Genomic DNA, 556,774 nt, shown 5'->3' on the forward strand with positions numbered 1-556,774 from the left:
ACCAAGTGGACTTTGATGAAGCAAAAATAAATTACCTTCCTAACTTAGTGTGCTTGTACTTGGCGGTGTACAGTTGTGGAGCCAAAATGTTTTCATTGGGATAATAGTAATAATAATAATAATACATTTTATTTGTATAGCGCTTTTCAAAATACTCAAAGAGGCTTTACAGAAAAAAATGGAGTTGAATAAAAGCAAGTAAACGGAGTAAAAGATACATTAAAATACAACATTCATTTGTTTATACACAGCTAAAACATGGGTAAAAGCGGGGCACAGCAGTCAGGTATAAAAAATTAGACATTAAAAACAGATGAGGTGGGTTTTTAGTTGTTTTTGGAAACTGGGAAGGTCAGAGCGAATGGGGCAATGTACGGCAAAATTATAGTTCTAAAAATCTACTGATGTATAATATTTTTAAAAAAAAGTATACTATTGTGCACATTTTTTTTGGCCGTTGTATTATGTTGTGGACTCCTATACAGCAGCTACACATGATTAACCAACAGAAAGCGTTCTAGTTCTTCCAGAATCTGCACCTATTCAGCTGTAGTTCTTTGGATTTTGTGGTTCTCACGACAACAGTCTGTTTTAATGTATTCCAACCTTGGCGGAGGGCAGAGAGTTTATATATAAGGAAGTCCGCCCCTCTGTGAGTTTTACCACGCCTTTTGAAACCAAGCATTTGAAGCCATCCCACTTCTTCTTTCAGGGCTCACTTCCAAATGCTCAAACCTCATTATCTGAAACTTTGGCATCATTTAACACGAGAAGACCTGGGTTCAATTATTCACTTGGGCATCTCTGTGTGGAGTTTGCATGCTCCTTCTGTGTGTGCAGGTTTTCTCCGGGTACTCCGGTTTCTTCCCACATTCCAAAAACATGTTAGGTTAACTGGCAACTCTAAATTGTCCATAGGTATGAATGTGAGTGTGAATGGTTGTTTGTCTATATGTGCCCTGTTGGCGACCAGTTCAGGGTGTATCCCGCCCTGGGATAGGCTCCAGCATACCCCTGCAACCCTTTTTAAAAGATTCTTTCAGCATTTGTGCATATACGTACCTCCACAAAAATGATCAGAGCACTAATAATAATGACAGGTTTGGAACAGGTTCTGCAAAATATCAAGGACTGATCTAAAAAATGTAAGGTCATTATTTTGGTGTGAATCCCTGTCTGGTGTGATCTTGGAGTCACCGTGACGTCACACTTGTGCAGTAGTTTTCCTACCGCATGTCTGTTCTGACTTCTCTGTACGACACAGATTAGATTCCTTTGGTTGTTCTCTCCGGGTAGTGTGAGAATTCCTACCTATTGTATACTACTTGATTTGGGTGTGTCATTTTTAGGCGTGTCCACTTTCCTATTTTTGCATGGTGTGTTCTTCACCACACCAGGAAGGTGATAAGGAAAGATGATAAGGAAAAATGATATGGAAACTTTGTGGTGGAACGAATAGGTCCAAGAATGTATTGCTTTAGTGATGTGGTTGGCTGGTGCTTGATGAAATGAATGGCAGGCTCTCAACTGGGCCCCCTACAGGTTGAGACCATTGATCTTCTCTGCCAGTGGAGTAGCTACAGGCCCTCCCTGGACGCCCCCTACGGCTGCAGGACAATTTTTTGACATGGTGCGGAACACTACTTCAGGCTAGTTGCCGTTTCAGCTTGGACGCATTTCACTGCAGCACACAATTTTAAGTGGGGAAGCAATAGAGCTGCCTATTTTGTGTTGCGCTGTGAGGTAAGGTAAGTTAAGTCAAGTCATTGTGGTAATTTTTTCCACAATTACTTTGGTCGGTTCCTGTCAAGTTGTCTCACTATGTTGACTTTGACTTAAATTCTCAAGCGTGAGTCAGCACACAAACTTGTTAATATTAGAAACTCAGTCTCCTGCAGCATGAGTTGGCATATAAACCAAGTAGTCTGGACTTAAAATGCGAGTGCTGATCAGCGTATACTTTCATATTATGCCCTATGTGGTTTTGGCCGTCATGATCGTGAGCAGAATCCAGAGACTATGCAATGAACATGTCCTCGGCATACAGCTCAGCTATGAATTGCTTCAGACGGTCCAAAAGACCCAGGTTCTGTCTGAGTTATTCAGGGGCTTGGGGCGGCAGGTTTGCAGACCCTTATCTTTCTGCATGCAGATGCCCTGTGATGAGGATACACTGGGTTGGGGTGGGTCGCCACGGGTCTGTTGTGTTTTCAGGGTTTTTCGGATGCCCTTATGACCTGAGTTGGGATCTCCTGGGGGGCTGTAATTTTGTATGCACACCATTGATATATACTACCACATCCATTAGAAATGTTGTATATCTTCTGTATACACATACATATACACAAGAAATGAGTTGCAGGCTTATCTTTGTTATAATCACCTATCTCATAGCTCTTGCTGCCATTAACTCATTGCTGCTATAATAAGTAATATATATACGTATGTCTTCTATTGTGCTCCCTTATCTTACCACATATTCTCTGGTAGCATTCCCAATTGTAGCATACATTTCAATGCAGACAGCAATAGAAGGGGTAAAAGAAAAAAATCTACCCTGGCCTACAAAGCCTCCAGGCATAGCTAAGCTGCTAAAACAAGACAAGTTAAAAAAAAAAGTAGTCAATGCACATCATATCTTTCTTCTGGCTCTCAACGAAGGCGGTCGCATCTTTCCCCTCTCGTCTCCCTTATCTTCCCTGCTTTGCTTCTATGTCTTGTTTTAGTCCTGTGTCATGCTTTTAGGAACCTCTCTCTGCAATGCTCTTGAAATCTAAATCATGAAATTGATTGAATGGTCTTTCTACAATTGACAAGATCTTCTCAACAAAAAGCCCGGATTTGGGGGAAGCTGTCTGCGCAGACGGAACGGTCACTGATGGGTACATGATGGACAGTTGGCGGAAGTGGAAGGTCATGTGTCTGGCGATTCACATTTCCGTGGAGGACATGAAAGACGTATACCTATTTGGAACCATGACAACAGGTATGGTGCTGTTTATATTATGCACTGTCTTGGTGCATCGCAGAATTCGTAACACAGAAGCAGCGGTTCTACACGCCCCAACAGCTGCCCGTCATGATTGATATTGTGGGTAAAGCCGTCAGCCGTTGGATAGATTGAGAGACCAAAATGGGCAAACAGAGTGGCCTGGCTATTGGAATGTGACAACTTGCACGAACCTAAACAATATACTTTATCTGGATTTTGGCTTACGCCCCCCACGGCAAACCAAGGTCGGGTTGTGACAACAACTTCTCCCAAGAGACTGCTACAGCAGGACGCTCCGACCCTCAATTATTTCTTCACGGACACCTGTTGTTTGTTTCTTCTGTCTGGGTTCACCCTCTGACATCTCTACGGCAACTACTGTTTTATTGAAATTACATCCTGCAAACTGAGCTCCAAGATTGTGCACCTGACGGGGGAACATCCGCGGTCCATGTACCCACGCATCCAAAGATGCACTCACACCTCTTATCCCCCCAATGGGGGCATGTTGGGGACCACAGCTGGCGCCATAATTGGCTGCAGGTAGGTGTGGCTGGCTGGGGGCCGCGCTGGGAACCTTTCCCCTTCATGGCGGTAGTCTTGTGTTCATGTTGTGTAAAAAATGTGTGCAAATGTAAGTTTTTTAACAGTCCCACACTATGCTCCTTCATTGGGAGTTCAGTTTGGAATTTTATTTTTTTCCCTTCACTCTCTTGTCGTTCCCCTTTGTCACCCTCCTTCACTGCCCAGTCATCCAGTCCTGTCCACCCCTTGTCTCACTGTATAGTATGTTGTATATGTGTGGACGGATGATGTCATAATTTTGCTTCTGTATAAGTGACAAGATTAATAAAGGGCCATCTTATTCATTCATTCATACTACATGTGCTGTATTTCCTCCATAAAATATAACTCACTGTATTTCAAGTTCACAAGTTCAATTCATAAACGGCTTCAGTGCATCCTGTGTGGGTGAAACATGTGATCTATTTTTATAAGTTTATAAGAATTGATTGGCTTTCCTGACCAAGGTGATATATTGTAAGTAAACTCTATGTAATGGATATATGATAATGTAGGTGTATACTATCTAATGGTAATTATGGGTGACTACTACAACAAAGCACTTTTAGTCGTAATAGTGAGGGGTTAGGATTTTCTGTCGTAAAGAAATAAAATATATTTATTTGATACTTTTGTTTGTACTGTTATTAATAGAAAACATGATCTGTCTAGCTCGAGTGCTAGAAAAAGTGCTTTGTCTACCAAATGTCCACTATTTGCTGTATGTTTGACATGGATGGAGACAGCAGAACCGTGGAAACATAAAAAGAGCACTAAAAGGAACACATTTTTCATTGTTGGTCGCCTAAACCTAATTAAAAAAAATCCTGGCTAAAAAGAGGTAAAAACCTATAATGTTAAGTTAGGTGATGATTTGTGCCTGGAGTTGGCAAGGTCCTTGTTCGATTGCCAGTGTGTGAGTGCCTGTGAGGTGAAGCCAGGGGATGTCAGGGATGTAGTGTGCGGGACCAATGTCAATTTGACTTTGCTCCAATACACAGTGTTCGGTAGCAGTGTTACTAATTTAACTACATTTCTCGGGTGAGTGATCGTAAGGTCACTGTTTACCCAAGTCAAATATCTTGTAATTAGTGAAGGTATTTTACTGATTAAATAATGTGATATATTTGAGAAATACCGGAATGTATTTCCTTAAATTCTGTTTTGACATCACAATCAAGAACATGATTACCAAACAGGTGACCAAAGAGAAGAAAATGACCAAGAAGACACAGGTCATGAGAGAGCAATTGAAGAAGGATTCATCTAAACGTCTCAAAAACATTTTTCATAGATACAGTAGTTGACACAAACACAAAATCAATTGAGTGGAAGCTTCCACAGTCTTGCTGGCTACTGCTTAAACACAATAGGAATTAAATCCTGTGTCATTGTGCCATAAATAGTTAAGTACAACAACAAGTAACTACAACAATGCCAAGTAAAAAAGTATCACAGTGTATTTCTATTAGAGGCAAGCCAATTTACACCCTCCCACTCCCTCCCACTGCACACTGCATTGAGTGCATTTGAGGACGTATAGCTGTACCTCTCACTAGATGGCAACATTGTCTCACTAAACACAAACTCTTCAGTCAAGAGCCTTCACTGCTGCATTCCATAGACGGCTATTATTTCTAGAAAAAAGCAGTTCACAACTTTTTTTCTGTGATTGTTTTTTTCCCAAGTACTCCCTAACCAGAGGAAATCATTTTTCCTTGAGAAAAAAAGATGTAAAACACAGCTCTGTAGCATCACCTTATTTATTACTGTCCAAAACAATGCTCATCTGAAACCCATTTATTCATTTTCTATACCGCTTATTCTCACTAGGGTCACAGGTATGCTGGAGCCTATCCCAGCTGACTTCAGACGAGAGGTGGGGTACACCCTGGACTGGTCCCCAGCCAATCACAGGGCACAAATGGACAAACATCCATTCACACTCATATTCATACCTATGGACAATTTGGAGTCATCAATTAAGCTGGCATGTTTTTGTAATGTGGGAGGAAACCAGAGTACCTGCAGAAAATCCACACTTGCACGAGGAGAACACGCAAACTCCACACAGGGATGCCAGGTCTTTCCGATCTCCTGACTGTGTGGCCAACATGCTAACCATTCGGCAACATGCGGCCTGGATAGAAGTCGTTACTGGAATTACAACAGACAAGCAGTGTGGATTATGTAGACGTGATAGCGAGGTGGGACAACCCAGATGCCTGCAGAGGCACATACTGTATGTATCACTGTTAGCCACATTAGGGAGATGGAGGAGGAGCTACAGCCCATGGAAGGTGATTGTAGTGCTGGTCTCAAGGCTAGACCATGACTGTGATTCCATCTGTTCTATCGATCATCTTTCATTATCATTCATTAGTGGTAACAGGGGCACTGCCAATAATGTGAAAAAAAAACATAAAATCACATTGGGCCCCCGCTGGGTAGCTGTTACCACCATGTCTCTTTCTTTCAGTGTACTTATCATTCAGGGGCCCTTGAGTGGTGAGTACCTACTATATATATTTTTCATTCAAAATATGTTTAATAAGTGTTTGAGGGATCAGTGTTTAGGGTTGAAACATAGATTGTTGGCTTCCAACAATCTTGTTGTGAGTGAACAATGGCAATTAAAAAGAGACATGAAGGGTTCTGGAATGGAATCAAATCTAAGAATTAATAAGTCACTTTTTGAAATCAGAGGAAAATGTCAATATCAAGCTGGTCAGAGGGCGAGAGAATGAGCCGAGTAGTTTTTCTCTTTAGTTTTTATTTTGTTTATTTAAAAGCCTTGTCACTTCCCAATAAAGTTTATTTAAGTTTATTCATCTAGGTGGTTCTAGTTATATATGACTTATATACTTATGAGTAATTTATCTGAGTAATCTCACATTCAAAAGCAACAGGAAGTATGTGTAGCCTTAGAGGAGTATGCCAGTAGAGGGCACACAAGTACTATAAATATAAGTTCTCATCACACGCACCACATTATCCTTGTGAGGTAATTTTCTATGCTGATCACTTCCCCCTTTTGTGTGTAAATTCGACTTCAAATTGTTATTGTTATTAATTTGTATTCTGTTGTCTAGACAGCTTAATTGCATCTGAAAATGTGACCTGAATCAGAATAGGTGATTATTGTCCAATAAACAAAATTATTATCATTTTGTTTATAGTTGAACTTCAGCACATCCAGTTCATTGTTTTTTTTCCAAGGTGCATTGAGATGTGAATTATTCAGTTACAATTAGAGTGATGTCACCACTGACTGCCTCCAGTGTAGTGATCCCCTGACATTGAGGAGACGGGTGGTGATGACACCCAGCTCATGTTTAAATGGCCTCTTCTCAGCAACACAAACATTGTTTTAGATTTTTTTTTTGCTGTGGTTTCATTTAAAAAGTGAACAATCTCACATTCTGGAAGGCATCATAGTGGATGGACTTGGCAAACATGCATCAATACACAATTTAATTCTAACAACATCTCACCTACAATTACAAGATGTTTCAGTAGGAAATCTTGGGTTGGGTTGTTTTTTTTTCCTAATTTTGTCATATTTTGCAGTAAAAATAAACTAACAGTCATAATAACCTCAGTACTGATGATTTTTCCTCCTATTAATACTATTTCTAATTGTATAGAACATCTTAATTGATCAAGCTTGACAGGCATTTCATGAGCCTGATTGATCTAATATCAAGATGTTACGATTGTTATTATGAAATTCTTTACATATTGTGCACAATTTTCCCCAATGGAAAATATTCTATAGTTAGAGCGAGTACTTTAAAAAGGTCAGCAAAGTAAAGCTGGCAGTGTTATGTCATGTTGTGTGCTACAGAGGCGTGGATGTCTTGATATTACACTCAGCTATATTGATAGATAAAAATCACAGTCACAAAGCTGGACACTTGCTTGAACTGTGTATCCAGTCGTCGGTCAGCTGTCTGACAAATGACAACGCTTATGGGGGTGGACAGAAAATGGGAATAAAAACAGGCAGAGAGCACCAGTAAAGGAAGAGGGCAGGGGCATTAGAGGTGACCTGCCCCCTTAGGAGAGGGCCAGCCTGTCGCATTTTCTGATTGCAACCAATAAGTCTCAATTTCACATGACAACACCAGCTACTCATTTAGAGCAGTGTGTGTATTATAGAGCTTGCAGGAGAGATTGCGTCGGTGGCCTTTTAGTGTCCCATTGGGTTTGGAAGACCTCCTAAAAGAAGGAGGCAAAGCATATTTCTCCACCTCCTGACAACACCCTTCTTTTACTAGCACTGCAACCATACTGTAAGTATGATGCCTAAATCAAGATACTGCCACTTGACACACTGGTTTTACTAACTTTGTGGCCTCTGTAAACCTATATGGGGTTATGCAATTCAGAATGTATTTTTATTTCAAATCCACCCTATTGCAAAGTACCTCACTATACCTCAATTCAGTGAGCATCAAATGATTGACTCTGCACTTTCACTCAACAAGGTGACCCTAAGAAACAGCATAATATCATTGTCATTGTCATTCGGATTAAAAGTACAGGTTTTTTTTAATGATTAAGAAATCTGAACACATAGTACATCTCAAGTAGCATTTTCTCTTAATCCATCCATCCATTTTCTATACCCCTTATCCTTACTAGGGTCACAGACATGCTGGAACCTATCCCAACTGTCTTCGGGCGAGAGGCGGGGTACACCCTGGACTGGTCGCCAATTACCCCACCATGTTTTTGGAATGTGGGAGGAAACCAGAGTCCCCAGAGAAAACCCACACAAGCATAGGGGGAACATGCAAACTCCACACAGAGATACCTGAGCGGGGAAATTGAACCCGGGTCTTTGAGCTGTGTGGCCTCGCGGTCAACCACTGTGCAGCCTTTTAATCAAAATTTAAAAAATATTTAAAATCCCTTTTTATGTATGACTCCTCTTGACATTGTCCATGTTATATATAATATTATGCTTTATTTATTTATTGTTGCTTGATATTAATACTATACTGTATTATCCACTCTTCTATATAAAATGTTTTTCTCACTCATGATGAGGCCTTTGTTTATACTTACCATTCTTTTGAAATGTACCTCATTTGAAGTCATCTTCAAAGGATATACAGTATAACTGCTCCCTCCACAACCTTCCGACTTATGCAGATCAGAGTGAAACGCTTCTCAGTCCCACAGTTGGCACGTGCCCAGTATGCAGGAGTTTATCTGGCACACTTGTCCCTCCTCCATATTTCACTTGCGGTTGGGCTCTCTCTTACTGATAGCTTTATCACTGCGGAGGGGTCAGATGCTGACACCAGCATAAGGGCCGCTTAAATCGCTCTAAACAACATTTATCATGGACACTATAAAATAAACTTCACAGCATGCACAATGGTGCAGCATCATGCAAGGAGATGCTCATTTATCATGTGGCTGCTTGACTTCATTTTTTGATGATATGTACAATACTGAGGAGGGGGAGTTTGAGATTTTTTTTAAAGTAGTCTTTATGAGTTTTTTTTTTTTTTTTTAATCCCGGAGCGCTTGGGACGTTTATCACTCAAAAGAAAATGTATTTCCCATTTATTGATCAGAAGACCTAATAAATTGCATTTCTCATTCTAAAAATATACCAAAAAAAAGCCGTTGACAATGATAGACCTCCACCAAAGGCTGATTAACAACAAATCATACACCTTCAAAGATACCAACCTCTTGCATATGACTAGATGTATAATCAAGATTAATGTACAGTATTACTTACTGAGAACTTTTTGGAGCCACACCAAAATGTAATGGTTCTCCCTTGGCCCATGCCCCACCCCTCTATAAAAGTTTTGTGGAAATCAATTAAGTAGTTTTTGCGTAATGCTGCCAGCAAACAAACTTACTTGCAGATACCGCAGACAAAATTTAAAGCAGCAAGATCCACAAACAATGACCAAGCGAATGAAGCTCACAGGGCAACTGTATACAGTAAATGTCATGTACAGTAGGACCCCAATTTTTTCTTATGACTGTCCATGCATCCATTTTTATGCCGCTTATCCTCACTCGGGTCGCGGCGCCTATCCCAGCTGGTGGGGTACACTCTGGACTGGCCGCCAGCCAATCACAGGGCACATATAGACAAACAACCATTCACACTCTTGGAGTCCCCAATTAACGGAACGTGGGAGGAAACCGACGTGCCCCACGCACACAAGGGGAGAACACGCAAAGTCCACACAGAATCAAACCCAGGTTTTCCCAATCTCCTGACCCGATCTCCTGAATGTGCTAACTACTCGTCCACTGTGTGACCCTCTCATGACTGCATGTGCTGTAATTACCGCTACTATTTTTTCAGGCTTTGAACAGTGCGGTTTATACAGTGATGCGGCTAATTTATGGCCAAAAGAACTACAGCTCACATGCAGCTTCAGGAAGTAGTGAACTGGATAAGTGGACCTAATTTCACGTTTTGAAGTCTTACGCCGCTATTGTGAGTATGTTTGATCAGGTGTAGAATTACTGCAGCTTCTAACTGCTTGGTATTGGACTTGATGTTGAACTCCAATGAATCGGATCAAGTGCTGTTTGTAAAGAAGCATCTATTTAATCAAACATTTAAAATAATCTTTATGCGTAACGTCTTTCTGTGTAGAAAATATCCCTTGTATGGCGCGGACACCTGCAAGTTACAGACTGGTGCAGCCTATAAATTTTGAAATTTAAATGAAAGTTATTAAGTGAATACTTCAGAAACAATGTAGGATTGAAGTGATCCAAAGTGATTCAAGTGGCTCTGAAGAGACAAAAGAATAAGAGTGGTGCTGCTGGTGGTGGTGTTGGATGGAATAAATGATCCGGAAAAGAGTAATTATTGTCCAAAATCCATCCCTTAATTTCTTTAAAAGGCAATTGAGAAGTCAGAGCAGCTCAATGCGCATCCACTAAAGTTAACACTCTGCTATGCCATACAATTTAATTATTAGGACATGATTCATTCACTGAGTGGTCATCCATTCGATGGGACCATTTATTGGCCGGACGTATTCTCTGCAGCTCAAGAAGCCTTGTCTTGGTCAGTAATCACTGGACTGTACAAATGTAATTTAGATACTTGATTGAGGAAGAGAGCTTGTTAATTAAGAAGTTTTTTTGTAGTGTGCATGACCACTTTGCCGGGCCATTCATAAGTAACCATGTAATGATTAACCCTTGTATGGAGAAAAATGGAAGAGCGGCTTCTTCATTGGAAAAACCATTGTTTCATCTTAAATTATTATTTTAAAAATTACATTGTATATATGTAGTCACTGTTAGGACCGAAAGCATTGTCGAAATGTTGACTTCGAGTGCATTTCTGTCAAGGTTACATTTTCAAGGTCCTTTTTAAATTAACGCGGCCCCTTAAAATGACACAAAATTGTCTAATAAGGTCAAGGATATGAATCATTTTCTGAGTGTAAAAAAACATTCATCACTTTCTTCCAGTCAGAAGATAACAATTAAACAAATAAAAAATAACTTAAACACTTCAACAGTAAATTCTGTTTATCGCGTTTAATTGTTTCCTGATGAGTGAATTTCCACAAAGTAGGATTCCTTATTTATATATGGAATATTTTCATAATTATAGCAACTTAAATAGAGATTTCTAGACATGAAATAACACCCCTATTACCTATTACACTGGTATTACCCGATATAGTGGAAATAGTAAATAAGCAATTTAAGACATATATAAGATTTGCATGTGTGTGTGTTGTAATAAATATAGCCCATGTTATTATTAACATGATTAATATGAGGATTATTATGTTATTATTACTGTACCTGTTGTGACAAACCTGCAATAAATGTATGTTGTTCCGTCGACACCTAGTGACCAGTGTGAAATACTACATAGCATATCTTTGAATACATCTTCTGAATGTTTTATGTTTGTATTTTAGTACAAAATAGTGCCGTATTTTAGTACGGCAAACGTTTGTAAAATTTGCTTAAATATGTATTTCCTGACTAATAATAGGATGTATTGAACAAACAAGAGTATGATTTATTGATTAATATATTTTTGAAAAATCATCATAGAGTAAAGACACAAAATTAGAACCGCTATGTGGCCAGCGAATACAGGAAGTGAAAAAATGTATTGCAATTGATGTGAAACGAATGGCGGCCCCAAATCACAAGTTCCATTGTACACAATAAGCAACAGTTCAGAAAAATTCCACTGTAAATTCCACTGTAGACACAATAAGCCCAATCACAATTACAAAAGGAAATAGAATGTCGACTTTGCAAGGGAGAATGTGTCTTGCCACCGCTGCAGGTCTGATTCTATTTACGGCTTTTAACAGAAATCTGATTAACGGAGGCATTTTAAGCAGAGTGACCTGCAGGATAAAGAGTGAGGAATGGTGGAGAGGAAGGGCCGCTTTCATTAAATCACCAATCGATGCCAGCACTCCTCGCAGAGCGGCACGGACGAATAAAGGAATAAAACTAAATGAAATAAAGGAGCCATTTCATGTTTATCTACACTGCTGGAGGGTTAAGTGCACTGTCGAAGGAACATCACTTTACACAGTTGCGCCCCCCCCACAGCCCCCGATGGTATCCGCCTCAGTAGTTTTGTAATGTAGTAGTGATAAGATTATATGAATTACAAGATAACTGTCTGTTTTATCCATTATAAGCAGAGGCTGATTTTAAGGATCGCAACACACATGATGATCTGGTTTGTCAAATCAGCAGCTCATCTCAAAAAAGACATTATCCTACAGCTCAGCGATGCAAAACAAGTGGAAATTATAACACGTGAGAGTTTTCTCAGAATTGAACCTGAGGCGATGGCCTGAGGGGCCGCGGAGGGGATCGTCTTTACCACCAGCAGACAGAGCCAATCAAGCCTGCATTACAGCCCCATTAGATAGGGCTATTGCACTGAATGATTCGCCAACCACTGACATCATGCCCATGCAAAAGCAATAAACATAATTAATTCCAGAATTAGGGCTCAATATATGATGCATCAAAAATAAATACCGATGGTAGAGCTGCGTTTGCAAGGTACATGTATTTTTAGGGGCAATATTGCAGCTGAGACGGTCATAAAAGGTTACTCAGGGGTTAGTGTTGTGGATTCAGCAGAGCAGCACAATGGTTAGATGCACTTGAGGACTGTGAAGTTGTGCCTAGTAATTCACCTGCTTCAGCACTTTTGGTGTAGAGGAGAGGAGGCGGAGGACTAGTGGTGATCATCAGGCTGCTGATTAAACAATACTCATGTGGATACAAAATTACCAAGCCTCTGAAGAGTCTGTACTGGATGTCGTAATGTGACCATTTTGTCTTTTGGTTAAAATGTCCCAATACGCCACCTTAAAATACGTCCCCTGTATTCTCTTTTAAAGTGCCATAACAGTAAGGAACAACTTTTTTTTGCTGTGGACATCATGTCCAAATTTTATTCAAAGCCACTGTGTTGAATGCAGTATGACAGCACAGTGGAAACTCATATTTTAATGTAGTTTAAATTATATCATGCAAGACCTTACAATATGGCTAAGTCTTAATCTCAATGAGCATCTTTTTTTCCACATATTAGGGTTAGCCTGTCCAGGCTGGTAGAGTATAAGTGTTTAGCCTGCACTACCAATATGGTACTTTGACATCTTCATCTCAATGGTATTTATTGTAAGTTTTTTCTAGCAAAATCCCTTCGTGCAACAAAGGTATTTGTAACGGTAATGCAAAGTGCATTGTAAGTCCGGACCTCATGTTAAGAGTGTCTATATTAATTTGTTGGCCAGCTGGGGTGGCAACTGTTGCTTCATCTCCGCCATTCTTCAGTGCCTGATTGATGCATCCGATCTCTTTGTGTGGACTGGCAGCGTGTTGAAGATTGAATGGTGTAATGAAGAGGCTTCAGGACAAGACTGATATGTTGAGTGGCTGCTACACTAATACAAAAAACATTTAGCTTCATCTGCATAGAGAAGGCTTAGTGCCATCTTAATTATATTCACTCACATTCTGATGGAATGTGCGCTTCTTCAGGCAGGGTTGGTTCTAGGGACAATTTTTCCAATAAATATACAGTTATTCCTCGGCACATTGCAGTGCAACTGTCACAGTTTCACTCTTTTTTGTGAACTTGAATGTGAAATATCCGCCAAACTGTTGCTGGTGCCAGGAGCAGCAGGAAGGTGCATTCATATCAGACACTCTGTGCGTCCGTGCACTGTCCTGACATCCGGCTTCGAAGCTCGACTACACCAACGGCACCTCTGACAAAGTGTGTCCCACAAGGAGCGCTCTTCCTTGGGCAGGCGAGGTTGCCACACGTTCAGCTTCTCTTGAGGTCCACTGCACCAGCGGTGATACATTACCACTCCAAGTTCATACACGATAAGTCAGGGTCTTAAGCCAGTAGATCATGAGCTGCCAGTAGCTCCTAAACACTTTGGGTGTGTGACCAATCACAGCGTAGTGGGCATGCCTGGAGGTGGGCCATGGGTGGAATAAATTAAAACAGACCGTTTTGGCAGGAAGCACATATCCAAAGATATACAACTGGAATAGGTGCAGATTCTGGAAGATTATGAAAGTTTTCTGTGCGGGTTATTGTGTGTAGCTGCTCTATAGGAGTCCACAACTCAGTACAAAGGGTAAAAAAATTAGCATAATAGGTCCCCTTTAAAGCCAATGTCATGGAATTCAATAAAATAGATGATACCAATCGTGCAAGTAAGGCTAATAGAATAGAATACTTGCAATGATATAGTTGAATTTAAAGTATAGCAAAATGCATGTCATTCATGTTTGGCTGCTGAAGACAAGCAGACATAGTGAAGTGATAGCACAGCTGCTGCACATGAACATGAAGTGATTGCTCCAGCTGTGCACTAGATAGTCCTGTAATTAGTACTGTGTAAATGTTTTGACATCTTAAACAATGTGACTGCTTCCAATGTTATTTACCCTTCACTTTAGCAATCGAATAATAATGAATCTCAAATTTCTGTATTATGTTGATATCAATAGTGAAAATACATATACTTATATTTACTTGTTTATCTTTCGTGCTTATTCATAAAAATTTAACAACTGATTGATCATGCATTCTTTAAGACTCAATCCGCAGATTCAATATAGTTGATTTTAGATTTTAGAGTCTTGATTGAGCAGAAAATTGTTCAGAAAATCTTCTCGTAATGGGGAGCCATCTATCCATCCATTTTATATGAGGCTTGTCCAGGGGTATGCTGGAGTCTATCCCAGCTGACTTTGGGACTGGTCACCAGCCAATTGCAAAAGGAATTGGGGAGCCTCCAACAGTATTGAATTCTCTAAGGGCTAAAAGAATGCCACTGTTTGGAAAAATATGATATTCAAACAGAATTGTGTAGCACACAAATATTCATATTTTGTATGATTATTACTATATTCTGTCTACATACTGTACTTACAGAATGACATGACCATAACGTGTTAAATACAGTCATCTTTTTTGACTAATAATACAGCATAGTCAACAACGAAACAGTGATAATTTATTATTTAATTATGACTTCATTCTGCTAAAAATAGAACATCAATATTGTCTTGGCGAAAACCTACAACAGTAACATCTGCCAAGTCCAGACGACCCTTCATAAATGTCTTTTCAAGTTTATGTTCTCATTTATGACCATAATTCCCCCAACACTGTCCAATTTCCCCTGCATCTCCCCTTGTTGAATATTCTTAAAGAATGCAAATTAACCACTTAGTAACCACATCAATTCCTCACCCGACCTCTTATCAAGCCCTTTATTTTGTTTGCAAAACACTCGTTAAAGAGTGGTGTAAAAAAATAAATTAAGGTGGGCAGTCTTTGGCGGTGTGTGTGTGTGTGTCTGTGCGTGTGTGTGTTATGGTTCGCTGTGGAACCAATTAGTACTCAATGCCCAGCCTCCTATGGGAGCAGTAAATAGAGCAGGAGGCCGTGGCTTAATACAATAACCAGACCCCATTTACATGCCTATGTTAGGATAATATTAGTTAGGGATCATGGTCAGCCCTGCTCGACTTCATCATAAAAGCAACACATAATGTCGATACTGTAGGTCTGCATGCCAAATCGGTCAAATGGTGAAAGAGGTTTAGGATGTAATACCTGAGATTCCATTGTACAAGATTGTATAAGTCTTAATGTTTATTGCTATAATAAGAAGTGACGGAAATGCTATGCAGGAGGAAGTGGACCAACAAAAGGAGGTGAGAACGATCTGTGTCTTTTTATGCCTTTGTCAGATAACTCAGGGTGTGTTTTAGAAACTAGATTTAGATCCACTAGCCTTGTTCTGTGAAACAAAAGAATGATGGCATTGGTATTGGGAGACACAACAGGAACTTGTGTGTGAAATAATCGTGCTACATGATATGCTGCTGATGGTTTTGGTTACTATTATTTCTTCTACTATATTGGTTAATATATTAGTAATAAAGGTACGACCAGGGTTCGAATCTTTGCTTGGGCTTGATGTAAATTTGAATATAATGTAAAACAGTACTTTTCCTTGGAAAAAAATTTGAAAAAGTGAGATAAAATCTATAACCAATTAGCTGTACAGTAATAAACAACTGCAAAATTACAGTATATATGTTTCAATTTGCTACAGACTTAGCAACTTGGAATTTAGAGAGAACGTGCTGCTCTGTGTGGTGAATATTTTCTCCTCTTGGCTTGTTAAAAATGTAAAAAACTAATGATGACCTACTACTGTACATTTCCTTTTCCACAACTTCGTTAGCCACACCTGTATATTGGAAGTCGCTCCAGTCACTCTTCCTTTTTTCTTCAGCACTCGTGCTTCAAATGCACTGCTGTTTCAAAGACCATGCCATATGTGTATTTCCCGCACTATGGAATATATGTCATATATTTATTTCAATAGTAATCACTCACATACACTGCGGAGGCAAAGCACTGACTGAGAGAACACAGCGAGGAGATGTTTTAAAACATGTATGGATGATTAATTACCCACAGCTACTGGAAGAAAATAACGAACACAACCAAAACGAGTGTTTCCTTCACACTGTTGGAATAATTGAAATTTGATTAAAGGGGAAACCAGACCCATTTTTTGCTTTGTCAGCAGTTATATCTCAGAGTGAAATGCAAAATATCCTTGAATATTGTAAAGTGTCCATCAGAACTTGTAAGGGTGGTGGTGGTGGATGGTGGGGGGTGTTTGCCAGGGTCATTTGCCAAAGGACACAGAGGAAAGTCATTACTGGCATTCCCGCTTTACCTGTAACCTCCAATAAATGCATATTACAGCGAGCGAAGGCCAGTCAATCAATTGCCGCCATACAATTACAATCTATCAACATGGCTGTCAGCTTGAGCAGATCCCCAGGCTGGAGTTGGTAATGATGAGTTCAAACACCTGAAACTGGTCTTTCAAGTTCCCTTTTACTTTGTCTGTGTGTGGAAGAGTGCAATAAAGGAGGAGGGGGGAAGACGACTCAAGTCAGTGGGAAACACTAGAATGGGGGTGAGTACAAAAGGGAAAGACAGTGAGGTCAGCTCTTTTCCTCACCTTGCTTTTCATGGAAGCACATTATTAATTAAAATAACATGCTAGTATTAAAATTACACATGAGAAAAAAACAGTAAATAAAGCGAAATAATTTAGTGTACTAAATTAATTGTGTGAAACCTTTATACCACTATTATACTCTATTTGGCTCATTTGCATTTTCTACTACTGTATCTTTTACCAATATATTTGACTCATATACAGTATACTGTATGTATTGTTATAGCTGTGCACAATATTATTCATAATCTGGACAAATTACATGTTAATTTGATCAATATGTGTATTTTCTCTGGAAAGGACACACTTAAAGGGTAAAAAAGCTGTTGTGTTAGCAATATTGAGTGAATGAGTAATGAATGCCTTTATATTCCATCCAATAAATATGGCATACATGTTTTTAAATATTTACTTTCTGCATTTTTTTTTTTTACATTTTGAAATAAATTATAAATACTCTCCAAATTGAGGGACTTTAGTAACTTGTGTTATCATCTAAAACAGTTCTTATGAAAGTGCTGGCGCCAGAAGACTCTAGGGGAGATTATGTCAAATGCAATTTAAATTTTTAGACAGAAACCTCCATGCAAAAAATATATATTTTTCAGGCAATGTGCCACACTTTGATAACCCCTGCTCTAGAACATTTTTATCAGCTATACATTTAGAACATTGAATATGCCTGCATTCAGAATTATTTCAAACCAAAAGACATCCATTTATTGAATGAACATTCACTTGAACTCAATTGTTATTCCATAAATTCATCATAAAGGTGTGCTACCTAGAAAATAAGAATGTTGTTAATTTTCAGCTAATGACAATGAAGCCCATTCAAATGGCAACTCAGCTATTATTATTAACCAATATATTTAAATTTAATCTGTAATTCATCTGTAATTGCACTGATATGAAGCTGAAGATCCTAAAAGCACCTTTTTGTGCAGATGCCTTTCGCTCTGCATACGGCTGTACAGGATATGCGTCTGTAGGGCGGAGAAGGAATTTTTCTTCCTTTGGAATAACAGCAGCCCACCTAACATTGGCAGGTCTTCAAGAAAACTCTACTCCATTTGAAAATCTTTACTTCCTGTCCCAAAGCCACAAGAACATATCAGACGCCCCACTGTGGGCCCCACTTTGAAACCCAGCCCTGTAAATTCCCTAGTTAGTTTTTGCAATGACCAAAACTACGCAGGATAGCGATGCTAAATAAATAAATGTCTGACTCAGACGATGGGTGGAGGTATAAGGCTTCAGGAAATGGTTTGCTTGAGGGTCTGAGTGCTTCCAGGTTGTCTTTGCCTGTGATGGATTGGTGTGTGTTGGAATGTGCAAATGGTCATGTGAAGTGTGGCTCTGATTTTTGATGGATTAATCGGCTGGAGTGGGCCTGACCACCATGTCCACATGGCTTTCATCACTGCAGCACTGCACAATCTACAGTATATCAGTTCGCTGGACCACACCCAGGGTTTAAAGGGTGGAGGTAAGCCGCTTTTTACAAATGTAAAAACATGTAGTCACTGAAAAAAATAATATCTATGACCTCCGGAAATTGTCCTTTTCAAGACCTAAAATACAGTACGTTACATATATTGTGAGGCTTCATTATTAGTGAGGCTTCATTATTTCATTACATGAAATGAAACAAAACAAAACACCTATATCGAATGTTTTACTTTTTATTTGCCTTTTTGTGTTTTAACAAAAGACGAATGTACACTTCAAAATGAGCTGTGTTTAGTCTTTAAAGGAACATCTATTATACAGTAGATTATTTGTTACATGCAAGCCTGTTCAGGCTGCAGTACAATACAGCTAAGGCAACAATATTTAAAAAAAAGTAACAGGATGTGCACAGCAAAGTGAACCATACAGTCATCTTTATGTAAAATGATTTTCATACATAATAATAAAGGTCTGTACTGTCTGTACTTTGACTGTTGACTGACAGCACAACCTTGGAACAAATAAGTTCATTTTTGATTATGTCCTACAGCACATGTGTCAAACTCAAGGCCCAAGGGCCAAATTTGGCTCGACACATCACAAAAGCCTGTTAGTAATATGTGTCAATAATGCACTTTTTCTTTTGAAATGTATTTGTTCTTTCATTTTGATAGAAGAAGTATACTGAATGCAGCTCATATAAAATTCAATATAATCAATATAAGCATTTTTGTTATAAAAATGCTGACATTATCATTCCACTTGTCATTATCTGTCAATTTGTTAGTAAAAATATAATAATCAAATGCGTGTACAATTGTATAATAATATAATAAGTTTATAAAATGTTTTCGAGGCAGATTATTGTGTGTCGCTGCTCTATAGAAGACCACATCTCAATACAAAAGGTCGAAAAATGAGCACAATAGGTCCCCTGTACATAATGCAACAAGAGTGGTGGAACGTGGTCATGCAATTTGTACAGTATCCTACAATATTTCATGATACATAACCTTAACATATTTAAAGATATACCATAAATACAATCATGAAGGGAATCTTAATTCAATGTTGATTAAAGATATGCTGAAACTGACTAAAACGTTCATATAAATGTAAGAATAGACAATACTTTTAATTCTTAATATCAGTTTGTAAACAGCCCAAGCCCTGGTTAGTATGATGGCATGCAAGTGTGTCTAGATGCATTTATGAGTTTGTCAGCTATTCTGCATGTTTAATATCATGGGTGTTTTAAAAAAAAATACTTTATGAGAATGTGAATTAGCATACATATTTTCTGTTGTAGACAGTGGCAGGGGAGGTGGGACATGATTTGAATTAAGATTCCAGAAAAAAAATCATCTAGTTTACAAGTTAATCCACATTTTATTACGGCTGTTCGGCCGGTGAGGGGTAGATTAAAAACAACATATTTTGAGCAGGTACATGAATCAATTATATTAAAGGAGAGATTAGTTTGCCTCAGAGATTAATTGTAACCTATCTTCTGCTGATTCAAACACGTGTAGGATGGGGGGGGGGGGGGACATGGCGCTCCTGCTCGCTTGGATTGCGTGTATGATCTTGATGAAAACAATAATATCATGCACGTAGACAGCAGGTAATCTGTTCCATACCTTTTTGCTGTCTGTTTATGTCGTTGTGTGCATAAAGGCAATAAGTCATATATTAACAAATCTTTTAATTTACTACAATCATTAATGCGCAAATGCTTGTTTTTTTCACACTTGACAGTTTCTGCTCAGTTAAAATTACCATTTGTTTGATCATGTCAGTTTGCAATATCCACTTCCTTCCTTCCTTCTTCCATCTGCAATATCCACTATCCACTTCCTTTTTACTGAGCAAACAGTACAGACATCCGTTGCCACTTTGCTGTTCGATTTCACAGCTGCATTCGATCATGTTTTTTTATACATCAATATATTATATTAATATATTAATTATTAAAGCATGCGGTTTCGTGGTTATCATTAGTCAAAAAAGCAATTTGCAATTGAAGCAATTTTCACATATTTTAGCCTAAATTAAGAATTTGCAAGTATAAAAATAGGTAAATGAACTAAAATACAAATATATCCATTGGATTCAACATTAATAAACAGAATCCTTTCATATTTAGAGCTTATAAAACATGTTTATGATGTTCTAAATAGGAGTTTTACCACTCCTAGACATCAAATAACACCCCTATAGTCACATTTACACTCCTATTATTCTTTCTTCACACCACATTGTTCAACACCAATGCAAAGGCTATGGGATCACTGTGGGCACATAAGAGACAACCGCCAAGCTAACCAGTTGGCCTACAGGGACAAAATATGAAGCCAAAAATATACCACTTCCACACGGAATGGGAGGAAAACTTTTTTTTCACATATGGGCCATGCCATGGCTGACTCTAAGCACTGTAGTCCAAGTACTGAGTGTACTTTTACAAACAAACTGGGACCTTCTCAGACGGTAGGTATGGCTTGCCATGAAGCCATGCTCACCTTGGCCCCATCTTAGATTTCTGCTCAAGATTTTTAGTATTTCAAAATATTTTAAGTATTTTATCACCAGCCTCACATATTCAATGGTGGAAGTTGCAGCAATATCCCACCTTAACTTGGTTAAGTGTAAAAAGAAAAGGTGGATTAACGTTGGACCAATACTGTTACCATTCTGGTTCTTGAACCAGGTCCTTTTAGATGAGCTACCATGTTTTTTCTCATTAATCCATTCTTAGGAACTGACACAGACAATACTGAGTCATGCTATAATTGTAATGACAGCGTCGAGGTAATCAAAAGCATCCTGAAGTATTGGACCTATCTATTGAAATTTTATAATTTTTTGCAGAACATTTTTTCAAAGAAACACAATAAAATACAAATCAGAACAACAATGATGAAGAAACTAAAATTCAACTTCAAACCGGCGCAGACCTAAACCACACACATTGAAGCATGCACATGTCGACCCCACTCTCTTCCAAACCCACCCTAAACAAACCTGCTCTCACACCTTTCAGGGGGACCTGCCGCTTGGCAGCTTATGGACCACACACACACACACACACACACACACACACTTCCAAGCTCCACATGCACTCTAATTTAATATCTATAACAACATAACCTTGAAGGATAAAATGCAGGACTCATTTAAATGCTAATTTGTTTGTTAACATAACATCAAGATTCCATGCGGGACAGGTTACGGAACCAGGCTGTCACTTGATATGTATATTTTATTCTGCTTGGTTATTTTTATTGGGACTTTGATTATGATAATACAAAACACTAAATAAAACATTCATATAAACAGGAAGGACTTGAGCAACATCTTTTATGCATTCAGGTGCTTATTACCAAGCAGGAAATAAGGATGACAAGAGAGACGCTTCTGGGATATGACAATACTGAGACTGATGGGCCAAATCACAATTATTTGTTTTGGGACCTAAGACACTTTAACCTCAAAGTCAACAAACTAACTCGCTGTTTTATCAACCTCACAGCATACATGAGAATAAATTAGTATTTGTTTAGGACAGATCTTCCAAATAGGTTACGTCTTTGATTGTTTTCAATGATAATTATTCTCATCCAGATACCCACTATTCATGGGTGGTAATTGAGTAATTGAGACGCCTTTTAAAAAAGTGAATTTTGGACATTGCTGCTGCATCTAATAGCCACTGAATGTGGCTGATCATTTGTAATAAAAAATGACTAAAGTAATTATTAATTTATATTAAAGAAGTTTTCCCTCCCTTTGACATATGCTTAAGTTCAACCTTCTCCTTCAGCCTCAATAGCTTTATTGGCAGTTAGGTTTTTGCAAAAATATTGAGAAGATGCAGGGCATTTGGGTGGCATTGTAGGGCATAATTACAACCTTGGGATGACATACTCAACAAAAACAAGCACTTTGAAGGCTTGCCAGTGAAAGATGTGCAGCTCGTGCCTCTGTTGCTGCTTTCTTGTAGACGTGCCGCCATCAGCAGAAAGAGAATATGAGACAGAGGGCTCTAATTTTGTAAACTAGGTGGAGACGCCTGCTCTGTGCCAGCACACATTGCAATTTTTGTGAGAAGCGCAGTCAGGCGCAGTGCAGCGCACCCACGCCCCCGTCCCTCCCACTGGCGCAAGTGTCAAAGAGGGAGGAGAGAAGGTATGAGAGGGTTTAACACAGCTGAGTGTAATCAAATGAAAGCCTCTCATTGCCTTTAAATGTGCAGGACTGGACTGAAATCTGCCCGACAAACCTGCCTGTGAGGTTTTGTTGACTTGTGTACACTGTGCAGGGTGCGCTTAGCTTGCACCAAGAATAGACCAGGCCAGAGCTGGGGAGCTTTCAGCGCACCTTTGCTGCGCTGGTTTGTCACAAAATTGTCACTGCGCCAATCTGAAAATGCGGACACCTCCCTGGTCTACCAAATTGCCACTGCATGGGATCGGCACCTTGCGCTGTGCCACAAAATTTGAGCCCAAAATAAGAGCCCAAAATGAGATGGGTTTTCTGAAAAAAAAAAATACAATTTTTTGAGAAAATGTTGGAGAAAAAAAACAATTTTCAACCAAAATTGGTTTTCTCCACCAATAAAAATATTTTCATACAAAAAAATGCTGAATGACAAAATTACATTATTACAGTACTGTACTGTGCTTCTGACAGAATACGTCTTATCCACCCTGCATTGCTGAAAGTGATCTCTGGGTTTTGTGGACGATAATGGTGTATATTATCCACAGCAGGTATGGGTGTTGTCAGTTGGGACAAAAGTGTCTATAAAATGGCCTGTAAAAAAAAACCTGTAATGAAAAATCCCAGGTCATAGTTTTTTTTCCTGCTCCAAATTGACCATTTACTTTATTGTCTTAAAATGAAAGCCGTGTATCACGATTGTAGTCACATAGTGAGTTATGAGGCTTTTTCATCTCTTGTGGCACAAATGATCAATCCGAGTGTTGTCAGTGTGTTTGGTACTCTTAGTTATACGTTGATCAATGTGTTCTCATGCTTTGCCATAGCCAGCAGTGTGATCCCTCTTGATCAGGGTTCTCAAACTGTATCCTGTGTTTTACATTAGTGTTATATATTATATTCAGTGGTGGTCTTGAATCCCAAAAACAATTGTCCGAAGCACTTCAGCTTGCACGTGACCCTAGGGGGCATAAGTGGCATAGAAAATGGAAGGATGGAAGACTTGCTGTGATAAATGGAACCATGAATTCTGCTCTGTCCGGACATCTGTTTGGGACAGCAAGCTGAAACCAACTTGGGTTCTGCGGTAGGACAACAAACCAAAACAGACCAGCAAGTCCACATCTCAAAAGCTGAAGAAAAATAAAATGCAAGACTTTGAAGTGGCCTAGTCACAGTCCTGAACTGAATCCTATTGAGATGCTGTGGCATGACCTGAAAAAGGCAGTTTATGCTCGAAAACCCTCCAATGAATTACAACAATTCTTCAAAGATGAGTGGGCCAAAATTCCTCCACAGTGATGTAAGAGACTCATTGCGACGCTTGACTGCAGTTGCTGCTGCTAAGGGTGGTCCAAGGGTGGTTATTAGGTTTAGGGGAGCAATCACTTCGTTAAGCATTACAAGTTTTATTTAAAAAAAACATTCAGTGGTGTTGTAACTGACTAATATTTATTTTTATTTATTTATGATGATCTGAAACATGGCCGCATGGTGGATGAGTGATTAGCATGTTGACCAGGAGATCAGGAAGATCTGGGTTAGAATATCTATATTTATTGCAAAATCTCTATTGTGATATTATTGTTATATATCATGAATATGGCTACTGGTATTGACGTGGAGATGGTTAATCCGAGCAGGACATTACTCCTTATTAAGATTCCCTGCCTTCAGAACAGACCACTGTTTATTTGGCTGAGGCTCCCTGCCCCAACAGGCATTGAGCCTGCAGGACAATATGGGCAAGTGTTCTGGCAAACATGAGGCAGTATGATTATTATATCACTTACCGCAGCTCATCAGAGACATAAATTCTGCGTGCGAGTCCACCCCGCTATGGAAATACTGAGGCCTGTTTGGAACTGAAAAGAACGACTAGGCAACAGACTTTGTCTGTGTTTCTTGGCCTGATGTAGTGATTTTGTGTTATTTGGATGTTTTATCCGAGTAAGTGTGAGTGTTTATGTATGTGTGAATGTTAGCATAGATTAAGATCCATATGCATTAATGTTATTTTTATGTGCATGTGTGTGGTCCAGCTTGTGTTTGCCCACCCTCAGGCTCCAGTGTTTGTATGACTTTCAGCAACACACACTATAAAGCTCTTGTACCCAAAAACATGTTGTACGCTTTTTTCCTTTCCGAATGAATGGGCTCTCTTCAGTGGATGTGGACCGCCAAAGCAAGCGGCATGGACGAGCCTCCTTTTAAGGTAAGCCATGCGTCAATGTCGCCTGCGATATACTCAACCATATGTTGGCTTTGCCTCGTCACAGTGGCAGAACATTTTCATCATTGCACATTAGGAGGATTCCTGTGCGTCATACCACACAATGGGAGTAAGGGAAGGAGGGGGCATTTTTACACAATTGCCATTTATCACAGCAGTGTTAAGTTGGGTGGTAGGAAGGGTCTTGAATGAGAGAACAGTGATGTATTGAAGTCATTTTCTGTCCTCTGGATCTAGGTGAATTCATTAGTGTAGTCTAGTGTGTTGGAGAAGCCATGGCCACACTATCAGTGGTATTTAAAAATATATATATATATTCTTCTATAAAATGTATTTTGGAGTCAGGTCAATTTTACTACAAAGTGTGATGATAACATTAGAACAGGAAATGGACCTTAGTGTAATGTAGGAACAGGTCTTGCTGGTCAGTACAATGACCAATATGTAGTTTCCTTGAAGTGCAATAACTGTGTAGCCACAAACTGGAGAAAATATTGAGCAGAAACGGAGAAAGAAAAGAGTATTATCATCAAATCGCTGTAAGATGGCTCTTGCAGCAAGACCCAAGTTATTTGTATCTACTGAGTTATCCTGAATTATCACCTGCCAGAAACTGGAGCTGTGCAGGTATTGTTGTCATATTGTCATATACAGTGGTACCTTTGCATGAGAGTGGCCCAATTAACAAGTGTTTTCTAGATGCGAGTCGTCATACGTTGATTATTGCATTGAACTGCAAGCTAAAATTCGTCACTGTGATGACTGTGGCTAAAGTCAAGTGCTGGGCAAGTCAAGGGGAGTCAAGGGGACAGTCACCCACCAGGTCCGGCAGATGGAGCTGTGATGAATAAAGTTTTATTTATTTGTAATGCACCTTACAACCACCTAAGGTGCCTCAGTAAAACTGTATCGTGCCATTCCAATTGATTTTGTACTTTTTTTTCCTTCAAATTTGACACTAGGCTAAACTATATCGTGAGTCAGCTGGAGCACCACCTGTTGCTTTGACATGTGCTTGACATCCCACAAATTGAGGTTTCACGTGGACAGATATTTTAGTAAACCACCACTGGTGTGAATGTAGATGTTTTTTGTTGTTTTGTTTTGTCTTTACCTCAATATATTTTTCCCAGCATAGAATTGCAATGTAATCTAATATCTGAGTGGTTGGCAAAGATCAGGGAATGGTATGCTGACGGGAATGGGGGAACGAATTTATAGTGGCAACATTGTTGACTTTGTGTGCATAGTGACACCCTGGAGGTACAGTGAGAATGCCTCGGCAAGTCCACATGTTCATGCATGAATACATTGAACATGTGAGCACACACATATGTTTCCAATGGAGCAGACAGCCAGGACTATAATGGTAAGTGGCAGGAAGGGGGTTAGGTTCCCCAAAGATCATGCTGCGCCGTGGTGGGTGATGGGTTTAGAAGTAAGTCCCAGAGAGTGTATGGGACTATTTACACATGGGTAAGCCAGAGAGAGAGTGTTTGAGATTGGCTTGTTTTCACAGGGATGCGGATGGAAGGAACAGGACCCACCCGAAGCTGCAAAACAGAAGGCTGATTGTGTAGTGCACACAGTGGACTGGACGGCCTGGAGTCTGCTCCACTGAGTATTTCCCTTTTAGGCCGCAATGTGACAGGTGGCAGAGAGTCTGCAGTCATGTGGGATCCTTTTGTACCTCTTCAATATAAAACATTTACAAACAAGCGTACTCGGTAGGCGGCAGACCTCCTCCAAGGATTACCTTGGAACACCTGTAGTTGGCGGTAAAGGCGTAGGATTTCACAAGGACCAATTATCAAAATATACAAGGTGACCTTAAAGTCTCGACACAGGCAATATGATTTCCAGCATTTATGATGCAAATTGCATTTGGCAAGATTCATGTGAATATTGCAATAACTCCACATTTCTGTTGTGTCCAGATTTTCCGGAAACACTCAGACTGTGAACGATGACATCGCTACTGTCAATGGTAATGCACGGAATATGGAAGTAGCAGTGTGCGAGGCCGAATTTGAACTGCACGTGAAGTCTTTTTATGCACACTATAACCCTTGAAATCCAACCCAGCTTTGTCTTCCCTGTGTCACTCAATAATTTTTTCAATAGTTTTTTCAAACTGTGTTAATGTCCCAGCAGAAGCTATAGTAATTCTACAATTGATCTGAGTTATTTGATAGTAGTTAATTAATAATAATAGTCATAAGTCATTACTTTTAATCATAAAGCGAATCTACTGTAATCAACTTAGTTCAATCAAATTAGTTGTAGCAACATTATTTTAACTGAAAAAGATTTTATTTTTTCAATTTGTGGAGAGTAGTTCAAGGGTCGGTTGAAGTTAAAAGCATCATGCTTCGGTCAAAACATTTTAAAATGTACTTGTTTTGCGACACAGTTGAATAAAAACGTTTTCCCAGTCGTATATTTAGTCATTGAATTCTTGTCTTCTTGTCCCAGTATTGTATATTGTTGCGACTTGTGAGCTTAACCTATCATGACAACCCTATTGATAGCTGGTAGCACATGCAAAATAGACATTTAAATAGAGCAAACTGCAACACTTTTGCATTTGTTAAAAATTAGCAGTACTCACAGTAAATCACCCATTACATGCAATTTTTAGTTTGCTCACTGGAATCTTAGTCAATCCGTCCCTGTAAGTAATAACTGAATGGAAGCATACAGTATTTTTCTCTTTAAAGGTATTGCAGACTATAACTGATAACTGGATGGAACCATATAATATTTTGAAACTGAAGCAATCACATCTGTCCCTGCTCACTTCTCAGACCCAAAGTGCAATTTCCCAGCTCTAAATCTGGAAGTGCTACCATGAGACACGTTGGCTAAGATGATGAGGTTAAAGCTTCATTGTGTCCTTGAACCAGGCCAGAGAGAGAAAAGCAACAACCTGTGACCTGTGCTAGCAGGAATACGGATCCAGGGATGCCCCCACATCCCCTGAGTGCCAGAACCACCTCTACTCAATTCTGTCAAAGCCTCAAAGTGTTATTGAGCTGGTGGTCCAGCCAGGCCCAGCTGGATATATTGTTGTATGTTAAATGGAAGACACAGTCCAGCTGCACGGGGCCAAAAACCACAAGCCTGACTGTATGAGGTCAAAGATGCAAGTGACGCTGTATATGCATGTGGTGAAAGAATAATAATTTCTGTAGGTTTGAGACCTCAGGTTTGGTTCATGTTGTAGTTTGACCTCTGACAGTTTGGAGTCAGACAAAAATGATCATATTACAAGAGAGGATCTGCAACTACATAATGGGAGAAATTGTGTTTTAAGTTGTCATTTCTGGTGCAGTTTTGCTTAAAAAAACATATTATAATTGACTGACTTTGCAGGGATGTGTTAAAAATAGCAATGGTGGATGATCACAATGAGTACTTGTTATCACTCTTAAGTTACGGTGTTTGTCAAATAAAATGTGAGCTGTCTTTGCTTCATTTCCCAAACTTGATCAACAATTAGCTGCAGCATTGAACCTGTCGCATTAGACAAATGAAGCAAACCATTTAGGAGGCTGTAGTGTTCGTTACAGAGTTAAAGAGAAAGTGTTACTGACAGCAGGACATTACACACCAATTCCCCTGGTCTTCCCCCCCACCCCCCCTGCATCCATAAATATCCCCCTGCCTGCTTCCCCTAATTACCTAGCATGAGCATGCCTCTTTCCACTTCCCTCTCACACATAATAGAAACTGCTTTTTAATATCCAGGCATCATAAAATGTCATGCTGACTTAACAGACACGAGGAGCAGAAGGAGCAATAACAGAATGGGAGGCGGAGCCGGTGGAAGGTGGGTGTTGCAAATAAGGGAGGATGTGCTGGGGATGCTTTTGTCAGTCCTTCTGTTTTCTTAGATAGTTGGCCGTTTCTTTCAAGTTACCTTCAGTTTAGAGACACAAGCCAACAGATGGAATGGGCAGGTTCCAGTAACAGTGGCATAATGGTTAACTCGTTCTTGTCAGAGCACACACTGCTGATTGCAGAAACTGTACATAGCGGAGTCCCTTTATGTGGAAAAACTACAATGAACTAGTTGTGTTTGCTTATACCTGTGTATATACTCTAAGCAGTCCTGATCCTTGTGCGTGTGTACAAGATCTCAGGGTGTCTGGTATGATTTTTCCGAGTTGAATTTGACATGCATTCCTTGTAGAAATAATACTCCCTCCCTCCAGGCCCATCCCTCTCTTGTAGCAAACAGCTCTCTACCTCCAACTGGCTTCAGTGTGAGCCAAGGTCCCGAGTAATAACTCCCCTTAATCACATGCCATTTGTTAGTTTGTGGCCTGGACCAGCTTCCAGGTGCATGACCCGATTTTCCTGCTGGGTAGGTGGTCCAGGGAAGGTATGGGACCATTTATCACAGCACAGAAGTCCATTAGAGGGAAAGGCTTCTCAGGTAATACGTGTGTATATGTGCTCTTTTAGGAGGACTTTTATTTCTAATGCAAAGTGACAAAATTACATTTTTTTTTATCTCTTTTGTTGACTCAACCGTCAGAAGGGGTCTTCCACTGCGTGTGCTAGCTAGTACAAATATGACAGCCACCACATAATTTGTGGGTGTGCTTATATCGAGACCCCTCTGCTGAGCCTTAGAACCTTTCAAGGATAATCTTGTTTCAAGTCAAAGTAAACATGGTTAAAAGTAGTGTGACACCAATTTGGTAGAGAGGAAGATGCATGAATTGGAAGAGAAAAAAACACTCAAAGATGACACAAATGTTTATTTTTGTCTATTTTTTGACACAAAAAACAGACATTTGGATGAGCTATAAAATAAAAACTCAACAATTATAGTTTACACTCAACAATTATATACACTCAACCAAATTACGAAATTGGCTGCGCACAGCGGTGTGCTGGACAAAATTACCACTGCATGGGGTGCGCCACGGTCCGCCACCCTGCGCCACGAAATTCTTTACTCTTCTTAGCTCTTACTTTGAAATTGTGGGGTGAATTTCTGACATTAACCAGGGTGGATGCTAACCGAGGTTGCACGCTATCAATTCTGTTTCAATATTAAATTATTCATAACATAATGTATACAAAGAATTGCATCTTATCTCAACTTTTAAATTAACAATAAGGACAGAATACATAACTAAAACACTGTAGGGATTTGAGCCATGATGGAGTGTGTCGCTGCTGGTATTAGTGCCAGTGACACTCATGTTGCTTGAAAATAATTAGCCCCACTTCACTCTTTGCATTCATGATGGTTTTTCAAGAAAATAGATTGGGAAACCCTGAAAATACAGCATAGACTAGCATAGTCTATGCATAGTTTTAAGCATACGTTGTGTTTTCATGCTGGTATGCTGGTCTGTAGACCAGCTGCCAGCATGACCAGCATACCAGCACGAAAACACAATGTACCTATGCTGGTGTATGCTGGTCATGCTGGTCTATGCTGTTTTTTTCAGCAGGGATGCTTTTTGACATGATGTGACGTTACTATGTTGTTGTTTGTAAACAGAAAGTTTAACGAGTGATGCAAATGTCATGCAAAAGTAGCTCATTCATTCATTCATTCATTTTTACTACTTATCCTTACAAGGGTCTCGGGCGTGCTGGAGCCTATCCCAGCTGTCTTCGGGCGAGAGGTGGGGTACACCCTGGACTGGTCGCCAGCCAATCACAAGGCACATATAGACAAACAACCAGTCACACTCACATTCATACACAGAGTACACAGAGAAAATCCACGCATGCGCAGGAAGAACATACAAACTGCACGCAGAGATGCCCGAGGGTTGAATCAAACTTGGGTGGCCTGCGCGCTAACCACTGCCAATGTTGCTCATATTTGTTACAATTTAAAATAGCATAATTTGCTCATCACATATATTGTTTGTCTTACCCCAAAACCTGGAATTTTCCACCTTCCAAGTGCATATATAAACTCTTTGATGTTGGATTCCACTGCCCCACACTCCAACCTGAGCCGGGAGGGATTACACTTGATCCATGGTCGAGGAAACATCACAGACGTTCACTTTTTTTTTAATGCTTTCTCATGAGAGGGTCATTCCAACTATATCTCTCCTACTCTCATGTCTCCTCATAACATTTTGACTAGCATTAATGCTATTAGAGGAATTTGTGTTGTTTAGTGTGTGACAGGATTAAATAAGGGCAGGTATAAAGAGGTAAGTTTGAGAAAGTGAATAGAGACTCTGTGTCTCTGTTCGCTTTAAAAGACTTGTTTTTGTATTATGTTGTACAATCATTATGTTGCTGTACATTTTGTACACTTGTTTTGTTTGAGCTGCTAGCAAAACATTGATTTGACAGTAGATCATTTCTTGGTGCAGGTGGTGCTTGTTTGATGTGGACTTAGTGACCGTTTGTTTTGAGGATTTGGACAAAGGTTACACCATGTGGGACTCCAAGTGAGGTAACGTGTTGAAATGGGGTGTGTGCCCAAATTCTGCCGCAAATTCTGTCTTACTAAACTTTCACATGGTGGACCGGAAGAGTGTATGGAGAGTCAGTGAAGTATCCTGATGTCATTGAGCATTTATTTAGGTCAATTTTAAAGAAGAAACTCTTTAAATGAGGCATTTTAAAGCATCCTGCTCTCTTTTAAATGCAAAACAGCTTGTTATTTCTGGGGAATGTTTAAGTTCACTGTATCTGACAAATGCAAAAATCCTGGCAGTGCATTTTAAGGTACATGTTTAAAGATTTATTTTTTTAGCCTGTATGGTGTGTCAGATACATCTCTGGAAATGATCCAATCTGCTGAGACAGAGGGCAGGATTTTCATTCAATTCCAACATTTTTCCCCTCAAAAGTCAGCCTCAAATCTGAACGTGAAAGCCAGATGCTGCTGGTTTGACTTAGACGCAAATACAGGTCGACTCCGGTCCAACAAGCTTGCTTATTTTTCAAGTCAAACACAATCAAAGTGACTTTAAAGTCAAATGCTGTTGGACTGTAATGAAGTGCTGAGTTGGGTATAGAAGGTGTGATAATGAGCTACACTTATGTGCTTCACTGGCATGTTTGAGGCGGTCAGGCACTGTCAAGTGGGCTTTTTTTCACTCTCGGAACAACTTTTTTTTTTAGTCGGAAGAGTAAGACCTCTGATACGTAACACATATTCAGCAAATAAACTAAAAAAATAATAAATTATATGCTAATGAGACATGTCAGTGTAGACATTTTGCTTCCTATTTGGCTTTTTACAACACTATTCAGATTATTACACTTGCATGACAGTTGATATTAAAATGTTTCTTCTAGCGTTGGCTGTTGAGTTAAAATGTTTTATGGTGGCGGCAATTTTCAACTGGCGCAGATACTCAAATCTATTTACATGATTTCTTAATATTCTTAATAAACTTAAGGTGTCTAGAAGAATACTGAAATATTGTCTTTCACTAGTCGTTATCTTTTGCTGTGTAACTTCCAATTCTCAAGTCATTGCGGAAACAAACATTTTGCCCATTAACGGAACCTCAAAGAGGGCAGAGATGATACTCATCACCTCATGTCTCCAAGTCTCTTCACCTTGAGGGCCCAGTGATCACTGATTAGCAGCCATGGATCCCACCTGCAGAACTAATTGATTGTTTTTTGCATGAGAAAGTGGCTTTTGCCTTCTCACATAGGTCAGTCAATCAATCAATCAATCAGGTTTACAGGTATGCTCTACCTTCATAACAATTCATGATTGTTATCTTGCATAAATGCTGCATTGTGTTGAGTTGCTCATATTTGTTGATTTACATGCTTCTAAATTTCCTGGGTATTGTGATGTTCTAACCAGTAACAGTGAGGAGTTTCGGTCGTGTTTATTGCAAGATACTGCATTATTACATGTTATCGTAATGGTCTTCATCGGAACATCCCTAATTGTCATAGAATTTCCCACTACAGCTGGAGTTTACCATTCACTGATATCATATGATTCGCCATCTCACACCACATTTCCCTACAAATCACTGATGGTATTTAAAAGTTTAATCATTAATCATCAGTGTGTTCTGACTGGACAGGGCAGTTGGTGGTAGCGTTTATAAGTTGTGTTTCTCTGAGGCCGGAGCACAGCACGTTCTGACCCGATGAGGCTGATTAATTGGGCCCACTTACAAAGAATCAGCAAGTCCGGTGCTCTTCACATGCTGCTTATCCATATGGAAGTTCACTATGATTAATAGTTCAAGTAAAATGGATCAGATAAGACGAACATGTCTTAAAAAAACGCTTCACTGGATGCAAACTTTTTGAAGGCAAATGCAAATCCAAATGCTTTAAAGACCATAAAGGTAATTTTAGTGGTTAAGCAAATATGCTAAACATTCACTTACAAGTAGAACATTACAGCTACTTTGCAAAATAATCAAGGCCAACTCCATCAAAGTTGCTTTAAGAAATAAAGACGGCCTTGGCACACTGCTAACACCTTACACATGACTATCTTGCCTTCTGAAAATTAAATCCAGCCTCATTAGCTTTGGTGTTTATCATACTTTTATTTTACATGACTTGGTCCAAAAGTGTGTTTCCCTGCAAAAAGGTGCAGCAAATTGCCCCAGGTCTTATTTGCCTCAGTGGGCAAATGTGTTAGTGTTGTGGTCAGCACTCCTCAGGCTCTTTGAATTGCAAATCCCCTCAGTAACTCAAAAGTAATGCAGCCGGGAACAACGCCTCCTGTCATTTTTCTACATTTAAGCGCATGGGGCACTATTGTGGAGGAAGTGCCGTTATTGTTTCTGTCTCTGGTGTAACTCTTCCTTATTGTGGGAATGACTGGGGCCTGCACTCTCAACCTCCACATCTCTAATGTTCCAGAAGGCTCCCTCAGCTGTAATATTGCCCTTCTGCACGCATTAAGGAGTTGTGCCGCAAAAAAAAAAAAAAAACAGCTCCCTGATTAAAGCCAGCGGAACACTGCAACCGATGCACACGGCAGCCATAGAAACTTGCTGCAATAGAACAAACTTTTCAAGACAGACAGAGCATTTCTTGGTGTGTTTGTGGTAAGTTTGTGCAAAACCTTCTGCGACATCTGTTCCGAGGACCATGTGGGTCGGGAGTGGAAAGACATTGATGTGAGCCTCTTCACAGACACTTTTTTGACATATTTTTCAAATGACAAGAATTTGCCTACATTGGTGAGTATGTTTATTCACGTCAAAGCAAAACACATCTTTCGATGACGTATATGTTGAATATATGCGACCTCACTGTTGGACTAGAGACTGGTTTGTTTGGAGTTGGCGATACATATAAAGTGTTGGAATTGCACTGCTTTTAATGTGTGCAGGTCAGAATAAAGTTATAAAAGAGAGTCGGACTCTGTGGGGAGCGACACTGTGCCGCTGTCATGATGCATATGCATTAATTATGCTAAGATATATACTGCTTGTCCTCACTAGGGTCACAGGTATATATCGGTAATATACTTTCCTGTGACTTCTGTTTTTGAAATACAGTGGTGGAAATTAGTATTTTCAGACATATGTGCAAAGGGGTGATTAATCACGATTAATTAATTTGAAAACGATTAATCAGTAGATCAATTTTGATCATTTTATCAAGAGTGGAGCCAATTCTATTTTTATGGTACCGTAAAATTGAGTTATAAGGGACGGAGGGATTAAGGGACAATTTTCGGGGTAATAAGGGACAATTTTCGGGAAAATGTTTTAAATGTAATTCTGCTTTTTCATGTTAAACAGGAAGCTGCTTTGTGTTGTTTTTTTCCAAAGAAGCATATATTCTTGAACAAATCATTCAAAAAACATTTTCCTGAAAATTGTCCCTTATTACCCCGCCGTCGCATATAACTCCGTTATACGGTAGTTCAGTTAAACATAATAAAATGTATTGTATTGGTAAAATAGTGTAAATATTGGATTTTTTTCACAAAGTTGTACACTTTAAGAGCAAACCTCCAGTGGATTTGTAAAACAATTTTCCAAATCCAAGCCTCGAAGTATTCATCACACAAGAACACATCTTATGTTAAGAAGAAAATATCTTTATACTATGTATTCTATCAAACGAGCTTATTGTGCCACCTGAAAAGTATATATGGATGCGTAAGCAGCAAATGGATTAGCTTCTTTTTATTATCACCCCATGCTTTCCTGGGGATGTGAATATGGAAGTATACGCTTGTATGGATCAAAATAATAACGTGTGCATTATATGACTCTGTTTCAGAGATAGTTAACCAAACTCATGTTAAGATTTTTTTTCTCCCCGTTTTTCTGATGCAACATACGTACAAAAGGACAAAATGTGAACTGGTATATCTCAATTACTGATGCTGCTGATTACATGCTTGGCAGACTAGCTGAGGGAGAAACCCACTGAAGGGCCAATCCAAGGCCCCTCTTTCTCTCTCTTTGCCAAGCTAATTAATTCACCGTGTCTTCCTTCTCATTGCCTGCAGCCCATTATGACTTTAACACTGTGGAGCTTCATGAATTTGTAATAGATATTGTTTTTTTTTTCCTCTTTCAAAAGTCCTCAGAACCTGTTTTTTTTCTGTCTTTCTAATAAAATACCATGCGATAAGACAAGGGTGTGTATTCATATATTATTTGGAACAGGATATGATTCCAAAGAAGGGGCGTCTTTGCATTTTGAACACAGCCTAATCCGTTTATAATTACACAGCAAGGAAGTGAATTGCAGTTGGACTGTTTGAACGTGTAATCCCCCTTCATGTGCATAAACATGCGCACATTTTCATCAACGGGCGGTACTAAGGCGTCTGGATAATTACCTGGGGCAAGGAGTGTTCTGACAGACCTCCACCCTGGCCAACCACACGCACACATGCACACGCCGTCGTTTCTGTGTAAATAATGCATACCAAGTTGAAATCAGAGAGGACGCAGGCGATGTAAAATTGCCTTCAAAAGTTGGCGTAAAATTAGGCCGCTCAGCCATGTAGACAGGAAATGAAACAATGTCTCCATTGTGGAAAAAAAAATAACCCAACACTGATTCTGTATCTGTCAATGACACCCTCACTGAAAGCTATGAGCTATTACTTTTTCTTTCTATGACCATTTAAGTTGTATTGAATGTAAAGAAGACTCTCTTTCTCTGGTGCACACGCCTTGTTTAAACATAGTCCTCAGATATGAGTAATTTCCCATGAAACATGTTTATTATAACTACGACATTATTAGACAGGCCACAGTGAAGGCACTGACAGGTGTAATGCAAAAAAAACCCCAAAAAACTAAAAATTATTACATAGTTTTTACCTTGTTAAGATTATACCCTACATCCTATGGCCACAGAAGCAAAACTATTTTTGTCATTTATTTTTTTTATTGGTGAACAATTGGAAGGGAAATAGTTATTAGCTTCATTAAGACTAATGGGCTGCAAGTTATTTTAGATTGATGGCAGCCTTGATGAGGTTTGATGTCACTGGGGATATTTGCGACACGTCCAATTCTTCTTCATGTAATCAACACGCAAATGACCTACCGTAACTGAGCAGAAAAGTCCCAGTCTTAAGACATGTGTAATAAGCTCCATAAAGTCTCCCATAAATCACTCTAATTGAAAGTATTCCTCCCTGGCCACTTCTTACCGACACCTCACAGCCGCGGACGGATTGAACAATCCCTGATGCTACATTTGAACTCCACGTGAACTGCAGATCAAACCATCAGCGGCGGGATGGAACAAAAATGACACAAAAAAGAACTATGGCTTTTAAGCACATGCAGCAAAATTCAAATTTGTTCGTCGTCGATCTCAGGGACAAGTAAAGGGATGTAGGAACCCAATAAACTTGGGATGAGCTGGGTACTCGTTTATGCGCATATCTGCCGGAAACAAGTATGAAACTAGTACATTGGTGTTTAAAGAAGATGCTCATTATGTATTCACGTATTTCACGTTCTGTGATTGGCCAGTCACACACAGAGACCACCTCTCCCGAGATGGACCCCGCAAGCGGCGGTCGTTTTTTTCAGAAATTAATTAACGAATAAATGATTTCTGTATTGTGGTAGACTGTAGTCTATTATTAGTGAAAACATATTGTCGTATTCTGGTCACTACACGGCAGTGAAAAAAGTTCTCCTCCCAACCTGTGTGGAAGTGGTAAGTGTTTTTTGCTTCTTAAAGGGATAGTTCAGATTTTTTGACATGAAGTTGTATGACACCCCCATAAGCAGTGAAATCTGTCAACAGTGACTCAGTCTCCACTTTGTGTCCTGAGCCGATTTCTGGTCAGATATTCGTGCTGAGGAAAGTAATTCCAGCTACTAGTTGCTGGGGACCATTAAGTAAAGTGTTTGGCTTCTCAAAACAATATGTGTTCAAAAACATAATACATTTGCATCACAAAAATGCCTACTCTAAAAAATCTGACTTCACAAATCGCTATGCGTTATTATACGTACTTTCTAGTACACTAAACACATGGTCTGTAGTACACTTTTATACTTATACTGGAGTATACTTAATACAATGAACTGAATTTTTGCTAAGGGAAGCACACACCGAGAGACACAAAAGTGCAATAAGAGAGGCTTGAAACAACTAATCGATGTAGCATGTTGTACATGACTATTGTGTGCAGTATAAAGGCTTTAATAAGGAGAGGCCAGGGGTCTGTTCTGACTATTATCAGGTAGGGATGAGGGGTCAGAGTGCAGAGCAGAGCTGCAGCTGCAAAATGAGCGCATCAAACTGGTGTCGAGAGGGTAATTGACTCTTCCATAAACCCGCACTTATGCCAATTAAAACACAACCTTGATTAAGATTTGTTGTCTCTCTTTTAATGGTACAGACATTTTTTTCCTCTTCTCCTTAACTTTATGCTCCTTCATTAACATCCATACAGGGAAGAGTACATAAATCACAAGTAGTAATTTAACGCCTTTGTTAATTATGTCTCATTAAGTACCTAATATGCTCTTTTCTGCTCTAATTTTGTTGTTTTTGTGTCTTTAAGCCACATTACACTCCTCTATAGAGGCCCTATAGCATCAAAAGTGCTGCTATTACTGTATGTGTGTTGATGCTCTATACTGTTTGACCAGAAACTCGACCAGTCTATCGTACATTGCTTGTTCTGTCTGAGCATGTTTGCTCAGCTGGAAGTGATGTTTGCCCGCCGAAGTGTGCTTCTCATCTGCATATATCTTTGACAGCCACTTTGAAGAGGCTGTTTTGACAGACATGTGAGGGACATTTTAATGAAGAATGAAGGAGCAATTTCTGTCATAACACCAGACTCCAAAAAAACAGTCTTAACTTGACACCTCCTTTCCTATGGACCAAAGGAATATGCCATGTCCCTTTACAGGAGTTTAAGCACCTGACAAATAGATGAATTCATTAGGAAAAATGAAAGGGGCACAGTGTTCTTTGCAATGGAGTATTTGGGGCATATTGAAAAGAAAGAAAAATAAGTGGAAAAACTGTGAGTAGCACTGACCAGCCCCTCTAACCAGGCAACTTGCATGAAAGTCAGGGCTGCAGGGATGCAGGAATCAATATGAGTATCCGTTGGTACTCAACCATCAGCTTGGCACCACTGCTGAAATCACAAATGCGCAAACGCTGACTTGTCATGGTCCACACAAGCCGAACTGGAAAAGTGCCCAGACTGACGTGCATCCACCAAGTGTGTGCTCATGAGTCAGAAGTGGTTGCAGTCGGCGCGCACGTCACACATCATCTGTAGCCCGACTCAGAGCTACACAGTGTCTGCATGCTCCCAAATCCACACTTTTTGAAATTATTCAATATGTCTTTGTCTAAAACATACTGTCATGTCATGTAAATGAAATTTAATTCAGGTAAATTGAAATGACCATTACACATAGTCTGATTTTGTAAGAACTATAGGAAGCTATAGGAGCTATAGGAGCTATAGGAGCTATAGGAGCTATAGGAAGCAGAAAATTAAATGTATCTTCCCAGTATTTTCTGCAATCAATTCAAAGGAGTCGTTGCTGTGAACTTCCACCAATAAATCTCAGAGATTAGTTTTCCAGTGAGTTGAGACAGTGCTACCCTGGTAGTCTGTAGATGAGGAAACTTCTAATGAACTTCCCTAGACGATCTGGTTATTGTCACATTCCCTTCGCCAATTCTGTTAAATGGACAGAAGAACATGTGGCCAAAGCCTGCGGTCGTGCAATTGATACATGCTGGTTTCTCTGACGTCACATGGTCACACGTCTGGAATTCCATCTGGTTCAGCTCTTGCCACCACTTCCTGGTGGTTTTTGGATGGGAGTGTCAACACTGAGGAGATCCAGAGGCTGCTCGCCACAGTCTACACCTGCCTCTGTTTGGACCTTGACTGAACCTACAGGAGTACCTCAACTGTTTTGACTCAAGGTGGTCCAAAGGATGGATTTTACCGCATTGGTTTTAATTTAATACCCCCAATTCTGCACTCTGCAAGGATCTCTTACACCGTTTGACAACATCATCTCAAATCTATTCTCAGTATGTTTGTGGTACCTTTGTTTTTACACCTTCATACACAGTAGGGTGGTGAAATAGTTGAACTAGTTGCAGTATAAGAGGTATGTTCAACCTGCACGCAAAGGAAAGCATTGTCGTTTGTTGAATGATAGATCAGTTGGGAGCCAAATGGATTTTGCATAATGACTTGAATGAAACCAGGTCTTTGTAAATGTGACCTCTCTCAGGACACACATGATCCAAATGGGTTGGTCCTCTAACCTTGCAGACCTTTAACACCCTTCTCTCATGTTTTTTTTCTCTCTCAGGTCACTAAATGTAACCTGCATGCAATTTGGTGAATTCTCAAGAGTTCTGTGTAAAATGATGGATTATTTGTATTTATTGAGTGGATTACCATTTCTGCATGTTTAATGAACATAGGTGGAAGGTTCATCAATAATGAAAGTGACCAAATTCCTCCCAAGACTATTCTATTCTTACGCCTATGTATTATTGCTTCAAGCCTCCTGTGCCAGTGGATGCCCTCTCTCTAGATACCCTCTCCTGGGTCCAGAGGGAGTCCTGTTGTATGCCCCCTTCTCTCTTGGCAAGGTTGTATTTCTTCATTAGGCCCTCTGGAGACTGCCAGCATCCCGCAGGACGTCAGAGTACATTAATTCTCATCAGGACATGGCTCCTCTCAGGTGTGAATGGCAGCCAGCAGCTGGCATCGAGGTTCTCGCGATCCTACCCTAAACTCATACATCACTAAGTACATAAGCACATCTAATGCAAACACGTCTGTATGCACACACAACTCCCAAATCTGCTAAATCAAATACCAGACGTGAATTTAGGACGGTATATTTTAAAGTCTTTAGGTGGACTGGATGCTGGCTTCATTTTCCAGGTGAGTAAATCTGCCGGATATTTTTGTGAGTGCCTGAAAAGTTCTCCACAAAGTACCTGAACCATCAGCTCTTCCCTCTCTTTCATAAGACATACCCTCACGTGTTTTACCAGGATATTTGCTCACAGTAATTACATAAAGTAATTTCTCCCATTGTGGTTGTTATGGCTCCCAGCAGACATGTATACAAATTACTCATATTTGCTCTGTGGTCAAAGGCGTGAGGCGTCCCACTAGATATTTGGTTAACAAAGGTTTGCCTATTAAAACCATTTGTTAAGGTCTTCACTCCCGGGATGGAGAAAACCTTCAACCTTCAAAGTTGTTAATTACTTGACTTGGTTGTAGTAGACTGCATTGGATTCGGACACAAAGCTTTCAAAACACAGACTGCAATGGAAACTGTCTGTTTCATATGGCAGGCTGCACATGTTAAAAGACACCATGGACTAAATCCAAGCAACTCTGTGGTCGGCCCACAATGATTATGCCTTCATAATATTATTTGTCAACTAGTAATTATTTTGTCATCACAAGGTCACATTTTCCAAAGACTGCAGTGGTTATCATTGCTCTTCATCGCTGAACTCAGTATCACTGGATGTTTTCTGCCATTCTCTCACATCCAAACCATTTCCTCTGGTCTTTTAGCACCGTATTGCCTCAGTAAGTGTGTCTAATTGGCTAATGGATGGCTAAGAACTGGCTCGCAAGGATTTATCCCCTTACAGCCATAGTAAGAGAAACCTTTTAGGATCCAATAGTCAAAATGAATTGTAATTTACAAACTGATTTGTAGAACGAGAGAAAACATTCACATCACTTTATCCTAACCTCCAATGGCCTTACATTCATCTTTTATAACTTTGAAATCAACAGTGGTTTAAAATGGTGTCCCCCCCCCCCCCCCTTATTTTTGTGCAAGTTTGTCACACCTTACCATATTTTCCACACCATAAGGTGCACCAAATTATAAGGTGGAGTCTCGATTGTACACATGAGGTTCCCTCTCATCATTGTTGGAGTCAGTCTAAATTTCAGATGCCTGTTGCCAAAGCTTGGACAACAGTTAAAGCAGATACCTTAGCCCAAGCATTCACAATCCATTCACATATGGTGGTGCAACTCTCCCAGCACTGCCTCTGTGTTTGCCATCTTTCATCTATCTAGTGCGGAAAATACGGTAAATGTTTGAGATCATCAAACAAATAAAATATTTGTCAATGACAATGCAACTGAACACAAAATTCATAAAAAAAAACAAAACTTTATTTTCATTCATTCATTCATTTTCTACCGCTTATCCGCACAAGGGTCGCGGGGGTGCTTGAGCCTATCCCAGCTGTCTTTGGGTGGGAGGCGGGGTACACCCTGGACTGGTCGCCAGCCAATCACAGGGCACATTATTTTACTTTTATTTATTTAACTTTATTATTAGGGAGAATTTTTTGTGATAACTTGCAATGAGTCTCTTACAGTGCTGTGGAGGAATTTTGGCACACTCATCATTGTTGTAATTCAACCACATTGGAGTTCTTCATCAGGATTGGTTGGTAGACAGCAGAATTCATGCTTCCATTTATCAGCAATTTTTTGTGTCCTGAAGCAGCAAAACAGCCTCAGACCATCATACTACCACCACCATATTTTACTGTGGGTATGATGTTCTTTTTTTTCTGAAATGTGGCATTACTTTTAAACAAATGTAATGGGGACACACCTTCCAAAATGTTCAACTTTTCGCTCATCATCAAGATCATCAAAATGTCACCTGGCAAAATTGTAGGGGTACAAAAGGAAATACATCGACTGAACTGAACAGTGACAGGAGAAACAGATATCTAATCAATTTTCGTTGTCATAAAAAGACCTACTGACCTAGTTTCTTGAACATGATTTTATATTTTTCCCCATTTCAGTATGCTCCTAATAATCACTTCACTAAACATCCACAAATATATACAAGTACAAATATATACAACTCTTTTTTTACTAGGGAATCCCATACAGTCCCCTGGCTGACTTTGTCCCAGCCCACATTTTAACCAGGCATCTTGGGCAGAGTGCAATTGATTTTGGCAAGGGATGGAATAAAGATTAATTGAATCAGAATGGAGAGGACCTCGCTGAGAGATCGACCATGCAGTAACCCTTGAGCTGTAGGCGCCTTTGCTAGGAAAAGTACTTACTCTTTCTCTAACGTATGGGACAATGCAATTGAAGATGGGGATGGAGAATGTGTGCTGTACACAAGTGACCACAAAACAGGGATTTTACCTTTAATGTGGGGATAGATAGTCTGGCCTGACCTTATTAGCCGTAACACAGATAATGTTTATTTCACAAAATGAGTTTGGAAGTAATATACCTCGGAGCACAAAATAACCAATTATTCTCTATTGTTACCTTATCATAATATGCTCACCGTATACATAAGCAGTTAAATGGATAACAGCATAAACATCATATAGTTTACCTTCATAAACTTTATGTTGAATATCATCAGGGAGCTCCCTATCATCTCTGTTTGCCAAGTGCACGATGAGTGTGTATTTTCAGCTTCCTCGCACTCCTACCAAGGGATATGGTCAAATACTTGTCAGGAGACAGCGGTGGACGTGCAGCGTGTTTGATGTGAACACAAACATAATATGCTATGACAACATCCCCCTGCACTGCTAATGCTCTCATTCAGTCTTTTCTTGTACGTGACTGATCTGTATTCCTTCATGCTCACACATAGAAGAAACAACAGTGCAAATTAAGTAGATAAACAATGCAAAGGCCACTCAACACATGCATCTGTTTATTTCAAGACTGTGACTTAGAGGAGGAATATCTATCCATTTGTTGTGGTCATTTCCTTTCAGCAACAATGCTAAAAGCTGGAGAATAGTAATAGAAAGTACCCCACCAGTCCTGTAGATGGTGGTAACGCATATTGAAAATTTTAAATTACTGCGGCAAATAGAAATGTTTCACCGCAGCTACGTATAATGGATCTGGCGGGTCACTTCTTCGGACTACAGATGTTTGGTATGTTTGGATACCAATGCCAATCACATACATCCAACGTAAATGTTTAAAGGGGACTTATTGTGCTTTTTTCCCACTTTTCTGACCTATAAATGTAGCTAGAATGTTGTATTCTCGTGTTAAATGATGCCAACGTTTCAGCTAATGAGGTTTGCGCATTTGGAAATGAGGCCTGAAAAACGTTTGGGATGACTCAAAACGCTGAGTTTCAAAAGGCGTGGTAGAACTGCCTCTTTGTAATGTCACAGAGGAGCAGACTTCCTTATCGGGATGTGGTATGACCAATCACATCGGAATGGGCGTGCGTAAAGGCGTAGGTGGAATTAATTAAAATAAACCGTTTTGGAGGGAACAACAACATGGAGATTAATTGACATAGAAAATAATTGTTTGTTGCTTATAATAATAATAATTGTTCCCTAATTAATTTTCAACCCATTTCTAATTTTGTGGCCACTTTCTTCATTTCTTGTGAATGCAACAGAGGTTGAAACCGAGGACTATATATCTGTAAAAACGTGTGAACCACTATTCTAATATTGTTCTTTAGTCTAATTTTCTCTTAAAAAAAACCCAAAATAACAAAAAAACTATGGCTTCCTTTGGACTTAAGTTGACCTCCTCTCCCACTTCACCATAAAGTTACATAATACAGTATGTCCTTCATTCTCAACACCTCTCTCTCACACCCCGCTCTCCCTTACCGAAATTTGCTCTACAGTTGCTACATATTCTATCCTGACCATGGTGCTGGGTCGGGGTTATGTTTGTCCAGCTGCATGTCTGATTTAATGAGGAAACAGGGGATATTTATTTTTAAATAAAACTAAAATAAAATGAGAATTGAGTGCAGTGCCAAAACAAAATGAAATGGTGTACGGCTGTCCTTCTAAATGTCTCCATTGCGTTCTTCTTATTTTTAGGATTAACAAAATGTACTGACTCATGGAAAGGACTTGTGGTGCACATTAGCAGAATGGAGTTCTCAAATTCTGGCTTAAATGGCACCTGTGGCTGTCTGGGATCCACTTCTTGGAGATTACACTGGAGATTCCCTTTGCCTACACTGAAAAGATCCTTTGTGGTTATGTTCCAAGGCCTTGTGGTGCCAAAATGATGCACTTAAGTGTTTCGCATGGAGATGAGCATTTACGCCTCTCACAAGCACCAGCTTACTTGCTTTGTGTACTCACAGAATATTTCACTTATTTCTAAATATGCATGGCTAATTAAGCAATAGGCATCACTACATTTAAGATTCCTTAAAAATTCTGCCCCATGACACTGTGGTTATAGATAAATAATACTGTCTACTTTTACACCCCAACTTCAGCATGCAGTCTTGGTTATGTATTTGATATTATTTCCTCAGAGTCTCTTTAATAAAGTGCATGCATTTCTTTAAACCTTCTTTATGGCGGGGTATTAAAAGCACAGAGCTGTGTTCTAATCCAGCTGGGGTATTGCCCCAGACGCTCAGTGTCTTTATAGAGCGGTGACATTAGCTTGTTTATTGGTTGCAGGGGCGTAAAGATGCTATTGTTTTAATTGCTTGTACATGCTCTTGGGATCCATGGAGATTGCAGAGACTGCAGATGCCAGCATATTGGAAATGGGATAACAAAATGAAACTTAAGACAAAGCCAAAATATACATTGGCTGTATTTGGTGTTTCACTCACACTTACTGTACGGTTTATAATACAGACTAAGTGCAAACGGTTGTAGAAGACCACAATGTGTGTATCCCACTGTACTTATACCAATGGTGTGCAGTTAGCGCCAGCAAGGCCTTCTCTGCTCTGCTTCACTATCAGAAGCACAGACCTACATTTACAACTTAGACTGTAGTATTTGTGGCCCAAGGCCTTCAGAATAAGTCATGTTGGCCCGTGTCACTAAACACTGTAACCAATGGGGCTGTTTCTTTAGTTAGTCAGATTTCAGATTCTCTTCACAATTATTTTCTTAGCTACAATCAAGCGTTTGTGATAACCTGGAATGAGTCTTTTAAGGCCCGGTTGAGTAATTTTGGCACACACATTATCGCAGAATTGTTGTAAAGGGTTTTCAAGCATGACGTGCCTTTTTAAGGTCATGCCACAGCATCTCAAAATGATTCAGATCAGGACTTTTACTCGGTCGCTCAAACATTGTCATTTTGTTGACTTCAGCCATTCAGAGACGGACTTGCAGGCCGGGCCTTCCTCTCACATCATTTTTGGGTAGAGAACAGAATTTCTGATTTCTTTTATCATAGCAAGTCTTCCAGGTCCTTAAGCAGCGAAACAGCCTCAGATCATCACACTACCACCACCATATTTTACTCTTGGTGTGATGTGTGATGTACTGAAAAGCGGCGTTACTTTTATGGCAGATGTAATGAGACATACATCTTTTCCCAGAGGCCTTAGGGATCATCAGTTTTGATTATTCCAGATAAACTCCACTCAGTTTTAAACATTTCACTGTAGACACGGACCTTTTCACATACATATGCACCTGCTTTTACAACTTTTAAGCATGGTCCTCTGGTGTAACATTAGCCAAAAATGGGGCAGAGGGAGCTGTTGGCTTTAACAAGTACCTCAGAGCTTTCCGTGTTGACTTGGATGCCGATGGAGTCATTTCATGATGTTTCTGAGGGACTGTTTGGTGCTGGGCATGCGACTCAGCCTGGGCTTCATCCATCATCATTCTCCTTCCTCAGCGCTCCACAGTGCTGCCCTGCACTTGCCCCTTTTCAGCAATGTAGAGACAAGTTGGGCTCCATCAGCTCAGCTAACAAGGCTCCCAAATCATCTCCTCACCAAGGGGGTGTATATTTAATGAAGTGGCTTGACAGAACTGTGTCTTACAATAGAACCCCCCCCACTCGATTATTCTTTTGGGTCTCCTGGTTCCTGCTGGACAGCCGCTTGACGTTGCAAAAAAATGCCCATTTGGAGGAATAGGAATTTGTTGGGTTGTGGTACCAAACAGTGAGTAAGCTCCTCCCTCTCAGCCGCCGCCAGAGCAAATGAGCTGCCAGGCCAAACTAATGGAGTCCTAATTGGTGATTATGAGAGAGGGAAATGTAAGGGAGTATCCGCTGGATGACTGCTGTTAGCAGGACAGAGCAGCAACTGGAAATACACTTCTGCCAAGACCAGTGCTCTACCCAATTAATACAACCACATGCTGTATGTTGTCATATTTGACAGACAATAACTATGACAGGTATTGTGTAATGTTTGTCTTTATTTACCTCTAAAATGGTCACTTGGAGAGAAGTACATACTTTTTTGTTTTTGTTCCGTGTCTATAAATAAATACAGTTCACACATGATTCTGTTGTTCTTTGTCTTTTGACTTTATTTTTGCCAGTGCCTTACAGCAATTTTGGGTTTATGATGTATCTTTAACAAGCTTGGATTGGCTTCTTTATTTTATCCATCCATCATTTTGTATTCCGCTTATCCTCACTCGGGTCACGGGTACGCTGGAGCTTATCCCAGCTGACTTCGGCCGAGGGGCGGGATACAACCTGCCCAGCCAATGGCACAAACAAACTCACATCTATGAATGAGATAAGATTTTTTTTTTTACCATCATATTTCTGTATGCTAACTGTTGTATCACACAGAGACAGGACGATTCTAAGCTGAAAGTGAGCAGAGATCTTTGGAAGGAAAGATGAAGTTGTGACGTCTCCCTTTTTGGATGGCCGCTTGAAATGGCATGTTTTTGCTTCAATTGATACACTGTCAAATAAATCTAAGACGGTGAATCTGAAAATGGCAAATGCTTGGTGAGTTTTGTTTTGGTAAATGCTGCGCTAATACCTTTTATATCCTTCCCTTCTTCCTCTTCTGGAGTTCACTTCACGGTTGAGAACAGTCTAAGGTCAGTTCTCTTATGCAGCTTTTTATTTTTATTGATGTTCATGTTTATCTATCCATGTATTACAAAGCCATTGTTGATGTCTCATTTATATGACTTTTTACTTTATGCACCTCTTTTGTCGACACAGCAACCCTGTTTTATACCTCTTGCTGGAAACAACCCTTTTTCATGCATCTGTGGCAGATTAATCAAAAACTTTGGAGGAACTTCAGGAGGGGCTTAAATGGTCTAATAGAGGAGGTGTGGGAAACAGTTATGGGTCCCCACCCAGAGCCTTGAGGTGTAGCCAGAACACTTAAAGCCTGGGTGGAGACACAAATGGACACACAGGTATGAGAGCATGCAGACAGCATGCGTGTGTGTGCGCACAAAAGCCAGCAATCCCATTTGCTAATATTGACATGGGTGTCCCCGTTCAATCTTGTTACAAGGATTATTGTCTATTGAGATCCCATTTCATTAGGCTAAAACACACACCTCAGGGTGCACACCGGGGCTCCATCGGGGGGCCCCCCCAGCCTTTTAGCCTCTTTGCCAGGCTGATGGGGGAGTCCTGTAAGTGGTTTTACGGAGGATCACTCCAATGTAGTGTCTGTTGCAGGGAATACATGCTATAGACCTCATGTGTGGATATAGCTCAAGATGTGTAAGGAGACACTATGTGCTTAATGGGCAGAAAAAAAACATTTAGAAACCCTTAGAAATCTTGTTTTTACTATTTTCCCCTCATGACCTCACTCTAGATGATATATTGATTCCTGATATGAAAAGCTCATTACATAAACACAAACTCCAACACAAAGAAAAGGCCAGTGAACCTTTGCATAAATCCTTTAATTGAATTTCCAGTGCCAGTGGTTGGAGCTTTCTCTTTTTAATTGAATCCACTGATGTTTTTGTGTGTGTGTGCGTGTGTGTGTGTGCATAGGCCTGGGTCCTGTCCCAGATAAAGTGCCATTGATCCTTATTAAAGCTCACCTCTGGCCGTACTGTGGACTAACAGGGAGAATTAAATGTCTTCATGGTGAATATATTTACTGACTACCAGGCAAGACTGTGAGAACCAACCAAGAGGTGAAATGGCGTAAAAGGAAATACAAATGAAATATCCAAATTGTGCATTTGTCTTTATCAAGCATTCAGCAATGCTATTTGCCAAAGATAAATAGTTCCGCACAAAAAACAAAATTAGGAAGAATTACATTGAGGTTAAGGCTCTATTACATTTATTGAAGAAGAAACACTTGTTGGCTCTCAGGCATTCTAAAGCTGTGTTTATACTTAAACACATTATGCCTACACAATGTCCCACAATACGCCATGGCTATGCATGTCATTTATAGATGGTACACCTGACACACTGTTTGGACACTGTTTACTTACTTGGCATGCAATTTGTGACTGAATGCCACCTTCCTGCACAATTTATTTACACATAAGTTAAATGCTGTTAGTGTATCTTGCATCCCATGTGCAATTATGCATTTTTGCACACCAAAATGGCGCCAATTAACCTAGCATGTTTTTGGGAGGAAACTGGAGTACCCAAAGAAAACCTATGAATGCATGGGGAGAACATGCAAACTCCACACAGAGATGGCAGAGGGTTTAATTGAACTGCTTTTGTGGTTGGTTCCACTGTTTTTGTTCATGTAGTTTTACAGAAACTTTAACTTGTATTCATCTTCATTCATCAACAATGTATTTCTGGGTAATAATTAGCATGCTTTTAGGAAAAAAATAAGTCATATCTGGAACTCAGCGTTCATGAGTGATTTAAGTAGGGAATGGATTGCATTTTTATCGTACTCCATTTATCACTGTGTGTCTAAAGAGCTTTACAATATTGCTGATGATTCAGTGGCTCCCGCTGGTGTTAATACACTGATGGCAGCTCTCGTGAAAGGTGCCAAGCAGCTCATCAGGAGCAATTAGGGATTTGGTGCCTTGCTTAGCAATTAATCAAATATGAAAATAATTCTGGCACTGTGGCCTCTTGAGACAAATCACCACTGTACATGCATTACATGTTTTGAGTTTGGAGGGGGCGATACAAGCGGTAAACTTTCAGATGTCAGGTATATTATTTTCCGATAACTAATTAAATTTTTTACTATTTCGATAGCTTTTAATACAAAATTTGACAAAATTTTATGTACTCACCCTGACTACTGCAGCATTCTCATCTGTTTCAATACTAATCTGAAAATCTCTCTGATTATTCGGCAGAAGTGTAAAAACATAATTCTAAAAACGTTTTTGTAATCACTCAAATCCCCTTCAATGACACGTTCATCATTCTACGAGCTCCACCTGGCACAGCAGCAGCAGCAGCAATTGACAGAGAACCGAGAAAGAAGGCATCCTTAATGGAGGCAAATAGTGGAAACATGTTCCATCAGAAGTGATTACTGGCAATTAAGCTGTTTTCACAGCTGGCTGCCTTGCTATAATATGCATGCTCACATATAAAGCGCTGGCACAAACAATGAGACAAAAGAGCCACAGAACACTGGTTATATTGACGAATATTACTTATAGACAACACAATTATTTGAAGAATTTGCACTAATGCCACTGAGCATCCCATTGTGCATCCAATCTACAGTACATATACTGTTTATACAATGTACAGTGGTATGAAAAACTTTGGGCACCCCTGATCATTTTCAAGATTTTCCTTTTAAAATAGTCACTAGTTGTTGGGATCAGCCATTTTAGTTAAATATATCATACATCAATTATCGGATTTACAGAAAGTGTGCAATAATTAGTAGGGTGATGCCTAAATTTGGGCACCCCAACAAAAAAAATCAATCAATATTTAGTAGAGCCTCCTTTTCCAGATATGAACGCTTCCTATAGCTTTCCAATGACGGTCTGGATTCTGGTTGCAGGTCTTTTTGACCATTCCTCATTCCAAAACATCTCCAGTTGAGTTAGGTTTGATGGTTTCCAGGCATGGACAGGCCCCATTAAATCACACCACAGATTTTCCATAAAATTCAGGTCTGGGAACTGAGATGAGAATTCCATAACATTGTACTTGTTCCTCTGCATGATGCCTTAGTAGAATTAGAGCACTGTTTAGGGTCATTGTCTTGTTGGAAGTGTCCATCCCCGGCGCAACTTCAACTTTGTTCGATGGGGAGCAAGTGTTTGTCTTGGAATGCTGTGTTCTTCATCCGCCCTGTATACCGCCTCTTGTTAAGTCCAAATAATTTGCGGTAAGCACGAAATACAGCTGGAATAGGTGCAGATTCTTGAAGATCAAGAAAGCTCTCTGAGCTGGTTATCATGTGTAGCTGCTCTATAGGAGTCCACAACTCCATTCAAAGGGCCAAAAAATAAGCATAATAAGTCCCCTTTAAATAGATAAACAACCTGGCCATAATTCCAACATTTACTGTTTTTGTATTATATCTCTTGATTGCCATGATATGCTATGATGTATAAATGTCTGTTTTTCCAACACACCAGTGATTCTCTCTCTCTCCGGTATGGCCTCGAGCCGCTTCGGCAGCATCAAAGTGCACGCAGGCATCCGGGAAGCCACTGTTGTTCACACAGTGATGTTTTTCTTTCATACAAAAGCACTAAGTAGCCCCTAATCCTTACTCCGAGAGGAAGAAAATACCCACAATCCCTCACACTGACACTGTTGTGTGGATTTGTTCCTGTGGCCGACAGAGAGAATCAAGGGGGTGTCTTGTGGCAGGTCATATAATAAGCAGAGACATATCACCATCAGTTGTGGAACCTCTGAGGTCAATCTGTTCTAGAATGTGAGCCAACTTCTGATTTATTCAGCTGTAGGAACAATTGTTCTTAGAAGAAATAGTGGAAAAAGAAATAATATATTCCAGGGTCAAACTGCCTCCGTCATGAAACATTTACAGTAACTGTGCAGGTGGTATTTTAGCAAGCCACACAGCTAGGGGTTCGATTACCCACTCGGACATCTCCATGTGGAGTTTGCATGTTCTCCCCATTTCTCCGGGTACTCCGGTTTCCTCCCACATTCCAATGTTGCATGTTAGGTTAATTGGTGACTCCAAATTGTCCATAGGTACGAATGTGAGTGTTTGTCTATATGTACCCTGCGATTGGCTGGCGACCAGTCCAGGGTGTACCTCGCCTCTCACCCGAAGACAGCTGGGATAGGCTCCAGCATGCTCGCGACCCTCGTGAGGATAAGCGGTATAGAAAATGGATGGATGGATCTAAACATGGAACCTACCAAAGGGAAGATTAAACCCTTGTCTGTTTCTACCTTTAATAATCAGAACACCTGTAAGTTTCAGGAAAATATCCATTCCCAACTAAAAAAGGGACACAAAACATATTTTTGTGAAAAGATAAATTTCAAGTATAACTTTTTCTGCTTTTGTGGCAGCCAGCGTGGCACAATAGACAATTACACGACAACATAAACATTCCCAAAAATGTTTGTTTTTACATCAAAATAACAATTTATGTACAAATACAACACCATGAACTATTACCAGTTTTCACATTTGGAACTGAACTGTGTGTGTGCATGTGTGAATGCGTTAAAATTTCCCTACAATGTGTAACCTTCTGCACGCTACACTCCTCCACATTCTTCCACTTCCAGCGGAAATTGTGTGCAGATTTTGTAAACAGCACATGAATAATGACTTCCACTTGAAATCATTTTACAGGATGCAATTACACTCAAGACACTCAATAAAAGCATCATATTACTGTCAGGTTTTTATGTCCCTTTTTCCAATATTACAATATCAACAGTCATAAATCAACAAAAGACCAAATATTATGCAAGATAATTTTTTCTCATCACTATATTTCAATAATGTACCGGAATGTCATCCATGGAAGATCCTTGTAAAGGTAGCCACAAATTCGGAGAACGTGCCATATATGTACAAGGAAGAACCCTAGGATGTCTGCACAAGGGTGGTCATGGTAGCTGATGTCAGGGGTCAAATGAGTACATGACCCCCCTACAAGTGAGGATTTAGTTAGAAAATGTAGTTTTTAGTAGTGTATGTGCCAGTGACGTGACCACATATCACCATCTGTCCTGCCAGGCTGTGTGTATGCACATTCACATGCTTGATTAATAGCTTTTGGCGGGTAGATATTCAGAATGACAGAAAGCCTGTCATCTCCTCACAGGCTGTGTGATTTTTTTTCTTTTCATTGTGGATGGTTTTATTCACAAATGACCAAGCAGGCATGGATTCCTCTAAGTACTTAAACACAGCAGGGGAAGAAGCTGTTCCTCCCTGTACGGCATTTCCCTCCACTTAAAAAAAGAGCCTTATTTTCCTCTTCCAGATCAAACACACTTTAGGTATAGATGTGTTTTAATCAAAGAGAGAGCTCTGATTGAAATCCAGAATGGGGGTGGGCTGCTGTTATTGCCCGGTGCAGGTGTGCTGTATGTCATAAAGGCTGCATTACACAGCTTCCTTCTTAAGGCTTTAAAGTGCTAATGAAAGATACCTACAATTTTTCTCATGGTATTTGAAAATGAAGTGTAACTAAATTATTCATGAATGTGAAAAAAGAAGACTTCTCATTTATTGTGAAATTATTCTCAAAGGCATTTAAGATAGTGGCGACTGTTTTGTCATGAGCTGTCTTGTGCCTACCTTGTTTGTTTGACCATAGTAGGAAAAAGTCAGGGTTTCAAAACTGCTAAAATAGTCCGTCATACAATACTACAGTATGAGAGAAAGTGGAGGTCCAGAGCGGCCATATGGGAATCATTCCTAGTATCTGAGTGCTGAAACCAAGGGACATGGGCTGTGTTCCCGAAAGTGGGCAACATCACAGTCGAGACAATGCCAGTGCCGCGCTGGCTGATATCAAGCAGTGCTGGTGTGGAAAGACCTTAATTGGAGAGTTTTGCATCCTATAGAGTGTGGATTTAATGTGTATTTCACATTTGTGGGCATCAAACTAATGGAAAGCATTATTTGTGTGTAATGTATAAACACTATCTAAGTGCAATTTTGACATGTAAATGTGAACATGAGTCCTTCATTCATTCATTCATTTTCTACCACTTTTCCTCACGAGGGGTGCTGGAGCCTATCCCAGCCGGGCGAGAGGCGGGGTACACCCTGGACTAGTCACCAGCCAATCACAGGGCACATATACGTAGACAAACAACCATTCACACTCACATTCATACCTATGGACAATTTGGAGTCGCCAATTAACCTAGCATGTTTTTGGAATGTGGGAGGAAACCGGCGTACCCGGAGAAAACCCAAGGGGAGAACATGCAAACTCCACACAGAGATGACCGAGGGTGGCTTCCTAGCTGTGAGGTCTGCGCGCTAACCACTCGACGGCCGTGCAGCCCAACATGAGTCCTAATCAGTCAAAAATGTCATTACAGTGTAAACATGTATTGACACTAAACCCTGCCGCTTAAAGTGTGTAATAAATGACAAAATACACTAATATAACATTAAGTGAAAATAATTATCATTAATTCATAATTGTAAAATTTAGTTTTTCACAACTAGCTGCAGCTTGCAAAAGAAAAATGCCTGATTCTATTGCGTAGACCTCCCATAACGACAGCGACCTGCACTCATACACGATACCGTTCATATGTATTTGATATATGACCTCACCCTTCACAGACGCAATTTAAATCACCTTCACATGTCTTGTTATCCATCCATTCCCTCTCCCAGTGACATGTGCATGATTTAGCATCATAGAATGTACATTGAGGGCTACCTTTCTCCTGGCCCTAAAACAGCAGCGGAGGGGTGTAAGCTGTCATATTAAACGTCTGTGCTCACTCACTTAGCTCGCCACTCTAACCGGGGCGTCCCTGTTCGTCTACACCACTGTTCTGGTTCAGTAGAGAGAGCAACAGGGAGACGAGAGCCTTCCTGTCAAGAACTCTTCCTTCACCAGGGCCTGTAAACACACTTACACACACATATACATGTCTTAACTCAGACTGAGTGTGCAGACAGAGTGTGCTGGAGGCATGCTGGCTCCACTTGCACTCACCTACTGTGGTTTCATTCATTATTGTTCTAATTAAAACCTTTAAAGCCTAATAAGGCCCCCCTGATTATGGCGGAAACCACTGTTATAGTTGAATAACATTTGTAAATTAATACTACACCGGTCTGTGGTAGTTAGCGGGTTAATAAGGTTAGTCTTTGAGGTTCGAGTTGATTGCACTTCAATGTGATATTTCTGCTGAGTGTGCTGGAAGGAAGGAAGCGTCGGTGTGCTTGCAGCGCTGAGGCCTTTTGTTGGAGGGACAGGTGCAGTGTGCTACCAATAGAGGGCATTGTTGTGTAACTGCAGGTATTAGGGCTTCTTTGTTTGTGCAGGTAGTCATGGTTGCTGTGATTTCCCCCCCCCCCTTGAGCTCCACTCCGGCTGATGCTTTTGCAATATGGTCAAATTTGTGCATCAATCCATTATCCAAAAGTAAAAAGGAAACCTTATTTTTTAGTCACGTATGCCCATTTAGATATAGACATTTTAAGCAAATAAACACTGTATTTACATAAATGTAAAAGATCCAACCCATCCAATCCAACCCAACTAATGCTTGTTAATGAATGTATAAATTGGCTATAACTGACTTCATGTTTCCAACACACTCCCATTAATTATGAATACTAAAAAAAAAAAAATAACGATTTAATAAGTCGTTTCACGTCACTACATTAAGACAGGATAAAGTCACTTGTTTTTGTCTCTGTAACTCTTACTTTAACCTCCATTGTGTCTTACTTGGTAACCATACTTGGTATAAGCCAGGGGATGCCAAACGTTTTCCACCATATTTGGAAAATTTAAAGGATGCTGGGTCCATTTTGATACTTTTTATTTTGTAAAAAGGCTTTCCAAAAGCTTTTGTATGTGAAGCCAAAACTTCATTTTAGCTTTGTGCTATAGGTGGGTATATGTCCTCTCATTTTTGTTAATGGTTCCAGATTGGTTCCGCTGTCATTGAAGGCATCATTAATATATGGGATATTTTCATAGTTAGAGCATCGAAAACCTGTTTATGATTTTCTAAATATGATTTGACCATTATTAGAACATTGTAGACATGAAATAGCCTATTAAAATCCTATTATTCCATCTCTACCAGATCGCTGCAGGGACACCAAGATGTCCACAGCTGCGTAGCATGCTAACAAGTTGGCCTTAAATTTATTTATTTTAAACAAAAAAAGGGTTTCAAATGGACTGGGGAAGAAAGACAAAATAAGAAGCTGCAAACCTACCACTTTCACACGGAATAGGAGGACTTCTTTTCACTCTATCATGTCGGGCATGTTATTGGCTGTGTGATGGTAATGTGATGTAATGATGTAATGGAAACCTTTTATTATGAACAATTTCTTAATCTCATCTGCCTATGTCACAGCCAACATGCAGTGAAGTGTGATGATGTAACAAGAATCAGGTGGCGTCCCATTTCTTAGTGGCACCTTCTCCTTGGCCCTTGGTTCTAAGGGTCACTGGAAGAGCTAAGACAAGGCGTGAAAGGAAATGGAAGGGCTAGAATTGGTATTCAGTCAAAAACTCCTCTCACAACCGAGGACCTCCTGTACTCAAATCAGTTATTATTGTTATATGAAAATGTAATAAAAAAGTTCACCCTGGAACACATTATCCATGTGTCCATATTTCTAACAGGGATGTTAATTCAAAATGTGGGAACGAACTGATTGAGTTCACTATAAATATATATTTATATATCTATAAACTATATATTTTCTTTACAGATTGATTAGTTACCCCCCCACTAATGTCTTTGGTCAAAAGGACAAAACTCATCCACCCTCATTTGAACACAATGGATGAACATTCAATCAAACGGCTGCCAATGTATTGATTTAGGAGAATGCACAAAAGAAAGGATTTAAATCTCGGCCGACGGCCACTAACAGTGGATCTGAAGATAGACAGGCAATTAGTCGTAGATCACAAATGGCAGGAAATCCATCTCTCTTTGCTCATTTCTCCTTTTCATTTTAGCTGGTGTGAGCATACAGTCTTACCAGATATTGTATGAGGGAATAACTCAACTTCCCTCTTTTTGATATATTTCGGCAATAGAGACAAATAACTTGTTTTGGACCATTTGACCTTTTTCAGTGGCTGGCCAGAGCTTTCAATAAAGTTTATTGTTCAAGCCTAAGTGGCAATATTTATAGATTTGCTGTCTTTCAGCGGGAGAGATGTTGGGCTACTGAAGTGGAGTTATATGTTACCTTCATGACAAACATGAATATTTGAGTGTAAATTGATTTTCAATTCATCATGAAATCTCTTAACAATCTGCCCAAAATTGCAGAAAATGTAGACGATAGTGTCAATGATAGCACAGTGGATATGCATCGACGCTCCCCTTAGTCTATCATATATTAAAATATGAATTTAAACAGGCTGATACAACAACTTGGAGGGCATGCTGACATACGTATAATATATGGCAGCAGCAGCGGGGAGTCATTCATTCATTGGCTGCACACTTTTTATCCTGGCCCTGGAGTTCAGCATGCAATTGATATGCGATCTGGAGAAAGGACCGTTTATTGATTACTGTGGGGACTTAAGCTGTATTACGGCAGTGTGCAAACAGATTGTTCCAGGGTCCTGCACACTTAAGCCTTCATTTTACTCATACTGGCCGTCATACAGTATTCACTTTTTGACATGTTGATAGTGGGTGGAAAAGTGTAGACAGGTAGCACACACAAAGGTAACCATAAATAGACGACTGGGTTACAACACAAACAATTAGCCTTAACTGTGTTGGACATAATAATTAGTATGTGATGTCGGTGAAACCTTGAAAGCAGGAGTTAACATCCACTGGGAGGCTCTCTAAGAGTTCAGGGGAGGTGAAGCAGCTTGAAGAAAAATAAAGAAAAACATCTTTTTCAAACCTGTTAAGTTAGCTCAAGTTATGTCAAAGACAAAATTACCTGATTTTAAATTTTAGATATGAAAGAGTAAACGAGTCTGGGGTGATCAGAAAACTATAAAATAGAATCCAGAAAGGCAGGGGGTTATCATGTTATCCAAAGGCTGGCCCACTGTGACACACGTTGAACAAACCCAAAATCTGTTCCAAAACATGTATCGGTATTCACATTTGGACATTTTTTCTCCATTTGGAGGCAACCCCCCCCCCCTGTAAATCATGGAATCTAGGTGCACAGGTGGGTTGCCCAGTAACCGAAGGGTTGGCAGTTGTAATCCTGCTTCCTCCATCCCATTCTGGCCTTTGAGGAAGATACTTCACCCACTTTTCCACTGGGATAGCCCACACATGAATGCCTTAGGCATATAACGTTCATAAAGACACATAAAGTTCAGTAAATTAGTTAATACTTCTTCTGGAGCTTCTGGTGTGTTATTTATTTAGTGTGTTGTGAATTAGTCATAGTTATCATTTGCAAATACATTATACGGGTCAGTGTAAAAAGGACAGTCCTTCCAAACTGCGATGGGCAAGAATGTCCAGTGGGGCCGCAATGTGAGCTTGGCTGTGGTCTGTGTTCTCAGGTGATGGATAGGCTCAGGGAGTAGGTGCTGGTGTGGGCAAGCTTTGACCTTGGCCGTGGAACAGTAAGCAGCTAGCTCAGATATCTCACATGATACCCGTACATAGCAGCTCATTACGGAAGAACCCCTCTTATGCAAAGTGCCGAGCTCAACACCGGCGAGCTGGCCCGGGTCTGGCTGAGCTCTGCTGACCTAACAATAAGACAACTCCACTCCCCCTTTTTTGAAAACTTGTCAGGGTTACTTCAGCTGCACAGGTCAGCAGAAGCTTGCCTTGTTCAGTGCATTCCCAAACCTAAGAAGGACATGGCTTCTCACTACTCCATGCTTTGATGATACATGTCTAAATCTTTCCGCAAGACTATAAAAATTGAATGGTGTAGCTTCATGTGTAAATGGTAATAGTAAGTCATGGATACTGTGTTATTGATAGTTTTGATTGACTGGCGGTAAATTTTTATCTTTATGCCACTCTACAACCACCCCCAAGGCCTGATAACACATCTTTTGTTCTGAAAGAAAATACAGAAAAGCAATCCCACGTTTACCGCGGTTAATGGGTTTCAGACCTGAACAAACTGAATTTTTTTTAGAAGCAAGATGCTTGTATATGAATTGAATATTTTAAGTTTGGAAAACCTTTACTACCTTCTAAATATGAATTTTAAACATTGTTAGAGCTTTCTAGACATGGTCTTATACTCTTTTAAATTACTTTAGTTATGGCATTCATAAGACCTACACATGACGACCATGTGACCACATCAATGTATCGACACTAGTCAACCACTGTGATAAAAATTCTAAATCTTGACATATTGAGTAGGTTGGTTTTGGTTAAAAATGTATATTCTACATTTTCATTCAGTAGAATAGGAGCAGCAATATGATGCATGACTTTGTGTACGAACATGCTGCTGTAAGTGATATAAATGCCATCATTCATTGAGCTCTGACACAAAAATTGGTCACATTCTTGCTTTTTTTCCCACTCAGGCTCGTCATTTTCATCACTGAAGCTCTTTAGCTCAATAGTTTTACCCCCAACATATTGACATCCAATAGACGTTCTGTTCTCATGAATGTACGTATGTATTGTACTTGTATCATACTACAAAAGGTAAACTAGTGCAATACAGTATTGTACTCCACAGTCTCAACTTTGCTGCAAATCTGACAATGGCCAGCCTACAGGAACATCAGAGAGGAGAGGAGTACAGTCCTCTATTTGTGTCTTTTCGATGAACACACCAGAGTGTAGGTGACGTGTGTACACGTGTGACTTGTGAGGAAGAGGAGCTATATTGGGGATGTCAAACGGTGGACAGACCTATCTGCTCCAGGGTAACCTCATATCAGAGCCATCGGCATATCTGCAGCAGGATAACATAATCAATAATCAGAACTGTTAATCAATGGTATTCTAAATAAGCATTGATTGGGCCCACAAGGTTAGCCAGCTTTATCGGTTTGCATTAAACATAGCAACACAATGGACAAAGGCCTGCGACTGGTACATATTGTTTTAACCCCTAAGCGTCAGCCTTCATAACACACAAATATGGACCAAATATCTACTTTACCATCCTTTGTCTTTGTTATTATAATTGTATTGCTGTAAAGGAAAGTTTGTCTTTATTTGCATCTCTTCAACATGACTGTCACGCATAAGAGCTCATTTGAATACAATGAAGCTCAACTTGTATCTCATTATCGACATGGTCAGGTAGACAGAGGTCACTGATGTGTGTCACCTTTCACAAAATGACCATCACTCTCTAGGGGGTGGGGGCCTGTTGGATTGCGAAGGAGTGTGGCAGCACGTTGGGAGCATATAATCCACTGGGAGGGGGCCACTGGGGGGGGGGGGGGACGCTACATCTCACTAATTACCAGGCAGTGGAACACTGTCACAGCTGTCTGCAGGTTGGCTTTAGATGACCCTTGAGAATATACACTTTTGCATCCCCCATAAAATCAGTGTGTTCTTTAAGACTAAGTATTCTTAACAGGTGCCATTCCCCTTGCTTCATACAGCATCTGTACACCTTGATTTCACAGTTTTCGCCACAATACAATGCCTGGTTCATTGTCCTCACAGCAAAAAGAACAGTGTGTGGAAAATGAGCAGAAATAAGCCTTTTAGTCTCTCCTCGCCGCAGGAAAGCGCTGCTGTATGATTACTGTGTGACAACATCGATGTTGCAATCATTTTCCCCCACTGGCAGTGGCTCACAGGCATGCTTTGATTCGGTCCATCACTGCATATGCAGACCACCTGGCATGGCATATTCTGTCTTTAGATTGTCTTTTTCCTGTGTTTCCATACCTCAGTTTAATACAGATTCATCCATCCATTTTCTATCACTTATCCTGTTCCGGGTAACACATAATTTTACAGTGGCACCTCTGTTTTTGTCATGAATTCGTTCCAAAATGTCAGACAAAAACTGCAGCAAATTTTCCCATAGGGAACAATGTAAATCCAATTAATCTGCTCGAGACACTCCCGCCCGCCCACCAAAATTTGAATAATTATAGTTTCACATGCAGAAAACAATGTAAAATAAGTAAAGATTGTTAATGAGGAGTTCCTGCACACCCTAGGGAGATCAAATTCAGTAGTGTTTTTCACCGCATTTATCAAACTGCTGGTATTCACAATTTTTCGTTGCCCCATGGCGGGTTATTTAGCACGTCACTTTCAATAAAAAAAATGCCCACACAGTGAGTCAGCAACGCCTAGGGTGATTTGTTGAGGGCAAACTACAGGGCAAACGGTCTACTTTGTGAAGTGTAAAATCAAAAGAAAAACATTTTGATGAAAACTGGGGTGTATGAAAACCGAGGTTTGACTTTATAAATAAACCCAAAATACTCCATGTTGCTGCTTTAAAGTAGAAGACATCCAACATGTCGCTCACTGAAATATTTGAACCAACTGATAAGCAAAGAAAGAAATGTTTGTTTAAATTGCCGATTGCTATGGTTTGTTATATATTATTCATGCTGAATTGTTTCACTGTGTTGTGGAGCTTGCTAAGTGTTCTAAATGGTTGCTGAGCATCAGTGATACTTGTCTGATCTCCAAAGAGCTCTGTATCAGCGCGGCATCTTTGTCGATTTTTTTTTTTTCCGCTCTCTTCATGTCTTTGCCTCTTGCCTGTCGAGCGCTGGCTCCCGCTGTCTTTTGTCCCTGGTGAAAGCCCCTGTCACCTCTAGGCCTCCTCCTCTCCTCCTCCTCTATGAGGCTATTACAAGCAGCGCTCCTCCCACCCTGCCTTTGCTCGTGTATTGCCATTAGAAGACATGCATCCTGGGAGCTGCTGCTCACTCCTCTGTGTTTTGATTAATATTTTAGCAGCCTCGGGGAGGAAATGGGTCTTCCTCCGAGCTAATCCGTTATGCGGTGGATGCTCGGACCAGAGGAAAGGAAAGATGATAGAAGGGGAAGGTCGAACGCTGCTGTTTTTATTTTCCATGTCAGAAAGTTGTTGTTGAAAACTGATACAAAGCAAGCGGCTGCAGCTTGAATAATGCACCACAATTAAATGGATAAAGGATTGACCTGTTCATTCCAGCACCTACAATAAAAATGTTTCTATATTATTGCGTGCTTTGCGTATTCATTATCTTGATAGTTCTATGCAAGTGATTGTGTATCCCTGCTTGTTTTTTTTCTGCCTCCTCTTTCATTGATTCCCACTCTCTTTTATTAATGTTTGTTTACTGAGCAGTTTGACTCAAGAGCTGCCATTATGCTTTTATTGTCCAGAGCAATGAAGGGTGCTTTTATCACCATTTGCCTGCAGGTCAAAGGTCATAATAGAGACAAATGAATGTACTGTACAACAATGACCATGGTGTTCCAAAGCTGGAGACACGGATCCCGAAGTCCACGGTCCGCTGCTGTAGGAGACAAGCCCAAGTTATTTTAAGAAATACAAGAATTAGAATTTTAAGGTCACATGTGAATTTCAAAACAAATGTTTTGATGGGCAACAATGTACATTTGTACAAAGGCTCATCTGCCATCATAAACTCTTCATTAATTATGTTTTTTTAATAACATCTTGCCCAAAGACAGCTGGGATAGGCTCCAGCATACCTAGTGAGGATAAGCAGTATAGAGAATGAATTGATGGACGTTTTAATGACATTTGTCACTGTCACACTAGCATAACAAATGTGGAACTGTTTTGTTTGACTTTTGAGACATATTTTCCATAGAATAGTGGTTGAACACCCAAATTGTTGGCTTTTTGACTTCTTTTTAGACATCTTCATCAACGGTCTCCTCCCTTCCCTTACTTCAGGTACTCTAGAGCTGTTCTTTATTCCCCATGAATTCAATTCCATGAATTATTCCAACCGCATTGTTTGGGAATGTATCCCTGCGGTGTTCTTGTGTTGATGAAGTGTATGGAGGTCAAGTGTTAACAATTACTCACCATGTGTCTGGAGCAGCAGGCCATGTTCGGTGAGTGAGCCTGGCACATTAAGAACATACAAATGAAGGCCTGTCTTTGTGGTGTGAGGGCCTATTTTCAACTGAGCTCGCTCATTTGCCGCTGTGTCCTTGGGGCTGGCGGTATTCTCTATCATAGGGCTTGACTTGCTAATGATGGTAGCATTTAATTTGGTTAAAGGCAGTTGCAGAGATGGCATGTTTGATGTGTGTATGGATGGGAACAGCTCGCTTAAAAGCATGCCAGTAAAAAGTGTTCTGATATCTTATTTTTTGCATGTTTGTCACACTGATGCAGATCTTCATTTATTCATTCATTTTCTACCGCTTATCCTCAAGAGGGTTGCAGGGGTGCTTGAGCCTATCCCAGCTGTCTTTGGGCAAGAGGCGGGGTACATATATACAAACAATCACAGGGCACATATAGACAAACAACCATTCACACTCACATTCATACCTATGGACAATTCATTGTGGAAAACCCTCCAATGTGGCTGAATTACAACAATTCTGCAAAGATGGGCAGGCGAAAATCCTCCATGGCAATTTCAGACTTAGAATAATGCACCCACACATTTCCCGTTAAACCATGTCCACTTCCAGTTTATACCCCGCCCACTCCGAGTACAGACACGGCTGTAGATGATTTAGATGTGTGAACAGATACAGCAACAGTTAGTGTGTACTTGCTCATAGTGCTCTATCTAGTGCTCTCAAGGGCTCATCCAATCACCAGTCAGAAATGCATTCACAGTCTCACAGAAAGTCAGATTTTTTAAAACTCATTACAAATATGTGCATTTTCCACATTCGCATGCAGCTTTTCAGCCCTGATGACTGTCCTAGACCATGTTATACAAATACGTATTGGAATCACACCAAAAAGACAAAAAAAATTTGACCCAGATCCCCATATCTATTTCTATGTTGTTGAATTGTTGAACCCCCCAAAATATACATAAATCTTTCTCCTAAGATTCGAACTAGTAGTCTAATTATTTTCTTTTCAGCGTGGCACTATTACTCTTTGACAGTCATTGCAACAAATGTGTGAATTATCGAGCCTTGTGTCTGTGTGGCTCTTGCAATGTTTCTTCATTAAAACTGACAGTGAAGCCAGCGGCAGGGGAAGTGCTGGAGCTCTGCAGACCTGTCACCACCTTCTCCACAAACCATAATTTAATGCCTGTACAATAATTGAAATAATTCTCTCACTTACTGACAAGGCTGCCAAATGGCAAACCAGAAAAGTGCAGACAGTAGAAATAATGTCATCCCTCATGGCACTTCCTGCTAAAATTCTTCTCATATTTTAATGTATTAAATACGTAAATTCTCCACCTAATGGTTTGAGAAGCAGACCATTGAGTACTGCAGTCTAAGGGAGGGTTACGCTTAAAATAAGATCATAATAAATGACACTAAATCTATAGACCTGTCCATATTTTCATAGTCCAAAATGTATGCATAGTAATTCATTCCTTTTCACTGACCATTTACTGACAGGTAATACATCTTTTTGCAAGCCACTTTGCTGTCAAACAAATATTAAAATAGACAGATACAAAAGTATTCTAATTTGCTCAAGAACGTAACATGAACTTAATTAACATTAACAATAACAGACTAACTTGGCTTTAAATCATTGAAATGTCACTGAGTCAGCACCAAATTAACACCGCAGTCATTAGACAGACTTCATGATTTCCACTCTAGGAAGGCATTTTGGATGGTATGCTGTTCAATTAATCAAAACATGTGGAAGGAGACAAATTGAAAGTCATACTGCATTTGTTAAAAATGTGTTCATTTATTTTCAGCATACTGCAGTCACCAAAACTAACCTTTACAAGTCACCAATGTTGTATATGATGTGCTGAAATAACCAATTTAAGCAAAAACTGTACATTTACCTGACACATACAGTAAACATGCTGCATGATGTTGTTTCCCATGTGTCAAATTTACTTGAAGGGACAGCATCAGCACTATGCTTCTCACTCTCGTCTCTTCGTCACTCTCAGTCGGTTAAAATAAATGACTGTGGACTCACAAGCCCTTTGCTGATACTCAGCGGTTTATTATGGCCTTCACAAATGTAAAAAAAAAAAGTTATTTTCCACATTTAATTAAGATCAGTAGTGATGGGAATTACAACTCTTTGAAGGGGCTGAATATTATGGCTCGATTCTTTGATCATTATCATTTGTTTTTGGCTGGCCAAAGAGACGTTGGCAATACTCGTGGCCTGGTCATTGGAGTGTCGGACGTCTGTCCTGTCATTGTCTTTATTAATTCATTATTAATTTTTATTTCATCCAGAGTCTTGCAAAATATTTTTTTTGTGATACGGTTGTAAATAAAGTCAGTAGATTTACCATCTTGACCACTGTGATTCATTTCATGTTTGTAAATGTCATAAGGAACAGCTGTCAAACTGTATTTAAGCTTTAAAATCAATAAAGACACAATAGACCCTTCAGTTGCATTCCTTTCTTCTCCTTATCCACCGTTATCATTGCTAATGTAAGATTACAAATGAAAGGATTCTATTTGTGGCAAATGTCCAAGGTGAATCTCAATGCCTCCTTGTAACCCTGTTTTCCACTATGTATTGCAGTTTGGCTCACATATGGGGCCACCCCTCCCAACACGCAGAACTATGTGTATGGCCCAATGATCCATCCCATTTTGCACAAGGGGGTGCATTGCTGCCATGAGGCTTAGAGCACCAAGTCAGGCCAAGGCACTTGTATTGACAGCGGAAAATTGCATAATTCACCTGCTCCTGCTGGTGTAATGGTACAGCTGCTGCTTTCCCAGCCTGATTTTTTAATGTTGTTCTGTTAATTAGTTTTTTTTCCCACTAAAATCACTTATTCATTCATTTTCTACCGCTTATCCTCATGAGGGTCGCGGGCATGCTGGAGCCTATCCCGGGCTGTCTTCGGGCAGGAGGTGATGTACACCCTGGACTGGTGTGAACTGCCAGCCAACGACAGGGCACATATAGACAAACAACCATTCACACTCACATTCATACCTATGGACAATTTGGAGTCACCAATTAACCTAGCATGTTTTTGGAATGTGGGAGGAAACCGGAGTACCCGGAAAAATCATAACGCGACCTGAAATGATCAAATGTGGACATAAATTCCGCTATGCTCATTTTTATATTACATGTTCTTGCTCAGAAAAAATGCCACCCCTCCAAATGTAGTTTTTGTGTAACCCAGCTACCTAACTTATAAATGAACAAAACAACTAAAAACCAGCTGTTTTCTTCCTCTCGGAAGAGAAAATGAACTAAACTAATTAAGCATTAGTTTAATGTTATCCTGAAATGGGCAACAACTGCACATGCACACAAAAAATAGCTGCACTTCATCATTCCCATCAATGAAAAGAGATGTATGATTGATTAATAAAGCTTTTGTCAATACAAGGATATGAAAACACCCCCCCCCCCCCCACACACACACACCACCAAATCCACTTTTAGATCAGCCAGACGCTTGTATCCATCCTTCCATGAGCGTGATTTATATAGGCAGTCAATGAAAAACACTGGCCTGCACATGACTACATAATGAAATAGTGAGCTAAGTTGGAGAGCATGAGGGCCCCCTTACTCAAGCAGCATTTACTTACAGTAAGTATACAGATTAGCATAAGAAAAGCAGTCCCATAACACAACAGCGCACCTCCCTAATTGAGCTATTGTTCATGTAAGTGGTGTGATTTTCTTGCTCAAATGGATGTGTGTGTGAGTGCATGCGGAAGGGAACTTATTTCTTCAAATTGATCCCTGGTAGTCAACGGGAAAGGACACAGGGGGCGTTGGCAAACAGACGCTAACTCAGGCCAATAATGAACAGGGTGTTATAATGTGAAATCCATGGCATCTCAATTGGGGCCATTGATCAAATGTGCCTCTTGTCTGTTTGATTCCCTGCCCGTCTCGTATAGTTGTTGCTGGTGAATCAAGGCTTCTCGAAGGGAAGTCGCAAGTGTGCCGGAAACAACTGTACAGGCTAGGATGAGTTTTAGTCACCTTGGTACAAGCTCCCGCTGCCCCTTGACTTTGACTGGACGCCTCCCTCAAAGCTTTTAACAGGCAGATGTAATAGCTCTGTGGTTTTCAAGCATCAAGCCAGCGTCTCCCGTGGCTTCAGATGTGGTCTAAGTTGTACTTAATGCACCGACATGGTAATCCATCTGAAGCTGTGACGCTTTATGCTGATTTAGACAGGAAATCAGAAACCTGGTGAGGAATTAACCCAAATGTCTCCTCCTGTTATCCCCAACCCATTATGTAGAGGTGATCTTATATTGGTTCCCTTTTGGAGGATACAGATTTTGTTGTCATTAGTGCAATTACAGCTTGCCTCAGCTGGCCAAAGAACAACAGTGTTAATATTGTAAGGACACTGTGGACTGTAGATATAGCTTAAGAGCTTCCCAGGATAATAAATTGAACTATTTTGCTTACGCCAGATAAATAATTATATGTACCACACGGTTGCAAAAGAAATAGGGTTATTAAACTGAACTTTTTGAAGATAATAACTGAAGAAAAAGTGAGGCTACAAATGTGTACCATTGTCTGAGGGGACCTTCTCTGTGCCACGCATGCTGTCAAATCCCATCTTATTCTCACAAGAGTTTAGAATGATTCCATACATAAAAGTAATGTAATCAAATTCACAAAAATCAGTGCTGTTTGTTTGTTTTGTTTCTTTCTTTTGTCTTTTTCCTGACTACGGAGCCCTTCCTGACGAATACCGATGATGCTTACTTGTGGAGATTCGAACCTGAGTCGTGTTCTCCAAAGCACAGAACACTAACCACTACACCAAGCTAACAAAAATCAGTACAAAAATGAAAAAAAAAATACATAAAATTGAGATATAAATATTAATGATGGTTACAATAAATAGCAGGACTTTTTCCAAAACAGATGTTCTAGGATCTTGGACAAGAGCAGTTAGGAAGCAAGTCGAATATTGTTTGCCTTTTTTTTTCAATAATGCTATTTTTTTATGTATCATAATTCTTAATTTTTGTAAAATTTTCTTCAAAATCTTATGACAATGTTGAATGTATATGAAATATATGAAAACTTTTCCTTTAAATTCAAAATTTCAAAATTCAAAAAATTCAATGGAAACATGAAACAAAATTTGTTCCTGCTTTTGTTTGTTTTTACTGTCTCTTATTGAAATACGATGAACCAAATGTGTATTGTATTTTTTCCTTAATGTTTTTAATGTCAAATGCAATGTGAGGGCAATGTGGTTAGATTGGAGCTGCATGTCCCGAAAATATTTCTGCATGGATTGACCGACTATCACCTGGTAGAGCATGTTTGAAATCGTGATGACATCCAGTGGCCGTTATACATTTCACACAATTTATACACAATTCTGTGGATTTTAGATAACCATATGCATCTTTTTGGTGAACCAAACTTTCAAGCATTACAGCTTGAGCATTTTGTTCAGATGTTACCAATGTTTAAGCGTAAAAACAGTTGACTGTAACTACACCTCATTTCAGTACCACAGATGCGAAATGAGGCACAATAAGGTACTGATACTCTGTACCAATCTGTAGTCTTTGTCAGTAAATGTACTCAAACAATACTTTGAATAGGATTAACAGTTAACAGTTTGATTCCTGTTCGGAAAGGATGTCTGCTGCTTAAAGCCATAAAAATACTTTTTTATTTAAACTACGGACTTGACATTGGCTCATCTTTGAAGCAGTGGTGGAGCCACTGCTCTGTAATTTCTCTGATTTCATTGGTTTGTGTTCAATGATACGCTTCCAACACACACACAAAAGGGAAATTCATTAATGTGCCGTATCTAATATACACAGATTACAGAAACACACAGGCCCACTCTGTCCTCTGCGGTGATATTTTAAAGCCATCATTCTCACCACAGACGTGTTCTCCTGAGGCCACCGGGAAAGGCAGCGGCTTCCGGAAGCTTCTCCCTCTCGTCTGAAACACAAGATGCCCATTACATCTTTTCATTTTTCAACCCCCTCTTCTCTTCCTCCCTCCATGTTTTTCTTCTTTTCTGACGCTTTATCCATTTCATGTTTGGCAAAACTCCCCAGGCGAACCAACACGAGGAAACAAGATGCCGCAAATCTTTGATATCTTAAACAGAGGGTGTAGTGCCAGCGCTCTGACCAGATAGGAAAACAGTTATCCAAGGGAGGAACATCATCCTGAATCAAACAAAATGAATAAATAATCGGGGCTGCAGACACACTTTCATACTTGTGGTGCATGTCCGCCGAGGATTGGTTTACCAGCCCATGTGATTAGTCTTTTGGCAGAACTGTTTGGTTTCAATCATTCACACTTTGATACAGCGGCACGTCCCCCCCCCCTCCGCTTTGTGGGCTTAAACAAGAGAGAAGGGGGGGAAAAGTGGCCTCTGTTCACTTTTAGCACAACTGTCACTTCAAATTTATGGCAAAATGCATACTCATGATCCATGTTATTGGTGCCCTCTGCTCAATTATGTTTCCATTTTGTCAAAAACCACAAGGGACACATACTTTTTCTTTCATCAGGTTAAGAAATAATGCTCTTTAATACACATTTGCTTCTCTAATTTCGAACTGGCAGATTCTAATTTCCAATACTTGACTGTTTCCTCAATGACTCACAGCTGCATCCCTGAATCACAAAAACACCCAGTGGGAGATAATATTTTAAATGCCAAATCGATTTTCATAAGGTTACATTCCTAATGTTTATATGTCAGCGACCTCTCTCCTGTTTATACAATAGCGAGTATTAAACAGGAGATTAAATTTTAGCCGCCTGAATATAATACAAACACAAAATTATGCCTCTATTTTCAGGGCAAGCTGTGGATTGTCATTTATTTATGAGGTTTTCTTTGCCCTTCCCTCCCATTCCTTTGCAAAACCAACAGTGAATATGGAAATAGTGTTTGCCAGTTTGCACACAGACACATGCATGAATGCGTGCATATCTACGGTATACTGTATGTGGGTCTTTGTGTGGACATCTTTTAATGTGTCTTTTTAGTACATTCAATGCAAACTTGGGGAACTCCAGCATGGATGCAATAGGTTGAGTAGTCATGATGGGGGTGGTGCTTTCGGAAACTCACATCCATATTCCTGGAGCAGTATAGACAGTGAAACATCCATTCACACGCTTTCTCTCTCAGCTACTCTCATCCTGAGAGACATTCATTGCCACTATTACAGTTAGCCGATATTGTGCTTTTAAACCAGAGGATCCGTCGCTCAGGTTGTTCCCGCAGAAGCACTTTAAAGGTTTTTCAAAGTGTGGCACAGTAAGATTTCCTTCAGAGAGCATCGTAATGATTGGGGGTCTCCTTAACTATAAATTGAAAAGTGTTACTTAAGCTTCTGTGCTTGAGACGTCTGCCTCATACTTTTAAAACTACTGCTTTAAATAAAAAAACCCCAGAAAAATACAGCTAAAAGCATGTCTGAAGCAGTGGATGAACTGGGGTCAAAGAAACACTAAAATACAGGAAAACTTGGAAAATGTGATCCAAGTGTAGACTTCAGCTTTAATTTGAAATGTTTCAAAGCATTAATGTAAGTTACCAACCATTGTCTCAAATACAATAAGATGACTTTACTGAAATGAACTTGCTGCCTCACTAATTCATGTTAACTTAGATGAATGACATAGAATGTGCTTAATTATTTTGATTATTAAATTGTTTATTTTGAGTATGGAGTACTCATCCATCTATCCATCCATTTTCTATCCTCACAAGGGTCGCGGGGGTGCTGGAGCTTATCCCAGCTGTCTTCGGGTGAGAGGCGGGGTACACCCTGGACTGGTTGCCACCCAATCACAGGGCACATATAGACAAACAACCATTCACAATTCATAATTACATTACTGTAAATTATTTATTGTGAGCTTCCAGTAATCAAGTGATACCTCAGTTCGCTTTGGTGTTGCTCATTCATATTCTGGTCAACTTGATGTAATCTATTACATGATTTACAATGAAGACCCTTAAAACAGATTGTATTGTTATTTTCAAGAGTGGTTGCCTGTAACCAAGTGTAACTTTCAAAACAAAACGTTGAAAGTAACAATAAGTAAAGAACTGATCTGACTGATCTGGCTATACCGTAAAAATAACAGTGAATGAGTATATCAGTATTATAGTATAGCAGAAATATCAGATCAGTTTGTATGTAACACCAGCAACAAAATCATTTAAAAGTACTCGGTTTGGACCTGACATATATGAATATGAAAAAATATACACAGTTAGCCTGAGTCATTTAAAGCCTGATTAGCCTTGTCATACATTGTGTCCATGTGGAAGAGTTTTGCTCAACGTCATCATTTCCAAATATTCCATAGCTTAACTCAGATGGCCAACCTTGCATAGTTTGTGTCATGATATGGTTGGTAAGTGTAATTTTGATTTTGAATTTTGACTATTGAATCACTACCAACACAGTCTCACAACACCCAATACAGTAATTGTTTTATGAAGTGGAAGATTATCAGGGGATGCTGGACGTTTACCACTAACAACAAAATCATCCAAATGTGATGATATCGACCATGCTTTGTGCGTTGAAAACAAAAAAGAGCCTTCCACAAACTTTCAGATTGGAAGAATGGACTTCTAGGTAAAATGAAACAAATAATCATCAAGAGGAAGTGGGTGGTCGCGTCCAACTCCTAATTGATTAATGAATTGGAACAGAGTCATGTCCGAACTTATAGAGTTACTTATGCTATAGTGCATACCTACAGCACAGTAAAGCTTTCACTTTTTCCGTCTCAGGCCAATACACCCACTTATGTTGTGTCCAGATAACATGGGTCAGTGATGGAGAATCCATCCAGCATCCTTTGCAGGATATGAAAATAAAATTCTTGTCCGGTCAGTTGCTGTGCTCGCTTCCTATAGATGCCCGAGCATGAATAAAGCATAAGGGCTGCAATCCACCTGACACCGAGACTAAATCAAGCCCTTGAAGGCTTTAGTTGGCACACAGAGACAGAAATATCTCATTTAGAAGCTTTTAGATCTTCTACGGAATTGCTGCCTTATTGGAAAAGATGCTTTCACTGTACGTCGACTGAAGCTTTCAGAGTGTTCAGGAAGTTATTCCAAAAACTTTACTGTTGGAGTGTGAGCTGCCTGATTTTCATTTTATTTTTATCCATGCACAGAATATTATCACCCTTTGCTAGCTATTGAAAGCATCACAATCCTATTATTAGTCTATATACTCTATACTGCATATAAATCTGCAGCAAGAAAAAATTAGCTCAGACATATACTTTTGTCTTAATTGACACTCTTGATCCGGTAATGTATACCATATACCATACTGGATCAATTATTTTCATAAGCATCCTCTGTAACGCTGACAAACTTTAAAATGTTTTCCATCTTCCATTGTACACACTTTACTCTCTCTCCTGATGTAGCTGTAAACGTGGACATTTCCGCAGGGCCAGATCACTTTAAACCACATATCAGTCTTCAGTAACTTTAGAGCCCCAACAGGCCGCCTTCAATAGACCCTCGATCCCCCGGTTTGAACCTTCTTTATCATGAATGTACCAGTAATGCTGCTGATATATTAGGGACATTATGCATTATTTCTAGTAGACTGTACCTACGGTATTTAAAGCCCAATATCGACGTCCATCCTGCCAACTGAAGGAATTGACATCACAGATAAAGGGATGTGTGAGCACTATTGATGTGTGATACCATTGATTTCACGATAGACACTGGGTAAAAAATTAGGATGGCATCGGTATGCATAAGCAATCATAGCTAACGTATCAAAAGTATCACTATTTTGATATCAGAGTCGACTTTAGAGCATGAAGGAGCTGGTATCAAAGTATCCATATTTCAGAATCAATCGACTCATTGCTCTTCTTGACATGTTTGTGGCAATTTCAAGGATTTTGTGCTACCGGAGCCAATATTATCTCAACCAAATTATTTTGTGTAGGAGATTAAGAAGAAAGAGGGTAAAAGTCCAGGGTGTACCCCGACTCTTGCCCGAAGACAGCTGGGATAGGCTCCAGCACCCCCACGACCCTTGTGAGGATAAGAGGTAGAAAGTGATTGAATGAATGAATGTCTTAGTTTCTCTTATAATGCTGTATCTACTATTTTGGGTCTTATTTCATGTCTAGAGGGCTCTAATAATATTTAAATATTTAAAGTATTTAAAAACCTGTAAACAAGTTTTCTACGCTATATTCATGAATCAATTTACTTTATCTCAACTGTATCCCACTATCCCACTGTATACCACTGATGATATGCGAAACAATTCATGCTATATATATATATATATATATAAATATATATATATTATGAAGCTACTCCCAATGTGATACAATATGATTCACGCCACTTACGATGTGATATCATACGATTCGCTCAATTAAGATGCAGTACAAAATGATTTACTCCATTAAGCTGTGATACAATCCGATACAGTATGATTCACTGCCATCCTGCGATGCATTTGATATCATTTCATGAATTTAAACGGAACGGGCAGCATGGATAATAGGGATGTATCTCAGTGTGCCGCCAATGAAGTGATGCAATATAGTTAATTCGATTATGATACAATTAAATACAAATCATTCAATTTGGATATGATACAATATGAGATTCACTCAGTTATGATACAGTATGACTTGCTCAATTGATGTTCGATGATTCCTCCCCCAAGTTGTGATATGCAGTATGATTCACCAATTGCAATGCAATACATTTGCTATAATTTCATGTAGCAGTACAGCATCAAACTGTAGGCTGTGCCATTTACAGTTTGCATCATTCTGTCCATGCACATTCTAGGACTTTTACAGGAGTGGAAATGCTCAGAGGAGGGGTGATTTAGCCAGCCTGTTGAAACTATGATATCTTTTTAACTCATGACAACTTCCACAACAATGACAACTCCTTTTTTTATCACACACATTCTCCTTCCTTATATTCCTATGTCTGCTCATAACTCATAGCAAATACATGACAGTTCCAATTGACTTTTACAATAACTACAATCCATTCTCACTCCCATACAAGTGTTGGGGTGATTTTGAAATGACCTTTATTTGCTAGGTAATTTGTACAAACTCCTGATTGTGATCTCTCCCTCAGCAGATTGCTGCTTCAGCAAGGTTCCCTCCTGCTCCTCAGCATGGTCCTCTCTTCCCTCCCAAGGTGTCCTCTGGCTGCGCGGGGCCTCTTTGAAGGCTCCCCCTCCCGCGCGCCTCCCTTATAATGGAATCACTCCGCACACTTTCTGGTTGCAATACGAAGAAGCGCTCTTTCCTCTCCGATAAAGATCCCTTTTCCTCTCATTTCATGCGTCTCCCACTAGATACAAAGCTGTGCAAGATTAGATGTGTCACTCTTCCCTCCATTCCACGTTACACAAAAAGTTCTCATAAGCTTTTACTAGAAAAGAAATAGATAATTAATTTAATTGCAACTTATGTGCTCGTGAACAAGATTGTCTTTTCTTGTTTTTCTCTGGGAATACAAAAGAAAATGTAGTTTTATAAAATCAAACTGAAGTCAACTGGATAGAGGTCATCTGGAACATCAGTTAAATTCAGAGTGCAGCTGACATACGTGTCAGAGATTCTCCCCTTCCTGTCTAAACCAACACAGGAGGAGGTTAGTTATGATAATGAACCCCCTGTGAGTCTATGCCAATGTTCACACTGGTGAGAGTACACTTCCCTGTGCTTCCAGTTTAATGAAGAGGTCATAAAAGACACAGGCGGCGTGAGTGTGCACGCTCCACCTTGACACGTCTGCTAACTGCACAAATGTCACAGTTAAGAAAACCTTTTCATTGTTTTAGCTTAGTGAAATTAATGATCCTTCCTGCTACACTATCTGCAATTGAAGGTCATGATACAAACTAATATTTAAGGTTTGTTTTATTTGGTGAACTCAATAGCAAGTGGCAGACTTTCAGTCTGTGATGGATGCACTGATGGATAGATAAATGGTCAGTGACAAAAGTCGAGATGTTACAAAATGTTCTTTCTCTCTGGGCTTTTCCCTTCAGGGGTCGCCACAGCAAATCAATCTCCTCCATCCAACACTGTCTTCTGCATCTGTCTTTCTCACACAAACTACCCTCATGTCCTCCTTCAATACGCCCATAAACCTCCTCTTTGGTCTTCCTCTACGCCTCCTACCTGGCAGCTCCAAGGTCTCTAACATGTAATGTCCCTCTGATGTACTCGTTCCTGATCCTATCTATCCTGGTCACTCCCAATGTGAACCTCAGCATCCGTCTTTTTCTCAGTGGCACTGTTTCTAGACCAAACTTCATCGCTGATCTCACCACAGTTTTGTAAACCTTTCCTTTAGTTGAGATGTTACAAAATGAAGTCTTAAATACAAAATGAAGTCTTAGTCTTAAACATTATGAGACCCAAGTCTTTACATTATATGACAAAATATGGACTGTTACCAAAGTAAATCTGAACTAAAATAGGAGAGGACAGAGCATGCCCGCGATTTTTGTGAAGAAAAAGCGGCATAGAAAATGGATGGATGGATGTTATAAAGTCATCATCATAACAACAAAAAGTCAAGCAAAATTACAGTAACAGGAAAATAAACCTTGTCGTATGACATTGTCTTTTCTTCTCCTTTTAATTTTCGTTTGTCTTTGACCAATATAAAAATATAAAAGTATAAAAAATATGAAATAAAATATAAAAAAAAATAAATATAAAAGTATAAAAAATCAGTAAAGGATGTTTAAAAATGTATAGTTTCAAAGAAAGTAAGATGTGAATCAACTTTTTTTCTCAAAGCGCTTCTGCAGCCTGTCACGTTCCACCTTCAACATAAGTCTCTGACCCCGTCACCCTTTTATTTGACACCACTGTCCTAATATGGCTCCGACAAAAGAAGAACGATGTTCTATTTGTGTCCAACTGTTCTGTTTGTTCGGAAATGTCAGATTTGTGTCAATCTGATTGACATGTTGTGTCATTTATGTTTTGAGTACTCCTCTGTTGTTCCTGCCCTCCTTCCTGTGTTTGAATGCAGCGTAAAAGGGGGACTTCCCTCCAAATGTGGGTGACTGCTTTTCAGAACCTTTTCATGTGTCTCACAGCGACATGATCAAAGATGACAATTGAGGACAATGATGTGGCCGTGTCAAGTCAGTGGTAAATACTATACCATAATAGCACACAATGTGACCCCTTATGTTACACTGAGAGTGTCAGACAGTGCCTTACCTTGAACTACCTCACAGACCGCAGACCGATCTATAGCGTCTGCAAGGTGTAGGATTGCTTGTGTTGATAGGAGAGATTTTCTTTTAATTATTTATTTGTCTTTTTGCTTTGTCACCAATAATTGTGAATCCTCAGCTAGTTTTTCCTGTCTGGACCCAAGGGTCAGGCGTCATGTTTCCCTGTGGTTTAAATGTGCTGTATGAGAGGTTTGTATAGTGAGGCCTTGAAATTAACCGTATTTCAGTGTTTCAAATCAAAGCACTCTGGTCTTAAATAATAGGAATTATTCAGAGTTAATCTCTTAAGGGCCAATGACCAGCACAAAGTTTTAAATGTTTGATCAGTTGTTGGGCATGAGCAGTATTTGACCTCAAATCTGAGATAACCCCCACCAAAAAAAAAAAAAAAATCTTATTTTTCATCATGTAGCCTAGTTCTACTAAAGCATTATTTTATAAAATGTAACCCAGATAATTAAGCCAGCGATATCTTCTGTAGTCCGGATAAGGAAGGCAAAACCAGGACATTGTGATATAAAGAGCACAAAAGAGTCCACGACAAAATGATGCACCAAACAAACAAACACAACAACAGACAAATGTTAGTCTGCCTTTTGTTTGTTTGTTGTATTTTCAGTTTGCGTGCAGATTAAACATTGTAAATGAATGTGGTAATTAACACCGTGGGCGTAGGAGTCTGTGTAGGTGCTGGTTCATCTGCTTGTTTTCCTCAGATGAAAGGAGCGTCATTTTTTATAAAACAAAAAGTGGGATTGGAGTCAGTGCATCATACCCACTTGTTTACAATAGTCTCCCTAGGGGTCTCCCTTCCTCTTTTGCTGGTTAGAGTAGACTTAAAATAGCCCACCAGCTCAGGCAGTACACCATCTATAGGCATAAAGATTCGTATAAAGATCTTGCCGTTAACTTTTGCACATCATCTCTGCCTGCTATGTTTGATCTTGGGTTTCATTAAGAAAAAGGAAAACAATATAATACTCACTATATATAGTCCTGTGCATTCTCTGTGTATATGGCTAGTGTAATGACTCTTTGACTCCACTATTGTGACTCTGTTAAAATGATCAATAGAAATGAATAAAAGCATAACCCTGCTCAATATAAATTGTATTGTTTTGTCGGTGCATGAATTGCCACAGCAGAGTTCTTCTGCTGTTCCCACATTCACTAAGCTATGAGAGATGATCAATTTCAAACTCATCAGCTCCAGAGAACAGATTAAGTCTTTCTAAACTCCATAAAAACTTGCTTGTCCATCTTCCCCCATAGTACTTGCATGCAAGTTTGTTTGAAACATTGTAATAGTTAAACCGGCGGTGTCAAAATGGGGTTAACAAATCCCACATTGGATACAAATTGGTATACGGCAGACCACGTTTGTGCATGTTTCAGCTACAGACATGAGAGCTGTCAGATTTATCATTTTTGTTTTTTTAGTTAAGGTAACCTTGCATGATATTGTTAAAATGTGACTGCAATGTTAATGTTACCTTGTTATTTACTGTATCTATGGTTATACACACAGTGGACAGTCCAGTGGAACCTCAGTTACCTTCATTAATTTGTTCCAGAAGGTCTGACTCAAACCAAAAAACATACTCTAATCCACGGTGCCAAAAGTCAAAGCCTAATTTGGGTTGTGGGCCGAACTGGACATTGCCCCCCACCCACATGAACATTTTTTTATATCGGAGTGGGAGAAATGTGCATTTTTGTGTCCTTTCATGAAATTTCTACTTTCCGTTCGTCTTTGGATATATGATTTTGGCCAAGTTGTTTGTTTCAGTAAAGAAATTATGTAAATCCACTTCATTCATTCTAGACACCCAAAGATGGGAACACAAAATACAGTTTTAGAGTTTTACAATTATAGTTTTACATGCAATTCAACAATTAGAATGGTCAGGCGGCATATATCTGGCCTACTTGTCGTTGAAAGATGTGGTTTGCAGTGTGAGACTAAGATAAAGGTACTGACCCAAGCAAAAGTAAAAAGTAAAATTCTTCTTGTCACCACTGCTACCACTCACAAGAAATTCATAAACATTCGACTGATGTCTGTAATGTCCCTTTACTTTTTGGAGTATGATTCTTAAGACAGTCCTACGTGTTTTTTCCATTAAATGGTATTTAGTTTGCAACAAAATACACACTACAATATTGGATTTGTGTTTTAGTGTAATGTTCACTTACATTATGAGCAACAGAGAAGCACAACTGTGTCAAGAATCTGAACATTAATTCACTCATTTTCTTATCTTGTTCAGCATCACGGGTGAGCTGCAGGCTAGGAATCTGAACAAGCGGCCATGAAAATATCAAGGAATTTCTTCATAGGAAACAATCTAAGCTGCATTTTTTTGACAACTTAAAAAGAAAGAAAGCAGCATTCTGACATTCCATCTAATCTTTTAGTATTTATGGAGTGTGACACGTGGTTAAATAAATGGCCCGTGGAAAGGCACCGGTGTGCGATATTGTTTGCACATTGTAACTATAATGAGTGTAAAAGAGGCACTAAACGCTGCTCACGTAGATAAAAAAGCATGCCGGCTGTGTACAGACGCATAACAAAAGGTCAGCTGCAAATGCCGCAACACAAATCCACTCACTTGTGTGTGTTTACAAGGTGAACATTTTCTCACATACACCTCTTGTCATGTCGTAAATGGTGGAAAGTATCTTGTACAGCCTCTCCCCTGAGTTTACAATGCATCCATTGACTTAAAGAACGTTGAGGTTATTGACCTTAGTAGTCACAGCAGTTGCTAATTATGCCTGTGTGTCATTTACACACCACAAGCAAGAAGGTGAGCATTTCCTCATACACAGGCTGTGGAGTCAACTATTTACTCAACTGCAGGAGAGCATCAAACATTTATTTGTTATTATGGCTGTCCCACTGGATTTGGTGGCACTTAGCCCCAATGCAATAAATCTATAACGGTAAAAACTGAAATTAATCAATCTGCAACACAGTTTAATGAACAATGTGCCATTCCTCAACAAATGTTTGTGTAAACTGACCTAACAACAAACAATTACCTGTTTTTGCCCCTCTTTTCTAACCCATATCAACAGCACACACTACACCACACACACATGCCTCCATCTAAATTGAACACAGCAGCATGAAGCAGGCCAATTACATCACTGCCCCAATTAAAATAAAACAACGGGACCCTCTCAATCTGTCCTGCAGGGGAAAGAAAATGAGAGGGGGAGAGCAAAAAGAAATAGCAATAACAAAATCCCAATCTGGTCTGATTGTCAAACTGTTACTTTTAATTAAAAAAATGGTATTCACTGCAATTAACTCCAAACTAGTCCCCTGTGGCTCAATGGATATGGAAATGTTTCCTCAACATCCTGTGATAATACGCTATGAAAGAGGAGCTTCTTAATGAAATTTGGAAGTTTGTCAGAAAGGAAATAACTCTCAATTCCGTTCCCATTGATTCGTGCCCACCTGTTAAATAGCGTTTTGGAAACTGACACTCAAAAGATAACAAGTGAAAACAGATAAGGTTGTCTTCAGTCTGACATGGAAACTCACTGGGATTGATGTCTTCACTGACCAATATTCACTTACTACTACTGCTACTACTGACGTGCATACTACTGCATAATATGTCGCAATCTGACACTGATCTGTGGGCATATACATACTGTATATAAAAATATTGTCTGACATTTTTGGTAGTAGGTTTTATGCATTATATTTAGCTGTTTGAAAATTTACTATATCGGTGATTTTTAATATATACGTATCTGTAGGTTCTCCATATGTGACATTATAGATTATCCTCACTGATCTTTTTTGCGGATAGGCTCCTGCATGCCTGCAGGTGTTATAGAAAATGAAAGATTGCCTTTTGTAGATATTACTCCATATCTCCACACAATAGGTTAGACATGGTAAAACCAGAGCGCAATAAAGAGCGTGGAGTAATTTTTGATTGTGAATAAATTTAGCTTTGTTCAATATTAAAATATTTCTTGCCACCTGTTATTATTTTTTTAAATATGAGATTTACAGCAATTTTTTTAATCTATTAAGAGCCCCAGAAATTATTTTCATTCACCCTTTAAATGTCTACACCGTATTTGCATTTGCTTGTACGTATATTTTGTACTATTACCAAACAGCATTATTTTTGTTTTATTTAGGTTCAAGGCTATCTATTATTATCCAACCATCTTTTGTTAATATGACCATTTCATTTGTGCCCTTTTTGATGATCTCTTCTGTGCTTCCACAAAAAAGGCATTAGTATCATCCGCAAATATTACCAACTTTAGGACTTTACAGATGTCATTGGTGTAAAAGTTGAACAGTTTTGGACCCAGGATTGACCCCTGGGGTACTCCACATGTAATATTTCAACTTGTTAAACTATTCTTCAGGAACATCGTACAGTCATCTTGCAAACAAAGCTTTTGCCGAGACGTATAATTTGTCAAGCCTAACCTTGTCAGTGGGCTGTCGGAACAGCAAGCGATTAAATTATATTTTAACATTTTTAACTGTCACAGAAGTGTATAAAGAAGTTAACCTCTGAAAAAAATAACTACTGCGTGTGCCTGTGTTGGTGAGTCTCTTTGTAGTAATGCAAAACATATTTTACTAATTTAATGTTTCCTCTTTAATATTGAGGTTGCCTTATTGTTATTTTATCTATTTGTACCACTCCCAAGTTTTCATTGGAATTTTGAGTCACATTATTAGTACCCACATTATTTGACCTTCAGTTCATTGAAGTAGTTTCCACTGTATGTCTGTCCTGCTTTACTTGCCAGTTTACATTTTAAAAGCCTGCTAAGATAAATATCCACTTATTAAACCGTAACAGAGAGTGACTGTGTCATGCATCAGGCTAATAGCTGAAAGCTGTGGTTCAATAAGGCAGGGTTGGGTACAGGCTTAGTTAATGGAAGTAGCTACGTTGTTGCACCCCGAATGCCATTTATCAGACTGCATGTTGTTCGTTAGGGACTACAAAGCCCTGCCATCTCGCACAGGACAACTCATTCATTCACCCCCGGCTATGGCACTGGTTGGGTTATGGAAATAACAGATTTGGGACTATAGGATACCGATAGGTCATCCATGTAGAAAACATTGGTGTCAGGAGAGCTTTGTAAGTGTTTAATAGCAAAAACTGGCTGCTTTATCGTCTAAAAATATCTGTCTGTGCCTGATGAGGTTGCATAGGGGAGAACCTGTGCCAGACATTATGGCCCCACTTAGAACATTCCTGCCCACCACTAATAGGCCAAGCTGCCTGTGGTCTCCATGTTCTGCATCACTGCATGGACCGTATTCACAAAGATATTCCAAGATGAGGTTTAATGTCTCCTTGTTGGCCAAGTAGAATGTGGTATTTGTTAAATCAGAATGAAAGTAATACGACAGGGCAAGGATTGCCAGGGTGGAGGGTGATGGCAAGTATGAGCCTCTGGCCAATAATATGGTCTTCTAAGATTAGCACACATTATACTCTTTAAATCCACTGTGAAGCTCTGGACTTACCACAGAATCAGACGATATGGCCTTAGCCCCCTCTGGGTTTAGTGTGATTGAGCACAAGAAGCATGGAGCGATGGGACTGTCTATCATTTACAATCTTGAGTGTTTGCTGAAGGCGTTTGTGTGTCACTGCATTGGAAAGTGCATCCTCAAGGAATCTGATATGCCAAGCTAACGCTTGGTCGAGTGTTAGAGGTTGTATCTTTTGTCGGTGACCCCCATAGGAAAGCAAGTAGTGGGGTCGTAGGTGTGGTAGATGTGGTGGGGATTTTTTTGCATGCAAATATCGTACCTGACTCATAGAATGACTGTTATATAGCATGTGACAACCGCCATCTATTATAAAATAAATGACACTGAGGGTAAATTGTAAACACGAGACAATTCTTGCAAAAAAAAACCAAAACTCATCCCATAAGAAGTGAACTATTATCCCATTCTTAGTTGTGTACATTCTACTATAATGCTGCATTTTTTCAACATAGTTTCCACTTCATTCATCAGAAGTAGGGAATGTTTCTCCCACACTACCTCACAGTAAAAGAATGTCATGGTGATGTGTCCACTGTTCAGACCTCTGGACAATAGGTGATAACGTGGCAGGATGATCCAGGACGCGTGTGCACGGTGCAGTGGCTGTGTGCACAAAAAGCAACTCAGCCTCCCTTAGATCCAGCTCCGCCCCAGGGGATGATTTGATGTCACATGCACACACTCTGTAACAAAGATTGTGCTTTGTCGGCAGTTTGTGTTGTGTCCAGATCTGATCCTGGACAAGAAAGCCCATAGTAGACATCGAGAACTCTTAGTGGACAACAGGTGGCCTTGCAACAAGTACTTTTTTATTGTTTTAATCCAACAATGACTCAGCTTGCCTTGAGTCACCACTAGTAAAAAAAAAGAAAATAAAAACAAAGTTTAAAAGATAGGCGCATGAGCACCTCAAGTGCCCACAGTTTTTTAGGACCTTGTTATAGAACTGGAAAGATTTTCTCCCACAAAAAATGTAATTGCTCCAAGATGTTTGGATTGAAGACACAGGCGCCATTCAACACTTGTGTAAGACATTGTGACAGGAGCGCCCGTAACACCGGCAGCCCACCTGTGTACAAATGAGTGTGGTTTTGAAGAAGCCGGTGGTTAATGCTGGAGGTTCAGTATTGATTATAATAGGAATATAAACACCAGGGGACACTGTCTCACAAGCTGCTAGGGTCATCAGGAGAGCTATTATCATTATATAACATTAGATATTCAAGATTTCTCTAAAGAAAATATTGTCATGTAGCATTTAATATACATTGGCATTAAAAAGTGTGTGCATGTTTGTTTCAGATCATCAAACACATTTAAATGTTAGTTAATGACAACACAACTGAACCGAAAAATGCAGTTTTTAAATGAAAAGTGATTGCCTCCAGATGGTTTGACCCCCAACTGTAATTAGAACTTTTGCAATAACTTGCAATGAGTCTCTTAAAGCCGTGGAGGGATTTTGGCTCACTCATCTTTGCAGAACTGTTGTAATTCGGCCACATTAGAGTTTTTTTTTAAGATCATACCACAGCATCTCAATAGTCTTCATTTTGTTTTTCTTCAGCCATTCAGAGGTGGACTTGGATCATTGTCATGCTGCATGGTTCATGGTTCCATTTATGACAGCAGGTCTTCGAGGTCCTGAAGCAGTAAAACAGCCCCAGACCATCACACTACAACCACTGTATTTTACTGTTGGTATGATGATCTTTTTCTGAAATGTGCTGTTACTTTTATGTCCGATGTAATGGGACACACCTTCCAAAATGTTCAACTTTTGTCAAGTCAGACCACAGAGTATTTTCCCAAACATCAAGATGTTTTCTGGCAAAATTGAGAGGAGGCTTAAAGTTATTTTTGTTCAGCAGTGGTTTTTGTCTTGGAACTGGAACTCTTAGGTCCAGTGACTTTCCTATGACGGATTCATGAACACTGACATTAACTGAGGCCTGCAGTTCTTTTGATGTTGTTGTTGTTGGGTCTTTTGTGACTTCTTGGATGAGTCATTGCTTGGGGTAACTTTGGTGGCCCGGCCACTCCTGGGAAGGTTCATCACTGGTCCATGTTTTTGCCATTTGTGGATAATGGTTCTCACTGAGGTTTGCTGAAGCCCCAAAGCTTTAGAAATTTCTTGATAAACCTTTCCAGACTTATAAATCTCAATTAAGATTACGTTATGTTTCAGGGGGAAATCACTTTTTCAGACAGGGCCATGTGGGTTTTTATTTTTGTCTCCATTAATTATAAAATGTTTTATTTAAAAACTGTATTTTGTGTTTACTAAAGTTATGCCAGTTTTCACTTCCTTAATCCACATTGTTTCTACTGTAACTAAGCCATACAGTTTGTTAAAAAAGGTCTTCCTCACTGAGCATCAAACACAGCTCTCCATCCAGTTTGACTTAAACAGCTCAGCTTTTAAGCTAATCTGATTCTGGAAGAGATCCTAGAGATACTTTTAAACAGCATAAATTAATCGGATTTCACGACTTTGTACCATCTGTGTGCAGAACAGAGCAGAGCATTGCCTGTTAAACAACTCCAAAAATTTGTTTACACAATGGAATGTCTCCGGTTGCAAAAGACGCGCTCCCTCTTTTGGAAGTGGGGTGAAATGAACTGCTATCGGCATCACTCATCCAGTAACAGTGTGGAATTGTTTGGCAGAGCTAAGCTAAGGATTGTAAAAACCTGTATGACTCCCTCCCAGCCCATTGCTGTGGATGTGGATGTTGGCAAGATTGGTGCAGGGTTATTAGATAAGAAGACACACACTCTGGACCCTCTTAACATTGCTCTGAGCAGGAGAAAATGAAATTATTTTACTGCCTCGCCTACACTCATTAGTGGAAATAGAACAAGACAAAGGAAATGAGTACACAGAGAAGTTTATCAGCAGACCCCTGACCTCCGATTTGAGATTAAGCTTCAAAGAGGTTTCATTTTTAGGAATCTTTCGAGTGATTCACACTGTCACTTTATCATCTAAGTCTTTGTAGTCACTAAGTATCATCATCATATGTTCTGTGATCTTTTCCGTCATGAAATGTTGCTCTAAATTGAAGTGCATGTCATGTTTTCCACACGTCTAACAGAAAAACACAGATTATGAAAGTGTGTAACCTACTTACCGGTAACGGAAGCCAGTGTTGCTTGCACGCTTTGATCTCTTCCTTAATAGAAAACAACTTTTTATATTCTTCATTCTGTATACAAGCGCTGAAATGAAATTAAACCCGATTCGCAATCAGTATTTTCAGCTGTAATATTCCAGACCTCTTTTTTAATTAATTGGAACGGCAGCTGTAGGCCTCCTGCTAATACAAAGCCTGAACAAACAGGCTTCCTTCTGACCTAGCTAGCCCTGGGACTAATTATCATCTTATGGAAATGTGGCTATTTCTGCAACTTCCATATCCCTAATTATTTCTGTTATTCCAATATCAGGCTGGCTTTGATGTCCCAAATCCTGTATTTAAATAGTATAAGATTCCTATTCTTTGTGCCCTCTGAGGATTGTTCATGTAAAATACATGGACTAAGAGTTGGTATTACTACATCCTCCAGGGGCTGGACAGACCAGTTCCTCCTTGTGTTCCACTCATTTTTTACCCCCCCCTCCCTTTTTTGGCTGCATCTTCTGGGACAAATCAGCCAGAAGGTATGGGAACGTGGATGGGAAATATTCACCTGAACATTTTTATGAATTACTCTATTCTTAGAGTGACTGCTATTAAGCTTGACCGATTGTTTGAATTGTTAGGCCACATTCTATCAAAGGCATCCATTGTTGGTGCTTAAAGAGATCACTTTCATCAATCGGAAGGGTTACAGTCTGGAACCATCTTGGTTGCGAGGAAAATAATGTAGACCCGTCTTGAGAGAATATCATCTCCCTCGTACAAGCCACACGGTGATTTGATTCAGCTGCACTGCAGGTTAGACAGAGTCCTGGAAATGAACTACACATGTAGAATTATGACTGTGGCTGCTTCTCAGCATTTTCCCTGCACCAGCGCATGAACTTCATCCTAAAAGATGACTCTGTGTAAAACCATCATCATGTATTTTCATATAGATGAGCTATGGCTACTTGCGCTCCCAGCCATGCCTTTATTAATGGGGAGCTGTCAGGATGGGGGCTGCTCTGCATATTCGCATATTAAACAGGCATGAGGAGGGGGGGCGCCCGGTTTATTACCGTTTGATATAAATCAGCTTAAAGCATCTCTCCACCTCCTGCTCCACCTCCTTTTCTTCAGTGGACTGTCTCCTCCTCTGTCTTTCTCTTCATCATATTCTTGTTTTTGCCGTCTTCTATTGTTTTTATACAATAACTCTGTTTTCATAAGTAGTTCCTCTGTACCACTCTGACTATTGACCTCCCCCAACGAATTGTGTACCATTTTGGTGGCTGCTTCGTGTGTTGTTCTCATTTGCTACTTTTACCGTATTTCCAGTTGGTACACTGGTGTGCAGAAAGCAACTAATTCATTTAATCCAATGGAGCGATTAATGTCTATACAGTTTTAATTGAAGTCGACTTAATTACCCATATTGTGGCCATGCAAGCTTTCAAAATACCCATTCTTCAAAAACGTCCAACAACAGCGTCTCCAGCGCAACTGAAGTACACAGATCTTGCATGGCTGCTATGGTAAATGGAGCGTTGAGCTGGCACCTGTCCCTGGGCAGGGCCTGGGCCTCGGCGTGCTTGCTCAGGCATGGCTGTGACACTAAACACTTTATATCCTGGCACTCCTCCAGACGACTAAATTATAATCGCCACTTAAAAGACAGAGAAAACAAGAGGCGCAGTGCTGAATATCCCTCCTGAGAGAGGAGTGCAGGGCACGGCATGATGTGACTCTAATCATATCTTTAGCCTGATAATGATCCTGACATGTTTTGTTATGGCCTGCTATACTGATGCCTCGTCCTCCTTTTCACGTTTTGCTTTAGGCAATATTATTATACCATGTTAACATCATGGCAATTGTTTTGTTTCTATCTTGCACTTTTGGTTTGTGCTTTCTCCTGTCAAATTCTCTGTACGGACACAAATATATGGATTGTTGTATGTTTGTTATTCATGTAGGAACTCATTATTGTTGGGTAACCCCCCTTTATAACTGTGGGGATTTTTCTCCTTTCACTCAGAAGAACATTTTGCAGGGTAAAAGGTCACAAGACAATTTCTGTTCTCATTCATCATTCAAGATGTTAGAAGGCTATGTTACGATCTTTCACACAAGACCTGGGTCTATCAGAGTAAAAGTTAAAAGATTTAGTACTCAAAAGGTTAGGAATCACTGGTGAAGACCATACCTGCCGTGCTGGATAAGCACAAAAATGCTTACCAAACACTCTCCAAAAACACACAACAATAGTCTATAAATCATGACTGTGTCCTATCCACCCTCTTTTCCTTTTGCCCCTCCCTCTAGGGGATTTTCTTCTGGACTCCAGAAGCAAGTACAGCTCTCACTTTTTGGGAGAACTTCCCATAGGCATTATTAATTATCCAACTTCCTGTTGAGTCCAAAAGTCGTGCCTCTTCTGACCTTGTTTAGGTAGGCAGATAAGAAAGAGGAGCGCTGGTAAGACAACAATGCTTTTAACATCACCCTTTGTTGTGGTCATTCGCCATTATTTCTGCGTAGCAAGCTTTCATGTATACCTGTGCCATTGTGGACTTCAATTCCTGCTTGTCGTTATTGCCCCACAGGTTCACTCCTCATTGACAGAGAGCTTGGGCTTATGTGTTTGGCCACAACGTTTAGCTTATGCATGTTTAATGTTGTTGAACATGAACATACAGTCAGCCCATCATAAACATGGCAGCTGGGACACATAAAAGGTCATAAACTTGTCAGTGAAATTAGAGTGGCATGTACACCAGTGCCATACAACACCTGCTTGGAGACCAGGACAGGGTTGAATATTTTCCATGACTATCCCCTCCATCCTGCAGTGCCTTGCACATTAATAGATGACCAGCTGGAAGATGGACAGCATGGACGTTTCCAGCCGCTTACAACATATGATAACGATATTGTCTTATTGAGCATACAGTGGACTCTTGGTTTCCATCATTGAGCCGTTCTTGAAGGTCCGACTCAAACCGAAACGTGCTCTAACCAAATAATTTTCCCCCCATACAAAATAATGTAAATCTAAATAAGTAATTTTTAGCATAAATTTTTGACCAAAAAAAATCCTGACCAGGGTGTACAATAAACAAGGTTTCATTGAACATTTTGAAAATTGATGATCATATCTCTCAGACGCATGATATGAGTGAGTTCCAACATTTAGTATGTATGATTCGAATTCCTATTAGTTAAATCAGTAGCAAAGAAGATAAATTGTAAAAGGCAGGGTCTTTTTATCTTTCAACATGTGTGGGAGGACTTCAGAAAGTGCCCTCGAGTGTGATCTTCACTTTTTAGGTTAACTGCGTGTGCTACCAGCTGCCACAGGGTAAAAATAACACTCTTCTTCTGCACCATTATTCATTCAACTCCATTAATCATGACAGCATTATCTGGCATGTGAAAATTCACTTCGCTGATAAGGGATGCATGACCCCAATATGAGATTTCCGGCTATTGTGGAGCTAGACTAATTGATCGAGGTCCGTTTCTGAGACTTGCTGCGGGTGTCTCTCCCTTACTGACACTCTCACTGTCTTACATTCTGCTTCAAGTGTCTTTATTTTTCATTTAAAAAATTGTTGTGGATAGCTGAAGTTGCTATACCGCATGAGTTCCTATAACGATGATATTTTTAAACTCATCTTTATACTCGATTGCTTCAGTGAAGCAAAATAAGCTATTTATTTACAATGACCTGGACTGGCTTGTCTTAATTAGTCATGGTGGTTTATTCATCTTTATCAAGGAGTGTGTTCCATGACAGTAGCCACGTTTACAAGAGAAGTTTTTCCTCTTTCCGAATGACTTTTTCCGAAAACAATGGTATACATGGAAAGGAATATTCCAATCTCTTGTATACATGCCCGCTATAGTCAAACAGAATAGTCAATGGGGCATGCACAGTAAAGCATAACCACTTTCACTTGTTGGAATAACTCCATATTGCGAGTTTTTCGTCCGTCCAGTTTTGAAATAATTTTTGGATCAAAAAGCAGTCCGGTGTCGAATGCTCGCCTCCATCTTAAAAAATGAAGAATGTCTCGACCTGCGTGTTACGTCATATCTGAGCATGCGCTGGAAAAACGCACCCGGGATCAATTTAAACAGGAAAACATAAAATTCAATCTTGCTAATATTTTATAATTAAACTCGGGACATGTTTTATATAGATATATATTTTCTTTTTAAAGAAAACTGGACTTGTGAATGAAGTATAGAAGGGTTTAGATTCTGTTCCACAGGTGGTGGTAGTGCACACTGAAAGCTGCTTGCCAACCATCAATAAACAACAGAAGAAGAAAAACACAAAAAAACACGAAGAATGCACCCTGACAAATTTCCTCAATCGGATTGAGGAAAAGAATATTCCACCTCTGTGAATCTGATTATATGTTCATTCGGATTGGCACTTTTCTTTCAGATTGAGGTGCATACAAAGGTTCAATTCTTTCCGTTTGAGCAAATAAACCGAATGCAATTGGAATATTTGGGTCAATGTATACCTGGCTAGTGATGAATTTGTCAAACTGACAGGAAAATTGTGGGCTCTATTTGTCTTTCAACTAGCTTACATCTAAGGAAAATTGCTGTTCATCTCATAGTGCTTTTGTAATGTTACACCACCACCAAAGGCAGCTTTATTTTTTCCTTACATGACTTCACTCACAGGAAGCAACTGTTAAAGGGAAACTGCATTTATTTGTTCATTTTCATTCGGGCGAGAGGCGGGGTACACCCTGGACTGGTCGCCAGCCAATCACAAAGCACATATAGACAAACAACCATTCACACTCACATTCATACCTATGGACAATTTGGACTTTTTGGGAATTTTGCCCATCATTCACAATCATTATGTGAAACATGAACACATTTTCCCCCCTTTCTGTGCATTTAAAACCAGAAAACAAGTTAATATGAACTAGCTAACAATGCAGGTCATTAGGACACACCTATGTCGATTACCAAGCCGTCTAAAAAAACCCTCTAACAACATGTTATTGCTGTATATACATGCTGTGATCATGCAAGAACAAGTACATTGAGATAACGTGTTCATGTTTCACATAAGCATTGTGAATGATGGGCAAAATTCCCCAAAAAGTGCAGTTCCCCTTTAAGGTATAGTCATTCCTTTCATGTGTGTGAGTGTGTGCAACCTGATTATACAGACGATTTCTGCAGTGACCAGCTTGTGGTCTCTCCCCGGCCTTAGCTACAGAGCAGCCAATTTTATGTGGTTTGTGGTCAACAAACAGCCTTTGACCTCAGAGAATGGCTGGTGTATCCATTGTGTGAATTCTGGGGGCAAGGGTGGGAACGTCAGGCAACCAGCTCTGATTGAGTTACTTTAGGCCACAGCTATGTCACCTACTCTTTGCTTGTTTTGTTGAATTATTTAACAGGTGTTGAAGGAAAACAGATCACTAGACTGAATATTTCCAAAAAAAGATTAAGAGATTCGCCTGTCTGAGAGGAATTTGTCGTAATACAGACTTTCAAAACACTGCTCAGGCCTTTGGAAAGTACAGTAATCCCTTGTTTATCGCGGTTAATTGGTTCCAAACCTGACCAAGATAAATTAATTTCCACAAAGTATTTATACATTGATTATTGTCGTAGTTAGAGCATAGAAAACCTCTTTACGGCCTCCCAAATGTGTTTTTTAACATTATTAGAGTGCTGGATGCATGAACTAACACCCCTATAATCACTTTCACACTTGTATTACCCAATATAGCAGAGTAAATAAACCTCATCTTTGGAGGAATCTTCTGAATGTCTTGTATGTAATTTAATTAATTTAGCTTTTTTATGCTTTAAAATGCTTAATTTAGGCAAAAAAAATTCAATATGCACATTTTTGACTAATAATAGCCTGTATTCAACAAAACACACAATTATTATTAATTAATATGTTTTGATAAACGGTGATTGACTGAAGCAACAAAATTCAAACTACAATGTGGCGAGGGACGACTAGATATGAATGTATATAGAATATGAAAGCAAATGTGTGTTTTATTGATATATTGTCTTAGGCTTAACTAGTTTCCCCAAGAGAGCACATGCAACACATCAAACAATGATCATTATTCTCAATCTTCATTAGCCACTCTAAATCTTCTTTAGAAGCCGTACAGCATTCCCGGCACGCAATGAGTGATCTCTGACACCGAATTCTGTTGGCATAATCTGTGCATTAACAAAACTTTATAGAAGACATTTTCAGTAAGACACTGCTACTCCCATGTGGTGTTGAGTGACCTATGATGAGGGGCACTTTTCCAAGAAGGCCTCTGAGTACTCCAAGACGACTTTTCAACACATGTTCAATTTCTTGCAGCTTAAATGACAGTGGAATAGTCGGCTGTTACTTTCCTTAAAAGAGCCAGATGGTGAGAGTGTGACTGAAGACTCAAGTTTCACAGACGCTTATTGAGGGATTGCATGCAGAGCTGCACGAAGATGTGCGTGCATGTCTGCATTTACATTGGAATAAAAAAGTTTGGGCACACATGATAATCAAGATTTTCCTCTATAAATCACTGGTTGTTGGGCTCAGTCATTTCGGTTAAATAAATCATATAGCAGACAAAAACAGTGATAGATAAGTGAAGTGAAATTAAGTTTATAGGATTTACAGAAAGTGTGCAATAATTATTTAAACAAAAGTAGGCAGGTGCCTAAATTTGGGCACTGGTGATCTTGTTCAAGTTAAAGGTTGTATGGATTCCAGTCAGTGTCAGCAGATTCTTGCCAACAGTGCTCAAGAATCAGTGAAGTTGAAGTTGCGCCGAGGCTGGATACTTCCAACAAGACAATGACCGTAGACACTGCTCTAATTCTACTAAGGCATTCATGCAGAGGAACAAGTACAACGTTCCGGAATGGCCATCTCATTCCCCAGACCTAAATATTGTTGAAAACCTGTGGTGTGATTTAAAGCGGGCTGTCCATATTTGGAAAACATCAAACCTGACTGGAGATATTTTGGAAAGAGGAATGGTCAAAAATACCCTCAACCAGAATCTGGATCCTCATTGGAAGTTATATGAAGCGTTTATTTCTGCAAAGGGATGATATATTAAATATTAATGTCATTTTTCTGTTGGGGTGCCCAAATTTATGCACCTGCCTACTTTTGTTAAAATAATTATTGCACAGTTTCTGTAAATCCTATAAACCTGATTTCACTTCTCATCAATCACTGTGTTTGTCTGCTATGTGATATATTTAGAGGTCTTTGATTTCATGTTCATCATTTTCTTTGACTGATCCACATCTTTTGTCCCACAGACTGTTGACACATATGTCCATCCATTCATCTCCAGGCATTCATCCATGCCTCGCAAAGTGAAGTAATGCATGTCTCTATTCTATAAAGGCCTCCAATATGATGTCCATTTGCTTGTAATAGCCATAGATTACTTTATTGTATTTTGTTTATGATCTGCATTGATTGCTGTTCCTTTGGATGATGCACAGTGTAACATCTAATATACTGTCTCAGAATCAAACATCCATTTTCAGGAGCACAAAATGGATACATGGGTAGGATTCATGAAATCCTTTTTGGAGTGTCCAATTTGGACATCTGTATAGAAATGTGCAGACATGCATGAAATTACAACAACGCTTTGCTATAATCCTGAGCATGTCAATCCATCCATTTTCCATGCTGCTTATCCTCATTAGGGTTGTGGGGGTATGATGGAGCCTATCCCAGCTGACTTCAGGCGAGAGGCGGGGTACACACTGGACTGGTCACCAGCCAATCACAGGGCACATATAGACAAACAACCATTCACACTCACATTCATACCTATGGACAATTTGGAGTCGCCATGTAACCTTTGGAATTTGAGAGGAAACCCATGCACGGGAGAACATGCAAACGCCACACAGAGATGCCGAAGCGGAGATTCAAACCCAGGTCTTCCCAATCTCCAGTGTGTATGCTGTGTGTCTTGATTTATACAGTATGTGTCTATATGTTGGACCCTTAGCTCCCAATCATTATATTTTCATGAGGCATACAGTGTAAAGCGGACCATTCTTCCACAGGCTCCCAATTGCCCCTCCAGTCCAATTCACTTTCATGGTGGTGTGCTGCGGTGCTCCCTATAGGTTCTATATCAGTGGTTGCCAAACTTTTTACAGTCACGTACCCCTTCAGACATTTGACCTGAAGCCATGGACCCCCTACTCCTGCACACTTAAATGATTCACATGAATGCACCATTTTCAAGAAAGCTGGCGCAGCACTGACAGCATTTTGCTAGTTGAGCTTCTAACTGGAATCATACCATGTTGTCCCAACTCTAAAAGAACCACAACCCCCTTCTGTACAAAAATACATACAACCAACAATAAAGCCTAAGGTTTGGGATCTCCTTGCACTGTGAAGCATTCAGATGCACTCGTAATTTTGCGTGTTCAGCGTCAATTGTTTTTTTCATTTTTATTTTCGCACCGCCTATGGCAATTTATGTACCCTTGGGGGTATGCATACCCCATTTTGGGAACCACTGCTCTATATCATCCCAACTTTACTCTCGCTAGGTTTCCAGATTGTTTTTTTTTCCAGATGTGCTTGACTGTCTCTCCTGCTGAGATTACAAGAATAAGATTCTTCGAGAAGAGCAGCACTGGGTGTATGGCTCGGAAGCAGGGGGAAGTGGCCATGTTTCTCTTAATCAATACATGGGCTCTTCAGTATGCTGCAAAGTAGCTGAGTGGTCAAGAAATTGTTGCACTTATAGTTATGAAGTTAAGTGAATGCATGTGCAGTACATATTGACATAGCACATATTACTGCAACATTGTGTACCTCACCTCAACTGAACTCACGGTATTTGAAAGCTGATTGGACCAGCTACAGTCAAGGAGTCAGGGATTTAAAAACGTATTTCTATTTGCGATTAATTCTGAGTTAACTATGGACAAAAGGGGACTTGTGCACATATATATATATATATATATATATATATATATATATATATATATATATATATATATATATATATATATATATATATATATATATATATATATATATATATATATATATATATATTGGCCACACCACTTATATATATATATATACTGTAATCGGATTTGGCTACACCACTAATATATACATACATATATATCTATATATGTGTATATACAGTATATATATATATATATATATATATATATATATATATATATATATATATATATATGTGTGTGTGTGTGTGTGTGTGTGTGTATATATTAGTGGTGTAGCCAAATCCGAATACAGTATTTTGATTTGTATTTCACTATTTGTGTTTGAATACAAATACGGGCCCTAATATATATATTGTACACACACATATATATGTGCACACACACACACAAGTGCATATATATATATACACACACAAGTGCCCTTTTATGTCTCAGTAAGGATTGACAAAATGTGCTGTCTGCATGCAGCCATTTCCACCAGTGTGCTATCTAAAGGCCACTAATAAAGCGGAGTTTAAGAGGCTCTGAAGTATCCTGCTGTAATACCATTAATAATTATTGGCATTTAAGAGGAGGAGTTGGGCTGCTAAGTGTACACTGGGACATACTTTTTACTGTACTGTGCACTCACAGGTTTACAATGAGGGTCTCTCCAGCCCTGTCACTGTCTCACATTGACAGATTTAGATGAGTTAAACCGAAGGAATTAAATAACCTCAAGGGGTTCTTTTGTGACAGTCAATATGCGCTGGTTATGTTGAAGCGTCCGCTTTTAAAATTGTTATCCCCATTTCCACCGTCGAGGCATGACAACACTGGATGTTAATAAAATTTAAGTCATTAGGTTGGATTCAATTAAAAACAAGCAGAAAAGAGTACTCTTTGTTCATTTTCCCCTTTCACTGTTTCCCAAGAAATGATAAAGATTTAATCCAATTAGTCTGGCACTGTATCACCACAATGCTGAGGGAAATACACTCTAATTGTACGAGAGACAATTAGCTGAATTACTTCCGTGACAAGTCAGAGAATATTGTCAGATTTAAACAATATTCCCCTTTGCCAAACCCTTCAGATGTCTCCTCTTTAATTCAAATAGGATGGCACATTAGTCAGGAATCTTACAGTATTTCAATCATTCTGGAGTCAATACTTGAAATGGATTCATTCATATTTATAGTTATACGTTAGATTTGCTCTAAACTGTGGGCATCCTTTTTGTATTATAGCAAGTTGATTTTCATTTTAGCATCATATTCTTAATGATTAGGCTGAACAGCAGTTTTGTTATTTGAATTCACATACAGTGACATTTTAGGAATGAGACAGAATGACTCTCTTAGTGGAAACATTATTAGCCATTAGCTAAAACAACTTATATGTGACTGAAGTGCCCAATATTTATTGTTTCATTTGTCATGTTTGGTAGAACTTGTACGAGCACAGATTGATAATCTAGATTAGTGAATTTGGACAATGGTGGAGTGCGGAAGACTCAGGATTGGATTAAAGATCAATAGCGAAAGAATAAATGATGGGTTCCCCCAAGCAGTCAGGTTTACCCACCCATTCCCCCTGCTCCGTTTCTCTTCTAAACAAATGCATTTCGAACCAGCTCAGGGAGCACCCCTGCTAACAATGACAAACGACAGCACATGGAGTTTTCTCTCTCTATTAACATAAAGTAATATAAACCGAAGGACACTAGTGTATAGAGAGAGTTAGGGGCTAATGTTCCATATCAGATGTGGACAATGTCAGGACTGAATACAGATTAGGCTGTGTCCTTCTCTCCCGGGGGGAATTAAGGGGTTGACACCAGTCTAGCTGCCAAGTGTATTATTATAACATGCTGGTGCCAGGTCCGTCCTCCCTGGACTATTAACCCCACTGTCCCCAAAGCACCCCCCTACTAGCCCTCCAAACCATAACAACAGAGAGTCTTAAGCCAGCTTCACCTTATGGTACTCTACTCCCACCGTCCCCCTTAGCCTCTCTGTGGCCTACTGTAAAGTTATTGATAAGTCTCCTTAGGCCTCTGCCCAATCATTTTATTATAACGGTCCAAGGAACCTCATTTTATTTACTATCACTCTCACAAAGATGAAACACCGCAATGCCAACAGTGTGGGGCTGAGAACCTGAACATAACACGCCACAAAACTATTGGTAAGACTCATTGTACATGAGTTAACAAGTGGGCGCTCGATTATCAGAGGTTTGGGGGAGTTGCTTTACCAAATGATAACAGATTCAAATCATTACAAAATATTCAATTCAATTGAGGGCTGCACGGTGGTGGTGTGGTTTGCGCGCAGGCCTCACAGCTAGGAGACCCGAGTTCAATTCCACCCTCTGCCATCTCTGTGTGGAGTTTGCATGTTCTTCCCGTGCATGCGTGGGTTTTCTCCGGGGACTCCGGTTTTCCTCCCACATTCCAAAAACATGAGTGTGAATGGTTGTTTGTCTATATGTGCCCGGTGATTGGCTGGCAACCAGTCCAGGCTGTACCCCGCCTCTTGCCCGAAGACAGCTGGGATAGGCTCCAGCACCCTCGCGACCCTCGTGAGGATAAGCGGTAGAAAATGAATGAAAGAATGTTTCAATTGATATTGCAGTAGTAAGTTTTGATGAAAGTAGAGCTGGAGTAGAGAGACAACATTGTACCACATTGGATAGATAATAAATAATTGACTGTTCTAAACTGTAACTATTGGCATTCTGTTGGCTTTGGTTGTGTTGCTCTTCATATAAGAACCCTTGACTTAATTGAGACACGTGGTGGTCTCTTCACACAGGAGCTTGTAGGCTGTTACCACTTCGAGGTTTGGTGCCTTAATTGCCACCACAAATGGAAACATGCAGTATTATGTGAGGTGAGTTGCTGGTGCTGGAAAATTCCATGCAATAATGCCTGCGAGTGTCATGCCATGTGAGTGATAATGTGTGGGCAAAGGCTTATATTCTCTTTTATATGGTCATGCCCACACCGACACACACATGGAGCCCCCCGTTTGAGCTCTGTAATGAAAGGAACACTTCGTCATGAAGGCTGAGGTTTGAGGTGTTGTTAAAGTCTTTGAGGTTTTCTCCCCGTGGGCCTCTGTCTGCTGTCCTGAATAAGAGGGGCTTTGTTCGAGAGGCGACAGAGGCTTTGGTGAGCCGTGTTGGGCAGCTCTTTCTCTGCTGGATTCGAGAGAAATGTCAATCCAGCCTTTAACTTGCCCAGTTCACCTCCCGAAGTACACTGTCAGAAACAGTGTGGTTGCACACATACACACACACACACACACACAAAGACATGCAGTTCTCCTTTGAGATGTTATCTTGTTAACTTTGCTGTAATTAACAGCAGTGATGTCACAGGTCAAGTGGGGGGAATCCCACAAAACTAAAGTATGTTCTTTGTTTAATTCTTGTTAAATCGTTATCTGTGCAGTCTAAAGAATTGTATGTGTCGTGGAACACTGATCACAGAATCTACAATGATTCATCTTTTAATTTATATTTCTAAAAATGCAGTTGGCGACAAATGCTACTGAGGTTGTACAATATGAAATTCGACAATTTGCCCCTCACAAAATTGTCACCATACATGATGCCAGCGTACGCCATAAGAGATAAGGTCAGCCAACATGAACTCTGCATGTATAATTTCTATTTTTACAACATTTATTTCAAAAGAAGGACCAGCTTTGACAAGGAGAGAGAAATATACACCATAATGTAGATATGTAAGGGGACATTTAAAGCTTTATACTTGCTGTGAAAGATAAGGTACAGCATCCATCATCAGTCAAAATCTTTCACTTAAAGATTGTTGAGTGGTGGATCATGTTCCATCGTAAACGTTCCACTGTGGAAAGACAAAAAAAAAACCCCAAACCATTACAAACCATCCTTGAAACTTCTAACTGTAACCTGCAGGGTTTGCATTTCTACCATTCTTAGCTAGCTATAAACATGGGACTGCTTATTTCGACTTATTTCTCAGAAAATCCATCTGTATTCCCTTTCGACCAATCAAATGTGCCGGTGAGCAGCAAACAGGAAGACATCAGCATTCCTTTGCTCTCCTGGCAGGAAGTCTCTGTAACGGCCTGCTGGGAAATGTTTTCCTTCTTTCCATCTTTTTTTTTTTGCATGTCTTCACTCAGGCAAACTGCGATAATAAAATGTCATTAATACAGCTGCCGTTGTGCCAAACAAAACTGTCTTTGTCGAATGAGTCCCCTGTGGAAGAGAGCTCTTCCAGGACATGTCATTCTTCACGTCCCCCCACTCCCCCTCGTCTCAGGCCCCCTCCCCCCTGACCTTCTCAGTAGTGCTACCCTGCACATCAGGACACTTTCAGCCATATGTCTCATTCTTTATTTTCACTTGGCAGCCATCTGAGCTTTGGGATGATGGGGATTTACCTGGCTGGGTTGAGCACTCATGCTCCTAAAGAGACAATAAACAAGCCTGTTTCCATGAGTTAGTAGTTGGTGAAAGGCATTACATATAAACAATTATGAAGTTTATGCTGTAAAACAGTTATTAAAAATCTGCTTTGTGATGTGGCTTATTTTGTGAGTGGTTAAAGTCAATTGCGACGTTAAAATGACACTTACCTTAACCCGAAAGAGTAAAATTAAAGTGTTGCTCAGCATTTCTGAACATCGAATAATGCTGGCTGAAAGACAATGCTTTATGAGAAGCAGTGGGGATTGCGAAGCATTGAATTTGATGGTCAGCTATAAATGTTGATTGGGTGCCCGTGGAGGTGTTTAAGTCTATGTGCGTGTAAATGCTTAGTGGGCAATAGAGGGGCTTGGGGCAGTGCCATGCCCCCTGCAGTAGTTTATCTTAGGCTTGTACGTGCCCCCCAATGGCAGGGTCAATTCTCAGGGTGCCCTGCCCCAGCACAGCTCCATTAGTGGGTGTGCTAACCTTGCAACAATGCTGTGACACTCTCGTTTTTCATCTGGCCTTGCCTTCAGCCTTTTTACCCCACTCAGCCTAACCTCTAGGCCACCCAGGTGAGACAGAGGTGAGATGGACTTGCTGGTTGGACAATCCACTGCCATGCCAGTCAAAAGAGCATCATCAAAGGAAGCCAGGATTAGAGGTAAGTGAGTTTTTTCAAGAGGAACCATAAAAGTAATGTGTCCGCCCCATTTAGTGCATTTTCAGTTAAGATTGAAAGATTACGCTTCAAGCCCTGTAAATCAATATGGCGCGTGTCTTCTCATATTGTTAAATAGCGGTACAACAACAAGCACACTTCTGAGTGTGACCAACCACAGTGGGTGGAATAAATTAAAACAGACCATTTTCATGGAAAGCATGAAATCCAAAGAAATACAGCTGGAATTGGTGCAGCTTCCGGAAGATCTAGAAAGCTTTTTGTGCTGGTTATTGTGTGTCGCTGCTCTATAGGAGTCCACAACTTAATACAAAGGTCTGGAAAATGATTAGCCGGTGACCAGTCCATGGTGTACACTACATCTCACCCAAAGTCAGCTGGGATAAGCTGCAGCATACCCCCTGTGATCCTAAATAGCAGAAGCGGAATGAGTGAACAAAAAATGCAATCCACCTGTTCTGAGAAAAGCCGTGTATGATCGAAGAAAGAAAGGAAACCTAAAACTGAATCTTAATCCAATGTTCCTACAGGTTGAGATTGAGTCTTCCAGTGCTCTTTGAATCATTGAGTATGCCTTTAGTAGTGAGCGCAGTGACTCGCTCTGTAAATGAACCACAGATGACACGTCCTGCAAAATCGATTTAAGACAAGATCTCTAATCATCATCAATCACATCATCACAGCAGAGATGACTGTGGCAGCATTGCACAGCTCGTTTTTTTCCGTTCATGCAGATCACCCTTCATGAATACATTTATCCAGGATGACCTTAATGGCACGGTTTCATGTGGGTATAAAAAGCTGTGAGTATTTAAACTCTGAGGTTAAACAAGGCCCAAGGCATCAAGACAGAGACACAATTGAAGCAGATAATGAGATGTGAAATCCAGCGAGCACCTTATCAGTTTTCCGTGCTTTGGTATGCCTTCCTGAAGATCTGCTTCCTTTTACGGGATAGTAATCCAGCATCCTCTTACTCAGCTGTGAAAACTATGATATCCTGTGACACTGTGTACTTCAGTGGCTCTTTTAAAAATGATCATTTGTCAAGGCTGGACTAATTTGTATCAATCAACTCAACAAGCAGCAGGTCCAAAGATCGGACTTTGAGCGCTAGGTTTTTACGGCCACACATGGAAGTTGAGAGTTCCATCAGCATACTACTAGATATTTATCCAAGCAGCTATGCAGTCATCCAGTGTACATTTTCTCATTGTCTCCCTGCATGCTTTTTGTGTACCAGTGAAAAAGCTTCGGGTATTTTCTTCTTGTCAGGTGCTTTACAGCTATGCTCAGTGCTTCTTCGTACATAATCAATCTCTGCAAAGCTTTTGAAGGCAGCAAGAATATAGAAAAGCTTGGCCTGCCCGCCTCCCTAACACGTGTGGATGATTAAATGGGTGTAATGTATATTCCTGCCTGTTTTGGCGTCACTGTATTTTGTGTTGCATGTCTATTCATCCCCGACACCACTGTGATCCATCATATACACTGCTGATGGATATCCGTGCCCTTCCAAAGCTGCCCTGGACACATACTTATTGTATCCTTTTACTGAGGTGGAGCGATGAACTCAGGCGGCCCTGCGACAACAGAGGCTGATACTCAATAGCTGAATGAGCAAGGACATGGGTGAGTATAGGAATCCAAATTACACCGCACGATACCCACCACACTGTGAAGCTAACTTCCAGAAGACACAGGGATGAAAAGACATGAATAACATGACAAATCAAAGTGCTCTGAAATGGCACATTCCCAGAGGAATTACATGGTTGTTACTGTTCTTTACTTGAGCAGGAAAAATGAATTAGTTTCTTTTTTTTACACCACTCAGGATTGTCTGTGATAAAACATTCAATCAGAGGTAGCCCTGGGTGATACTATTTTAATGCTGGGTGCAGTGTCCTCCTACATTCTTCTTTCCAGGGAATTTAGTGTGATTTATGGTGAAGCCTGGGCAGCTGGATGAGGCTTTTCCTGCTGATATGATACATCCATGTATGGTTATAATGAAATTTTCTGGCGCACAATTCAAAAATTGTCATTGACATGATAAAGGAACTAATTAGAGTCAGACACATATGGAGTTTTGTGATTTGTAAGAATGCACCTCCATCCATTAGTCTCTATCATGTAGTAATATATTAAGCACTTTGCAGGGGAAATACAAAAATGTTTAGTAGCTCTGTGCTAAAGATAAATGAAAAACTTGAAATACGTTTGACCCATGCTGAGAGGAAGCATTTGCAGAAGAGGGATGAATCACGGCTAAGCCCCTTATCCGATGGACCTGCCACCCTCGCGCTGTCATCAATAAAATAATCTGATCGTGATGAAACACTCTGATCCCTGTACTGTTTTCACATGTAGACCATTTAAATTCTTTAGGAGCTGGATTAGGTATACACAGGCTCTATTATTCCCAACATGTAATTGAAAAGTAATGGCAAAATCTAATATTTGTATGCCATCTCCATCTGGTTTGCACTGTTTGAATATACTGTAAAAGAGGTTCTTCATCAGCTGTAAATCTAGATGTAAGCCCCACCCCCAATAAGGGGGCTTAGCAAGCAATGAAAGAGAGCCACACAATGAATTAGCTCCTGATTATATACTATCATGGTAGCCTAATCTTTTGTAAGCTGCCTTTTTGCTTCACCCGTTTAAGAAGCTTCTCTTTACTCGTACTGATGAGATGACCTGAGTTGCTGCTCTCCTGCCTCAGGGTGTCGGCTGAACTGATAAGGGCAATACAATGTAAAGAATGAGAGGGGAGTTCAAAGTAGAAAATCCTTCTTTCCCAGTGACTTTGTATTTTTTATCAGCTGCCCTTGACAGGCCAACCACTCACACTGGATATACTGGATAATGCTCCATCTGGGGCCTTTGCACAAGGACTCCAATGAGGGTGAGTGGGTAAGGAAAGACAGGTGTGCCTGGTGAGGTTCTCAGGTGACCTCGGCGTGCCCTGGAGAGTGTGAAGCCCATGTGGGCACAGGTGTGGTTGGCACCGAGCTGCTGTGTAACAGCGTGTCCCATGCAGTCTCACCAGCCGGTGTGCCCTGGCATGGAGCCGCGTCCTTCCCCTCTCCTGGCCACATAAAGTGTGATGACTTAATTCTTGCCGTCTGTGTGTAATTAAATATGATCTCATAATGTTATTGATCCGGGTGGGGGATAAAAATTACACTTCCACGGTCATGCAAAGTGTACCACATATTGATATGTGGTGTGTGTGAGTGTTGGAGTGAAAAGTGTGAAACCACAATTTATAGAAGCAGTTTAGTTTTAATTCAAAGTGGCTGCACACACGCGCTGTAGTGTGTGCACACCACCACTTTCCAGCACTTAGTTACATGGGTCATTGAATACTATTGAACAAGAACTTTAAATTGATCCTTTTTCTTTGCATGTCTAGCTACAGTTCAAGGTCACGAGCCCATCTTAATTAGGGTTAAGGTCAAAGGCAGGCTACATCCTGGACTGGTAGTCGGTCAGTCTTTGAACAATTGTTATGAGTGGGAACAGGCACTGAGTGGGAATTGATCCTTTACTTGCAGAATCACAGTCATTACAGTATAAGTGACAGTATAAGTGACCCTCCACGCCCCCCTCCCCCCAAGTGACAGTATCAAAGAGAAAATGAATTATAAGATGTGCAGGGATATGGAAAATATCTGGGGGGTTACAGCTGTTTGTTTTCAACTTCAAGGTTGCCTTTAAATTGAGATCTGATATAAATTGTTTATTCTATATCGATGGATACGATATTAACCACTACAGGTATCTGCCCATGTGTTCTTATTTTGGGAGTGTGTATTTTCCTTTTTGGGTTTTTGTCCATGCCTCATTTTGTGTGTGGGTGTGCTTTTTTGGCACCACGGGAATTGTCTTGGTCCGCTTGTATTTTGACATTTGATTTATGTTTGTGTGAAACCATTTTCATGCAAGTCATTATGCAATCTATAAAAGCAAGCATGTGGTTTTCAGTGAGCGTGGGGACCGGCTGCCGCATCGCTAGCATACCAAGTGGCCCGTCTTTGTAAATTTCATTACTCTATCGACACTGCTGCAGCTCTGACCACAAGCTAAAGGTGCCATTGGCTAATGAAGGAGGAGGCTGCGTCTAAGTGTAGATGGATGCTGGCATCACCGGTGCGCTGTGCTATAAATATGTGAGCATATTTCTCAAAGATATGAGAGGAGAATGACACTGTTGCTTTTTCTGGGGGAGGTGACTGCACTTTGCTGACTTGTAAATAAAACAGTTTCCATCTGAATAAATAAAATGGCTTAGGGAGAAAACCAATGAGAAAGAAAGGCTCCTTTATGGATTATGTGTAAAGTCTGACACAAGACGAAATCAAAGTATTTACTTTTTGTTTTTATTTGATGATGTAAAGTATACAGATCTCCTGCATTTCTGAAAATTGTGGCCCCCACTCTTTCTTGATGCCATGCCAAAATTGATCTGTGGGCACATCATCCACTAAAATAAATATATAAATGATGTACTTTAATTAGACTTAGTCATTACTGCACACCATCTGCAGAGCAGACCCGGCATATGTAAAGCTGAAGTTTAGCTTGCTGTATGAAGTGTGAAGCGAGTGTTGTTTTTTTTTCTTTTTCAATGTACTGCCTGGCAAAAAAATAAAGGTCACACGCACTAGTATTCCATTGGACTGCCTTTCACTTTGATTACGGCACACAGTCACTGTGGCATCATTTTCACAAGCTCCTGTAATGTCAAAACATTCACTTCTGTTCGGAATTCCATGGATTTTCTGTGAAGATTGGTGACAGGAGATTCCAACCACTGCCTGAGTTTTCTCCAACACATCCCAAAAGATTCTTAATGCGGTTCAGTTGTGGACTCTTTGATAGCCTTGTTTGTGTTTCCCCTCTTTAGCTAATGTTTAAATTACGCATACACTATGTTCATATTGAACCCTCCCTCCTTCTTTGTTCCCAGCTTTAATATTGATTACTTTTCTTTGGTTTTCACATTTTCAAAAAGGTTATACTTCTCAGCATATTCTTCACACCATATTAGTGTGATACCATTGTATTGGAATTAGATGATGCTGGACATTGATCACTCCAGTGCATCTTACCAACAGCGTTCTATTGTGAATTGTGAATAATGCCACTACTCCAAAGTGCATCTTAATATTATACAAGACTCCTTTAAATCAGTTTAGAGTTGCCTACACAAGCCTCAGACCTATTCATCTAGACTCCACTCCCGTCACAATACTGAAAAGAGATGCCTTTTACATTGGAAGGCAATACAATGACAATTAGATTACGCTGACTGCACTTTGGTCATCCATGCGACTCTTCTGACCCAAATGATTGGTTAAGATCTAGCAGCGTGGTTCAGCTGGGAGACAGAGGTGGTGCTCATGGCAGCCTCATTGTTCAGCGGAGAACTTGATGTGCAGCTGGTGTTGCCTCTGATGTGATTTGGCTTTTCTCCCATCCTCACTTTGGCTGATAAAAAGGTTTCCGTGCGGGGCTGCCTCCAGCAGCTCATAAGTTCGTTGAAAGATTTAGGGCAAAGATTGCGGTCGGAAGACTTTGTTGGTTGCTCAAGATGATTTTGTTTTGTGAAGTCTGATGCAACATTGTTATGAATGCAAAACTGTGGTCTCGATACCCAAATGGCCAAAATGTTGACACAACATGCGTTCTTGGCTTTTGATTCATGTCGCCACTGACTCAGTCCTAATCTATAGTTGTTCCTCTTACTGCACATACAGTAGCATACATGGTATCTGATGAAGAGACGCATTAAACCTTATATCTGGTGCTCTACATTCACATGCTGCTTCTTAGACAAATATGTACCTGCGCTCCTGTGAGACTAGAAGACGCTGTCGAAGATAAGAGACCTCTCTTTAAACCACCCAGTATGACCAGTTTGGTCAACATGAATTACCATACATTGTATCACTGATGATGGGAAGCCCAAAGAGCCCTGTAAACACTCCCGTATACACCACTTGTAATCAACTGTCCCTCTTCAGTTAGAGAATTTTGCCTCTTGCTCAACACACGAGGCTTTGGCTGACTATCTGCTGTGGTGCTGTTTTGTATCTGGCGCAGCCTGTTCTTCCTCTCCTGTCAAACATACAGCGGAACACATTGGCCTGCTGTCAGGCAGTATTTTCCCGCAGCCAAAAGGCTTTAGGAAGAAGAGACAGAAGCCTCCCAGCGTTCGCTCCACACCTCTCAGAGCTCTGCGGTTACGTGGGAGATGAGCTGTCTGACGAGACCACCTCTCCTGCCAGACTTGGAGTAGATGGTGGGAGAGGATGAAAGCATCAGTGAGCGAGAGCGAGGAGGGGGGAGTCAGACAGAAAGTGAAGGAGAGGAGCCTGGAGACTATTTCCCTAATCTTTATGTATTAACAAAAACAACATTTTCTCTCAAGCTTGCCAAAGCTTTCACAACCTAAAGGAGGAGGGTTTGGGACAGGATTTGTTTATCTATGCACTCGAGTGTGTGTGTCTGTGTGTAAGATACAGACAAGAAGGGAATGTACAACAGTCTTAAAGTCTATCTTGAGTTTATATCGATCTGAATTCATGTGTTCTGTCCACACAGTTGATCCAAACTTTGACTTTGACTTTAATTGGTTCGTGTTTTTGAACTTTGTGCTCTCTGAATGGTGTTTAGGTAAGGCTATATGAATATTTCATCGCTGGGAGCAGCCCTGGCTTCACTCTGAGCAGATCTGTGTTTGTCTGAACTTAACTTGGGATGACATGACATCTGCATCTGGAAGTCAACATGCGTGTGAATGTTTGGAGGTTCATTACCACCGATCTCTCATCCTGAGAGCTTCAATTTTGGATACTTGGTGCAGACCAAGCTTGTATAAACAGTCGCAAAGCCATTGTTATGTTACTCCAAATGAATAATCAAAATCTTTCACTCATGAAAACAATTTACGCTTCTTAAAATTCTTTGGAAACTACAAACTCAAATATTTCACAATTGAAACACATTTTGACAGGGGAAATAAACCTATAAAGTTGCATAAAATGTTTCTGGGAGAAAAAGAATGGCATGGACTCACACTCAGTGTTGATACCTGCTGTCAAAGATAAGGAACAGTAATTTATTGATTCATTTTTGGCATGTTCTCAGCATTGTTACTTTGGGTCTCCAAATGCACACACAGTAAGGACATATCACTCTAACTGTGCCTTTGCTATTTCTCTGGAGCTCTTCAAATGATCGAGGCAGTTGATAGTGTTTGCCTCCATGCATCACAACTGCAAAACTGTGATTCAAACATCCCAAAAGGAGGACACGGGCCCCAGGAGTGTCCTCTACCCGATACCAGCACTTAGTTTTATCATACATGGCAACTCGGTCCCTCAGGCATCAGGTATGCTCTGCAGCCTTGATGTGTACTAATCAATGACAATACGATTACCTCTTGAATGGTTACATATACTGTAGTATTTGAAGCAATGTCCCCTGGCTTTCTTTGTTTCAGCCTTTCATTTCAAATTCAGTCAGTAATTATTATTGGTATTATCTGAACACAACTTCTGAGGGCAGTGTTGAGGGCACAGGTTTGTGATACTGGGCAAGACAGTTGTGTGAGTGTAGTGGTGACTATGATCGGGCATTGTTTGAATTTGAACGATTCAGGGTCAGATTCAAAATCCTCGTTTCGATTCCAGTTCCTAATGATTCTCGATTTTGATGCTTTTATAACGAAGAGTCAGAAAAGTTTGCTTAGTTTAAATGAGGGTGTTTTTCCACTTTTATGACCTAAAATGTTGTTGAACAATTCCAAAGTTTCACATAATGAAGTTCGTGCATTTGGAAAGAAGTTTGGGATGGCTCGGAATGGTCGGTTGCAGAGAGTTTTTTTTCTAACGCTGGCTCCCTGTGACATCACAGTGAGCTGGTGTTCCTAATATCGGTGTGCACTGTAGGCCAGATACGCTCTAGGACTGCCCTCCCCTCAGGTCTGCTTATCTCTTTTACACTGAAATCTTTTTTTCAAGACAAGATCAGACAGAAGTGGTTGGAGTCCGTTACCACTCTCCGTTAACGGATCTCCGTTACCACTCTTTGAGTTCACCAAAAGTGTGCTTTTTGGGTTGACTGTCTTAACTGTTGCTAAACAAGACAAGCTGTTCACTTGAATAGACGTAAAACATTTCACTTTGGGACTTCCCTTTACATCATTGATGTTGAGGTAGTGAGGCTGCATGGTGGTCGAGTGGTTAGCATGATCTGGGTTTGAATCTCCGTTTGTATGTTCTCCCTGTGCGTGTGGGGGTTTTCTTCTTCTTTCCTCCCACATTCCAAAAACATGCTAGGTTAATTGGCGACTCCAATTATCCATAGTTATGAATGTGAGTGTGAATGGTTGTTTGTCTATATGTGCCCTGTGATTGGCTGGCGACCAGTCCAGGGTGTATACCGCCTCTTGCCCAAAGACAGCTGGGACAGAATCCAGCATACCATCCAATGGATGGATGGATGGATGTTGATGTAGTGCCTGTAATTCCATCTTGAAAAGCCAGTTTTAATTTGACAGACCACTTTGGACCTGTTATTGTTCGGACCAACATCCCTCTACTCACACACTTACTGGCTTACCATGAAATTGTATGCTACCTGTCATCATTACTTATATTTTTGTCACCACTAACCAAAGACAGCCATTAAAAATAAAACATATCTTGACAACGAATTTTAAGGCAGGAAATTAGGCTGCTAACTGAGAGTTTTGGCAAGCTGTTCTTTTTTTGAGCCATGTTGTTATAATGTGTGCTGACAGCACCATTTTGGTTTTGTTTGTCTTGCTTTCTGTGTCAGTCAATAAACTATCCTGGTTATTTGTTTATGTGTTTTATTCTTTTTCTTTAAGGTGGAAAAAGCCGCAAATGAGATCCGTTCATTTGTTGTGTTGTGCTCTTCAAATATTAGTCAACAATGAACAATCTTGAATCAGATTTGACAATGAAAATCTTTAGTCGAAGAAAGCCCTTCATCTTTATTTGCAGTTCCTGTCCTGTGCATGGATGATCCAAGTGCTGTAATATATCGATGCATCATAAGGAGACACATTTCACTATTGGTAATGGTAACAACATTTGAAATATAGTGTAACCTTGGATATTGGATTTGCATTGTTTCCTATGGGGTAAATAGCTTTGGTACAATTCTGTTTTTGATGGATCCAAAACTGACATAACACAGTTTTAATTAATTAAAACAGTAACTGCGTTGGTAACGCTGTTACTCCCAAGAGTGCTGTTGTCATTGAGGCAGTTGTGCAGGAATGACCATAATCTTGGCAAAGCATCCTGAGTAATCGTCTTCTCGCCACAAGCGCAAACTGTAAACTTCCCCACTTCGAGTACTTCGGTGTTTGTTGAGGTAATCTCCCCTCCCTTCCAGTGATACCAACATAAGCTGTGAAGTTTGTGAGGTTACAGCATATATGCTATATTTCTCACGGTGACACCGGCTGAAAAGGTATTTCCTTCTCTTACAGGCGAAGGGGTCATACTGTCTGAGCTGGGCTTTCTCACACGTGGTTGGATGCTGCATCATTCAAGGCCCCCTGAAATCTGTCTGGGTGATAAGCTTCCAGCGCAGATGGGAATAACAGCAGATAGGGCTTTAAAAGCAGTTCAGCTTGACTGGAGGGCTTCTGCCTGCCTGCCAACAGCCTGATTACTCAATCCAGTTTTTTCTGCTGCTTACAATCTGCCCTAACAGCTCCCAGGACCGGGCCTCATGACGACCTGTCAATACCTGATACTCCACAAAGACGGTCAATGGTGGGTTACTGGAAGCAAGAAAACGTTACAATGTCTGCTGTCCTCAATCAAACTACAATATTCAATACATGATATTCAGCATCCGCAGTCTTGTATTATACTACATAGGCATCCAAACATTCGAGAAGAAAAATTGGTTACCTTAGGAAGGATTCTGAGACAAGTTATTGAAGTTATCTATCTCTGAAATCATTTGTCTTACCTTCATGCTCATTTGCAAAAGCAGCTCAATACACAAAGCAGGATTACATGAAATTGATTGTCCGTCAACCTTGAAATGTGAGGTTTCACATATCAGAAGCTAAATGAAAATAGACTTAAAGGTAGAACCTATTTCACAGAAACTGCATTGTATGCCTTTTTTGTGTAACATTTGTACAGAATATGTAGAATATGTTGATATTGGGTTAACCGGTGTTATGGCGAAAACAATTTCATTAACTGCATAATTACAATGCTCATTTTGGTAATTTATTGACGTTGTTTTTTTATATATATACATTGCAAGTTGAATTTATTTTATTTATATTTTAGGGCTGTTAAAGCTCCAACGTTCTTGTTAACCACTTCAATAATTGATTTAGGCATGCTTGATGCCAACAACCATTGCTCCAACAACCTACACATGACTTATGACTTAACATGAAGACAAATAGACATTGAGACAAGAGGAGAATAGTTCTCTTGCCACAGCTTAGCATTGTACTCCTCTTCTCACAGTGCATTTTAACATTTGTCCACCTACTTGTATCAGTGTAAGTGTTATTCATGTATCACCATGTCCCACACACGACTGACTTCAAAGTCATCGTACATTCAAAGTAGGCTGCATAATGTCAGAACAAATATTTATCGTGTTTTTTGAAGGTGCATGCTATTTAAATTCCATGTATGCCAGCACGCTATTCATCAATTTCATAGGGTATGCTTGAGAGGTGTTTCTCATAAAATTATGATGATAACTTTTTTTAATTCAACTTCCTAATCAATTTATTTTTGCTGCAAAGGCAAAACACTATTTACTGTATTTTAATAGGTTAATTGCGGAGAAATACAAAAAAAGTGAAGCATAGAAATAGCATTTAAAAACTAGATTATTGCACCCAAGAGACCAGACCTCCCCCCTTGGTCAAACAAGTTTACACCCTCATTGATGCCATTATTTAGTGAAACATGATTAAAATATATATTTTTTTAAATGACAACAGGACAAACTAACAGTTTTTGTTTTACTTGCAGTTGACATTTTCTGATGGTTTTTCTTGACCATGATAGTAGATTAACGGACAAATATCTAGTTCTTACAAACTTCGCAGTGGTTATGAGGTCTAGCGGAAGTCCTCAGTGTTTCACATCAGTGTACAGAACCACTGTACACCATGTGCACATTCCAACGTTTGTCCTGTTAACCTATTTTGCAGATCACAAGTACACTTGTGGTTGCACAACAGGCAAACTGCACGTCCGCTTTTGACTAATATGACAACAGTCGTCCCATTTATTTGTGGTTGTGGAACATTTTTCAGCTGAGGTATTTGAATAATGTGTGTAGCAATGCTCTAATGATTCTTTGCCATCGTTACAGCAGCTAAACAGTATATTCACTAAACTGGAAGCAATACAATTAAGATGGCTTATTAAGATCAGAGGTCTTTATTAATCAAAATTTAAAACCCGCTGATTTAGTAATGGCTGTGCCATCATGGCAGCATTTTATTGCTGTGCATCAACATAGGGGCCAGGCTGCTCCCGGGGCACCGCAGACCCTTCCCTTGTAATTACGTTCCCCTCATATTGTTCTGAAGGAGTTGAGGTGAGCCTCTTCCTGCTCCTCCTGCACACTTTGGGGCATTATCATAAATACAGCACATTAACACTTGTTCCTGCCTTGTCAGGATATAAATTAAGTCTGCAGGTGTCCCGGCGAGGTTTACCCCTGTTGCTAATTAAAGCATGATAATTAGGTTTGTTAAATTCGGTCCTTTCAGCCCCGGTCCCCCCTTGGAATACAACAATCGCAGATTGCAGACAAGAGAGGGGCTTAGAGGATGCTTCTCTCGCGAACACATGAAGCGACCATCGGGTGCCTGATAAAGTCATTTGCCAGTACTGGAGGGAATATATGGGCTTGTAATTATGATTTTACGTGTGACAATTCTCATTCATCTGACTCGGGCTCGTTTTGTGAAGGGAAGAGACAACATTTTGATGAGCTTCTCGCTCTTCATCAGAGAGAGAACTATTAATTTACACCAGAGAAATACCTCCAACACCCCCCCCTTTCTTCTCCTCTCCCATGTCTCTATGACCTTGGCGTCTGGCAGGCCTTATCAAGCAAGAGACAAGAACAAAGAACTCAGAGAATAACAGAAGGTTATGGCAACTCTTTAAAGCATTTCAGAGGCTCAAGCATAAGTTCTGTCTTCTTATAAGAGTGAATACAAAGTCAGTGTATCCAGTGATGCTGAGCTCATTAGGTGATGCCAAGATATATGCTGAGGATTGTGCACCTTTGCAGAGAGGTCACTAAAGGACACAGATCTGAATATCATTAATCACTACCATGCTCCTTCAGAAGGTCTCCACGCTTTAATGTAGCTCTCCAGTTCAGTTGGGAGAGTGCACTCATTTTCATATGAGACAGAAATGCTTGCAGCGGATGAGACAAATAAAACCTCTTTCTCTGAGTGGCTGATGCTTTTATTATATACTATTGTGTTCAATAAATTAGGAAAATGGACTGAAGAAAGACGTTAATGAAAAGAAGAAGAAGAAAAAAAGATCTGTCCTTTTCGGTGGCCTTGCCAGTCTTGAATGAAGTGAAGAGTGGAAAAAAAAGCATATCATATAGAAAAGGATGGAAAGGAACAAGGGAACATTCCTGTTGTTAAAGAGGTAGCTGGCCTAATAGTCGAGCAGTTCATCATCTTCTCCCTTGCGACCTGTGGACCCTTCACTGGAGAGGAAAAGGAGGAAAAGGATGGGAACAAGTTGCAAACCCAGACAAAGATGGAGTAGAAAATTCAGAATGAGACTGATCCCTCCCTCCTGTGTAGTCCAGATGTCAGACTGCGTGCAGGCCTCCCAGTCCAGGCCTCAGGGACAGGCCCAGCCTGGTGAAGCCCACTGACAGCACAGGGAGAACAGCTGTGCACAGGTCCTCTGCTCTCCTGCTCACAGCTCGAATTGGGACAAACACATACTGCTCTTTGTTTACACATTGGCTTTGTGTATGTACTGCACTTGTTTACAAGCCTTTTGTTGTCAGTGCTATGTGTGCCATTGTTCTGCATAGTCATCAGCTTTTGAAGTTTTAGCCTGTAGCAGCTGATGGCTCTCCAGAGGTGTCACGGAAGCATGCCATAATGAGCATTTTTTTAAGCGAAAGTTCCATTGTAGTTCTGATACTTAGCAGGAGCACACCTGATGTCTGCCCTGAAAATTACATAGAACTACATATGACTTGATTCTGGTTCACTGCATTGGAGCTGCTTTGTCAGCAAGTTTTAGACAGTGAATACTGTTTTATGTGAAAACAAAAGTGCCTTAGAGGGATTTATTGTCAATTTTATCTTAGTCAAGATGGTAGACATTTGCACAACACTGTATCCATCCTACAAATCCTGGTTTGCCGCCTCTTAACTGGCAACAAACTTCAACTTATGAAAACTATGATGGAATATAGTGGAGCGTTTGAGGTCAGGGTTCATGGATTTATGACAATCTCACTGGAACTACAGTATATCAATCTAAATTATCTGATCTGTTGACTGTTTGGTGTCAAGAGCAGTGTCGGAAGCATAACTGAGATGGGATGGTGGCTCTGTGGAAGGGAATAATGCAAAGCTGAAACAGGGGTGGGCAGTTTGAGCACCCAAAGTTCAACATTTTTAAATTCAGAAAGTATATCAAATACAAAAAATGTGGATTTACTTACTGCCACCTTGACACGCTTTAACATGGTTTTTGCCTTGTTTGTGTATTTCCATAGGTGTCGGTTTTTGTGTTTTCACTTGTGTGTGGGTCAAGAAGTCCCAAACTTTCCTTTATCTGAGGCACATTATCAAAATAACTGTCCTACAAATATGCCATTTACATTATACCGAAGAATCTGACGCGGTGAATGGCATCTTTTAGAAATGTAAACAGGCTTATTCCATCTCCGTGAGTGTTTGAGTACAACGAGCAGGCATAATCTAAAAAATATATACCACCAACAGAAACTCAACAAAAACACTGTATCCATCCTACAAATCCTGGTTTGATTTTCAATGGCGAGAAATGTAAAAAAATATATATATATAAATAAATAATATAAATATCAACAAGCACACGTCTAACTGAGAAAATATATATTTCAATGTTATTTTGTGTGGCAAAAATTACATTTCATGAATTTTCGTGTCTTTTGATCTAATAGTGGAAAAAAGTTACGGGAAACTGACCCAAAGCAAAACTTTGTTTGTCACTTGTTAAGTTCCATTCTGACCCTGAAGAAACATCGCTGCAGAAACATGATGTCTTCCATGATGTAGTTCAGAGAATAATGATGTCATATGCTGTGTTGCTGCTCTGCTGCCACCTGTCTGCTGTCTTTTGCAGCACACTGCTGACCAAGCAGAGGCGGAGCCACAAGTACACACCTGCAATCTATTACTCACCTGCCTTCATAAGCTGGGCTGTTGGACGCCCTCATTGCCATATTGTTCCTTGTCTGAACTCAACGCTCCCCTACATTGTGTACCCCTCATTGGCTGTTTTTCCCTGCCTCTTACTGTGAGTACTATTCCCTGCTTGGCAGCTCTTGCTAATATACGTTTCTGCTTGGTTTTCAGTGTCGCTTTGTGTTCGATTTTTCCTGCTTGTTTTTCAGCGGTGCCCTCAGTTGCTTACTGTTTGTAGTATTTCCTGCTATTGCAGTGTTTTCCTTTTCGTTGCCTAGCCTGGTGTTTCTGTGCTTTTGGACTAACCATTTTTGGCTTGCTTTGTATGTCTTTAACTCCTATGGAGAATCTTTTTTTTTTTTTTTCGTTAACTTCTGTTTGGGTCCTCTCTCCATCTTGGGTTCCAAACCCCGACTTACCTCAATCCTTGACAAATGGCTGCCATGAATAGTGGAGTGGTTAGCTGTCCCTTTTAGACTTTTGAAGGTACTGCAACATCATGTCAACAACAACAACAACAAACGTCACCCATTAAATGCCTTAAATAAAAAGGCAAGTCAAAGACTCGATGAGATGATGACTAGGCTAAGGAAATCATTGGATGGATTTAACCATAGCACTTTGTGCTTTGTTGTGTCCATTCCGTCACTATCCAGAGAGGCGCCTGTTGTGTACTCTCCCGTTTATGGATCTCATTGCTCTTAACAACACACTTCAAAAATTAATCACCCCAGAGTCCCATAGAAGTCATGCATCTTCCCAACTGCTCTGGTCAGCCTTACTCACTGGAACGCAGATGAACAAACCAATGGCAATACGGCAACGCATTTTATCAGGTGATGTCTACTGTTACTTGTCACAATCTTGTTTGCTAATGTTTCACGTTGCTGCCAACATGTTACCTCCTGCAGGTTTCACTTTGAAATCTCTCGGGTGGGCCTTTTAAACAGTTGCTCACACGGCAGTGAAGGCCTCGCTCACATTTTTCCACCTCTCTCGCTCCTCCTGTCTACTGTCCTTTTCAGCGGCTGATTTATGGCCGGCGTAAGTGTGCAAGAGACATTGCGATTTCAGAGGAAGTCATAAATAGAACAAAACCGAGGAAGACAGGAGGGAAGAGGAAACAGACTGAAAAGGTGGTTAGGAAATGCAGAGTGAAAGCTTGAGCTCGAGAGAGAGAGAGAGAGATTTTCACTGATTATTTAAGAGTATTTTTTTTCTATAGAGGGAAGGCCTTCTGCTGCGCTGCTAGTGTACTTGCTTCTCCTTTGTCTTCTTTCCTGTCAGCTGACCTTTGAACCGCTGATAGTGGTTATACCTCCCAGTGGTTTGTTCTCCTAATTGGAGTTAGTGTGCAGATGCTCTTGCAGCTTGAGGGTCCACACATTGTACACACTTTGTTTCCAATGAAACCAGCAAAGTCAGTTGAAGGGAAAAGAAGAGAGTACATTTCTGACTATTAATATTTAATTCTAGCTGGTTAATTCTGCCATTTTGTACTGAGCAGCCAGTGTCTCTACTCAATTTAAAGCCAATGAAAAAGCAAAATCTGTGGACATTTGCAGTGAAGGCAGTTTGAGACTCTACGACTGGCATAGAACAGAATATAGACTTATGCCAAGGTCAAAGAATTTATAATTTTCGCAATCGTACATAATCACCTTACGGGGAAATTAAAAGCTTTACACCAATGTAACACAAAAATCTCATGGATTCCAGTTATGTTTAGTTGTCATCCCTCCTCCTGACAGTTCCCATTTTATTAGAACACAAGTTATATATTACTTTGTGTGTCAAGGGTTAGCCACAGACACATTTTCAATGTACTTTATTGTTTCAGCCTCTCATCTACACAGAAATGGCGTTTCTGTTTCTTTATTTTGTCATCTTATACTTGATAATAACTCAGATTCCACCACCCATACGTCTAGATAAGCTTTGGAAAGCTGACTACGTTGGACTTATGTTGGACTTTCTTCTTCTATGATTTGGTGTGTCAAGTGGATTCGTCTGTGTGTCTGTTCACAGTACCACACGTAGGTGTGTGTGTTTTTATTACATTGTTTCACTGTTTCCACACTAATCAGTGTGGATGCATTTATTTTCAACCCCTACCCCAAAAAATCTCAGGCACTTTCTGGTGTGGACAGGGCCTTTTGTGTTTTGTGTTTTTTTATCTTTTTATTTATTTTTTTTTAGTGCACAGACGGTCCATCCATCACGTCCTCTTTACAGTGTTTCCATGAGTCATTTGCATGTCATTACAGCTTTGTTTTATAAGTGAGTGGCTATTAAAGAAGCTGTTCCATAAAATGCTTGTTAAAATGGAGGAAGGCAGCAATACGGATCTTAAAAATCCAAGAGCACCTAGCGTGGTTGATGAAAAATATGTGTTCGTGTGTGTGTGTGAGCGAACCCAGATGTCTTTCCTTTGGGATTCACACATCTGTTGAGTTTTTAATAGCAGCAAAATTCATGCAGTCCCATCTCCCCTCCCACTTTCTCTGTGCTCCCTTTGCTGTTCCCAGCTTCACATCTGGACCTGACTGGGGCAACCCTGGTGTTGTCCCCATCTGGGCGGGGACACAACTGTTGGCACAATTCATTCTTGCAGGGTCTGGAATTTGGGCAGGGCATACTGGGAATCCACACATTCCCCGTGCCTCTCTTTTAACATGTGTATGTCAATACAGCATGTGACTGCATCACAGCAATGCACAAGAGCCCAATGACACCATATTTGCTTAGTTTTTATTCTGTGTGAAAGCTGATACCTCTTTGTTAACGAGGAACCACAGACTGGAGTGTGGGACTTGAATCCAACAGTTAAGAGTTAGGTGGTTTTAGGTGTATTATGTGAAAACCCCACATGAGCTTAGTAGCATGTAGTCCACATCTGGTTCTATTTACAATGTCAAGGAGGTTGCACCTAAATAAAACATTTACAGAGAAAATGTCTCTCTAATTCAATCGTGAAAGAAATGTTGGCTTGGAAAGCATTTTTGACAAGTACACTACAGCTTTGTATACCAACCAGGAATCTACACAGACATTTTGGATACCCATCATAACAATGTTCATGTAAATATGATATTCCAAATTTATTTTTGGGGAAATCCACACAATTTTTAGGTGGACTAGGGCTCATCTTCATTGGCTCTATTGTATATTATGAGAGGTCAAAGAGGTCGGGTCCATTTTTAAAAGTGATTATGTGCAAGCAACTGTGCAGTTTGTGCATCTAATATGAACCAGTTAAAATAATTCTTACAAATAGTTGTTTTTGTGCAAAATGGGCCAATGCACTCCTACTTTTCCCCCCTAATTCCCATCTTGTCAAACATTAAGTAGGCTCACTGTGGTCAGAAACAACTGGTTCTCATTTATCGCACAATGACGGCTCTGTTTGCTAGGGGTGTACTTTGTCAGATTACATTCCTTCCCATCTTCACACACAGTGAATTGAATTCAATTTTTGGGGGGGTTAATTTCACCTCACTTTTGCACTCATTTAATGAAATAAAGAGACAAACTATACACCTTGTGTTTTTAATATGTCACTTTGATAAAGGGTTGTATGTACGACATGCTATTCCTGTCTACTTTGGACTATATCCACTCACAACTGTTCTCAACAAGCACTTTCTCCTTCCCTTCTCACTAAGTCCTAAGTTGCCTTCTCTCAGGCTAGTCTCTCCAAACAGTTTCTCACAGCTATTTCTTTACCTCCCCCTCTGGCCCGCTCGCTCTCATGGACATGACAGTGTGGGGGGATAAGGGAAGAGTAATTATGGTTCAGTGAGGCTGCCAGGTGTGATAAATGACTAATAAGGGGAGCAGAGCCCTGGGTCCTCTAAGGAGGACTATTACAGTCTTATCAGCACAAGGCTGCAGCTCACAGCCTGGCCCGGGACAGAGGCCCTTGTTGCTGTGCTCGTTCCCTTCCTAAACCTTTCACCTCAGCCAGCATCGCGCCAGCCCACCCCAGAGACAAGCTCGAGCTTTTAAGATCTTAAAGGCTGGCTCTGAAAATACTTGTGAATTGCACGCTAATGTATTGGCAACAAGTATTTATGCCATATGCCAGGTTTTAAATTCATGACATTTAAAATAACCACCAGTATATTTGTTTCACTGTTGACCTTACATCGAATAACAATGCACTTCCTGACAATTGCACTTGATTATAAACACAGAACTTAATACAATCCATTCCAGGATGCCCCCAAAACATAATGTAAATTAATTATGTAACTGGTGCTCATACACAAAAAGCAGCCCCAAAGAAGCCACATTTTTTTGATGTTGTATTTGTCCTCTTCCTTAGATATGAAAAATACGAGAAGGATGTTCTGACATCTACACGTTCACAACACAAGCACTTACACAATGATCCTGCATGTGTCGGTTTTATGTGGGGCATAGTTTACGTGCTCTGAGCAGAAAGTGCTTGCAACATATTGAAGTTTGGAGGGTAGGCAGCTGTGTAACCGTTGCAAACAGACCCTTTTAATGGATGTTAAAACACAAACGTGACGAAGTGATGGATGTGCATGAAGTGGGAGGATGAAAATCCCATGCAAAATGTGTACCAAATGATAGACATTATCACTAATGAGGCCAAAAGCCTCCAAGTCCTAACTCTTGAAAGCTGAAGCAGAAGTTTTAAATATGCTCAAGTTTTACATGATAGAATAATTTATTGTTTTGATCCATATTTTCCTGCAAATTTTGTAAAGATTTTGCAAAGATTTCTCATAAATCACCTACTATTTATTTCCCCTTGCATTGCTCACATTTATATACATGCATGTTTGTTCTTACTGCATCTCTTGAAAGTGAATTCATGTGAATCTCACTTTGGATATCCTCCACACTCATCCATCCTTGTCAGTCAAATTTTAATGTCATTTCACGAAGCTGCACCATGACAAAAGTGTCTTATAAAGCTCTCGTGCAAAATGTTCATGAAGCAACTGCTGCTCAGGGAACACAATGCGCCCATTCTTAAGCTACTGAATGATATCACCTCTCGTCCAAATTGCCTCGTAGCTAGTTTTATCTGATGGTGGTATGGTTTCCTCCATGCATAGATGCAAAAATAGTGTGGAAACATGATAATCCATAACTACCAGTGATGCTGTCTGCACAGTTGCTTTGTCACTTCACTCCAGCTCTCATTTGGGTGTAATATGGACAGTTTTGCACAGAAACAGGAATTACTTTTTTTCAGAATATAAAGTCACAACACTTAACATTATTATTGAATCCACTGTAAATAGTCTAAGTAGTGTAGTTGCATCACCTAGTCAGCTCCCATTTTCCAACATCCAACTCTCTTTTCCAAACGATGACCAATAATCATTATAATTGTTCATAACATGGAATTCTTGTAGATCTTACCAATTAAGAAGTGTGCCACTTTCTACAGTGTTTGCACGTCTCTCATCCACAAGTTATAAAAGAAGCATTACAGAGTTCAAAGGGTAAAAGATGACGCGGAGAGAAGAAAAAGCTAAGAAAAACTAGTTTATATGCTCAGGTAGATTTTGGATGATCAAAGGAAGAAGATAGGCCATTGACTTTAACACCACACGTTATTATTAATTTAAATTTACCTTGGGAAACTAAAACATGGTCAGTTAGCTGTTATGGGCTTGGTTGGGTGCTTACTGTATATGAGCTTGTTCTTACCGTCTTATCTGGACTGATTGGACTGACTGAGGAAATGAACCACAAATGTGTTAAACGTGCATGCGGCCCTTTAAACTATCCCCCTCATCTAAAATTCCGGGCTAATTCATAGCCCCGTTGATTACCCAAGGGAATTCTTTTATCTCCCCCATTTCATTCCTGAAGCGCTCTGTGGACGTTTTAATGGCTGCACTTTCATCGTCTGTCAGATATTTAAATGGAGAAGTGCATGCGTGTGGTAAGGAGTGAGGCAGTGTAGGAGCCCTCTCAGATTCAGCATGTCAATCTTTAATGCCTAGAGATATGGATGGGCGCTGACCTCTCACTCTGTCATGCTGCCGCTCCCTCGCATAAATTGACCTCCTGATAATCATTTCCTGCTCCTATATGCTGTAACGAGTGATCCAGAGTACTTGGCAGTCACATGACCCAAAGAGAACCATTAGGGTTGAGAGATTGACCCTTTCGCAATGGCTAGGCAATAGAGCTTCTTTCTGACATATGGACTACAGTCGGACGGTCATGGCACGTGAATATTGCTCTGCATCTTATGACCATGTACATCACAAAATGGCATGTAATGGAAATGTGAGCCATTTGTATAATGGAGACACAAGAACAAGTCATTTGCTATTATTGCTATCTGTTACTAGTTAGCATCGGAGGAATGTCTGGCGAAATAAACTGTGAGGCAAAAATGGCGTTCTTGGTCAAATTTCATATTATTTGTATTACATTAAAAAGTCATCGTCAAATGTTAGATGCTATATCGGTGGTCCCTGGTGGGTGCAGTGTATTCAGCACTGCTGGAGCCTATCCCAGCTGTCTTCGGGCGAGAGGTACACCCTGGACTGGTCACAGAACCACTTCCATTAAAATGAGCTATAAATAATTGTATATGACAATCATGTGATAAGGATGGAACCGCAAGTATGACCTTCTGAATGTATTCAATTTGCCTTACGCTCACTTAGTCCTAGATGCAAATTCTTTTTAATTCATTTATAATAGCTGCTCACTGCTGGTCCTCCAATGAACATTTAATCCCTTTGGGGGCACCGCTAATCTTTTCATATTAAAAGCCAAACGGTCAAATGTGGATATTGATCTAATTACACATGGCTACTCTGGAGACCACTGAAATTACACGCGTTCTTCCTGTAGCACCCACCCTGATGATGTTGTCTTCATATGTGACCGTGAGAGTGCGGGCACATGAACGACAGGTGAACTTCAACTAGCAGCCCACGGGCCACATTCGGCCTGCCAGAATAAAATTACTAGAAAGTTAAAACTATACTATTGTAAAATTACGAATACTAAAATTGACAGAACAAAATCAATTGCAGGAAGGTCAAAATTAAAATCAGAAACACCGGATATTAGCGGAGATTGACTTTACTATGCAGTGAATAACGTAAGCCCAAATGATATTCACTGTGAGGCCACAGAGAATATTTAGTTTAAAATGGGGAGCAAAAAGTGGACATCTTTTTAGTTGCAGTGATAAACTGGCAAAGTAACCAATCAGGTTTGGCCCGAAACAGCATCATGGCGTGTGTGTTTTTTTGTTTTTTTTTAGCCTGTGAAACACTTTTTGTTGAGTAAGGAGACATGTTTTTTGCTTTTGGTAACAGAATGTGCACTGGGCTGAAAATGACGATATAGACTTATTTTGCGTACTGAAGTGGAGTTTTATGCTTATGCAAGGGAATCATGTCGTGACATCATGTTCCCCAACCTGCCTGGCCCCACATAAAAGCACAGCTGCTCTGCTGGATCAGCTGAGTCTGAATAATGCATCCAGACAATGTAAGCAAATTATAGTACAAATAATTATAGTTTGCTTATGTTGTCAGCCGTTATTAGGCGAAATAGACGATATCAGCTGATTTGAACTTGGAACCTTGGCTAACTTTCTGACAGCATTGACTAATGAATGGACAGTGCCTTACCTCCGGTGTCCTAATTTCTTCACATGAACGTAAATGGCATTTGTGGAACTGTCCCTTGGGATGTGACCAAAATGCTTTGTAAGACGTCACCAGGCAAATGGTCAATGACTAATGGTAGAACATTTGTTACTAAGTCCGGCCTGTTCCTCAGAAAAGAAGCTTTGCTTGATGACAACCAGGGTTTTCAACCAATCTGTACAACACAATGCAAAATGTGATGGTGATTCGGAAAAACATCATACAGTTACAGTGGGTATTTTGTACTTTCAATTCATTCTAAATATGGGGTTTATGGGAGTTTGGGGTTAGTTATAATATATATAAATATAATATTGGTCAGAAAAATAACCACACACAATTGGAGTGCGTTCACACTTTTGTGTGTAGTGACTGGTAATACTGCTCATCTTTGCAAGTCACTGGTGATCGAGTTGTATTCACTTGTATGCAGTGTGGGTCCAGTCCCCTCCCAGCCATGTGTGTGAATGTGAGTGCTGTATTGATGATTGTCTGTCTCTATATATGCCCTGTGGTTGACTTCTGCCCAGTCTAGGGTGTAGTCCGCCTTCTGCCCACAGTCATCCCGGGATAGACTCCAGCTACCTGCGATCCTGAACAAGATCAGTGGTAGAAAATGATGGATGTTGGATAAACACCATGCAGTTCTGTCGAAAGTAGTCCTATTGCATCAGAGTTGTAAGCCCAGTCATTTGTATTTCAAGTGTGATTACTGTAGACAGGCTAAATGGGAGGGTATATGACCATGAAGCTGTTTATGGCTTGCACATGAAAAATGTAATGGGTGGTTGAAAAAGAAACTGCCAAGAGCCACCGGCCACCTTTTCCATGTTTTACATGATTTGTGTTACACTTGACTGGTGTTTTAAGACAATTTTACTTTTAAAATGGCTGGCACAGTTAGTAAATGTTTCAAGATGATTTATTGTGCAGATTGGTAAAGGGGACCAATTATGCTCATTTTCGGCCCTTGACTCCTATATAGCAGTTACACACGATAACCCGCACAGAAAGCTTTCTTGATCTTCCAGATCTGCACTCCTTTTTCTGCATTATTTCCATGGACTTCCATCTTCTCACCAAACAGTCAGTTTAGTTTACTCTACCTCCGGCCCTCATCTAGGTACACCCACTCCACTGTGATTGTTCACACATCCAAGCACTCCCGAGGACCTCCAGATATGTAGATGTCAGTAGAACTTGGTATAGAGCCGTCCAAAACTTTTTTCAAGGCTCACTTCGTAATGTACAAACGTCTTTGTCTGATGCTTTGGCATCATTTAGCACAAAATACAACTTTCTAAATACATTTATATGTCACAAAAGTGGAAAAAGCATAATAGGTCCCTCAAATCTGACATCAACCAGCATCTTAGATAATATATATTTTTTGTATTGTTTATTTTTTTTTGACTTTTACATTTTCATATGTCCGGAAATGTGTGATACTTGGAGTTGCATTGCATTTCGTCATTTAAGGTCATTCCATGAAAGCTCGTTTGTAGAACTGTTTTCACCACACTAAGGAGGTGGGGTGAATAACAAAGGTTAGATAACCTCCACACGAGTAAACAAAAGAGAAGTATTATGGCTGATATGTTGACGATTTAAAGGATAACAATCGATGTTTGCATAATTGCAAGAAAAAGTGGGCATTCAAAAATCACTTGTATGGGAAGAAAGTAATATAATGTTGAAAACAAATGAGATGTAGTTGTTTCATGAGATGGACTTAGAGACAGGGAGGACTGGAGGGATACAGGCAGTGTTCTAATGACTTCACACCCCATTAGCCACTTAGTCTGATGCGTCACACCCCATTATGCTGCTAGAGCAGCAGTGCATGAATGCGTGAAACCCTGCGCTCAGCCAGACCTGTCCATCCGCTCCAAAGTCTCACTCACTTATGGCAATTAGTGTGTGTATGTTTGTCTTTCACTGTTGCTTGCTTGTTTGCATGCGTGTGTAGAGGTAAAATCTAGTCCAACTGCTTCTAAAAACGACAATCGCCACCATCAATCTTTTGAGAACGACTTTCTTCGTCCTGTAATTTCAGCACATGCTGGCCATGGCTACCTTGTAGCTCAAACTGCAAATGTTCGGTATTGGCCAGAGGACTTTCTTTGTCAGCCTACAGAAGAGAGGCGGACTGGCATACTACAGAGGACTCTCCTTAATCTCCCTCAAACATCCATGCACTCATGCAGACACACCACACACACAGTCACACACATTTAAGAAGATTGAAGAAACCCCCCACTCTCCTTAACGCCATTCCTTGCATGGGCAGCCCCAGTTGGCAGAGTGTGAAGTGTTCCTCTCCAGGACCAAAGCCCGCTAACTCAAATCCTTGGCCTTGAGCCACACTGCTCTCCATTACAAACACTAGGCCCATTTATTCCCGTGTCACCCCCCCACACCCCTCCTCTCCCGTCACAGTCACCCAAGGGGAGTACCACAAAATAGGTCTGTAACCACTGGAACGGACATCTCTGTTCCAATAAAGTTGATTTCTTTGCTCTAATTGGTTTGTTAATAATAAATATCACAGCCCAGCGCACAGGGAGAAACAAAAAAGTGATCTGTGCATCCTTGTGCCACATAATTATTTCAGAGCCTGTAGGCTGTACTTTATGTAATTTACCCCGATGGACACTTCTACAAATATTTTTTTTAGCTCTACTAACATTTGCGACTTTTATAATCGTACTACAGTGTATACAGTGGAACCTCTATGGTTGAACACAATCCATCCCAGTCCAATCTGTCCAAATTGTCCCATTAAAACTAGAAATAATGACTTCCTGGGTCAAATTGTTGCCATCAGGAAACCTCCCTTATACAGTTTTTTTTTCCAGTCATTCTTTACTTTCAAACAAGTGTAAAAATAACTGCAGAGATCACCGTCCACATTTTCTGGCTTCTGAGACTATTTTCTTGGCTTGAATTTGTGGAATTGAATACGGTTATGAAAGTAGCTCATCTAAGCATTAAAATAATGTGGTATTGCCCAAGTTCCTTTTTTATTACACAGGGTGACCACCAATATTGTTTAACTTTTGTAAGCTCTGTGAAACAAGGCCCTAATCCTATGAAATAGCCAATAAAGGTTAATCAATTAATATATATATATATATATATATATATATATATATATATATATTTTTTTTTTTTTTCTTTTTTTTTTTTCTTTTTTTTTTTTTTTTTTAATGAGCCTCCAAAATACAGTTAAGGAAGGATTTTTGTGGTGGGTTTTAGAATATTACTCTGATATTACTTATTTATTTATTTAGTTTTTTTTTTTAAAACAAACTCCCTTACGGCATATAAAATTGTCCCCCAAATTCCGTTTTCCTGTAATTTTTTTCAAATTCTTACAGCCTGAATCGTGCACACACATACACAGCTGCAGTGCTAAACTAAGCTAATCCCGGTAGCTTCTATTCATGGTCGGTACCATGAATGAAGCCAAAGCCAAATATCCAAAGTCCAACATTAAACTAACTTCACCAGGGTTCACCGTGTACATATCTGCCCTGCATTGTCTTCTTCTTGCAGGTGACCGGAGTGGAGTGGCAACCGGCTTTAGGCACATTACTGCACCTACCATGTTAGTGTGGTTCAGAGTTATGATTGTTATACGGCCAATGCATCAGCTTGATCTCATTGTGGAAGAGGATATTATTCGATCCTCAAAAATACAGCTGAGATTCTGAAGATTGGATCGAGACACCCCTATACTCACAAGTCTAAAAATAGTTCATCACTGTAATATGTAAAGCATTTCATGACAGACTGCTGTCTCTCATGGTATGGCATAGTTTGAAGAATTCGAAATATTTGGACCATTCCAATTTTGAGGTTCCACTGTACTTTATTTGTCCATTTTACATTCTGAATTCAAATGTATCCCAAACATGAAATCCCATCCCCACATTCATAAATGGATCCCATGTTGCAACAATCACCAAGGGAGACGTAGAGGGTTTGCACAGGAAGCGGTGCAAACAAGCTTGGATGGGCCACTGAGCAGATTTAGGGATTCATTGTCTTACTCAAGGGCACCTCTTTAATACTTCAAAAACAGCCACCCAGACTACCTGGTCTGACATACCACTTTTAAATCCTTGTACAGCTGTAAAATTGTTTAAAATATATGTTGTGCATGTGTGATTTTGCTCTCCCAAATATTTCGACAGTAGGGAGTGACCTTCAGAAGCATTGGGAGAGATAATGTAATCATGGTCAGGGAGTTGTTGCTGTCAAACAAGTCTCCTCCCAGTGATGAACACACGCTGTGTGAGCATGTCAAACATCACACACCTGAACACCTGTCTGGTTCTGTCTCCAACTCCTACCTCGCCCCCATCTTACAGGGCACCAAGGGGGAAGGACATAATTGAGGCACGGGTTATTGCATGGGGTTGAAAACAAATTTTCTTGCACCCCCAGAGCAAAAGGATACCACATTTGTATTTTACCACACCATAGATTATAACTCACAGTAATTATATGCTAATTTGGCAGAATGGGAGTTTAATTAAAACATTTTTATCAGTGAGGGGTGCACATGGGAGGGTACCTAAGTAACATTTTACAGTTCCAGTATTAATCAAACGTGACTGACTGGCAGCTGTGACAATGGGCACAGCTTGTAGTGCGTTGGATGTATGCAGTTGTGTGTGTGTGTCTTGCTGTGACACTGCTGCAGTGTCTCTGTAACCTCCTTTACTTCCCGTTCCTTGTCTTCAGGATCTGTTTTCTACTGGAGAGTTGACAGGATGCATCCTCTCATTGTTCAACATCATGGTTTAGGGGCAGGATACAAAAGCTAGCTCAGATTTCAGCTGTCAGGTTCCACTCTGAGGAACATAGTGAGGAAATGGAAAACCACAGGCACAGTCCCAGTTAAGGCCCGAAATCTCAGATAAGCAGAGACAAACGATGGTGAGAACAGTGAAACTCAACCCACAGACCACCTCCAAAGACCAACAACATGATCTTGGTGCAGATGGTGTCACTGTACTATATCGTTCAACTAATTAGCGCACTTTGCACATGTGCAATGTTCCGGAATGGACATCTCAGTCCCCAGACCTAAATATTATTGAAAATCTGTGATGTTTTTTAAAGTGGGCTGTCATGCTTGGAAACCATCAAACTTGACCTGGAGATGTTTTGGAAAGAAGAATGGTCAGAAATACCTTCAACCAGAATCGAGAACCTCATCATTTCTGCAAAAGGAGGATCTACTAAATATGTCATTTTTCTGTTGGGGTGCCCAAATTTAGGCACCTGCCTACTTTTGTTGAAATGATTATTGCACACTTTCTGTAAATCCTATAAACTTCATTTAATTTCTCATCTATCACTGTGTTTGTCTTCTATATGATATATTTACTGAAATGGCTGATCCCAACAACCTGTCAATTATGAAATTATAAAGGAAAATGTTAAATTATCAGGGGTGCTCAAACCTTTTCATACCACTGTACATCATACTTGGGCAGACATGATGGACATGTCTTGGAAATGTGCGCATACATACATCTGAATTCCTTAAGCCCTGTTTGCACTTGTATGTATGCATGTATGCAATTTTACATGCCATTGCCGTGTCAATGAGTAAACTGGTTGTGAGTGCCATAGCAGTGCGCAAACTGTGTAAACTAGTCTTCAAACTTTTTAGGCATGCCATCTAAATGACAATGCGGAGGCAAAATGTGCACATAAACACAGCTTAATTTTTGTTGAGAAGACTTGCGGGATGATCATGCACGACGGTCAAATATCCTCATTATCATCCCCCTTACTTATTTCTTTCAGTGGCTTTATTCCGACCCCAGTCCTGCACCCTCTCTATGTCTTGCTGTTACTTCCTCTTCTCTTTTTTGGACGGAGGAATGGTTGAGATCATAATTATGTTTTGACACATGGCGTTAGCCCCTAGAGCACACAGAGTTTAACTCAAAGTGGGAATTGTCAGAGCGGCAGCCCTTGCTGCTCTTAATTGGAGGGGTGGGCCAGGAGGCCCGCCCACTAACCAGTGGTGGCAGTTTTAATGAGGTTATGTTTGTGCAGGAAGTCAGAGATGTGACAGGAGGAAACAGTCATTGGCCTGTTAAAGTGAGCAGATGACATCTCAAAGCCTGCTGCGCTTGCCGTGGAGGGGGGAGACCTCGCTGCTCCTCTTTCTACAGGTGGGAGCAGGCAATTAGAACAGGAGTAAGTAAAAACACCCAGGGCAACCATGCCAACGAGAGTACATCACCAATAAACACCACATGTGCAAGGAAAAGCTGCTGATAGAATAATAATTGCTAGATGAAATGCATATTAACCCCCTTGGCATCACTTCAACGAGTCTCATTTGAAAAGGAGCAATAATTAGCTCTGACTAAATGGTAATTAACAGTAAGCGAGGTGCTCTATAACACTGTACGTCCATGTCTTCTGTATGTATGCGGTCCAATTGCTTTGCCTTTGAAATAGTCTCGAACGTGTGGCGAAAAGGTGTTGAAAGAAAAAGTGCAGCCCTCTTGAGTCAAGACACTGGCCCCAGTGTTGTCCAGGTGCACCATGTTGGAGAAAGGTGCTGGTGCCAAAGTTTTGCGGTTGTTGGTACTTTGCCTCAACAAGCAGGTAGTGCAAAAACTTTGATCTGCACCACCATCAAAGTGAGAATCCCTAGAGGTCTCCCCTTCACTGAAAAAATCATTTTGTAAATGTATCCCATTCCTTTCTCACATCAAACCAAAATCCTATTATTGGCACAGAGTTTCAATTCAAACAGGTGTGCATTTGGAAAGGTGGCTGAGTTTTTATTTTTCTAAGTTGTATTTGAAACGGTTTGAGTTTCATTGATGCTTTTAAGCACACAGGCATACAACTCAAATACTCACAGACATTTGACATCACCATCCTTCCTTCATGCAGTCCTTGGGATTTGATGCACATTTGCAGTTTTTTTTTTACAGTGTCAACTCGGTTAGCATCATTTTCCAGAAGGTCCGACTCATGCCAAAACATACTCAAACAAATACATTTTTTTCCAGAGAAAACAATGCAAATTCAATGACTCCGTTCTGGACACCCAAGAATGAGAATAGAAGCTACTATATTATAATTTTCCAATAATAGTTGTACTGCACATGCAGAGAATCATTCAAAATGCATATGCGTGAAAGGCATGAATTAATATTTAACATCACTTTTTCTTTGATTGAAGTTTTGATTGGCCGCAAGGTGGACAAGTGGTTAGTTAGTTAGTGGTTAGGCCACATAGTCAGGAGAATGGAAGACCTGGGTTTCATTCTCCACTTGGGCATCTCTGTGTGGACTTTGCATGTTCTCCCTGTGCATGCGTGGGTTTTCTCCGGTTCCTCCGGTTTCCTCCCATATTCCAAAAACATGTTAGGTTAATTGGAGACTCCAAATTGTCCATAGGTATGAATATGAGTGTGAATGGTTGTTTGTCTTTATGTACCCTGTAATTGGCTGGCCACCAGTCCAAGGTGTCCAGGCAAACACACAAACACAGCTGGTGTCAATAACAGATGCGTATTAATAACAGATGCATGCTACATTGTACACAATCTCGGAAATGTACGTTAACTGAGAAAACATTTTTGTGTACATTTTCTGAAGATAAAAACTGTTGTAAAACAAAAACGGTAAAGGTTGAGCCGCCCATATTCAGCTTGGTGTAGATGGGGGGGAATGTGAAGAATTTTTTTTGGCAAAAGTGTCCACACAGCGAGTGCCAGCTGCCACTTGGCTTATGTGTACCTCTCTCATATCATGAACTTAATAGACCCTCTTTGTCCTCCGTAACAATACGTGGCTTCACACAATTAGAGAGGACTCCTTCCTGCCATAGCACAGATAAGCATCTGCTGCTGGCTGTATAGATTGGAATGGGCCCTCCAAGGTTGTCTAGAGGTCTTTCTGTGTTTAGCGCTGCATTCAAACAAACACCGCATAGCTCGCTTCTGTGTTGAAAGCGACGTGCTAGGATGTGTTGTGACCTTGTGTGACATGGGGTCACGCGGACATGAGTAGTGGACAGAAAGAGACAAGGTCATGGTGGGTTTTAGATTAAAACAAGTAGGACGGGAGGTTATCTCCACCTAGTCATTCATTGGCTGCTACCTACCGGTAAGAATATTTTGGCTTTTGACCTTTGGTCTTCTTTAATGAACATTCATTCATTCATTCATTCATTTTCTATACCGGTTATCCTCACAAGGGTTGCAGGCATGTTGGAGTCTATCCCAGCTGTCTTCGGGCGAGAGGCGGGGTACACTCACATTCATACCTATATATGGACAATTTGGAGTCGCCAATTAACATGTTTTTGGAATGTGGGAGGAAACCGGAGTACCGGGAGAAAACCCACGCATGCACGGGGAGAACTTGCAAACTCCACACAGAGATGCCCGAGCAAGGAATCCAACCTGGGTCTCCTAGCTACACCCCAACCACTTGTCCATGGTGCAGCTCTTTAATGAACATGTGGTTACAAACAGCAAATGTCTCTTCTCTCTATATACACATTTCTCACATATTTTATATGATTACAGAACATTCAAAGAAACTATGCATTTAAAACAAATATTTAATTTCATTGAGTGCCTATTCCTAATTTTGTCCCCTCGATTGAGATAATCATCACTTCATGTTATCATGCATAAACAAATGTTACACAATTCAGGAGAGCTATAGGGGCATAACAGAATACATCACAGCAAAACATTGTATTGAATTAAATACTCAGGATCCGTCTGTAATTCAGTGTGTGACACTACTGTACAATTGTCTTGTATAACACAGACTCTGTGGCTCTACACTGATCACCTCTGGTTAAACCAAGAATCCTTAATGTGCCAGCGTCCCCTCAGTCTGGCTTCTCTAACATTAATAATGCAGAACATTTTCCTAATGAAGGAACATATTTTTTCTTTTCCATTTCTCTTTCAACATGTTGGATCACTGTGTTAATCAAGGCTTTACTTCCACATTCACCCCCACTTCTAATGGCATATGCGATGGAGAGAAAAGGTCACGGTGGTAATAGACTGATCTGTAGTCCTCAGGGAGATTCTCTTCTTCCCTTCCTTTCGACGCCCTCTCTCCTTCTGACACATGACAGTCAGACGGCCTTCATCCCAGACATCCTCATCTGCGTCCCGCTGTGCTCACCCCACTGTACAAGGATTTCAATCACTGGGCTAAATGAAATTATTAAGAGGTGTAAAACTTATTAATCATTAAATTAGCTAAATGATCCTCCAAGTGCTCACCCAGATGAATGACATGACATTCTCTAATACAATTTGTCTCTACAACAGGTGAAGGTCAAGAGGATGTTATAGCATGTACTGTATGTGACGGCTCCGTTTTCTTTTTTTGAACGTCTTAGTCATTTGAAGGGGGGATGTTTTGCATGACTTTAGCGTATAATGCCTGGAGGAGTTAGGAACCGCTGGTAACACAGCGTTTGTTTACTACCCGTTTAACCATAAAGTTTGAGAAATTACAAGCAGCGATATGTTATTACATTGCAACCATTGTTTTTTTTATTAATTTACATCATATTAATACGAATATGATTATATAATTAGTCTGTGATCAATACGGCATTGATCGCTATACAAACAAGGGATTAGAGCATTGTCTGCCCTCTGGACAGTTCAGCATTCATGATCTGGACATGTTCGACAAGCTGACCAGCTGACCTGTGCAACCTTGAACAAGTTTACATCGATATATGTTTGTCAAGAGCTAAAAGGCTGTGGGAAAATAAAGAGCTGGAGGTTACAGTGGGAAAATAGAATGGTAGTATTGCATTGCTTGGGATGAGTATTGTTTCCAATCAGATATCTGTGCCGGATCGGTACAGTTTACAGGTTTGTTGCTGGCCATAATTTTGGCATGCAAGTTGAACAGAATTGCAATTTAAACACTTCAACAATATAATTACATTGATACAACAAAATCTTGTAAAAATGACATAATGAAAGTAAGTGTAACTGCCTCCCTTATGACATTTGTATATATTTTTGTCTGATTACCAGGAATACATTACATTAAAGATATTACTCAGTATGTAGAAAGTCATAGTGTATGATAAATGTTTCTGCAACATCATATTGTTGTCAACATTTGACAAAAACATAAACTAGCGTAGACCCCATGAGCCAAATCAGTTAGCACTCAGGATAAGTGGGGCTTCCACATTAAGTCGGAATGCGACGATCATAGTGGCCTTCTCTGTATTTAATTAAGAGTATTGCATATTCAGCGAAAATGTTAAAAGCGATTGGAATCATACAGCAAATACATTTATAGTACAGTTCAATGGATTCAATGGTTAATATTCTTATGTATTCAAATTGATATGGAGTGGTCGATTGCTATATTTGCAATACAGTAAATTTGCTATGCAGCGAATATATTGATTATTCTGCTATATGTGTACTGTGTATGTGTGTAAGTGATCTGTAAAGCATAGCCATAGCCAGTGTTTGATGCAGCTACTGTGCAGGTGTACCTCATGTGATCGGTTGTTACAACTGTCTATGTACGGCCAACTGAAAATTAACAAAATTATTATATTGTAGGTAGCACGCCTGTTTTATGACGACTTCACGGAATAAGACAAACATGTATTTCAAGGAAAAAAGTGGTCATGCTACCCCTTACGTTACAAGACATGTAACTTTATATGCTAATTGACATAGAGGCGAGCTGAAGAAAACCTAATAATATGAAGGCACTGTGACCAACGCAACACAAGCTGTTTTTAACTTACAATTGCATCGTGTACGTGAATGAGGTACTGCTCAACTCTCTGTTGGCTGAGCTGTGCGTCTAGGGAGAGGCGGTCGCTGTGTCTGACTGGCCAATCTCCAAGCATGAAGAGTGAATACAGAATAAGCATTTTCTTTAAACACAAACACGAATAATAACAGAATGTACTTGTTTCATACTCGTTTCCAACAAAAATGCATTACCTGTAATGGATACTCGTTTTGTAATGCATTTATGGCTTATCCCTAGTCTTTACACACTTGTTTATTGTTAAGAGTGTGTATAGATGTGACTAAAGTTATGATTCGCCTCTCTCTTGTGTTGCTACAATGTGAACCAGAGCAGTACTCCTATCGCCTCTTATTTTCCCCAATGTTACTGAGTGTAGACCCCCAGAGAGTGATTGTTACATCCATGAGCAGTGACTCCTTCATGCTCCGCTGACTCTCGATTGCCAAGTAAAGAACTCTGGAGAGACATCAACGATCACAGTCGATGTTTGCCCAACAGTGACTAGGCGTTGCGTCTTGTGGAACCAAGCGGTATTAGCAGCAAACATTCTGAAAGACAAATAACATATTCAGTAACATTGAGAATCATTTCAATTGGTTCATTTCATTTGTCTGCTGAAAATGTTGATTAAATCCTCTTATTCCTCCTAGTGGCATTTATATTCATATTTTTTCAGGTGGCAACTTTTACACTGTAATTATAGTTTGAATCTGTTCACGCTAATTACAGTGGTGTATGCAATTATGTGATTTGTGACAATTAATCAGTGACGTGATGCAATTAACATTTATATTGAATCGTCTCATTCGTGTCGGGACATCAGTACTGGAATATTTTCTTTCGCTCACCGTTATGAATGAATATGTCAAAGACAGCCACAAACATGCAAGCTTATTGCCAGATTTAACACAAAAGGCGCACAAAAAAACCTTCGTCTGTTACAATTGCATATTTTTTTTCCCCGTTGTGCTTTTGTTTTGTGTAGGCTCATTTGTGATGGCATTCATCTCGGTAAAGGATGCAAATGCCTTGCTCTTTTGTGAAAGAAGAATACTTTACAATCATCTACATTAACAAAAAACAGTATTTTACCATTACAATAAGCGCAGACAATAGCATGTAGCCCCCTTGTTCATTTTTGTGTAGCAAATGAAAAGGATGCATACGCTTCCGATGTTCTAAGAAAAATGCACCACAGACACCGCAATCTCCCGCTCCACTTTATGTAGTAGATAATGAGAAGATGCTGATAAATTTCACAATAAAATATTCTCTTCATTGCTAATCCACATCTTTCAGCATTGTAACGATCACAATTGTGGGATATTATTCCTCATTCATAGCAGAACAATGAGAGAAACACCCTCAGATTACTTACCCCATTGAGGAGGATGAAGGTTTGTATGGTGGCAGCTGTTGGAGGGGCTGTGCTTGTGTGTTTGTGTACGAAAAAAGATATTTTGGGCTGATGGAAAATGTGTTATGAGACTAAGACTGGCTCATACAACTACAGATTTCATTTTTTCCAGGCATTGTGTGTGAAAACTGAGGGATGTTGTCACTGAGAAGAAGCGTCGGAGAAAGAAATGACAAACTAAACCTTGTCATTATATTAATAAATTATATTAATACATATTACCTACGTGGCACACAGGCTTACTCATCTGCCTGCAAAACCTCTTGGTAATTTGATGGGCACCTCCCTTGCAGATAAGGGAGGAACACTGCCATCCGGGAGAAACCAGTGCTCCTCCACATTGAGAGGAACCACATCAGGATGCCCTATCAGGATACCAAGGACACGTTGGCGAGACTATGTCTCTCAACTGGCCTGGGAAAGTCTTGGAATTTGCGGAGAGGACAAAATATTGGTATATGGCATTGAAAGCAGCATAATTCATACTTAAATGCAAAATGTAGCCCCCTCATATCGATGAACATACTCTGCAAACTCTTTCAAGAGTCAAATTGCATGTTGACGATACATTTGTACATGTTGACAGGTCTTCACCCTGAATGAGAGTCAAAATGGCACCTTAAAATTAAAGACTACCCCTTTTTAATTGTATGACTTGCTTTAATAAATTACTTCCCAGTGAGATCTGGACATTTATGGTCTTTTATAGGTGGAAAATAATTGTGTTCTTACATTCACTTCCCCATTCAGAACATGTGGAATGAAACTAGTGGAGCTTACAAAATGACGTAGTTTCACAGCGTCTGCACAAGTACTTCTCATTTGCCTTGTTAGATCTCTTCAGCCTCTTTCTTTCTCTGTTTCCTGATACACCTTCATAAGCACCATTCCCCTTTCACCACTCTCAGCTCCACTCGTGCCTTGAGAGGCTTGGACTTGCATGCCAAGAGGCACCCTTAAACCCACGGCACACCACCCCCACCATACACATACACACAGGTTTGTTTTGGCGTTCCCATTGAGCTATGACAGAAGCCACTTGACAGGTGACATGATGTTATCTGGTCGTGTTCAGAGATTTAGCCTTTAAAGTGATGAGAGACTGTCACTTGCATTATTTATCTATGCTACAGGATGAGACAGAGTGAGAAGAATAGTTCCCATTGTGGCTTTTTTCCCCTCATAGACAAGGAAAGTCTAAGGCAGAAGTGAACAATTAATTCTTCCAAAGAGCCACATGACAAATTTGGAGGACATTGTGTCGGTCAGGGCCAAAAGGCTGAACGAAATTATGCTCAATATCAGTTATATCTCTTTATAAAAGCGAAAAGTGATTGAGCAATGTAAAACAAGCTTATACATCATTTATTTACTTCCCCATTACTGCAACCTCACGTTCCAACCATCCCTCACTCCTCCACCTGGGGTAGAACCTCATTCACAACCCAGAGGGAGAAATCCACCCTTTTTTGACTGAGGACCAAGGCGTTGGATTTGGAGATGCAGAGTCTCATCCTAGAAGCTCCAGTAAACGGTGAAGGTCACACTCAAAGAGGCGATCAGGACCACATAGTCTGCAAATAGCACAGTTGAGATCCTAAGGTCCCCGAACTGGACTCCCTCCACGCCTTGGCTGGCCCTAAAAATTCTGTCCATGAAAATTATGAACAAAAAAGTGACAAAGGGCAGTTTTGGTGGAGGCCAACATTCACCGGAAACAGGACTTACTGCTGGAAATGCGAACACAGAGATCTCTTGGCTTACGCGGCCATATTCTGATTCCAACTGGTCTATAGTATTGAAGAACAGGGTGGGCAGAGGTCAAAGATCAAGCCTCTCATTTCCGCATTAGCAAAACCCAAAAGGATAGGGCAGAATAACACACATTATTGTTACAATAATTATTTATTAAAGTTAAAATATCTTTAGCACAGGTTAAAAATTAGACACTTCCGTCTACCATGAGCGCCTTGGGATTTAATGTTTTAACATGGTTGAAAATAAACACTCTTTGAAATCCAACATTTTCATCCAACATCCCTCATTTTGATCTTAATAAAATGTCACATCCAAGTGATCAGGGCAGAGGCAGATTTTGGTGTAGACACAATATTACAATTCAAATTGAAATCACAACATTTCTTATCATGTGGACACATTCTGTTGAAAATTGTGTTTACCTCCAGCTTTAATTTTTACAATATTGCATTTGTTTCAGAAATGTTGGCCTTTTTAACATAGCAGCACACTACAGCTGGTGAAGATTTATTTAGACAGAGAGAAAAAACAAGTGTCTGCCCACAGTTTGTAGCGTTGAAACAATATTCCTTGACTGTGTACTCACACGGAGGTGACTTTTTTTTCCTCCAACACCCAAAAGTTCAATAAATCACTCTACGGCCCTTCCTTGCATCAGTCCTATCCTATGAAACATACAAACATGGATGAATAATATAAGCAGAGGGCTGTAAATGTCAGACCGATGCATCAGTTGTCCGTAAGAAAACATTAACAATAATCATTTACAAACCATATGCATTTTAATTGTTCAGTTTTTTTTTGTATTTTTCCTTCCATGCTATATGAGAACTTGGGATTACAAAAGTACCTGAACAAATTGCTTTTATAATAGCATGCATAGGTGTTTGGTATTTACATCCTATTTACAGACGTTTACTTAGAAGAGAGGGAGCTACGGTTTGTTTTCACTTGTTTTTTGGGGGTGATGGTGAACAAACAACAGTCTCATACTGGCCTGTTGAGTACACAGTACATGCACATACAGTAAAATATAATGCTTGAATGACCAAGAAACCCCATTGATACAAAGGAACTGCTTAATTCTGTTACAAGCTATGTATTTGACCAGTGCCGCTACATTGCATAACACAGACCAGATTTTTTTCAATTTTATTATTTGTCTCTATTAGGCGCCAGTCTCTGTGCACAGAGTACTTGGAAAAGTTAATTTATGATGTTAACTGTGCCGTGAAGGGAAAAGCAAATAGGAAAACGCATGCACAGCACCAGCGAAGGACATTAAGCTGAGACCGTATCTTTCTCCCTCTGTCTGTCCAGTGAAAACAGTACAGCTTCATCATGTGTAAGAAGACACCGTTCATCATTGCAGACAAACTGAGAGCGTCTTTCAATGGCCACTAGCAGGTATACAACCTCTGGCACCGCTGTCGTATGTGTCTGTGGGGAATGCAAGTAAAAAAAGGCCGCCACTGGGAAAGTGTCTTTAAAAAATTAGTGAAACATAATGGTCATTTAAACAACAATAAAAGGAAAATATAAAACACTTTTGTTTATATGTACATTGGACGACTTAGCATATCTTAGTAAGAAAGGGAAGACATGATATTGTGAGTATTTATGATTCATGGCTAGGTAACCTCCTCACGGGGTATTGCAAAAATATATTGCTTGGTAAGTAAGAAAAACATCAGCGTCCTCCGCTCTGGCCGCAAGTACAGGTCCATTGTCCACCTCCAGCTCATTTACACTCAACCTCTAATATAGGCAATCAGCTGCTCTGTGTCCTCACTGGGGGTCCATAAACACTCGATTTCACATAACCGCCTTTGATAAAAGACGCTAGCGACTCCAGGAGCATGTTAATGTGCCTTCCCATGAAGCTTATCTCCGACTGGGGGTCACGGAGGCCAAGTGGCAAGGGGCTGATCGCCATTGCAATAAGACCCTAGAAGCTGTTAACGCAGCTTATGACCCTTCTGACGATAAACGCAGCCAGCCCAGGGCATACTTTTTTGAATAATCAAAGTCTTCATTCAGGCCCATGTGGGAAATAATATGCGCCTTTACAGCAGTACAATTGAAATGGGAGCCATGCTCAAATTAACCTCTGTTAACGGAGATTTGGGCTCTTTTGTTATCTGATATGAGGAGCCATAACTCTTTAATTGTCGATCAGCAGCAGTTTTTACAGTAAATCCAAACTACAGAGCTGACCCACGCCATTGCAATATGAGGCCAGTGTTAAAGAACAAAACAAACTACAGAAGTTGTGGATTTGCACCAAATGTGATATTAAGTTGTTTTTGCATAATTCCATTCACCTATAAACACTTGTGAAAATATCCTCCTTCGTTGCAGGAACAAAACAGAGTAAAATGTGTTCTTATTGCATGTACGTGGTAATGTATATTTCTTTATGAACTCCATAACACTTTTTTGTCATGTCCATTTGATGAAGTGGTAATTAAACGGACTGGAGTTGTTTGCTTTTGTGCGGAAGACTTTGATAGCATATGGTTATCCCCTGCTGGCTCACACTTTCTCCTCTATGGGAGAGGATGAAGGGGATATATGCATAACTCTCTGGATGCTCCAAACTTTTCACTCCTTTTAAACTGAAGGATTACGCCTTGTTCACAGCAGGGAGAATAGCAAGCATCCTAGCATATCCTCTTAAGCCACTTGAGTCTGCATTGTGAAGCCTGATGTCCAGCCAGCAGTTCGAACATTCTCCGCTTAAATAGGAACAAACAATCTTAGCAGGGTCTAAATAACACTGTCTCCTCTATCAGGAAGTCCATTTGATGGTTTTTTTTTAAATACAGAAAAGAGTCGTCAATTGTGCTTTAAAGGGGAAAAAATGCACTTTTTTTTTAAATTATGCCATCATCCAAAATCCTTATGTGAGACATGAACACACATCTTTCTCCTTCTCTGAAAAAGCTCCAACAAGGTTTTATGGTTTTATATACATGCTGTGAGCATGTAGTAACAGGTACATTCACGATAACATGTAATTAGGGATGAGCGAGTACACTACTATCTGTACCTGTTCACCCATCTAAATTATCTGTGTCTGTAATCGGAGTGGGCGAGGCATAAACCAGGTTGGTGGTTTAACCAGGAATGTGTATGGCTTAAACCTGTACATTATTTTAAGTCTGAAATTGACATGGATTGATCAGAAGTTGCTATATCTATTATTACCCCGCAATATGTATACTGTGTACATATGTGTGTACGTGATCTGTAAGATATATTATTTAATTATTTTTTTAATGATCTGTGTGAAGTTGTTGATTGTTGTTAAAATAAAATAAAACACAGCAGCACTATGTAGCATCACCTTATGGTAGTGGCCTGAGGTGTTGAAGCGCTGGAGGGGACTGTGTGGGGAAGATGGTTAATTGGTGTGGAAAGGTGTTAATACACCAGTTATGTAGTTTGATCAATGTGACAATGTTAATAACAATAATAACAATGTTGCTGTGAGTTGGTTAATATGTATATACGTCACACTATATGTAAATGAGGCATTATTGCCGCTTTTTTGAATTTTTTTAAAGGCTTTATAGGTGGAATAAGTGTTTCCCATGAAGTGTATTGTTACCTACGTCTTTTTTTAGCTGTTTTTATATCTTTACATCACACAGAAAAGAGAGACATATGTGTTAATGTCTTGCATAAAGATTGTGGATTGGCAAATTTCCAAAAAGTGCAGTTTTCCTTTAAAGCATGCAAATAGGACAGTAAATCAAGCTGTCGGAAAGCAGATTGTACGGCTAAATGTTGCAGGGTGATACGCCACCTGTCCACACCTGCTGGCCATTTTTTTTTCTCCTTTCATTTATTTCAACAGCAGGATCGTACATATTCAAACCCCTGCCTTTCTTGGTTTGAACAAAGTCAATATGTTTGGCCTTGACGCTACAAGACTCTTATAAAGGGATTGACAAATAGAAGTTTAAAGCATCTGTTTTTCCCTATTACCTAATCAGATGCTAAATATTTGTTTTACAGCATTGATCAATGGTATTACTCTCATGTCTGCCGAGAGCTTTTTGGTTAATCCGATTCTCTATATTCTTTCTTAAATCTTCTTGGGCGATCTCATCTCTCAGCAAGGGGCTTGATGCCTAACTGCTCACACAAAGCACAAGCTTATGTGCTGCCGGCCACAATAAGGAGGGAGGATGGGCTGTAAAGGCTTTATTCATCGCTGTCATTAGCTGTACGGCATAAGGAGGTCTGTTTCTTGGTGACGAGAATGAGCCTTTGCCACTGTCCCCATGTCCATTTTAATACCAAAACAAAGCGGCCACTTTAAGGAGTCGTACATTGACTTTGTGCATTTCAATGCCTGCATATGTGTAATCTGTGTGCAGGTGCCTGAGGCTAGGGATTAGAGCAGAGGAATTGCCATGGGGTTTCACACTGTAATCCTTTCACCTTTGACCCCACTCCCTCTACCCCAAACATGTCTGGCTTGAGGTCAGTAGTAAACGTAACACCCCACCAGACACTTTGTGCGACTGTGATGCCAAGCACATTTCAGATATGCCGCGTGGTCTAGCTGCATCACCAACCACAAAATAGGCTGAAATTCATAAAACATTTCTTTGCCCCCAACTTCAGTGGTCCCGGCAGCCTCTGATGACACTAATTGGGTGTTTAATCACATGGCCATGCACTTCTTAACTAGTTGAGATAATTGTCAAGATGGTAATGAAATAAAGGCCATAGAAGTTAATCAGTACTGTGGTCTACACTTGTGTGCTGCAAAACACATATGCAAGGAGAGGAAAGAGAGGTAAAGGTAGAATAAACGGTAACTCCCTACCCTGCATATCAATGCTACCCACCCAACCTCTCACTTATCCATTATGTTAATATATACCGACAACATGACCAATACATCTTTTGACCTGTGATTACGGTAACAGCATATTGTAGCACTAAACACTCCTATTATGTTGATGACCTGTTAACATACCATCTTGCTATTTAGATTACAGTGTTTATGTGTGTGTCTGACAGTGGAAAATGCTTTTTTTTTCAGTGGATAATCTTTATGCTGAGGATATTGATGATTGGGCAGGTCATTGCTAGAAAATATTGTGTATCCTGTCAGTCTATCCCAACAGTCGAAACAAAGCGACTAATTGCATTAATGGATTTTTTTTTGTGAAATGACTTTTCTTAAATTAAAGAAGTGCTAGAAGGGGGATCAGGTGTGTAACCTCAGGGTTGAGCATCTGGTTGAGCTGACGCCTGTGCTCATTAGCACATAGTAAACGTCTAGCAGGACATGAGGTCATGACAGCCTAACAGTTTGAGGTCAAGGTTTTTTTTTCCAACTTTCCAATGTGGTTTTCTATAAGACGTGTATACCTTGTAAGGAGTGACAGAGCATAGCTTTGACACACCCTTCACTTTTAGAACTCTTTCTTTCCTCAGCTTTGGTTTAGGACTTCTCTGGCAGCATGTCGACTCATTGAGATGTACAAATCCCTTTGACGTTGGATGAATGGACAGCTACTGGCAGGATGCCCTGTACCACTTTGTAAGCTGCCATTTAATTGGCGCGCCCCAGTTTCCCTCTCGTCTTCGTTTGCCTCCCACCCATGCTCACTGTGGCCAGGTTCTGTCCCACATCAAAAGTGAGGTTCCGTGCCCTCCAAAGAGTTTAAGACCTATTGGCACCGCACTGCTGCCTATTTGGCTGAAGAACCGCATCCACAATAGGAATGTGAGCCTACCCTTCTACAACTCAACATGCAGAGTACAGCAGCCCTAGCTATACATAGTTGACAGTACATTATATACAGTGGCATATGTGAGCGATGCTGTGTTTTGGCTATGAACCTATGAGATATTACTAGCTTATGTCACTGAGCGTTTACTGTAACAGAACAATTGTTTCGGTTCCCACAGCACGGCATTTGTCTGTTGCATCCAACATTGTGGCATGCAGTGGGGAAAGGTGGACTGACAGTCTTGGTTGTGGAGAAGTCGTCAAAAAGAGGTAGGGGATACACGGTGGAGTTGAGGTGTTCCAGTTCCCTGTTGACCACGTCAAGGTTGCCTGTTGTCCCAGTGGAGGTTGTCCGTTCACTGGTTTGGCATCTTATCGGTCTGTCCATTTGGTTTTAATAGTCCAGTGAAGACAGATTGAGGTGTCCTCATGTCTACATTGCAATTGGTGGAGGTCTTCTTGCTCCCAGTGTATTAGGTTGGGATCAAAGCACCTTATGCAACCATGCAAAGCAAAAGTTCCTTCTCCTGGGCTGGCAACACTGGCCACTATAGGAAATAACACATACAGTAGGCTAATAAATGGAAGAAACCTCTGACCGGTACCAATATAAAGATTTATATAACTTCTTTTCAAGGTAAATTAACCCCAGATTCACCTATGTTTCCTTTTCAGACACTTATTTTTCCACAGATAAAACTCATGTGTTGCCTTGTAGTAGCTTTAAGCTTGTTAACACATTTACCTCAAGCTAAGATCTCTATGCGGTATATAAAACACATTGTATGTTGCTATTAGAAAATAACTTATAGAAAGGATGTTTCAAATATCCACACAAGTTGAGATTTATGGTACTCTGGAGTTGCAATGATACACTAAGTGGTGTTTCATGCTGTTGTCTTCATCCATCTCTATTTACATGTTCTAAAGCAGATATTGGTGGTAGGAGACCAAGCCAGTGATAATTGCAAGCACTTTTGCTTTTTTTTTTTTTTTTTTTTACAGTCACAATGACGAGAAATGATATTGGAAATGATAATTACACGGTGTCTGGATAGTAGTGGCTTCATGTGGAAAATGGCGGCCATGAGGACTACCCACAGTCGTGAAGGTTTATGGGATGGTGAGAATGACTTGGTATGTGTCCCACTTTAGGAGTATGGGTTTTATTATGATTTATTTACAGAAGCATGCATCGGTGCAGTTCCTGCTGAAGAGCAAGTAGTCCTCCCGATTTCACTGTCTCTCATATTTAGTCTTTGTCCCCTATCCCCCATCCCCCCATTTTTTGTTTTGTAGAAAAAAGCTGGAGGTAAAATATCAGGAAAAGAGACAGAAGTGGCAATTTTGAGGGGTTCCAGTAGGTCCTGTCTTTTGTTCCCCAGTGAAGACATTTTTGAATGTTGTGCTTTGTAGGTGTCTTCGTGTGATTGGTCAGTCGCTCTGATGTCCTCACTGCTCAGTTGTGGAGTTGTCTGTGAAAAGAAAGAGGACAAGGGGAATGGACAGTGGGGGAAGAAAAAGTCTCATTATTCAAGCGTGACTCAGACAACCAGAGGCTCACGCATGCATGTAGCACTTCCACTGAACTAATGCACATAATGTAAAAGTGAAGACCACATTAGAAGCTGTATGGTACTTTTGTCTCAGCACGCAGGGTTTATAGTGACACACACTGAGTCATGGTCACATTATTTAAGGGGTGGGGAGGGCTTTGCCAGCGTCAAAACAAAGGCGCCGTGACCACCCTCTGAGTGTACATGGCAAGCCCACTTGGCAGAGATTCAGAGTGACAGTGGCGTCTGCATGGGGGGGCTGACTCTTCAATCAGATTCAATTAAGGCCAAAGGTACAGTGCACATTTAACAGTGGTGCTTCTTCTAGGTGTCTGGGAAATGTGTACTGTGTGTGTTTTTTTTTTAACTTGTTCAAATTACACATGTTTGTTAAAACTAAATACTTATTTAAGGTTTACATGGGTACACAAATTCTGTTCTTTGTGGGTGGGCCATTAGCAACACAGACTATAGTGGACTCTCCGCTGAATATCCAGTTGCATGACCCCAAAGATGCCCACCCTGCATGCATAATAAATCAGCATAAACAATGCATGTATTGAAACTGCATTGCATACAAATGAAGCATCATGCACCCGTGCTAAATTATTTTTGGTTGTGTGTTGGGGAGTTTTCTCCAGTTGCTGTTTTCTTTCAGCTTGGCCATAGCGAGTCAGTATAACATTATATTTTCCCAGTTTTTCTGTTTCTTCATAAAACTTTCATATAGAGAACAATTTGGGACTGTGTTATTCATTAGCCAAAATCTTCATTTTGACAATGACTTGTCTGTTTGTTTGTTCTTCTGATTGTAATACTAATTATCTGCAGATTGTGGTATGGCTGTATGAAAGCACACAGTCACAGCTTTAGAACGTATTTTCTGTAAAGTCATACTTTTTTCAGTGAGACTTACAGTGAGGAGCCACTTATGTATCACAATATATATAAAATTTAACATGTTCTTAAATGTTAATTAATACAGATTGTGTATGAGTGGACATTATTGTTGACAGCTGCAAGAGGGCGCGGTATGCCTCTGACACTTATGTACTATATATGCTGCTACTGTATTCAGTGAGATCGAGAGCTTGGTGAAATTGCTTACTGGTAACTTGCAGTCTATGTTCTATGCTATTGCACAGTTGAATAACTGGTATATGTTATATTAACATACCAGACATCTTTTTAGGATGTTTTTCTGTGTGCTCTTCTGCAGTTGAATAAATTGCCTTTCCAAATTAGATTTTTTGTGAAATCAATTTCTACATAAATGCACTTCTGGTACCTCTTTGCTGGCTTAAAAAAAGGCCCAGGCATCTAAATGCCATATTATATAAGTGTGAGATTTCAGAGTGAAAACGAAATTCAAGTCATATATTGTGTACCTTTTTATTTCTATTTTTCCTTTTTGTTGTGTTGTAGACACGGTCAGGTCCATTGCCCTCTCTCTGTGACCATACCACTTAAACCACCAATTGCTACAAGCTCTACATCACTGTATTGTCCACCTTTTGCACAGCAGTGAGCCATGTGAGCCAATAACCTCACCGCAGAGATCACAGCCATTGCCCCGGGGCACGCTACATCCACTCTCGGAGAAACATCAGCAGTCAGGACTCCACAGCCCTTCAAGACTCAATGTGGTCCCAGGGTGTGTGATAACAGAGTATGTGATGGGAATGCAGGGCCATTTGGACCTGCAAAGCCAGGTGTTAGCACTTCAGCTCACCGCCTCATCAATAATTGACAGAGGCAAACCAATCAGAACAATTTGCTCCCCACAGCGAAGTGCTAGAGCAGCCTAACACTGGTGAATCATTAATGAGGCAATTAGCTGAAATGGTTAGACAGTTCACCCTCGCTGGCAACGCTCTTGTGACGCTATTGCGACGGGTCTCCTTCTGCTGGAGCTGCAGATGATGGAGTGATGTCCAAGCCAACACAAGCTGAAGCAAATAGAGAGACACAGGTTCACTTGAAGACCGAATGAACCAAGTCTCCTTAAGACTGAAGCGTTACTCGTGTTGGCGGTGCCAGTTCTCCATCTGTTGACCACAGCTCAGCGCACCAATAATGGGAACAAACCCAATTGGCTATTACCATGGGAGATTGACCTTTATTGGCTGTTGTTTCCATTGCACAGACCAACAGATGCCATCTCCTGGGTGATTCAAGTGTGGGAGAGCCTTTATGGACATGGATAAAATCGACCTTGGTGACATCACTCAAACATGGGGTAGGGGGGTGGAACAACAAAAATAACAGCAAAGACGGTGCTCGCCTTTGAAGAGCAGAGACCCCGGATTGTTGTTTGAGAGGGAAATCAAAGCCCCAAGGGAGCTGCTCACAAAGCCTCATCGACCGGCCATATTGGAACCATTTTATAGTTTATCAATGCTCCTCTCCCTGCTTTCTCAGCCCTCGGTCTAGCACAGGCTCAATTAAACCAGCAACCTTGATCTCGGGGAAAAAAAACTGAATGCAAATGCTAAATGTTGCATACTGTTGATTAGTGGTTCCCAAACTTTTTACAGTCGCGTACCCCTTCAGACCTTTGACCTCAAGCCATGTATGCCCTACTCCTGCATACTTTGCAAAATAGTCATTAAAACATTATAACATATAGCCATGAAAATAACACGGTCTCCTATTATAAGCAAGTAAGACAAGTTTATTAACCCAAGTCTTAATACATTCACAATTAAAAATCAAATTAGATAATGCTGGCAATAATACAGTTTTGGAAAGCTGGACATTTACATGTGAAACAAGTAAAGTGCCAATTATGGAATTATAAACTGGTCTTATTTAACACATCACACATTAACGTAACATAGTATATTTATAATCAAACAAACTTGGAAATAATTTCAGACCAGATCATAACTTACTGATTTTTATGGCCATAATATCGATTGGCCGATATTATCAGACCACATGGGGGACAATCTTGTTTAGTTTAAGTTTGATTAGTTGGAAGGGTAGATTTTCAAAACAATGATTGTAATTCTTTAAATATGATGTTGTATAACTGTATTTACTGGTACTGCTTCTATTGTGTCTTTAAAGAAGTAAGGCAGGGCAGGGTGCGCTTGTTGACTGAAACCAGCAGAGGCGCTGTTCATTCTGTCTTTTGCTAGTTTGCCGTGTGAAGAAAAACATGAAAATATCGATTAACCTGCTGAATACAGAATATTCACAGAGCTCCTATTACATTCAATTCAAATTTGAGAGAATTAATTGATCGTTCAGTTTCACTAAAGTTGATCAAGGAAATGCCTGACTCTACTTTTATGTAAATGTTATAGCAAAAATATCTTCAATATTTTCTTGGCTGTTTTTTTAAGAATGGCTTTTGAAACCCTGGACTTTGTGCACATCATTGATTATAAAGCTAGGTCAGTCTGTATTGCTGATATTGACACTTGTGTGGACTTTTGCGGACAGCTCGTCTATTTAATGGTTGCTATCCACTTTTATTGCCCTCTCTGGATGTCGTTGGGGAAAACAGGAAATTTGCAGTGTTACTTGAGAGAGTCATAACTCCGGCACCTATGTGTTTTGAGATTAGCATGTAATTAAGATAGTAAATCAATATTTATTAAACAGTATTACAAAACAAATGAGAAGTGAAGTTGGTTGTAATGAGTTGGTGGAGCCACCCCTCCCCCCCCAAAAAATATGTCCATGATTAAGGCAAATTTGATTTGATTCAAATATCAGATATAGAAACGGTCCCATTTATTCATCAAAACTTGCTAAAAAAGAATAAAACTCCCTCAGCCTCGAACTCAACATTCACGTCCACATTTTCCAGCATTTACTGCAGAATAAAAAAAAGAGGGAATGCTAAAAGCTTAATGGCTTTCTCCTTTTTTTTATTGTTTAAATCTCGCTCAACAAATAAGTGGCTGAAGCAAACACTGGTAGACCTCAATTATGCAGTGAAAATAAAATAAAGTTCTGAGCTAGTGGCTTAATTACACTGGGGAACAATATTTTTTCAACTTTCTGTTGCATTGGATTTTTTAACTGATTCTGAATGATTTTTAGGTGCTGATTTCAAATCTGAAATTAGTTTTTCTCCATAAGCTCTAGTTTTCATGCAATTTGAGATAGATGAAATAGTCTAAATATATGAACTTATGTAACCCAAATCTATGCGTTTTGAGATTATATACATAGATTCCATTCCTGTTCCAGTTTTCAAAGGTTTGCCTTCATTAAACGATAAAGACATTGGACATGATACGAACGAGGAAGACAGTTGTGACAATGAATTGCCAGAAACTGAGTGGGAACAATCCGAGGAATGTTCTTCAGAGACTGAATCTCCCCCAGTCCCCAAGCCTCTTCACCAAACTGAACTGAATGACTTAGTTCGGGATTTAGGTCTTTCAAAGAAAGCAGCTGAGCTTTTGGCATCAAGATTACAAGGCAAAAATCTTGTTGATCACACTGTTAAAGTGTCATATTACAGAAAGCGCGACCAGCTTTTTGTGACCTTCTTTTCTGAAGACAGACAGTTTGTTTACTGCCATGATATCCCAGGTCTTCTCAAAGAACTGGGTGTTCCTCACTATGATCCAACTGAATGGCGGCTCTTTATAGACAGTTCTAAACGCAGTCTCAAGTGTGTTCTTTTGCATAATGGCAATGTTTACGGGGCAGTGCCTGTAGGTCATTCAGTTCATCTGCGGGAAGACTATGATGACATCAGAATGGTCATGGAATTCTTAAAATATCGTGAGCACAACTGGATCATTTGTGTAGACTTGAAAATGGTAAACTTCCTTCTTGGTCAACAGAAAGGTTTCACCAAGTTTCCATGTTTCCTCTGCATGTGGGACAGTCGAGCACGAGACAGACACTGGGTCCAGAAGGACTGGCCTGTTCGTGAAACCCTTGAAGCAGGCATGCCAAATATCACACATGACCCAATTGTTGACAGAGATAGGATCATCTTTCCTCCTCTGCACATCAAACTAGGTTTGATGAAACAATTTGTCAAGGCACTGGATACCGAAGGTGAATGTTGTCGTTCGAGAAGATCAAAGCAGGTGTGTTTGATGGCCCACAGATTCGAACCCTCATTCGTGATGATCAGTTTGTTGCCAAGATGACCGCCTTGGAGAGGGCAGCATGGTTATCCTTTGTGGCAGTCGCTTAGAACTTCCTTGGAAACAACAAGGCAGAGAACTACAATGAACTTGTGAACAGAATGCTCCTCGCTTTTCGTGCTCTCAGGTGCAACATGAGCATCAAGCTTCATTTCTTGAACAGCCACCTTGACCAGTTCCCTGAAAACCTGGGGGCTGTGAGTGACGGACAAGGAGAGCGGTTCCACCAAGACCTAAAGATCATGGAAAACGCTACCAAGGTCGCTGGGACAAAAGTATGATGGCCGACTACTGCTGGAGTATTAAACGAGATTGCCCAGATGAAGTGTACAAACGCAAAAGTTACAAACGCAAATTCCTGCCTGACTAAAATACTGTACTGACAGAAAGTGATAAGCGTTATTAGCTGTGATTGACTCTTATCTGAAGAACGTTGTAAATTATGCTTATCTCACGTTGCGATAAAGACTGTTTTCTGAGAAACGCTTCCAGAAAAACATATGGCACTTCTAACAATGGTGTACTTTAATCTAAAATCACATTTTAATGTTCTGTTTCTTTTGCCTTGTTAAATATACTGATTTGTGGCTGACATTGCAATATCATATAATAATGCTCGATTTTTTTCTATTTTTAATAAAAATTAAAGATTGCATAAAATCTGTAGCTTGCAGAAAAAAACTAACTTCAGATTTGAACTCAGCACACTTAAATTGACTAAAAACAAGTCTTACTTTAAATGCAACATTTTGAGTGTTCCCCAGTGTTATTGATGCTGGCTCGGAGTACACAAGGATGTTAGTGGCAATGTTTTTTTTTTTGCTGACGCTTTGTCTTGTATTGATAATTTTTCCTACAACGTCTTGATCTGTGGAATATGGAAAAACACATCACGAATATTCGAAATCTAATGCAATTTTAATTTTAAAGAGTTTAATTGATAAGCATAATAGGAACATGAAAACAATGGAAACAGGTTTGGTGAGGACTTGTATATTGCTTTGAATTAGAACAAAGTTGATACTTTTTACATACAATCCTATATTTCAACTCTCATAACAGTACTACTAATCATATTATTATTATTATCAATCATAATTTAACCTTATGTTAATGCAAATTACTGATATATTCAAACAATATTTGAAAGTGACTTCATTAAATGGAAGTAAAAAGTAATTTATCTTCCAACTTTGCTATCACATTTTGGGTATCATCATTCTATTAATTTATTGTCACGCATGTGAGCAACACAGCTTATGAATGAAATAATACAGGAAGTAACAGAGGAACAAATTCAAAGTGATAAAACTGAATGATTTCAAATTGAATGCAATGTAGATCTAATATAAATATTATACACACACACACATATATATATATATATATATATATATATATATATATATATATATATATATATATATATATATATATACTGTAACTCCACATTTGTATCACAGTTCCTGTTGTCACTTCTCAGTATAACGACCTGTATAATAAAGGACGTGAGTGCATAAATGTGGCTTTAAAAGCAATGCAGAAAAGCACACAGATTATTATTTTTTTCTAGTTTGTCTTTTTTGTAAGAAGTGTATCATTTGATTCTTGAAATACCTTAACATTATTGCATCAGTGTGCTTTTGCACTCCACTGGGTTAAGTGAAGTGTGACTCAGTTCAGTGGGAAATACTCATCATCATTTAACACCCGTCTTTTCATCTATGAGTAAAAAGCACTGTGGTGGAAACTCTAATCAGATACACTGCACACAACCTTATTTATCACCCATAGGTAACAATAAAAAGTCTTTATAATGATGGACTGCTGAGGAAATTCCCCATCAAGTTAAGGAGTTTTTACTAGATACTCTATCTGCTTAAAAGCGGAATGCACATGCACATTTATCCTGTGGAACTGCAATATCTCACAAAGTAGGTAACAGCTTGCTAATGTACAGAAACTGTAAGTTATATATTGTATACATGTATGTACATTTATCATGTTTATTTATTGTGGGCATGCTGGAGCCTATGCAAGCTGTCTTCGGGCGAGAGGCGGGGGTACACCCTGGACTGGTCGCTAGCCAATCACAGGGCACATATAGACAAACAACCATTCACACTTACATTCATACCTATGGACAATTTTGGAGCCACCAATTAACCTAGCATGTTTCTGGAATGTGGGAGGAAACCAGAATGAATAAATATCTATCCTTATTAATCATTATTTATAACAAAATAAATATCCCTATTCAGAACTCATTATGAGTAAAATAGAATATATATTTGATGATGTTATATTTTGAATAACTCCAAATCAATACATATACGTTTCTTCATTTACAGTGTCATAAGCCAATGCGTTCTGTCTTTGGAGCAAAGTGACTAACGTGACTGGAAGTGGAGAGATGACATTTTGAGCAGGCATTAAAAAAAGCTCAATGGATCATCTGTCAGCTTTAAACAAGAAAAGGTTGAGCGAGACAGACAGAGACGAGGTGTTCAAAGGAAAAATAGAGAGACAAAACCGAGGCTGAAAAGGGAATGCTTGTGATACATCCCATGAAGCATTGTGACTGATCTTGCCCCGCGGCAAGACACAATCAAATATTGAGAATATCTGTGTCTGTTGCGCTGAGAAGCGCACATGATTTTTATGCAGTCGAAAATCGGGCTTGAGTGGACTGGCCTAAAGCTAAAACAGGCTTTTTGAGGTTTGGAGTAAAAAGTGATTATTTATTCACTCTTTGGCACCTTCACCCTTCTGAGGTAGTGTCACTTTCCCCATCAAGGTAGCAATATGGTGGTCAGAGGCCATTGTTAACTATCCCACCCTTCCATAGCAAAGTGTTGGGTCATGTGTGAGATGTATGCTGGAGGAGAGAGCTGCCTGTCCTATCCTTTTCCAGGGTCCCATAATGTTCGCCTGTGGAGATCAATACCCATCAGCCCGGTAAAACAAATACATTTATCAAAGCCTGATAGGTGTGTGCTACACCTTGCCGCTACAAGCGTGTTACATCTGATTGCAGGCACAGATACCAAGGAGCATCCAGCACCTGGAGACGCTCCTGCCAGATTGCTGCAAGCGTTGCTGTTAAACTAACCCTGTAACACAGGCTGTCTTTTATTTTGTTTTGGAGCAAGGTGATGACAGGCATTATGGCTATGGCTTTTCTGCTCTGTGTTCTCCATCAAGCAAGCTCTTGTGGCATTTAAAATTTCATCAGAGGGAAATGTTCCTTATGTCGGCCCTCTGCTGCAGATAAAGAACAGGCGTTTGAGTAATTATGGTGCATTATCGCTAAGAAACATTTCATTGCCGCGTTTTAAACTGTGTAGTGAACGGTGACAAACGCACAGCCATTTTAATTCCTATCAGGAAGGAAAACACATTGCCGGAGCCAATGAAGGCAACTCTCGCAGTCTGCCGCTGACTGAGACCATCTGGACCGAATAAAGTTTTTCCCCCTTTGAATCAACAGCTGTTGGAAATTAGACAGCAACATTTCTAATCTATATCTACTATATCTGTCTTTATTCTTGCACTGTGAAATGAACTGAAAATTGTACACTTTTATTTCATGACAATCTTGATAACAATACCAATAACAAAAGTTACAATAACAAATATTTGTATTATTAACAAAAACACTGTAATAGACAATCTATACCAGGTTGAACTACAGCCACATCACACTACGGCAGTTCCTCTGGGCAAGACTGGCATTGAAAGAGGAGTTCACAACATTCAAATATTCGTTGATTAAAAATGTCTAACATATTATTAGAAAAATAATAATGACCATCCTTAATATACAGATAAAATTAGGTCAGGATCCAATTCTTGAAGATTAAGGTGTGTCCAACAAAACATAATGTTTGGCCTAGATACCACCCCCCTCCAAGTTTTATGCAAATCAATACTGTTTGCATAATCTTGCTAACAAACAGTGATGAAAACATAACATTCCAAACAAAGGTAGCAAGGCAACATGATTCCCTGCATCCTCCCTCCTCGTGCATGTCCTCACTCTCGCTTGTTCGCTCTCTCGCAGTGATCGAAGGCTTGACCGTGTCTGTCAATCTGTCAGTGGCTGACAGTTTTACAACATATGCACTATACTGATGGCTACCATCACTCAGTAACGATTGAGCTCTGCACTGAAATCTCAATACGAGAGAGAAGCAAAGAGATGTAAAGGGTCGCATAAACAGAAGGGAAAAAAAATGGTTTTACGGCACCAGAGAAAGACACACAGGCAAGAGATAAAAAGGTCAGGAAGTTTATTTTTTTTTTCGTGTGAATGAATCATTTAAGGTTTTTTTTACACTGTCAGAAGGTTTTGAGGTTTCCCCCTGCGGAGGTGGAATCATTGGCCATGTCTTTCCATCAACTAGCAAATAATTTGTTCCATTCCAGTGATGACATTTAACGTAATTCTGGAGTGAAATAATGGAGAAATATCAGACAAGATCCAACTAAATAGAGCAAAAAAGCTTGTCACAGCATTGTAATTTATACTGCTGTTTGCGGCAATTTTTCTGTCCTTTAATATACTTGACACGATGGAATATTTAATTTTTGCCCTGACACGCGTTAATGTTTTTTCCACCTGCAAGTTGGAACATCCACCAATGTTGCTGTCACATGTTTCAGATGAGCCTCTCTTTCATAGAACTGAGTGGCATATGTGACAAGTACCAAAGTTTGTACACACATTTGTGCACATTTGTGGTATTTTTATTTACTTTGAATGAAGGATTGCTAGATGGGAGTAAATAAAATATACGTGTTACATATCATAGTTTATGGTGTTGATTACTGCTTTGTTGATTACCATAATCTTAAAATTGGCATCATTGCCCCTTTTTGTTTTTCCTAAGAGTGGGTAGCCGTGTTAAGACTTTTACTCTTCATGTCACTGGTGTGTGTAAGCGACAGAGAGAAAAGCTCTGACTACCATAATCTTAAAATTGGCATCATTGCCCCTTTTCTGTTGTTTACTAAGAGTGGGTATCCATGTTATGACTCCTACTCTTCATGTCACTGGTGTGTGTGTGAGTGACAGGGAGAAAAGCTCTGACTTGCTTGGAAAAAGGTTATTTTGCACCATGCTGATGGTTTACATGTGTCAATCTCAAGACCCTGAATATGTGATATGTTTTTCAGACTTTTTCCAAGTGAAGTCCATCCATCCATTCATTTTCTATGCCGCGTACCCTCACCAAGTCGTGGGTATGTTGGAGCCTACCCCAGCTATCCCAGCAGGCAACAGGCAGGGTGTCTTATAATATATTCTGCTCAGCAAACAGTTTAAGATAAGAATAGGTTTAATGAAAAAAAAACTCCACCTAAATGAAAGTAAAGCACAAGCAAAAGTCTCCTTGAGGCTCTCCTTAAATCCAGGAGGCAAAAGCTGGCCCAAAGAGAGTGGAAAATGAGCCAACGTGCTGCTGTGTTTGCAGTGCACAGAAACAGAAGCATCCTGCCATCCTGTACTGTCATACGGGAGGCAGGCGCCCACAAACACATGCTTAATGACTCGATTTATTCACCCTGTCACCATCTCTTCATCTTTTTCTGCTTTTTTCTCCAACCGTCTAGCCCGGACGCAGTTACCAGTTCTTGTTTTCTCTTCTCATTGAAACACACCATTTCTGCAGAGTGATATTTGAAAATATTTGAACCTGACAATGTGGCCCTATACAGAGCAAAGCGAGGGTCAAAAGTAGTTCCCGATGGTGTGCCATTCAGGACGTCACTACAGGCGTTTTTCAAGCATCTATCATACAGTAGCTCAGGAAGGTCTCTCAGAAGCTATATTCTTAAATCTATACTGACAAGTGATGACATGATGGAGACGGGCCTGCACAATTGATTCTGTCTTCTCCTTTTTACTTCCCCTTCTCTTCTCTCTCGTCTCTTTGTCCAATCACTCTCTGCCTTATATGCTTTGCTCGCGCATCTTTCCCCCCTCTCTTTCTCCGCGTTGAGCACAAGATGTCAGATTATTTCCCAGCAGACACTGCGCAGTGTGACAGAGGACCCGAGCAGTATATCACTACATGACACTTCCTCTACCGCTAAACCCCCCACCCACCCGCCTCCTACCACCAACACAACTACCTCCCCATCGCACTGCAGACAACATCAAATATCGCCAGGCCTTTTTGATCACTTAAAAGGCTTGTATTATGAGACGAGAAGGTTCTTAAACAAAAGCAAACAAAGTGTTTCATCTGTCATGTTTGTCAGTGGACCATATGTGCAGCATAACAGCTTTTCTGTCACAAAGGCGCTAAATCACACATTATCATACACGAGGGGACTCAGAAGGTTCAAACACCCTAGATATCAGAAAAGGGAAAGTGGTATTTTTCAGCAGTCTTTTTCATTTGACTTTTATGCTCTCACCCTGCCATAACATCACATGCAACTAATCCAAAGATTTGTATATGGCCTCCCAATCCAAACCTTCTAGTAGGAAATTAATGCAGTTAGGTATTTTGATTGGGAAGAGTCAAGTCTGGTTTGAAGTTCAACCCCTCATCTTATTGTTTCTGTGGCCCACCTGCCCCTCAGACTAATAACTCCAAGGTCTGTGCTTGCAAAGCGTGTATGGATACCACAAATTACAATACTAATTCAGCACCAGGGATTTATGCAGTAGCCTCTCGCAGGATTTATGGCATATTAAGTAAGAAAGAAAGGCAGTGAGAAAGAGGACAAAGGACTGATAATGCTTACCAAAGTGATTAGCTCAATAAGATCAAATCATAAGAGAAGTCTGCCTGCGATTATTACTGTGTTTCTCATCACATAATTACTTGAAACAATGCAGTTAATGGTATTATTGGCTGCCCCTCAGAAAAGGGTGGGTATATGGGCTTGATAGTTATAGTCGTGTGATTTGATGGATTGCATATTGATTGTTATCACAAACATGTATGGTGGTGGGAGCTGTCCGTTTGTGAGAATGTGACTGTGGAATTTTAATAAATCTTTAAAGTTTAGCAGCACGCTGTATCAGTTCATATTTTGGAAAAAGGTTAATTATTAAAATCAGGCTGGCACTAAGTCAGTTCATAGGGACTCGGGCTTCAGAATCAGGTGGTTGAAAATAAAAGTCAATACAAATAAAGAATAATATCAAATATATCTATATTCAAGAACCGGTTTTAATTATTTAGAGTGGCAGGATGGATATGATTACAAGGAACAGTAGAATTTCAAATTCAGGATTTGATATATAAAGATATATAAAATTTAAAAAATATGTATATATAAATAGACATAAATAAATACCACAATCTCCAACAGGGCCCACTATATAGGCACACACGCTATTCTGTTTGTGAAGAAGTCCGGTAATAATCAGCTTGTTTACTCAAATGCTGAAACACACCATTAGTTATCATTGCTGGTGTATAGAGACGGTCTAGTGTGAAGACTCAACAATACAGCAGCCAATTTAGTTGCGCTTCTGAAACTACAAGTTAACTTTTTTTTTCTGCATCTACATCTACCACCCCCAATGCTCTCCCTCCTCCTCCAATGCTCTCATTCTCTCTCTCTCTCTCTGACGGCTCAATAACAGGTGCCATGCTAAGAGAGCTGTTACAGCTGTCCCTGAGTGGTTGTGTCAGCAGCAATGTTGGGCTTGAGCTTTCCAACCTGCTAACCATGCAGGAAAAAGGAGAGGAGGAAGGAGGAAAAAAAACAAAAAAACTCTCCTAGGTCCCCAAATGATGCCCGCTGGGAGCCATCGTGCGCTAAATTTCGCCGGGTGGTTCTCCGCTGTTTTCTGTCTTTTGGCTTCCGGACTCTGATTAACAGACAGAGCCATATTGGGCCTTTCTGCATGGCAGAGCCCTGGCAGCTGCGTTCAGCAGAAAAGAAATAGAAGCACATAATAAAGATACACAAACAACCCAACACAAAGCTTATAGACTTTTTCCGAGAAGCAAACAGTAAAAAATCAGGTCTTTCAACCGATTTATTCCAAATATTTTACTGAAAGATCTATCAAAGTGATTGATGGTATCAAAATAAACTTTGACTTGAAGAGGCAATCTAGCACGAGCCAATCGTCAATCTTAAGTGCAAAATAGGCGATCCATCGTTGTGATTGCTCGTCTTAACTCTCCTTCAAGCACACTCCTGGAGATTTGAGAGCTACGTGGCCAAATCTATGCAAATGAAGCCGCTTTGTGAAAAGACGCATCTGCTTGCATGAAACCAGAAGCGGGCAATAATCATGGAAGGATTGTGTGCAAACAAGAGATGCTAAGCACATCTTGAAGCGACAGAAAGCCACCGCAGCCGCATGAGGAGATAAGTCAGACAGGTGATTTTTAGTTTCTTTTCTGCTGATGAACCACTTAACATTTCACACCATCTCAACCTAAACAACGTATGATTATGGGCACTACTTAAACTCTAGTACTGCACAAAAGTATTTGTCTGCAGCCAGCTTTATTTTTTTTAATGACCTTTTGCAAAACTACCGTATGATGCACACTGGACTTGATGTCCAGTGTGGCTGGAACCCGTCAATTCGGGGTTTTTAGCTTGACGGCTAGTGCTCTCATATGTCATTCTGCAGACCGCGGTTTAAGCCCAGTGCAGAAAGTGTGAACCAGGCAGGTGAGACTAGGAAGTACATATTTTTCCTTTGTTATTGATACATTCTGCCAACAGACAACAACAGGCTCCCGTTTACAGGGAGCTGCAAATGGCTGTAGAAAAGGCACACCAACTTCCTGTTCCGTGTATATTGTCTGGGATTGAGAATATGTTGTACGGGAGTCTCTTCTGGCCACAGTAAAGGTATAATTTGCTTAAGAAGTGTTATCATGCACATGCAAAAATAAATATGCTCCTCCATTAACACAAAAAATTTATATTTGGCTCGTTAGATGAAACAAAATATAGTCTGTCATGCATTTATAGAATAACTAATAAAATAAATAATAATAAAAAAAAGATATATGGAGATGGCCTCTTGCGCTCAGCAAATAAGGATTATGTAGGAAGTTTTTGTTTTTGTAGCACGGAAGAAGGGTAAAGGATGTTGGCATATAGGTAATCTAAATTTAGAGGCCATACCATCAGGAAGGTGGCGTTTCATTTTACACGCACACAAAAAAATGATAAATTTCAAAGGTGACCTGATGGCTTCACTTACAGCTGATTGATCTGCCTATGTGAGTCAGGGTGGCACAAAGTGGACACAGAACACCTTTGGGATCCTTGGAAGGACGTATATACTGTAGGCTGCCTGACCACAGCACATATACAGTACACTACAGCTGGGATTGACAGTACCTTAGAGTCATTAAATATTGTACTTTGTGGAAGTAAATGGAAAACAATTCAGTATAAGAACTGATCTAAATTAATTCCACATTAATCTTTTGTTTTTGTGTTTACTTATTCTTTCCCTTTAATAGCTATAATTAGGTTGAAATATTTGTTTTATTGTTGAAAATCTCATTAAAATAGTAAATTAGTCATACATAAAGGCAATGTGTATAAATTGAATGTAAATATTATTTAGCTTTTTAAGAAAATCATAACAGACTTAATAAATTTGTTGTCAAGGACTAAAAAGTTCCAGTAGTTATTTTTAAGGCTGTCGTGTATTATATGTGAGTGTTTGGGAGCAATGCAGGCATATATGAATCTCTCATGAACACGTAAATAACGCATGTAATTCATCATAAGAACGCAAAGGAAATGTCAAGGGCATAGGAGTCCTTCTTTTCCCCCCATGTCGAGGTCACACAAAAAACATAAACGGCAACACACATGCACAAACATACACAACATTTGCATGCGGCATTGTTGGCTATGCGACACAACAACAGAGTTACGGCATTGACAAATCACTGAGACCTGGAAGTGGGGCCGAGGTGGGACTAATTGAAATGAACTTTAGAGAAGGATGGGAGGGGGTGGGGGGGGACACCTAATTAAACATGAACTTTCCATGCTGTGTTTGTGTTGACATCACACAGCCTAAATTTAAGCTCATCTTGTTTAGCCAAATCTGGCGATGTAGGCAAAATGCTACTTTACATAAACACAAAGAAGGAATAGGGTCATTGCTTCTCCTCAGTGGGAAATCATATTTTGCCACGTCCCAAATCACTTGCGATACTTTTTTGGAAGTGGAACATTTATTATATAGATGTTTTAGATGTTAGAGACTGCAGTGTATACGGTGAGTTTCGTTTTGTGTATTTACATCTATAAAGGATCTGTGTTTACTGGCATACAAACAGCCTCATGTACCTGCATTTAAGAATACATGGATGCATTTGTTTGCCTTTTATTGTCCATTCTAGCTTTGTTATTATTTTGTGGAGGAGATATGAAGTTTCACAGTAAGAGCCTTATTCCTCCGTGACTCTCTCTCTAGCGGTGCTAAGTGTTCTCCTCTCTGTGCCCGATCAGAAAACAAGACCACTTTAGTCGGTTTGTTTAAGGTCCCAAGAGAATGGACTCTTGCATCTCGCTTGCATGCCACTCGGCATTACAAATAAATTACAATTGATGTGCACATGATTCCACAAGTGTACTGTATATCATTGTTTTCTGTCAGACTGTACCTAACTAAATAATTCATGTTTCCTGTAAGTATGGTAGTTGTTTTTTTTTAACTAAATAAATATTGGCATGTAATGTGCAGTACATCATCAAACAGGAACTATTTGTCAAGCAAAAGAAGTTGATTGTCTATGGTGTTGCAAACAAACTCAGACTATATTTCAAACTGAGAGTAATTGTGTATTTGTTTACACTGTGTACTGAAGATATATTACCTCATAAAGCAGTACATTAATCAATCCTTTACCAGGTAAATTATGCTCGGCATACTGATGTTTCTTGGCTATGAATTGACTGAAGTTGGCACAGGCCCTGTGAGGGCCAGATGACTTCAGGGGCAGCACAGCAGCTTGAAAATAATAAAGAAAATCATTTTTCAAACCTGCATAAAGTATATCAAAATGAATGTATTTTTAATGTATTTAGCATTTTTTATATATGCTCCAGAAATCGTGTTTTTGGAGAGGGCAAAATAACCAGATTATATTCTCTGCTGACTCACTCTTCCAAACTTTGATCACCCCCAAGCTTATGAATGAAGTAGCTTGCTAAGCAGTAAAGTAATGCTTTGTAGTCTATAAACCAAAACAATATTACTGTTTTTCATGACAATTGACAGCAAAATATGATATTCATGTGGAAAAATATGTTGTTGATGTACTCGTGAGTACCGTTTTTGGCTACCTTACTTCTGCTCTGCAATGACTCATTCCATTCAACAATATGATAGCCATTCACCAAAGAAAAACTTCCTTTAAACTATATTGTAATGTTAGGCTTTAAAGCTGCTCTTCGTCATAAAGAGCGGCTGCCTAGAGGGCACTAACTTTCAAATATAATGCAAGCATTATGTTCAGCCCTCTTCCTGCTTTGAATAAGTAAATACGTGCACTAAATATAACTGTTGCCTTCTAATGATAGCAATTTGGCAAAGTTTAGATCCCAACGATAACCTACTGTATCATTGAATGTATATGTAATGTATATATGAATACTGTAAGTCATCACTAAACATGGTTAGTGACCAATCATCTTATCAGACAACAATTTATACTATTTTCTTGTGCAGTTTAACTCATAATTGTGAAAAATAGACACTTTTTTGTTTGCTCTGTTCTCTTAAACCACTATTGGCAACACAGCTGGTCGTGGTCTTCATATATTTATATCCGGCGTATTAGCTGCTATGTATTCTTATGCTTTGAACCATGCGGCTTGTACAGTGGGAGTACGGCTTCAGGAAGTAGTGATATGGATGGAAATGGAAGCTAATATCACGTTTTCCGATGCAGCGATTTCTGACACAGCTTCTGACACATACTACAGCTTCTGTTTGGACTACACGGACCGCCAACCGTCCATTATCACCAAACGGTTTCAAAAGGCTGGCCTGAATGAAGAGGATAACTCAAACTAAATGGCCAAACGGCAATATAAGAGAGAGACTGACAAAGTGTGTGACAAAGGAATTCTGAGGCTGTTGAATTGTGATGCTTGTCAAGATGACTTGAGGCTTTTTTTTAGGGTTTTACTTCCCAGAAGGAGGAGGAGGAAGACGATGACAATGAATGGCATTTCTGATATTTGAAAAAGCCATTTTACACTCACTGTTTGACACTGTTTGGCAAAAAAAACAAAAAACATTTATTTAAATCTTTCTTTGTAACATTTGTCTTTGAATTACATATCCCATGTTACAATGTGGACAACTGCGACTTTTAGACAGGTGTACAAATCTTTATTTGTCTTTAAATCCAGTAGGTGCCGCTTACATACTGGTGTACAAACGACAGTAACCTTGAGCTGGTGACATACATTCAACATGTGTAACATTTCAGACCTGATTCTTTTTTTTAAAAAAACTTTTTTCTCTCAGAGTCACAGTTCTCAAAGTCATCTTTTTGCCTTTGGTATTGTATTGAATAAAGCAACAAAGCTATTGGGGAGGATGATGGAAGCCAAGCTGGACCTTCATGGATTACAACTCATCTATACATCTATACCATTACTGTAAAGCCTGGGAATGAGATCCATATGACGTTCAAAGGATTGCTGGACCACAGACTGTACCAAACGATGGAGCAGAGAGGTCACAGGAATGGCATTGTTTCTTTCAAGAAGCTTTTCAGCGGAAAAGTCATTTAGGTGGTTTAAATACATGACATTAAATAGTCAGAATGATCTTCTGCACTTCTCAAAGGTTTTGTTAGCTGAAACGCCTCTTTGCATAGGTCTACTCAGGCTCCACTCATCCAAAGTGAAACTGACAGTAGCTTTATGCATTTATATCAACTTGTTTAAAGTGATAATAGCTTAAAAGTTAAACAGACCAGCTGGTGTGTGCACACCTATTATTTGCATCCCAGCCACATGTTTGTGAACATGGTGTTGTTTTTCACTCCCGGATTCATCAAAGCAACAAAACTTGTCAGTTTTTCTTTCTCCTCCCGGTATCTAGTTCATTGTGTGAAGGTTATCCAGCAGACTATGTGGCTAAAAGAACCGAGGAGATGTCGTGCAATCATAGTCTTTGTCTTTGAAGGCTGCATGCTGTGTCTGTATCGCTGTTGCAGCGTAATTGATACAGTCTCATGCTGTTGAGCTTAACAGAGGCTTGCTGTGGCCTTACGCTCAGATCTCACGCAGCTGTAGGCCTCAGAGCTCTCGTAAAATCGCACAAGCATGTGTAGACGAACACACACACACACACACACACATTCGCCCAGCCGGTTGGTGGTGAGATCACAGCCAAGGAGATTCAGAGTGGAGCTGGTTAGGCGGACGCTAATGGAGATGAGCTGCCTGGTTAGCTCAATGGAAAATTGAGCAGAGTTGATGCTCATTTCATCCCAGCAGCCGCCTGTTCCCCTGGGAATACAAGTGAGTTTAAAGCTCTCTAAAAGGAGGAAAGGGGAAAAAAATGCTGGAACACTACAGAGAGAGCTTTATCATGTGAGGCTTTCCATGAAGCTAGATGTGATAGATGATTGTCTCATAAGAAGCATGCTCAAAGCCTACATTTGTAAGGGCATGCTGTGCTCAATCAGTGCTCTGCAACTGACAGGGAGCTCTTATCGCTTGCCTCCTTAGTAGCAAGTGCATTAAATCATGTCACGGCTGTGGGCAAAATCTGTGCCACACCTGAGCACTTGTCCAGACCAGCATCAGTGTAGCATAGTAAAAACTACAGAGGATCGCTGGCTAGCAGGAGGTGGTCCTTTACTTTTATCCCCCCGCCTGACATTCTGTGACATTTAAGAAGTCGTTAAAGGTGTCAGCATTGGAAGGAGAGCTCCTCAGGCAGAGAAAGACCCTCAGTACTGTCACCAAATAAAAGCTTGTTGGGTGAACTGATTACGGTGTCGGGAAAAATCATGTTGTTACATTACACCCTTGTCACACTCTGTTTACCCTTTTTACAAATCATGTTTGCTGTTATGATAGTTAGATGCGCAGTAGGTGATTATAAATCACCCATGTGGCACATGAAAAATGAGGATACACTGCTATTAGTACATGACCATCTCTGGTCTGGACTGACGTAGTTGTGGTTCACAGTGGTCAGACTGGACAGCGACACAAACACACAGGATCCACAAAAGATAAGAGTCTCCACTTTTATGAGCTTCTTCCTCTTCACTGACAAACAGCTATTAAAGTGCCGCCACATCTGGCTCCTGCCGATGCTGCTGACGGCCAATGTCCTGCTATTTGTCCATCTCTGGCCTTCATCTCCATAAAGGGCCTTGCTGTAAAAAGCCCCGCTGACCTACATCGTTAGGGGCCGACCCTGTCTTTACTGCTGTAAATGTTTGTTTAGGGGCAGCCCCCACCCACCCCCCCTTTTGAAGTGGTGATTAGACTTTGGTGAAGAGAGGAGCCCTCAGGTTCAAAGCTCTTCCTTTGCAAAGCGGCTGTCTCCTCCAATGCCAACAGAAAACACAGATACTTTACACAAAGCTTTGCAAAGCTGCAGCTTGTTGTCCAGTACATCTAAACATACAGTAAGGGTCATCGTGGAATGAATAGTAAGACAAGAGTGGGTTCTTTCATGAACAAAAATATGGGACAGGAAATATAGGCCTGCTGGCTCACAATGCATGTTCGAGTTCATCCCACAAGTGTGGATGGTGTTGAGGTCAGGGTTCTGTGCAAGTGCTTCCACTCCAGAGTTGTCCATTAATGCCTTATGGTTTGCCTTCCCAAAACTGTCCCCCCAAATTTGGAAGCTTTGCATGGAATAAATAACATACATGGGACGCAGAGATGTCCCAATGAATTTGGGAATTGGTCATTTTACCCTTGCAGCTAACATGAAAAACTATATTTACCTGATGGACTAACACAACACGCCTTGCTAACCACTTGTCTCAGTGTCATTCACAGACGGAAGAGTGGGTACGTCGCTCTCAATTTCGATACAAAGACTCAACAAGATGCTTGTTTGCTGTCAGCATTTTTTACCTAAGGACTGGAGCACAAATATTGTGCTGGAAGACACAGCCATCCCAATAAGAGTGGACATCGTAGACGTTGTCGCTGTATCTATGCTATTGTTGCTGACGGAATATAGCATATGTATGTGTATCAATGCACTGAGGATAGTGTTTTGGATAGTGCTAGCTCATATTAACTTGTTTTCTCATGTTATAATGCACATAAAAGGAAAATGTTCATGTTTGACATAAGAATTGTGAATGCTGAATGAATTGTGAATCACAATGGTGTGAATTGAATTACTTAGCCTGTCTACTGTACTTGTTCTAAACTTGAGAAAGTGTTTCAAACAGCGTGGCGAGGGGCGATTGTAAATATGTCTGTGACAAGAGTGAAAGTCAACCAGGTCACACTGAGACCTTGGTCCATCAATATGACATTGACTGCCACATTCTTGGGGGAAGTCCTGACATTCTCACCAGGCACATTGAGGTAATGGAGTCTCATGTGTGCTTAAGGGCACAGAAGTGACAGTGAAAAGATATGCAGACTGAGTGCCAGTAGGGGAATACAGTCGGGTGACCCCTGCCCCAGGTACATGTGTCCAATCTTGTGTTATATCCAACTCAGGTCTGCCCTCAGTCACATCACATGGAGCGGACCAGGTGGCTTTTTGATGGATGCTGAAATGCTAATGGATTGTGGTTTGGGACCACATCTGGAGTGTCTTCTGTGGCACTCACAATATACTTAATATACACTCACATATACATACTTTATATATGCTTTATATCAATAGGATTTTCCATAACATCAGCAGCTAAGCATTTCTGTGTAATGTACACCCATTTAGAAACATTATTATAACAAACCAATACACCGGTGTATTTTTCAATAAACCCTGCATAGAGAATTAACAATTTTAAAAGGGAGATAGCCAGAGCTGACATGGCTTCATAGCCACTTACAGCCAGATCAATACTTCAATGAGCACTTTAGATTATTTATGTCAAGTCAAGTTTAAGTAGTTTGTATAGCATGGTCTTGAAGTTAGGAAGATTAACCCATGTTACATACCTTTGCCGTTTTATGTAATGCTGTTCATTTATGAACACTGTGAATCAGGTTCTTTGCAATATAAATGTACCGGAATTAAAAGATCAGTCTGACCCAAACCTGTCTGAGTTAAAGCCAAAACTAAACACTCAGACATCTGGTCGTTGTAATCCTCTTACAAACGCCCCCCTCCACACATACTGTAGCAGCTAATGGTAAATTGTTGGTGACTGTGACATTGTGCCATTGAAATTAACCTTAACTTATGTCCATTGACTGCCCAAAAGCAGCTTACACCAGCAAGGGTCAAGGAACAGACTTAAAGTTTAAGCATTGTGAAAACTGGGGAAGATAGGTCAAGGGTCAGTCGCATCCACATGACTATGAGTTTGTTGTTTTTGTCATTACAAATACAAGTAGTGGAATCCTTTGTTTGTACTATTCGGAATACTGAGAACTTTATGAATTAATGTCATCTAGAAATGGCATCAAGTTCATTGGCTTTAGTTTTGTATGGTACGGTATGGTTCATTTGATTCAGACATGCTTACAAAGTTCCACTAAGATTTGCACAATTTGACATGTGTAGGAAGAAGCAGAGTGTATTCAATATCCTAGTATGTTTACACATACAATATTTCACTTGATCACATTTTGTCATTTACATTTTGGTCATTTCCTACGTGGAAAAAATGAAAAAGCTGTGTTAAAAATATCAAGCAGGAAATAAAATGTCCTTCACCACGGTCAAGGGTTCCAAATTGTTGCAAAGTGGTTTTGATGAGGGACTTGTATTTGGCAAGAGCCATGTTTGCGGTGTTTGTTTTAGATTCTAGTCAGGGATTGTGTTACCTTGAACAACGGCGTGCACATATTGATGCCCATCATGAGCAATTAACGAGCAAACACACTGTTGAAAAAAGAGGGGGATACTTTTAAGGGCAACAGAAAAAGCTTGAGAGAAATTTTGAAGATAACAAAAAGGGAAGCCTTGGTGTTAAAAGTACCTGACCCTGCTGTCATCACTCACCGTGACGTCCTACATCACTCTTGCTTTCCTATGAATTTGTAATTTATTCCATATGCCAGTGTGCAAGTGTGCAAACCTCTTGGGTGCAATTGTTTTGTTTCTCTCGCAACCGAACGCTTAGGAGTTTCCATATATGGTTTATGAGAGAAACAGACTGGTGGCATATGTGTGCTTAATTACTTCCTGTTGCACTACAGCGGACTAAGTTTGTCACTAATTCACTAAACACGGTTCAAACGTGCTGAAAGTGAGAAGTTCAACACATGGGAACAAAATATATACAGTATACTTTATATGTACTACTTATATACTGTAGGTACCAACACTGACTAAATGAGAAATATATTCAAACTCTTCCATCTGTCATCCCAAAGGAAGATTGTCCTGGGGCAAGCGCTCAAAAGTTTTGAACCAGATTTTTTGACAGTGCCTCTCCAAGTTTAAATAAGTAGTGCTCCTCATTAGCGAAGTCCCAAAGTAATGAAGGCTGGATTGGCAAGAACCCCCTTAGGGGAAATGCAAGGACACTTGGCGTTGACTCAGACCTATTTGGACTTAGTAGCACTTTGTCATTGTCTAGACTCGTAGACATAAAAATCAAGTTAGCGCAAAGCCTATGAACCACACATCTGGTTGAGGGGTTTTAAGTATGCATACCCAGACACAAAATAAGACAGATGTTGAAAACTAAATCATATCCATGTATTAAAAAAAAAAAAAAAAAACAGAGCCGTATCAGAACCAATGTAGTCCCACCAGGAGACATTCCACTTGCTGTTTTTCATTAAAATGCTGGCCACATCTCCACATTACATCTCAGTGTGAACCTAAATAGTTAATGGGAAGGCCATCCACCCAGCTACTGTAGGCAGACTGAACTGCTTCAAAAAGTTACTCCCATAGATCAGAAAGTGTAACTTTATAGTTTTGCAATATTCATGGTGTGTTTAGGTACTCTATACCCTTCCCTGGCTTTGAAGTCTTCAAGCAAAACCAGATTTCTGTCAGAAATCAGTCATGAGTTGAAACTCTTGGAAACCGGGCAACATGTACCCCCGGATAAAGCATCCATCTAACCAAGCATCATGCATATCTAATTAGCTTGGGTTTAAAGACCATCAAAGACAAAGGAAATTAATTGATGATCTGTCCCTGTAAAATATGGTCTAAAAGTTGACAGTAGGCTATTGTCAAATTATGGCCCAGAGGCTTTTAGCAGCCCACAGCTTGTTGTTTTTTTTATTTTGTTTTGGCTCGCAGCACATTGTAGAAATAGAAGCAAAACAGGAATCTTCTGTGGAAATAATTTGGACATCCTTGAGTCAGAAAGTCAATAACAATAATCTATTTTATAACAATAATCTATTTCACATAAAGGGGAAAGCTTGTTCTAAGCAAACTGATACTCTGTTTACGAGGTTTGATACTCCTCATGTGTCCACGTTAACTGTGCACTTACTGTTTCGGGGAGATAAACTGTGTGAGGAAGTAGATCAGTGAAGTACTGAAAGATACCACCACACAGGTCCAGGATGCCAGTTCGGAAGTTGAAATCTTAAACCCACACTGAGACTTAAAGTGTGTGTAGCAGGACCTCTTTGAAGAAAACTATAAAATATTAAAGGGAAGTGGAAACTTCACCTGGCTGAATGTGGACACGAGTCGAGCCACACACAGAGCTTCTGAGATAAACCCTCTTTTTCTCTCGTTATCTCTCCCTGCCTCACTGTCCCTGTGGGTTTTTTCACTGATCTGAGGGTAAGAGAGGCATCATTCAGGTTTACGCCTCAAGAGTTTAACATTGATAGTGCCTCTTTAAGATGTATGTGCCTGTGATACCTTACAATCATATAATCTTTTATGTATGTTGTGTTCTTTCATTTTGAACAATTCTACACAAAAAAGCCATTGTTGGAACTGTGGGACTTTTTGATAGCAACAGAAAATTGATCAATGACGCCTTTTAACCCAATAGTTCCTGACCTATTGGCTTTGGTCCACTTCTTCTTGCAGGGCTGTTTAAAGTTGCCGTTGAGTCTGTATTCCAAATGTAATGTTTGAAGCATGTGCCACTTCAGTTACACACCAAATAAACCTTTATACTTTATACTAAAGGAACTACACTTTTTGGGGAATTTTGCCCATCATTCAAATCGTTATGTGAAACATGAACATAGATTTATTTCCATTTTCTGTGCATTCTCACATGGGAAAACATGTTAATATGAGCTATCTGACAATGGACATATTTTGGTGCTAAAGCCCTCACAAATACACCCTCAAAAACAACAAGTGTTCCATTTATTGGAGCACAAGTCTTCCAATGAGAGCGGACATTGTATGTGTTGTTGCTGTATCTGTGCTGCTGTTGTTGACTGAAGTAGTGTAAGCTCCTGGTGAGCCGTGACTTGTATATGAAATCAATACACCTAGGGAAGGCATTTCGGTAATCATCAAAGTATGGCAAGATACAGAAAGTATTATCTTATCATCGGTGTACTTGTTAATGCATGATCACAATATGTATATCAAACCATAAAATATTGTTGCATATTGTTATAGGTACGTCCTGATGATGTGCATAATTATCTAGCTCATTCTAACTTTTGTCTTGTTAAAATGTGCAGAAAAGCCAAAGAAACATGTATTCATGTTTCCCATAAGGATTGTAGATTATGGGAAAATTTCCCAAAAAAGTGCAGTTCACCTTTAAAATGTTTTAATGAACCATTTATATGCTTTCATCAGTCAAAGTTTTGTTATGACTATATACTTTGTTTTCAAGTCTCCAGCAGACAATCAAATCCAGACTATCGATTTTCATTTGAATGAATTTCAGTGATAGATGACCAACGAAAGTAACCATTTATTGACATATATTGTACATGACACATCGACTCATGATTCATTCATTTTCTACCGCTTAGGCAGGGTACACCCTGGACTAGTTGCCAGCCAATCACAGGGCACATATAGACAAAGAACCATTCACACTCACATTCATACCTATGGACAATTTGGAGTCACCAATTAACCTAGCATGTTTTTGGAATGTGGGCGGAAACCAGAGTACCCGGAGAAAACCCACGGGGAGAAAATGCAAACTCCACACAGAGATGGCCGAGGGTGCAATTGAACCCTGGTCTCCTAGCTGTGAGGTCTGAGCGCTAACCACTCGACCGCCATGCAGCCATCAACTCATGATGCCAATTCAAATTCAAAGCACTTCAGGTAGTTACTACTGCAAGGACACCACTTAAGTCAGGTCCGTCAAATCTCTGTCATGTCATGAGTCACTCCCTGGCTCCACCTGAGCACCGGTGTGTGGTTGGAATGATCGCTGTGTGTAAATGATCCACCCTGAATCGATCCAGACTGTCAGCATAGACCAGACATTCACCTCTGCCTGTTATCTGTAATGAAGCCTGCCTCGGTCACGGAGGCAACCGCAGCCTTCCCTAGTTCGTCAGCTCCAGTCACAACCTACTGTTGCAGAGATGAATCACCTATGACTCCCTGCAAGTTCTTGTCTAAAGTCAGGCGTAACTTTGTGGAAATTAAGAGCAGAGGGATGTCAGTTGGCTTATATTGCATTAATAGGTTAAATCTATGGTGACCTTATTTTTGGTGAAGCGGTGTGATAATTGGAAGTCCTGCACAGCATTGGGGATTACCGTGTTTATCCTCCTATAATCCCCATAAACATTAAGACACAGTGAGCTACATGCTGATTGGCTTCAGGCAAAAGCAGTCAATCAGAGAGTGATAAATAGCCTCCTGGCTTTCCATGCACATGAAAGAAGGCTACCTTCTGCCTTGGATTTTCCTTTAGCACCTTGTGAAATAAATGAAAATGTCATTACTGGATACTACGGAATATACAAGAAGGCCGAATTACATTTGTAGTATTAACACTAAAGCACTACCTTGAATCCGTTACACACTCATCGTATTTTGGATGAAGTTTATAACTTTAAATTAAAGTGGAATTTTTATGGAAGTCATTCAAATAAACATGCAGTTCTTTCCATAACTCCCAAGTCGACAATCACAAGTGTAAACATTTATCACATGCCTCAGGCCTGTGGTTAGGATGACTCCTTTGGCACACAGGAGGCCATTCTGCCATGTTGCATATTTGTCCATTCAGACAGGCGAATGGCCCAAATTCCTCAAGCAGAACACATTTAGGAAGGCGTGTTGTGAGGACTTCATGTTTGCAAATGACTTGCAACTACTCACATAAAACCTGCTACCTGCTCCTGATAAAGTTACTGGTTGAAACCCAGACAAGTGCTGCTGTTGGGCTCCTCCAACCAGAAGCGGGGTGGGGAGACAAGCTGTGCGGTGAAATGGGGGAGGGTAGCGAGGACTGCGTGCGTTTTCCACGTTTGGTGCGACGCCACGATAAGGAGACACTAGAGCTTGTTTACATGCAGCAATGGGAAAACAAATTGAAAATTCCTGCCAGGCCGCAGATGCATATCAAAGCAGGATTATTTTAGAAATAATCATCCATGCCACAAACTGTCACCCGCTAATCTCCACTTTGTTAGAATTCAAATTACTTTCCCATGTTTACATTGCCATTACTGCAAGGGCAGGGGCCAGACACTCTATTGGGGCCTTATTTGCACAAGAGTAGCAATAAAATACTGATAAAATAAGCCTGCCATAAATATTCCAGAACAGAACGAATGCCCAGGTTCTGTTAGCGCAATAGGAATATTGAATAGGAGAACCTTTTGGAATAATGGAGTCCAAAAGCACCTATCAAGGAGTAGCGACAAACGGCTTGCAGATTGAATTTGTGATGGCCTGACAGACAGCAAAAGCCAAAGCCAATCATAAATCCTACAAAAGCTATATTTCCATTAAGTTGTACAGGTCAGTTGGATACTGATTGACTGGCTGCCCAACGGATGGGTAAAATGGTTTAGGTCTGATATTTTGGGACCCTTCACAATGGAAACTAAATATAATGAATATAGACTTAATCAAACTGCACCGCTTTCTTTCAACAATGCCAAAACCGAATAGACTAGTCTCTGATTATCTTCCAGCTAGCCCTGAACATGTCAGACTAAACTGGACTTTACAAAGAAGAATTGAACCGCATCAAGTTTGAACCCTTGTCAGCGGCAGAGGCGTCGCTGGTCGCTGGATCAGGTTGCTGATGTCTACCACTTCTAGCTGCGCTTGCACTGAAGGCAGACACACTATCCCGTATCCACCACTGTCAGTCACAGAGTGGAGTTGTCTCCAACATAGGAGCATCAGCAAGCTTCAGTTCTGGAAAGAGCCGTGGAAAAACAGTATGACTGCAAATCTAACCAATCAATGGGGCTTCTCCTTAAGTGAGAACAGAAGTGCCCACCAACCACTTATCATGTATCAGAAACGCCACAAATTTACTATGTAAAATGCAATGCAATGTAAAAAAAAAAAAGTTGCACGTCAAAAATCAAACACAAAGGAATATGTGACATAATTCAGTTCACAGTTCCACATGTCCAAAAGGAGTAGGAAGAAGCCCATCTTATTCACATCTATTGCAGTACATCAATCTATTGCAGTAAACAGGAAACAAATAAAGTTTCCTGTTTTCCAGAGAAAACAAAGAAGTGATAAGATGTGTAACCATATGGTGATGTGATTAAGATTTTTGTTCACAACCATAATAAATAATGATCATATATTAAGTATTATAATATAATATTAAGTATTAACATAAGACAGAAGTTGAAGATTCTTCTTCCTTGTATTTTTCAAACATCAACTGCTTGTATTATTTTTCTTTTTGCAGTGCATTTAGTAAAGATTTCTTTTATAGTTTTTACCCCATATCTCCACTCACTAAGTTACAAATTGTGTTATCATTATGGTATTGAGAAAGTATTTATTTATCTGTACTGAACTCAAAACTTCAGCAACGCAAAATGCTACAAAATTGAGAGCAGTGAGGCATACAAGTGTATTCAAATGACATGCTGAGTACAACAAATTCAGACATGTTGGCAGGTCCGCACTAATATTGGCAGTTCTCCCTGCCCCACACTCCACTATTTGACAACCATTGGTTTTAGTGTGATGTGCAGAGTTTCATTACATGTGATATTCATACGAGTTAGTCTGTTTGACGCAATTTTAAGGCAAAATAAGGTCCGGACCTTACTCAATTTTAATTGCAGACCCCTGCCCTATAGTGACAGTTACAAGTGGCCCTCTGAGGGCAGCTATAACTGTAATGTGGCCCCTAAATGACATGAGTTTGACACCTGCTCTAGGGCCATCTTGCATATATTCACTTATATCAGATTTAAAGCAATTAGCTTCTTGTAAAGTAGTGCCCCCTTACGTTTCATTAGTGATGCCATCAGTGTGTAGGTTTTTCTCAAATTTGGTCCTAGTCAGAGTCTATTTGTCGTTTGGCCATGCTGTCTCAGAGGCTGCCCATATCGTTCCCTGAAGGATAGAGGATGTGCCTTGTGGTTGAAACCACACTGCACGACAGACATAGAGGAGACACAAAGGAAGCGACCCTGATCCATGGTTTATTCCAGCAATGCTCACCCCAAACACCATCTCACAATCTCCTCAAAACAGGAAATGTATTGTAAATGTAGCAGGAAAAAACACTTTTGGGGATGGATGTCCATAAGGCCTCCTATTAGACACATTTAACTAGGGATGCACTTTTTTTCCAAGCCAACACTGATATAACATCCTGCTTCTTAAGACCAATACCAATACAAATAACTTATTTATATATATTTTTTAGATTTAAATATAGATTTAACTTTTGTGCACACTTGAAGGTACAAACAACTTAAAGTTGGATTTGTACCTGTAGATCATTATGATATCACTACAGACAAAAGCTGTTATCTTCAACAATGGTAAAGGTTTGCGCAAAAGTGTGTCAGTGCCCTAACTGTGTTTTTTTGTGTGTGCAAGCAATCAGACAAATGGGCTGTCTGGAAGTCCTCGGGAGAGCTTGGGAGTATGACCAATCACATACCTGGAGGAGGGCCAGGGGTAGGGTAAATTAAACCGACCATTTGGGTGGGAAGCAGGAAATCCATTGAAACACTGCAGAAAGAGGTGCAGAATCTGGAAGATCTAAAAAGCTTTCTGTGTGGGTTATCGTGTGTAGGTGCTCTTCAGGAGTCCACAACTCAATACAAAGGGACAAAAATTTGAATAATAGGTCTCCTTTAATGTAATTAGTTAAGCATGTGCAAAAACAGGACCATGACTAACTGATGAAGTTATTTAGGTCACATTGTGGGACTGGATCTGTGATGTAAAATGTATCGTCTGAAACATAAGTGATATCTTCGGCTTTGCTGTGACTTTGCTCTTATGTTCCCCAGCCCTTGCCTGAGGCAGCAAACGGCTTTGCTCACTAGGGGAGGGAGGAGAGGGGTCCATGGTGGCTTGGGAGGCAGGGAGCAGACAGAGGTAGGTTAGATTAGCTTTGACAAGGTAAGGCTTTGAACAGGAGCCGGTTGGAGTATTTATTCTCAAACAGCTCACCTTAAACTGATGACAATGGTGTAATGCTCACCTTTTTAACCACATGCTTTGTCTCTCCTTCAAACTCATCATCTTTTTTTCCTAGAGCTATCTTTTTTTGTTACATTGAAACAAAAGAAAAACTAATAGCAGTACATGCATCACGTTTGTGGCTGACTTGACCTTGTAATGAAACCAAAAGGAGCTCACGCTAGTAAGCGCAACGTTCACACAAACATAACAGGAAACTACTTTTCACACATGTGAGACTGACAGATATATATAGTCTAGAGAACTACGAATAGGTTATGGTGAGATATCGCTGCCATGGCAGGAAGGAGTTGAAATAGATACCATCCCTTCCGCAATGCTGGGAAGGTGCAGCTCATATCTGACAATCACTTTAACTAGGAAAACAAATATGACTTTAAGACTCGACACAAGTAGAGGGCACACTGACTCACTCTAGAGCAAGTGTGGGCAAACTGTGGCCCGCAGGCCACATCATAGCCCGCCAAGTGTCTTAATCCGGCCCACCAGGCATATGCAAATTCCTCTTTTTTTAAAAACCTTTACGTATACTTGTACAAAGTAACCTACCTATTGCACCATGTGAGTATACAAACAAATATGTATGCCAAAAAATGTGTATATTTTCCTGCCACAAGGCATGCTGGATAGCTTGTGGTACTCTTTCTCCCAACATTTCGCCATAGTTCTCACATTTAACATACTCTTGAGATCCAGTTTTATTGTTCATAGTTCATATTTTTGTTGCAGCTAAGCTACACATCATGTCTTGCAGGCATTTGGAAATAACAGTTTTAAGCTATGCATTATGTTTAGTGCTAAGTGGTTGATTTATATGATGCGTTAACTTGCTTTGAATGTGTTGTGTTTTGGTTTCGTTGCACTGTGAGAAAGTCTGTCATTCCGTTTGATGCCACCTATATGTAGACATCCCTGCCGCCAAATGTTTAACCCAATAAGGCCCAAAAGAAAAAGTTTGCCCACCTCAGCTCTCAAGTCATCCACATGATGATTCATTCAATAATGTTGATACTTTCTTATCTCGTATTTTCTTTTCTTCTACAAACTGTGACAACTCTAGCCACAAACTGAGACTGCACACGTTCTTGACCATATTGTAATCTGAGAGACATTGAGGACCTAAAAGCACTCTGTGTACTTTTATTTTCATTTGAGTAGGGTGAGAGAAGTTGCTTCTTCTCTTTAGGTGCAGCGTGGCAGCGTTGGTGTGGCTGCTTCTCATCCATCAACATATCTTTATAGCTCTAAAAACAGCACATTCAGGGCAATTCAATACATGAGTCCCTCATTTTACTGCAGGATTTAGGCAAACAAAATAACTACGAATAAAACATCTTCTGACAACGCCCACAAATGCACACTGCTACACAGTTTTAGTGTATTGTAGTGCACTGTTACAACCCAGCTAATTAATCGTCTGGACAGTTTGCTGAGTCTTTCTTTTTTTGGCTTCAGTTATTTTCGAGTGAAGCTTAAGTTAGCGTGAAGTACTACAATGTCTGTGGTGATAGAAACTTTACAGGCAACCTCCCCTGTCCTCTGTCCTGCAGGTGTGGCCAATCACACACAAACCCACTCCCACATAACTGTGAACCTCAATGTGCCCACTTAACCACGAGTTTTCACTGGAACTCCTCTTGACTTTGTCAGTGTTTAAAGTAGAATGATAGAGTGACTGCATCGCCAGTCACTGCAAAACCAGTTTATATATATTATTATTTGGGCTATCAAATGAGAATCAGATTAATCACAGTTTTTACATTAGTCACCATTTGTAACTATGTTTTAAAGATGCCAATGTTTAATGTTTTTTTATTAACAGAAATATAAACACCATGGCATTTGTATGTTTTAGCAGTGCCAAATGAATTGAATTTTTAAATTGTGCTAAAAAGACACAACACATTCTGAAAGTCTTCTTATGTAACACGAATCTCTTTAATAGTTGCAGAACACTTGAATCACATACTAACCGTATCATTATGAGCAATGAGGGGTTGCATTCAAATACACCACGTAATTTAAATTCAAGTCATATGCTTTGAGTGTGTTTTCTATGATTTCTGAGCATACTTAAGTCCTGGTAAGAATACCCTCTTATAGTTTTTCTTTTGTCTTTCTGTTTATTTTGAGTTTGGAGTGTCCGTGAATACAACTTGCTTGAATGTGGTTAGAATGAGGAAGTGTTGTTCAAAGGACCATTGGTCTAAAGATGTACTTTCAAGTAAATAGTATACAGCATGGTGTTGGAATTGTACTGCTGTTGATGTGTTCCGGTTATAATTAATTTACAAAGAGCATCAGGCTCTGTGTTGGACTCTACACTGTGCCTCCTTCTGTGGCTTGCAAAACATAACTTAATGAAATAAATAATTTAGTTATGGCCATAAGTTTGGCATCCCTAATTATTATTTGACTTCAGCATTGTTGAGCAGAGAGGGTGGTGGTTTGAGATAACAAAGTCAAAGAACGAAATTGCTCACACCTTTCTAGAAAACAGGGCCGAAACGGTCACAGCCCCCGTGCTCTGTTCCTGGGGGAGGCAGAGTGTGATGATGATGAAACGCCAGATGATTCACATTTTACTGTCAGAGGTTGTAAAGAGAACACTTGCTCACACGCCTTGAAGAAAACAGTACGACTTCAATACTGCGGCCTCTGTTGACTCACATCTCCTCCTCTGTGTCACTTGGGCAGTTTAGTCATGACAGCAGGGAAACACAACATGTATTTTTATTTTTTTTATTCCTGTAGCCATGAGTTTCGGTAATTGACCTGTTGTTCCCTCAGTTATGTTCCGATGATTTGCTTTGGGGCTTTGCAAATGTGTCTCTGTTTCCACTAGCAAGTTGGGTGCAGTCAAAAGCAGGACATCAAAGTCTGCACCATTACACTTTTGGGTATATGGAGAGGGGAGGTAGGCACCCTGTCATTAAATAAATACAGTTAGGACACTGATAAATTGTGCAGCTCTGATTGCAGCTTGCACGTCTGACTCTTCAACATGACCAAGTAACGTTGGAAAGGCATCTGACTCCAGCAACAGTCTGCCCCATATTTTTCTCTTCACCAGGAAATTGAAATTCCAACTCTTTCTGCCTGATGCTAGCCTCTTTAATCTATTTCGCTGTCCCTCAAACATTTCCTGGAAGCCATTGCTCTTTGCTAACCCAGTGAACTCTTTAACAAAACTGTGACATGGCTTCCTTATATAGGATGTTAGAAAGAACTCTCTGAAACCGAGCCTTCAGAGCCATCCCAAACTTCTTTCAGGGCTCACTTCCAAAATGAAACGGGTACATTTCGTCATTATCCGTATCCATGTTTTAAAAAAAAAAAATGCTCATTATGTATTCACTCTTCACGCTCTGTGATTGGCCAGTCACACACAGCGACCGCTTCTCCCAAGACACGCTGCAGCCACAGAGAAGCTCGGGTGCTTCATAAGGTGCAATTGGGAAGTTTACTTGATGCCGCATCAAGCATTCTGCATTTATGGCTGGCATAAAATATTACTCCCCTCTCAATATGTTGCAGTATGTACCTTGCAATCTTAAACTTGTTTCATTAAATACACTGTGTTTTTAACAGGACAGCGGGCACGATTGTACATCAGTCACTGACAGTGTTTTGTGTTTTTTTTTTGTCTGCTTGTTTCGGGTCCCTGTTCTTCATCAGCGCCATCTCAATAGACTGTGTTCTCATTGTGTCGAAACCTGTTTGTGCTCCTCACCTTGTCTCCGACTACACCAGCTCTCATTAACTCCTATAGTGTGAGGAGGTGGCGATGGTGAAGTGTGGGGAAAAAAAGGAAAAGGTTATAGACGTACCATGTTCGTTCTGTATTGCTCAACAGGCGATGAAGGCGTCAAACAGAAATTGATGGATCGATTTGTTGATTAGAAAGTTCAGTGTTTGTTGCACAAATGTTTTTGACTATGTTAAGATTCTCTGCCTTTTTGTTGTCTTTGCTATATGTATGTTATGATCCATGTCCTTTTGGCTTTATAATAGCTTGTGTATCTTTTAGGCCAAGCACTATCTGTCCAAACATTGATACAGTGATTCCAGAGTTTCCTCTTGTCACCCAAAGACCTAGCTGCTAAAACAAACACTGACAAATCAATCTGAGAAATGCCGCAGGTATGTAAAATATAGGAAGTAATTCATTCCTCACGTGAGCTTCTACCTCCACCTATGTTTTTACATTCATATCTGCCACTTCATTGCTCTTTGCACATGAACTGTGTAGACCTTGCCCATCTCTTAAACATTACAGTGCTAATAACTAAACTTCATTTTGCCTGAGTAGGCTGGGTTACCCACTCTGTGAATGGGAAGACGCATCTGAGATAAGAATGAGGTTTAAGCAAGCAGGCATCCTGTCCCCTGTCCCCCATGCTTTTCTAACCCCGACTCTGGGAGCAGCTGAGGGTCTGGAGGCCTGTGTCTTAATGGTCCCCCAGGGCGCATAAAGCTGCCAGGCCCATGATGCAGTGCACGCTTACTCCACTGACCATGTCACCAGGCACTCTTCCCCCCCACCCCTCTTTGAGTGCTGCTCATGTCAAGTGAGGGTGCTCGCCGTTTGATGCATGTCTCATGCTGTAAAATTAAGATAACCAAAAAAAGGCGTAATTTTTCAACTCCTTCTGTCAACAGATTTACCATATGTCCTCTCTAGGAAGGGAATGAATAATGTGAAAGAATGTGAGTAAATAGGATAATAAAATGCTTTAATATTGGGCAGACAAAACAGATACAGTGCGGTGGTGTGCATACAGACTAAAATTTCATTTTAACATCTGGATGACGTAAAACTTTATTTATGGAAAAGCAAACCAGTACACAAGTTCAGGGCACTATTTTAGAAACTCACCTAAATTGTTTCTACACCTAGCAAGTCACTAAACACTATAGAGTCTGGAGGTTACATGAATCAAAACAAAGAACCAAACTCCAACATGAACATCGGTGTCTTATTAGTCAATGCAGATTGTTTTATTGTTTTATATTGATTGTAACAGTAGTGTGGTAGGGATTGAACTCAGCTGGATCAAGATACATTTTCAACCCAAAAATATTTCTCTCAGCTAGCATATACTACTAACAGTAGTTTAAAAGAACAGATTGTACAAAAAAAAGTTTAGATTAAACTGCCAAAAAAATGGTCATTAATTTTCATTCGTCCTAAACTAAATAACCCCAGGCTCACATCGAATCCATTACGGCTCCGTTGCGGCGGCTGGAAGCATTCCGTAAGATTGAAATCCCTGTTGTAGGCTCACACTAGCTCCGTGCATTGCAGCTCTGGCCATAGAGCATAACGGAAAGAATCTGTTTTGGTTCTTTTTTTTTGGATGCTGCAGACAGCAGAACACTCTCAAGCTAACAGGATATCAACATTGTACACTCCAAAAACAAATAAATAAGTAATTAGCAGTAAGTACATTTTCTGTACCGCTTATCCTCACAAGGGTCGCAGGCATGCTGGAGCCTATCCCAGCTGTCTTCAGGGTGAAGGCGAGGTACACCCTGGACTGGTTGCCAACCAATCAAAGAGTAAGTAAGTAAATAAATGCTATTTAATAATAATAGATATGGTTTTGTACTTGTATTGTTACTACATTGTATGAAGTCAAAAAGCACCAAAAAACAGAAGCAGATTTCTCAGCTGGAGCGGACACCCACTGTAGTACAAGCTGGACTGGACTGAGCCCAGTCGAACTACCATTCATGGAGTCAGTCACGGCTGTCTTGTATTCATCCAGATGTTGTAGAGCATACATACACACAAAAGCTGTCTCAGAGAGGAGTGCAACTATTTACATTCATGTTGTTGTGACGATAGGCTAGAAAAACAATGATAGCTGTAGGAAAAATGGTTTTGAAATGTTTTCAAATATACTAACATCCAGGATCAGCTTCCTGAAACAGATTACGTCCAACTTTTGTGGTCCAAGTCTTGGTAAAACTAGCAGGAAAATACCAAAGATTCCAGAGAGTACATTTATGGAAAAATCAATGTTGCAGCAGCTTGTGTGATCAATACAAACAAAGAAAATTGATCTAATGATCCTGCAACATAAATCTACAAAATATAGACCTCAAGTTTGTATGCAAAAGAACAGTAAAGCAAGTCTTCCCAGTCTCTTCCCACTATGGATGCTTCATACACATACAGGAATATTGTCATCGCATATATGTTACTTTTTACAGCCGGTCTCATACAATAAATAGCATTCCTTCAATAATGCAAGCTAAATATTTGTCCTATTGTGTTTTATGTGGTTGTTTTGAGGGTGGCATGATTTATGTTAAAAAAAAAAAAAAACGTGAACATCAGCAGTAGTTCAAATCACTGCTGCACGGTACCGTGAAGGAATTGAAAAAAAAAATGCCTTGCACACACTGCCCCCAGTGGTTAAAAAAACAGCACATTTAACCTGGCCAAATTTGATTGTCCAAGCCTATTCATTCACGCCGTGTGAATCAGAAGATGCTGTGATTTTAGGGACGTGTCATAGAACTCCAGCAAAGATTAAAAAAAGGGAAAAAAAGTAGAGATAGAAATGTGCTGTGCTTGTAGTTTATCAACACAAAGATCATCAAATGGGTGCACCTTGAGCGATTATTCCTAAATCCAGTGTCTTCCCAACTAACTTTTGAGTTTCAAAAGAAGAACGGTTTAAGTTTCAAAAGAAGAACGGTTTAAGAAGAGCACTGAATATGTATCCACAGCATGGCTACATGTACGTGGGATATCACACAGACTGGCTAATGAGCATTAACATTAGAGCTAAGAGATACACAGGTGAAAAGACAGAAGAAGGAACCTCCTGAGGATATTTTTCCCAAATGCTCCCTTTTTTCCTTCTCTCTTTTATTTCCTCCCCTTCAGACGATTAGCCAATAGATACCTCCCACCTATCCGCCCCACCTCTCCTCCTTTTCTCTCTTTTTCTGTCTGTGTGGTGCAATTAGCGCTCTCAATGAATATTGAAGGTATGGAGAAGAATGAGGCTTTTTAAGCTGTTTCTCTTCCGCTAAGACCACGCCGGCTCCACTGAGGGATGGCTGAGGGCTTCAACTAAATCAGGATGCAGTGCTACAGCAGCGGCACTTAGAGCCGAACAATCACTGATCATTTATTTAAACAGACTTATTTATTCATCGCCGTTTGCTGTTGCTTAGAGCTGTGATTATCTCACCGAGGATTATTCTCATGTGATTATGCTGTACCTTGAAGAAGAAAGCTGCTCTGAGCTCTTCAAGTGAATATGAATCCTTAAGCTTGCTTCACCAGGATAAATGATTATGTCAATCATACAACTACAGGTTGAAAGAATTTTGAGAAAATCATATCTGCCCCTGAAAAATAAAAGGTCATGCAGAAAAAGTGCTTCGGTCATGCATGATGTAACATGAGACCTCAGAATATCCCATGAATTTAAGTTTAGCACTATAAACGGTTACCTTGGCTTCTCTTTGTTTTTTTTTGTTTTGTTTTTTTTTGTTTTATTGCAATACCACTAAACCAAAGAGTACAAAGAAATGTGCAGCAGTGACCGTAGAATAAAAGTATTATTATCGCCACAAAAGTGCCAAAGTGATGTACATTTGTATAGTTCCATCTGTCATGCAAATTGGAGTAGTTTTATTTGATTAATTTCTGTATATTAGTTATATACACTATAGTATACAGCCGTTCACTCCTCTGTACATTTATATGATATGATATGATATGATATTATTAATATGATATTATTAATACATTTGTGTTAATACGTTTTACTTTTTTACACACACTCCTCACAAACTCAGAAATACAGTATTCAGCTTTCGGGTGAAAAATCCAAGATGAACCTGATGTTGACCTTTACAGGTGAACTTAATTTGACCTCTAAACTTTTGAATGCACATTTCAAGCTGTTCAATAATTTGGTTAGGTTTACACACCTTGCTGTTCTTGTAACAAGAGGCTGAACTCACAACCAGTATGTAATCCACCAATGTATGTGACAGTACATTGTCACAGAAAGGCATAAAGTATGTATTTTATATAGTATAGTATATCATTTTGTGTACCAAATACCCCTAACTTTTTGTGAGGTATTTAAACACACACAGTGTGGAAACATATACCTGTGCATGCATGTTGCTTTTAGGGTTGCACCGTATCTTTAATGTGCTCTATTTCTCAAAAACACACTCCAACTGCACACAAGCAAGTAAATACACAATCTATCTAACCAATAATCATACACAATGCAGGTGTTGGATACATGAAAATGACAAATGAAAAAAAAAACCTTGTTGCTGTGAAACATATCTGCTCTACCTTCCACTGTGACACACTGGTTTTGATGATTTAAGTTTATGAAGCAGCGCCCTGTATTTTGCTCATGCTCAAATACTGCAACATACACACAAACACAACACATACACACTGATCAAGGTAGGAAAGTATTGGTGTCTCCTACCACTTCCTTTCATATACCCGAGCCGTGTGGTAAGAGTCATAATGCAGTACATAAATGCACCTCACATCGACAGTGATGCAAATACAGGAATCGAACATGCAGAGAGCGGTTTCCAGGAAGCCACGTCTAACTGCTGTGAAACTGGCCACAGGCAGCAGCAGCAAACTCTTATCACCCATGTGTCTCAATGAACACAAAAGGAAACACATTCAGCTGCAGGCAGCCTCTGTACACCACATTTAAATAACAACCACAGCAGCAGGACAAGCCTCATGTATGGCACAAATCACATAAAGAGGGAATTAAAATCATGACAGAAAAAAAGAGCTAGCCTGCAACCAGAGAAGAGACGAGGCTACTGTGGGCCAAAGCCAGACCACAGTACGAGACAGGCTCCAGCTTTTGCTTTAAGGTCCATCAATGTTTAATGTGGTGGGGCAGTGAGGGGGCCAAGGCTGGGCTGTCATCCTCATAGAGGAGGTCAGCTGTGGAGTCAGTGAGTGCAGCTCTTGTTAAGGAGTTGACAGGAGACACACGAGGCATCCAGTGGAAACACATTAGAGGTCACAGTCTTTTGTCAAGCATTGACTCGGTAGCGCTGCTTTGCCTCTTTTAACAATGCTCATGCATCATGTATATCGTGAAACCTCCAAGATCAAAATCACCACTTCATTTCACCCTATGTCCATAGTTGTTTATCTATCACAGCAGTATGACAATTTTTTTTTTATTATTTATTATTTTTTTATTAGCACTTTAAAGATTTCAATGTAATTAAGAGTTTTGTTGGCATGCATTTTCTGAAAGAATGAAGTAAAATAAGCATTCGATATTTCCACTCAAAGTCACCTTAGATGTGATGTTGAAATATAAACACCACCATCCTGACCTTCATTCAAAAATTCTTAATATGCATGAGGCATGAGTAAGGACACTACAGTGATACTCGTGCACAATAAACTCAATAAACTGAATCAAATTATTACATCCTAAACTGTCAAAAAAATGCATCATGGCCATGTGTCTGCTGTCAAAAATGTTTATGGTTGAGCTCAAGGCTCATAAATTTAAGGCTGTTTGTGAAAGGACATCCTGCCATGATACACACACAACAGCAGCCTGCGGTCTGACAGACGCCTGCTCTGTGATCAGCGCAGGAAAAAGTCTGTTCTCCTCGGGTCCATTCTCGTGACAGTGGGATACACTCCGCAAAAGACATAAACCCACAGGGAACCTCCCATGTACAGTCACCTGCACACATATTACCCCCACAAGCTATGATTACCAGGACTCGAGTCTGCCTTCACTGTCATTGGGGCCATCAGGTGGTGTGTATTTTGGCGGGGAAGAACAATTTAAACACACTTACTTAGTGACCTTCATCTGGTACGTATCTGGTGTGGCTGCAGGGTTCAGTCGGTAGAAAGGATAGACGATTTGCGAGAGTGATAACAGAGATAGTAAATAGTAGAAACGGTGAGGCAGAAATATGAACAAAAACTTCCTGGAACCTATAAAGTTGATTGACTTGTACAATTCTGACTAAAATATCTGGAGAAAAATATCCTTGTAAAATCGACCTCATGGAAGATCGGAAGCCTTCAAAATATGAGCAAATCAGAGGTCCTGCAATTGATTGTCTTTGAGGTTTACATACTGTACATTGCAGTATTTAACATAATAACCTGGGTGGTATGTCATCAAGTGATGTCAAATATGCCACGTGTGTTTAGGAGTACAAGGTGGGAGACTGAGAGCGAAAAGGAAAGTGAGGGAAAGTGCTGACTCTGACACCAGCTTTGTGTTGCTAACACAAGAACCAATTAGCTGGAAGCCAGCTTCCGTTGCCTGTGCTGTTACAGGACCTCATCTGGGAGTCCCCAGGGCTGACTGCAACTTTGGGTCTTTGGTGCCCTACACTGTATTAGCAAAGACACAGACACTCTGCAGACATTCTGTAGACTTGGGATGGGTATGATAAATTTATTTTAAGATGTTATAGATATAATGTCGGTATCAATGGCGGTTATGTTGTGTCTTCAAACAAAGAAAGCATATAAAATATTTTGCAGCAACCAGCAGAGGGTGCAATTATTTCAAACAATTTATCATTTAAAACGTGTTAAACAAAGTTTGGCTGTTTGGCAACAAAAGTTGATGCTTTGGAGTATTGTGTATACAGCTATGAGTGGCACTGGGTAGAATGTCAATGAAGCTGGAAAAGTTAGTGAGATGATAGGTCTGCATGCATGCAACTCAAGTACCCACAGTGGGACAACAGCTTGCCTGACTGTCACTAGACTGCGTTCACACATCAAACTGCATTTCTCAACAAGAATCAGTTAGCTCTAGTTCCTCGGATTCTCAGGTTTTGCCTTTTCACTTTTTCATGTTTCGGGAATAGTAATAGGTAGAATAGATAATTGGTTGTTACGTTCACAAATCATTTTCTACTACAAATCCTATGGCACAACATGCAACTTTAACGATCAATGATCAAGGACAATTATTTGAATTACCATGATCATGGATGAACAGAGATGTGAACTGGTCTTCTCGACAAGTGGTGTGATGGTTCCCATTCCTTAATGACAAGCGGCAACCCAAATTGGGGAAATTCTTCAACTCCTTTTATTTCTAATGAAAAGACAATAAAGTGCAATTTGAAATTGACTTAGTCCAAAATAGCACTATGCCAGCATAAAACAAGTTTAATGATCATTCCAGGAACAATAAGGTTTTATCCACAAACTCCATCCATTTGTCCATTTTCTACTGCTTATAGGCCCAAACTTCCATCTCCCTGGCCACTTCGTCCAGTTCTCGAGGCGTTCCCAAGCCAGTTGGGAGTCTCCAATGTGTCCTCGGTCTTATCCGAGGCCTTGTATCAATCGGACATGCACTGAACACCTCACCAAGTAGGCCTCCGGGAGGCATCTTGACCAGTCACCACATCTGGCTCCCCTGGATGACAAAGCTTCTCACCTTATCTATGAGGGAGAGCCCATCCACCTACTTGTCAAACTCATTTTGTGTCCTTTTCAGTCACTCCCCAAAGCTGATGACCGTAGTTGAGGGTTGGAATGTAGATTGACCAGTAAATTGAGAGCATCATTGCAGATGCCGCACCAATTCACGAGTCGATCTCATGTTTCATCCTTCCCTTACTCATGAACAAGACCCCAAGGTATTTCAACTCATCCACTTGGGGCAGGAGGTCATTCCTGACCCGAAACTGACCCGGAACTCTACCCTTTTTTGGGTGAAACCGATGGACTTGGGCTTGATTCTGGTGTTGATTCTCATCCCTCTTCATACTCTGATGCTAACCAATCCAGTGAGAGTTCAAGGTCACATTTTCGATGAAGCCAGCAGGACCACATCATCAGATGTCCAATCCTGCAGCCACCAAACCGGAACCCCTAAACTCCCTGGCTTCTCCTAGATATTCTGTCCATAAAAATTAATGAACAGAATCAGTGACAAAGAGCAGCCTTGGCGGAGTCCAAACCTCAACGGGTCCAACATATTGCCGGCAATGTGAGCCAAACTTTGACACCATTCATACAGGGAATCAACAGCCTGAATTCGCTGGTCCCCACATAATTCCTCAAGGAACATGGTCGAATGCCTCACAAACTCAAAAATATTTTTTTTTGGAACTGGACTTGGACCTGGATGAGTGGTGAAACAACTTTAAGCAAATCAAGTCAGTCCAGTGGCCCTGATTCAACTCTTCAGAGAACAAGAAGTGCAATTCAAGCTATGTTTGTATATACTAATTGAACTTTTATTCTGATTAACTAAATTTTTTTGTCGGACATCTCCTTGTCTGAGACAATAGTTTGTACTGGGTATGAAACACCTCCAGTCAGCTTTCCCATCATACTTCAGAGTCTTCATTGTGAGAAAAATGCCCCCATGCAACACAACATGAGCTGCAGCGGTGAAATGCTGCCTCTCTCTTTATGGCGGGATTTTGGCACGCCCATGCCCCACTCCTGCTCACGGTACCCAGCCATTTATTGAAGCACACACCTTGTGGCAGTGTAGCAAATGAATAGCACAGACAAGAATGTAAAGTGAATTCACAGACATCGCAACCCACGACCCACTCGTTGATAATCACTGGTCTGGACAAACAGGCACACATCTGCATCTAAACTATATGGTTAACTTGTATACAATACTTTATAATACTACATATAATGGATTACTACATTTAATTAAGAGGAATTAAATGGAGAAATAAACGTAATATGCTTCTTCTCAGGTCACCAGTTGAGGTTTCATCAAATTAAACCATATGTATTTTGTGTAGTCCAACTGATGAATAAAACCTATCCAAGAGAATCGATAGAGCAGGTAGCTGTTGAGATCATTGACAGTAACTGACCAAGTAAAGCGACCCATCATATGTGTTTTAACTGTTAAATCACCTCAAGTATCACTATCACATTTCCTTCCAGGTAACACATGTGTTTCACATGTTCCACAGAATAAACCTCAAGCCAAGCCTATTTAAACTATAGAAACAAATGTTGCGCAATGTACTTGCGCAAGTGAGACCCCGCGACCCCACGCCTGTGTGCACTTATGTATGCATGCATGCATACACACGTACACCTTGCTGTCCTGCATAAAGAGGGCAGCGGGTGACGCAGACTTTTTATGACACTTATTGATCCTGTGGAGCGCCATAAAAACTATCCCCAGACAGACAACAGAAATAACTGTAACCATATAACAGCTTCCTGCCTGGGGAACAGATCCCACTGAGCAGCCACGTGACTCAACTATTTCTGGAGTGGTAGAACCAAAGCCGGTCCAATACAAGCATTAGGCACACACTCCTATATGGGACAAGACAAAAGAGTGGTATAGAGCCATTTAGGTTTGGGCTCAATTTCAGGAGAATGTATGCATCAAGCTGTGGAAACATCTCAGAATATTACAGAGCATAAAGGTTCACCATTGCCAATGTCCATATAGTTTCCGCTGTCCTTTTCAATGTTGAAAGCAGAGCATAAGGTACCATTACATTCTAATCAATCATGTCCGTGTGTTAGGACATTAAAATAATCAATGACGTTGGCAGCTTTTCGACTGAAGATGTTCAAAGCTGAAAGCATGGAAAGAGAACATCTATTGGGGTAGAAAACAGACATGATGTGTGGAATAGTAATCATTAACATCGGTTTCCCGTTACGGTGGAATCTCGAAAGTTTAATAAGCAATCATACAAAGATCATAGAGCTGAAGCCACCATTGTGCATGGCACCTTGTCAAAGTTTAGCTGGGGGAATAGTTAAAATTATGTGATTGTATTGAACTCCAATAAGGCAGTATAGAGAACCTCGGTTTTCGAACATCATAAATTTTGTATGATTCAGGTTTTACGGATACTGGTCATTTAGATGGGTGAACAGATACAGATACAAATACAGATACAGATAGTGGTGTACTCGCTCATCCCCTGTGAGTGCAACTGTGTTACGTAACAAAACTGTGTTTACAAAACGTGCTGGCGTGTTAGCCTGTTCTCAACTCCACCCGAAAGTCCTAGTCCCCCAGCTCCTTTGCCCCTTTATAGTGTCACAAGCAGTTGACTGTGTAGTTCTTTGCTGACTAACAAAGTTACACCACAAGTCTCTGCTTTTTTTATTGACCGTGACGCCAAAATGGCAAAATAACCCACAGTGGAGCCCAAGAATTTTGCCAGTGCCAGCACTTTGATAATGAAGATGAGAAACACTATTGAATTCAAAAACTAATTCATAGCAAGGTGCAGTCCGTGTGGCTCTCTCCTACGTTTCTCCATCTCCGGGCCTTGCCAACAAAAGCATTAAATCAAAATAAAAGTGATGTTAAATATTATTGCATCCTTTTCATCCATTTCATTGACATTATTGCATGTGGAAGTAGTACTTAAAATGTTTGTGTTAATATCCTTGGGTGTCTGGAATGAATTAATTGAATTTACATTATTTCCTATGGGAAGAAGTGTTTCTGTTTTAGGTGGACCATTTGGAATGAATTAATAACAACTCTATTTTACTAAATTTGGATTCCAAGATGGAACCAAATGTTAATTTTAATGTGATGCCACTACACTAGGGTCCCAGAGATGGGAGGATCCCAGTGAGGATCTTAGAACTGTCAATGGAACTCATTGCATTGTAAAGTGGTAAACTGGCTGACAATGTGATGTAGTTGACAATAATAAATACATAAAATAAAATAAAAAACAATTTTACACCAGAAAGTGGCTTTGCTGGTTCCATCGTTGTTAGAATATGTTGTATGTCTTGGACAAACAGTATATCCAGCGTGCAATTACAATGATTCTAAAGCCGTTGCTTTAATGTAGATGTTGCAAATAGCAGGTGTGCGCCTGTGGTCCATCAAGTGAGGATAGCAGCATCATTGCATCTCTTAAAAACATGCCCGCGGGTGTTGGTGCATTTGCTATCCAAACAAGGAACCATCTACCAGTGACACCTGTGCTGTGCTTTAGTTGAGGCGTTGCAATTGCACCCTCAGACTTGTCGTGGCCTGAAAAACGAGCGTTTCATGTACTTGTGTTCACTGAGAGGCTTTCAGTTTGATTGTTTATGAGCGCTTCCTCTCCCTCACCATATGGTGCTGTTCACTTTTAATTATGATAATATCAACGTCTTTGTCTTGTATAGTCCATTTATGTAATAACATTTTCTCAGTGCACCACTCAACCACAAACACTCCCTCAAGCAAACACACACACACACACACATAGTAGAAACATAACCCATCAAATTCCCTTAAATAGCTTTGCAGTGTTACACTGCAAAACATGTTGAATAAAAGCTTTTTTAAAGCTGTAAATGTGTGCTATTAGATTCATTGCTACGGCGAGGCAAGTCACTATTTCTCTGTGTGAACAATTGGGCTGCCAGGAGAAAGAAATTGCTGTGGTAAAGCTGACTGTCATTAATAGTAAGCTAAAACACCGTGAGTACCTGAGATGAATTAGAAAATGACAGAGAAAGACAAATGGACATAACTGGGCTATAGGCTGGATGGAAGGGAGCTGAAAAGAGAAAGATACAGGCGTGAAGGTGAACAAGCATGTGGGGTTTTATACTGAAGGCCAAAGTGCTCAGTGTAAGAACTTCCCATCTGTACAAATGCTGACACACCTTAGGAAATATGAACAATTTACAGCAAATTTTGCCCATCACTGAGAAACAGTGGGTTACTCAATCCAGATTTAATGTCAGTGAAACTGAGTGGAAATTAACTCATACATGTTTTTATCTCTTTGTAAGCACTGAGGTTCTGGACTATTGTTTACTGCTGCCGTTGTTTTTCCTGCACTGACTGCATGAACAGAAAAAGGAAGGCATCAACGTCTAGGCAACTTGGGAGACAGTAGTGGCTGGCTGACCAAATCACTCGTAAAGGTTTTAAAAATTGAAAAAAATTGTGAGCTTTCTAAGTAGGCTCAAACACAATTAGACAATGCAACGCTTGGTAAATGCAAAAGAGGGAGAGTGAAATCGAAAACACACTAGTTCCTTGCTCTATAGCCTATTTCTGTACGCCAAGCCTTGTGCATCTATATGTGAAATAGATTCCTTTGCCATTCACAGTCCTTCACGCTGTTAGGTAGCGGCGTCCCGAAATATAAGGAGGGTACATGGAAGAATGAATGCAGATTAGGTCGAGCGCATAGGAAACGCACCTCTGAAGGAGGAGGAGGAGGAGTTGTCTTACTGGAGGAAAGTATTTTAGTAGTCAAGTGAAGGCCTGCAGGGTACTGCTTTTCTGCAATATCTGCAAAAAAATTGTTAATTTCTGGAGGAGTTTCCCTTGCCTTTTTTTTCATTTTTGCTGCTTTGAAAGACTAGGAGGCAAAAGGAAGAGTTGAGTTTGGGGACGCCAGGGGCTTCTAGTAGATGGTTATCTGTTTAAATAAAGCCCTGCAAAGCTGTGTCATTGTGAAAGGAAAACACACATGTAAGGGAGATTTGAATTTAAAAAATAGTAATTGAAAGATACAAAAACAGAAAACTTTTTAAATTAAGTTAAGAAATGTTAAATTACAACAATTTGTTAAGTTTTAAGAAGTTGAGCGATAGCCTTACCGTACCGATTTCTCATCATTCATATAATAAAACAACATATTACAGAATGTAACTTTTCTTGCTTGATAAGAAGCATTTGGACCATGGGCTTTTTTACAAGATTACTTCTATTACATGATGGCACTTTTTGTGGACAATGGATGTGCCCATAATAGATCTAGTCATAATGCCCACTGCCCCAAAAACAAAAGGTGCTTTTCTGTTGGCTCATCAGAATGTGGGCTACAACCGGCATTTGCCATAGTGTGACACACTGTATGTCAATGGCTCTAAAACACCTTGAAACTTCACCATCCAAATAATAATATCACCTAGACTAACATTATATGAACAATGTTTTTTACTTCTGCTTTGGCAATTTAGATATTAGGATATTTACTAGGAATATATTAGGAATTCACAAAATTATTGAATTCATGACTTTAAAATGTTTAACTAACACATGTGCATCATGGCAAACCACGTCTCTCCACTATGATGGCAGTCTGATGCTGTTTTATAACTTTAGCCTGGCCTGCATACATCAACAGCAGTGCAATTCCAACACCATATACAGCATGTACCGTATTTTCCGCACTATAAGGTGCACTGTAGTCTACAAGTTGCACAAGTCACATTGTTAGCTGTTATTCAGAGTCTGGTCAGTGTGAAACCCTAAACCTGTATAACCACTCACTCATATCGAAGCAGCATTTTTTGTTGTGTGCGTGTGTGTGTTTTACAGGAACAAGCTGTCAGAATCATACAAGCTAGTTTTAACTCGTGATGCAGTTTATTAAATATTTCAACTGGAGCCAATTTCCCGTTAAGTGTCATTACAGTGTTTCTGCACACGCGTATGCCTGCAAAGTGTCACAATTAATTGGAGTTCATTTCCAGGAGATCATTTCCGACTGTTAGGCAGGCTGTAAAAGCACATCACCATGCACGTAATTACACAGGGAGGCACAAGCAGCCTGCAACATTTATCTTCCAGCCCAAATATGAGAGGCTGATGATGAGGTGTTTGTAGAGGCGTTTATGTCTTTATGCTTAAATGAGCCTGCCTTCTCACATGGCTTGAGCAGCTTTGCTTGATTTTTACCAAAAATAAATATTTAGCAGGCTAATAAATAACCAACTCACACGTTTTACCATAAAATACAGAACAGTCAAGAAACAACAAGTCAATTACATCCAAATTAACTGTCCATTCAGCACGAGGCCTCCAGCTGTCCTAAGCAGCTGAAAGCAGAAATTAGTGTTGTGAGTAATTGAGCTCTCTGCTCAAGTGAACCCTTGCTTACCTTTCGCTTACTGTGCAGATGCTTTAAACACAGCAAATAGCACAATTCTATCTTGCTGGCTATGTGGCAAAGCCCTGGCAGTGCAAGACTGTATGTATAAGACAGTAGGAGCATGTGTAGTGGACATTAAAAAGGGACTCGATATATGTGGAATACCGGAGCAGAACTCTGCAACTGCTGCAGACATGCACATTAATGATAAATCTGCGAGCTGGATGATGCACTTCAACTTTAAGAAATGATGCGCTCTCTGAAAAATATCATCCATTTGTGAGGCTGCACGTAGGTATGTGTGTGACAGAAGGTTCCGGGGCTGCTGTGTGCAGTACCGGTTGGCAGGGCGACTGTCAGGATGGCCCTGTTTCCTGTGTCAGCTCTAAAATAGGTCCAAACGCAGCAGAGATGCTCAGCACACTCTGGCTATTTACAGCAAGCACAGTGTGAGCGCAAGATGCTGCCAAGGTGTGTCGTCTCAGAGAAGCTTTGTGAATGCTGTGCGTGGAGTCAAAAAACATGGAGAAGCTGAATTTGACTGGGCAGACAGACTATATAGGATGTGGAAGACTTTTTTTTAGAAGATTTGAGAAGATTTTTTTTTATCCTAATTAAATGTGTACATACTGTATATGCTTGACCTTGAGTGCTCCATATGTGACAATATTGCATATACGTAGTAAAGGCACTGTGCCCTGCTTATGTCGTGACACATGCCTCCTGTTGACTGGCATGTTGCCCTCCCTAACCAGTAAACCCATGAAACCAGAATACCATATTTTCCGCACAATAAGGCACGCCGGATTTTAAGGCACTGTCTTTTTTTAGGGTCTATTTTTGTACTTAACACCTATATGAGGCGCAACATGATAAAACATGCAGCATCCAAAAAGTTTAGTTGAACTTTATTCTATTATTTAACAATACATACCATATTTTTTAACCGTATATTTACATATATGTATTTTTTTTTTACTGTACATACCGTATATTTATTTTCCCACAAATCCATCAAAGTCCTCATCTTCTGTATCTATCTATTTGCCGACCATGTTGCATGTTGATCATAAATTTTGCTAATTGTATTTTTCTCTCATCAGTGTTTGGTCCTAAAACAATAAAATAAATACTGCAAAAACTACTTTGACAAGCAGCTTTTTTCCATATAATGTAGCGTGACCATTTGTCTTTATGTATCTTTTGATTGACTGGCCACCAGTCCAGAGCTTCTCACCCAAAGTCAGCTGAGGTAAGCTCTTGGTCACATGTCACCTTGAACAAGATTAGATGAAACATTAATACCAATGTATTGCAACATGCCATGTGTAACTGGAGATAAACGGATACTATTTGCTGAGTCCGTGCTGCTGTTTGGAATAGGAACATAGTTTTGCATGTTCATTACATTGTTTATAAACTGGTGTCATTAGCATTACTACATTATGTAGAGGGAGACATTTGATTCAAGTAGACTATGCAGCCAGTGACTGTTTCTGCCACATTTGCAGAAATGTGTTAAGTAGTTGGACAGTGGAACCTTGGTCAGTGTACGCCTCAGTTAGCATGTTTCAATAATTAAAAGAATAATAAAGAATGTGAGAAACACTATTGAATTCAAAGACATTTAAAAAAAATTTAAGACAGCAAAAAACATCTTGTAAACATGAAAAAGGACACAGTGACACCATTTTAAATTAAAAATGATGTTTGTCTAACCAGTCTGTTATCTGTTATAACACTTTTGACCATAACGCAATAAATGGGTTATGCTTAGAATGGGTCAGTATGCGTTCTTCTTGTGTGTAATCTTCTTCCTTGGGTGAGTGTAGTGAGGAGAAAGGAGGAGGAGTAAAAAAAAAAAAAAAAAAAAAAATCCATAGTCTTTTCATCCTCCTGTGGCCACTGCGCCTGTGAGACAGCAGCTGTGGGAATGGAGAAGGATCCAAGCAGCCCTGCCTCTGACCTCCCTCTACTCCAACACAAGTGTGGAGATAAACAGGGCCACAAGCATCACTAACATCTTTCTCAGGAAGGCAAACACAGTCTCTCTCGCTCACACACACACACACACACACACACTGCACAGACATCTCATTAAATCCATTGTAGGTGAGTGTTTGCAACAGCAATGTGCCACTGGGAGAGAGGTCTATTAGGGCTACTATCAAGAGACGTGGAAGGGAAATGAGAGTTTGTATGCCACTACTCTGTGCATCACATTTCGGAATTGCATATACGCTTGATGTCTATCTCATGATCACCCGAGGGATCAAGTCTGTATGAGTACTTATTGGCTGACACATTATGATAGTGTAGGGACCAAGTCATTAATTCTCTGGTTACCTCTGCCACTGAGGTTATGTTTTCATGGGTAGTTTGCTTGTTTGTTGTCTTCACAGTTTGATATTTAAGATTGGTCAATATTTTTCCTCATTCAGATTCTTGGAAGTGAGTGTTAATATATGGTAAATCTCTTGTAGATTGTAATTCTGTGCTTTACGTATGTGGCAATATAATCATTTTACATTTTCACATCATGGATGAAACGTTTAGCTCCTTTTAGCTATTAAAAGCCTAGCCTGTACTTATTCACTCATTGATTTTAGTAATGACAAATTGTACATTCTTGGCTTATGTTTGCACTCTTTGATTGCTTTCCTGCTAACTTTCGCTAAAAAGGCTGAAATTAACTGGAACTGAATAATTGTCTATGATAAAAATCACAACTGCACTCGATCCAAAGTTTGACTACAACACCAGGTGGAGATGTGCCATTGCCAGATGCAATTTTAGTCTGTTTTCAATTACTGGGTCCATTTTTAAGTCAGACAAGGCCGAACTGGTGAGGGTTGATAAGGGGATTTGCACCATTAAGGATGTGGTTATTTTACATGATTTGTGTGAACACTTTGTGCGTTTAATACCCAGTAAACCTGTATAGATATCACGTCACACACCACAAACAGTTTGAATTAGTGTAAGTTCAAATTTATAAAAAAAAGTCATTTTCTTCCTGAAAATTGGTTTGAATTTCACATGATGTGACTTGCATTCAACTTTAGAGCTTCCATTTAATTAGTAGAAAGCATTTTACACTGTAATGTAGGAATACTTCAGAAACATGTTTTCAGGCACCATACCTCAAAAAAAAATAGCACCATACAAACAGCTAGTGGGAGTTGTTATGGTTTATCATGGGACATTAGCGAAACTCTGCTCTCTTTTGTTTCAGTTTGGAGTTACATACAGATAAATAAATAGATATTATCAGTTTATCAGTATTTCAAATGGGGGGAAGGAGAGGGCATGACAGAAAATGATTGAGAACCACTGGTGTAACCCAAGCTGATGGACATTTCTATTGAGAGAAGTACATATTCTCTTACTCTTTGTGTCTCTTTTTGTTTCCATATCAATAAGCAGCTACTTCCGATAATGTCATCCTACACTGCTGCCCGCTACTTGCAACCAGAGACCATCAGATGGGAACTCATTGCTCTCCCCACACTGCTATCATGACCTCATAGCATATGCATTGCCATGAGGAAATCAACTCTAAGACAGTTACAGAGCATTCCTCTGCCTGGTTAACCAGAGAGTATGAGACAAATATTTACTCCCTTGATTTCTCCTCCTCCAACGCACCCTGGTGTACGAGTTAACAATAAGAGCAAGTCGGGTTTGTAAATAAATACACTAGTTATGTCAACACTCACGGAGCCTTGGAGCAGACTTACAGGCTCCATTGCACTTCAGGCTCTGCTCTACACTCTTTTTTTAATTTCCTTTCTTTGCTCTCGTCCTCCATACATTTACACTGATGACCTCCACTCTCACCTCTTCTTTCCTCACCTCTGTTCTCCCGCCTTTTTCTCCCTTTCCACGCCTATTTCCCTCCCCTCTGACTTATTATTACGATAAACAACCACGGTTTTATCTTGCGTAAGGGATAATACACCATAATGATATGTATTACCATATGTTCAAGATATTCTACGGTATTTTAACTGGACACGAAACAGACTGTGTATGCTTTTTTTCCTTTTTTCGCTTGTGTATATAAACATATTTTTTTAATAATTTGATACATATGAAGTGAAACATTCTTTCCATTAGCAACAAGGATACATGGCTCTATGTCTCTGGGAGTTATGTGTTTTATACAGATGTGTGTATGTGTGAGTAATGCAATTACAGTGTGGATGACATACTCTAGTTAAATGTGCATTTCCATATCTTCATTTGGCTGCTGCCTCTATGTAACCCTGCCTCTCATCACATTTCCCCATTGTCACTGCATGTATACACTTCATACAATATTGTCCTCTCTTTTTCTTCTGTTATATATAATATATGCTCTGATGCTGATAAATAGGAACATGCACAAGCATCGTTGCTGGGGTTTGTGACACAAAATGTCGAAGCTTGTTGTGATTCCAGTGTGTATTTGAGCTTTCTAAATGCAGGTCTCGCATCTGCAGAGGGTGACTGACTACGGGAGCTACTGTATGGCAGGATGAAGTGTGTTCATTTCCTTATTTATCGACTCGCTTGCTTTTCTCTGAGTGTTTGAAATTAATAACAGCCAGCAGAAATCAGACAGAGGGATGAAAATCAGCACTTTCCCTGCAGTGAAGCCATTCATCAAGCTAACGAGGGAGAGAATGGGAGTGGAGAAGGTGTGTGTGTGTGTTCGTGTATGTGTGTGAGTGTGTGTGTGGTGTGATGTTGGGAGACGGGATATAGGGAAGCTGGTGCAATGTGAAGAAGAGAGGTAAATGTGATATTAGGGAAGGTGACGGAAGGATGTTTGTTTGTGGGGAGCAACACAAAGTGTGGAAGGAGGCGATCAGACAAAAACTTAAAGTAGTATAACTAACAGTTAGTTTTGGGTTTTCTTTTTTGTTTCCTGTTTGGTGTTCTTTTTTTGGTTTTCTGTTTTGGGATCATGTGCAGATTTGCTGGCAGAAGCACTTGCTGGTAATTGTTAATCAAGCTATGATTTAGTTTACCTGGGACTCTGCTGGTAGCCACATTATTGTTTGCTGTTGTGTGGGTTTGCTGCATTTTCCATGGACTTTTTCTACCAACTTGCTTATTGTGTTTTGCGTTTAGTTGGACTGGACTCTGTAGCCAGCCTTTGCATTCCTGCATTTGTATATTTTGTGACTCACACTTGTGGACTTGCAACATTCCCTTTCCATCCACCCGTTTTCTATGCCGCTTATCCTCATTAGGGTCATAGGGGATATGCTGGAGCCCATCTCAGCTGACTTTCGGCTGGTCGCCAGCCTATCACAGACTTTCCTCTTTTTCCCCAAATTGCATGTTCTCCATGTGCATGCGTGGGTTTTCTCCAGGTACTCCGGTTTCCTCCGACATTCCAAAATCATACATTTTCAATGATTGTTTGTCTCTCTGTGCCCTGCTATTGGTTGGTACCCCGCCTCACGCCAGCTGAGACAGCTGGGATAGGTATACCTGTGACACTAGTGAGAATAAGTGGCATAGAAATGAATGGATACAATTCAGCTAATGAAAAATTTGAGCAAAAACACAAGTGTTGCGTTTATATTTTTGTGTAGGTAACAATCAACTTAGTCCATTGCAGACAAAAATGTCCCCAACTGCTGCATTTTACCCCCCTCCCCTTCAATGATGGGTAATGATGCTTTCTCCCCAAAGTCCCCGGCTGCTCCGCCTCCCTGACAGTCCACTAGAGACCCAACAGTATCTCAAACCCAGAGTTGGGCTGACTAAGCACATACTGCCGAGCTTGCCTTCTCTGAGCGAAAGAGGTGCTTCTCACTGAGAACTCACGGAAATAATTAGTAAAGTGGAGTGCAGCCCAAGCACGCTACAAGTAGCACTTCACATACAAATGAAGCCATACGCCTTCCCCATATTTGCACATTCAAGCTTACACTGAAAAATGTGTGCTTGATGTATGGCAGTGACGCAAAACTGTTCCCATCTCACTGTACATGGTTGGCTTTATTTTTAACTTTCAACTGTCTTATGGTCATCACGACTAAAAATAGTGAAGTGTCCGGTTTCTCCCTCTCGCCTGAGAGGCAAGTGGAGAAGGCGGAAGGGTGGGATGGCACCCAGTCTTGGATTAATCATCCAGAAGGTTGTTTATGTATTTCTGCACACCCCCTTTCTGTCTCTCTAAGGCCTCTGCACCCTTGCCTGTCTCATTAATTTTCCCCTCCACACGAGAGGTCAATCTGGATCGATGTCACCTGCCCTCGATTGCAGAGCGCAACATCCTGGGACCCACAAATAGACCTCGCTGTGATAGAAGCCTTACTGTAAATACACGCTGTTCAGAGTATGTGTGACTGACATGAACAAACTGATATAGTGGTATTTTTGAACTGGGTAATTTTGACCAAAAGTGACAGCAAGGTGTTTTTTTGGTGAAACCTGGGTGAGCCCCTCATATTAGGCATAGGTCATCATTTAGTGGTCTGAATGGTGTGCTTTTCCAGCCGATTGAGCTTGTTCATTCTGCAGCAGAGGTCTAATTGGTTGGTCAGCTTAGGTAAATTGACCCATTATGGGAGAAAGCAAGCAGACGCGAAAAGGGAAGAAAAATTGTTTGTGAGGAGAGTTGGAGATAACTTAACCATTCAATGTAGTAGAAAGGCCTGGTTGCCTTCTCAGAGTTTTTAACAATTTCCTCAATTTCTACAGATGTTCAACCCACCAAAATGCTGCAAATAATTTGCCTATTCATTTGCACAAGGTTGAACATCAAAATGCATGACATTGCACACAATATAGTGTAAAAGATTTCAGCATGCGGAAGACTAATTAATGCATGTGTACCGCAAAACCAGCTGGATTTAGTGTTTCATGTGATGACACTCTCCTCCGAGACACATGCAATAGACCTTCACATCATCATCCTGTCATGTTAATCGTTACAACCCTCTATTGTAAATCACCATTTCATAATGAAGAAACTTTCAATAGTTGACCAATTAAAAAAAAAAAATAGTGACCTACTGCAAGTTTATAAACATTGCAAGTAGATTTCACAATGAAGGTCGAATATTCTTGAGTGTAACCGGTTAACTTTTTAATGTAAAAAATTTGACTCTTCTTTAGCCATCCTCCTCCTCCACTTTATTAGACGCTACACCTGTCAGACATCAGGAAAATTTTTACGATGCATCATTTAAAACCTATTTTTGTACTATTTTTGACCATCATGGATGGCCATTAATTGTTTGAATATTTGAACAAGACTGTCATCTGGTTTCTGTGGTGTGTTCAAGTGCAACACAGGTATGTGAGGCAATGTAGCAATCGGACTCCTGCGGCAATTTCTTTGACGTCAGTTCACTGTGTGTTTGCCCCTTACAGAATGCTTATGTGATCACACACACGCCGGCTGCAATCTATATTTGCACTCATATCCCACTCACATTTTTTCACACACTTATATATACTGTATAAGCGTACACACACCTGGTGGTTTATCTGTGTCAGCATATCTTGGGTTCCTTAGCTCTCATGGGAGCTCAAGCATTTTTTTTTTTTTGCATGGTGAACTCTTGAAGTGTCTGTACTTCCACCCACACTGTCCAGTCCCATAGGGAGGTTAACATGTCTTCGACTCCTCACCTATCAAATATCAGAGTGGCTTTAGGTAGAGTTACAATCATTTTGGTCGCGTCTGTGCATTCCTGGCCGGAATCAGGACACACTTTCCCCAGGCAAGGACACCAAGACCTGGCTCTCCATCTCCATCATTCAACTTGTCCCCCTGGAGCTACGTGGCTCGACTGCTCATTGGCACTCCCCTCTCCTCATATACTTTGCATAAAACAAAGACGTGCCTCTCGCATGGTTGAAACCTCTAAGAAAACGATGGAGCGGACCACACCGTATGCGGCCCCTCCGCGCTCCACTGCCAGGCTGTCAGAGCACCGCTTCGGTACCTTACAGCGACATGGCTAGGGCGTGGAGATTTACGAGGCCGTCTGAGATAGACATCCTCATGCTTTTCCACTTTAATTCGTTTAACATCCGTTGCCTTGGCATTGTTTATATTCCCCACCCCTCAGTTGGGAGCATAGGGCACCTAATTCACAGTGATGACGTGTGGAAGGAGGGGATCGCTGAAAACACTTCATCTATGCAAGATTTGTCCTTGTCTTTCTTGATGGCTTTTATGCTACCTCAACTCTTGAAGTGAAGTAAAGCTGGAGAACGGCCAGCTGCTGATCACACTTCACCTTGACTATTTGGTCACAATCAAATGTATAGTCGCACATGCAACATGCAACAAATCTACATGTGAAAGCATGGTATGCATAATGTTAATTGGTGAGGATAACGATTACATATCAGTACTTTTTAGTTTGTCCCAAGATTGAAATAAGATGGGAAATGGAAGTTAGACGGAAATCAAGTAGCACAGTACAGTAAAACAATTTCTGCAGAATGTCTGATTTGTTCATCATCGACATTCATTGTTGAAACGGTTTTTCCCATAGGAAGCAATGGGGATTGTTTGCTGTAAGTGGATCGACTTGCATGCATCGCGCTTTACTGTGTGTGCCTGGGAAGTTGTGTATGTGTAAATCTGTGTGCATATACAAAACAAAACACTACAAAAAATGGAGTCCTGCTACAGCATACCTCAGATACATAGTGGACTTGCTTGCTTGCTATCCCTTTAGACATGAAATAGCAATCCTAGTCACCTTTACAATCGTATTACCCAATAGAGTAGAAATAATAATAAGCCATGTAAGACATAAATAATAATAATAATAATATGCTGAGATGAGTAGTGGCTGGACACAAAGTGCTTTCTGGGGTTCAGAGTTGATTTTTACCTTACTGTGGGTTATGTCTCAAATTGTAGTCTGTGTTTTTATTATTAGGCATTATTGTGAGAAAATTCAAACCTGCAATAAAAGCTTGTTTTTCTGCCAATCACCAAACATTACAGCAGCATTACTGACATCTAGTGACCAAAGAAAAATACTACATATCACTCACAGTGTCTTCTGAATGCCTTATACTTGGATTTTAGTTTATTTTGAATTTTTTATGCTCAATGAGGTGAAAAAAATACACAAAAAGTGCTTCAATGTGAATATTTTTTCATCTACAAAAGGACACATTCAACCTTGGAACATCACGATTTATTTGTTAATATATTTTTGAAAAACCGTGATAGAGTGAGGCTGTGAAATTGTAACCGCAAAGTGGTGAGACAACTATACTTAGAATTTATGATTGAATCCGCCATGCAGGCACCTTTGCTATCACATCATTTCAGATTTGGAAAATACACTGTTGCCCTAGACGAGGTTAAAATAATCCTGTAACAATATATCACATTCAAGTTGAATATATCATTGAGCATATTAATTGTATTGAGACAGGATAAATCAAAGATATCTGCTATTGTCGCGACAGGACTCTCCACTCTACACACACAAAAAAGACTGAAAGACATGTGTTTTTACCTCAGGAAGCCAAGGGCACGGAGGAATGGGGTTTGAAATCACAGATGGAGGAATTTTCTGGATGACCTAGAGGAGCAGATAAGATTGGGGAGAAAAAAAACACAAGAGAGGATAAATGACGATCAAGGTAAATACACACTGTACCATTTGCTCTCATTCCTCTGTTTCTTCCAGCATGTGTCATTCTCTGCCACCCTGTCAAACACACACAATAAATGCACCAAACAATCACAAAGAAACAAATAGTTCCACTCCGAGAGAGAGATTCCCTCTCACCTTGTCTGTCTCGTGGAATACAGTACATGCATCACAGTAAGTGTGTGATGCAGAGGGAAATGTAAAAATTTGCATGCAAATAGACTTTACAGGCAGAGCCCCATGCATCAAAACACTCTAACCACCAGAGACAAAATATCTAACCACACTGTGTGTCTCTGCACACAGAAGACAAAATATATATATTTTTTTACCTGCTCAGCTTATTAAATTTCACAATTAATTCTTCTATAAGGGACTAAAATTTATCACACAGACAAATGAACTGTGACGCTTGGCATTTCTGGTCTTTGCTGCTGACACTTCATGAGAGACACTTTCATTTTCACCCCCCTCTAAAAGCACACCTCAAAGTAGGAGAGCAGGTGTGTTCAGAGTTCCTCTGACGCTCAATAAATGTTATGTGGAAATGTTCGCTTAGATCTCTGCTCCCTGTGCAGGGATGCCAAACGGGCCCAGAGAGGAAAATAGACTGCACTAAAGGAAAGTTTAAATCATTGCATTTTCAAATAAGTGCCACATAAATCTCTTTTACTGATTGTGTACAAACAGAGGCCTCTTAATTAGCTTCAAAATATTTCCCATTCAAATAATAAATAGCCTTTTTTTTGTGTACTCACAGTTTTTGGAACCCATTCACCGTTATGTGCATTTGCTGAGGGATGGTGTTGCATTTATTTAAGTCACCGGCTCTTGGTCTGGGTCCATTTACAGACATATAAAATTACCACAGCAGGTCCCGAGCACCTCATTACCAACATAACCTGCAGCCAGTCTTTCAAGGACAACTCTCTAATGACACCACACGTATCCGCTTAATGTCTATTTGAAGCACACTGTGACTTCCCTCTGTGGAGAGGAGAAAAAAAGAGGAAATTTATAGAAATAGCTAAAGCATTCTCAGATTGAATAAGCACCTTAATGGATCCCTGATGTCAGTTTAATTCTAAAGGAGTTTAGTTTTTCCGCACTCTATCTCGCTCATATAGAATGACAGGAGACAGGATTTTCATTATCTTCATCATCTGCTGGAAATGTGTAAAAACAATCCGCAGATGTGACTGCCATTCAAGACACTTCTTATCTAAACTCTGCATATTTAAGACACGTATCACGATATTTATGTGCCTCAAAGTTTGTGTGAAGCAAGTCATAAAGCACAATAATAAACCAAGGCAAAATAGAGTGTGCTACGTGACTTCAAACAGAAAAGGTGCTGGTGATTCAATCTCAACTAGTTTGCTCCATTCACTCTCAGGCATTCCTGATTTGGACAGCATTAGGCCCTGTCCACATGGGAAGGCTGCTGGGATGTTTTTTTTATTTTTTATTTATGTATTTTTTCCACGGGTTGAAATAGTCAGTGTCCACCCTGTGCCAGATTAGTAAATAGATGCATCCAGATGGGAACTGATCACTGGGTGACAAGAATGTAATATACAAGGCACACATTCATGCAGCGCTGTAAACAGACAGAACCATGGGCCACTGAAGAAGAAAGAACGCATGCGCATAAGTCCATCGTCTTTCCAGGGCTCATCTAGACTGACGAGAAGTAGAATTACGCCTGTGGGTCATTTTAGAGAATAAGACAGTATAATATTAGGAGAATGTGTCAGTGGAAATATTCAAATATTATGTTGGCTTTTTATCAAAGCTCACTTCTGGTCATGTGACAGAAACGAGGGGATGATGGGTCGGTGACATGGTTTTACATAAAAACGACAAGCCAATGCTGCAAGCCATTTTCCATTTCGGGTCATCCAGAACACAATGACCGTGTAGATGAGAGCCTGAGACAATAAAAAATATTTTGCTGTAAAACAGGAAAAAGGAGTTCAGAACTTTCAGAGATTCTCTCGTCTCTTTAACATTAATACTTAAAAAATAACAATTACTCTATTTATTGATTTAACCAATTTGTTGTCTGATTACAAATTGGCTATAAGATGGCATAAAATATTTCCCCAAGGATGTTTGGTGGGGTACATTGTGGTTATCTACAACCATGCGGAGACTCTGCTGAGTAATGCCCAAATAGTTTCCAACCCAACTGTGAGCTATTTGAATTAGTGGAATAAAAAAAAAAACAAATTTAGTTATAAGAGGAAAATTTTAAATTATCCTGAAAAATAAGGGAAAATGAGGGAAAGAAGGGACATTCCGGCAGAACCGGATAGGATTATTTTGTTTTCATGCAAGTTGAAAACTGTAGGGCACCAGTGAAAATGGGAGAGTTGACAGGTATGTACACCCCTCCTATCACAGGTCACATTCTTAATAAGTCGTCCAATATAAACCTGCTAACAAACTAGAGCTAACGATATTCTGTTGCTCAACCAAACATTGTGCTTGTGTTTTTACTTATGCGGTATGACGCATCAAAGTCCAATAAAAAGCATAGCTGTTTAAGACAGGAAATGGGTGGGAAACAAAATGTGAATAATCTAGAATTGACTGGTTTCTGTGGCATGTCGGATGTGCTTGTCCATCTCATTTGGTGGGTTCTGGGTAAAGGAAATGAGCATGGAATCCCCAGGGCAGGGATTACTCTAATGACTTTGAAAGCAACCCTTTGTACTGTCACTTTTGACCTCCACTCATCGTCCTCTCCAGAAGATGACAAGCGGATACGCATACATACATTAGTGGGCAAACATTCACGTGTCCACACGGACTGATTGTGTGGTAGTGCACCAAAAGAATGTAGGTGGATATTCATCCACCCATTATCTATGTCTATTTATATCCTCAATTGGGTTGCTGATGTTTAGATACAAATTATTGAAAATATAACTGAACCTTTATGTAAAAGAAAAAACTTCAAACTCGTACAGTGTATAAGTGTTAACTGTCACCCTACTTTTGGCGCAGCCTTTATGTGTGTATGTTACTACTATTACTACTACTACTACATCAAACGCAACAAAAGTGCAGAGGAGTGATTGTCCAGCCCAGGAACACAAAGTATTTAACAGAGGAGCCAACAATCAAAGATTGCCTATATATAAAAGCAGTATTGCATCTGCTTCTAACTGAAGGACTGCTGCATGAAAAAATCAAATAAAATTAGGATAAACAGATTAAACGTCTCTGATGACGTACGTTCTGCTTGCTGACTTGGGCTGATTTAGACCTTGGCCACATGTTGCATGATGTTGCGTATCAGTAAACAGTTTAACCTCTTAATTTGACAGAGGAGCACATCTTTCGAGGATTTTAACAATTCTGTAGAAAGGAGGATGTTGTGTAAACCAAATCTGTCTTGCAAATGTCATAATCACATAAGGAATACAATGCAGAGCAATGTACGTATGTTCACTTATTGTCTGTGAGAATTTTTTCTGTGTGGAGATACTTAAAAAAAAAAAAAACATGCGTGTGTTATTATTTTTGCTTGAACTGATGTTTGCCAAACAAGGAAACAATCAAAATGAGCATGCAAACGAGTTGAAAGAGGACATCTTAACCAGAAACCCAATTTTCATTTTTTACATACCACTGCAAACCTCCAACACATGGCTATAAAAGCTATTAAAAAGATTCTTTCTTTGAATTCACAAATATACCCTTTGAATGGGACTAAAGGACAACAATTATCCATCCTAAACTTCTTGAATACGTTACTCTTACATTGAAATGTGAAAGTAGCTGCACCGTGGCTCAGATCAAATAGATGCAATTAGATAAATTGAGGAAAAAGGAGGCTTGGCTGTGAATTGCGTAGCGTGTGCACGCATGCAAAGACGCGACAGTGGCACAGCTGCACAGAGCTGCGCTCTCGATTTATCATCCCTACATCGCAGGAGCTAGTGGGCCACACTACTATTAATCATCAGCAAAATCATTTAATTCAGCACAAGCCCAACTATTGTCTGTCTCTCCCCTCAGTCGGCTGTGCAAAACAGCGTGCACCTCTGAGGAAATCACTGCAATAAGAGCAGGCGTGGGTACCTAAAATGACCTAATGTGCAGCACATTTGTACTTGTTGGAGTCACAATGCATTTTTGTTGTAAAATTCAACTTAAAGCTACACAAAGGCGATGGACTCTAACATATGTAGCTTTGCTAGTTTTTATAAAAAAGTGTTTTGTTTTGTTTTTTGCTTTTTGGGGGGGCTTTTCACAAGCAAAGTGTCAAAGTTGTAGGGTTACATGAAAAGTCCAGTCTCAACCTGCCTTCGGAAGCCTTCAGTGTTTGCTGACACTGTTTCATCAATGTAATTGTACTGGAACCATTAGAAGGAAAAGCATACCCATGAGACTTTCTCTGTCCAAAAACTTGAACAGTATGTTTTAGAGTTTAAAAGTTCAGTGACTTTCTAAAGAAATAGTAATAGGAATCTAAAAGAAATGTCCCAAACCAAACAAATTACAGGATTGGGTTTCTTCTGCCCACTAGCATTGGCACCTTTTACAGCGCCCCCTCACATGCCTGACACGACTGTCCCCTCCCTGCCTGACACCCCCCCACACCCCTCCCGTATATCCCCCTCAACTCGGGCTCTGCTTTGAGCCAACATCCATGCAGGTCCTTTGCCAAACAGGATGAAGTAGGGTGGAATTGAAAGATCCACAAATAACAAAGTGTGAGCACACACTGTCCAAAACCTGACAACAGATCAAGCAACACGCAATGTGACATGCGGTGGGGGGGATAGGCAACATGCACCTATCACATCATGTAGAGAAATGCACTCATGTACACAAACATGAACATGAATTCATACTCTGATTAGAAGAAAAAAAAGAACACTCCATCGCTCGTAATGGGAAAAAAAAAGCATGGCTATAATATTGAAATGTATTATTATTTCACTGATTGCTATTTATTTTCATTTTTAGGCCAAAATAACATGGTTTAGTGTTTACTACTATCCATATCAAACCGTACACAATAAAAGCCACAGTGTGATTCCATCTAATTTATGTGTCATGTGGCTCTGTTGCATGTGTATTGAATATGTTTACATGCAGGACAGCTCTGCTTCTAATATTGTGTCTCAACTTAGCACACCATTTTTCTTTCATAATAATTTGGTGTAAATACCAGTTACTAAAACCATATTCCTGGGTGGTCTGGGGGAAAACAATGCATGCAATGCAAAAATAAATGGTGTACTGTTTTGTACAGCAGAACTCTTGATTGTTTTTTGTTGTTTGTTTGGGATCACAATCCTGAGAACAAATAAAAGAAAAGTGAGAAACTTATTGAAGGCAATTATACATTTATTGCATATCATTTAATTGTATGAAATGACAAAACGAGCACATATGAACATCACATATGGTTAGTGAGTGAAATCATTTTGCACAGCAAAATATATATATTTATATATTTAGATGTATGTATGAAGAAAGATTAATTCACATATTCTTAAGAAGCAAAAGGAGCTCCCTCTTTTTTTTCATTTGTACATGCAGGGTATCAATCCCTGACCTTCTAACAATGTCCAGACATTATCAATTATTAGAATTGTTATTGCTTAGCAAATTTTCTTTGAAGTCAACACAACCGTTTTTCCTGAAGTGATGATAAAAGTATTGCATGTTACAAAACACCTAACACGGGCCAAATAACTTGTGGAAAATACTTGTTCTTAACTCCCTGCCTTGTGATGACAGGCAAGAATGTTGAGTGCACTTCAGTCCAAATACTTCAAAAATTAAAAGCACAACAAGCGACCTTTGCTGAGCACATTCTCAGTTGTTAAAAAAAGATTGTGAAAATTTGTGTCGATTCTCACTGTGCAGTGAAGCTGCATGCTGCAAATGCAATGTACCATCCTGCTCACTGCATCCACTGGAGCCCAGCCAGTCGCTTCAAATCACGTCCAAATGCTTTTTGCTTGTGAACTGTATATTAGCAATCTTCACATGGTGGCACTTTTTTGTCTGTTTCTCAATTTACATTTATAAAACTTTGTACTTTATATTAGGCTTTCAAAATCAAATGCTGTCAAATGTACAGTGGGAATATATTTAAATAACAGTAAAAAAAAATCAAATGCTAATTTCCTTTTTTTCTTTTCCTTCCCCCGCCCCCCATCAACCAGGACCCCTGCTGATCAACTTCCATCATATTCACTGCAGCTTAAAGGCGGTGGATGATGGTGCACTTCAACACAGCTGAAACGCAGTCGCACTGTACAAAGGTGGGAAAGTCCTGTCACTTTTTTGTATAGCTGTCCCAAAAAAGTGAGGGGGGCAGGAATGAAGTATGAATGCCATGCTGGACTCATCCCACAAAATAATAAAAAATACATAGCAAAGTGAAATAAAACAATATAAAACATACATGTCCAGCATGCAGGATAGTTCAATACCTCTTTTGAGAAAAACAATGTATACATAAAGTCCTTTAACAAGCAAATGCATGAAATGGCTGGCAATCCTCTAAGTTTGGCAAACACAACAAAATGTCAAATGAATGCACTTGAACATGTATCTGCATACTGGTTTCAAACTTTAAAAAAAGATGGCAAAGGGCAAATTAAGTGCAGGCATGCACTTCTGCTTGGATCTTTAGACACAGCAAGTCTAAGAATTGTCACAAAAAGGTGGTTTATGATAGACAAAGTAGACTAAATGAGAGTTCTATCTGGGTAGAATTTGTCCCAGCAGAATGAAAAACAGCTCTCCACATCTAAATTGCAGTCACAGACTTGAGCAACCTGTTTGAAATGTGCAAAATGAAACAAAAAGTTGACAAATTAGTTCTTATTGGGCATTTGTGCCAAATGGAGAATGGAAAAAAGTTCAAATGGAAACTTTTAAAGCGGGGCTGAGAAACTCAACTCTTTCTTTTTCTCTTTTTTTTTTGCACGAATATGTGGAGACTCACATGAAAAACTCCGGGGATGAAGGGTTGTTGTCACTGCTCGAACCACTTTCTCTGAAGCCGTTGCCGATGAGCTTCTCATACTTTTCTTTGTACGCGTCCCTCTCCCGGACCAGCCTGGAGATCTCCTGCTTGAGGTGCTCCACTTGCTGCACCAGTTGCGTCTTCTCGCCCTCCAGGACGTGCCTCTGCTGGACCCGCTTGAAGCGGCACGACTGCGCGTAGCCTCGGTTCTTGAGGGTCCTCCTCTTCTGCTTGAGCCGGATCACTTCTTCCTTGCTGACCCCCCGCAGCTGCCGGTTGAGCTCCCGCACGGACATGGTCACCAGCTGCTCGTCTGAGAAGCGGTCATCCAGGCGCATGTGCGGGTGGTTTGTCCCGGAGGCGCCGTTGGACTGGACGCCGGGCGCCTGGTGGTGGTGGCCGCCTCCGCCGCCTCCTGGCCCGCTGTGGTTGTGGTGGTGATGGTGGTGGTGGTGGTGCGGAGCACCGTTCTGAGCGGCGGCAGCAGCGATGACCGCCGACACCACCGCCGCGGCTGAGCCCATCTCTTCCCCGGCCATGGCGCCTCCCGGGCCGGCTGCGCCTGCGAACTGCTGGCCTCTGGCGTAGCCATCGAACGACTGGAGCTGGTGGCTGCTGTTGATGAGCGCCTCGACCGCGTCCTCGGGGCTGAAGCCCAGCGCCTCTGGATTGAGTTGCTGTTGGTAACCGGACATCCAGTAGAAGTCCTCTATGTGTGTCTTCTGCTCGCTCCCCGAGCCCGGACTGGGTGCCGAGAAGCTCGGGGAGGGGGGCACCGAGCTGCAAGGCGTGCTCATCGGCGTGGAAGACAATGATCCCCCGGCGATGAGGCGGCTGCACTGGCTGATGTTGCGATCGGGCTCCACAGGCTCCTTTTTCACTTCAAACTTCATCAGATCGAAGTCATTAACATATTCCATGGCCAGGGGACTGGTGGGCAGGTCGGAGTTGCTCATTGCCAGCTCTGATGCCATCCTCTTGCTGCTGCTCACAGTCCTCCAAGCGGGCTGAAGAGCAGCTGTCACGCCGGGCTGGTTGGCGAGAACGTGAGCCAGTTTGACTTTTTGGGTAGTTTTGCTTTTTAAGGCGTCACAAAGAGTTTCTCTGCGTCCTGGACTACTTTGGCCTTGCTTGGCGGAGTCTGTCGCGCACACACGCCGGCCGGTGCCGCGCACACAAGGAGCGGAGTCCCTTCTCGGCGTGCGTGTTGTATTTCAAACATTTAACACAACTTTTCACGCGCCTTTTTCTCACGGAGACATCGCCACACAATGCAGCCCTGGAGCGAATGAGCGAGCAGGAGAGGGGTGGACGCTGGAGAGATTTTTGCCAAACAGGCATCACACAGCAGTTTAAGAGCTTTAGAGCGCACATGACGTCAGGCTGCAAGTGGGAAATTGTCTCGGATGAGGAACCAATGGGGTCGCACACTCCGTGAGCTAATTAGCATATTAGTCGACTACACACACACCAACCCCCCGCACCCCCCCTTCTCATGTCACCTGTCAAAGACCATCAGCTGACACTCAGCTGGGAAGTAACCTCTCTTTTGAGTTAGTTCGCAGAACAGTATAATACTATATTATACACATGGTTCATTATTTCAATGGAAAGAAAAAGCACGTGCTTTTTAATGCATTGCTGTTTGGAGCAATAATACTTTTTTAGGTTTCTTGAAATTAATGTCTTTTTCTTTGCTATATAGTGCTGTCCAAACCAATTGATAACATACATATGTATATTTAAAACATATATGACCGAGTTGCGTGATTGATTTCTGCATTTATTACAGTTTATATGTGAGAACGTGGCTGGAAAAGGAAGAAAAAAAGTTAATTTGAGAGGATGGGCCATGTGCTTGCGCACCATTATAAAACTCAACACTGCCACCTTTTGGACATGTCAGGTACTATTTTTTTAAATCAAATCACTTCTAACAAGCTTTCAATGAGGTTTAATGTATTTTTGAACTATTTAACATGATAATAAAATTAATTTGAGCATCTATCTATACCACCTGTCCTCACTTGGATCACAGGTGAGCTGGATCTCATTCCAGCTAATTTTAAGTGAGAGGCGGAGTACACCCTGGACTGGTCACAGGACAAATTATAAATAAGCAACCATTCACACTCACATTCACACATACGGACGACTTAGTCTCCAATTAGCCTAACGTGCATGTTTTGGGGCTGTGGGAGGAAGCTGAACTACTTGGGAAAAAACCAGGACAGTACAAGGAGAACATGCAAACTCCATACACTCTAGTAGTGATTTGAAACCTGATCTCTTACAGATGTGGTAACCAGTATTCCACTGTGCTAATATTTACAAATATACACATTATGTCATTAGCAACCCATCTAAGATGAAGTTATTGTGTGTGAACATGAACCATGTGTTCCATCCAAACTGATCCCACGGCCATAAAGTGACATTTTATCTAAGCACCAGTGTTGCAGGGCGGTCATATAATCAGCTGGTTTTCATTGCGCTTTATCTCAGTTCAGAGGTCTCCTACTTTTCACTCAACTTGTGTACAACACAGCCATAAGACTGCTGTACAATACTGCAAGTATGTGACCCCGCGCTGCTCCCTTTTCACCTTTATGTCCTATCTTGTTAAGTCATTTTTAGCCTTCACTGTCAGAAGATAGTGTCTTCTCCATAATGCTCATTCACTCGCAGTAACAAGACCAGGATGGCATTGCATTCATGTGGAATTTAGTATCGTTTGCATGAGTTCCCCATTGTGCGCTCCATAATGGCAAAAATGCAATAAACGGAGGGCACATGGCACATTCAGTAAAAATGCTGCAAGGGAGTGAAGCTGACTGACATGGTGCTTGTAAATAATTTCTCGACTATTTAGCCAGTTTCCCACTCTTAGGAAATGTTGTATTTTAGATTTGTTGTGTTTTTGCCTTTTGTCTGCCTAAAAGCTACTAAATGGCCACAAAATGAGGGCACTGGCCAAGGAAGTTTCAGTCTGAAACCAGCATGTTTCCCTTGTATCAATATTGAGACAGGCGAGTGGTTTTGTGAACATGTTCCTTATTTTATTAGTTAATAATGCATACATGTTAATGTCCACAAATCAGACAATGTGCAGGTAAAACATACCACTGAAGGTCTCCAGTTTAATGTTAATCCAGTTCTTTGTTGTGGTGTATTTTAGGCTAAATTAGCCAATTCCCTGCAAAAAAGACCCATTTTGTGACATAATCCTTATAAACTCTTGGCACTTGGCATTCTGTTCAACTCTTTTTCTGTTACACGTTGTGCCTCGGTTTATATTGTCTAGCTTCGATACAACAATGAAGTGAGTGCAGACATATCCTGTGTTTCCACATCAATACAGCACTCTGATTTTTGGATTAGACAAAATCTCAACTACAGGCCTATTGTTTCTATTTCCACGCTGTTGCCCTGTCATCTGTTTGGGCTTACCTGCACAGCAGTGGCCCGTTCCCCGGGGTACGTCCACAGCAGAGCGAGACTAATACACAAACGAAGGGAGAGCTCATTAGTCATGACAGAAGAAAGTGGCAGAGCTAAATTAGCTGCTTTTGTGCTGGCTGAAGTTATTGATGATGCCTAGCAAGCAGAGATGTGCACGGAGAGAAGAGAAGGAATCAAACCACCTAGTGCACTGGAGGATGTGGAAGAGCCCAAAAAAATAAGTTTGTAATATAATATGTCTGCGATGTCTCATTTATTTTGGCCATTTGTAATAGAATACATCTGAAACCATAGCAACCACTTTAAATAGGATAGGAACTACTGGCAAGTGTGGCAATTTTTTTTGCCACCAGTGGCCTCATTAATGCAGTCTGTCATTGTTTCCACAAGCATTTTACCATGCATGACACTAATGGGTATTTATCACGTACCTCTGGACAGAAACATGCTTAATATGAAAATGCCTGAGGAGTAAAACACATTGAAACAAAAAGGAGTAAAGTCTATTTCAAAAACACATGCACAGTTATTATAAAGTTTAAAGTAAAGTATTTCTCATGTAATGAGACATATGCTTCAGGACTATTGGTTTTCTATTGGAAATGGAAGTTTAAACTTGGTATGGGCATAATAATCACTGTGTGAAATTGAGTCTCGATAAATAGCATTTCCACACAAGTGAAGGTAGTTTGCTGTATAAAGAAGCAATAACCTGACTATGACAAGTTGTGCCTCCACAATTTGTAGTATTAACCTATGATGCGGGGCCCTGGCAGCAAGCGTGATCAATATACAGTTGTCGCTCACTACATCGCATTTCCAACATCACTACCTTACATCGCTGGTGGTCAGGTCTGGAACTAATTACACGGAATAAACAAGGGGAAACTGTACAGCAAGGAAAGCAACCCAAGTCACAAATAATACCAAGTATGAAGCTTGGAAGATTGACTTCCACAACGAGGAAACTCAAGAGATGAATGCGCGCAAAAAAGTGGTGTTTTTACAGGAAATGGAAATAGCTTTTAGGAATACAACAGGATGCATGAAAACACAGTCCAAAAAACAATGTAGTCCAACTTACAAGACAAAACGCAAGCAAAAGTCACTGGAAGAATGCAACATAGGCATAAATATATTAATAAAACATAATTCAGTAATCCACCCTCAGCCATCTCTGTGTGGAGTTTGCATGTTCTCCCCATGCATGCTAGGTTAATTGGCCACTCCAAATTGTCCATAGGTATGAATGTGAGTGTGAAGGGTTGTTCGTCTATATGTGCCCTGTGATTGGCTGGCGACCAGTCCAGGGTGTACCCCGCCTCTCGCCCAAAGACAGCTGGGATAGGCTCCAGCACCCCCGCCACCCTCGTGAGGAAAAAGCGGTAGAAAATAAATGAATGAATGAATGTTATCATACTCATGTTGTCATCTCAGAATAAAACATTAAAATCATCACACAGTAACTTAACACCCTAAAGGTAGATAGGAAATATACAAGTGTAGAGGTGCTGCAATGATTCATTGAACTGCGTCTGTCGACCAGAGGGAGCCTCCCTCTTCCAATGGGTTGACAAGCTTGTCATGAGTTCCCTTATAATTGGTGATTGGCTCCTGCCGAAGAAAGAACTGCCGTTTCCTCACTGACTCATGAGTGGCACAGTATTTAAATGATAAATAGTAGTTCTGCAGTAAAGGAAATGTCACGAGATTAGAACATGACCATAAGCTGCAGGGTTCAAAGTTTAAGAAAAGCATAGCTGCTTCTACATTGGAAATTACTGTATTTATTTTACTGTAGTATGTGCATAATTTCTGCAGAAAAAATAAAATCTAAAAAGAATGTGTGTTAGTGAATTGTGAGTTTCAGGCTTGAACTCCTCTCACACTGTTGAACGATAGAAGTGGCTGAGTGGAGAGAGCATAGGTCACTGAATTGTTTGCTAGATGTCTGTTTGTTAGTCTGTGCGTGTGTGTGTGTCCAGACAGCTATCTAATCAGCCTATACACTTGCATTCCATCACTTTTGCATTCTGCCGTTAACCTCAGCCCCTTTATGTATCACCACTGGTGATGACCTGAGAGTTCATAAAGCCTCTGCAGAGTCATACAACTTTTAAAATACAGTATATACTAACCTTTTTGAACGCTCTTTGCATTTCCCTCTGTTGAAAGTGTTGCCCTGCACCTCAACAATCAACAGTTGAGTGAGAACAACAAAGCTGGAATATTAATTTTCACCCTAGCAACAGAATGTGGGCACAGCCATGTCATAATGACCCTAATCCATTACTCAGGAGAAGGGTGAGGCTGAAGAGGGTGCAACACAGGACAGAGCAGACACAAGAAGGCCACAAGGAGAGCAGATTTGGACTCTTTAGGTGGATTTTGGATAGCATCTCTGACATTGGTGGCAAGTATTTGTCCCAGTTTGACAGGATGTCTTTGTCTTTCGTCTGGAGGTGTGAGCGCTTCATGAGGATGACATCAGTTTGGACATTTAATGCTGCGCATGTATCCCCCTGCGTCCTATACAACACGTGTCAAATTCCAAATGAATTCTGCAGACCACAAATCTAGACTGTCTGGTATGTAAAACAATCAAAGGCAGCCAGTCAATATTGCTAAACAAATTAGCTATAATTACAGTCACATAAAAACATAAAGCACTAATTTACCGTCATGTGTAAGGCTAATATGTATAGCACATTATTGATATATGAGCTTTCAAGGGTTAACATGCTTTCACACAACATGGACTTTGCAACTATGAGAGCATGTGGCCATGTTTACCTGTGTGTGTGTGTGTGTGTGTGTGTGTGTGTGTGTGTGTGTGTGTGTGTGCGCGCTAGTGTATGCATGTCACTGCCTATGTTGATATGCAGTGTTTGACTTTGATGATTTCATATTAAAGCGCATATTGTATACGGTACACAGAACTTGTCTTCTGTAAGTGATATAAAATTATATAGAATGATAAGTCATTTGTAAAAGGGGGAAGGGGAACATTTTGTGTTTGAATACAGCATATCAGTAAAAACAAGTATGCATGTATTGTATTTGCCTATTTTTTTGCCTAAATTAAGCATTTTCAAGTATACAAATGGCTTCATCAACTAAAATACAAACAACAAAACATTAGAATGATGCATTCAAATTATGAATGTAGTATTCTACATTGGCCACTAAGTGTCAGTAATTGTTCGGTGGGACAAGTACCCTTGAACGTTATCTCGAATAGAAAGACTTGATGAGGCGGACAAAAAATATGTTGCACGTCATCACTAAAGAGTTGTACTACAACACACTTCAACAGTGTGTAAATTTGTACATTTGAACAGGTTTCCACTTGTGTAGCGCTTTTTATCTTCCAAGGTACTCACGGCACTGTTTTATTCAGTTTTTATTTATGCATGTTATTATACACTTTTGTCCTGCACGTTTGACCTTTTAGCAGAAAATAAAAATTTTTGCCGCGTGTGTGTCATCTTTATTTGTAATGTTGGAAATGCCAATGCCAATCATGATATACTTGTAGATACAGTGTAATATAAATAGCCTGCGTTTGAAATTGAAATTATTATAACTGTAAAATATGCACATAAAACAGGTCCTCCCTACTTATTGACCATTAGCAATCAGACTAAAGTGGCCAAAACTACCAATCTGTAGTTTGGGTGTAACCAGTGTAAAAGTGTTGCCCAAAATGTGAATTGCTAATGCCCCCTTGGAAGGAACCAGCGGATTATTCACCGTGGCAACCTACCCCCATGAAGCCTAACTGCTCGCTTCAAAGATTGTATGTATACAGGCATTCTCGGGCTCCCGCATTATGGGAAATATATGCCTCAATACCCTTGCTTATGCCTGAAAATCTCAGAAGTACGTGGCTGCATGCAGGGACAGATAGTCACACTGTCGTTACAATAGCAATCATTGAATGTATATCCTAACGTTAAACTTTGGCAAATTGTTACCGACAGCTGACAGCTATCATGTTTGTGTCTGTTATGTGGGGCATAGAGTACATGGTTGAATAGTACTTGTAGAACCATCTGGGCAGCTGTAATAACTGTAATGTTACTCAAAACTTTGTCTATACAGTTAATAATAAAGGTTTTACGAGGAAAGATATACAAGAGCACAATGGTTACTGGTTACTAATTATTTTGAACTAAAACAAGGCTTGACTGGATGAGCAGTATTACATAAAAATGAAAATATGACAATGACAAAGAAACTTTACAGAAGGTTAACTGCATTGGGCTGTGGGCTAAAACAAAATTTAGGAGATTAAGATGTGTTTTTCAAGGTGTCTAATATCTAATCCATAATGAAACTCAGTGAAGGTTTGTACTCTTGTCCAGTGTCATGCTTTTGTTCACCAAAATGTGCTTCAAAGTAAAACATAGTTTCTACCAGTGAATAGTTGGACACCGAACACATCATGATCACACAGACGAAAACAAGAAGACCCAATGACGCAAATCTTTTCCCAAATGCATACCCGCTTGCACAAATGCAGAGATGCACATGCACATGCGCATGCCCATAGCCTAATGAGAGATTTTCTGACCTTTCTCTGCGTACCCCTGGAGAATATTGATGAATCCCCTTTTAAAAATAACTCTCGCCTTGTAGGGTCATTAAATGATTTACAGTTATTTCACAAACGCATAATTATTGCATTTATTATGCTTGGGACTGGAGAGGGTTATGATTGGACCTAGTAGTGCACACAAGCATGTATAAAAGTTGATTTTCTATTTAAAAATACTACATAGTATGTATCCCAAGAATATATTGGTCACAATAAACTTAAGCATATGTACTACAGTTAGGAACCCTTTCGAGAAGAGGTGTTAGATGCAGATCTAATCAACTTTTCTAATTACAGGATTTTTACTGACATTTGAGGCGTATATTGTTGTAAATTTGAAACTTATATGAGGTGAACCTTTGCCCTGCAGAAACGTGATTAGACACATTTTGTCCCCTCTCAGATCATCACTATTATCTTTGTCCAATAAGACTTGATCTAAAATGGTAATCTACATCATTACAACTAAATTCATTTTATGTCGGATGGCATTAAGACTAACGACCACGACGAAATAGCAGGGTTATGGAATTATCTTAATCAGAGACATCTGACCCGCAAATGTGCATCACCTCTGTCTTTGTGCTGCCTCTGAAATTGCCATTATTATTAAGGCCTTGGTCTGTTTCAATACTACATGGTGTATGTGTCCACGTTAATGATGTTCTCTCAATTGTTACACAGATAAGCTGGTTAAAATGTCATCTGACTGTGACTGAGCGTGGGTCCTCCACAACTCCCTGTGAGCAAAACTGAGCTCTGCATTCAGCTTTAACACCAAACTCAACATTCATTCATTCATTCATTTTCTACTGCTTTTCCTACCAAACTCAACAAATGTAGATAATTTTCATAAACTTGTTTGAAAAACATTTAATTACACTGTAAACTGAATTACATATCTGAAGTCATGAATGATTCTGAATGAAAAGTTTACCATTCATTCATTATTTTATTTTTTTCCCATTATGATAGGGTCAGGCTGCACGGCCGACAAGTGGTTAGCACGCAGGACTCACAGCTAGGAGACCCAAATTCAATTCCACTCTCGGCCATCTCTGTGTGGAGTCTGCATGTTCTCCCTGTGCATGCATGGGTTTCCTCCCACATTCCAAAAACATGCTAGGTTAATTGGCGACTCCAAATCGTCCATAGGTATGAATGTGAGTGTGAATGGTTGTTTGTCTATATGTGCCCTGTGATTGGCTGGCGACCAGTCCAGGGTGTACCCCGCCTCTTGCTGAAGACAGCTGGGATAGGTTCCAGCACCCCCATGACCCTTGTGAGGATAAGCAGTAGAAAATGAATGAATGAATGAATGATAGGGTCTGCCTGACATGCCTCCCTTGGCCATGTCATTGGTCCCCATAGCAAACAATCACTTAAGGATTCCTGGATGACCCAACACTATTATAGTCCACAAAGATAGGGTAAACCAATGTGACGGTGACAAAGATACATGTGTACCATATACATGACTGTGGAGCTATTTCAAGCTCAAAATACTACAAATTGTTGTTGCTGACTTATAGTGGACTAAATATTTTTACATTATTGCAATATGACGTATTCATTTCAAGTAGTTCAACCAATGAAGCATAAAGTGTCAGTGGCCAAACTGGTGGAATGAGACCGCAGTTACAGAGCAGATGTGCCACCAGGACTGTAAAAATCCCCCTTTTTTGGAATCTTGAAGTTAAAGGAACACTGAATTTTTATTTTTTATTTTGCCCATCTCCACAGTCCTTACATGAATCATGAGCACACGTATTTCCCTTTTCTGTCCGTCCGAGTAAGTCAGCATGATATTGATTGTGATACAAGGGGCACATAGCACATGACAATCCAACACAGTCCATCTAGCCGTGTATAAACAAAACATGGAATGTTGGCTAATACTTGTCTATTCATAGTTGTTCATATGGTAGTTCTTGTTTGTTAGTCGGTACAAATTGGTGTCCTATCGCATTGTTAGCTGCTACAAGAACAATGTCGCTGTAGCTTAGTTTGTATACAAGTACGTTTTGTAAATAGAATTGTTTTTTCAAGGCTTTATAGTTGGAATTGGTGTGTCTCGTTACGTGCATTGTTAGCTGCCACATGCTGGCTGTTTTTCTCTCTTTAGAATGCACAGTTTTTGGAAAGTCCCTCATCTATAATCCTCACACCTGCACCTCTCACAGTAATGGGAGTCTTCCTTTCGCTCTCTTTGCACCCCAGCTGTGCGTTGGAGAAAAAGTCAAACATTGGGTGCGTCCAAATTGTAGTCTAGTAAACTTACGTCATTCTATGAGTGGAAGCAGCAGCAACAGCTGCATCCCTTCGGCCATTTCACTTCCTGGTAGCCCAAAGGCCTCAAGGCAGAAGAGGGTAAATTTGCACATTCTAGTTGCCTATCAAAAACGTTTCTTTTTGGCGCTTCATGTGGATCTACCCTCCTAGAAGTACAGCCTGGACATGTGTGGGCAATGGCCTCAACGTAAAGTAAACGGAAGCTGTAGGGTTATATGCGGTGACACTATTATGTGGTTAAATCTAGAGTATACAAGCCTACAGTTTGTATAGTTAGATCCTTTCCTGCGGAACAATGAGTCTCCAAGCTTGTCTGACAGAGCCAGAGAGTGCATGCGTGTGTGTGTGTATTTTGCACGTCTGCATATGTGATAGAACGTGACAAATGACTCTACATCCTTACATTTGTAGACAAACTTTAAGCTTCTATTGTAGGCGCTGTTTGTGATTCTCGTGTGATAATTAGCATTGTGTTATAATAACCCCCCCAATGACGTTCTATGTTTTTATAGTCGTTAGTCAACAGGATTACCCCAAAACTACTAAATCCATTTTTGCTTGGGGTGGGCATCAAAACCAATTAGTTAATTTATTGATCTCTGAGAACTCTGCCGACTGCGTGGTATGGACTCCTGATGAATCACATCGTGAATAAACTACAATCCAGCAGAGGCACTGTTGATTCAGTTTCCACAAACCTGCTTGAAGCTTGTGTCCATGTTGGCATATTCATATTTCTCAAACATAGAACTACATGTACATGGTTTATTTTTGTATTGTGTGTGTCGAAAAACTACACAACCAGTGCCTGTCACCAGCTTACAAGCCTTGATTGTATCAACTGATGCACATTTATTTAAATGCAAAAAAACACATTATACTGCATATTTGAGAATCTTCTCTAGACATCACATGTTTTGCAAAGCATTTAGTCCAGTTAGTGACTGTTTATGCTTGGCCGGTATCAAATTGACTAATAAAAGCTCATCATCCAAATTGCTATCTGTGACTGCACAGCTTTGGGGTCAGAGTTCACATGCACAATGACAGTCAGTAAGTCGGAGCACATCTTTGGACCAGTTTGACATTCCAGCCTGCAATTACAGCAGCAGGCCCACCAATCCAGACCAAAACACCTCCTCACTAAGACAATAGGCACCACTGTTTGCATACAAGAGCAATTCTCTTCACTTTGCTTCTGCTCCAGTCTTGACACTAAACTTAACTACTTCATTATTCATGAGAAGAATTCTTCGTCCTTGCTTGCTCTCACGTTAATGTAAAAGCATTGGGAACAATCAGTTTGGTATTAGTTTTTACTGTGTCTTCACTATCTCAGCATTACTTCTTAAATGTAATGGTCATATCATATCTGCTGTCCATCTGTCGCCCATACCTGTCAAACCTCCCATTTCCACAGGAAACTTTCCCTTCCCCCTCCTGTTTAAGTAGCGTCTTGTAAATTTCCTGTATTTTAACTTTCATCATAAATAAAAAAATAAAAAATCCTCACCGATGCTGCAAGTGACGATGGTGACGGCATCCATGCCTGAGCCACAATCTGTGAGGATGTGGCACAGCATGTTGGCATTGGGCAGTCGGTCTATTATCAGCTATTATTCACACTGCATAATGATGTGTTAATGAGTCAAGACAGAATTTTGTGAGCGAAATGGGGTTTGTAATTCAGTACAGAATGAAATATTCAAGATGTAATGGAAATAGCAGCAATGCTTCTTAAGGTACTCTTGTAATTATACCTTCCCTGGGAAAACGCTCCATGTCATTGAGAACGGTTTCTCAGCCACTACAATAACAGGGAATATGTGGACAATGTAATATGTCTAACTGTAATATAACTAAAATAATGCTCAGTTTTATCATCAGAAGTTGTTGTCCTGCAATATGCTTATTATTGTGTTTGTAGTTTGCATTTATTTGCAACTACAAGACACTGTACAAAAAGGCTAATGCAGGAATTTCTCATTTATTGTTGTTAATTGGTTTCAAAAGCTGTTCACAAATGTCTAAATACAGTTTTTAAGTTTCTAGACATAAAATAACACCATATGGTCACCTTTTCTTCTCGAGGAGCTGAATGGTGGGAAGGCGGACAGGAAGTAACGTTTGTATTTCAAAGTACAGTTTCAGTTTTGCATGGGTTATGTCCAAAACTCTACTCCATGTTTTTATTTGGGATTCTTATCTGAGATTATTATGGCTGAAGTGATATCAGTCAAACCTGCAATAAAAGTCTGTTGTTCGGGCCGTCAAGTCTCACCAAAAATTACTGACACCTAGTATCCAGGATAGAATAATACATATCATCACAAAGTCTTTAAATGTGCCTTCCGAATGCCTTAGCGAGTGTTTACCTTAGTCATGTGTATATTAGAATAACTGTCCACTGTATTCTGTAACTGTATAACTGTATTCTGAGTGTGTCATATATTTAAAGATACATTAAAGATACAGTCCAGTAACTATGTATTAGTTAACTCTAGGTCCTACAGTGCAGACAAAAAAATCAGTTTAACATGATGATGTTGAAAGAGACTGAGTAGTTCACTCTTAATTAGGCCATGTTGTAGCAGTTCGGGTCAATATCAATCAATGTGTGAAATGCTTTGGTGAGTGCTTGACCAGAAACAACTTTAAAAATACAATAAAGCAAACTTGTCCCCCACAATTTGATGGAAGAAGTCTGTGTTTCTACTGTTTGAGATGTTTGCAGCCAAGCTAGAATATCACTGAGCTGTGCGGCACTGATGTCCTGTGTAATCTTCTCAAAAGAACATCCGCTCCTCGTCTGTGTCTTCTGCTCCCACTCCATGCCAAGTTGAAGCCAAGACACCTCACTTTTTTATATTGCAGAATAGGCTGCTGCAAAGTATTTTTAACCCCCTCCCTCTCACAAACCACCATATAAAGTAAAAACTATAAATCATAATATAATTACAGCATAGATTGAACTCTTTTATCATCACCAGGAACCCTGGCTGGTAGAGACTTTGGACGACAGCTATGTGTTTCCTGTTGCGCCCCATTCAGGCTGCAGTTTGCTGTTAGAGGCATTAGTCCAGAGTGAACATATTGCAAGACACAAACCTGCAGACAAATGGCAGCCGCACAAAGGCAGCAGGATGGATGCAATAAACATCAATGCATCTTATTTAATTGGCTTTTATGATTTAGGATGCTACATTACATCTGGCAGAAGGTGGAGTGCAGTGTCATTGCTCGTGTCTGTTGAACACAGTTTTCTTTGTACCAGGCTTGGGTATGTTTAACACCTAAAGTCCACTTTGACCAGTGAGCTTTGTTCCCAAGCGATATACATGTATGTTTTCCTAGGAGCATGGCAGAATAGAAATCAGGAGCACTGACCAACCTCAACATGATGATTCTTATCTATTTAATTCATAATAACCTCCACCTTGCATGAGAAACAACCAAAACAACTTGCAGTAACTACATGTCAAAACCTGCAATGCACTTGCTCAAGGAAAACCACATGCACGGGGTGCAACCTATAGACTTATAAGTCGTAGTATTACTTCCAGCATTTAATTATAATACCACGTTGCACAATTCCTGTACATAATTACAATAACTGAAAATATCCTGCAATGTTAGTGTTGTGTTATGAAGTGATGGCACACAAATGTGGAGGGACGTGTGTGTACAGGCCATTGGAGGGCAGGGGACCAGTGTGACTGTGCCTTTTGTCAGTTTGCAGTTTACTTTTATTTAATTAAAGATAATACTCAACCAATTGTGTATGCCATTGTCTTTACAATGCTTTAATTGTGTTGATTTAAATGTGATATTTTCTGAACAGATATAAGCAATAAACACAAAGAAAATAAGCTTTTACCTCCTTATACAAAGGATTATTCAGTATACATAAAACCTCATTAATACCTTGCTGCAAATATTAGCAATAAAAGTTAACGTGCACATGTTGTACAGTTGCAGTCAAAGTAACATATTACTAAAATAACATTATTTTATTTCACATATGTGAGTTGAGATGCAGGATTTAGGCCATCAATGAAGACAAAGAGCTAGCATGCTGCCTCCATGTCTTTCAGCAGATTCCCACTAGACCAGTGGACACTATGTCATTGTCCCTTGCTGTGGGAGCTGTCATTTGGCCTGTGGCTTCCCGCATTTGTTTGGTTAAGCATGGGGCCACAGTTTTAGCTTTGTCTATGTGGGTTGAGGGTTTTTTTTTCGTTTGTTTTTTTTAAATAATTCTGACCAATTTTACCTCGTAACTGTTTAAGATCCACCAATCGGAGTGCGGACAGCTATCAAGCCAGTTGTGATGTAGTACTGAATCAATAGTCTGACGAGAAAACAGAGAAAAATCCATTCGTCTGGATAGTATAATGATTGATTCTTTCATTTCAAAAGTCATATCAGTGTGGTATGCTGATATGTGAAATAACAGCAAACGAACAAAGGGCAGTCCAATGTATTGATTATTTGATTACGCTCTTGCATACGTTGTTTGTTTGCTTCTACACCGCTGCAAACTACAACCACAATAATATACATATTTTTCAATAAAGTGTCTCTTAAAGTCATAAATGTGAAAGACACATACGCAATAAACAATACTGTGTTTTAGCATTTTTGTTATGACATTTATAAGTGGAATGCCAGGTTATACCAAGGCTAACTGGAAACGTCACTAAAGCTGTGTTTTTTACTTCTTTAGGGTAACACAAATAGAGACAATATCATTATGATTTCAAGGGTAGACAGTTCCATTTATGCAGTGCATTTCAAATAGTGAGGTGCGCCTCCCTTTAGGGATACGGTGAACTGTTGGGGGAAGAGGGTGAGAGGCATAGAGTACTTTCAGTGTTAGTGCAGACCTGCCAACATGTGATCGTACCTAACATACAATTTGATTCTTGAATACGCTTGTGACTCAAAAGGCAAATATCTATTTCTGTAACTGCACTTTTAACTTCAATGGTCCATGCACCATCTCTTTACAAAATGTAATAGTAATTTGTTTGGTACTTTTTGGTGTAATTAGTGTATTACTATTATTTACCGGTTACTATGTAGGGAAGAAAGCATTTAAAACAACGTTCGTGGTGACTATTGGTCAGGGTTTACCAACCCAGCATAGGGACCTTCAGCTGGACATTGATACCACTCCAGAACCAGTTAGACTGGACCATGCAGTCTGCTCTCAGTCAAAGATAACAAACTACAATTTGGCAGAGGAACGTGGGCAGGAAAGGTACTGTAATCAGAGGTCAAAGGTCACATGGGGTCAAGTACCCACCTTCGAGACAATGTGTTAAAAACACTCCCAGTGGGCAAAAGGAGGACGTTGTGGTGTTTGACAAGATTAAAACCAACACGGGCCTGATTAAAAACAATGGTAGCCACAAAAACATTCATTCATTTTCTACCCCTTATCCTCACGATGGTCACAGGGGGTGCTGGAGCCTATCCCAGCGCTACAAAAACATGTCTCTGAAATTCTTCTTTAAACATCAACTCATTGTCAGGAATTATTCTTTTCTTTATCGTAGTGTGTGCAGTTGTCTTAACCACAACCAAGGATTTATCATCTGCAGTGTAATTTGGAGAAAACAGCCTCATCAGGGGGAAAGACAATTAGTCCTTCAGCAAACAGCACGGATCAGTTGCTTTAATTAAACACCCTCCCCGTTCATTGCCTCTCCCCATGTTGCTTGTTGCCCTCTCTTTTATCTAACTTCTTTTTTCTTCTCATTTCTTTATCGCGATCGAATGTGGATTGTATTCGGTGGCCAGATGACACCCTAATAATTTGTTGTGCAGCCTGGTGAGCCTCTAACCAGTGGATTAGATGGATATCAGTCAGTGGGATAGTTTGTGGAGTTAGCTCTAACAGGATTTACCATCTACAGAGTATATCAAAGACAGGAGTCCTGCGCTAAGCACTAAGCACTTAACCAAATTAAAAAGTGACCCACAGGTGGGCTCACTGCACTTTTTGTGCCGATGGGCCATGACGCTAATTGCTTTCTAACTCTGTTACCAGTGCCATCAAATTACACTTGTCAATTAGAGTGAAGAGGAGTGTATGGAGGACCTGAGAGCTTATCCCACTGTTGTGCATTTTACTTTGTCATTATTGCACACTGGGCACACTGAGTCACAGAACCACAAAATACAACTTCCACTAAGGTTCTCGTTCTTTTCAAATGTCTCATTTATTTCAGCAATATCGAATTTCCTATTTAAAATAAACCGGAAGTAGGTGCGGTTTAACCGGAAATGGGCTGGCTTAATTCTGTACATTATTTTAAGTCTGAAATTGACATGGATTGATCAGAAGTTGTTATATTTATTGTTTATTATTCAGTTATATGTGTACTGTGTATGTGTGTAAGTGATCCTTGAGACATGCAAATATGACAAACAAAGAAATAATCTGTCAGCCTTGTTGATTTGTATTTTTCTCAAAGTATTCAGTACTACAAGCAGTTTTCCAACTGAATTCATATCACCAGCAAGTAGACAAAAAAAAAAAAACACTGTCGGTGACCGATGCATGATTGTGCCTGCACCATGTAAATTATGAAACAAGTTTAGGATTGCAAGGTGAATACTGCAATGACTGAGAGTGGTGTAATATTTTACCATGCTTATGTCAGCCATACATGCAGATTTGTTACTTGTGGTACTGTGCAAGTGTACCTACCACTGTTTATGTAGTCTTGAAAATTAACAAAAATCTGATATTGTAGGTGTTTTTATAAACAAACAATTTTCATACAAAATCAGTCTCAGTTGTCTTGATAAAGAATTGAAAATTACCTATGCAGATTTGCGGTTTTGTAGTATTATTCTGCTAATATTGGGTCTGTCCGTACAGAGTAGCTTTGGCTTAACATCTTCTACCCAACAAAAGGATTTCAATAATTGGTTTATTTTTGTTTTTATCACTCCTCACTAATAGTGAACTCATCCCTGAGATCTCCAGAGTACCGGAGTCTACACACACCACCATGCTATTAAGCTCCAGCTAAAACCACACAGACTCTCCTTTCCAAGCATTTTCTTCTCTGATGTGCGTTCTTTGGTGAATAAAATGTACATGGGCGTACCTTTCCTGGTAGAGTCACCACATCATGCGGGAAGAGAAGAAACAATAAAACTGAGACAACACAGCTGGAGAAGAAGATGAGCGAGGCAAGTGGTAACAGTCAGGGTAGTAATTCCAATGCCTGTGGGTGCAGCTCAACAAACGGCGGGAAGAGGCGATCGGTAACAGACATTCATTATATCATAGGAAGAGGGCCAAATAACACTGGCAACATGCAAGGGTTAGAACATTTGTGTTGTTTTTGTTTAGGGTCAAAGAGCGGTGCCATGTCCTGCTTTACGTACAGAATTATACCTACATTTCCTGTGTGCTAGAGGTTTCATAGACTACTTCAGGGAACTAAACTTTTGCACATGCGGTGCACCACACAAGCATCAAGTTGACTTTATCAACAAAAGGTTCACATCTGTAATACTAAAATAAATAATTCTATGTCTAATATTATTATAGATGTTGGTATGCTGATATGATCTTGTGGTTGTACATTTTCCACTGGCCTTTGTAGTACATTTTTTACGTAATTTTGTTATACAGCAGAGCCATGGGTAGCATCCTCTACTCTGCCTTGGTTTGCGTACATTTTCCGGTTAATGTACAATATGTTCAATATGTCATGTTATTAATACACCGCACTAGTGCAACTGTCTTTTTAGGGCATTTTTATCACACAACGTATATATATTATTGTTTCCTATTCACTTGCTACTACATGGGGACATGAACTGTTGGTCAGCTGGTCGCCCGTCTATGACATCATGGCAGACTCTGTAGTTCTTTGCTAACTAATACAGTTAAGGCGCAAGTCTGTAAATACAAAACACATGTTTATAGTTTTCCAGTTATAGTTTTACTTGCATAAATCTTGAACGGATTAATTGGATTTACATTATTTACATTATTTCTTTTGGGAAAATTTAATTGGATTAGAGTACGTTTCATCAGGCCTTCTGGAACGGATAGATTTTTTCTAAAGTTCCAATTACACTAATCATTTTACATTGTAGAATAGTGCCAATTTGGCGGTGTGCTTACGACTCATACAAACAATGAGTTAGCTATGCAAGTAAGTTGAACTTAAACCAGATGCAGTTTCAAATAGGATTGATGGTGATGATTTTGCTTGTAGTCTGTGCCTTTGTATGTACAGTATATATTTCTGTTTGTACTGTATGTATGTGCTGCAAAGTATGTGTATACAGTACTGTATGCTGTCAACTTGCAGCCTCTCATGTTTCACTGTCTGCACCTTTACATGTTCAGGCATGTCCTATAGTCTGGGACAATTGCCAAGACAGGAAGACTGGCGTTTTAACCCTTTGTGTTGTGGAACGGAGAAGGGAGTGCAGTGAAAAAAATATTGAAGATAAAACATACAAACTAAATATAGTAAATGAAATAAATGGGTAAAGTCACTGGTGAGTGCTCTGCTGGTTTGCTGGGACTACAGTAGGTATATATAAAAAAAAAAAACCTTGTAACATTAGCCCTCATTAAATGTACAGCCCAAGGGCACATCTTTGGGTCTACCATGGGGGGGGTAAAGTCTTTCCCTGTTTATTTATTTATCAAATCATTTACATTTAAACCATTTATATTTGGGGTATTACATTGGCTAGATCTGATTCTTTAATTTACACGCAATTTACACGCTTGGTACAGCCCATTGTAAATTGTTTGTCACCGTTCTGGGACCAGTCCTGTGCAGATACACCCCATAGGCATGCACGTGTGTGAGATAGCCGAGTGGATCAGCCATGAATGCCAGTCATGGCCCGGATGACAATTTGTCATTTGCAACTGTGAATGGAAAAGATTTCCATTTCTGCCTGTTTTTCAAACCACAAATGGCAACGTTACTATATGTTTCGGTTTAAAAAAAAACATTTAAGTATCTATAAAAATACAAAACGGCAGTCTTGAGAGAGTCACACAGAGACCCTTTAAATGTCCAAACAGCCAAGCTTCATGTCTCATGACATGAACTCATTCATGTAACACCTACAACTCTCTAAAGCAGAAACAGGAAAACAATGTTAAATTCACAATTCATAGCCGTTACATCCAAAAGCTGAAAATTAAATCTACCACATTTTAACAATGACCTATCCAGGAGAAATACATTATCCAGAGATTAATAAACACCTTGGAACATCTTGCTCAGTCTAGCATCACCCACCCAGAGAGAGGTGTGTCTAATTGAAGAAGACACTGTGTTTGTCTTCACAATTTGGGCCTAAGCCAAATGCTTAGCATCAGGGGGCTGGGTCCCTCCAGGCCATGGAGGCTGTAAGATTACCTCCCTGTGCGCACTCACATCATCTTGCTTTGCAGCCCTCCCTCTCCCGACCTCCCCTCATTTCTCTGTCTCTGCATGAGGCCAATTTGTTGTGGCAAGCATGCTTCTCAAGGTCCAAGATCTTGTTACACAAATTTAGCTTTGCTTTAGGATTTTGAACACAGTCCAGAACTGATAGACAAAGCTTTTGGCGTCTCCAGGGAGTGCCAGACTGTGATGACATGATCTGGGCTGTTTTGTTTGATGAGAATTAATATGGTGCGGTGTAGAAACTGTCTAATCTGTGGCCTATAATGTAACAAATCACCCAGTAGGTATCATGGAAAGAACAAATAAACACCAGGCACATATACAATTCCACTTATCATACAGTCCAAATCACTGTGATCCAAGCTGTCATTACGTCTTCCATTAATATTAGCTAGCCCTTTTTATGAGTCTCATAGTGGTCTTAGCCACATAGTCAGGCTAATCCCAACCAATACCACAGAAGTAGGATTAGCTAAGAGAATACTCATCCTTTCCTGGATGAAATCTTGTTGCCATCTCTGAAACGGGAAGCGGTGGCCAATGTTTTTTTTTGTGCTTAAGAGGAAGAGGGGCTGCTGTGGTTTATGCAGTCCTGTTTTTATCTCCCCTTCTGTTGGTCTAGGGATTGGTTGGTTGATGAGGCTGAGCTCCAGAGTTGGAGTGATGAACACAGACGTCCAGCATTGATAACCATCTCAAGTTTGGGGGCCATTACACATTAGATAACATCATCATTCAGTAGGATACATATTGGTAACATTGCTTTGGTTTGATCTGATCTGATGTCTTGGTTGTACTACGTGAGACGGGTTGGGCCTTGTATAAGATGTGTGGCGTTCTAATATCTGAAATGAGTTTGCAAAACTGGTATATACACAATGATATATTTAATAGGAAGCAGTAGGATAGGCTCCAGCATGCCTGTGGTCCTAGTGAGGATAGGTGTTATAGAAAATGGATGGATGGATGGGATGGATGGGGAAGCAGTAGGAGTGCACAATAAATATAAGTAGTTCCAATAATGATCGGGCTGATATGAGGAATTATAAGAGCATACGAATAAATCCCATAACAAAAAAATTAAATAAAATAGCTCAGATAACCAATAATTACTATGCTAGTATGCTGTGAGAGGGTGACCAAATCAACCACTCCTTTTCTCCTACATGTGATGTGCTGTCAGCACATGGTGTAAACAAACATAGTGTTGATTATGTGGGACCATCCCACTGCCAGGTCAGGACAGGCTTCTTTATTAAGACCCATAGGTGGCTCAATGGCTGTAGAGGGGTCTGCATAATGCTAGAGCTCAGTCTCTGCAGCTGCTTGGCAGACACATCATGCACAAGTACCATCAAACGCTCCACAGAGCCTTTGAACTAAACTAAACTAAACCCCACTATCCACCCGAAAGTCCAGCATTGTCATGGAAGTGCCCCGGAAGCCCATGAAGACACCCAAAAGCCAGTTACAAAGAAAATGAATGGTTATTTGTCTATATGTGCCCTGAGATTGGCTGGCGACCAGTCCAGGGTGTACCCCGCCTCTCGCCCGAAGTCAGCTGTGAAGAGTCTCACCTCCCAAGCATAAGTAGCATCATCTCTCAACAAGACTGTTACCCTGTCATTTCAGTGAAGCACGAGTATGTCATTGCTAGTTTGTATGTTTTAATATTAACAGTGGTTAGCTTCTTTATACACTTGTATGGCAGTTTAAAATTTTTACATTTTACTTAAAATACTGTGTGTAAAATAAATAAATGTTTTATATTATATTTATTTACGTATTTAAAATGTGAAAAAGTAACTCCAGATTCCAACATTACCACCATGTGTGTTCTTTATTAAATCCATACTAGTGTATACGTATATCGGCCAATAAAACTATTCATGCTTTGATTTAAGCCAACTTTCATGGTAGACATTTTCACAATGTCATATAGCAGTCACTTCATGATGTCATGTGCCACCACTGTGGATATTCACATATTTCTGAGACTATTACAGTCTCAGTTCCTCTCCTACAGAGATGTGGGCAGCGAGGTTGAGAACAGAGGGCAGGGGAAAAAAATCGACTTAGAAAGTAAACAGTGACAGAATTGAAGAAACAAGGAAGAGGGAGGCATCTGAAACACGTGGGAATAATGTGGACGTCACATTGGATGGACAAAGAGCAAGTGTGATGCCTGCAAACTATGAAATGGTCCCTCCTTGTTTGGGATGGCTTATAAGATTGTGCCCTGAGTCATTTTCTCACAGTCTTTAGGTAAAGCATTGTGAGGCCATTTCCCTGACAGACCTTTCTGTGTTAGACACGTTGTGGGAAGATATGTTGGAAAAACTGGGTGTCTATTGTTATTATAATTGCTGTCTGAATAGTTACCAATTCTCCGTTATGAAATTAATTAGTCTTTTACTTGATGAGATTATTCTGTAAGTATCCAGGCCTAATTTATTGCATGACATCATGTATTGAAAGCAGTCTGGTGAAAATGTGACACTCTTCTGCGTACTCTTTCTGGTCTTAACTATTTTATCACTGTGGACTGTAATGCGATTAAAACAGTGGCTGACAAGCAGAGGATTAAAGAGAGCTGTATATATCTGCCAGATTCTTGTACATCTCGTTTTCCATTAACATTAGACCGAGAGCAGCATGCGTCACAGACGGACATAAATCTCTTGTTCGTCTTTCCCCAGGCCCCCACAGTAGCCTTCCCTGGAACAGAAGCCAACCTTTTACTTAACACTACACTGTATTGTATGAAGACTTCATCCACATGTAGTAAAATGTCAAGAAAATCTAATCAGATAATGTTACATTTAGTACAGACAATCATACATGGACAAATGTCTCTATGCCTCAAAAGTCCTCTTTCACCCCAAGGTTCCATCACTAGATAGAGCAAAGCAGTCATTAGCCTCTCATCCCTTTGCAGAAGGGCCTCCAAAAGTCAGTGATGGATGACTCTTCTTGTTCGTCTCCTGTGGCATACTGCCCTACCAAAAGATCCCGCCGCCCGTTGTATAATACACACCAGAGATGACATAGGACAGATACTATTTAAAGGGCTATCCTCTACTTTTAAACATGCAACTGAGACTGACATTCAGGACATTTTTAATGGGTGTCAAGTTTGATGCTTCCTTGGGGATGCAAAGATGTAGGAAAGGTTATTCCGCCAGGTCTACTGAACCTGATCAAACACTGAATTCCGTGTTTCCATTTTTAATCAGATGCTAAGAGATCCTACGAGGATGAGATGAAGATTGTAAGATGTTACCCACATCAAATAGTCATTTGGAAAGAAGGCTATACTGTACATATATCACTAGTATATACTGTAGTAAGATAAGGCATTAGATATCCCTGCCAGATTCCAACCTAACAGCATCTTTCAGTAGTCTAGAATTTCTGCCAAGAATTTGAACACATAAAGTGCATGGACACATGACAGCAGAAGGCCCGTGAATGTAAAATATAGCTATAACTCAGCTATAAAGTTTCCCTGCTGAAAATGGACATGGTCGAAGAATCCAGTATTGTAAGTGATAGGAATTTTTCAGTAGTATTATATGTCTTGTACGTAATACTGATGCACTGGCCTGCAAATCCAAACATACGCATATACATTACTTGGCCATTAAGTGTATTCTCATTAGTGGTAAATGCGTCTTGATTAGGGGCAAGTTCACACAATCCATCTGATGGTGATCTACAGGGACTGGAGTTGGACAGAAGCCTCGGAGCACCAGCCAGTCAATTAGAGTAGATAGCCTTTAGAGATGGTTCTGCTGAGGGGGTCACATTTGGACACTTCTGCCTCCCATTGCAGATTTGTTCCCTCCCACAGGCACACATCATTCACTCACTAGCACCTACACATCAACAGTAGTCTTTGCTGTGACGGAAAACACTGTGTGTACTGAGTGTACGTATGAGATCAGAGAAGTCAGGAGTCATTACCTGACTTTTCACCACATCGTAGACTTTTATTACCTTTTATTATCTATGGCATCTTCAAACTCTGTATAGTAGTTTGCAATTGTTCATTATCGGGAAATTTCACGTTTTTTGGTACAGTTACTGTTACATTGACTACTGAGTGCACTAAATTCCTTGCAGCATTGATTGACCAAGCATTGTCACATGATCATCTGCATCCAGTGATGGCCAAGTGGGCCGTGTTATCACGGATTGACACAATCATTCGGTTGTGTATTGACCTTTGCAGTAGAGACCGACTCACCTCACCGAACCTTTAGGGTTCATTCGAACCCAGGTTAAGAACCACTGAACTAGTGGGAATGAGATTTAGGGGTCTAATGTTAATGGAGGCAATTTTGTACTTGTGTTCTTTCTTTGTGTCATATGTTTGTTTTTTTATCACCTCAGACAATCAAGTAAATCATACTCAGTCACATTGATCCAGATCAGTTACCAAAAATGTGTAACGTTAACTTCCAGTCACTGTCCATATGTTTTAATTGGTAATTTATAATGGATACTTTAGATACTGTAGCTACAAAGAGTAGCTACTTTTTACTCTTTGCAACTTAAAGCTTGTCATTCTGCAGATGTCTTACTTGGCCTTAAGACTTACTTTGTGGTAAAAACGAGCACTGTTTAGGAAATAAGGACAGTCAATTCCACTGTGCATGGAAGCCAGGTCTCAGCTTATATGAGGTGTGAACGGAAACCTTGTAGTCAGCCTTGTAGTAATGCCCTTAAAAAATAAAAAGAAGTTTGGAAAATGTGCAGCTCACTCCAGCAGTGACACCAGACTTAAACAGCATTCTCTTATGTCTGGACTGTACATGAGGCTTGGGGCACTGCCAGTACCCATCACAGACACTGTTTCTTGGCTGAGCGTTAAAGGCTTGTTTGAACCTCGCAGATGTCAGTAACCAGACTAGTTTATGTTTCTGCTGACTGTCCTGTAAAAGGAGTGGCATGGCGTAGATGAGAAGGAGAGAAACGTGTGGACACAGGTGGGTAGCACTTGGGCTGTTGGTTGAATAGTATTCTAACCAAAATATAGAGAAAAAGGTTAGAAAATTCATGGGTTGCTAGAAGTGTCATGACAAGTATCAGGGCAATCTAGATGCAATGATGACAAATAGAGTGGTAACATATGCTGAATAATTGACACTGTGGAGAACAAGAGGCAGAGAACATCACTGCAAAGGGTAGGTCAAGAAACCCCCAAACCGCTACGTCTCTAGAGGAAAATGTTTTCACCATCCTCTAAGTGCCCATTAACAGTCTATTCGCATTTAACCCACGCACTGCGCCGTGCTCGGACAGTGCCGTAAGTGTGGCGTGGGCCAACCCCCACACACTCCTGGGATGATCAGTGAGAGCTAATAGAGGTAGGTCAGAGAACTCTGAGATTAAGCATTTCAATGGCTGTAATAAACAGCACACCTCTTATTGTTTGGTTTAAAATGCATCATTCAGCTGTCTTACTTTGGGTTTCCAAAAGGCAGTCATCCACAACAGTCTTTAGATTGTATTAGTAAATGTATTTTTCTACATTTTCCCCTTTAATATGTGTACATCAGAGTGAGCAAGATTGGGAAAAGACACCGAGAGGGGGGATAAATGACAAAATAAAAATTTGATTAAGTACAAAAAAACCCACTGACGTTCTTTTCATTTTATGTACCTCATATTGTATCATTGCATTTTTATAATGCCAAACTCCTATCACTTCTTTGTGATGAATACAACAGGGAAACCAAAGTGTTCCTAGAGTGGAGGACATGAGTAAGGCCTTGTCACTTTTCTAATGGCCAATGATCAGTACTGAACAACCAGCTGAGCCAAAAGCAAAACCATAATCGACAACACCGCAAGTGGAAACAGGAAGAGCCGCTGTAAGTCTTCCAATCCCTTGGATTTATTTATGTATATGCTGTGCCATCACGAAACCACAAATATGAAGGAAAAAATGCTAATGCCTGCATGGTTCTATTTGGAAGAGTGCTCATTCAACTACTGTGTCTATACTATATGTACTGTATATGATCTGCTGATTTACAATATTAAACTCTAATGTCGATAGTCTCTAATATAGTGCAGTATTAATTTTCAAACTGTTTGGCAAGTTGGCATCTTTTCAATGTTAAACTTGTAAAACCCTTTTAACATTAAAGTGTAGTACCTTAAAAACAACACACTGATACTGACAGTATCAGTCTGCAGGTTTCTGGCTTATGCTCCTTTACGAGTGCAACACATATCCGTGATATTTGTGTACATGCCGATTCCTGATCCTTGTGTGCCTCTTGGTGGGTTTGCATGAGGCCCATGATGGAGCCTACTGAAAAGGAGCATTGTGCAGAGGGAGTATGTATTCTCCTGGTGGGTAAAGCTTGTAAGTTGTTCTTCTCCACATGGGGAAAATGGTGGAGGCACAAAACTGTGGTCAGGCTGGTAGTAGGGGACTGCTGCCTGAAATAATGGTAATAGCCACGACAGAGGTGACTCATAAAATACTGACTAAAGTATATCAATATCAAATTACCAAAAATCTGTGTATTTGCCGAGAATACTCCAGTATACCGCAAATGTGAAGGGGATCCGCTGTATCTATGGATTTCTTTTTTTTTATTTATCACTGTATTAATGTTAACCATCATGTTAAATAGGTTTACTTACATAGGTTTACTCACTGTATACCCTTGTATCCCTCTTCTCATCACAGTTGTCATGCAGATGGTGTTTGGATGTCAGGATAGTCGTATGAAATATTGTCAGGACCTTTGTGGAGGTTATATACAGTATGCATAAATAGGAGTGCATTATTGTAAAAATTTATTTTACATTGTCACGCAGCTCGGGCTCGTACATTGTATGATGATAAACTCAGTGCAGGTGACTCGCCAGTTATGGTAGGTGAGGATTGATGGTCTGCAGAGACTGGCGATCCATCACCATCGTATCGGGATTTCACGAATCTGTTCCTGATCACAGCCCACAGCGGGGCCATGTGGTAAGGACCCCTCTCAGTGTGACACCACAGGAAATCGATAACATGCACTCAAGGTCAATGTACTGTTGGAAAACTACTTAAGGCCTGACGGATGGAAGGTCTGTCTGCAGAGGAGACAAGCCGCTGACATCTTCCCATGCAGAAGTACAACTCGTGCAAAATCCAATATGATCACAATGATTAGCTTTAATTTTGGGGCGACATATGCTACATACGGTATTATATCCCTCTTAAATATGCATAGCAGTAACAAGACTGCTGATTTCTGACCTGTCGTACTCGCAGAATATTTTGAAATTAAAATGTAATGTATGACTTTAGTGCCTTTTTAAAACTAATATTAATATAATCAGTAAAATGTGCCTTTATGTGTAGAAATATTTGTAGTACCTTTCATTGAGCAAGCACATTGTTCTACTGCTTTATATACAGTGACCTTATAGATGGTGTGGGATCCAGTTTTATTCAGGTCCAGTAAATGTCTACTTTTTCTGTATTGTTGTTATACATTGTACAATACAATGTTACATTATTTAGGATAATGTTCAGCAGGTCGTGCCGGGGCTTGAACTCAGGACCTTTGGAATGGGAGACGAGAGCCAAAAACCTGGGCTGTGGAGCACTCAGCCCAGCTCCTAAGAGTGAGGGAGTGAGGTTTTACCAACACACGGTTATGCAGCTGCACTGGCTATGTTAGCTCTATGTATACGTAGGTATTTGACTTTTAAATAAGCACAGTAACAGTACATTTTGAGGGTAATTAACCTTATATGCTTAACCTTTTATGAAATGTACATGAAATTAAATACTGCAAGTTTAGGCTTTGCAGTGTTTGTTTTTGTGTTGGATCTAAATGAAAGCAATTCCCTCCCAAATACACACTTGTAAAGATTTATTGCAAGTGTTCCTATTGAGGCTAGCAAGACCGTAAAACATATCATACAGACCGTTTGATGAATTAATGGCAAACTAATGTGTTCCTTGGTCCACCAGTCTGAACCCTCTTTTTTCCCCATCTTTTCAATTGCTTATAATAAATGCCTGTGTGAATTTCTTTCAGCCTGCTTATTTATGTGTGTCGCAAGGATCTGTTATAGATACCATGAATTAACAGACTAAAATGTGGGTGACTTACTGTGTTGGACTCAGCGTTGGCAGCTACCATAAAGCCACAAACCGAGAAGTTGAGTCGCTATCCTTTTCTTTTTCCAAACCCCTCTTTAAGTTGCCCTCTTTTGCGTCACATTTGCATTAGATTTCCAGCCACTGGCATGAACACAACTCTATTGCTGGGCCTCTATGTACAAGCATGGCCAACGAGAAACCTGTTCTTGCCATAGTACAGCCACATACTGTATATCCATCTGCACTTTCAACATTCAAAAATGCAGATATACACTCATTAACTTAAACCTGGTTTGTCCTGCTTTGCACTGCTTAGTGGAAACTGTAGTTAACACACAATTTGAGATGTCAGATGTTTTTTTAATGTATTGTGAGCGCCTGTTTAGGTCATGCACAGGGCAGACCATGATGGGAAACAGGCTGAGAGCCCAAAGCTTTTTACTGATTCAGTCATAAATAACTAATTAATCTTTGTATTTGTCTGTCAACTTAGGCGCCACATTTTCTTAGTCTTACATCTCCAGTTAGACATTTAGTTGGCACCTACTTGTAAATTACGCTTCGTCTGCTGACAACGGCATTCTTCCACTTTCATTCCAGTTGCATGATAGACATGTCATCAATGCACCCACTCAAAACTTTATCAAGTCCAACTCCCTTCATCTTTAACATGCATTCATTTGTTCTACTAAACAGTCAGTTGTTGTAGCAGTTTTTGCTACTTAAGGAAGCCATGTTCCAGCTTGTTTCGCAACTCAGTGCAACTGAAAGGTTGTTTTTCAGTGTGGAGATTAAAATCAGCGCACAGCACCTGTATATATGGTTCACATACACACTTGGGCAGACAGTTGTATTGCCTTCATCTGTATAATGGATTATGTGGGTCAGGAAATAGGTGGTCTATTTGTCTTACTCTTCCTCATTCGTGTGCCTTATTCTTTATATACCTGCAAATAATTACTGTATCTAGATAGCGGCAACACATTTGTGCTACCCGCTAACCTACTTTATCTCTGACGTCGCAAAGACTTCCTGGAGACAACTTTGCAGTAAAAAATTGGGATGAACTGCCATCCCAAACCCATTTTTCCTCTTTTTCTTTGATACCACCCAGCATTTAAACACATCCGATTTTATTCCATCTGCTGACTAAATTTGGGGGCGGTGTGACAACTCATCTCATGAAGTCAGGAAGGAGAGACAAAAAAAGGAGAGGCCTCAATGGATCTATAGGATGATTTGTGGCTTTGTTTGTGGGAGGCTCAAGTAAAAGGAAAATAGCCAGTGTTGACCAAAGGGGGGGGGGGGGGGGGGGGGGGGGGCACACTATTATTTTTCATTATTTCCATTTTAGCTGCCCAATGCCTCTTTGTTTTAGCAATCATGAAAGTGCTTGTGGAGTAAGTTATGACATCTGTCACTCACTGTCAGTGTTCTTGCTGTGTTAAGAGATCAGCTGCTCACTTTGCCATGTTTTATAAGCCCTTTAGGGCACTGACAAACCCCACATTAGCCTCTGTCTGGGCCAAGGACTCAGTCGCCTGTTTGAACATGAAAAATTAGCCAGGCCCTCAGACACCAGTCATTATGTGGTTGCCACTCGGCTTTTCCTCCATAGCAATAGCCAGATGGGAGCTGGTGACGGCCCAACGAGCTAACCTCGAAGACTGGCTATTCACGTAGAACCTCCCTCAGGAATGGTAACAGCACATTGGGAAGCATGCAATTAATGGAAGACTGAAGGAAGGGTGACGAAAGCAAGATGACCTAGAGGAGTGCAACAGTGAAAAATAGAAATGGATATAAATTCATTTAAGACAAAAACTTAAAAATCTTTCTTTTAATATCTTGTAACTTATTGTTTTTTCATTTATTCTCAGGTAATAAAGCAAAATGATACACCAACACATTTAGGTTTTATTCCCTGCAGTGGTGAGAAGCGCATTTGGAACATGGGAATCCAGTGGAGACTCGGAGACAAAAATGGAGTTGAATTTAAGTAATATGCTTTATTACTAAAGCAAGAAACCAGTTAACTCTTTTATGTTGGAATACATCGTCTCTAAACACACTAACACAAACTACACACTACAAACCTCTACTCTACTCTCATTCATAATTACTAGCCTGGAAGACTTCAAGTGGAAATGGCAAAAAAAAAAACTTCTCCAGGCTGACTTACAAACGTGTTTCTTCTTATGTGGAATACAGAACAATGAACAACTCCATGTGCTTTATGTCCTTTATTCACACCGGTACACATACACCCCTACACACACACACGCACACACAAAGTTAACTTTGAGTGGTTGGTTGATGAGAATGCTGACTGGCTTTGTGAGGTTAATCTTAAATGTGGTTAAAGAAACAGCCCCATTGCGAATAGTGTACAGGTGACAAGGGCTAGCACTACACATTCTGAAGGCCTTGCAACACCTTGCAAACTGAAATCTGACTGGACAGCATGCAACATACAAGCAGTGCAGCTAAGAGACAGTTAGGTGTTAACATTTTCGGCTTTCTGGAACAGATTCATTTGATTTAAATTATTTCTTATGGGAAAAAATGATTCCGTTAGCATCTGTTTCTGTTATAGTCAGACCTTCTGGAACAAATTAATGACGCTAACCAAGGTTCCACTCTACAGCTCTGTTTGTTGAATTCCAGTTCCAATTCCTGAAAATATATTTTTGAGGATTTGGTCCATAAATCGGTGGAAGAGAGTGAATTACTATGTGGATTCCCAGTTTCCTAATATTCCAACTTTAGTCTCAGTGCAATTCAGTATGATTTACTGCAGCCTCTCCTCCAGGCCAGTAGGCCACTGGTCAGCTGCGAAAGTGGTTTAAAATGTGGCTTGTGACTGTAGAAATTGTTTGTCTGTATTGTAGTGTTAAGATAAGATAGATATTAGAATTTATGGTTATTTCTAAAGCTGCAAAACTACTTTCAACCAAATTATAATCTCACTACTCCCAAAGCGAGGAGTGTCTCAACGTAAATGTGATGCAACATAAAGAAATGTAATGTAACCTTTTCGATTTTTTTTTTAAGTCTACATAATGCGTGGGTTTTCTCCGGGAAACTCCAGTTTCCTCCCGCATTCCAAAAACATGCTTGGTGAATTGGGGACTCCAAATTGTGCATTGGTATGAACGTGAGTGTGAACGTTTGTTTGTATGTGCCCTGTGATTGGCTGGTGACCAGTTCAGGGTTGTACCCCGCCTCTCGCCCAAAGTCATCTGGGATAGGCTCCAGCATGCCCCAAGTGAGGACAAGCGTCATAGAAAATGAATGGATGGGCAAATTCCTCTGCTATTCCTTTATGCTTACTTTTTTATTTCTTTTTGATTAGTTTTTATTTTAGTAAAATGTGTCTCACCTGAATGGTTTTGGGTTTAAATGGCTCTAACCTGGTTCTAAAATGAGAATTAAAGAAAGATATAGTTTGCTGTAGAGTCAATGTCGCCAAAAAGTATATGAGGCTTCCCCACACAAACCACAATAGCAACTTTTTAAATATGAAATGTCTTGTAATTGTGTCTCTTGACTATGAAGACTGTTGATAGGTGTTGAACCATAATGTTAGAACAGCTTTTCATAAGGCCATATGCCAAACTACGGTAGGCCCACACACTATGAACATCTAAACACAGAAGTGTTTGTGGTTTCTCCAGGCAATGACTGGAATTAATATCACAAGAGTGCATGATAACATAATAGAGACTACACAAGTGAACAATAATCTAGTAGTTTGTGTCTGTGTCATTTTACGGTAGTAGCACTGTAAAGAATTATGTGCTGTGTCTTTTTGAATATCTCCTCCATAGCTGCACACACACACACACACACACACGCATGTGACTCGAGGCAGTGAGGGCTACCAGAAGACCACAACACAGAAGCGACTACCTACCCCACAGCTTCACACACCGTGGCAAATTTTCTATCATTAAAAAAAGCCTTTTAAAGTACTCTTTTACAACACCATGTGACCCCACTGCATGAAGGCTCTCCTTTGTGTTTGCATGTAATCACAGCCTCTTAAAAGGCTTAATTGGAGACAGTTTAGTGTCCATAACTAATATCACCTGGAATCTGGCTCGACTTCTTGGCAGGTAGTCGGAGGCCTCCTTGTGGGTTGCATCCTCCCAGACTAGTGGAGCAGATGCTCCTACACTCTAAAAAATAATACAATGTCTCAATGAAAAATATGAATGTAAAGATTTGCATCAAAAAGTAATTACAAGCTGTCCTGTTTAAGCCCTGTTTGGTGTTGGCCACCATGTTGCAGCTCACTTTCAGGTTGTTGGCAAGGTTCTTATATAGCCTAGATCATCTTTACGTAGAGCAACTCTCCTATGTTTCACAACTTCAGAGAATTATTTGCCCATGATGAACTTTCTGTGACAAGCATGAAAAAGTGTGACACCTTAGACTTTCCAACACTAAACAACTAACATGACAACAGGAGAAAAAAGATGGCCAAATTGTGCAGTTCAACATGAGCATTTGCTGCCTGCCAGCAATGGATGTGTTTTGACACTGTTATACAAGCTGTACAATCACTACTATACATTGTATAAGTGTAATTTTGTCAGTGTTTTCCCATGAAGGATATAATCAGAAATTTGCTCTAGGGAGCACCCACCTTAATCACATACTGTATCCAATACAAGAGCAGCATGACTCTACTTGAACTGTAGAGCTAGTGTAGAAACAGTTACTCATTTCTTGTAGTTACAGTATTTACAATGAACTCCATAAAATGTTCTAAGATCTCACAAGGTAGACAACCAGGCAGCAGATAGGACTTCCATACTGTATTCTTCTGTTAAAGAAAAATAAAAATACTACTACTAATATTACTTAATACTTGATACTACAGCTGTCATTTTGGTAGTACAATGATCACTACAATCACTACACAATGAAAGCCCATTCTTATTTTGTAAAGATGTATTTAATGAAGCTATTGTAATAGATACACTTCCTTAGTTTTTATAGGATCCAAATGTTGTGCAGCAAAATGAAGATGGAAACAAATAAAATCAATACATATGAGATTGAGAAGACAGGGTGGAAAGAGAGTGAGAGAGTTGCACAAACATTTTTTCCTTAGCCATTGCAGGGTTGCACAGAAAGAACGCAACTTGGCAGAGCCTTCCCCCTTGGTCAGTAACAGGGTTAACAAGAGAGTTGTATTTTAAAGTGCCAAGACGTGAAGACAATCCTTACGGTACACTTTTGTAGCAAGTAGCTTTAGGTTTTATGTTGGTAGGCATCCATCACTTTGGTGCATTATCGCTCATTTGCAGTAGAGTCTTGGCTACAGTCACAGCCTCACTAGTGCCACACGGAAACATGTACATGTAGAATAAATATAACACCTTGATTGTCCACACCGGTACAGTACACCTTCCCTCATTTTTTATTAAACAACCCTGTGCTTCTTAAATAGTCAAACACCGTCCATCGATGTGCCCTTTTCCCCATGTTCAGTAGTCCATTTAGTGTTATTTCTTCCATTCCCACTCCCATCAGATCCCTCCTCATCCCCTCCCTTTGTGCATTATATGTCCTGCGTCTCAGAATCACAAGCTCAACTGACTCCTGTCACTCCTGTAACCATTTCTACTGTGCAGACCCCATTTTTTCCACCCAGTCCATATTTACCTGCACAAAATCATCATATTGTTGTCGTACCAAATAACTGAATACACTCATAAAGTCTACTGTTGTTCTTGTCCGTTTAATTTCTAGCAATGATAAATCAACTCTTGGGCTCTTTAGTCTCCCTGGGGCCTCTTCAGGGTAGACCACGAGTGGGCTTATTCATACTCTTCCTATTTCCAGCTCATTTGTTATTCCATTACCTATTTTGGCAAAATGCTCACTGGGGCTCTTCCTATTCTCCCAGATTTCCTGTAATACATCACTTATTGGGCGATTGCCTCTATTCCCCCTAAAATTCACCCAATAATATAAGCTATCAGTTGCTTTCTCTTTGTCCCCACTGGCATTTCCCCAGTCTCTACCTGGATGGCGAGGATTGGTGAGGACTTAAATGCTCCACAACAGACTCATAATGCTTGCACTTGTATGACACACAAAATGATACAACAACTAGCAAAGTTTAACATGAACAGGAATATTGATGGTGTATGATATATTGAGATATTTACAATTATACAAGTTTAGAGCAGAGTGCAATTTAAGGGTGCAATATGACCAGTCCAGTGATGATATGTGTCCTCCTCCTGAAGTTCACAAGGTGTATGAGCTCCAGGTTGCTCAACCAGCAACAAACACTAGACAGTCTGTTTCCCTTGAAGGCGGACTCATCTCCGTCAGTGACCAGCCCAATGAGGGTCGTGTCATTCCACAAAGAGTGGATATGCAGCTGTTTGTTGCACAGGGAGAAGAGGAGATGGGCGAGAACATAGTCTGGGATTCAGAAACATGTTTTTCCAGCTTCATACTGCTGCCTGTCTGACAGGATGTCTGTGATCAACCTGCAGGTGGAATCTGCTACATTCAGTTGGGAGAGTTTGTCCTGTCGGAAAGCCGAGATGATTGTGTTAAAAGCAGAGCTGAAATCCACAAACAGAATACTGGTGTAGGATCCTGGGCAGTCCAGGTGCTGAAAGATGAAGTGCAGTGCCACATTCTGCATCACCTACAGACCTGTTGGCTCTGTAGGTGAACTGCATGGGTCCATGTGTAGGTCAGTCATGTTTTTAATGTGTGACAGCATGTCTTCAGACAGACCTCAGAGGTTATGGCGACCGGTCTGTAGTTGTTAATCCTGTTGCCCTCAGCTTCTTGGGAACAGGGATGACGATGGAAGCCTTGAAGCAGACTGGAATGTGGCATGCCTCCAGCAAGGTGTTAAAAATGTCTGTGAACACCTGACAGCTGATCAGCACCATGATCCAGTGTTGATGGAAAGACAAGTCTGGCCCACCAGCCTTGTGGGGCTTCTGCATCTTGAACAGTATAAATGTATTTTGCCTTTCAGTTTGGGTGCTAATCAGGATAAAGATGTGGGTATGAGATTTATATTATTATGCTTATATTGTCACAAAATTCATTTGCTATAGGAAGGTTTTGATGAAGTGCTGTTGATCCTAATCCTAATGATTTTAAATCATGAAACACTCTATTGAATGCCAGAAGAGTTTTCTCCATTGGCAATTTTCTGGTTTTCAGGTGAGGTAAACAGTTTGTATTGGCACAGTTAGTCTTCCGTTCCATTCCTAGACTGTGATTGTGTTGAGGTTTATATCTAAATTAACTCACTCACACTGTACACTGTACACTGTACACAGAACACAGGATGCAGTTGATTTTTCCACTGAGTGTCTAATGATGTCTAATTTCACTTTTACGTCCTACCATCAGTCGAGTCTGCCTCACTGCACAAAGCAGTGGAGGTTAACTTAGAGTTAACTTAAAAGAAGAAAAGTGATGCTGATCTTTGAGTGCAGCAGCCCGACTACGCGTTACTCCGCCAGTCCGCCGTATTCATCCACCTACAGCATACCGTACAGTCCACCTCCTAGAGCCAACTATTGCTCTTTGTCTTGATATACAATATTGATCATTAATGGCAGTCCTAACCACGGAACTCGGAATGCCATACACATAGGACCACCTATACGCTACTTCTCTCGACACAAGGTCATTCACCTTGACTCAGAAAAGCTGATTGTTGCAGCCCTGCGGCTGTCTCCATCTCCATTTGTTGTTCTTCACTGGCATGACAAGCAAACACAGCACTTCACATTTGGCCAAAGGCACACAAACTCAGGTCACTTCTCATTTAGCAGTACCTTCATTAAAGGTCAAAACTGCAGGGAACTGCAAAATAAAGTCGTGATTGAATGAATTAAAACAATACTAGGGCAGTAAATACATAGAAACAGTTGAGTCAATATTTACGTTCAACTTTCAGAAGGCCGATGAAGTTAACAATGCCGACAACAACATGTTGGGATGGGAACGAGGTGTCTTGTTGAACTATTTGAAAATTAAAAGAGCATGTACGTGGAAAAGATAAAAAGACTATGTTTATGCTCTTTGTAGATTCCAGGGAGATCTCTCATTTATCTCTCTCCTTAAACACAGTGGTTCACCCTGCTGCTAAAAGCCAACCTCAGCAGTTTCTCTCCTCTCCTTAGCATTTAATATTGATGATTCTCACAGGATAAAATAAGTTAAGTGAAGATATGGTAATCCCCCCTCTGCTTGCTGAACTCATTTGTTTACTCTGGGGTGAGTCTGGTGATGTAGCTATGCCTTTCTCGTTGCATATAATTTTACGTTTAGCAAACGCTCCCCTCTTTAATGTGCCCACTATCAAGGTCATGAATAGCTACATTTTCTTACCTTCTAGAATTAATTATTCACAGATAAAAAGAAATGGGCTACCGCCATCACCCCCTCCCTTCTCTCTGCTACACTTTGTCCAAGATATATTTGACCACTTGCACATGCAAAACTAATGGAATTAATTCTTTTTAATTATTAATTTGATTGTTTATTGTGACAATTTTATTAGCCCTTTTCAAATCCAATGCTGGAGACATTTGATATTCTTCTTTAGTCTGCTATTTAAGGAAAAGTCTGAGTGAGGAACAAACTAATTCAACATTAAGTTAGAAACTGAGCATGAAATAAGTGTGGAGTAGATTTATGCCTCACTAATACGAGTGATTACTCTGCACAGAAGAACTGTGTTCCCATTCAAGGTTACAGCAGCAATATAGCAGGACACCCCTGTGGATCTTCTCTGACCAAACACTGGAAGTAGACTGGGACTTGTCATTGTGGAGTCTGTTTGATAAAAGATTACACTGACTCCGGACTGCGTGTGTTTGAGTTATTCATTGCATTTTATAGATGTTAATTTCCCCTATTTCACTTTTTCCATTGTTTTACAGTTTCTGGCAGCAGATAACTTTTTGCATTACATTATAAAACATAATTTTCAGATTATGGTCAAAATATTTTAAAAATTCTTTTTTTTTTAATCTGGCTAGCCTGAAATCACATGCTCAGACATACAAACAAGTATTAGCAAGCCCTCTACCCGGTGTCGTGTCAAAAAATCTTCACATACCATTGAAAAGTGTTGAGTCATTAGCTTTTAACAATGGTGTCTTCTTGCTACTAGGTCCAAGGCTGTGGTTCTCAGAAAACAAACAGGGCAGTCAAGAGATATTAAACTATCCAGGCTCAAGGTTCAATACCAGATTTCTCATGGTTAGGCCACGTTATTATGGCATTAAGCAAGGCATTCCTCCCTCACTATACTTGTTTCATTCCTAAAACAAAGTTTTAGTATATGGACGTTACTTTAGTTAATTAATTTACATGCATTTTACAATTGTTTTTAACAATAAATGTAATTACATATATATACACTATATACATATAAGTATGAAGGGCATCTCTGTTTCTAGTTATCTACTCCGGTTTCCTCCCACATTCCAAAAACATGCTAGGTTAATTGGCAACTCCAAATTGTCCGTAGGTATGAATGTGAGTGTGAATGGTTGTTTGTCTATATGTGCTCTGCGATTGGCTGGCGACCAGTCCAGGGTGTACCCCGCCTCTCACCCAAAGTCAGCTGGCATAGGCTCCAGCATACCCTCACAACCCAAGTCCAAATTTTTAATTGCACATGTGATCATTTGCCCATGCAAATGCACACACAGTTTAGGATCTCATATGTTAGCTTGTTTGCACAGCACTGACATCTTGGTTAGAATGATTCATTTCAAGAAACATTCTTAATTAAGTTTCAACTTCTCTTTGGTTAGTTTTTATGATAATGAATCACCTGCACACTTTAATAACCAGCATATACCATACGTTACCTTCATCCTGCCGACTTCATCATCAAACGACACAAGTGAATGTATACGATAGCTTGTGCTATGGTAGTTTTAAGCAAGACTGATAACAGCCAACGAAGGTGTTAGCATGAAACACTATAAATGATCAGAAATGAAAACAGCGGTGCAAGGCTGAAGGCTGTGACGGCTTGAAGTGATTGACTCATTTTTGGTTAATGTCTGGATGCTGAATCAGGCTAAACCTCAGGTTGGGTGTATGCTGTGTGATTTATCAAAATAAGACTTTAATCAGTTTGGTACAGTTTCTTCTATGCTTATTCTGAGGTCTCTGGTATGAGATACATTTTTTCACTCTGTTTATAATTTGTCTTTTTCATCAAACTTACCATATGTTAAACCTAAATCGTATAGTGCTTCCCAGGCAGTATGGGCAACATAAAACCTTCTTGGTTGCTCATTGGTATCGCATATCAGCAGCGCTAACTAATATATTAGTATGTGATTGTACATTCATTCATTTCTTACCACTTTTCCTCATGAGGTTCGCAGCAGTGCTGGAGCCAATCCCAGCTGTCTTTGGGTGAGAGGTGGGGTACACCCTGGACTGGTCGCCAGCCAATCACAGGGCACATATAGACAAACAACCATACACACTCACATATATACCTATGGATAATTTGGAGTCGCCAATTAACCTAGCATGTTTTTGAAATGTGGGAGGAAACCGCAGTACCCGGAGAAAACCCACACACGCACAGGGAGAACATGCAAAATATGGCTAAGGGTGGAATTGAACTCAGGTCTCCTAGCTGTGAGGCCTGCACGCTAACCACTCGGCGCCATGCAGCCCAGTACATGATTGTATCGTTATAAAATACTCTTAACAAGGGCACAAAGTTGAAATCCTTCTTATGGTTTTGGTGGAACTGTAGTGGAATGGGAACATTACATAACAATAACTGCACCTCAAATCCATTCTACTAGGGAGTGTCCCTTAGAGCTGTGGTCATGGACCAAAGAGGAACACCTCTGCCTTGTGCCTCTGTGTTGCCGCCAATGTGAATCCAGTCCACAAGAAAGAGCTGAACCGTGTTCAATCTGGATGATAAAGAAGCAAAGCCAACCACTCAAGTACATATGTCATATGTATGTTGTCTCACTGACTTTTTGTTGTGTTGGGGGGTTACATTGCTTGCTTTAAAGCTGTGCAGTGTAGGGCTTGGTCCCAGAGGCCAAATCTCGAGCGGGTTGCCATAAGTCACGTCTGGGTTTAGCACATTGCTGAGGCTGGCTGACAAACCACAGCCTAATTCAGCCGGCACAGTGAGGAGACGGTCCGTCTACAGCCCAGAGCCATGACCAAGAAGTGGCTTTACTGCGGGGTGAGATATCATCCCCCCCTTTTCCTCTCTTGTCTTATGTCTTTCTTTCATAAGTAGCTGTTCCACCCTTACAGTCCCTTACTTATGAACACACTTTCTGTATTATCAGATACTCTTTTCGTTCACACTGGCAATGCTTGAATAGCTAATCCTTGTTCATTCAGAGAGCTAGAGCAGCATTAGGTTTTAAATTTTAGGTTTTAAACAACACAATCATCATTTCACATCTTCTCCTCAACTTGGGTGCCCCATACTGTACTTGAGATATGTGGATAAAATAACAGCCAGTAAATTTACCCGGGCGGTGTGTTGGACACACACTTGCACATATACGGTACATACACACACTCCTTTCAAATCATTCCCTTGTGCCACCACAGCTACTTTACAAATAATAGCCCCCATGTGTGTTCCGGGCTCCAAGGCTGTGTGAGGCACGGCGACTGGGCACTGTGCCCAGTCTGAGACCCTGTCAGAATTACTATAAATTTCTCCCAGTTTTCAGCAGCTGTAATTTAACGGCCAGATGTGCGGGAGACTTCAGGACTTAGTCAGATAAACAGCTTACTATATTCTTTTTTTTTTTTTAAGTTGTTTTTAACGTAATAGCCATTCATGACACTTTGGTGTAAGCACATTATTTGTTGTAAAACTACAATATAGTGCAAGTACAGCATCTCTTAAAGACTACTTTAAAACTTAGTTTAATTGTTAACATTTGTATAGCTGAATACTATATTTATGTGCTGTTATTGACGTACATTGTATTTTGCTTGGAATGATACACATGCAGAACACTTTCAGAAATATATGTATACCTTAAAAACAGTAAATCTAATTTATTTTAGGGAAGAATTGAATGAAATTAATAGTGGAAAAATTAGTATAAACCAGCAGAAGGGCTGTTGACTGATGGCAGTTATGGAAAGTTGAGCTACATCCCAATGTCAAAAGTCATCCAGGCAGTATTTTTCATCTAGGCATAACAATGGCATGGAAACAGAAGTTCAGAACATTCCGAGAGTGAAACGGGGTTCCCTGTAATTATTATAAAAAATGTCAGGTATCTTGTAGTTGCTGTTCAACTTTTGTTACATTTTGACAGTGTAATGTTTTTGTGCAAAATACAGTAAGCATAATGACAGAATGTCCACCATTATTTTTGGGTATCTGTTGTTTATGTGTGTGTCTTCATGATTATGCAAAAAGTACTACACAAATTACAATGAAACTTTTCAAAGGCTCCGGGATTGTTTTCCTTAGGCTTCAGACAAACTTCATGTATCTTTTTCATTTGTTTTGCATCTGGAAACCAAATTACAATTTGCATTGCAGCATACTGTACATCAACTTCACACTATTCCGATTTTGACACTATAGACAACAAATGGCTATCATTGCAGCCTTTTACTTTAAATGTTTTGTTTTTATTTGCAGAAATCTCTCTCTTGGAAGTGCACAAAATGCATGCATGTAGAGAAATTTCATCAACTGTAGCAGAAATTGACTTTCACATCACAGTTCCTTGGAAACAAGGCAGATAATTATAAGCAGCTGCTGGCAAACCTCCTGAAGTCCTACTAAGCCATTGGTTGTATTATGTCACTGAAGATACACTTTTTGCATTCCTATTTAGATTTCTTTCCATTGAACTGTGGAGAAATAAGTGATGGGCACAGGAACCATTTCACCAGGATATTGCAGCTATGGAGAAAACATATCAGGGAAAGTGGAATCCATCTTTGCTTGCTCACTACTGTTGGAATGTGGATGATGCTGACAAGCCAAATGGGTCGTTCAGGTACTGAATAAAGGGAACTTAGTTGTTTTAAGTGATTTTTTTTCACAAGATGTTCAGGATTCAATTAAATTACCTGATGTATTGAGATGTTTCTTGTTTATTCCTTGACCGATAACTTCAGTATTTTCAATATATAAATATTATTTAGAATAAAAATGCCTAAATCTATTGTATAAACAAATACGATTTTGATGCAAAACAATATTATTAAATATATTGAATACATTAGCTAACCAGCACAGTTATTAATTGATTTTCAGTTCATCTGAAATTCTATTTAGAGTCCAAAAATGTGATCAATGTGATGCAGTATCCCTCTTTGGCTTCAAATTACACTTTTTTCATCCAGTTATGTCACCAGTGGTGCTTCCAGAGAACAGAATGTACAAAAAGATTGTAATTCCTCACAATTACAAGTTAAACTGAAAGTGTTTTATAGTTTGGTCCGAAAAGAGGGAGTGGGCGGGAGCAGGAAGAGGGCGGGATGTAGTATCTTGGGCTAGCGCCCACATTGCAGTCCTTAGCCATGAAAGACAGAACCATTAATCTATTCACAGTGATCGAGCAAACGGGGGGTCATACTAAAGAAAATGATGTTAAATTCTATGAGTACACACTAATTGGGAATATAATGGAGAGTGAAAGCACACTACTGGACTTACTGGGAGGCCTGATAAATGTGTGTGGACTGGATATGTGGTGTAGATGTTTCTCCGTTGTGTTTTGGCACAGACGGGCAGCGTGGCTCTCAGGTCTTGTGTGAAACGTCGTATCGCATCAGCCCTGTTTAAATCATCTGTGGCATGAAGTTTGCGAGCCATGGTGCGAGTGCATTTAGGACATGTCAAAATTGCATTCACCTCAATTTCCCTTGAAAAGCTACAATGCACAGCTATTAAAATGGTAGATTCAGCATTTTAGAAAGTCAAAAGGTTTTTTTTGTTATAGAAGCAGCACACAGTGACAGCTCAAACGTTGAACATAGGAACATTTTAACAGTTTTAAACATTTAAACAGGCTGCATGTGTATGAGTGGTTAACACGCAGGCCACACAGCTACTTATCTAACTAGTATTTTGGGGGAAAATGAACTAGAGTTGCAAGGAGTCAGGAATTTGAACCGCCGTTGTGCATGATGACCACAATTTTACAAGATTCGGTAAGCGTCAGAGGATTAACTCGGTGCACATGTTTTTCTTTTTCTTTGGCTTTCTGTGGCTTTTTGGCAACACTGATTCGAAAAGTTGTCCACATGACAGCCTCGTACACACAGCAGAGTGCCCTGATGCTTCTCAATTTAATGACCCAGTAAAAAAAAAACAAAAAAAAACAGGCTATCTTCATTACATGTCCTGGCAAAAAGGGACATTTGGTGAAGTTAAAGTAATGACATATACACTATAGCCACTTGCTAGTCAACATGCGGCTGACTCTAGCAACTAATGTTGCATCCTATGAAAAAGCTTGCTCTGTCATCCAGGGGCACACACAGTGGTTGGCCACACAGAGAGCAGCAGTAGGAGGCCGACACCCCTCTGCTTTACAGCCCTTTGAGGAAGTACAATAATCTTGGCCCCTTTGTTTTCCTGCTTAAAGAACAAGCACTAATATTAGATCAGCCTGGGCCACCGCTCGATAGAAAGCAGTTCATTCTCGATAGAATAATTGCTCTCGCTTTTCCAAGTCATAAAACAATCCTTGTAATTGGATGGGAATGTATCTTCTGAGACTCTGGGGCCAAAGTGACGACGGCAGTTTTAATTAGACCCATCGAACTTCCACAGAAGAGAATTCTGGCTCCTGCAAACAGCTGTAATTGCACCGGTGATGGTCTTATTATTAATTGTGCAACAGTTAAGGGAGAACACAGCAACACTCTTTAGGGCATTTTTGACTTTCCAGTTCAATGGAATTAATTCACTCAATATACTGTATGGATAATCATTTTTGTACGCTTGCAGGTGAGCCAATATGGAAACATACTATTGGATGCTCACCTGCTGCGTTGCTTACAAAGGCCATGGCTATATTAGACCTGTGTAGAATTCCTCATAGGATTCTGCTGTGCCATGGGGTTGCTACAGCTGTATGCTGGCTGCTAGCAAGGGCTTTCACAGGCAGGACCCTACTGATATAATCCCATAATCCTACTGCACAGGGGTCCCACAACTGGGGTGGAAAGTAGGTTGGGGTAGTGTGCTTTAATTAAGGTTTGAAAAGGGGCCAATAATGTTGGCGAATAGAAGAAGGAAGGAGACTGGTATAAAAAGTTAGGGGGTTTGTGGAGTACTAGGATGGATGCAAGAATGCTGTTTTTAATTACAGAAGCATGGCTCGTTGTGATATATTGCTAATAAATAATTGCATCAAGTAAAACATATTGCAAACATCTGTGCTTTCTCTTGTATGCAAATTATTTAGCCACACTTCTCCATGCACTGTCTGATTTAATTTCACCCTGTTATTGCCTCGTCTCTCACACTATTGATTTTGGTGGGTATGGTTATTACAACATAAAAACCTGTGAGTCTCTTTCCATTATAGTAAACAGACTTAAACAGAAAAACACACAAAGATGAACAATCTGAGCATTCACTTGGGGAAACATTTACTTTGTAGATCTGATCAATATCACTTAAAGAAAAGCTGGAATTATATTCATTGAGCCATATTCTTGTCCAGATTTGTAGTGCCTGCAAATGGACGTATCGTAGCTGTGTAGTTTTTGATTATGTACATTTGATTTGATTTGAACAAATCATAGTTTAATCAATGAGTGTGTATATGTGTGCGTGTGTATGCGTGTGTCAGAGAATGCAAGTAAGCAATGTCATGAAGCAACTCACAACTTTTTGGCATCTTTGGAGGGTTCCCTGTATTTGAGGACTTAAAAGTGAAAGCATGCACTGTTCTGCAGTTTGTGTTCTCACCAATTATTTTGCCGCAGCAGCGTAACAGCAAATCAGGAGGGGAGCTTAATATCAGCTGACTGACATTTATGATGTGGCTGACACCTGTGATCGACCCAAACCTTAATTGCCTACCAACCAGTAGCTTGCAATCGATGTAAAGGGCACCCCTGCAGTCTCACTGTTTGACGTACAAAGCCACTAACCCAGTGTCACTAGTTTTTACAAGCCGGAGGTGAGAACGGACTGAAGAGCACAGAAGGCCAAAGGCCGCATTTTCATTCATACTGAAATAAACTCCCTTATCAGACTTTAATGTTGTAATCACATGTCACATGACCCCGACACAAGGCCTTTTTTTACTGACTGATAAAATCTAATTACATTTCAAAGGTTCTTAAAACAGGACCAACAATGGAAAACACCCTGTCATAATAGTATAGCACGTGTTTTTGTCTTATTCGTTTGGATGTGCAAGGATATAGGCAAGCTCTCTGATGCAGTCATCTCTTGCATTTACTGCTTAAGTTAAGTCATCTACGGGTACTAATAAAGAAACCCCAACCGAATGGGTTATTTGCGATTCTTGAAGCAAACGTAATAAGTAAAATTGTGATTATTTTATACAAATCTAAAATAAAAGGTGAGTGGCAGAGGTACACCCTGGACCCTTGGAACAGGGTTGTCAAACTTAGGCCCTGTCCACACGGAAACGTTCCTGAGATTTTTATTTTTTTTTTTGGTGGGTTGAAAAAAAGCCCACACTGCACTGGATTAGTAATAGTTGCATCCAGCGTGGGCTAAAATGATGTAATACACAAGGCACACCTAAGTGTGGCGCTGTGACACACGTCGTACCATAGAAGAACACATAAGTCTGTCATCTTCCACTTTTCAGGGCTCTTTTAAAGTGGAATTACTTCTGCTAGTCACTGTGAAGTATAATACAAAAAATAGAGTGAATGTCAATTATTATTTTGAGTCATGTCCGTCAAAATAGTCAGATATTAAGTTGGCTCGTAGTCAAAGCTCACTTCTGTTCACATGACGGCGGCGAGGTCGTGACGTGACCCCGCCTTCTGGCTGGAGTGAAGCCATTCTTGAAACGGCCATGCATTAGTCGTCATATTGATTACTGTAATGACCTATATGTTGGTATCAACCAGTCTTGGTTGCCGTGCAACAACGAAATGCTGTTGCACGACTTTTGACCAACACTCGTAGACAGTCGCATCACTCCAGTTACATGCACACTGAACTGGCTTCCAATGCGTTTCAGAGTTGATTTTAAAATTTTAATGTTTGTTTTTAAGGCAATTCATGGTGCTGCACCGTCTTATTTATGTGAACTTTTAAACATTCATCGCCCAAGCAGAGCTCTGCGGTCTTCCAACCTGCAGCTGCTTGAGGTTCCTCAGTGAAAATATGAACAGTGGGATGAGCGGTCCTTTTCTGTCACTGGTCCCAGGCTTTGGAGCGTCTTATCTGTTGAATTGTGGACCATCACAGATGGTTAATAGATTTTATTTATTGTCTTATTATATTCGTCTTGTGTTATTTTGCTGTTGTTCTGGTGCTGTTGTCCAGCACTTTGGTTCAGGTGCAGCCGATGTAAGGAAACTGCAAAAATTACTTGAGTATGCAAATCACATGGACGTAACGTAACATCCATACATATCCACTGACGGTATGGCCACTAGGTCACCGTACAGCTCAACCAGTCAGCTTGTATTGTTTAAATACATTTCACTTTCAAACAATAGGGAGAGCCTTTGCCCACAAATCCCTAACCCACCTCTGCTTTAAATGATGCCATTTGCAGCTTTTAAAGTGCACACTAAAAAATTGAACCATGCATATTACACCAAGCATGAACACGTTTTGCGGATGGAAGGCCAAATGAAATAAAAACAGATGATGTGAACATAACCTCACGTTTAAAATGAAAATCTAATAGTTTGAACTGTGACTCTGTAAAGCTGCCTGTGGTTAAAAAAAAAAGAATGGAAAAGAAAAACCTTTTGACATTGCCAGGAACCCTTGTAATGAGGTGTACTGCAGCACAGACCTATTGTAATACAAAACTACGAGGCTACTTATACTAAAGTCTTTGCAAACCCACAGCTAAACGGATAATAGCTCGGGCCTTAGACTGAAACGTAGCTGAGCCACGGAATAAAAGATATTTAATGCGATTGCTCTGCAGAATGCAGAATCTAAATCGCATAGGTGTAAATTAAGAGACTGGTTAATTACACAAAGTGCGAGTGCGAACTTGTTAATAAGAGCAATTTAAAGAGTAGATGATTCTCCGATAAGCAGGCGGGATTACCTCTGTAAGCTCTTCTGTCACATACAGTGATGCCCCAAATCTCCCTTTGCTCTGAATGTTCAAGCCGTCAAATGAAATGAAAGAGACCTTAATGAACACTTCGCTCCCACTCATGGAGTCGCTGTTTAAGATGGGCCACGGCCCCTCGTGATGGGTGTAGGCTAAAGCTGGGAGATCAGAGCATGCTGGGGTTCAGGCTGGGCTTCATTCTCATATTCCTTTGGAGGAAGGGAACTTCTGCTCTTTTTGTTTCTTCCAACATCATCACATTCTGTGTGTAAACTGGTCATTATACAAATTTATTAGGTATAATACAATTAAATAGATAAATAGCACGTTTAGGTCAAGTTTACTAAGAGCTACAGAAATATAATAGTAGTGATATGTTAATATTCCAATTCCCAGTTGGAGTTTTGGGCCCTGTTCTCTGATGCATTATCATAAATCATAGCAGGCCTATTTAGTCATTCAATACCACACTGTCCCCCAGGACCATAATCTGTTTACAGGAACACTGCAGCTTTGCATAGTACTCTCAAATCCATACCAAATGCATTTTTAATTGGTAAATAAATGCAAAACGCATGCTAACAGGCAATCGCAGCAATGCTTCTGAATACTTAAATATGGTTCCGAGCATGATGTTGGCATTATGGATTTTGCATCACCGTGTGTTTCCAAGGTGATTTATAATCAGCCGAGCGTCCAGTCTGTGTTGTGGCATAATGGAAGGTCTTGAACTTAGCTCATCCTGAACTTAGCTATGACTTCATCACATTTCAACATGAATATTGAAGATCTCACAGAAAGACGGATAGCAAGTGGGCCTGGCTCGTTCCTCACGTCAGCAAATACCACACCACAGGTCAGTTAAGCTACAGTGCAAGTACTAATCAAACTGTTTTTAAACAGTGCTTAGCTTTATTTTATTTTAACATTGGTCCTGTATATTCATGAAATAATCTCATAGAGTTTATTGATTGCATTGTTTTTCAGAGTTATCATGTCTTATTTACGGTCATTCGTCAAGTCTTTTTTTCTTTCTCTACAAAGTGTGAGTTAATTATTTTTAACAAGCCCATGAGCATGCTGTGAAATGTGACTGCTGTTGGTGAGTCACTCAGCGATCAAAGGCCAACGCACAGCACCATGTGCAGAAACACATGATTCTGTCAGTTTAAGGTGTCAAGAACATCTCTGGTTGCACAACACTAATAGGTGGATGTGAGAAACAACACCTGTACAAATGTTAAAAGATATTTAAATAACATTACACATTAACAAAGGTGCATTTTCATTCCTTGTGTACTTTATTAGAAATAAAGCATTTGGAGCATTTGGCAAGCATGTTAGTTCAACTGGAAGCTGGTGTGATGATGGTGATGATTGGTGAGAAGGTAAGGCTGAATGTTTGTTGATATGAGCTCTGTGACTGACTGGTGACCAGTTCAGGGTTGTACCCTGCGTCGCTCTCACTGGGACAGGCTCCAGATTTCCAGAATTATTCTTCACACAATGTAGCCTTGCTCTCACATAGATCCTTGCATGCAAAGTGCACTTGTGAATTGTGAATGTTAAATGGGTCCAAAGTTGATGTATTTTCTTTTATCACTTTAATAGAGGGGAAAATGAAGATAACAGGATAACGTCTGTGTTGATTATCAGTCTTCCAGGTCATGGTAATCCCCAAAGGTTAATTCAAGGCGACTGGACTCTTCTTTTCTTGTCTTCTTGGAGACATTTCAACTTTAATCCAAAAGGCTTCTTTAGTTCTAAATGTTGCCTGAAGTATCTCTAGTTGTGTCCGGTGCGTCACTTGGGGTGGTCACAATAACGTTTTTGTTGTGGCTGTTTGTTGTTAGTGGCCTCTTATCCCGTCGAATTAGACAACCTTTGGGGGAGAGATGGTTAGGGCCGAGTGTAATTGCTGACTCCAAATTGTCCATAGGTATGAATGTGAACTTTGGGTGTGAATGGTTGTTTATCTATGTATATATGCCCTGACATTGGCTGGCAACCAGTCTAAGGTGTACCCCACCCGAAGCCAGCTGGGATAGGCTCCAGCATACCCCCACTGAAATGGATAGAAAATGGATTGACGGATGGATGGATGTTATAAGCAGACAGGTGGTAAATAGGATTGTGCAAACCTGCCCACATGTTATGTTTGGAGAAAATCACTTTCTTTGACAAACCAGCCACGTAATGGATAATTCTGCCTCCTGTAGGCTCGGTCCTTCTTCTCAAAGCAAATTTCACAGAGGCCCAGTTAAGATAACCCACAGTTCGACAGAGCCTTCCTGATGTGTGTCTGTTTCTTCTCTGTCAGTGGCAGAAGTTTCTTCTTCTTTGTCAGTGGCAGGGATCTTCCATGTTTTGTCCTTGAGTACTGACTGGTCTGTTTGGGTAGGCTTTCGGAACACCTCAATATTGAGGCTTCTTTCCATCCCTGCCCATAACTGAAGAAGCCTGTTGGTGTATGAAAGTATGAATAAATCCAAAATCTCCACGTGCATGTTGACAAGCATTGTTCAAGGAAGAAATGTGACTGTGGTCATGTTTCTGCTCATCCGTTTTCACGGCAGTAAATCAATGCATTCATAGATTTAAGATACTGTCCTTATCCTGTTTTATCACATCCTTATCAAAATCTGAGCTCCTACCCCCACCGTGTGTGAAGCCACATTCCCACTGCTACTGAAACAAACACAAGGGCATCCTCTGCTCTACCCATCTTTATCACACCAAATTATCACATGGCCATCACCTATTAGTTCATCTGTGACCACAATCACACAAAGTCGTCTTCCGATGTCTCCAGCATGAAGTCAAATAAAATGTCAATGACATTGCTCATAAGAACAATGTGTCACAAGTCTTTGTTTTTCATTGTTGTAAAATAACAGGGTTGCTTTTAGAGCGTGTAACATGACTGCACTTGATGACACTCTTATCTGTCATTCTTATCTCCAGCAGTGTAAAGCTTGTGTCAAACATCAGGTGCAGGTAAATGATCAATGTCGAGGATGTGATAGTACCATTATTCTTGTAAACACCCATACAAAAGAGTGTTTTTATCATATTCATTTTATTTTTACTAAGAGAAATATGCCTTGACTAAAGAGACACCAATATAAGCTATCTAGGGATAGGCTCGCCCTCATTTTTTAATTATCTGATTTGCCCAGTTTTATTCTTTACATTTATTAGGGGCCGAGCAATAAGACTCATCAGACGTGCAAGGACCCAATTGTTCTTTTTATTGTTTTCAGACCAATTTAAGTGTTCCTAGAACTCACTCATTCACAGGATTAACCATTTACACCAATTCATTGCTGCCTGTGTTAGATTTATGTCCTGAATCTGATATGCATTAATAGTTTTAGTGAGAAGAATTACTTCTACTATTTTTACAATTTTTGTTGCATATTTTCAATGTAAAGCACTTTTATTTGTATAAAAGGTGAATAAAGAAATACAAATAAAATTTGCTAATCTTTTGGGACAAAAGATGTTTGTATTAAATATTGTATTATATTTGTGGTATCTTGGAGTGTGGTTTGAATGTTGAGATCATTTTTAGTTATTACTACATACAAATATCCTGCACATAATTGTGTTATGTCATTTATCTTTTGTTATAATACAATAGAAATGGGTGTATTTCAGCCATAGTTGCAAATGGTGATCAATTAATGATTAATTAATGGTTCATTAATTTGAAAGTAATTGATTTGAAAGTTTAATTTAAAAAACATGCATGTGGGTGTGAACACATACATGCCGTATACATTATACCTGAAAATAGTATTTATGCTGGGGGTGTCACAAGACGAGATTTTAACATTACTTTTAAGAAAAGTACAATGAAAGAATATGACAGTATATTGCAATCTACTAATTATATTTCTACTTTATTATACTCTTCTGCACTGTGTGTGTGTGTGCTAACACCCATTGAGGCTGTATGACACAAGGACTCACTCCATTCATGCCATTGTTCTATGGAACAAACACGCCAAGGTGCTGAAGTCAGTGCTCAGAACTCTCTCGCTGCCTGTTTGGAGGCAAGAGACGAGGGAAACAGACATGCATGCCCATGCCAATATATGGAGACCGGAAAAATGTATTATTTTATTTTATTAATTATTTTAAGACAGCTTCTCTGAATGAGAACTCTACATTTTAATCTTGCGAGATCTTGTGACACTCGTAATGCAATGCACCTAATATGGTATATTATGAGTTAATGTGCAACAAAACTAACACCAACAATACTGTAGGCAATGTAGATTTTTTTTTAACCAAAACATATAATTAGACACAGTACCCAGAAAGTGTTCACAGTATTTGACACAATTGTGTGTGTGTGTGTGTGTGTGTGTAGGCCTTCCAGCATATCACCACATCTGTCAATCAAACAACAGGGGAGGTGAAGGGTAAGGATGAGACGGGCACGCTGGCTAATCATTTTGTAATCAGGTGTCAAAACAAAACAAAAAAATGTTTATCTGATCAGAGCTGGCGGCTGCCAGAGTTGACATGAATGTTATTTTCCTCCTGTGTCATCGTGTCAGGGCTAATGGACAGTGGTGAGAGGGGTGCTTAATTACTTTTGACCACACTCCCCCACTAATTTCCCATTTATATGGAGGCCTTTTCTTCTCTGCCATCAGCCAAGCAGACCTTACCCCACCATCTCTGTCTCTCAGCAGGCATTTTCCTATACTTTTCTTGCCAACCTTTATGCTCCCTCTGAATTTGCAGCCCACAATTTGACTCCTTAGTGCTGTCCAATACCAACTTATGTTTGAATGTCCTGCAGGCATCATTATCCATCAACCGCAAATATAAAGTTGAATTCCCCGCAAGTCGATTGTAACCATTGTTTGTCCTATCCCAAGGCAAGATATGGTGGGTGATATTTAACGGTGGTTTCAAATTGTAGTCTTCCTGTCATCACATGGAAGTGTTCTCCAGCAAGAAACGAGAATGATCACAATTAGTGTTAATCAAATTGTAATTGCTAATTGAAAATTTGGGGTTTAGACATTTATACATGCAACCCTAAAGGTGATGCTGAACAACCCTAAGTGAGTCAAGAGATTTTCTTCCTGTCACTCACACATGGGAAAACCATCTGGCTATGATGACAGTTTTCTTTATATTAATGTATTGTACATATTTTTGTCAAATTTAAGCATTTTCAAAAAAATAACTTACTAAATGAAGTAATTTGTCACTTCCTGTCCACCCGTCACTCAGCTCTCCGAAGGAATGCTTAATTACTGGAAATTCTCTTATCACAGGTCTGGAGCCATTTAAGTGTGATAAATGAGGGATTATTGTAGTACTTATCCTGTTCGGCTGGAAACTAACCCAGCTAACACTTCACTGTCCACTCTGATTGAATCCCTTAATATTTCATTCAACTAAACATATCACAGCAGTCCACAAGAAGCTCTCCAAAATACTTGTACATTTTATGTTATCCTTATGATAGCAGTAAGTACACCGAATGTCAATATCTGGCCTGTTAAACAATGGCTTTACTTGATGCTGTACATGAAAAGACCAAAAAATGGGACATTTTAATCTATGCCATCAATCTGTCTGAGACATGTAGACATGAGGGAGAAGGTGATAATTCATTTTTAACGGTACTCCTTAGTCTCAAAGGCGCCCTAAGGGGTGGTGATGGGTCTTCACCTATGATTGAGATCCTATATGTTAAGCTGTTTTATGGGCCTCTTAATTTAGAGAGGCAGACTCTGCCATAGAATGCATGTCAGAGGGTTGACCTCTAACAAGAGACATTAACTGACCACAGGTTGACTAGTTCGAGCCCTCTGGATGGACACGTTATTGTTAAAGGGGACTTTTGCTTTTTCCACTTTTCTGATCTATAAATGTAGTTAGAAGGTTGTATTTTCGTGTTAAACGATGCCAAAGTTTCAGATAATGAAGTTTGCACATTTGGAAGTGAGCCCTGAAAGAAGTTTGGGAGGACTCAAAATGCTCGGTTTCAAAAGGTGTGGTAAAACTGCCCCTTTGTGATGTCACAGAGGGACGGACTTCCTTATATATAAACTCCCTACCCTCCCCCAATCTCTGCTTCCCCTACACTCCCACAAGCGCTGCTTCATTGTTTACTTGCTAGCAATGCCTCGAAAGGGAAACTCCTAAACATGCCACCATCATGCACAAGTGGTTGGAGCTCCTGATTCCCTAAAAAAAACATGCATGTTTGGCTAATTGATCATATTTGAGTATGAATGGTTGTTTGTCTATATCTGCCCTGCGATTGGCTGACAACCAGTCCAGGGTGTACCCTACCTCTTGATAAGTCAGCTGGGATAGGCTCCAGTATCCCCCCTGCCACCCTAGTGAGGATAAGCGGTAGAAAATGTATGGATGAATAAGCATTTAAACATGAGGCCGTTCAATCACAAAGACAAATCCTCTGTGTCGCTCTGAGCTCATGTGCAAGACAGCCATTCTCTCCTCTCGCCAACATTGTTGCCCAATTTGTCAGGCACACAATAGCGTCCATGGCAGAACCCATTTGCATTACTGTGTGAACAACAAATGTGATTGATCTAATTATTGATTATTGTTTGTTGGAGGAAAAGCCTGTCTCCGGGGAGTAGTTGAGACAGTTGTACAATCAGATTGAACATTTATCTTCTCTGACCTTTTTGAATATATCCCAACAAAAAGACACTGCAGATAAATGCAGGAATTAATTCTAATATTGGCAGTAAAAATAAGTAAAATGATAATTTCCAGAAAAAAGTAAAATGTTGTAAGAATTAAGTTTTGTTATGTTTGAATTACGTTAAATTAAATTGTAATGCAAAAGAATAAAGTGAATGGCTTTCTGGAGATACAGTGGTATCTTGATTTGCTGTTTGTTTTGGTTAACATACAACATTTTTGGTAAGATTTGGTCTTGGATTGTGTTCGCCAGCTTGGTTAGCGAACAAACTTTTGTATCTGTTCTTGGTTTGTTTAGACAGTCCGCATTACATAGCAATGAAATGGCCAAACAGAGGACCCTCGCGTTGATGCCTTCTGTTGGAGCATTTGAGCGAGTGCAACAAACTCTCAGTAAGCCATTGAACTAAATGATCTCAGAGGTCACTAACACAAGTCTATTGTGGAACAGTTTGACTCAGGCAGTATATTAATGATGCAGTTCTTCTCCAGGAAAAACTGTTACTTTGTTGTATTGGGTACTCGAAATTGTCCTTTGGCGTCAATGTGAGTGTGAATAGTTGTTTGTCTATATGCGCCCTGTGATTGGCTGCCGACCAGTCCAGGTTCGAAGTCAGCCGGGATATGCCCCACCTCACCCATGACTCTAATGAGGACAAGCAGTATAGAAGGTGGGTGGACTAAAAAAACGAATGTTTTTTTTTTCGTTTCACTGGATGATGTAGTGGGGATGTAGGATTAAAAAACATAAAAGAAAAGCCTATTTTTCAAAACTACCAGATTCACTTCTATGACATTTAAAAGTATTACAAATAATTTTTAAATACAGTATATTTGGCTCACTGTGCCACACTTTGAAAAGCCCTGCCTTTTGGGGGTTACAGTAGTACTTCACCATGCCTAAAACTGACATGCATGTTATCCTTTCTACAGCTTTTTAAAAATGTTTTTATCTTATCATGCAGCCAGTATACCAGCAAAGAAATATTATATAATACAATCAAACACTGTAATGACAGGAAGCCGCAATGAAGAAGTGTTGAATGGAGGCTATCAAAAGTTAAAGTCGGTTCCAATTGCGATCAAATGCAGTTATGGAGTTGAAAATGTACAACCATTTGTATCTCTATGTTTGACTGAGGCTGCAGTAGAACTAACACTGTCATTGTAGGTTTACATCTCACTGCAAGAGTTGCAGGTTATTAAAACCAGGGCCAATTGATCATCAGTGCATCAATATGTAGTTTGCATAAAATTATTTCCTTTAAATGCTTTGCGTTTGAGGTGACACAGGGTGGGATCATCAATAATGTAAATGAGCCATTAAGGCCTTTAAGAGGCTGTCTGTGAGAATGACAGACCACCCAGTGTCACTGAGTTAATATCCAATATAGCCTTCGTGCCACCACACCCCAATTGCTGTTGCTAGAGTCATTGTACTCTAAAATTTTGATTGTTTTCCTTCACATTAGGAGTTTTTTTGTCACTTTGTTGTGTGTCCCAAGTAAAAGTGATTAGTGATGTTTTTAAATGCCACACACTCCTGAGGAGAATTCCCAACGATGCAATCGCAGCTCAACTCTGACGCTGCCCTTTACTTCAATCCATAAATGCTCCTGGCTAACACCTACAACCTTGACATCCCAGCCCAGTCTCACCCATGCTTTCCCTCCACTCTTGAAGTCGGATTAAGTGGCAGCAGGAGGAAATGTTCAACATGGTTGTCTCATCTTTAGTTTATGTAGCAGGCCAGTTTATCGTTTTTTCGATTGCTGCAGAAAAGGGATGCAAATTGACCAGCCGAAGGTTATTTTCACCCTAGAAGTCGGTCTCAGTGCAGTAAGTTGCTTTTGTATTATAGATGGCTTAAAACTCTCCATGCTTTTTGTTGTGAGAGTCGCTTTTAGAGCTTGTCTTTGGCAGTGTCCAAAAACACAACATGTTTGGAACCTTTCCATTATTTTCTATACAAGTAATGCTTATTAATATCACCGGCATTATCTTTCCTTGCCATGCTTCCCAGATCTCTGCTCTTCCATCTTCTGGGAATGCCAACACAAAAGAAAGATGGCAGCTCACCAGTGTAAAGGTGACAGGCACACGATAATAGCCCAATTATCCCAAAATGCCAAATTTTACTCCAAAGGAAAAGGAGCATGCAGTGATTAATGGTGAACACTTAAGGGGGAAGAGTTAGACAACGCTGTTGGAGAGGAGAAAATATGTATCAGGCTGCCGCTACTACAGATGCTTCCTCCCTCCTGACAAGTGCAATTCATTTGAGAAGCTATTAACATGCATAATTATGCTAATCAAGCAGTAATTAAGTGCCTATTCATTAGAGACCTTTTTTGTCTGTTAATTTCATCAAGCATCGCTGTTGGGGTTTGTTTCCCTGCATTTTTCCTCTATGCAATATTTCCCAGATAAGGAGCTCACGTATCACCAACAAGCTCCTTTGCTGCAGCTTTTTGAGGTTCTCTCACACACACACACACACACACACAGCTATGTTGCCAGTTGGCTTATCTAGTATATGTATCTCACTGTTCTACTGCAGTACTTTTGATAGCACAAAGAAAGAACTTGCTCATTGAGCGCTTTTTTGTTGTTAACATTGACCCCACACTACATTTTTCTTTTTCTTTGGCTTATTGTTTTTTTTTTTTAACATGCAGTGGTACCTCTGTACCGTTACTATCCAATTTTTTTGCTTGACAGATGAGAATATTTTTCGCTTGCCAACTCCAACCACTGGGAGTGGTCTTGGCAGTCATAGCTTACATAAACAGAGCGAAGCAGAGCTGTGGAGGATGGCAGTCCTAAGGCGTATCTGTCCTACAGTGCATGCCCATATAGGGATAGCCCCTGTGATCTCACAAACAGCCAAAGCTCTCCAAAGCCGAGTGTTCAGAGCCATCCTAAACTACTTTTAGGGCCCACTTCCAAATGCGCAAACCTCATTATATGAAACTTTGACATCTTGTAAATGAGAATACAACATTCTAAGAAAATGTATTGGTCAAATAAGTGGAAAAAGGAGAAGGGAACATCAAATATTTCATTGCCACTTGCTGAACATCAGAGGTCCACCTATAACTTCTTCATATGCCGAGATGTCCACAGTACTGTAGTCCACAATCAGCTATACAAACAGAAGCTGAATTGAAAACAAAACAAAGCAATACTGGCAACCATTCAAGTCCCTCTGGTTGTACTCCAAGTGTTGTCTTCAGTGTGATTTGTGAAGGTCCAACATGGGACTCAACTCATGCATGCTCATACCCTCCAGCAGAATGAGGCGGGGGGGGACATCATCATGGACCAAGTACTGTATGTGTTTACATACTGGGATCTTGGCCCAGCAAGATGGGATGATAACTCAAGTCTGAGTTGCTTGTGAATATTCTGACAAGATTGTGAGATTGATTGGTGGATTTTATTTAGAACAAATAAGATGAAATAATGTATGGTAATTCATTGAAGGTAATGGTGGCCTAGTGGTTAGCATGTTGGCCTCAACGTCAGGAGATTGAGGGCTTAAATCTCCTTTGGGGAATCTTGTGCGTGGGCTTCCTCCCACAACTCAGAAACATGCATGTTAGGTTAATTGGATACCCTATAGGTGAATGTGGCAACCAGTTCAGAGTTTACCTGAAGTCAAGACTGACCCCAGCTCACCTTTGACCCTAACGAGGACACGCGATATAGAAAATGGGTGGATGGATGAATTTATGAGACGTTAAATCAATCCACTGTGGTTCATACAGTATAATTCATCAGTGGGACTGATGATCATTCAGGGCATGAACACATGTATGCTTTTTCACTAGGTTGGCACTTTTTATCCGGCAACGTTTTACATTCATTGTGTGTACATCCTGTTCTCTTTAACCTCAAATGATTTCAAGCGTTCCATCTGTCCTGTTTTAATTAGCCTGAAAACTGCAACACATGACCTGCATTTTCACCGCGTTTCTTTCTAAACTGTTAACAATGAGTTTATTTCAGCATCACCCTGGTTATACCACCATATAGAGCACAAATTCCGCCATGTCTACTGAAGCTTTGTGGTGCCTGTATGAAATGTGATTTGCAATGGCATGCCTCTGTCCACTTGCAGAGAGTCAGACAGGTGCTCTCATTGGACATGAAGGCCTCTGGTGATGCATGTCAGTCTTGATCACCCGTGATGATGCCCCCAGGAAACCAAATAGCTTCCTTTCATTTGACATCCACTCTGTTTTGTGTTTCAGCACTTTTCTGATAGTTTTGGCAGCCCAGGAACATCCGCTTGGACGGTGGAGACGTCCACGGTGCATGCTTTATGTTCCCCAATGCTTCCAATTGCTACTTTTGCAACTTTACAAATGAATGTTCCGACAATATGAGGCGAAAAATCATTAAATAAAATACTTTCAGAATAGTCATAGAATTTTAACTTCAAAAAATATGTTTGCCCTTTTTATTAAACACATCACTTTTAGAGGTCGTTAATATATATTTAGCATAATTCTGTAACATAACAAGCATTTTGGCTCATCTTCTGAATCTATTAGCAAAAGTGAAGGCCTAATCCTCAATCTTTGCGTGGTTGTGAGGCTCCTCAAATGTGTGAATAACCCTCATCACTCAACACGACAGCTAGGGCACACCCTGCACTTCAGATCATTCATTTCAATTACATTTATAGTCCCTTAATTATTGATTATCTATGGCAAACCAACATGTAATCCACACACATCAAAACATTAAAAGTGGCCAGCCTGAGGTTCGATGGGGCAGAAAAAGGCCCATGCTGATGTCCGACTGCTCCTTTTGACGGCGTGTCAGGGTTGGCTCACACGCCGCTTGGCCTCGTCTGGCTGACGGACGTCATCATTGTGGCGGGCCTGTCAGAACAAACTGGTGTTCTGGGGGAGAGATCCAGCTTTAGTGTCTGGATGGGGAGTCTGCAACACATGCATTGCCCTTCCATGGAATATGTTCCTCAAAGTGGCAAGCTGGTGGCAAGTTAATGACAGGAACAAGCGATGACATCATAGAAAAACAAGATTACGCTCCACTTAAGACATCTGAGTGAGTCCATAGATCATGCACGTGGGGTGGGAACCGAAAGGTTCAACACATTCATAACTGATATGCCTTTTTACGCAAGCTTTGCTTCCTGCTTCACTTTAATTTAGCACAGAACTGATACATCACTTGGCTAGAGCATGACAAGGATTTTATTCGTGATTTATTCCCGTAGATTGACAGTCACAACGGAGGCTAATGTGTAATCATTAGCAAATGCTTTGAAAATATTTATGTATTGTTAACTGTCGTGATTTACTCCCTCCCTCACATTGCCATTAGCAAGTGCCTTAGAAAACAATAAATGCCACAATCGCTTTCACTTAATTAAGACAATAGATATCATACTGCAAGGTAAAATGTCACTCATAGCGCCGTCTCGTGCATGGGGCAATTTACTGCTAAGTGTTATGAGAGAGGCTGACACAAATAATAGCTGTTAAGCTGTCAGCTAGTGGGGGCTGAGTCACATTAGTGAAATTAGCCCAGATACACTATTATAAACAATGCCAGCATCTCTTAACACATACATAGTGTGGAAATAAACCCACAATGCAGCAATAACATGACGCATTAGGAGTGTATATTAAAAAGGTTGTAAAAGTACAGTTTGGACTACTTATAGCACCCGCTCAGGTTTGTAATCATATGTGAAAAAGCTCTTTTGAATATTCTAAAATGTTCTTTTTCTGTCCTGTTCTTAATATTGCACTAATTCAATGAAGTGGATTCAAATATAAGCATAAGCAATCCCACCCAGAGTGACACCATGTTTCAGCATCAGTGAAATCACCAGAAGTGACATTTGGTCAGCACTGTTAACTGCTTGGCTTCATGGCTGGAGGCTGAGTCACAGGCAGCACTGACATCTGCTGGTTGCAGAAGGATAATCTTACTTTTCAATGTACCATTTTGTTAACTAAAGTATTTTACAGTTAGGATTTCATACGAATAAGATATTGTTTGCTTACAAGCTCAAACAACTCACACCTTCAATCTAAAAAGAACATGACTACTAGAAAGTATATTATGTAAGCAGTAAATAATATTTGGGCCTCTTCATTCATCCATCTACTTTGCCGCTTGTCCTCATTAGGGTTGCGGTGTGCTGGAGCCTATCCCAGCTGACTTTGTGTGAGAGGCGGGGTTCACCCTGGACTGGTCTTTGGGCCTCTGGTTGCCAATTTTAATGCAATACGCCTGTTTATCCGGGCTTGGGTCTGGCACAGTAAGAAGTCCAATGGCAGGGTGTTGAGGCATTAGCATGGACCACTGCACTACTCAATTTTAAATTTAAAAACACAACAAAATAGGTCTGTCCTATTTTTTTCACCAAGAGTTTGTTCCATAGTCCAATTTGGCACTGCTCAGAACTTGATACCAGTCCACATTATTATGATTATCAAGCCCTGATATATATGTTTCTGTCTCAGGTGGTGTGATTCAGCAGGAAAGTTCTGAGGGTACCTGATCACTTTGACTTCTGAATGGACTGTATGGACAGAAATGCAGTAAATTACTTAAAGATATGTGTCACTTAGCCTGTACTGTATTCATTTCTATACTACCAAGACATTCCATTCAACTGCCTTGAACTTTATAGAACAGTTTGCATATCAGTGATGTCACATTTTCATTTACTGTGCATGCACTGTAATGCCGTACCTCTTCACTGTTTTTGCAGCTAAATTCATGAAAAAATATCATTGGTATCATTGGAATAATTTAACAATAATTTATTTACAACAGTAACTAGATGAAGGTACACAAGATAAACATAGTATCTGCATGATTGAGACAACTGGACTTTAGCAAGACTCGTGAAACTGTGAACCTGAAAAAAGAACAAGGAAGCATGATGACTGGACTTAGGAGAAGACGGCATCATTTGCATGTGCATGTGAATGAGAAGAAGTCAGTATGTAATAGTGTTGAGTAATAAAAGAGCACCATGTCATCTAAATATATACATACATTGATCTATATCTATATATCAGATACAAACCTACAAAGTGGCAAAGGGAAGCTTTGGAATAATAAAAGGAATGCAAAGAGCAGCTTTCACTTAACATTTCTCACATTCATCAAAAGTATGTGATTCATAAATACATTATTTGGATTTCATAGCATCCAGCAAAAAGCTCTTTTCAGGCACGTCTGTTGTCAAGTTGAACACTGTATTTCTTAGTAGTTGGGGGTCAGCCACATCTTCCCCTCCCCGGGCTCCTGCTTTTTGGGCTGTCTGTCCAAGTTGGGGCTGATGCTCTTGAGCGCTGCGGAGGGCAGGCGAGAAAACCCTTTGAAACTCAGAGCTCCTCCTTCTATTGGGCAGATGTAGTCTGCTGAGTCGTCAGGTTTCCTCTTCCTGAGGTGACTGAATTGGGTGAAGCCAAGTTTCTTGGGCTGGAACACACATAATTCAAACACATCATGATTGTTATTGTACTCCATTTATTTATTGATTCATTCATTTATATTTCATTTTGGATTATGGCTTACATAACAGTATTAGGGCCATGTTGAAAATGAATGAAAAACATTATCATATCAATATGTTTAATATATTTATATATTAATATATATTTAAATATATATATAAATATGACTCTACTGTCCTAATTTAACAGCATTATTTTGAAAATGTTTCAATTAAAATATTAATTATAAATCCATCCACTTTCTATGCCGCTTATTTTTGTTAGTGTCGCGGGGCATGCTGGAGCCTATCACAACTGACTTTGGGGGAGAGGCGGGGTACACCCTGGACCACATGTTTTTGGTATGTGAGAGAAAACCAAAGTACCTGGAGAAAAACCAACGCACACACGGACAACATGCAAACTCCACACAGAGATGCCCAAGCGGAGATTCAAACCCAGGCCTTCCCGATCTAACAACTCAGTCACCGTGCAGCCTAAAATCTTCATTAATAAATTAAAATATTTTTCTTTCGCTGCGTACCATTCATCTTGTACAGAATATTGGAAACATATTTTTCTATGGAATATACATATTTTACTTTTTTTCATTATATATATATATTTTTTGTTTGTTTTTTTATATGGCATTTTTACCTTCACTTTAGCTGTGGTAGTGAGTGGAACATGGCCTGTAGCATTGCCGTACTCTTTCTTCTCCTGTGTGGCCTGAGCTCCCACCAGGGTCGCGAATGCTGAGGCCAGGTGGCGTCGTAGTAATGTCTTCTGTGGAGGAATATTTAGCAGCAGGGCCAAAGTCTCCGGGCTGAAGCGAGGCTCCAGGATCTACACAGATGCACTTAGTGTTAAGCCTGTGTCATAGACACCAGTGATTGCGCTTGAAAATAGAAATGACTCACAATCAGCCCACCATGTACGCCACTGCCCCGAAGGTTAGGCGCATACTCTGCAAGATCAACAGCTCGAAGCCATTCCATGACACGATGATTTGACCACTGCACCACCTCTGAGGGAGAAGGCTGCTTCTTAAAAACAATAAAAAAAACTATAAATACATGACTTGGGGCTGCATGCCCAAGTTTCTACATTTGGAAATTTGTGTCTATTCATTTTGAACAGTGGTTCTCAGTCATTTTCCGTCATGCCCCCACTGCGGGACAAATGTTTTTGTGCCGCTCAATTTGAAATACTATTAAGAAAAAAATATCTATCTGTTTCCCTTTATTGTACAAACTGAACTGGAAACTGAAACCAGCAAATTGCAGCGACATGGAGAAGAGTGAAGCATACAGTGTGTTCAAGAGTCAAATTCTATGCTGAAAACGACAAATTCATACATGTCGGTATAGGTCTGCATGAATATTGACAGTCCTCCATGCCCTTACAGTACACCACACCCCCCAAGGGGAGTCCACCCCACTATTTGACAAGCCTTGATCATGCTTGAGGTATTTGAGGTATTATTAGACTATTATTATTGTTGTTATATTACAAATGTGCAGGGTTGGACAAAAGTGCAGATCAGAATATTTGAGTGTTATGGAAATGTACTTATAATAAGAGAAAATGTTGTAATTGTAAATATGTACTGTACCTTCTTTTGGCCCACCCAAAATCAAAACTAGGCAGCATAGAATAAGCCATATTTGTGTATTTGTCTCCATCTTCTGGCCGCATAGTGTAAATTCAGGTTGACTTGCAGTGTATTCTCTTTATGTTGTAGAAGTGTTACATATTTGGACAAATGTTAAATCACACATGGTGTGCTCATAAAAATATACATCTATGCATTTTCCTTACCTCTTCCCCAGGCCTGCGACGTAGGCAATGGGGGTTGAACTTGTTTGCATGGAGGACATGGATGGCACATTTAATGCTGAGATGATGAAGCTGACTCGTCACCTTCAGGCTCAAGAGGTCATTCTTAAAACAAAGGAAAAAGAAAAATGATCTTAACGTAAATAAGCGCATTCTCCTGTTTACATGTGCTTTACCCCCCCCAGGCGCCCTTTATCAGTTCTAAATCAAAACTACCGTGAAAGGCAGAAGCATGTACTATTACATTACCAGGGATGTCTACATTGGTGCCTAAGCAACTGGTCTATCTTACCACTGTGAGGTATTGTATCATGCGTCCGTCAACACGGGCTTCATGGAACTGGTCTTTATACTGAGGCAAGCCAATATCATCCAGCCATCCTGCAAAAAAAAGTTAACAATACGATATACAACAAGAGTTACAGATGTTCCTTGTTAGTGATAATGGGTGCCACTCTTGGGAGCGGTCTTATTTAAAAAAAGAATATATTAGTATACGTACGAGTGACCCAGATGTGGTCCAGGTCTGCTGACTTCTCTGTCACTTTAGTGGTAAACGCCCTCAATGCCAACTGCAGTTTTTTTCTGTGCAGAGGGTGCCTCATTCCCATCTCCTAAGGTCAAAGTTCACAATTACTCGGAAAAAAAGTGTCACACTGATTATTTACTCCGTATCATGTGTTAGTACTAAGGTTTTTGATGGTCCTACCTTCTCAAGATCCTGAGGTGTAGCAGCAATTAGTGTCTGGCCACTTTCAACCCACTGCCTAGTAAGGTTGACATACTGGCCCAGTCCGAAGTCCTCCAACCAGTTGCAGACCTGCTCTCTGCTCCACTGGCTGAACGGCAGATTCATGTCACTGACAGGAAAAGGAGCAAATAAATTAGTCTGGAATTCAGCCAGTTACAGTTTAAACTGTGATTGATGACTTTAGTCGTAGTCTGGTTGTGGACCCTTACCATGCAGACTCTTGAGACTCAGGGGTACGAGTCAGTCTGGCTCCTGCTGTGGCACGGAAACCTCCTCTTGTAAAAGGACCAGAATCTGGGTCCGCTGCCTGGACTCCTCCGGAATTAGTCCTTCGAAGTCTGCAAAGACAGTTCAATTATATGCCAAATACTTTTGTCACAGTAACTGCCAGAAAGTAAAAAGGTAGTACTGCATTCAAACTAAATGACCAGTAGGGGGCTACTCCATTGATAAAATCTCAATCATAGTATATGGAATGAATATGTTATCATGTTTCTACTTCTGGGTGAAATAGGTGATCAAGAGTTGCGTGTATTTCTATGCACCACCGTGCAGCCTAGTTCAGTAGTTATTGAAAAAAAAAATCACATTTTTGAGGGATTTAATGCCACATCTGTTGAAGATACAACAAATCCGTTGCCACACTACAGATTCCATTTTCTTCATTTGCTTCATTTGTTGTCTTCCTATGATGAAAATTCCAAAGCTCCCTAGTTTTTCACATTTTGGATCGTAGTATCCGGAATTATTCCATTATCTGGATCATTGGTTGATATTTTGCCGAACTGGTATTTTTATTTCCAAGTGCTCTGACCATTTTTTGTGGAGTTATATGCACAAATGCTGAAAATGGTGCTAGCTTGCAATTGTGAAGTATTTCAGACGGTCATCCCGGTTTCTTCCATATCCCATTTCTTAAAATTCCTGAAATTTTCATCCCAGTCCCCATTCAGCACTTTTCAAGTTATTTTGAATACAAACAGTTAATGCTGGCCAAAAAAAAAACAATCTCCTTGGCAGAGGTAACAAAGAATAGCAACACAGCCGATATCAAACATGATGTGCACTCATGCATTATTAAGCATTTCCCATTTGTCCACACTCACTTCCCCCACAGTCTCTTGAGGCTCCGGTTTGTCTTCATGTATTCTGGTGAGCCCACAGCTCTCTGAACTGGTGGTGAATTTGTCCCAGCGCAGTTGTTCAATTTCACTTTCTCCAACTTCACTGGAACATCACAAAACATTCTTGTAAGCACAAATATGATTATTATTGTTTTAATATAAACATGTGGATGCTCCTAATCTCCAGTATCTATCATCATGACATCAGCAGTATCTACTGTATGTGGAGGTCAGTTTGATGGTCATAATTATTGAGAGCTACAAGTAAAAGCGTGTTTTATTTCTGATGAGAGAAATCCCATTTAGGCGAGGTTATAATGCTCAGCGGTGGTTCTTTCCACTTGGATGTGGTCATCAGAGAAGGGGAACGGGTGTGTTTGGTTCGTCTAAAAAAAACACATCCATCCCATGAGCCTTCCTCGTCTGAAGTCCCTACAATTACTTATGATCAAAGGTACGTGGTCCCTCTGGTTAAAGGGGAGTGGCTCACTCCAAATATAAGTTCTGCCTGGTAATATAATATTGTTAATATCTGTATATTTACTTTGGCTGGAGTCTCCATCTTCACTGTCATCTGGAGATCGCTCGGTGCTGCTCTCGGTGGGAGACGAGCGGGGAGGCAGCATCTGACTCCTGCTGTCCCTCTAGTTGAAGACAACACAGAAGCAAACAATAGATATATTTGTATATCCAACATACACTGGCTTGCATAGTGAGGTCAGAAGTCACTGATGTTGGATCTGAAAAAGGACCTGCTTGGGTCACAGTCCCCAATTGGTTTCATTATCATTTTTAGTAGGCAAGCTGATGTTTGAGGGCTCTGCGTGTGCTTGACCAGTTATATTGGGGTCTACTAAATACACCACCTGTATACATTTGGAGAAACTGTTCCATTGAAGGCATAAATAAACCAATGATGGGACACAAAAGGGCCTTCCTCAATCTGTTCTCCAAAGTTGGAAGCAAATTAAGATTCAGAGAACCCTACGTGTTATTGGTATTATTAGTAGTTCACAAAGCTGCTTCTGTGTCGCTCTATTGCCATTGACGTCCTTGTTCCCAATATTTCTCCTTACAGTGTATGAAAAAAAATACATATTGTAAATACCTTTTGTTTCTGCCCATTTGTTAAATCATTCATGCTACTTGTTGATGTTTGTGTCTCCGGCCTGAGAAGACATAAGTAAAACCGTTAGGAAAATACGTAAATGTGCTGATGCGTCCAATGTCATGCGGGATGGAAATATACATGCAATACCTGCTGTCACTGTTCTTCTGAGACGCAAGAGATGTTTGATGAGAAGAAGCACTGGTTGTGGAAACCTGGATAGTGAGCAAAAATGTACCTTCAGAATTAATATAAAAATTCCCACATTAAATAGCAAAAAAGAAGAATTATTTTATATTTTTTAAACCAACCTGTGTTAGTTATATATACAGTATTAAAAAAACAACTTCCATCTGAAGCTTTGTGGCAAATACAAACTTTTTCTCCTTAGGTTGCTCTTTTTGTTCATTTTGATATTATTCTCATAAATTTTGTCATATCCTACTTTTGTCATACAATGACTTTATCTAAATATTTTGACTTTATTTTAGTAATATTATAAATAATTTCCCAACTTAATTGCAGTTATTCTTATGCCCTTTAATAAAATTAAGTCCTTTTTTCCTTTAATATTTCAACGCTTCTAAAATAATCTTCTCCTTCATATTATGACTTTCTTCTTGTACACTTGTTTCACTTTTATTCTTCACTTTTGTTATGACTTTGCTCTCCTAATATTTTGACATTATTATTGTAATATTATTGCTCTTTTCTTCCATTTTTGCTGTTGTTTTTTGTTTTTGTTTTCTTGCTGAATTGTATTTTTAGAAGGTCATTTAAAAAAAACACCAGTGGCCACAAATGGCCTCCAGGCTGCACTTTGGAAACCACTGCTTAGAGAAATCCAATATATTTATCAGGTAATACAAATTTAGTAAGTATTTGTTGAAAATACTACCAGTTGCTGTCCCAAAACTATTTCTCAACATCAGATATGCAGATATAGAATACATTCATTATCATATTATTACTATTTTATTTTATTTGTTGACTATTTTACAATATTTTGAAATTATAATATTTTATTATATATTTTCAATTATAAAAAAATGTCATATTTTACAAAAACAAAGTTAAAAAAGGCGAATAGAATTGTTTGTACGTACATCCGACTTTACATCTTCAGACTTTGCACTGACGGAGTCAGCATTCTTCCTCTGCCCCTGCTCCTCTTCCTCACTGCTACTGGAATTTCTTCTTCCGTTTGACAGCAAACGACCGACAGGTGGCGCTACAGTAACAAAAGGATCTGTGAAGTATTTTTGTGTTATAGGAAACAGAGGTGTGTTGGCTTTCACTTTGCCAGAATGATTGCCTTTGATTATGTCATCAGGAAAATGAAGGGGAGGATGCGGGAAAGAAAAGGCTGATTACCTTGCCTTGTGTTATGTGGCAGATCTCTGAACTGCCTGCACTGGTTTAACAGCAGAGTGAGCTCTTCAAGACGCCGGTCCTTCAGAAGTAAGAATTAGAGGGAGTTAAAGGTTAATAAAAACCATTAAGATGTTTATCTATGGTTAAGAAACGCACAGATGCTGCTTCCTGCTACCAATGTCCTCTCGCCATATGGCCTTTACATCAAAAGAGCAACTAACGATGAGATACACACCAGCCCAGCTGCAGGGAGGGTGTTTTTTTTTCCCATTTTTTTCAAGTGGCAGCCGAGCTTGGCTTCACCATGACTCCCATCCTGCAGCTCCAAAATTAGGCTTGGCAGATGGAGGCCTATTTAAGTGTGGCTTTGCCTGTGTTGGCTCGCCTTGGGGTGTGTACGTGCGTGTTCAGCAGCTCTGCCACATGTAGACCCACGCCTGCAAGATTCTACGTGAGAGTAGAATACAAAAGCAAGTCTGTACTATAATTGGACAGAGGGCGGTGCTTGTTAGCAATGACAGCATCTAGAAGTGATGATATCTGGTCCATATGCGGCCCAACTTCCCACATTATTTTTGATTTAATGGCACACAGATGTGTTGACTTACCTTTTCATCATTAGCTGCCTCCAAGGATTTAATGGCACTCTTAAGCCTTTGCAGCTCCTGATCTATAATGAGAAACACCATTTTCAATTATTAGTCCATATTCCATATCCTAGTATGGTGAATTCTGTCTGCTACATTTCGATCCATCCATTTCCTGTCCCACTTATCATGAGGGTCATGGGCATGCTGGAGCCTATCCCAGCTGTCTTTGGCGGTGAGAGGCGGGGTAGACCCTGGACAGGTCACCAGCCAATAACAGGGCACATATAGACAAACAACCATTCACACTCACATTCATATGTACCTATGGTCAATTTGGAGTCGCCAATTGATGAAAACCCACGCATGGGGAGAACATGCAAACTCCATACATAGATGCCCGAGCAGGGAATCAAACCAGAGTCTCCTAGCTGTGTGGCCTGCGTGTTAACCACTCCACAAATGTGCAGCCTGATAAATTTCCAAACTAAGCTATTTATTATTTTAGAATATTATTTTAGAACAATAAACTTTATTATTTGTCACAATATAACTGTTAAATAGCAGCACTCTGCAATTTAATTATGTCCAGACGTAGCTTAGGTTAGAGGTTCTGTGAATTGACGGGTTAAATATGACCACATTTCTTTCAAGGTCAGACAGAAAATTGTTTGTTAAAAATAAATAAAACCTGTTCCGGAGTCAAACTGGACCAATACAAATCACAATTTTTACGAGTGTAAATGTGACTATAGGGGTGTTATTTCATGTCTAGAGGGCATTAATATTGTATTAATAATATCACTTATCACGGTCAGGTCTGGAACCAATTAACCATGTGGCCATACAGTATCTCAACCCCAAATATTGGTAAAATTCCAAAATGGATGAGCTTTGTGATATTGAAAATTGAAGGTACACTGTAATGAATACATCATAAACTGGTGAATAAATGTGGTTGAAAGCTATCTTGGCCTCCTGGGATGCCAAAGCCCTGAAACTGGTTTGTTTAATCCTGACAAGTGGTTAGCATCTTCCTGAATAGATTTTCTTAGAAAGAAATTTGACATAATCCAAAACCAACCCCTCCCCCCAATGCTCTTTCAGTAAAATAATGAATGCAAATAGCTCTCTTGAAACTGAACAACCCACCGGTGATACCAGACTGAGGCTGGATGTGCTTACCTCTCTCAGAGCTCTCAGTGGAAAGTGGAGGTCTTGCCAGCAGCTGATTGTGCAGGCTCTCAATCTCAGCATCCTTACTGAGGAGGAGCTGCTGAAGGCTACTGATTTCCACCTGGGTGTACAACAGATAGAGTTGGAATTGTATGAGCCTACTTATGCACCTCGTCTTTCAGTGTTACAACAATAACATGCAAATGCAGAAGCATCAGAACAATGGCTCACTGGATGACAGTGTATGTATCCCATTGGGCGACAAGGGTGATACATTCTCACATAGACTTTTGTGCATGGTACACTGGTCACAGGTTTATTTTGGTCACGTTCAAATTGTATTTGAAAAAAGTGATATCACATTGTTTCATTCAAAAGACAATTGATGGGCTCAAGATTTTGGTCTTCTACTACCATGCATTCTAGTCCTAGCAGGTGAAGGACCTTCATAAAGTTGTCATTCTGATGCAATATCTCAATACATTAGTGTGAAATGATACATACTGTATCATGATATTTATATGTAATGCACACAAATTGCATGACATGAGGAAAGGTATTATGGAAAAGCATGCAAAAAGTGAAAGTAGAGAAAAGATGTCGCAATAAAGTATAATGTTGATGTAGCAGATTACTGAAAGCTATTATTAAATCTATTCCAACACTACATTTGAACTTTATGTGTGTGCACATAAAATGAGAGTGACTCACTTAACTGTCTGGCACATCTGATTGGTTGGATAGCGGTTAGGAAAGTTAAGTGGACAGTTAGCCAAGGAATTTGGACACTGATGCTGTCAAGTCAAAACTGTGTTGAAAAAAAAATGGTGTTACCTTGGTGGCTTTCAGTCTTTTCTCATATTCTAACTTCTCATCTTGCAAGCGTTCAACCTTGTCCTTGAGACTCTTGAGCTCCCTTAGCAAAGCCTGGAACACAAACATAATGTTGCCTGTAGTAATCCTTGTAGTAATGTGTGGATAAACAAAATAGTGCATTGTCATTACATATTATGCAGATGCAACACGAATGATCATGACCCAGTCACCGTTTCTTGACTCAAAACAGATAATATACAGTGAGCCCTGCTCCTGTGTCATTTGGTGTGAACTCGTGGTGACACACACAGACACACACACACACACCAAAGTGAGACAAAGCATGCCGTGCACAACGTCACAAGTCATGCATCAGGCTGAGCATACACTCTCATCTCCATCGAATCGCAGCTGCTCTGCATCTGTGCTACTCTCATCGGGCCCCTCTGCAGCCTCTTCCTCCTCCTCTTCTAGTTTGGTCTTCACCTCTGTAGCTGTGATACATGAGTGGTTGGCGTGAGAGTCCTCAGGGGATGCGGAGGGGGCGGGGCATGGCGCTGGTGAGTCGCTGTCAGCTGGATTCTCAGAGGCTTTTTTCTCCTGGATCTTGCTATTGATCTCCTTCTGAAACCTACACATCTGCTCCTGCAGCTCACTAATGAAATTGACAACGCTCTGCCGGATGCAGTGTGGGAGACAGAAAAATTGGGAGAACGTTTTAGACCAATTTTTATCTGTGTCGAAATGAAGAAAAGGTCAGAACTTAGTTCTGACGTAGTAGAAACAGACATCTGTTCTTGATTGCATTATTGTGTTTACATCTTGCTTCTTAGATCAGTCAATTAATTCCACACTGGAGCCTCAAAAGTCAGTTGTGGGTTTTCATGATGTCATCAAGGAAAATCCTCTTTTCTCATGGACACTATACCACTTCTGACCCTCTTCCAGCTAGATGAGCCACCCTGTGTATACAAAAACTTCATGTCAGGCAGCAGGCTTTGCTACACATCTGAAAATAAAGCCTGTTTCTGCCAACTATCAGTGAGTCAGCTGCAGATGTGAGAGCTGTATGTTTTATCATTTTGTTTCTGTTGACAAATATGCCAACCTAACATGATAGCCTGTTAAAATGTGCCTATGGTGTTAGCACTTTAGCTCACATAGCTATGCTAATGTGCTAATGTTTGTGTGTCCCTGTACCTCTCCTGTAAGTTAAGTTAGTACTGTAAGGTTAAACCAGTACTTCTCAAATAGTAGGGTATGCCCCCCTGACTTGAATTTGTATATATAATATAATATAATATAATATAATATAATATAATATAATATAATATAATATAATATAATATAATATAATATAATATAATATAATATAATATAATATAATATAATATAATATATGCTTGGATTCTCTCCGTTTTGTTTCATTTTCCTGGTTTCAGTTTCAAGTTCAGTCCGTACCGTGAATATAAATGAATAAATATCAGTTTCTAGTCCACAGAATGAGTGGAGAGCGCTACCCATCTAGCTACACATCTAGACTGTCTACTCAGTGTTCAACATATCTCTTAAGGTGTCAGGAATTGAGGTTTACCAGCATATATCTCCATAGGCATAAAGTGCACAATAGCACTTCTTGGAGCCTCACACTCGGTTTATACGTGTTTGAGAGGTGATGTGTGCCAATGTTCCGTTGTAAACAGCGACCAAGCTATGTTGGGACTGCGGGCCGAGGAAGTCTCGTATGGGGTCCAGAGGATATGACAGATGATATGAACGCCTACATGGCTAAATTTAACTCTTGAGCTTATTGCCTCTAAAGGGTGGGGGGTGGCTTCCACATGTCACGTGCGTGTTTGTGTAGTAAAACTCACAAGAGGCCTGTTAAGCGTTCAAAGACGATTTTTGCCTCTTCATGATTTCAAACAGATGCTGCAAGGGAAAGTGCAGAGGATGAATGTGCACTGAGAAAAAAAGACGCTGTCTGGTCTCATTATCAGCTGCGTAATTTCTCTTTGCTCCAATGTCAAACACACTTTTGTTCACATACATTTAGAAAGTAATTAGCTTATGTTGCCCCTATTTCCATCCAAAAGAGCTTCCTCTTTTCATAACAGCTTTGGGTATCTTTGCTAACCTACACATGTGCTGCACGCACCATCCATCATAGCAACCTTGAAATGCCTGAATTCCTTTCACCTGACAACACAATGGCTCTTTGACTGGCCATGTTTTGACAGTAACATTACAGCATTCTGTCTGGCTCTGATGAGAGTCCCTCTCAGTTTCATAGCGACCACTAAATGCCCAGAATGTCCACTAGTAAGCTGACACAAAGGTCCTAAGCAAATACAGAATTAGGTTTGAAATATGGACCAAAAATTAAACCTCTTGGCGACTACTAAGGAGCAACCCGTGCCAAAGTTTTTTGGGAATGTTCCTCTCCATCTGTCCAGAGAGTGCTTATGGACTTCCATAAAATCAGCAGCTGACTTCAAGGTCCACCATATAGGACAGGTTTCCATGTGTTGCTTTGTCATTCTTGGCAGACTCTAGCTAAAATTTCCAAAAGTTGTCCAAACACAAAAGTCTCAGGAGATTAAAAGTAAACGTCCTTGAAAATACTATTCAGTGAAAGGTATCAAGTTATATATCCTTTCAGTCATGCATAGAGCTCACTTCGTCAAAGAGGTCCCGACAACTCAATGACCTCTTAAAATAAAACTAAAGCCTAAATCCCACCTAAATGTGTATTTGACAATGTGTATTGTTTTGTTGAAAGGCCCTACCTCTGCTTTGTGCTGCCTCTCTGTCCCATGGCCTTGTTTCTCCTCCATGTCTGCGAGCTTCAGTTTCAGGTAGGACACCTCCCCCATGAGACTCAGCTTCTGCTTCTCCAGTGACGCCCTATGCACAAGTTCCTGCCATAGAGCAAACATGTAACGAGTCATAAGCAATACAAACACCGAATGCACACAACACAGGGCGATCCGACACTTACTTAACAAAGGCAACATTAGGTATGAGACACAGCAAACTACAAGGTCTGTAATAACAGCCTCGGACAAACCCACTGGTTTCAGTGGCTAAATATACACAACCCATGAATACTATTTATAATGCCTATTTCACAGCTCACTCCAAGTACACAGCAGAGAGCTGGAGGAGAGAAATAAGGGAGGGGGCGAAGAGACAAAGAAGAGGCAAAACAGACCGAGAAAGAATAGAAAAACATGTTTAATTAATGATGATGTAATGCTGCCGATCAAACTCCGTCTTGAGACCACACAGGCACGTGTGCTGGAAATGGAGCTCTTTTTAGACAGGTGCTAAATCACTCAAAGTGCACAAATGACCACAGACGTATGTAAAATCTTTGGAAAATTTTCTTTTCAAGGGCGCATGGAAAATATTAGAGCTTTGTCACCAGGAAGGGATTTACGGCTCAGGTCCAAAGCAGCATAATGTCCACGTCTTAAGCAATTCTGGCTCTTTGATACGCTGTACCCAGCAGTGAGACTCACCCCAGGCCACTTGTATTATTAGGTTGGCAGTAAAGTTGAAGAGAGGAGTATTCAAATAAGAAACAATTTATTCAGTATATTACCTGGTCATCATCCTACTTTAACGTTTGCTGCTGCAGAGCAAAGTGTTTCCCGCATGGTAGCAAATGGTTCCCAGTCTCATGTAGATTTAAATGTCACATATCCTTTTCCATTCCGTGTTTTATGGCATTGTAGAGTTCAAGTCAAGAGCAAATAAATGCAAGTGGGAGAATTTTTCTCTTTACGAAGCGCAACCTCTACCTTCCGTCCCGCCCATCTCTCCACCTTTTTCAGCTTTTTCCTCCCTTCTTAAGCTATTAGTCAGCATTTCCTTTCCTTTCATTCTCCCCCTTCTTTGTATGAGAGAGTTAGAGAGAGAGCATGCATAGACTGTGGTGGTTAAAGGTTACAAGGGTGTGGCTAACGCAGCTCTAATCACCTGTCCAGACAGACCAGTCGGGCACAGCAGAAACCAGGCAAAGACTCTGAGACACTATCCTGGAATGAGGCTGTATATCCTAAATATTTGGGTTGCCAAGGTGATCTGCAGCTCCATGGAGTGGAATTCAAACTAGGAATGTCTTTCCAGGGAGTAAAACTTATTAGCAAAGATTGAATCTGCAGGACGAGGTTATTTTGACAGACTGATGATTAGTGCAGAGCCCTCTTGCAGCTTACTCATTAGAAGAATGAAATTGATATGTTGAAGTTAAATGAAGATACGAGTGTAACGATTCCTCCACTAAATGTGCAGTGGTATGAAAAAGTTTGTGTACCCCTGATAATTTTCAAGATTTTTGACCATTCCTCTTTCCAAAACATCTTCAGTTGAGTCTGGTTTGATGGTTTCCAAGCATGGACATCCCACTTTAAATCACACAACAGATTTTCAATAAAATTCAGATCTAGGGAGTGAGATTGCAATTCCAGCACATTGTACTTGTTCCTCTGCATGATGACATAGTAGAATTTGAGCAGTCATTATGTCGGCGCAACTTCAACTTTGTCACTGATTCTTGAGCACTGTTGGCAAGAATCTGCTGATACTGACTGAAATCCATATGACTTTCAATTTGAACAATATTTCCAGGCCCTGCACTGGCCACACAGCCCCGCAGTATGATGTAACCACCACCAAATGTTACTGTGGGTAGCAAGTGTTTGTCTTGGAATGATGTGTTCTTCATCCACCATGCATACTGCCCCTTGTTATGCGCAAATAACTACATTTTCGTTTCCTTGCCAAAGGAGCTGACACCTCCTCTTCAAAAAGCATAAGTTTGTCCTGCAAAGAGTTTTTGTCCTGCAAAGAGTGACTCTAGACGCAGAGAAATACGAGGAGAAATATGATCTCAGGGAAAAACTAAACTTCAAACACTTGCGAGAACGTTAAATCCCACAGCATTTCAAATCAAATTATGGAACTCCTATTGAGTAAGGAACTTAATGTGAATTTAAGAAACAATGCAAGCAGTTGATGTTTGTAAAATACAAAGAACAGCTTTGAACAGCTCTGAAAAATCACCATTGCATCACTATATGGTCATTTTTTATGAAAAAGTTACTGAATCGATTTAAAGACACTGAATCACTTTTTTGCATTGTTCTAAATGAACCGACATTTTCCTTGCATTGTATCAGCAACCATGAATCGTTATATGTTGATGAGTTGAATAGTTATTAAAAGTTGAAGAGGATCTTCTTGGTTGTACCTGTTGTAGCATCTCCTCAGTGGCGTTGAGTTTAAGTCGATGTTCCACTACCGAACTCTGCAGGTCGGTGATTTTTACCTCTTGAGCCTCCACCTGGTCTGTCAGCACACCCACCTGAGGAAATAAATCTGATTTTGTGCATTGCAACAGTGTAACCACTAAAGTTGAATGCCCTTGAGGTCATATCATTCAGAATTAGAGAAAGAGTTTCAGGAAAGATGTGCCTCTAAACATCTCTGACTGAAGCCCCATTACTGACCAACTTAGTTCAGAGGGTATGATCATGATAAATTATATTTCCATGATAGGAAAAATAGTGTGAAAATCTAAGCACACCGGGTGTGCAGTGTTGCCGAAGAGATAGTGTAGCACCTTAAGAGGTTCCACTCTTATGAATAATTTTCACATTGCTGTGAGTCAACAATGTCTTTGTGTTACTGTTGAAATGTCAACCTCTTCATTATATGATATTTAATGACATGTTGTGCCTCAGTGCAAACAGTCCATGCATTGTTTATAGTTGAATGCAAAACAGCAAAATAAGCTATTAAGGGCACTTAAGAACAACATGCAAGCGACAGCGCAGGCTGTGCCAGTCAATTGGAGCAGATTTCCCAGAGGAATGTTTTATGCGAGGAGTAAATAAACAACTAGGGCAGTTGCTTTCACACAGTTCATTTTCTTGTGTTCTAGCCTTAACCTGTCTGAGGTATGCACTAATTCAGTACTTCCTGAAACTTCATCTTACACTCTTTGCACAAGCATGCTAGTGTTGTAACAGCAGTAAACCTTCAGTAGAACTTTATTACTACAGCTTGGCCCCTGCTGGATCAGACACACAATAGTTATGCAACATAATATATCATAATACTGCGGTCTACCTCTGCCCTTTAACCTGCTTTGTCTCAACTCTTGTTTACTGTTATTTAAATCTTACCAAAATATATGAGATTAGATGAAACAAAATATGTAATTAAAGTTGCCTTACCTGCAGAATGAGAGATTCTTTGTCTCCCTCCAGACGTGATAAACGCTCCTGGTAGGACTCACTGTTGTCTGATGACTGGTGGTTTACCTTGGAATATACAAGTTTACTGTTAAGTTTAGGAAGTGCACTGCTGACACAGAACAGTTCCCTAATAGGTCAAATCTGGTTTTCCTCAAACAAAGCTCCAGCAATTTGCAGTAAAAATGGACTTGGAGATTTTCTCAGTGCCTCCGCCTTTCAGAGGTTTACTAAAGCTGCCTTCAAATTATACACAACATTTTATTTCATCTTATTAGTGGAGTTGGATGAAGCCTCGGGGCTTCCTGTGTATTTAGGGATATTTTGGAGCGATCAGAGTGCAAGAGAAGTATGATCACGGCCCGATGAGCTGAATTTTTTCAGAAAGCTTCACAAAACCACACTTGTGGAAACATTATGTAGCTGAGCCTCCAGCCAGAGCCAAGAATCCCAAGTGGTTTGAAATCGTTTGATTAAAAAAAGGTCTCAAACTGATTATTTTCTGAGAGGCATTACAATAAAATGCATGTACTTTAACATTGTGCAGTAGGTACATATTTTCTGCAGAGGTTTTTGTCACCAAAGACAATTCCCACATGAACCATTCCAAGGTGCGTTGTTTGGTTTGGTATGTTGCTAGATTTGTCTAATTGTTATTGCCCCAAATTGTATAGGGAACTGTATAGGAAACATCCTTGTGTAGTTTTCAAGACGGCAGTAACTTATGATCCAATACGAATATTATAGCCTTGAACATTGGGCAATACTGAAATCAACCCGATGCCAGCAGTCACCATACATACCTTTATTACCACATTTATATCCACATCAAAGGGTGAGTAGTTATGCTTTATTTTAGTTTTATTATATAGCAGCTGATTTGGTGGATTGTACAGTATGTTTAACAAAGATTTCATAATCGTAGAATGGGTAGTTAGGTTTACATTATTTATATGAGAAGAATTGGTCCTAAATTCAAACAACTTCAGGGGGTTCTTTTCATTTATTCACTCTTATGTATTAGGTTTCAGTGTCGTATATCATGAGCAAACCTGCCGAAAGTCACATTTATATTTAGTATATTCTAGTGGAACAGTTGCCGTTTAAACTTCAAATGAAATGAAAGTATTTGCCCCCTCTTTGACTGACAGTTCTTTATTATTATAACCTAATGCATGCAGCCTGATGACTAATGACTGCCTCATGGTGTCATGTGTTGACTTCCCATGCATGTTTAGATTTTGAGCAGCAGGAAGTGGTTTAAGCCCACTTGCACATCCAGTTACCTAAAGTTCATAGTTTTATGATATGCATACATGCAAATATAACAACTGCTAAACAGCATGCTGACGTTTTCAGCTTCTGTTTTGCATCAGCTTCATTTGACTAAGTGCAATATGATGAGTTTTATCCTTGCAACAAGTAGTCTGTGACAAAAAAGGAGAAAATAAGTATGTTTGTATGTAAAAGTAACACAAGATCATGCATGTGGAGGTGGTCTTACCTTTCTAAGCCAAGCAAAATGTTTGTAGAAGTTAATTTCATTCTCCATCCTGTAGGCCCATTGTAGTAGCCCTACCTTTTAATGCTGGATTGAAGTGACATTTAATGCTGCATCGAGCCAGGAAGGATTACAGAGTCCCTGCGATAAATCCTAATACTTTTGGACTCCTCTTGCAGACCATCCGCACTGCAGTTGTTGACAGCACGAGAGGCCCTTCTGTGGTTTTTGAGTCCAGGCAGCTTTTTAGAGTTGAGCTGAATAACTCAAATGATGCCAATTGGCTTGACTCCCTTTTTCTTTTCCTACCTCTTTTCTCTTTCTCAAAAGCACTCTAACTGCCTCTTTATGCACAGAATGTCCAATTTTGCTGCACTCATCTTGTTTTGTTCTTCCTATGGTCCCTCCGTTGCTCTCTGTGCCTGCGGCTGAAGTACCTCCTGGTCTTAAAAACTAAAGGGGCTTGGGGGGAGCTCCCTGCAGCACATGCTCCTCAGATGTGGTGTGGAGCAAAGGGGATCGTAAAGGATGAGGGGGAGGAGAAAGCCGCTTGGGTGTAGAGTTCATAGCAATTCAAAGCAGAAGATATGGCCACATTCTAAGCAACCGGTGCAGGAAATGAAGGCAGGAAAAATGTAGGTATTAGGATGAGGAGAAGTCGGGCAGAGAGGCAGAGAAAGGGGGGAGTGTTACTACTTGTATTTAAACAGGAACTCTGGTTATTATTAGAGCCATCGCTCACCTAACTCCCCCAGGACATGCTGGTCCAGATGTAGACCATCAGAATCAAAGTATGAAACACAAAGACTCCAGTTGTAGTAGTCTGAGGTGGATGTTATTAAATCTTATTTTAGTATGTGTGAACACTCACCTCACTTCTCTGCAGCCCTGTCAGTATGGCCTGAGAATGTTTCTCATGTTCTTCATCACACCCCTTCACTTCTAGCAGTGCCCCCATGTTGTCAGTCAGCTCCAGAGCGGCTAAAGTGGACTTTACTTGTGGTTTAATGGTCACTTTTTTAGGCTGGGACTTGGCGGCTTGACTGTCTAACGGCATCAGAGCAGTAAAAAGTATTTCTCCTTTTTTACCTGAGGAAAGAAGTGGATAATAATTATATGTATAGTAATTATATCCCCTTTTAAAAAGATAATACCACACAGTCATAGAGGCATTCATTAAAAATGTGTACTATTGTGATAGTATTTTACAGTAGTGTAAAACTGCAGTGCATCTGTCTCTAAGAATTGGTAGTTACTGTATATGATGAAATGCTACATTGAACAAATATGAGGAGTGATTAACATCATACGTGTCTACAATGATGTCATATTGCTTAAAGCTGCTGTATGTCACAGGCTTCAGATGACATTGTTTTCAACCAAAAAAATATAACACTCTCATAGGTTACCAGTAGTGGTTTAAAAGAACAAAACATTCTTTCTTTTTCACAGTTAAGAAAATAGAAATTATCATAGAAATTAGCATATAATTGTTTTCGACCAAATAAGATGACTGGTCACACGCAGATGAATGGCATTTCACAAATATGCCGTAGCATGTCAGACAGTCTCAGAGAGATGGAGAGGTGATCAACAATTTGCAGTCATGTTGTTGTTTCAGTAGATATTCATGTGCTTTTGTGGACATGAACGTGAAATATCCGCCAAACTGTAGGTGAAGCCAGAAGCAGCTCTTTCACCGGGAAAGGTGCATTAATGTTTGACACGCTGTGTATCCACGGAGGTGGAGAGAAACCACAGTGCTCACTCTCTGGAACATGGTAGTCCTGCAAAAAATGTGTAATAACCACATTTGCACTACCGCTGTTGTGTCTGCAGTTAATAAACACGGCTCCCTCAAGTCCAGCTTCTGAGGTCCTCGGCACCAGTGGGTTCTTCTGACAAAGTGTCTGCGACAATGAGTGCTCCTCTTCAGGCAGGTTAGAGGAGCACCAGCGGGGCCTACTCATTGATACGCGGTAATTCATGAGTCTCCAGCCAGTAGCTCCTAAACATTTTTCAATTAGCTCTCCAAAGACATCCATTCATTATCAACTCCTATACCCACTAAGGTAGGAAGTGTTGTTCGCAGTAGTTAGGAAATAGTTTGTGAGTGTGACCAATCACAGTGGAGTGGACATGCCAAGAGGCGGGCCATGGATGAAATAAATTCTCGCCGTTTGGGTGGGAAGCACAAATCCAAGGAAATACAGCAGGAATAGGTGCAGATTCTGGAAGATCTAGAACGTTTTTTGTGCGGGTTAATGTGTTTAGCTGCTCTATAGGAGATATTAAAAATCATCTGCCACCAGAACAAAAACATTGACAAAAATTAATTTTTTCAAGTATTTTACTCCAATTTTCTTTTTTGTATTTGTATTTTTGACATAAATATAATATATATTATACATGAATTCCTCCTCTTGGGGATTAATAAAATATCTACTGTACTGCATTACAGTAATATTTTGGTTATCATGAGAGGGAGAGAATATTACAGCGCTCTCAGTATGATGTAGTGCAGTTATACACTACCCCAAGCTTGAACTACAACAATAACCATATTATTAAATTAATACCTCGAAAAACTTTTTTGTTTTGTATCTGTTCATTATTTTATTGTATTATATAATGAATCCTGGGTCCTATGAGTAGTTGTTCCTGGTATTGCCTTTTGGGGGCAATGTTGCACAACAGTGCAGTCTAACTGGATGTAAATAGCATCACATGGTTTGGAGTGTAGTCCACTTTCACCTCATGCACCCTCAAATTACAGGTTGAATATATGTGTTACTATAATAACAGTCTGGGGCAGAAAGTGCCGCCGCTGCTTGGATAATGAAATTATCACAGGACCAGACTTTTGCCATTGTAACTTAATGGCTTCAGTGATAAGCTGTTATCAGGCTTGTTAGGGCCTCAGCAGTGTGCAAATGGGTGGAGTGTAGCCTTTATTAATAGAAGTGTGTCTCCTGACCCTCTGTTACAACAGAGAAACCTCAAGTGGTTCAAACTAACAGCCTGCAATGGCGAAAATGTATCACCTCTTTGTCAAAGCAGGGGCAAGGGCTATGCACAAAATTAGGTACACTTGCACAGTCAAATAATAATAAGATGTGTGCCCAAAATCCTCCCTTTAGAGAGATAATAATTCTTACTTTCAAAGACACAGTAATAAGCATATTATTAGGTTGTGCAAGGTGTAATTATATAGTACATTATAACAGTATATGTTAGTATACCGTAGTCCAACTTAACAAAATGACCTAATGAGTATGACATGGTAATACAGTCTTACCTGCAATAATGTCATTCATTTGCTCCAAGGCAGCCTCCAACATATGACTGGCATTTGACGCCATGGCAACCAGTGGTATATGAAAGCAGCGCCGCTAGAGCCTCATTTAGTGGCCTGAAGTCGTCAGATCTTCTCTTCTCCTGAGACAACTTGACTTGGATCTCACTCTGAGCTCCAAAAGCTGTCCAGACATCTGACTAACCTCCCACTTGAAATAACACCCTGACTCTCACTTGGGGCTTTAAACACTCCTCTCATTTTGTGGCCAACATTTGAAACCATTGTTGGTGCTCTTATCCAAATATCATATTTAGAATGTATTTCCTTTCAGTTGGTGTTGATTTATACAGATGAGAGACCGCATTACATAAGCAGTGCACACTGCCATGACAAAAATACAGCAGTTGGTTCAGTAGTCACTCACATAACTTCTTATCGTCTTATAAATCTGCCTAAAACTATTCTCACTATTCTCTCATTTGTAATTTTATTACATAAATAAATGTTTATACAGTGCGATTCCATCAGACCTATGGACTAACCTTTTAACCTTTAGTCCACTTACAGTATATCAAGGACATGTGTGGTTCAGCCTATTTTTTTTAATTAATATTGTTTGTTTATGCCAATCAATTTTAAATGTAGCTTGTTAGAAATCTATCAACTAATGTGGTCAATAGCAATCCTGAGTCTCACTTTGCTCATACTCCACTGAAGATAAGCAATTTACCTGGAAAATTATTTCTTGAAAGTCACATAAAAGGTTGCATGTCTTGTGAGGATTCAGCATCACTAAGTGAACATTTCAAGGGCATGGCACATAATATGGAAGTGCTAAAGTGAGCATACATATGTGAAGGACAACATGATCATGTCTGCATAACTTGTGCTTATAGCTCCATACAGCATGGGCATGTCTAACTGAGAAAAGCAAAAAAAAAAAGAACTCCAAGATATTTTTTTCAGTATAAAACAATTTAAATAGAATTTCCAATCATTTTTGTTGGTTTGTTTGATTTTACAATATTTATTGTAGTTATAATATTTTATAATATATTTTAACTTCTTGAAGGCTTTAACAGACAATTAAACCCTTTGTTTTCTTTTCATAGAATGCAGATAAACTGCATTTAGTTACCATAGTAACAACAAATACTTTTTCATTGTTCCAAATTTAGCTAATAATTCTATGCCAACATTTTTTTTTACCTCCAAGGCATCAGGAGTTAAATCATAATAGATAATAGATGTATTATGATTATCCTCACAAGGGATGCGGACATGCTGGAGCCTATCCCAGCTGTCTTCGGGCAAGAGGCGGGCTACACCCTGGACTGGTCACCAGCCAATCCCAGGTCACATATAGACAAACAACCATTCACTCTCACATTCATACTTATGGACAATTTGGAGTTGCCAATGAAACTAACATGGAATGTGGGAGGAAACCGGAGTACCTGGGGAAAACTCATGCACGGGAAGAACATGCAAACTCCACAAAGATGCCTGAGGGAGGAATCGAACCAAGGTCTCCAAGCCTGCGTGCTAACCACCCGTCAGCCGCACAGCCCTATTACAATTATTATTATTATTAATAATTACTACTTAACAATATAATCAAATTCTTCAACTGGGCTATCATGAAATTCTTCAATCAATGACTGGGGAAATGACACTGACTTGTTGTTATTGCTAACAATGACCCCATTTTTACACATATCCAGCAAGTACATTGGGATGGAACAAATACAAGTATGACTGTTTGCAAGATGTGTCGTTCCAAAGTAAAATACTTGGGAAATGCTACCACTTAGGCATCTAATGCTAGCTGTAATACTTGGAAGAAAGGTGATTCTTGTCACTTGAATTATTTGGTGTTTTGGAGAAGCCATGATACTACTATGTTTATGTAACCAAAGGTTTGATGATGCCCGCTGATGTCGTTGGAAGTTCAGCGTGCCAGTTTGAATATTACATACACAGCACTGTTGTTTTGCTGACTTTGTTTGGTGTCTCTTATGTTTTCTCTCTGTATAAAACCGCATTAGCAATTAAATTTGTACTGAAGCATTTCAAATCAAATGAGGGCATTAGAAGAGAAGGATAACAGTGACATTGACGATGGAGGGAAAAAAAGAGGCCATCCTGGCTGAACCACAGTTGAGATGTTTGATGTATGTGTTCCATGAGGCGACGCCACTGAAGACGGCTAGTTTCCTACATATAACCACAAGTGCAATTAATTTAAACAGTGGCAATTTAATGAATGGAGTGAACATTATCTCCGTGAAATGAATCAACCAGTAGACCAGTGGGATTCTCATCAAATTCCTAATGGAGGAAGAATGGTATTTCCTTTAAAAGAGACAAGAGTTTGTCAAGAGTCATTCTCATCTCAGCAGTCCACAATAGCTTGGAAAAACCAAGATACCATCGTCAGATATTTTTTCAGTCTTGACATTTCATCTATGCCTTGTGAAGTGGTGTGACCTTTCAGAGTTCTCTACCTTTGAGCAGTGGACATCTTGTGCTGCTGTCCATATCAGGTATACTTCTGTAATGCAACAATACGGGAAGATAATGTCTTTCTGGTGACTTCACCTTTTACTTTTTTTTGGCAGTTCTTGTCTCTTTTTTTTTTTCCACACTTTTGTTGTGACCCTGTTGTTATTTGAAACAAATGTTTGATGGTTCTTTTATCACACCCCCAATATCTTCTATCTTTTTCTATCTAAGTATTGTCCAAACTTTTTCCACTGAGTGAGAAATGACTGTAAAGTGGGGAACCTTTTATTTTGGTAATACAATGACATCATTCCCCTAATATTTTTGTCTTTATTCCCGTAGTATTATTTATTTATTTTGTTTGGTTTGTTTCTTATAATATATAATTTTTATTTGTATTTCTTCTTTAATATTAAAATTTTTAAATACTTTATGCAACTATATTTCCCTTATTTTTTTCCTCAGCTAGCACAACTTTATGCTTTAAAAAATTAGACAGTTTATGTCATTAAAATATGACTTTCGTCAATATTTTGACTTTATTCTTATTTTTAAAAAAAAGTCTTGTTTTTTCCATTTCTTCTCAGCGTTCTTCTTGTAAATTCCCTTTTTGTAATCCTGGCATTATTCCTATAATATTTACACTTTATGTCATGACATTGTAATTTTTCCACAACCTAATTTTCCAAAGATTCTGTTTCTCATTCTTTAATATTTCAACTTTTCCTTGTATGATTATGATGTTATTGTCTGAAAACATATTCCTCTTATTCATCTTATTCAGGCTTTGCCACTCTGGAAGTTGTTAAAAAAATACTGTTTCAGGACACCAGTGGGGGAGCCTGACATTTTTCATTGGGGTGGCTAAGGTGAGACCGTTGCTCACATAGGGGTGGCAAGAAGTTAACATCATGTGTACATGGCCAGTGGGGTGCCTGGAGAGGGACGGGTGGTAGCCGTGGTCACTGAGAGGCTGAAACAATAAAATGCTCCTCTGAATTGCCATGAAAATGCATTTAGGCTGTTCATTAAGTGTGCAAAGCTGATATACTCACAGGCTGAAACTTATTAGCAAAATAGCACTTGCAATCTATTTAGCATGTTTGCCTTCATGAATATTCAGAATATATGGACAAAATAGTGTCAGGAGGAGATGCAAATGCATTCATTCTGCACCCGCAATGCGATTTATCAAAGCTGAAACCTGTTTGCGGCTGGTGTTTTTCCGTCTTTTTTTTTTTTTTTTTTGCACGTTTGGAAGGCAGGTGCAAACTGGCGTAGCGTTACGCACAAAAGGTCAAAGTCACGAGAAGTAGGCAGGCACAGTTACATACAAGGGATGCAAATAATCTCTTGTGCGCTGGTCATATTTGGACTGTGAGAAATAGCAAGCCATGGCATACCTCCATTGGAAAACCTCCATGTAACACAGCCTTTTCTTGCATCTGGATCATCTGGAGCTACACCTGCATCCAGTTCCTCATGAAAATGTCATCTTTCTACAAACTTGTGTGTGTATATCTGCACTGCCTGTTACTTTGTCATCCAAAATAGCGAAGTAAATATCACTGGGTTTGTTTCCTTCTCAGTTTTTACTGCTAAATTTATATCCATGATACTTGTTGTGGTTGGCATTAAAGGCCATATCTCCGCCACCTTTAACAACCTGAACTTGTTATATTAGAATCAGTGATTGTGTTTAATTAATGCACTAATTCATGCTGCGTCTCATGTTGTTAATTGGCCATGAAAACGATATGTGACCCTGAATGCAATCAGTTTAAGCATCCAAGCATACATACACTGTAGCTCTCATTCAAGTAAACTCGAACATGTTGCTCCGTGAAGAAAACTCATTTAGTTTTGAAGAAGCAACACCAAGACATATTGCGTTATTTGGAGCGAAGAGGTCATCCCCAATTCTCAGCCACTGTTTGGCTATATAGACTAAATGTCAGACAAGTAATTAGAACAGCAAGAAAGAAAGATCTTCTATGAGGACTCTATCTCACCTCTGTAGCCTTCATCCTGGCAGGCTAACTGTGGTTCAGCTGAGAAGTCGCATGTCATACGCAGCACCAACTAATGAGACATTAACAAGCAACCCACACACCTCTCATGGTTTCTTTGTGCTGTGTTTTGCATGTTATCCCCTCAAAGACAAATGAAAACCTAATCAGAAGAGCAATAAGTGAACAAGGTCATGGTTATTAAGAGCCCAGATGTCCTCACGTCAGCCGGAGACCCTCGACTTTCAAGAGGTGTGTGTATTATACATGTGGAACTCAAAGCAAACACTTGAAGAAGTCTTCATGGAGATGTGACTCTCATAATTAAAATGAGGAATTAAATATTGGACAAAAGCCCAATTGCCAAGATAATCAAGTTGGGATATCATAATAAAAGTTTCTATTTGTACAAAATATCAAGTCAAATTTTGATAGGGCAGAATGTCACAACGAAGACAATAAAACTGTAAAATATAAATATATATTTTTTTTTAAACAAGAATGTTTTGGTATTTTTATCACAAAAGAAATTGTTTTCCAGAAAGTGGGATTCGGCAAAGGTCCAGAAGTCTTCGGGAAGACTTGGGAGTGTGACCAATCACAGTGAAGTGGGTGTGCCTGGAGGCGGGCTGTGGGTGGAATAAATTAAAACAGATTGTTTTGGAAATCCAATAAATCCTAAAAATAATTCTGAACGATCTCTGAAGCTTTCTATGCGTGTTATCTTGTGTAGCTGTTTTATAGCCCATAGCTCTATCCAAAAATCTTTTTTTTTTTAAATTCTATTTCATTCATATTGTTTGTTATATTAAAACTAAGCTTTCAATCTCAACGGGGTTATCTGGTTAAATAAATGTTAAATACATATAAAAATGTTATTCATATTGCAGTGCATTTTTTTTAGAATGTTTGTTGTTCATAAAATATTATCGTAACTTTGTGTATTATTGACGTGCTTTGTAAACTTTTGTAAGGTTTTAGCTTGAGCGCTACCATACTACAACCGCGACAATGCTAACAATAGCGAGCTTGCTAGCGAGATTCATGATTAAAATGTATTAATTTAGTTAGGTCGTTAGTTAGTATATACTAGCGCTTTTAATAGTTACACAACCATTGTTGTAACAATCACCCCGTTAAAGAAGTTTGTTTATGAACCAAGAAAGCGAGCTTGATTGAGCTAATCGCCAACTGATGTATCAATATGGTAGGTACTCTATTTACTGGCTGTCTTATAACATAGTATATGTTAGTCCGCAAAATTTGCAAAGTTACCAGTTTCTCATTGGTTCAAATACTGAGTTTTTATTGATTCAGAGACGCTAATATGTCATTTGAGCATGGCCTTTGGGTCTGAAACGGGTTTTAATGTATCACTCCCATCTTATTTCTCATAACTTAGATTATATGTAAGAAATTAAAATGAACAGTAGACATTTGATTGCAGTTACAACACTTTATTGTAACCGCTCACTGTAAAACAGAACAGCACTAGCCTAAAAGTAACATCCACATAGGCACACTGGAGAGATGTTGCAATCTCAAAACATTTAAGTAAAGAAGAAGACATTTGATCATGACGCCACATGACTGCAAACTGGAAGAAAAAGACAATGTTTTCATGTCAAGTCATTACCAGTCACCCTTGAACTGAATACAATGGAAAAAATATATATTATTTTTGCTAATACTTTCCAGACACATCTCTCAAATGTTCAACCATTTCCTGTTTACATGCAAAGCAGATCCATAACACAAGTCCTTCAGAATCCCTGCAAGGTCATTTAAGAATTAACTTGCCAAATTGTGAGTACAAATTTGATTGCTTGCCAGTGCCAAAGGCTGAAATGCAACTGATGGCTCACTGCATGGGAAAACATTGTAGCAATGTTTCCAAGTTGTTTTAAAAATAGGTTTGAGTTATTAGCTGTGTCTTTTTGCAGTCTGCTTCCACAAGCAGTTATTGCCTGTCCTAAAAACCACTAGGGTGTCTGTCATTTTGCATACATTTATTTTAAACATTTTAATGCTGTAAATTGACTTTATTGTGATGGTTACTTTCTAAGCCTTCTGTAGAGGATAATGGGGTAATATCAGAGAGTGGGTATTAGAGCCACACTGAAACCCCCTCCCCCAAAACTACAATTACAAGAAACAATACCAGTAAATTTATAATATCACAATAAACATAAGACTTGTTTTTAAAGGAAAAATAATTATGCATATGAAATTCATCTTAATTTGAATAAATTCCCACACAAACCTTAACGCACCCTGAGAAAAGCAGTTCCATATATTATTCAGTTGATGTCATAATAAACAATTATTAAATTGTTCTAACACTTTCATTTTGACAACTGAAAATATATGGTTTCGCAGTGGGTTAAATAATCTCATGTAATGGTATTGATGTGACAAAACATTGACTATGCTGTTATTTTCTCAAAAGTATATCAACAACAATCATCGTATGCAAGTTTATGCTCATAATATTTAAAATAAATATTTTCCCCCAAGAATTTATTCTACTAAAAAGTTTTGACTTTTTACTGTTTTGTAATTTTATGTAGGTATTATCTTAAAATGTATTTATTTTCAAGGTGGCCCTAATACTCCTTCATATATACTGTATGAAGATAAAAGAAAAGTAGAAAAACAAGTAATTGGACTGATTAAAACAAAAGCAAATTTGATCTGCTGGATCAACAATGGCTAGTTTTGATTGAATCATAGGTATTGACAATATTTTTTTTTTCTTCACAGACAAACACGTCCAATCAACTTCCACTTCACATCAACAAACAGAACAACAGGGAAACAAACAAACAAACAACAGGGAGATATCTCAACAAGCAATGACCTCATGCACAAATTCTCTCTACCAAATAGAAAGGCAGTTTGACTGGTTGTAAACACACACTCACCTCAGTTAAAGACAAGTAACGAGACAATGTAATACAAAAAAAAAATGTGTAAACCAAGGAAGACAGACGTCCAATGTCTGCATATGATCATTTACCACTTTGTTTTTTTTTCTCATGGAACATTATAGAAAAGAAAACATCCATCAGAGTGGTCATTCAACATGCAACTGATCCAGTTGTGTCTTTCCATCCTCTAACACCATAGACGGCTGCACTTTTCACTGTGTGTGTGTGTGTGTGTGTGGAGGCATGTGCTTGTGTGTGTGTTGTGTGCAGTAATTAGCAGCACCAGTAGGCTGAGCCCAGGCCTTAGGCGAGATCTTTTTGTCAAATGTTGTTGTGGGCTATGGAGATGGTGGAGCTTTCAAAGAGTTACAGGATCCTCCCTGGCTACTGCCTGTGGTCCCCTGGTACTGTAAAGAAGCACAATATATGTAATAACATTTCAAAACAAGCATTAGTGAGCGTAAATATTAACTGTCAAAATGATAACTTCACTTTTGTAACAGTTGTTGCGACCTCAACACCGGCCAAAAATGATATTCATGATGTACGTATGTATGTATAATTTTTTTTCCATAAATATATATCCACAAAATATAATTCAAAAGCCAGTTAACCGTTTAATTTAACATGACTACAAGTATATTATGTGTAGTGATGGGCCATTTGCGAATGGACAGTTTATTCTTTGAAGTAAACAACGAGAAGTCAGTGAGCTGTCGTCCCCTGTTTTTTGTGGTCAACATATGTGTTACACACATAGGCAGTTTGGAAAGGTGAAAAAAATGCGCAGCAGGAAACAAAAACGTGTGTTCACTGTGTTTCTGAACGTCAATCTTCACGACAGATAAGCATGTTTTTTCCTCCAAAAACACCCCACCTCTTGCCCAAAGACAGCTGGGATAGGCTCCAGCATACCTGTGACCCTAGTGAGGATCACCAGCATGGAAAACGGATGGATGGAGATGGGTCTTTTTGATTTTATAATTGTTTTTCTGGTGCAATGTGTTCCATGATGAGCATATAAACGAAGCCATAAAAACACTAAGCATTTGATATAATTATATTTTGCAACCCCTTTTGGTTGGTTGCATACATGCCAAACATCCTGCCCTTTCTCACCAGAGAGCTTTAGTGATGGTGATGCCATCCTCAATTTCATCTGTACCACAATTTCACTCTTATTTACATGTGAACTGCTCATAGAAAGCTTTCCATCAGAAGGAGACTCATCTCTTGAAGCCTGAGGCCAAATCATGACAAGTTTTTGTCTTCCACTTTCTCTCTCATTAGTTTCCCACTGTGCTTTATCTAAAATGAGAAAACTGATAGCGATTTAAAAAAGTTCAAAAGCAAAGCAAGCAGGCAGGGAGTCCTTTGATAGGGCCTTGTCAGATTATACAAGAGAACCAATGTTTAGTGTTAGATTCTGGCTAGTTTGTATTCCCGTCCACATATTGCAGTGTTTCCTTGCTGTTGTTGCTTGTTGACAGTCATCTCTATTATTTCTTTTTTTTTTTTGAGTCAGTGCTTTACGACAAGCATTCAAGCTAATGTTGTTGTGTGTCACTCTCTTTCACAATGTGAAACGATGTGTCACATTAGTGGCCTTTTCCTTCCAAAGAGGATTCTGCTTAATAGCAGAGTCATCTCTTGAGGAGTAGCATAAAATATACAACTTCACACGAGTGAGTTATTACTTCTTCAGACTTCCTCATACTTTGTCTGTGAATGAATAATTTGTAATTCAACCAAAAATACAGAGGTCAAACTTCAGCAGGCATGATATCATCAATGATGACATCACAGGCAAAATACGTGGCAGGTGGGCCACGGTTAGACCTCGATGCCGTCCATTACAGACCTGGACCTATAGACAAATTATTAATATTTATTATAATTATAATAATATAATATTAATTATTATAAGTATTTTTTTGTTTTGACTCGGTGCTTCTGTTCTCATCGACGCTTTTTTGTAAGGGTTTATCAGCTCAGGAAATCCACTGACCAATTGCAAATAAAAAAAGCCATACAGGTAAAGAAGATAGAAACAATTGATATATATGGATAAAGAGGGGAGACAGCTGAGACAGAGAACACAAAAATACAACATAGCGCTCAAAGAACTGAAAAGTGGACAATTCTTTCAACTCAGAATGGACAGACCCATTAATATTCATTCTTCTCTCTTGAAGCACAAAAACAGGTATATGCTCAGAGGATATGGCGTTTATTAAAAAGTGGCGAAATGAGAGAAACGAGATTTACCAACACTCAGGTCAAACGATAAGCCTATGAACAATCCACACCAATCCTGCTCCTAATCCAGGTCAGTGGTTCCTAATCCTAACCTAACCTAAGTGGGCACCTATGCTTGAAGACATTTTATGTGAATACCCCTGTTCTGGGGAGTTGGATGTTCTCTTGTTAAGAAATAAAAGTACATTTGTTCATGGCTGTTCTTGACTTGGGACCACTTGCAACCATTCACACTGACAATAGGATCTGACCAGCAGTGTACCCTTCCTCATTAAGGGAGTTAATGAGGTGATGCATTCTTGTAATGCCCTCTTTTCCATCTGACAAAAGACTTCCTGCATTTTGCAGATAATTAATTCAAAGGCATGGGCTGTGGAATTAAAGCTAAGACACCAGCAGCATCTTTTTTTTCTCTCCACTTCAAGCTGTCTCCCTTGAGTCAAAACACTTTAACTCACTTCCTGTGAGGTTAGACTACAAAATGTGTCCACCCTGCACATCCTCAATATAGACTCCCTGGAGATGATAATACTCAATTTTGATTGACACTAGCAACTTTAACAGCAATGCTAAAAACAACAACAAATATTCCAATTGAGAATGTATGGGTCATCATGCATTGTTTAATCTATAGATTGTCCTAATCAAGGTCTGGGAGGAGATCCCCGTTTTCCCCAACATTTCTATTCCCCAACTATTCATAGTTACATAGTCACACAATAAAGTAATCACCTCAACAAGAGGGTGCCAGTGGGCCACAGGTTTTCGGGGATACGTGAGCATTTCACTCCAGTGGTCTCGACCCAAGTTGTCTGCGTCATTGCCAACCCGACACACACCGATAATCTCGTTATGGCCGACGCTGTGCGCATAGGAGAAGAAAGACAAGACATTTGGTTACAATCGATTCTGCAATGCAAAATGTTGCAAAAAAAGTTCAACAATGGGGTGTGTGGTGTGACAGAATTATTGCAGGGCATTCTAACCGGTCATAATCCATGACTGCAATCAGCAGGCTGATCTGCTCTATCGTCTCTGGCAGGACATCAAAAACAATGGCCTCGTTATAGACCGGATTCAAAGTGTTCCTTTTTGTGGAGGTCTTCCTCTTCTTCAGTCTGCGACCGTCACACATGAGAGAAACCTTTACATATGGATCTATAAGAATAGCAATGAAATATTATAAGAACAAATTCATTCACTCAAACTCAGTCAAAGCTGTGGATTTAGTAAAGAGAAGTGGGCATTTCCTTACCTGAGGCACCTGTGATATCCATGGCCTTTAGGTTGCGAGCCTTTATCATGGTGATGGTCAGCCTCCCCGCAGTCGGTAGGTAACACAGAGAAAACATCAGGTCGCCCAGGTCCACGTTATCCTAGAAGATAAAGAACTTTCATGTTAAATACAGGCACATTTACATGACTGTTTTTAGTGCTATTGTTATGGCATGTGCTGAGGGTGTAGGGCGATGTAAAGAAATGTGTTTGAATTAAAGCACACTCTGGTTTTTCCACAGTTGGAGACTTATGTTTGAGCGCAGAAAGGCAGAATCACACATTGCTCTTAAAATAACTCAAGTGGAGGGGTGAGAAGTAGCGCACACACACACGTCTGCTAAAGATCTCAGACACTAGAATCTATTTTTTCTATATGTGGTGTTCAATGAGTTTAATCAGGGTGGGACTTCAAAAAATGTTCAATGGTGGGATGATGTAAAAGAAATAGTCTATGTTGCATGCTGTGCAAGTGGGCGTTAAAAATGCTATATTGAGCAGCTCAGTCAAGCGTAACCAGGTGTGTGATTCTCAGCCGAAGCATAACTGTGCCTAATCACATGGCCACATACAGAAATCCTCTTTGATAAAATGTAAATAGATCTCCATTCTCCACAATCCTTTACAGGGCTCTACGTTAAAAACAAAAATGACTTGCCCATGGGGAATCCTTAAGGTGAGAACTACTTGCCCGAACTTGCCCCATGTAAAATAAAAAGACTGCCATAATGATATCATATATCAATATATGCTGATAATTCATCAGATAATAGTACTGATGCATTGTATTTGGAGGAATGTCTGAAAATTTGTGGAGATGTATGTTAACATGGCAAGCCATGCTACCTTACACATCGTAGTCGTAGTAAGCAGTGATATTTATAAGTTGTGCACCACAATGAAACATTTGACACATTTGTGTACTAGTAAAGTGTTTTTAATCCAGAAAAAAAAGCTCAATGGTCAAACAATAATTTGTGAAGCAAAGGTGAGAAAAATACACAGAGAAATGAAACCGCTAGGTTTTGTAGCTTGTGCAAAATCAGCACTTGGTATTGGATCTAATGGGTGGTGTTTCATTGTGACCACTTCAAATTGTCACAGCAACGTGATTCACTCACCTGTGCCATCATTTGATTTGCTGCCGCTAATAAAATACTTGTTTAGGAGGCACTGGTTCATCACTTTTTGGTGTTTTCCTTCAGAAGTTGTTGACGAATTAGACGATGTTGGCAGGGACGCCATGATAGATGTTTTCCTAGTAAAACGATCGCTGATTGGTTGATCGCGAACAAGAACGGGTGTGGGTAAAACGCGGATTGTGGATTACGGACCGCGGTCTAAATAAACGATTCTGATTGGTCCATTTCAAGATTTGCAAGGATTGGTTTGCAAATTACCACCGGAATTACGCAGTCCGTGTTTTACCAACACCCAACAAGAACCGCTTTAAAAAAACTCTTGGCAGTACGGCATGCTAAAGTGCGCTTGCCCGACGGGAATATTAATGATTGGATTTACTTGCCCGAATTTTGTTTTAACTTGCCCCGGGCCATCGGTACAACGTTATTGTCGAGCCCTGCTTTAGAACAGTAGTAATAGGACTAGTAAATGATGACCTTTTACTGCTTAATAGCTTGGCATTCACATTTTTGACCACAAAAATGTATTGCTGTACAATACAATATATGATGTTCTTTAGTGACCCAAATATAGGAGTATTTTCAGTGAAATCAAATTTCATGAATCATATTTCTTAGCTGCTCGACAGTTGTTACTTAATTGATTACTCTAATGTTAAAATTAGACATCTCAACTCTTCTGTTTGCTCACTTGAACAACCTTTTAGACATTTCCCCTGCGTTATGTCTGTCGTGGATGAATCTTTCCAGGTCACTGGTGTGAGTGAGTGACAGGAAGAACTAGTGAAAAACTATGACTTGGTGCCACCTGTTGGTTTGGATGTATAAATCTCTACCAGGGGTGTCAAAAACTAATGTACAGAGGGCCAAAACTCAAAATCGACTTTGACAACCCCCATTTTCAACACTTGTATATTTCTGTTCATTGGAATGATTAAAACACTCTTTAAAACCTTCTTGTCCTTTTAGCCAACATAATTGCTGAATGGAACACACTGATATGTATCATCAGTGCACACACACAGTGCACACATTTGATGTTGCAAACATGAGAAGGCATGCTCCAATACTCCAGGATGAAAAAAATAGTACTTCAATTCAAAATGTGGCCAAGTCAATCACAAACTGTGCAATTTCATAGTCTTTGCAGTGTATTGTATGTAAAATCTTTATTTATTTAATTTCCATATTATGATATGGTATTTTAAATCGTACTACTATCCCCATGTTAAATCTGGCAATGAAAATTACAATATGGACAGTCTCATTGGAAACCATGATGTAGTTATTATCTAATGATCTAATCCATTCAAATAAAGTAGGCACAATTGCCAATTGGCTGCAACATATTCTCCCACTGAGGCATACAGTATCGTATTTACACAGATAGCTGGCTTTTGCAACAAGGCAAACTGTGCACAGTCTGTGTCTTTGTGTGTTTGCGTTAGACGCTCAAGAATGCAAAGGAAAACAGATTGTGTGAATGGAGCATACCAGTGCTAGATGCACTGATTAACAATCAATATGTGGGTATAGAGGACATGGCCAGAAGTTTCTGCACTATACACCGAAAAACAATTATCAACTGGGAATTCACACACATTGCCAAAATCAATAAAACCTCAATTAGAGGTACTGACAAAACAACATCTCAATTGAATTTCATTTGTTTTCTCTGTCTGGTTGGGAGGAGCCTCAAACCAAACTGGAGTTATGGGGATCTCGTTGTGATATGGCACCATGCAGTACAATGACACAAGAAGACAAATGCTGCTGCCACAAAACATCCATCTGTGCTCACGTTTTAATGAACTCAACTGGCACATCCTTTTCTATATGTGCACACAGTGTAGGCTACTGGGTCTACAGTTTGCCAATGATAACAGTAATAAGCAGTGGCTCAGGAGATAGAACATGTCGTCCAGAAACCTGAAAGTTGGTTGTTTGATCCCCACTCCCACTACCCAATCACTGTTGTTGTGTCCCTAGTGTATCAATATGAATAGTGGTCGAAGAGGGGCAAATTGGCAGCCACGTTTCCGTCAGACTACCCCAGCTGTGACTACAGATGTAGATTACCACGACCAGTGTATGAGTGAGGAGTGAATGAACAATGGTGTGTTTAAAGAGAATAGACTGCTTACTTGCCACCATTCTACATAATGGTGGCAAGAATTTGAAAAACATGCATTTTGGGTTAACTGGCGACTCCAAATTGTCCATAGGTATGAATGTGAGTGTGAATGGTTGTTTGTCTATATGTGCCCTGTGATTGGCTGGCCACCAGTCCAGGGTGTACCCCGCCTGTTGCCCAAAGACAGCTGGGATAGGCTCCAATATAAATGAGACCCCAGTGAGGATAAGCGGCAGAGAAAATGGATGGATGCATGGATATTGACTTATGCATAAAACAGATGTATTGGCTGCATTTGAAATGTGTCTATGGGTTTGTAATATAACATCCCACAAAATTATGTACACTTAATGTACCCATGACAACATGACAATAACGACTCATTTTGACTGACAGTTTCAGAGATTGGCTTTCTTACCGATATCCAGTACTTAATTTTCATACCGATGTCAACCGATACTGATATAAACTGCAGCTCTTTCCTCAAATTATTGTCAGGACTAATGCAATCAGTGAAATTATACACCGGGCTCATTCAGCATGTCCACGCATTAACGTAGCATCAAGGAAACAGATTAAAGAAAGACCCTCTCCCCAATGACATAACCAGCGCTTTCATTGCAAATTGCATATATACAATCCAAAGGCAGAACTTGGAAATAATCGATCACCACGCACATACAGTACTAAGCTAACCAGCCTCTTGCTGTGTGGAGTACATATCATTATTGACAGAAAAACCAGTGCCAATATGTCTCATTCTTATATCACCAATTTGGGTGGGTGATACTGTTGGTCAGTCTTTGCTAGACATCCCTGGTCGTAGCCAACCCTAGTCACAGCTTCAATGTGGAAAAACATCTCACACATACTATAATAACAAACCATAACAGAGAAACTAACATTGTAACCTAAACTTTCAGCTGCAAATGTGTAAATATTGCCAGAATGATGCTACATGATATATATTTAGTCACTACCAAATTTCTGCTATTACAGCTGAGAGCTTCAGAAATGGATTTATGTTTAATTTGAACATCTGTGCCTCATTTATTTTGTATCACAGACTGATTTTCTGCAGTAACCAATGAGATGGATGCTAATTGTCATTACATTTCCCTACAGCATTTATCTTGCCAATTATTATACACTGTAAAAAAAAAAACTGTAGATTTTACGGTAAAAAAAACTGGCAGCTGGGTTGCCAGAAAGCCACTGTAAAAACTACTGACTTTTTTTACAGTGTAGGAAAATCTTCACAGTCCAAGTCTTTCTGACAAGATTTATGTCACAGGAGATTATTATGTGTATATTTATTATTCAGTCGCACAGATCACACTGTATTTATTTATTTACTTACCGTGGAGACATATTTGATTTCCCGGCAGAGCTTTGTCTCCCGTGGGAAATCTGCCAGATCCAAGAAGTTGTCCACGACTACTTGGCCAATAATGTCATGGCGTGAAAATCGGTCAAAGTCGTAGACGCTGAAGTGCAGCTTGCGTGTGGGAAGCTCTGAGTAGGCCACGGGAAACAGGAAGACCTCATCAAAGACAGGGTTTAATGTCTTACGGTGCACCTTAGTCTGATGCTTGGTCATCCTATCAGGCAGCAGGTAGATTTTAACATAAGGGTCAGAGGTTCCAGAGAAGTCCTTGGCTGGGAGGTCCTCCGCTCTGTGGATTTTAACAATCAGCTGCTCCAAGTCACAGTCAAACTTCAGGATGAAGTGGAGGCGCCCGCAGGCTCCGCCTCTGTGACTACCGTCATCCCCCTCCAGAGAACGCTGTTTGTAGAGCTCCGGTTTGAGGCGCCCAAGGCCCAGTCCCATTCCAGTGAGGGAGTCCTGTCTTTGGAACTGAGTCACGTTGAAGTCAGGGTTGGACAAGTTCATATGTCGGTGTATGGAGCCTTGTCTGTGGACAAAGGACATAGTTAGAGTTTACACACTCATTAGTAACAACTTTGTGTTGCTTCCTGTTGACTGGAAAGCTCTGCTTTTGAACTATTATGGCTACGGGTGTAAGAATTTCTTTTAACGATTCAATTAGATTCACAATTTGTGGTTACCGATACAATTCAAGGATGATATGGGTTAATTTAGAAAGATACAATCCAAAACGATTCAGTAAATTTAAATCAATTCATCAACTTATTATACAGTGTGACTTTGAAATAAATACCTGGATACTGGACGGTGCAGGTGAAGTTTCAGAAATTCCCATTACCATAAGCTAATCAGGTGTAAATGATGAATAATGATGAGAATAAATGAAAAAAAAATGTTCAAATCAGGTAAGAAGTTCGTATAGCTTGGCATGATGAATTATTGACTTTAAATAGCTGCTGCAGGTTTTCCTTTCACAGGGAAACTAAGGAATGATTTTTCTTGGCTCCTGCCAGACCAGTCCACAAACTTTTGGTCCGTCCTCCTGTCTAAATAACAAACAAGTTATTGGGCGAGCCATGACGCTGTGAGTGCAGCTGATTTTTTGATTGAAAACCTATATACACTCCATGAGGTGTCCTAATTTTTAGATAGATTTCATCAATGCTGTATCATTAACAGACAAATGCAAATACGTTTTGCTTGATGGAGGACATGTGTGTGTGGGTGTGTGACATGAGTGTTCTATTTTTTTCCACATGATTGTAAATCTGATGTAGTTAAAAAATAACTGACCCAGTTTCCGACATGGAGTGCCCGGAGGGTGAAGGTTCCGTTGTCTGTCTCTGAATCCGAGGGTTAGTGTGAACCCTATTTTCACGATTTTTCTCCTGCTGGGCATCAAGTGGAATGTCTGGAGACGTAAAACTGATCTTCATGGCTGCCTCCGGTGGAGCCAGGACTACAGGGGGTGGTGATACAGGTGTACCGGGAGCCTCCACAGAAACAACTGACGCCACAGGAGTGGGTTCCTTGGCGATAGAGCATTGTGAAGACTCACGGCGGTTGTGGACTGGGGGGTCCACGGCCGTGTAGACTGGCTGCCTGGGTACCGGCTGGGTGGGTAGGGGACTCATGGCCGGGTTGAGGTGCCCGCCATGGGGCTCCTTGGTTGTGGGGAATAGACCACGTTCCCTCCATGGTATCCAACAGAGTTTCCAGGAAACAAAGAGCGATACCCCAAATAGAGCCAAGCCACAGGCTGTCACAACCAGAGACAGAAGACTCACCGACACATCTGGAAAAGAAAATTAAGAAGAGTATAATTTCTGTTATTTATGCAACAACCATGACTCACAACTTGGGGGCAAAGGGTGAGCAAGAGACATTCATTCATTCATTCATTTTTTACCACTTATCCTCATGAGGTTCACGGGGGGTGCTGGAGAGAGACGGGGTTCACCCGGGAATGGTGGCGAGCCAATCATAGGGCACATATAGACAAACAACCATTCACACTCACATTCATACCTATGGACAATTTGGAGTCGCCAATTAACCTAGCATGTTTTTGGAATGTGGGAGGAAACCGGAGTACCTGGAGAAAACCCACGCATGCACGGGGAGAACATGCAAACTCCACACAGAGATCTCCAAGCTGTGAGGCCTGAGCGCTAACCGCTCGGCCGCTGTGCAACCCAGCATGAGACAAAACATTTTGATTTTGTATGGCACACAGAGTACTTATGAAATAAAAGTACAGTGGCAATAGGGGAAAGGCACAGCAGCATCCAATTAATTAAGAATAGAAAATAAAAAATTAATTAACAATAACATGAATGTTGCAATCACTGTATGTAAGCGCTACAAGATAAAAAAAAAAAAAGAAATGCCCCCCAAAAAAGCCAACTACGTACACAAACCCCAACAATTATTAAGAAATGCTGCAATTTCCCAGAACAGAACTTAGCACTTCCGAGGGCGTCAGACAGGTATATGCATCCTTAAAGAGATAAGTGGGATGACCACGACACCCATCTTCCAAAACCTCCACTGGCTTCCAATTAAATATAGCATACAGTTTAAAATGCTTCTATTGACTTTCAAAGCACTACACAATGTGGCTCCACACTACCTCATAGATCACCTTCACTCCCCAAATCGTCCCCTCTGCTCCACTGTCACCAACCTCCTGCCACCACTCTCAATGGGCAAACATCTGGACCTGGGGCGACACAGCCTTTTGCTTCGCTGCCCCCTCCCTTTGGAAGCCTCTCCTCCACCTGCCCATAACTGCACTGACCTGTCCACCTTCAGGAGTCATGCCAACACCCACCTCTTCAAACTGGCTTTTAATGTTTAATGCTTCTAAAAGTCACAACAACAACAAAGTAAAAAAACTGCATACAGTGCGTAGTTTATGTCAGAACTGACAACACATTATTTACAGGCTTTTGCTGGCCACAAAAATTAGGTAGCGGGTCAAATCTGGCCCCCGGGCCACCTAATTTTCTCCACTGCTCTTGGAAAGGCACGACTTTACAAATTTGTCATCACAGGCAACAATTTCAATAAGTGTGTTTATTCTAAAGCTATTGTTCTGTTTTCTAGATTAATAACAATTATCTAATGTCTGGTATCTTTTATGACAAATACACAGTCATAAACATATACTGTATGTGCATTTCAACAGCAGCTGCCTGGATAGCTCAAAATTGCTTTTTCATTGGTACTAAGGATGACCCTTAGCTGCCCTGCAATGTGGCGGGCGTGAAAAAAAAAAAAAAATATATATATATATATATACATGATGTTTGCCCTAAGCTGTGCTTGCACTAAATAGAAATTTGTAATTAGGGAATTTACACCAGCGATTGACCGGGCAAGTCCCAAAGATCGACTGGTCAATCACGATTGACACTGGCCTAGAGCCTCAAATCTCTGCAAGTGTACAGGTATGTACACATTCCCAAGCTTTTCTAAACAACAAAGGAGTCAATCTAAACAGCATGTTCAGATGACATAACAAGCAAATTGTCCCTATATAGTACACTTAACATCAACCTATGGTTATTTGCGGCTTAACCAGACACATTCTAGTTAAGGACTGACACCCCCACAGGGTGGTCCACCCCACTATTTGAGAAGCACTGCCATAAAAGGAGGTGAGGTGTGACCAAATAGTCATGTTCTTCAACTCTTATTTTTTCACAAGGTGAAATATTTTAGAAGGAAATAGATCAAAATAAACTGCTGAACGGCATAACGGTCCAGTCTTTTACAAGAAATTCTAATTAAGAGTTAAAAATGGATATCTCTCCTGCCTGCAGACATGAGTGGTGTGCAATTTCATGCACATCAAACCACGATGTGTGAATAGTTTAATGAACACATTAGCAGCTGTCAGAACTCGAGAATTATAAAGTTTGCAGGTGTGTACGAGTTACTGTGTCGTTGTACCTATTACATGCATCTACTGGAGGGCTCAGTGTAGTCAGGTGCCTTGAAATGAGCACATATTTATTATGTAGTAAAATAAATACAGCCAATACTTGATGCGTTTTGCTTTGGATGATGGGTTTTACTTCAAAGTCATTATAGTGATTTATGAATATAAAAAAACTACCATTGTCCAGATACCTCTGGATTAACTCTATAATATACTTTGCTTTTATGTGTGTGGTATTATTTTAGGTAGGAAGACAGACTCAAAGCTGCAAAGCCCTGTTAGGTAATGTTCATTATATTAAATACATAAGGCCCTTGATATTGTTGTATTACAATTTTAATCAGCATGTGCAAGACTCAACTGTTGCCCGGCAACAAGTGTTGGGAAGAAGCTGGGAAAGCAGCCTGTGTATCTGTGAAGGTGGCTCATACTTCTAATTAGCAGCAAATCAGGCCAGCAGTTACTGTGTATTGTGATGAATTGGTAATTGACCTAACCGTTTCTCTTGCAGTGGTGTTATATTGAAGATATGTAGTATATTCTACCATACACATATTGTTATTACATTCATACCTGCTTCTTTAATAATAGCTTGCAAACTCCATGTAAATGCAAGCTGATGCTCACACACATGCTCCAGAGCAGCATTTTAATAGCATCACTCTGCTGTATCATTCTGACAATGCCTATTATTGTCTCGTTTCGCCTCGTTCTGTGGGAGGCCAGTGAGGCATACTTGGACTCCGGTCATGTCTTGACTCTGCCGCATGGTACCGTTAATAAAGCCAGTAGATTTTATAGACTTTAGCTTTAATGCACATTTGTATGGATTATTCAACGTGGCAAGAAGCAGCTGAAAGGGAAATTAATCATAATGATTACAGTTCACGTAATCATTGTGAGCAACGAGGCAAACGCCAATTTCACTTGCAAGATAATGATGCAGTTAGTGCACAATTTCTTTACATGTCAAATAACAGCACTTTTTGACTAAACATTTTGCTATGGATAACCGTCAAAAAATGTGAAATATAAACATATTACTTTTAATGGTTACCTTCAAAGACATCTATCTATCACCCCTCACTGTATACTGTGCACTTACTGCACCGGTTCACTTATTCACAGCTGCACTCCATTCACAGCCTCTTTTGAATGCACAGATTCAGGTCAGTTTGATTTCGACAAATGTCTAACACATGAATCTACAATGGCACGAGACCACAGCCAAGCTATCTGGATTTGGCTGTATAGCAGATTGCAAACCTCTTGCATAGAGTCACTTTTTCAGCAGATTAATTCATTGACCTGTTTTCTACCTTTTATCCTGTCAGAGTCTGTTCAGAGAGTTAGGTGTGAGATGGGGTACACTGTGGACTGGTGACCAGCGAATCACAGGGCACATCTAAACAAACAACCATTCACACTTGCATTCACACTTACAGACAAAACCCTTGCAGGCAAAGGGCTGCGATTTGAACCCAGAACTTTCTTGTTGTAAGGCAGACATTCTCGGTTGCTAATTCGCAAAAAACATAAAAAAATGTAATTGATTTGATTGATCAATTGATTGACAATTGTTACCATCACCTTAATTGAAACCCATTTCAGCCCCTTTCAGCGGATCAATATAGTGTTAAAAACATAATGAAAAAAGGTTAGCTTTGTGCAACCATGTCTGCTGTTTGTTATCCTCACTGCCTTTATCCACAGTATTGTATGCAGCTCAGCAGTCCACTCTCTTTTTCCATGCTAAGACATCATTGCCTCGAGATTCTATATGTTTCATGGTGGTCAAATCCACGTACACATCACACTTAATGAGCCAAATGTAATTAATTATAAAAGAACAATCTACACATTAATTACTGATTTTACTTCTGGTGTCTGTGGCCTGTATAGGAAATGTAACACTTTACTACATTAAATGTATTATCAGCTGCATCTGCATTCCCTCAAATAGAATGGTGGCCTCCACACTAATATGTTATGTTTAATAAACGTCACAGCTACGTTCGCTCTGCAATGTTTGTAAAATAATTTCTATGTTTACCGATTGGTCATTGCAGGAGACCATTACTAAATATAACAGTCTGAATCAAGGTGTCATCTTACAAACAAACTATTCACACACCAACTAAACCATCAAAAGGCATATCTCAGAAATAAACCAATAATAGAGGTGTAAAATAAAGAAAATAATTATGGGAAATGTTTTCCCATAATTATCAGAGCAAAGCACTTCATTGGAGGACAAGCAACATAGACATTGCTGCATGGCGCTGCAACGCTGAGCCAGAGGACCCAGAGCCCAGAGGGAGGTTGACGTCATTGCAGCGCCTCAATGAATGTGATGCTCGGACGCAATTCATTAAGGGAAAAATTTAAGAGTTGGTTATATATGGCATCTATTACATTTGCAAGTGTATGTGTAGCTTACGGCCACACTCTATGTGCTAAGCTAAGCAGAGTCAGGCCTGGTTAGTACTTGGACAGGAGACCAAGTAAGCGACCGGTCCAAGGTGTACCCCGCCTCTCGTCTGAAGACAGCTGGGATAGGCTCCAGCACGGCCATGACCCTTGTGAGGATAAGCGGTAGAAAATGAATGAATGAAGTGTCTGGTAAAATTGGATGAAGTGCACAATCTCTCTTCTTGGAGCTTGGCGACTGGCCATCTATACCACCGGGGGGGCGTGCAGTGAAGGTGGTTGAGGACTATAGGTACTTGGGACACCATATTTGACAACCTCCCAAGTTTGTTCTTCAACATAGAGGGGATCCTCAAGAAGTGTGACCAGAGACAGTGTCTTCTGAGGAGGCTGAGTTCATTTGGAGTTGAAAAACTGCTGTTGACTATCTACCACTCCTTCACTGAGAGCATGTTAACATTTTCATTTAACCCGGGGTTTTACCCAGTTAATCTTTAGGACCAGACATACTTGTTCAGCATCAGCTCCAAAATCAGACAAACAGTGCCCTTTCTGTATATTGTGGCCAGCACATAACACACTGCTCACAGGATGCTTCCCATGCACTACACTCTGAGTGTCTCCCATCACGTCGTAGTTTAAACTGCTCACTCTGCAAAACACAGAGGAGGGCGACCTTTACCTCCACAGCAGTCCAGCATCTGAACTCTGACACCTCCCTGTCCAGATCTTGTCCAACCCCAATTTAATTTCCATTGTTTAATGGTATAGCTTCCTTTGTTTTATTGTCTGATGTTCCATTTGTTCTTGTCCTGCTCCTCGGTATGCTGCTCTTTTTGCCTTTCAAATTTCCCCTCCGGGATGAATGAAGTGTTTGAAATTGAAATTGAACACACGTCAGAGACAGGCATGGACAAACAAGCAGAGCTACCGACACAGAAAACAGCGTATTCATAGTAAGGCTTACAAACGAAATTTAAAACATTCTAAATTCCAGGATCAAAATAGATTTTGGGAAACACTTCAATACACTATTGTGGGACCTCTGAGACTATTTAAAATAGATGGAAATCGCACAAAATGGGACGTTCAACGTCTTATACTTGCTGTGCAGTTGACCAAATAAAGGCCACCAGTCATTATATGGGGAAATACAGATATTAGGCCATTAGCATGCATAGTAGATGAAAAATAATACACTATATGTTTGGACATACACAGATAACACTGGATAAGGTAATTTGAGCCTGCTAAGTCAGAGCAAGACTGAGTATTGTGTGGGCACTGTCAGAAGGCTTCACACAGTCGCTGACAAAGCGTCCTCTCTCTGCGCTTGGAGATCCTGTGAATACCAACCAGAGTATGTGTGATTTGAGGGAGGAATGTGGAGAAATGCAGGGACCTAAGATGTGAGGACACCATCATGTGGGCCGGTTGCCAGAGAAAGCGGAATGAGGGAAAAAAAATCTATCGACATCTGTAAAGATTCAGAGAGTGTATAACAACACAGTGAAGCAATTTTGTAGCATGGGGCCTTCAAAGATGCAGCAGTGTAGGAGGCAACCTAGTGCTGAAAAGGCAATCTATGAGAATGCCTCCCTCTTGAGATGTTTCGATTTGTCTGAAAATTGTCTCTGAGTGATATATGCTCATGATTCCAACCATACAGGGAAAACAACTAAACATGGGAGTGGTGGTAGGTTCGGTAGTTGGAGTTCTTCACATGCCCGAGGTGCAAGGTTCAATACTACGCCTGTGAATCAACCACAAACCACCAACCACCTTCTTGCTCATCTTTGAATCAAGGCTTTTCTTGGTGAGGGGCCAAAATGGCTGCCAGTCATCCCTCGCTACATCCTGGTTCGAACATTGTGCCCTCAGAAATTAATAAATTATTACTGTTGGTCTGTTACTGTTAATTAAATAATTAAATTAGTATTTTACTGCATCCATCAAACCCTGCCTCTCACCTGAAGTAAGCTGGGATAGGCTCCAGCATACCTGCGACCCTAGTGAGGGTAAGCGCCATAGAAAATGCATGGATGGATGGATGGATGCATTATCCGAGGGACGAGTTTAATCGTATAAATGTACTTTAATACGCTTCAACCTGAAATAGGCATGTACTGTATGACCAATTAGCATCCTCTTAAGGAGATAGAGGTGGCACCTACAGTACATGGATCTACATGGTTATAGCTCAGAAGTAAAAGCTGGATAAAAAAAAATGGAGGAGGTTGTGGAGCTTCTCCAGTACAAAAGTGCAAAAGTATCTGGCAACAAAAGGTACGCTGATCTATCCAAATTTTGAATTTGGCAAATTGGACTTTGGAATTTGGGACCCTGATTTTGGCATAATTTCCTATTTCCTGTTATGCACCGTATGCTGCAACTTCATTTGTGCTTGAGGGCGTTGAGTGTGCACTTTGTGCGTGATCAGCAATTAGCGTGCTTTTTTTATTTTGCCTGTGGCTTCTACTAGTTGGGTAATTGTCTTTGCTTTCATGGTTTGTTGTTTTAATGCATCCCCCCGGATTCCTGTTAGCTTTTTGTAGTTATTGTATTATTGTAATATTGTCCATTTTAGACATGTTCTTGTTCCACACCATCCATGAGAATTTCTCTTTGCCCTAGCCTTTCTTCCTAGTTGTTATTTGATTCTTTATATTCTTTTTGAGCCGTGCTTCGTCATGTGAGCCACTAGCCAGTCAATGCAGGTTGCATTGAGTTGTTGAGTGTCTTTAAACATGAGTACAGATAATGACAAAATTCATTCGTTTCATACTCGTATCTGAATGCATTATTTGTAACAGATTCTCATTTATAACGAGTATCCGGCTCATCCCTGCTAGCCACAACTGATTGTTATATTGTTTACAAACTCAGGTAATAAGTCCTTGGCCACAAGCAGGCTGTAGGGGCAAAATGCCAAAGCCACTAGCTCCTGGATGTTGCTTTAATGGCTTTCAGTCAGAGCAGTTCTTTTGAGATGGTGAAACAGTAAATAGTAGGAAAGCTATGCATCAGTGTCCACCTGTGAGACTCATATGGTACAGTCTGGTGGTACTCTTACACTATAGTTGCATTTGGTCATCATACGACCACATCAAATATGTGATCATGTGAAATTTTGCACAGTGCTGTATGAGAAGTAATTTGATCTAAACATGCAGAGCCCTGGGTGCTTTCCTTGGTGGAAATGATGTTTTAACAAACTTGTCTAGTGCCACAAGTTTACTCTGGCCTTATGGATATGAATATTCTAAACTGGCTGTCCTTTTCCCAAACACTTTGAAAGAAGCATTTGTGAATCAAACTCAGATTTGGCTACATTTCCTTTACAGACACGGTTATCTTTTAAATATAGTATGTATTAATGGCATGGGACAATGTTCTTGCAAAGGTTGTATTGAGCAAAATGAGGTTGCCTGGGACAGTTGTGCCATAGTGTGGATAGCTCAACTTTCCAGGTAATCAACAAGACTGCTGGTTGGAGCCAAGCAGCGCACTCCAATTTGCCTCAATTGCTTCAAGACACCAATAATCAACAATCAATTCCACACAATCAACCATTAGTTCATCAATGTGTCAATCCATATACAGTAATCCCTTGTTTAATCACAGTTATCTGGTTACAGACCAAGTAGGTTTCTTTTCTAATAAATTTAATATTTTAGTCGTATATTTCAGTAGTTGGAGCACTGAAAATGTGTTTCCGACCATATAACTACTGTTTTTATTTTTGAATTATGAGAGCCCTCTAAACATGAAATAACACTCGTATAACCACATTATATTATGGTATTACATAATTGAAAAGCCATTTAAGACATAAATAAAACTTGTGTGTGTTGCTATAAATATGTTCCCGAGGGGTGAAGGACAAGAATTAATGTCAGGATTGAGTGTTAGTTCGTGTTTTAATGGAATTTTTATTGGGGACCGGTTGTGAGATTCAAATTCAAAACTATTGGCATTCCAGTGATCAACTCTGGTTTGTATGTGTGTCAGTGTGGTATGCTACATATCATTCAAAGCATCTTCAATCCAGTTGAAAATTTGCTAGAATATGCATTTTGCACATTTGGACCTTAATGAGGTTTTAAGTACTGGTACAATGTGGAAAAAATCTATGGTGGAGTGAGACAAAAAATATTTGGAACTTGTCATTAAAAAAAAAAGATGATAATAAACTGAAATAGTTTTTTTCACCTGATTTAAACTTTAAAACCACAGGCTATAAAAGCCAAAATCTGCTCAAAAGTCTCATTTTCTGTCAGGCATTCACAGGGTCATGCCCTCCTGATGGTTAAATCTAAAAAGCTTTCCCTTCTTGAACATGGTCGGTTTGTCGAGCTGCATAAGCAAGGGCTCTCACAGCGTGCAATTGCTGCTGAGGTTGGACGATGTAAGATAGTCATTTGAAATTCTTTGAAAGATCCTGAGCATTATGGAACAAAAAAGTGAATTGCATCTTTATTGACAAACAATGGGCTATATTCAACCACAAACATTATGATTTATTAATTAAAATATTTTTGAAAAACCATAATAGAGTGAAGCAAGTGGTGAGTTCCAAAGCATTGTTTGTTTCTTTCAGCTTTTTCCTGATTATGAAGTCGCCACAGCAGATCTTTTTGATCCGTATACTTATTTTTGGCTAGAGCCCTATATATTCCGGATGTCCTTCCTGATGAATACCGATGATGCTGACTAGTGGAGATTCAAACCCAAGGCTCCAAAGACCAGAAGGGAAACCACTACACCACTACACAATAGTACTATTTACTGCCCCTGTCTAAAGCCAGGGCATCTCTGAAGAACGTATCTTCATATCTAACATATTTATAACATATCTTTGAACATATCTCCTCATCTTTGTAAGGCCAATGTGCCATAGTCACTATGTGAAAATAAATCCTGAACTCTGACTTATAATTGCTTCCTTAGTCATATTGATGTGTCATCACATAGCTGTCAGATGATTTGTATTTATCAAATTCCACCTCGTGGTTAGCAAACGCTGAGGAGGATGTGCAAGTGAGGGAATGCAAATAGTTACTAATGAGCTCATATAGGTTGAATGATGATGAACCAGTGTAATATTCAAACAAAAGATGAATGAGTAAAACGTCTCACTGCTGTCTGCCACACGCGCGCGCGCGCGCACACAGGCACACATACACATACAAGGGTGAAACGTGACATTTGTGACTGAATATGCAAGCCGGTGTTGAGATATACTGCTATCCCTGCAACACAATTTAGCAACTTCAGTAAGTCCACTGAAAAAAAAAAACATTGGAAAACACACACAAACATACACACATTTTAATACAATAATAAGTGCAAGAGTATGCAAATTCTTGTCTGTGCAAAGTCATGACTATATTGCAATAATGTAAAAAAAAAAACTACAGATAAACGATCTTATTGTATTTAACCTGCAAGAGAACAATGCACGAATATTTGATTGCAATGGAAATTCAATAGAATATTATACGATTATACCCAAACGTGGACAAATTATTGCAATGACAAACTCATGCAATAATTTGTCCACATTTGGAGTTGAAGGTGTATTTTTAGAAGTCACATGCCTTTACATCCATTCATTTGAAAGCCTTTCTCCTCACCTGAGTCCGAGTAGCGTGGTCTGGCCAAATCACGGAAATAGTAGATGAAATCCAAGCAGTTTTCGCTCTGCACTTCCCCCCTGGAACAAAGATCCGAGAGGAGTTCAAGTGCCTTTTGACAAATCTCGTCATCTCTGTCTCCAGGCATTTCCCACCAGCATCCTTAAATCATGGAGGTTCTCTTAGAGGCACCACCACAGCGGTCTGCTCGCCTCACACTCACGTCTTTACCACGCTGCCAGTCGAGCGCTCATCAGGCGGCACACCTACCCACGCGATGGAGGATCACACATAAAACCCCCACAAACGAAGGAACAAAAAAAAAAGTGAGACCAAAAGCGATGAGCGTGTCCCACGTGTGCCTTAAACGGTGATCTGTGTGACGTTTTTACTCATGTGTGGTCTTCAAAGTAGGTGTGCTGCGGCTGCACACTAAAAAGCCACCGGTTGAATCCACGCATTGACACTGCGGCGTGGAGTGCTTGTCCATGGTACTGGCACGTGCGCGCGCCTTCGCGATTTAGCGTGCACTACGCAACAGTGTGGTGCGAAAGTGTATGATTCCATAAGAGTCCATAAGAATCATATGTATATGCATACATACATATAGCTCAGTGGTTACTTCAATGTGCAATGTGCACCAATATAGCTGTGCTAAAATTGTCAGATTTCTTCAGTAAAACTACATGAAAATATTACAAATATATATATATTCTTACAAATGTGGTTGTAGTTTGTAGCATACTGACTGTAGAAATGTATTTTTTTTTCTGCCATGCTCTACTTCACAGTGTGTTGCTTTTCCTTATTTCCTGTTCCGTGCTCCTATTTTGTACATTGGTTTCCTGTATTGTGTTGTTCTGCTTTCGCTACAAACCTAATCGGAGGAGTCTGTCAGCGCAGCTGTTGCTCATCTACCGTTAGATGATGTCTGTCACCAAGGTTTTTCATTGCATTCCTCTACATCCCCTCTCGCTACATTCATGTCACTTTTTGTCCCCAAGGTGCATCTGTGCGTCCTTTTTTGTACCATAGTCTTTTCTTCTTTTGACCCCCCCTGCAGCTGTTATTGTTGGCTCATGCTCAGGGTTAAAGACTGTTTTATCTGTGCTTCACTGTTTTCTCTGCATCCTGGGGTCACAAAACACGCCTCGTGGTGACACTTGCCAATATGTTCATCAGCTTGCGTAACTAAACCAAAGTATTAGAAACATCTGACTGCGGCCGACTTTGCTAAACAGTAAAAACAACATGATTGGTGGGATTTACAAAATCACAAACCTCCTTCCGTATAGCTTAGCATATTCATGTGTTTTGGGGTTTTTTTTCACGCCCACACAGTTTAAAGGCAAGCCATTCCCATCCTTTTTCTATACCACTTGTTCTCACTATCCCAGCTGACTTTAGTAAGAGGTAGGGTGCAGCCTGGACTGGTCAACAGTCAATGACAGGGCACATAACCATTTGGACTCACATTCACACCCATGGACAATGTGGAGTGTCCAATTAGCTGAACATACCCTGGATGTTAGGATGCAAAATGCAGGGGACTACCAAGTGCCTTTTAAATCTCAAGTGAGAGAGATGGCCTCCTCCTGAACATTGGCAAAACCAAGGGGATGGTTACTGACTTTTGAAGGGGTAATCCTTCTGTACAGCTGGTCAATATAAATTGTGGCAACATACCTGATAGTAACCAAAAAATGGTCTGTAAACATGGATGTGCTCTAGAAGAAGGCTCAGAGATGTTTTAATGTTTTACCGCTCTGTGTTTGCCAGTGCATTGACTTTTGTAGCTACGTGCTGGGGTGGCAAGGGACAGCAAGGAACACCAGACAGCTGGACAGGCTGATCAAAAAAAGCCAGTTCAGTGGTGGGAAGAGGGTTGCGCAGACAAACAGATGAGACATGGGCCTTACAGGACAACACCAACCACCCCCTATACTCCACTTTGGCAGAGCAGAGCAGCAGCCAAAGTGTGAGGCTCTTTTCTGCGCTCTTAGACTGAGCGGTACTGTTTACCAACAGATTGCTTCACAGAACTCTGCATGGAAAAGGCTCCTGGTTGTAGAGACACTCGCTACCCTCTCAACATCTGGAACTCTAATCTGGAAATGTATCACATCTATCCTCTTAGATGCAATTTTGATCTAACCAGTGTGTTTTTTTTATTCGTATTCTTTTATTGAATACTATATAGCTGTCTGAGCAGGTCACCATACTGCCAAAGTCAAACTACCATCCACATTTACTCACATCTCACAAATCGAGTATACACACACATTCCACAATTATTTTTTACAGTATATCTTCTCAAGGGACTATATTGTAGAAATTAAAACTGTATATATTATTGAGTAGTCACTGTACTGTCATGATCCACAGGACAGGAAGGGTGACTTCCTGTCTTGTAGTGTGTAGCCGCTTCACCCGAGTGGAACTGTGTACAGTTGTTTGCAATCTCAATCAGTTGGTTTCAAATAAAAGCCCATTTTCATCACTTTGACGGGGTTGGCTCATTGTGGCAGATGTCATTCTTTTGCTCACCTAAATGTTTCATCTTACTTGCTGCTACGATTCACCTGTTTGTGTTTTAACAGAAGCCTTTTCCTCCATCGCTTTCTGTTGCCTGCTATCGGCACAGCTGTGAGTACCTGAACCTGCTTGTGTGTAATAAAAGGCTTTTATTTGCCCGCTGCCCCAGTCTCTAAATACTTGGGCTCTAGCATTCGACAGCTCATCACAGGAACGTAACATGTTCAGCTTTTATAGCAGTACAGGTTTACTATCCACAAAAAAATGACTCAACACATAGTCATTATATTGTCGGAATAGCAGGCAACGCATGTAAGTACCAAGATAATTGTGTCTTTCTGACAGTCGAGCATGATAGCAGTTGTGTCATGGTCTGGGGATGCTTGAGTGTTGCTGCCACTGGGGAGCTGCAGTTCTTAGAGGGAAACATGTCTTTTACCAGGATAACAAGGTGCTATATGAACATAGTCGGCAATATTTTTGTCATTTCAGAGGTACTGTACCACAGCAAAGTGCAGTCACAATAACAATATTCATTATTACATGAATACATTTCTGGCTGTGGCAATTAAAACTGTTATCTTTGTAAAGCGTCAACTTTTTAGAAAACACTTCCTCCATAGTTGGCAAATGGTTGTTTAATTTTAACATAATGAATAATCGGACCATTAAAACCAGTGCAATTAATCCAAGCCACATAATCAATATCGTCCAAGAATGAAAAGGACAGCTTGATTGAAACCTGAACACATTAGGATAGGTGAAGGGAGTTGTTTACATATAAATCTTCCCAGGTCCATTTTTGTCTTTGTTTTGTGGGCTTGCTACTAATCGTTGTCAATAATTCAGGTCAATAAAGTTCTTGAGGGACAATCAATGCTGATATTTCCAAGAACTCCATTGTTGTTACCGCTCACAAAGCTGAGAAGAATAAATCTTTCCAAAAAAGGTACTTTCAAATTTATTGAATTCATTTCACCGATTGTCAAGTAATTACGTATATGATGATCTCCATGTGGCCTCAGGGTGCATATAATCATCATTGCACTTCAGTGCATTGGGTAGAAAATAGAATAGCCTGGGAAGGGTGTTATAGTATAGAATTATGGTATACAATTTTGTAGAAATATTGATACACAGGGAATTTGATTTTGGTGGTGATGATGAATGTAATGAAAATTAGCAAATAAATTGTATATTGCATATTTAAGGTTACAAACACAACAGATTTCCACTTTTTTTTCTTCTATATTTATTTTATTATAATTTAAGCTTGTTTTCCTGATGTGTTTTGAATATGCTTCTATCTTTGAGTAGGAGTCTTTAACCAAGTGCTATATTAAAACATGTATTACTATTAGTAGTAGTTTTATTTTAGTGATATTATTTGTGGATTTAGAATTTTTTTTATTTGATGAATTTAGCCATGGTTTTTCATTCATCAATATATATATATTTATGAATACACATTATTGCTGTCCTACTATTTATTTTTTGTAGACGAGTGTCTCTAATGAATGGAATGTGAGCAAATAAAAAACACATCTAATCACTACAGAAAGTCCACTGAACAGATTTTTGTTACAAAGTAATACTGTACATGTAGCTTCAATGTATCATAAAACACTTTGAATAACTCAAAAGACCAAGCAGAGTGCTGCTAGAGAAAAAAGAGTGAAAAATGACTGAGAAGACGGGAAAATGAGGCAGCTGTGTTGCTGATTTCCAAGAACAAAAAAAAAACCCTATCAAAGATAAGTATGTTTAATGAGCTGTGCTCTGCCTGCTTTTTGTCTTGTTGCTCTGCTGTTGCACAAGTGCGCTGCCAAGCATTTCCACCCTGCAATCATGACAGCGCAGCAAGCATCATCACTCGAGAGATTAAATGTATCTCTGCAGAATGACACTTGATATATGTGAGGTTGCTGAGTGTGTCATATCTGTTATGATCACTATAAAGAGTTCCGGTCCCTAACCCATTGTCTTTGAGGTCAACTAATGCGGTGAGCTCCACACAGAGTACTTACTCAGTGATCAAAACGCCATTGTGAAACGACTGTGCAGGAGTTGTGCCTCTTATAATCATCTCTTTTCAAACTGGCTCTGACTGTTCTACACAGGATTAGAGTTTGATCCCAGTCTATTTTATGTCTAACCGGAAGGAAGTTTATCAATTAGCAGAGTAGTGCAGTGGTCCAGTGGTTATTGCTGTTGCCGTAAACCATTCATTCATTCATTTTCCACCGATGGAGCCTATCCCAGCTGTCTTCGGGCGAGAGGCGGGGTACTGGTAGCCAGCCAATCACAGGGCACATATAGACAAACAACCATTCCCACTTACATTCATACCTATGGACAATTTGGAGTGTGGGCTTGAGAGGCCCCTGTCAATCCTACAATTGACAGGGGATGAGTCTAAGGTGTACCCGCCTCTCACCCTGGGATTGGCACCGGTAATGGCAACATAGAAATGAATGGATAGATGGAATTAGTATAATCCATCAATCCACTTAAGAGAAAATCCATGGTAAGACGGAGAGAAAATAGTACTACTGTATAGCTAGTGGGCGTTACAACGTACCATTTAAAGGATTCCGTTCAAGAAAGATAGGGTCCTTACCATGGTACTTGTCAAGAGCTACTGACAAATTTGTTTGTTTTTTCGCCAACAGACATGAAAACCAGTGTTCAGCGTGTCAGAAGCAATCAGCTCAATCAGAATGAAGGAACAAGACCCAAACACTTCCACTATTTGTTGTTTCACAGAGGTGAGTGCACTCTCCTCATCCGCGGATATTTGGGAGTTGGGTTTCATACACACAGAAGATGGATGCATATTAAAACACGTAGCACAAACAGTGATGGAAGACAATATATTTTACGACCACATTGTCATTCAAGGGAATGACACATGTAAACAAGTTAGCTTTCCCTCACTTTCATTTTACTTTGTGTTTACTATTATTTACTTTTCTACTTTCCTGTGGTTACAGAAATCAAGTATATCATAGCCTGTATTTAATTGGATTATTGTGCTATAACAACTTTCCCATTCAAGAATGTTTAAAAGGAACAAAAAAATGCATTTCAACAAAATGCATACAACGATTACAAGAGAGATGTTGATGTGTTGCTTCAGCATAAGAATCTATTAGTTACTTTATACAAGCACACGCATGAAATCTGATGACTCTGGAAGAGATGCATTAGCACACATTTGGCATAAAATCTGTTGCCTCTTGAAAATCATGGCTTTTTTTTCACTATTCACCATTCTTTGAATCAAACAATGGCGTTTGAAGAAGAGCAGAGGAGGAGGGCGGGCGAGGATTGTTTTTTCTTATCTCCGTTCTTTTTTCTGTGTCGATTTTTTTCAAAAGCGTTAAGACAGGCTTTGTGAGTGCGTGATGGGTCTTTAAAAAATACAATATAAATGTGTGTGTGTTTGTAGGCGATACAGAGTGTGTGATAGAGAGCGAGAGACTGCAGCAATGATCACAGTGTACTGTACGTATGTATCAAGAACAGGATAAGACAGAGTATTGGTATGGGGGGAGGGGAGAAGAAGGAAAACTGTAATTCAGAGGGGAAAATACACTTGGACCAAATGGATGTTGAATAGCCATGTAATGTTTATCAGCCAAGCCAGTTGTTTTTGTGGCAGACATTTATCATCCATGGATAACTCCATTGTCATTCCTAAAATGGACAGTAAAGACATGATTACATTGAGGAGAGAAAGAATACCAGTATGCAGTATACGTCGCATGTCACAAGGTGTCAACACTATACTCTAAATGTGGTTATATGTTGAATAAGCCCATCGGTTTGACTATTGTTATCCAATTATACAGCCAGTGTGCAAATGCGCGAGAATGAGCATGTTAGCTACCTTCCATGAGTGGCTCCACCACCATCATTGTGAAATGCGGGTGTTAATGGCTGAATGTGGCCACTGTGTAAAAACGCTTTGAGTGCCTTAAAGGTAGAAAGGCACTTTGTAAGTGCTGCCCATTTACCATTTAGAAGCCCACAGGGGAGCATATACTCCTGCAAGGCACTGCACAGCCAGCTTGTGAAGAGTTCTTAAAGAAATGACATTGGCATTAATATACACTCTCTGGACATTTCATGAGAAACACCTGTACAAAGCTACTGAGGTCCAATACATTAATAAACATAAACCCCCCAAAAATATTTGCAAATATAATGGTCACTGCGTAATGTTGTATACATTTTCACCAGTGCATACAGCAAGCACAATAATAAAGGAATTGCAAAGTTACAGTGAATTTTCATGTATGACGACATAGAAAAACCAATAGGATAACCACGAATGATATCATGAATGATATCATGAGAACGGATCAGAAAGACATAACACAATCACAAGCCCCGGTGGAAAGATTTGCCTGCACTTGAGTGGAATGCAACACAATAAAGCAGTGAGCAACAATTGAGCGGGTTGATAGCAGGTCACTGGGGTATTCAGCTGGTGAGTGGAAACAGGTGTGTCAAAGTGGGCCCACTGGGCAGGTCAAGGAAAAAACACTTTTGGGAAATAATACATGACATAAACAACTGAGTGGCACCAATATTCTCGTTTGGTGTACAGTCATTTCTTTCCAGGAAGTAGGATTCAATGTTAATAAACACAATATTTTCATATTTTGAGTATAGTAAACATGTTTATGACTTTAAATATATATTTTAACATTATTAGAGCCATGTAGACATGAAATAACACCCCCTTAATCACCTGTACACTTCTATTATTCTTTGTGTACACCACATTTCTAATGCTCAGTTCATGTAAAATCACGCGTGAGTTACGGAGGAACATCCACAAGAATCATTGTAACACACCGCAGGGGCGAAGAACACAATGCACGTTTATATCCTGTTGCAAAAAATTAGCAAAATTGCACTTTAAAAAAATGCTAATCTGCGATAAGGGAATTGCAATATTGCAAGGAAACACTATATTCCCTTTTCCAGTTTGTGTGATTATAATTTGTTCCTAAAATGCTGATTTGTTATTTGTTTGAAGTTATGCTAATGTGTTTCATGAAAGGCTAATTTATTTTCTGTAATGTGAAAAATGTTTGCAGTTTTTTCGAATGTTTGGATAAGAACAGCGCAAATCTTGGTTAGTGTGCATACGTATTTGTGATCCTAACAGCACAGAGGTGTTTTGCTTTTATTAGTTCTCTATTGATTGAGCGATGAGTGATCCTACAAATGAGGCTTTTGGTCCAGCGTGCCTTTTGTTGTGTCCATGGTGTCTTGACAGAGCATCAGCTGGCTTGCTGCATATTAGAGAGAGAGAGAGAGAGAGAGACAGAGGGAGCTCAGTAAGTAGATTCTGGGCAACAACGGAGGGCAGGTTGGAGCTGCTCTGTATATATATTCATGTGAATGCAAGACTTCTGGTTTTAACGTATTTGCTTGCTGTATTATGCATGTTTTCTGGATTTGATATGAATGCACCGGGGGGACAGGAAGCAACAGCATTTCATGTATGAAACATCGCTGCCTTGTTAGCAATATTTCAAGAAATGGAATCTGTCCACATGTGTATATTGTATGTTTGTGTCCTTAGGGTTTGGAATGGTGAGCATTGTCGCATTCCCTGCAGACAGTACTGCAATATGGGGAAACGTGTCACTATATCCAAAACTAATAGAAGTATAAATATTTTAGTTGTGCATCATCATGTTTGAGTTACTGCAGACGTCCAGTTCTATCTGTGCTTGATTTGATATAAATGTTTCATGATAAACATCCCTAAGTGATATGTTTAAATGTGTGATATGTAATTGAATCATTCTATCAATGTTTCTTCTGTGTGATTACCTTCCCGCCTGCTATTTAGGTGTCTGGTCTTTCCCAGCACCATTGCAACAAACCACCAATCTTACTGTCGGAAACGACGCATGCACGCGCACACACACACACATGCACAGTGTGGTTGCCACGGTAACAATGCAGCAAGTACCTCTAGCTCTAGTTATGGTTGTCCACTTTCATTCTTAGAGGGAAGAATTGATCACTATCCCCTCACCAAATCTCTAATCTGGATTGGTGTCACTACAGAACAGCTGGAAATGGCCTGAACTTGTACACGGTAAATGCTGCACTTTACGTGCAAAAATGGGCTACTTGAGGAAGAACACCAATTTTTCTGTCACGTGTGTCAGTGCAAATGGTCAAATGATTGCAGTCTCAGTCTGAATGCAATAATGGCGTATTAAACCCTTAAGACAGGATGACTAGATTGATGGAACGGGAACTTTGCATTTGTGAGGTGGACTTCCTGGCAGCTTTATCTGCTTATTTGACTTCAAATGATGAGACGAGCTGATTATGAATTATGAAAGTGTGTGTTTTCACAGTTGTATGAGCATGATAATAATTGTCGCAGAGGGTGGAGCACATAACGCAACTGTGACAGAAAATGACCACTTTGTCATGATCATTCTTGCATGTGTTGTCTATACAGTTCAATAAAAATAATAACATGTCAAAATGCAGAGATATATATTGCTTGAGTGGCCATGCTTGCAGTGTTCAGAAAGCATAGTCCACGTCTGAATTATTCATTCTAAAGACTCAAAGAAAACATTTGTGCTCTTCATGATTCATCCACATAGAACACTTTCACAACACAAAAATCTAAAGTAATATTGATGACTACTATTAGGACTATAAATGACCATAAAGATATCAACTATATGCATTATTGATACATTCTGCTGGATTATTTGTGTGACCCACTGATTTTCATTGAAGTTATTGACACACGGGAGGCGGAGCATACTGTATGCGTACAATGAAGCTGAGCAGCTGCGATGTCTTAAATGCTGCTTATGCTGCATATGACGCGAACATATGTGCAAGCAGCCCACCTCGCAGGCTTAGCCAACAGTATCAGTTTATAATGGCTAAAAATGCTCTGAGCTCTACGCTTAAATGGAATACCCACTGAAGCCAATTGAGGAGAAATTAACAGGCTTTGAGGAAGCGGCAGTGATATTGCCTGAGATAAAGAATACTCCAAGGCTGGGTGGGGGTTGATAGTAAATAGAGATGAGCGAGTACCCTGCTATCTGTATCTGTTCACACATCTAAATTATCTTTATCCGTATCTGTACTCGGAGTGGGCGGGGTATAAACCAGAAGTGGGGTGGTTTAACCGGAAACTTAGAACTGGGCTTAGAACCGTTATTTTAATTCTGAAATTGATTAGGATTGATTATTGTTTATTATTCAGCTATATGTGTGTGTGTAGGTGAATTATTTCATATATATAGGCTGTGTAAATCACAGAGCCTGAAGAGTGAATACATTATGAGTATTTTCTTTAAACATGAATACGGATAATGACGAAATGTATTCATTTCATACTTGTATCAAGCAAAAATGCATTTTCTGTAAGGATACGCTAACCCTAACCCTAACAATCTTGCCTACTCATCCCGAGTAGTTAACGATGTGAGAGAACACAAGTGATGTCCTTCATATGGTCCGGTACTTCACACAGCTCAGGGAGCCATTAGCTTGTAGATACAAGTAATGCCTCCTCTGAGCTTCATATATTGATTTACCGATAATCTGTCTTCCATCATTGGGGGAGTGATACACTTTTAGTGGAACCAAGCTGACAAAATGTCTCTCAATCAAACACTTTAATTTTACATTTGAGGGAAACTGGACTTTTCTGGAATTGCGTCCATCCACAGTCCTTATGGGAGGCATGAAAAGACATTTTTTTAAAAACAATTAATGTGAAATATGAGTTAAAATGAGTTATTAAATACGTCACAAGACCTATTTTGCTCGTCCTTCTGTTTGGTGGCTTTTTTGCAACATGTATTCCAAGATAATAAAAATCAGTCTATTTATTTTGAATTATCAGCATAGTAGAATCAGGTCACATAACATAGCACATCAGACAATAAAATGTTATAGTCATCTATATATAGAATAGTGCCTACCTCAGTGTTGTCATGCCCTTAAAAAATCCCACTACAATTAAGTCTGTAAAACCAACAGAGAACCATAATCGCCTATTTTCATTCATGTTGGTGATAATCCATTGAACAAAATTGGTTTTCACAATAAGGCCTCTGGGTAATGTAGGGAAAACATTGCCTAATGCTGCAACCATGGCAACGTTACACTATGGGAATCCTGTCTAACAACACAGGTGTTGGATACCTTTGTGGGTACCAGCTTCATTAGCAGGCTAATCTGCCCGTAGCTCTGCTTTTATCCACCTATCGCTCACAAGTCTATAGAGAGTAAGAAGCGATGATGCAGGCATGTTGGTGTTATTAATATTGCTATGGAGCAGAAACTCAATTCTCCAACACCTTAATGCTACTAAAATATGGGATGAAAAATTAAGTGCACAAAATGTCGTACACATTTTGGACAGTGAACATACCATTTTGGCCCTCTGTGATGAGTTGTGGACTCCTATAGATCAGCTACATATGATAACCCGTACAGAAAGCTTTCTAGATCTTCCAGAATCTGCACCTATTCCAGCTGTATTTCCTTGGCTTTGATTGACTCCACCCACGGCCTGTCTCGGTGCACACCCACTCTGCTGTGATTGGTCAGATTCCACGCTAGCAGGGTGAGATCTTCACAGTGCAGTAGAGGAGGGGAGGACAGGTCTACAGCTCGTATTTGGAACAACTGTATAAGGAGGATGGCGTCACTGTGACATCACAGGGACCCAGTGTTGGAAAAAAAAAACCTCTCTTTAAGGCGACCTATAATACTTTTCCACTTTACTGTGTGACCGGAAGGCGGGCCGTGGGTGGAATAAATTAAACAGCACGTTTGGGTGGAAAGCAGGAAATCCATGGAAATGAGGTTCAGAATGTGGAAGATCTAGACTCATCTAGATCTGTGAGGGTTATCAGGTGTAGCCGCTCTATAGCAGTCCACAACTCAATAAAAAGGGTTGAAAATGAGCATAATAGGTCCCCTTTAATTCTTCATCTTGGTAACAGTTTTGAGAAGGTCCTGTACTCCTCCTGGTCCACATGCAGTCTTAACTGAAACACCTGCAGTACTAGAAATTGGCTCTTAAAATCATCAAACTGATTGGTCATGGTCAGACATAAAAGCAATGTGTATGGAACAGAAATTCCCATCTATGGCCTGAAAGCAGTGTTCAGTGAGGCGTCATATCACCATAGTGGTTATTAATTTCACAGGAAATATCACAGGATCCTTTGGTGCAGCCCCAACAGATGGACGTGTGATTTTCTGGTTTCTTCTGTATCCTCCTCTGATTCATTGAGGCCCAAACCAATCTGGACAGTGTGGAGGATTGGACAGACAGAGGCTACATCAGTTCCAAATGTTCTGCAAACCTCCCAAAAAAGCATGTCCATATATGGACATTAAATTGTTTTAAAGAAACATACTTGTGGTAATTACTTCCATTCCCTCAAGCTGGAGCTTGTTGGTGTCCTAATGTCTTCACCTTCGTATGTGTTTGGTTGTCTAATCTAACTCATCTACTCGTGAAGCACTGCACAAAAAAGAGTGAAAGCTTGGTGAAACATGCACCACTACCGTGCTGCTGTTATTTTTTTGTGCATATTCACTTGTCATGGTTGGGTGTGGAACCAGTTAACAAGGATTAAAAAGGGATTACTTTAAAAATGAAGTGGGTTTTTACTTATTTCTTCAGATTCGAGTCCAAACACATTCTGAACTCCAACCATCAGTCTATAAATTTGTGGAAAGAAGTCGGACACCCCATTGATTTTCCTTTTGAGGTTTATTAGTTTATGAAATCCAATATTTCCTCTAATGCTGGGGAACTACCCTCCAAGCTAAAAAAAACAACAACAATATGCTGTCATAGAATCTTGAAGCATTTCTTCTTTTTTGAGAAACTGACGAGCAGCTTTCTCACTTAAGGCGTGGAATTTGTCAATGGATTGATTGACCCTGCCTGTTCAAAATACCAGTTGTGCAGGGCTGCTTTGAAAGATTTAGTGTGTGTGATAACATATAAAAATAATGGGTGGGATGGAGGTAGGGGGATGTCATAAAACCAGTCAATAACTGATCAACACATCTCCATGATGGCATAGAATGAACAAACAGGCTGTTGATTGTGGCCTGTCGAATATTGATCCACCTCACCAACCTACCAGAACCTACCAAAAGAAAGATTAGATGCCCAAGTTTGTTGCTACCTTATTTTGTTCTTTACTAATCAGCAGTAGAGCATAGGCAAGTTTCAGGAAAATACCACTTCCTGTTTGGAAAAAGGGTTAAAATCAGTTTTCGGGCATTCGGGTTTCTAAAAACATATAACTATGTCTTTGGTATTGAGTTATTGGGAGACATTTCCGGTGAGTATGCTTGCCATGCAATTACTGGGATGCTTTCAGCTTCCAGGAATTGTGAACAGATCCTTGGGGGGCTTTGCATTATCATGCTGCAACATGAGGTGATGGTCACGGATGAATGGCACAACAATGGGCCTCAAGATATCTTCACCGTAGATATCTCTGTGCATTCAAAATGCTATCAATAAAATACACCTGTGTTTGTTGTCCATAACATATGCCTGACCATACCGTAACCCCACCGCCTCCATGCGCCTCTCCATTCAAAACGTTGACATAGGCAGATCACCTGCACAGCACCATACACGCTATCTGCAAAATGTTTTAACCCACTGTGGCTCCTGAGGCAAAAAGTTAGCACACTTTAGTCCTAGGCTTGCATCTGTTCACCTTCATATTGCTTTTTCTTTTAGCTTGGGTGTTTATTTTTGGTAACTAACAATATAGTTATTGAGCCGCTGTTTGAAAATGTCATATATGACATGCATTCCAAATTTGTTATTAGAAATTACTGTAAATAAGCACTTAATTTCTCCATTTTCACAATCTAAATGATAAATTGGTTTAAGTTATCCGGAATAGTGACATCCTGAAGCCATTTTGTTCTCTCATTTCTGGTTAAAGTACCGTATTTTATAGCGACTATAAGTCGCTCTGGAGTATAAGTCGCACAAGGCCAAAAATGCATAATTAGATAGAAAAAAAAACACTCACTGTGTGAGGACACATTTTCTGTTCACGTTGGTGTGGATGCTGACTGATATCACTGTTTCACCAATATCTAATATTACGCCCCTGTGATTTGTGACGTTAATGTGTAGGTCAATGTATTTGGCCATTTGGACTAATGCATTCCTGATGCAGGAATCAATGTTGTATCAATTTAGCTGTGATTTGTTTGTTTGAAATAATGTGAAGTAAATATATTTGTTCCAGAGTCAATCTGTCATTAAAACCTGTATTTACTGTATGGACAATGTTTTAAGTCACATTACAACATTTTCACATCATTATTAATAAGTTAATTGGTTCCAGTCTTGACCATGATAAGTGAATTTACGCAAAGTCAGAATCCATCTTTATAAAGACAATATTTCCGTAGTTAGAGCATAGAAAATCTGTTTGCAACCTTCTAAATACAGTTTTAACATTATTAGAGCCATCTACAAATGAAATAACACCCCTTAAGTCACCTTTAAACTCACATTACCCAACATAGTTGACATAATCCAAGAAAATAACATATTTAAGACATGAATAAGACTCATACTTGTGTGTGTTGCACTAAATGTGTTCCGGATGTGTGGAAGAAGCAAGTGACATTAGAGGCTCAAAATTAAGTTTTAGCTTGAAGTGGATTCTGCCACCACAGTAGTCCAGGTTTATTATTATATTCACTATGTTGTCATTATTGTGCCTGATTGTGATCATCCAAACCTGCAATAAAAGCATATTGTTCTGGGAAGCAAGTCTGATGCCTACCTCATCAAACATTATAAGAACATTTTATGCTTAAATGCTTAATGTAGGCAAATAATATGTGTAATTCGTTAAATATGCAGACATTTTGACCATTAATATGCTACATATTTTGGAAAAAAACCCATGATAGAGTGAAGTTGGACATTCATACAGTATGAAATGTAACAAGTGATGGCACGGATGGGGTTAGGGATTTGGGTAGAATAGTGGTTTGGGTTTTGGTCTGCACACACACATACAAGCGACCATTTATGGCAGGCTATTTGGTTTCTTGAATTAAAGAACACTGCATGGACCTGTGCTGTATGGAAGGTATTATTTAGTTAAATTAACTAAAACGTCTAGGTGGGGCGACAGTTCGCCCAAAAAGTGGCATTTCTATTACGATTTGCTTGGTTGTCCTTGGAGGAAGCTAATTATGTGTGTCCAGACCTTGTGCATCATTCCCATTGGAAGCCGCAGATACAATCGAGGAAAAATGACCTCATGATCTCAAGAGAGCTTTGCAGTCAGATGACTCCCAAAGATATTTGAGACATGTACGTATTTTTGAAGCACTTGCCATCTCTTGTCTGTAGATTTGTTTTTATGTCAGCGGAATGCGTTCAAGCAGCTCAATCACGGCAATGATTATTCCCCCCCTGCATGTTACCAAAGCCTTTGGCTTGTGTAGGCTTCCCGTGTGTGGTTGTGTTGGCATGGAAACAGGATTGACATCGTGATGTGTGGATCGAATTCTTCACCCCGAGTCCTCACTTCCACACTGAGGAATGCATGGCACTACACCCCTCCCCCCCCATCCCCTCCAGTACAAGGAACACAGGGAAAGGGGGAGCTTCAAGGTTTAATAAGAAACCTTGAAGCGGGAAAAAACACAGAACATCCATAGAGTTGACTTCTGAAGGGAAAGACACAAGAAAATACAGTTTAAATGATTTTCTATTCCAGTCTTTAGAATGCATTGTTTGAATGAGTATTTAATTAATCAGACTTGCTCCATTCACAATACACAGTTATGAATGGTCTTGTTTGTATGTATGAAAACCAGGAATAATTATGAAAATTATGCAGTGGCCTTCACAGTCACTACATAAGACAATTGAACAACTATAGGCTCCCTTGAGTGCAATCAAACATTGTGAAATAATAATACAAAGAAATTCAGGAAATATTAATTAAAAAGAGCAAAGAGCTCATGTTCATCCGAACCTAAAGTTTCATGGTGACATCTAGTGGTTAAAATCTGAACTACAGCGACATCTCCTTTCATAAAATGTGATATCCAATATCTAGTGCTTATTTGGTCTTTATAAGGTATGTCATGTTTAAACAGTAAGTATTGTATTATTATTTTTTATTATTGTTGTTGTAAATAAAATACAGTGGTGTGAAAAAGTGTTTGCCGCCTTCCTGAAATATTTTTTTCCCAATGTTTTAGATCATCAAACACATTTTAACACAAAATGTAGTTTTTAAATGAAAATTTCGATGATTGAGGGAGGAAAAAAATAGACAAACGTACATGGCCCTTTGTGAAAAAGTGATTTCACCTCAACCTTCGCAGTAACAACTGCAATCAAGCATTTGGAATGAGTCTCTTACAGCGCTGTGTCGGAATTTTGACCCAGTCATCTTTGCAGAATTGTTGACATTCAGCGCCACATTGGAGGATTGTCCAACATGAACTGCCTTTTTAAGATCATGCCACAGCATCTTGATAGGATTGAGTTCAGGACCTTGACGAGGCCACTCCAAAGTCTTCATTTTGTTTTTCTTCAGCCATTCAGAGGTGGACTTGCTAGTCTGTATTGCATCATTGTCCTGCTGCAGAACCCAAGTCGGTTTTAGAGGTCACATGTCTGCCGAGTGGAACTTACCTGCCATTATTGAGAGTAATATAAAGTTAAAAGCATGCCACACGCGGGATAGCACATTAAAAAGCCTTAATACGGCATTTGAAGAACAAAACACTTGACAGAATATGGTGACATTTCGAGGCTCACTGTGCAGCAACAGATGGGAGCCAACGTAGTCGTCGCTTACCCATATCAGCGTGACAGTCAGAAAGCTAAGCAAATGACCTGAAAAATAATTGAATTCATCACACGAGATGACCGGCCTTTCTCAGCAGTGGAAGACACCAGGTTCGATGTCTGCTATCTGATTTGGAGCCCCGCTGTATGCTTCTGGGAAATCCTTTGACATTGTACTCCCACATCCAAAGTCCTCTGTAAGCTTCACAGGTGATATATGCTGTCTTGAAAAAGTAAGTAGATTAAGTTTTTTTTTAATGGGTTACTTTTTTGATATCATATAGACAACAGCAGGAGTGTAGCCAGGATAATTAAGTGCCCCCCCCACCCCCCCGTTTAATTTTCTAATAATTACTGAATTCTTGGGCGCCATGGCAGTCAGGAGATGTTGGAATATACAGCACCCCTGGCCAATATCACTCATCATAAATACATTGAAAAATGTACAGTTAATATGTGTGATTGGTATCGGACAATATCACTCATGGATAATCGGTTTTATCAACCGCATAAAACATTGATCGGAGCACCCCTAGTAATAACTATGATTATTAACAACAGCAGCAAAAATAATGCTAATAATAATTACATTGCTGTGATTGGTTGGTACCCAGTCCAGGGTGTATCCCGCCTGTTGTCCTTAAACAGCCTGGTTAGGCCCCATCACCCGCAACACTAGTGAGGATAAAAAACTAGTGAGCACAGAAAATGGATGGATGGATAATGGCATTGTTACAATAAAGTTATGTATAGTACAATAGGAGTTTTTATACATTAATATTACACAGCCTAAATAAATACACACATTCCATTGACAAGTTGTCACGTTTACTTTTATTGTAAAGGTGACGTTATTCCAAAATATTATTACTGTATGTCAGAGCAAGAAAGACAAAAAAAGGAAAGTGGAACACAAGTGAAAAACATCAACACACGAGTTCCATAAGCATCTTAGGACACCTTCTCACCATAAAAAATTAAGATTAAAACTAAATGTATATTTTTTAGGAATGCTGCAAATGACCTCAATCCCAGATGTGGTGTATCTACTTACCAATATTTCTGTGTAAATTCAGCAATGTGTCACCCGGAGACAACAACTGAAGGTAGTACAAAACACTGAAATGGTTGGGCACCTGTGCTTGAAAATAACTACAGTGTCATACTAAAGATATCACAAGATAGAATAATGTAAGTCTTTATTTATGTAACCAATTCAGAATAATATTTCCAAGATATATGGCACCACAACACGTTTACAGTAACCCTGCCAAAGTGTATCAGAGCTAGAGTCAGCAGATCTTCATGTCCGTCTACTAACTTTAAAACAATCTTGAAAACACTTACTGGAATCCTCCAACAGGGGAATGGAATGAAACTGAATCAGATTCAGTTGTATTACATCACATGTAATGCCTCAAAAACATACCCAAAGAAGCCAGAGAGGAAGGAGAAGAGATTACTTGGACTTTAGTAACACCAATTCTCACCCACTCCTCTCGTGGGCTTCTCGTGAACTTCAATTTGTGATGTGAAGTCAAATGGAACATAATTTCATACTGAGCACTTGAATGCAAGATGTAAGTGTCGTCAGCACCCTAAACAGAGTCCACTGACCGCATACCATGCCTGGTCTTTTCTTTTCAGCCCCGCGCCCCCAACTGCCATCCCACACTCGCTTCCTAACAAGGGTGGACGTTACAAGCGCGGATCTCCTTCCTGTCTTTGCAGCTGGACAACTGTGCGGTCTTGAACCTTTGCTTGACCGTCATGAGCCGTTCTTGAATACCTCCTCCACACACCTTGGTACATTCCGTCCAACTTGACCACGGCCTCATTTTACATCCTAGAAGAGAGTAACGGGTAAAGAATGATAGCTTACTCGTCAAAATATCTCACACGGAAGGCCATACCATACATAGGTTAAACTCAGGACCCTACTGAGGATAAGCAGCATAGAAAATGGATAATAATAATAATCATCATCATCTTATCTCAAATCATAATACTGTATATTTATATAGATTTTTAATATAATCTTTAGTTTGAACAACCTTGTGAAAGTTTGTTGACAGATATTTGAAATCACAGGCGGTTCAATAGGAATGCATCACTCTAGAAAATACATAAGACATTCAAATGTAATAAAATTTATTCATTTATTTATTTGTTTGTAATTAAATGTTATGCTTATAATTTTCCTTGAATTATTTGTCTAATTTTATCGCTAAAGTGTTATACTATCGACACCCGACTTGCAAGTCATGTTGCCAGTTTGTATTTTAAAAGTTGAAATACTTAGAAAGCAACTGCCGGGCCGGATTCAAATGCTTGGTGGGCCTCATGTGGCCCCAGGGCCGTAGTTTGCTCACCCCTGTCCTAGACAATCGAGGTGTTGGCATTTCCATGATACCTGAAAGCAATCTTTAGTGTTTGCATCCTTTTCATACAACTTTTCTTAGCTTGTCCCTAATTAAAATGTGTTCAATTGAATATAAGAGAACCACCAACCTGGATGCTCAGCAGCGACATCAGTCCTGCTCTGTTTGCTCCTCCTCTTTTCCCGTTGCTCCTTGCGTCGTTTCTTCTCATCGCTGTTCCCTTGTCCTCCTCTGGTGCACTTCCTGACCTTACACTTCTTCCTCTGGATGCTTTCAGGACAGGGGTCTCCTCCGAACTGAGGCTCCAGCTTTACAGTGCGTGTTCGGATGGTGTGACCTTTCCCGCAGGACTTATTACACTCGGACCACTCGCTCCACTCTGACATGCCACAGTCTATTGCTAAGAATGCAACAAGACAAGATTTTAGCAGATAGATTTCTATGACACATCTCACCTTGAGAAGTTAATTTCATGTTCAAAACAGAAAAAGATACAGCTATTGAGAATGTGTCGACCTTGTAGTGCAACATCCTGACAAGAAACATGGCAATACTTCCTGGATTATGACTTTGGACTTATATTATAAATATCCAAAGTAAATATCTGTCATTATGATACAATTCACTACTGTAAACTAAACACAACAAAAAATATAAACTCAGCATTTTTGTTTCATTGGCTGAACATTTCAAGAGCTTATAACTTATATGTATAAAAATGTGTACTTACGGCATTCTGGCAGCATGCACTTCTCCACCTGGTCCAACTCTTCAGTGCAGTCGCCGAGCTCAACAGGCGACTTAAGCATACGCTGACGTGTTCGTAGTCCCTTTCCACAGGTGACACTACAGTCACTCCAGTCGGACCACATAGTCAGCATACAGGGGATTGTATCTAAGCATCAAAACACAAATTTGTGCAGATGTGAGCTGTTTTCATATGAAAAATGGCTTCTCGATGTCCTCTCACACATGGTTACGTATAGTACGGCATCTCACAGAAGTAGAAATAGAGTCCATCTCTGAAGGAATAATAAAACATATGATGCTGGATCTCATCATGGATAAGGTATAAAAAAATGGATGGATGGATGATCTCATCATCATGCGGACCAGTTTCCTAAAGGAGATCATGCTCTGCTTCACAATTTTGGAATTCATTCTTTTCCTCAATGAACCGCGGAAGCAACACATGTGCATCCCCAGACCATGATGTACGATCACCATACTGTTGGCAAGACACAATAACAATAAAAGTCGAATTTTTTGCAGCAGAGAAACCCTGTTTACATTTTCGAAACATTATTAGAGCCCTGTAGACATGCAATAACACCCCTATAATCACCTTTACACTCGTATTACCCAATACAGTAGACATAGTCAGAGTAAATATGCCACTTAAGACTGAACTGAGACTGTTCCGGTGCTAGAAAAGCTCCTGGCCAGGAAATGACATCAGGGTTTAGTAGTTGAGTTTCAGCTTGGCCTGGGTTGCAACAGTAGCCTGTGTTTTTGATTTTTGTGATGCATTATTGTGGCTGTTGTTAGATAATTCAAACCTGCCATAAAAGTCTGTTTTTCCCATGATCAAGTCTGGCGCGTGTATATTTCACCAAACATACAGTAACATTACCGACACCTAGTGACCAGTGTACAGTACTACATATCACAACATCTTTTAATGTGTCCTCTGAATGGCAAACATGCAAAAAAGGCTAAAAAATATGGATGGATGTATGGATGTATGGATAGAAAATCTATACTGCTATAAAGGCTGTACCTGACTACTCTAAAGTCCAAGTATTCTAAGTATCCAAGCTTTAGTATTGAAGATGCAATAAAAATGTGTAAGCGTGTACTTACTTTGAGAAATACTGCACTGAGATGTTGAGTATTTCTTTTTCATATTGACTTACGACATTCTGGCATCATGCACTTCTCCACTTCCAGCACCTCGGCTCCACAAATGGAACCGTCTGCAGGAGGCATCTTCACCATGCGCTCCCTTCTCTTCATGCCAAGACCGCAAGTGGCGCTGCAGGCATCCCATTCCCCCCATTCCGTTACCAGGCAGCTGCTGGGAACTGAGACCCAGAGGGGACATTAGTTAAAAAGCTCAGCTTTTTGGTGAAATGTTGCATTTCCCTCTTACAGCATTCCTCGTTGACCACACAGTCTTCTGTCTCTTCTGTGGGTAGAGTGCAGATTGAGCCGTCATCTGGAAACTGCTTAACGTAACGTTCTCGTGAACGTGTGCCCTGTCCGCAGGACACACTGCATGGAGACCATGTAATCCATTCTGACATCATACATGTGGATGCATCTAAAAAGTCAAGTAAATTATACCTTGAACAAAAGTATATTTAACTTGCCTCCCATAGAAACAACGTGTTGCTTGTAATTTATCTTTAACATTATCTATAGCCTTGCACTAATACAATTCAGTTATAAACCTTCACTTTGTAAACTGTCAAAGCAGTGACGCAAGTAATGATACAAAACTCTCAATAAAACTCAGAGAAGATGATTAAAATGGTTATAAAGCAGCGTAGACAGGCTCCATCCTTCAGCATTGAATTTCTGAAAATATGACTTCATCATCTGCATGTAAATATACATAAATCTCCTCTGTGAAATTGAGTTTTTATATACATACCCTCATCGCTGCATCCTGGCCCCATGCAAGGCTGGAAATCCTGTGTGTGAGGACACGGAACGCTAAGGTCCAACTGGGCCTTAAGCATCCTCTGCCTCATCCGCTTGCCCTTTTCACAAGTGGCTGAGCTGCAGGCCGACCATGGAGACCAATTGGAGTAGATACACGTCTCGGGGGTGTCATCTGCAGGGCGGAGAGAAATAATAAATTCTCTGTGCTTTTAATCTCGTGTAAATGAAATGTGGTTTGTATCCAGACCTTCCTCTTTCTCCTCCTGGGCAATGTCTGCCACAATGTCATCCACGTTGTCTGGCACAATGTTGCATTGCTCCCCCTGTGGAAATAAACACAACACTCATTCTTTTCAACTTTTTCTATGACCTTGGACAATAATGAGTGCAGGTGCATTGAATATGGAAGCATGTAGTGGTAACATAATGTATTAACCAACCTGGGGCAAAAGGATAGGGCAGAAAATGATCAAAAATTCCCCACACCGCCTGTAGATGACACTAAAGGACTTCTGTCTACTTGCTGTGCGTGTGAAAGGGTTTCACCTCCAGAAAAGTAAAAAGGTTGCAGTGGAATTAATTACCTTTTTTTCCTTGTAATTGTGTTCAGTTAAATTAAAAAAAAAACACCAGACACACAACAAAGCATGTTTCTGGTATTATCATGCTTTGTTCATTTTTAATGAGCTCAAATTGGGGTATTAGTCAAGGTGGAGGGGCTTGCAGTTAAGCCGGAATATATTTAGGCCCCACTCAATGGTTGTTGATTAATGCGTATCTTTGTTGAATGTATCTTCCGGTTGGAAATTGCACATGTAAGTGTCAAACCACTCTATACATGCTAGATATATTAATGACAAATATTCACCTTTTTATTCTTTTTTGTTTTGTTTTGTTTTACAAGTCTTTTCCAAAGGACCCTGGTAACTTTTAGAGTTACTAGTGAGTGCAAGAGTGATTAGTGTAAACATTAACTGCTTGTACTGATTCTTGAATAGATCAATTTAGTGTATTGTTTGAGTTTTTTACATTCCATAATTTGATTCCACATACTGAAATGCTGAAGGTTGTTAGTGTCGTTCTCGCATATAAGTGTTTTAAATTACATTTTTTCCAAAGGTCATAGTTTTCCTTTCTTGTTGAGAAGAATAGAATAATGTTTTTAGGTAAGAGTTTATTATTTGCTTTATCCGTAATTTTAACTGTTTCAACACCTACCAGATCAGCAAATTTTAATAATTGTGATTTTAGGAATAAAGAATTTGTATGTTCTCCACAAGATATTGTATTTGTCCATAAGTATCCTTTGTGCTGTTACCAAATAGCATTATTAGTTTTACTTAGGGTTCAGAGATAATCTGTTTTAATCAAACCATCTTTTTAGTACAGTCAATTCATCTGTGACACTTTTTGGTGAGCTTTTGTGTGCTTTATGCAGAGTAAAATGTAGTAGTATTTGTAGTAAATAATACTAGCTTTAGGTCTTTTGTAACTTTATAGATGTAATTCATATATAGATTATTAAACAGTTTTGGTCCCAGTATTGACCCCTGGGGTACGCCATACGATATATTTAAGCTCACAGATGTATATTCTCCCAGCTTCACATACTGCTTCCTGTAGCGTTTCCCCAGTTCAAAATTAATCCTCTGATTCCTCACTGGATACTGTGGTTACTCTGATTAATTGTATTGAACGGTTTTGTCAAATCCATACAATTGTTGTTGTTTTTTTATTTATCATTTATTTATTATATATATACTTTGGAATGCCAATGCAGGGGTGCTGGCCACTTTTAGCATTGTCCCTGAGATTTACTTTCTGCTTTTTAAACAACAACGTCATACCTGCTCCCCTTCACTACTTGATCTTCTCTGCTTTGATGGTGTACAAAAGTACAATAAAATGAAACCAATTCCACTTTTATGTGACAGCTAATTCGCTTTTAGTAGCAGTGGGATAGTGCATTAGACGTGGGTAATAAAAACCTGTACCTGTAATAGTGCAGTCATAAATACTGCATCTGGCGTGTAAGTTCAATTTACAGTCATAAATTAATGGCAACTTTAAAGGGGACCTATTATGCACATTTTTGGGCCCTTTGTATTGAGATGGGGACTCCTATAGAACAGCTATACATGATAACCAGCAGACAAAGCTATATGGTTCTGTCAGAATCTGCACCTATTCAGCTGCATTTTGTGGTTCTTGCAAAAACGGTCTGTTTTAATGTATTCCACCCACGGCCTGCCTCCAGGCACGCCCACTGAGCTGTGGTTGGTCACACTAGCAAGTACTTAAAAGGAGTACCGGTTTGTGCCACTAGCTAACGATAGATAAACTAAACCATTACCAACAACGTACCTTTCTGGCAATCCGTTCCACCACTACCCTGGCCACAGGACTGATAGCGCCCCCTTCAGGATCATAAAAAGGGCTTTGAGGGTGGTCCAGACTGGTCAGAGGACGGATCTTATCCTGAGGCACAGAGGGCTTGTTGGGAGACTGAAAGACGGAGATAAACATATTGAAAAAAATAAACAATGACAGAATAGAATATAATAGAAAAGCTTTATTGTCATTATACAAAAAGTGACCTATAAGAGGAGGATAGAGTCCAACCTTGCCAGCAATACAGTAGATCCTGGGAGGTGTGGCTGAGTCTAAAGGATATCACCAATTTCAGAGGCTACAATGTGAAACCAGGAGACCCTGGTGAGTCCATCAACAGCTTCCTTGCTCACTTTGAACCAGAGCGACACTCATCTGCTCCAACCCCACCCCTACCTCCTTCATGTTCCAATAACACCCCACTGACTGTAAAAGAGCAGGATGTCAGGCGTGTCCTCCTGACTGTGAGGTGCTCAGAGCATGCACCCACCAGCTCTGCAGCATCTTCTGCAGGGTCTTTAACCTCTCTCTGACTTAAGCAGCCTGCCTGAAATCCTCCACAATCATCCCAAGACCCCAAAAGTTCACCATAACTAGCCTTAATGATTAACGCCTTGTTGCTCTCACATCCGCTATCATGAAGTGCTTTAGAGGCTGATTCTCAAAGGCTGATTCACATCAAAGACTGTCTTCCTCCAACACTCGATTCTCCTCAGTTCGAATACCGGACGAACAAAGCCACAGAGCACGCCATCGCTATAGCCCTGCACACTGTGTTGAGTCACCTGGAACAACAGCAGAGCTACGGCAGGTTGCTCTTTGTGGACTATAGCTCGGCCTTTAATACAATCATCCCAGACATTATGAACACAAAACTAGACACCCTGGGTCTCCCCCCTCTCACATGCACTTGGATCAAGGACTTTCTGACCAACAGACCCCAGACTGTAAGACTTGGCCCCCAATCTTCCTGAGCTGCACTGAGGCGGACAGAGTAAGGCTTGTTGGCCTTACTCTGTCGTTGGCTGCCCTCCCGCCTCCCTGACAGACATTTACTCCTTCTGGTGTCTCAGCAGAGCTCAGAGCATCATCACTTAACATCCCGGTTTTCATCTGTTTGAGCTGCTGCCATCTGGAAGGGGCTACAGATGCACTAAAGTAAGGACAAATAGACTGAGAAACAGTTTCTTTCCGAGAGATATCACCACCCTGAACTTTCACATGTAAAACACACTGTTAACTGCTGCTGCCTACAAACTTACCTCACAATTTCTCAGTCTCCAGTTAACCTAACATGTATATTTTTGGAATGTGGAAGTAAAATGGACTTCACAGAGAAAACCCATACACAGGGAGAACATGCAAACGCCACACAGAGATGCTCAAACAGAGATAACAAGATAGGAATAACAATCTTAAATGTGCCTGTTCCCCTGTGGTCAACTTTGTTTTAAGTTCCAATGCACTATGAAGTTTAGTAATAGTATTACAAACACATAACAGTTTGCTCTGTTGTGAAGACAAATAATGAAATTATTCATGTCTTCTGCCGGGTAAGATAGGGAGTTCAGTGGGATAAACCAAGGATTGCATTCACTGAGTCAGAGTTTGGTCAAACATATGCACACACACATATCTCAGTGCTGGCGGAAGGCAAGGGCAAGAGAGGGCAAGAGAGAAAAATGTCCTCGTAGGTTTTAGGAGAAGTGGAGAAGGAATCAGTGATGCTCTGAGTTGATTTGTTGCGGACAAGCAGCACAAATATGAAGAAGTGAGGGAGGAAGGCATTGTCTTTTTGAGCAGCCGACAGGTAGAGCAAGACAACGTGTAATCACAAAGTCAAAGTCTGTGTTGAGAGGTATTCAAGGGGGAAGTAGTAGAGTGGAAAGTTTTTTCGAGTACAACTATTTGAAGGTCTGAAAAGATGTGACAAAAGAATAGACTGGGAAAAAAGCAATGGTGCTTTTTGAAGATCAGAATACCTCCATGACCCTAGTGAGATAAGCGGCATCAAAAATGGATGGATGGATTGAGGAACAAACCTACCTAACCCTTACTCATTAGTTCCTCAGTAACTACTCCTTTATGTATGTGCCTTAATCCCTTAGTAACTACTACTCATTAGTTCCTCAGTAACTACTCTAAATGTACGTGCCTTAGTCATGAACTGATCCTTAGTTCTTCATTAGTTCCTTGGTAACTACTGTAGTTTTGTGTACCTTATTGGGGTGTGGGTGGAAGGAGGGAAGCTGAAGAAGAGAACCCACACAAACATGGAGAGAACATGTAAACTCCACACAGAGATGTTCCAACAAAGATTTAAACCCAAATCTTCTGACTGTATGGTATCAGAATGGAGTAAGAGTAATAACGATAATAATGTGTCAATAATAATACACATAAATATTATACGTATGTTACTGACCTCATATGACACCCCATTGTCAGTGCCTGCATCCCAAGGTATGAGGTCCTGGACTACTCTCTGAGCCCATCCGCACTCTTTGGTACACAAGTCCTCTGCAGAAAGACCTACGTTCCAGTCCGGACTTGGTCCCAGCATGGTCAGGAATGACATGAGGTGCCGCGCTCGATCCACTGAGAATTCAGCCGAGGGTGCGGCCCGCCTAGGGAAGAGTGACAATTTACCCATTGGTTATATATAACAAATATTTGGTCACAGTCTGTCATATCCATTGAGGTTTTGTATGATAGTCCAGTCAAAATTCAGAACAAAAAGCCACCAAAGCCATAACAGAAGATACAGCATTGCTAACACACGTCAACGCAGACCAGCAACAAAGAAAAAAACGTTTTATTGGCTGTGTGAAAGGGGCTAGTGACTGTTTTACAGCGTTTGTAGATGGTAGATTGCGTTCTCACAGCAGCAGGCATTTGAGAACAAATTCCATGTACACCAGATTAGAGCAAGACAGCTCTCAGCGATGCATAATAATCATCATCTGAGGCTATAAAACACTTTTCTCTGGCTCATGATTTAAAATGCTGCTTATGGGAGCATTTTAGGAGATGGAAGACATCAGTGGCATCTTGTTGTTCAACACAAATATCTGCTTGTCTCTCTTCAGCTATGATTGGCAACTAAACTAATAAGGATTTGTGCCTGCCTGTGCAAATTAGAAGTGAAACAATCCTTAGTGTCATACAGACAATTAGCCAGATACTCTTTTTTTTTACTACCTGTCATCATATAACTGCATTGGACTTGAGTGGATTCAGTGCTGCCCTTGAGCGCTCTTGCTAATGATGGCCCCTGGGGACAAGCAACATCCCTTATCCCTAGGGAATGTGCGTCGACACTCAGGTGGCTTTTTCTCAGAAAGTACTGGAACTCTGACATTTATCTCTGGCACCACCTGTGCTCCAGAAGAAGTCACTGACAGCAAAGGAGAGACAGAGCAAGGCTGCTCACAAATGAGAAAGGCCTTAATCACTGCAGATAACCTCAGTGAACTGCTTTTGTGATTCCACAATGCTCAGTAGCCTTGCCCCCGGCACATGTTTTCTACATGGACAAGTAAACGTAGGTAAAAAATGTTTCATTAGTTTGTTGCTGAAAGGTGAAACGGGGACAGTATACTGCTATGCAGACGTATTCACTGCAGCTTCCAGTTTGATTATTAAATTACCTCAGTGCTAGACTAACAAAAAAAACTGCGTACGTGGAAAGGGATTCAAATGTCAAAATTTGAATAGAATTCCCATTTCTACTGCACCCACCTCAACAATGTTGACAGATTGAAGTTCATGTAAAACTATACTGATTATTCTCCAGCGACTCTTTTAGAAGTACAGACAGGATCTTGTGGAATGACCCCACTCAACTGCAAAGTTGAATTTTTCATTTCATTTTTGTATTCAATCCGGGCACATGGACGAAAAAAGGTGTTTACTGTTATACTATGAATTATATATTTGAAAGTATCAAGTCGCTTTTGTGAAGACTTTCGAGAAGATATTGGAGTGTGCTTCTGGGAATTTCTGTCCATTTGTCAGGTCAAAGATCACTGATGTTGGATATGAGAGAGGGTCTGTTTATCGCCATCTCTGTTTATGTGAGAGTCATTGTAATACCGTATGCAAATTGCTAACATATCAAAATCTGACTTTCATTCGTTTCACATCTACTTATCATCATCATGGTGACTCATGCTCTGACCTTTGTTGAAGGAATTATCTTGCTTATTATGACAAAATTGAGGCTCACTGTTATCAAGGAGAACCAGCAATGACAGTACCCTTTTTCAAAAGGTTTGGGTTGAAGTAGATTTGTATTTGGTGGATGTGTGGATGCTAAGTAAACCGGAAATAAACCCACGGGCGCACAGAAAGAACATACAAACTCCACACAGAGTTGTCCAACAGAGATTCAAACCCAGACCTTCCAGACCTTTCTTAGTTAGGAAGCACTTTGGGTGTGTGACCAATCACAGCGGAGTGGGCATGCCCGGAAGCGGGTCGTGGCTGGAATGTATTGGCAAGAAGTTCAAATCCAAGAAAATACAGCTGGAATAGGTGCAGATTCTGCAAAATCTAAAAAGTTTTCTGTGCGGGGTTATTGTGTATAGCTGCTCCATAGGAGTCCACAACTCAATACAAAGGGTCAGAAAATGAGCATTGACTCAGTGACTCATTGACCAGTGACTCAAAATATGCCCAGGGCATCAATAACTAAACTATAATTATCGCACTTGAATTAGATGTGCTGACAAAAGTATCACCCACCTAGGGTTAACTTGGCAATTGAGGCTTTTATTAATGTCAAATAAAAAAGATCACTAACATCTATTCTCTCTGTCTTGTCAAGTCATTCTTCCAAAAAACACAGTCACATACAAACAAAAACATAAAATGTCAGCATCACTGCACATCGTATCGCATAAAGTCATAGGCGCTGTTAATTATCCATGAATTGTGTCATTACACTTCATACCTCAGGTAGATGTACAACTTAATGTAAAAGATAATGTTGTGTTTTTTTTCTACGTGGTATAATTGACCAGGCCATTATTTTTGCTGTAAATAGTCGCGCAATGAAACAATTAATTGGCTGCACATATCGGAGGTAAGCTAATTATTCCCAGTGGATATCCTTGCTTCTATTCCTGGCTGTTCAATTCCCTTTGGAGATGAACAACATTGCCCTTTTAGTCCGGGGGGAAACAACACTGCACAGGTTGTTACCGTTGGACTTCTTTTCTTCAAGCTGAGCCAACAAGCAGCTTGCTTTTCCTCATGAATAAGAGATTAAATAGCTACAAGAGCTAATGAACTCGGGAAGAATACGGTAGATGGCAATTTCAGGGATGGCTTTGTACTGATCAGCAATCACAGGGTTCAACATGGAGGATGTTGATGTATCTGACTGCAAAAAAAAGGTAAATCATATTTGTGAGGATAAACTGATGTTTGTTAATTTGGTGTTCCAACAGGTATGTAGAGTATGTTTAAAATAAGGTTAAAACCTTTACAAGCATTTAAAAGAACACCAGAATCTCTGAGGTCAAAAAGGACCAGGAAGGTCAAACTGTTGTAATCATTCTGCAATCCTTCAACTGTCAAAAAATGGTAAAATAAAGCTAACTATTATTAAAAGTAAAAGGCAAAATTCACAGTTGAGAACTCTGCAGATTTGCTGAGGTGCCATGTAATATTTTTATGTTATAAATTATTATAATGTTACAGGCTTAGGAGCCACGCTGGCCATCAACTTGACAGCCAGGACATTTGGGTGTCACATGCGATTGGCAAAACTCATCGCCAATGTGGAACAAACTCTGCCCACTGGAGGCAACAAGCGGCTGTGACCAGCTACAGTGGTGAGTGATGTGTTCACATCCAGAGCGAATTATGAGTGTCCCACAGTTTTGATTGGCTGTCAGATGTGGAGGGAATTTGGTGGTATCAAACTCATTCAGAGGAGGAAAAGCAGCTTTGGATGATCAAGTAATCTTGCTCGTACTGGATCTGGCTCGTATTGAAGATAAACTCTTTAGAAATGTCAAATCTGACACGAAAAGTATTATTTTTTCCTTCATGTTTACCTGCAAGAGTGTACTGATTACCTTCCTGGCCGCTTGGTGGTCAATCAGTAAAACTCCTGTTGATTGGTCCTCATCTGGGCTGAAATGTTGAACATTTTTTAACTTTCTGGGATCGCGTCGAAATTTAGCCTGTCGCTTGGCTGGACGGTGACTCACGATAATCGCAGGTTCCATTAAAAATGAATGGACCGGAGGTGATGTGTGGTCTCCCATGTGTGGCGCCCATTTTAGCTCTGCGCCTTCCATTCTGAAGGACCTTGGTTCCAGCCCACGGCAATGTGCGGTGCTGGCTGAACCAGGCATTTACACATTTCACTGTAATGCCAACCTATGTAAACACTGGTTTACATATGGTTTACAATGGTGTCTTAGAATAGTCGAGGAGTCTGATTCGCCTATCAATTTTGTCGCCAAATCATAAAAATGTCACATGATCAAGATTGTATCATTCTGACACCATGGGGGGTGGCTACGACTGCTGTGCATACATTTTTACAAATAATGTCTTTGTTTTTGTAATAAATAGCCTGTTTTGATCCTAAACAGCCATATTTGTAAATAACTGAAAATGAAATGTGTATTTAACAGAAGACCTATAATCCGCTTCAGGGGCACTGTCCAAATGAGCTGAGCCAAGCACTACCTTTGACCGCTGGGAGGCCTGTCGACATCGACTGACTTATTGGCTCAAATGGCTCCTAAAAAAATATCCATGACTCCAGAAAGTGAAGTGCAACTTGTATCAGCAGTTTCTTCCATATCACGTGGCAACGACAGACAACATTTAATCTTCACTGAACATCATTTAAAACAGTTCAGCCAACTTCATGTTATATCCCAACAGTGACTTGACTAAGGCAAGAAATGAGGCTTAATGAGAGTTTTGACAAACTATTGTGTTGTAAGCCATGTAGTTCCTTTTCTTCATCCGCTTTTATTGGTTCTGTTCGTCTAGCTTTCAGTGTCACAAAATGTTCTGCTGTTCTTGCACCCCTACCAATTTTATTTGTTTGTCTGAGAGTTTTAGCCTGTTTTGTTTGAGGTGGAAGAAGTCGCAAATGGAACTGTAACCTCATTTATGATTCATTAACGTCTAATTTCATCATAAGATCAATCAAATATTTAATCGAAATCTAATTTGAGCAAAAGTTTCAAATGTGATTTGTCAGGATTGCCATTAGCGCTGGTCTTAAAAAACCGACTAGTGAAAAAATCTATCGAATCAGATTAGACTATAGAAATCCTTATTGGAAGGCAAACCCACACTCCAAAATTGTAGTACATTACTTCATAAATACTTAAGACAACAGGCATAACAATGAAATCTCACAGACCTGAAAAGTTAGCATCTGAGGGTTAGAGTGAACATCTAGAAACTGGAAAAATCTCCAATTTAATCTTCTATACCTCCTGAGACTTCTATTGTCCAGGGACCTTGATGAAGACATCAAACCTGCAGTTGCTTCCACTGTGTCATGCTTGTTAGTATCTCTTCATGGCAACATCTTCCATCATCATTAGGTGAATGAGGCAAGCGTACAGCTCTTTGACAATCTCTACGGTAGAAGGCTGCTTCATAAATGCACCGACCAATTACTTCCGTAGGTTGGCTAGCTCCTCAATACTACAGTGGCTCACTATCTTTTGGCAGAAAGCTCCAGAGAGGTTGTTAGTTTACTACTTCAACCCCATCATAGCACACGCTTTAGTGGCTCACTGCTGCCTCTTGAGGGCTAAATTGGTGTCATGAGACAAGAGGCACCGCCGTTTTAATGCCACTGAAATACAGAGAACGTATCGATCTATTAAAGTGCAAATGTGCAAATGACATAAAATACTTACACATTAAGTGGTTGCCAGGCCGGCCACTGAGCTTTCATTTTGATGACGGTCAGGACGTCATCACCCTAAAAAGGCAAGAGACACACTCTTAAAGCATCGTGTTTGTGCTACACAGCAAGTCACAATAAAACCATGATGAAAACATATGTTGCAGTATCACAGCAATTGCTAATGTTGGAAGTTATTGAATTTCCCTGCAACAAATGTGACAGGTTGGAGCAAGCATGGAAGACTAATCCTATTTCAAATGTAAGAGTTTTACCGAAGGCCCTCTCCCACAGGGAGGGAACTGAATTTATTGAGACATGAGGAGGCTGATCTCAGAAATCCATCTGGCTAAGCCATAAACTGATGCAGTAATGGGCCATCTAAAAAAAAAAAAAAGTCTAGACGAATCAGAAGAATCAGCTGCAGGGGTGGTTTTTGGGGTAACTGAAAATGAGCTACAAGCTTATGAAAAACAAGTCCCTGTTTTATCAGAAATGGGCAACAGAAAAACAGCACTGGTTATTTAATGGTATGACCAGGTTCTTGGGACTTACCCACCTATGGATATATGGTGCAGACACATACAGGAGATCGGAAAGATCAAGGTTCGAATCTCGGCTTGGGTATCTTTGTGGGGAGTTTTCATTTTTTCCTGTGCGCGTAGGTGTTTCCTCCGGGTACTCTGGTTTCCTCCCACATTCCAAAAACATGCATGTTACGAAAACTGGAGACACTAAATTGTCCATAGGTATGAATGTGAATGTGAATGATTGTTTGTCTATAGGTTGCTGGCAACCAGTCCTCTCGCCCGAAGTCACCTGGGATAGGCTCCAGCATGCCCCCACAACCATAATGAGGACAAGCCGTATAGAAAATGTATCGATGTATAGATACTGTATGCTTGGAAATGTCATACAAAATACATCTACACTCAAAATATGTGAAATTGCAAACTGTCTATTACTATTACAGGGACTAGCATTCGAAAAAATTGATTTTCAGACATGTGGTATAGTTTAGCTCAAAATTATTTTTTCATATACATATATATATATATATATATATATATATATATATATATATATATATATATATATATAATCTTGTCATTTAACTTTCTTTTCATTAAAATACAGTAAAAATTGGCATATCTCATGCATAGTTGCAAATGGAGATTCATGTAGATTACTTGATTTGAAAACTGATTAATGTGATTAAAAGACATTGTTATCCGAGCTTTGTGTTATAGGTAACATAGCAAATTATTGTAATCTAATAATACATCTCATTAATAGTGGATTAATTTTACTTTTACAATATGCCAAGGGCCACTGAAAAATGAGGTGCAGGCTGAAGATGAGCCCCTAAACAAACAACAATTTGCTCTGCATCATAGAGTGTAAAATGGTGATGTGAGGTGCTGCGCAGGCTCCGTCTAGTTGCACTCTAGAATGGCAGATATTTTGTAAAAATCCAGATAAAATAGGGGCAGCAAAAATCATCATACTCATATTATGTGTATTTTTGAGGTGGTACTTGGTGTTAACAATTTGTGTCCTTGTCGGTTGAAGCCTATCTCCTGGAAAATGAAAGTGCAACTTCAGCTTCAGATGGATTTCAAGATGACATCTCTTTAGAGAGAACCATGTCTGATATATAAAAAAAACATTTTGAGAAAATGATCCCGCACCATAAAAGCCTTTATGACAGTGACAAGAATAGTTATTTTTTATCTCCAAGCAGCCGCTCGCACAACAAATTCAACTGTCAAAGGACGTTCGATTGCTAATCGGGGACTCATTTCATGTTCTGCACTTGTCTTACAACAGTCATTTATATGTCAACATCTTGTTTTTACAACAACTTAACTCTTCCGATGACATACTTTGTCATCATATTTTACCACATTTTCACATCATCACATCAAACTCCACCAAATGTCACCATGTTATATGATAAACTCTCACAAGTATCCACAGTGCTTATCACGTCTATCATAAATGTCTACATTACACAAGTTTGGCATTTCGTTTAATGACCGGTATCAGACAGATTTATTCGCTTAATGACAAACTGTGAAATGGATCATTACCTTGCACATACTATAAAGCCTCTGATAGCATTTCCCGTTTAAGTATTACTGTGTTTGAGTCCCTTCTTTTTCACTAACAAGAAATTTACAAGGCTGAAATTATTAGATGCAGATTATATTTTATATTGACAGATGTTTCCATCACATGGAATGACAAATCACTTGAAAGGCCCATAAAAACAATGCCTATTGATTGCAATTGTTAATGATAATACACAAATATTCTGCCAACACAATCACTTGGAGTGAATAACCCCAATGAGAAGACTCACAGCCACTTTAGGTTGTTTTTCTACATCATTAAAGTTCCCTTCATGAAAACCTATTAGGCTTAATATGCATACATATGCCATAGGCACTACGTTCCAACCACAAATCAACAGTGTTTATAGAGACGATGATTCTCTCTTAGGCTTATTCTCATGCTCGTAATCATAGACGTAGTTGTATGTGTGTTTTGCCTGTGAAGTGCTGCTCCCTATCTGGCTTGTTTTTTTTTTCAAAAACTAATAAATAATTGCTGTTTTGTGGTTGACTATGGTCAGGTGGTCACTTTATAGATGACTATAGGGGTTACATTCATGTCTGGTGGGCCAATACAATGCTAAGAGTCAAATTTAGAATGTTATAAATCAGTTTTTCAATGTTCTAACTACAAAAACATTCCATTTATACATAAGGAATCCTACTTTCCAGAAATGCACTTATCATGGTCTTGACTGGAACCAATTCACCGCAACAATCTATCCCATTGTCTTGACTTGATGGACATAGAAAAAAAGCGACTAAACTTTCACTTTCAGGAGGAGCACCAAGGCCAAAGGTGACAATGAATGAGGTAAACATTTGCCACCAGTTGGTAGTGAAATTGTACATCATTCATTAGTGCAGAAATGGCATAAACAGTACATCTTACCACAGCCATGGAGGGGCTCTATGCCAAAATACCAATTACCCCTGTGGGCTACTAGTTTTATGGCCAGCCTGCTTTTCCTATTTCTGGGAGGCTTGTGTGTTCTTGTTCAAATTATCAGGATATTTCTCTTATTTGGTACTTTTGGGCTGTTTATTTTGATATAAAAGGTACATTGTTGAATGACACCAAACACCCCTAATTAGGAGTTTTACTCTCTGTGTTATTATGTCTTCCTTCCCCTTGTGTTAGAGGTAGACAGGGAGACGATTTCAAAGATTAGATGTTTGCAGATGCTCAAATGGAGTGCATTTCGACTAATGACAGAAGGTGTCCCTGGCTTCTACTACCAAACACATAATTATCAGCGTTCCGGAGAGCCCATCATTTTCTTCCATCAATATAATACACAGCCAAGTCAATATATCGCTTGGTTGCATCTTCTAAGATGATGCATTAGTACACCAAGCTTTACCCTTTACTGCTTTTTAATGATTCATTTGCAGGGCTCCATAACCATCATTCTTTTTAGTATTTAGGATTGATTTAGTAGTTTCACGTCAACAGAGCTTTTTTGGACAACAATATAGCCCAAATTTATGACACTCTTAAAGATGTGCATCTCGAAATGGGAATAAATGAATACTGATGCACAAGCTGATCTATCCTGTATCTGTTTTTAAAACTGTAATAAAATCATTAAAAAAAAAAAACACTTTCACATTTCATAGAAAATTATTGGGACTTGTTTGTACTTTTTATCTGTGCTTTGTTTGCTTTGATTAATTGCTATTAATCGACTATGACAGCAGCCATACATTGTATATCTGACCACTTGCTCAGAACTAATAGATGTACTGTCTATTTCATTCACACACACAAAATCAATAAGAACGCAATGCAAGATTATTTGTCATTGTCAGGGTTGTGTGAATTTTGAATAATCTTCAACATTATCTTCATTTGTGTCCTGCAACATGTAAGATCATATTTAAAAACTTTGAATGCATCATCTAGCACAGTGGTTCCCAGAAGGGGGTATGCGTAACCCCAGGGGTACGTCAATTGCCATAGGGGGTGCATGAATTAAAATGAATACTCAAAATGCACCTGAACGCCTCACAATTCATAACTGATCATAATTGGCTAAAGGTGGAATACAATTTCATGATAATCCAAACAGTGCCTGAGTGGAGACACGTGAGTGTTGTTACAAACCTGGTTACAAACGGGGACGGACAGAAAGTGATGTCCGAGGTTCAGAGTTGAGTTTTAGCTTGGTGTGGGTGACAGTCACGACTGTAGCCCATGTTATTAAAATTCTATTGTTCCAGCGATCGTCTGGTTCTTGTGTGTTGCCAAACATTACCGTAACACTGTCACCACTTTTACACAAAATGAAAAATGTTATCAGGGACCGCCTGCTTATAACACCATCAATTATTTAGATAGTAGTAGTTGGCATTTGGCATTTTCCTGTGAGCTATCAATAGTGCTATTCTAAACAGTATTAACAATGCACTCACAACCCCTACCCCAGATCATGAAAAAAACATGCAGAGCGTTAGCTATGTCACCCTTACAGGAACACGTTGTCATCATTATCACAGCTCGGAGTGTTAACAGAATAATTTTGTCGTGTGAAAAATTAGCCTCAAACTCAGACCTCAAAATGCTTGCTCAATTTAACATTGTTATTTTACATATGTACAGTATGTCACTGGCGGTGTTCATATTCACATAGAACATCAATGCTATGGGCTGATAAAAATATCAAGCTATATTTACACTGGAAACCAGGCAGTAAAATGACAATAATGAGAAAGACCAAATTAATGCACGATTAGTTTTATTGAGCACTGAGGAGCATTGTGTTTGTTGATAACGTGTCTTGAAGCCAGTGGGTGTTAATCAAGACAAAGTTGCATGCTGCATGACCTTTCATCTTAGAATCAAAGCGTCCATTTATGTAAAAAGTTTTACTTTATTGATATGATAATGGCTTTGGAAGTAAGCTTCCACAATGGATAACCCACAAACTTAACAAAAGCCCATTCAGATTTCAGGCAGATAATAGAATTAGTGTGCCCTGCTGGTTATGATGTGGCCATTAAAAGGCAGACATGACACTCATCTGTGATGCCTCCAACATCCCACTGCATTCTCTTTACTGACACTAATAACAACAATACAACAATGCATTCTCACTTGGAAAAATGAGTCCCTGTGATGTTGTGATGTATAGCAGAAAAGCATAGGTGTGAGTTTGTTTATCACCATTTCAACCAAAATATTACCCAATAAACAATGGAAACCACTTATGGATGCGATTTTAAAAGTTGGGAATTTACTGCAGACCAGAAAATACAGGATATGTGGCAAATTCACCCGTATTTCTCAAATGCCAAAGGGTGAGAGAAAAATATCAATATTACAATATGTTGCATCATTATGTCTCACCGCTCAGTAATGGTACATCAGCATCAGATATCAATACTGTACAGTATTCACAATTGTGTGCTTAAAGACACATTTTTTATTTAACGTGATGAGAATCCCGCAATGTACTGCATCTAAATAGACAATGTTTTCTTACATTTGCTTTGAATATATTAATTACCACTTAATTACTGTAATTCTTCTGCGATTTCCATTAATATACAGTGGAATCTTGGTTTTGTTTTTGTTAAGGATTAACTGGATTTACATTATTTATTAGGGAGAAAATGTATTTGGTCAGCGTCTGTTGGACCTTGTGGAACAGACTAATGACCAAGATTCCACTTACATAATCATCATTTGTTTTGGGTTTTTTTTTTTTAAAAAGGCTTCACTACACATTTAAAAACAAAGCCTGGAGCTCAGACACCTACAGGAATGTAAGATTGATGATTTAGATTTTTTCCTCAGCAAATAAGCGAACCTGGCGTTATAGCTTGTTAAAATGTAACTATAATGATAGCAGTGTAGCTCACACGGCTATGCCACTGTGTCCTGTACCACTCATGTTATATGTGATATATGGCATCTACAACACTGGACAAGCACTTAAGAGCGTGCAACAGCTACAGCCACGTAAGCCATGCCAGCTGGCTCTTTCCCTTCCAAGCCCTTGTTTAAAATAGTTGAAAAACAGTACAATATGGGACCTTTCAGGTAATGTTAAGGACAATAAAGGGCAGGCCGACTTTGTAAAACTGAGTCCTGAAGCTTCCACCTTGCAGTACAGCATTTAAAATGAGTTCTTTTCGAAGCAAGGCTCTCTTAGTCCAACAATGTTTCATCAGGCATATGGAAATCAATCTTTCTGTATAACCTTCATGGGAATTATATGCAAGCCAGAACTGCATTTTCTAGATGAGACACTCCGTGCAGTGTAAACGACATATTCTCTTATCTTGGAGGGAAAAGATTCACATTGCATGAATAATTTCCATCTAGTCCTGACAAGTGCAGTGAACCTTAATTTGCAATGCTTGATTTAACATTTGTAATTCCCTGTTAGGCAAGTGGCGACATTCAAACTGGCATCATCACAAATAGGAAATGGTTAGGAACGGATATGCGATATTAATATGGTTTAATAATGTCTGCTTGTTCCGCTGACACTTAATAGTTTTATATGAATGCGGGTGAATAGGAGGCCATTGTGTATGAGAGATGCATATCAAAGAGGCACAATTCCAACGTTTCAGATAATGAGGTTTGTGTGTTTGGAATTGAGCCCTGAAAGAAATTTGGGATGACTCTGAACGCTCGGTTTCACTGACTTTCTGTGACATCACAGGGAGCCGGACTTCGTTATGTGGGTGTGCCAGGGTATGCCTGCCCTCCTCCCTGCTGTGCACCACTCTGTTGTGGAAAATTTCACCATGTTTATTTTGTATAAGTAAGCGGTTGTCTGTGTAGCATTATTGAGTGTGCATACAGGGAGCATCTAACCTGCATGCATTCAAATTACAAGCTCACTGGTGTCAGGAGTTACTAATAGCCTTTTTCACCACAATTGGTGTCGCTCGATTTTTGTTTTTGTATGCCAATATCCTAAACAAATCATTCTATTCACTGTCAGTGTATAAGAACACCAAGGGTGGGTACATGTGCGATATTCACAGTGTGACGTTTGCTTGTCCTCTGTGTATTGTGTGGGGTGTGAGGAAGTGTTGTAATTTATTTCTCAATGTTGAATGAAGTTCTATTCCCAAAACATTTTTACACTTTTCCACATTAGTGGGTTGTACTTTTTCAGACTGCCATTTCAACAAAATACATTTTCTGCAAGAGGCAGTGCGTGGATAAAATATGTTGTGTCGTGTGTATTTCAAACAGACACTGTGCAGGTTTGTGCATTCATTACACAAATGAAGACAAGGTTTCTCCGAATTTTGTACAGCAGCACTCAGAGTAGCAGGACCGTAATGCAAGACTGGGGAACATTCAGATATATATATATTTGGGAAAATGACTCTAATGACTCTCCTCCTGTTGCATTAGGAATGGACATTATAAATAATATTTCTTCATTTTTTTCTATGACATCCCCTCACTTGATATAGTAGCAATTCGACATAAAGCTGTGACAGCTGGAGCTTTTTTTGTTTTCACATCCTCAGTGGAATATCTGCCTCAGCACATCCTCCTATAATCACCATGTTAAAAAAGATCATTAGTGCTAATTACCATGCAAATGCCTCTGTTATTTTTTTCTTGCTCATTAATATTATTTGGAGAGGTTGTTACCTTTGAGCACAGCACTATGTAAATAAACCCTACATAAAAAAGACCTGACATCCTCTTTCTTTGTGGTTTACTGCAGGGTCGTTATTCAAACTGGTCAAATATCTCTTAGGATGACACAATTATGTGGAATTATGTGCTATTTTCTGCCCATGAGTCGAAGCCTAACTGGGTTTAAAAATGTCTTTCTCTGGATGAGATAGAAGCTTCTCTGATGTTGTGATCAAAGTTCTGTTCGGACATCTCTGATCTGTCTGTCGCAGCCTTGTCTCCTATTAATAGACATCAAATTGCTTCAAAACTCTAACGGGTGCATGCTGGCTGTTATCGGCGCCTGGCGCAAAGGTTTGCACAGCCTTCAGGTGTTAATTAAATCTCCACTGACATTCCCTCATCCTGCCCTGCAGAATAAGCTGTAGTTGAATCACACCAAGGTGCTCTCATCACACTAATTTTGCTCAAGAGGGAAAAAGAACATTCTCAAGTGGCAAGAGAACCAGCTGAGCTTAAGGCACGCTGGTCTGTAAGCGGCGACTACTTTGTGGAGGGTTGGGAATTGATTTTCTGACCATCCTCAGTCGCAATTGCTGACCCTTGTGGTATAGATGTCTGTACATTGGGGCCCTCACAACCTGAGCCATTTCACACACATACTTATCCATCCATGCATTTTCCACCACTTATCCTGGTCAGGGTTGCAGTGAAGCTGTCGCCAAATCTAGCTGCCTGTGGGTGAAAGGCTGGATTGGTTGCCATTCAAACCATCACAGAGCACATTTAAACAGACAAGCTTGACATCCATCCACCCATGCCTATGGTCAACTGCACCAGCAGCCAGTGAGATATTATTGCAGAATGACTGTACAAACAACCTTTAATTATCCAGTCTGACTCTCTCTATGCTTTTCTATACTTCCTCTTTTTCTTCCACAACCCTTCTTCCAGCAGGGGAGCTACTCAGATCGAACCTTGAAGTGTAACTCTATATACTGTATGTATCATACGCAACATGCCCTCCCTAAAAAGCCTCTCCAGTACCGTGCAACAGAAAACGTAATATTCTAATTCAGTACAAAACTCACTAGAGACATAAACTCTACTTTACCTTCAAGAGAGAATATAAACAGAGATAAACAAAAACTATTACTTTGCATAAACATATGCAAGACTACACAAATGCGCAGATATTATTATGCAAGGCAAACTGTACTTCCAAAACACCCTCATAAAATCATTTTACAAAATTGCCATGGAAGACGACCAGTCCAGGGTGTCAGCTTGGATAGGCTCCAGCATACATACATCTATTATCCTCATTAGGACAAGCAGCATAGAAACTAGATGGCAATGGATACTGCTCCCTTGTCCATGCTCAGATCGCAACAATCAAACACTTCCAGACACTACGTGGTGCGTAATACAGCTCTTGTATTGGATTACTTCATATGGTTCAGTTGTACCAGTTGGTCTTTATTGCATGGAGTCAAGACTTCAAACTCCGCTATTTGCTCAACTGTCAATCCTAGTTGACTTTCATGTTTGACCCATACAAGGAATGATCTTATCGTTCTCCCAGCCAAACAAATGACATGGAAATTGCAGTGAAGGGATATGTTGGGGGGGTGTTTGGGGGGAGACGGAGCCCATGGTCTCATTTACATAAGGACAAGATAACAAACCCAGACATTACCGGAAACAGATTTATCAGGGCTATCTCATGAATAAAAGATCACACAAATTTATAATGAAGGTTTATTGTATTTACTTGGCCTTGATCTTATAAAGATCTGACAAATATATCTCCTCCATATTTAAATAGCCCATTCTGGAGAATCAGAAGGCTTAATCTGAGATCTCTAGCTAAAAAAAAAGAACATTTTATTATGCAGCAATTAACGCTGAACAGACCGGATGTATGTTGAGCAGTTGGATGCAGCCGCTACATTTTGTAGCAGATGGGATGGAAATGACACACAGTAATTGCTGCTTCTTTCATTGCATAATGCTCATTTACAGCATATGGCCTCATGCCCATGTCTTAAAAGGTGCATACAATCTTCATTCTCAACAGATATTTTTATGTATGCAGCACTAAATAGTTCCAGTCACTGTTTTCTACCACTTCTTATAATACACATTATATAATGCACAGCATGGACGTATGTAGGCTTTTGGAGTGCTTTGTTTTCCCAACCAGGAATATCTGCTGTGTTCATAATGCAAGTTAAAAGATTATTCCATCCTTACTTGTTTTTTTTTTTTCAGCGAGTGATCATGAATAGGAGGTAGCCATTACAGAAAGAGATGGTTCTGTTCTGTTTGTATGCGATATTCTGTGAATGCCATCCTTAAACCACACACTGATTATCATTTCAATCAATTCTGTGTGTGGGTTTTCTTCTGGCACATCCCCACATCCCCACAAGACGCATGTTAGGTTAATTGGAGACTCTAAATCATCCATAATTGTGAATGTGAGTGTGAATGCTTGTTGTTTTTGTGACCAGTCCAGGGTGTACCCCGTCTCTCGCCCAAAGTCGGCTGGGAAAGGCTCCAGCTCACCTATGACCCTAATAAGGAATATAAAATCAATAAAATGAATGAAAACGAATGTAAATGTTATCTCTACTGATAGTTCTGAATGGATTTCCACATATTCTCCCTTGAAGTTAAACAAGACAAATAGTGGAGCATATTTTATTCCACTTTTCTGTGGCTTTAGTTTTTTTATGCAAACCTCCAAGAGAAAATGTTAATAGAATTTGAATTCCTGAACGTATTATAACTTTTACTTTTTTACTTGGAAATTTGTGGTTATACAAAGTTATACCGTATTTACAGTGTATAAGTCCAACTTTGAATACTGTGGCTTCTACGGGTAATTTTAATGACTTTGTCCCAATCCTGTGACATCTCCTATGCTTCAGAACTGCTACTAATCGTTTAAGTACTGTTCCGCTCACGAGTCAATGAGGAAACAGTATCGTTTCCTTTGGCAGGACCCAATCATGAGCTACAAGGAAACTCAAAATGAGCTTGTCAACCCATCGGAAATCGCAGGAGGTCATTACTTAATGTAACAGTCTGACTCACAGCTTCATTTTACAAAGATGATCTGTCTTTGGTGGCTTGACAGCGGCTTGATGACAGCCTGGTGTGCCCAAATGCCAAAAATAAATGTTTCATACAGTCATATGTATAACATGTTTAAAATGCTATATTTTGCTATATGCTATATAAAATGCAATATTTTCTATATGGCTTATCCTGTTCAGTATTCGGGGGCTATCCCAACTAATACCAGTCATTCACATGGCACATACAGTCCCTAATAAAATGTGCTTGGACGGTAGCCAAAAGTGACTTGTCAAAAGCTGCAGAATTATTATATACATTTAATTTGTAGATGTAGTCTCCGACAAAGATCTGCGCTTCCTGACATTCTCAATGTCTATTTTGTCATAACAAAAAAAAAGCACTCCACAGTGCGAGAAGAAAGAGGAGATTTCCTAGTCCATCCAATCCTGGTGTCTGGTGTATGGAGAAGGTCTATCCAGACTTCTCATTACAGACACAGCAAGCTCCTGTAATGACTGCATGCATTTACAAATCACCTCACACATGAAAGGGGACGACAACAGTGGACGCAGGCAATCCCATTGTTACCAACTCCTGTGATAAGAGCATTTGAACATTAATGCCTGGCAACAACTAAAAGACATCCCTAATGTAAACTCCTAACGATGCTGCTGCATGCATTCTTCCATTTGTTTAACCTGAGTATGGAATACACTAAATAAATTCAAATGTGGGCTGCATCTCTGGTGGAAAGCAGCGATGAATGCAATCAAAGCAACAATCATCTGCAACATTCAGTGGCACAGCAGCATGAGATTGTGATGGGTCGGCTGTGTTTGAGAGGCTCCTAGCATGCAATATTATATTTATTACCAGCAGGCCATCACATTATAGTATAAGTCTGAAATGAGTGGGCCAAGCAGGTTCTCCTAGATATGGAATATTTGTACTTAACTGCACTTAGGGAAATAATGTTTTGGAGAGTAAACTCTTAAAACTGCATAGTACTGAGTGTTTGTTCTATTTAATTTGTATTTTATTGTGATATTCTATCAGGCACCAGCCTAAAGCTCCATATGTATATGCAATATGGTACCATGAGCAGCAAATGCAAGACAAATAGGATCATCTGACCTTCTCTCCACATTATTGGGAAACTCAGGTGGAAAACAAAGCCATTGTACTGAATTGGAAGAGGTAAATCAGAAACACAGAGTAGCGGGTGTGCATGCGAGCGTGCGTGCACGTGTTTGCACTGTGTGCATGTCTGCAAATGAACACTCTGATCAGGTGCCCCTTGGCTGAAGTGGAGCATGGCTATGAATATCAATTTTTGCACTCATCATTTGGTAGCCCCCTCCGATGCCGTACCTGACACAAAAGCCAATCAGCTTTCTGTGTGTGTCAGCATTTGCTAAGAAGCTGAACGGCTCAAAAAAGGAGGGAGCCTCCCTGGACCAGGCTCCTTCACTCAAGGGCATTGACAGATGTGTGTTGTGAGTTTTTGAAGTGTGTGTTCAACATTTTTAGACTCAGGTAGCAAAGGAGCAGTGAATGTAAGCTAGGCATAGGCAATGATGTTTCCATATGCAGAAAAAATGGGTGGGCCACCACTCACTTATGGGAGATGGTACGTACACTATACACCAGACAAAATATAGTACTCTCTCTGATGAGTTTGCCTGAATTCTTATTCGTCTCAATTAATTGCATTGCTCATATTTTACTGAGCAACCAGCTTTTGGTTGCTCAAATGGTTACAAATTATGTTCTGTTTTGTCACAAAAAAGCAGAGTTAAAGGAACTGTCCAATTTACAGTGGTCTCTTAGTAAGTGTCATTAATCCATTCCAGAATGTCTGATTCAACCCAAAACTGACTGTAACCAATGCAAAGTTTTCTCATATGTTGTAGACACCCACAAAATTTTTTGCACAAAAACATTTTACAGACAATAATTACTTTCACATGCAGAAAATAGTGCACATGACCAATGATTTTTACCTAGTTTAGCAAGGGGGGGGGGGGGGATTAGAGAAGATTATGTTTAGAGGGCAATCCCTTTTTTTAACTGTTAACAAAAAAAGCAGAGCGGTATGTTAAAGAATTATTTATATAAAAAAGAATGCTTCTAACATGACATATGGAATGGAGACATGAACATTTAACATCATTTTCCCTGTAGTGGTCACCCTTGGCAAAGATGGATTAAGGAGTCTGGAGGCATGTTTGTCTGCACTTGCAAACTCACCATTCTGTGTATGCTTTTTCCTTTTTTTAAAATTTTCGAACCAGCCACTGCTTGCCTTAAATTCATCAACAAACTCCGCAAGATCCGCATGCAGCATCTTCGGCTGTGTGGTTTGCTTGCAAATATGGATTATACACATGTGCATGGGTTCTTGCAGGCTACGAATAATAGCACGCAATTCACAAATACTGAACTACTACATTGATCTTGTATAATCACTGCATTCATGTGTCCACCAGTCCCATTACATGACAGGGCAATTTCTCCTCACAGTCCCAGCATGAGTTGCAAGGTACTAAGTAGGTCTATTTGAAAAATGTCCCATTTTCTTTCTATCAATTCAGCTTGTTTTCTAAAATAGAAAGAGCCATAGCCAGTCCAAACCACCCATTGTTCTCAATCAAAAATAATGCCTTTTCACTCTTTTCACATATGAGTAATGAGAAAGAAGAGTGGGGCAACCGCAAGTCAGCAATGACACAAAAACCCCATTGTGCACACTGTGGTCTCATTATCTGCTGCATCATCAGGTCTTCAATATTAGCTGACAATAAGCACTCTCGCAGCGGTCCCCGACCTTTTTTGACCCACGAACCGGCTCATGTTCCCACAAATCTCTGGATTATTTATTATGTATTGTGAAACTAAGACAGGAACAACATCAAATGAAAAGCACAAAAAGATTGGCACATTCACTCACAGGCACATTCTATTGTGTGCAGTTTTCCCAGTAGTTTCATTATGGGTGGACGCACTTATGTTGTCGCTTCATGAAAGCGTAATGGCTGTCCCAATACCTTTGTCTATATATTATGTAGCACAATGTCATGTCATGCTCTTAGAAAAATTCAATTCTTACCTTTTGTCTGATCTCCTCTTCCATTTTGACTGGAGAGCCCAGCTCAGCTACCTGTCTGACTCCTTCACTGGCCAAGCCTCCGTACTCCCACAGGACGTAGCTTCTTGAATGGGATGCACCAATAATGGCGGACCAGTGATTGGCACGACCTGTGTAGATAGTCAGTTTTGTTCCAAATCAGTAAAAAAAAAGTCACGGTCCATTAAGGATAAGCCAGTACACCACTTTCTGTATCTGTATCTAAATGATTTGTATTCATAACTGTACTTGGAGTGGCCAGGGCATAAACCGGAAGTGTATATCATATATCATCTACTTCACCACAAATGTGGACCCTGAGTACCAATAGCATATCTTGAGAGTCATCAGGCCATGTAATGTTGCTCCCAACCTCACATTTGAAATGCTGGTGCCCCATTGACCACTAAGCATGTAGTTCTGCTCTTGTGGGCTCTTAGGTTTCTTGTAATAGGTGATCCTTGGAGTCTGTTCGACCTCCTGAAGAGCTCCAACCAGCCATTCAAAAGACATTACTGACGGGTGTCATTCAATAAGATGTTTGCAAATTCGAAGAAAGAATAATTAGGACTAATTGAAAATTCTCATAATTCCTTTCACCTGTGTCTATAAATCCAATGTTACTGTTTTTTCGTAATGAGCATAGGTAAGCATCCTCACACTGGCCATAAAAAGGACATGTTATAGTACGTTCCTGCTTAGAGAAAAAAACATTATGTGAGCTTTGATAATCTAATCAGATCCCAACATAAAAAAAATGGTAGCAATGAACATGGAGGAACATGGAGGAGTCACTTCCATACCAACTAGCCCTCCATAAGACAGTGAATTAGGGTTTCCTTCGATCTAAGGGTTTATCTTCCTCCGCTCTCAACAGTATATTGATCCACTTGGTAGGAATTTGAACAAGAGAAAGGCACAGTAATCCTTGAATCCATCCACATCCTGATAGTGAGGCACAAGGTTATACTCACACATCTCACTTGAGTAGCAAACTTGCAGTTTCTGAGTTGCGGGGCCGTGATCAGGATTAAGGCTGAATCCTAATTCTACCCCTCACCCCCAATCCTACCCCTTACCCCGAGGTTTTGTGCGTTTGCAAAAATCAAGTGGTGTCCCAATTCTCCTAAAACCGAATACAACGCATAATCACTTATTTTTACGGTAACATCACTCACACACGTTTTATTAGATATTCAATCATCTGCTACTTAATGTAAATATTCCCCATGTTTGGAAATGTTGGTTGTTACTAGCTATAACTAGCCAGCTAACACCCTTTAGATTAGACAACTAGACAATGATTAGATAGCAACTACATTAGGCTGCTAACTGTAAATTGTATTTTAAATTCATTCTATTGTAAGGGTAACATGATAAAAAGCAGATCAGGTTTTCCTTACGTGGGTAGTCTTTGGGATGAATCTTCTCTGACCAGTTCCCATAGAAGGTGACTCTGTACTTGGCTGTTCCACAGGCACAACAGTCCAGCAGAGGTTTATCTGTCGAATCTCCATACAGAGATTCTGCACACAAATGAGAAATCGGGGGGATGAGATAAGGATGAAAGATTAAAGGCTGTCAAAGTTACATGAGGAGTTCAGTATGGCAGCCATTGTATGTAACAGAAGACCTCTAGCTTAAAAGAAAACTGCACTTTTTTTTTAATCATCCACAATCCTTATGTGAGGCATGAACACATGTATGTCTCTCTTATTTGTGTGTTCTTAAGATATAAACACAGCTAAAAAGATGCAGCTAAGAATGCATGTAATTGGAAAAACCTATTCTGCCCATGAAGCATTCTCAAAAAAATGAAAAGAATATTGCCAGCAACATTTAATTTACATATAATGTGATGTGCATATTAACCAAGCTACAGCGACATTGTTGTGCTGAAGAACTACGTTACTGGCGTAGTGACACCTTGCCACACTACACTGGCTAGCTACTAGCCGGCTAGTAATGGGATTCACACACACGTTGGCACTACCAAAAGGTACATATAGGAGCTGCCACTACTGCTGCTGTGTTTTTGAATTTGGAAGAGTGAATATTAGGTGTAGCGTTTGCTTATGTTGCAAATGCAAAATAAATGCACACAACAAATCAATACTTAAAAAGGACCAAAATATGACACAATACTGTAAGTAATACATGTTAACATGAATGTATCTATATTAAACCATTAGACCTTGTTGGAGGTTTTAAAAGCTGTCTTTGTGTGCGGCAGAGGTGTGTCCCATTAGGGTCCTTTTTTTATCTGTTTTTATATCTTTAGAATGCCCAAAAAAGGTTTGTCCACGTCTTACATCAGGATTGTGAATGGCAAAAATCCCCCCCCCCAAAAAAAACGTAGTTTTCCGTTAAGTGAGAAGCCAGAAAGAGAGAAGAAGTTGGGCATGAGAAATGGGGGTACGTGCTTCTTTCATATGTTGCTCAGTGTAGCATGTCACAGGGTGAATGGCAATTACAGTCATCAAAACCAAGAATGAAGCAAAGTGATGTGCAGCCAAAATGAATCTACCCACAGGTGTATTAGAGGAGCCAGAAACTGTCAAGGAATACTACCTTTTTCACACATCATCTTAGTGAGTGAGCCTTCATCCTGGAAATAGATTATCCTCTTCTGCACAATGCTTGCCCTACACAAGCACAAGATAGGAGGGTAGTGAGGACTTTTTCAGAAACATCAAAGGCGTAAATCAAACTTTTATAAATGGGAAATATACATACAATACATAAAGAGACGTTTATTTGGTAAATTTTAAGAATTACTTAAAGTTGTATGTGAGAAAATGACAACTTCAGTACATTAAATGAAATTGTTCATTGCATTGAAATGAATTTTTACATTTAATTTTCTGTTGTTTTTTCATTGTTTAAGACCAGTATTCGGAGTAACAGCAGTAAACTGTGAAAGTGAAATGCGATGTGCAATGAATGGACCGTCCCAACAGTCACAGAGTCTGATGCTCTTTTTTAACTGCATATTCTTACAAGAACCCTTGTGCAACCCTTGTACACTTTCACTGCATTCGCTACACATCCACAAAACACTCAATATCCACCTATCACAAGCGAGGCGTATTGACGGACATCGGGACTCCAAACATCAAAACAAAACAAAACTAACTATATTTCTGAACGAGAAATTCTGTTACTAATTCAATTATTTTGGGGGGAAAGTAACTAAGATGTTTTTTTAGGGCAATTTGCCCAACATTGCTAAAGACTGAGGATACCCTGCATGCATTGCATTTAAGAGGACCTATTTTCCACGTTTCTGACCTTTAAATGTAGTTGCAATGTTGTATTATTAGGAAACAATGCCCTGAAACAACTTTGCTTATATGGTTCATAATTAGGAAGCACTTTGGGCATGTGACCAATCATAGCGGAGTGGGTGAAATAAATTAAAATAGACTATTTTGGGAGGAAGCAAAAATCTAAGGAAATACAGCTGGAATAGGTGTGCGTTATTGTGTGTAGCTGCTCTATAGGATACCACAACTCAATACAAAAGGGTCGAAAAATGAGCATAATAGGTCCTCTTTAAAAAAAATACTTGTAGTTCTTATAGGCATGAATTCTGACGTCCACTTCAATGTATGCGGTGCAACCTTAGTGCTCCCTGAGATGGAAGTAGGACCTTGTACAGACTGAGCTGTCAAAGAGTCTTGTTCTGCTGACTGCTGGGGTCGTGACATGTAAATCTGCCTCAAACAAACTTTTTCAGAAGCCAACACATGAGGCCTGAACACAAGACCTCTGCTATCAATTGTAACATGAGCCCTTCAGGCAGTGATGGCTGCAGGCATGTTTCCTTTAGTCTAAAAAAAACTGTCCGTTTGAGTTGAACTTTATTCTACTATTTAACAATACACTCACCATATTTTTCAGTATCCACAAACCCATAAAAGTCCTCATCTTCTGTATCTGAATTTAACAGGTGGGCAATTTCGCCATTAAGCCTGCAGGGTTCCCTTTCATCATTGTGGGAGTCAGTCTTGTTTATGGCTGCAGCTATCAAATATTTTGGTAATCGACTAGACTAGAAATTTTTGTTAATTCATCGGAAAAAAACATATTTTTTCTTGGTTAAAAGGGACCTATTATGCTTTTTGTACTTCTCTTACCTATAAATATAGTTGGAGTGTTGTATTCTTGTGTTAAATGATCCAAAAATTTCAGATAATGAGATTAGCACATTTGGAAGTGAGCCCTGAAAGAAGTGGCCCAAAATGCTTGGTTTCAAAAGGCGTGGCAAAACTGCCCCTTTGTGATGTCACATAGGGGCATACTTCCTTATATGGGCGTGTCTGTAAGCACATGAGCTCTGCTCCTCGATTTACTTGCTAGCAAAGCTACATTTCTTTACAATTCCTAACGACCCCACAAGTGGTTGGAGTTCATGGTTTCCTACCAGCAAAAGAATTTGATTTTAATCACACTGGACTGTTTTGTAAACACGGGCTGGACTAGCCGATACTTTTCCAAAATTATTTGGTCATGTGGACTGAGCAAGCAGTAAGTAACAATTTATCAGTGTCCAACTGATTTTTGAAAAAATTAAATGCTTTAGCGTGCCTTTTAGTGCAGAAAATACGGTATGTTTAAGTTGATTTTCTTTTATATTTATTAATGGGTGTCGTTAAACTGGTGATGACACCAGAAATTAAAAACGTGACCAAGCTATGAATAGTTAATGGTGATAAATTGAGAAGGTGCAAAAAATACTAATTTGAATGTCTTTAGCCTAATCTTTATTTGATTCCAAACTCAACATACTAATGTGAGCCAGTAGTTTGAGTGGGACAAGAGATAAACATATATATTAGTTGGGAGTCATAGTCATTCAACAGTGAATGCCCCATTGTGTTTTTCTTTTCCAGTCTTTCGCATCAAGAAGATGAGCTAAGTGGTGATGGTGACCTTGCTAATATTGACTTCTGAATTAAATATCCCTCCAATAAGCCAAAAATATATTGGATTTGATTTCAATAAGACTGTGAGGCACAACTTTCTTACTTTACAAAGGCAAAGAGATCACTCGCTTGCACGCCAAGCCATTCTTCAGAGCATTCATTTTCATCTTCTCATACCTGGCTCATTCATTCTCAAACACACAAACGCTGTCCTTGTCAAGCTAATTCCACAATGTAACATATTACATTTTATATTACAATGGTAGTCAGTGTGTTGCACTACTTGTGCATTACTTTTGAGTTACCGGTCGGCCTTCTTTCATCAAGTAGATGGCTCTAAAGTATGACTTAGATGGTCTGTAAAAAGACAACAATGGCAGAGCTAATTACAAAAAATACTACTTTTAATGCAATTGTTGTACTACTTAACAGAATTTGCATGGTTTGCTCTTTTTACTGTTGTGTTTAGAAATTTTTGAAATCTGTGCAGGGACAACGGATGAAAAAATCACTTTTTGGCTAATTTTAGACCATTTGCAGCAATGGTAATGTCCAACAAGTGAAATAAAGAAATTATTACTCAAAGCATTTAACATTTTATCAGGCCTTTTACCCAATGGTAACTACTGACCTTCATTACGTTTTCCAAAAATATATCAGTTAGAAGTTGCACCAAGCATTGAAGTGGCTATTCATTCATTTTCTACCGCTTTCCTCATGCTGGAGCCTATCCCAGCTGTCTTCGGGTGAGAGGCGGGGTACACCCTGGACTGGTCGCCAGCCAATCACAGGGCACATATAGACAAACAACCATTCACACTCACATTCATACCTATGGACAAGTTGGAGTCGCTAATTAACCTAGCATGTTTTTGGAATGTGAATGGAAACCGGAGTACCCAGAGAAAACCCACGCGCGCACGGGGAGAACATGCAAACGCCACACAGAGTTGCCCGAGGGTGGAATCAAACTCAGGTCTCCTAGCTGTGTGGCCTGTGCACTAACCACTTGGATGACTGTGCGGCCTAAAAGTGGCTAAATTAACTAAAATACAAATGTAAGGCATTCAAATGACGCTAAAATGCTGTATGAGTATTCTACACTGGTCATTAGGTGTCAGTAATGTTATGAACTATAATATATAAACTTCTACATCTGGTCAACACAAGGTTCTAACCATGCATTTGGATTGTAGCAAGTAAAATATGACCAAAATGTGATAACTAATGCCTTTCATGATTGCATTAGAGCCAACAGTGATAATTACTGTAATTATTTTATGCCCAACACAGCAACAAGTGCTCAATTTAACAATTAAACAGCAAAATTACAGACTTTGTGTGTGTACCTAATGTTGTGGCCAATGTTGATGATTAAAAGTTTGAATATGAAGACAAGTGGTGTCTTGCCAAAACAGCCCCTATAATGCAGATAAAACGATTCAAAGTAAGCGATGCCACCAGCACTCCTCTAATTGTTCACACTTTAATTCAATCTCACCCCAATTTCATATATCTCATTGAGTGTCGCTCACACGACTGTGCCGCTCGCCCACTTTGCTGGGCTGGCCAGGCAATCAAGTGCAGCAATGCTTACTTAACATCCAATTTAAATTCTATCTCACTTTGCCGGGTCCACACCGCAACCGATCCCAATCACCCTTAAAGTGCATTGATTTGAAAGAGTGCATGTGCGTGTGTGTGTGTGGGAGATAAAATAATATATTTTTCGTACAAAAGCACTTTCAATTTAAAGCTCAAATAGATGTGAAGAAGAAAAATTAAATTCTCATTTGACCTGCTCAGGCTCCAAGCAGATATTAGACCTGAATTTATTTCTGTCAGCGCTTCTTGCATATTAAAAAAAAAGAAACAACAACTTTCCGACAATGCATTGGGAGAGATGCACAAAAAGCAAATGATAATGGCACCTTGATGTCCTGTCATTGAAAGAGTTTGACATCTGAATGTGGTGGTACATTCACTGATACACCGTCTCGTTCAGAAGGCCCATCAGAAAGCGGTGCACATATCTCACACCGGAGGGAGATGAGGAATAAATTGCTTCCCACCTCCAAATGGAGAGAAAATTGATGGCGGCAACTTCACTAGTGACTGCTGTACACTCACATGACTTACGATGGCTTTGTTGTACAAGATGAATAAAGTTTACAGGTTCAGCTTTTTGTGACAAAGTAGAGTTTCACTTTCACCATTTATTCATCACATTGAATTTCATTGGTTACCACCCTCTGGAGACACATAAGAGCCGTTTTATTTTACTGTCAATGAACAAAATTTCATTTTGACTTAAAGCACCACAGGTTACACGTATTGTATTATTTTAATGTAATATCAGGTGGCAATACGTTTAGGTTATACTCTTAGCTGCAGGCATTATAGTCTTAAATCTAATATGTATTAAATCTCAGAGTCTAAGTTTTACTATCCTTCATTAAGAGAACATTTTTAACAGTTTATGAAAGCATCAGCATTTCTCATTGGATTCAAACTCATTAAAATGTAAAATGTGTGTTTGATTTATGATGGGCACTTTTTTCAGTCCAAAAGTTCTGAATAATTGGACAGTGGAAATTATGGACTGAGAAGCAATTATGCAGCAATAGCCACAAGGGGATAACAAAAATAGGATTGCTCAAATTTACATCTCTGTGTCGCTCACAACATGGACTAGTCGGGAAAGAGATATTGTAGTATTGTAGTGGTACACATAACTGACTTTCATGCTAGAAAAATCTAGTGTGTGCTAGGCAAACAGTTCTGTTCTCATGTTTCTTGTACATTTTATGCATCTGCAGAGAATTATATGAACCAAGACAAGACTTCATTTTGCTAAACCGTATAGAGGAATGGACATTGATTGGGGTAAGGAATAGCTGGAGAAAGTTAATGATTTGGAATGCATGAAAATGTGGAAAGGAAATCCAACCCAGCTCGATCCCACCCACATACCAACAGCAGTGGTTGGTGGCTACTACTTAATTGAATAGAGGTGTTAACTTAAGTGCATACAGTATTCCACCTACTACAAACAACTTAACCCTGGTTCTAGCATATACAATCACGTGGATATTTATGGCTGCACGGTGTCGAGCGGTTAGCACACAGGCCTCACTGCTAGGAGACCCAAGTTCAATTCCACCCTCGGGCATCTCTGTGTGGAGTTTGCATGTTCTCGCCGTGTATGCGTGGGTTTTCTCCGGGGACTCCGGGTTCCTCCCACATTCCAAAAACATGCTAGGTTAATTGCCGACTCCAAATTGTCCATAGGTATGACTGTGAGTGTGAATGGTTATTTGTCTATATGTGCCCTATTCACACTCACATTCATACAGTCCAGAGTTAAATTGCAATCAATTTCCAGATGAGAACAAGCCCAATCTCCAGTGCAACAATACTACAAATATGAACAGAGTACTGCATAGTAGAGACAAACATTTCCACTGCCTGCTGCCTACCCTCCTCAGGAAAGGTTTTTGTTCATGAACAGTGGTCTTCAGAACTCTTTGATGGTTGCTGGTGACAGCTACAGGATTTGAATAACAGTCTCCTGCTGCTAAGTCAGGGTTGATTCATGTCAACATTGCTGTACTATTTATAGATCCCATCTGAATAAACTGTACATTTTCTCACCAGGTTTGGATGATGAAATAATACCAGACACACTGGGCATGTTCTTCACCAACAGACGCTACAACTATTTCCAGATGTCTTTTCTAACCAATACAAACATTGCATTGAATGCAAAAATACTAATAAAAAATTGTGTCTAACAACAGAAATAATATGGAATGCTATAATTGGATGTTAAATAGTTTAAAATGTCATTGCTCAGGATTTAGAACTCGAAAAAGCATCTTAGTTTGACCCTGTCATCAGGAGCCAACCTTCAGGCCAACCAAACCACCAAGCACAGTCTTTTCATTTGAAAGACAGCGACTGCCTATCAATTATACTGCAGTAAACCACTTGGGAGGGGCAACATGTGAGTCATAGGAGCAGACACACTTCTAATTTCATGGACATATGTTGTTTTTATAATGCTGTCTAAAGTATAGACTGACAAGCAGTCAGCTCTGTTTAGAAACAAAATGAAATAAAAAATAGGTATTGCCTCATCTGAGGCTAACCAAAGGGAATTATCTGCCATTATTACTATCATCATCAAACATTAAAGTGCAAGGTGTGCCGTATAGCTTTCACTTCTGTTCACGCAAAAACTATAATAGATTTCCATGAAACTTTGTGGATATGTGACACATTTGCACATCAATAACCAATAAAAATGTGGTGTGCATCAGAATAAATAAGTGAATAGAGGAATGTTTTTTTTCTTAATGTCGACTGCTCTAAATGAAGGCATCAACCTCCCCTCCCCCAAATGCAAATGGTCTCATTCACACTCACCCACACCATCAACACACAATATAAACCACAATTTCACATACTGTTGTGGAGCTGCTTTACAATGTAACAAGATGTATAGTTGGTTCGACATTTTTTTCAATACTTGTTAATAGTTTCACTTTATTCATGTTTTATTAATAGTTTTCACTTTATGAAAGTCTAGAATACAATCAACATGGCGCACATCCTAAAGTCAACTGTAACTTCACATTACTTTGTAAACTGTTGCTGCATGGGTCACACACTGTGAACACACATGTTTAAATGCCTCTTTAAATGCTGCAGCGGTAGGAACAAGCCCCCCGTTGTCCAACTAGACAGCAATTTTGTTGTTGTCATCATTTCATAGTGCTTAGTGATAAGGATAAAGTACTATAACACATGTCAAACGGAACGATTCTTGTAAAAATGATCCCTTTGGGTCTCAAATTTTATGTCGACAAAAGTGCTTGACTGGCTGGAAGAATTCCATTTAGGGTGGCTGAGCAAGAGTATGTTGGTAAACCTCACTCCCTACTCACCCCACTCACACCATAGCCCTTTAAGCACCAAAGTTGCAAAATTGTGACAAGCAAACAAGCCATTTACTATTTACCTCGAGTCTGATAGATTTGACCTGCGAGTACAATTCCCTGGATGAATGCTAATATTCACAGGAATAATAAATAGAGCGGATACTTTATATCTATCTATGTAGTAATAGAGTGTACAATAGCTGCTGAGGTGGCAGTGCTGTTCAAGACGCTGCTGTAAGTGATGATAATGGCTGGGTGTGCTTGAGAAATGTGGATCAGACATTTTGATGAGATGGTATCGGTAGATGAGTAAATTTACTCCTATCACAAACTTTGGGTCATACCTATGAGTTTTATTTATATAATATATATTCATTTATTTATCTCCAACCGTTTTCAAGTTACAAGCTTTTGAAATAGTAATGCAAAAAACTGGGAAAAAAAACAGCTGTAGCACTTCTTCAGTCAAAACTTTTGTTGTGTTGCAGCTCAGTGGCACACAACAACCTTCATTTTGACATAAGCAGGTAAAGGGAAGGATCTATGATAAATCTCTTTTGAAGTGTAAGTTTTGGATGCTGCCCATCTTCCCCAGTGTCAGGACTCTGGTATTCTGTCTTTTTTGAGTATCTCCTTCCAGGCAGTACTTTCTGTTGAAGTATGTATTTAAATAAAGGCCCAGCGAGTCCTTTGAGATACATGGCGGAGAGTCTGGAGTGTAGTCTATATGTTGACAGGATAGTTGGTAAAAAAAATAAAATAAAATAAAAAAAAAAGGTTGGATAGATGCCGCTAAGAATTAAAAAATTCAGATGATACTCTGATATGAGCAATGTCAACCCATGAATATATTCCTGACATTCTGAAATTCATCTTAACTACTGTAATTCACTACAGCGATTCCAATGTGTGATTCCTTTTAGCAAACTTCATCTCAATATTTCTGAATTAATAAAAGCATATCCGCCATCATCTGTCTTCAGATAAACATTAATACAATCGTCTTTCACTGGGCCTGGAGGGCACACAACGGAGCCATTTATTGGTGTCAATCAACTGTAAAACCAATACAGGTTAATTAATAGCTTGAGAGGCCAAGTGGGAAGGAAAGTGACATTCTGCTTTTTTTCGCTGCTTAGCTTGGGGCAGAAGGTGCTTGAGTGTGGGGAGCGATGTGATGAAACGAGAGGAACTGGAACAAAGTGTTTATACGTGCATGATAATAGCAGAGCTCACATAAGTGAAAACTACGGCTAATTAACGAACCAAACAAACAAACTCGGACAGCTGTGAGCATGACAAAGGTAACGATGTGCTATGACAGGGGTGTCCAAACTTTTCCCATCCAGGACCACATGCTAAAAATGAACGGATGCAAGCGTCACTTTGATATTTAATAAATCGTGCTACAAATTTATTATATATATACTTTATTTCTATAATATTATTCCTTTTTCTCCCAACCTAATTTTCTTTCATCTCTGTTCCTTTTGTTAAATAATATTCTTAGACTGCATGGTGATGAGTGGTTAGCGTGCAGGCCACATGGCAAGGAGACACAGGTTCAATTCCCCGCTCAATGCTTGACAAATATTTTTCCAAGGACTTTCAACAGCAGTCTTTCTGAGATGAGGAGTACACTCCTTAATTGGGAGGTGCATTTGGGTACACATGGGAAGTCTTCTACTGTAGCAAAGTTGCACACAAAGCATCATGAGAGTGATAAATGTTGGCAACATAAAAGCCTCCAAATGGCGTGGGAATATTATTTGTGCTATTATAGTTTGGTTTGTTTTGTTATGTGCATTATAGTGTTAAAATGTTCTCACATTGCACCTTTAGAAGTGTGATGAAAGGATTTGACAATCCTGTTGTTTTTGTTCTGATCCTGGCTCACGCATCTAAGAACCGGATGTGATATGACTCAAATGCTTTTTATACAGTATCATATATCCATTGCTCGGCTTATCTCCCTATAGGAAAATGGACACCTAAACACAGAAAGTTGATACATTTTCCATTAAATCATAACCATAAAATCATGATCTTGACAGTAACGATAATTAATGACCATACATACTTGAGTAGTACACAACCAGATCCACTTGGGGGTGCAGTCCAAAAGACCTGGATGCTGGTGCGTCGGCGAGGAGTCCCCTCTGTCACTGCTGGTGGGCAGTTGATCATAAACTGTGTTTCCTCCTCATCAATTATCTATCCAGATGACACAAACATGATTATTTCATGACTTGGCATTGGATAAAATTGAAAGAGTTGCATGTATAGTCGTGGAAAAAATTATTAGACCACACTTGTTTATTTGTTCATTTCTATGCCTGATAGTAAGTAAGTAAGGTGCATTTATTTGGATTGGTTATGATAACCAATTACATTTTTCCCATTGGAAATAATGTAAACCAAATTATTTTGTTCCAGAAAGCCAAGCCTGTTAAATCAAACCATATTTTTATAGTTTTATAATTATAGTTTTACATTCATTCATTTTCTATACAGCTTATCCTCACTGGGGTCACGGCTACCCAATGCAAAATAGTGTGTTATTGTTAGAGATTTTTTTTGGCATTATAATTTTTTTTGCCTCAGTGTCAAATACTCAAATGCATAAAATGTGCATTTTATAAAGGTAGATATAATGAAAATATATTTTTTCAAAACATTGGAACTCTAAAAATTCACAAGTTGACTTTTAGGGTTCCACTGTTATGATAATGCGTGCATGGTGAATTTGTCTTTTTGTGGACTTATTCTTGGGGACCTACTCATGAAACATCACTGGGGAAGCTCTTTTAGAAAAAGTGAGGACATTAAGGTCAGTCTTCATTCTCTGTGTGTGTGTGTGTGTGTGTGTGTGTGTGGCCTGTCAGATTACACCCCCCTTGTCTCCATGGTTTCTAACAGGAATCCTCTGTTGACCTGACATCCAGTCAACATATGTTAAAACCAGTGAACCGTCATGGGAATCAATTAAATACCATCTATACTTTAGAAAAAAATGTGAAGAAAAAAATCAATTGGTTAAACGGTGAACTGTGACCATTTTATACACTCTCAGTAACAAAAACACATCATGAAACATCAGGGGAAATTAGTGGCAGATATATTCATTTGGCTTCAGCAACCACAACTTTGGGTTTAAGTATGTTCTGTTGTGTTTGCGTATGTCACATCCCACGCTGTGCTTAAGCTTCATGAGGCCACGTCAACATTTGGCTGTCTTGTCCTTATCCCCTCCATCCTGCTGAGAAGTATTGTCTCGTCAAGATACCGCCCACCGATTTAGCCGTCTCTTGCCAACAAGCGTGCATGACGGCAGCTGAGGGCTCAATAAAAAAAAAAAGGGCTTCTCATGAAGTCAAGATCCGTCCTGAGACGACAAGATGGTGCACACTTAGATTTCCAATGAGTTCTGCATTAAATAACATCTTATTAGATTCTTCTCCTTCCTTCCATGGCTCTTTTATAGTGGAGGAATGAAGTGTGTGTATGATGGGCTTGTCCAAGGACAAACCATAAAAAATGAACTAAGCAGGTGACAATAGAGGTATAGGAAACGTATCTTAACAGCAGATTAATGTTACTGCATGATGTCAGAAAGAAGACAGCCACCATCTTTTATGTCACTCTGCAGGGAACACTAGGATGGGTATCATGCTATAATGTTATTATTTACGGTATTTAATTATTATATAGGTAGCATACAAAACATTAGTTGCACGGTGTATGAGTGGTTAGCGCGCAGGCCAGACAGCTAGGAGAACCGAGTTCGATTCCACCAACGGGTATCTCTCTGTGGAGTTTGCATGTTCTCCCCATGCGTGCATCCGGGTACTCCGGTTTCCTCCCACATTCCAAAAACATGCTAGGTTAATTGGCGACTCCAAATTGTCCATAGGTATGAATGTGAGTGTGAATGGTTGTTTGTCTATATGTGCCCCGTAATTGGCTGGCGACCAGTTCAGGGTGTACCCCGCCTCAGCTGGGATAGGCTCCAGCACGCAATAAGAGTGAATGAATGAATGAATATTGTGTTATAAAATTAGGAGGATACATTTCTTAGTGTTCATAAGTTCTCCTCCGTTTACTAACTTGCACAACATTTTTATACAGTGAGTCTCCCTTGTGTGTATGTAAGAGTGAGAGAGTGACAGCTCTGACTGGCATGGAGAGAAGTCATTTGGATCCACCCCTTGGGGAAAAAAATACTGTTATAGCCAAGTCGATATCATAATATGCCTTAATACCGCAAAAAATAAATAACTTGTCGGTCACACACAGTCACAGAAAGTCTCAAGAGTAAGGAGCAAGGAAATTTAACATTTTTGTTGTGATGTGATTCCACAACAAAAGAGAGCCAGGGACAATAGTGAGATGCTAACCATAGTCCTCTGACTTCGATTAGTTGCTAAGTGCAATGAGCAATCCAATGAATGCACTGTGAATCAATGGCAATACAGATAATACATTTTATCAAGCAGGCGCTAATGTAAATTAGTCAAAAATAAATGTCAACCATGGCCAAAAAAAAACTAATTTGAGACACTAGTTGATATAGCTGTCCCAAAGAAAAAGCATGTGATGCGGATATTTTGTTGGTCTTCATTTAGATAATGAAACTAAATTAAACTAAATTTATAAAGATTTTGCACATTTTGTCAAAACTTCAGGCTGGGAAGTACGATGAGAATAGGAAGAATGCTGGACGGTGAAATGTGAGGAGTCTGCTGGGCAAAAATAAAAGTTGTGTAGTTTTATATTATATGTTCAAAATTCAGGAGCCAAGTTCACAGTGAATGTGACCGCACAGCAGAGTAGCTGTGGTGCTGAGGCTACGGTGCAAAGTCAGACTGAGCTGCAGGGCCAAGGGGGTAATAACGTGGGAATTGCAGTGTTGCTAAAGTTGTCTTGTCAACAATACTGCACATGTACAATAATTTCAAGCTTTGTGCACAAACATGTAGTCTAAATCAATGCTTTCAGGTGCTATGTGTCTTGGTTAGGTACTGCATAGGGGGGCCTAAATGTGCCCTAATCATTATAAAAGAAAAAGTGAAAGCACCAACAGCACCTTTCATTTAAATAAAGCTCAGTTTTAGATACTAATTTAGCAATAAGTTTATTAATGTTTGTGATGTAGAAATTTAGAATGATGTAAAAACACCTGTATGTGTAGTGAAGTTAATTACAACCACAAATATATTATTTATGTATTATAATACAATTTATTAATATTATATAATATTGTTCATTCTTAATAATAACCTGTTTTGCATGGCTCTTGTATTTAATTAAATAGCGAATGTGTACTTATTGAGGTTTCCTGGGATTGTATAGTATATTACTCCTTAAAATTAATAATGAAGCCACCAGACCATAGTCCATTAAGATTTCCTGTCTAAAATGCAATAATGAGCTTTTTAAGTCATTTTCCTTCCAGCTCCTCACACTGACTATTGTTTTAATAAATAATGAATATCATTGTAACTTTCCTCTCACCAGTTCCCATAAACATACCATAGATCATCAAGATACATTCTCAGCCCATTTGCAGCTTGCATTGCATTACCACTACAAAGACTTACTTTGACTCTTATGTGCGAGTGTGCATACTTTTCGCGAGCGTCACATGTGTGTAACAGCACCCTGCTGTCTCTGTAGCCCAACACTTCTCTTCCTCAGGCTGGATCTGCCTGCCGCAATAAAAGGCTAATTGGCCTCTAAACACCACCAGTTTCTAGCAGGGTAAATTGAACTTGCTTGTACACATGTCCGTCATATTCATATTCAGTCCAAATTAACATAAAGGGATTTTTTAGCAGGTAGAGATCAATAAAAATAATCACTATTTTCATTTGGGTTTTTTTACATTTTAAAAATGATTGATATCTATGAAAACTAGTATGAAAAGTGGCTGCATGGCGGACGAGATGGATGGTTAGCACACAGGCCTCACAGCTGGGAGTTCAATTGCAAGCATGTTCTCTCCGTGCATGCGTGGGGACTCCGGTTTCCTCCCACATTCCAAAAACATGCTAGGTTCAATTGTACATAGGTATGAATGTGAGTGTGAATGGTTGTTTGTCTATATGTGCCCTGTGATTGTCTGGCGACCCGCCTCTTGCCCGAAGACAGCTGGGATAGGGTCCAGCACCCCTGCGACCCTCGTGAGGATAAGCGGTAGAAAATGAATGAATGAATGAATGAATAGTATGAAAAGTATAAAAGCTTCAATATAAGATGATATTTGACGCAGAGCTCATTGCAAATCTGAGTGTGCACCATCCTGTCGTCCCTAAGCTGCCACCATGCACGCTTGTTGGCAAGTAATCTGGGTGTGACAGGGCCGACGCATCGAGTGGTCCCTCTAGAAGCGTGCTGCCAGCCGGCATCACTCCCATCATTGGGAGTGCTTCCCAGCATGCTTTACTGTACTTCTTTTATAAAAAGTTGCTAAAGTTACACGATTAGAGTTATACGGTGTTCATTACTCCCTACAGTAGTAGCAGTAGTTGCCTTATGTGTATTTATTTACCTGTTATATTTTGTTAACCACAAAATACGGTCCTGGTCCTAAATGGCTGTTTGAGGCCCCTGTCCAAGAGACTTTTGATGAGCAAACATCTGTCATCTCTATCACCTGTGTGCTCCACTTTTGGGAGGAGAAAAGCTGTGTCTTCAATGAAAATCCTCCTTCCTCATTGACATGGTACCGCCTTTATATTGTATATGCCAAAGCCTGGAGCTCTCCCAACTACAGTCATATGGAAGTCTCATTCATTATATGATGTCATTTTGTTTGAAAACCACTGTGGTAGGGCATCTTGAGACATTGCACAGGAGAATTCGATCTCCAAGGTCAAAAAGGTTGAGAACCCCTGACGTGGCATATATATTATGTTAGTTAAGTGCAGAGTTCACAGTGTATTGTGTGTGCAAAAAGAGGATAAAATGCATAATAGCACTTCTTGGAGCCACACACCATCTCAGACAGGCTCATTAGCATTAACGCCACAGACACAAAATGACGTGTTCCCAGTAGGGCTTACTAAAAGCACTTAAACTGTCTAAATTCCAGCATCAAGGTTAGATTTTGGCCAACACATTTCCAATACACCCTGCGATGAACTCACCACTAGTGGGAGGGGCCAAAGGGGTCAGGTACAGAGGATTTTCGTACCTTAGGGTTTGTTCACAAGCGAGGGAAGGATGGAACGCAAGATCGAGAGGCAGATTGGTGCGGCGTCTGCAGTGATGCGGACTCTGCATCGTTCTGTTGTGTTGAAGACAGAGCTGAGTTCAAAAGGCAAAGCTCTCAATTTAACGGGCAATCTGCGTTCCAACCTTCACCTATGATCATGAGGTTTGGGTAGTCACCAAAAAGGATGTACAAGCAGACGAAATGAGTTTTAGGGATAGGGTGAAAAGCACTGTCATGCGGGAATGAACTTCAAGTAGAACCGCTGCCCAATGAGGTGGCTTGGGCATCTGGTCAGGATGCCTCTCAGATGCCTCCCTGGGGAGGTGTTCAGGACACGTCCGACCAGTAGGAGGCCTCTGGGAAGACCCATATGTTGGAGAGACTATGTCTCTCAACTGGCCTAGTAAAGCATTTGGATCCCCTGGGAGGAGCTGGATGAAGTACCGAGGGAGATGGAAGTCTGGGCTTCCCTAGTTAGGCTGCTGACCCAGCGACTTGATCTCGGATAAGCAAAAGAAGATGGATGGATGAATGGATGACACATCCAATATACTATTGTGGGACCTTTGAGACTCATTTAAGATTGTTCAAAAATATTATAATACGGGACTTCTAGCTCACCTGGAACTGTCCAATGTAGTCCTCTTCTTTGTCTCCATCTGTGCCCTCCTTCAAGGCGATGAGGGTAAAACCTCTGAAGTAGGAGGGGCTGGTTGCAAACAGAGTGACTGGATGGAGGTACAAAAGTGCAGCACAAAGTGTTAGACATGAGACAGATGGTTTTTAAAATAAATCATGGTCATATTTACAGTTATGTTAATTCTCCGATACTATTGTGGCGGTAATGTCCACAGAATGGCTGTAATTCCTAAATGGCGAATGTCATATTTTTGTGAAAGCCTTTGAATTAACGCTGAAAATCTACACTTCAATCTTCACTGTTTATCTTCCATTGTGGACCCATCTGTATAATATTGTGATGCAGTTTACTTGCAGCATCCAGATTCGTGCATGATGCTTTGCATGAAACAAAATGTTGCTTTATTCAGAAATACCATTTATGAAGGTGACAAACATAATATGTTTCAATCATGCTAATTAACTACCTCAGTTAGCCATGGCTAAATCATGAGAATGACTGCAACATGGTACAAAAGAAGCAACATGGTTCGAACGTGCTTTAGTGTGGATTTAGCAACATACCAAATCTCTGTTGAGCCTGTGGCTTTGTGTTTGCAAAAAATATATATTTCTTCAATATCACACACCTCTTGAAGTGTATCCTTGTTGAAGACCCCATATAAAAAGGCCTAGGGCCAATTTTAGGGTCCTGAACCCAAATTTGGGTGGCAATCTAAGTCAAGTCAAGATCCCCACATGAGCTCATACTTGGTGACAGAGATGAGGAAAAACTGCCTCCTGTTAGTCTCGACCAGCTGGTTTGAGATTGAGAGGGACAGAATAGAGGGCTTGGACAATTGCGGGAGAGATGTGATAACTAATGTGCATAACAATAATTGTGTCAATAACTGCAACGGAACAACAATGGCGGTCTTGTTGCGTGCACTCAGTTTTGTGCAACCTTTTTCTCCCGACTGGAGAAATTGATTAAAAATGGGAGGAAATCCATAATATTATATTACAAACTATGCTTGGTCATCTGTGCTTTACATTATATTTATTAAAAATGTCACAAAGTGTTTAGTTTTTTTTACTTATAATAATGCTTTTAATATATTTAAATGTTTTTTCTTGTGTGTTAAATAAAAATCTACATTTAATTGTATTTCTTAAGGTCTAAAAACTTCATTTGAAGTGTGCAGAAAGGACCCATACTAACCTCTGTAGGTGCTCCCTGGCTGGTATCGCTCAGGGTCTCCTTCTACGCGCAGCCGGAACTCATTGTTGCCGTCCCTCCTGGTGCTCTGAGCCCGCAAGATGCGGCTGCAGTAGCCGTCGGACTTGGCGGCTGTGTCGGAAGGCTCCTCTGTGGACGTCAACGTGTTAGATGCCGCCGTGGAGACCAAGCAAAGCAGGATCATGATGCGTCGGTGCATCCTGCTGGATGTCATCCTGGAGGCTTTGGAAACTTAGGAGGTGAAAGAAAAGGCAAAGAAACTTCCAAACAGGATGTATTTTACTCCGAGTAAAGTCTTGTCTGCTAGGAGGCTGGATCCATGTTGGACGCGTGGAGGAGAAGGTGATGACCGGCTGGTTTGAGATGTGCACTCTCCGAGGGAGACGCGCACACTGGAAGCGGCTGCTGGTTGTGAGAGTGGAGGGGTCCGTGGTGAAGGAACAACGAGCGTGGAATGAGCGTCCACAGATCGTCCTATTGACCAACCAGCAAGCAAAGACAAAGACAAACATTCCGACAAAGGAGGCATGCGTTTGACATGCTGAACCCTGCGTGTCCGTGAGTGTGAGGATGCACGCACAAAGGTATTCATAAGGCATTCTAAACGGTTGCAGGAGTGACTAATTACCCAGCCATTATAACAACTTTGTTGATGGACAATTTGTTTCCACTCTGTGGATTGACTCATAACTGAAAAGTACCTAAATGTGGACACCACCATCAAGCTTTGTTAGGAGCAATTTCTTGAATTCAATAGTGTTTCTCTTCTTCATCAAAATGCAAATTAACTAGATTTACATGACTTTTAATGGGAAAAATAGATTCCCTTAGCGCAAGTGTGGGCAAACTACAGCCCGGGGGCCACATGCAGCATGCCACGTGTGTGAATTCGGCCCGCCAGGTGCTTTCTATGTATTTATGTATCTAAGTAACTTTTAACATACAAACTGGCAACATTACTTGCAAGTCGGATGTCTTATTTAGTAAAAACAAACAACAAAACTGGAAAATTAAATTATATAGTTTGATGTGGTCTGATGTTTAAAGTGCTCCTGAAAAAAGGGACATGAGAACATACAGCTGATAGTATAACACTTTTACAGATACAATTAGACAAATAATTCAAGGAAAATTATTAGCATAAAATAGTGTTTTAACTCAATGCGGCCCACAGGTCAAAATATTTGCCCACCCCTGCCTTAGCGTATGTTTCAGTTTGAGTCCCTTCAGGAACAGATTAATGACACTAACCAAGGTTCCATTGTATTTAGTTTTCTGTGTAGTAGTTGTAAACAATGGTGACTGAATTGGCATCCAGATGTCCCATTTTCATTCAGATAACTAAAATAACGTAAAAAAAATAACATTTAAAAAGGGAAAAGACGATGCCTGACAGATGTATAGAAAGTTCTGTAGCGGCATCACAACCCCCCCAAAAAGCCAATGAATACGCAAAACACTTTTGTGGAGGCCACTGGTGGTCTAGTACAGTTCCCAATGCGAAGCTCTGTGATACTTGATTTTTAACACTGAAATGGAGCAAATAACCGACTCACCGCAAGTCTGTGAATGCATCTAGACTGCGTTCCCCTTCAGAAGGGAAAGGTGGGCCATGTTTGAAGCAGTGTTGTCAAACTCATGCCATTCATTTTCAATGGAACCTGTACGATAGGGCCAGGATGCTAATCAGTAAGTGATACTTGCTGGGTCAGATTTCCTAGAACTTTTCTAAAAACATTTCTAAAAAAATAATAGAGATCTATAAAAAAAAAAGCAGCAGTTTGGGAACTTGTTGGCGTTAGTTTACATTCATTTAAACGGACATTTATATAAGTTTATCTTCAATACTCTTCAATAAAAGAGTCTCTATCAACACCGGCTGCTTTTCCTCCACTGAACTTCTTTGATATTCCCAAATTCCATCCACATCTGACAGCCAAACTGATCAAACCGTGGGAGACTCGTACTGGATGCCAATGGGTCACTCACCGATGTAGCTGGACACAGTCGCTCATCATCTCTTGTGTGCATGGCTTGCTAAGCGTGGGCGATAAGTTTTGCCAATTGCTGTCATTTGTCGCCTACTGTGTTGTGCGGAACCCATTACACTGTGCTTGATATGTGGCACGAAATTAGCTGAAAAATGTAATTTTGAAAGACATTTTCAAAACAAGCACTCAGCTTTTTTCTGAAAAGTAGCCAACTGCAGATGGCCGTAAGAGAGCGATTTCAGAACTATTACAGAAGGTTGAGTAGAGCAAACATACTTTCAAGAAGTGGATGAAGGCTCCAAACTCAATCGCAGCTGCCAGTGTTGTGGGATGCACACGAAATCGGGAGGGGGAAGCAGTCCACAGATGGACAACACGTAAAAGAATCGTTCATAAATATATCAGTGCATGTGTTACCCAAATGAAAAAAATAAACAGGAAATTCAGAAAATGAGAGGAACAATAGAAGGGCAGCAAACATCACCGGAAGGCAAATTGAAGACTAGTAAATGATTAATTTCACACAAGCGTATTGAATGTGAACATGCTAACTCCACACAGAGATGCCAAAATGGAGAATCAAACCCAGGTCTTCCCAATCTTCTGACTGTGTGGCCAACATGCTAACCACTTGTCCACTATGCGGTCCTCAGCAAGTAATAAAATGGAAATTTCTCAAGTAAGGGTGTAGCTCCAGGAAGTGGGCTATATTTTATCCATGGTGACATTTTCTCGTAGCACCCCTGCAGTTTATTACAGTCTTCAACATGGTCAGTGGGCTGGAATCAGGGCACAACTACTTTGGTGAGCTCTGACGAAGCTTCTGTTGTCTCTCAATATATACTGCTGAGCTGATGGAGAGATGATGAACAAAGAAAGGCAACGAGTCACAGACACAGCAGGTGTCATGAAAGCATTTTGTCTTCCAACCCACGCTGAGCTGAAGATCTTCTACGCCTTCAGGTTATTCCCGACTGCTGTCAAAATATAGTGTACAGTATGTGTGCAATGATATGTGCAAGATCTCTGCCGTTCGTTTCACCAGTGGAGACACATTTGACTGAATACTAATGTGCTTTATTGGCAGTTGGCATGATGAGATGTTTGCATGGTATATTTTACAGAAGAAAATTATCACAGGAAAAAGTAAGCCAAAATACGGTCATCAAAGTACTACTACTTCCAAATTAGGCACTACACCTGCATGTTTTTCTGCATGTTTACATATGCTCTGGTTATTTCTAATTATGGTGATCTCTTATTTATAACTGTTAAATTGGTTAACATTAACAGACATTTATTTTCGACTGGCAACATTGAAATTGCACACTACTTTATTTACCAAACAGATCTCCAGTTGTGGTCATAGTTTTTTGTGCTATTTTGTGGTTATTTGTCATTATATAAAAGGCATAAAGTCTGAATTGAAGAGTTCTAATAAAAAATATTTTTAGAAAGACATTAATCAGCATAAATCGGCCATCAATCAGAGTATTCCTAGTTTAAAACATTCAGTTTTTTAACATCATTAGAGCCCATCTAGACCTGAAATAACATCCCTAGCATCACTTTTACACTCAGATTACCCAATAGCATAACTATAATAAGAGAAAATAAGCCATTTAAAACATAAATTAGATTTGTGTTCATGAGTAGTGCTATAAATGTGTTCCGTAGGGAGCTGAGTGGCGGAAAGACAGGAAGTGAAGTGGGTTCAGAGTTGAGTTTTAGCTTGGCGTGGGTTACAGCAGCAACTGCGCCTGTGAGATCATAGGCAATAAAATCCTAATGTACCGGCAATTGAGTGTGGTGTGTATTTGTGTGTTTTTCACTGAACACTACAGTAACAATGACATCTAGTGACTAGTGTAGAATACTATATATCATTCACAGCATTTTTGAATGGGTCTTCTGTTCATTCAGCCATGTTTATGCTAAATTTAGGGGAAAAAATACAATATTCTTAAATATTTTTGACTAATAATATTCAACCTTGAAATAGCATGTTTCATTGTTATATGTTTGAAAAACCGTGAAAGAGTAAAGCCACAAAATTCAAACAGTAAAGTGGTGAGGGAGAATTGTATACCAAATGAACAACAGGCAACAAGAAACAATTATTTGGGATAAACATTTTCGCACCAAGATGTATTGGCTTCTTATTCAAGTTTATTTTTTGCAAGCCCGTACAATAGCAAACACACAAACCTTGGGGGTGGAAGCGAACTCAAATGAATGGCTGGCAGGCACTTCTCAAGGTGAAGTACAATACATGAGCAGGGGTCAGTGCACAAGAAGTCAAGAAAAGCAAAAGTATCCAGAAGAAGGGGGCATGAAAAACAGGATGAGGAACACATGTCCAGAATCATGCAGGAGGTGGGAGCTCCAAGATGAAGGAGGGGCAGCAGGTGATTGACATGACACAAACCAAGCCAATAAAAAAAGTATAGGGATCTGACATTTTTTGTACCTGTGAGAGAGGTCAGACTTCACATTCATTTTTTAATTTCAAATTTGTAAATTTGACTAGTTTGGTGAGAAGTTTCATGGCATCTATTTGTTTGGGTGTATTTTCACTGTTAAAGATACTCTCTGTCTATCTGTAGGATGCCCAGCAGGAGCCATTGTTTCCTTGCTGGCTCTGGTGTAATAATGTGTTATAAAAGACTGTGCTGTGCTGCTGCCGTGATAGATCTGTTTTAATATAAATAGCTATAGAACAGCCCATTGTTGTCTCAAAAATACACCCACACTTTAAATGGTCTTGATGGGCAGGTATTACAGCGGCAATTTACTGCATTATGTTTTCGTTATACAACACATACGTATGTTTTATAGGTAAATGTATTGTGTTATCACAGTAGAAATCCTTGTGATCATGCTGTTGTTATATTACCAAATAATTGGTTACATTTTGCAGCCTATTATTGTCCAAAATAAATACTGCAGTTGCAAGGTTGAAGGAGCTATAAATCGCCATAACCTCAAAAGCTAATCTTGAGTGGGCCACTTTGTCCTCAACAGCTCCGGGGGAGCGACGAAAACACAGCAGCGCTGTCAGTGTAGTGTGTCGGAGCTGTCTGCGTGCAGCTTTGTGGACCACAGCAGAGCTGAAAATAGCCTTCACTTTTAGCTGACCTTTTTCTGGACAAAAATAGGGTGACACCAAAGTATATCGGCGTAATGTAGAAAAGTTTGGGGCTGACTGCGTTGATAAGAGTGAAATAATAGATTAAAAATGGCCAGCTCATAGGATTTTCCACTTTTCCACAATAACATGGTAAAAATTTAATGTAGCGATTTGGATGTCAAGAATATACAGTGGAACTTATAAAGACAAAATCAAAACTTTAGCGACATTATGGGGGATAATAATAATATGGGGGATAATAATCTGTATGGAAAGCAGGAAGTGAACAAATGTAACAGTTACTGACTGTAAAAGTACCAGATGGAGGGGTAGGATTTGATAAGCTTTGCTTCTTCCTACTCCTTTTGGACATGTGGAACTGATTATGGGATGCACTCAATTGTAATCTGATGCATTTTCAAATGAAATAAAACCATTACCATTACCAAATGTGGCTCTAAGGTTGAAGAAAACTTTGGTCTCAGATGTTAGCACATTGTGCAAGAGCTCAGTTTAGCAAGATTCAGAGCATTTACTTAGTTTTGCTATTTATTTGGCTTTTATGCAACACCTGTTGTCAACAATGGGTGAAATGTAAAGAAAAAATACATTTTTGCCAAATACAAGCATGAAACAAGTACATCTCGTCATTATCCGTGCTGAAGGAAAATCCGCCATCCTCCGTTCAAACTGTGACCGCCTCTCCCTACAGAGTCTTGGCCTCGAATCTGAATGGGTTTTATTAGGTTTCCCTCGTTCGCCTCTATTTTGGTTTCCTTATTCTCTAGCAAACATTCAAAATTGTTATCTATTTAGTGCAGCAAATATATGCCTTTGTCCAAAATGACTTTGTGTGCTCTACGGACTAAAAACATTGTTCACAAATAAGCAGAGGATATTAAATTATTGTGCACCTATAAAACTGTAAATACAGATGCAAATAACCATATTGGATGCAACAATGTTTCAATGAAGTGCTGTTTTTTTGCGTCTCTAAGCACAACCTCTACAGTAGAAAACACATCCTGCACTTCATTGCTTTGTGAGAGAAATAGAGGTCAAAAGGGAAAATCAAATTGGGCCCTCATTTAATCACGGTGAAGCTGGAGAGAGTGCTGATTAAACAAGCGAGCCCCCCCCCCCATCCCGCTGTACAGTCATTAAAACTGTATTAACCATCCGATACCACAATGTACAGAGAACTCTACCATTTTCACTTCATCTGAAGGTTCAGAGACAAGAACCTTTCAGCTTTTTTCTTACCTGGAGTCCTTGAAAGGTGGTCTTATAGATACATATTCACACTTTCTCTACTGAATGAGTCATGATGGGAAAAATGCAATACCGAACTTGAAACGAAAACCATGAAATAAAACAAAATGTATACCTGGACAGTAGTGAAGTGTACAAGCGTATTCAAAGGTCAAAAAGTGCATGCTAACTAAGAAAAATTCATACATGGTGATAGGTTTGCACTAATATTGTCATAAGCCACTCACACCAGGGAGCACTGGCCTTAGCTAAGAGGCTGTCCACACGGGAATGTTTTCCGATAGATACACAATAGACAGACAGATACTGAACCTCCAAAATAAATTCATTATTGAGGTATAGTGATGATAATGTCATGATCTGCACTTGTTTGGTCTGCTGCCCCCTGTTGTCTATTCTCTGTCCTGCAGACTCCTGCCTTGTCCTCCTGGTCTGCACACTTGTTGCCCGTCAGCCATTAGGCCTTCATATACCATTTCACTTCCATTGTTCCCCTGTCAGATCGTTTGCCTTGTCATGCTTATCTGCCTTGTAAATCGTATTTTCGCTGCCTACTGTCTGTAAGTAGTTGAGCCTCTTTGTAATCCTTATTTGCTACGTTGTACTCTTTTGTTTGTACTTTTAGTTCCCAGTGACTTTCTGTCACTGATGTCTTTTGTTGTACTTATTTGTTTGAGCGCCCTTTGTTTATTATTAAATACTTTTTCCTACATTTGCCTTAGTCTCTGGTCTGGGGTCCTCAGCACCTGGCACGAGTGTCACCCAGCATAACAGATAACATAAATCTTGTATTGATTATATTGTATTTATTGACACAAATATCATGGTTTTATTGACTGTAATTACATCCTGATTTTCAGGGGAAGTCATTTGCAAAGTCAATGGAATCATTTGTATAGTTTAAAATTTATGGTAATTTGAAAATTGCATTGAAAACCCTATTACCGGCTACAACTTCAATTTTAAAAGTTTAAAAAAATTATAATTTGGAAACATCCATATACGGCCTGGGGTGTGGTATTTTGCACAGGTCTGATTAAGATGCTCACTCAGCTGAAATCCTGTGTTATGCATTGTGATGACATGTAGACTGGCAACAGAGACCAGGCAATAGGATGGGACGTCTAGACACGTGCACAGCAAAACAATACATGCCGACTGATGTATTTTTTTTTGTCACAAAGAGGCCGCTATCAGAAGAGAAGACGACAACTGCAGGTCACTACATACATGTTGTCGCCTGTTGTCTTCTCTCTGCAGTCTTTCCTCTCTGGCTGTCTCCTCTCAAGGAATGATGCCACTGTCATTGTTGCAAAGCTTGCCATTGCTGGTGCTGATGCAGTTGTTTTATATACCCATCTTTTACTCTCGCCACTATGTTCCAACACCCTACAATAATATTTGAGTGCAAATATTTGAGACTAAAACTATTGTGTTTGAATCCAGTTGACGTTAACTTGAAACAGTAATTTAAATGTATTGTAATATCTAATACTGACTGGAAATCCTGCAAAGATTCATGGCTAAACTTTTATTCCATCTATTGCTCATATAATGACACTAATAAGAAATTCTATTTAAAATTATAGCATATATGTTTATACTCTGCAAGTTTTGTCCATGTTAGGTCAGGCTTGTGAAGGCAGATGTTTAATTTTAATTTCTTCCATGTAAGTAGGACACAGTGTCTATATAAACGTGAAGGCCAAGACGCCCAGCTGTGTGTTTGGCTTAAATGTCACATTAACATTGATGCTGCCTTTGCCATAAGTGCTTTGACATTTTAAACTGACTTCCGTGCAACAGACTCCAAATGTTCATCCTACTGTGAAGGCTCTCACCGGGACGCCCCAAAGGTACACTTGGTCATGTGTGCACATGGAACTAATGCTGTTATTCCTGTGGTCAATGGTTCAAGTGTCTGATGTGTTCCACTTGTTTATTACAGTGAATATTTTGTTACGGGCTTTTGGAGAAGAGCTTCAACCTTTTCCAAGCTTTCCACTTGCTGTTGACCTTTAAGCAAGGGAACTGCATGTGTTAGCTCAGGATGCTTTCATAAGTTTTTTTTTTACTTTAATGTCTGGGAGCACTGGAGTTCATGCATGGTGCATTTAATTGCACAAAATAGTTGCTCCAAATAGTGTCACCATAACTCATTCCAAAGCCACACAAAAAACAGCCAATTAGAACCACTCTCTCAATACAGCATTTAATGCACATTGAAGTTCTCTCCAAATATATAGCGGTCAAAAATAAGAGTTGGAAGTGCACCAATTGAAGTGCTAAACTCAGTAAAAGGCTGAGAGTAACATTTTTACTAATTAGTTTCCAGGTTATCCTGTAACTCTACAAAGGTTTTATGTTGTAGAGCCACCACTATGAACCTCACCTCACGATGCAATTCCTTCTTTGTAATGGGATTTGATTGTACGTACAGACGTGTTAATTCACACTAATTATGCTTATTATTGCTATTATGGTGGGTTGTCGTAGTGTAGTGTCCGATGGCTGAGGCAGACTTAGTTTCCCCAGGCTTAGCCTGTTTATTGACATAAGTTAGGTTTATATTGGAGATGTATTGTTATTATAGCTGTCATTTTAACGTCTAAAATGTACTATTCTTTCATCTAAACAGCACTTTTTAGCTACATGTAAAAAATATTTCATGGACTACAATCAAATTCTGATCCATGTGATCATAAACATAAATCTGGCACACATGCACACGATTACAACCTTCAGGCATGATATGTATCACTCTCTGGTATGCATTCTATGACATATCTGTAGGGGGTTAGCTCTTACTGTTACAAATCGTCACAACGTTAAAACCATTTTTCTTCCCTTTCCTTCTTGTTCAATTCTTTGCTTGGAGCATTGTGTGTGTGTGTGTGCATGTGTGGCGCATCAGGATACATCTCACAATGGTGTGTTGAATACCTTTAGCTTTAATTCATTTAAAATAGCTGATGATTGTGACAACTCCCATATAAATTAGACTCCAAAGAAATGTGATGTTTTTGAGGGGTTATATAAGTATATGCAAGTTGTCCATGCAGCAATGACCATGAATGTCCTACAAAATACAAGTTCTGTTTTCAACTTTTTGCACAAATTATAGGTGGGTGTGACTAACTGACTAAACTTGACCGTAAACTTGGTGTATGATTAGTTTGAAACAACTATTCTGGCTACTGAGGTGGCTCCTTTGCGGAGTCAGGACACTATGTGGGATGTGGGCCAAAACAGACAAAAAAAAAAGATGTGAAATGGTAACAGTGCAGATTTTTGTGTTGTTGTCTTTCTCTCTCTGCTGCCATAAACACATTTAATGAATACGCTTATCTCGATAGGGAAACAGGCCAAAAACACAGCTTTATCTGTGGGCTGCAATGGTTTTTGATAGCTTTTTAATTTTATTTTGACTAAAGTGATCAACCATTGTGTTGGCATCAGTGGGCACTCGAGTGGGCACTTGAGTTGAGTTGGTCCACATAGACGTGTTGTAGACATAAACAAGACGGACCAACTTCAGCAGGTTTCACTGTAATAAGATTACCTGCATTTAAAGATAGTCTGTAGCGTTTCTATTTCCAGTGTTAAAAGTGGAAGAGAAGAGAGTTTAGAAAATACCAGATGCTTAAAAAAAAGTGTGTGGGGTTGACTACGCCCCCCTGAGACTGGAGGCATAAAGCTCCATGGGGAGCGTAGAGCTGGTTTGTAAGCTGGAAAACACAAAAGCTATGGCAGATCAGAAGAGGCTGAGGTACATTACGTGATATCCAAAACCTTGGGATTTGTGTGTATTTGAGCATTTGTGTGTTGCTTAGAAACATACCAGCATCTCTTTTAGCCCAGGCTCGTTTGATATGGTTTTCGATTGCCGACTCCCACTGGTGCCCGCTCGCTGCACTTGAGAGCATCGAACACGATTGAGCTGATCAAACTTTGATGGCCGTAAGGATTTATGCTGGTACATCCACTTCTGAATCAAAGTAAAAATATCAGTCAATGTCCTTTTGCTACCATAACACAAACATGTTGCTCTCATTAAGCACAAAACTCTGCAAATTCATTTCAGAAATTTAATTAAATGGTCCCCAAATTAATTATTTTCCTGTTACTCTTTCCTTATGAACTCAAGCTCCACCAAACATCAACCACAGAGTTTGTGTTTAATGTTGCCAACAGTAAACTAAGCCATTTGCTGAGGTACTAAAGCGTTTTAATTGTGGCTCAGTGTTTGCTAATGTGGATGAATGTCCAGTGGAGCTGCAAAGAGCTTCATTAATGCAACGCGGCCACCCCGTGAAGAGACCCCAAGTTTACAGATTAAGAGTAGATATAAAAGCCATCCCATCAGCTTCCTCCCACAAACCTCCAAAAGCATTCACGACTTCAATCAGCTCAGAGCACAACTTGCTAACCATAAATACTCTTCTTATTCTTGTTTCAGAAATATTCCCAATGTTAGTCAAGAAGTCTCTAGAAGATACAAGACAGAGACATGGCAGACGTTGACATGGTATCGTGTGATTGCCAATGCCACCAGAGCAGCCCTTTCAGGCTCTTTTGTGATTAAAGGCTGTATAATTAAACTTGATTTGACTCGACATGACTTGGCGGCAGACGTGCTCGCTGGAGCTGGCTTACATTGCAGGTTTGAAGGATCTCACAACAGGCAGAATAATAAAACCAATAAACATCATAATAATACAGGCTACTGTTGGGGCCGTAACCCCTGCCAAGATGAACTCCTGAAATCATTTCCTGTCCAACACCGCTCTCCTAGGGAACATGTTTAAAGTAGCACACACAAGAACAAGTCTTATTTGGTCTTAAATGGCTTGTTTACTCTTGTCTACTTCAGGGTCAGGCAAAATAATCTGACACATTTGTAGGTTAAATAAAAGGCAAATAAAGTAAAGAAACTAAACAGTGTTTTTATTTTCAAAAAGTACATATAATGCCATTTTTTTCATTGTTTTCCATTTCTTTTTCGGTCGCTGCCATTAATTGGACTGGTGAGCATCACGCTTTCATTGTGGAAACGTTTATCAAAAACAAACGAATCTGTAACTGCAACGCAACGAGCGTTCCGTTTGCACTTCAATCTTGGTAGACATGATCTTGTTATGGATTACCAACTTCAGAGCTACTGGATCTGCATTGAAACGAAAATCAACCGGCCGACCTCGCACCGCCAGAACTGATTTAATTTTTAAAACGTAATGAAACAGACTGGCATTATATGTACTTTTCAAAAATAAAAACGCTTATGTTTCTTTACTTTATTTGCTTTTTATTTAACCTACAAATATGTCAGATCATTTTTCCTGACCCTGTATATCGGGTAATACAAGTGTAAAGGTTTTCAATGCTTTATGAAAATATTCTATTTATAAATAAGGAATTCTACTTTATGGTTCATGGTTGTGTCTGCAACCAATTAACCACGATAAAGGAAAGATTACTACAGTAGTGCTGGTCCAAGAAAGTATTTAGGCCTCTATCAATGAAGTAGCTATGAACCAATGTGACTTCAAAATTACATGAAAAAATCACAACATTCACAAACCTACATTGAACTTTTCAAATGTGTGAATGGAAAAGGCTTGATAAATCCCAAGGAAAGCCTTTATTAATTACAGCAATTTTCCGCGTCACTCTCTCACTCATTGTCCTTCCAGTAATGTAACTCATCACATCAGCACTGACAAAATCGCTCCCCATCAAACAGGAGGTGAGGCCGGCTGTCCTTTGATAACACTGATGTGATTTTCTGTCATAATGAAGTAGAGTTATCTCAGAGTCTCAGCGATGTAGAATCATGTTAGACAAGGTGACACAATGTCACACAAAGTTATCAAAAAGGGCCATATGGCAGAAGATCAAGTGTATCTGGAAAAGTGTGCAATACTTTATTCTTGATCTCAACTGGAGACACACGAACCTCACACTGACGCTTGTGCTTAATTATATTGAGCATTCTGATCTGTCAATTTAGTACATTTGAGGATTAAAACACAATTTAAGTCTCACAATAAGAAAAATGCACCACGTTCACCCAGTTGGATGACCCTTCAAAAATCATAATTTGATGGGTTACATAATTAGGGACACTACAATCATGGTGTTCCGCCCATTATTAAAACACTTCATTTTTATAGCCATGTCATTCTAATCAGGGCAGTTGTGTCCCACAAATCACCTTGGAGTTTCCAAAAAAAAAAAAAGCAATTTCTTTGTCAAAGTTAGACAGCAATAGCTTCATTGACAAGACCTTTTTTTCCCTCTCTTTTTGCAATCTAGCATACGGAAGCGACCGTGACGCCACGGAACAATCAATAGCCTCTTTGTCGGGGACGTGAAGCCATTAATGAGATGCATGGGAATGCGTGGTTTTCAGACAGTGACTTTTTTAGTGCAGAGCCACGTTTTCTAATGAACCCAGGAGGGTTGCTGGTATTCGGCAAACACGGTGGAGGTGCTTTTTGGTGTGCATCAAATAGGTTGCTAAAAACATTTGAAACCGAATGCCCTTAAGGTTGTAAGATTTGCAATGCAACCACATTTTTGGGAAAACTATGCCCTAACGTCACACAAAGTACCGTAAGAAAGTCTGGGTAGGCCTCATTAAAGTTTGAGATGAAAGGATCAACTTGGTCTTGTGATTTCTTTCAGACCAGCCTCAACAAGGGTAGTTGAGAGAGGAAGTTTCTTTTTGTTTCTTTTAAAAATAGATGGTTTAACATGCACATAGTCCCCATTTTGTTAAATTATGTGTTTTCCAGTCTTCACATGGCAATGATAATGCAATCTTTTTTTTTTCAACTCGATAAATCCCAAGGAAAGCCTTTATTATGGAAAGCAGGAAGTGAACAAATAGAGCCTTTAACATTCCACAAAATAATTCTGTACAATTTCTGCTGATATTGGCTTTAGTGAAATTTTAATATAAACCCTTAACTATACAATAACAAAATTCCTAGTGTTCCTTCATATCTGAGTAATAATGAAAAATACAAATGATCAAGTGAGGTGATCACCCATGGAGAAGACATCAATGTGAACTAAACTGAAATAACTCGAAACGTTTAAAATCGCCTTTTGCTTTTGGCGCCTGCAATAGTGGCATTGAAATGTGTTTGGAGTGCTAAGTGGTCATTATATCGCCATTTTGGAGCCAAGTTGTGGTGGTCCTGCTGGGTTTGTTGTGGGCAATGCTCCTTCAAACAACGGGGGGGTGCTGAGAGACTTTATACCACTGTATGCATCACTTTAAAATAGAACCTTGACAGGAAGGAAGTTTCTTCGGGTCATTCCTATTTTTAAATGTCTGTTCCCTAATGGTTAGCATGTTCACCTCACAGTCACTCGACCGTGTTCGTCTAATTTGCATATTATTTGCATATGATGTAACAGATGGTGTAGGAAATATGCATAACCTAATTGAAGAGACAGAGAGATGATTAAAAATGATAAAAAACTGACAGGTAAGTCAGAATGGGGTCTGAGTGTAATAAGTAGTAATTTAATGAAGATTAAAATTCATGTTTTAAATCCAGTCTGCATGATTCAAGGATGAGCAGAGCTCCGCTATGCTCTTAGTGTGCAGCGGGACCTGACAGTGCACTGACAGTTTATGACTTTTTTGGAGCGGGGCGGACCTCTCAGTACCCCCCGCTGCTACTTTTAAATCCCCAAATACCAGAAAACACTAATGACGGCAGAAAAAGTCGCTATGTTGTCAATCCGCGATTGTTTTGTTAAACATGTCCTTTTAGTAACCCAATCAGACACAGACCATTTCAAACTCAACTCCTAGAAGGAAAAATAGCGGGAAAGAGGAAAAGGAGGTAGACCGAGATGCAAATGGATTGTTAAGATCACTACATGGAACAACAAATGCTATCAGAACTGCAAATTAGCAGCTAAAAACCAGAGCTACTAGCAAACCATGACCGCCAACTTTCAACAAGATGATGGAACTAAATGATGATGAGTGAGGACAAGTGAAGAAAATGGATGGATGTTCCCTCCATGTACTGTCTTGGGTAACATCAACAACATTCACCAACATAAATACTGACGGGAGAATATCTCTGGATGTTCTGAACTTCTGTTTCCATACCCGTGTGTTATTAAAGGTAACAATTCTGCCAGGAGTGCTACTATAGCAAAAGTCTTCCTGAATGTAGCCTAACTTCATGCCGGTCCTTAAGTCATAATGTGATATTTATTTTCATTTCATCAGCAGCTCTGTGTTGCAGCTGCATCTCTTTGGGTTATTGGTGTATGTGGGTGGATGAAAAGAAAAAAATGTCAACAGAGAAGTCATTTGCTGCCACCTGTTGATTTGCATGTATACGCCTGATCAAAATTGTAAAACCGTGAAAAAATAATTTATATTTTTGCACTGTTGGATCTTAAGGAGGTTATCAGGAAAGCTTCAAAAATGCAAAAAGAAACAAACAAAACAAAAATTTTAGTATGTAATTCTTTGCAAACAACCATTCAAGCTGATGAAAAGTCCGCAGCCATTAAAAGTAAAAATTTTGGTAAAAATGTGTATTTTCTGTCAAGTACTCGTATTGTCACTGTTGAGCTGCATAAACAACACTATGATCCGTGGTGCTTTTTCCTCTAATGGAACTTCACGTTGTGCAGGGGCGTCAAACAGAAGATGGCTGTTCGGAGATGGGGACATCCCACAGGACTGTCTTCTGGCTTCTTCTGGACTGGCTTCTGTGACCACTGTGTCTTCAGAAGACCATACCTCATACCAAAGTTACTGCAACATAAGGTGAATGCTCTCTCATTTGTCATCTTCTAACAAAGACAGCAAATGAGCAATAACTAAACCATCTTCTACAGTCTTTATCCTTACCTCTTCACCTCTAAGATCCTAAATTAGATTCAAGAGAAAATGAGCAAAGAAGTAATCAACATTTCCAGCTGTTCCGTACTAACTGTGAGAGGCGATGTCTGCCTCAGGTTAAATTGTGGCGTATCATAGGAAGACTGCCAATCATGATCATCACTGTGACCTTGACTACTGACAGAATAGACTCCTAGGTTAATTAGAATTGAGTCCCAATGTTCAGCTTCCAAATCTCTGCAACTGTCGGCCGATGAGTGACAGGACAATTTGGGAAATAGTTAAGTATTAAAGCACAATTCAAACAATGCAAAAAATTGTACTTTTGAGTGTTGAAATGACAATTGCATAAATGGTTGAAACTGTTTCTTGTTCTTTCATGTATTAGATCCAATGACTGACCATTGATAAATCCTTTGGAAAAGGTAAGATCACTTATGGAAGAATGAAAACAATGCTATATTTCCTGACATAGAACCCATTAGACGTCTAATCAGTGCTTTTGGTACATCCAGGCAGATGACTATCCACAGAATCACATCGTCACTGGATGACGGAGGTAAAGCACATGAAAAACAAGCACCCACAGCTTTGCAAGGACATGACAGCATCCTCCATTCCTTTGATAAAAGTGTGTACCGCACAATCTCTCATAGCTGCATCTCCGCTTTCGCTTTCTCGCTCTAGTCTGCACTATTCAGCAGAGTTAGTTTGTTTGAGTGTTAGATATGGGCTTGTCAGCATGCACCAGTGAGATTGGTGGTGTGATACTGCTGCAATTTCCAGGCTGTGGACTCTCTGGAAATTAGAAAACACCCCCCTCACCAATGGCAGGCGACCTATTGTAAGAATCATGGCTCCTTCCTGTGAATGAGGGGCTAGCTGAGAGGGAATGAATATATTCAGATACGGAATAAAACACCTGCTGAAGAGATTGTTTTTTTCCAAAGTCAAAAGAAATGGAAATGGATGAATTTGTGTGAGATTAAAATGATGGGCTCTTAAAATCCTATTAAGATAAAAGCAATATATGAAGTAAAGAACAAGCAGCCGTGTGTACACTCCAAAAAATAATTCAGAGTATCTTTTGACACCACTTGATTTAATACATAAATGCAATGTAAAAAATGTAATTAATTGATTTAGATAAACTTTCCAAGTTGCTAACTTTATTTTTTTAAGTTATGTTCAAATAATAATGTTGGCTATTACATGAACTTATTTAGCATGTCATATACACTCAAATTTTATTGTTGGTAAGCTTAAAACAAAATTCAAGTTGCCATGACTTAATAAAATTAGCTTGGTAACATCATTTTTCTCAACATTTTAAGTTCCATCTCCTACAAGACAAGACAGTGCAGGAGACTGAAACAACATTTCATGGTGAGTAAAATGTATTTCTAATTGTTCTACTGAAGTGATGGCTTTAAATTAGTCACAGTAGACTTTCATTGAGATAAGTAAAACTTAGCTTGTTTAAACATGTGACTGCTAGCTTGTATAGCACTGTAACCACATGTTAGTTGTATTCTTCCCCTGAGCTAGTTTAGCCGTGTAACTGCGACCTACAGCAACTGTTACCCAAGTGCCACAGCCACATTTTTTCCGGAAAAAAAATATATTTTGTTCATTCACATGTGCAGCTGGACTTTCCCCCAAATGGTGATCTGATGTTCTGAGAGGAATCAAAGTAGTAAGTACATTCTTTATCTTGTCTACCTGTTTAAATCTGGAGGTGGAAATGTATCATCATGTAAATGCAATGATGTAATCTTAAATTACTTTAATCAGATTTACATTTGTTAAATGTGTCATTGTTTTGAAATATGGGTTGTGAGTGCAAACTTTGTAGATTTGAAACTTCTACACAAACTGGGTTGCTAAGACACTACAGGTTGCGTCATGGCCATGGTGGGGAACGTCTGCCATGCATTCACCGGCACTGTTTTTGTTCATTTAAAACATGGGGTAGCCTGAGATCCCATTTATCAAGAAATCACTCCCGTGAAGCTCAGCAAGGTGTCAGGTCAGAAACTCTTTCCTTCACTTGCCAGCTTTCATTCTTTTGCAGTTTGTCTCTTGCCATAACATTGGACGAGTTGTCTTTTGCTGTTATATATCTATGAAGACTTTGTATGTGGTTATTTTGAGCTGCTCACACAAACATACATAAGATTTACAAACTTTTGTCACAGAGGAGCAGTTGAAATGTAAGATTGTTTTCTTACTTTCTTTTTGCAACGCTCGCGTTCAAAATAAAAATATGCAGCTAATTGCACAAAAGCAGTGGTTGAACTGTCTTTCTTGAAAGTACAAAAAATACCAAAAAGAAAAAATGAAGTATATACATATATATATTATTATATATATATATATATATATATATATATATATATTAAGTTACTGCTACTTAAAAAGCTGTGTGCATTGTTATTATAATTAAGTAGACAACGAATTAAACTACTTTGAATAAAATGATGAAGTCAGTTGACTCAACATACTTTTTTGAGTTACGAACTTAAAAACTTGTCCCTATGACAACAATTATTAAGTAAGCATTACTTAAAATAAGCTTTGAGTGAAGAGGAAAAGCTATTTTGTGCAATGCAATATTGTTTGTTGGTTCAAAGCAATTTCAAATTAAGTTGTCATAACTAAGAAAGACGAATGGAAACTGTTGCGTTGATTTTTTTTGTTGAGGCTAAACATTTTTTTTTTGAGTGTAGAAGCGTAACTTTGAGAGTGTAGAATACCTTGCATTACACAATGGTGAGTGATTTACATGGAAAATAACTCTTAAAGGGATAGTTCGTATTTTTTGACACAAAGTTGTCTGACACCCCCATAAGCAGTGGGTAATAACAATCAATTAACTGATTGTGTGGATGTATTGGTTGATTAATGGCGCCTTGAGGCAATTGAAGCTTAATGGTGTGCACTACTTAATTGCAACCACTGTTACTGGTTTCATGGTATGTAATGGTATGAAAAGTCATGGTTTCCAAAAAAATTGTTTATCGTACTGTTCCTGTGATATGAGTGGATGAAAATGGAGGTCCAGTCTGGCCACTACCTGGAAAGAATTCTTTGTCATGTCCTTTTATCCCTCACAGTAGGAACTAGGTCTTGATGTGTTGAAACTTTGAGCATTGAGCGACGCCAGTATGGTTACGCTTTTGTCGATCAACATATTATGTCGAGGGTCACCAAATGTGCAGATATGATTCAGAACGAGACAGGATTCAAGAATAAGTGCTATAAACCGTTTACTATCCACTTTTTACTATCAATCACACGACCCAGAAACAGAAGTTTGTGTAAAAGTGTGAATTGCACATTAAAAACAATAACATTAATTCATAATACAGAATTTTCTAAATTAATGTTTATGTTACGAACTACTTTGCTTTGAAAATATTTGTGTTCTGACTTTAGTTGTACGATTATTCACAGAATAGGTGCACTGGAACACTTCCTGTGCTGGTTATCATGTGTAGCTGCTCTATAGGAGTCCACAACTCAATACAAATGGCCGAAAAATTATCATAATAAGTCCCCTTAAATTACTTCTAGTAAAAGACCCTCTCCTATTGTTGCCGTCATCCATACATTAAAGAAACCAGACAAAGTGATAGCCAAAAGGTGAAGGTCTTCCAGTAGTTGCTAACTAGCGAGAATTTGGAGTAAAGGCAATGTCAGATGCGGTCATGGGGTCAAAGTTCATTAAATATCCTGTTTCTGTTCTAATGAAGCTTTTTTCCAGCTGAGGGATTTAATCAATTGCTGCAGTAAGGCTACTGAAGCGTGAGGAGTCGGGGGACCAAAGTCACCCATCACAGAATACAGACAGATTGAGTCAGTATCAACGTCAAATTTCAGAAAAAATAGAAAAAGAAGAAGAATGAGTGATATCATGCAGGAAATAAGCCAGTGTGACTGAATCGGACTCATTATATCAGCATCCTGAGTGCATTGGTAGAAGGAAACTAGATAATTGGACTTGGAATACAAAAAGGATCAAAATTTCATCACAAATCTTTACTAAAACCAGTCGAGGTCTGCATTCAGAACGATGAAACAGTTGCAGTTTAACAATTTTGCTATGTACAGAGGAATAACTTAAATACTATTAATACATCATACTATTTACAGTGGCAGTTTGGTTAACATCCGCCCCAGTTAGGATGTTTTTTGGTTAACATCTCACATGTTTGACACAGCCAGGTCACAAAGGCCAAGCCAGAGAAATTATAGGGTTACCATAAATTATAGGCTAAATTAATTGAGTTGTAGTTCCTACAGTGTAATAGTCTGGATTGACAAGAAAATACCACAAAATATTCATTCATTCATTCATTTTTTTACCGCCTTTTCCTCATCCAAGCTGTCTTCGGGCGAGAGGCGGGGTACACCCTGGACTGGTTGCCAGCCAATCACAGGGCACATATAGACAAACAACCATTCACACTCACATTCATACCTATGGACAGTTTGGAGTCACCAATTAACCTAGCATGTTTTTGGAATGTGGGAGGAAACCGGAGTACCCGGAGAAAACCCACGCATGCACGGGGAGAACATGCAAACTCCACACAGAGATGGCCGAGGGTGGAATTGAACCCTGGTCTCCTAGCTGTGAGGTCCGCGCGCTAACCACTAGATCGCCGTGCCGCCCACCACAAAATATGTTCCAGAAAATCAGTTTTTCAGGGAGTATAAAATTGTATCACTTTTGGCTCTGGGAAATATGCAGATGTAGGTAGCTTACGTTCGATCCTCGTATCATTCTCCCCACAGTGGGCTTGTCACCTGTTGTGAAATAGTAGCATTTGAAATGTGTGTGTTATATGTTGCATCACATTGGTGGTTGAATCGTTCCTTATTCTAAAGAAATATAAATGTGAACGATTGACTGAGGTGAATGTCCATTCACTATATAAAACATTGATACATTAGCACATAAAAGACCCACCTCTCTCCAAACCTTGTGGATTATGGACTCGTTGACAAAAAAACAACAACATGCATTTAGATTAGATTTTCCTGTGTCAACAGAGAAACCGTGGTCGGACACATGAAACTGCATGGTCAGGTATGAACTTTTGGTGACTTTGCTGAGACAAGACATGCACTTAAACAAACATTGCTTGTTTTGCAATTCTCTTTGAACCCTAAGTCCTCACTAGCGAGAAAATGGAAAACAGCAAATAATATCCTCTATCTTTGCTTCCATACGGCTCCCCACTCAGTGAAGTATGCGTGTGTATGTGTACTGTGATTTACGCAGCCGTGGCGGAGACCCATTAGCAATGACATAGCATACCCTCCATCCGGGAAGTGATTTACGTGTTCAATAAGCCTTGCTGGCTTTCATTTGCGTCTTCCTCTCATTTCACTCCCTTATTCTTGACAGCGACAGTAGGAAAAGCCATACCATGAAGAGTGGAATCTGTGCGTATTATTGGATGCAATCAATGCCTTCCATGGTACAACACCTCAATGTAAATAAGTAACAAGAACTATCTGTCATCTTTACACACTTCACTGCATTTTTAACACTGGAGTACTCCAAAGATCTGTCCTCGGACCCATACATTACATTACGTTAAATTACATTACAACCACATAGTTGCACAGCTGCTTTGCATTTCACATTTTACAGCAGTAAACGTCGAAGTTGAAAGTATCCAATGTTTTATTAGTGATGAAGAGTGATGAATGTCTCCTTTCATGATAGCTAATGTCAATAGCAGGGATGTTCCGATCAGGATTTTATGCTGCTAATACCGATCCCGATAATCCATGAGTGAAACCCGTTAATACCGATACCAATACCAATCACATACATACAGTGTAAATGTTTAAATGTACTACTGGCTATATTAGGGGTTGCCAAGATTTTAATAAAATAAATAAATATTATGAAATAGTGTTGGGTGTTACGGACCCTAGCATATATCACAATATTTTTAGGATGTAACACAATATGACGATATAAAATAAAAAAAATTCAGCAGAGTCTTGTATAAAAATACAGTGAAATAAACTGATGTCTGATGTCTCGTTTGTGAGTAAACACAGACTGCTGATTTCTTCAGTTCCGCCAACAGTTCATTCCCCTTCTCTCTTTTCTTCTGTCAATGAAATTTGTCGACATGAAGACTCATATAGGTTATATTCTTTCAGCACTGCAACGTGCTGTGAACACACCAAACATACAGCTTTTCCATTTGCTTCTGTGAATAAATAAGCGGAGTCATGGGCTTGTTTGTTTTATTTTAAATTATTGATTTAATTTTATTTATTTTAATCAGTGTTGTAGGAAAAACTCCTGAATCCTTGACATTGTTATTAAATAGTTTTTTTGTGATTCATTTTGTATGATGTTTTATTAATGATTATTTATACTTTTTTTTATATATGTTTTATTTATGCCTATCTATAAATATTGGATTGTATTTTGTTGCTATCATTGTGCACTGCAGAGAAATAACTTTCCATTCTATTTGTGATGCTTATTATTCTGTTATACATTTTGTGGTATTGTTATATATCATTGATCAAAGGTCGCGGGGGCGCTGGAGCCTATCCCAGCTGTCTTTGGGCGAGAGACAGGGTACACCCTGGACTGGTCGTCAGCCAATCACAGGGCACATATAGACAAACAACCATTCACACTCACATTCATACCTATGGACAATTTGGAGTGGCCAATTAACCTAACATGTTTTTGGAATGTGGGAGGAAACCGGAGTACCCGCAGAAAACCCACGCATGCAAACTCCACACAGAGATGGTGGGATTGAACCCTGGTCTCCTATCTGTGAAGTTTGCGCACTAACCACTCGATCGCAGTGCATCCCGTTTTGATTGTCTTTGTAAAGAAAAACTAAGTATGTGAATTAGGAATAGGGCCGATCAATTCCAGTTTCGGAATCGGGTTCATTTATCCACCCATTTTGGATGCCGCTTGTCCTCACTAGGGTTGCGGGCATATATCGGAGCTTATTTAAATCTGAACTAACTCAGAAAAAGTTTCCACATTCCCAAGTAATGATTGATTTCAACATCTGCAGCAGATGTATGACAGCTGATCATATCTTGTGTGTAGATAAGGTGCTACTGACGTTGTAATCCAACACTTTCTTTCACATATGCGTCTTGGACACATTGCTCTTACACCTACAGGATGTGATAATAGCAGACTACTGTATATAGAGGCTGCAGCACCTTTATTGCAGATGTAACAGCTTCCTCGCTTCGGTAAGACTTTCCAGGTGTTGGTGTGTGGGGGGGTATTCTTATCCATATGTGAAGTTAGAGGTCAGTAAAGTTCTAGTTTGAGTTGTCCCAATGATTAAATAATAATAAATCTATAAATTTATAACTACAAGTCTTTTTTCACCCAAAGGCAAATGACAAGATAAGAAGAAATAGGAGCTCACTTGAGTGTAAAGTTTTTAGCAAGCCCTTCGGTATGTTCTGGCTAAGTGTCAATACGCCAGTCATGTAGTCTGATAGACGTAATAATGTTAATAATAATAACAATATCGCTGTAGCTTGGTTATATGCATGTCACAATAACATTTCTTCATCCTTTGATTGGGTGGTCAGAGCAAAGCAAAGCCAGGTTGGACAAGCTGAAGAGTCAAGTCTGAATACCCGGGTATCAAATGCAGCGCCCACCAGGAAGTGAATATTTTTTAGCTTCCTGACAGTTTTTGATGACTCTGCTTCATTCATCACCATTATCATTTGCTTACTAAGTTGCCCAAACTGGTCTCCTTGTCGCTCTCTGGAGTGTGTTAGTGACAGGAAGAAAAGCTCTGACTTAACTGTCTTACTTAAACACATCCACTATGCATGCAGGTATCTATTATGTGGTGTAAGGCTGAGCCCTGGTGGGGAGATGTGGAACTACACATTCGCTGTGACCAATAGGCATGAATGAAGAACAAATGAATCCAATGTAGAAAATGTTGGTCCCTGTGTTGAAATCACCGATCTGGTGCAACTACGATTTGTCAGAGCAGTGCAAAAAAAGTGACTCTGACTCTTGTCTTACCTTCGCTGTTTCTGTTCATCGCTTCGTATCATTTGATGACATGTTTTTATGTTGAAATAAAAACCGACATACCGGTTCTTATGTTGAAATAAAAACTGCATGTCAAGTTCACCTCCATTTCGATTTCTGCATGATAGACCCACAGAGCGGAAATAGTTCATATGTTTCTTCCAATTTTCTTTTCTATTTTCTTCTTCCAATTTTAAATTTGGATTCGTAGTCTCATTTCTATTGGCGTCACATGATCGCATGTTGCACACAGCCAGCCATTCACTCGACTATGAGAGGCAACGCCACAACAAATATCACTGGAACACAATTATTTAGTTACCAAATGTGTTATTTAATGTTTGCACGTATTCAAATATTATTTGTATATTGTATATCAAATAATGTTATTTAAAAAAAACCTTTCCACGTGATAGGTCGTCTTCCTTGCCTTGATCCGCTATGATTTCCTGTTTGTCTCTTATTTTGTAGTGTCGTTTCCTGTTTTTCTCAATCTATCGGCGTCACCTTTGTTCAGACTTCAGAGCGCTTACAGCATACCTGTGTTTGTTGCAAATGCAAAACATGTTATTTAGTTTAGGTGTAGTCTTCTGCTAATTTTGGAATAATCGGCTTTTCATAATTTCACACTTGCTGGACGTTTGTAGCCACGGATATCACTAGCTACCGGTCTGTATTTTGCTTTGCATCTGTATTCAAGACAAATCAGATGTTGTTATACTTCCACGTTGTTGTGGGAATGGGGGGTGGGAATCAAAAACCACCAACTCTGGTATTCTAATAAAAAATCTTTTATTTCAGTTTAATCATGTAGGCTATTAGTTCTTTCACTCTCCAATTGTCTCACCACTGTCTCGACCTAATGAGCAGATTAATTGGAAATTAGGAAATCAGTCATGGAAGACAAAAAGACAGGTTTTACAGTGTTTAGCTCATGTTCATTTACTTCCTTGTGTCTCAACCAGTTGCCATCATGTAAAAAAAAAAACATTGAGTCATTGCTGATGACCATCAAGTGCCCTGGCTATGCGTAGAGGAGATTTTGGGGGGATACAAGCATTTGTTCATTGTAAATCATTTCTCGTGAGAATATGACCTGAACTGATAATTGTCTTTTTGTAATCCTGGATTTCATTACAGAGTCACTCTAAAGCATGTGGATGTTTATGCATCATCCATGCTATAAAACTCCATGCACTTATATGCCGTCGAACCCGCTTTGCAATCCCCAGACAGCAATTCTGCATTAACAATTTAGTCTATTGCAGTCTGAGAAGGCTTTTATCCCAAAGTAAAGAATGAGTCTCTCTTCCACCAAGATGAATCGCCAAATGTGCGTATTGATTTAACGTCTTTTATTCTTCACCGAGGGTTTTTATGGCGGCCCAAGCCTGATAATAAAAGACACAATTAAAAATATTGGAATTGTTGAGTTTGATGAGGAGGTTGGCTTTGGCATGTTGAGGCCTCCATAAAATGAGATTAAAATATCATGCTTGTTAGGAAGTGTTTGGTCCTTTTGGTAAAAATGGTTGAACTTTTCATTTCATGTTCAGGTTCCTTATCATATGCCCATCCTATTGACATATCTACAATTACAAGTGTGCAGTCACTAAGGGACAGCAATTGCATCAGTCTCCCAAAAAGCAATTGTTGTTTTATGTCAGCAGTTGACAGGTGTAGGAAAATAAATCAACCAGTCAATGAGTAAATAAGATCTGGTAACATTACAGTAAAAACATCAAAAATCAGTTTGTTGTGAGCTCCTGCACACAAGGGGGCAGGATGATGGATCCGTACTAGAAATCAAACATGTCGCTTTGCTTCTTGGCCAGCTTGGCCACCTCTTGCCTTATCGCGTGCACAAGGGCGGAGGTGGAGAGGTTGCTCAAGGGAATGCTATCCATGTCCTTCCCCGCCTGCGGCAGGCTTTTCTGGGACGCTGTGCTCTGGATGGCAGGTTGTTGGTCCAGAGTCTGAGTGTACTGTAAGGGGAGTAACGAGGGGCTCCCCTGTGGGTAGCGAGGATGAGGAAAAGCCTCAACATATCCTGGCAAGGACAGCTGGAAAACAGGATAGAGGACTGATAAAAACAGAAGAACGTTGTTTGTTGCTAATGCAACTAAAGGCGACACGGGTTGAAAGGAGGAGTCACACATGAGAGCACCTGCAGATCACACATTAGCCAAGTTCTGTGAAACTTAGGGAAATCTGTTCACTTTTGTCTCAGATCTGGATAAAGATGCAAATTGACAACTTCATATGTGTTTGTTTGTAAGGCACATTACCCACACTACTCTACTGCCATCTTGTGGAGTCAAAAACTACATCAGTAGGTTGCCTACTGCCGCAGGTTGCGATGCTAATCTCTTCTGATCCTGTGCTCATGATAGCCTGCGAACAGTTAATTGAATAGAGATGCTAACTGTGGTATTTGCAATGATAGTTGCCTGATAAAATGTGATTTAAAAGCAAAAGTGCTATAACTTTCACATATTATAGATAATACTTGAAGCTCTGAAGAAATCAATTCAACATGTTTGCATAACTCTGCCTGTAAATCTAAACTAGGACCTTTGTAATTGCCACAAAATTAAAATATGAGCAAAACAACAGTGTTCTTTCTCTGATAGACACTATATATATCTTGAGGTTTCCAGTCAGTTTAGTGCACATATTAAAGTTAGCCAATATTAGCCTATTATTGGTATTATTGGTATTATTGGAATGTGATGTTATCTGCAAGCATCCCTTACTGAGTCTGCCCACTGAGGCGGCACATCTTCAGGTTCAGGAGGATAGGACATCCAGGAAGGACTGTGGTAGGAAGTGGGCGAGGCGGAGACGTAATAGTCCGAGTAGCCGGTCCTGCTGGCTGGGATGGAATAGACGGCTGTTATTGGGTTTCCTGCAGAAGTAGAGCAAGGAAAGTGCATTTTGGCACAAGGGGGATGGCGAAAACATTATGTCTTTACTTTTAAAATGTCACCTTGGTTCACTGTCCACTCACCTGAGTAGTTGGACACAGGCTGCTCTATAGTGATAGATGGGAGTGCTGCCCTGGAGCTTGGCCCATATGGGTTGTTGTCATGTGGACTCTGCATTTCAGTGACTGATGTCTGAGAGCTCCTTCCCTTGGGGCCCAGGTCAGAGATGGACCTGAGCAGGAACGTAGAGGCATAAATGCTATGTTATACTAAGTAGTCACCACTAGAGGGCAGGAACACTCTGTGAGGATGAGCTATTAGCTCATTAACATTCTTGCCATACCCCAATGCACTAGTTCACTATTAAAATTTATAAAGGGCCTGAGCACATTATCTAGTGAATATCAAGTTTATGAAAATGGATGTGAATAGTAATAAATATATGCAACAGACAGCATAAGTGAAGCCTCGTGAGCATTACCGTCTTAAGGAGGTGCCAGGAGGGGGTCCAGTGCGGGGCGGCAAAGGGGGAGGAGAGTTAATTGCCATATCAGGCAGCTGGGTGAAGTGAAAGGCCTACAAGAGAGGACGCATTTCAAATAACATACATTTGATTATTAAATGAGAAGATTGCGCTTACTGGTTTAGGCAGACTGCACTGGTACACGTCCGCTCCATAAGATGGACTCCACTGCAGTCCTCCACGACCACAGCTCATAGTGCCCGGAGCGCTGGTCACCACATCTGCATAAGGAAGTGGTGCGACACTGTATTGTTCAGAAGGAGGGCGAGGATGGGAGTGGGAATGCCTCCCGGATGTGGACTGTCCCCCCGACGCCAGGCTGAATGCCTCCTCCAGGAGCAGGTGCATCTGCTGCCGCACTTCATCAATGGACGGCTGTGAGCTCAGAGTGGACGTCTGTGACTGGCCTTTCAGACCACGGCCATACACAAAGCCTCTCTGGTCCATTAAATGGTCCACATTTGTCTCTTTGATCAACTCGGGCTCAGTCTGAAAGAAACACAAAAGGCTTCTTAAACCATTGTAATGTGTGGTTCTTCAAAAACATGCACTGTAACACCAAAAGATTCATGGGTGACTTGTGGTTGGCATGTCAGCTTTACAGTCAAGAGAGCTAGGATATGAATTTCCACTGCAGCATCTCTGTATGGAGTATACATTTTATTTCCTGGGTCGTCCAGCTTCATCCCACATTCCAAAAACACTCACTGTCGGCACAATGTGATGTCACAAAGAGCCAGTGTTGGAAAAAATCTCTGCAACAAGCTTTCAGAGCCGTCCCTATCTTCTTTCAGGGCTCAATTCAAAATGTGCAAACCAAGTCTGGTATCATTTAACACAAGAATACAACATTCTAACTACATTTATTGGTCAGAAAGGTGGAATAAGCATAATAGGTCCCATAGGTTAACGTTACGATGCTTACCAAATGGAGCTCTTGTGAGGTACAACGACAAATATTAAAGTTCTGCTCAATCTGTTTGAATATGTGTGTTGCCAAAAAAGACAAAGACAAAGCAAACATGAAATCAGAATGGATTGTTTGATGCTTTCTGACATTTAGACGCATCTTTTCCAAGTATTTACTGCACAATCATTGCATTGTGTGCAATTTGCAAACGTGACTGGGATAGGCTCCCACTTCCTGTGAACCTACACAGGATGAATGGTAGAACATGAATGGATGAAATCTGTAAATAAGTGTATGGACAGCTAAATGTTTCCCCTCACCATTGCACATCGTAACCACCCCATGTCCTTTCAATCCCTTCCCAAATCTTTCACCTAGCCTGTATATTTGCAGACAAATGAAAATGAGTTGAAGGCTGTCCTACTTCCTGTGCAAATAGAAGGTTGCTAAGGGAGACTTGTCGTAGTGCACCTCATAAATCAGTCCCCCTGCAACATTGAAAGGGAGAAATATCTGCAGTGATGGGGCCGGCAGCTACACTGGTCCCCTTGTAATCAACAAAACCAAGAAATTGGAAAAAAAGGGCTGTGTTGGTTATAAAAAAAAGCCTTGACATTGACACAGAGCACACAGAAACACCAGTTAGAGGTCAGCCTCTTTAAATGGTTTGTCACGCTTTTCTTCTCTAATAAAAGTCTTTTAGTTTTTGGTGACATTTTGTACTGTGAAGACTGAACAATCCCATTCAACAATACAATCCCAATTCCCATCTGTGCTTATTATATCAAATTCACAAAGTCAGTCTGGATAGCAGACATTCAAATTGGCCGTATAAGGAAAATGATAATTATTAATAGTTGCTCCACTCTGCTGTGTCATGCAGACCGCTGAGTAAGGTTACATAATATGTCTTTCTTTCATTAAATGGACTAAATATAAAAGGGGACAAGGTCAATAGCATTTGAGTCACTATCACTGCTTATATGACTTAGAAAAGAAGTCTTCTACTGTACTTTACACCAAAGAACCAGGCACTATAATGGAACAATAAAAAATGTCAGCATGAAAGTCAGATGGATATATGCATTATGTATCAAGACCATATAAATGTTAATTTGGATTATGAATAAAGCAACTGTTTTCCATCAGATTGCTCGTGTTCCACACTGTATCCACAACTATATGTCTGATTTCTATCTTAATGTTTTAAAATTGGCCAAGATGGCACAGAACACTCCATAGTACATTGGTGCATTTTTTCATAGTATGGCATGTTATGGATTGTACCAAGTATTCCATGCTATGACATCTTATGATATAGTATAGCATTATTGTATGGAATGGCATTGCCATTTGCTATGGTACAGTATGTTACGTTGTGGCACATCGGTTTCAAGGTTTTGACTCACATCATAGCCACTGTTTCGGATGCCTTTCCTGGGTCTCTCCCTCATCACAAGGAGGTCCATCTCGGTTCCTCCAGGACTTGGAGTGTTCAGGCTCTGTCTACTGCGATAGGATGTCTGCCCTACCTGGGAGCGCCTGCAGACCACATAAGAAAAAGAGAGACATTTAACAGTTAATAGCAACCACAAAATGTGGGAAGCCATCTAATCGGATTCATAGTTTCCTTGGATATCTATATCTAGTCTTGGATTTTTCCATCTTTCTGTTCCAAATGTGGGCGGCACAGCAGTTAAATGATGCTTCAGTCAAGAGAATGCATTCAGAGCAAATCAATTAAAACTCATTCATTTGTTTTAGTGTCCCGAGAGTGTGACAGGGGGGTTTTATGATGCCAGAAAACATGAATACGTGTGACTTAATTGCAGTTATGCAAATTCATCACTGAACAATAAGTGACGATAAAACAGACGTCAATATCCATCATTCCATTTTGTATGCCACTTATCCTCATGACGGTCAGGGGGTATGCTGGAGCCTATCCCAGCTGTCTTCGGGCGAGAGGCGGGATACACCCTAGACTAGTCGCCAGCCAATCACAGGGCACATATAGACAAACAACCATTCACACTCACATTCATACCTATGGACAATTTGGAGTTACCAATTATCGGAATGTGGTAGGAAACTGGAGTACCTGGAGCAAACCCACACAAGCATGGTCAGAACCCAAGTCTTCCCGATCTCATGACTGTGTGGCCACCATGCGGCCAATTGAATTGAATATTCTATTTAAATTGTTTTCTTTTTGTGGGCCCAACTAGTCTGACCGCTGACATTTCCACTTGTCCTCACCTTACATGAGACTTGACATAAGTGGAATTCCGCTCCTCATCTGGCTCCGCCCTCCCATGATCCTGCCGCTGAGTTTGCAAGAGGCCCTGTCCTCCGTAACTGCTGCCATCTATGGAAGGAAAGTCGTAATAGTCCTTCTTCTTCGTCTTGAGTCGCAGCTTATTCCGATAGTTTTCAATATCCGACCTCTGCTTGTGAGCCAGGTTCACCTACAAGGATGGAGGTGAGGAGGGAATAGAAGAGAAGCATTGGGATGTTGGTTCAAAGCCAACATAACACTACAGTATACAGTACAACTCAGCCAATAGGACTCGAATAATGCACATAAATTACCTCTCCATTGACCATGGCAGCATTTTGTTTGCGATCAGAAGACGCATGCTGCGAGTACTTGGGATGAGCCGTTATTGGCTTTATAGAAATGAGCTGCAGGGAGCCTGAAGAGGAATCATATGGATCTGGAGAACAATGAGGAACATTACTCATGAAGTCACTACAAATAGCTCTGACAACTCAGTTAGGTTGTCACTTTTAATGGACACAACTTTAGTGGACTTTTCAATTTAGATTGCCTTTAAACATAAGTGAAGTTAGCTTAGCAGATTTGAAAAGTGTTTTTCTTTATTTTTCTCAAGTTGTTGCATCTCCATAGGGAAGTGCCTCACGCTTTGGTTAATTTTTGTGGAATTTTGTGCCCTTCCAGTCTTGAAGCAAATGAGGCAAAATGGAGTGCACAACTTGGCGACAACCGGCAGAGGCGCTGTTAAGTCAGTCTTAACTAGTTTGCTGTCTAAAGAAGTGCAAGAATCACTATGGGAAATTGATCCACATCCTTGCTCAGAAATATCAAGGTATATTCTCAACATTATTTTACATTGGCATGGAAACAGAATTTCAAAACATCCAGAGAATGATTGATGACAATTCATGATAAGAATTAATTGATCCTTAATTTTCCCTGAGTCAAATCCCTAGTTGATGTAGGACTTTTGTTAATATCAGCAATCTATGTTGAATTCTTGGCAGCAGCTTTTCTGACTCCCAATTAGTGATCTAGTGAGTGTAATTATCAAACACCAACATCCATAGTGTGATATGCTGTATTATGCGCCATGTCCCTCTCTGCATACTGCTGACTGGTAACATTTTGGTTATCATAATGCAGAAAAGAAAGAGTATTTTTGAGTGTGGCCCTTGTATGTACATGAATAATCAACCAGGAATCATTAATACTGGTCAAGACACACATGACCTTGTCTTATAGGAAGAATTAATTATTTTGTATTAGCACCTGCGTGCGACTCTCACCATCTCTCTTGCGGGCCTCCTCCTTTGTCAGTTTTTGCTGCGCTGTGATTTTCGGCGCCATCAACCCTCTGACGGAATTCCGCCTCTCTGATTCGCTGCTGATGACGGAACCGTCCTCACTCAACAACTTGCTGCAAGTAACCATAGCAACAGGAGAGGCAGTGAGCTCTGAGCAAGCTGGGCTCGCCGCCAGGTTATGTCATCCCCTCCCCTTAACAGCCTCACCTTCCTGCATCACCGCCAAACATATTGAACTATTATGCCAATTGTAAAACATAAATGTTTACAGTGGAAGGATACAGATCCCTCGCATGTATTGGTGCATGGTGTGTCTGTTATTTAATCCATGATGTACTGATAGGACATCTGTCTGCTGTGAATGAGACTAACGCGTGCCTCCATCAACCTCATGTCAAAGTAGCTTTAAACGCCACACTGTTGATGGAATTAGTGCTGATCATAGTTTGTCTCGGAGGACGCCACGCCAACAGTGACATCAAAGCGCCGCAGTCCATCCCCTATTTGTCTGCTCAGAACGATAACAGCAAAGAGAGCGCGAGAGACAGAGGCTGCCCTCCCTGCTCCGGTTGAAGCAGCACTGCACGGCCTCAACAAAGACGTGTACTGTGTGATAACTAATAGAGACGTAGAGAACACATTTACATAGCCTGCATGAGGGGGGGAAGTTGGGTTAATAGATGTGGAATCATGACAAAAGAGTAGGGAAAAGGGAGCATGATGAATCTTTAGGGAAAAAGAACCATACTACAGATAACAGTGACTACATTTTGGCATGGGGGAAGACTACATTGTACATTTGGAATAGCTTAAATGCACCATTTCATTGTATTAATAAAGTATCTACAGTATACACTATCTATCTACTGTATCTGCTGTACGCCGTGGTTCTCCAGCTGCACTCTGGAGGACAAAAAGGATCTGCAACGGGTGGTGAACACTGGCTACTCTCACAGCTTTACACATCTACCTCAGGTGACCCCAAAGCCAAAAGAAGGCCAGATATATCAGTGAGAACCACATTCACCCTGGACATTATTTTTTTACTCCCTCAGCTCTGGAAAAAGCTAAGACACTAAAAACTAAATAAATTTAATCACAGCATCTTCCCTCCATCGTCTCCCCTTTAAAAGACAGATAACCGCAAAGCGTAGTTTAGCGGTATACTTTACTTGGCCTGCACTGCTGACTTTAATGTTTACAACTACCTCGCCTATTTGAATTTATATTGTTTCTGACTTGCATCGCTTTATTTTTTATCGCATGTACGTAATTTATCTGTCCATTTAAACTGCAATGTTCATAAGTCATTGTGCAGTATATATATATATATGTGTGTATATATATATATATATATATAGAGAGAGAGAGAGAGAGAGAGATATTCTCTTTTTTTCCGTGATTAAATTTTATGACAATCTCGTTGATTTTATTGTGTGCTTTTAAACTGCCAAAAAATCTGCTAAACTGCCATTCATCAAGATCAGTGGTTCCCAAACTTTTTACAGTCACGTACCCCTTCAGACATTTGACCCAAAGTCATGTACCCCCCACTTCTGCCCACTTAAAAAACACAAACTTTATTATATCCATTAAACACAAATATAAATGAAATCTTCAAGATAAAACACTCTTAATAGACAAAATAATCAGTCAAATTTGTTGATATGATGCACACAGAGCAAGCTACAACCTGCTACAACCTCTCCTTTCTGCTGCAGTGTTCTTGCACTGTGAGGCGTTCAGGCGTACCAGTAATTCCGAGAGTTAGTAGGTGCAAATGGTTTTTCATGTTTCTTCACGTATCCCCCATCGATGTACCCCTGGGGCTACCCCACTTTGGGAACCACTGATCTATAAAACACCTCTCAGGTCAGGGGTCAATGTTAGCCAACTCATTCATCAGATTGTAGCATCACCAAATATCCATTCACATAATTTGTCATTGTGCTTGGTGACACCATTTCATGGTTAAGAGCTATGGTTTTCATAATTAGGGTGGGCATTTAGTCTTAGTCACGGGCTTAGGGGTTAGAATAGTCATGGTTAAAGTAACATTAAAGTTTTCCCATATGACATTGTGTCTGAGCAACATATTCATTGGGGCGCTGCAATGACATCAGCTTCCCTCTGGACTTTGGGATCAGGATCATTTGGCTCCCTCTGGTGGCAGCACTGCAGCACCATTTTCTATGCTTTCTATGCTGCTCCAATGAAATGGTTTTCTCAAACAAACTGCATTATGGGAAAACTGTAAAAAAAAAATCCTACTAAACTGTTTCTATATTTATGCATGTAGGTCACCCAGTCAGGAGATCAGGAAGACCTGGGTTCAAATCTTCGCTTGGGGATCACTATGTGGAGTTTGCATGTTCTCACATGCAAATTAGGTTAATTGGTGACACCAAATTGTCCATAGGTATGAATGTGAGTGTGAATGGTTGTTTGTCTATATGTGCCCTGTGATTGGCTGGCGACCAGTCCAGGGTGTACCCTGCCTCTCGCCCAAAGACAGCTGGAGAATAGGCTCCAGCACCCCCCGCGACCCTCGTGAGGAAAAGCGGTAGAAAATGAATGAATGAATGAATGAATGAATGGCGACTCCAAATTGTCCATAGGTATGAATGTGAGTGTGAATGGTTGTTTGTCTATATGTGCCCTGTGATTGGCTGGCAACCAGTCCAGGGTGTACCCTGCCTCTCGCCCAAAGACAGCTGGAATAGGCTCCAGCACCCCCCAGCGACCCTGATGAGGATAAGCGGTGTAGAAAATTTGTTTTTTCTTTAAAATTTTGTGGTGCTTATTGTGTATATTAGGTTAAGTAAGAACTCTAAATTGCCCCTTAAGTGTGAATGGTTGTTGCTTTTATGTGATGAATATCACACCTCTCTTGCTGTCAGCTGATATCCAGTATGCCCCTGCTTCTCTGTGGCCCTACACAGAATAAAATGAATGCATGGATGCTTCCATTTGGTGTGGAGTAGTAAAGGTAAAGTTGAAGTGTCTCTGCATTGTGATTGATGACAGTGAGTCAATGTAAAGAGTGATGGTTTGACATGAAACCCACAACAAGCTTTCATCGAGGATTGCTTATTCTGTCACAAAGATTTCATTTTAATCTCATTATGCTGCACTGAAATTGAATCCGGCCTATGACAGATTTTGCCCTTTTTGGTGCGTGAGCATTAAACAATCTGTCATGATTTAACATGACAATTCATTTACAGAACAGTACTTCTTACTGTCAAATAAAGGAAATAATACATTCGACCTGGTCAAACACAGATCTCTGCTCAAGCCTGCACATCAATCAGCATTAAGACATTAGGGTGATACAAGTGAGGCTTTTTTGTGCACTAATCTGAGAGCTCACTGAAAAGGCTGTTGATTGTGCTGCATGGTTTCTGTTCTGATACTGGACATTTGTAATGCGATGACAATACCTTTTGTGTTTGTCACCAGTAAGGTTCGCCTTGGTGACTGTGCCTTCGTGTTTCAAGGTCTTCTCCAGGGAAAGCGGTGCATCCCGAATTTGTAGGGACATCACTAAAGTATCCTGACCACCTGGTAGGGTCTCCTCATCTCCTCCCTGTTGGCCCAAATGTTGCTTGGCATAGTCAAAACCTTGGACCGGCTGAAAAAAATAATAATTTAAAAACATGATGCCAAAAAGCCATATCAAAAATATCTAGTGAACAATGAGTACTGCATGTTGGTTTAGTGTTTTATAGAAACATATTGAGTGACTTCGGAAGGTCAGAAGAAATTGACCCACTATGTGCCAGAAGAACCAATTTCTAAAAGCATATTCAAAGTACATATTAGATCAAATGAAACAAAGTTATACTGTAATAATAATGATCACTTTAAATGAAATATATATCGTTTTTATCTATTTTTTTTTGCTAATGTAAAAAGTATGAATTATTGATTTTATATCTACATATTCTAAAATTCAAAGCATCAAGAAGACTTTCCCGAAGACAGTAATCTAAAAATATCTGAAAGTGATTATTTTTTCAGACATGTCCAGAGACTATACGGGAAGAAATAAACGAGTTGCCGCTGTGCCTTCAACTGGAGAAGATAAATTGATTTAACTGAAGCCCCTTTTCATCTTCGTCCAAATTCTTGTTGAATAAACACTCACAGTGGGTGGTGATAAAATGAGATTGGCACGTTTTCATAAAAATATAGCTATGCATTTAAACATTAAAATACAGTAGGGGATGCGGGGGGTGGGGGGGTGATTTAATGTGTGTAGAGAACGGGGGCCACTGAAGGAAAACAGAGTGAAATAGTGTGTGTGCACTCCTACCATGTGTCATAAATTGCTTTAGCTTCAATGCATCTGGTCAATGTTGCAAAATCAATGTGACACTCCACTGAGCAATACAGTCCAACTCACTATGCTTGATCATTTTTTATTTTGACATTAAATGACTTGCACTGACTGCAATATGAAGAATATTTGCTAAATGAACCAATCACCATTTTTATTCCCGATGTAATCACTGTGTGGGTGTTTTTACATGCTAAAGGTCACCAAGGGATCAATTTTGTGCTGTATAAACTGTGGATTACAGTGTAGTGTGGCACTTTTATTGGTATCAGTAAAGCAGCGGAATGTGCTGAGGGCGTCACTTTTTGTTTTCATTCATGTGCGCTGATCCAGTCGGGTGAAGAGAGCCCAGACTCAGCAATAATAACCCAAGACACAGGAGGTGTGAGATGAGTTTGATCTGGATAATACAGACACACAGCCACAAGTTCACACACTTGTGCTTCATCAACACTGTCTGGAAAAGATGGCTGGATGTGTCAAGTAACATCTGGAGGATGCTTGAAGCCAATTGCTTTTCATCCGAGGGATTCTCATTGTAAAAAGCTTCATGACTCCAGAGGGCTGCTGTATCGTTAGTTTCCATCAGCATGCATGAATTTACTGAAGTGTAGTCGTCGCTATCTAGTCCCCTGACTTGGCACTGTGTAACCAAAGAAAATGATTTACCTGGTGATAGTAGTTCACATCTCGCCGATATGCCATCTGAAATAGAAATAAAGTGTTTAAACAGACCTATTGAAATGTTTACTTATGTCACAACATTGCAGAGTGATAAGTAGTAGTGAAATAGATCAATCATGGGATGAATGGAAAGTGTCTGTTCAATCATATTTTTACTTATCAATCTCAATTAACTCAAATTCCATCCATTAACTCAAAATCTGTTAATAATAAAAAAAAACAGCCTTTTCTAAAAAGATACACTTCCAGCACAATTACTTGCATTTCAACACAATTGTTTTGCTTTTGTGACAGCTCAAATATCAAATAAATAACACATAAACAACACAGAAAGGGTTATTTTGCATCAAAAATATAGCACCATGAACTATATAGAATTTTTCTATCTGGAAATGAACTGTGTGTGCATGTATGTGTGTGTGCAATGGCCGTATTTAAAATTTACGTACAATGAGTAACCTTCACGTTCTTCTACTTCCTCCTTGCTGTCCTGTATGCTTTTTCCATTCAAATCGTCAAGCTCTTATCAAATGTACTCCTGCCACCTTGTGGCCATTATTATGGCTTAAAACTGCTGGAAAACTGACATCAAGTGTGTCTATAAATACCCTTCTCTGGTGCTATCACAAAAAAAATACACTAAGGCTGAAGGTGAAACCTGGTTTGAGACGTTCCAAAACAGAGGTTTTGATTTTTTGATTGACTTTTTAAACTTTACTTAACAATGCAGCCTCCCACATACAAATGAATACAAGTATGTATCCCCTCCAATGTGCAATGGCTAAAAGTGAATGTATGTAACGTAATTAGGCTCTACAGAATGGTTGAGGTGGCATGAATAGAATGACCAAGAAGGGTTGATATGCAGTGTATGGATACCTTAGCTCGTGGATTAAGGTTGCCGATGGCATCCGCTTTAAAGTCCTTCTTGTTCTTTCTGCACAGCACGGCTGTGATGATGAGTATAATGAGTGTCACCACGGCGATGGGCGCCAACACTGCGGCGATGATCCAAAGGTTATTGGGAGGGTTCTTGACCACGGCTGAGGAATAAAAAACATGATCATCACTTCATTACATTTCATTGCACCTGTCGTGTTTTTAATTAAAAATCTCTTTAGTGACCAAGTGAGCAAAATTCCAGGTTATGCAATATTTTCATCAACCTTGTCATTGGTCATATCTGTATGGCTTGATTTACTTGTTTTATTATTATTATCCATCCATTCATTTTCTATATTGCTTATCCTCACAAGAGGGCGAGAGGCGGGGTACACCCTGGACTGGTCACCAGCCAATCACAGGGCACATATAGACAAACAACCATTCACACTCACATTTATACCTATGGACAATTTGGAATCGCCAATTAGCCTAGCATGTTTTTGGAATGTGGGAGGAAACCGGAGTACCCGGAGAAAACCCTGGATCTCCTAGCTAAGTGGCCTGCACACTAACCACTCATCCACCGTGCAGCCCCTTATTATTATGTTTATTTTCATTTATTTTCTACCGCTTTTTCCTCACGAGGGTCGTGGGGGTGCTGGAGCCTATCCCAGCTGTCTTTGGGCGAGAGGCGGGGTACACCCTGGACTGGTCGCCAGCCAATCACAGGGCACATATAGACAAACAACCATTCACACTCACATTCATACCTATGGACAATTTGGAGTCGCCAATTAGCCTAGCATGTTTTTGGAATGTGGGAGGAAACCGGAGAAAACCCTGGATCTCCTAGCTAAGTGGCCTGCGCACTAACCACTCGTCCACCGTGCAGCCCCTTATTATTATGTTTATTTTATTAAATAAAATACATCAATAGGCTATTTTTTTTAGTAAATTAGTATGGGCCTGTGGGTCAGTAATGAGCCCTCTCTGAATTCTACCTAGCAACAAGTGGCTGTGCAAATGTGACATGACCAATTACACTCATGACCAAAATTTTAAGACCTGTTGAAAAATGACCAGAAACAACATTTTGCACTGTTAGATCTTAAGGTGCCAAGCCAAAAGCTGGCAAAAATGTGAATTTAGTGTCATTTTGTGTCTGGTATGCAAACTGCCATGATCTCTTTATGGCAAGGTTGGCGAGGTTTTCAGTCTTTGAACGCGGCCCAATTGTTGAGCTGCACAAGCAAAATTAATGTTGAGTTTTTTGCGGCAACAATCTAACGTATGAGTGAGAGGATGCTGCAAGCTCTTAACTCCCTCGACTCTCTCGCTCTTGCACTCTTCACGAAACAGCAAGCGGCTCTGCAGCCTGAGCAAACTCAAGTCCTGCCGGGAGCATTTGAGTGAGAGATTAGAGAGCACAAAGCTTCTAGCAAGCTCTTCTTTCTAAACCCGCCATGTTTACAGGGTTTGTCACTCTTTCAACGTCTACTTGTCAAACATAAAAGCATGCAGGTGCTTACGTTCTGCTTGCAGCTGAACAAAGTAGCCCAAGGTGAGTGCCATCGTCTGAGAATCCACCGTGTTGAGGACCTTGGCAGCTGACGTGCCCGCTAAAGGAATGCCATTGTGCTGCACATAGTACGTCATCTCTGCTGGGTTCTTCAATCCTGACACCCTTTTCATACTCACCATCTGACCAGAAAAAAAACAGACATAGTAGTATTGGTGGTAGTGGTTCGGCTTAGGGTTAAGTAGGTTTGTCAATAATTGATGAGATTATCTTCTCTCAATGTCTGCATTAATCACAGATTCTTGTCCTGCTGGACAACTCTGCCTCCTTCATACCTGCACAGTGTAGCTGCCGACAGCAGTAGCACGTCTGAATCGAGTACCTTGCTGGCCTGCCAAAACAAACAACTCTGCAAGTCGCTGCTCCATCAGACTGGCAAAGCTTTGGTACAGTCCCTCCAGGCTGTCGTTATCCACATCCTGGATTACTGTGAAGGGGGGGAAGACGCAGCAGAGAGCCCCAGAGGGTTGTTAGAAGGTATGACAAGATACATGTGTGTTTGTATGCAAATGATGTGCATTTGAATGGGTTTCATTTCAACATCCACCGAGGCTGAAGACTATAAAAGTCATACTGACTACACTCCCTTCTTGATCAATAATAACCCCATGGAGCTTAACGTTGTTCCAATTTATTCAGGGTGAAAAGGTCATATTTCTGACTGTACGTCTTGTTAAGTGTCACTATATGCTTTTATCATGGAAAAGACCTTGAACAGAATTGGTCTCACAAGCCAAGCAGTCTCGTTAGCAATGTACGATACTGTAGCTTTTTAGTCTTTTTACATTATCTTATACGGCAGGATGTTTTTTGTTCCTAAAACCCTTCTCTCGCAGATGCTGTCTGATGGTTATTGGACTGAAACTCTTAAAATCCAGCAGTGCAAGATGGACATTCTTGCCACTTTTCAATTGGTCTTAAATTCAGGACAGTTATTAGTATCAACATTTCAAATTTGTGTCTTCATATTTTTTTCCATTATGCAGGTCAATAAAACGAAGCCTCTGCCCCAAATGTCACCCGATACATAAAATACAAGGTAAAATAAAGAATAATATAATGTCTCCCGAATATTTTTACCTGTGATAACCCAAAAGTCTCTGGTGGCAATAGAGGTGTTCAGGTTGTGATATTCCAAAGCTGAAAAGAGAACAAAATTATGATCTAACTTCTTCCACTTAAACCAAAGTATCAAGTTCAGTTGCATCATCATTAAATACACAAACTATAATACACAACTGAACATATAATGCCGTTTTTAATGAAGCTTTTTATTATTAAGGGAAAAAAAATCCAAACCTACATGGTCTTGTGTGAAAAAGTGACCCCCCCCCCCAATTAAAAATAACTTAACTGACATTAATTGAGATCTATCACACTGGAAAAGGTTATAAAGTCATTTCTTAAGCTTTGGGACTCCAGCAAACCACAGTGAGAGCCATTATCCACAAATGGTGAAAACATGGAACAGTGGTGAACCTTCCCAGGAGTGACCGGCCAACAAAAATTACCTCAAGAGCACAACAACGACTCATCCGAGAAGTCACAAACGATCCCACAACAACATTCAAAGAACTGCAGGCCTCACTTGCCTTGCCTCAAGGTTAGTGTTCATGTCTCCACCATAAGAAAGACACTGGGCAAAAACTGTCTGCATGGCAGGGTTCCAAGATGAAAACCACCACCGAATAAAAAGAGCTTTAAGGCTTGTCTCAATTTTGCTAGAAAACATCTTCATGATCCCCAAGACCTTTGGGAAAATACTCTGTGGTCTGGCGAGGCAAAATATGAACTTTTTCACACCATATCTGGTGTAAAAAGTAAAGCTGTTTTGTTTTTTTGCTGCATGTCAGACAAACACAGCAGCATGGAAACCTCTGGTCCACGTTGCTGTGTTCCTTTCTACATCTATTTCCTGCCTGATTAAGCTGCTGCGCTGGAGGCTGCTGCAGTGTTTGTGGGACTGCTGCATCACTGGTCTATGAAAGCAGACTCATATGTACACTCAGGCATGACGGCAGGTACGCCACAGGAATGGTGGCTGGGGAAAAGGGATTCAGCAATGTAAACATGGCTGTAGAGCTCTAGGAAATCATTTTGATATCAAACATTTGGAGCCAAAGATGGCACTAAAGGAAGCAGCTTGACCGTAGAAAATGAATGGATGGTGGACAAAGCTATGTCTCCCATAGTTTTGAGCTCGAACAACATTAGAAGACATCTTATCATGACCCACACTTAACCAATCGAGAGGCCAAACTTAATTTAACTTAAATGATTCCAGACTGTCCACCCTCGGCCATCTCTGTGTGGAGTTTGCATGTTCTCCCTGTGCATGTGTGGGTTTTCTCCGGGAACTCCGGCTTCCTCCCACTTTATTCACAGTGTCTTTAAATGCATCTTTTGAATACCTTATGTGTGTATTTTAGTTCAGTTAACCATTGTTAATTTAGGCAAAAATCCTTAAAATTTGCTTCATTACACATCGTTTTCACTAATAATAGTCTGTATTCAACCTCGAGACAGCACGATTTATTAATTTACATATTTTCGATGAACCATGATTGAGTGAAGCCACAAAATTCGAAACCCCGAAGAGGTGAGGGACAACTGGATCAGAGGACTGTGATACTCATCTCCATCCATTGGATCTACTAGATTGCTGAACCATTTTGCCCAAATGCAATTCTACTTAAAAAAATAAAAATTATTGCCTACATTTACAGCTTTAGCTGAATTTGCAACAAAATCTAATGGGGACTTACTGTGTATTGATTTTTGTTTTGCATAATCCTTCCAAATACCTACATACCTGACAACAGAAATGGTGTTCAGCAAAGGTAACAGTATCATTGCTGCTCGTAAAGCTGCAAATGTGCTTGCATACACATCAGAGAAAGGTTATCTGTAGATCACAGCAACGTCAGCGAATGTTTAATGATTTTTTAATCCGATTTGGTGATGCAACGTATGCAGTTTTTATTACTAATTGCTTTTGTGTCCATCTATTTCAATGGGAGGCTACAAACAAGAGCTTGGAGGTCTCACTTTCAGCCAGCAACATTTCTCTCCATAACTCCCAAATGTAACAAGCAAGTTACAAAAGGCTCTCATAAATGCTGGGGTGGAAGATTGATTATTTGGACTCGAAATAGGTAGCAACCCCTCTTGTGTTCTACTTGAGAGAAAGTGAGGAGCAGAGTGGGAGCCGTCCAACCCACATAACACATTGGAAAGTCAGCGGTGTTACGAACAGGCACTGCAGGGCAGTGGTGTTTCCATGCTGTCTGAGCCATGCGCAACTGTGGTGGGAGAATCCCCCCGCTGTTAATTATTTTCCAGCACAAATTGACTTGGAGGTGAGGAGGGAGTCACACCTACACACCTACACACCTACAAACACCAGTGACGTCGCTGGAGGACAGAGTGAAAACAAACATTCCTCTGATTTCATCGTGTTTGATTTTTACTCTCTGTTCTTAAACTTTTCAGCCTTCTAGCTTTCTTTACTGAGAGACGACTTTAGTCCCTAATGTAATTTTAATGAGTGCTTAATTTATTGCTCATTATCATCTTTATGCTTGATGTAAATAAACTGGCTATATGTCAATAGCTGTGTCTCAGTGATGCTAGGAACATCTGCCAAAGTGATTATGACATCCCAGAATGCAATGAATACAACATGTCCCATTCAAAAGCCTCTTGTAAACCGACTTAAAACATGATTAATGCTGCATTTGATACTACTGGAAAATCAACAATTTTTGGCACAAATACTGTACCTTCATGCATAGTTGATACTATTTATATCCAGACAATTTTGTGTTTAATTGCTATAGTGTATACAGTCATCCCTTGCCACTTCGCAGGTCAAATTTTGTATCTTCATGGTTTTTTTTTCAAAAATATATAAATACATACATGTATATAATACATTTTGTTTCATGTTTGAATATGACCTATAATCACTGAAAACATATTCATATTTAAGAAAATTCAATTTATTTTTTTGCCTAAATTAAGCATTTTCAAGCATTCGAAGACATTGATATGTAGTATTCTGCACTGGTCACTAGGTGTCAGTAATGTTACTGTAATATTCGGTGAGACACACAAGAACCAGACTTGATCATCAGAACAATGGCTTTTCAATGAAAACAGCGTGCATTGCCCCAACTTCACAAGCAGGGCCTACCCTCCCTACATGCGGAACACACGCTATGCGTAGGATCCCACGAGGCAAAGGCACAAAGGATGTGCGCTGCCGACGTGAGGAATAGAGCACCAAGTCAGCCTCAGGCAGGAGAGAAACACAATAGACAAGTCATCTGACACTGCACTCTAGGCCATAATGATTGACAGCACACGGTTGAAATCGAGAATAAAACGTCAGAAATCACCTATGCGGCTGTAAGTCCCGTAATGCAGTTTTGATTTTTTTTCTTTTAATTTGGTAATTTTGCACTATAAATAATTTATTGAATGTTTTGTTTTCCCTGTATTGATGTATAACATCAACAACATCAAATTAAATATACCCCAAACTAAACTTCCTTATAATTATCTGATTTCCTTTTTTTAAGGAATGCAGCACAAGTTCCCCATAATAATCCATTACAAGCACCATCACACTGAAGTAAAGCTAACTGACTGGTGCAAAGCCAACCATCTGTCTGAATGTCGACTAAAGGAATGAGATGGTTGTGGACTGCACATACGTAGATGCCTTTCTATCATGAAACTAACTGCATCTTCCTTCTGGGTACATAAATTTAAAGTAACGTGGCTTTTAATTAAGCCTGTGAATCTTGTAGTTGGCTCAAAGCAGACATGCATTCTGGATGAGAACAGACTGCACACCAGGTCTCTGCGGGAATGCTGTTTAGGCTCCTGCTGATTGTTTGTCATCCTTACTTTTTTTTCTTTTTTTAAGTATGAACTAAGGCATAGAATATGCCCTTGGCTTGCAGATGAAAAACTGTACAGTTGTTAATTTGTGTTTTAATAACCATAACATAGCAAGGTCGCAAAAAGGTTGTGTAGGATGTGCACAAATGTGATTAGTCAGTGTATCTACAACAACAACAAAAATAGCCAGCATGCTTGGAATGAAATGTTGTAGCTCTAAGTCTGTTGAATTACATCTGACAAACGGATGTATTTCAGGGGCCAAATTGTGACTTACGCTCAGCGACGATAAGCGGCGGGTAGAAGAGGAAGTAGCCCACCAGCTCAGCGGACAGCTGACCAAGGAGGTTTGACGCAGTGGTGCCATTAAGAAAGACAGTCCCATTCTTCACACTGTAAACCAATGACACAGCAGGAGAGCTTGCAGCTTGGGAAACACTCAGCATCTGGACTCGGGATAAAGAAGAAGAAGAATAAAATACACTGGAGGTCAACAGAAAAAGCACTGAAAATAGGGATGCGCCGATCAGGGTTTTATGCTGCTGATCCCGATACCGATCATCCAGGACTGCAATTGGACGATACCAATCACATGGATTAATTATACATTTTTCAATTCATTTATATATATTATATATATATATATATATATATATATATATATATATATATATATATATATATATATATATATATATATATATATATAATATTTATATATATTTATGAGTGCTATTGAGGTGCTGAATAAAGGGGAACAAGTCAGAACAAGTTGCCTTGAATACTAAAGATTCCAAAAAATAGGTAATTACTAATGAAATTTATAATTAATTAGTGGGGGATGTTGGGGGAACATGATTTTCATGGGACACAAAATTCTGGCTGCACCCCTCCTGCTAGCTATATGTCATGAAAAAAGTAACCATAAAATCACTTTAATTTAGACAAAAACATATTTTGATCGGAGCACCCCTAAAAACTTTTTGAATGGAATAAATATGAAATCCCTGCTTGGTTGAATTTAATGAAAGTTAGTTTCCTCACTTGTACAGACAGTTTGCTGTTGTCACTGAGCACTTTGGCCTGTGCTTCTGAAAAAACCTTCTCCAGCCTTTGTTCCATCATTTGGGAAAACTGACAGGATCGCGGATCATCGGCAACACCCACAAACTGCAGAACTAGAACAAGAAACACAAAAAAGGCTCAAGTACAAGTTCGATTTTTTAAGTCTGTGATTAACACTTATATTCTGACTTTCTCTAGTATAGTTTCTGCCTTTGTCATATAAAAATAATTATTGGTTTGGATGGCAAAAAAAGAAACAAGGATTCAAGGAAACACAATATTTTCCTCTCCACATCAGCCAAAGAAGCATGGTGAAAATAGTCTTGGGCAAATCTGAAGATTTATTTTTCTTCTTATTTCCTTCCTGACCTGTTTTCAGCTGGAATCCAAGAGCCGGGTTTGATCTCCACACTCCGACGGGAATGGGCAGCGCTGTCACCATGGGAAGGTACTGTCGCAAGTCTGCAATCAGCTTATCTCGACCGTAAGCATCCAAGCCCGAAAGCACAACGGAGGGGATGTAAACCATTTCTCTCCCAGTCACGTGATAAGCCACCGTCATGTTGGGGGACCCAAATACAGTCTCTACCTAAAAAAAACAGACAAATGACAACTGAAAATACAACAAAAACGTGAAAAATATCCCCACTGTAATACTGCCAAGTAGTCCAAGATATTCAATATTAGGTCTTTACACTCTAACTGCTCAGAAACTTGGCAATATATTGAGCTTTCATGACAAAATATAATGTTTTCAGCACAACATCTTTGTGGAATTAGTTTTCTGTAGTTTTGATGTCCTTCCTCATGCAACCCCATTTAGCCATGTCTGGGTCCAGCACTGGACAGCTCCAGTCACTGGGTGTCATGGTGGCCAGGAGTTGAAACTGTGCTAACTGCACTGAAAACATTTCTTTCCCTTGGGGGGGTCATGGCAGAAAATCCACTGACATGTAAACACATTTGTTAGACCGTTACTGTACAGGTGTGTCTTAGGTTGTGGATGAACGGTACAACAATGACAATCATGATATCATTACTGTATCTCTGTGCATTTGGCCCATAGTGGTGGTGGGGTTACGCTATGGGCAGACATAGTGATGGACTGCGAACACAGGGTTGATGTATACAGTAATTGAGGCAAATGATGGTCACACCAGGTACTGACTGGTTTTCGGATCCCAAGGACACCCGCCCTCCCATACAGTTAAACTGCACACTTTTGAGTGGCCTTTTATTGTAGCCAACCAGTCATGGTGTCTTGATATACCTCATGTATTAGGTGGATGAATTATAAATGCTTACTTACACAAATGTTGACAAATTTGTGACCAATATTTGACAGAGCTCTGGCTTTTGCGTACATACAACAAGCTCTTTGAGGTCAGCAAACACAAAAGTGTTTATATTTTTGTTGAGTGTATTAACCGTGGTTACAGAAAAAATAAAATGTCTCTTTCGCTCAAAGGTTTGCACACCTCTGCTTCCGAGATTCCCCAGGACTCACTTTGGAAACGTTTCCAGTTGCTAAAAATAATGTCTAGAGAGATATACAGTACAATACAATATCTACACATCTGGTTGAAACTCCTTTAATAGTTTGAAACCGTCATCATCATTGTCACATCTACATTCGCTCTCTTTGCACCTATAATGTTTAATTAAACACACAGGCAATTGCCCTTGCCGAGCAGTTCTCTTCCCATTGGATGAGAGAGCAGTGCTTCTAAAAGGAGCCCAAGGAGCCCCATGCTGAAATGGGTGACAGTGGTGCAGTGAAGCAAGAAGATGTTCCGCGAGACAAGACACTGGAGAGCTCTGACCTTCACATATTGGCAGGACTAATATACTGGATACATATATCTACACATTATGAGGAATCACATTGAGAAATTACAGGCTTTAAAGGGGACCTTGTGCTTTTTCCACTTTTCTGACCTATAAATGTAGTTAGAATGTTGTATTATCCTGTTGAACCATGCCAAAGTTTCAAATAATGAGGTTTGCACATTTGGAAGTGAGTTTGTGATGGGTCAAAACGCCTGGTTTCAAAAGGCGTGGTAAAAGAGTCCCTTTGTGATGTCACAGAGGGGTGGGATTCCTTAGATGGGCATGGAGGTGAGCCATGGGTGGAATACATTAAAACAGAACCAGAAACACAAAATCCAAAGAAATACAGCTGAATAGGTGCAGATTCTGGAAGAACCAGAAAACTTTGTGAGTTGGTTATCATGTGTAGCTGCTCTACAGGAGTCCACAACGCAATACAAAGGGCCGAAAAATGAGCATAATAGTTCCTTTTAAGTATTAGTTTAACAATATGCTTATTATTCTAGTTGTTGTTCTTAGAGGTAACACATGACTGTAAGTATGATGCATTGCTGCAAACAACCACAATGATAAGCATAATTTGTGCACTGCCAATGAGAAAACATGAGATCTGATGGATCTGCAGTCCTCATTTTCATCTGCACCTCGTTTATATGACATCACCCCGCACTGCCTTCTGGGACACAATCACTCAACCTCATTTCTATATTAGTCTTCAGCACTTGTCACATAGCCTACATGAGGGTCCTTCATGCTGACTTCAAGTTAAGGCATCTCCAAATGTGTGTCAAGGGAAACATTGAAAACTGTTGACAACTCCATATAAAAGTATAAGGGTGAAAAGATCACAAGCAGTTCATTGCAAGAAGGTGGATGATAGGCATGGCATGCTAGCAGACAGTGGTGAGAAAAAGTGTTTGCCCCCATCCTGTTTTCTTATTTTTTTGCATTATTTGTCACACCTAAAATGGCTTTTCCACCTCCAAGGCACCAAAAGCAATTTGACACTGTTAGGACATTTACCTTCTGATGCAACTGGGGGTTCAGTATCTTGCATCTTGCCCAAGGATACTTCAACGTGATCAAACCCACAACCACTCTCCCAACTGAGTCATGCCAACCCCACTTAAATGTTTCAGGTCATCAAATAAATGTAAATATTAGTCACTGACAACACAATTGAACATTTTAAATTTAAATGTTACTTTTTTATTATTTTTAACTTTTTATTATGAAGGGAGGAAAAAAAATCAGCATGGCCCTGTGTGAAAAAGTGACATTTTTGGAAAGCGTGCGTCTCATTACATCTGGTGTAAAAACAATGCTGCATTGCAGAAAAACACACTATAATAAAAGTAAAATACAGTGGTGGTCTGGGGCTGTTTTGCTGCTTCAGGACCTGAAAGACTTGCTGTGATAAATGAAAGCATGAATTCTGCTGTCTACCAAAACAATCCTGAAGATTTGTGAAACCAACTTGGGTTCTGCAGCAGGACAATGATCCAAAACACGGCAACAAGTCCACCTCTGAATGGCTGAAGAAAAATCAAATAAAACCTAGTCGAAGTCCTGAAGTGAATCAGGTGCTTCATGCTGGAAAACCCTTCAATGTGGCTGAATGACAACAATTCTCTAAAGATAAGTGGGCCAAAATTCCTCTACTGTATCCTTGGAGACTTATTGCAAGTTATCACAATGCTTGATTGCAGTTGTTTCTGCTAAGGGTGGCCCAACCAGTTATTAAGTCAATCCGACTTACTGTCTGTGGCCAAACTTTGGGGTATATTAACAGCACAACCATTTAGAGCATTTATCAAAAAGAAAAATAGCACAGGTAACACAGTAGGCGTGCATGTTTTGAGACGTTTTCACCCTTTTGTGTGCAGCAGTTCACCTTATAATAATTGATTGGATTTGTAAAGCGCTTTAGACTGCGGTCCAATTCACCCCACAGTCAATGGTTAAATAATGCAGCATAATAATAATTTCACCTGTGCTTGGGCTGAACTATCATTCAAAGCTTTCCTCAGGCCTTGACTGAGTCCTCTGCGTAGATTCTGCCTCTGGATGCTGTCCAGCCTGTTCCTTCTCACGTAGATGGACACAACTATAAGACACAGTGAAAAAAAATGTCAGGGTTCAACATAGAACACAAAGCATAGCATTAAAGCATTCCCATGGCTCCTATTTACCTGTTCTCACCCACATTCTCTCAGTGATGTTGCACTGCTGAGGTGGAGCTTCAGTGGTGGTGGTAAAAGGGGACACAAAGACAGTTGTGGTCCCTCTCGGAGGGCTTGTCCTAAGAACGGGTGGTGGGAATAGGCGCCTAGTAATTGGAGTCCTGATGGTCGTGGTGGTGGATGTTTTCCTGGTGGTCACAGTGGGTAACTGCGAAGGCGCTGAACTATTGGGTTTTCCTGTTGTGGTGCTTGAAGTCACGATGGTGGTGGTTGTGAGCGTCAGGGAGGCTGTTGTGGTGTCCTGTTGAGCAGTCAGCGGTGATACCTGAGATGTGCTCTCAGTGGGACCAGGAGGAGGATTCATTGCGGTGGATTGAGAAGGGGTGAGTTTGGCCTCTTTGGGGACAGCGGGCCCAGACACTCTGGATGTCACGGGTGTTAACTTATTTGTTCCGGCTGCTGTAAGAAGACAAACATTACTGTCACTTCCTGTGAGGGATCAGGCATGTTTTGATATGTCCTCAATTTAGATTCTCCTCTTTCCTCAGTCAAATTGAACCGTTCACAATGGATGAAAGGAATCACAAGCGGTTCAGCTAAACTTCATGTGCACGTGCACAGTTGTCCATTCTCTAAATTTGGGTGTTCCATCTGCTTCTGTGTATTTGGATTACCGCTTGGCCAATAAAAGCCAGAACCTGTCTCTTATGACTCAGAGGCATTAAAAAAAAGGCTCAGGTTGGATAGTGCTCTACTTTATGTGTGGTGCCATTAGCTGCCAAAGCTGAAAATAGGTCCTAATATCTCACTGCACGCAGTATGCTGCCCATCAGCGACTGGAGTTGCCACTGCTAGTGCAAGTGCTGCTTTTTTGAGATTGGCTCATAAACCACCACTCACCATAAGTCTTGTTTCCACCAAGCATTATGATTAAATTCAGTTTGGGTCTGTTGTAAAGGGTGCAAAAGTATGCAAACTAAACTGTTACACTATGATTTGCTATCATGGCATTAAATTGTCAACACTTGAATGGAATCGATCTTAATTTGATTCATTGTGACGGAGGTCAGCTAGAGATAACATACATTTAGGCAGCGACCCTATCGTCTCACCTAGTCTGTCATTTAAAATAATGGCAAGGTCAGCCGTGACCCTCTGCCACCAGTAAATCCCCGGGTTAGATGTCCTTTAAGGACACCAGAGGCAGCAGCGGTTTGCTGCACACAGTGACGTTGGTCAAGGAAACATATGTTACTTATTTTGGTTAGCAGCCAATTCCTTGTGTCCTCTTGATTTTAAAAATAAATACTATTTTATATAGCTGGTTCCCACAATTTAACACATTAACTTGGTTATTAATTTCAAGATTACTGCTGCATCATAGCTTGTTGCAAAATGACCATACTTGGACATTGTCCAATGATGAATCAATTAGGCGTGCTTTCGGTTTATTGCTCTTTTTACTGCTTGTGATGATGATGATGGCAGGGAGACAGTTGTGATTTGTGTTGTCTAAATGACATCTGGTGCTTGGACATCCACTGCACTGCTGTTTTCTTTCTGAGGAACTCAGAGACCTTTAGAGTGAACGTTTGATAGATAAAGGGTGATAGAGACAACAAAAAGTAGATTGAGACGATGATGAAAAAACTTACACGAACTCCCCAGTTGGGTCCTGTTGCCCCAGATGGAGAACGATGAAGATGCTGTCTCCGAGCCTCGGCCGGAACTGTGTGAAGGCCATTGTGTGGTGTTTTCACTGGAGAGAGGTGTGGAGGTGTGACTGTGATCAAGGCTCTCTGGGTGTTTGACAGTCCCCGCCATGACAGTTAAGACAGACGAAAAGGCAGCCTGGCCCGATAGACCTTCCCCTTCTGATACTGTGCTGCCTTCTGAATGGAAGACCCGCTGTTCCAGTGACTGGTCAACCGGTGGATGAGCAGGAGCAGCCGGGACCGCTAGGTCGCTTAAGGAGGAGCCGGAGGCATCGTAGGTGTTCTTTTCTATCAGTGGAACAAAGAGAAGACACAGGGTTAAGATTACCTTTACATACAAAAATAGTTGGTGGAAATATAACCACATGATATTTTATGTTTGATAATACAAATACAGCAATGGACTTGTCATTAATTGGACCTGCTTGTGTTTGGTTGAATACTAAAGTTGTGATTAATCATCATGAAGCTGCAGGAGACTGGCCAGTGTGGAGTCGTGTCTTTATTCTATTCCTGATCCCATTCCCTGCTTTTATGCCCAGCCAGCTCCGTCAACGGGTTTCATCCATTTCCTCCTTATGTTGAAGTACATCCAGACAACACTTACATGTAACTCCTCCTTCACGGCACTCGATGGGAGCTGAAGGAGAACTTGTAATGTTAAGAGTTGTATCTGGCCTGTTGTCAAGCACAGTCATTTTGGTTCATGCATATCCAATGCCTTCGATTGTTACATTACAACTATAATAGGAGAACATCACTAAAAGCTACAGCTCACCAGCTCTCAATGTACCTTTAAATGTCACCATTATCCCAGAGAAGTGCTCTAATGCCTTTGCTCGTTTGGGAACATCCACAGCCCCTTCATGCCGGATGATCCCACTTATTTCCCGTCCTTTATGAACTGACTAACGCGGTCAAATGTGATTATTACTATTATACAGTCTTAATCTATTATTCAAAGCTGATTATGTAAAGAATGCGTTAACAAATGGATTAGATTGAACCCAGCAGGTAGCAAAGCATGTGTGACCTGTTTCAATGCCAACATAAGGTCAAAAAAATGATCTAGTTGGAAGAAAAACTAAAGGGACAGTCAACATTTCCGCCTCCTACTTAGTCAATACAAATCGGGATGCCAACCCTCACTGAGGTGTTGGCTTCCTCTGGTTAGCCACCTGCTCAGACAGGGGAGCATATGGGAGAATTTTTTAAACAATGGGCCAGAGAAGGTGATTTCATAAATGAAGTTTTGGCCAGCAACAGAAGAAAGACAATATGGACCTGACAAGAAAGGATAGTGGAGTCAAAAAAGTCAAAAGAAACAAGGATTGGAGGACTTGACTATAAGATGACCCCTCAATATAAGACAAAATCAAACATAAAGAAAAAAAATATATGTTTTCAATAGCCGTGAAATAACAACATACTTAGCTGTTTAATGTTTGTTCATTAATTGTACGTCATAACCTCCAATGGTGCTTGCTAACTTGCTGATAACCTTTTTAAGATAATAACGCCTTTTTTAAATGAGATAAAATAAGATAAGCCTTTATTAGTCCCACAAGGGGACATTTTAGAGAGGGTCTCTGTGCCACCTCTGTGCATCTCTCCAGATCACTGGTACATGTGAGTGACAAGAAGAAAAGCTCTGATGCGTTTAGGGAATATATCTCTACTTTTCAGAGTTGTGTGTTCAGGTTAATACTGCAGTCTGAAGAATAAGACATATACTGTATTAATAATGGGTATCACACTCAAATAATTTGATTTACAGCCCAAATTTAGTATTGCACAATTTGGAAGTTTAACATTTCTTGACAAAAGTTGTACACAAACTCATCTGGGACATCATGAAAGACCTCAGTGTGTCATCAGAAATTGCCATGAAACTGTATGAGTGCTCAATTCAACAAACATCAACGCAAACTAACAGTCTGACCTGGAAGAGAAAAATTCAATGTTTATAATTTCCAATGGATTTTTTTTTTAATCCAAAGAACTGTGACTCTTGATCAAGTCAAATATTGCATTAAGCAGGGTCATGCAGTCCTAAACCACACCCGTAACAACACTGACCCCAACAGTAGATACGTATTAGGGATGCTACACCAATCAGTAGCGTCCGATTTCATGTGATCGCTATATCCCGGTAAACGCCTTTCAAAACCCTACATGTCTGCTGTGTCATGTAGGGTTGCCGACAAGCCGACATACTTTATTCTGTATTGCCACAAGAATCAACAGCAAGCAATGCAGTTAGTTTGGAGCCAAGGGGAAAGGGAAATGACTATCATGTTCATGAGGTACACTGTACTAATGTTTATTAATTAATTTATTATTTATTTATATTTATTTATTAGTTACATTTATTCATTAGTGTATTTATTAATATCTACTTCACTTGGAATTTTTTGTTATATGTAACTTTTGAATTCAGACTTTATGCCTTTTATATAATGACAAATGAGCACAAAATATGTATAATACTGTTGTTGCAGTTTGCAATGATGTTCATACATAATGCTTTGTCTAATAATGTGGTTTGTTTATTTACAGCACTGTCAACTACGGCCCCAACCATAAACATCCCAACAATATGTTTGAACACATTTGATTTTCTACTTCCCAGGTTCATATATTTAAAAAAATGGATCCAGCCATGAAGTTTCTCTCAGAAGCTTACACAAATGCTCTGTATTTATTCCCTGGGGATGCAGTACTATGTTTGAGTTAGCAGCATTCCAACATGACACTGCCTGCTCCATTATACACTACCTCTCCTTTTGCTCTCAGCTGTTTTTGTGCTCTTGAGTGCATAAAATGGTAAACAAGAAGAAAGTACATTTCCAAAGTGAGGAGAATACAACCCTGGGAGCGGAGAAACACATTTAAGAAGCAGGATCGCTTGCTTCTTCTGATGAGGTGCCAAGGGCCTCCCTCTGCTTTGGACACACATGCTGGATACGAATGCTCTCAGCTTGTCTTGTCCAACTCAAAGTGTGGATACAAGGTAGAGAGACATTTGGAAGGTTGATTGTGTATAGAATGATGCTCACTGCTGAGGTGACACACACACACACACACACACACATTACAGTGCTTTCTATTTTCTTCAGAGGTTGCATAGATGGGACATGCATCAACTGTCTAGAGAACACCAGCAACATGTAACTCCTGCTGTGAGGTAGAGATGTGGACAACAGAGATGGTTAGCTTCCTACTTTTTCATCTAAAGTAAACTAATGGAATCCATCAGGATTCTAGTGAGCATCCAAAAGAAACACAGATTAAAAAAAAGGGCTCTGTCACACGGTGATCATGCAGGCTTGATAATCTGACATTAAAGGAAATAAGAGGTTGAGGTTGAGTCCAGAAAAAACTCATCCAAGCATACCTTCATGGACCTTGCTTTGAGTACTGGATACAGAAAAGGACCTTCCCACAAAGTTAGAAGCATATAACTGTCCAAAAGATCTTGGTCAGATACATCAATACAGATTGATGGCGAAATCATGTGTGTGTGTGTGTTCCATGACTGTAATCCATATTGTGTATATTCCCCTGCAGGCAAGAGAAGGTCATTATTCAGGCATGTTATCACTTTAAAAGGTAACAGGGGACACATTCTCACTCAATCCTCACATGAAAGATCATATATCTGCTGGCTCAAACGCTTTGAGAGGAAAAAAGAGAAACAGATTCCACCAGCTATTGATTTTTTGGGCTCAATGTGCGAATTTAGATAGATGCAATTTCTCTAAATGGAGCACAATCTGTACAAAGCAAACTCTGCTGGGAAAAGTTTGTTTAGCATTACTTTATAGGTCAAGGAACCATGTTAGGTAACATAAACTTTAGCAGAACAAAACACCAATCAGCAAATAGAGGTAATGATAATCAATATGGATAATCAAATAATAATCAATAATAATCTAATAACCAAATGGATTGGAATATAATTTTATAAAAATAATCAAATTAAATTTTTATTCAATTAAATCACTTAATATCCTGGCCGTGGTCTAGAAAAGATAATAACTGCCAGGGCCTCAAAATAGCACCGGTTCAGTAAGCATTGGCATTAACATCTGTGGCTGTAGGTAACATCCTGTTAAGTTGCTGCGCTATAAAATAAATTGGCAAGAAATAACATTTTAATAGAGTGTTTGCTGCTGAACATATACAGTATATATTAACTGTACATTCGTCCCTCGTTTTGAAGCGTGTTGAATTGATTCCTAAAGCAACCCCGATAAGCTAATTTCAATATTCAATAATAACCAAGCATCAAAACCTGTCTAAATATGTTATCTAACATTATTAGAGCGCTGTATACATGAAATAACAGTCCTATAGTCACCTTTACATACCACATTACACAGAGAGACGGTCGTCGCTAGCATAGCAAGATGCTGAGCTAACTAGTTAGCCACTTCAAAATACTTATTCTAAACTTGAGACAGGATTGGAGAAGAAAGAAAAAGTAAGAAGCCAAAAACTTACCACTTCCACACAGAATGAGATATTTATATATATATATATTTCACTTTGTCATGTTGGACATGCAGTGTGAAGTTAATGTAATATAATGTCATGTCTCATCAATGTAACATCATTGAAGCCTAGTGACTACAAGACTACATCCTGTATAACTTGTCGCATCTCCGCTTGGCCATCTCTATGTTCTCCCACATTCTAAAAATATATGTTAATTTGCGACTCTACATTGTCCATAGGTATGGGAATGATTGTTTGTTTATACGTATGTGCCCTGTTATTAGTGGCGACCAGTCCAGGGTGTACCCCGCCTCTTAGTCGGAGTGAGCTGGCATAGACTCCAGCATACCCCCCCAACCCTAGTGAGTGTCAGTGAACATTGAGTGTGAGGAAATTATCGAACTGAGATGTTGTGAGCGACACAACTGTCATGCTTCTTTCTGCCAACATGCAGTAGACTTTATTGTAGTGTGTGTGTGTGTGTGTGTGTGTGTGTGTGTGTGTGTGTGTGTGTGTGTGTGTGTGCATGCACAATATAACCAAATTCACTTTGCATTAAAAAAATAACACTGCATCAAATAGTTTTGCATTGTTTTGTTACTTTCATGGTCATGGAGCATATTAATTCACATTGTTAAATGAAGGTCTTTTAAAAGAAGGACGGTGTAATGAGCCAAAAGCAGCAAAAAAAGTTGTTCATCTGCATTCTGCTTGTGTAACATTAAAAAAGGTCCAAAAAGTCCTTGGAGTTAAACTTGACTAGCGCAGTTCAAAAGAATTGGGTGAATGTTACTTGGGATCCACTCATCATTAGAAATTAATATGGTGGGAAAAAAGGAAGAGCCATTAAAAGCAGCAGAAAGATGGGATGTCCTAAGCCCTGAGACATCAGTGGCAATACTTCATATATTCTGTAACAGCTGACATGGGGGGGGGGGGGGGGTGAAGGTAATGACCAGTTGGTTCCATCAGCCTTCCGTTGCACCAATGTGTATTGTAAAAATGGAAATCTAATGTCTCTTTTGTTTTATCTGACAGTGGACAATTATTAGAAATTTTAAGAAAATCTAGTAGCGGTATTTCATTGTGACTCTTCTTGTCCCGCTGCAGTGTGCTTAATGTGCGTGCAGAGAGGAGGGAGTGACTGTATTAAAACTCATGGCCGTCTGCTGCGTGCATGATGTGAGAGCAGATAACTGCATGCTGCGACTTTGATGGATCCGTCAGTTGACATGCTGGATGTGAAATGGGTCAAGGGAGGGCACCAGCTCATGAGATTACGTACAAGGTGAGCATGACTATTTTCTTATGAGTTATGCATTTGCGCGACATAGCTAATACCCTGAGGGATACGTTTACATTAATAGGATTTTAAAAAAATAGGGTATATTTACATTACAATCCCCAATTACAAGGCCCTGAAAAAGCTGCAGGCCAGTAGGTGGCGATGTCACTTGCAAGCAGAGTTTGGGGGAAGGCTGAGAGTGTATTGCGCCTACAGCCACGCCCATAAGGAAGCCCCCTCCTGTGTGACATCACAAAGGAACACTTTTGTAACGCCCTCTGAAACAGAGTTTTGAGCCATCCCAAACTTCTTCAGGGATCACTTCCAAATGTCCAAACCTCATTATCTGAAACTTTAGCATCATTTAACACGGGAATACAACATTCTAACTACATTCTAACATTCAAAGTCAGTCGTTATTTGAAAAGGAGATGTATTTTCTTTAGTAAGGATCATAGCTATTTGTTTTCTGGTTGAAGCTGTGGTGTATTCTCTCTCCACAAACACACACTGGAAGCACATGAATGGACATTTGCATTGACCACAATGTCACATGTGCTATTTTTATTTGAGGACAAGGCTACAAGTCTCTTCATGGGGTGACACAAGCAGGTGATATCAAAGTGTGGTCATCTGCCGCGACAGAATGAGCTCAAAGGCAAGCGGACGAATTGAGAATGTTCTGCTATGACTGTGTGAGAGAGCAATTACATGTCCCTTACTCTCTGACTCTCTAATTAGGCCCTTAGAGACATTTCAGAGGGAGTCAGAGCTTCTCCCATCAACTGACACTTTTTATTAGTATGTATAGGCAGTATGTCCGCATATACTACACTGTGGTACTGTATATACTTTTGTCCCGAGGTGAGTTAGGTGAATCCCTTCTAAAAGGGAGCATCAGACTGGTAAGTCAAGGCCAAGGAGGTTTAAGAGAAGCAGACAATGAAGGATAAGAAGGTGAGAAAAGCCTGTTAAGATTCCTGTGAAAGCTTACTGAAGTCTACCCTTCGCTTGAGCACAGGAATACTGACGACGATGTCAATGCTCTTTAATCTGAGCTCTGGGCAAAGCTGAAAGCCATAAACAAATCAAAACATGATTGACTAGTGATATTAAGAAAGTTAACTGATAAAATAACAGAGGTTTGTGCAATATCCAAGTTGAATCAGGTCAAGAGGTGTTTATTTAGTAACTTCTTTTCAAAGTTGCACTGGGGCCAAGTGGGACCTGGACCTAAATGTGACACATACTGACTCTGTATCTTTGTTAAATTGTTTTGCAGATAAAAAGCGAATTAGGTTGCTGCCGTTTAAATTATTTGTCAACACTTGAAATAGGGGCGTCACAGTGGTTTAGTGGTTAGCGCGCAGACCTCACAGCTAGGAGACCAGGGTTCAATTCCACCCTCGGCCATCTCTGTGTGGAGTTTGCATGTTCTCCCCCTGCATGCGTGGGTTTTCTTCGGGTACTCCGGTTTCCCCCCACATTCCAAAAACATGCTAGGTTAATTGGCGACTCCAAATTGTCCATAGGTATGAATGTGAGTGTGAATGGTTGTTTGTCTATATGTGCCCTGTGATTGGCTGGTGACCAGTCCAGGGTGTACCCCGCCTCTCGCCCAAAGACAGCTGGGATAGGCTCCAGCACCCCCGCGACCCTCGTGAGGAAAAGCGGTAGAAAATGAATGAATGAATGAATGAACACTTGAAATAGCTGAAAACAAACAAACAGCAATGAAAGCGTATGTGGAAAATAATGCTGCTTACATCAAATTGATCTGTAATACATTCTTTTATCTGCCCTTTATTCGGCAAAGGCGCTCCATAGCCAAGCTATGATGGTGTCTGCTCACTGTTTTTTTTTCCAGATTTCACACACTATTTCTGGGCTGCTAGAAGCCCCAGACCTCGCCATACTTCCCCGCGCTCCGTGGAGCATCGCTGGGCATGCTTCCAGGTGGAACAATTTTTTTCTGGCCATTTTTTGCCAGGGTGCTGCTCTGTACTGTAGGTCAAATCTCTGTTTGGGCATCTCTGTGTGGATTTTGCATGTTTTGCATGGGTTTACCTTAGGTACTCTGGTTTCCTCCCACATTCCAAACACGTTAGGTTAATTGGTGAATCCAATGAATGTGAGTGTGAATGGTTGTTTGTCTATATGTGCCCTGTGATTGGTTGGCGACCAGTCCAGGGTTTACCCAAAATCAGCTGGGATAGGCTCCAGCATCCGTAGTGAGGACAAGTGGCATATAATAATCCATATTTGAACAATTTCCACATGTGAGAGCAGCACATGTATACAACATTTCCCTCTGGTGTCACATGACTTTGAGCTGCGACTACCTTTACCCCCGTCTGAGCCCATGATGAATACAACCGGATGTGACGCCACGTGAAACCCAGCAATCCAGTGGTAGATGATGATGATAATTAATAATTCATTCATTCATTATTTGTATGTGTTCTATTAATTCTGCATTGATAGAATGAATCATAATACTGTATAAGGAGAGACAACGTATGATATTTGGGTCAATACTATCGATAATGAATTCGGTCAAACCCTTGGCACCATGAAGTAAAATGTCCAAATATAACTAATTTAAATCCCTAGCTGATGATACACATGATAAAATAGAGTATCACATCAAACTGCACTTCCTGGCCCTGCTTGTGCGCCTCACCACAGAGATCACATGTTCAGTCTTGATGTTCTGCAGCTGGAGCAAAACGAGATCTCCACAGGTTCTACAGAATGACAGAATGATGGATGAGCTCTTCCGAGGAAAGCCTCGTCAACATGGAGGCAGCACACTGCACACCCGAGCACCACTGCAGGTTGTGGTGTGACGCTCGTGGACAACCCGCTATTATGGCTTCCAATGAGATCAAAAATAGGAAGGAAAATGTCTTTATGTGTAAAGTATTTTGCACTCTCCATATTATTCTTCAATGATTATTATGACTATTAGGATATACTATATGATATGTTGAAAGTTGTGAAAAATATATAGTGCAATACCTACGAACAGTATCACTTTCCAATTGTGTGCCTATCAGTTTTCAATAGATGACGAATTTTACTTAACAGTGGAACTTTGGTTAGCGTCATTAATCCTATGACTCTAGACTCTAACCAAATCATTTTTTCCTATAAAAAACATGAACACATTTTAATAGTTTTGTTTATAGTTGTTATTGTTTTGCAATTATAGTTTTACGTGCGGAAAACAATTCAAGATCCATATAAATGACAAATGAAACTTTTACCTTCACTGAAGAGAAATGTTTAAGCCCCGACTCCATCCATTCATCCATATTCTATGCGGCTTATCCTCATTAGGGTCGCAGGGGGGTATGCTGGAGCCTATCCCATCTGACTTCAAGTAAGGGAAAGGGTACACCCTGGACTGTTTGAAGTCCCGACTCAAGTGGTAGAAGCAATCTAATAGGCTGCTAACTCTTGTGTGCTACTGTACCTTTTCTGCTCTAAACCTGAAATTTCCCTTGGTGTGACTAACTAAGGCGATTTAAATTACCATCCATTCATTTTCTGAACACATTTTATGACGGCAACACTTTGAGTGTGGAACAAATGAAATCACTTTACAACAGGGATGTCAAAGATGCCGAGACACTACAGGTTATCTTTCCAGCTGGTCACTAAAGCAGGTGATTTTAATGATTAAACCTCCTTTGGTTTGAAGGCAGGAGCTTGTCAATTAAATCACCTGCTGGAGAACCTGGTTGGAAAGAAAACCTGCAGTACTTCGGCCCTCTGTCGACACATTTCCTATAGGAATAAAAACAAAAGTCAACCAACTTCACAGAATGAATTATGTTCATCTTTACAGTTTTGATACTAAAATTACTTTTTCTTCATTTGCATGCATCGTAACTCCGCTCTGAATTCTCACGCAGTGGGCATTAAAAAAGATAGTGATGAAGTGTTTCTTTCATCATGCATTTACTGTGTAATCAACAAGCAAAAACGCCACGCTTGCTGCCAGAGCGCAACTCCTTTCTGGACCATTGAATGGCATGTTGTAGAAACAAAATCTAAAATAATATTGGAAAAGCAAAACAGAGAGCATAAAGCAACTAAGAAAAACTGAAAGAATTGATAGTAAAAACTCTTACACACATACACAGTACATACTATATAGCTAAATAGCAAACCATGAATCTATGAAATTGATTGTACAAGTTTAAGCCCCACACATTTCAGGTCCACTTCATGCAAACTCCACAGAGAGATGCACAAGCAGAGAATTGAACCCAGGTCTTCCAGATCGCCTGAGTGTGTGGCCTACATGCTAACCACTCCTTCACCATGCGGCCTAGCATTTAGTGTCATCCTTTACTTATATAGTGTAACACAAGCCCACAAGCCTCAATATATGATGCAGCTTCTCAAAGACAATTAATGAAGAACAAATGAGATCCTTCATTAATTAAAGAAGAAATTAGATTATTTAAGTGTTTTGAAACTTGTTGTGCAAGTGTTTGGGTGAAAGCACCTACTATGTCCTAAGGTTAAATTTAATTAAAAACCTATCGGTGCTCAATGTCATAAATCTTTTATTTCACCCACAGTAGCAACCGTGGTGCTGCAGGTGTATTTCACAGCCTAGCTGGCTTAACAATGTTAAACAGAAAGGCATCCCTTCAGGATGTTCTTTTCTGAAAGTCAGGCAAACATGGCCTCCATATTGCAGAACGTGGCAAGTCAAAATGGAGCACTGGTGGAGGGATCACTCTCAGATTAGTGGTGGGCAAAACCAGATCCATTAATTTCGGTCAATTGGTCGTTAGTCTGTGATCTCCCCCTGCGCATAGACCCAGTCAGCCGTGTCGAGTCAGTCCATTCACTCATGTTCAGGTTTGTTCCGACTCAACAGTGCAACAACACGTGATGAGTAGTGGTGTGTCGGTCATGAACAAACGGACCAAAAGAAGTAGTTATTTTTTGTGAACGGACTGAAGAAAGGCACCTCAATCTCTCGGTCTCTGTCTTTCAGTCAGCTAACCCCAACCACCCACAGAGCGAGGCGTAACGATAGGATAAGACAGGCAAGCACGCAGATAGTCCCGCCCTGCATAAGGAATGGTGAACTGATTCTCCAGCCAATAAAAAAAAAAGCATTTGCAACTGAACGGACTGAACGGGTATTTTAGGGGCGATGACCTTGTTCATTCCGTTCACAAAAAAAAACTAGTTCTTTTGATCCGTTCGTTCATGACCGACACACCACTATCTCAGGTGTTATATGATCAAGAAAGAAGTCTCTCTTACTTTAAAATGACAAAGTAACTGATTGTGTCATACATACACAAAAAGGACAGCTGATCAACAGATCAACAAGATCAGATCAACAAGTACAACGCTAAACTACAGTGGAACGTGTAAGAATGAGCACAACACATTTTTAGAACACTGTTCCCATTTATAGAGCATTACAAACAATTTGTTCCGATAGAAAATAATAGAAAAAGAAATCAGTTGCAGTGTCAAGCTGTCCCCATCATAAAAGCCAAGTGGTGCACTCCATTTTAACCTCATTGCTTTAAGAACTTATACGTTCTCACAGAATGGAAACTCTGACACAAACACATCCTTGCAGTGGCGGGTGCTGCAAATGAGTAATTATAAATCCAACGCATGTAGTCAGGGTACGGCATTTATTCTCTCTCGTCACAAAGTTAAGGGAGTGGCGATCAGAGACAAACATCACACCCACGCATTGAAATCATGTAAAACAGTCTAATACATTCTGAGTCTGCTATGGACATCCTAACAACACGCTACTGATAGATGACAGGAATCAAACCCTTGCCTCTCGCTATACTGTCGCATGCAAAAACAATTTGTTTGTGAGCGTACAACACAGCATCTCCCCAGGGAGCGGTGGAGAAACACATTCGCCTGGGATGAACCGGTCCTCTGGGAGAGAGCAGGCTCATTTGAACAGAGAAGGGGTAATGACAGAATACTAAAGCAAAGGCATGAATCAAACAAATGCTACACGCTAGGAGAGTGATGCAAAAGAGGACACCTGAGGGTAATTTAGGGTAACTTATTTTACATGCGAGTGCACCTCGGGGGAAAGCTCAGTCGATACTGTCTGTGTGATGGCCTCCACCATGGAGGAGAGCTTTTCAGGATAATGTGAACAAAATCAATTTTTACCACTTCAAGCCAGAAATGTTTAATTATTCCTTTTTTATTACTTTTTGTATTTTCCCTTTATTCTCTCAGTGAATAATACGGTAATTCCTGGCATGTTCCTAGACCCCTACTCAATATGTATAATACGTCCAAAAGTCTCAATTTTGACTACTTCGAGGTAGAAATGTTTAAATTATGATATACTTTATACATCTGTTCAATACAACATTGTTTTTTTCTTTATTTTCCCAGTGTCTTGTGCATCCGTTCGAAATTTTTCCTTGCCCCCAGCACCCCCAGAGAACTTTTATCTCAATTGTTTCCTACATTAACTAACATATAAAAGTCATTTTAATTTACATGACAAATTCTACTTTTCTCAAACATTAGGAAATTACTGTCTCAACCTCACGCACAAGTTTGGCCTCCATCGCCACCAGAGAAGTGATATTCCACGTCAGAAAACCACATCACTGAGGCGCCTGCCCTCAACCACCACCCAAAACGCAATACACAGAACGCTTATGCTCAATATTTCCAAAATTGCATGATCAATATATCCAAAAATTCCATCATGTACCATAATTTCACCACATCAATACATAGCTATTAGCAAACACAGAGGATAAACCTTGCACTGCGCCTCATGTTGTGCTACTGGCAGATTTTCCAAAACTGCTTTTAGTTTATTTAAAGGTCAAATCTCTTGCTACATTGTGGTTTGGACATCACTCCCTCACTCTATTGCGGTTACATGTTATATTCAGGTCACAAGGCATCAGTAACGTTACATTGATGAAACATTACATATAATACATTACCACAAATGTACAAGAAAACCAGACAGTTGCTAAGTCTGATGCAGTTGAGAGGGTGGTGTTGTCGGCACAAAATAAGAACATTTTATCTAAAAAATTCTGCTGTTCAATTGAAAGTATTTTTAAGTTGCTGCTGACATTTAAAATCTTCCTCTTGAACCAGGTACTCCCTTATATTTGTTACAGGTATTTGAACAGATTTTCTATGACTTGTATTTGACTTATATGACTTACATTTATAGTACTTGTGATAGTGGCTCCATATGGCTCTCCATATTATCCAATATAGTCAGAGAAAGTTGTGAAATTAGTGAAAAGAACTAAAAAAAAAAAGTGTTTAAATATTCAAGCTGAAGTACTTTGTGGGAAATCCTGAGAAAGCCTAATAAGTCATTAATAACAAGTGATGAACTCTCCTTTTAATGCTCCCTGACTTTGTGACGCTTCACTGACACTGATGCAGCAAATGGGCTCCTCCACTTTCGACTTCTGCACACGATTCCTACAAGCCAGAAAATTCCCAAATACTGCAACTGACAGTGGGTCAAAATACTCCTCAGTCAAACATTAGGGACTAAAAATGTTAATGCTGAAGGTATTTGCTTATAATAAAGTAAATATTTCCACTGGATCGCCTACTTTGGCCTGGAATTGTGGTGGACCACCAGGACTCTTCTCATCCTGTATTGTATTGGTTACTAGCATTATAATATCTTTACCACATCCTCATTACTTGTACACAAATATAGTGGGAAATTGGTTTCCTATACATCAACTTTAAATGAAATAGATATTATGATATTTCCCCATTCTGTTAAACACATTACATTATCTTATCCAAGCAAACAATCTAATTAGGTAACACAAAAAGAATTCAGTACTAGTTTTTACATAACAATGCGAGAATTCTTTGTTAGTTGTGGTCGTGACAATACCAAAAACAGGTCAGGTCACATACCAAACAAAGTCCCATTCATTGTAATCTCCAATTAAAACTACCAAAGCTACATTTATTGTAAAATAGGTTACACAGTGAAGAAACAACAAACAGCAATCATTTCAGAGCCAAGGCTGCTAATCATTTACATAAAAAAGAATTAGGGATTGGAAAAAAAAAGTCAAACAAAAATTTAGCAGCGACACTCAGCAGTGACTATTACAGTAATCCTTCAGCAAACACACAAATGGCAGTTAACCCTCACCCAGGCTAAAACTCAACTCTGAACTCCCAATGTCTTCCTGAACTTCCTGTTTTATAACAACACACACGAGCAGTTACCCCGATGGAGTAGAGAAAAGGAGAAGGCAAGAGGAAAACAAACTATTTGAATCAAAACTACCAATGGTGTCATCCTTTCTCGACACGACACCAGCACTGCTGTCAGTTAACGCGAAGAATGTAGTAGTTAGAGAGATAAAGCTGCCCCTGCTGTATACCATAATAAAGTAGTATTATTATTATGAAATCTATTAGTTTTTGTGTCTATAGAAATGAGCAAATATACAGGTAATTGCATACATTCAAATTATGCATTAGGCGCCTCTGTGCAGGTAGTCTCTGCAGGTGGGCAATTAAACATCATCCTCCAATGAAATTAGGAAATACAGTAAAAATGATATTTTTCTGAATTGCACTTTAGGTTTCAATCTCGCTCTTTAAAAGATATAACATCATTTGCAGATGGAACGCGATTATCGTCATTAAAGATTAATCTGGTGATTACTTCCTCAGTAGACTCAGTTGAAATGTCATGAATAATCCATATTTATTAGAACTATTGAGAAATATTTGTTTATAGTCATTTTCATTAACAGTTAATTACATTCCAAGACTGGCTGCGTGACGGCCGAGTGGTTAGCACGCAGGCCTCGCAGCTAGGAGACCCGAGTTCAATTCGACCCTCTATGTGTGGAGTTTGCATGTTCTCCCCGTGCATGCGTGGGTTTTCCCCGGGGACTCCGGCTTCCTCCCACATTCCAAAAACATGCTAGGTTAGTTGGCAACTCCAAATTGTCCATAGGTATGAATGTGAGTGTGAATGGTTGTTTGTCTATATGTGCCCTGTGATTGGCTGGCCACCAGTCCAGGGTGTACACCACCTCTAACCCGAAGACAGCTGGGATAGGCTCCAGCATACCCTCACGACCCGAGTGAGGATAAGCGGTATAGAAAATGAATGAATGGATGTAATAACCTGGGCTTATTTCCATTTCATTTATTTCCTTCCGGATCGACTGAAAGAAATGCGGTTCTATTGTCTCATATTGAGGGTCCATTGTGAACACCTAAATGATATCTTGCCTTATGAAGCAAAAAAGCTTGCTGCATTATCAATTCATGTAATTGCCTATTTTCTATTCAATTTCATAAGATATTGTGGTTGTCCTTTCATAAATCAAACTTGCTGCCCTTTGTGGGAGGCAGCATCACATCTTTGTCAGCCATCATGGATGAATGTATCTCCAAGCACACAAACACATGGCTGGTATACTCCCTGGATTGTACTGAAGTATACGGGGAAATAAGAGCAAACAGATGGTCTGCTGTACTAATTAGAAGCCCTGTTTGCCTTTTTTATTGCATGTGTGTGTTTAGAAGTGATGCAGGCATTAAAAAGGAGGAGACATAGGACTTGCAGACATTTTGACTAAATTAGTAGGCGACAGAAAACACTCTCAGAGATAATTTCGAGCACTAATAAATGTTTAATTACTTGACACCGGCATTTTTCAATTTGGGGGCAAAAATGTGTGAGTGGAATCTCAACGCTGAGGTGCTGTTTTTTTTGGTTTTGTTTTTGACGTGTTTGCATATTGACTGCAGAGAGATGCATCAATCTGGATGGGGCGCATGCATCCCAATCTTAATTAAGCGCAAATAAGCTCTGTGAGGGGAAACAAGACAAACAGGGTTGGCCTGTGAGTTACCCAAGGGCAAGTCGTGGTTGTTGTTTGTGTAACCTGACTTCCAGGAAATTGTTTTGAACAACAGTGGCAGGAGGAAGCAAAAATAAAGAATAGGGAGGAGTGTAATGTGCAGTTCCTCTCTCAACTTGTGAATTTAAACCGCCATTGTAAGAAGAAAAGGATTCCATGAAGAAAAAGCTCATGCAGTGCGACTGTCAAAGAGTTACACCAACCACACATTAAAACCAATACCTAGAATGGAATTGTGGGCTGAGGAAACACACACACCAACCATAAACTCCAAAACAGCATTTGATACCCCTGCACAATTGAATGCAATCCAATACAAGAGCTGAGCAAAAAGATGACAACAAATGACTCCAGGAGAAGGTGAATGCATCCGTTATATCCATCAATCAACTGACTCATTGCTATTTTTAAAAATATATAGGACTACCCCTCTGTTTTAAGAAATAGTTTCTGTATTGGTGAAATAACCACTGGTAGATTGCAATGAAAAATGATATCATATATAATGATATTATTAGCTGCTGGGTATTTGTTTGATGAATCCGCTTCATTTACCACCATTATCCAAAAATTGGCAACGTGTGATGATTACTGAGTGGGTCTATGTGTCTCCCCATGCTAGTGTATGTGTGTGTGTGTATGTGTGTGTGTGTGTGTGTGTAAGTGACAGGAAGAAAAAACAATTGACTTTCCAAAGGAAAAAATAAAATAAAAAGTAACACTAAACCATCTCCCCTTTATGCTTCAAATTTTTCCATTCTCTTCCATGTGTTTTAAAAAATATTTAACAAATCATGTTGTTTCGTGGTTGATACATACATACACTAGCATGAATCTTATATATGTCTTAAATTGCTTTTTTTTGTTATTTTGTCTACTGTATACACTATAGGGGTGTTTGTCATGTCTAGAGGGCTCTAATAATGTTTTTTACAAATTTGTAATGTTCCTACTTTATGGAAATTCACTTATTACAGTTGGGTCTGCAACCGGTTAACAACAATAAATGAGGGATTACTGTCCATATTACATTTCTTAATAGGAAAGGCGAATATTTTTCCTATCTCTATGCATACTATTCATCCACATATATTAACATGAGCTCATGACTGACCCCGTTTTTTGGGGTTGATACGGACACATTAAACCAAATTAGCTGCACAATGTACAGAAATTAGTGTTATAGTGCATAAGCAACAACACCCATGTGGGTTTTTTTGTGGATTAAAAGAGGGTGCGTTTGTCCTTGGCATAAACAAGGAGCCGATAACAACAACAAAACAGCACCAGTAATTGGTACTTGTTGTTTTTGCTGTACTGCCTTAAATGTCCCAGTTGCTTGCAGCTCTCACAAACAATGCTGCTGACGACGAGATTATTTTCTTTTTTTTTTCTTAAATGACAATACCATTCACAGAATCACCACAAGCATACTCACACGATGTATCAATAATGCAGATTCACTGGAAATGTATGTAGTAAGCAAGCACACAGACTAATATATAAACACTGATAAAACACCACGAGGTGACTGTATCACTCTGCCAACACCTTCCTGTTTGCGCTCCATCATGTGTCTGCAACCATGAATGCTCCAATTACTGCCTTGAATTAACTGCTACATCGCATAGTTTCTGGGTATGTGATATTCACAAGCAAATAAGCACTGGGGTCTCTAATTAAACATAAAGCAAACAGTTTTGTCTGAGAAACTTGCTTTGCATCCACACACTGATCTGTTTAATGGAGTAAACTAAGTAAATCTGCTGGACCATGTTCACCTGCCGTCAGTAACACATAGATCTTAGTGTTGTCTGCATAGTTGTGCTGGGATACGCTGCAGCTGCGTATTAACCGGCCTAAAGGAAGCATGTATAGATTGAAAAATGGTGGTCCCAGGGTTGATCCCTGGAGAACCCCATAGCCAGTTGGTCTGAGACACAGTTACCAATTCCAACAAAGTACCAGTACCAATTGATGGTAATAACAGATATTCCCTCCCATTTTTCTAACCTCTGTAATAAGATCACATGGTCAACTGTGTCTAAGGCAGCACTCAGATCTGTACTTTGCTTTATTTTACTTTTATTATGAAGTGTTTAGCTTGTATATGAAGGTTTTATGTTGGCAATAGTTGAACATCTGTGCAGTCAAATGTCCCTAATAGTGCCTGACAGTGTTTGCAGCGAGTAGCTGTGATGATGTGCTGATGTTCACCTTTGCTGATGCATTACTTCTTTAGTCTCCGCCCCCTTCTCACAGTCAGCATATCCATTCTTAAACACCCCAGCAGCAGCAATCACTTGTTTGCACTTGATTTGTTGCGTTAGGTCAAACATTATGCACTGTGCCAAAGTCGTATTAGAACACCATGTTTGCCAACCTTCACCCCATCTACCTCTAAAAAAACACACACACACATAAACCTACTCTTGGCAACATTATGTGTGTCATTAGTGCTGACCCAGATGCTCTAAAACGCATGTGACTGCACTGCATTGCTTTCCCAGAATAACTTCCCTTCACCTTATTACACAATGATAATATTTAATGACCTCAGGCAGGAAAATGCAAGGGGAAAAGTGTGTGTGTGTGGGGGGGGGGTGGTTAAAGCAATTTAAGGCAAGTGATAGTAGGGATAAGTGAGACCAATGCAAAAACACACTCAATTAGGCAAGGCCATGTCAGAAATTCTGCCCAGAGAGATATTAATTTATCCATATGTTTATTATTGTGGTTGCAGTGGTATACAACTACATGACATCATCCATAGTTTGCACAACAATAATGAACACAATGTTCACTATAATGGCAAATAACTGCTGCTGCACCAGCTTAGCATTAGGGGTCATTTTTAAGACACCACCATTTTTTTACACCACTGCAAACTACAATAATAAACCTGTGCATTTGTGTCATGCAGGTGTGCCTAATGAATTGACCCCCATTGTGTGTTCCATTCAGGTGAGCATCATCCAGTGAGTCGTGCAGGCTGCAGCAAATAGTGTGCACATTACACAACAATACAATGTGTAATACACACATAGTGGAAGAAGATGAAGCTGAGACGCATGGTGATGATGATGCATCCATCGGGATGTATTCATTTTCGGTCTGACTTACCCTCTGCGGCCAAAGAGCACCGGAGCAGGAGTAAAAAGATCCCCGCAGACAGCACACACTTTGCAGGCATGCCCAACGCTCTGCTCCGCCACCTGCTCCTTCTTCTTGCACGCTTCCCCTCTCCTCCTCCTCCTCCTGCATCCCTGCCCGGGTGCAACGAGCACCAAGTGGCCGCATTCGGGTCCGCTGTCCCGGCTTGCCCTGTCTCACACCTCCTCTTCCACCTCCTCAGACCGGCAGCCATATCCGGTGGATGAGTTGCTGAAGTTTGGTGCGTAAATAATGCATTGGGATCAGGCTACCGTGGGCTTGTGATCCGGTCGTGCGTCCAGGGCTGCAGGCGGGGAGAGAGGGAGGAAGGGTGGGGGGTGCAGGTTGCAAGGGGCTTTGTTGATGCTGCGTTGAAGCCAGCAGAGGAAACGAGCTCTATGGATCTGCTCTGCTTGGTCCACCCATCCTCACCATCATCATCATCATCATTTGCGCAGGGCTGCAAAGGTTTGGATTGTGGTTGCAACTTCCGGTGTCCTACAGATGCATGAACACCTTCATATGTGGAAGGAAGACGAAGAAAAGTTACAAATCTGCTGGGCATTTGTCAATAACATATCTACCATTAACAGCATTTGAATGCCTTACATGCAACTACAGCAGTGGACGATAATGCCATACCTATTGTCACCACAAGGTAGCAGCACAGACCGACAAGAGAAACAGTATGGTTCATGTGCCTGTGACTTACAGTATTAGATTGTATTCAATAAGATATAATGCAGCACAGCAATTAGAAATTATATTTTAATTATCATTATCATCATTACCACAAGAGTAGTTATAGAATTATACTAAAAATTAGCGCTGACAATCGATTAAAATATTTAATCGTGATTAATCACATTGTGTCCATAGTAATCGCAGATAGAATTGAGTGTTTATCTATCATAAGCAGGGATGTAAATCTCTATGCAACTGTATATATCTGTTTATATTTGTAAATAAATGATTGACATGTCTGCGTGTTATGTTTTTCCAATCTGTAACAGCAAATCAAAGGGAAAAGGCCAACATCAGCTTTGACATCTGCTACTATAAACACCATAGAAAAAAAAATAGCAACTTATCTGTTATCTGTAATCTGTTCCAACTGCCAACATCATACAAGCTTTGGGAGAAGTTAAAGGGGACCAATTTCTGGACTATGAAAGCAGTCAAATGACTGCTATGGGCAATACTTGTATACAACGTGAATTATCATGAAAAAGATCTAAGAATAGATTGTTGGACCCTTGCACCATCATTTGTCTGGCTTTTGCTGTCATGTGTCTAGAGCAAAGTTTATTTTTGAGTGGCATTATGACGTTTCTCCATGACATCATCCCAATGGAGCATTTCTTGAACAGCACATCTACTGTGGGTCCTGCAGCTTCTTTAAAGGCATTGTAACGGACGCCTGACTGTCCACACTGTGCCATCTTCATGCCTCTGTGCTGAAAGCTGTGGGACAGCCTCTTCATCCAATGGCAGGCCGAGTGCTCTTGTGATTTGGATAAGGGTTGGCCATCGAGGATCATGCAGCGATGATTCCACGTCAAAGGGAGGGGATTCACTTTCACTTTCAGAGCTACAAGAAGCTTCTTCCAAACACATTACTCTCTGAACCTGCTTCCTCCTCATCAAGGTTCTGAAGCATGGCTAAAGCCACCATAACATTTTCTTGCTATTCATCATTTTTGTCTCTCCGGTTTAGAGTGACGCTATAACTTGGCTCAGGAGGTAGAGCAGGTTGTCCAGAAACCGGAAGGTTGGCAGTTTGATCTTCGCTCCTCGCAACCCAGTCACAGTCGTTGTGTCCCTGGGCAAGACACTTCACCCATCTTGCCTCCAGTGCTGCCCACACTGGTGTATTAATGTGAATGAAAGTTTGGTGGTGGTCGGAGAGATGGTGGGCACGAATTGGCAACCACTTTTCCGTCAGACTACCCCAGGGCACCTGTGCCTACAGATGTACATTACCACTCACTGCCAGTGTGTGACTGAGGAGTGAATGAATAATGGCTTCACTTCATTGTGAAGCGCTATAAAACCTAATCTGTTATTATTATAACAAGGTGTGAGTTTGACAGAGCATAAAATACAGCAGTGCAGGGAAAATGTAGCAAAACATAGTGACACTGTACAACAGCTGTAAATAGTTTGATTTGTATTAATTACCTTTTATATCACTTTGTAATACATTGATTTGCATTACCTTGATTTTGCAGTTTCTCTTGTGTGCTTTTAAACCTGGAATTTCCCCTGGTGGGACTAATAAAGGCAACTGTAAAAATCTGTAACAAGCTGTAAAAAGCTTGCGGTCAATTCAACTGCTATGGTAATTCTAGGTAGTATCTGAAACACTGATCAATATCAGTATCGGCCGATATTCAAGGTTGCAATATAATATTGTATCGGAAGTGAAAAAGGAGACCCCTACTATTTTCCCACATTTTTCCAAAAATGCTGAAGACCAAAAGGCTTATATATTTTTTAATATAATATTAAAATGTAGTCAAACCAACATAAAAGATGACACCGACAGACAACGCTTTGCATCAATAGATTTTTTTAATTCAAAGTGAATCTTAACAATAATACACCATAAAGTCTTACTTTGACACTCACCAAAAGAGTCACCTGGAAAACCCGCTTATGTGACAAAGTAGAGAAGGCTTGGTCACACCTAAATCACTGAGAACTAGAGAGGAAACACTATCGCAAACTGTAAATAGACATCACATCCATAGTTAGTTTCCCAGTCCTCATACTGTAAATATTGCACAGTGCAATTGCTACATGGCAAACTAGTGTAGCACAAAAACAAACAAAAAAAGGCTAATTAAAATAAATGGGGGGGGGGGAAACCCAACAAAGCCACAAAAAAACTACAGGTTTTTAAACAGTAATAGCTCAGATTTCATAATCAAGTGTATTTGATGAGCCATCTAGACAGATCATTCCATAAGTTGCAGCAAGAGATAACACAAGCTAAATGGAAATCAAACGGTAACACAGTAGCACATTGAGACTAATACAGACCCTGAATTAACAGCTCTAAAAGAATAAAACCGCAGCAGAGGATTCTCGTTTCTCCGGATATCAAAATCATTATTATAATGTTATGTTTACAAACACTTTTTATCTGTTAAATGTTACACAAAACTTCCAAAAGAAAGGTGGTTGTCCATAAAGCAAGGAATTGGTGATGTGCAGAATTAAAACTTGAAGCTTTGATCTCCTCTTGCGTCGCATTGCTGGTGAATACTTTGGGAGGAACTACAACACACATTACATTTTCCCATGCAGATTATTTCAAATCATTTCAAGCACTTATCATCTGCCAAGTTCGTGTTCTTGTTGTCCAAAGCTTTCTTGTCCAAAATGATACTTGATTATAATATATATGTATATTTTTTAAAAAGCATACAACCATATCAGTGTTGAAACATATCGCGCCCTTGCCTCTTGAGCGAGAAACCACAATAATAATCTCCTTAATGCATAAAGAAGACAAACCCAACATGCAGGAGCAGTTGATGAAGCAGAGAAGTTGATGAAGCCAGTGTTATCAAATGTGCTCCAAGCGACGCACATGCAAGCTCATGTAAAGTACACATGATCTAAGAACACTTGTGTGGTGCAATGACGGCAAAAATGTTCAAAAGTATTGCATCTGCTGTTTCAAGCCAGAGTGACGATCCAAACATGTGTGATCATGTGAGAATTATTATTAAAGTGTATTATTTGTAAAAACAACACCACTCTGCGTGATCTTCTAATGTTTCTACTGAGCTGATCAGAGGAGAACATGATAAAGACCTATCTTGGATTTCCTAATTTTCTGGTCGGTCGGACGCTTTAAATCATATATATGGACAAAAGTCATGGGATCACTGATCAATTGCAGTTGGACAATTCTATGCTTCCAAGTTCGTGACAAGACCCAAAGTTTTTGCTTGGGTGTCCAAGAACCCCCGAAAACAACTTGAATGGTAGCTTTGTTGGTAAGTCCGATTTTAGCCATCTTTTTTTCTTGGATCGCTCTTGAGCCGCCACTTTTATACAGATCCCGCAAGACTAACAGGAGAACACAAAAACACGCTATTCTGCAATAACAACAGGGTGGGTCAAGTGTCACATGTTAAGACTTTGCTTACTGTGCTGGCCCGATTCAGGGAACCGAGCCAAAAGAAAGAGTTCCCATCACTAATACGATCAGCGCCGAAGCAAAAGCAGGAAGATGTTAATGTTTCACTGACAACAAACATTCAATCCTCCCGCATACATCGCACCAGACACCGGCACTGATATCGACATGCACCTAATGATCTGATGTAAAATGCTGTATTGCTGTGTGAAAGCGCACACGATTGTGGGTTCTGTATAAAACGTGAAGCTGCATACATGCCGCCTTCTACGAATGCTGTATATTTCTGTGTAAGAGGTTATTCTCTCAGGGTGAGGTCCAAGATTAGTGACCTCTGAGCTCACAAATGGATTGGTTGAAAGTCTCACCAGATGTTAAGGAAGCTGCTAAAGCTGAAATGTGAAATTAACACCACAGTTTGTTCCATTTTTACAACGCAGTGTGTCCCAATACTTATGTCCATATCGTGTACATACAAACTATAATTGTCAAGCGTTCTTCCTCCTTAAAGCATTGAGCAATGACCATCTGGACTGTTCTGAATCTCAAGGCACATACACAGTGCTGCTCACACTGCTTCAGTTTCAGTAAGGACCACGCGACATCAGCCGCTTTGCAATGAAAACATCATCAAAAAAAAGCAGGGGGGGGGTGGTCAAACGGTCAGAACGCAAGGCAAAATTCCTCTTATCGCTTATAACATTGAACAGATAAAAACATTCCAATAATAATAATAATAAATAGTAGTTCAAATTAGTTGTTTTTAGGGAGTGTAATCATTCCTTTCGGCCACATATTTTCCTATCAGCCTTCCTTTGTGGTGAGTGATCATTTTAACATGCACTTTTTTTCCCCATCTCCTGCACTGGTTAAATTGATCCTGCAAGCTACAGTTTTTTCTATATGTGTACAAAAACATCAATATGAAAACATACAAAAATTAAGTTATACATCGATAAATCATGTATGCAGTGATGAGCCCGAAAAGGATAAAATACTGATGCAAAACATACACACACGCACACGCACACCCCGAGAAACAACAATTGCAACTAGTGTTCATTATCAGCAATACAGTAGTTACAATGACACTCCAAATAGGAACACACAAATAAAATCAAAACCACTTCTATTTTTAGATAATTAGGGACCTACACAAAAAAAAAGGTTCAAACTCAAAAGAAACCACCTAATTTCACAGCTATTGAAGTGGCAATCATCGTTTAGCAGCTTATCTATGATACATTCAAGAAAGAAATGATACGACTTATTAATTGCCCAATAAGCTAGACAAAACCTCTGCCGCTTTTTTTCTTTTTTTTGTTTAAATACATTTGTTTGTTTTAATCCAACCCCATTCTACGACAATGGTATTAAGTGAGGTTTACGCAAACAAGAGTAGCTACCTTGCTCAGGAAAATGAATTACAGTCTTTGGTGCTGCCAAGCAACTTCATATGAAATTAAAGACAAGAATATTCACGCAAATAACAAAGAAATGAAACAGATAAACACACAGGTAACAGATCTACATATATAGATATATATACTTATATATCTATATATGTATATTGTATAACGCCATCTGCTCCCTCCCACTGCGTGTATATATACATATACAATAGATATACATATATAATATACATATGCATACACACAAAGACTACCGTATATGTGTGTATGTATATATATATAGCCTCCCTGACGGAATGTTTAAAATAAGCAGTTGACATAGAAAAGCCTTTAGCCGTTAACAAATGTAAAGGGAAAAAGTTAGCTTTGTCACACATGCATAAATGAGAGCATTGCACACAATTGACTCATACCTTATCAAGCATTGGTACTAGATACTCTAGCTCTACAATATACGTCCATATATGTGTGTATATCGAATACTGCATGGTTTGCTCAGGTTTAGAAAACACGCCATACCGTGAATGAATTTGGATTTTTATCTTTACCTAGCCAAAGCCATGCCCACACACGTCTAAAACATCGAATCAACAAAGTGAGAAATGAGTATATGAAGACGGGTGGGGAGGAAAAGGCGACTATTTAGATTGTATTGCAGTTTCGTCATACAGTACAAATACTGTGAGTAATAATAAGTGTTTCACTAAACAGAAAGTGATTATCAAAGTTGAAGCAATACTTGCACATTATACACAGGTTCATTCAGAAAAGGGGGAAGAACAAAAGCTCTCCTTAATGAAAACAGCAACCATTCGCAACAGCAAAACATGCTGTTTTTCTTGCATGAAAAGGAATAGTAACTCACTACACAAGTAAATATACACCGACTCCAAATCATAAGCACGGCTATCTGCGATACATCACATCCATGCAGGCTATGCATGGACATATACACATGTGCATATATATATATATATATAATCATATACATACACACACACACACACGCGTGAGTGTGTATATATATATATAACTATTTACACACACACACATATGCACACACACTCACACATAGGATGCATTGAGCGATTGGAATTTCAAGTGCTGCAGTCCGGTACATTAATAGTCATGTATATAGTCATATATAAGTAGTAACATGAACAATATGTAAGGCACTATGGCTGGGGACAGTTATACAATGCAGCGAGTCTTGTGACACAAACAAAAAGAGCAACGTCTACGCATCGTTCAGTTTACACTTTTGCTCATGCAAGACTACATGCAGCGTGAGGAACGACCCTATTTAAAATCGCATAATTGACTTTTGACATTGCGGACACCGAAAGACACTGAAAAAGTACAAATACTCCAAACGCGATACAACATACACCGTAGACAACATGTGCATCTGGCAATCTAGAGTTAGAGACTGGGATGGCTTTACAAATGTGGATGTGTCTTGCACATGTAAGAAGGCAATATAGAAAAATAGCTGGGATCGGGGGTGCAACGTCAAACTATTCAACACCGCCCCAATTATTTACCTGTTTTGAGGAGTATTCGTAGAAGATCCAATGCAAAGGTATATCAAATGTGCAAAACACATTAAGTGTGAGTTTAACTACTCATTCATTCAATCATTCATACATTATTTCCTTCAGATTTTTTGCCCAAATCTTCCCCATCTCTGAAACTCTTTCTCTCTTTCTGTTTTTTTTTTTAAAGCTTGAAGTTCAATTACACCCAAGTTGACATGATTCAAAAAATAGCTTGCATTCTCTGTGGTTGTGCCATGGTTTTTCAAAATTAAAAAACCATGTTGTTTGTGATTTAAGACAGAATTCGCCCCACACACTTAGCCCTCGGGTAGTGAGAGGAGTACCTGGGCACCCATGCTCAGATGTAGGGATATTGGTTTATTTTGGTAGGGCTGAGTGGGAAACCGGCGTAGGCAGGCGAGGCAATGTAGGAATGTGGGGGGAAGAGGGGTTTGAATTGGCTTTGTGGATGTAAAGTGGGGGAGGGCAAAAGCCGGGGGTTGATGCCCACTGTGACCTGATGCACGATGCCCGCCGGGTGGGAGATACTGTAGGTTGGCTGAAGGACAGGACGTGAGGCGCCTGGGGAGGCCAAGAGATGGGCCACAGGGGCCGCCGTGACCAGAGGACCAGACGGGGGATAGGACAACAAGGTGGGTTGGGAGTGCGGGTGTCCCCCAAGATGGGGGAGGGGGCCTGCAGAGTGGTTTGGACTGCTGTGGGATAGGGTGAACGCGGGCCCGTGAATGGTAGGGGGGATGAAGGCCTGCGGTCTGCGGTGGGCAAAGTTGCCGTTCCATTCCTGGTGGCAGGAAGTGAAATGTTGGACCTGGAGAAGAGGAGGATACTTTTGTATGAGGTTGTGCCACTAGAGGGTGCTGTTCACGGTAAAACAGAAAGTGAAGCTATAAAAGGGAACGTGCACACCAGGAGACATCAACAAAAAATATATTTCTGTCTGCAACAAATTTGTTTTGCTCAACTTACGCTTATCCTGGGAAATCTCCAAAGGAGCCAACATTATGTTTTCTGGCATGTGTGGTTGTGTAAAGCATGTGGCTGCAAGTTCTCACCTGCCCAAAGCCTATGGGCTGCTGTTGCTGGGGCTGGAATGAAGGTGTGATCTTCTGCGAACGGTTTAGGAGAGGAGTAGTGTGGTGATGATGACGCCCAGAAGCACCTCGCCCTTTGGACTGGAATGAAGACTCCAAGACTGTTGAAACAAAGACAGAAGATGAGGAGCACATTCATTTCTCAGTCTAATTTCGACCAAGGGCTCAAATGCAAAAGCACCTCAATGCTAAATGTAGATGACATGAAACAACAATTGTGGCAGGAGGCTTTATCAGTTGTTGTCTATTTTAGAAGTTTGCTCAGCTCCAAATCTTTAAAACGCGGCAGCATCTGTCCTCTGAATATGATCTAGAATGATTATAAATAGACATGTTTGGGGGATCAGAGAAGAGCTGGTAACTAAGCTTTCATCGAGCTTATAGTGAGGCCAGATCATCAGCTATAAATATAGCTGGTAGCCCTGAAATAGCAAGCTGTGCCCTTTTCTGTGGGGCTGCAGTTGCTGGTTTGAGGTGATGCCTTTGACATGAAAGGTGATAGGACGGTATGATATTCTGTGAAAGAATTAAAGAGCAACCTCTCCTAACCCCAACTTTGGAATATAAAATGAGGTGGTCTTAACCCTTGTATTATGTTACGGGTCAATTTGACCCGTTTCAGTTTTTGAGTTGACCAAAGTACTGGTTATCCTTTCTTTTTCTTCATGAAATTTTGTGACTTTTCCTCATCTAGGGTCATGAACTGGTGTGTAAAATTTGGACACTCTGAGGTGTCGTGGTATGTCTGTGCTGAGTTTGTATACAAAGATGATGTTGCGGGTCATTTTCAGCAAAGAGACATTGATGTCCGACTGGCCACAGCTGTTACAAGACCTACTCATGGCATGTGCAACCCCTGAATTGAATATTCAAACATTTATGTGTTGATGACAGCCAGAACATGTTTTCTGATCATCCATGTATTGAATATTTCATTCAAGGCAAATCTCACATGCCATGTGTAGCTTTATGAAGCTCACACCCACACAGATAGAAAGTCTATCAGAGTATGGTTGAAATCAGAGTAGTAACTTTTGTCAGAAAATAAAGTATCCATTCCAGAGATGACAATAGATAAATCAGTCAGGTCACCCATAATCACCTGGGAGAACCTCTGCGGCCGACTAAGACGGCGTAATCCCAGGCCATGTGACCTGTGGAGTAGACAGCAGCAGTGGTGACTAGACTTTTGAGCTCACATGACCTAGCGATTGCTGGTCTTCTGTGTGGGCATCACCACCAACATATGCGCAAAGTAGTCATATAATTGACGAAAAACAATAATTTCATCACAATCTGGAATGTTAAAGCATGACCAATTAACGCACTACATGTGATCGGCATTACCTGTGTTGCCAGGTGTTTCACTGATGCCAGTGCTGTTCTGCAGCCTCATTGGCGGTACGGCAGCTGTACGCACGATCGGCTTGCTGGGCTCGGTTTCCAGGGCAACACATGCAACATGAGGCTTGCAGTTCTGATTGCTGTTTGCGATGTAACGACGCTCTGGGAAGGGACTGTTGTTATTGCCATTGGAGGCGGGCGAGATATCCACTGTGTCGCTCTCCTGTTCGTCGTCAGACATACTGTGCAGGAGAAGTGAATGAGTGGGTGAAAAACCTCACTGACAAGAAAGACAAAATAGGTCGGTTGTGATTGTGTTCCTCATACCTGTTTGGATGTTTGCATGGTGACGTGCTGGACTGCACTGAGGCTGAAGAGCTGGTGCTCAGCGTGCTGTCAGGGCTGCTGAGAGAACAGACTCTCTCCATACTAACTGTGCTCTGACAGGCCTCACAATCTGCGCTTCCTTTACATCTGCGGGTATACAAAGAAAAAATTTAAAATGAGCTACAGCCCTTTGTTGAGGGAACCTTGTGGTTTGTACTCACTCTCCCATCGAATGCCTTTGTGCGCCCTCTTCTTCATCACTACTGATGCTGATGACGCTGACAGATGGGCTTGTTAGCTCTGAGATCACCATGGCGTGCCGCTGCTCTTGCGAAACTGAATGCTCCTCGCAGTCTGCCTCTACTTTGCAGCAGTTGTCATCATCATCCTCCTCTGCCTGCTCCGTTTCTTGCTCCTGTACAACAGCATGCTCCTCTTCTGGGCATCTAGCTTCCTCCTCCTCTGCTTCTTCCACATTCTTTGCTGTATCAGCCATCTTTGGGGACTGGCATGGTAGATTTTGGATGTTTGTGTTTTGGGAAAAGTTGCTGCCCCTATGAAACAGCAAACATGTCACATCATGCCATGAAATAATAGTGCACAGTAACGCAATTCTTGTTTGGGCACATCTAATGAAGGCTAATGCAATAGCTTGCCTCAAAAATGTATTTACGGTGATCCTTGTTCATCATAGTTAATTGGTGAATATCTATTAAACTTAATATGCATTGTATGCATAAATATGAATTGTGTTATTTGATATGCTCACTGTCATTGTGTGCATGTTCAAGATGAATTAAACCATTATCATATTGTAAGCTTTTCCAGAGAGCATAATGCAGAAACAGATTTTGTACAGTATGTTTTGTGACTTTTACTCTCTCACCATAGGAACTACAAATTAAATAATTTTGCATTTGATGTAACTGAAGTTAGCTTAACAGGTTTAAATATTTTTTTTCTTTATATTTTCTCAAGCTGCTGCGCCGCAGGTAATCACGCACCTCCCACAGGAGACCAACATTACACTTTCATAAGGCACACTGGACTAAACCATACGTACCTGTTTGTAGAAGGCTTTGCTCTTTTGTTGGCAGCTGGTTGTGGCCACACCACATGTGCAATGCCGATGTTTATAGGCTGGTGGGCGGGCATAGTAATTTGGTTGGTTAAGAATGGTTGAGGGTGGGCAATCATGGAGCTGTAATGGTTACCATGGGGACGCACTTTCCTGCATCAAGAAACAGAACATTAGAGCCAAAAGCCTTTAGCACTGTTACTGACAAAATGGTCTCAGTCCCAAAGGACAAACGTATGACTCACCAATCATTAATATTCAAGGGAGACAGCTTTGTGTGTGTTGTGTGTGTGTGCCTGTGTGTGTTGCATCTCGAGTAATCCCACACAAGGGCGACTCACGGTAATTATATACTTTGAAATAACCTAACTTAAACTGATGTAAAAAGTAAACTATCATTTGAATGTATAGCTAGCATATCTCAAGATATTGCTTACCCCCAGTCTCCCACTCTTGGCGGCCCCACCACTGCATCAGATGCCAAAGTAGTTGCGGGTGGGGGCACTGATGTCACCTGCTGCCATGTGGGCACCAAAATCTGCTGTGCTCGGTTCGACCAGGCCTGTTTAAGTACAGGGAAGGTGAAAAACTAATTTCTACCTCATTAGAGACTAAGTTCATAGCCTTTTGGTGGCGCTCGTCATAGCTGCGAGACATGCAACTGTGGTACCTGTGTGATAACTCCTGGTCTGATTTGGATGGGCTGGATTGGGGGCGCTTGAGTGACCAGAGGCACAGATGCCTCCATTCGAACAGAGTAGCCAGCCGGTTTCACAGTGTTTGTGGGTATCCCTGCAAAGATAAAGTAAAGACTACTTAAACTAATGACATTTACTGACCCATTTCATGTTTCCTCAATAAACCGCAACTCCCCTCCAGCAGCCCCCATGCAGTCCCAGGCCCTATCCCTAACACCACCGTGCTTGACTATCACCTCAACACAATTGTCTTGTTACTCACTTGTGTTACCAGCTATTTAGACAATAACGGCTGTGTGTTGTCATTTTCAGTGGATGATAACTGCTATGCACGCTGTGCACTGACTACTCTAAAGCATATCCAAGTTTCATTTTTATAACAGTGTACCTCGAGAAGATAAACTGAAAAACTGAAATGTGAGAGCTGTATTATCAGTGTATGACCAGTAAAGCACAAATTGGTGTAAATAAGTGTAAAATGTACGCATCCTACCTTGAATGGTTGGGGGACATAAGATGAGTGCCTGCTGAAATGAATCATTGCCGCCAAACTGTCCACTTCCTGCTTGCAATGGTATCCCAGGGTGCATCACAGAGGGTGCAGATGGTGCTAATGCCTGAAGAACAAAAAAACAACAACAGAACATTCAAAAACAGCACCTACTGCAAAATCTTGCTTGTGTAATAAGTAGTACATACAAGATTAAAAGTGTTACTTGTTAAACGCAAAACAATACAAAGACGTTGCAGAGGCGCGTGCATGTCAAGCATGTGCCTCTGCTTCTGCTTTGCTACTCACGCTGTCTATAATGACATTTATTGAATTTTGAGAACTGGGCCTACATTGTTCTGCAACAACTTCTGCCTGTGTTCCAGGCTTCATGCACATGATTTTAACCACAATGTCAGAAGGTTAAAATGGTTTTCCTGACAAATTCTAAATATACAGTTTAAACACAACTACCCAATAGCACAGGACATGTGACACAATATGCTTTTATTAGGTTTAATATAGAGGCTAAACAACTGTAGTATTTAAAATGCAAATGTCAGCCTTGCATTGTGTTAACATTTCATGACCCCTATTTTCATGTTTAATGATATTGATTTGGAGGCTGGCAACACTATTTAGAGGCGTTTTGCATCATAAAGCTACACTGACCGCAAAACGGTCAGCTCTTGATTTCTCCTCGGCAACAACGCAGATTTGCACTGTTGCCATGACCTCAGCAACATGACGTGATTATGTTGCCATGACAGCAGAGCGACAACACAGATAGGCAAGTCTACATTTATGAAGGCAATAAGGCCAAGGCTTTAAAAAAAAAAAAAAGTTTACCCAGAACGTTTAATATAACATTCACTACCACACTTTGAATAGGTCTCTTACTTTACGCCAGTGGTTCGCAATTATTTTCTGCTGATTTGAAATGCTATTCAGGAACTGATAATATCTATATTTATCTGGACTGAAACTGAAACCAGCAAAATGCAACAAATTAGAGAGCAGTGAAGTATACAAGCCTATTCAGGAGTAAGAATTGCATGCGGAGTATGATGATTCCATACACGTGGGCCAGTCTGCATTAACAATGAGTCTTGAGTACATTTACATACATACAAAATGTGACTAAAATTGTGATGTGTGTTTACTGTATTCCTACAGTTTCATCTATGGAGTACAATAAAAGGAAATGAGTAAACACTTTCTGGATGGCTTACTTGAGGGTGGACAACAGTCATTTTGCTGAAGGGATGGTTGACTGTGGCTGCAGTACTTGCAGCCCCAGGTCTGACAAAGGGCCCCTTGCCTCGATTGGCTATCTCATACGTGTTGGGACGGGTGGAGCAAATGTCCATGATGTGGAAACATGACTTGACACTACAGGCGAAGAGGTGAAGAAGGTCAAAATTACGCCATAAGTGTAAAATGACGCCAACTCTGCTGAAGTGTGGTTGGACTCACTGGTTGCTGTGAGGGAAGTCAAGCAGGTGCTGCATTGTCACAAATGGGTGACTGAGAGCTTCAGCGGGGGCAATCCTCTCATCTGCATCGATCAGCAACATTTTCTTTAGCAGGCCTACAAACTCCCGGCGGTCTGCCTTCTCCACGAGCAAATCGCTACCTTCCAGATTCATCACCAAGTTCACCTGGAACACAAATATTTAAAATCAACCACCTTTTTTTTTCTTTTAAACACAACTTTGCTATGTTATGCAATGTTAATATTATTGTAATGCCATACTGTACATATTTCCAGCGAATAAACAACTGGTCAAGGAAAGAACAGACCTGGCCTAACATCAGTGGTTGTGTGGGAGTTTCCTGTCTTCTCAGTAAAGGATGACTGAAATCTAATGTTTCTTTTTCATTTCATATTCAACTGAGGGGACTTTCACATTACAGTATTCAGTTATTCTCTCCACTTCCACATCCTCTAAACATCTGCTGATGAATTTCCTTGAAATTCAGATTAGAAGTGAGAAGAGTGGTATATACATGCACTATGTCATCCAAACAGCTGAAGATGTACTTCCTCGCTTCCTTTGATTTCATCCCCGTCTCGGCCTCATGCTCATCTGTAGACTGTGAAGACATCAGAGCTTAGGTTTAGTAAGAACTTCCATACATTTGGTGGCTTTGTTTAAGAGTCGAGTCGTTCTATTGTATGACTAAAAACATGTATAAGGCGTGTTGAAGTGTCTCACCTTTAGTCTCCAAGATGCATAAGGTGAGTCAGACTCTCTGCAAAAGAAACGTGTTGTCTTGGTCCCTGCATTCAATAACTGCTCTCCGGGCAAACCTTGCGTCTGAGAAATGTAGCGGATCTAGATGGAGCGAGACCAAAATCAGAAAGGTGATATAGTTAGATATTATAACCAAACATAGACAATGTGCTTGTAATCATTGTAAAAGGTCAACAGCAGTGACATCATTGCGTAAAGTCCCAGACAGTCATAAACAGTGTGTGGAATGTCCACATAGCAGCCACAATGTCACAGACCTTGAAAACTGTACTTGGAGAGAAACTGTTAAACCCAAATATCCCCGCGTTGATGTCTGACAGGTGTCAGGGTCTTTGCATGTTAACTGTGATAACAAGGTCCCGCTGCGCCCAATGCCAGATGCCTTGCTCTGTAATGATGGCTCTTCAGAGGAGTCACACACAGGTTTAAGAGAGGAGGCCAGTGAGGAGCCCAGCTGACGTCAATCACACCCAAGTGTTAAGGACAACAGGCATTAGAGATTCAGCACAAAGCCACATAAGATGTGCCACACGTCAAGTCAATGCAACACCAGTATAACCCTTCGTATGACAAAATCCTGTTATGTCACTCTGCTTGTGTACGCCAGTATGCCTGAAATTAAATGTAACATTGCAACAAGCTCAGCTCTGGGGGATTATGCCTCAAAAATTGAAAAACAGCAGCAGAGTGGAAGTGGTTTCTCAAAATGACAACAGCATAGGAGGGAAAAGTCTTGTTACAATTTTCCATGGTAGAATAACAAGGCAATGAGATGAACCTTTGAGAAAGTGGAACAAGGACACAATGTCAATGTTGAATAGCATCCAATACCAGCATGCCAATATCTTAATGTATAAAGACATTGCCAAGTGCAGTTCTGAGCCAGGAGTATCAGCCCCCTCCCCACGTGTTGCCTATAAGCACATATAGAAAACAGCTCCACATTAAATCGGCCTTACTTGCAAAGGTGGCAATGAGCTATATTTTTAATTTTTATTCTGTATTACAGCTGGGGGATACAGCAAAAAACGATCACAATGTATTTGTATTTTTCCTAAATCCTCTCATCTCGATTATCATCAAGATTTTGTATATTGTTTTTAACCTGTGAGCTTAATCATCAATATTTTAACCCATCAGTACTAAAAACTAAAGAAACTAAAGATTAGTTTGATTATGGATAGCTTCTTTGATCCAGTGGCCACGCCGCTACTAGTGGATGAACTGCTGCTACGTGTGCTGGCAGCAGCAGGCAGTGCAGACCCGGTTGGCATTTTCACACTGTATAATCACTTCGGTGGTACTTAGAATGATTACAGATTGCTGTGTTACCCGTTTTTGTTACCCGTTTTTGAGGGCACAGAATGCTGACATACCTTGCACATCGGCTTGAGTTGCTCCACATCGCTTTGGAGATACCCAAACCACCGCCACACAATCAACAATAGGAAAAAAATTTTCTCAGCAATAGCCTCATCTTCAAGGATAACTCCATGTCACAACTGACACATATTTTGCTCCCCTCAGCTCTGCATTTAGTTTTTCGGTCTGTGTACTTCTCCGGCAGAAAAAGTGTACGAAAAGGTTGACTACAATTTCCTGTTGTCACAGATATTTCCACCATGTCTGATGAATGTAATATACAATGTAATATAAATTATGCTCACAGGCAATATAGACCTGAAATATATAGCAATCACTAATCACGACCATATAATCATAATAAAATAACACTGGCTGCAATTGGCTGGCGACCAGTCCAGTGTGTACCCTGCTTCTCACTTCAAGTCAGCTGGGCTACGCTCCAGCATACCTCTGTGACCCTAGTGAGGATAAACGGCATAGAATATGGCTGGATGGAAAATAACTCTGGACTGTGTGAAAAATAAACACTTCTAGTGGGCTTGCAATATGACCTGTTTAAATGCATTTATTATAGGCCATGAGAATGTTTATGTTGGAAGCATTGAATGTGTTGTTGGGTCTCTGGTCAGAGTTTATCCTTAGTCATAGCTTGAAATTCTGGTGAGTGTAAACAGGCAATGCGTTTCTGTGTGGCTGTAACATATGTCCATGTTATCTATGCAAAGTATAAAGCCTTGACTGGATTTTTTCATGTTATTACATGGTAAAATGTAATGCCATCTGTTTTCTTGGTTGACAGGAATTCTTAAAGAATTTGCAAGTCATCAACACATTTAGATTGTACAATAAAATACACGTAAAACAATATATACTCCCCTGCCTCTCATGCTATGGTGACACTCATAATGCACCAATGCAATGCTGACTCTCTTCAGCAGAAAGACCAGGCCTTGGAGTGGACGAAGACATGCTCTATTTTTGCTTTCATTCGGCGTCTCGTCTGGGCTTCAAAGTGAGGGGAGGATGGAGACAGTGACTGCCCCCTACACCTAATAACTGGTTGAGCCACCCTTAGCAGCAACAACTGCAATCAAGAGTTTGTGATAACTTTCAGTGAGTCTCTTAGAGAACTGTGGAGGAATTTTGACCCACTCATGTTTGCAGGATTGTTGTCATTTAGCTACATTGGAGGGTTTTCCACCATGAAGCCACCCAGACCATCACACTACCACCACCATATTTTACTGATGATTTTCTTGAATGTGGCGTTACTTTTACTCCAGATGTAAAGGGACACTTATTCCAAAATGTGCAATTTTGCCTCGTCAGGACAGTATTTTCCCAAAGATCTTGGGGATCATCAAGATGTTTTCCGGCAAAAAAATGAGACAAGCTATAATGTTCTTTTTGTTCAGGGGTGGTTTTGGTCTTGAGCAACTCTGCGTTTTTGCCCAGTGTCATTAACTGAGGCAAGTGAGGCCTGCAGTTCTCTCTGATGTTGTTGTGCTGTCCTTTGTGACCTCTTAGATGAGTCGTCACTGCACTTTTGAGGTCATTTTGGCAAACCACTCTTGGGAAGGTTCACCACTCTTCCATGTTTTCGCCATTTGTGAATAATGGCTCTCACTGTGGTTTGCTGGCGTGACACAAAGCTTTAGAAATGGCTTTACAACCTTTTCCAGACTGATAGATGTCTATTACTTTCTTTCAATCGCCTTTTCATACAGAGCCATGCAGGTTTGGATTTTTTTTCTCTATAAATAATAAAATGATTAATTACAAAACTGCATTTTGTGTTCATGTTGTGTTGTCATTGACCACTATTTCAATGTCTTTAATGATGTGAAAGATTTAATTGTGACACATGCAACAACAACAACAAAAAATCACACCACTGTATGTCCTTTGTATGTAATTGATTGTGGATTCTACTATTTGGCAGATGTGCTGCTAATACAGTCTCAACTAGTTTGTAGTCTCAAGAAGAACAACAATTACTGGTCCTTCAAGTGAACGGACTGAAATTAAAAGTGAACCAGAAGTCGGTGAAACACAGGATGAAAGAAGGTAAGAGAAACAAGAGGAGTAGGAGGAGTCCGAGTTATAAATACAATATGCTGTGTAGGATGGAACCAGACCTTGTGCAGAAAGATAAGTAGAAAAGGGAGCTCGGCTCCAGCCAGATCCCTCCTGTGGCAAGTGGCAAGGGGATGTTGACACCTCACACCAGCAGGCAGCTGCCTGGCTGTGGCTTTCTATATTTTAGTCAGTTCAGTTCTGTCTCTACATGGTCGTGCATGTACAATTCTCCCCTGCTATCAGTATCACACATGGTGAAGCGACTGAATTCATTATATGACACATCGCTGTGCCATGTGCAAGCGTGCCATGACTTTTCATTTCAATTATTTGTTATGTATATAAAACGTGACTCAGAATTGTAAGAGGAGGTAGCTAAGGCATATCCACACGTGAGCGGTATCCCGAGCTGCTCATAAGGACTTGTGTGCACGTGCTTTTATGTGTGCTCAGTCTTATTGTATAAACCACTCCAGCTTTTATAAATTAACTGCATGAGACCTGGGTTGCATATAATATGCATCCCCTTCTTTCACACCCAACTTTCCGTGGCTCATTTAACCCTGGTTTCCAATTACATCTGATAAACTCACTTTTCTATTTTTCACAGGTTGTCTCTCACCTATCATCTTACTTCATTTTTCAGTCAATCTCACACCTCCTATTTTTGGCAACTTTATTCTATTCAAGCCCATGTGCCCATCTGAGACTTCAGACTCCAAGGTGTCTCTTACTGAAGCGAGAATGCTCTGCCCAAATATCCCTAAAGCAGCTGTATTACATGCTGCCTGGCTGCTGCCACATTACATTTAAATTTTGACATAGCTGTGTGGTACTTAGGACTGAGGTCAAATCTGTTTTAGAGGTGTTGAGTGAGCTCACCTTACCCTGACCTGAGAAGGGTGAAAAATTAAGCATGGTCATATAAGACTTTAAGTGTTGCAGTGTGCACTAGGGGGGTCTTGAGTTGTCAGGTAGGGTGCAGCATGGCACACAGAAGCTTTGCTGGCAAGCTTTGAGCAGATAGGAGAAAGCCGCTCAGCATAAGCCCTGATCAGTCTGGTCCTAGGAAGACACTGTCAGGGGTCCACTGTGAGGAGAAAATCCATTTTCTGCTTAGACTTGCTGATGGTACTAGCCAAGTATGTTTGGCAAAATCTAAAAAATGTTCCCCCGCATGGAGCGTACTTGAAGATATTGACATAATAGTTTTTGCAGTGAACATCTTTTTACATCTCCAAAGATTAACATTCCAGTCAGCCTTTTTAACATTTGTTAGGTTGTCTTCCTGCTTCTTTACAGTTGCCCTTTGGCAAGATTTAGACAACAACTGTATGCTTATGCTACTTTTCACTTATGCTTAGGCACTAATCTGTGAAATTGTTGACATATACTGCATCCATCAACAGTAACCATCAAAAAATTTAAACAATACAAAAAAACTACATTAGATGGAAACTCAGAATCATTGTACACTGACACATTAGGAAAATTGCATCGACAGTGGAAAAGCCAAAACCTCAAGATAGAGAAAAAGAAGTGGAAAATACAACTGGCAAATGAAATGGAGGATCTGATGCTTCACAGGCCGACACATGGACAGTGTAACATTGGGTTGAGGGAAAGATGGGAGGGCTCAACTATTTTTAGTTGTACTTTCTCAAGTTTAAATTGAGGTCATGGCCACCAAACATTTAAAGGGGACCTATTATGCTTTTTCAACTTTTCTGACCAATAAATGTAGTTACAATGTAGTATTAAACTAAAGTTTCAGATAATGAGGTTTGCGTATTTGGAAGTGAGCCCTGACAGAAGTTTGGGATGGTTAAAAACGCTTGGTTTTGAAAAGGTGTGGTAAAACTGCCCCTTTGTGACATCACAGAGGCATTTCAATGGCATTTCACACTAGACTGTTTTGTGAATATGGGCCAATATGCAGCTGGACTAGCCGACAAACTCGGACCGACGCCTTTCCAACATTACTTGGTTGTGTGGAAGAGTACGTAACGGTTTATCAGCGTCCTAACTGTATTTATTTCGTTTAAGTTATGGAGCAAAAGTGCTTGTCTGTGCAGATTCCGGAAGAACCATAAAGCTTTGTGTGTAGCAGCTCAATAGGAGTCCACAACTCAATACAAAAAAATGTGTACAATACGTCCCATTTAAAATTATGGACTGAAATGGGACATAATTTTTACAAATTCCAAAACTCAAAATTGAGATGTTCGCTTACCTGATCATACTCCAAGGCCCCGGGGTAAAGAGGCCAGCCCAGAAAAAGCTCAGCTATCACACAGCCCAGGGACCACATGTCTATGGCTTCACAAAATGGCAAACCCAAAATAATCTCTGGAGCCCTGTATAATAAACACAATAACACAAAAAATATTGATTATTCAAATCATAGAAAGATATGTAAAATAAACATTCACAGTGAGGAATATCATGAAATTGTCCGTGCTGGCTGTCAGAATGGTTTGGATGAGTGGGAAATGGCATGGATCATGATGTGTGCCACAGTAGTCACTCATGAGCAGGCCGAGCCAGTGGGTTAAGAGGTCAGCCAGGTAAGGGATGAGGGCTTTGACATCTCCCCATCTCTGACAGAAAATCATTATTAATAGTTTTGTTCTTTTATTAAATGCAATGCAGACTTCCTCGCTGTATGTCCTCTGCATGATCTTAATGTTTTAGATGTTAAAAACACAGGCCTCAAAGTAGATGTTTTTGAAAACACAGTTATGGTTTTTATGTAAACAATGAAAACTGTTATACCACTCGGCTGCTGTTGTTTGTGCTTACAATGCACAAACTTCTCTAATTAATTACATAGGTCAACCCATACATATGCCAACATGGGACAATCCAATCCAGTGGTTATGGATTTCAGGCTGGCATGCTTATGTTATGTATGTTTGGTCATTTGTGAAAGATTTCTTTGACAATTTTAATTTGACAAATAATACATATTCACATTACAGGATTATTGAAAGTATCAGGCAACTATCCTAAACCCGTTTTCTCTTTGGATAGCTTTGATAACATGGTCAAAACAAATGCATACCAAAGCTAGGCCAGTACACAACATGGCAGTAAAAATTAAACCAGTAGACATGCCAACAATTTAAATCTTGCTGGCCTGAGGGGAGGATTTAGCTGTGGTTGCAATTGCACTGGGTGGGTTATGTGGTCCCCCTGATGGTATACATCCAGTCAGAAATACTTGGCAGGGAAAGGGGGTTGTTGCAACCCAAGCCTCATTACCTTCCAGTGAAACCGGATCCATTTTCCATCCTGAACATGTGACGTACGAACTGTGGGACTGCAGAATGCTGGGAAGCATAAAGTTCACGACTTCCACGCCACGTGCAAATGTAATGCGCTACATAAATATGATGGAGTCTATTTAACACATAAAGGTGGCATGATCTATAGCTTCAGGTTATGGGAACTAAAAAATTAGATTGTGTCTCCATTGCACGCATCTGATCCTGTTTTATATAATGTACGCTTTAGGATATAAAAGAATGGATGTGCGGTTAACTATAAAATATTGTACAAATTGTATGGCCTCAATCATATAATGGATGAATTGCTTTAAAATGATAGAAACCGATTTACACACATCTTTAATACATTCGATGAAAACTCTGCAGTTATTGAAAATTATCTTTCGTGATTACCTCATAACTCCTTCAGTATCTTGTGATATCTAATGATTCAAATTAGGAAAAAACACCAAAGTAGGTTCATGGAAAAGTACTAAGAACTAATTCATATTGATGGATTTTGTCTGACAGCTGGTTCATGTTACTCCCCAACAAGTGAAGATGCCCTATACAAAACAATCATCACAATGCTCAGGAAAAACCCAGGTGGTTTCAGCTTTCATAACCAGTTAAGTACCCGTGTAAGCACTATGAAATAAATGAAAACAAGCTCTGTCCGTGTGTAATATCATATGATGTACACCACTTGTACCGTAGATGCAGTTTTGCTGTGATGCACTACAGCTAACAAGCCAACTGGCAGGCTGAAGTCTTGACAGCCCCATAAACTGCGTCAGTCATGAATGTCGCACAACTATTCTTGTTTCCATTTACAGAACTTTAAGTTGGGCCGTTATCTCACACCCCATAAATAGTGTCTTCATCCTCCCTACTCTGTCCTATCAGGGAGGACCAACATGTAAGGTTGTATAATGGCAGCAAATAAGGGTGGCAACACATGTGGGAGAGCCTATTGTTGTTTTGTTTTTCTTCCATGGGGCCTTCACACAGCCTTTTCTTATCAAACTATTTTGGGATACACACAGGTCAACATAGGCTCCCACCAAGAGAGTGTGGCAACATGGTGATCCCACGACAGATGAAAGAACTTACTGCATGGCTCTTCCATGAAGTGTAATTCCACACATACACAAGTCATTCTGCATTATTAAGTGGAACACAGGCAGCATTTGCACTCTGATCTGCCTAGGCCTTGGATTAAGGATACAGAGCTTTGGGAGTGTGTGCCCAATGTAAACCTCTTAATGTGCTGACATGGAGCCAAAGTTAAAGAAAGGTTTTTGTCCTAGTTCAGATGTGTTTTTTTCCTCTCTAGAGTCCTTGGCTTTTGAATGTAAAGATAATGGGCCGATTGACCTGAAATGAACCGGGTCTTGTATACCATATGCTATGCGCAACGTCATGCCCCACCAGTAGCAGATTTGCCAGGTTACCAGGATACATTATCATATTTTTGACAGTTGCTCCAGTAATCTTTGGGATATAAAGATATTTTAGCACAAATGTGACCATTTTGATGACACATATGTCACTACGTAAGCATATTGTAAAATATGTTAAAGGGATTGTTATAATAAACAAATGTAATTAATGGCGATATGTGCCAATACACATGTGATTAGTCACAAGGAAATTAATGATTTGATTTCCAAAGTACGTATGACACGTCATTGTGCATCATGAAGTGCAACAAACCCCTTTTGCTGCATCCAAATCATGTATTTGACCAAACTCTGAAACTCATATTAAATCATGAAAGACTATCTACAAATTAGCTGACCTCTGCACTGAAACACAATGTGAACATTGGAGTGCGTTAGTACTCATTTCTTTCCTCAAATTGTGACAATAACAAAAGTGACACCAATTCTAAATCAGAAATAGGGCGAAGTATCTGTAAGACGTGTTGCAGTCAATATTTTACTATTTTTTCCGATCGATGCACTTTGGTGATTTTTTTTTTTACATCATGCTTAAGTGGAAGGTGAAGTGGGTTACTCTTGTGCTAACTAACGATGTTTCAAAGAATAGTGCTGAGTCTCGCACAGAGTCAGTCCACTGGCTCTGGGTGACATTAATATTTAAAAATATTTTACATTGTATATTGAAATTACAAACAGGTGAGCAAAGGGAAAACGTATTAGCATGTCAAGAGGTTCTTTCATTTCCTTCCGGCTCTTCATCATCTATAGAAGGACATTGGCCCGCATCCCATAAGCTATTTTAAGTAATCCTTTATGCTCATGCTTAAACTTGCTGTTCCCTCAAAGTATACTCTGCTCGAGGCTTCTACAAAAGAGGCACTTTATGTGTTTCGATTCCAACACCAATTTACATAGTATGCACGAACATTCTACCTCATTTCTAATTGATTTTTTTTTTTACATTTTGCTTCAAAACCTGCATAACAAATAAATGTTGCCATTTCACACAAGGACCCACTTTGCACTGTCATTGGCATGGCAGCTGGCACGTCCTTGTTCTCCCTGTCCCTCAGCAAGCCTCGCAAGCCAGGGTGAGTTTTCGCCGCCGCCCTGGTTCCATCTCGCTGATGGCCGACTATTATTTTAGTTTTTTTTCTTGACATGTTTTTATTACGTGCATAAACGTACTGTTAAGTGAGCGAGCGTGACATGGTCCATTTCCAGTCTTTCTACTCATTTCTAGCAAAACGTCCGGTCAACTGTCCACTGGGACCTCACATGAAGAACATCACAAATATCACTGGAGGAGCTCTGCTTCCTCTGCCCTACCCAAAGCTCTGCTGCTCTTTTAACTTGCTAGCAAAGCCACATTTGTTTACAATTCCTAACAACACCACCATCAGGCCCAATGGTTGGAGTTCCTTGGTTACTTGGTCGTGTGGACTGAACAAGCAGTAAGTAACAATATATCAGTGTCCTAATTGTCTTTATTTTGTGTAAGTCATGGAGCAAAAGCGCTTGCATACAGGCAGCGGGGTTGCTAATAGCGGTTTCCCACCATTAGTGGCCACATTCGGTTACCGATGCTGTAAAAAAACCCAACGCTAAAATGCCAAAGCTACTTACCATTGAGAGACATCTTGAAGTAACCTCTTTTGTTAAACTTCTGACTTTTCAGTCTCTACTTCCGGATCGGATTTGGGATCCAACACATATGGCTATATGTTTAAAGCTGACATTTTAAAAACATAAATTGGCAGTTATTATCAACTCTTATACCGTTCGCAGCTAGCGGCACATAACGCAACTTCTTTTTTTTTAAGTACTTGCTAGTGTGGCCGTGCCTGGAGGGGGGCCACGGGTGAAATACATTAAAACAAACCATTTTCGCGGGAACCACCAAATCCAAATAAATACAACTGAGTAGGTGTCGATTCTGGAAGAACTAGAAAGCTTTGTGTGTAGCTGCTCTATAGAAAGGGATGAAAAATATGCATAATGGGTCCCCTTTAACACCAGTTTTTTCAGTAGGTATTTTTGGGATGGGGTGGGGGTTGTCATGTTTTTGTTGTTTTTTTTTTTTTTACAAAGTCAGGATACAGTTTACTTATCTATTTGGTAAAGGTTTAACATTGTGTCTCAAAATATTCTCTCTTAATTGTAGCCAACTTTATACTGATGCAGAAGCATACGAAAATAAGAGCAGCAGACTGACGAGTGGTGGTCACCAAAGCTCTTGGATGACAGATGACAGGCAGCTGCTCTATTCACTTCCTGCCCTCGCAGTGTACAATCTATTCAAGTTTCACCAACTTCCTGAAACCTCATATACACACATAAAGGCTTGATACGTGTGTGAAATGAACAGACAGTAAAAAACGGTTGTTGACAAGCACTTTTCAAACAGGGTTTTACTTTACTACTTTACAAAGAGTGGTTGAGTGGTAAGTCAATTCTTACTTTATGGACACCACCAATGGACGTTGGACTACAGGAAGTTGGTCAGTTTCCTATCTTCTGGGAATATGTTCTCCCAACTGTTAGTGTGTCTGTGAGAATTTTCACTGGCCTTCAGAAAGGGGGGGTTGGGGGGTTGTAACATTTTTTTGTCCCAAGGATACAACTTCTGTTCTTTATGGGCCACTGAAACCAGTTTTCAATATTTGGGTTTTCTGGCTATACAACAAATACGCAAAACATAGAACCACTCTGTGTTTGTAGGATCTATTTTCTTATCTGATGTATCAGCAACATTTTCCATATCTTAATTTCCTTTTCTTCCTCATGAATAAAATTTCAGTTGATCACTATGAATTTCAAAGTGAAAGACCTTCACATAAAAAAGACACAAGCCCCTGCGTAATGGCAATCACACTACAATGAGATTATAAAGGCAGAATTATTGTTATATTACTAGCATTGGAAAAAAGGCCTCCTTCTCAAATGGCTTAAGTGGTCTTCCAGTGTAGATTAATGACTGATTAATTACAGCAAACAGTGTTGTGGTTTGTAGCCCTGTAATCTTGAAAACATAATGCACTACCTCATGAAATAAACATGCTTTACTTGTCAGTAATCTTTCAGTTTTAACTGACATTCTACTGCATATGCTTATGTATTATTTATGTGCTGCATCTGTTTAGGGAGGAATATTTGGGCAACACTAATTTCCTCTGGTGTTTTTCTAATTCCTGAGAAGTAACCTTAACAAGGTTCAGCGGTAATGTGTACTCTGCTATTAATTCATATAATTATTCTGTTTTTGGTACTCCCTGTACCCATTCATGTTGTGCCAACTGTGTCAAACACAAACAAACACACCAAAAGCAAATCAAAGATATGAGCAAGTAGGACTTTGCACGTTTCGTTGCTATTTCAGGTTCCTGCAAGGCCTTGGGAGAACAAACAAACATTTCCCAATTCATTTCACCTGTAGTTGTTGGGGGTCAGGTGACAGTTCACTGTCAAGAAAGAAGAAAACATCTGTCTTCCCAAATTAAATGTATTATATAATTACAGAGCTAATAGCAGACTCTGTTTTTTCATACAACAACCTAGAAGGAATATAATTTACTAATTTCCTGAATCAGACTTTCTTGATGAAATACAAGTACCCAAACAATACTAACTCACTACCATAAATTAACATCAGTAAATCCCTTTGGTAATTAAAGCAGAGGCAAAAAAATGCAATGATTAAATCCATTCATTTCCATGACAAAATTTCTTTCCCAGGCTGTGGGGCCCGACAAATCTGCTACAATAAACACTGTGCAGTCACTTTTTTTAGATTCCAGTGGTATGCGGCTCCTTCGCTGGCAGGATGTTGTGCAGCATGGGAGACATTTCCTTGTTTTGCTTGAGGAAGGACATTTTTAACCCAACAGTTTTAGCACCATACAATATTGAAATTGACTGTAGCTGCACTAAAATTAATTGTAAAAACAACTAACAATGTCAGAACAAAAATGAATGATAACTGATTTGTACTCACCTATAGTACCGAGACTGGAGGTACGTGGAGCAGACTGCTTTGGACACATGGCTGGCTGAGCCAAAGTCTATCACCTTCACCCTGTAGGGTTGCCTCACTGGATCCACCAGCATAATGTTCTCAGGTTTGAGGTCTGCATGAATGAGACTCATGCTCTTCAGCTTTTTCAGAGCAGTGGCCACCTGCTGTAGCACAGGTCTGATCACTTTCAATGGCAACGGGCTGAACTTGTTCTGCTTCAGAAAATCATAGAGGTTCTGCTCAAGCATCTCAAACACCAGGCAGGTGTGGCTGCGGTGTTGGAAGCATTCGAAGGCTCGCACCAGGTTGTGCTCATCTGCGTTCTCCCCACTCAGACGTGCGAGGATGCCTACTTCTATCTGACCCTGTCGAGCGTATGAAGGATGGTTCTTCAGGATCTTAATGGCCACTACCTCACCTGTGCCTCTTTTCCAGCACTTTACAACCTGGCCAAACGTGCCACGTCCCAAGAAATCCAGCACTTCGTAAGTATTCTTCAGTGAGCAAAGAACCTCATGCTGCACGACCTGATAGTCCCCATCGCATCCTCCCGCTCCCCCAGCTGCAACCTGTTTGGAAGGCCCTCCTCCAGCACCCACGGCCGCAGGTGCAGTCGCTGCTGCATTTCCTACATTTGCTGTTTGCAACATGGCGGGCAACATTGACAGTTCCTCCACAATCTGCATGGTGCTCCCACGATTATCCAGCTCCTCACTTTTACGTTTCTGTCCACATCGCTGAGAGCTGTCAGCCGAGTTCAAACCTCCACAGTCTGCCTCTGTGTCACCCTCCTCCTTCTCTCCACCTCCCTCACCTCCTCCACTGCAGCCCTCTCCCCTTCCCCCTCCTCCTGCTCCTGTTGCTCCACTGCTGCCCCCACTTGCTGAGTCTGTCTGCTGTTGCTGCTCCTTGTCCTGCTTGTGGAGAACCCCTGTGGCCTGCCGCTGCTGGACAGCAGCTGGACCTGACCCTCCACCTCTTTTCCCGGGCTGTTGTCTTTGGACACCACGCACCACCACGGTCTTCACTGGGTACTCTGGTCCTCCAAACACTTTCGCTGTCAGGTCTTGGCACAAGAACGAGCGAGCTTTTGTCGGGTGCACAATGCCAAGGTTTCGCCTGTTCAGATAAGTCCGCGGATGTGCCCTCTCATGGTACACACAGCTGCTGGGCTCAACTTTGAGTTTCTTCACACTGCTAAAGGCACTTGTCTGGGTTTGATAAATGTGTGGTGGGTAAACCAAGACTTGTGAGGCCATACCTGCAAGAAAGAAGCAAACACTGGGTCTAAAAAAGTGCATTCTTGGAATATAGTTCATCTATTTATAATTTCTTCAATAATCTGTATTTAGGTTAGAATGGATAACTAGTAAATTCCTGTGAAAATTTTGATGGGCATGCCACCCATGTCTTCTAAAAGTGTTTTCCTAAAAACACTACTGTTTAGTTTAAAGTATTTTTGAGTTGTTGACATTTTAAAATGTCCTCTTAAACCAGGCACACCTTCATATTTTGTTATTGTGTTATTGGCTGAGAATTTCAGTATAGCTAAAGGTTTGATATAAAAATAGATTGACATTTTCTAGATTTATTTAGAAAAGAATGGCCCACTTTAACGTAGCAGCTATTTTTAGGTAAGATCTTTATGTGCATCTTGCATGAAGAAAAAAAAAACACGAAAACATTAAAAACAGTATTTTAATAAAACTACTTCAAACACACATTTGGCTTTGTCTCACTTTGAGAAAAAATATCAGGATATATATCGTATATCCATATTCAACCTAAATATATCGGGATATGAGTTTTTGGTCCATATCGCCCAGCCTTACAAAAACCTCAACAGTCCTCATGAATATTACATGTTCATTCAGTTTATCGTAACAGAATGGAAAAAACATTAAAGGCCATCTGTATGTGCTATAAGCAGACGAGGCTAGCTACAATTGTCAGCATGCCTTACAATGTTGTCTCATACTGCTAAACCATTATCTTCTTTAAATTCCTCCTACTCCGTCAGAACAGCATTAACCAGTTCATATAAAACATGCATTTAAATATAGCTAAGAGTTTGCCGTGGAGTACATGAGAGCACCTTTGCCATTAAAATCAATCCACTGTAATCCCACCACCACCACCTCCACCCTCCAAGCAGATGACTAACTTTGCAAAGGTTTGCCTGACCTTTCTCTGTGGTTGCAATGCATCCTACTGCACACGTCTCCAGGGCAACCAATAGGGCGGGAAAGCATCATACAAAAAGCCAACCAGACAAAAATACAGTCATAAAGCATCAAGGCTTTACACGTGCACACCACCCCCATGTGCATTTGTGTAATTCGATGGGATCTATTAAGATATCTATTTAAATAAGCGAAGAAGTACCATAGAGTTTCTAGTAGCCCTCCCTGTCAAAGTGGCCAGTGACTGGAGACACTGTGTGCCATTCTTGGAACCATGACCTACTTTCATTCTGAGACAGTTTATTCCCAACAAATACACGTGGTGAAATTAGTTTACTTGATAACTACTACTCGTCTTGTGTCAATAACACAAAGATCGACTAGGAGAATAAAGTTCAACTAAACTCACTGTTTTGTTTCCGTTGCCTTTTTTTGTAGACCGTATGTTTTAGCACGCGCCTTATAATACACACTAACGCCTTATGTATGGGTTAAGTACAGAAATAGACCCCGTAATTGAGACTGGTGCGCCTTATAGTGCGGACAATACGATGACTTAACCACGATACACCGGACATGTCTGCATGGTGGTATTGCGACATCAGATGTGATGGGACATTTAATACAAAAATGTACATGCTGGTTCAGACGCTTACATTAAATAGTGGTTGCTGGTTGCATTGAAATGTGCCCGACAGTGTGAAAATTCTGCCTGTGAGGTTTTGGTGACGTCTGTACTCTGCACCTGTCAGCCGATTCTACCACTTCGCCTGCTCCAAGAATAGACCAGGCTTTCAAGGCACCTTTGGTGCGCTGTTTTATAAGAAATTGTCACTGGCCAAGCTAAAAATTTGCGCCGTGCGTACAGTGGTGCGCTGGACCAAATTACCACTCCATGGGCTGCGCCACCCTGCGCTGCGTCACAAAATTAGAGCCCTACATATGTAAATTATCAGAAGTTAGACAAAAAATGTGAAGCTATGAGGTGCAATTGGTGGGATGGGAAAAGAATGGCAGCTGCTGCTATTATTATGACCAGAAGCTAGATACTCCCTGGGTCAGCCATGAGGCTCCAACTGTGGCATTGCATTACATCCTTCAAAGCTGCAGAAGCTTTCCTACAACCTTGAGCTGCTTGGTAATTACTCACTGGTGACCTTTTGACTGGAGTCCACTCAAAATTTAAACGCCAAGAAAACAAACACTACACACCTGTCCACAACGAGCAAATGCTGCCAAGCGAGGGTGCACTCACACTGGGACATTTGATTCCCCCTCCCGTTGCTGGTCCGCACTCACACTTATCTGCAGATGTCACGTGAAGCAAATGCACAATGAAATAGCACATCACTGATTTAAATGCCGACCAGTCCAGGGTGTACCCCGCCTCTCGCCTGAAGACAGCTGGGATAGGCTATGCCCGCGACCCTAGTGAGGATGAGCTGTACAGAAAATGGATGGATGGATGATTTACATGCACTAGGTTTGCGGATTAACGTGGTACTGCCAACATGCTTCACTGGAAAACTCTTTTTGCTACGAGGGCACTCAGCAATCGCAAACTACACACATTTAGCCACACAGAGGCCCAAACTGATGATGGCTATGTGGTTTGACTTTACAATTTAAGCAGAAACACTCTAAATGAAAACAGAGATGTGTCATTTAATTAATGTGATTGCTCCTCCACACATTGGTGAGAAATTGCAAATGCAGTCATGTCGAAACAAGGAGTCGCGTTGATAAGATAAAAATAGGGTTAGTTTGTTTTGTAAAAGAACAAGGTATACAGTCGTCTCTTCCTCCCCTATAAATTCAGTTTTTTCATTTCTAATTGTTTAGACAGATGGCAGATGTGCATTTGATAAGAACTCAGCACGCATTGTTTGCATGTAAAAACACACAACAAGGAGGAACTGAGAAGGCATATGCACTGTAAGGAAATTTTAACGCATGCAAACACACACCATTTAGGTCCAAATGTGAAAACTGTAAATATTTCACAGTGTTATTGTGATCTAAAAGAACATTTTTGTATTTGTATTTTGAGCAGACATTCTCAAAGACTTGCTTACATTAAAGTAGTAGAAGGGAGCTAACCCCACAAGCGAACTTTTAGTAGTGTTTTAGGGCGCCATTTCAACATATTTAGTTCGGATGGAGCGGGTTAGTGTTTGTGATGAGATTCCACCAGGATTGACCATTCCATCAAGGAAACACTTCCCTCTAACTATGAAAATATGACATTCATAATTCAGGAAAAGTTTACTTATCATGGTCGGTTCTGGAATCAATTAGCTGCGATAAATGAGGGATGACTGTAGATCTCTATACTTAAATAACTTCTGTTGTGATATTGGTATTGGTAAAATTGGTAAAATATTGGTATTGGTTTGTTAATATGTGATATAATGGGAGGGTAAACACTGCCAGGAATAAATGTAGAGTCACTACATTTATATCGCTACAGTACATATAAGGAAAGGTTTGGTGTTGTAAAGCAAATTTTCACTGTATGATTACCAGAGCCACAATGATACCAACATAATAAATGTGAATCTTGCTCACCTGCTTTAGTGTGACCTGAAATTAAATCACCCAAACCCACAGACCGCCTGTTTATTAAATAAAGCTATGATTCCGGCATGACCGCCCCTAAGTCTAAAGTGCCAAATCCAAAACTGTAGTTGTGGACATGGAAAATCCTCAATTTTCTACTTGGTTTCCTCCTGCCTTTCAACAGGAGTCGCCGTGAAATAGCTATGCAGCTCTCAAACACTCCTAGGTCTCGTGAAAATGATGATCTTTGCTCAAAAGCCTCTCTATTTTCCAAGGAATGTGACCACATGGCATTTCAATTGTGAACTTATGACTAACATTTAGAAGTCCTCGTCTTGTTGGATTAGTTCTCGCACACAGTCGATACAGAGGAGAAGGACAGAATGTTCTGCTATGGGGCCCAGACTATGGAGAGACACAGCAGAAAATTGACATGTGTGTGAAAGGGGCAGCTGAAAGCGAGAGCGGCAGTGTCACACTTCAAACCAACACTGGTGTGTGTGACACGTCATGCCTCTAATTATGAAACACTTAAAGGCCATGGTAAAATCCCACACTGAGGTGGCTTTGAGTGTTTGGTTTGATAATAAACACACCACTCATATTGTGGGGGATTTTTTAAGGCAGCGTTATGACTATCATAAAAACATTGTATATCACAGTATACATAATTATAGCAAATAACGATGAGCGGAATAACATTTAATGGACTGAATTGATTATTGATAAAGCCTTTAGGCCTCAGCCTTTAGGTCATCTCCATTGTTGGGTCTGGTGTCTCTCATCTTCCTCTTGACAATAACCCACATATCTCTCTATGGGGTTCAGATCAGGTGAGTTTGTTGCACTCACCCGATCATGCACAGGAACATCATGGTCATTGAACCAGTTTTTGGTACCTTTGGCAGTGTGGGCAGGTGCCAAGTTCTGCTGGAAAATGAAATTGGACAATGAATCGGCATCTACATAAAGCTTGTCAGCAGAAGGAAGCATGAAGTGCTCTAAAATGTCCTCGTAAAAGGCTGTGTTGACTGTGCATATCAGAAAACACAGTGGACCAACACCAGTAGATGACATGGCTCCCCAATTCATCACTGACTGTGGAAACTTCACACAGGACTTCAAGCAACATGGATTCTGTGAGTCTCCACGCTTCCTCCAGACTCTTCTGACGTTGTCTAAAGTTCAGAAGTGGCTTGACACAAGGAACGCGACATTTGTAGCCCATGTCTCGGATTCATCTGTGCGTAGTGGCTCTTGAGAGTTCAGCTTCAGTCCACTCCTTCTGAACCTCCCCCAAATTCTTGAATTGATGTTGCTTGACAAATCTCTGAGGCTGCGGTCATCCCTTTTGTTAGTGCACCTTGTCTTGCCACACTTTTCCCTTCCACTCAACTTTCCATTAATATGCTTGACTACAGCACTTTCTGAACAACCAGCTTCTTTGGCAATGACCATTTGTGGTCGTTGCCATTTGAGGTTGAGGTTGTCAATGATTGTCTTCTGCACATCTGTCAAGTCAGCTTATTCTTCAGCATCATGATTGCGTAGCCATCTGACCCAGACCGAGAGTCCACTTTAAAAAAATCAGGATACAGGTGTTTTGAGTCAAGTGGTTGATTAGGGGATGACACAATTTCAACAAATACATGTTTGGAATGTTTCACTCAATGTGTAATGAATCTGTATAATATATGGGTTTCACATTCACTAAATCCTTCACACAAACACATTTATATAGTGCATTGTTAAACTATCATAGAGGGTCATATTTGAGCCAATAATGGATATGACAGACTGCACGAATTGTGAGTTTAGATGGTAGCCCTCCCCACTGTGCTTCAATACAACCCTGTGCATCACTGCTACTTGTATATCACAAGCTGGACCACAGCGTGCAACATTATAAAAGTGCACCATTTTGTGTTGTTTTGTTTGATATTTACTCCATTGATCAAAAGCCTCAGTAAGTGTTGACTATCTGGAGGAAGGCTACACTGGAACTGTGGCATTCGGCTTAGAAACTATCACCTTTGTGCCTTCATTCATATTCGCGTCTGCTAACTGCTCGCACTCGTGTAGCCCGGCTACTGGCACAAAGAGGCTTAATAGCTGAGAAGATGTCGACTCTTTCATATCCAGCCAATGCACAAACAAACAGACAAGAACCCTGTCATCAGATTGCACAGACACACATACACTTATATGTCTATTTATTGAGGGCTAATAATTACTAATGTGGTTATTTTTTATAATTCGATAAATCCATATATCCATAAATGTGACAGGTCTACCCGGGTTTGTCGAAGATTTCACCGTGCTAGCACAAAGCTAATGCTAGTGGAGTCCAGGAAATATTTAGGTTTGAAAAATGAGCATAATAGGCCCTCTATAACTTTGCCCGCATGGGGAAACACATTCATTCCACTTTGCACCAGTTTATGCATGCTTCCAAGGTTCTGCATTGATGGCTAAGCCTAATAAGTTTATCAGCATGTGGAAAACCACTCAGATTAGACCACTGTGTTCCCTGTGTAGCTTCCTCCCTCATTAACTCTAAACAATTTGTGATTACCTTGCTTTTCTTGATATTCTCAGCCTCATTACCACTCCTTTGGTTTTGTTGAAAATCCAATTATGTGAATTATCTGGTGATGTCAACATTCAAATAATCATGCTTAAACTCTGTCCTCTGCTGCTAAAAAAAACGTTTACTTCTGGTGGAAATGTTCCTCTCATAAACGTACGCTTCCAGAGAAAGTCCAAACTTGTTTTTAGTGCTTGCTGCGATATGGTCTGCCTCAAATCATGACCCTTTAAGCACCAAAGTCCCAAAATTGCCACATGACATGCTCCTCTTGGTTGAAACCAGCAGAGGCGCTCTTGGGTCACTCTCAATTAGTTCACAATATACTGTACAATGTGTTGGTTATGAGAAGTTGAGCCACATCCACACAGACCTACACAATAACATATCATAATATCTAATATGCTGTCCTGTTCACATTATCCAAATAAGATTATAACTGTGTCATATATAGTTTCAATCAACACAATCGGGATACAACTGTTGCACTGGTGTAGCCTATTTATATGCTGAGGCAAAAACAACGGGTCCCTGTGAGATTATGAGCGGTCAGAACACCTTAAAAGCAACATAACACAATAAGACTAGTGTCTATAAGTAATGTTTTTACACATCATAGAATGACTAAAGCACGGTCGAAGAATTTTTGCTATCTTCGTCGAGTTCAAAGGTCCTCCGTATTTGTACCAACTTTTTAGACGATTAGATTAGACGTCTTAGAATTTAAACTCCATTACTCAAGCTATCCAAGGAAGTGACATAACTCATAAAACAAGACTCACGATTAGCAAGTAACTGGGTCCATTTCCTTCATAGAGTAGAATGTGCTATAGTAATGTTTACATGTACGTTAAGGTTCCCCGTGACAACGTAGAAATAAAACAGTAGAGGTCCAAGGCACTCGCGTTAATCATTACTACCAACGTCACTGTCGCGTAAGCGTAGAAGGAATTTTCCTACAAGTAAACAATTCAATTTAGCGACCAACAACGATGATTTAGTAACCAAAACGCGTCAATATATTGTTAAAACCAACGCTAGCTAAGTTTGTTGGTAAGTTATGACAGTGTTACGTCACGGCTAAACTGTAAAGGTGGATCAACACTAATATAATCGTTGATTATGGTCTCCCTTTCTACTTACCTTCACATAGAGTCTCTATAAATATAATCCAGGGCTTCTCTGAACATGTTATGGACTTATAAATCCATTGCATGCACAGTTCGCCTGCACTGCTGCCATCTTGTCCTAGACGACAGGAAGGGAGAGCTCCCCCTCGGTAACGCCACCATCTCCCACATTTTTAAACGTCAACTGACTCCCGCAAATGAACATCCACGAATATCAAGTCGTGTCCAGGTGAGAGCTACACTGTTCTAATGTTTCTCCCTCCAATTTCGGGAGAGGTAGCCCATCTAGGAAAGGGTGGCCGTCCCCCGTCTAGATGTGCGGGTCGGCAGCCCTGCTAGCCTCCAACATGTCTCTTTTTTCCTGTCCGACTGCTGGAGAATGTTTGTGAGCTGACGGCATTAGGTAGACCAGAGCAATCGATCACACGGAACTCGATTAAAAAACATAAATTCAGCGCAGTAAAATAAAACACGGGATTAATTTCACGATATAGCTACGTGTAAAATTATAATTTACTTGAAAAATGTATGGTCATCCTATATAGTGGTATTTTCAGACCACATAACTGAATGGGTGGTGACTCAGCAATCTCCTTTTTTGGTCTAGTTTAGGTTGTTGCACAGGCTCTTGGTAGTTGTTCTATGTCTCATCCTACTGGTCAGAGAGGGAACAGCACGTCAACATGCGTGGGACTGTCGTCTTAAAATTTTAGCTTCTGGTGGGGAAAAACATCATGAAATAATAAAAATTCAGAAGTACTTTTAATTTATTTAATATAGAGACACGTTTTTGGCATTGTCAATTCAGTTGTTTTGTACACCAACTGCATGGCTCTGTTTTAACTGTCACCATACATCACTTACTACACCAAATACATTATACAAAAAATATTTTTTGCATTAAATTTAACATTAGAATTTAAATGAAATAAGCATTGTTGGGTGCTTGCTTGCATTGTAGTGTGATTAGTTTTTGCCTTGAGAAATGTCTCGTTTTATTTTGAAAGATTTAAACCGGACGTTTCATAGGTTTTGCCAACAGCGGAGCCATTTTGAAAAGTCTGCTAGTCACCGAGCAGGCAGCCCTTTGAGGGAAACGTGATAGCTCGGTTTGAAGATAATGCTTGTTACATAGCTTACTTTAAAGTTGACCTCTACGTTGTCATTTCGTTGTTAAACATACTGAAAGTACTTCTCTAACCTCATATTACTCTTCCAGCCATGTCTACCGATGCAGCAGCCGACCAGGTAAAGTTAGCCAACATCGCCAGGCCCAAATCCCTCCTTTAGCTTGTGTTAGTTGTTATTAATATGGATTGTGTAGTTATATATACTGTCAATTATGTCGTTATTATATGACTATTTACTACTGGCCATCACCATTGTGTTGCTAGTTTGTGGTATTTGTTAGTGGAAAAACCCTCCTCACACCGTGTTGGCTATCGAGTTGCTGCGGTGTCGCTCTTGAGTGTCGTTGGACTGATTTGGTTCCTCCGTTTTTACCGATATATTGCAAAAACAAAACCTTTGTTTTTAAGTTGTAAATATGCAGAGACACGATTAACAATGCGCGTAAAAAATGCAAAAGCCTGGTGCGGAACATGAGTGGGAGGTGTTTGAGCCCCATTCATAACAAAGGTGTCAGCGATTAACTGCAGTGAAGCATAAATTTGGTGCAACCTAAACACTCACTTTTACTGTCTCTGTTAACTGATATCATTCCCCCACAATAGTATAATTAGTTGCATGCTCATACTCCATTCTACAACATAATTGTTTATCATCATGCATTTTGTCTTCCCCCATGCAGGCAGCAGAATATGTCCCGGAGAAAGTGAAGAAGGCAGAGAAGAAGTTGGAAGAAAACCCATATGACCTTGACGCATGGAGCATTCTGATTCGAGAAGCACAGGTTTAGTCATTCAAGAGTTGCATTATAGGGGTAAACATAATGATAAGGGGATAAGGGGAGGTGGGGTTGTTGGTTTGTTTAAATCCCAAAAGCCTAATATATACACTGCTCACAAAAATTAAAGGAACACTTTGTTATTGGGCCTGGTATGAATTGAATTAAACCTGTCTGATAATTTTCTGGTTGGTTAAGCAGCTGAGGGCCTCGTTAATCAATTATAGTTGTGTTGGTGTTCATGGAATTAACAAAAGGTGCCCTTCAGTGGCAACAATTAGAAAACCCTCAAAACTGGACTGGTTTTAGATGTGGAGGTCATTTCAAGTTTCTCCCTCTTGATCTTTTTTGGCTGGTTTTCCACTCGTGCTGATTTGGGCTTGCATAATCATCTCTACTGGCAGTATGAGGCGATTCCTTAACCCTCCAGAAGTTGCACAGGTTGTCCAACTTCTCCAAGATGGCACATCCACACGTGCTGCAGCACGAAGGTTTAATGTGTCGCCCAGCACAATCTCCAGAACATGGAGGAGATTTCGGGAGACTGGTGGTTATTCTCGGAGAGCTGGACAGGGCCGTAGAAGGTCCTCAACCCCACAGCAGGACCGATACCTGCTTCTTTATGCAAGGCGGAACAGGTTGAGCACTGCTCGTGCCCTACAGAATGACCTCCAGAGGACCACTGGTGTGAATGTGTCTACCCAAACAATCAGGAACAGACTTCATGAAGGTGGCCTGAGGGCCCGATGTCCTTTAGTGGGTCCTGTGCTCACTGCCCAGCACCGTGGAGCTCGACTGGCATTTGCTCAAGAACACCAGAATTGGCAAGTCCGCCACTGGCGCCCTGTACTTTTCACAAACGAGAGTAGGTTCACCCTGAGCACCTGTGATAGACGTGAAAGTGTGAGTGAGTCTGGAGAAGACAAGGAGATGCTGCCTGCAACGTCGTTCAACATGACAGGTTTGGTGGTGGGTCAGTGATGGTCTGGGGAGGCATATCCATGGAGGGACGCACAGACCTCTACTGCCTAGGAAATGGTGCTCTGACTGCCATAAGGTATCGAGATGAAATCCTTGAACCCATTGTCAGACCCTACGCTGGTGCAGTAGGTCCTGGTTTCCTCCTAATGCACGACAATGCCCAGCCTCACGTGGCAAGAGTATGCAGGCAGTACCTGGAGGATGAAGGAATTGAAACAATTGAATGGCCTTCACGATCCTCTGACTTAAACCCAATAGAACATCTCTGGGACATTATGTTTCGGTCCATTAGGCGCTGCCAGGTTGCTCCTCAGACTGTACAAGAGCTCAAGGATGCCCTCACACAGATCTGGGAGGAAATGCCACAAGACAGCATCCGTTGTCTCATTAGGAGCATGCCGAGACGTTGTCAAGCATGCATACAAGCTCGTGGGGGCCACACAAGTTACTGAAAAGCATTTTGAGTTGCAGAAATTAAGTTTTGGAGCACATGGACTGGCCTGCCACATCTTCATTTCACTCTGATTTTATGGTGTTCACAATTGAGCCCTCTGTAGGCTGAAAACGTTTATTTCAATTAAAAGACGTGGCATCCTTTTGTTCCTAAGACACTGCCCTGTCATTATTTGTATAGATATCCAACCTCATATTGAGATCTGATGTATCTAATGTGTTTCTTTAAAGTGTTCCTTTAATTTTTGTGAGCAGTGTATTTTCAATTCCTCGTTTTGTGCGGATGTAAATGCATTCTCCCTCTTTAGAACCAACCTATTGATAAAGCAAGGAAGACATATGAACGACTTGTCTCACAGTTTCCAAGTTCCGGCAGATTCTGGAAACTATTCATTGAAGCTGAGGTTAATACTTTTTTTTTCCTACCCTCATTCTACGTATGCATGACTGAGATTATTATTGCCTTACATGATCAACAATGTGATGTCCACACTGTCTTCTATATCTATAAGGTTTAAAGTCATAATTCTTGACGTTGAGGGTTTTACGTCATCTACTACCAAAGCATTTATTAAATAGATCCTGTCAAAATTTAAAAATATTATTGGAGGATTGTGCCTTTAAACGTTACAAGGGGAAAGTTTATATTTGTGTTCCTAGGATTTTTAAAGTATTTTCCTCGCCATACGTTTTCAAATGGGGTAAAATGCATTTGTTGCATGTTTGGTTTGCAACAGTAATTAAACAATTTTAATGGTATTTGGAGTGCATTAGCCTTTTATTCACTTGTCGTGTCAATTTATTGCCTCCTGTGTCCTTTCTTTTGGAATATTATGAAGAAATACTCTCGTGCATCACTCTATACCAGTGACATAAAATCCCCCTTTGAAGGGAGGGGAAATGGTCCAGCCTGCTTTTTTTGTTTTTTTTGCCCCCATTTGTTGTCAGAACTAATTAACCCCCCCCCCCAAGTTATCCATATGAGATGGAAGAAACCCGATTTTTACATCACAGCCATTTCAGCGTTCTTATACTGTGGATAATGAATCAAAACAAAGTTGAACGCTCAGACTTTACCACCATTCCAGGAACATCCACTGGACCTTGGGAAGCAGGTAGCAAAAAGAACGGGAGATATGATTGGTTATGTGCAACAACAAAAAAAGGTTTTGGGAGCAAGGATAAGGTTTTGCAATTACTCGGTCCAAATCATGTTGCTTTACTGCTGCTGTTATCAGGAATACTGAAGCACATTCTACCGTCAGTCTTCCTAGCTTTCCTCCTGCAGGCTTGTTTTAGCTCACATATTGGATGACATTTGTCAGGATTTGTGTTTTGATTGGTGGTTGAGTGATAGGTTGTAGCGCCAACAGTCTTATTTTTTTTTTTTAAACATCTTGTTCAAGTTGCAGTGAGCATGTGTCACAGCTATTTTTGGATATGTTGGTGCAGTGCTGTCTCCTTCAGGAGGACTGGCAGTCAGATTTCAACTTTTGATTCATAGTGCAAACAGCCTTTACATAGCACAATGTTGTAATTTGCTGACCTGTGGTGTGCATTAGACTTGGATGTTAGGGTACGGAATGCCCCAGTCAATAAAACTGGCCCTCCTTCCCGTTTTCATGGTCGTGAAAGTCAGCACTTGTGCTGCACCTTGCCCAGCACTCTTTGTGCATGCATACGCCCTCCAAAGCCCCACAACCCAATTTTAAGCTGTCGGTCTGCTAGAACTTTTTCATTGTTTTTTCCAATCTGTTCACACACACAAACTAGCTTTGAACACAACAGCAAGGAACGTGACTTGCTGAAAATGAATCATGTACAGGAAGCATGATCTCTGAAAATTGTCAATCCCTGCCCAGAAATGTCACATTTTGACCACATAATGACTGCTTCCAACAAGGTTGTACAAACTTCCCACCGAGGCCGCATACTGAAAAATGAAAGGATGCATGCACCGTGTGTAATCGTATGTTGCGCTTATTTCCATCCATTTTTAGCAAAACCTAATTTAGCAAAAATTCTAACTTTATTCTGTGTCATACGACTTAAAATGCTTTTGTTTTCTGTAATTAAATTCTGCTATGACAAATTACATTTTTCAACATACTAGTTTATTCTAGCATTTTTCTTTTTCCTCTTAATATTTTCACTTTATTCTCAGACAATGACAGCTGTGTTTTCATTTCTGCTGTTCTTCATTATGTGAAATTATTTACAACAGACACCAGTCAACGGTGTTGACTTCATGGACGAGTTAAGTTATCGTTACAAGCTTTAAGTATAACCACTCACTATTGCCCCTTGTGATATACAGTGGTACTGCATCACCTTTTTTTCATTAGTTGTGCTGTTTTTAAAATATACATTTGACCACTTAAACCCTTATACCGAAAGTAATTGTTTCTTTCATAAAATAAACTTTTTACTCAATTGTGCGTCATGGGTTTTTTCCATCCAATCTGCACTCGCTGATTGAGGCGGAGGCGATTTACGACAATTCCAAGGTGCAGGCCCAATGATTTTTTATTTTTTTTTGATGGTGCCCAAAATACCTGGCAGTAGCCCTGTGACCACTTACACAGTTTAGCTTCTCCACCTTGTTAGTATTGCAGTGTAGTGTTGATTGAAGCTTAATGGGTAGAGTAAACAGAGTAAAAGCGCTTTGTTTGTATGCTTTATGTCGCTGTCCTGTAACCTAAGTTCAACAAAATATTTCTGACACAATAGCCAGGAAATGCAGTCACCTCCTATTGTGAACTACGCCAACAATACCCTCAGAATGTGTTTGTTTTTATCCATCAGTTGCTTTACCTTTTGTAGGGTTTGTTACTTGAGACACTGCACTCAAATGTTGGCGTTTTACCGACCTGGAGTAATATTGCCGCATGAACAACAGTTTGTCTTGATGGATGCTTCCACAACTCATACAGGAAGTGAAAGAGTGTTTTTTGCAATGACTCGCCATTGTAATTAGCCATCCAGTATGGTATTTATAGTCACAGGGATTTCAGTTCTGAGGCCTAATCTACGCCACGTAATAATAAACCCCTTTTTACAAGTGGTTTGTCATTCTTGTGTGAATTTCACTTTGTTGATCTGAAGGCGTGTGGTGTGTGTGCATGAATGCATGTTTATTGGAAGCCCTACATGGGTGAAAATAACTCTTGGAATAACATTGCATTTACACTCTATTTGCAGATAAAGGCTAAAAACTATGACAAGGTAGAAAAGGTGAGTAATGCCCCCTGATCTATTTAACAGACTCCACTGTAGAGCATACTGATTAGGGTTATTGAGTTCAAAGGAGGGTGGGGGTGTCATGTTCTGGTCCTTTGTGACTAGCAACATGAAATAAATATTTTGTTCCAGGCAGTTCATGCAGCACAACCACATGAAACACTGGTCACTAGTCTTTTTTGTTTTTTTATTGAATCTTCCTCAACATTTTCCCCAAAAGATTGCTATTAGGTATAAATTTGCCAAATCACAGAATTGGGAGTAGATCCCCCCCCCAATCACATTTCAGCAACCATTTTATTGCAGTATATCTTCTCATTGGACAACGCCGGATATCTTTTTAGTGTAGTCAGTGCACATCTTGTATAGCAGTCTAAAATCCCCTCAATACACATCCATTATCTGTGTGTACAAACTGCTCTCTACCCCGCAGTTGTTCCAGAGGTGCCTCATGAAGGTGTTGCACATCGACCTATGGAAGTGTTACCTCTCATACGTGCGGGAGACCAAAGGAAAGCTGCCCAGCTACAAGTAAGATGGCGTGACTCCTGCAAATCTTACTGATTGATATTCAATGAATTTTTAAAACCGTTTTCTTTCCCCAGAGAGAAGATGGCTCAGGCATACGACTTTGCCCTCGATAAAATCGGCATGGAAATTATGTCATATCAGGTAATTTGGGTGCTGTTTTATAATGTGCATTTCTCTTGACTTTTGTTTCCTATTGACTTTTTGGTGTTTGTCACAGATTTGGGTGGATTACATCAACTTTCTCAAGGGAGTGTGAGTTATTTCCCCGCCATTTATAACTGTATTTACCATGTGATGCAAATGTAATGCTGTTCTATGTGCCACCAGTGAAGCTGTGGGCTCATACGCAGAGAACCAGCGCATCACAGCAGTGAGGAGGGTGTACCAGAGGGGTTGTGTGAATCCCATGATTAACATAGAGCAGCTGTGGAGAGATTATAGCAAATATGAAGAGGTAAGATCTTTTTCTTCAAGTTCTGTAAGTTCCAGGGGCCCCATATTGGTATATATTGGAAGTGTGTTGTGCAAATCTATCCTTGACGCTGGAATTTTGGCTTTTAGAAAGCCCAACAGTGAACAGCATTTTAATGCTAATGAGCTGTGTTTTTCCAAGCTGTGAACTGTGTGGCTCCAAGAAGTGCTGTTGTGCACTTTATCCACTTTTTATATACAGTACACACTCTGCACTTATCCAACCGATTAGATGCCATATACTGTATCACATGCAACAATGACACAATAAGAGGTGGGATGAGAGGACACACACATTAGCAACACTAGCATAGTTTTGTGAGTTACAGTGCTGTCATTACAGACACATTTTTAACAATGACATCACTGAAGACAGAAATATGATGAAACCTACAGCTGCCAAGCCTGTAGCTGACTGACAAATAGTTGGTAGAAGTCCTGACTTTGTTTTATGATGTGTAGGGAAGCCTGTTTGTGTTTGTTTTTTTGCACTTTTAATGCTGACAGTTTGTTGTTCAACACATCAGGGTATCAATATACACTTGGCTAAAAAGATGATTGAGGATCGAAGCAGAGACTACATGAACGCAAGGAGAGTAGCCAAGGTAAGAACCTTTTAAAACACCTCGGAAAATAAAATGTGATGAAAATGTGTGATTATTGATGTTTTTATATCTTCTGTACAGCGACCTTGGGTGTCATGAAAGGCGCTTTGAAATAAAATTTATTATTATTATTATTATTATTGCTGAACCTTCTGATGTCTCGCAGGAGTACGAGACTGTGATGAAGGGGCTAGACAGGAACGCGCCGTCTGTGCCGCCCCAGAACTCTCCCCAGGAGGCCCTGCAAGTTGAAATGTGGAAGAAATACATTCAGTGGGAGAAGAGCAATCCACTACGCACAGAGGACCAGACGCTCATTACGAAGAGAGGTATTGTTGTCTATCTAAAATATCTCACTCAATTCATCTTGTAGCTATGTTTTACTGCTTTGCTGTGAAAATATTGACGTGTGACCTTCATCACAGTGATGTTTGCCTATGAGCAATGTCTGCTGGTGCTGGGTCACCATCCTGATGTGTGGTACGAGGCAGCTCAGTACTTGGAGCAGTCCAGCAAGCTGTTGGCAGAGAAAGGGGTATGGCACAAAACCTTTTATTGTTATGCACACGGGGTGAGGTACACATGCACATTCTAATGAGATGAAAGCCAACAAATGCAATGAAAAGTCTGTTTGCAAAGATAAACTGTAATGTATTTGCTTTCTTATTGAGTGAAAATATGTATTGACTAAAATGAGTAAATGCAGAATATGTCTAGTGGCGATTCTTAGTAGTGGACATCTACTAGTTCAACTCAATTGTGCTATGTGTACCTACTGAGGGTCTGGTGAGTGTATACAAAATTGACACTACAAAATCATCTGATCATTTATTATTCCGGCTTTTTTCCCCCCCTCACAGGACATGAATAACTCTAAGCTGTTCAGTGATGAGGCTGCTAACATCTACGAACGTGCTATCGGGACACTACTGAAGAAGAACATGCTTCTTTACTTCTCATTTGCAGACTATGAAGAGGTTGGTCACCTTATGAAAATAATGAAGTGTAATTAGTAAGACTGTCAACATATATAAGAACATGCCACTTTTAGGTGTTGCCACAAATTTGCTTTGCTGGTGCTGGAGCCCTGGCTAACTTGCACACTGCATAGCATTCAAACTCTGTAATATGCTCTCTAAACCAGAATGTTCTCCTTGACGGGCCCTGATGACACGGCGCTAAAGCGTTACATTGTTTTACAATGTCACAGGTTACCATGGTGAAAAAAAAATCACAGTTTCTCTTGTCCTGTTCTCTGCTGCAGCTGAGTGAGTGATAGGTAGAGCTACTTGTGTGTGAGGGGGAGGGACCAGGGGTAGGGAGCACCACAGAGAGAGAGACACAGCAATAGAGTGACAAGTCTATTGCCCCCCTTGTGGAAACATGAGCTGGTCAGGTCTAAAAAGACCGGAATGGTTAGAGTGTCGAATGACAATTGTTGGGATACAATAGAGTGGGTGCTCTGTCGTTTTCCTCCTAAAATAATGAGTCATTTAGAATAGAAAAGTTATGCTTCATTGCCACTTTGCTTCACAGAGTCGTATGAAGCACGAGAAGGTTCACAGCATCTACAATAAGCTGCTGGCGGTAGAGGACATCGACCCCACGCTGGTGTACATCCAGTACATGAAGTTCGCCAGGAGGGCGGAGGGCATTAAATCAGGCCGCACTATCTTCAAAAAGGCCAGAGAGGATCCACGCACTCGCCACCACGTGTACGTTACTGCAGCTCTGATGGAGTACTACTGCAGCAAGGTGAGGCGCTTCTCATGTGACCTGCAAGGTGACACCATCACTCAAGGGACTCACACTCATGTTGTTGTCGTTTGTTTTTTTTCACTCCAACAGGACAAATCTGTGGCCTTTAAGATTTTTGAGCTTGGCTTAAAGAAATATGGTGACATTCCAGAGTACATACTTGCGTACATTGATTACCTCTCACATCTCAATGGTAGGTTCTGTCATCATGAAATGTTAGCAGTGTGAGGTGCGAAGAAACTTAAAAAAGGAAATGAATGTATCAAATTGGATGTAATAATAAATAATACATTTTATTTGTATAGCGCTTTTCAAAATACTCAAAGACACTTTACAGAAGAATGGTGTTGAATAAAAGCAAGTAAACAGAGGAGAAGACACACCAAAATACAACATTCATTGGTTAATACACAGTTAAAACATGAGTAAAAGCGGGGCGGGGCACAGCAGTCAGATATAAAAAGTTAGACATTAAAAACAGATTTAAAGAGGTGTACTAAGAGGTACTGCAAATGCATATTGATTATGGAAATATGGACCATTTTTAAAATAATGTACAGTTTACAGGATGTGTATGTTGTTTGTTCATTGTGTTTCGGCAGCTAGACTACAATACTTTATTTTTCCTATTTTTCTTTCACCTCAGTTTGGTCCCAAATGCTAATACTTGCAGTAGAGTAATACAATAGATAGTAGTAATACAGTAGAGAGCTGATTTTCAGACATAATGTCACTCCCTGTGACAACCTTCTTACCTTCCCTTCTCACATCTCTGCAGAGGATAACAACACCAGGGTTCTGTTTGAACGTGTGCTCACCTCAGGAAACCTCTCGCCAGAGAAGTCGGGGTACAGTATCCCATATACAGTGAAGAAAATAAGTATTTGAACACCCTGCTATTTTGCTATTTCTCCCACTTAGAAATCATGGAGGGGTCTGAAATTTTCATCGTAGGTGCATGTCCACTGTGAGAGAGATAAACTAAAAAGAAAAATCCAGAAATCACAATGCATGATTTTTTAACAATTTATTTGTGTGATACAGCTGCAAATAAGTATTTGAACACCTGTGTATCATCTAGAATTCTGACCCTGAAAGACCTGTTAGTCTGCCCATTAGAAGTCCACCTGCACTCCATGTATCATCCTGAATCAGATGCACCTGTTTGAGGTCGTTAGCTGCATAAAGACACCTGTCCACCCCATACAATCAGTAAGACTTTAACTTGTAACATGGCGAAGACCAAAGAGCTGTCCAAAGACACCAGAGACAAAATTGTACACCTCCACAAGGCTGGAAAGGGCTACGGAGCAATTACCAAGCAGCTTGGTGAAAAAAGGTCCACTGTTGGAGCTATCATTAGAAAATGGAAGAAGCTAAACATGACGGTCAATCTCAATCGGAGTGGAGCCCCATGCAAGATATCACCTCGTGGGGTCTCAATGATTCTAAGAAAGGTGAGGAATCAGCCCAGAACTACACGACAGGACTTGGTCAATGACCTGAAAAGAGCTGGGACCACCGTTTCCAAGGTTACTGTAGGTAATACACTAAGACGTCATGATGTGAAATCATGCATGGCACGAAAGGTTCCCCTGCTTAAACCAGCACATGTCAAGGCCCGTCTTAAGTTTGCATATGACCATTTGGATGATACAGAGGAGTCATGGGAGAAAGTTTTATGGTCAGATGAGACCAAAATAGAACTTTTTGGTCATAATTCCAATAAGCGTGTTTGGAGGAAGAAGAATGAAGAGTACAATCCGAAGAACACCATCCCTACTGTGAAGCATGGGGGTGGTAGCATCATGCTTTGGGGGTGTTTTTCTGCACATGGGACAGGACGAGTGCACTGCATTAAAGAGAGGATGACTGGGGCCGTGTATTGTGAGATTTTGGGGAACAACCTCCTTCCCTCTGTCAGAGCATTGAAGATGGGTCGTGGCTGGGTCTTCCAACACGACAACGACCCGAAGCACACAGCCAGGAAAACCAAGGAGTGGCTCCGTAAGAAGCATATCAAGGTTCTAGCATGGCCCAGCCAGTCTCCAGACCTCAACCCAATCGAAAATCTTTGGAGGGAGCTCAAACTCCGTGTTTCTCAGCGACAGCCCAGAAACCTGACTGATCTAGAGAAGATCTGTGTGGAGGAGTGGGCCAAGATCCCTCCTGCAGTGTGTGCAAACCTGGTGAAAAACTACAGGAAACGTTTGACCTCTGTAATAGCAAACAAAGGCTACTGTACCAAATATTAACATTCATTTTCTCAGGTGTTCAAATACTTATTAGCAGCTGTATCACACAAATAAATTGTTAAAAAAATCATGCATTGTGATTTCTGGATTTTTCTTTTTAGTTTATCTCTCTCACAGTGGACATGCACCTACGATGAAAATTTCAGACCCCTCCATGATTTCTAAGTGGGAGAAATAGCAAAATAGCAGGGTGTTCAAATACTTATTTTCTTCACTGTATCACATGACTGTCTAATCAATTAGCCTCTCTTTGAACACAGCTCGCTTTTTTGTTGGTTTGCTCCATTCACAGTGAGGTCTGGTCTCGTTTTCTGGCCTTCGAGAGCAACATAGGAGACCTGGCCAGTATTCTGAAGGTGGAACGACGCCGGTTCTCTGCCTTCAAGGACGAGTATGAAGGCAAAGAGACAGCCTTGCTAGTTGATCGATACAAGTTCATGGACTTGTATCCTTGCTCTACCAGTGAACTCAAGGCTCTGGGTTACAAGGTGTGTACTTTGACAGCCTCAACCTCACATTCACCCCATGTGGTGTATGACTAAGTGACAGTTGTGTTTTTTTGGAGGACATGGCAGTATACATCTGATATAGATATTAAAGTTTTATAATCATTAGGCGAATGCTTGATGACCTCTGGGCAATCAGTTGCCGACTCGTACCTGTGACGTTTTATTTGATGGTGGCTTTTCTCAACCAATCTTGCTAAAATTTTACAAATATGTTCTTGTCAGTCCCCTACAGGTGTGTTGCAGGAGTAGGAGAGTTAGATAACACAAATATATTAATGAATGTGTCCACACCGTGTATGTTCTTGTGTTTGAAGGATGTGTCCCGTGCCAAACTGGCTTCTCTGCTTCCTGAGACTGTAGTGGTGCCCTCCGTGCCCACGCTGAAGGACGAACTAGACCGAAAACCAGAGTACCCCAAACCAGACACCAATCAGATGATTCCCTTCCAGCCACGCCACTTGGCCCGTGTGTACTCTTCATCTTGTCTTGAGCCACGACTGCCGTGATGTCTCTTATTCACCAACACCACCTCCTCTTTGGTGCGTCCACAGCTCCAGGCCTGCACCCTGTCCCTGGCGGAGTGTTCCCTGTCCCCCCTGTGGCCGTCATTCTAATGAAGCTGCTTCCCCCGCCTGCGTGTTTCACCGTCAGTACAGTGGCCTGTGTAACGGTCAACAGGTTGGTTTGTGTGTATTTTAAAGATGTCCTGTCATCTTCTCTGCAGGGTCCGTTTGTTCAAGTGGATGAGCTCATAGAGACTTTCAGGAGATGCACACTTCCTGAAAGTAAGTCACTTGATACCGAGTTATTACTAGGTGATATCTAGAATGTAATAACAACAATCAACATGTGACAACTTACCTCCTCCAAGCTGTCGAAGCTGCTGTAGAGCTCATCACAGGCAGACTCCCCGACGGCAGTGGCGAAGGCAACGGCGCCATGGAGAACCACGCCATCGCCAAATCTCTCAAAAGACCCAACGCAGACTCGGATGAGGAAGACGACAAAGGAGCAGTGGCGCCGCCCGTCCACGACATCTACCGCGCTCGCCAACAGAAGAGGATTCGATAAGGAAGAGCCTTACCAAGTGAAGAATGTACCAAGTGGCCAAAGGAGGTAAATAAGTTTGTTTCTGGAGAGCGTACAGCTGCCGTACATACACTATACCCGAGTGTCCTTGTGTTTTTATGTTGAAAGACTGATGAAGATACTGTACAAAGTTTTTAAGTCATCTGTTGTGGCACACAGCTCAGTCTTGGCCTTGTGATGTTCCAGTGACGGCAATTATTTTTAGATAACTGGATCCATCCACTGATTCCTTTCAATAAAAGTGTACAAAACATCCGTTGTGTATTTTCAGTCATCACATTGTGGTTGGATAATACAAACAAGACGGTTGATGCTGAAAGTGAAAGACATTTTGTGATGAATTTCCGTTTTCGAGTGACTGTGTGGAGTTCCGGCTTCCTCTCACAAGGTAAGTTAATTGGCCACTCTAAATCGTCCATACATATGAATGTGAGTGTGGATGGTTATCTATATGTGCCCTGCGCTCCAGCCAATCACCTCTCACTCAAAGTCAGCTGGGATAGGCTCCAGAATACCCTGGTGAGGATGGACACAATTCTAGATGGTTCATGCACAATATGTCCACTAGGGGGTCGTAGTTGACAGCCTGGGTATGCAAGTACAAAAATAGAAAAACAAATGATATTAAAGCATTTCCCCCCAAAATGTAACCTATAAGATGCACAATTCCATTAAAAAAAACGAACAGAAATATATATACTGTACAAACATACTTAGTAGTCTAAGGTAGACTTTATAGTTATAGAAACTATGCTTTTTAGGCTTAGATGCCCACAGGGAGAGAATTCTTATGAATCACTCTGACTTTTTACAACACTGCAACATCGGACTTTCAAATTACCTTCAGAAGGCAGACACAGCTGGTCTGCATCGCTTTATTGTTTATTTGGAACATTGTTATTCTTTTTCCAATAAGCACAAATAATACAGTTATTGAGTACTGACATTCCTACTGAGCTTACTTTATGAGAGAACACCAGTTATTATTAAAAAAAATGTTTATTTTTCCAAGACATCTAGTACAATATGACACTTCCAATTTTCTTTGTTTGGGGAAGGCCTAGGTTTGGTGTGGAAGACTGAGAAAAATTCATAGACACGCTCCCAACATCCTGTCTTCTCCGTAGAGTGGAAGTGTTCTAGCTCCAAAATAGAGAACAACTTCTTCCTTATCTTCAAATTCCTGTGGTGGTTAGAGTACAATTTTTCTCAAATTTTTTTTTGTCCATACAATATATATATTTAATAAACTTATCCCAAAAAATCACAGCTTAATTCACATTCTTAGTCAACAGACTATTTACAGAAAGGCAATCCATATCTTCAAATGTACATATTATATTACACCAATATAAACTTTTACTGTAGCACCACATTCATGCTGGACATCTTATTGCCAAAATACTGCACAAAAATTTCCGGGTGTCCTTTGTAAAACTGTCCCAAGAGACGTCGCTTTTCTTTGGGAGGTACATTAGGGTTCTCGTGGATGGTCCGCAGTAACGACCGCAGTTCCTCTTTAGTGTGTTTTTCCGTATTTTCCGAGTAAGCCTTCACGGTCTGTCTTGTGCAATATGTAGATCCTAAATATAAAGAGGGGAGAACATAGCGTATAAGACATGTTTTCTGAGAAGAAGAGAAAATGATGACGGTGTAAAGCATGAATGTGCATACCTGTTATAACATCGGCATCCTTGCCTTTGACGATGTTTTTTAATCTGTCGCTCACCATCGTGTGTAATGAAACAGGAACCTGATGGCAAAAAATTGGCCTATTTAACATTTTGAGTCATGTAAGACAAAGTGGTAGCATGTTTTGTAGGCAATAATTACAGAGACTTGACTATTAGACTTGAGTCAAAAACATGCTAGGTTAATTGGTGACTCCAAATTGTCCATAGGTATGAATGTGAGTGTGAATGGTTGTTTGTCTATATGTGCCCTGTGATTGGCTGGCGACCAGTGCAGGGCGTACCCCGCCTCTCACCCAAAGACAGCTGGGATAGATTCTAGCATACCTGTGACCCTAGTGAGGATAAGCAGCATAGAACAAATAACAAAATATCCTTGATCCTCCATGATCTGAAACATTTAAGTGTGACAAACATGCAGGAAGGCTCTTAGAGAACTAGAGTGTGCGTGTGTGTGTGTGTGTGGTCGGTGAAGACAGGATGGAAGTATTAAAGAGGAGAGCACAAACAAAAGCGCAATTATTGTCTTTGCTCCCAGTGCAGCTCCCTTATATAACAATCAGGTTTATCGCCTCCTTCCTGTTGGGAAGCTCTTCATTTTGGGTTTTTTTTTTTTTTTGACAGGAGACAGATGCATTTAATTTTATGGAATCTCTTCTAAGCAGTTCCTGATGTGTTCCGGAGTTGAAACTCACGTAAACAACTTGTTATCGTGGTCTAAAAAAACTCTTGCTGAGAGCATGATTGTTATCATGCTAACACTCACTTTGAACAGATCGCAGTGGTTGTCCATCATAAACAGAACCATCAGGTCCACTTTGCCCTTGGAGAGTCTTCTGCTGTAGACGATGGCGCTGGAGAACGACCTCTTTACTGCCATGCGGTTCTCGATCTGAGGAGAGCGTGTGTGGTTAGTAAACATGGAGGAAGCACTTCACTACAACACACACACACAAACCTCTTTGTGAAGCTTGATGTCCTGCGTTCTGGCGGCAATAGCCATGAACCTCAGCAGCCGTCGCAGCTCCTCCCTGCAGCGGGAGTCCTGCAGCTTCAGGCTGAGCTGCAGAGCCTCCAGAGCTTGTTCCAGCTTACCGTTCACTGATAACAATGAAATTAAACGTATGAGGTAAAGGGCAAGCGACATCTTGAAGCAAAAGAGGAGAGCATCTTCTCACCGAGAAGCTCGGAGATGCCCGAGTGGATGTCGAATACATGGTTGCTCAGCAAAGGCGGCTGGTCCGCTTGAGCGTAATGCTGAGCCAGGACGTCGTAGAGCAGCCTCTTACACTGGACAAGGTCGCTGGCACGGCCTGCCAAACCTCGACTAACCTCCACCACTTGCTCATCAGGGAGAAACTCCAGACAGTCCACAGCGCCTGACATCCACTCATCTTCACTAAAGGGACAGAGAAGAAGAAAAGTAGAATTTAAGTCAAACTAGAGAGGGAATACTGTCACCTAATGTCATTATATAGGAATATTCATTGTATTTGTATGGCTAAATGAACCAAACCACAAATACAAGGCATTCAGAAGATGCATTCAAGGCATTGATGAAATCAGTCACTCAGACATACTGACTTGATCGCTTGAAAAACGGGCTTTTGTTGCTGGTTTGAATGATCTCAAAATAATAACTAAATAATAACACTAATAAAAACATGGCCACAACCCACGGCTGGAGGAAACTCTACTGTGGATCCTTGATGTCACTTCCTGTTCACCACTCACTCTGCTCTCCTCGAAAACACATTCATAGCAACACACTCTCGCATGAATCTTATTTATGTCTTAAAGGGGAACTGCACTTTTGAATTTTGCCCATCATTCACAATCCTCATGTGAAACATGAACACATATTTCTTTCCCTTTTCTGTACATTGGTAGCGCAAGAAAAACAAGTTAATATGAGTAAGCTAACAACGGACGTCAATACATCTATTTTGACGCTAAAGCCCTCACAAAAAAACCCTCAAAAAACAGTGTTCCATTTCCATAATTGACTTGTTTCATTAACCAAGCTACAGCCATATTATTATTGTAGCAGCATTTTTTACCGACTTACTCCTCTCATGTTATAATGTTATAATATAGTGGATTGTGAATGAAATTCCGCAAAAAGCGCAGTTCCCCTTTAAATTCACTAATCACGGCCAGGTCCAGAACCAAATGACTGTGATAAATGAAGGATTACTGCATAGCACTTTTATAGGTGACAAAGTAACAAATATTAGTGTGATATAGTTTCACAGTTTTTCTTTAATTTGATGTTAGAATTGAACATATTCATTTAGAAAATTCTTGTCGAATTACAAATTGTACCACTTTTGTAGCAGTTCACTGAAGTTCCACTGTCGTCCACCATTTTTATTTTGGTTGTGATTTACTGTACTTTAATGTGCTCTGTGGCATTCCAAAAAAGCATCCACTTTGGACACTGTTGTGTAGACACCCACTTACTGCGCCTCACTGAAGGCCTTCAGCACTTCTCTGTCCAAGTAGCTTGACGTCAACATCAGGTCCGAGTTGCTGTCCACGGCATACAAAGAAGACCGCGACGCATCCTTTCCCTCCAGCAAGTCCTCCAACAGCGGCAGCTCAATAAGCTGCAAAAGCCTGTACACAGCCTGCTGGTGCCACACCTCATCCACCACTGTGGAGGACACCCGCCGTAACATCACAAAAGGTCAGTGGAACACACAACACGTCGTACGTGTGACCTTTTGCACCATTTGGTTTTTCTTGCTGTTTTGTCTTGACTTCTACTTACGCTCCCGTGAGAGGCCCAAGTTGATCATCTGAGGGGTGACCGTGGAGCTGAGGTTGAGATTTCTCAGCACGTCCTCCACTGCTTTCCCTTTTCTAACCGGCGAGTGGGTAGAGTAGCTCGGTACCTCTTGTCTGGACAGAGAACGGACAAATTGGTGGACTTTGATTGGGTTTATCACACAAAATACATATTTTTGAATTGTTTTTCATGAATGTTTGTTTACAATGTTCCACCCCATGTAGACCCTCCTTCTTCTATTGTCTATTTTCTGGCGCAGACTGGACATACAGTACACACTGTTCCATGTTTTTTCACCATTTGTGGATAATGGCTGTGTCTGTGGTTTTGCTGGAGTTCCAGAGCTTTAGAAATGGCTATCATAGATCTTAATTAATCCCAGTTATGTTTTTACAGGGGGAGCAATCCCTTTTTCCACACAGGGTCATGCGAGTTTGGATTTTTTTTTCTCACTTTCATTTAAAAACTGCATTTTGTGTTCAGTTATGTTGCTGTCTATTTTTGACAGCCTTAGTAATAACCTTTATCACATACTACAGTATTAATTGGCCCTGTACCCTAGAAACCGCCCATGAATGATACGGGAAAAAGGGCGAAATGATACTGTGTCAAAGCCCAGGGCAGTGATACTGATAAAATATAGAGTCTAACCATGTCCAGTATCAGCCCCCGTAGCTGTCCTGGTATCGTGCCCGTGAAACAACCAATCAGAGAACAGCGCACGAGCGTGAACACACAGTTTACACTGTTTAGATATAATACATGTAATAAACTGAAACTTTCTGTAAACAAAATGGTCTTTTGATTAAATAGTACGTGATAATAAGCTCATGATTAAATAGTATGTGATAATAAGATCATCACATGGTTTGTCTGGTATCAGGCCCAGTATCATGCCCCCAAGTGTCAGTATCAGCCCTCGACCGAAGGCCCGATACCAGACAAACCATGTGATAACCTATAAGTACAATATTAGCGTATCGCTGTAATATGCTGGAGGACAAAGTCAGTCCTAAATGAGATCTATAATATAAGTAATGCATCCATACCTTTCACATGAAGGACTGTAGTTTTTGTTTCTGTTTATGCTTGGAGAGTCATAGCCGCTCTCTATGGTCCCAGTTGAGGTGGACTTGGTGTTGTTCAGCGGCGACGTGCCACTTGGCAGGTTTAAGAACCTGTACAAACTACAGCTGCTGTCCTCAAACGTGGCCCGCTTCTTTTCCTTCCCAAATACTTTGACTCCCACTGGCTCAAAGACCCTTGAGTCCATCAGAGCTTGACACAGACGGACGGCCTTGTGGCGAGGTACAGCCACGTCGCCGAAGAAGCGATTCAAGGTGATGTGAGCCAATACGGTGTCCACGGCCTCCGAGCCCAGGAAACAGTCCTGATAGGACTTAAGGTTATGGCGCCGCCTCTTGACCTCCACATGAGTGTGGAGATAGGAGATGATGCTGCTCCAGATTTGGGTGGCCCGAAATGGGTTCCCAGCCATGCCTCGTTCTGATGGATGCAAGAGAACAAAAAACAATTAACTTAGAACAATTAATTCATCACTTGTTATATTAGTGCCCTTCCCCAATTCTGATGCTGGAAAAACAAAGTGAACCAAACTGTAGCGGTCATTTGTCATATGGTTGAACCAGCTGTGGGGTTCATCACGCAACACACAGAGACCTCCCTACAGGTGAGATGTTAGCGTAGCGTTCATTTCACCACAGGAAACTGTTTAGCAAATGTTAGGGCAGGGGAGGGGGTGGTCAGTCGTGTCAGCAGCAGCAGCAGCAGCAGCAAGGAGCCATAAGTCAGCCTGTGACAGTCGCAACTACACTCAATGTTATGATAACACAACATGACAAATGCTATTATAGAGCCATCTGTGACCAGATGAACAAAGCAGACTTTGATGGAGTTAAAAGCGAAGAGGGAGGGTGGGCTGACTTTCTGCCCTGACCATATTCCAGTTTATGTGAGGAATAGTAAGTGACATAACAATTATTGTTCATGTTTATCATGGTGATTGTAAGAGACTTTTCTCTTACTTCAACTTTTACCAGATTTTTTTGATTGATAGGTGGCCGTATCACTTCCCGACTAGAAAAGGGGAAAAAAAGCCTTTATAGCGGACCTATTATGCTAATTTTTTGTCCCTTTGTATTGAGTTGGGCACTCCTATAGAGCGGCTAGACACAATAATCAGCACGCAAAGCTTTATAGTTCTTCCAGAATCTGCACCTATTCAGCTGTATTTTTTTTGGATTTCGTGGTTCCCGTGAAAACGGTCTATTTTAATGTATTCCACCCACGCCCCACCTCCGGGCATGCTCACTCTGCTTGCGTGATTTTTTTTTTTATGTCCGCTTTTAACATACAGCCATATGTGTTGGATCCCGAATCCGATCTGGAAGTAGAGACTGGACAGTCCAAAGTTTCTCAAGAAAAGAGGTTACTTCAAAACGTCTGTCAATGGTAAGTAGCTATAGCATTTTAGGTAGGGCAGAGCGCTTATCTGGCTTACATATAAGGACGTCCGCCACATTGTGACATCACAAAGGGACAGTTTTACGACGCCTTTTGAAACCAAGCGTTTTGAGCCATCCCAAACGTATTTCAGGGCTGACTTCCAAATGCGCAAAGCTCATTATCTGAAACTTTGACGTTGTTTAAGACCTTCTGCACGCTACACTCACATTTTTCCATCCCTACATGATCTCTACCGAGCTATTATCAAATGCATTTCTGCAACCTAGAGGTTGTTTTTATGGCCTAAAATTGCTCTGACGTGTAATCCATTACGGCCACACTCTGTGTGTGCCCGGTCCTGTTCTGTTCTCGGAAGCTAAGCAGAGTCGAGCCTGGTTAGTACTTGGACGGCTGACTGCCTGGGAATACCAGGTGCTGTAAGCTCGAGCCGCACAGTGGTTGAGTGGTTAGCACACAGGCCACACAGCTAGGAGACCTAAGTTCGATTCCACCTTCGGCCATCTCTGTGTGGAGTTAGCATGAAATTCTGGAAACATTCCCATTGTGAATTCTCATTGTGAATGGTTGTTTGTCTATATGTGCCCTGTGATTGGCTGGCGACCAGTCCAGGCTGTACCCCGCCTCTTGCCCCAAGACAGCTGGGATAGGCTCCAGCACCCCCACAACCCTTGTGAGGATAAGCGGTACAAAATGAATGAATGAATGTAATCTATCAATGGGGAGTTGAGTCATCTCTTTTTGTGCAAAAAACCTTAAAAAGCATATAAAATAATAATTAATAACAACAACCAAACTAACACAAGTCATTTTCTTAGTGCAAACAAATGCACTATGCACAATAATATAGATAACAGCATTTTTATATATGCATTTAACTTCATTTTCTAACTTCATATACAGAAGAAACAAGGCACCGAAAGACTATTGCCAATCACTCTTAAATCATGTTATCAGATTAAAAATCCTTGTTATAGAGGTCAGGGCCATCTGGGTAATCCACACAATTCCCTGGATTACTAATTACTGAATAAATCCGGATCTTATCAATGTCCATTAACCCTTGTTAGAAACAAAAAAAGACAGAAAGGAGGAAAGGGGATCATGGGGGTATGTTGGATCACTATGGCATCACTGAGCATTTTAAATGAAGCTGCATGTACTGTATAAGGAGTGTTTGCACACATCAGCGCAGGTAAATAATTGCAGAGGGAGACACATGCCATCAACACAGGGGGACTTTTTGTCCCCCTGGCAAACACACGGGAGGTCAAATCACAGCAGCAGCCTCATTAACATCAACATCACCATCATCATTATGTTGCAGTAAATAGTCTGCTCGGACCCAAAGGATGCTGTCAGAATACATCACTGATGTTCTAATACACTCTTGCACTGTGTGTGGCATTGGGCCATTAACAGCCGGTGTGCAGATAATCTTCATTCCTTTGGCATGCAAGAACAAGTGAGATTAAGCAGTCAAAGTCAAAACCACCTCGTTGCCATTGGCCCGTTTATATGTGAACTGTCGTATCAGGTGTACAAGCACTTTTACCTTCTTGTGTACACAAACTCTGCAACGCCAAGGTAATATCTGACAACAGCATGTTACGTTGATTTATGGGCTAGAAGGAAGATCTGGTCACTGAATCACAAAAAAATAAATGCTTCATAAATAGCCAAACAGTGACGTATTGTGAAGTGTAAGATATAATATTAACTAAATGTGGGATCACTATTTGGCAAGCTCTCGCATTTCATGGTGATAGAACTTCATTTCATTTTGTCAGAATTAATCAATCACCTTAACTCAAATTAACTCAAATTTTGTAAGCCGTGCAAAGAAGCTTCAAACAGCAACTCAATTATTGTTATTGTAAAATAAACCACATATTAAGACCTGCAATAAGCTCTACTACTCATCACTAACAAACTATTGATGCCTACCAGCCTCCATGACGGTGGAGAACCAATATATGAAGTGTTTTGCAATCAAATATGCTAATCCTAACCACTAGTAATCAGTGTATAAATAACAATAAACAGGATCAGTACTACCTGCTACTCGATGCATGCAGAGTACCTCCAGTGACAGTAAGGACCCATACACTGCCCTGCTCTTCCTCCTCCTTGTCTTCCTCCTCACTGCCATGAAAGTGACGCACACCAACCGCCTCCAAACCGAAACTATCTCCTCCTCCTTGCATTGCTAATGAATTATTCAGTAGCCAATCAGCACCCCGCAATGTACTTTCAAGGGAGAATGAGAAGCTCCTTGCTTACCTCATTCCGCCATTTAAACAACGAAACATTTAAGAGAATTCATTACTAGTGGCGTGCGATACTACTAGATTTGGTATCGATCAGATACCAAGTAAATACTGAGCCTGTATCACTGACACTTTTTTCTAAATGAAAGTGAATGCATCATCAGTCTAAATCTGAATGATTTTTTATTACCTTTCTGCCTTTTAGATTATGAATCAGTTAAAATTCATGAAAGAATTTGGGCAGACTGTATAAATACATGTAAAATACTTTATTTGCACAATAAAAGTTTTTGTCTTACAAATTATACAACTTGCCATGGTCTCGTTTTCGGTTGGAAATATAACCAAACAACGCTGCTCTTTCTTTCTGCCATTCTTCTGCTCTCTCCGTGGTAGGTCTGGGCTTGCCTGCAGCAGGTAGTGGTGTGTGGTGTTTACTTGCCTGTTGAGTCACGTGACGTAAATCAAATACAAGAGAGGGAGGGGGGAGCAAACGCATCCACGTTGTATCTTAATTGAAACCGCTGAAGCCTAAGTATCGATCTTTTTAGATTGGTATCGATTGATACAACGTTGGCATCGATATTATCGATATTTGGATCGATCCGCCCGCCACTATTACTAACAAAAGTGTATGAAAACAAGGTGGCTGTTTAGCATTATACAGTTAGCTATAGTTAGCTAAGAAGAAAACTGATAAAACCAAGAAAAATAAGAAGACTTGATAAAGACAAGCCGGTCATCATGATGAAATAAGCTGACTAATGGCCGACTAAGAAGGTAAATATGCATTTTGTTAAACTCACTGGACAACTGTATTACTATTACTACTGTATAGCTATTTTCTGTCAAAGACCACAATACTTTTATAAAACAAAGAAAAACATGAAAGCCTTTTAATCATCGAATAATGCTCACACTCCAGGAAGTTTTGAATATTTTCTTGACGTTAAAGGAAAACTGCATTTCTTTACCAGGGCCCAGGAAAGAAGTTTTGGTAAAGGGTGATATGCAGGGTTTCATTACATTTGATATTCATATGACCTAGTCTGTTTTATGCTATTTGGTAAGATTGTAAATACGTAAAAGAACTACTCCAGTTGTTGAATTCATGCACACACGTCACAGATCCGAGTACTCACATTTACTGCCGATATCACATAACCTCAAAGTTCTGACCCCGGTGACTGGCACCGATCTGCCTTGAGGTGTAAATAATCCGACAGCGGAAAAAACTAAACAAAAAAACAAAGTAAGGTGACACTACGAACTCAAGAATGGGAACGTGACTCAAGTACAGCATATAACAGGTAACATTCAAGAGTGCAAGGCCAAACCGGTTTGTTTACATAAAAGAAATGCTGTTTGACATAGTCTAAAAAGGAGAACCATGGGTGATGTACGGTCCAAAATCCAACAAATAAGGCCTTACCCTTACAAGAGCCCTAGAACGTAAATAAAATATGCCTAAAAAGAGATTTTTAAGAAATATTAATAAGAGAATTGCACTCACCTTGTTTCCAGTCAGTGTGGTTGTTGTGCTTTTATCCATCCACATATCACTAACACACCTTAGAGGAAAGGTAACTCAGTCCTTGAAGAGTGGGAAGCCTTGTGGTTTATTGAAAAACTGGTTTCACAACTCTACACAAGAACACGCCTGTGTTTTGTAAACCTGCCACTTTTTCATAAGGAAAATTGTTGAATAAAAACACAATGGGAGAGAGAGAAAGAGTCAGGTTAATATGAATAATATGCTATTATTATTAAACTCTTCCTCTGAAAGAATGAATACGGTAATCACGTATTAAGCTCCCTATAATTTATTTTTTCCAATATCAGATTTTTCCCACACATTTGGCCTTATTGCCCCCCCATTTGTTTACGAGGCAGAATGCATAGGGCATAGCCAGGATGTTGCAGCGCCACATAATCCATCACTGCCTCCAACAAACAAACATACAAAATTCATCATCATTTTATCGCTTTCTTTTCCATGTAAAGCATTATTTGTGTACATAGTATGTAGTATTAAAGATTTTTTTGAAGCACATAAGCACAAAGCACATAAACCAGGGATACAGCATAGTACTTATAATACTTATAGTACTTATGATAAATAAGATATTCATTCATTTTCTACCGCTAAAAATCAATAATCACATACTACACATGATAGAAAATACCTAAAGCAGGTGGCACAAAGTGAATGCATGACCCGTCTGGATGTTGGCTGCTTGAATCCACTGCAGACATGATATGGAGGCTTAAATGGATGTTACAGCAGCTAAAGTGAACTTTAAAGTGTCAATGAATCTATCAACGGGACTTGCCTAAACATTTAGTAGCTACAACAAAAGGCTTGACCATCACTGTCGTACTTACACACGTGGGAGCCCCTCTCTCATCCCTCATTCCCAGGAACAAGGCAGTACATTCATATTCATCTAGAAAGCAGTTCAGCATGCGTCTCGACCAGTTTGACCAGTAGTGGAATGGTGGACTGATCCCCCTCCCTACAAAGGACAGAGGTTCTTCTCTCCCGTCTGCACAGAGACACATTTGTTTTACAGTCATTTTTCCATTGTGGCAGCACTATGATGGTTATGTTTTATTCAACAGGCTGGTGGTTCACACTGAATAGTTTGCTCGTGAGAGCACTGAGGGCCAGCATAGAAGATCCACTTATAGATATGCAATGAAAAGCATGTACACCACCTACCTCCAAATGCTGTCATTTGGTTTTATTATCTGAAACTTAAAAAATACCCCCCCACACACACATGATTGAATTGAGTTTAAAATTTACATCTAGCATGAAAGTAATACCGCATTTCAGAAAAAGAACATCATACCAACAGTAAAATGTGGTGGTAGTGTGATGGCCTTGGGCCATTTTGCTGCTTGTGATAAATGGAACCATGAATTTTGCTGTCTACTAAGAAATTCTGAAGAAGGATGCCATTTGTTCCTGACCTCAATTTGAAATGAACTTGGGTTCTGCAGCAGGACAATGATCCAAAACACGCCAGTAAATCCACCTCAGAAAGGCTGAAGAAAAACAAAATGATGACTTTGCAGTGGCCGAGACCTGACTTTAGATGCTTTGGCATGACGTTGAAAAGGCGGTTCATGCTGAAAAATCCTCCAATGTTCACAATCACTTTTTCACACAGGGCCATGTTAGTTTGGATTTTTTTAAATAAAGAAAGAAATTGTGGTTATGCTGAAATTAGGCTCCAGCATAACCGCGACCCTAGTGATACGGTATAGACAGACAGATTAATCTTTTTAATTAAATCATAAGACGTTTCATTCAAAAAATTAATTTTTTGTTCAGTTGTGTTGTCCTTGTTTGATGATCGGAAACATTTACATGTGACAAACATGCAAAAAATAAGAAATCAGGAAGTAGGCACCTGTATATCAACAATACATCTAAAATGAAAGAAAAGTGTTACACGCAGCCCTTTATTTACAAACTGCATCGAACATTTGAGCACACTTTTGCCTAAAGACATAAAAATACTCTATTATTGATGAAAAACAAAAAAGTCCTGAACAATATTTACGTCTGTGAAAAATATATATCTATTCATCATAAAATGTGAGCTATGCAAAGGAGTATAAAGGCAGCTTTATTTGACCCTTAGAACAATATTCATTATAAAAATGGGAGTCAGGGGTTGTAGCACAAAAGTTGAAATGTATACGAGATACAGCATTTCACTAGCAATATTCCAACCTGCTGTTTCTTATACAAAATGTACACTATGTATATATACAGTATATATACTATATATGAATAGCCATGTGTGAGTTGGCACTATTTTAAAAAGGTATATAACTAGAGTTATATATATATATATATATAATATAAATTTTACTTTTTACAATCAGCTTCTCTCTGTTTGAGCGTACTTATCAGAGTGCTAAAACTAGTTAGATCTGTAGGCCATCTACATTCTATGCCAATTTCATCTCATCATCATCTCATTTCAGTCATCTGGCTAAAAAAAAAATAGAAACTGTAAATCTATAATAGAGAGCAATATAAAAGGGCCCTGTGGCTACAAACGCTACAAACACAGACTAGGAGAAGCTTGTTGAGGAAAACGCACCTAGAACGTCATTTCCTGGTGCTTTCCACTGAGACGCAGGCGGTGTACACTAACCTTAATTGGTTCCTATTAAGGCCTCAGCCCCTCTTTAACAGACATGTAGGAGTTGGGAGGACAACCTTAGGAGTACGAGTCCTTGTTTTAAGTACTTATTAAGTCTTTTTGAGTCCATCATCGGCAGGCCTGCTGCACTTGATTTATAAGCTCCCCAAAGCGATTGAAAAGCCCCTCCACCCAAGCTCCATTCTGCAGGCACTTTTGCATGGTCTCCTGCTGTCCCTGCTCTCCTGTCTTCACCCGCAGGACCTGGAGGCCAAGCACCACCGTGTTATGAAAGACTTCTAGTGAAATAAGTATATTAAGAGTCTCACCTCGTCCTTACACATGAGGTATGTGTGGTACTTGTAGTGTTGTAGAGAGTGATACAAAGAGAACCACTGGCTTTTCTGCTGGTCCACTGTGTACTCCTGCAGGAAGAAAGAGACAGGTATTAAAAGTGATCTGGCGCCCTCTGCTGGACTTAGAACAAGAGCACAGCTATAAAGAGAGACACATGGTGCTTTCATATTGCGTAAAAAGAGACATTTGCACCCAAAGAATAGCGGATGTAAGCCAACACAATTAAGTAAATGTTGTAAAAAAAACAACCCACACATTCATACCTGTGGAACTTTGTCAGGCAACTTGTAAGGCTTCAAGGTCTTCCTGTTGTAGGCCTTCCCGCTGAGACGCACCTTGAAGGTGGGTGCCTCCCCGTCCTTCTTCAGCTCTGTCACCACTGAGATCTCGGGGGAGCTGTCCAGCGCCGTCTGAAGAACACTTATGACTTGTGTTGCAACCAAACAGCAACAACGTGCTGTTCCAAAGACAAAACTCACCTTGAGGACTTGCCCAATGTGCAGTTTTTGAAGCAAGCGTTTCCTGTTGTCCGTGATCAACCCATCCATTCTTCTCATATGTGGCAGCAACAACTCATCTATACCATGTGAAAAGATGTCAGACTGATTGAAACCACTTTATCCAGGTTGCTCCTGCTAAGCTACCACGCTGAGGAGAATAGTTTGGTAATTTACCATTCCTTCGCTCAAGTTCTGTCACCACATCTTCATCGATGGCAATGCTAATGAGCAGTTCCACAAAGCTCTTGAAAGTGTCCATCATTGTTCTTGTATTGAGAAGTCGTGAAGCAAAAGGCACAGGAGGGTTTATGTCTAGGGACATGTGACAAGGAAGCAAGCAGCAACAAGTTTAGACCACAATCCTATGTAAAATTCCCAAACTGAGAACCATCAAAAATGCTTCATCTTCTACCATCTTCTTCACCAGCATCTTCTGCAGAAGAAGATCCCGAGACAGCGGGTGACAATGCCTCCTTCCATTTCCTCCTCTTCTTGGGTGGTGGCTCTGCTCTTGACTTGAAGGGCTTGGTGGATCGAGGCTTTTGGCTATGAGACGGCGAGAAGGGGGCAGCTGTTAAGCCCAACAAGGTCTTCACCTGAAAACTCCTGTAAAACACACCAAAAGATGACATCACCGCCAGAAACAGCACTCAACCCATGGAGGTTTGTGATCTTCGCTCACCTTAGTGAGTTCATAGGTTTGCACCGTGGCTTCCGACTGCACACTCGGACATACTCCCTTTTGTTTACAGTGTCCAGAAACTTCACATAGACTCTCTGGTACATGGTCTTGGCATCACCAAAGTATCCCAGATACTACACACAGCCAACAAAAAAAAGTTACATAGAAGAATAAACTAGTTTTACATGAGAAACATATTCGTGTAAAAAGAAAAAACTATGATTAATAATAAGTTAACCCAAGGTTCTCAAGGTTTCCCTCTCACTTGTGCTTGAGTAAAATGAATAAAAACACTCTACTTTAATAAACAGGGTTCCTTACATTTATTTCTGATGGCTCGCCACTGATATATTTGCGCCGCCACAAATGCATTTGGCGCTACCTGTTTTGTGGTGGTCTGCATCGTAACTTTGCTCCGAATTCCTAAGCGGACAGCAATATTTCTTGCTGGAGCCCAGGTTTTTGTGGCTTTTAAAATATATATTTTTACCTCAATTGATACTCAATTATTTGAGTAATGAAGTATACATGTTCACTCACACTGTTAGTAGCCGAGAACACTCGCTTCCCATCTCGTAATTCTGGCACAAATTTCTGTAGAAGAGCCTTCTGGACTTTCCAAATGGCGGGAGGCTCACTTCCTGCTCGCATCGTCCCCTGATAACAAAGCACAGTGCATATTATTTACAAGTGGAATAGGATTCATTTTCTTGCTAGAAGCCCATTTGCATGCTTTTTACCTTCAAGACCTCAATATCCTCATTCCTCACAACAAACTCATCTCTTTCCCGGTACATTCCTTCCCCTCCGCTGTCCGACAGCTCCTCGTCAGTCAGTCCCTCAATGGCCACACTCGTCAGCTGTACAGCAATTTGGCCAGGTGGCGTCTCTTCAGACTGCTGTTTGACCGCAGTTGCGATTCCTGTGACGACGGCGTTTGGCATTTGGCCGGAAATGGATATTGGTGGAAAGTGGGGTTCTGTGATGTTGAACGTCACAGTGGGCACTTGGAGTGGTTTCAGTATCATAATGGGGATGTTATCTGGAGGAGGATTAAATACACATTAGCATGCTAAGAATTGATTAGTTTTCCTCATTGAGCATCTTTACACGCCAGTAACAGCTTGAGGAAAGTAGTTGAGGGTAAGTAGAAAACATCAAATCATGCTGAAATCTGTTATTTGAGGCGCCGACTGTGCCACACTTGGAAAACCCCTGCTCTACAGTTAAGTAACCAGGTCCAGTGTTGCAACAGGACTGTTTATGAAAAATGTTGACTGTGTGTTACTATACCTGGCTTGGCTTTGCGTTCTGCGGACTCATCAAGGGCAGAGAGCGCTGAGCTGATGCTGTTCCTCAGTGCCTGGTTCTTTCCAGTGTTCTCCTCTTCATCAGAGCTGAACGATGGCAGCGTCTCCAAGTTCTTCTGTAGCTCTTCATCCAGACGTTTCTGCTGAGAGCTTGCTCCCTGACTCTGCTGGGCAATCAGTGGACCCGGCACAGTTTGAATTTTGGGGGGTACAATAGACTGTGGTGGTTTGGCCAAGACACTGGGTTTTTTGGGCCGACTGACAGTTCTTGAAGGATTTGTGGGATACTGCTGTTTGGGGCCAGATTTAATGAAGTCCAGGAAGGAGCCGATGAAACCGGTTTTCACCTCTGGCTGTTTCTCTTCCACCTCCCGAATCTTCTGCCTAATTCTCTCCTGCTGTGGACAACCATCATACGTGCTTTGTGAGGCAGACGGGCTGGCATCACCGCCCCTGGAGTTATGCCGTTTTGCTGACACGGAGCGCTTTGCTGGCTTTGCTTGTATATTATCTTCTCCCTTTGTCAAAGATTTAGAGCGGACTTTCTTTTTGGGGAAATCCTCCATACCTGGGCACTCCATGAGGCCGTTCTCAGTTTTGATACACTGACCTTTGACAGTGCTTTGGAAGTCTGAAGGGTCATAAACTTGCCCAACTGAGTGGTAGTCGTTTTCCGAGCTTTCCGCATCTCCATTGGTGTCAAGATCAGAACTGTTGTCATGAACAGACAGTCCTTGCCGGTCTGTAGAGATCTGTGCTCCGTTCAACGTCATAGGCATGGAGTTACTATCTGTGAGGATTGTCTGTTGTGCTGTGGAGAAACTCTGTGACATGTGCGTTACATCCACTGTCTGAAAGTGATTCTTGGCATCAACAGAACCTGCCATCGCTACCATTTCAGCCTGGCTGGAAGAGGCAGCTTTAACCAAATCCTGCGGTGTGACGCCACAAGCAGCCACAGTGGCAGCTAAGATGTCGTCAACGTTTGATAAAATATTCCTTTCATCGGCAAGTAGCACAGAATCCGGGAAACAAAGGGAGTTAAGGGCAAATTGGTTCTTAGCATCATTTGACTGGTGATTTGCTGGCTGGCTGTAGTGGTCTTTAGAAGAATCGGAGCACCCCGAGCTCTGCGCAGACACAACTGTGACCTGCTGACTTTGTGTTTCAGAGACACTGGGACAAAGCAGTTGATCCTGATCCATCTGAAGATAATGGACATTCAGAGGTCCCAGACTTTGGCCTGTTTGAAGACCTTGCACTGGTACTACCTTTGAAGACATTTGGGCATGGTGCATGAGAGGCTGCTGAAGAAGAATCATCTGGTTAGGCTCTAAGAGAACCTGCGTGTTCGGGACAGTGATGAATTGGGTGTGGGATGCCGGGGTCTGTTCCTGGTGGGTTAGTTGTGGCTCGGATGATTTGATGTGAAGAGGCCGCTGCTTAAGTTCTGGGCTGAGGAGTGTATGTGAAGATATAACACCGGAGTTAGTTGTTTTTATATCTGCATTTTCCTGGTTGTTGGCACTGCTTAGGCGACTGTGGTGCTGGCCCAGGGAGCTCAACCTCTCGTGGCTAACCTGTGCTGTGTTTAGCTGTGAAAGCTGGTCATCAGAACGTGAACTGTCTCTGATGACACTTTGTGTTTTGTGGAGGTCATCCATTTTTGAAACAACATAGATTACATTGTTGTGTGCTGCCATGGTACCATTTACAACAGAGCCCCCCAAGGATGCCTGCTGGAGAGCCTGTAGGTCCTGTAAAGGGAGTTCTTCAAGTGTCTGTTTGCTATACGTTGGCTTTATGTCCTTTAATGATGATCTGATGTTATTATTATTTAAAGCTTGGGCAGTTGAAGAGTACGTAGCAGGCACAGTCTCATAAATATGTGTAGTCGGGACTGCTGCCTGCTGAGAAACTGTGCCAAGTGTTTTATTTCCCACAGAGGCTTGCATTAGGGCGTAGTCCTGTGCAGAGGTAGACAGATTCTGTCCACAAGTGGCTTGGTAAGAAAGGTTCAGGGATTGTACTATGGCATAGCGCTGAGATTGAGTGACAGAAGCCTGCTCCTGTGACTCAGACGTATAAACCACATTTGGGTTAGTTTGAGAGTGAGACGAGGGATAACTCCCTTGACACAAACCTTGGATCTGGACCCCATACTGTTCTTGGTTCAGGCCTGGACTGGGAGAGTATACCAGAGCCTGACTTACAGATGCCACATGGCTAGACAGACTGGAGATGGAAGGTAGTGTTTTATATAGGGATGATAAATTGTCTGAGGAGGAATGAGAGGGTTGTGTCTGGGTATGTGGTGTAATATAGGTCTGAGACAGACTGCTAGACATATGGCTGGGTAGTTGTGGTGCTAGATGGTTAGCAATCACAGAGTTCTGCTTTTGTCCAGGCTGGGAGAGGCTTTGATTCTCCTCATGGCCATCAGAAGCTAATTTGGACAAGCACTCTTTAGCTGTTGGGACTGTGGTGCATGAATAGCTTTGAGTAACTGACTCTACTTTGTGTTTTATGGCACCATTGATCCCGTGAGAGGAGTCATCTTCTGCAGAAGGGCTGCAAGACGCCGAGGTCTCATGAGATGGGTCTTGTTGGTAGGACATGGCCCCTTCACCACCAGAGCCATAGTAACCCTGTAATGAGTCCTCAGAATTGTGCATTTGTTCTGAGGCTACGTGGCTTGTAGAAGGCCTCTGGTGGTGTTTGATCACGCTACATTCCCGCTGAAGCGCTCTCTCAACAGAGCCTGAGAAAACGGTGGCACCGTAGGACTGTGAGGCACTATGACGGGCTGGTGGGAGAAGGCTAAACTGTGGTTCTAGGAGGTGCGGGGCCGACTCCTGGGCTGACCGGTATGTGGAGGACTGCACTGGAAGGGTTGAGCCCAAAACGGGGCCAGAAAGATTGAAGGTCAGGGCTGTCGGAAGCACACTTTGGCTCGGTTTGAGTTGGAGGAGGGGGTCGTGATGAGACAACAGACCATTGGTGGAACTGCTGAGGGCTGGTTCCTGGAGAGCCACGGAAGGGTTGGTGGAATAACTCCTGGAAGTGTATGGACCAGTATTTTGATAGGTTGACAGAGAAGCCGGTGAAGGAAATGTGGCGGTAGAAGGCAGAGCACCAGTCAAATACAGCTCCGTGGTGGAGGAGTTGATACCTTAATTGCAGAATTTAGAAGGCAATGAGATTAGAATTTATGGCTAAACAAGTATACCTTTGAGTTTATTTGAGAAGGCACTGTTTCGTACTATACTAATATTGAGAACAATGTATGTTTATTCACCTGCAGGCCATGATGGAGGTCTGAAAGGGGGAAGTAGTGAGGCACTAACAGGACTTCTTGATTCCATGGCTGACAGGAAGCTCATGATTGAGGTCTCTGAAGTATTCATGTTTGTGTCAAGTGCTCCTGGTGGTCAGGAGTTACACAGTTAGTCCAAAATTAGTAATCACTTTATTTTACAAATGCAAAATAATGCAACAATACCGGACATCGCAACATAGAGTAGAACCGTCAAGGTTGAACATGCTTAGGTCATACAATTCAGAATCTGACAGAACCTTCTGTCATATATGTCAAATATTTTTACATATATGACATCAGTTTATCATGTGAGACGTCAGCTCAGTTAGCATCTAAGGCAGTGGTTGTGGGATCCACCATCACCTTCGTGACAAACAGCGACCCAAATTGCGGGTAATAGCAATGTAAGTCTCACCTCCCTGGAACAATCACCGTGTCCATCTTTACGTTTTCTTAAAACAGCACCTCCCTCTGTTTTGCACTTTTGTGAATAAAATGTTTTCCATAAAATATTAATTTGACCCTTTATAGCAACATAAGCTCACCTGTGACAGTAGACAGGTGTGCTGTAGTGTAGGTGGGGAGCTGCTGTGTCGAAGTGTAGCTCTGGCGCTGGAGGAGGCCTGCATCAAGCTGCGCTGCACCATAACTGGAACTGAATAAAACAACAACTAAAATCACCACACACGGCAATCATGATGTAAAAAATATGATGACGAGCTGGAAGTTTAACTCATTTGAAGCTTGTCCCATAGGAAAACAGTTCCAAAATATAAACAGGATTGTTGAAAAAAGTATCTATTTCAACTGACCATCTAATCAAAGGCTAGTACTCAATGTGTGTGCTAAGTTGTGTGAGAGCAACTTAGTATTGATTTGCCTTTCATCACTGCTCTGGTATATCAATTACTAAAGTTAATTTATAACCACAACATTTAACTCAGCTGATTTGTTAGCATCCGTTTGTGGATGCTTGGGATTTAGCTTTTGAATATATGTCGGTGAAACTTTCAAGTCGCTTATGGTGGAAATTTATTTGGATGTTATTTATAACATCCAACACTTCTGCCACCAAATTGATTTCTCTTACCGGTGACAACTTTAGGTAAGTTCGCTAACTTGAGCATTTTTGTGTGCCAAAGTTAAAGCGCAAAAGTAGCACAACTTAAAATGAATATGTAAGGCATGAATGAATTCTCGATTATACTAATAGTAGCGACACGAAGCTAATTGGACATTCTCATCGTTGTTTTGACTGCCTCGAGTGTTGTTTATGTAATGGTGACTATCTGTAGCTCTATACCAATAACTTAATAAAAGCCTAAACAGTTAATGTTTCTGAAGTGTACACAAAAAGCATAAAGTTTGTGGAAAGTGCGCACAGCCATGGCGAGTAGGCTCACTATTAGCTAACAGCAAGGTAGTACACGTTAACTTACCGCTAAGTAACCTCTGACAAGTTAGCCAAAAGTTGGACCAAAATCTTCCAAGTCTTTTTTACTCTTCTCGTTCACCCACAGACGAGTGCACCCTTTACCCCGTAAAAAAACAGCTAGGCCCTCCATCCAGGATATTTCCTTAGTGAGGTGACCCACCCTCCTCTCCTCCCTCCATCAGTTACCTTGGCTTGATCGTAGCCGAGCTGCGGTCATAGGCCCAAGAGGCTGCGGGCTGTGCTGCTGGAGCCAGCGCGTCCGCAAAGCTGGAGCTCGGGTAGTTCCTGTCCATCATCCGGTGAACGGCTCACTTCCCCGGCGGAGCTTCGTGGAGCGGCGGACACACATCTTAGCAGCTGCTCACCGGCGGTCCGGTTAGAGCGGTGCACTGCACGGTAAGGCCCGCTAACTCCCCCCAGTGAAGACGTGCTATTCCCCGGATGAAAAAGTGTGCCTATCCCACCCCCCTTTTAGGTGACTTCTTGGTTAGTGTGTGTTCATGTCACAGTCTATCCTGCATGCGTTCGCGTACCCATGTTGGTAGAGTTCCCATCATGCACTTCTGCTGAAGTTAGCCCTTCTTCCACAGACCTGTACAATCTATTAGTATCTAACATATATTAATAAATAGCATGCAAATGCAAATAGAATGCACTTATATATTTCATAAGGCCAGGAGCTGTAACGGATTATGTGGCAAGTTATAAAACACGAACATCAAAGTGAATGCCATGTATCATCTGGATCAGTTATTCAACTTTTCATTTGTTTTAGCGGCCACATTATTGCTGTTGTTGAGTATATGTCAATTCATACATTAATATGTCACCTCGCCAAATGGTTCATTTAACTATGAAGTTTTAAGAACCTACAGCAAAGATCTTCTATATCAGAGGTTGTCAACTGGTGGATCGCAACCCAAAAGTGGGTTTCAGATCCATTCTTGGAGGGATTCTTGGATGTAATATGCAACCAGTGTTTGACTTGCTTTTCAAAATTTGAAGTTCAATTTAGCAATATTAGCAATCTCCCTCATCAGTAAATACATTTTTATTTAGTTGTTGTTAGTAGTTGTTAATGTTGATATTTTATTTGAATTTATGGAATTGTTTGTAAGCATGCCGTTATCATGTTCCTTCTCATTTCCATATAAAGTACTTGGACGTGTAATTACGTATTGAAGATGACAAAGGCAATTTTAAAAAACAAACCATGTCATTAATATATTAGTTTATTCAAAGTATCAAGAAAAAACAAAGATTTATACTTCAAGTACAAATTTGACCCCTTCTCATGAAGACAATTTGCACAATTATTTTCATCTTATCAAAATGTATTTTACTGCTGTTTTCTTGGCTTTCATCGTCACCAGAGTCAGAAATGTAAAAATACTTGTATTGTGTCAAGGTCACCATAAACATACTACATACTAGTCATGTTGCATAACATCACTCTCACTCCACGTTAGTGTTGAAATAACATTGAAAAGACACTACTGGGTAAAGCATGGGAGCCTGTAAGAACAAAGTGCTCAGTGCTACTTTGCATGTAGCGGCTGCTCCTGAAATAACTTGTTACTAATTAGAATGGAATAGTGATGCAAAACAATGATGATGATTTCCATCTGTCCTAACATTAAAATGTGTTTTAGTGCTGTTTTCTTGCACTAGGAAATGTAAACACTAGTATTGTGTTAATGTAAAATGTGATTTGATGTTACAGACGACCACTCTCAGTTTATCTTCAGTGAAGTTAGAATCAAATGGTAAAAGCGTTTATTCAGTGTAGCCTTTAGGATTTTTGTACAAAGTTAATTTAAGATGAAACATAATACAAGCTGCTGCACATAATACTTTGTAAGTTATTCCGGAAATTAAAAGGTGACTCAATCACAAAGGCCTGCATTGTATCTTGTGGTCATGTAAAGATGTGAAGGTCCTCGGACAACTCTACCGACGAATACTTCCAGTTCTCGAACTACAGTGAAAGAAGAGGAAAAAAAGTGTAAATAATTCTGATGATCAAGCTCACTCATCAATTTATGAAGTGATGAAGAAATACCCAGGATAAGGAGGCGGCGGGGCATCGTGTTGTCCACTTTTTGCGATGGCCTGCTCGTAAGAGGGCAGTCCAGGGGGATCCACATCCTCCATACGCGGCGGGGGCATGGGCTGTAAGGACACTTCCTCTAGTCGACGCATGATGAGAGGCGCATTGCTTCTCCTGGGACGTACACGAGCTGAGCTGTGGGAGGGTGATAAACGCGTACATAATATCCTGTGGCATGATTGGTGTATTCCAGTGAACAAGTTGGCTCAAATATTGCTAGTGATTGTGCTCCTTATGGATTATCATAGCTACAAATACACTTCTCTTACAACTGTAATCATCGTCAAAAATTGTCAGGGGGCCGTCCATATATAGGTGGTGATCAAACAGAATGAATATACTTGCTCACGGCGCAACGAAACAGAAGCAAAACACATCCACAGCAAGTTAACGCATGACATAAATCTATGTGGGTGATAAACAACAGCTAAGTGCTATATAACACTACTGTAACTTAAAACTGTTATTTCCAAATGCCCGCAAGGCATGCTAGGTAGTCCAGTCCAGCAGCAACAATAATGGGTTCCAAACTTGAGGTGTGCAAAATAACATTTCATGGGATGTAAAACCTTGTTTCAAAGACGTTACACATTTAGATATAAGTAAAGTAAATGGAGTCAAAATCAGGGATAGTGATTGTACCTGGCTCGGCTGAAGTCGTCCTTACATTTGCCTGGACAAAAATACCAGCTGAGGAGGCCCACCAGGACAAAGATCACCCCAACAACAACCAGTGCCACCAAGAGGGAAGTAATGTCCACTTTTGAGGGCTGCTTCTCCTTTTCTGTGGATTGGTGCAAGGCACAAACATCATCACAGGGTTCTGATGCTATCCTGCTTTAGATCAACAACTGTTAAAATAAATATCACTCCTTAAAAACAAAAGCCCTAGAGGAGCAATGCAGGTATGACGAGTGAGCATCAACCTTTAGATGTGCTCTGAAGGGTGGTTAAACAGGTTTTGTGCTGGTGTCTCAGTGTCTCAGTCTCACTGAGTTATGCAAGAGTTTTTTTTGACAACACATTCACTCACAGGACACCCATCGGAACGTACATGATTGGCAGTCAGAGATTATTACTTAGCGTGTTTATTATTGGAGTTGTGGAAAGTAGTAATTGAGCACAATCAACAATATGTGTATGAATGTTTGGTGGTGGTCGGAGATGCAAATTAGTGGCCATGTTTCGGTCAGACTACGCCAGGGCAGTCTGTGTTTATTCTTTTCTTACCTGCAGTGTATTTCTTCCAAAAATCATTCTGAAAAACACAAAAATACATCCTCAAAGCATGTCCATTTGCAATCAATGACCCAAGTGCACGACTTAACTGTAGCCGGAGTGTCCTCAAAAACCTCCCTTGCTTCTTCATAATTGCAGTCCTCCTCATAACACTCCCTTTCCAAATTTCCAGGGACGAAAATCTCAAAGTCGAAACGGTTAAACATCAGATGACGACCAAGGAACGAATTTGCCTCGCCTTCACCTACAAACACTTGACAGTGCAAATACATTTACATCCATAATAAGCTCGTTATTATGACTGATAGGGGCATAATTTAAGGAGGAAAACCCCTCACCTTCCTCTGGTGACCTTTCCTGTTCCGGTGCTGATCTCATCACACAGGCCAGCTCTGCACTGGGCAGGAGGAAGAGGAAGGTAGTGAAGACGAAGTAACATGGCACCAGCGGTGGGAGCATTAAAAGGCTACAAATTTAAGTTTCACCCTCAAAAAAATATTCAAACGAACCAATCGTTTATATAACCAAGAGCCAAAGTCTACTTATGGGGAACAAAAATAAAACCAACGGAGGTGTCGCAATGTCGAGGCTGATAAAACTTCCAAACAGGAAACGTCCAAAGGGCCCCGTCTCCTGTTTTCCCTACTATTTCACTTGATCAACATTACGATGCTTTAAAGAAAGAATAAGTGCTTCCGAGCTAGTCCCTTGTTGTTGCTTTTCAAAGACAACTTGTTTACCCTCGACTGATGTTCCGCTCTCTTCCTACAACTACCTGCCCAGACTCAATCAATCGATCGCGTTACCTGGATGACACGATGGGTTATGTACATGCTCACGGCCGCTAGATGGCAGCAGAGGCGCGACTCTTCACTGATTGTAGATTTGTAGATAGATTTTTATTTGTTTTTAAACAAAAATATACATGTAATACATTTTGTAATATACTATATAATTATCATTATTTTTATTAAGTGGATTTTTTTTCCGCATGGGAAAACTTAAAATGAAATACATTTTCATTCAATGGAAACATTTAGATCTGTATTGTTCATAAGTCATAACAATACTGTGTGATGATTTTTGAAAAAAAAGTCAGTGATAATTTTAAATTTGTGATATTAGACGTGTTGGACTATTTAAATGATTTTTTGTTTTTGTTGATGCAAACTACTGCAAGTTTATAAATGCTGCACATAAATAGAATTTAGAATAATTGGGAGAGCGACTGGAAATAGAAACACTGAGTTCAAATATGTGACTGATGTCCGTGATCTTCCAAAATCTTCTAAAGTTATCCTTAAGGAAATGTAACTTTTTTGAAAACGACTGAATGAAAAATGTACACTTAAGAGAACAAAATGTTATTTACGTTGCAGCACTTTCTCTTATGCGTTCATTCATTCATGTGGTGTAACTCCATAGGTCCATCTTGTCTAATAAACTCCAGGGGAATTTAAAGGGCTATCTCTTTTTAATTACCCTTTAAAAGTCAACATTTTGCCCAAACATTTGAAGCACATACATCTCAATCTATCTGATGCTTTTATAGCTTCAGGAGCTGTAACTTCTCCTCTAATGGGTAGCCACAAATGACTTTTGTAATACAATGCTATCTTTGGGGATCTATAAACATCTTTGAAAAGCACTAAAGCTCTGCTCATTCAGGAGTTACATTTCCAGGGGAAGACACTCTACAATGGACTTCAGATTAAACTTATTTAATGGTGAGACGGTTGGGTGGTAAAGGAAATACAAAATGTGGTGTTAAATTACGAATTACTTCATTTAGCATCAAATAAGGGTGACCAAAATGTTAAAAGGGACCTATTATGCTAATTTTTTGACCATTTGTATTGAGTTGTGAACTACTATAGAACAGCTACACACAATAACCCGCACACAAAGCTTTATAGATCTTCCAGAATCTGCACCTATTCCAGCTTTTACCACGCTTTTTGGAACAGAGCGTTTTGAGCCATCCCAAACTTCTTTCAGGGCTCACTTCCAAATGCGCAAACCTCATTATCTGAAACTTTGGCATTGTTTAATGCAAGAATACAACATTCTAACTACATTTATAGGTCACAAAAGTGGTTGTTTTTCTGATGATGGTTTTTGGCCTTATGTTTCACACAATCCATGCAAGCGTCTTTCTCGCAGCCTTGTGTTTATGTAAAGCAAAGATATGACGTAATTGGATTTTATCATACTGAACTACCGCATGGTGCTAATTGAAGGCACAATGAGAGCTCCTCCTCTCTTGTACTTGGCGAGATGTCTGGATTGTGTCAACTCTCAGGATTTATCCCGAGGAATGTTGACACAGAGAAAATGATGAATTCCAGACTTTATCTGGCGTGTGATGTCAACCCAGTGTTTGTCACTTTCTGCAATATTGTAATCAAAATGAGAAATTTGTCTGCTAAAGAAGTGGATAGGGTTCTTCAATAGTTCCCACGGTGAGGTTGGTGTTTATGACTCTTAATTGCCATACAAGTATAAGGTAGCTTTTCATTATTTAGCCCGTCTATCTGACTAAGATAAGAAAAAAAGGGTCATAGCGCCTTGCAGCAGATAAAGTGACCCCTGTATTTACATCTGGGACTTCTCACTTGAAGGAACATTAAAAAAAACACAGTGAGTGAGACAAATTAGAGGCAAGGGAGAGGGATCAGTAGCCAGACAAAAAGAGGAAAAAAGGAGCATATTCCAGCCAAGATACAGCGCTTTGCAAACATTCCATCAAGCCTGGTTTTCTCTGCACTTCGTTCCACCTTTCGGCCCGACTGTGTGCTCCTGAGAATGTGTTTTATGATATACTCCCCACTTGATAAAAGCCTGGAGATGCTGTTGCCTGAGCACAACAGGTCAGGAGTGAAGGGAGAGGCTATGCAGACAAACAGCAAGGGAAATAATGAAGCTTTACAACTAATGCGCCATACAATTGATCAGGCTATGATACACTTTGTTAAAATTGGGATGTGGATTCCAAAGCGGACTGCAAAAAAGTTAAAACCCTACAATATGTAAGCAACAGAAACATAACTTACATTAGATATGTATAGTTTTAGGCTGAAGCTCTGACGATTGACTTGTTTTAAGAGGAAAAAACATATTTACACTTACGCAGTTTATGGGAAGTTGGTCATTAGGCATAAATAAGTGAGGACAATTAAAGGACTTGTGTTTTTTTCACCAAAGCTTGAGAACCGACTTTTGTAAAAGGCACACAAAACATTGGTGAATCATGGTGACTCCAGCTGGACATTGCCTAGCAACCCTGTGAATCATCCTCCACGAGCCCCATGTGTTGATATTACAGTAACACACTATGCTGACCTCAGCACAGCGGGTTCATCATAGTTCACATTAGCGTCGACACCTCTCACGTCTCTCCCCCCAGCAAGTGACCTCATCATTGCAGCCAATTCCTCAACCCAAAGTCACAGCTCATCTAATACTGCCATGTTGTCCTTTTACTGAAAACAGATGTTGGGGGATGCTTGAGGATAAAGTTCTACGGAATTAAAAACAATCTTAGTTAAAAAAAAAAAGACAATCAATGGCATTGATCTCCACTGTTTCTTTTATTGGATGTATATAAAAGCAGTTCAGTGTGTGTGTGAGTAATTGGAAGGGAAGAGAATCCATCATGAGGCAGCTGAAGGTGGGATTTAGGCCGAAGGTGACAGAGTTTGCAGGCTGGTCTTGACAGTTGCTAGATTGGCTTTCCACGAGCTGAGGCTATCAAACAGCTGCTGCCATTGCTGCTTTCCGAAGGTGCGGTATGTACTGTGGCTGATGGAGATAACAGATAACATTTTTAAGTCACATTGTTAACCTATGGACATGAAATAACCAAATATGCTTGTTAGTCAGCGAAAATTTTCTCATTTCACATGTTTTCCTTTCAGCTTTCAATAATATTTTTTTCTTTTGCAATATTATAGCAACATGATATCCAATTAAAAGCAGTTATGTGAATGCTAAAATAAAAAAAACATGCATGCTAGGTTAATCGGTGACTCCAAATTGTCCATAGGAATGAATGCGAGTGTGAATGGTTGTTTGTCTATATGTGCCCTGTGATTGGCTGGCCACCATTCCAGGGTGTACCCCGCCTCTCACCCGAACACAGCTGGGATAGGCTCCAGCATGCCCACAATCCTAGTGAGGATAAGCGGCATAGAAAATGGATGGATGGAACCCAACATCAAAATGTTCAGTTCACTTGGGACAAGGGTGCTACCAATACCGTTTTCAAAATATTCCCATATTTAGTGTAATTTCTATATTTATCCACAAGGTGGATGGAATCCTCAGGTGTAATCATATGTCAAGCAGAAGGGAAGGGGGATAACCACACAGAAACCAAACAACAGTAATGGTGTCAGATAAATAGAGAACACAGAAGCAAATACATAGTGTATTTCAATACACAGTGTATTTACTTATCTACGTGGCATTACCAAAACCTAATAAAGGTTTAAAGCAGGTTTCAAAGTGCGAGGCAGGTGTGGCAGCAGCTTGAGTACATAATGTATTACTAATAAGGCAACATGACCTGAAAAATGACTCAACTGGACTGAATGTCTATCACTAAACAACTCTGATACAGCTTTCACTGAGATGAGCAAAAAATAAAAATGAAAAAAATAAAAATAAAAAAAGTACCTGACTACAACTTTTTGCTGTGTCTGGTCAATTTTGCAGTACACCATCTTGGTCCGGACAGCTAAAAAAAAAAAACATGAACAACACTGTGAGCAAAAATCTACACACAGTATAATAATACTGTATTCGATGTCTGGCTCTTGTGAGATGCATCATACTGAATGAAGCAGTTGAGAAGCTTCTTTACCATCAATGACAAAAGCCTCAACGTCGTCCTCTCCAATCTGCAGCTCCTCTTGCATGGTGTCAAAGGGGATCTCCTTGAATTCCACCGCCATGCCCATGAACGTGAGCAGACGCATCTTGGCCATGTTTTGTTCGTGAGACAGGCCTGTGAAACACGTATCATTAGACACTAAACCGTCGCACGCCATCACTCTTGACTCTGGGAGTTTCCCCAGTGATGATTACTTCTACATTAAAAGAGCAACACAGTCAGGGATGCTACTTATTAACACAAGGGGTCCATCCTATACACGTGTGTATTTGAAACTGATCCTGCAGCAGTGAAGGCCAGCCACCCTGCTGATGGGTGCACATTCCTCCTCTGTGTGAACTGACGGTTGTAAGCAGGCTCAAATGCTGTGACTTGTATAACAATAAGGTTAATTTAGGTGAAGAGTTATGGAGAAAGTTTTTTTGGGGGGAAAAAAGACAACCATCTCTCTTCATCTATGAAAATGCTAGTGCTTACATGGCAGTGGTATTAGGAGCATAAATGTGATTTTTTTTTGCAATTCTATAACTTTATTTTCATAGTATTATTTCTTGTTCAATTCAGTGTGTCTATGATACAGTATATTATTATTACTGTGTATGTGACTACACATGATAAATGTACTTACCGAGAGAGTCAATGAAGTCTTTGTTATTCTGGTAAAACTTGACGTATGAGGCTAGCTTTGCGCTTACAAAGATGGTTAACAGCTGTAAAACGAGAAAAAAAAAGGGGGGGGGCAGTCAACATCATGTCTGAATTTATTGTGTACAATATCGCTGTCAGGCTTAAAAAGTGTTGCTCAAGTTAAAAATATGATTTATTGTCTCTACCATCAGATGGCTACACCAACTAATAATAAAACCAAAGTTGCACTCTTAACACTCACGTCATGGATGAGCTCTCCCTCCAGGAAGCGCACTGGTTTGAGGGTGAGCAGGTGGTCAAACAGGTAGGTGTTGGGATCTTTGAGAGCTCGGACAATACATCTAAGAGAAAAAAGGAAAGACACACACAGTAGGGAGGAAGTGTAGATGTGAAGATGATCACTAGACCACTAGACAAAAGGTGTGCAAGTTTACCTGTGTGCATCAACACGTGCTTGTGATGCATTGTCCTCTGTGTAACTACCCAGCAACTCCACCATCACTTTAGCTGCAGCGTCACTGTAAATTCAAAAGATGATGATTTTATGCTTTCTAGTTACATGCAAAGGGCAAAAAAATGATTTCAGTATGATACAACGCAAATCTAAAATTGGGGAACCACTGTAGTCTCTATAAAGGCAGAATAGATGACTTTGCTCTTGTGTTGGTGCTTATTAGATTGTTTAGGTGTACCTATTTAAACATTTGACGATTGTAAATAAACCAGTTAAAGAGGTATTGTGTTACCTTTTCTTGCAGTCCACCAGTGCTTCATATACCAGCCTCAAAAGTGTGTGCTTCTTCTCTGTATTCAGGTTCCAGTCAACTATCCACTTGGCCACCTGCTCAATAGTATACCGATCATTTAAAGAGTCCAGTATAAGAAGGAATAACATCGCAACTTGAGGCAAACCATAAAAAAAAATAGCTTCTGATTGATTTTACCTGATCGAGGTCAGTCGGGATGAAGGAGATGGCGTTACAAGCAGCGGCCACTTTGATGAGGCTGCATAAGACTGTGTATCTGACTGGAGCATTCTCATCCATTCCATGGAACAAGTTGCTCAACCTTGAATGTGAAGGTAGAACCCCATTAGGTAACATTTGAAATGAGGACACATAGGGAGTTTGATATTTGCAAGACAGAGCAAAGAGTATTGGAGTGGGCAAAATGCATCAAGCCGTTTTTCTTTTTAAAACAGTGGTATATGCTTACTGTATATACACAGCTTATTTCCTCAATAATGCCCTTGGACAGACACTGTGCCACAATTAATTCTTGAGTGCTAAAGTCCAGTTGTACAAATAAACGCATCGAAGGATGCCTATTTAAGTTTGTGAGTGGCATTGAGTGATTTCGAAGCTAAGAGAAGTGAAGAAAAGGACTCACAACTGCATCCTGAGGGAAGGTCTTTCTCCTTCACGGAACTGGACCAGTTTCTCACACAGACTCTCAATGAGAGCTTCCTGCTTCTCTGTCTCCAGGATCAACAACAGAGATACAATGCTGTTCATCACGCTCTCCACATCTGCAAAGCAAGACAGAGAGAAGGCTGACATGTAAATACAGAAGCTATGTACATCCATGCCAACATTCAACACATGATGCCCAATTCTTTTATGGAGTCCAGTTTCTATCTGTGTGGGGTTTGCATGTCTCACTCAATTACTGTATATGGAAGTGTGAGAATAACAGTCTTACTACTAGCAGTGTGGCCACACGACCAAAGCAAAAATCTCTTTATCATTTACTTTGTATGCTAATAGCAGAAAAGAAAGTGTTGAGCATGTTAAAAACTGTTCAGATGGCTTACCTTTATCGTCGTCTTTAAGACAAACATCACAAGACTCAATGATCTGAGCCAAATCTACGTGAAGTCCACCTTCAGAGTTCTCCTCGGAGATTTCAGCTCCTTTGGATTTGATGTAGGCTCTAAGTTCTAACGCCTATGGATAATAGATCAGCTCCCATTAATGAATGAATGAATAATGGAATACACTGCAGTATCACAATTAGGAAAACATACTTTACATTTTGTTTTTGCAGACATTTCAATCAACTGGTAGCTTCCATTAGTAGTATCATGTCACGCCTGTTTATTATGACTTGAGGTTGCTCAGTAGCTAGCATAATTAGCTATCCCCAACAGCATAATGTACCATATGTGACAGCACTTGCCATTAATACAGTGTGACGAAAACGCGCAATACTTGTATTTACACACAACGATCACACAATACTTAGACACAATACAACATAGGCTTCTCCATTTTGATCCACGCTAAGCTTAACTGGTACCGATTGTTCCTGGCATATTAGCTAGCTAGCTTGCTAACAATTTCGCTAAATGCTATCCATCGCTGATGTAATCCGTAGTCAGAAAAGGAATAAAATTCACATTTAGAATAGAGCGTTACCTGGTCTTCTTCCGTTATATCAATAAATGCCGGGACGCTCATTTTTTTGGTGACTTAGTGCGCCGCTGTGATGAATTCCACGTTCCCACAGATGAGGAGACTTAACCGGAAAAGAAAATGCAACAGTGACGGTTCAAGTCTTTACTTCCGGTGTCATGTTCTTAAAGAGCCAGTGCAAAAAAAGTACATCATGGCGGAGATTTGACATCTGTCTGAAATGTTGTAAAGATGCCTAATTTTAATTATTGTTTCCACGTAATTTATTCCTTTCACATATATGGGTGAATCCCTGGTGGATATCATGAGCTAATATATCCTCAGCTTCAAAGGTCAGCCAAGCTCTTAAATTTGATGTCACCCAGACTTCCACCACCTCTTTCATTCTCTCTTCTCCAGATATCAATCTCCTCTCTCTGGGAGATTAACCCTGGATGGCATGGATGAGAGGTGAAATTGATCTTCAGGAGAGGTTATCTGATTAAGCTGCATGGACCACCATTGTAGGTCCGTTCAACCCGGAAACACCATCAGTGTCAGAGGCCAGCGGCCCTCCAATGTACCCCCACTGGCCTCTGTGCCGAGTGGGATCCTGCCTGTTATTACAATGGCGGGGTCGCAGGGTGATGGAGGTGAGTGGGGTGAAAAGGGTAAGTGGAGCAAAAGTTCAGCATAAAAACGGTGGAGTCATGTTGCATACATCTGAAGGTGTTGCCTGGCTTAAGTCGAAGAGTGAAGACACAGGACTTGTTTTCCTTTGCATTGCTCACAGTTCATTTGTCACAGTGTATTTTTAGGACTACTGAGGTACTTCACGCTAACTCATTATTCCCTGAAAGGCGTCTTGCCACATATTTCTCTCTGCACTTACAGTTAAGGAACTAAACTCTCTACAGTTGGTGTTCAAATGAGAAAAAAAAGAGGGGAAATGGCTGATGGAGTATTTCACCATTGTGCTTGCACGATGCGTCATCTCATTGGGAAGGCAAGTGCCTGGTACCAAATCCCACCCTCACTCTCAGCTGCCTTCGTAGGCTGTCTAGGCAAACAATTTATAGCTCCTTCTCGACAAGTGTGCTAGTGTAACTCTGAGCCTTTCATTATCTGATTAACAGCAGTTGTCAAGTGCCTGGCATATTTCAAGTGCTGAATATGTTTTTTTTTAAAGGTCCAGGTGCATTGGAGACTTTTCTTTTCTTCCTAGTCTTCATTTTGCTTTGTTACCCTGCTTATGTGATATAATAGAACATTTAGTCATTAGATGACAATATAGGCATACTGATGCATATGCGTGCTTGTATATTTTTCTCTCTAATCTTCATTTCTCGACATCCCTTGTTGAGGATGGTGCTTCTTTTGAAACAATGTTGCATAAAAGCAGCATAGAAAATAATGGATGTAAAAGGGGATATTTTAGATAGATAGATATATATTGTTACGTCCCATATGATCATAAAATTGTGACACAGAATGTAGTAAAATAAGGAAAAATATTAATTGAGTCAAATTACAAACATTCTATTACAATAAATTTAGGGGTTTGCATCTTTTTTCAGTTCCAGTTTTATTATAAATCATAAACTATTGCCATGTAGTCTACCTAAGTGGGTGATTACGATACCTTCCAGTATTGCCATCATTTCAAAGCGGTATAAAATGTTTTCATTCACTGTATATACAAATGATACATTTATTTGGTTATTTTGTAGCACCCCAGGTTATCTGACTGAAAGTCCCTCTTTCTAGGCTCATGGCAAACTGCCCAATCAGGGTCCTGCAAGATAAATGACTGCGTATTAAGAGGCAGTCTATCCCTGGTGTCCGCCAGCCTAAGCAGTGAGTATACCCATGTAAAGCATCATCATGGTCACCGTCCAACATGGCCGCCTACCTTCCACCCACTAATTGTCTGGTTCCCACAGTTGTGCCTGCCTCCACCGCCTCTGAAAAATCCCCTCGCTCAGGCTAATCTATCAGCCAGTGACCTTGTCAGGATGCGTTGCATGAGTTACCTCCCTGCTTCCTGAGGTGAGGTCGATTGCTTGTTAATTACTTATAAGCCGACTCCACCCCCTCCTCGCATTCATGCACAGACACCATTGCAAAAAAGAAACACAGTAGAGGTTTTTTAGCAGACATGATCTTAGTGTTTGTGGGAGTCAGATGTGGTAAAAACATTTCAAGCATCTTTATCTTATGACTTGTGCAAGCCCAATGAAATGCACCCTTTTTACTTGCATTATGCAATAAAAAGGAATGTGGTTATTATTCTCATCATCATTCTTCAACCTAAAATCAACCAAAATGCACCTGTTTGCATTATGATACAGAAGAAAAGAAATGTTAGACATAAATACTGTTTGTGCTTGCTGGGTGAGCTGCTTCATATATACTGTAGACTACAGTGGTACCTCTTTTGGTGGTACCTTTTCTTCCAAAGGTTTGACAAAACCCCGTACACCATGGTTTCAGGGTTGTTTAATTTTACATTCCTGGATAGGCTTGAACCTGCGACCTTCTAGTACTGAAGCCGCCACCTAGCTGTGTAAGCACACGTGCACAAACTTCTGTGGTCTGCCCTTAATAGCCGCTAAGTCCTTGTGATTAATTATCTCCTCCACCTCCACATAATCAATTAAGTAGCAAGAGTATACGATGAGAATCAACTCTTACTGTACTCATGTGCCAAATATTAACATGCATTCAGTTAGAATTTTATGATAGAAGTAAGAATATTAGTACAAATTACTGTCGCTCCATATCACTTAGCTTCGTATCACACATAGCCCCACAGTGATCAATCATGGCAACTTAGAGGTCTTTCATCCTCCTGACGTGGAATGTGTGTGCTCTCTTTCAACCTCATGGCAGCTGTAAAAAAAAAAAAAGAAGAAGAAATTGAGTCATTGCAGTGGATGGAGCGGCCTCTTGTCATCAAACAGTGTTTATATTACCCAAACTCACAGGCCTGTACGAGTGTTAAAAACGACACATTCAAACAACACTAGACATTAAATTAATCTGGCTTGAAACCAAAGATTCTGTAATACTAATTAGAGTCATGCTTCACTGCATGACCTTTCACTTTTGCGATAGCAATGCAGACTATCTCATCAGTGCTGACGATGTACGTAGAGCAGCCATCACCAAATGGTGATGGGCCTTTACAGACCCGTGACCAAAGAAAGTGAATGGGAAGTATAGTAATAACATAATATCATGCTCGCGGATCAATCGCAGCCGCAGTTTACCAGTGTAATGACTTCATTTATTACTGTTACGTGACAGCAAACACAGTGACGTCACTCAAAATGATCCACTTAAATCATTTGTTTACATGCCAAGCGAATTGAGAACCATCCATCCTTCCGTTTTTCCATATGGTCATTCTTGCAGTATCCATATTCTATATGTATCTCATATGCTCTGAAACTGCTGCTCAAAAGTGCAAATGTGACGTGAGAACCTGACAAAACACACATCATTCTTGGGAGAGTATCTGAGGGATCGCAGAAAATGATTCGTTCCGGTCCAAATATGAAAAATCTATGAGTCATACCACATTATAACCTATAGGGCAGCAATGTGAAAATGACTATGAATATTGGAGCAAAACAAACCATCTTTCACTGACAGGAGAGTTGTGAGCTCTGCTGCAGAAGACCTACAGAAAAATTAAGAATTGTGTGACAAAATCAAGCAAATTCTAATGTCAGCTACAAGAATAACAACAAAATGTGAAACCTTTAAAGGAAAACGTTTTGGGAATTTTACCCATCATCTACAATCCTTATGTGAAACATGAACACATTTCTTTCCCTTTTTTCCGAAATTTATATCCTCAGCGCAGGCAAGCAGCATAGAAACATAGAAACATATACAAGTCAGTTATGTAAATGGGACCTTACTCAATTTTAATTGAAGAACCCTCAAGTAGAGTATCTGATAAAACAGACCAGACCATAAAATAGTTCAACAAGGATTGGAAAAAAACATGGAACTTTTAGTTTTAAACGTAAAAGCTTATTAGCTTAGAGAAAGTGCCCCCCCCCACCCCTCCTCCTCCCCTACCCCCATCATTGTGCTCATAAGTGTATGAGTCATTTCCAGGCTTGTTGACTTGTCTAGCGCTGACAATGACCATCGAGGTGGATGACAACACATGCAGTAACCACTGAAGATATGTGCAATGTTTTTTTGTGTGTTGCCTGCTGACGCCCTGCAAGCCACAAATGCAGCTGCTGCTGGGCGTAACAATATGGAAGAGGCTGTAGTTTACTGTAAAGCACCTATAACTGGGCCGGCCTTGAACCTGACACACTGGCTCCTGCTGGGATGAGACATGGGTTATTCAGCTAATTTTTGTAATGATATACGAACATACTGATACACTTTTTGTACGATGTCTCACTAAATCAAACATTAAATAAACACACAAAAAAATGTTTTCATTATGATTTATCAGACTAGGAATGTTTTTACATCTTGATAAATTACAGTCGTTCTCTTTGGTTTTATGTCTTTCTACCACTCTTTATTAAAGTACACAATTGAATGAGACCAAATGCAAAAGACGTAGCAGGTATTTTCCAAAAATGTTTTCAAACTTTTTTATATTATTATTACTACTATTATTTAGAGTTTTGAGTGAGGCGGGCTGGGGGGTCAACTCCACTCAGGTAAAATCCACACGTGCTTGGTTTAAACACTTGTGGAAACACTAAATGATTCTAATAGAAACTGGAGAGAGCACTGTTGGGTTTAGTGGTTACAGAGAGTGAAAACAAAGAAGGAGCAAAACCGTGTGTGTTAAACATCAGTGGACAAGTGTTGTGTCTGACACACAGTGTGGAGATACTCTCTCTCCCACAGATTGTTCTTATCACAGCTTCTGATATGTGACTCTTTGAAGAGCCCTTGCTGTTGATAGGAAAGAGAATTAAAAACTGTGCGATGTTTCTTCATTAAGGGATGACTTGCATTCACCATTCTGTTTACTAAAAACATGATACACTTTCCCAGCTGTATTCCTTTATACCTGCACATCTGTGAGGGTGAAATTCTATTTTTACAAAGGTGATATTTTACACAGACTTGTACTTTCATACAATGCAGGACTATGCGGTCATGTTGACCATAGTGAAACAACAGTAGGACAGATGCAGGCAGCAGGATTATATACAAAAGTACAAAACCAAGGAAGGAGCTTGAACTTGCACAAATAGGAATTTGTTTCTTTGAATTGCTTTGAGGCAATGAAATCATCCAACTTGTAGAATCATAGCGGAACCTCTCACTGCAACATGAACCAGGAAGCAATCTGACAAAGGGATGCACAAACAAACAAACACAATTCACGTTATGATGCACCACAATTATTAGGGGCCTTGGTGGAGGGCTGAAACATAAATCTGCTCAATGTGTTGTATTCATGCCTCTTTCCACTGCACCGCTCTACTAGTCACAGCTTTATTTGTTCATGATACATTTTCATTGGCGAAAACAAAGTACAATCAGAAACTACCTATTAAGTAGTACAGTACAGAATTTCACAGCTTTGCAGGTTTTCAAAAATATATTAATTAATACATCATACTGCTTTGTGATTGAAAACAGACAATTATTACATATAACATGCATATTTAAGCAACTGTTACGTATTTTTGCAGAAATTAAAGCATTTTCAACCCCCAAAAAATGCCTGAACTCGAATACATATACAGGGTCAGGCAAAATGATCTGACACATTTGTAGGTTGAATAAAAAGCAAATAAAGTAAAGAAAATAAAAACACTTTTTTGTTTCTAACCTAACATTTGTAGGTTAAATAAAAGGCAAATAAAGTAAAGAAACAAAAAAGGGTTTTATTTTTCAGATCATTTTGCCTGACCTTGTATAAGGTATTCAACGAGACTCATTGAAAAACATTGATATGTAGTTTTCTACACTGGTCACAAGATGTCAGTAATGTTACTGTAATTTTCATTGAGAAACATTGAGCTACTGTTGCAGCCAAAACGCATGCAAAGCTGAAACTCAACTCTTAACCTCTGATGTCACTTCCTGTCTGTCCCTCACTCAGCTCCCCTAGGGAAGACAGTTGTAAACAGGTTTTCTATGTTCTAACTACTAAATTATTTCATTTATGAATAAGGAAGCCTACTTCGTGGAAATTCACAAATCCGGGAATACTGTATACTGTAGTTTAAGTATTCAGTTTGTACTTCTTTACTGATACTTCTATCATGATCCACTTTGCTATACTACTCTGTTTTCTTGCTGTCCTCAGAGTTCTCTTCAGTAAAAGACGGGAGACCCTTTCAACTTGTGCAGTGGGTGTCCTAGGTTCGTATGAACTTACCATTGAAAAACAGTACCTCAAACTGATGTGAGCAGAAGTGATACGATAGCGTGTCAGGGAAAAGCAGCAATAATAGGTAAGATGACATTTGTCAATATATCTTACCTTATCTTATCTAAAAGCAGATTTTCTTTGGAGCTATATTAGCCTGTGCAGGTGTACCTAATGAAGTGACCAGTGTGTGCAGACGTGGTACTCATGGCGGTGAGGGTGTTATCTCTCTCCTGTTGTCGCAAACAATGTGTTACGGGAAAGAAGAAGCAATGTCAGGCGTTTGGTTGCGTTTAAGTTGTAACCTCGTAGAAGAGGACACAGAGGACAAAGGGGAAAACAGTCTTTCTTTAGCGTCTTATCTGCATACTGAAGGCCAAAACACCACCTGCAGAATTGCCTGAGTGATATGGCTTAAAAGTAATGACTTGTGTGTTTTTTTTAAATGCCAGCGTCATGTTTTTGTCCTTGTAAAAAAAGAAAGATTGTACGTGTCTTGCAATGCATCAAAACAGATTTGTGTCCAAATGAAAAAACAAGTAATGGGTTTTTCACGTGTCCCTGCCATGCAGGTCACGTATCTGTGTAGTTTATCATGTGGCTTTTCGGGCCGAGACAAAACCTTCTCAAATTCCCTCATGGCGCTGGAGAAAGTATTCCTCTTGTGTGTTTCTTGTTAAGGGTCACGGCAAGTAGTGACCGTTTGCCTTCCTCTCCACTCTCATGTTGTTTTAAACCCAGAGTTAACCACAGAGTGATCTGTAGACGAATGGCCGTATTTGGGGACCGCCATCCGTCACGTAGGCTGAAAGGCTTGTTTTCTCTCAGACCCGTCACCTCTGATGAATCCTCGCTAAAGACTCTGCCGGGGAAGGTACGGCCAAGCGTTGGACTTGGCTTAACGGCACAAGATTGTGCCACAACCTTTAGTACTTGTAGCGCGTTATTTACAATCTATGTTTGTTTGTCGTGGGTGGACTATGGAAGTTTCACCAATTGTTTAGGGAGAAATAATTTAATCTGCTTCCATTTTTAAGTCAGCTATGTGGACATCCTCTGAATGTCTGGCTGTTCTTCTGGGAGATGACTTAGCCTCTGTACTACTTCCCAGAATAGATGAAGTCAGAGAGCATTTCATCTTCTCCAGAATCATAAAACACACAAGTAGTTGGACTTAATTTAAGAATACAATATATGGACAAGAACGTATTGAGCCATAATTCTCAATTTATTCATCAACTAGACCCTTTTAGTCCTGCCCAATACTTCACCTTACAAAGACATCTGAGATATTTCTATGCTTCCAACTTTGTATGAACACTTTGGGGAAGGTCATTTCCAAACAAGACACATAAAGGCATAATTGGATGCATCTGGCGTAGAATAATGGACACAAATTCCCACAGAAAGTCTTCATAGAAGAGTGGAAACTGTTATGAAAGGCAGGACCAACACCGTTTTATTGTATTGACCCGAATATAAGACAACTCTTTGGTTTAGAACAAATTTAAAGATGAAAGGATAACAACCGGGGCTGCACAGCGGATGAGTGGTTAGCGCGCAGACCACACAGCTAGGTGACCCGAGTTCCATTCCACCCTTGGGCATCTCTGTGTGGAGTTTGCATGTTCTCCCTGTGGGTTTTCTCTGGGTACTCCGGCTTCCTCCCACATTCCCAAAAACATGCTAGGTTAATTGGCCACTCCAAATTGTCCATAGGTGTGAATGTGAGTATGAATGTTTGTTTGTCTATATGTGCCCTGTGATTGGCTGGCGACCAGTCCAGGGAGTACCCCGCCTCTCGCCTGAAGACAGCTGGGATAGGCTCCAGCAGAAAATGAAAGAATGAAGGATAACAACGAGTAGATTGTTTTAGCTGACAAGGTTTGATGAGCCCTGCAATTGGCTGGTGACTAGTCCAGTGTATTGCGCCGTTCACCCAAAGTCAGCTTTGATAGGATCCATCATACCCACACAACCCAAATGGAGATTAAGCAACATAGAAAATGAATGAATGAATGTTCGATGACTCCAATAGGAACACCAATAGGACATTGCATGGATATAAAAAATGGATATATAGTGTGTGATTATTGTATCATGACATCTTGCTTATTTTGCATCGGGGAGTTACTAGAATGGCAGTCTGAATTTTGACGGTATCCTTCTTTTCACTGCATCTTTGTGATGTCACACCACCCAGTCCCCCCAACACCACACCAAGTCCCTCACAATTTATACTATATTGACATTTTTTCACTGGAATTGGAGAGGAATATTCCAGATAGTGATGAGGACGGGAGTGGGTCCATACTCACTGTCTTCTAACTTGAATTTGCACTACTCGTTGATGTTATCAAGAGGTGGTGGATTTGGAAAGATCCTTCACGGGCAGGGGAATTTTGCCGAATACATCATTTTGAGGTCTGAGTTGTATGGAGAGTAAGAAATAGATTACTTCAGTTCAGTTTAGTGCAAAATGAATACGTTTGTAGTAATAAGTATCTTTTAAGATGTGTTATGAGTTATTAGGTTGAACGTTTTTGCTTTACACTGAGCCTTTTTAGCAATTTAATTAATTTGTGTTTAAGTTTATATGTACTATGTGCCGCGGACCAATATGAAGCAACCTGCGAGCCACAGATGGCCCACGGCCCTAACCTTCAAGACCCCTTGCTTCGGGTAAGCAGAAAATGAAACCATACTTAAACCATTTACTTAAACCATACCTTCAACACATTTCTAATGAATTTAAGCTGCTTTATAACGTCCGCATGCATTTCTGCACTGACACACATCCTGAGAGCCCAACTTGACCTTGGCTAAACTAATGCAAGTGTGTGGTTAGTCAGAGCTTGCTGAGAAGTCAGTGTGGGTCACCGTCAGCCTCCCCTGGCTCCGCCCCCCACCCTGGCCTGTGACTATTGCCAGTATTTGAGCATTTAGGGGGGCTGAAGGAAAGCCAGACTTTGTTAGAGAGACGTAGGAAGAAGGCTGTGGTACCACACACACTCCCACTCGCTACACATCCGAAGGGAGGCAGGCACATCCCCACATTCCTGATATGTTTCATGACTTCATGGGAGTTATGTCTTGGTAGTAAGTGTACAGCGGCTTCTTTTTGTGTGACTGACTGGCGTCTCCCAGAGGTATCCCTCACTGGAATTCCGTCCTTCTTTTTGGATTCTCTCTCAAACCTCCAATGCTGACCGAACCGTGCGGAGCCATGTCGATGCCGGGCTCCGATGTCCGCGATCTGACTCTCCTGACTCCAGGACCGCCGGTGCCCTCCTTAAGTGGAGCTGCCGGGGGCTGCGGCCAGTGGACACAACTGTTGGACCTCCATCCTGGCTCTCCCTACAACTCCCTGTCCTCTCACCACTCCCTCATCAAGCAGGAGCCCAGCTGGGGTGCTGCAGACCCTATTGAGGATCCCCACTGTGGACTCGGGGCCTTCACAGTGCACTTCTCTGGACAGTTTACAGGTTCAGGCCCTTGCCGGGTCGGGGCCTTTGGAGAGCCAACACCAGGCCAGTCTAGGGTTTTTCCCAGTGGGACCTACCTCCCCAGTTGTGTGGAGAGCCCCCCAGCACCCAGGAACCAAGGTAAACATTCCGTCACAATAGTTTTCTCCAATCCAGGGAAGAAACATGTATTTTCTACTATTATATATATATGAAATGTAGCTGGCTTTGTTAGCCGTGTTGTGTCTGGCCAGGATGTTTTACTGCTTTACTGGGTCAACATGCCCCTGGTCAGGATTGACATGACACTTTTCTGGAAGCTGTCTTGACAGAGTTCCCAAACAGTCCTGCTGCAGTGTAACCTGTTAGCACACATCATGATATGAGATCATAGCATTTGACTTTGAAATGATTTTTCTATGAACATAATAATGCTCAGTGGTGACTGCGACTGTCATTGAATTAAGCTTCATAGCATGTTTATTGTTACGGTTACAGTAAACATACTGTTAAATTAAAGTAGCGTTATAGTATTATCGCGTGCAGGTGTTAATGTCCTCGCCTTTTTCCCAAAGTCAGCTGGGATAGGCTCCAGCATACCCCCGTGGCCCTCATGAGGATAAACGCCATAGAAGATGGATGGAAGGTGTTAATGTTTTGACTTAATATTCAACATAATGACCAGTTGTCAACATGCATTAATAGGAATTAATTAACTGACTCATTTGCCTATTATACTGCTTGTGGTCACTATAACAATAATCCTATGACATAGCTGCCTTACTATGTAGTATATGTGCAGTATATAGGCTAGTTTAGTATACTTGGGTTTAAAGTTAAAAAATGACAGAATATTAAATTTAAAAAAATCTAGGATGTAAGGTACTATAATTAGTATTTGTGGGTACATGCGTGTGTACTGGTTTGCCGTATGTGTTTCACGTGTTTGTTTTTTTTTATTCATTGTGAAATTGTGCAATCATCTGCATTTCTAATCTGAAATGGAGACTTTCCATGAATCTCCTTCATTGCAAACAAAGCTCCCGTCAGTCTACTGGGGCTCGTTACCGAGAGGTTAGAGGTTTAAATGTGGACGTGTGCGCTGATGTGACTTCCACAGACACTGTGCACTCTGCTCTTGTTCGCTCCGCGAGTAAAGTAGTTTTTGATGAAGTGATAAACTGCTCCGCAAGCTGCTGGGATTTAGGGAAGAGATTTTGAGTCTTTTTCTTTTGAGTTTTTTTTAAATCTCAATATTCCTCTGAGACCTAACTTCTGTTTGAACTTGCATCTTAGAGAGGAATCCCATTTATGTACCTTTTTTTTACTCCCTGTATTTAAGGTATCCTTACTCTTAATTGTTGTGTTTTATCCAGTTTATCAGTCCGTATGATTAAGGAGGTAATTAAATTTAGCAATCAGAAGATGTTCTGTAATTTGATTCATGTCTGTGTTTGGTAACATTACCAGGAACCAGAAGTTACAACTTGTTTTCCCTTTCTTTTGTAGGTTATGGTGCAATGGGCTTAGATGGGAACCCCAGTTACGCTCACACAGCGTCTCACCACACCCCTCAGCTGTCCAGCCTGTCCTTTAAACACGAAGATGCACTATCGCCGCCAAACAACATCGGTAATAGTCTACTTCCTGGCACATTCTCACTAGACTCACTCAGTTACTGGAACATGACTGTGTTCACAGCAAGGTCATAGACGTAGCCTATCATTGATGTTTTGTTTTTTTTTTCCTCTCTTGCGTTGTGTCTCTCTAACTCGGAGATAATGTTACATTAAATAATAACCATTTTAACAAGTGGGTGTCAATATTCTCACATGAGCCTAAATTGAGAGCCGCCATACACAATATTAATCATGTAATACTATTGAATATTTGTGGAAAAAAACCTCTGGTTATATAATTGAACAAGCCTGACAAAAGAAACAAATTGAAATCACAGTTCGTGTATATTTGTGAAAACCAACTTAAGCTTTCAAACTTCATTCTTGTAAAATTACAGCTTTGTTTTTGTTATGGTATAACCTTTTCCAGGAAAAAAGTACAACTTTATTTTGTAAAACTATAATATTATGACCTTTTCTAAAATGAAACAAATAAATACGTAATACAACTGTATTCTTGTTGAATATAGCTTTATTTTCATCATATTATGACCGCAATGTTACCGTTTTTAATATTGTTGACTTTATTCTGTAATATTTTGATATTACTGTAATATTTTCCTCTGAAAAAATACATGATTTTTGTATAATTACAGCTGTATTTTCACATTATGACTATTTTTGTGAAAGTATTTTTGCATTACCTAGTTTTACTTTGTTAGTCTTGTTAAATTAGCGCTTATTTTTGAATACTATGACCTTTTCTAAAACAAAAATAAAAACCCGCACACAACAGCCCTTACTTTTATAAACTTATTATTTATTTATGTGAAATTACTGCTTTATATTGATTATATACTTTTCTAAGAATTAGCATAACTTTATTCTTTTACTTCTTGTACCATTACATGTAACGTTACATTTTTATTGTAGCAATTTTATGACCTTTTCTTGTTTGAATGGACCAAAAATTCCAGCAGACTCCCCCCATATAGGATAAAATTCCTGTAGGTGTAATGTGCCGTTATAAAATATTTTACTAAGCAGACAAACTGAAACAGTACATGAAGGCGAACACTGTTGTTTATGATTGCAGTTGTTCACCTTTCATAAGACATAAAATGAGCATTTTGTTGTTATTTATTTACAGTTGAGCAACAATACCCCTCTCCACCTACTATGTTTGGGTGCCACAATTCTGCAGAATCGTGTCCGAGCAACCAAGCACTGCTGCTGAGAAACTACAACAGGTACGGGACTTTACTTTAAGGTGATAGGTGTTGTTGGGAACTGTAGAAGTGTGAGTGTGAGCTTCCTAGGATGGGCCCCTGCCCTGTTGGACTCGTGCATGAACCTTAGTTTTGTTCTGAGGTTAAGTGCTGCCCACTGGTGCTCAGCAGGCCAGAATAAACATTAAAGTGATTCATTAGACATTAGTAACAGTGAGTGTGTGGCAGGTAGTATAAGTTATGGCATGAAGAGAAGTAACTTTTGAAATAGCTGAATGTGTTCCCAACTTGTTTTCATTGTGATGGAAAACATTTCCTCGGGTAAATTGGGTTGAAATTCTTTGGATGTCGTCTTGGGATGTTTTTGGGAAAAAAAGGAACCCAACCCAAACACTGGAACAGCAGATCATAAGGAGGAAAGGAGACTGTGTTATTTTTTTGCTGCTTATGGCAAGAGCTGGAAGAACACAAACACACACACATACACATCATGTTATATATATATATAGCTATAGCATGATTGCGGCATCCACAGTCAATCACCTATATAAGGTGTCATCACAGGCACACTTCCATGACGTTGCCACAACACCAGCAGACACAAGGGGCCCACACGGTGGCCCAGTGGTTGGTGACTCTAAGTTGTCCATAAGTATGATTGTGAGTGTGAATGTTAGATGATAAGCAGCGTAGAAAATGAATGCATGGCTTGATAAACATCTGTATTGGTTCTAGAACATTGTTATTTAGTTTGATATATATTTATTTTATCTTTGCAAATTTTGGTTGCATTATTGTCTATAAACTGTGTTTTGTGTTAACATTTTTGGGTGCAGAATGGATTTACATTATTTCCAATGGGACAATTTGCTTTGGTTAGAGTCCATTTTGGTTTGAGTTGGCCCTTCTCATTAATGACGTTAACCAAGGCACTACTGTATATATATTGCTATGTCAGATAGCAATGAGCCTTTCCACAGTTGACTATAGCTCAGAGCTGATTATGCTCATTCCCTCAAGGTCTTCTCAAGGAATGAAAGGAATGCCCCCTCCCCACTCAATTCCACCCCCAAGAAACTTTCTGGTCTTTTAATAATGATACTGAGGACAGAATTGATGTCATGCAGTGGTTCGTGGCGTACAAGGCACCGAGTCACAATCTCTCCCCCCTGCAGACAAGCACAATCCCATCTCCAAATGTGTGTGTGCGCATGTGTATGTTTGCCAAGGTAAAGAATGGCTCATCGCCCATGTTTTTTAATGAAGCCAGTGAGGAGTACGGTGGGCGGACAGGATGTGTTAATAAGCAAACCATTTGGAATCCCCCTTTCATTATCTGCACAAAGGGAGAGGCGGGACATGAAGAACTCTTGGTATCATAAATATTGCCAGCATGCTCCTATTTAATGGACAACCCACCCAAAAAATATTTAAACAAAGATTAAACACACTAAGATGCCTTCTCACCATCAGGCATTAAACAGACGCCACAATGTAATTTGAAAAATCCCCAAATTGGATTTACAATTAATTATTTTCCTCAAAATAAATAATGTGACATAACACGTATTATCTGCACAGTTATAACTTTAAACTCGTATTGGTGCATGTTTGTATGTTTCTGAAGTTTTATAGTTTTAAGTTGCTGTGTGGTGAATTTAGTGTTGTTCTCAGTAAGATGACACCGTGAGTCCAACTGTTATGTTGTTAAAATGTTCTTATAATGACCTCCTGCGACTTCCAATGGTGAGTGCACTGAGAGCAACCAACATTTTAAAGCACAAGCAGAGGTAGATAAAGCTCATGGATGTTAGCCACGTGTGGCATTTGTGATCGTAACGTCTGTCAATTTGTGGCGTTAATAAAAACTACATCAGGATGTCGGCTCCAGTTACAGCTGATAATGCCAATGTCTTTGGCGCTTCATAGAGAGGCTCATCTTTAATGACGACAAAGATGTAATGCATAGGTGATTTGTGTTGCATATCAATCTTTTTTACATTCATTCATTCATTTTCTACCGCTTTTTCCTCACGAGGGTCGCGGGGGTGCTGGAGCCTATCCCAGCTGTCTTCGGGCGTGAGGCGGGGTACACCCTGGACTGGTCGCCAGCCAATCACAGGGCACATATAGACAAACAACCATTCACACTCACATTCATACCTATGGACAATTTGGAGTGGCCAATTAACCTAGCATGTTTTTGGAATGTGGGAGGAAACCGGAGTACCCGGAGAAAACCCACGCATGCACGGGGAGAACATGCAAACTCCACACAGAGATGGCCGAGGGTGGGAATTGAACCCTGGTCTCCTAGCTGTGAGGTCTGCGCGCTAACCACTCGACCGCCGTGCTGCCACTTTTTTACATTCAAATGTGTAAAAAATAGTAAAAATGAATTAAAAGTTAACCTCTGTTCTAAATAAAAATAACAAAACAAGTGGTGATTTCTTTCTTTTTCCCAACAGCCCTTGTTGTGTTGTACAAAAAGCCAAAGAAAAAGTAGTATTAGTATTCCAAAAAGTCAAAGCAAAAAGCATGCGACTCACCGAGGATCAAAATTCAGATGATTTGTGTGACATTATTTTCCTGAAATGTTACAACTTCAGTCCATCAGTTACAAAATGCCCATGTTAGTAACGGCTGTATTGCTTCTTGCCTAGTGATAACCTGTACCAAATGGCATCTCAGCTGGAATGTGTCACGTGGAACCAGATGAACTCACTTGCATCTTCGATGAAGAGGTAAAAAAAAAACAAATAATGTATTGCTGTTTTAAAGAAAGAAGTCGAAGTAGTGGAAGCCAGATGGCTGCTGGCCCTCTGCCGAGAGAAATGAGACATTCAAGATAAGGGTAATAATGTTTGAATGTTTCAGTGTGCAAGCTTGTGCTTGTCTTTGAAAAATAAAGACTGCTCCTCACTTCTTCAAGGACTTATGTATAGGTCATAGTGAGGTCAGCCATGTTTATGATAGATATTTTTGGTACACCTGCACACTTTAATGAGATCCAGGGGTTAAGATGACATCGCTGTCTAATTTCCTTAATTGGCCATGACAGTTGTGCATGTCATTTTTGTCGATTTCACCCCTCCACTGATACGAGTCCTATAATAATGTGCCTATGAAGAGGACTAGCAGGTAGTGTTGGGTACTAAACTCTGAAACCGGTCTACAGTAATCCCTTGTTTACCTGAATTTCCGCAAAGTAGGATTCCTTCTTTGTAAAAGAAATGTTTTTGTAGGTAGAGCATAGACAATCTGTTTATGTTTTTTAAACTTTAAAGTAGAGCCCTCCATACATGAAATAACACCCCTATAGTCACTTTTACACTTGTATTACCCAATATTGTAGACATAATTAAAGAAAATAAGCCAATTCAGACATAAATCAGACTCATGTGTGTTGAATGAGTGCAGGGCCGGAACTGACATGAATAATTATTCATTCTAATTTAGATTAATTAATAAGTATTATAATAATAATTATATTATAACAATAATAATTAATAATATTAGTTATAATGTGTATTAATTAATAATTATTCATTATTAATTACTATTATCGTTATCGTTGCTCTGCAGGTTACTTATTTTTCCACTTAAATTCTATGTATGTATTTGTGTTTTTGCTTTATAGTAGCCATTCACCCAGCATTGAAAGCGATCATACAGTCCCACCCCCTCCCATGGTAGTCAGCGCCCAGTACCACATTCACACACATGGCGTCTTCAGAGGACTTCAGGTGAGTCATACACAAATAAAAGACAGACAGAAGAAAAAAAAAGCAGATGAGTAAACAGAAAGTCTCTTCCTCTTCTTCCAAAAGGATGTCAGACGGGTTCCTAGTCTTGCTCCGCCTGTTGTGAAGTCATCAGAGCCCGAAACCCAGAAGCGTCCTTTTGTGTGCACCCATCCTGGCTGCAACAAGAAGTACTTCAAACTATCACATCTGCAGTTGCATGGCCGCACACACTCAGGTGGGTTTATATATACAAAATAAATGCAATAAAAATGTTATCATGTCATTCACCAGCTTGGTAGAGGGGGTTACAATGCACATGACTGGTCTGACACATAAATGTTGCACCACTTAAATGATAATAATTATTGCGGTAACAAGATTTGAATTAGTAGAACATAGACCTCCTTCAAGACCCATCTGGCTCAGCACCTTTATAGATATACAGTACACCCCTTATACGTACAGTAATCCCTTATTTAATTGCTTCCAGAAGCAACCGTGATAAGTGAATTTACGCAAATTAGGATTCCTTATTTGTAGATATTTTTGTGGTTAAAGCATCTAGACATGAACTAACACCCCTATAGTCACCTTTACGCTCATGTCACCCAATATAGTAGACATAATCAGAGGAAAAAAAATACATAAAATACGTTAAATTTGCTTCACATTTTGTGAATAATAAAAGGCTGTACTCAACCACAAAACCGCATGATTTATTAATATATGTTTGAAAAACTGGGACAGAAAGAAGCTGTGAAATATGAAGAACGACTGTATATACCTGAATGTTTTAGATTTAGATAAGAATTGAGAAAAGTGATGGAAAAAAAAAAAACCTTTACCCAGACTAGTACCAACACAGACATACCCAGCTATGACAACATAATGTAAATATTACCCATGTATGTGATGCCAACAATGCTGACAATGTACTTGGTTTATATTGCAGGGGAGAAGCCGTACCAGTGTGATTTTACAGACTGCGGACGCGGATTCTCTCGCTCAGACCAGCTGAAGAGACACCAACGCAGACATACGGGTACAGATAATGTAGTACTTCTTGTCACCTTTGTGACATTTTATGTGTTTGGAACAGTACTTGATATCTCAATATGGGTCAAAATTGATATCACCACTTGAATGTATGAGGGGTTTTTTGTGTAAAAGTGTTGTACAGCAATTTAACCACTAGATTGTGCAACTGCACTCCACTAGTGATTTATTTTATATGATTAAAATGGAACATATGCTGATGCAATAAACACCAACGGTCATGTTTGACTTCCTTCAAGTAGCAACAAATGATATCTGATAATCTTTTAATTTTCAACTTTCAGCAGCTCTGAGTATTAAATATGCTCTATGATTAATTAGCGTATGGGTGAATTGCATTTTTGTCAGGAGTGAAGCCCTTCGAGTGCGAGACATGTCAGCGAAAGTTTGCACGGTCAGACCACCTTAAGACTCACATTCGGACTCATACAGGTAAAACAAGTGCGTATACCTTTTTTATTTCTTTTCCACTGCATTCCTCTCCTGGTGACTTCATACCTGGAGACGATCCACCTCATCCATGCACAAAAAAAGATAACTGCATTGTCATTTGATTGTCTTCGTATTCAGGTGAGAAGCCCTTCACCTGCCGCTGGTCCAACTGTCAGAAGAAGTTTGCCCGCTCCGACGAGTTGGTGCGCCACCACAGCATGCACCAGAGGAACCTGACCAAGCTGCAGCCGGCCATCTGAGAAGACGAGGACAAAGAGGAAGGCGCCAGCCAAAGAGAAGAGAGAGGCTTGGAGCCAGGTCGGAGGTCATGGTGCCTTGCCAAATGTGCATAAGTGGAGAGCACAGCTGATGTCCTCACGCCCCCACAAGATGCACTCTTTTTGGATCATTTCCACTCAGAGGTTGTTAGAACTGAGCCCAGGAAAAGATGTTTGATTACACTGTTGTTTTGTTTTCTGCTAGAAAATGTGCTAAACTGGATTTAGGAAATTGACAACAGAATGTAAATACACACAATGCACACCTAATAACTTTGTACATACTGTATACATGCTTCCTTTTATACACATTCCTTTTGTATGTTGCGTTTTTTTGTAAGTCTATAAATGTGATCTACGTCACCGCTAAGTGTGTGTCAGCTTATAAGAGGCCACCTATGAGTGCTGATGGGGGCGGGTGACAGGTAGTAAAACAGCATCCCACTGAAGGGGTGCAGGTCTCGCCCTCTTAAATCTAAGACGCACATCTTCATAACGGGAAACATCTGGAGCTTAATAAATCTCATTTAAAAAAAAAATAAAAAGGACACATACCAACCCCTGCTGCAGGGCCCCAACTTGCACTATTACCCTTATGATATCGACAAAAGTATTCAGACGGGTGACCATTACACCCACAGGAAGTGAACATGAAACATCATTCATTTTCTACCGCTTATCCTCATGATCACAGAGGGTGCTGGAGCCTATCCCAGTCGTCTTAGGGCGAGAGGCGGGGTACACCCTGGACTGGTGGCCAGCCAATCACAGGGCACATATAGACAAACAACCATTCACACTCACATTCATACCTATGGACAATTTGGAGTCGCCAATTAACCTAGCATGTTTTTAGAATGTGGGAGGAAGCCAGAGTCCCCGGAGAAAACCCACGCATGCACGGGGAGAACATGCAAACTCCACACAGAGATGACCAAGGGTGGAATTGAACTCCGGTCTCCTAGCTGTGAGGCCTGTGTGGTAACCACTTACAAACGTGTTATTTGACAATAACAGACACAAATAACCCCCTCAAGCCGATCAATAATTTTGGGATGTCACCTTGTACCATCACTGTCCTAATCATGCTCATCCAGGTCTCTGGGAAGGAGATACCACCGGAGAGTCGGAGACCATGCGTCAACTCATGATAACCAGGTCTGGACCTTGTAGCTAGTGCATACACGAAAAAGCTGAAATCAAGGTTAAAACTTATTTCTGACCTACCAACAATAATTTTGAGCAGTGTGGTTTTGTCCAGGGCGGCACGGCGGTTGAGTGGTTAGCGCGCAGACCTCACAGCTAGGAGACCAGGGTTCAATTCCACCCTCGGCCATCTCTGTGTGGAGTTTGCATGTTCTCCCCGTGCATGCGTGGGTTTTCTCCGGGTACTCCAGTTTCCTCCCACATTCCAAAAACATGCTAGGTTAATTGGCGACTCTAAATTGTCCATAGGTATGAATGTGAGTGTGAATGGTTGTTTGTCTATATGTGCCCTGTGATTGGCTGGCCACCAGTCTAGGGTGTACCCCGCCTCTCGCCCGAAGACAGCTGGGATAGGCTCCAGCACCCCCGCGACCCTCGTGAGGAAAAAGCGGTAGAAAATGAATGAATGAATGGTTTTGTCCACAATAGTCAAAAAAGAAATCCTTTTCCACTCAAAAACCACATGATGGCAGTATCAGCCACCACATGAAACTACAACAAATGGTTTCATTTATTTCCTCACCTCACCTCATGCTGCCTTCACTGTCGTCCTCAATGCTGTACAAAGTGGCCACAATAAATATGTTAATGTAGACGGAAGTGAGTAACAGGAAAGAGGCTCTCAGAGTCATCATCATCATCATCAAATATGCATCGTGAAGGCCGGCTGGGGGACGACTCGGCCTATAGGAGATCAGACGATTCAGCTGCAGCGTGTGGATTAATAAAATATGTGCCAATGTCAGCACTATGCAGGCTAATGATGTCATGTACCTGGAAGTGGTGGTGTAAACACGCAAAGCAAACCACATGGTTTTTTTTAAGCTCCTGTACCACAATTGAAGTCATCCAACTTTCACCAGCATTTCAGGGTCATGAGATGTTCACCTGAAGTGGTGATCCAGCTTGTTTTTGCAATCCACATAATGGCCATGAGGTATAGCATCTCCTTGATGTGTTTTTTTTTTCCTGCTTCTTAATCCATCACACTTTGATTAAGAAGCACTTTTTTGCCTTTGTTCTCTCTCCGCAGGGGGGCAGAGGGAGATCAGAAGGACTTGAACATTTTACTCACTCCGCTTCACTGGTAACTGCAGGCTGCAAAGACTCATGCCTTTAAATACCTTCAGTCATTACCGCTAACATTCAAAGAGATGGTAACCTCTGCATTGATCTCATAACCTCCTACGGAAGATGCTTGATTGAAAAAGTTTCAGAGTAAGAGTAAATGTTGGAAGAAACAGAAACACCTGAAAACTATCAAATGTACGTGCCAGGCCTTTTCGTGGATGGTGATGTCACGGTCTACCCTCTAAGTCAGGGGTCTCAAACTCAATTTACCCAGGCCCAGGTTTTCCACAAAAAAAAATTAAAAACTGAAAAATATACAAACTTTTTCAGTGCTTTGGTTCCGATTTTCTACAATAAAATCTCTGATAAAACATTCCACTGTTCTCAAATATCTTAATTTTCTATTTTTTCTGCACAAAATAAGATGACAAATAAATAAACAAATCAAGAATAAAGAAAATCAATCAATCAGTAATAAATAAATATAATAATAATAACAAAACGGCAAATAATAAAAACTTATTTTTTTCAGATTAAAATGAACAAAGCATTATTAGAGCCCTGTAGACATGACAAAACACGACTATAGTCACATTTATACTTTTTTTTATTTACAACATATTGCGCAACTGCAGGGTCTTGAGACACATGCTAACTCGCTAACTAGAGAGCTAGCGACCTAAACGGTAGCCTTGAAGTTATTTCCTTTAAACTTAAATAGCCAAAAACTTACCACTTCCACACAGATAGGGAGGATAACTATTAACAGTTATTTAACCTTTAACATGAACATTAATCAAACGTAATAATTTTTTCTGGGTACATGATACCATACAGCATCCATATCAAACTTGCGCGGGCCGCACTAACATTAAACTTTCATATCAAGGCGAGGGCCTCAAACTAGTGTCCTGCAGGCCGCATGTTTGATAGCCGCCTCTAAGTGCTAGTAAACATCATTGTTTGTTGGCAGACCAGACTATAAGACTAGAAACAGGTCTCAAAAAGATGTGTCGTCTTATATTCAGATGTTTAGGGATTTAAACATACCAAACCAGAAAGTGGCGCCAAACAACTTCTGTCCAAACGAGTCCAAGCTTTTCTTCCTGTCACTCACACTCACCAATGAACTTGCTCATAAAGTGTTGTTTGAATTATCTCACAACCCGCACAATAATCCTGAACACTGGCCACTATTGAGGCTGTAACCCGCACCACTCTGAAATCCCAACTCTGAACCCCCAACATCACTTCCTGTCCGCCCCCTACTCGGCTCCTCTAACACCGGAACACATTTACAGCAGCACACATCAGCACAGTAGTCTTATTTATGTCTTAAATGGCTTATTTACTGTTATATTTACTATATTTGGTAATGCGAGCACAAAGGAGTGTTTCCATGTCAAGAGGGAGCTAATAATGTTTATTTAGAAGGTTTCTATATGCTCTAACTACAAAAATATTAAAAAAAGATTCCTACGTTGTGGAAATTCACTGTTCAAAAACAGTAATAAATAAAAATCAAGATGTCAACTGTACACAGCAGTAGTGTCATTCTGCCAAATGTTAGCACCAATCAAAATGAATGAACACGCTCTGCACACTGCACCCCCCCACCATCACCAGATGCCCCCTCAGCTGTAATGCTGGCCACTTGCCTTCGAGGGGGTGACGGCGTGGGTAATCTCAGGTGACGTACACCTGGTAGCGCTCTGCTTCATGCATCTGTAAGACAGCAGGCCTAATGGCATCACTGCCAAAAATGGACCGGAAGACCGGATCTTTGTAGTACTGTGTCGGTTCCCAAGCTGTGGTACAAGTATGACTGGTGGTACGCGGGCTCCATCCACTCAAACGCACCAAGTAAAGAAAAAAACATATTAGAGAGATAGAGCTGTGCAAGGTAACTGGACACTAATTTACAAAGTGAAGCTAGGGATGTAAAACAATACTGGCATTAATAAGCCGCAAGGTATGCTGGGTAACTCACTGTCATTCTTATATTTTTTATATTCATATTTGTATCATCTATTTTTCTTTTTTGTCGCACCAACCAACAAACTATACTTGGCAATAAACCTGATTCTGATGTCTTTCTGGTTGTATATTAGTTGTATTAGTATACATGTACATTAGTGTACATGTATATTAGGATATATTTGGACTTGAGTCATGTGACTTGGAATCGAATAAGACTTGAATCACAATTCGGATGACAGATCGTTCGTATCTATCTATCTATCTATCTATCTATCTATCTATCTATCTATCTATCTATCTATCTATCTATCTATCTATCTATCTATCTATGTATGTATGTATCTCTCGCTCTCTCTCTCTATCCATTCATCCACCCACCCACCCACCCATCCATCCATCCATCCATCCATCCATCCATCCATCCATCCATCTATCCATCTATCTATCTATCTAAAGACTTGAGCCTAAGCACCCTGAAGATGCACCCTGAATGCCTCCCCAGGTAGGCGTCCAGTAGGCATCCTGACCAGATGCCTATCCACTCCTTCTGGCTCCTGTCAATGTGGAAGAGCACCGGTTCTACTCTGAGTTCCTCCTGGATGCCAGGAGTAAAGCCATCGGTAAAGCTAAGGATGCCACCTTGAACCCGGCCAATATGGGGAAAACTCATTTCATCCAAAATGATCACCAATTTAGGGTAAATGAAATGTTTTTTTATAATCATATTTTCAATGTCAGTATGTGAGTGACAAGGAAAAGCTCTGACTCCCTTTAAGAAGTGGTTTGGTAGCACTTGTTGCATATATAAAAGCATGGACCCCAAATGTAAGACGTAAGAGTCTTTTACAGACCTTTCATTCATTCATTCATTTTCTACCGCTTTTTCCTCACGAGGGTCGCGGGGGGTGCTGGAGCCTATCCCAGCTGTCTTTGGGCGAGAGGCGGGGTACACCTTGGACTGGTCGCCAGCCAATCACAGGGCACATATAGACAAACAACCATTCACACTCACATTCATACCTACGGACAATTTGGAGTCACCAATTAACCTAGCATGTTTTTGGAATGTGGGAGGAAACCGGACTCCCCGGAGAAACTTTTAGAGACCTTTCCTCTAGTAAAAATGTTGTCGCATTTGGGTCAATACGGAATTCCATTACTGTTTTCCACAGGTGACTTAAAAGGTGCATTACTATGATATTACTATGATGTTATTTATCCTTCAGTGAAGTCATCCAAATGTGTTATCATACATGCGACTGCTAGTGTTGTTATTTGTCGTCCGCGTGCTGGAAGGGTCAGTGCACATGTAGCCCAGGGTGGGAGGTGAATTGGGGGGTACAAGGGGTCCATGAAACACAAGGGACCATCAACAAGGATGAAGCCCCAGAGAGAGGACAACTTCAAAGGGGGACTTGGAGGTCCTGTGTGCATGCAAGAACCGCTCTACAACAACAGGAGGCGCTGTCAGGGTTTGTTGGCGTGTTAAGTCAGGCATGCGGTATTCCCAGACAGCCTCGGGGTCTTGTGTGCAGACCTCCGTACAGTCTGAGGGGCCGAGTTTCTATTCCCTGTGGTGTAACACGGAGCCTGAGGGGCCCCGGTGTGGTGGTGCTCTGGGAATGCTTCGGCCTGGAGGGGCCTGGAGCTCAGATGGAGCCTCGAGGGTCAACTTTCTCACTCGGGGAGCAGGAGAGGAAGACGGCAACCTTGAGAGGCGACTCCCATGAGGATTAAAACACACCAATGTAGAATAAACCCATATAATGATGATTTTGTTCCCCCTGTTTCTTTTATCTTCTCTCCTGCTGTCTCTCATGTGTCCCACTGGAAGATGTTCACCCTCTAACAGGATTAGATACATTTCCATCATGTGAGATTCAAGATCACAAAGCAAACCAAGACCCCCTGGGGAAGAGCGGGATGAAACACACACATCCTCCTCCTCCTCCTCCTCCTCCATCCCACAGGATTCCAGATGCTGGAGCGGCGGGAGGAGAGGACCAGAGGAAGGAGGAGGGCAAATGTGGACAAATGGAGCGAGAGAAGCATTTTGTCCAAAGATATCAGCCTCATTGGGATAACATAGACTCCATTCATATAATGTAAGTGGAAAACATCTACAATATGTATCATTTTTTATCAATTTTTGGATAAAAAATGGATCAATAGACACAATGTAGCCTCCAATAAAAAAGCGATTGACATAATGTTGTTTTTGGAATGTGGAAGGAACCCGGAGTGCCTGGAGAGAACCTCGTGCAGGCACTGGGAAAACATGCAAACTCCACACAGAGATGCCTAGAGGAGAATCTAACCAAGCATCTCCTGACTGTGTGGCCAACATGCTAACCATTCGCCACCGTGTGGCCCGTCGGTCAAGCAAAAAAACAAAATAATCCAGAGATTTTATTCTGAAGGGGATATTTTTATGCAACGGGTTGTCATTTTTTAATACTCCTTAAGGTGGCGACAACGTACGGTAGTACTACTTGAACTGTTGTCATAGAAGAAGACCATAAAGATGTTCAATGTGTCAGTCTGCTAGTATGCTCATTATATTATACAGCAGATGCTTAAGTTGTCACATTTGGAGTTGTTCGTCATTTCATTCCCTATGAGTTATTTTATAAATATTTTCCCCATTTTGGGTTGTCATAACGGGGTGTTGGTGGACCCCGCAGCCAAACCAGTTGACGACCACTGCTCTACAGTAGCCATCAGATAAGTTAAAAGCTGTTTCACCTTTTGGCCAGCAGAGGGAGTAAAACCCCTGTGATGGGAAGGCAAGCAGCTTTGCCTCAAAGATGGTCATAAAATATTGATGGCAAAGCAGTATAAACATGAACACTGCCGAATTAGCCCACATGGCTATGGCACGCACATACAGTCACACGTTCTCTCAACTCTTACATATTTCGACACCGCATGATAACACTCAGAACAACCATGTGAGGGGTCAAGGTCACTTGCCTTTTTGCAGTTTTGCAATGATCCTGTTTACATGCCAACAATTCCACGTATCACATGCTTAAACAGGATCACAACACTTCAGAAATGCTGGTGTCACCAGTGTGTGTGAGTGACAGAAAGAAAAGCTCGCTTAAAGAGAAGTCGTTTGGTGGCACCTGTTGGGTTTGCATATTTAAATCTCCATACTCCATAATGTATGGAAAATACTGTAATTTCTTCAGTATTACAAATTTTATTGCAAGTATTGCAATTTTTATTGCAGTAAAAGCTTGCTGCTCTGGCGATCAATGTCTCACCGAACATGTGACCAATGTAGAATACTACTGTCATTCACAGCATATTTGAATGTCTTAAATATAAATTTTGGATCATTTAGCCATTTTATTGCTTGAAAATTCTTAATTTAGTCAAAATAATACAAATGTGCGTTAATATGCATATTTCTTCATGAATAGGCCATAAAACAGGATCACAACACTTTAGAAAGGCTGGTGTCACCGGTGTGTGTGAATGACAGGAAGAAAAGCTCGCTTAAAGAGACCTGTTGGGTTTGCATATTTAAAACCTCCATACTGTATGGAAAAATACTTTGTTCAGTATTACAAATTACAGAAGCCCCTGGTTTAACACGGTTAATTAGTTCCAGACCCGACTGATATTAAATTTCTGCAAAGTAGGAATCCTCACTGCAATTTTTATTGCAGTAAAAGCTTGCTGCTCTGAACATGTGACCAATGTAGAATACTACTATCATTCACAGCATATTTGTATGTCTTAAATATAAATTTAGCCATTTTTATGCTTGAAAATGTTTAATTTAGTCAAAATAATACATCAAATGTGTGTTAATATGCATATTTCTTCATGAATAGGCCATAAAACAGCAGGATTTTTAAGACAATTTTGAAAAACCGTGATAGCGTGAAGTAAAATTTGGACTGCAAAGTGGCGAAGGATGACTACAGCATTTCAAGAAAGAAAAACGACTCCATTTGTGGCCTTCGCTAAACTAGACAGAGGCAGGTGTACTAACAACTAAGCCACCTGGTTCCATGGTTTTTTTTTTTAAGGCTTCGCCCAATACAAACACAATCTTCACATACATATTTTAATTATTGCTATTATGTATTATCATACTTCAATAAGTCCTCAGGGTGGAAAGAATGAAAAATGATAGCATATAAAGAAATGAATATGAAAGCACAGCAGGTTATGAAGACATAATGCCAAAGGAGTAGAGGATGAAGTAACGCTCCTTGGCTTTTAATTAGTGGAAATAGCTGTACAATATCACAATAAATAAAAAATACTACAGGAAAAGATAGCAGATGAGTCCATTCCCACCCAGAGGGTTCATTATTATCAGCGTAGAGGACTCGATGAAGGCAGACGCTCATATGAGAGACGTCTGAGGACATCACCTCACACACACACACGCGGTGAATGATTGGGGAAGGCATCATGAAAAGGAGGGCTGTTAAACATGGCCATGAGGCAGGGCAGCGTGCATGGGCACACTTTAATTATCACACACTCACCCACCTTCACTGAGACGACACTATCACACACACAGATGCAGCCTGACGCATGACAAGCCTCATATGCTATTCAGGGGGAGTCTATTAGTGTTTTGGCTTGACTTGTTATTCAGATGTAAGTAAGGACACTGCTTTGAGTTAGAGGCAATGGACTAGATGAGTGTGTGTATGTGTGTGCATGTAAATTAGGATAGATTAGAGTGCAGACCTCCAGCAAGGTTTGAACTGTTAACAAAAGTAGAAAAAGCACTGAAGTTGTCCGTTTCTGCAATCAGCAGCGTGTACTCTAACTAAAACGAGGCAGATGCCAATTTAAACAACACTATCTCAGTAACCATTACAAGACTTTCATTCATTTTCTATGGCTTTT

At 40.2% G+C, this 556,774-nt stretch overlaps 12 protein-coding genes and 1 long non-coding RNA gene across 35 annotated transcripts; 3 read left to right on the forward strand and 10 right to left on the reverse strand.

The window, feature by feature from the left end:
- The first annotated feature begins 113,073 nt into the window (after window positions 1–113,073).
- On the forward strand, window positions 113,074–319,605 carry LOC131139239 (uncharacterized). Its single transcript, XR_009132205.1, has 4 exons — window positions 113,074–113,159; window positions 199,251–199,372; window positions 205,578–205,676; window positions 319,509–319,605. It is a non-coding gene; the product is annotated as an uncharacterized LOC131139239 (long non-coding RNA).
- On the reverse strand, window positions 134,890–207,739 carry mafa (MAF bZIP transcription factor a). Of its 4 annotated transcripts, none has more exons than XM_058088628.1 (3): window positions 206,366–207,737; window positions 199,246–199,311; window positions 134,890–141,946 (listed from the first exon to the last, which is right to left on the reverse strand). In XM_058088628.1, the coding sequence occupies exons 1-2, from the start codon at window positions 207,358–207,360 to the stop codon at window positions 199,284–199,286; spliced, it is 1,023 nt and encodes a 340-aa protein (XP_057944611.1). In that variant the 5' UTR covers window positions 207,361–207,737; the 3' UTR covers window positions 134,890–141,946; window positions 199,246–199,283. The 4 variants fall into 4 exon arrangements, with proteins under 4 accessions (XP_057944611.1, XP_057944612.1, XP_057944614.1 ...); XM_058088629.1 differs by lacking the exon at window positions 134,890–141,946 and adding an exon at window positions 182,866–182,982 and having other exon boundaries at window positions 206,366–207,738; XM_058088631.1 differs by lacking the exons at window positions 134,890–141,946; window positions 199,246–199,311 and adding an exon at window positions 199,353–199,440 and having other exon boundaries at window positions 206,366–207,739.
- Window positions 266,154–283,730, reverse strand: ppfibp2a (PPFIA binding protein 2a). 3 transcript variants are annotated; one of them, XM_058088621.1, is made up of 22 exons: window positions 283,351–283,730; window positions 281,829–281,915; window positions 280,841–280,954; window positions 278,373–278,504; window positions 275,971–276,258; window positions 275,602–275,694; window positions 274,777–274,888; window positions 273,613–273,674; window positions 273,005–273,083; window positions 272,737–272,861; window positions 271,781–271,845; window positions 271,631–271,691; window positions 271,067–271,166; window positions 270,505–270,625; window positions 269,608–269,736; window positions 269,357–269,507; window positions 269,150–269,261; window positions 268,940–269,028; window positions 268,630–268,752; window positions 267,729–267,854; window positions 267,466–267,654; window positions 266,154–266,794 (listed from the first exon to the last, which is right to left on the reverse strand). In XM_058088621.1, exons 1-22 carry the CDS (start codon window positions 283,396–283,398, stop codon window positions 266,576–266,578), a joined length of 2,625 nt encoding a protein of 874 aa, XP_057944604.1. In that variant the 5' UTR covers window positions 283,399–283,730; the 3' UTR covers window positions 266,154–266,575. The 3 variants fall into 3 exon arrangements, with proteins under 3 accessions (XP_057944604.1, XP_057944605.1, XP_057944606.1); XM_058088622.1 differs by lacking the exon at window positions 275,971–276,258 and having other exon boundaries at window positions 272,737–272,879; XM_058088623.1 differs by lacking the exons at window positions 280,841–280,954; window positions 281,829–281,915; window positions 283,351–283,730 and adding an exon at window positions 279,191–279,396 and having other exon boundaries at window positions 272,737–272,879.
- On the reverse strand, window positions 292,602–314,761 carry syt9a (synaptotagmin IXa). Its single transcript, XM_058088627.1, has 7 exons — window positions 314,302–314,761; window positions 303,583–304,084; window positions 302,260–302,815; window positions 297,604–297,724; window positions 297,335–297,506; window positions 297,081–297,210; window positions 292,602–294,496 (listed from the first exon to the last, which is right to left on the reverse strand). The coding sequence occupies exons 1-7, from the start codon at window positions 314,447–314,449 to the stop codon at window positions 294,428–294,430; spliced, it is 1,698 nt and encodes a 565-aa protein (XP_057944610.1). The 5' UTR covers window positions 314,450–314,761; the 3' UTR covers window positions 292,602–294,427.
- Window positions 319,606–331,545: 11,940 nt separating the features above from the next.
- spon1a (spondin 1a) lies at window positions 331,546–379,530 on the reverse strand. Of its 2 annotated transcripts, none has more exons than XM_058088626.1 (16): window positions 378,945–379,530; window positions 377,726–377,832; window positions 371,969–372,102; window positions 362,589–362,662; window positions 361,421–361,543; window positions 360,000–360,148; window positions 346,083–346,147; window positions 340,601–340,802; window positions 338,149–338,289; window positions 336,032–336,107; window positions 335,774–335,956; window positions 335,270–335,305; window positions 335,034–335,201; window positions 333,848–334,012; window positions 333,248–333,517; window positions 331,546–332,582 (listed from the first exon to the last, which is right to left on the reverse strand). In XM_058088626.1, exons 1-16 carry the CDS (start codon window positions 379,174–379,176, stop codon window positions 332,419–332,421), a joined length of 2,289 nt encoding a protein of 762 aa, XP_057944609.1. In that variant the 5' UTR covers window positions 379,177–379,530; the 3' UTR covers window positions 331,546–332,418. The 2 variants fall into 2 exon arrangements, with proteins under 2 accessions (XP_057944609.1, XP_057944608.1); XM_058088625.1 differs by having other exon boundaries at window positions 331,547–332,582; window positions 335,270–335,440; window positions 378,945–379,523.
- Window positions 379,531–402,908: 23,378 nt separating this feature from the next.
- kiaa1549lb (KIAA1549-like b) lies at window positions 402,909–448,802 on the reverse strand. Of its 2 annotated transcripts, none has more exons than XM_058089428.1 (22): window positions 448,284–448,802; window positions 429,393–429,740; window positions 427,747–428,196; window positions 427,546–427,661; window positions 424,094–424,313; window positions 423,704–423,837; window positions 422,937–423,105; window positions 418,832–418,891; window positions 418,027–418,178; window positions 417,702–417,873; window positions 416,167–416,330; window positions 415,273–415,308; window positions 413,705–413,850; window positions 410,244–410,374; window positions 409,269–409,393; window positions 408,936–409,144; window positions 408,086–408,218; window positions 405,884–406,255; window positions 405,725–405,819; window positions 405,327–405,475; window positions 405,073–405,224; window positions 402,909–404,379 (listed from the first exon to the last, which is right to left on the reverse strand). In XM_058089428.1, exons 1-22 carry the CDS (start codon window positions 448,525–448,527, stop codon window positions 404,116–404,118), a joined length of 4,041 nt encoding a protein of 1,346 aa, XP_057945411.1. In that variant the 5' UTR covers window positions 448,528–448,802; the 3' UTR covers window positions 402,909–404,115. The 2 variants fall into 2 exon arrangements, with proteins under 2 accessions (XP_057945411.1, XP_057945410.1); XM_058089427.1 differs by having other exon boundaries at window positions 413,705–413,895.
- Window positions 448,803–450,868: 2,066 nt separating this feature from the next.
- On the reverse strand, window positions 450,869–483,744 carry hipk3b (homeodomain interacting protein kinase 3b). The gene is made up of 16 exons (XM_058088641.1): window positions 483,369–483,744; window positions 474,876–476,157; window positions 468,401–468,524; window positions 462,685–462,804; window positions 462,476–462,562; window positions 461,942–462,126; window positions 461,698–461,857; window positions 460,469–460,592; window positions 459,948–460,069; window positions 459,715–459,839; window positions 459,263–459,430; window positions 458,421–458,753; window positions 458,200–458,346; window positions 457,876–458,114; window positions 456,490–456,629; window positions 450,869–456,245 (listed from the first exon to the last, which is right to left on the reverse strand). Exons 1-16 carry the CDS (start codon window positions 483,439–483,441, stop codon window positions 455,775–455,777), a joined length of 3,900 nt encoding a protein of 1,299 aa, XP_057944624.1. The 5' UTR covers window positions 483,442–483,744; the 3' UTR covers window positions 450,869–455,774.
- A 653-nt stretch (window positions 483,745–484,397) lies between these two features.
- Window positions 484,398–497,406, forward strand: cstf3 (cleavage stimulation factor, 3' pre-RNA, subunit 3). Its single transcript, XM_058089475.1, has 20 exons — window positions 484,398–484,603; window positions 485,166–485,267; window positions 487,004–487,099; window positions 489,897–489,929; window positions 490,369–490,466; window positions 490,541–490,607; window positions 490,684–490,718; window positions 490,794–490,920; window positions 491,465–491,542; window positions 491,709–491,871; window positions 491,968–492,077; window positions 492,403–492,519; window positions 493,079–493,297; window positions 493,391–493,493; window positions 494,079–494,148; window positions 495,848–496,043; window positions 496,379–496,529; window positions 496,616–496,710; window positions 496,789–496,849; window positions 496,936–497,406. Exons 1-20 carry the CDS (start codon window positions 484,577–484,579, stop codon window positions 497,133–497,135), a joined length of 2,148 nt encoding a protein of 715 aa, XP_057945458.1. The 5' UTR covers window positions 484,398–484,576; the 3' UTR covers window positions 497,136–497,406.
- Window positions 497,407–498,024: 618 nt separating this feature from the next.
- Window positions 498,025–508,001, reverse strand: depdc7a (DEP domain containing 7, paralog a). Of its 3 annotated transcripts, XM_058088564.1 has the most exons (10): window positions 507,903–507,966; window positions 507,532–507,624; window positions 502,685–503,141; window positions 501,618–501,748; window positions 501,308–501,500; window positions 500,023–500,243; window positions 499,803–499,945; window positions 499,611–499,736; window positions 498,828–498,906; window positions 498,026–498,736 (listed from the first exon to the last, which is right to left on the reverse strand). In XM_058088564.1, the coding sequence occupies exons 3-10, from the start codon at window positions 503,131–503,133 to the stop codon at window positions 498,513–498,515; spliced, it is 1,566 nt and encodes a 521-aa protein (XP_057944547.1). In that variant the 5' UTR covers window positions 503,134–503,141; window positions 507,532–507,624; window positions 507,903–507,966; the 3' UTR covers window positions 498,026–498,512. The 3 variants fall into 3 exon arrangements, with proteins under 3 accessions (XP_057944545.1, XP_057944547.1, XP_057944546.1); XM_058088562.1 differs by lacking the exons at window positions 507,532–507,624; window positions 507,903–507,966 and adding an exon at window positions 506,178–506,397 and having other exon boundaries at window positions 498,025–498,736; XM_058088563.1 differs by lacking the exon at window positions 507,532–507,624 and having other exon boundaries at window positions 498,028–498,736; window positions 507,903–508,001.
- Window positions 503,867–548,165, forward strand: wt1b (WT1 transcription factor b). Of its 8 annotated transcripts, none has more exons than XM_058088567.1 (17): window positions 506,866–507,169; window positions 511,837–512,072; window positions 518,338–518,551; window positions 529,860–530,110; window positions 531,207–531,296; window positions 531,383–531,488; window positions 535,750–536,686; window positions 538,404–538,494; window positions 538,960–539,417; window positions 540,786–540,908; window positions 542,046–542,145; window positions 544,788–544,868; window positions 545,765–545,870; window positions 545,955–546,105; window positions 546,823–546,912; window positions 547,275–547,367; window positions 547,497–548,162. In XM_058088567.1, exons 8-17 carry the CDS (start codon window positions 538,409–538,411, stop codon window positions 547,616–547,618), a joined length of 1,410 nt encoding a protein of 469 aa, XP_057944550.1. In that variant the 5' UTR covers window positions 506,866–507,169; window positions 511,837–512,072; window positions 518,338–518,551; window positions 529,860–530,110; window positions 531,207–531,296; window positions 531,383–531,488; window positions 535,750–536,686; window positions 538,404–538,408; the 3' UTR covers window positions 547,619–548,162. The 8 variants fall into 8 exon arrangements, with proteins under 8 accessions (XP_057944552.1, XP_057944555.1, XP_057944550.1 ...); XM_058088570.1 differs by having other exon boundaries at window positions 535,750–535,805; XM_058088569.1 differs by lacking the exon at window positions 506,866–507,169 and adding an exon at window positions 503,867–504,107 and having other exon boundaries at window positions 535,750–538,494.
- qser1 (glutamine and serine rich 1) lies at window positions 509,847–518,680 on the reverse strand. 7 transcript variants are annotated; one of them, XM_058088558.1, is made up of 13 exons: window positions 518,342–518,680; window positions 517,266–517,375; window positions 516,700–516,825; window positions 513,385–516,573; window positions 512,832–513,133; window positions 512,632–512,748; window positions 512,092–512,225; window positions 511,834–511,955; window positions 511,584–511,721; window positions 511,389–511,486; window positions 511,173–511,319; window positions 510,882–510,977; window positions 509,847–510,816 (listed from the first exon to the last, which is right to left on the reverse strand). In XM_058088558.1, the coding sequence occupies exons 1-13, from the start codon at window positions 518,449–518,451 to the stop codon at window positions 510,682–510,684; spliced, it is 4,824 nt and encodes a 1,607-aa protein (XP_057944541.1). In that variant the 5' UTR covers window positions 518,452–518,680; the 3' UTR covers window positions 509,847–510,681. The 7 variants fall into 7 exon arrangements, with proteins under 7 accessions (XP_057944541.1, XP_057944540.1, XP_057944539.1 ...); XM_058088557.1 differs by having other exon boundaries at window positions 511,822–511,955; XM_058088556.1 differs by having other exon boundaries at window positions 511,834–512,015; window positions 518,342–518,679.
- On the reverse strand, window positions 519,391–522,311 carry prrg4 (proline rich Gla (G-carboxyglutamic acid) 4 (transmembrane)). Its single transcript, XM_058088574.1, has 6 exons — window positions 521,843–522,311; window positions 521,594–521,757; window positions 521,496–521,523; window positions 520,908–521,049; window positions 520,218–520,400; window positions 519,391–520,133 (listed from the first exon to the last, which is right to left on the reverse strand). The coding sequence occupies exons 1-6, from the start codon at window positions 521,961–521,963 to the stop codon at window positions 520,106–520,108; spliced, it is 666 nt and encodes a 221-aa protein (XP_057944557.1). The 5' UTR covers window positions 521,964–522,311; the 3' UTR covers window positions 519,391–520,105.
- On the reverse strand, window positions 525,076–529,601 carry eif3m (eukaryotic translation initiation factor 3, subunit M). Its single transcript, XM_058088573.1, has 11 exons — window positions 529,464–529,601; window positions 528,860–528,992; window positions 528,436–528,574; window positions 527,991–528,114; window positions 527,793–527,887; window positions 527,481–527,564; window positions 527,288–527,387; window positions 527,027–527,108; window positions 526,369–526,512; window positions 526,182–526,242; window positions 525,076–525,305 (listed from the first exon to the last, which is right to left on the reverse strand). Exons 1-11 carry the CDS (start codon window positions 529,503–529,505, stop codon window positions 525,182–525,184), a joined length of 1,128 nt encoding a protein of 375 aa, XP_057944556.1. The 5' UTR covers window positions 529,506–529,601; the 3' UTR covers window positions 525,076–525,181.
- Window positions 548,166–556,774: the final 8,609 nt, after the last annotated feature.

The sequence above is a fragment of the Doryrhamphus excisus genome, chromosome 12 (genome assembly GCF_030265055.1).
Source record: "Doryrhamphus excisus isolate RoL2022-K1 chromosome 12, RoL_Dexc_1.0, whole genome shotgun sequence".
Lineage (NCBI taxonomy): Eukaryota > Metazoa > Chordata > Actinopteri > Syngnathiformes > Syngnathidae > Doryrhamphus > Doryrhamphus excisus.

What these genes read in the sequence shown, in the direction of transcription:
- mafa (XM_058088631.1), bottom strand. Translation starts at nt 207,360, where the DNA reads ATGGCATCAGAGCTGGCAATGAGCAACTCCGACCTGCCCACCAGTCCC. An exon ending in TCATCCCCGGAGTTTTTCAT is followed by an intron (nt 199,441 to 206,365) that starts GTGAGTCTCCAC and finishes TGTGTTTGACAG; the next exon opens with GGTGGCAGAGAATGACACAT.
- ppfibp2a (XM_058088621.1), bottom strand. Translation starts at nt 283,398, where the DNA reads ATGGAGAATGAAATTAACTTCTACAAACATTTTGCTTGGCTTAGAAAG. An exon ending in AGAGGCAGCACAAAGCAGAG is followed by an intron (nt 276,259 to 278,372) that starts GTAGGGCCTTTC and finishes TGCATCCGGCAG; the next exon opens with AGCGTTGTCAATTTCATTAG. An exon ending in GCCACATAACACAAGGCAAG is followed by an intron (nt 272,862 to 273,004) that starts GTAATCAGCCTT and finishes TTGTTACTGTAG; the next exon opens with CGCCACCTGTCGGTCGTTTG.
- syt9a (XM_058088627.1), bottom strand. Translation starts at nt 314,449, where the DNA reads ATGCCTGGAGACAGAGATGACGAGATTTGTCAAAAGGCACTTGAACTC. An exon ending in GCAGTCATGGATTATGACCG is followed by an intron (nt 297,211 to 297,334) that starts GTTAGAATGCCC and finishes CTATGCGCACAG; the next exon opens with CGTCGGCCATAACGAGATTA. An exon ending in ACTGGCACCCTCTTGTTGAG is followed by an intron (nt 294,497 to 297,080) that starts GTGATTACTTTA and finishes GCTTCTTTACAG; the next exon opens with TACCAGGGGACCACAGGCAG.
- spon1a (XM_058088625.1), bottom strand. Translation starts at nt 379,176, where the DNA reads ATGACATCCAGCAGGATGCACCGACGCATCATGATCCTGCTTTGCTTG. An exon ending in CCAGGAGGAGAAAGAGGAAG is followed by an intron (nt 335,957 to 336,031) that starts GTCTGGATACAA and finishes TCCGCCCTGCAG; the next exon opens with ATGACACCCCCGAGACGTGT. An exon ending in GTGCATGCTGCCAGAATGCC is followed by an intron (nt 333,518 to 333,847) that starts GTAAGTACACAT and finishes TTGCATTCTTAG; the next exon opens with CAATAGACTGTGGCATGTCA.
- kiaa1549lb (XM_058089427.1), bottom strand. Translation starts at nt 448,527, where the DNA reads ATGGCTGCCGGTCTGAGGAGGTGGAAGAGGAGGTGTGAGACAGGGCAA. An exon ending in GTGCTCTTTGGCCGCAGAGG is followed by an intron (nt 429,741 to 448,283) that starts GTAAGTCAGACC and finishes TTCCACTGATAG; the next exon opens with AAAAGAACACCTACGATGCC. An exon ending in CGCCTCAGTGGGCAGACTCA is followed by an intron (nt 404,380 to 405,072) that starts GTAAGGGATGCT and finishes CCTGTTTTCCAG; the next exon opens with CTGTCCTTGCCAGGATATGT.
- hipk3b (XM_058088641.1), bottom strand. Translation starts at nt 483,441, where the DNA reads ATGCAATGGATTTATAAGTCCATAACATGTTCAGAGAAGCCCTGGATT. An exon ending in GACCAGGAGTTATCACACAG is followed by an intron (nt 459,840 to 459,947) that starts GTACCACAGTTG and finishes GTACTTAAACAG; the next exon opens with GCCTGGTCGAACCGAGCACA. An exon ending in CCATGCAAACATCCAAACAG is followed by an intron (nt 458,115 to 458,199) that starts GTATGAGGAACA and finishes TCTCCTGCACAG; the next exon opens with TATGTCTGACGACGAACAGG.
- cstf3 (XM_058089475.1), top strand. Translation starts at nt 484,577, where the DNA reads ATGTCTACCGATGCAGCAGCCGACCAG. An exon ending in TGGAAATTATGTCATATCAG is followed by an intron (nt 490,608 to 490,683) that starts GTAATTTGGGTG and finishes TGTTTGTCACAG; the next exon opens with ATTTGGGTGGATTACATCAA. An exon ending in ACGCAAGGAGAGTAGCCAAG is followed by an intron (nt 491,543 to 491,708) that starts GTAAGAACCTTT and finishes GATGTCTCGCAG; the next exon opens with GAGTACGAGACTGTGATGAA.
- depdc7a (XM_058088562.1), bottom strand. Translation starts at nt 506,271, where the DNA reads ATGGCAGTGAGGAGGAAGACAAGGAGGAGGAAGAGCAGGGCAGTGTAT. An exon ending in GGGCATCTCCGAGCTTCTCG is followed by an intron (nt 499,946 to 500,022) that starts GTGAGAAGATGC and finishes CATTGTTATCAG; the next exon opens with TGAACGGTAAGCTGGAACAA. An exon ending in ACATCAAGCTTCACAAAGAG is followed by an intron (nt 499,737 to 499,802) that starts GTTTGTGTGTGT and finishes CGCTCTCCTCAG; the next exon opens with ATCGAGAACCGCATGGCAGT.
- qser1 (XM_058088555.1), bottom strand. Translation starts at nt 518,451, where the DNA reads ATGATGGACAGGAACTACCCGAGCTCCAGCTTTGCGGACGCGCTGGCT. An exon ending in TGTTCTCGGCTACTAACAGT is followed by an intron (nt 512,226 to 512,631) that starts GTGAGTGAACAT and finishes GGCTGTGTGTAG; the next exon opens with TATCTGGGATACTTTGGTGA. An exon ending in AGATGCTGGTGAAGAAGATG is followed by an intron (nt 511,722 to 511,821) that starts GTAGAAGATGAA and finishes ACATGTCCCTAG; the next exon opens with ACATAAACCCTCCTGTGCCT.
- prrg4 (XM_058088574.1), bottom strand. Translation starts at nt 521,963, where the DNA reads ATGCTCCCACCGCTGGTGCCATGTTACTTCGTCTTCACTACCTTCCTC. An exon ending in TTGAGGACACTCCGGCTACA is followed by an intron (nt 521,524 to 521,593) that starts GTTAAGTCGTGC and finishes TGTGTTTTTCAG; the next exon opens with AATGATTTTTGGAAGAAATA. An exon ending in TTGGAAGAAATACACTGCAG is followed by an intron (nt 521,050 to 521,495) that starts GTAAGAAAAGAA and finishes ACCAATCCACAG; the next exon opens with AAAAGGAGAAGCAGCCCTCA.
- eif3m (XM_058088573.1), bottom strand. Translation starts at nt 529,505, where the DNA reads ATGAGCGTCCCGGCATTTATTGATATAACGGAAGAAGACCAG. An exon ending in AGGGAGAGCTCATCCATGAC is followed by an intron (nt 527,109 to 527,287) that starts GTGAGTGTTAAG and finishes CTCGTTTTACAG; the next exon opens with CTGTTAACCATCTTTGTAAG. An exon ending in CAGCAAAAAGTTGTAGTCAG is followed by an intron (nt 525,306 to 526,181) that starts GTACTTTTTTTA and finishes TATCTCCATCAG; the next exon opens with CCACAGTACATACCGCACCT.
- wt1b (XM_058088569.1), top strand. Translation starts at nt 538,409, where the DNA reads ATGTACTATGTGCCGCGGACCAATATGAAGCAACCTGCGAGCCACAGA. An exon ending in GCGTCTTCAGAGGACTTCAG is followed by an intron (nt 545,871 to 545,954) that starts GTGAGTCATACA and finishes TTCTTCCAAAAG; the next exon opens with GATGTCAGACGGGTTCCTAG. An exon ending in GCATGGCCGCACACACTCAG is followed by an intron (nt 546,106 to 546,822) that starts GTGGGTTTATAT and finishes TTTATATTGCAG; the next exon opens with GGGAGAAGCCGTACCAGTGT.